This window comes from Euprymna scolopes, chromosome 9 (genome assembly GCF_053919585.1).
Source record: "Euprymna scolopes isolate OS-2025 chromosome 9, ASM5391958v1, whole genome shotgun sequence".
Classification (NCBI taxonomy): Eukaryota; Metazoa; Mollusca; class Cephalopoda; order Sepiida; family Sepiolidae; genus Euprymna; species Euprymna scolopes.
In genome coordinates this window covers 140,750,069-141,249,350 of record NC_136490.1, presented here as the reverse complement: position 1 = coordinate 141,249,350, position 499,282 = coordinate 140,750,069, and the positions used below count along the sequence as shown (strand labels likewise).

General features: G+C 32.0%; 1 protein-coding gene across 46 annotated transcripts; it reads right to left on the bottom strand.

The window, feature by feature from the left end:
* Positions 1-27,767: 27,767 nt before the first annotated feature.
* On the bottom strand, positions 27,768-478,678 carry LOC145284881 (CLIP-associating protein 1-B-like). Of its 46 annotated transcripts, XM_080133909.1 has the most exons (47): positions 478,558-478,678; positions 473,608-474,205; positions 376,634-376,712; positions 345,666-345,709; positions 337,632-337,691; positions 334,938-335,029; positions 325,437-325,512; positions 322,821-322,918; positions 302,166-302,236; positions 234,364-234,498; positions 201,409-201,485; positions 195,335-195,427; positions 190,537-190,682; positions 187,795-187,930; positions 186,988-187,058; positions 185,615-185,752; positions 183,267-183,470; positions 180,801-180,856; positions 179,900-179,929; positions 162,722-162,865; positions 155,662-155,763; positions 146,650-146,811; positions 146,001-146,048; positions 142,432-142,502; positions 138,470-138,499; positions 133,396-133,422; positions 126,925-126,942; positions 119,330-119,443; positions 117,557-117,598; positions 96,320-96,423; positions 92,311-92,374; positions 89,444-89,607; positions 85,591-85,666; positions 75,959-76,102; positions 70,853-70,939; positions 70,049-70,138; positions 57,644-57,762; positions 56,227-56,473; positions 52,174-52,252; positions 49,487-49,528; positions 42,510-42,576; positions 39,296-39,422; positions 38,783-38,911; positions 36,224-36,361; positions 29,766-29,834; positions 28,426-28,542; positions 27,768-28,005 (listed from the first exon to the last, which is right to left on the bottom strand). In XM_080133909.1, the coding sequence occupies exons 2-47, from the start codon at positions 473,785-473,787 to the stop codon at positions 27,913-27,915; spliced, it is 4,500 nt and encodes a 1,499-aa protein (XP_079990035.1). In that variant the 5' UTR covers positions 473,788-474,205; positions 478,558-478,678; the 3' UTR covers positions 27,768-27,912. The 46 variants fall into 46 exon arrangements, with proteins under 46 accessions (XP_079990035.1, XP_079990042.1, XP_079990043.1 ...); XM_080133916.1 differs by lacking the exons at positions 162,722-162,865; positions 179,900-179,929 and adding an exon at positions 163,152-163,181; XM_080133917.1 differs by lacking the exons at positions 162,722-162,865; positions 179,900-179,929 and adding an exon at positions 163,152-163,178.
* Positions 478,679-499,282: the final 20,604 nt, after the last annotated feature.

Here is a 499,282-nt window from a genome sequence, read left to right as displayed (position 1 = left end):
TTCGTAAACTGTTTGTAGGTATGTATGAATTGACAAGGAATGAATGTTCGTAAAATGTAACTTATCTTTTGGACGATGGAGAGGGTTACGGTAGGCCGGTCATCCTCCTGTCGGTGATGCATGTCATGGCTTGTAACTCGAAAGCGAGTCTCTTCTTTCATCAGCGCTAGCAGCCCGGCGTCTTCGTCTTCTTTCTCCTCTTCTCTTCTTTGGTTTGTGCGAAATGGGCATTGTTTAGAATTGAAGGCGTTTGGCCCATAACATGAGAGCGTAGTCGGCTTCAGTTCACTGGTGCCTTATTTCTTTTTCTTCTTCATCTCTTTAGGTCGGGTGGGAGAACCGTCCGTGCGTTCACTGACGCAGCAGGGCGAATCTCTCCTTTTCCCACTTTTCGGTTCCTTATAATCCCTCGATTTTATAGTGGCCAACTGGCTCCCAGCGACTGTGATATTTGAGGTGTTTGTTTTAGGCGCGGAGATCTGCCATTAATCGATAATTATTTTGTGGTTATCTTATTTTTTTCTTCCCAAGCGGAAGCGATACGTGGAGCCATGTGCAAAAGACGATTGTTATTCATTTCATGTATTCTTGGTTGTGGCCTCTATGGCATCCTTTCCCACCCCTAATCCACTTTTTTTAAAACCTTGAGGCCATAAGGGTCACCATTTCGGTCGGTCCCCTTTTTGGGGCACCTCCGACATGAGAGAGAGAACAAGAGTGCTGAAAAAGAACGGTTGTGGAAAAGAAAACATCGGTTATAATTAAGTGCGATAAGACTTTAGGATTGATGATGTTTTATAAAGGTTTCCAAGATATAGGGTACAAAGAGGATGGTACATTTCTTTGATAAAAGTCTTTTCCCAGGGAAACTGGTCCGTCGCATGTTGACGCTTCTATCGTTCCCGCATGTCTCAGACAGATTTCTTCTTTGTATCTCCCTCCAACACAGTATTCCGATTGGCTGAAACCTCTAGTGATGTGAGAGAAGAAAGGAAGAGAAAAGTAGAAGAGTAGGAAGAAAGAGAAATAAGGGAAGCATACCGTAGCAGCATTATAGTAGTAGTTCACTACAAGTACAAAAGTAACTTTTATTAACTATGATAATATTTATTTATTGTATAGTTGACTTTTTTACCCTTTTATTTTTATTTTTTTGGTTTAACTGCACAATCATAATCTCTGTAACGTGTCCATTATTACGTTCGCTATATATTTTTTTTATTGTTTTTTTTTTCTCCACGCCAAACAAGGCAGGCATAGTGCCACTAAGTTGTAAGAAGCTACAATTTGGGATCAAATTTGCAAGAATACTATGTAGGGAGTTAAGCAGTCTAAATTACCAGTGAAAAAATAGAAAAAGAGACGTTCTTATTCAGATTGACACTTATGGCGGCAGTTAAAAGTAAAGAAAATCCAGAAAAGTCTGTATGATGTACGTACTCGTTACAGAACACGGCTGTCATATTCCCAAAATTACGTAAATCGATCAAGTATTTTATTTAAAACAAATAAAATCAAAATTTACGATTGTTAGCGATTTTACTACTAAACTGCATTAAACATAAGGATTAGTTTTCACCTCTCAACTTCGATTTGATTTGTCTCCGCTTTTTTATTTCATCGCATTTAATCATGGTGGACGAAAGCATTATTCACTTAGTCGTAAAACGATTTTCTTGAAAAAAAACAAACTACTTGATCAAATTACGTGATTTTTGGAATATTTCACCTTCGTTCCGTGACTGGTATGTACATCATAGAGACTTCTTTTTTCTTTTTCTTTTTTTTTTTTTACTTTTAATTGCCGCCATCAGTGCCAATCTGAATGAGCACCAAATGACAAAATAAAAAGAGATTAATATTAAAATCACGTGTCGAATTTTAAGTCGATTAAGTTCATCTTTTTGTTTCCTGTCATTTCGTTGGCCTCTCAAAAAACAAAAAAAACAATGACGAGTTTGGACAGAATTTGAATGTATGATTTCTCAAGAGCTTATGAACTAATTTAGTTATTATCCTTTGCAGTTTGTCCGAACATGTTTTCCCACACATATACACACCCACACGTACGCACGCACATACGCACACACACACGCACGCATATACACATCCTCATACACACACTCACATTCATGCGCATACACACACACACACACGCTAACGTGCGCACACATACACACACGAGCTGTGACGTCACTTCCTTTAAAGTGAAAACCAGACATGCGCACCCAGAACACTAACTCCAGTATGAAAGTCAACAAAACCTGACAACTTCCCTTTTTTCGTCCGGACCAGCGTTCGAGCTGCTTAGTCGACGAACCGACCGCGTGCTCTAACGTCACTCTATCTCACCTTTGCCTTTGGTCCATCAAAGCAGACATGTGCGCGACGCTCTACTGAGCTTAACCCTCTCTTTCTACAGGCCGGCTTGCCACTTCGCGTTTCTCTATTGCATTCCCCCTTTCCTTCCACGCGCGTAGTAGTCAACGGCTGAATGAACACGTGTACACCGAAGACTTTCATTTCTCAACAGAAAATAAACGACATGTTTCTTTTATTCCAGCATTTGAGTTCTTTGTTTCCTTCATTCAATTCGTTTCATTATTTTTTCTTGTGGCGAGTTAGGGTATTTTATATCCTGGTCTGCAACAAGTTAAACAACTTGTTGAAATAAATTTGCCGATATTTGCAGTCATAAGTCGCGTCGACATGATTAAGAGCAGAGTAATTATCTTTTTTATTTTACATCTATAACATTATAAACGAACAACGTATTCTCTCCGGATGACTCGACATTACCTGGAGCCCGAAATAGATGACCCCACAAGTGAAAAACTGCCGATAATCTTTATTATATATTCGAGCCAAGATTACACTTCAATTTTTTTGTTCTCAGTTAGTGAAGGAGAAATCCTTCATGACTGAGACAATTTTTATTTTTGTTCCTTTTCTCCACATTAAAAAACGTCCCTGGTGTCTAACTCTGCTCTCGTAGGGAGGCAAAGTAAATAGGAACTTTATTATATACTCGTACAAGTCTACAAGGAGAGGTAGGCTTCGAGATGATACGTATTCTCCTTGATTATCCAACATTATCTTGAGACTAGAATGAAATACCCCACCAGTGAAAACCACTAATAAACTTGATTATATAATGCCTGCAAGATAAGAGGTTTCTTCCAAACAACAATATCTTCTGTTAGTCACTCGCTTCATTACGAGTTTCTGCTACTGTTTCAGTAGCAACTATTATTCTAAACTAACACCGGAATTTACTGGATGAGAACCTTTTCGCCTCCTTACTGCCTCTTTCTCAAGGAGGAGACGCAGCAAGTCTGTCTCTGCTCTATCGTTACGACTAAGCTCCAATCCATGGTTTCCTCCTGTCAAACGTTTGTATCAAATATTCGTTTAGCTGCAAAAACCATCTGCAATTTTCGTATTTTCTGTCCGTGCCTAAAACTAAAGATAAATTCCATGAGCAGAAATTCTTTCCTAGAACTGTCCGTCCGTGGGACAAGATACCATATGCAGTAATTAGCTTGCATACATTTTTAGAGAGAGTAATGTGGTCCTCGGTTGATTAACTGTATCTAACTGTGTCGAATATATAATCGAGAGTCAAAACAATGAAAAGAATATTCTCTTGTCGCAGTCCTAGTCATCACTCACATTTATCACAAATAAATAAATAAATAAATAGAGACTTGACCAACAACGAGAATGACACCCTCGACAACAGAAGTATAATTCTGACTGTTTATGTACGTGTAAAGATTGTGCTTGAATATGTTTTTTTTTCTCCATAGAATTGTTTGAAGAATTTGCTACATTCCAAAATACGATGATAACATAATTTTACTGTTTGTTGAAGATTGCTAACGAAACAGATCTTTAATATATATATATATATATATATATATATATATATATATATATATATATATATATATATATATATATAGTTGCTGATTGTCATCGCGACGGTTGTAGGTTCAATAAAAGTGTATGTCTAGCCTCACTGATAAGTTGTGATACAACGAAACAGTACTGTATGTGGATGGCTATTAAATCCCCCCCCTTTGGCTTGAGCACTTTGTAAATATATTTTCACCCGACGCATATTTAAGCAATTAAGCGAAGCCCACTATTAATTTGTTTGTAAACAAACTGATGGTTTGAGCACTGTTGCGACGGGCGGGTGTGGATTTAACACACACCCGAGGAGAAATATTTATGGTACTGATTCGTGGTCCGATGGTTAGAGCTGCTGACTCTCATCACTACGGTTGTATGTTCGATCCACGACTGGGAAAAGGTGTATGTCTAGCCATACTGATGCGTTGGTTGTAATACAACGAAACAGTACTGTATGTGGATGATATATATATATATATATATATATATATATATATATATATATATATATATATATATATATATATATATATATATATATAATCCTTCTTCTTAGCACCTTATAGGCAAGGAGATGTTCGCTGAGTTTTTATTTTTTTTATCAAGGTTTTATTTCGAGAGAATAGGCTTAGGAGAGAAAGAGATTAATGTTATCTTAATAATTATTTGATTCTAAAATTTACTTAACAAAATAAGTGATGCGCATGAACAGACATCGAAGTAACATTTACCTTAAATTTTTCTACACTATTGATCGTATCTCATTCACATGCTTTCTGTAGAGAGAAAGAGAGTGATCTGCAAACCTTAGTTTTCCTCTGCTCACAAACGTGACGTCATTCTTTATCATCTCTCTGTTTTCTTTACAGATTTTAACCTCTGTGTCCTGCCTCAACTTCACGTCGCTGACTTTTCATTCAAACTTGGAAATGATTGTGTTTTACAAATCTGGATTATCCTACACTCAGTGCGACCCTTGTCAAAATTCAAACTAGCTAACTTAATCGCCATTGACGTAGGTCCCTAATACATAACAGAAGCATTTGTGCCTTGATAAGTGGTGACACATTAGTACAAAAAGCTAAATTCATGACATTATACTCACACAATTTTAATAATGATGATGATGATGATGATGATGATGATGATGATGCAGACGATGATAAAAAAAGAAATAATGATAATGATGATGGTTATGTACTGACGACATAAACTAGGAAATCATAAAAAAGAAAAGTTTTGTACTCAGAAGTAAAAATGAAGAGCAAACATACATACATACACACATTTTCGCTTTTATATATATAGATTTTGGTGTGGTTCTTGACAATACCCAAAGCTACGATTGCTCAAACATCGTTATTGTATGGTGTGGTAGAGCTATGTTCATGATATAATTCAAAGGAATAAAATGCAAATAAGGTATTTTTTTGATATTTTCTATTTTGTAAAATATGTAAAAAACGAAGTTTATCTCCTGCAGCAAATTGTGCCCTTTTTGTATCATTCATATTGTTGAATCTTGCTTCCCTGATAGCTGGAAAATTGCTTCTGTGTTACAAGTGTTCAAGAATTCTGGGTGAAGAACCGCCTTGCAGAATTAACACCCCATCAATCTCATCCCACTTTCCGCTAAAAGGGAATTTGACTCATTAATCAATCTAACGATAATCCATTACCTCGTAAAGTTAAAACAGTTTTCAGATCAATAGTACTAATTTAGACAAGACCATCTTCTGAACACATATAACATTAAATGGAAAACAAAGCAGGTAAAGTTACAGTGGTAGAATTTGATATATCCTAAGCCTTTGACAAGGTCTGGCATAAAGGTCTTCTCATGAAAATTAATCTGTATGTTAGATATTAACTTCATGCCCTCCTCAGCAAGATGTGACACAAGGTCAGAATGTGGGGATTCCCAGCTAGCACCCCTTAAGAAGAGGCACTCTGACCTAGCAAAAATTGCCTGGGCATCCCCATTGTCATTCCCCAGTAATGGTATCTCAGCCAACAAGCAATAAACTTTCCCCACCCAAAAGCCGAGTGGCAAGGCCTGGGAGGGTGGACCTCCTAATTAATGCCCAGGCAGCATATCTCAGTCCAATAGGTACTGAGCCAGTTGCTACCCAAGTCCCCAAGCAACTGAAACAGCAAGGAAACTCATCCTCCAACATTAAAAATAATGGGAGGATTTAAAATGAAGGTCTTCTCATGAAAATTAATTACTAAACAAATATTAAATATAATCAGATCCTTCTTTGCTAAAACAAAAATGTATGCTATCCTCGATGGTCATAAATCTAAACAACATGACATTAATGCGGTTGTGTCCTAACAGGTCATTTCTCGAACATGTTTTTATTCCTGAATTTTATAAACGACCTCTCGGATATAATTGCATCTGAGATGGGTATGTTTGCTGATGACATAACGTTCTGTAACAAACAAGCAGATTATCATCATATCATACAAATCCGAAGATGCTATCGTTGGCATTGGTTTCACTGATATTTTTGTAGTCAGAAAATCACCTCTTCTCGAGAACATGATATCATAAAAAACTTGGACACCTCAAAAGCATGTGGACCTGATCTCATCCCGGCTGTGCTATTAAAAAAATGCTCTACTGAGTTTGCTCCAGTTCTTTCTAAACTCTTCAACAAATGCCTTAATGAATCTTGCTTTCCTGGCTTCTGGAAAACTGCTTCTGTGGTATCAGTTTACAAAAACTCTGGCGAAAGAACTGACCCATTAAATTATCGCCCATTTAGCCTCCTCCCTCTTTTCGTCAAAACATTTAAGTCCTTAATTAATCAAGCTCTAGTCCACCACCTTACAGCTACTAAACTTGTCTGACAACCAATATGGATTTAGGCAAGCCCGTTCTACTGCAGATATTCTAATTGTAATCTCTGAACGTTTACACCAAACACTGGATAAGGTAGGGGAGGGGAGGGCAGTAGCCCTAGATATATCTTAGGTTTTTGACAGAGTATGACAAGATGGTCTTCTCATGAAAATAAAATCCTATGGTATTACTAGACGAATGCTTAGTATAATTAGATCATTCTTAAATGAGAGAAGAATCCAGTTTGTCCTTGATGGGCATACGTCTAAAAAATTTGATATAAATGCAGGTGGAATGAGGTCAAAAATGGATGGTAACGTTCAACGCTGCCAAGACAAAGCTCGTTTCCTTTAATAATTACATGAAACCTTATCAACCACCAATAGTTATGGCTAAAGATACATTACCTGGAAGTACTTCGTTCAAACTCCTTGGCTTAACGTTCACAGGAAACACAAGCTGGAATAGATACATCGAGATCATTGCCAAGGCTGCTGCAAAGGAGGTGGGCTCTCTCTACCATGTTAGAAAGTTATTTATGCCTGAAAGTATCCTGTACCTCTACAAAACCACCATTCGCTCATGTATGGAGTACTGCTGTCACATTTGGGCTGGTGCATCTGTTACTAGTCTCTTGCTCCTGGACAGGGACCAAAAGAGAGTTGCCAACCTGATAGATCCCAAACTTTTATCTAAGCTTCAGCCCCTGTCCCATTGATGAAATGTTGCATCCCTCTGCCTGTTCTACAAGTATTTTAATTGTGGTTGTTCTGACAAACTACAAGCCCTTGTGGCCCCTCGACGAAAATACCCCGACAAACCCGACAAGCAGCAAAATCCCACCCCTACACAGTAGAGATCCATAGATGTAGGAAGACCTTCTACTCTAAGAGATTCTTCCCCAGAACAGCTAGACTTTGGAATTCTCTTCCGTTTTCATGCTTCCCCAACTCTACTGACATGCAGAAGTTCAAGTGTAATGTGAACACTGCATAGTATTCCTGCAATTCAATCCCTGATAGTTGCCCCTACATCAAATTGGCAATGTGCCTTGTTTGGGGTGAAAATGTAATTAAAACATTTTTTTTTAATTCTTTCTTTTTCATGGAAATTACCAACATCCTAAGTGAAAGAGATTTTGTGGAACGAACAGGATTCGAACTTGGAACAACCAGGTTGTCAGTCCATGTCATTAACCACTGCCCCCTTCCAGACACGAATGTATACATATATAAAACAATGACTGAATCCTTAGAAAACGACCTCCAATGGAATTGGATCGTAAATGGATTGTTATATAGTGCCAGGACCCCTAGGTTGGGAACGGTCGTAGTTAGTAAGTTCCCTGCTGCAACAAAACCAAGTAGCCGTCTTTTATTGATCGTCTTGCTTGATTAGTTTTCTGGTTGTTATGGTAACGGCTAAGACGGCAGAGTTATTTCCCCCTTGACTGTGCATTTTTCTCTCTCGGTTTTCTCCAGCTGTCATTCTCTTGTCATAATAAGGATTCCGACTGAAAGAGAATTAACATGCACACAAAGATCAGACGTAACTCAGCATACCAATCAAGACGTAAGACACGCTGGCTTTTTATATAAAAATGTATTTTGTTTTGAAATTATTTTTCTCGTTCTTGTACATCGAGATTTTTAACAGTTCAAAATTTAACGGTGTGGCTTACTGTTCGTTTCAGTGATGGAGAGGGGGGTGAAAACGTTATGCTCTCGACAACGCACGTCTCCTATCGGCGTCTCTCTCTTCTCTACCTCCCTCCTTCTCTACCTCGTCTTCTTCTACTACTGTTGGACTCCAAAAATCACCTTTTATATATTACCATGTGTTTTTTCTTGGTAATTTCCACTCCACGCCACCTGTCGATCACTCTGCTATCGATAATGGATCACGCGTTTCCTGATCACGTTTTGACAATGCTTTGCCGCATCTGACCCAGAGACATCGTAACCCAGTTCTCTTTAGCTGACCGACTATTGACTTTATTTATACACGTAAATCCATCTCTCATGCTAACTTCATATAACATTCCATTCTTACAAGGAATGTCACGTTTCCTTGTTTTGTAAACAAAAAATTATTTTTTCGCTTTGACTGGTGGACAATCGATTATTCGATGCCCACCTTTCAAATCTTTTATTATCTTTTTTTTTTAAATAAGTTTTTCTTTTCAGTTATGTATCGCATAGTCCCAGCCATCCATTACATAACACCATGGCAGCATTTTCAAGTATACTGATTACAAATATCGCAAGGAAAATTAGCGCAGACAAATAGTTTTTGAGATATAAATACCTGTATTATGCATCGTAATTTCTAGTAGTTTGAATTGGCCGCCATCTTTGTTGTTTCAATGAAATGGGAAAGCATGCGCGCACATGGTGCAGTGAATATGAGCAGACGATCTGTGTAGTTAAGTCTACGAAATGCAAACGTTTATTCAATGCTATTTCTTTCAGAATAAACACACCCACCTCCCCATGTTAAAAACGGCTTTCGGAATAAACACCCACACCTCTCCATGTTAAGAACACCTTTTGGAATTGTGATGAAAAAAAAACAAAAAAACTGAGGATCGACAACTTTTATAGGTTTTTGGGTATGCTGCTGAAAAAAAATATACTGCAGGAAAAATTAGTACAGATAAATAGCAGCCATGTTGTTAAAGTTTTGTCTTTTCAAGAATCTTAACAAAATTTCACTGTTTGGTTTTCAGTCCAGCTTTATGCTTATAAAGCGCGCCAGCTTGGAGGAAAAATTTGTGGAGTAACCTTGTAGTGTCAGTCTCGCTTTTAATTAATAGGTATCTGGCTAGATATTGGTGAATACAGGCCTCCATACACACTGTTTAATATAGAGCCACAAGCGTGCGATATTCTGTGTGTGCACATAAGCATCATGCTGGTCAATAAAATCTTCAGAACAGTTCATAGTGTGATGCATGTAGTATTTGTGTATATTTGTATATGCTTTCCAGCAATCGCTATCTATCACCGATCCTGACAGAACAAACTTTTTTAATAGTGGGAGTAAAGTTTGCTCCTGTTAAGCTATTACGAAACATTTTGAGACCCGCTCGATTTCGCCAAATGACTAAAGTTGGCTGAGGATTCTACCTCGGTTGTATTTTAACCGATCTATCCGGGTTTCCTCCACCTCAATGCATACCCTTTTGCCACCTATGGACTCTTGCTGTGGGAGCCAGTGTTCACACACTTCACTGCAGTAAGTCCTCCAGTCTACGGTGGTGTTGTGGGCCATATTCAGACACTTTCGCATTCTTCCATGGTCACAATGATGGCTTCGGAAATGATTTACAAAAATGACTATTTTCCAAGCTGGCATTCGTGCAATGAACATTCCAGCATTTTCACTAACACTGTAATTGCAATACTTTTATTTCTTCATCTTTTGCACCATTGTCAAGTTCGTGCATCACCAGAGATTGTTGTCCTTGCGAAACGCACACAGATTATTGCATCTAGGGCACATTACAGTATTTGGTAAAACACTGATTTTTGAGAAACTCGCGGCTGCTTTCCTTTTGTTTATTAAACTCAGACATAGCATCAATGTAATTGTATTCCCTCTGGACATTCTTATTTTTTTCTTTCAAAATTTTTATAATTTTCTTTTAGACTTTCTTGAACTTTGAATTATCTTGAAACATCCTTGAAATTTATATCTTTAAAGTTAATTATTAGGCGGAATTACTTTGACTTTTGAATTAGCCTGATTACACGCTTGAATTTCATTGTGTTAACTACACAGATCGTCTGCTCATGCTTACTGCAGCGTGCGCGCACATGCTCAATATACCATTTCATAGAAACAAAGATCCAAATAAAACTACAAGAAACTATGTAGCATAATACAGGTATTCATATCTCAAAAACTATTTGTCTGCGCTAAGTTTAATATTTGTTTTCAGCATACCCAAAAATCTTTAAAAGTCAACATTTTTTTTTAGAAAATGTTGAGATGTCTTCAGTTGGCATAACGGTGCACATTGACTGAAGATTCTGCCAAGAATGCTGCAAAGAAAGTAGGATTCTTCTACGGAGCTAGAAAGTTTCTCACACCTGCCAGTATCCCATCTCTCAACAAAACCACAATTCACCCATACATGAAGTATGGTTGTCATATTTAAGATAAAGGGAGAGACTAGTGGTTGGTGCACTTAAACAACAAGATCCAAAAAAGAGCCTCTAATTTAATAAGTCCCATACTGTCAACACCATTCCAGCTCCTGCCCCATCACTACAATATTGCATCATAGTGCTTCTTTTATATGTACTTCCATGGAATGTGCTGTGACGAACTTGTATTGGTGTTGCCTCAACATAAATATCCTGGACCAACCCGACAATCAGCAAAATCACACCCCTTAACTGTAGAAGTTCTAAGATGCCGAAAAGCTTCCAACTTCAATAGCTTTTCTCCTCAAACAACTAGTCTTTGGAATTTCCATGCCTGCTCCCTGTTTCCCAGATCGTACCAGCATGCAGAAATTTAAATGTAATGTGAACAGACATTTTGTTGCACGTTTAAATTTGTGTAGTGGAGCTGATTCAAAAATAAATTTAAAAAAAAAAAAAGAATGAAAATGCACTGACTGTAACTACCATTTCCAGATTATAAGACTTTTATGCAGAAAGACATTTTGTAAGAGTGAAGGGAGTTAATAATTATGTTAATTTGCTTTGCTTGCCAATGATATTTTTCACTTGATACAACCTATTGATTATTGACTTGATGCTTAACTTTGATATTGGAACATCTCATAGTTATGAAATAATATTGATATATATATATATATATATATATATTGCCATATATTCAGCAATTAGTTTTAGGCAATTTCTATTGTAAAATTGCTTCTTGTGATAAATGATGCTTGTTGAAGACATTTAGTTTATGGTCTATTTATCTTGTGACAAAGTGCGTATGGGAATATGTGAGAAAACCAGAACCAGCTATAGGATATAGTTGGCTAGTGAAAATATTAGCAGCAGCAGCACCCGTTAAAGCACATATACAAAATAGCAAGTGTGCGCAAGCTTGCGTCACAGGAAAAGGGGAAAAAATACACCTCATGGTCAAGAAGAGAAGCAAAGTGCAGGTGGGGAAGATGGACATGTGGCCCCGGGGTTGTGGTGAGAGACTTTTAAGCCGGTGTTGAGACGGCAGAGTTTTGTTAATCTTAAGGCAGACGAAATAAACAGTAAAAATAAAAAATCAGGCATCGTTAGGAAAGTAATGGTAATAAATGCCTTTTGTTAAAACAAAAAAAAATGTTGCGTCGGATTTTTGTTGCTCTCCATTTTTTATTTGTTTGTTCCTATGCGGCGGTGCCAGACAGCGTGTGAGTCTAAGAGGTTTGAACTGTAACGACAATTAAAAAGTAGCAGTCATGTTACAATCTATTAAAACTCAAGTCTGATCGACCTTTGGCATTCTCTAGGTTCCATTCGTTAATCAAATTTTATTTACAACACATCCTTAACAAAATTTCCTCAATTTGAGGCAATTTTCTTTGTAAAATTACTCCTTGTGATAACTTATTTACTAGCAGAATCTGTAGAAATTCCACAGAGGCATCTTTCATATGTAATATATTGCTGCTAGGCATTCTGTAAACATTCAGCATCAATGTAGACCCCCACGATATTATTGTAGCCCTTTTGTTAAAACTGTCAAAATATTTAAGTAATCTGGTTAATGTTGTGTCAGAATATATCTGATTATTACGGTTTATTTCCATTATCCTTATAGGAGTCTGTGACATATTTTCATTGTATGGGCGCCTAGCATGAACGGAAACCCCACGATGTCATTCTACCATCTTTAGACAGAACATATACTACCCTTGGATCCTAGAAGACGAAGATGGTATATTTTAGTTTCCCTACAAGTGACATCATTTTTTTTTTTTTTTTTTTTTTTTTTACATTGCGTCTTTGGTGATCGGGAGATCCTAATTATTAAAAAGGAGATAGAAGGTGATAACATCCTGCGAACATTAAATTAGTATATACCATGTACAAATAATTTAAAGTTTGTAGTATGTTATCACTTTTCATCCTCCCATTTAATAAATAGGATCTCCTGACCGAATAATTTAAAATCTGGAAACCGTGACACACGTATGTACATTAAAGGTACTACAGTATTAATACATAGATTAAAGATTTGCAGTTCTTTGTCTGTGAAAGCTGAAGTCAACTGAAGGCTGATCAACATCTAGCTTTCCATAGGTTTCAGTCACTGATCATAATAATAATATTAATAATAAAACATCCTTAAAATTTGCTCAATTACTTCCAGTGCATTCAAGATACAAATAAAAAGTGGCATACCTTCATTTGCCGTAATTCATTTCTTAAGCAATACTTTAATTTACTCATGGACAGTCTTAAAAGTTAAACAAAGGATCATGTCAGTAAATGAAAGTTGCTCATAAAAATTTCTGAGAATGGGTTATCTGCCCCTACATCATTCATTAAAGGACTAGGGTATTAATAAATAGATATACATAACGGGCGAATATAAAGATATTAGCTTGTACAACCTACTCTCTTCCAATATCTCTTCAGTCAGCTTACTCTTTCCTTTTCAGTTCTTCCACTGAGTAGGAATGGAATGTACTAAAATCAATTACCTAGTTCAATGTTCACACATATGTATTAGTCATCCTGAAATGAAATATTTCGCAAAAAATGTTAATTTAATATTTTTTAACCAATGATCCCCCCGCCCGCCGCTCATTAAAACCGGTTCTCTTTTACATGCTGCTGTGAACTAGCATAATCTAATGCTTTACTTCCCTTCCATCATCATCCATTGTTATTAATGGTTGAACAATAGATATTTCATGTTATTTTGTTTATTTTACATTTTTTTTTTTTTAGTTTCTATAAAAATCAATTATGTCAATTCGCATTAATGTCCTAACTTAAACTTTCAAAGGTTATTTTTTTTTTTTTTCATTTTGTTTACCAATTTCATTACTGCCTTTGTTTGTCCGATCACTACTTGATGTTTTCAACTAATTTAGTTTCAAAATTGTTTTGATAAATTCGTATTTATTGTTTGTCTTCCAGACAAATCACAGAAATGCAGTGATTTTAAATTTCTCTCAATTGCACTAAAATTTTTTTTTTTTTCATTAGATCATTTCAAGAAGATTTCTGCTGTGCTTAAGCTGACTATTATCTATGCCATATTATGACAATTTATTCCCCCCCCCTTTTTTTTAAAGATGTTTTAATTATTTACTAGCGAGTCAAGCAGTGAAAGGCACTTGATGATATAATATAGATCAGCCAAGTATCCATTCTCAGAGTTTGAGAGAAACTGAACCATTTTGATGGCCTTTTATATGTTCATCTGCAGTATTAGTCCAAGGAGGTCTGATCTCCCAGACCTTGCTTTTCTTCTTTGGGAAAGAGTTAACTTTCTAATCGCTTGAAATGCATCCACCAGGGAATACCAATAGTGGTGTGCATACAATTTTTAAAAAATCCAGGGGACTCCAACATCTTCTAGCCTTGTGTCATGCACTCGGGAGGAAGTAGATACAGAGTCACCACCTATCAAGGCTAAAACCCACTTCCGCATAACGATTAATGGGAAGGATAGATTATCAGGTGAATGATGATGAATATTATGAGAGGATTTAAATGGATGGAACAAATAAAATCTTATTGTGAGGACAGTTTATGACAAGTATTTGTTGGCATTGGATTTGAAGATGACCATGTTGTAGCTTGCAGAGAAGCAATCCCATGGGAATGTGTTCCATGGTTGGAAAATGAAAGACATGAAGGAAGAAAGGAACAGTTCTTTGTAGATGTGATGGAAAAGAAGAGTTCTTGCTGTGAATATCTTATGAGGAGAAACCAGGATTTGAAGCTTTGTCAAGCATCTTTCATGGGAATAATGATAAGAGCAAAGAGAGAGAGAGAATTTATTTTTTGTAAAAGTTGGATTATAAAGAAAAGAAATCTTCTCCATAGATGTGGCAGTAGTACTTTGTCTTAGAATTCATCTGACTTATATATGTAAACTAGCCTGGGTGGCCGGCGTTGCCCAAGTGTTTAGAGGTGTGTGTTGAACCAAGAAAAAAAAGTGGTAGGAGGCAGGCAGGCTCGAACCCGTACCGTGAAGGCGGAAAAGAAAATGAAAAAAAAAAAAAACTGACATCTTTGCTGTTGCGCCCAACGCCAAACCAGAAGTAACGTAGATTTAAATTAAGGCTAGACAATTGAAAAGAGAGAATGACTTTCAAAAATATTGGCAAAAAAAGCGACCCCCCCCCCCCCCTGTAGAAAAGTGCTCAGTGGAGGGTGAAGGAATCAATGTTTTTAGCCAATTTTTCAATATTTGTCGCTTGAAGGCTGGAATTTCAAAACAAAATCGATCTCATGAAAATCCGTTGCCTCTGTCAAAAGTTTTAGGCATACATACACACATACATTTAAACAGATTTTTTCCCTTTACATTATAGATAACTGTATGAAAAATGAACTGTTACTATTTAGGATCATGTCTGACACAAGACTGTAGGGAGCTAAGCAACAAAATTTCTGTTCATATGACATTTTAATTTCTGCAGGCTACTACAGTAAAAAAAAAGCAGGAAACAGAGAGAATTCCAAAGTCTAGCAATCAGAGGAATGAAACTGTTCGAGTAGAAGGCTTTCTGGCATCTGAAAAGTGAGGAGGTGAGATTTTGTTGCTCGATGTATTGATTTTCAGTATTTGCTTCAATAGAGCTCAATACGTAAATAGAGCTAGGTAGTAAGTTATGAAAATATATATGGCAATTAAGCTACAGAATTTTCCGTGTGTAATCCTCGTGAGGATTCATCAGGCTAATGAATAAAATTGATGTTACATGTTTTTACATACATGCATACTAGCACTGACACCTGTCGATGCCTGGTCGTAAAATATGCTTAAATCTGATGTTTTAATTTATGCAGATTTTATATTTATTGTTATAAACCTAATTCTCTTTTGATTATTATATTGTACCCAATATATAGTTGTGATTTGAAAAGTTTAAAAAAAAAAATACAATGTTTTTGTTTTTTTCACTGTCGAGATCTAACAGCATTATAGAAGATCATAAATTTCTTCCGGTATTGTTGAAGAAACTGTTTTTTAATGTCTGAGAGCTGTAGTACATGTGTACAAATATTGAGATCAATTTTATTACAGTAGAAGCATCGGTATTACAAGAAATTTGAAAATCCATTAAGAAACCAAATAACATGATGCTTTTTTTTTTTTTTGACGATTTTTTTTTTCATCCCTCACTCCACCTTTGGTTAAATCCAAACAACTTTTTTAAAATCCTATTCAAAAATTGCATTACAAATATAAATTCACCAACTGTGAGAAATTCCAATGGTCTGATACTACATTACAACCGGATTTAAAAAAATGTTTGGAATCAACTAAGATTCCCGGGCAATACCAAATAGTATAGGGATTGTTCATTGTATGTAATTTAGTGACCACAATTTGTTATTTTACACACAGACAAGAAGCGGAATGCATATTTCTGAGTATTATAAGCAAGTAAATAATCTCATAATATTCTGTTTAACATCCGCTTTATATGCTGGCATGTGTTGGACAGCTTTTTACAAATTGACTTCTCAGCTAACCTATTTCTGACCAGGTCTTTATTTATCCTTCTTTCTCTCAAGTCCATCTTTATCACTTCTTCTCACATTTTCCTTGGTCTTCCCCTGTGTGTTGTACATCTACTGATTCAGGAACTGTCACACATTCTCATCAATCTATCCGATTGCAAAGATGATTCCACGGTCGATGATGGTATCGATTCGAATAATCATGTTTCCTCTTCCAATCCAACAATTTTGATGTTGAGTAAGGGAAAGGCATAATTTAAAAAAAAAAAAAAAATTCCCCCCCACTCTCCGTACCTAAATCTAAACAAAAACTCAATAAACAAATTTTCTTTCCTAGAACTGCCCACCTATGGAACTCTGTAATATGGACCTACTTTTCAGCTGACTACAACATGGTCATCTTCAAGTCCAATGTAGACAAATTTTGTTTCGTCATCCCCTTAATCAAATTTTACCATATTTCCACCACTACTGATCATTATGGTGTTTTCTCACTGACAACCTTACGCTCCTTAGCCCTTATCCTTGAATAGCCATTATGTCTTGATAAGCGGTGACTCCCTTGTAAAAAAAAAAAAAAAAAAACAAGAAAGAAAAGAGAAAAAAGAAACAACACAGGCAAACAATTTGTCTCACATCATAGATATTTACTCTTTATACACATTTACATAAGGAAGAGATATCGTTGGCAGAAAGAGAAGGAAGATTTTTGGTGTTTTCTTTGTTTTGTTTTTTTTTGCATCTTTTTTTTTTTTTCAACCCATTTTTTTTAATTAAAGTAAAAAGCATCTACATAGTTGGAGGAGGGGAAGGAAAGAATTGCTGCATTTTACAAATCTGCAGCTGCACATGCATGCGAACGACACGTCAATTCATCGATCTGCCAGGATGGCTTCAAGCATTTTTTTTTTTTTAGGGATGGGGGGGGGGAGTAAAGGAGTAAAGAAAGATACAAGAGGAATTAACAGCAGGAATGGAAAGGAGGGAGGTAAAGAAATGCAATGAAAAAAGAATTTGAGAAAGTAAGAGGAATGGTGGGGGATGCGTCCAAACTGCAAAGTCCAATATAGCAGCGACACAACACAATGGTAGCCATGACAATGTTATTACTTTGGATGTTTCATTCCATCCGTGAATCTCCACAAGAGTTTTTTTTCTTTCGTTATTTTTTTTTTTTTTGAAGGGGAAGGAAGAGAGGGGGGGGTATGTTTTATTTCATTTTGTTTTTTTAGCCTTCATGTTGTAGAAGTAGAAGAGTCCGCAACAAGTGCACACTTTATCGGTTGATTTCGAGATGATGTAAAAGAGAGGAGGGGAAAAAAAAGATGAGGAAATAATGGAGAGATTCTCTTGCAAAGAAAAAAGAAAATATTTGCAAATTATGAAGATGAGGAGAGAAAGATAAAATGAGGTCTCAGCATTGGTTTTGCAAAGATTCACAAAAAAGTACAAGGAATTGGAGGGGAGGGCACGATTTTCAGCAGATTTGAAACCAACTTGTTATGTTGGCCTTTTCTTTTTTTTCTTCATTAACTAAACAGCATAAATCTTAAGTTTCTTATTTAAGATATATATAATTACTACTTCATATATATATATATATATATATATATATATATATAAAATAAAATATTGCATATATATTTATTTCAGTATTTACTTCAACAATGCTCAACAGAGTTAAATAGTAGTATGAAAATATATTTATTATCAAGTAAGCTACACAGAAACGTTAACTTTTCATTTCTAAAGGAAATAGTCCAGTTAAATGCGTGGAAGTATTGTTTGCAAATAATATATCTATGCATTTACCCTGACAATTTTCTTTGAGAATGAAATATGCACGTCACTTGCCATATATATATATATATATATATATATATATATATATATACTTTTAATTAGTTTTTACATGAGATTAAGGACTGAACTTTTGGAAAAGCAATATCTCCTGATAGAGTCTCTAGTTATCTATAATTAGTTGACTGAAAGATACTCCTGATCATGTAGCGATACCTAAATGCTTATGTAAAAACAAATAAAAAATTATATCTTGCTCTATTCTGTATTCATTCTCTGAATATTTTTAACTTGAAATATATATATATATATATATATATATGTATTTATATATGAACACGCATTATGAATTTTAGTTTATATAGCTGATTATATAAACACAGTCAAAATGCACTGGATTAACTCTTATGAATAAACTGAAAATTATATATAATTATTTTATATACATAAAAGTTATTCATAGACATGTTTCTTCCTAACTAGCAGTCATCAGCATGGTTTGGCTTTATATATATATATATATATATATATATATATATATATATATAGCTTGTTAAAAATGGGTAAAAGTTATAGACCATTGACTTAGAATGAATGCTTTATGCTAAATTGATGTTTGAATATAGTTAAATTTGTGCTCATTTTTGCATTAAATGTTAATCTCTATTAATCACTAACTGTGCACCAGATACCAAAATACTGCACATTATCATAAAAAAGCTCCATAAAAAAAATTTCCGCCAGATTGGCCCAGTGGTTTCCAAGAAAATGTAGGACAGACAGACAAGTAGAACATTATGTTGAATTATTTTTTTTTTTTGTTATTGATCTTCTCTTGAGCAACTTTTACAAAAATTCTACAAATGAGGATATCAAGGAGCATAATAATCTTTATCCACCTGACCTTACAGTTCCTTAAAATGTTATCAAACAAAGCCAGATTTTAATCAGCATTAGACTCTTAGTTTATAAACACCTAAGGCAAGGATGAACAACAAAATAGAAAAAGAAAACTGAACACATAATCAGTTGTCCACATATACATATCCTATATGAATATGGTCAAATTAAGGAAAGATTTTATCAACCAGAAAATAGTCTCAGGTTGATCAAGTCACAGGACCTAGATAATATACACAGGTATGTTTCTATCTTTTCTCAAATGACCATATTATATACACACACACAAAGTAGATGATGAAAATTAAATTGAAATATTTACTCAACCATCAAATTCAAAAAAGTTAAAAAAGAAAAACCCTTAATCTATGAATTTTTCATTATTAAAATTCCTTGTTTGGAGTTGATGGATCAATAAATATTGCTATTTATTCAATTTTTTTTTCATTATCTATTTTTCCTATTTCTTTGACTATAGTATATTGAGCTTTTAATTATCTTGGTTATAATTTTTAAGATATTTTTTTATTCATCTTTGTAATTATATATTAGGTTGGTGCAAAAATGTTTTTTGACATGAAGTTGATCAAAAAACGATATTTTTGCACCAACCTTATATATATATATATATATATATATATATATATACATATATAATGCATGATAGACTGCACAATTTTCTTTCAAAAAGAAAAATTAACATGAGCACTCAATTACCAGAATAATAGTCCAACATACTTTAATAGAGACAGAAATTATAAATAAATCTTAAGTTTCATAGTTATCTTGCTAACAATCCAAGCAGAAAAGTGCAGCTAATTATCAGTGCTTGCATATAAGAAATAGTTTTATAACTTTCAAATTCTAACCAAACGCTAATCATTAGCTGCGCATTACCTGTTTGGATTTATAAAAATCTATTAACAAGATGACTATAAAACAAACGATTGATTTATAATATTCAGTCGATATCGAATTTCATATATATGAAGAGTTTGAATATAAAACACGATAAATCCAATTTGTTTAAATTTAGATCTTAAATAGTAAAAGAACGATTATATTAAATCTATATATGATATAAATATTATCTGGGTGTGTGATTGAATGTTGAAATGCAACATTTTTTTCTAGTGATACTTTCACAATTTTAAAATGGAGTTTATCTATTTTGCATATGTGTTCATATATATATATATATATATATATATATATATATAGTAGAACCCCAGGATATGGTAGCCCTAAAATATGTTTTTTCAGGTTACGATGGGGCATATGTTTTTCCAACACCTGATTATGGTATTTGCCCCGCCTTACGGTGTTATTTATATTATTTGATTATATACATGTGTATTATATACTGTACTGTATTTTGCTACTAATTTTTAATGCTGGGGTTCCACTGTTTATAAATTATGTATGTTAGTACTAATAATTCAAGCTGCATTGTTGATAGGGAACAAGGAAGGAAAATGAGGGCATCCACTTTCTTATTCTAACATTAGAATAAGGAATATTCGAAAGAGTTGTCATTTTTCTTTAGAAAAAATGAATTAGTAAATTTGATAAACTGAAAGATTAATGAAATAAACAATAACATCCAAAGGTGATGCATGAATACTTCTTCCTTTCAGTATCATGATATGATCATTATATCAAAAATTCAAATTTCAAAATTAAAATTAGATACTTACGTAAAGAAACAGAAAGACATTTCTTATTTAAAATTTTGAAAAAAAAAAGAAAAAAAACGGTAAAACAAAAATGCTAATTTGAATTTTATCAATGATGCACAAAAAATGTGAAACGCCGCGTCTGTATTAGGATGCAGGTATCAAATAAAAAAACTTTTATTAAAATATCAAAGACCAACCTTCATCCCCTGACAACCATGGATGCGAGATGGTAAAGTTCTGGACAATGACGACAAGTGGACTAGCAAAATTCTACAAACATACACGACTACAACTATTAGACTATGATTTTAGAGTCATTAGTTGCATGTGTGACCAAAATTTGTTTAGCCACATCACCAATATGGGCAACAATCTGATAAAATGCAAAAGTGGATCTGTACACATTGAGCAGTTTTGTCTTGAGGAAAAAAAGTGATCAATTAAAATTTAAATGGATATAAAAATGCATTATCCGCAATTTTTTTTATTTATGTGTGTGTGTGTGTGTGTGTGTGTGTATAAATATATAATATTCGATTTGTTGTTGTGAACAATTTTAAACACAAATAGAATTGAAAAACTTAAATTCTAGGGTGTTTTTATTTGTGCTGTTGAAAGACTTGCCCAAGCTTTGAATAGCTGTTATCAGAAGGTGAAAAATAGATGAATTTAATCAAATGTCATAGCGAAATGCTTAAAATAGTGAAAGATATTTTGGGTGTATAAATGTCATCCGCAGAAACAGCAGCTACATATAGTGTTCGTTAAAAATTAGATACAACTGATGTATTCAAATATGACTTGTGAATATATAATAGAAATAAGACAAAGAAATGGAGGAGAAAAAAAAAGTGGGAGAGGAGGAGAAGGGAGAAGGAGGAGGAGGAGGAGGAGGAGGAGGAGGAGGAGGAGGAAAAAGAAAAAGAAGAGGATAAGGGAAAGAGAGAAGAGGATAAGGGAAAGAGAGAAGAGGAGAAGGGAAAGAGAGAAGAGGAGAAGGGAAAGAGAGAAGAGGAGAAGGGAAAGAGAGAAGAGGAGAAGGGAAAGAGAGAAGAGGAGAAGGGAAAGAGAGAAGAGGAGAAGGGAAAGAGAGAAGAGGAGAAGGGAAAGAGAGAAGAGGAGAAGGGAAAGAGAGAAGAGGAGAAGGGAAAGAGAGAAGAGGAGAAGGGAAAGAGAGAAGAGGAGAAGGGAAAGAGAGAAGAGGAGAAGGGAAAGAGAGAAGAAGAGAAGGGAAAGAGAGAAGAAGAGAAGGGAAAGAGAGAAGAGGAGAAGGGAAAGAGAGAAGAGGAGAAGGGAAAGAGAGAAGAGGAGAAGGGAAAGAGAGAAGAGGAGAAGGGAAAGAGAGAAGAGGATAAGAGAAAGAGAGAAGAGGATAAGAGAAAGAGAGAAGAGGATAAGAGAAAGAGAGAAGAGGATAAGAGAAAGAGAGAAGAGGATAAGAGAAAGAGAGAAGAGGATAAGAGAAAGAGAGAAGAGGAAGAGAAAAGGAGGATAGAGAAAGAGAAAAAAGATGAAATAAAGCAACACTAACTTAATGAGCTTTCTTCTTGTTAAATGTGATACACCCTCCTCAAACAATTATAATTTTTTTCCAATATTTAAAAATCATAATTCTATCATTTTTTTTAATATATTTTTTTAATTAAATATAATTTAATCAATTAAAATATATTTTAGGTTAATCAAAATCTCAATTCTGCAATATTTAACTTATTTTTATAAACTATCAACTAAATGCCCCCAAAATAAAAAGGAAACTTAAGGCAAATTTTGGTATCACAATTCATAAATCTTTACAAAACATTAACAAGATAATCAGCAGAGATGATAAATTTTTAAATTTCAATAAAACATCAGATCATAGGGTCACTTCCCTTGCAATGGTGAAAATCATAGGGTCACTTCCCTTGCAATGGTTAAAACCTTGAGAGAGAAGAGACATGTATATGTAATTATTTCTGTGAAATGAATTTTACAAAAATTCATAAATAAAATGTAGTTGATAACTAATTTTTAAAAATAGATTTAAAAAAGTTGGGTTTTTTTTTTTTTTTTGGTTTTTTAAACAACTTTCATGAAATAAAATATATTTTATTCTAATTAAAATCTCCGTTTTGGAACATGACAAAGACATTATTTCTCTCTCAAAAAAATTCCCATTAAAGGGAACAAACCCCTACAACTTCCAAACTATCAATTCTTAGATGGATCAAGTGAGATAATACATCCCAATAAAAATAAGTATTTTTACAAAGAGTGACTCAGAAAACAATAAAAAAAGATTAACAACGAGCAATTTTAAATACACCTGAACGCGCGAGAAAACAGGATTTGATATTTCTGAGATGGAAAGTTTATATTTACATTCATTCCTCAATGCAATTATATGCTCAATACGTCAGCCATTGTATTCGTCAGCTTTCTTCTGGTTCTTTTTGTCGCAGCCAGTAATCTTCTTAGGAATTATGAAGAGAGTACCTTTAATTGATTTAATAGCTAGCTGTATCTACCTGGTGTTACCCAGGATGCAATGAAGTCATTTTAGTTTTTAAGTTTTATCCATTTTCACATCATTAAGCTTATACTAAAAAAAAAAAAAAAAAAAAAAAAAATGACAAAATTTTAGTTCTAAGGTAGATAACTCTCATTGATTATACAGTTAAAATATAAGAGTTACTCCCCTTATTGATTTTTTAGGTAATTATTTAAAAATGTCTCAATAATATCGTCTGGGTTGAATTAAATAATTTAAAAAATAAGTTCTAAAGACAATGTTATTACAATGCAAATAACATGGCACCATAATAATAAAATGTTTAATTATACATTTAATAATATATTACTATATTTATTAACTATATTATTAGCTTAAATCTTATTTGGGTGTAGAAAGTCTGACAAGTTTATATGTTGCGAGAAGGTTACTGACTAGAACAGAAATTAACCTACGAAGGCCAGAAAAATACAAATGGTTTAAATGTTGTGTATATAACAACCCCAAAGCATCTGAATAATACTATAGAAGAATTTGCCTATAAGGGGGCAATGCTTCTGGATGGCACTTGCCATTCAGCTAAGCTAACATACACAAAAAACATTGGATCCAAGACATGCAAATTGATTAGAAGTCTGCAGTTTGAAAAGTCAATGATTAAACTTCAGAAAACAAAACTAAAAAAAATTAACACTTAGTGAATAATGGTTGAGCCAGGCATTGCTTTCAAAAGACGAGGCAGATTCCATCAAAAAATTAATTTCCTTGCTTTATAGGTAAATAGCTTATATTATAAAAAAAAATTATTTATACACACATGGTAAACCATAACTTTATTTCCTCATCTTGCTCACATTACACAGAATATTCAATGGGGGAAAAATATAATACAGACATGACTGCCACCATACACACACGCACATACACACACGATTACAGTGAAATTATACTGACTTAAAAGAAACTCCTTCCAGAGAGAGCAAAATATTAATAGTTTCTGGAGGTTTAAAGTAAAACCTGAATTAGGTTCAATTGAGAACAGTACAAGACTCCCCACTCAAGTTAGAGGCACACCTCAAACTACTTATCAAAGCTGACCTGGACGTACAATAATTTTTACTAAGCTAAACTGTACATTTTGATCAGCTTTTGAGAAACATTTGATAGTAACTATATTTGTAGATTTTCTTACTGTCCTTATTAGATCCTATTTATGATTTCATTTTAAACATTTTGGGACTATATTAGGACATACAAGACGCCCTCCCCCCTCCAAACTCTTCTCTCTCTATGGACAGAAATTTCTTTTAGATGTCAATGTCATCTCTCTGTAATCATATAAATAGATATGTTTAAAAGAAAACAGTCTTAGTGTCGATCTAATTGTGACATGGGAATCATTTATAAAACCAAATGCTGAGGAATTTTCTTTTTACTTTGAAGGGTCAACCCACCATTTTGATCAATTTAATTTCAGCAGCTGAGAAACAGAAAAAAAGAATTATACAAGTCAGAGACAATGTACAAAACGATTTTTGATTATTTTTGCTTTGTTAAATAATTAAAAAAAAATTATTTTAAATATACAAAAATGTCTGAGAAAGTTCATGGCATTCCAATTGATAAATGGCCGAAGACCATGAATGAAAATGAAATAAAATAAATAGAAATCAAGAGAAAGAGTAAAGAAGAAAAAAAAAATGGTGGTTATAAAGGCAAACCAAAAGTATAATTAAGGATAAATTTTCATATTGAAAGCGAGAAGGTAGGGGGAAGGGGAGAGAAGTAAAAGAGTTAAAAAAAGAAAAAAGTGTACATTAAATAAAACAAAGTTTTTTTTTGTTTTTTTTTAGTGTCACTTGAGTTAAATTGAAAAAAGTGACACCTGTGAAAGGGGATAAGATAAATAGATCGGTCAAATTGGTCGACAATTATCACCAGAAGAGGGGTTAATCATCTTTTTAACATAGCAGCCCAGCTACTGTATCACATATATGTAAGCAGGAAGAGCTGCATTGTTGTGTCAGTAAAACTACAAAAAATGCTGAAGTCTCTTCAACAAAATCCGACTAGATATGAACAAGCTAACGGGGATACTGCACTTGGCGGAAGAGGGATAGAGGGGGGGGGATAGAAAAAAAAAAAGCAGAGTAGATTCATAAACTGTTCAAATGTCACCTGTCCTACACGGACCCCTCCAGGGAGACAAATTGGGACAGTTGATAGTAGAATTGCCAAGTAATACCTCTATCTCTCCCTCCCACTCTCTCCTTCAGATGATGTAGGAAGCTAGCACACACTTGTTGTAGCCAACACCCTCAATGGTGATTTTGATGATGAGCATAAGAATGACAATATCAGCTACAATTAATTCCAGGTAGCAGTTACAAAACAACAGAAGAGCCAAGAAAAATATTTGCAAATTTTTTTTTTTTTTTCCTATCCCTCCAACCTTTTTTTTTTTTTTAAGTTTTTTTTTATAGGGTGGATGTTCAAAAAGATTTTTTTTTTTTAAATTATTTAATTTAAAATCAGTCCATTTTTCAAGATTGTCTTTTTGTGTGTGTGTTGTAATATATTTCTATATATGCGAAAGATTTAATCTTTGTTTAAAATTAGAAGACTGTCCAATAAAGTCCATACAGAAATGTGTTCTCCGTTTTTTTGTTTTTTTTTTTTGGTTTTATTTTTAAATAACTTTTTTTTTCATTTTCTTTTAATCCCTCACACACACAAACACACACAACACGGCAGATCGAACACGTGGCCCCCAACTATGTGGCCTGAACAAACTAAATTTTTTTTTTTTTTTTTTTGCTTTTGTATCTTTTTTTTTTTTTTAAAGGAAATGTTTTCCCACAAACTAATCGACCATCTTCCATAGAACCAATGAATAGCACTAGGCAACTATGGAAGAAGAAACAAAATAAAGATGTAACCGTGCTGGTATCTATATCATATATATAAACAAAGTTTGAGGGGGAGAGATTAGAATATGATTAAAAAAATCTGTTATATATAACAGGAAATCATCAAACTGTTGCATAGCAGTAGCATGTATAGAATGATGCTTTGGAAGAGGCAGTTCATTAAAAACAGCGAAGTGGAGGAATAGAATTGATAGGTTCTTCTTCGCTTCCTTCAATTATACACACTTCAAATTCCTTTTTTTCTTTTTCATGTGGAGTGAACATACAGTTTTACTTCAAGGAATCAAATATTAATCAGCTCCATATTTTGACGGCCACATAATTGTGGTAATGATTAAGCATTTCAAAACTTATTAGTAATAGTAGTAGTATTAATTTGTGAGGGCTGCATTGGTGGTGGTGATAGTGTTGATGACAGTTTGAGACTCTACTGATTGCGGCTTGCAATAAAGATGGCTGCCAGCACATTTCTACAGAGCAGTAGCAACAGTAGGAACATTCAAGACTGCTGCAAGATATTTTATTTATATATATATATATATATATATATATATATGACAATAATAAATAATTAAAAGAGGTTAATCTTAACACTTTACTACAGTTTCACAGGAGACCTGATCTCCAAAAAGTGTATTATAGGCTTTTAAGTGTTAAGAAGTCTCTCTTAATTATTTATTATTGTTATAAAACTCTGAAAGGATATAGAGACTTGTTTGTGCAAGATCTATTTTCTTGATTCGTCTCTGTTCTGATAAGTTGATTTTTCATGCTATTGAGATTACATACATACACACATTAGTGGAATCTCTTGTTCCACAGTTGCTTTCTTCATTGCAATTACATTTTTCAAAAGGTTCAAATACTATAAAATGTAAGAGTTTCATTTAATAGTAAAAGTATAACATTTTCTTATACAAATTTTGAACTTTTTTTTTAACTACAATTGTATATAATACTACTACAACTGAGTCATGTCCTGATGAGTTGCCTGCCTTTGATCTTGCACATACGTATTGGCAGCAGTACAGTTGTGCACAGAAGGGACAAGCAGAATCATTATTGTTATTATTATTATTATTATTATAATATACAAAAAAAATTAAAACAGCTCCAGAAGTTGTTTTTTTTTTTTCCAGGAAACTTGAGACAGTAATAATAGCAGGAATAATTAGTTAATTTTGCTGTCAAAATAGGATGCAGTTTCTATTGTTAACTCTTCCTTAAGTCTTACCGATTGGTCTATTATAATTTCATGGAGGTGGGGACTCGGGTAAGGATAGGGGCAGCAGTAAGCAGCAGTAGCAGTAGTAATTGAAGCAGGCAATGTTACTAGTACGCCAAAAGTAAGAAAAAAATTTTTTCTGAATTGTGGCAGCCCTTGGAAATTATAAACTGAGTGGGTGGGATAGGACAGTCATGGGGAAATATTGTTATATCAAAGTGACAGTAGAAATAAGTTAAATTTATTATTGTTTTTGTATTGTTTTATAAGTGTGGTGTCATTTATTGTAGTAATTTTTATTTTTTATTTTTTAACTTGTGGTGGATTATGACATGAAAAGTTGTGTAGTTTTTTGCTAAGAATTTGGAGAAAAACTTGTTTTTATTTTTCATTTTTTTTTTTTCCACAATAACCGTACAAATTGGTCAATGGTCAGTATCATGTATCGGCGGTGGCCAGCGGAGATTTGGAGGCATTTGCACCTTCTTTTTGTGATTGTGCACGTTTTATGTAGAGTTTCAGCAATTTCATCTAGAAAAAAAAAAAAAAAAATTAACAATTTAAATTAGGTCAATGAAAAGGAAGCGAAGAGGAAGGTGGGAGGAAAGGGGGAAAGGAAAGGGGGAGGGGGAAGGAAGGGGGAAGAGGGAAAGGAAAGGGGAAAAGAAAAGGGGTAAAAGAAAATGAAAGGGGGAAGGAAAAGAAAAAGAGAAAGGAAAAGAGGGAAAAGAGAAAAAAAGAAAGGAAACAGGAAAGCAGAGGGGAAAAAGAAAAAAAACAGAGGTAAAAAGAGGAAAAAGAAAAATAAAGAGAAAAGAGAAAAAAGGAAACAAGAAAACAGAGGTAAAAGAAAGAAAATATGAAAAGAGAGGAAAAAGAAAGAGAAACAATGAAGGAGGAGTAGTCAAATGGTAAAAGAAGGAAGAGAAGGTTCCAAACAATTGACATTACCTTACTATAATTCAGCTCAGTCAAATAGGGCCGCAAATTGTCACCAACTGTCATGTAAATGGATACCAAGCAGAATACACTAGCCTTGCGAACTGTACTCTCAGAATCATCATAGCTCTAAAATGATAATACGTAGTATTATTATCTGCTCCAGAAACAGGCATTTACAGCAATAAGAAAGAAAATATCATTTGAAAAAAAAAAACAAAAAAAAAACAAAGTTTTGTGCTAAATTAGGAAGAAAATAATATCACTTTTATGCAATACTCTACCTTGAACAAAGACTAAACCTTTTTAATTTTTTCTTGTGTGTGTGCAAAATAAATGTTCAGATCTCAAAAAGATGACCGATTTCAATACTTTGCTACTTGATTTTAAAAAGGACAGTCTGGTTCAGATAAATGACAAACATTTTTAAATAATCAGCTAAAAGCAAAAATCAGCAAGGAAGATAATTCATATTTTTGCTTGTAGTATTTAAGAGTTATCTACCTTTCAACTAAAATTTTATTTTTTTATCTGTGTAAGTTTAAAAATATGGAAACAAAAACTAAAATATATATACATACATACATACATACATACATACATACATACATGCATGCATGCATGCATGTACACACAGGGGAGTCACTGTTTATCATTAAGTCCTGAAGGCCACTTGAGGACAAGGATTAATGCATGTCAGAAGTTGATGAAACAACTTCATAGTAATAGATAGTGGTGGGAATTGGGTAAAATTTGATTATTTAGGAGGACGACTCAACAAGAACTTGTTTACATGAGATTTGAAAGGGACTGTTGTAGTCAGCTGGAAAGCAGGCCTGCAGTTTTAAGAAAGAAGCTTTGTTCATAGAATTTATGTTTAGTTTAAGGCACAGAGATTAGAGGGAAATTGTTTACTGTTGTAGCTAGATGAGCGTTGTGAATAATTTGCAGCGAAGGTGGGGGGCATAGATTGAAGCTCACGTGAGGAGGGTGGGATCCACAGATTGAAGTTCACATGAGCACTTGCTATGAAAATAATGATAGAGCAGACATACAGACTTGGAATGTCTCTTCTGTGAGAAAAAGATTGCAAAGAAAAGAATATCATCTACTAGTCTTGTTTTTATACAAATACAAGACATATAGATTTTGACCTGGAAAACAGCAATCCTTTTCCCTTTGTCAGAAATGTTGCTCATGGAATGTGATGATTAAAGGACAAAATCAGGGAAGCAAGAGTTACAAAGCTGCCGGAAATAAACATTTATAATAAAAGTATCTTAAGATAATGTTGACTAATGTCTGAATATATATATATATATATATATATAAAAATATACACACATACTTACTTTAAGTAAACCAGGAACAATTTCCTGCAGTGAGTTTTCTAATTCTTCTTTTGGAAGAAGTTCGATAACCTACAAAGAAACAAAATTAAAAAGCCTTGTTTTTAAAAAGATTTCATGAAAGCATTAAAAATCAATTTTAGTATATTACATATTTACAGAGATTTGCATTGTTAAACTTTCTCAGGTAACATGAAATGAAATAAGTACAAAGATACTGCTAAGTCCACTGCAAAGGTAGGCTGATTCCCTTCACCAAGCTTTTTAAAAAACTTCTCTTGCTATTCAGTATCCTATATATCTATAAAACTACCATTTACTTGCGTATGGAGTATTGTTGCCACACGTGGGTTGGTGCACCAATGATTAGCCTCTTCCCTGTGAACAGAGTGTGAATACGTTCTAACCCAAAAGGTCCTGTACTGTCAAACTCCACTTCATTGCTTCACTGTGATTTGCTTCACAAATACTTCCACATAATGTGTTCCAGTGAAGTTAATGCATTTGTGCCCTATCAATGAAAATAGTCTCAACCGATCTGATTTACAACAAAATCACATTCTTCAGCATGGAGGACTCTAGATGGCAGAAAATTTATTTCAAATAATGAGGATTGGGCAACACCAAAACAAACAAAATTAGTACAAAACTTCTGGGCATTACCAGGTGACCTAAGAAAGTGAATGAATATAAGATCAACCCAGATTTTGACCTCTGATGCAAGAGAAAAATGTCAGCACAAACAATGGAGAAAAAAAAAAAAAAAAAATCGATTCAGAGGTATGCAATCTTAATAAAAACAAATGGTTTTGGAAAAAAATTTGAGTGGAGTCACGAGCAGAGAGACGCATCATACAAGTCAGCCTGTCACCCACCACAAATCTGGTTGTTAAATTAAATGTGATTGTTTTTATAGTCAGAAGAATTTGTCATTTATTTGATCAACACAGCAATACGTCAGATGCACATTTAGTGTCATTAAGAGTACAATTGAAAAGGAAACAGAGGTGTATTGAAAAATATACACTTATATGCAATGTCTCTACTTTGATAGCTTTTTTTTTTCCTTGGTTTGTTTTTGAACCGTTGTCCTGCTCCTCTGACCATACTAACATGAAGAAATTTAAATGTAATGTGAACATCTTGCTGCCCAATTCAATATTTACATTTTTCCTACTTATGATGTGGCACAGGGTTAGAAGATGGGAGGGTGGAGGCAATAAGTTAGCACCCCTCTTTAAAATTGACTGGGCAGCCCAATTGGTATTTCTTAGTGGGGGAGTATCAGCAATTGACTCACTCCTTTTAAAAGAAAGGCAAGGACTGGAAAGGTGGATCTCTTATGAGTATCTAGAGTTAATACCAAAGCCCAACAAATGCCACTGCAATGACCTCATCTCTGTCAAACTAATTGTTCAGTATAAATCCTCAACTGGTATCTAACGGTGTCTATCTCATATCCCTATTAGAGTAGTCCCTTATGCTTCAGTGGGATAAAAAAATCCAAATCAAACGCATTGTGTTGGTTGGTTGGTTGGTTGGTTGTTTTTGTTTTACGGCATATCAACCTTTTTCAGTTTATTTAATGCCGAATCTAGTGATTTTGAGGAACGATTTTTAATGGAGTATATTTGTTTTTTAAGTCGGATTCTATTCAACCCATAGTTGGGACCCTAACAGGTACTACCACTCCGGGTCAGAGTGTACCTGGGAGCAATGACAAAGGGTGGCTTCACACTCCCCAAGGCCCGCAAGCTGGGGCCTCATCATCGGATATAGTTTTAGGTCATATCCAGGACTGTTGTATAAAGGGTTCTTTTTAAATTTTTTTATAAAAGCCAATTTTTTTAAGATATGAGAGTATGGTGTGGGGATTGTTTTTATCAAATAACTCTTTAATATTGTTTTCTTTGTAGAATCGATTTCTTACTGTTACAAAATCAGTACATTCAATTAATATGTGTTTGATTGTGAGTGGTGTTTGACAAGATATACAGATAGGTTGGCTTTCTTTTTTTTAGGAGATATGAGTGGGTTAAGTGAGTATGGCCTATTTTTATTCTTGTTAGTTTGACTTCTTTTCTGTTTAGTTTCGTATTTTGTTCTTGTTTTTTGATTTTTGGCATGATTTCGTGAAGTTTGTTGTTAGGGTATTCATTCCAGTAGGTTTGCCATTTCTCTGTTGTATATGCGTTGATACGTCTTTTTAGATCTATGTATGGAATTTTAAAATTTGCATCGATTGGGAGATTTAAGGCGTTTTTTCCTGCTGAATCTGCTTACTCATTACCTTTAATAGCGGAATGGCTTGGTATCCAGCAGAAAATGATTTCTTTTTTACTGTTTAATTCAGTTAATTTTTGGAGTAATTTTGCGATTAGAGGGTTGTCCATCTTTTACTGATTTATCGGAGAGGGACCTATGTTTTCAGTGGCGTCCTTGCGTCCATTAGTCCGGCTGATTGCTAGATAACCATCTATTAGTTTTTCCTGAAATTTTGCCACAAATTGTATTTTATTAAATAGATGTGCACAGTAAAAAAAAAAAATATTATTGCGAAAATTCCCGTTGTGTCCCCAGGGACTCAAAAGAGGTAAAAAATGGCCCAAAATGGCCCAAAATGACACGTTTTGCCCCATAACTTTGATCTATCTATTAGATTTTTTTTAAACATGGCCAAAATGTGGAGCCCATTGTTCTTAATATAAATCCAGTATGGGTGACCCTGACAAAATTCTGGTTCACATCCCCGGGGACTTTCAGTGCTAAAAACAGCCCTTTTTGTGGCTCTTTTTTTCATATTTCTCAACAAAAATTTTATATGTCTGACTATATAGTGGTTTTACACAATCGTCAACTCAAATATACATGTGTTAAGGCATGAAACTGCACTGTTATACATTTACACTGGGATTTGGCGTCCCAAGGAGCTTAAAAGAGGTCAAAAGTGCCCCCAAAATGACACTTTTTTCCCCATAGCGTTTAATCCATCCATCAGATTTTCCTGAAACTTGGCCAAAATGTGGAGGCCATTGTTCTTAATATAAACTCTGGCAAAATTCTGGTTCGCACCCTCTGGGACTTTTAGGGCTAAAAAAAAAAAAATGCCTTTTTGGAGATCTTTATTCATATTACTCAAAAACTTAATATGTATATCTATATAGTGATTTTCTATGATGTTGAATTCAAAGACCAAGACCGCCAACCCCCAATATTTCCTCCTGTATCAGAAAACACGCTATGTGATATACGTATATCTGTACGTGATGTTGCCAAGCTAATCAAAAACCTTGATTCCAGTAAAGCAACTGGCCCTGATGGTATTCCAATTATAGTACTCAAAAAACTTCAACCTGAACTAGCGCCCATACTTACAAAACTGTTTAAACGTTGTCTTAAGGAGAATAGTTTCCCATCTCCCTGGAAAATCTCATCAGTATGCCCTGTATTTAAGAATTCAGGTGATCGCTCATCCCCCTCTCAGTACAGGCCAATAAGTCTCCTGTGCGTCATGAGTAAGTTGCTAGAATCTGTGTTAAATACAGAAGTAATCAAACATCTCAACAAAAATAACCTTCTTAGTGACACTCAATATGGTTTCCGTTCTGCTAGATCTACAGCAGATGTCCTTACAATTATATCGCATAGGATTAGCAAATCTCTCGACGGTGGCAATCTTTCTAGGGCAATTGCTCTTGACATATCTAAAGCCTTTGATAGGGTATGGCATAAAGGTTTACTTCATAAGATCGCTAGCTATGGTATAGCTGGAAAAGTCTTCTCAATTATTAAATCATTTCTTTCTGATAGGTTCATAAGAGTAGTAGTTGAGGGGCAAAAATCAGAAGCTCACAGTATTAATGCCGGTGTCCCTCAGGGATCCATCCTGGGCCCAACTCTTTTCCTGATCTACATTAATGATCTTCCAAATCATATCCTTACATCATTTGTAGACATTTATGCTGACGACACTACCATTTATGGTACCACATCTAAGACAGTAAACGAGCAAGTACTCTCCAATTCTCTCTCCTCTGATCTTGAGCATGTAGTACAATGGGGAAAGGAGTGGCTGGTTACTTTTAATGCATCTAAAACCAAGCTTCTCTCTTTACATCATCAACATTCTAATCCACATTTGTCATCAATTGAAATGAATGGCTCTCGTCTTCAGGAGGCCTCAAGTTTTGACAAGCTTCTGGGCTTGACCATTACTCCTGATCTTAAATGGAACACGTATATCAAATCTGTTGCCAAGGCCGCTGGAAAAATGGTGGGATCTTTCTATCGATCCAGTAGATATCTCACTGCTGATGCTATTCTCTATCTATATAAGAGCCAGGTACGTCCAAGGATGGAATACTGTTGCCACATCTGGGCAGGAGCTGCTAGAAAAGACTTGTCCTGCCTTGATAGAGTTCAAAATAGACTTCGTAGCCTCGTAGGAGATGTCCTTTTCTCCTCCTTACAACCTCTATCTCACAGAAGAGATGTTGCGAGTTTGTCTCTGATGTATCGTTATTTTCATGGAAAGTGTTCAACTGAGCTTCAATCTATGGTCCCCCCTCGCAAAACTTTCACAAGAAACACTCGTCTAGCTGTAAACACTATCAATAATTTCCCCCACTCTTTATCTGTGCCTAAACCTAAACATAGATTCCATGAACAAAGCTTCTTTCTTAGAACTGCACGCCTGTGGAATTGTCTTCCGTTTTCCTGCTTTCCGGCTGACTACAATATGGTTGTGTTCAAGTCTAAAGTAAATAAGTTCTTGATGAGCCGTTCCATATAAGTTATTAAATTTACCAAATTTTCATTACTAATGATTACTATATAGACCAACTTCTACTGTACACTCTTTAACCCTTATCCTTGAGTGGCCTCTGGGCCTTGATAATGTGGTGATGCCTTTGTAAAAAAAAAAAAAAAAAAAAAAAAAAAAAAAAAAATATACTTAAGGCATGAAACTGCACCATTTGTCCATTTTCACTGGGATGTGGCATTCCCAAGAGCTGAAACGGGGTCACATATGCCCCCAAATTGCAAAAAACGACTTTTTACCCCATAACTTTTGCCCCATCCATTAGATTTTTCTGAAACTTGGCGAAAATGTGAAGGTAATGTTGGCCCTTCATACTTCTCGCATTCATCATTTGTTCACTATTTTTTGTGGCGTCATTTCACATGCAGCACCAGAGGGGGACTGTGCACGTGGCTTGTTTGTTTAAATAAAACAAGTTAAATTATTTAAACAATAAAAGTTTAACAGAACAATATACTAGTTTTTTTTTAATGAAAGCTGTGTAAAAAAACATCTGAAGAAATTTAAAAACTTATACTTTCAAGTCTTGACATAAAATTTAGTGCTTCTTTAGAATTATTTAAAAAAAAAAAAAAAAATACAAAAAAATGTTTATGATACTCGTCACAGAATGAAGATGTCATATTCCAAAAATCATACTGGTTGAGCTAGTAACTTTTCTAAAATATCTGGTTGTCAAAGGTCAACTTAAGATAAATTTGTCCATAGAGCCCTGGTATGGTTGCATAAAATAGTTAATCCATCATAATTTGAAGACTGACCATGTATCTGCCATGTCCTCAGCCACCCATCGACATACTTTTCATATTATTTGAATTCTTCGAACTAGTGTACTCATTTTGAATTTTATTTTCAAAATGTTTCGGTCAATGTAATCTGACATTTTTCAGGTGTACTTTTTCGAACTAGGGAAAATTTCTGTGAACTCCAGAATTTGTACAGAATTTCAAATGGAACACTTTATTTAATCCATGGGGGTAGAATGCTCTCATTCTGTCAGCCATGACTGGATAGAAGTCCTAAGTAATTCACAATTGTATTTTTGAGTGTTACCCACACTAAGGATTGAACTTTCAATATCCAGAAAAATATAACTTACACCTAAATTTATCAAACAACTTGACCGCTCAGCCACAAGTACTTGTCCAAATAATCGAATTAATAATATCAATCCTCATCACAAAAAAAGTCAGAAATTTTAATCATTTAATAATGAAAAAAGTAAAAATTACCCAATTTTAAAAGTTTAAATTTGTATCTTAAAATTAATTTAGTTCAATTTGGTTCATGCTATATAAGGTGTTTCGTGCCAGAGAGGCAAAGATGCCAGTGGCTTGAATATCTGTTTTCTATAGTGCTTAATTCTACCATCCATGCTCTATTTTTTGAGCTGGTCAACTAAGCAATATCGCTTCGCCACTTTGGCGCAGTTGTGTTTTCAAACAAGGTGAACCGAACAAGTGCTCAACCTGTTTTTAGCATCTTTGCCTATCTGGCACGGAGTGCCTCATATATGGACAGAATTCAGAAATTTAACAAACCTCCAAAGTTTGCTAGATATTCAATCCTGTGAAGCATTTGCAAGATAGACAAAAACAAAGAGGACATAACTGCAGAATTAAAAAATATTAAATCTTACCTTATTTTGCATTTTAATAGCAGCTAAAATAACTGGATATTCCGAGCTGAGGATCAACGGATTTAGTATCCGGATACTCTGCTCTGGTGGAATAACATTAGCCAATGTTGCTGCACATTCTTCTGCAGCTTTCACAACCTTTTAAAAGAGAAAATGAAACAAAAACATATCACAACAGATTTATATATATAAATTAAATGGTAATTAATAAAAACCTGGAGAAAGTGCTCAATATTATATATAGAGCAAAGACATATTTTTTATTACTATTTTATCTGCTTAATTACACATGTTTCTTTTACCGAATCGTGTTAACGATTCAACAATTTCTCATTTGGAAATTGTCGGATCCTTAACACGTTTGGTAATAGAAACGTGAAACTAAGCAGATAAAACTAATATATATATATATATATATATATATATATATATATATCTCAGCATATACCTCTCGTATACTTATATATAATTAAGTATACTAGAGGTATATGCTCACATTTTTATTTTCGTAAACAGACAAAGATTAAATGTGAACAGTATAGGGAAATGTAGGTAGAACAGAAAACTCCATTGGTTTGGTCACATTGAGAGAATAGATGAGAGTCCTCAGATTAAATGTAGAACAGTTGAAGTAGAACAGAAGATATCTCACTACTGATGCAATTCTCTATCTATATAAAAGCCAAGTACGGCCAAGGATGGAATACTGCTGCCATATCTGGGCAGGAGCTGCCAAAAACAGCCTATCATGCCTTGACAGAGTACAAAATAGACTTCGTGGTTTAGTGGGGGATGCCCTTTTCTCTACCCTGCAACCCCTCTCCCACAGAAGAGACGTTGCAAGCCTATCCTTGTTTTATCGTTATTTTCATGGCAGGTGCTCGTCTGAACTCCAATCCCTGGTCCCCCCTCGCCAATCTTTCATGAAAAACACCCGTCTAGCTGAATCCACTGTGAAAAATTTCCCCCACTCTATATCTGTGCCTAAATCAAAACGCGGATTCCATGAACAAAGCTTCTTTCTTAGAACTGCACGCCTGTGGAACTCTGTTCCGTCTGCCTGCTTCCCTCCGGACTACAACTTGAATGTCTTCAAGTCTAATGTTAACAAATTCCTAATGAACAGCCCCCTTAAGTAAACACTTCATCAAATCTCCTCACTAACATAATGTACTTGTAATAACCCTTATCCCTGAGTGGCTTCCGGGCCTTGATAAGTGGTGATCTCTGTGTAAAAAAAAAAAAAAAAAAAAAAAAAAAAAAGTAGCTCATCAGCCGGCAAGGGAAGTACAATGGAAATATGAAAGGAAGTGATAAGGATGAATTTGAGAGAAATAGAGACAAATAAAAACCTGACCAGAGATAATTTAGTTTGGAAGTCAATTTGTAAAAGCTATCCAACACATGTCAGCATATAAAGTGGATGTTGAATTGAAGATAGTGATGATGTTATTGGTTCAGCATAACTTTTATGGCAATAAACAGTTTTTTTTTTGTCTATTTAATACCGAAATAATACCTAAAGATTTATTTTATATGATTAATTGAACACAAGCTGTTATTTATTCATACATGGGGAGGGGGTCACAACTGATTCTCTAGTCTGTGATAGTAACCATTAGTCCAACTGTGCTCCACTTTATGTTAGTGTAGTTCTTATGAATCTATTTAGGTTAAATGGTAAAAGCAAAACCCACAAATAATGAGAAAAGGAACATCCAAGTAGATGACCAGGATCTTCCCAGGATGAATGGTTTCAAATATCTCTAGTCAACTATCAGCAGTAGCAACAATACTCCTAATGAAATCATTACTCATATCCATGCTGTACTGCCACTGGTGTTTTCTGTGATCCATGGATCAATCTGTCGCTTAATATGGATAAGTGTTGGCTTTTGATGAATGAAATAGTTACAATACTATCAGCCATAAAGATGAAGATGATCCGTTGAACTCCTAGTCTGACCAGATTCAACTATATTCAAAACATCAGTATTAATTATCATTACAATATTGCACTAATCAGACAAAATGAGTGAAAAATTGTCTAAGAAAAGATGGGGCTATATTTATATGCATAGAGATACACAATGGTGTGCACAAAGATTTTTAAAAACATTCACATTTTTTTTTACATAGTAACCTAACTTGAAGTAGAATGAAAAAAAAATAATGACACAGGGGAAAGAATTATATATTTATAGAAAGAAAGATTTAAATTTTGCTTACATTCAAAATTTTATTTAAAAAATTTAAATCAAAGAAATGAAATATTACAAGTTGAAAATGAAAGGAGTTTTACTATATTTACTAGTTTTTCCGATCTAAACTAGTCTGATTTGTAATATCTAATATCAGTCATGTTGCTGTTGGGTTTCAAAACTGAATAAACAATTATTTGACAATAAAATAAAAATTTAATCAAACATTTGAAAAACTAAAAATCGTCTTAAACTGGAGTGAAATAATTACTGAGGGGGGGGGGGGGGGTCATGCTTGTTTCTCGTATTGATAGGCGTCCATTATAGAAACAAAAATCATCCAAAAAAAAAAACTTACCTCTCTAATTGGATCTTTATGAGATTCTAAGATTTTAAGAATCGTTAATTCAGCATAGTCTTTGAATTGAGTAGGTTGGTTGTGTAAAATGTCACGCAACACAGACAGTGTTGAGCCCCTGATTTTATACTACAAGAGAAAAAGGAAAAGACATCAATTTAAAATAGGATCGACAAAACATGTTTAAAATGTTTCTCTCATAATCCAAACATTAAGAACTGAGTTATCTCCCTTCTTTCTTTTCACAACTTTTTTTTTTTTTATTTCAACTTGAAACTTGCCATATTTAATGTTTAATGATTTTTTTTCAAACTAAAATATGGTTTTAATGAAAAATAATTATTCATGAATAATAAAACCATGTGAAAACCAATTTCAATGTAAGTAATTTTTGACTAACAATTAAAATATTACTGAAAAAATACAAGTAATTATATCCAATGTTAGTACTATGTAATTAAAAAAAATATTTAAAAAAACTGGTTATAAAACTAAAACAGAATGAATGCTTACATCATCATCAGCTAAGGTTTCAAGAAGGATCAACAAAACTGGTTTGAAATGCTTGTCCCATAATTCTACTTTTCCATCGACAGCAAGTTTCATTAAACATTGCATCGCATTTTTCCTTTCTTCATTTCTGAAACAAACATTTGAGAACTTAAATTTTAAACATATGTTAACTCCATTAACCCTTCATGGCCTAATTTTGATGTAAATGATTTTAAAAAATAGTTATTGTTTATTTTAGTTAGTTTAAAGGGTAATGATACTTTGTCTTCAAAATCGAAAAATTATGAAGTTCAATAGTTAAACTACCACTGAGAATTTTTGTATTTCATTGATTATTATCCATAGAGTTTCAAAAATATATGTTTACTAGCACGGATATCCAGCATTGCCAGAGTCGACATGAAGTTCGGTTTGGCCACACCTGTTATCATATGTCAACTCCATCATTACCCCAACAAAAATTTAAAATATAAAAGAACGAATGAAAACACGAAAATGTAACCCCCCCCCTCCAAAGAAGTATGTGACAAACTCCCCACCAGATATTTCGGCAGAAAGGATATGAAGAGAAGCTAATCTCTGGATATTGAGCACGTTTCTATGACTATATTCCAGTTTAAGCAAATTTCTTTTATGCTCCCTCAGTTTAGAAAGATTTGCTTTATGGTTTGTTGCAACGAAAACAAACTAAATAATTCAGTTTCAAAAATACCAAAGTAGAATTTGTGTTAACCGAAATACGTTTTTATGTTATAAAAATGATGAGTTATGACTTATTGTGTTATTAAAAGAAAAAAAAAAATTAGCAATTACGATTCTAAAAAAATGTGAAGACAAAACTGGCAAAAAAACGTAACAAAGTTTTTTTTGTTTTTGTTTTAAATAAAGAATCATAGTTGAATGGATTGCTTATTTTAAAATAAAAATCCACTGGACCACAACGTTAATTGTGAAATCATTTTATTTGAACTGATTCCAAAAATAATGCTTGAAAGTTTGTGCAAATTATTTTTAGTTTGATTTCCGTCAAAAACAAAATGAACAAAGTTAGTGTCCAGGGGAAATAACTCAAACTGTTTTATATATTAAAAAAAAAAAATCGATGTTGGTAAAAATAAATTAAATATGCTATCAATATAAATCAAACTTAAATAATAAAATTAAATAGAACACTTAAAACAATTCTCTCACTATAAACAATAACACACTGCTATTTAATAAAATCGATTTTCCTTAATATAATATGCAAATAATGTCACCTCTTAATCGTACATTTTGCAAGAATAATACTATATATAGTATTACGAATTCCATTATTATTAATGCAAACAAACAATAATAACACATTCGTGAGTTCGTAATAAAAAAAATAATAAAAAGACATTCATGAAATACAATGAACATTAAAAGACGTAGGCTCGAGTTCGATACATCTTGCTGAAATAAAAAAAATGGGGAGACTCTTTCAAAACCAGAAATATACAATAGACGACGAACAGCGTATGAAAATAACAGAAAACACGACACACAATGGTAACTTTCAAAGTTAAATTTTATTATGAAACACTAAACTATGATGGGGGGGGGGGGTCTTTAAGTAAAATAAAAGAAACAGATTATAGGTGTGGAAGGGGGGTTTTTATCTACCATCTGAAACCGCCGACAAGAAATATATCAAAACGAAAAAATGTATCTTCAGCCCAGGCAAAATGAATTCGTTGATATAATATATGAGAGAGAGGTAACTCTAGGTTTTTATGTTTCTTTTCTCTTTTGTTTTTCTTTTAACTTTCAAAGTGAACTTTAACCTTTATTTTATTCGCCTCTATCATATCCATCCAATGTTTTGGTTATTCTCGGAATATCATGTCTCCTGTACTCGTGAAATTAACATCCTATATTCCGACAGCGCCAGCTTGTTTTCCCAAGCATTATTTCTTTCCTTTCGCTGTTGATATGAAGTTTCTCCAAGGCATTACTTTGTTTCTTTCGCTGTTGATGGAGGGGGGGGGGGTATCCACATCTTCGTTCATCTGTCGCTGGGTGAAGTGATGGAAAATTTTTCATGCGCATGTACTGAAAGGTCTCTTTTTTTCCCCTCTCTCTTCTCTCAATAAATTTCTTATCCCTTTTTTTTTCTTTTCTTTGTTGTCTAGCGACCAGCAAGGGTCATAAAATGGGTTTCTGAGCAAGTGATCAGGTCATCTTGCTAGCTGATTTTCCACTAACTGTTCCTCACCTCCCCTCTACTTCTCCCATACTGTCTTTTTCTCTCTCTTTTTTTTAGATTTAGCCTCTCACTCCTTTTATCTATACTCTCTTTTTTTTCTCTCTCTTGGAAACTATGTTCATTTGCCTAGGTGATAACATAACAAAATAACAAGAAAAACGATACATTTCTCATTGACCTGAAATTAAATATTTCAATTTTTAATTAAATATTTAATTTTTAATTAAATATTTAAATTTTTAATTAAACACGTCATCCAATTTATGGGTTATGTCATAATAGGAATAAATGAAACATTAAGGTAATGGACCTTTTGTATATATTAATCAAACTGTGAATAAACAAACAGATGGGAATACAAATTTATATATATAGATACGATAAACGAAATCCTCCACTCTCTGAGACAGAAGGCGGCATACTGAATGTAAGCAATAGTCAGTTGCAATCTGGAGGTATCTGGCATCTACCCAGATACTGAACTAATACATACAAGGCATGTTTGAATCGATTCCCACTTTATTTATGCCATTAAATTCATTTATTTATGACTGAACAAATTAATTTAGCCAGGTCATAGAGGATTAACAAAAATTCTGTGCATATTTTAATGAACAGGAAAATATAAATAAATGGAAAATTGAACACATGACGATAATATAAAAGATAAAACAAATATCAGGAGACTAATATTTGTTTTAATAACAGAAACTCATCAATTTCTATTACTGAACTTGTCTTATTTTCAGAAATAATTATTTTCTGGTCAGTTTTTTTTTTTTTTTTTAATTAAATAAATTTTAATGAGCATAAGATTATAATTTTAAAATTAACATAGCATTTGACATGTACGTAAAAAGTTTCCACAAAAAAAAAAAAAAAAAAAAAAAATTCATTAATTATAACCAAAAGGAAAAACTTATTCTGCATCATCAAATGTCGAAAAAAATTGTATTAATAATGTTTGTGTGATTTACAACTTACCTTGAATTATGATTAGAAAGTTCTGTAAGTATTTCTTGAATTTGCTCGTCTTGGTCATGATGGCTGCCTAAAATTCAAAATAATGAAATTGATTGAACACAGATTTAGAAAAGAGGAGGCACCTTTGAGAGAATTAAGTTAGAATTCTGTAGAGCCGACAGACGGAATAAAAGTAGGCATAAGGATAAACACCAGAGAACCGTAGCATTTGGGAAAGGTAGGATCTACAAAGAATACCTAAACAAAAGAGGGGAGAAGTAGAAGTTCCATTGAACCCAAAGGATTGTTTCTGGTATTAGTAATATATATATATATATATATATATATAATTCACATGAACACTGGAGGATGAGACAACAAATGTTAATCCTTGGAAGGAACAGAAGCGGAAAAGTTTTGATTTTTTTTTTCATGGGTAATAATGAGTATGCATGAATTGTTAATGAGTCGTACCAAAAAGTGGTCATAAACGGAGACTAAAAATCCTTCAGGATTCAAAACACAGATATTTCTACAGTACCAGAGATGAAGTATGGTGACTCATACAAGCAAAAATAAAGTAAGCTGTGACTACTAGTTCTTTTAAAATATTCAATAAATCTATTGCCTACATTAAGCATAATTAAAAAAAATAAAATGAATAAAATACAAAAACTTCTAAGTAAATGTAAACTATTAAGAGAAAAGCAAAATGACAAAAATAAAACAAAAAAAATAAAACAAAAAATAAAACAAAATAAATAAAACAAAAACATTAAAAAAAAAAACAATGTTTCAGTAAGGAAACTCATTATGAGTCAATCTGTCTAGATCGCAGTATAAACAAATCATGCAATTGATACACTTAAAACACGTCACTAGAAGTTACGAACCAACTCAAAATTAACACAAATAAGAACAAGCACTCTTATAAAATTTTCTACTAACATCGGAATTCGATCAGTCATCACTGACAAGTTATGGTTGGCACAGATCACAACAAAAAACCCTTGACTGTCTATTACGTTCGTATTTATGAAGAATAAGGACTGTTATTGCCGAAATTTTTCAGGCAGTTTATAAAATGCCAAAAAGTTCCGAAAGGTGCCAAAATGCTAAGCCAATGAAATTACAGCAGCCAACGTCATTTAAGAAAACATTTATTCGCCATCATTCTGTATTGTTTATTTTATACTAGAAGATGTACCCGGTAATGTCGATATTAAACATAATGTTACGTTAAGTTCCTTAAAACAAAAATGAAGTTTAAACAAAAAAAAAAAGAAAAAAAAAAAAACGGAAAAAAATTGAGGCATGTGCATGCGAGTATTAAGTTTTTTCTAAACAGTTCATGTCTTGTAAGTAAAAAAAAAAAATGCTCGAACTTGAGATTGAAAACCAAAACCTAAAAACAATGAGTCAAGTATGATAACCATTAGGCCAGCTTGATAGTTTTAAAAGGTGTTTTAAAACTTACTTATTCTTATTGTTGACGATTCACAATAGTTGACAAACAGAGAAAAATCAGATGACCACTAAGTATGAATTTTTCAATTTTAACCCCTTAACAGCCCTTTTTTCTGGATGAAAACCTGATTAAAAGGTTTTCCATATGTCTGAATACCCTATATACCAAATTTCAAGTCTGTAGATCAAAAATTTGTTGAGTATATAGATTGAGAAGTGTCCTCACACACAGTCTCGCTTTTATCTATAGATATTTAAAAAAAACTTAATATTTTAATTTGAACAAAAATTAAAAAGAAAAAATGGGGGGGGGATTGTTTGTTATTCAATAAACAAATATTCATTAATGAAACTTACCTTATAATGATTGTCTTGTTTTTTTTTCTTAATTTGAATTTTTAAAAAGTTGTGTAAAAATTATTGATAATTATTCATTGTTTTTGTTTTGTTTTGGTTTTTTTCATAACAAAAAGAATATCATTTTCCTTTTTCAATAATCTTTGCAATAACAAAAATATATTTTCACTGAAAAAATTGTAAATAAAAAATATTTCAAAAATAACCAAACTTTCATTTGGCACCTTCTGACATTTTATGCAAACTGCTCAGATATTTTCATTATGAATGGTCTTTATTCTGCATAAATAACATTTTAATTTATTTGCAGACTAGTACTGATCCTCGGCTTGTAACCTATTATGATCGATTTTTTTACACACATAGTAAAAACAGAATCAGTTCAGGGCAAGTCGAAAAAGATACGAGATAGTATATTTTTTCTATTCCTCAGTTGAAAACAGATTCGGCCTACTTTTGTATAGAGCTATAATTATATTTACTATTGTTTTGAGCTCTGTTGTAGACGTGGTAACAAAATAGTCCAGAAATCAAAAATGAAATCGGACAGTATACTATCTCGTATTAATCAGTTGAGAACTGGCATAATCAAAAGCCTCAACCAATTTTTAAAAAACAAAACATTTCTACCTGTGTAGAAATCAAGATGCAATCAAAACAAAAAGGTTAGTAAATCTAAAAGACAAAAATACACACCAGAATCAGACTATGATCTGGAGACGAGAAACACAATGACTCGACACAACTAAAAATCACATGCACAACATGCTAAAAACTAAGATAGAATATCCGCCTAAAAAAAGTACAAAAGAAAAAAAAAAAAAAGAAAACTACACGCACACAATTTAATCACAAGAAACATCTACTTAAACAAACATAATAAATATACTTGATAAGAAAAGTTTAATTTAATAATTGATTGAAGACATTAACTTCACCGACAGCATCCATTAATATAATGTGTTCTTTGCCTCATCACAGATCAGATTTTAATGCGGAGGAAAAATCTAGCTTCCAAAAATAAGCACTCTGGGTTGGGACAAAAATAAAAATTGCCTCAGTCTAGGTTATTTTTTTTTTTTCACTGAGCAAAATCAGAACAAATCAAAATATCTAAACAGATATTACACTTTGATTTTTAAAGGATTACATATCTGTCTACAAAATAGTTTTTTTTTTCCTAACATCTATATAATAACATGCTTTCATATTTTTTTTTCATTGTTCACACCCCCCCCCCCCAAAAAAAAAGATCATCTGATCAGCAAAGATGATGATTGGTGATTAATCTGGCATTACTAAAGTAAAAAGGTTCTGATAACTGTTTTATCACGTCAGCTAAAACAGTACAGTTTTTGATAAATACATTTTTTAAATGTAAATGTGACACTAGTTTTATTGATCTGAAAAATATTCAACTGGCAATCATTTTTTACGGTAAGGTAGAAAATATTTAGTGTTTTAAAGAGGAGTTAAATTGCTACAATTTTAAATAAATATAAATAAATAAATATAAATAAATAATTTTAAATAAAGAATTACATATTCACTTTATTTTATTTAGCTGACAAAATTATTTTTACTGAAAAAGAACGTAATATTTTTTCTTAATAGTATTGGCACTGACAAACATGTATTATTTAGATTATTCTTATAAAAAATAAAAAGATGAAAAACAAATTTAAAATGTTATACAAAGTATGAAAACCACTAAGAAATATTTGTCTACATGAGCTCAGAAATAGCTAGGATTGAGTGGCACATATATCGTGATTGTCCATTTGCCAGCCTGGCTCTCCAATAAATACCAATACCAACCACAGAAACCAGCATTTATCCATGCTACATTCTTTTTATACTATTATTAGATATTTACAATTATTATAGATATCCTTTCTATTCAACTGCTTGAATTTTGTTTTTTAATTTTAAAAATGTTTTAAATAGTATAATCTGAAGATGGATTCTTTTTTTTATTTTTTTAATAATTTTTTTTTTTTTTTTTAAATCAAAATTGTTAAAGATCTGAATGGAAACTTATTTTATTATCCTTTATGAATAAAAACTAAAACAAGATGTTTCTTGTCTACACTAGAAAGCCAAAATCATGCAAAAATAAAAACCTTAGAAAACGTTTAACTATGTTATGAAATATACATTTTAACAGCTGTGGATGTAGTATTTCCAGAGTAACCTCCTTTGACCATCTCTAAATTATACTAGTATTGAGCATTAATGACTCTTCAATTTTAAAGTACAAAAAATACTTGCATATGCGTACTGCAAGAGGCAAAACTGAAGTTTGGCCTCTTTCTTGGTTGGACTTTGTAGAATACTATTTATCATATCCTGTCTTTCATTATCTTTTTTAGTTAATTAATCGACCTGGAATTCCAAAATATCTATAACACTGCCTTTTTGGTGGTTTACCTCTCTTTTTCTGCATTCTTCCACTATTCCTTCTAGACATACCTTGCCCACACAATCTGTTGAGATTTTTGTGTGTTCTATCTTTACTAGATTATATATTTTAATATTGGCCCGTTAATTTAGACATTGTTATTTTTCATTTTGTACAATTAAATAGATTTATTTCAGAGAAATTTATTTCTTTTCATTTTTAAAAAGAATTAAAATAATAGTGGGTTCATGCCATCAAAAATGACAGCACATTCTTTCCCTTCCTTTTTGTTCTTGTAAAAAAAAAAAAAATCATTATGAAGTTAATAATCCAAATTTATAAATATCAAAAGGAAAATATTTAATGTTGAAGAAAAATTAATCCTTTTTTAATAAATAAAGTTATGCTAAATTTACATTTTTAAGAGGAAATCAAGTTTCATATTTAAAACTCATTTTAGGTCTTGCTCAACTTTAAATAAAAACTATACTCATCTGAGAATGTATAAAGAAATATATTTTTTTGATTTTAAAAAATATTTGAAAACTTCCTATTTTTTAAATCCTTCAAATCCAAAATTTATTTTAGTATACATTTAATAATAATTTTTTTCAAAATGTTTTCTACCTAATCTAAAATGAATATCAGGATTACCTTTTTAAATAATTTTCTTTTTTCTTTCTATAGATTAAAAACCCTATTTTGAATAATGTTGTTGTTGATCGTCCGTCGGAACGACGAGGACCATCTGATCATCCTGTAGGGTAGTAGGGTGTAAGGAAGTTGAATAATGTAGAAAAACATTGAAGCTTTTAAACTCAAATTAAATTTCATTAATCAAAATATTCAAAATTAAATTTCTTTAATCAAAATATTAAAAATCTAAAAGACTTCATTTTATTTTTAATGTCAAAATTGTTCTTTTTAAATACTTAACTAAATCATACTTTTTTTTTAAAAAAGAAACTTTCTCTCCATTTAACCAATAAAATACCTATAATTGTAAAACACGGAATTGCACAGGGTGATCTGATACCCTAAAAAATGTCACCCATGGAATTAATAACATCCTCAATTCTCTCTGCAATGCGACCATATTTTGTAGAAATGAAATTAAGATTTGAATGTTTGATAACCGTCTTTGTCTTATCGTCATTCAATGATATGCACAAATACTTTTGTGATCCCCTCGTCTGTAGAGTTGTTTGTTTGTTTGTTGGACAGCATTCACCCTAGATGAGTTGAACCAGCTTCAAAGTGTCAAAGGAATATTAAATTCACAGGCAGTACCCCATTGTGGTGATGAATGATATCATTGGAGCAGACCTCCCCAAAGTTTTATCCATGTGAGTTATCTTTTAAGATAATATCCATCAAAAGAACCCAAAGAATATTCCTGAATTTTAAACTGCCCAATTCAGGTCAGTGCAAAGGGATGGAGGTGTCAGTTCTTGACAATTTTTAGGCCACGTCCAGTGTGCATATCATTGAATAACAATAAAACAGACTGTTGGACATTAATGGCAGAAATTTGGACAAGTCAGGCATATTATTTGGATTCTTCAAACTACTGTTCTCATCTGGAGTTTTATTTGTATTAAATTGCGTCCAATGCAACCTCCGAGTTTCTCCAGGTGTATCTTGTTGAACTCAGGAATCTTTCTGTCAAACTTGGAAATCTGCACAGGTTTTTTAACAAAACCCTTTATTTAATCCATGAAGATGGCATGCATTTGTTCCATTAGCCATTACCAGATAGAAGTCATAATTCACAAGCGTATTCTTCATATTACGCACACTGAGGAGTGAACTTTCAACCTGCAGAAGAGTGTCACAACTAAATTATAGCTAGTAATAGTAGTAGCAGGTTCAGATATCAACAAGAAACACTTTAAGATGGTCGGACGTTACATTGGTCGAAACATTGTGCGAATAACACACTATATGAAAACAATAGTCCAAATAATGCCAATCAATCATCAGCTTCAAAATTCAGAAACAAATCAAGCATAAATTGAAATTTCTATGAAATATGGTTGGAATGCAAAGAGAATTGTAAATTTTATGATTTGACTCTTTTTTTTTTTTTTAATAATCAAAGATAGTACTCCCATGACATATCATAATGTAGAATATGACTTATATTACAAAATATGCAGCAAATAATGATATTAATAAAACTATAAATATAAAATTACTAAAATTATCGTATAACCAAACAAATCTCTGGTGAACTTCAATGATAATAAAATCAACTACAAACATCAACTTGATATTAATTTTTCAATAAATTTTCATTTCTTTGAAAATTTTTCGAATGGTAGAAACCGGTCTCTATTTATTTTACTTTAGGTACAAAATGATGCGATTGAGATGATTTATCAATAGAGAAATGGAATGACAAATGATATGGCGTTGTGTCAGGAGGAATGTATGGACGATGGACTATGTGTACGTGTATGCTATGATACACAATAGAGAGCAACAGTAGCAGCTGCCTTACATGAGGAAAATATTTGGCTAAGGAGAGTGACAAAAAGGCAAGAACATTTAAAAATGGAAAAACAATGTATTGTTAGTCATTGCAGGATTAAGGATCACCTCTGTGGACACTTGGTTATGGTTAGTGGTCACCTCATCTATCCAAAGTGAAGAGGGGGAGAAAGAATGGGGAGACAAAAATAGGGAGTCAAATGAGTAGGAGGAGTTGACGACTTGTAGAATAGAGGTGGAAGCAGAAAACACTGAATAATGTTGGGGGAAGAAATCTCACCACAATTTGTTACCGGTATCCCCAGCAGTGACTTCCACGGAGCTGGACAAAATAATAGGAGCAGCGCAGTGTTAAATGGCAACGAGCAACACTCATTTCATTCACGCATGTACATCAATTTTTTTCTTTAGAAGATTAGATTTCAAAGGAAAAATATTGTATATCCAGCATCCCACCTAGTGAGCTGCTCACCTTCCAAATAAAATGCTGGTTGATCTTTCGACTTACTCTTAAAAAACTTCATTTTAAGTTGCTATGGTTGTAAGTTTTACATGCTCGGTAATTAATTGATGCATACTCTTGAATTCAAAATAATTTTTTTTTATGGAAATTGCCCCAAACAATGCATGAAGCTATTTGATGTCAGTAGCTGAAAAATAAAATACCACTTCAAGATAAAAACTATCCAACAATGTGTGTTATATGTATAAATTATAATCCAGAAAAACAGCAATTCTTCCCCTTTGTCAGAAACATCACTCATGGAATACAAGGACTAAAGAACCAAATCAGGGAAGCAAGAGTTACAAGGCTATCTAAAATAAACCTATGGCCCATTTTTTACTCTCACATAAATATTTAATAATGAAGAATATCAAAGAAAAATACATATACTTCTCTTGGAGGCATTGTAACTCAATTACAAAGCTTCCCAAGCAGCCGTCAACATCAACGGCATGTAAGAATCCACAAATAAATGTAACGATGATATTAAAAATTCTGTAATGGAAAGGAGAGCCTTGAAGTTGAAGGTAAAAAAATGTTTGCAAGCAAAAAAAAAAAAAAAAAAAAAAAAAAAGGTCTCCAATCTGATAGGTCCTGTACTATCAAGCAAGCTTCCCTGACTGTACTATTACTGCAGTGTTACATTCCTGTACCTGTTAATTAATGGAATGTGCTCCACTGAATTTATTGCACTTGTACCCCCCTCGATGTACATACCCCTGATAAACCCATTTAGCAGCAAAATCCCACTCCTTCACTGTAGATATCCCTAGATGCTGGAAAAATATCTACTGTAATAGTTTTTTTCCATTCGGACTGCTAGATTTTGGTGGTCCCTCCCTGTATCCTGCTTCCCTGACTGTACTTAATATGCTGAAGTTTAAATGTAATGTGAACAGACATCTTACTCATATCCTCACATAGTCCCCTGTAGACATGGTTTCAAATAGTAACCTCTTACATCTAAGTGACAATATACCTCATTTAAGGTGAACAAGAGTTACAAAAAAAATTTTTTTTTAAATAATAATTACAATAGAATTTTCATAAATAACTTTAAAATATTTTGTTATTCTAAACATGTTAATGAAAACATAGGCCAATTATACAATGAGCATGAAAATAGCCTTAAAATGAAAGGGAATACAAACAGCTATAACACAGTTATTTCCTTCTCTCATCAGGTGTCACAGGTTTAAAATGGTAGATTTTGCGGCGAGACACGCACACATTCAAACCGTGCAAACAGCATCTTAAAAAGCAGAGGCGGACGATGTGGATATACAATAAATCATTGAGTTTATAAAACAGATATAAATGGAGAGTGATAGAAATAATATTATATTATACAGATATAAATGGAGAGTAATAAAAATAATATATTATACAGATATAAATGCAATAAATCTTTATTATAAAACAAAATGAAATGGTAAAGAGGTGAATTTCTTTTTTAATGTACATTTAAAACAATTTTAAACTCCTGGAAAACGGGGGAGAGGGATATCGCATATTTACTCGTCCAAATGAATTCCGGTTTTGAAAGTCCTCAGAAGTAAACAGTTTTAGTTAATTGGAAGATAAAACCGAATTATGTCCCTTTGCTCAATCTGAAAACCTTGCTCATATGACGTTCATTTACTTAATCTATTATGATCCTTACTGCTAATATATATTCACCCATTCATTTTATTATGTTTTAAAAACACATATAATACATTCCATATTTATTATTACTTTAAAAATGAATCTGTAAATAAACATATTAAAAAATATTAGTTTACAGATATTCTTATATTTTATAAAAAAGAACTTTACTTTTGACCTATATTTTTTTGCAGGAGCCTTCAAATAAACTAACACGGTTTACTTCTGAGGACTTTCAAAACCAGAACCCATTTGGATGAGTAAATACACAATGTCACCAAAAACTGTTGGATAACATGAAAGTAACAGCATCTTGAAACATTCTTTTTTTAATATATTGTAAAACAATTAAAAATAATTTGTTAGTTTTTTACCTATAAACTATATCAGTTTCGTAGATAAGCTAAAGATGGCTGAAAAATAAAGATTAATTAATGTATTTTCATTATTTTTTTTTTTTCTTTTAATTTTCAAAATGGCTATAAACAAAACAAAATTAAAACTCAAGATAGTAGAATATCTAAGAATTCTTATTAAATACAAAATAAAAGGTCATTGATAAAACATCTAATTAGAATCAATTTTCTTTTTTTTTTTCTTATCTCGAGAAACCAAGGGAGGACAAAATGATATATTTTTTAAAAAATTGATTTGTCGACTATATCTTAAACACAGAAAGATTTGTTTTCGTAAAATTTAAAGATAAAATTAATCTGCATCACTTGAATAAACTTCTTGTTAATGCATACAATAATAATTTCTAAATTATTGTTTCAAATTTAAGAGTAAGAAAAATGCAATTCAGCAATGCTTACCTTCATTAAATAAATCATTTTCCATATCCAACATGGCTCCTGAAATTGTATTTGTCCTATTATACCCATTCAAGGTCGGCTGGTAAAAAAAAAATACAATGTTAGAAAGGGAAAAAATATTTTCAATAAAAAGAAAATTTCATATAATAAAAGGAAAAAAACTCTAAATTTTAACTTCAAAAGAATTGGCAAACCTGCATATTAACTTTCCAAGCCATTTCCTATTTTGAATGTCATTACACGCCATAGGAAGTTAATTAAGCGACCCCACTCAATAAAATTTCATATTTTGTTTCATTTTATTTTCACATACATAGAATATTTGTAAACAGAATTTTAATATTCATTATTTCTGTGAAAATTTGTCTGTAAATAAACGTATATAAAAAAATATCTAATTAAACATTTAGAAAAAAAAAAAACGTGACAAATTCATATTTTTGGAACTATGGTAACATTCATTCATTTTCTTTTCCCAAGTTATTACATGTGAAAAATTCATTCGATATGCCATATCTAGTGTTCATTATTTCAGTGAAAACGTGTCTAAAAATAGACATTTAAAAATATATGTAAATAAACATTTATTTGGAAAAAAAAATGTAAATAAACATTTATTTTTTAAAATAGTTTTGTATCAAATAATTGTGCGATAATAAAATGAAACAAATAGCATGGAACCTAATTGGTAGTGGGGGAGGCAACAAATTAACTAACACTGTCTACTTCCTATGACGTTCAAAGCAGGAAATGGCTCAAGAAAATAACTATGTGGATTCACCGAACAATTTGACTGAATCTTATAAAATTTGGAACATAAATTATGAATGAATCCTTGCTTTTGTTTATAATAAAAAAAACAAAAGTAAACCTGAAATGATAAAAGCAAATAGGGAAGGATAACTCTTATTAAAGAATAAGATATTCCCCTTAACTGATTTTTTTTTTCTTATAAAACTGCCAGACCTGATTAAAAATTGTGGTTCTTGTCCAGAATTCCCCCTATATTAAAAAAAAACAAAAATTAAAGACAAATCTGTATTATGTACATACATGTGACAAAATAACAAAATTAGATTCTAAAAATTACATAAATTGATAAGGTAGTTTTATTTTTATGAAGAAAATCATTTTTAAGCGATTAATAGGAATTGTAAGCATTACAACAAATTTTGAGTTTGAATTATTGAATTATCTCCCTTTGTCCTTTTTAGATTGTTTATAAAATGGCAGACAAGACAGCAGCTCTAGCAGTGTCAGAAATAGCAAATAATTCCACCCCATCTTTCCAAGCTTATAACTCCTCGAAAAATGCAATTCAAGCCCTAATTTTTTTTTTCAATTAAAGGAGCAAGGACCAAGATTTCATTAAAAAAAAAAAAAAAAAAAAAGTGTTTTTTTTTAAAAAGGTTTTAAACTTCGGACTTTACAGGTAAATTTCTAAAAAAACAGTATATTTTTTTGTTTTAAATTTGAATATATTATGTATTGACCTTTTCTCTTCAATTTGTGAGTAAATAATTATGTACTTATCGGGGTCTAAATTAATTATTATTAGACATTTACAAAATGGGAGGCGTGAATTATTTGACCCCCTGTCTTTCCAAGCTTATAACTCCTCGAAAAATGTAATTCAAGCCCTAATTTTTTTTTTCAATTAAAGGAGCAAGGACCAAGGTTCCATTAAAAAAAAAAAAAAAAGAAAAAACAAATAATGTGGTTTAAAAAAAAGGTTTTAAACTTCAAACTTTACAGGTAAAATTCTAAAAGAACACTGTTTTTTTTTTACATTTGAATATATTATGTATTGACCTTTTCTCTTCAATTTGTGAGTAAATTAATTATTTACTTTCGGGTGACTAAATGAATTATTTACTTTTTAATAGACACTTAAAAGTTGGGATGGGGGGGGGGTTCGTGAATTTAAAAAAAAAAAACGTTTGTCTAAAATATTATATCCGATTTATTGGAAAGAACATAAAATTTCACATTGACCCTGAAAATATCGTCAAAATAGAATCAATAGAAAAATTTTGATAGATTTTTAAAGTTTAAAAATTGAAAAATATTGAGTTCGGAAAATTCATAACTGTTTTTTAAAAAAAAAAATATATATTTCTATTACATTTAAAACAACTGTAATAGTTTATTTTGGAAGTATAATCCATAAAGAAAATAAATAACCCACTTTTAACAGAGAAATTCCGAGATTTTTATATTGTATTCGCAGTTTCGTGTTAGGGGTGTCAAAAATTCCTACAAAAATTCTGATACTGCTACAGCAGCTCTTCTATTACTCATGAAATTTGATTTTCTTATCTCTATTCCTTTAATTCTTTTTTTTTTTTTTTGTGTGTGTGTATTGATATTCATTTTAAAAAGCCTTTTTTCTATTTATTTAAAAAGAAAATACATTTTTACATATGGGTCATAAAATTGCATCCATCTGCAAAAGATCAAGCTAATTTGCATATTCTTTTAAACATTCACTTTAATTCCCTAATAGGTTTTTCGGTTTTCTTATAGGACGATCATCTTTAGTTAACTATTACATGTAATTATATTCATGCAGATATTCTACATGATTTATACTTGCATAATGTTTGCGTACAAAGGTTATAGTAAATGCAAACCTCTTTCTATATATATTGATGTATGCATATATATATATACATTTGTTTAAAAGATTTGCCTACCAAATTCCTGCCAGTTTTTGGTCTACAGACATGAAACTTAATATATAGGGTATTTGAACCCATGCGAAACTTTACATTTGGGTTTTAGAAGTGTGAAAATTTAAAAAATGGTGAAGGTCGAACGACAGCATTACAAATATGCATGCGTAACAAACACAATTGGTTCATGTTTAAATTTTTATCCTCGCAGAAAACATATCTTCATAGCTCAGGCATTAACGTCAAAGGAAAAAGTAAATTGTAAGCTAAACATTTTGGTTTCGATTCTTGGTGGTGGCACACAAGTCATTCTTTTTTTTAACTTTTTAAATCATTACTATATATTTGGTCCAATATAATTGGATAATTAATATGAAATCTGCTTTAATCAAAATATCATATTTAAGCGTATTTCATGATTGGGCTATGCTGGGCAGCCTGCTAATTTAAAAATAAAACTACTCAATAAGTTTACATAAATTTTAAAATATAATATTTTGTTTTGTCACATACAGCATACAGATTTTTCTTAATTTTTTTGTCTTTTAATATCAGGGGAATTCAGGACAAGCACAATTTTTTAAAATAAACTGTAGTAAGATACATTCATTTATTGAAAATTACATGGTACTATAACAAATGAAAATTGGCAAGTTTGAATCAAAGTATATTGTTATTTAGGTTTGAATTTTTAAACTCTCAACCTAATTTTATACTTTGGAAATAAACATAAAACATATCATAAAATGGCTCTTGTTTATCAGCTAAATTCAGCTGAATTTAAAATACAGGCAAATGACAAATTATAAATCTTCAAAAATAATGAAACCAATCGAATTGTAAACCTATTACTAATGGAGATTTGGTATCTGTCTGAAACCAAAATTAAACTATATTATTCTATTAATATACTCTTGCACTATCTTTTAATGTTCAATCCAGCTTATTATATTATTTCAGACAACTGTACTATCTTTTTATAATCAATTTTAGGAAAGGAATGTAGTGTGGTATTTGTTATCTTGTCATAATACTATCCTCCCAGGAATTATCTCCACTTCTGAAACGGGAAGTATGTTGATAGCTCCACCTGAAATGCAAGGCCCTTCGATAGCTCCACCTTAAACAGAGGAATACTCAATTCAGAAAAGTGCAGTATCTATTCTGTTGCCATATCCTCCTCCCAGGAATTATCTCCTCATTTGAAGGAGGAGGAGGGGGGGATGATTCATTCATCATGTTATCATCCTACTAGGTTAGCAAAAATATGCGACTAGAGAAAGCATATTCTTATGAGTAATATAACTTAAAATGTACACGGAGAAAAAAAAAATTTCTTTAGACATTGCTATAACATAAAAATATTTTATGGTCTTACCTCATCTTGGTAATGTGTTGGGTTATATACGGTCTTACGAGGATCAGCAACATCGGGACTGTCATTACGCAAATCCTGAATGCCACTATCCTGTGATGTAAATTCTTTCTTCTTTTTAACATCATCAAAATGATCCATCTTACTGTTATAACTCAAGTTCTGAATATCGGCAGACGTCTTCCTTATAGAATTATAAATATCCTGAGGATTCATGTTCTCGGTCTCATATTCATCCGGTTCGCCAGATCTAAAATTAAAAGAATTAACAATTATTTTGATGATGGTGATGAAAGTCATCAATTGTTATTGTTAAACATGAATTCAATATTTGATATGTGCAATCAAACTAAATACTTCAATAGTAATTATCAAAATATAAAACTTATTAAAATATAACCATTTCCAAATAAATATTACAATAGTAATTATCAAAATATAAAACTTATTAAAATATAACCATTTCCAAATAAATATTAAATTACTGAAAACGGTGAAATAAATTTTATGAATTCAAAACTGACAAATTCTATAACAAAAAAAAAAAAAAAAAAAAAAAATCTTTTATGTTGATGATGCTATACAAACAGTTCAACATTTCTACATAAACCAAAAATAGTTTATTGAAAATAAAATTAATTGAATCTATATGAGAGGCCCGTCAACACCCTGAAATGGAAGGCTCATCGATAGCTCCACCCCAAAATGGAAGCCCATTGACAGCTCTATCTGGAAGCCCGTCGACAGCTCCATCCCAAAGCCTGTTAACAGCTCCTCCCTGAAATGGAAGGCCCGTCGATAGCTTCCCCCTGTAAATGCGAGGCCTGTTGACAGCTCCACCTTGAAATGGGAGTTCCATCAACATTTCTATTTTAAACGAGTTTGTTTCATTTTATGGCATATCCATACTTTTCAGGTGCAGTCATTTCAGTAAAAGTTTTATGCTTCAATAAGTATTAATCATTGTCTGGTAGACTGTGAGGCAACACTGAGATGATCAGTAATGGTGGAACTTGGCTGGAGTTTAATTATATAAAAGGGCGATTCAACAAGAACTTATTTACATTAGACTTGAAAACGACTATGTTATAGTCAGCTGGGGAAAAACCCCTATGATATTGTGTCCCAGATATGGACAGCTCTCAGAAAGAAACTTTGCTCATGGAATTTTCATTTAGTTTTATGCACAGAGAAATTATTGATAGTTGTTGTAGCTAGAAAAATATTTGTTACAAATGTTTTTTTTTTTTTGGGGGGGGGGGGATAAATTGAAATTCAGTCGAGCCCCTACCATAAAATTAATTATAGAGCAGAGATAGACTCACAACACTTCTCCTATGAGAAAGAAATATACAATATTTAAGGGTTTGAAGATTGATGTTGATGGTCAACAACAGCCTTGTGCATGATTATTTCTTACCTGGATGGAGGGCGTAACCGCGAAACAGGGCTGGTAGCATTTCGTGGTGAAAGCACATCGGAATCAGAATGAGAACTAGCACTTTTGACATGATTGCTCAAAATCTTTGTAGCACCATCCTTAAATGAAAAGAAGAAAATGGCAAATTAAATTAACGCAATGATTATTTATCAGTTTCTTAGACTAAAGATGAGCTGCATTTAAAATGTAAAATTAGATCAATAAGACAACTCTGATCACATAACTGTATATAGTTTCATGAACTCATAAAAAAAAAATCATTTCAAACAAACTTTACATAAATGCAGTTATGTACAACAATTCGATTTCCATATTTTTTTTATATATATTTTAAATCAATAGTTTTAAAAAAACAACAAAAAAACAGTCATTAATAAATACATTTCATGATTTTTAAAATCAATTTTCTGAAATGTTCTAGTGTTGAAATTATAAGTATACATATCTATATTGTTTGGTAAATAATTTGTTTTAAAATTCTAGAAAATTCTGATTACTGTCAATACAGATTGTTTGGAAAATCAATGACATAACATCAAAATTAGGTTCTATATGAACCTCTTTGTGTGTTTAGGGTTGTATCTATACTATTAATAAAATTCTAAATGTTTAGTTATTTATTTATGTGTGTGTGTGTGTGTGTATACATACCAATAAAACTTTTGAACGGATGCACCGAATTGAAAAATTCTTTTTTTCCCTGAAAGGCGTGATATTCCCTAGATTGTCATTATCTATATATGGTTCGTAACGAACAATGCCGAGTCACACAAAAAGCCAGAAATAAAGGTTTTTGGGCCGTTTCGTTTTTGTTAAAAAAGTTACCTGCTCATGTCAACGGAATTTAACACTGTCTGTATACAGTCGCGATAACATCTTTCGGCACACGGACAGGACTTGTGGTGCAATGGATAACCTGGCAAGTTCGTAATAATTCTAACCATCATTTTATCCAACGTTTACTCATTATCCTTACCCTTAGTTAGGGTATTTTTGTTTTTTCAGTGATTTTATTTTGTGCATATAGGAATTTCCCATACTCCGAGTTCACAGGGTAAGCATTGATGGTAAGACGATGTTGAGTGTACTCGATTTTGTGTTTGACTCTAGTTTATAATAACATCCAATTGCTAGTCTAGTTTCTTTTGTGGTGCATTTCTTCCTTTATGTGTTTTTCAATTTGTGCTGATCATATTAATTTACTTATATTTGGTCTATATTTTGGGTGCTTCTGCAGAATAGTGGGATTTTAAACAAATTCATTTCAAATAAAAACACTCATGTGCAAAAGTGCCATGTCGAAATTAGTATAAATTCCAAAAATTACAAACAATGATTCAGTAGAAGATGTGCTGGATCTAGTTTTTACAAAATATCATCCATACTAACGGCTCGACATTTTGTATTTTGAAATGGCAGATTTTCATTGTGGAAGCAAAGAAAGTGAAGGAAATAAATGAGTTTGTTATACAAAATTAATTGCACAATTCAATAAATTCTATTTTTACGCACATTTATTTTATACCAGATCATTTTTCAATTTTTTTTTAATTTATACTCATTTAGACACCTATAATATAAATCTCACCTGTCTGTTTAAATGTATGTATGTACGTTTGTTTATATGTCTGCCTAAAACTTTCGACAGAGGCAACAGATTTTCAGGAGATTGGTATCGTTTTGAAGCTCAACCCTTTGGATGACAAATATAAAAAAATTTGCTAAAAACATTAATTCCTTCACCCTCAACTGGGCACTTTTCTACAGGGAGGGGTCGCTTTTTTCGCTGATATTTTTGAAAGTCATCCCCTCTTTTCAATTGACTAGCCTTAATTTAAACCTTTGTCACTTCGGTTTGGCGATGGACGCAACAGCATAGGCGTCACATTTTCTTTTTTCCTCCTTTGCAGTATAGGTTCGAGCATGCCTGCCTGCTACCACTTTTTTTATTTATTTATTTTTTTTATTTATTTTACTTAACACACCTCCAAACACCCGGGCAACGCCAGGCACCCAGACTAGTGACAAAGCACTATATTTTGTTACATGAAATAAAGGCGAACATTTACAGGATGCTGACAGAGTTCTACATACTGGCTATCAAAGCTCCTTCCAATCATGACATTCAGATTTTTCTTCTGAGCTCCACAATTTTTATCATATTTGTTAGGTATCATTTTTCACCCCTAGTTTTGTTGGCCTATGTGGCAACACTGTGCTCAGATATAATTCATCAATTGATCCTATCACAGGGATAGTGCTTATATATCCCAGATCTAAAAATAACAGTGCACCATCACACACATTATTACATATTTACAATGGAGAATGTTGATCAGGATTTGTTTCAGTGGTCTATAACTCTGGAATGAAATGTTTCCAGACCTATACTTATTGGATTTTTTTTTTTTTTTTTTTTTTTTTAAATTATTTGCACATATAGAGTATAATCTTGATGTAATAGATTTTCCAAACTCCCTATGTCATTAAATATTCAGAAAGAAAGCTCCAAAAAGTTCACTTTTATTAACAGGAATTTGAAAATCCAAAACATGAATTCAAATTGCATTTATGCTGACAAAGTGCTAATTATTAGCCAATTTTAATTTGTTATTAGCAATATAGTAATGTACTTCATTACAATTTTTAAAAATTGCCCAGCCCAGATAACTGCTATCTTTAAATAATCACCTAAAAATAAAGATCAGTAAGGAGGATAACACATCTTTCATTTAAGAATATAATAGCAAATGACAATTTTAAGTTTAAAAAAATGTACAAACAAATAAAAATTAGAAGTACTTCACTGCATCCCGGGCAATACTAGTTAGATACAGAGTCATACTAATAAAGTAGTTGCCAATGAGATTTAAAAATGTGGTATTCGTTTTGGTCGCGTCATTTTCAAGATGGTATTTATCCCTCTCCTATGGTAAAAAATGTGACACAAGGGTTGAAAAGTGAATTTAAAAAGTCAGCGCCCTGTGGAGAAACACTGACCTACAAAAACTGCCTGGACACAGTTAAAATGCCTCAAGCTATTAGCAATAAACTAACCCCTTCTCAAAGAGAGAAAGCAAAACCTGGGAGGGTGAACCTTCTAGAACTGCACAGGACCGGCAATAGACCACAATCAACAGAGAAAAGGCCATTACAAGAGCAGGATTACACTTCTAAATTTTTGAGATGAGGATTGGTTATTCGTATTATTTAGATTCATCGGACTACCATTCTCATCTTGCGTGTCATTTACACAAGGTTTCCATCAAAATTCCCGAGTTTGACAGAAGCATTCCAGAGTTCGACAAGATATACCTGAAGAAGGTCAGAGGTTACATCAACCGAAACGTGTGTAAATGACACTCAAGATGAAAACAATAGTTCAATGAATCCAAATAATATGAAAAGCAGGATTATAGAATATTTTCAAGTTGAACCAAATCAGAATTTTTTTAAATTTGGTTACAAGTTTATTCTGTTATCATTTTTTTAACATTTTGTTTTTAACCTTTTAACATTGCAGAAAACAAGTCTAAAAAGACATTTCATAGACATCTACAAAATAAATGGTAATGCTATGTCCATTATGACGTTCTGCAACACAAAAAAAATTTCTTTTATAAATTGTGCTTCAAAATATCAGAAGTTTCTTCATTTGTCCTGTGCAAATGCATGACTACATAAATTCATCTGTTTCGACAATATGCATCATAGATCTTTATCTATAAAATTATCTTCCCAGATTTTAAAAGTCACATTTAAATAGCTTTGAAGATGACAAATAAAACTGTTTCTAATCAACCAACATTTATTTGTTATCTTTGCACAATCTTATTGGCATTATATTAATGTATTTTAATACAATTTAGTTTTAAAAACACATAATCCAACCAAGACGAGCTATAGTGTGAGAAATCTTTACATAATCACCAAAAACTTGAACAGTGTTGTTAATCTTTGAGGAAGGGGAATAACTGTCACTGACTAAGCTAAAATAAGCAATTTTTCAAGAAACAATTTAGAATGCTAAAATAATTAATCAAATAATGAAACAATTTTTTTTTCTTTAAATTAAAGACTTCATCTCCGCAACTGCCAAATGAAGTTAGTCCCAGAAATTGACAAAGTAGTATAGGATTGTCCCCACAAACATTAAATGAAGTTAGTCCTGTAAATTGCTTCAGCAATTTCTGGGGTTTGTTTATTTTTAGTTTATTAATTAACAGGTTTCCTTTTTTTGTAAACTGCTTCGGAAATTTCTGGGACTCACTTCATTGTTCCATTATTGCCTCTTACAAAATGTTTATTTTTGCTTAGTAAATGCTAGCTATACTCCTAGACTAACAATACTATTGATATAACTGTTGAAGAACACTAAAAGAGCTGTCTCCCTTACAACTAAATTTTTAATAAATGGACAAACAAAAATGATAAATTGCCTTCACTGCAACACAAGCAATAATGGGTCGATACAGCCATTTTATATGTTCATGTTTTGTCTTTAACAACTTTTTTATCAGAAAAACAATTTATTTTTCAAACATTAAAATGTACTTGCTGTTTTGATATCAAGTGATAAAAAAAATGCTCATAATATTGTAAAACGAAAACGATTCCTTTAAAAGTAAAAAAAAAAAATAATAAAGATTTAAAAAATTAAAAGTACTATTAAAATATTCCAGAAAAAAATATGAAGCATTGTTTATTAAAGATAAACAATGCATCATTTTTTTTCTGAAATATGTGGAGAAAAAAAAAATTCTACACAATTTTTTTAGTTTTTTACTAAGAAAGAGCAACATTAATTTCATTTAAAGTAAGGCTAATATACCCCCCACTCACACACCCGAAACAGAACTGGCTTAGTATATGACATTTTCTATAATCTGAAGAGGAGCCAACAAAGCCAAATATGAAATATACCAAGGTCACTTAAATTATTAACAGCTTTATATTTAATAAAAAAAAAAAATTTTTTTTTAAAAATCAAACAAGATTCTTCTTGATCGTGCCACACACAGACTGTTTATGTGTTATTTAGTCAATTATTTTTTAAATACATCAAGTAATATGCTGATAACCATGACAGGGTTCTTACACATACAAAATTTAAAAATTCCCAGATTTACCCGGCCTCATTTTTTTTTGGAATTTATAAAATTTGTTAAACTGTTCTAGATATAAAACTATTAAACTTTAATAAAATAATACCAAACTTAATTCCATATATGTATTGGAATCAGTTTGGAAGAATTGAAAGAAAAAAAATTTTTGTTTGTTTTTTTAAATTCAATCTTCTAATTCGAAAAGTTATATTAATATATTAATATTGGTAATAATACCTATTATTGGTCCACCGACTTAGTCGGATTTGGACCTTTGAATTCACCCTTGTTGTTGCATGACAACATAGTTTATATTTTTAGTTGTGTTTTTAACTAGGAATGATGAAAAGAAAATTGGGGCATTTTTTTTACTATAGGTAGAAGTAGTGTAAAGTGTTATGTGAGAACAAGAAAAAATAACCAACATGAGAAGGTCACTTCTTTGGAGTCTGGATAATCACTCAAAAATAGAAAATTAAACAAAATATTGGTAGAAAGCCATCCAATAAATGTAACATGACACACTGTACACTACTTGTTTTTTGAGCTGAATAAACACTTTAAAATAAGTGAAAGCACTAAAAACTTATTCAATCAGGTTGAAGAGTAACCTATCTTGTCTTTGGTAATATTCAGTTGTTATGTATTCAGTTTTTTTTTTACTACTTTTTCATTTTGTTGTCTATAGTGAAAAATGCCCGAAAATTATCTTTGTAACCACATCTCTCCTCTCCTTAATTTTCTATAAAAAAAAACAAAAAACAAATGATTTCTTTCAAATGTGTACAAACCCTGCCTTGGGAATGTAATGATAGCTTAGTTACAAATTATAAAAATTAAATATTTTTAAATTTTTAACAAATCTACAAATTCTTTTTATATTAAATTTAATAAACAAAGCAAAAAAAAAAATTTACTAAAACCATTTTATGACAGAAATCAATAAAAACAAACTGGACAGAATATATACAGCATAAAAATGCAATGACACAAGGTGGGAAATAAAACACAAGCTTCTTGCTACAGTTTTGACTAATACAAAATAAAAAAAGCAACGAACATAATACATAATCCATGCAATACATGCATTATCTTTGCCACAGAGGTCATACTAACTTCCTTGACAAAGCTAATAGTCCAGATTGACCATAAAATAATTAATGATTTATCAGTGTCTCTGTATATCTCTCTCTATGTGTGTGTATGTGTGTGTGTGTGATAACCATTTGGTCACTCAGCAGCCAACTACTTCTTAATCTTACATCTATAATTTTATTGTAGGAGTAATAAAGGTCAGAAATAGCAATCTTGCATCGCCCTGGCCTTTAAAAGCATCAATAAAGGTTCACTGTTCATAATCAAGGGTTACTATCTGACTATAAGCTGTTTTTTTTTTTTTTAGTTATACTGTAGTTATACTGCAACGATTTGTGATACTTATTTTAAACGAAACAAAAAAACAGAAACAGACATAAATATACAATTACCTTATTTTAAAATGTCGAAAATACATCACGTTAAATGGTATATTATCTTTCGTTTTATTGCAAGAATATGAGCCTTATACAAACAAGATATTTAGATGCTTATAAACATCGCTAGAAGAGGCTCTGTTGGTTTCGAGTCAGTTGGAAAGAGCATTTTTATTTCTGACACGCTAAATTCGTATTATTTGGATTATTCGGACTACTGCTCTCAGCTCATATTCATGTCAGGTTTTTAAACAAATGTATTGTTGGACATCACATTGACATCACAGAATATTCTTAACCTGAAATATATGACAAAATGTCTATATTGCAAATTTGAAAATGTTGTCCATCTTACTGTTTATTTCTTTCAGCATGTTACAATGTTCAATTCTTGACAGCACCTGTTTCGTAGCACAGAACCATCGATATAATTATTATGTCAATTTTTAAAATCTTTTTTTGCCCATACTCATCAGAAGAATAACATAATGGCATAATAATTAAATGAATGAGCCTGCGTTACAAAACAATTGCTGTCAAGAATTGAACATTTTAACATACTAATAGAAATAAATGGTAAGACGGTTAACATATTAGAATTTGGAATATAAACTTTTTGTTATTTATTTGTATATGCTCTGTAGTTACATTGAGCTTCATAAATTAAAGGATTGATATGAATTATAGATGAAATTGAATAAACATTTTTCCTCATAAACATCAAGATTTTTTTGGAGAAATCCAATTTTTTAGACTTTGACCTCTTTGGAAACTAAAAAATATATTAGCAAGGCCAATTAAAAACAAGCATAAACATCACAAGCATATTGCATATTTAAATCAAATTAGAAGGTGGGATTTTTTAGATGAGGATTGACAATTTGTATTATCCGGACTATTGTTCTCATCTTGGATATTATTCTCCCATTTGGTAGTATGCTTCAGAAATTTTGAAATGAGGATAAAGTACTAAGTATTAATCAGTTTAAAGTGACAGTCATCTGGAGGTTGACGGTTCAATTCTTGATTTAAAGGATATTAAATAAAAAATTTTTAAAAAGAATTAAAAATTACTTGAGGCTTCTATCAAGTCATGTCTCACAGAATAAGAGCAATCTACCATCGTGGATTAAAAAAAAGCATTCAGTTAAAAAAATTTTCAGATTCTCAGAGTTCAAAGATCTTTGAGTTGAACACAACATACATGAAAATCCAAGATTATATCAACCAAAATGTTAAGAACACCCAAGATGACCATAATAGCTCGAATAATTTAAAACAATACAAAATATAAATGGGAAGTAACTAATTTTCAACTACTTTTTAAATTGGCAATCTATTAATATTACCATTATCATTAAATTAGGAATAAATATTGTATTTTATTCATGGACTATAAAATGGACATTTTTACTCCTTGAAAATTTAAATTGTAGTGTATCTGTAATAAATTGAACTGAATCAACATACTGCTTTACTCAGACTCCAAGCTGAAAGTGAACAGGATATAGAGAAAGCCATACATCAGTCCGACTAAGATATATTTGTAAACAAAAGATGTTATGCATGTTTTTTTTTGTTTTTTTTAACTGTATTGCAAGATTTGTTTCTACAAATGTTATTCTTTTCCTTTTTTTATCTGAACATTGAATAAAAGTGGTGATTCTCTTCTTCAGTGTTTGTATTTATTGCATGATCAATTTATTTAGCAGCAAAGGTTCTTGTTCAAAATTCTCCCTACATTAAAAAGCAAAAATAATAAACAATCTGTATGATGTACATACTCATAACGAAAAAAAAAAAATCCTATTCCAAAAAGCATGTAAATTGATCAAGTAGTTTCTTTTTATGAAGAAAATCATTTTAAAGCAATTAATGGAAATTCTCAGTTAGTTTGACACTTTTTCAAAATGGTGGACAACTCATAAAATTTGATTTCCTTATTTAAAAATAAAACTAGTTGATCAATATATGTGATTTTTGGAATATGATATTTTAATTTTGTCACAGGTACATACATCATACAGATTTTTCTTCACTTTTGATTTTTTTAATGTAGAGAAATTCTAAACAAGAATTTAAAAAATTGAAAGATGACCAATATCAACATCATATGAATTTGTGTTGAATCTTTTGTTTCTTTTCTCCACTCTGTTGCCCTTCACATATGGTCTGACCCACAGAACATATAATAAGAACTGTCCTATCTACTGAGGTACATCATGACATTTTAATACAGTTTCAATCTATGCTGTAGATTTTCAAAGTGAGATAATTAATATTTCTTCTTAGATTTAAGTTTTAATAAAAATTATTTCATAGCCACCAAGCATATTTAGGATCTCAAGCATCACTTTTGGTTATATGAGGTTAAGCAGAATTTAGAGTCAACTCTGATCCCACCATTTTGGGCTGCAGCTGCTACCTGAATTTAAGGTTTCGATCCAATTCCTAGCATAGTTGAGTGTTAATGAAAGAAACGTTTTTGTCCTCATCGTTGGCAAGTAAATTCCAATTCTTAATTTAAACTATTTTCTTATAAAATTTGGTAGCATTATTTCTCTGATGCTATTGAATTTTCTTCACTGAAGAAATTTCAATTCAGTAACTAGCTTTGTATTGTCTCCCTTTGCAGATGTTAAGTCATCTTTGTACCTAGTATTATCTCTTTCAGGGCACTTATTTGGGCGATGTTTCACAATTTGTCACTGTGCAGAGGGAGACACCTCTTGTTTACTATGAGATTCGTTAATTTTTTCACCTCATAATTTAGGATGCAATATTCTTTTTTCTTTTTTTTTTTTTTAAATCAAAACATTAAAAAAAAAAAAAAAAGCTGCGACAAATGTTTTTTTAATGTCACAAAGTTGATAACATTAATACAAAATGTAAGTCTTTACGCGACTATTAAGAGAAAATCAATGAACCCATGTTATTTTCATTAGATGAAAAAAAAAAATTTTTTTCTTAAATAAAAAGTAAATGTTATGGTAAGGTTATTAGAAATTAGTCTTCAACCTTTAAAAAATACCAGGAATAAAACTCTTTGATAAAACAAGGATGAAACTTTTAAAGATGCAGCAACTTTTATTTTTTTGTTATGTTTTAACTGTTCTTTGTTTTTTCTTTCTATTAAGTTCTTCTAGGGTGTTCACACGTAACTGACTAACAAAAAGTAAGATAATTTTTGGAGGGGGTGATTCAGCAAATCTAGAAATTTACAAAAAAAAAACATGTTTCTTTTCTGTAAGATAAAGAAAATAACACACTATAATAGGCAATAGAAAAATCAAAATTAGTCAAGACAAAATTGCCCCAGTTAATAAAATTCAAAGTACCATTCCTTTAATATCTTTTTTAAATTGGGGTTCATTAAATAAATATTTGGCATAAAAAACAAAAAAACAAAGAGGTATTTTGTGATCCTCCCCTCAAAAAAATAAAGACAATAAGTATTAAATCAAAACAAAAAGCAAAATACAATTTAGCAGGTTGTGATAGCAAGGCAAAAAGAACATGTCATATAAAAGTACTTAATATTACCAAATATCAAAAACAAAAAAAAAACAAAAATAAAACAAACATTTTGTTTGAATAAAAACCTTTTAAAAAAAATTTTTTAAATATCAATGACTTATGTTAATGAAATTGTTTAATCGAGAAAAGAACCATAAACCAAATAAAGAACAGAAAATACTTTTGAAAGAAATGGTGGGGAGGTTAAAAAAAAAAAAAAATTTTTTTTTAAAATGCCTAGTCACATGAAATTTAAAAAATTTAGCCATGCAGACTTTCAGCAAATAATCACTCGAACTAACCAAAGAAACAAAAATCACCATTATTAACAGATTTTTTTTAAATGGTTTAAGACTACATTATTAAAATAGATACTAATTATCTCAAATTAATCTACAAAAAGAAAATATTTGGTAAATTCAATTTAGGATTTTTTTTCGTCTAAAACAAAATGAGGAAATTTTATAATACTATCCTAATAAAACTAATATAAAAAAAAGATATATATATATATATATATATATATATATATATATATATATATATAAAACAAATAATACTTGACATATTCAAAGTAAACTACATAAAAAAAAAATGGATAGGATTTGCAAGACAAAGGCCGGGCATAAAAAGAGGAGCTGGATTGACACCATGTGGCTGCTGTGTACCAAAGTGAGTGTAGAAAGGTGGAATAGTGTAAAATAAAATAAAAATAAGAAAAGAGTGATTGCCAGAGAATAACAACATGGAACGCACAGTTAAGTAAAAGGGTTCATCTAACAATTTGTACAATACAAATTCCATGAGCAAAGAGAAAGATTTACAAAACAAAATATAATTTCAAAGAAATTAACATACAATATCTTTGAACAGTTACAACACCACAAAAAAGACAAGAAAAAAAAATGGCAACCAAAGGTAGAAAAAAAAAAAGACTTCTTATTCCAAAAAGAAAATCCACAATATGAATAATAATTATTATTTCCATAAAGTGTGTATGTGAGTGTGTCTGTGTGTGCACTTTATATAGCTCTGTGTGTGCACATGTATTTGTGTCTGAGAGAGAGAGAGATGCCATCTGGAAACCAGTACCAATATATATATATATATATATATATATATATATATATATATATATATATATATATATATATAAAAGGTAGTTTGCTTGTAGCATTAAGGTAAAAAGGCAATGAAGAATACTGGGATGTTGAGGTGACATGACGTATGAACAAAAAGAGACAAAGATAAACAAAGGTTGTATTTAGATTATAAATCTAAATATATCTACTTATCTTTCAAAAATCATTAAATGTGGACTTATTGTTTAATAACAATGGTTTGAAAAGGTCTTCAATAATTTTGCACCTCTCTTTTTCAAAAGAAATTATCAAAGACCTTTACCATCTTGGTTATATTAAACAGGAAGCCCATATTTACAGATTTATATGTGAATGATTTAGATAAATAGATATACAGCGTGTTCCACAAATCATGAACACATTTGGACATTTGATGACTATGCCCCCGTTTAGTCTCAAAAGACAAAGGATAGCCCCTGTAGGGGCAGCTGCGTGTGTAATTGTCGCGCAATCGCCAACCACATCCCTCCTGAATCGGCACTGTTTGAGTCCAGTGGCAAGAAGTCCAGGATGACTGGAAACAATGCCGAGATAAGCGGAGAGCACATACAGCACCTGGAAGTCCCAAATGGTCACCCATTTAGTACTAACCAGATTCAAAGTTGCTTAACTTCGGTGTGCCAATGTGATTATGCCATACTATTTGGACATTAAATATCTCAAAAACTATTAAGGATATAAAAAGCATGCCGATATATATATCTATATAATCATTAATATTAAAGTTGAACTTGATAAATTTAGTTTGCAAATCATGTCACTTTCATTTAATATTAGTACAGTAGATACAAAGTCTAAAATTTGTCCAAGACTTCTGGAACACCCTGTACAAAGATTTATAACTAAATACGATCTTCATTCATTTGGCTATTTTTGTTCATACGTTCCATTACATCACTTCAACATCCTAGTAGTCTACATTGCTAAGAGCATTCTTAATACACTTATATATTTGTTTACCAGCAATGCTTTAAGAAAACTACCTTTTATATATATACATATATATATCTCAATTAGTTCATAGAAAAAGAGGAGATAAAAAAAGAAAAAAACAGAAAAGACAGGAGGGATAATAATTAAAAAAAAAAAAAAAAAAAAAAACCCAAGCAGCAATATCCCAAATGCTATCAGAAAATGTTAATTGACTACCATTTGAGTGTGTGAGTGGCGTCTATTCAGAGTTTGGCCAAGTGAGCCGATAGTAGTTACTACGAGAGCTGGATTAGACCAAAAACTTTGCTGAAAGAGAAAAGTACAAAAAAAAAAAATAATAAAAAACAAAAAAAGTATGTAGATATTTTGTCGCAAGAAATTATTTTTGAGGGTCTTGACCAGAATCCCTACCATATTAAAAAACAAAAATAAGGAAAAATCTATGTGATGTACATATCTTTGATTACACGAAAATATCCTATTCCAAAAATTACGTAAATTAATCAAGTAGCTTTATCTTTATAAAGAAAATCATTTTTAAGCATTATAAGCTAGAATTACTGTTAAATAATCTTACAAGATTGAATTATTGAGTTATCGCCCTTAGTTTGACATTTTTTTTCAAAATGGCGAGCAATTCATAAGTACTTGAGTACTCATAAAATTTGATCTTCATATATAAAAATAAAAATATTTGATCAATTTATGTGATTTTTTGAATATGAAATTTTCTGTTTTGTCACGGGTAGGTACATCACGCAGATATGTTATTGTTTTTTTCTTAACATATGGGAAATGCTGGACAAGAAACATTTTTAAAAATTTTAATTTTTATTAAAGCATTTAAATAAAAAGAAAACATCATTAAATCAAAAAGAAAAAAAAGAAAATCAAAAAAACACAAAACGTTTTCAAGTCTTTAAAATTAATAAATGGAGAAGTGCATAAATAATGCGGTTGAATGGATTTTTTTTAATGGGGAAAATATTGATACGCTATCAGAGATCGATGTTTTCTTACCTGGAATGTTTTGGGGAGAATAGATAACATCATGGAAAATTCAGCCGTGTTAAGATTAAATAAAGCAATTAAAACTGCTTGCGCCGCCTGAGAAAGAGAAGAAAAACAAATTGTGAAAGATGTGATTGTTTATAATCTAATATAATAATAATAAAGTCGTATTCCTGTCTGTTTGTCAACGATTTTATTAATGCATTAATATATACAAGAAATACAGTTTCACAAATTAATCTTCACACTGAAACTGGGTTTTTATACACTTTCATTACCACATAATTTCTATTAATACTATTTATTCAAAGGAAATCTGCATTCAATGAGTAACCTCATTTACATATTACATTAAAGAAAATCTATTTTAATAATTAGCTCTATGTTATTAAAGATTATTAGTAATAGAATTCTTTTGTTTAGGAATATTATTTAAAATTGATTTACTTATTTTTAAAGGAAGGGGGAGCCTTACCAGTCATAAAATATGCTTAAATATATTTTCATTCCAGCAGATATTTATTATTATAGGGCCAATTATGAAAGGAGTTTTGTATCTTTTGAAGTTGAACATCAAAAAACATTTTTGCACCAACCTAATATTATAGGACAAATTCTCTATTGAATATTATATATATATTTATATATAGTATTGATTTCAGAAGTTTTTTAAAAATGACTTCGGTGCCAATAGCTAGAATCAAAGCCAAAACATTTAGTACTCCAGATGCTTTCTTTCATTTAGTACTCCAGCTGTGTTCTCTACCGTCTGAGCGTACCCAACAGATAGATAAGATCTAAAATTAAACCAATTGCTGCTATGATTGAATTTGCGCATACGTAAAACTAATAAAAATATGTTGGCAAATTGAAATGAATAGTTTGCATTTCAACTTGCCAACATATTTCTGTATTCATTATTCATCCATCCAAACAAAAAATTTAACTCATTATAAACCATCCTTGGTGTATGATTACTATTTCCTGTTAATTTCAGTGTCATGCGACCAGTAGTTAAACAGTTTATCAGTTAAACACACATGCACATACATACATCTGTTTTATTTATATATATTATCATTAGCTGACATAAATTGCATTTAAAACCGGAAATAAGCTTTATTTATTTAAGCTATGAGAGTTATTTCCCGTTTGATTTTCATAGATGAAGATGGATATGTTTTATGCTTTCATAAATCCAACATGTGGTCCATTTTCAAGAAAATCTTAAGGATATTCAGTATCTTAAATAGTATATGATTAAACCCTCTGCACAGCAACACGTTTTGACTTAGTAATTTTGGGTATATACAGCTAGTAAAAATTATATAAAGAAAGCTGGGTGACACGCATGAACAAGAAATAGCAAGTTTTTGAATAAAACTTAATTATCCTTTTCATAGTACACAAGTCAACTTTGTGCATAAAACATTGGAACCACTGTCTGCTTCATTACATCTTTAAAAAAAAAAAAAAAATGGGGGGGGGGGGCTATTTAGAATTAAAAATATTTTTAAAAATTATATTACAGAAAAATTTTTATAGTGTACATATATATCACAGAACAAAAATGTCATATTCTAAAAATCATATGAATTGATCAAGTATTTTTTTTAATATAGAAAATCATTTTATGATTTTTAGTGATTTTAATAGTAAATTGCATCCATTACAATGTTGATTGTAATAGTCCAAATTGAGAGTTGTCTCCTCTTTATTTATAAAACATGCTGTTCAAAATACATTTCACTTAATAAAATTAGATTTTCTTAGTTAATAAAAATTAAAAAAAAAAAAAATTAAAAAAAAAACTTAATTCATGTGATTTTTGGAATATGACATTTTCGTCCTGTGATAGGTACATACATTAAATTTTAAGTTTTTTTGTATTGAAAATAGGTTTAATTCTAAATAAACACAAAAAAATCATTTGTATTGAAGCCTACTTCGCCAACAAATCATACACTTTTTGGAAAACATTTTGGTGCTGTCATGCTCCACCACGAAACAGAATTTTTGTTACTGCTTTCAGAATTCAAGCAAGTATGACAAAAGGCATGAGGGACTATTATTTTGTTGGTGGGTGAATCATCAAACATCAAATCAGTGAGACAGTTCAAAGAAATCACTTTGATGATGCAGTTAAGAGTTGGGATTTTTTTAATGCATTTCTAAGACATGTACTTGAATTTTCATATAATGTGGTAAAAAAATAAAATCCTATCATATTACTGGACGAATGCATAGCATAATTAGATCCTTCTTAAATGAGAGAAGAATCCAGGTTGTCCTCAATGCGTGTACATCAAAAAAATTTGATATAAATGTGAGTGTACTTCAGGGGGCGATCCTTGGACCTTTATTATTTCTGATATTCATAAATGACAGCTGATAATTGTCTCTGAGATGGGTATATGCCAATGACACCATGCTCTGTAGTAGGCACGTGGGAAAAACTAATGAGCACATATCTAAGGTAATGGCAGAAACCCTAGAGGAAGACCTTCAGTTTGGAGTGGAATGGGGTCAAAAATGGATGGTAACGTTTAACGCTGCCAAGACAAAGTTCGTTTTCTTTAGTAATTACATGAAACCTTACCAACCACTAATAGCTATGGCTAGAGATACTTTACCTGAAAGCACTTTGTTCAAACTCATTGGCTTAAGGTTCACAGGAAACATGAGTTGGAATAGATACATTGAGATCATTGCCAAGGCTGCTACAAAGGTGGGCTCTCTCTACTGTGCTAGAAAGTTACTTATGCCTGAAAGTATCGTGTACTTCTACAAAGCCACCACTTGCCCATGTATGGAGTATTGCTGACAAATTTCGGCTGGTGCATCTGCTACTAGTCTCTTGCTCCTGAACAGGGTCTAAAAGAGAGTTGCCAACTTAATAGGTCCTGAACTGTCATCTAAGCTTCAGCCCCTGTCCTATCAACTAAATGTTGCATCCCTCTGCCTATTTTAAAATATTTTAATTGTGAATGCTCTGACGAACTACAAGCACTTGTGCCCCCTCAACAAAAATACCTCCGACAAACCAGACAATCAGCAAAATCCCACCCCTACACAGTAGAGATCCCTAGATGTAAGAAAGCCTTCTACTCTAATAGTTTCTTCCCTAGAACTGCTAGATTTTGGAATTCTCTACAGGTTTCCTGCTTCTCCAACTGTACTGACATGCAGAAGTTCAAGTGTAATGTGAACAGACATCTTGCTGCTAAACTCCCTATATAGTACATCTGCAACTTATGTCCCCGATAGTAGCCGCCTACATCAAAGTGGCAATGTGCCTTGTTTGAGGTGAATAAAGAATTTAAAAAAGGTGTCACATGGCCATTATTTTTTGTTGAGGAGAATCATTTTAATTTGTCAATAAGTCACATATAAAACCAGACTGGAAACCTGAACTTGGTATTTTTCAGCAGTTTACCTTTTGGTAATTTTCTTCACAATGAAGATTCAAATAAAAAAGATTTTTATGTTAATTTTATCAATCACTCACTTCTCTATGTACAGTGAAGATTTCACTGAGGGATGTCCTCGCTTTACAAAATCAAGTTTACCCTTCATTGTTTTCAGATCAACTCAAAATATTTATTGAAATCCGTTTTTATTAATTGCATTTTCACCCCAAGCAAGGCATGGTGCTTCTTTGATGTAGAGGGCTATTACCTGGGACATAATTTGTAGAGATACTATGTAGGGAGTTGAGCAGCAAGATGTCTGTTTACATTACACTTGAAATTCTGCATGTTAGTACAGCCAGGGAAGTAGGAATCTGGAAGGAAATTCCAAAGTCTAGCAGTCCTAGGGAAGAAACTATTAAAGTAGAAGTCTTTCTACCATCTGTGTAGGGGAAGGGGGGTATTTGCTGCTTGTTAGGTTTGTTGGAGGTATTTACACAGAGCAGGCACAAGGGCTTGTAGTTCGTCAGAGCACCCCCCATTAAAATACTTGTAAAGCAGGGAGAGGGATGCAACATTTCGTCAATAGGACAGCGGTTGAAGCCTAGCTGTATGGAGTATTGCTGTCATATTTGGGCTGGTGCATCGGCTACTAGTCTCTCGCTCCTTGACAGGGTTCAAAAGAGAGTCGCAAATCTGATAGGCCCTAAACTGGCATCTAAGCTTCAGCCTCTGTCCCATCGTCGAAACGTTGCATTTCTCTGCCTGTTTTACAAGTATTATAATGGTGAATGCTCTGATGAACTGCGAGCACTTGTGCCCCCACGACGTGAACACCCTCGACAGACCCGACAAGCTGCAAAATCCCACCCCCACACTGTAGAGATCCCTAGATGTAAAAGATCTTTCTACTCCAGTAGTTTCTTCCCCAGAACTGCTACACTTTGGAATTCCATTCCAGGTCACTGCTTCCACAACTGTACTGACATGCATAAGTTCAAGTGCAACGTGAACCAACATCTCACTGCCCTAATCCCTACATAGTACCCCAGTAGATGTTTCCCCTGATAGTAGCCCCCTACACCAAAGTGGCAATGTGCCTTGTTTGGGGTGAAAATGTAATTTAAAAAATTAAAAAAAAAAAAAAAAAAAAAAAAACAATACGGGACCTATTAGGTTAGCGACTCTTTTGAACCCTGTTTAAGAGTGAAAGATTAGTAGCAGATGCACCAGCCCAAATGTGGCAACAATACTCCATACATGGGCGAATGGTGGCCTTGTAGAGGTACAAGATACTCTCAGGCATAGGTAATTTTCTAGCATGGTAGAGAGAGCCAACCTTCATTGCAGCAGTCTTGGCAATGCCCTCGATATATCTGTTTCAACTTATATTCCCTGTGAGTGTTAAATAGAGGAGTTTGAACAAATTATTTTCAGGTAATGTATCATTAGCCATGGCTTTTAATGATTGAGATGGATTCTTGTAATTATTAAAGGAAAAAAGCTTAGTCTGGGTAGCATTGAATGTGACCATCCATTTATAAAAAATTTTTATTAGTTTATTTTAAAAATTTACCTACTGACATTCCGAAATCACACAGACTGTCAAAACAACCTTATCTTGAATTTCCGATGCAACCAAAATGCTACACCATGAATAGTTAACCTATATTTTATGTAAACTACTTCTATCATATCCAATTACCTTCCTGACGTCTGCACTCTTAGGTTCTGTAGTCCAAGAGATAACTCGCGATACAGCTAAACGAGAATCACTCGAGTTATTGAAATCTGAAGGGTCCATCAAGAGTATTAGCGCATGTATGTATTGCAACACGGCTGCCTTCACCTGCAAAAGAAAAAACACACATTGTTAAAATAAGTTAAAATAAACAGAAAACATCTCTAGTTTTATAAAGTTAATTGTGTGTATATCTTCCTATATTATTTTATAATCCACTCCTAAACTAATAAACCAATCATTATAAATTTTGGAACATAGCTGCTAGGTGAAAGGGATTTTAATGTGAATTAGTTAGTTTAATTCAATTCAAAGAGGTGAAAGTCCTTTGAAAAAATTTCAGATATCTATGATTTTCATGAAATTTTAACAATAGGTATTACACATTGATAAATATTCTACAAATTTTAGTTTCTAGTATTTTTAATTTTATTTAAGAAGGTTTAATATGAGCACAATCTCACATTTGAAAAGTTAAATATTTCAGATTTGCTCTGTATTTTATCTATAGTTATTAGACACAAATTAAGCAAAAATCTTTTGAGTTCCAAATTTTAAAAAACTCCTTAAGCTTAAAACTTCAATTTCTGACATTATGGGATTTTGATTAAAATTCTAATTAAGATTCTACTTGAGATTCTAGACATAAGGTTTACTATCATTATATGGTGATTTTAATATTTATAAGGGAGACAGAAAAGTAGTGCAAAACTATTGTTTGGAAAATTAATATCACCCATCCTGAGATGGATATTTTAGTAAATATAAAATTAAATTATTGTGTATATTTATCTAATGTACTACAACTCCTTAAAAGTGTCCATGTAATACACAGGATAATATTTATGTTATATATATTTTGCTTGTAACTAATAACTATCATGCCATTAAAGTGGTTCTTGTCCAGAATTTCCCCTACAAAAAAAAAAAATCTGTGTTATGTAGATATCCATTATTAAAAGAAAATATCAAATTCCAAAAATCACATAAATTGATCAAGTAGTTTTATTTTTATAAAAAAAAACCCATTAAACAAATAATAGGAATCCGTAAGAATTACAACAAATTTCACTAGTATAAATTGGTTGAGTTATCTCCTTTTGTTTTTTTTTTTAAGGCTGTTTTTAAAATGGCCAACAGGACAGTCGTTCTTCAGTTACTCATAAAATTTTATTTTATTTTTTATCATAAAACTTCCTGAGTATTTGAGAAGTAACAACTATCTTACTTACCATTTTGAAAAAAAAAAAAAAAAAAAAAAAAAAAACAATGTCAAGAAACAAAACATAACTCAACAATACTTTATACTAGATTATACTGGGAAAGAACCAATACCTTTTCTACTGGGAAATCTGAAGCTTAAAGACACCATGGCCAAATATCTATAAGATTAAATTGTAAAAACTGCAAGAAGCAGCAGATTTTACTCGTTTGGACAAGTGGCAAGAGAAAGCAAAAAAAAAAAAGAAAAAAAAAAAGAAAAGCTAAAATTTAAAACAAACGTGATGAAAGCTACATCAAACTATTGTCAAATGATTTCACACTGAAAATCCACAAACGACCATGAAATGACATGGATGATGATTCACAAACGGATGAATTAGATTAACAAATTAGAATAAATTATAAACATTTTATTTCATCTTAATTCATAAAAGCTACAATAGAAAAAGTTCCAGAATTCTTCAATTCTGCTATTTTGTTATGATCCATAAAAATGAGTTTCCCATCAATTTAATGTGAAACTCAAATCTTTTTCAGATTGCTAATTGATGGTTAATTCAGTGTCAATCTACTCCCTACTTGTACTGATGAGGAGACTGTGAAACAATCATACACCATTTCAGGTTGCTACGGTTTTAATTTCTTTGAACATGTGTAAATGATTTAATCTATCTCCCATTAAATTTACTTCAGCTCTACATGATCTAATTCTCATCTATTGAGCTAGTTATGTGTGTGTGTGTGTGTGTGTGTGTGTGTGTGTGTGTGTGTGCAGTATTTCAGGAGACTGGTTTGAATTTGTATGCTTTATCGTACTTTATATATAACTAGCCCGGGTGCCCGGCATTGCCCAGGTGTTTGGAGGTGTGTGTTAAGAAAAAAAAAAAAAAAAAAAAGTGGTAGTTGGAAGGCAGGCTCGAACCCATGACGCAAAGGCGGAAAAGAAAGTGAAAGAAAATCTGACGTCTTACCATTATGTCATACCGCAACCAGAAGTGTAACGCGTTCAAATTTAACACAGTCAATCAAAAACAAAAGAGGTGCTGCTTTTAAACCTCCCACAAAAGCAAATTAGACACAAGGTCATTTTTAATGTGGGGGAAAAACCAGCTCCCCCCAAAAAGGGGGAACTGACAGTATTCAAATAAATAGTAATTGTTTCAGTATGAAGGGTTTACCCTACATTGACCAAGGACCAATTACAGAACAGATACTACCCAGGCAAAGACCAGGCGTTGGCGTTCGAATAGTTTCACTTTATTTATACGAAAAAGACAAACAACCAACACGATGGCACGGTGGGAATTTTGTTTAACTCGATCAAAAAAAAGATAGAGATATTACGATCTGGGAACTATGCGAAAACTTATTGCGGAATCTAACCGACACGAGAAGCCCCACGCAAAAAGCCTTTCATGGACATATACAAATGCTCGCGCCCATTTTGCCCTTTATATAATAGACTAGCAGGGGTACCCAGCGTTACCTGGGTGTGGTGAGGTGTGGGGGATGGGAGTAAATCAAAACAATAAAAGCATGCGTGTTTGGCTAAATTCTCATGAAGGAACGATTTTTTGCTACCCTAACCCTCATTGCGAACACGTATTTCTATAGGAAATAATTGGCCGTTTTTTTTTTGTTTTTTTTCCTAATTCTAACATATTATTCAACAAAGACATTGCCCTTTCAGACAGTACTGACCGCTATGTTATCATTGTTCCTATTTACAATGCCTCGCCACGGGACAGAGTTAGACACCAGGGTCGTTTTTTAACGTGGAGAAAAGGAACAAAAATAAAAATTGTCTCAGTCATGAAGGATTTCTCCTCCACTGACAGAACAAGAAATTGAAGTGCAGCATCTGAAGAACAGATGGTATTTATTTGCTCCCCCACCGAGCAAATTAGGCACAAGGCCGATTTTTAAAGTGAGGAGTGAAGGGGAAATGGGGACCAACTCCCCGGGGAGCAGGGGAGCTGGATAGTGACAATTGGTATGAAGGGTTGCCCCTACATTGACCAAGGTCTTATATGTGAGGTTGCCCACACATATGGTCCTTGCTTGTAGTATCTGCCGGAACAGATGGTGTTTATTTGCTCCCCCACCGAGCAAATTAGGCACAAGGCCGATTTTTAAAGTGAGGAATGAAGGGAGGGGGAAGGGAAAAAGGGGACCAACTCCCGAGAGGTGGGAAATGGGAGCTGGTTAATGGTCAGGCATGTGGGGTTGCCCCCACATCTGGTCTTTGCTAGTCATAGCTAGTCATAGCTAGTCATAGCTTGCAGCATCTGCCGGAACAGATACTACACTTTGAGATATTAAATCTTTTATTCATGTTAAAAAATACAGTAAAATTAACGGTGAACAAAAAACTTAGGCACATGGCCAACTCAAAAGGGGGGATTTTGGGGGTCGTTGGTCATCCTTGTCACTCCAGAACTAAACAAAGTCAAAAGTTTCTCCCAGCTAGTATCTTCTTTCACCATAATACCGCATTCACCCTTTCATATTGTGGGACTTCCTAGTAACTCCCAATTTTTAAAACATTTTTTATTGACGAGTAAAAACAAAAAAGATAATAAAATGGTACAATAATTCATTTGTGTCGAGGGCGGGGGGAAGAAAAAATAAAAAGGTGATTAGTAGGACCCTCCCAACCCTGTCTAGTTGATAGACTGCCCGTTCCACTAGGTTTGTAAAAGGAACCTTGCTTCTGTGGGTCAGTCTCTAGGTGGGGATGCCCTCTAGATGGGGGTGAATGGAGAAAAGAAAATTTTTGTGGGTAAGGGATGGAGGTTAGTTTGTATTTCTTTTTCTCCAAGATGGGTAAAATTTAGAGGAAGGGGTGAAAACAAAAATTGCAGGTAAGAGGGGATGGGGATCTTGGAGGCTTCCTAATCGGGGAGGGATGGAACACACACTCAGCTAGCTGAGAGACTACTTGTTTAATTTAACTTTACAGAACTGCGCGTTCCACACCTAGGCGGGGAACACGTATTCAAATTTGGCTCCTCTTCGTACACACAGACTTGCCACATGTATCCATCTTCTGTCAAATGCCGCGCGATGCAGCCTTCTTCTATCACATCTGATCTTCACCCGTAGTTGGTGTTTAAAGAACGCGATCAGATCTTGATCAGAAAAAGACAACACCCCCCGGCAACCTTGCAGACGCGACGTCCAAATCACCATTCTCGCCACGGCCAGAATCGTAACGTAGACCATTTGTCTTTCCCGGTCCCACGGCGGCCTCACGTTGTCCACAACATTGGATACAGTAATTGGGCGAGGATGCTCAGGATCGATGCGAGCCGTCACCCCACTGACATACGACCAGTACTGGCGGAGTTCGCGGCAATCGAAGAAAGCGTGATCTGTAGTTTCCACAGCCGTTGTCCCACAACGGGGACAATCAGGCGACTCCAGAAACCCAGAACTGCATTGTATGTTGTTGAGTGGAAGTGCATTTCGGGCCAATCGCCAGGTCAGAGAGAACTCCGAATTGTTCAGATGACTCGAACCTGGTGCCCAGCTCCACGCGGAGCGGATCTCACTCTGCTGCCACCCCAAACGCGCGCATAGCGGGTCGTCAGCGGCCCCCTTCACTAGATCCCTGTGGAGTTCCCTACGGGTAGCAGTCACAAGGTCACTGGACCTTGGTAGTCGCTTTAGCGCGGCTCGGCACTCTTTCATGTAGGCAGATTCTCCCCGCGGCCTGCGACGGCTCTCGATGGAAGGGTCGAGAACGAGGTCGGGGAAGGCGGCAGTAACCACGGGGTGCCACGGTTGGTCCTCCTGCATATAGTGGCTCAGGAAGGCCAGCCTCTCAGCATCTCGATGACACTTCAAGTCCGGCATTCCCAAGCCTCCCTCACACGGACGTTGAATACAGACCTGTCTGCTCACCCAGTGTCTTCCTCTGTCCCAAAGGAGCGAGGACAAGAGTTCGACAAGAGCTTTTAGGTGTTGTGCAGGCAGGGGAAGTACGGCCAGTCGGTAAAGGATGAGAGGAAAGACGTAAGTGGCGCACGCCTCAGCTCTACCCTTTAAGGAAAGTTTCCTAGGAAGCCACGAATTGACTGCAGCCTCCACCTTTGACCGTACCTCCAACCAATTCTTGTCAAGCTGGAGACCCGGTCCGAACCACACGCCGAGGATCCGGACCGGGCCATCTGTCCAGCTGAAGGGCGCAGGGAGGTTTGCGTTGCCACTCCATGCGCCCAACCGCAGTCCTACCGACTTGTTGCGGTTTATCTTGGCCCCTGTAATTCTTTCGTACTGTGTGAGTGCCTCCGACACAACCTCAATGTCTCTGAAGCCCGACACGAAGATCGTGACATCATCGGCGAGACTACACTTTGATCCTGTCCCGAAGGCCAAATCATTGTTATGTTTTGGCTTCAGACCATTATATATATATATATATATATATATATATATACACACACACATACGGCATAATCATGTTGATACACCGGTTCTCATCATATTGCCAAAGTTAAGCAACAATGAGCCTGGCCAGTACATATGGGTGACCACTTGGGAAGGCTAGGCATTGTATATATCATGCCAGATTGGAGAAATTTCGAGGTTGGTATCTAAGGATGCATTAATTTACCAAGGAAATGCATCCTCAGTCTTTGTTAAGGCATGCATCTAGAAGAAGGGAAACTCTGCAGTCTGCTGTATGATCTGTCTTGTGGCAGTCATCTGCACCGACAAAGATTAGCAGTAATACCAAAAAATGTGGTTGGTTCTATACAAAGTCTTCACCAATATAAACAAATCATCTGTGTGGATTTCCAAAGAACTTAGTTGTTGTGGCAGAACTTCATTCGTCGAAATCAACTGGACCATACACACACACTCGCAAATAGTCATGTGTTCATGATCCAAAGTTTTAATAGAGATTAAAACATTACTGTAACAAAAGTTTTATAACAATTTAGTTCAATAATTTAATGAAAGTTTTGGTGGTTGTCCAGAATTCCATCCATATTAAAAAGCAAAATTCCATCCATATTAAAAAGCAAAGATACAGAAAAATCTTTATGATGTACATACTCATGAAAAGATCATATTCCAAAAAAAATCATGTAAATCGATCAAGTACTTTTTTTTTTATATATATAACATTTTTTAATGATTTTAAGTGATCAATGGTATTGCAGACATTACAAAGCTTATCTTGATCTCTAGTTTGCATTGAGTTACTTCCCTTTGTTTCTTCAAAATGGCAAAAAAAACACATTGTGCTCGCTGCCTCATAAAATTTGATTTTCTTAGTTAAAAATGAAACTACTTGATCAATTTACACGATTTTTGAAATGTGACATTTTTGTTCTGTGAAGTATATGCATCATACATATTTTTCTTTATTTTTGTTTTTTAATATGAGGGAAATTCTGAACAAGAAATTTCATATATTAAATGTAATATTGAAATTCTGTAAAGTTTAAATATACAATTACAAAATAAAATATATTTACTTTTTAAAGTAAAAGTTCATATTTTAAATCTAGCGCATTAATATTTTTTTTCTTGTTGGATTAAGCCAGCTTTATTGTGCACCACGCTCTAAACCATGGTGGTTCTGAGCAAAGTTGTATAAGAGAGTGGAATTATAATCAGTTAATTATCAAAGATGACCACTTATGGACCTGAGAATTCAGCCAAGTTCTCCTTGATAGTCAGACTTCGCTAGCTCACAGGTTTACAAGTGGTCAGTCTTCAAGAGTAGAATTGTGATTGGTTAAAGAAAAGATACATAAGTAATTGATAAATTTGTATCTCTGTAATAAAATTTCTATATCAGCATAATCTTTTGAAAACACATACTTACATATTTTATTTTGAAATATATATATATATATATATATATATATAAAATTGCTTAAGTATTTTTTAAATTATGTGAGAATGAGTAAAAGTTTTAAGTGAAAAACCCAATACCCGTAATGAATAAAAAATGAAAATGTTAGTTCCCTAAGTTAGTCTACGTAGGCAAGATTATATCTACAAACTATGAAAGTGCAGCGGAAAAGAATTAAGCAGAGAAGTTAATAAAAATTGTGGCTTTAACAAGGTTAATTGTAAGAAAAAGGCATAATAAAAATTAAAAGAATAAAAAAAAAAAAAAATTTTAATTTAAAAATAAAATAAATAAAAATAATATTTTAAAGCTCAGAATTGCTTGGTGGAGTGATAGAAGTTGCCCGTGCAACCTTGCATCTCAACTGTTTCTAACAGTGGGGAGGAGTAAATGAATAAAAGCAAAAGCATGTTTAACTGAAAATAAACCCCGAAAGGAGGTATTTTTACCTTTGGCTGATATCCAAGATAAAAAGAAAAAACAAATAGAAGAAAGATAAAGAAAAGGATACAAAAAAGGAGAAAAAAAAAAGAACGTGCAGTCGAAGCAACACAGAAAAGGAAAAGCAAAATACAAGAAATACAAGATTTATTTTTTGTATTTTTAAATAAATAAAAGTTACTAACATCCAGAATTGCAATTTTGTATGAAAAGAAAATTACAAATAAAAATAAAGATTGGAATTTTATATAAGAAATTAATTCTTAAATCTTTTTATACTTATCTTTACTCAAAAAACAGTTACGCCTTAAGAAAACTCAGCAATCAAAGGGAAACAACTTTGCTGGTGATAAAAGGGTGCTTGTGCAGTATAATCAGATTTTAAATAAATGCATTTTAGATAAAACTCTGTATTTTTTATGTCATTTTTTTTAAATAAGAACCTTTATGGCTTTCCTTAAGTCGAAATTAGTAAAAAATTGAAAAATTATGAGAAATGATTGAATAGAAAAATAATTACAAGTAAAAATAAAATTTACTGAATTTATAAAACTTCATCATACTTGTTAATGTTGAAGAGTTCTTAAAATCCCTGGGGAGGTAACTGCAGTCTATGATTTTGATAAAATATCAACATCCATTTCAAAACAGAAAATAGGAGATCACTAATATCATAGGGGGAGAGGGGAATAATTTTAACAGATCTATCAATAATTTTTGAAATTTTTTACTAATTTCAACATCACAACCTAGTTCCTATCTTGGCTCTTTGGGAAACCCTTCTTTGTCAGAATGAGGTATGGTTCAGTTCTGAGATCATCCTCCTAGGCTTTATCTTTTCCCTTGTATTGATTGATGGTCGTCCAAGGAGTCCCTATTGGAGAATGCCAAAAGATCTATTCTCAGCTATTTTTGTACTCTGGGGAGCTGGATTTAACCTCTATGTCAAACTGATTTCATGCCTAATTGTATTAAAGAGAGAAGTCAGTAAATAAAGCGATTGGATCATTAGATTGGCAGCTAGGAGTACAGACAGTCCTCAATTGCAATCTCACATCCACACACTTATAATGAATGTCCATCAAAATAAATTCATATAATCAATATTGATATTTCATGCATTTATTTCACAATTACCATATCCAAGATTGGATAAAAAAATTAAATAAAGTAAGTATTTTAGGTTTGTCTGCTTTAAGGGATTTCTTTCATGCATTATAATCAACCTCTCTTTTTTTTTATTCATTCAAATAAAAATAGTTCATTTATATTATTTGTATTATTAAGACTACTCTTCTAATCTTGAGCATCATTCTTTTCTTTTTTACATTTTGCTCAATGTAAACTACAAACCTCTTCACACATATCTTGTCAAATTCAGAAATCGCCAGGGAATTTCAAACAGAACACTTTATTTAATTCACGGAGGTAGCATGCTCTTTATCCATCGGTCATGACTAGATAGAAGTCCCAGTAATTCACAATTGTATTTCAACTTTTGAGTTCGACAAGACACACCAGAAGAAGGTCGGAGATTACATCAACTGAAATGTGAAAATAACACTTAAGATGAAAACAGTAGTCCAGATAGTCTAAATTATCAATTCTCATTTCAAAAATTCAAAAAAATAATTAGCTGGCATTGCCTAAGATGCAATGAAGTCACTTTAGTAGTTAATTTCTATTTGTTTGCACAGTTTTTAATCTACTAATTCCTATTATATTCAATTTAAATTAATTGATTTTTATTTTTAGGTAATCATTCAAAATTGTCTCATTAGCAAAATAACATACTTAGCTAGAATTTATTTTAAAATTTACGCAGTCTGGCCTAGACAACTGTTAATAATAAACATCTAAAAATAAAAGTCAGCAAAGGGAGATAACCATAATTAAAATGAAGAATATTATAGGAGTGGTTTAAAGATGAGCAAACAAATAAAAATCAGAAACTAAAATAACTTCACTGTCACTCTGACAACATCGGAAAAGTACAACTAGTAATTATTAATTAAAAAAACAAGAATGTGAATGCTAAATAACGAAAAAGTTATTTTACCTTCAGATTTGGAGACTGTTGGTCAATGCAAAACCTCGTTACAATACTAAACTGGAGACTGCATGGAAAACACTCTCTGTAAAAAGTAAAAAAATAAATAAAGCAGGTCAGTAATCTGATGTATTTTAAAGACAAAAAAAAAAAAAAAAAAAAATGAACATTTTCAGTTTGATAAAAAATGTTTAAACAAATTGATACAATAAAGAAAAAGTATATGAATTTAGATTATAGAAACTGTCACAATTAAAGACATTATTTTCAAAATTATTTTTTTAAATTCTTAAAGAAAGTGAATAATCCCAGCAAACATTTTATGAAAATCAAATTTCAATCTATGTAAGACTTATACGAAATAGTATTACGTTCTTAATCTGATTAGGTTATCTGACAAGATAGTACCACCTTCATTAACTGCTAGAGAGGATCTCATTTGTTTGGCAAAGTTCTTCCACTTGTGAGACAGATTTGCAAGATATCAGAATTTAGTAATGAATATTTATTAATATATATAACAAATGACCAAACGGATCATGGTTAGATGCGTATATTTCTAAAATTCTTTGATTTATCTATTTTACAGTATAGCACTCATGTTGTGGTTTGATATGAAAACATTTTTTTAAAACAATCTATATTGAAGATAAACCAATTTGTATGAGTAAGCATTATACAACTTTGTTCGAATCTGTTGTTGGCATTTTTGTAGTAGGGACCACTTGAAGGTTGCCAGCATCCCTAAGTGCTACAATGGAACTGACTGGATTTGGACATAGAACACTCAAGTCATCAGTTCATGTTATTCACTTAAGCACACTCACCTTATTAGCAGATAAAGGAAAATTTCCTAATCTATGGAGTCCAAGACCACATGACCACAAAGTTATCAACTATTGGTTGATTTCACCAAGTAGTAATTGATATAAAAAGGTATGATTAAGAGTACACTTCTTGTCCCCTTTTGGTGCCGACAACTAATGGTGCCACATCGATATTGGAGTGTCCCGTCCGCAGAGAGGTAGGGATGTGGGTCATTTTGTTATTTATGGCAGCTGCCACTAATGCTCCAACCCTTATGCCCTCCCACCGCAAATTAAATTATCAATGAAAGCAAAAATGGAAAGAGATTTGAATCCCCCCCCCCCAAAAAAAATGTGAGAAAAAAAAATTGTGATTATTAAAAACTAGAGCGGTTATGTCCCTTTATCAGAAAACTACTCCAGGTAGTTTTGTCATAAAGGGACATAACTTTTATAATCACAATTCTACTATGCAATTTCAGAACAATGTATTTCAATTTTATTTTTATTTTTATTAATACTTAAAAAATAATTTCATAGTATTTTGATTTCATTTGTAATATTTCAACAAATTTTTACAAATAAAAGAATGCAATTTTCAAGAAATTTTCCATTTTTTTCAAGGTAATAATAGAAATAAGGCCTTTCAAGGCAAAAGTCAAAATTCAAGAACTTTTTAAATCTGTGCGAACTCTGTGGGATAATCTAGTATTTTTTTTGTTTTCTTTTTCTTTGCGATCATAGCTTATCAAAGCCTAAAACCACTGCAGCATAACGGTTAATCAGTGTTAGGTACATGGTAAGACAACATGATCAGTAATGATGGGTAGAGCTTGATTATTTAAGAACACAGTTCAATAAGAATTTATTTACATTAGACTTGAACATGACAACATTATAGGCAGCTGGGAAGCAGCCACACGGTATTTTGTGCCACAGTTGAACAGTTCTAGGCAAAACTCAGCTCATAGAGTTTTTGTTTAGTTTTAGGCACAGATAAAGAGTGAGAGAAATTATTAATTGCTGTTTTAGCTAAACAAGTATTTGTTGCAAACGTTTGGGGGGGGGTCATAGATTGAAGGTCAGTTGAAGAACACCTATTATGAAAGTAATGGTAGAGCAAAGATAGACTCATAACATCTCTTCTGTAAGAAAGAGGAAGTAGGGAGGTGAAAAAGACACTTGCCCACTAGATTTTGAAGTCGTTTTTGTACCCTGTCAAGGTAAGAAAGTGTACTCTTAGGAGCTCCTCCCCAGATGTGACAACAGTACTCTACCTTAAGACACATTTAACTCTTGTACAGGTAGAGGACTGCAAAATACTTTCTGGAGCAGTAGAATGATCCCACCATTTTTCTAGTGATTTTGACTATGGATCTGATGTAGGTTTTCCATTTCAGGTGAGAGATGAAGGTCAGTCCAAGAAGTTTATCAAAGAGGTCCCATTTAGAATGCAATCCAGTCAATTATTATCACGTCTATTAGTTATACCCTCCAATAATGCTTGTCATTGTATAAGAATGGTCTCTTCATGTTTTGGTTGCATGGAGACTCCAGTAGTAATACTAGTCAAAGATTCATTCTTGATAATCAGCCCAACAGATTCTGGATCATTCTGTGGCCTAAAAGGTGCGAGGTATTCATCCTAGGTAGTACTTATGAGAGCCACCCTCACAGGCCTTGCCTCTAGCTTTTAGGAGGAGTAAATTCACTGCTATCTGATGTGCCCTAACTAGAGAATGGTGATGGGGCTGCCAAGGCAATTTTTGCTAGGTCAGAGTGCTTTTTCTTTAGAGGGGCTGCCTTGACTCTGCACCTTCTGACCTTGTGTTACATTTTGGGAGGGGAAGGAAGTAAATACCTACCCGTTATGCTCAACATACCTCTACACATATAAGTAAGTTCACTTTTTCATATCTAATCGTATTTTTCCATCATAAATGCTCTGACCTCCATCAATTCCATTGAAATGAATGGCCTCATCTTGGAGAAGCTCCATGTTTTGACCTTTGCTTCTGATCTGAAATGGAACACATACATCAAATCCATTGCCAAGGTCACTGGCAAAACGGTTGGATCAGTCTACCACTCCGGTAGATATCTCACGGCCGACGCAATTCTCTTCCGGCATAAAAGTACATCCTCAGATGGAGTACTGTGGCCACATCTGGGCAGGATCTGCTCCAAGCACTCTATTCTGCCTTAACAGAGTTCAAAATAGACTTCATAATTTAGTTAGGGACGCCCTTTTCTCTTCCCTGCAACCTCTTTCCCAAAGAAGGGCACTGTGAGTGTCTTTGTTCTATTATTTTCATGGCAAGTGCTTATCTGAGCTCCAATCTACAGTTCCCCCCTCTTGCCAAACTTTCACGAAAAACATTTGTCTAGCTGAAACTACCATCAATAATTTCCCCCACACTTTACCTGTGCCTAAACCTAAACGTGGATTCCATGAACAAGGCTTCTTTTTTAGAACTGCACACCTATGGAACTCTCTTCCGCTTGCTTGCTTTCCAGCTGGCTACAATATGGTCGTCTTTAAGACCAACGTAAACAAGTTCTAGATGAGCCATCCCCTTAAGTAATCCAATTTAACAAATTTCCACTATTAACGATTATTATGCTATTGTCCCATGGACTATCGTACACTCATTAACCTTCATCCTCGAGTGGTCTCTGGGTCTTGATAAGTGCCGACTCCTATGTTTAAAAAAAAAAAAAAAAAAAAAAGGAAACTTTCACATGTGTTGCATATTTTAGTGTATTACTTGAGTGCAAATAAATCCACTTATATTTTTATGAAAACATTTTATTATTTTTTTTGATTATCTCTTATTTATGCCTAAAATCAAGAAGAAAAAATCCTTATAGACTTAACGAGATTCAAACTCTTCTTGCAATTCTTTAATCTATGTCAATCATACTTTTGAACTTGAAGACTTTTAAAAGATTATCACTTTTTAAATATTTTCTTTGAAAAAAAAAAAAAATACATAAATAAAAAATACTTCATTAAAATAAGGTTGGAATTCAAGACAAATATTTTCATTCCTTACCGAACCGTTTCTAAAGCCTTTTGTATTTTAGCTTGAATTGATCCCAATACATCAGTGCCGGTCTTGTTAAGAAGTTTTGTGAGCAATGTATTAAGCCAATCATTTAGGTCCTGCCGATGTACAGTGATTAGAAGCACCAAGACATCCAAGAATATACTGAGAACCTGTTGATCAAAATTAAAAATAACATTATATACAAAAATCAATGACTGATCTTATGGACAACAATGACATGATACAAATGTAACAGAGCACAGACGCATGTATGTAAATGAATACAAAATGATGTCACTGTAAGGAAGATTATAAAAAAAGAGCACGTTAGTGAGGACAATTACATCAGAGAAGTCACACATGGTGGGAGAATAAAAAAATAAATGCCAATGTTACAAAAAGGGAGGGGGGGTTGAGTTATTCTTTGTCTTGGTCTCTTTGTGTGGATCCCATGTGTAAACGTGAGTAACGGTAGTACATAAACTAATTATTTGTTTTTAATACCAAAAAATACTGTCATCAAAAGATTAAGTTTTGTATGTTTGTTCAAATCTAAACCACCACTATCCATGACAAATAATACCTACCCGAGAATTTTTCCTCCTAACTCCTCGACCTAACATTTACTGGCAATATGAACAAATACATTGAGGAAATTGCAAAGGCTGCTGCAAACAAGGTGGGTTCTCTCCATCGAGCTAAAAGACTACTCACACCTAAGAGTATCCTATACCTCTACAAGGCAACCATTTGCCCATGCATGGAGGATTGTTGCCACATATAGGCTGGTACATCTATCTCTCGCTCTTGAATAGAGTCCAAAAAAAGAGTTTTCAATCTAATAGATCCCACTTAGTTAACTAAGCTCCAACCCCTGTCCCATCACCACAGTGTTGCATTTCTGTACCTGTTTTACAAATATTTTAATGGAATGTGCTCTGATGAACTGTTGCACTTGTGCTTTCTTAACATACATATCCTTGACGAACTACCTTAAACAACGAAATCTCACCCCTTCACTGTTGATCCCTAAATGCCAGAAAGTTTTCTACTCTAATAGTTTCTTCCCTCAAAAAGCTAGACTTTGAAATTCCCTTCCTGCTACCTGGTTCCCTGACTGTACTGATATGCAGAAGTTTAAATGAAATGTAAACCAACATCTTGTTAATCTTTCGTAGGCATGGTTCCAAATAGTATTCCCTTATGTTCAAATGGCGATATGCCTTGTTAGATGTGAACACGAGTTAAAAAATAAAAAATAAATTTAAAAAATAAGCGTTTAACTTTAGCATGGTAGATTGAAATCAAAACTATTTTCATTTTTATATATACTTCAAAATTAAGAAATTCATAAAATATTCATCTTGTGTACAAATGTATTGTTATTGCCGTGACTGTAGAAACTAATAATTTTTGGAATATATTTTCATTTTATCACAGGTACACACATCGTACACATTTTCCTGTATTTTTGTTTTTTTAACATAGCGGTAATTCTTGACAAAAAACAAGACTTCTGAATCGTTGGTCGTGATTTGGTTGTTTTCACCTACAAAACTGTAAGAATTACCCTCGGAGATGGATCGCAACATATCTTATTAACAGTTGTTTTATGGAAATATAATTTTGCATCATAGCAATCAGAACAGGATACAAATGCATGAAAACAAAAATTTAATAGGGCGAATCTTAAAAGATGCCAGCGACATTTATTTTCGGCAGGTTTAACCAACTTCCTCCTAAAGAGGAAATCTCAAGGGAATATCAAATTCAGAAGCAGTCCTTAGTCACATGTTTTTACCAATCAGGAGAAATGGCAATGTTCTTGCAGAGAGCTATCAATGTCCTTCTACATATAGCACCTGGTATTTCCAAATGGTCACCCATCTGGTACTGACTAGGCTCAATGTTGCTTAACTTTGGTGATTTAACGAGAACTTGTGTCAACATGATTATTCCATATGTAAAGATACTTTTAAGTCTATCTCTAGTATCTTTAATGTCTTCCACCACTTTTTTTTTTTTTTTTCAATTTTTCTATATTGTTTTTATCAATATTATATTTTCACGTATATTGATGAGGATGTTTTACCATTTTATTGAAATAGTGTTTACAAAAGGGAGACCGAGTAGAAAAAAAAAATTTAATGGTAAATAATGGAGAAAGCATTAAATGGCTATCTTGACAATAAATATAAACAGTAATATACATAATTTTAACCTGATTCTAAGGTTTTTATCAGCCACCCGAGTACACGTGTGTGTGTGTGTACATTTGGTTCTATTTTGTGTTTGTGTGGTTTTTTTTTTTATTGTCTCCTACTTGTCCCCCCACCTTCTCATTCTGAAATGACCGTGTGGGAATTTGTCTGAAACAAATATCATCCCTGCAAATTTTACTGTCTTTTATACACCCCACCCCCGCCGAAGCTTACACATATTCAAGTGAGCCTTCCTTTTTGGTGAAGTCGCGCATGTGCAGTGTCACTTTTACATCGACCTGCATGGTGTTCACCTCTTCACACACTGTGTACAATCCCTGATCACAACGTATACAAGGTCACGCAGATAACCGCCAGTATTTGCTTCATCGTACGGGTTGTTCTGAGGTTACCAGCACAACCTTACACATTCACATATCTTGCCAAGTTACAATGTTTGGCTGATGTGTGTTATGTTAATGCATGTGTATGATTTATTACTGCATGTCTTTCTTTAATTGTCTATTTTTTTTTATTTTTACAAAAGTTTATTGAAATACAAAAAATATGAATATTGATTATTTTGATAGTTATAATACATTATAAAATTTAGATTTTAATAATTGTAAAATTTAAATTATTTCAATATTTTTAACAAACCAATTAACTTACCTTGTTACTAGGGTCGTGGAACATTCGCGTGAAAATTTCAGTTACTTTTCTTAATTCAATTCGACTGGAAAGAGATGAAAAAAGAAACAAATTAATATTTTGTTTAAATTGTTTCTTCAGCTTGATGTTTTACAAAGCAACTTTGAAAAACAAAAAATCAATATTAAAGTTAATTAATAGAACTAACAACTCCTTACACTTCACTTCACTGTCACATATGAAATTATTAATAAAATTTGCAACAATCCTTTGTACAATTTAACTATAGTAACAATATGATATAAATGCAGGGGTCTATCCTTGGATCTCTATTATTTCTAATATTCATAAATGACCTCTCTGACAAAATTGTCTGTGAGATGGGTATATATGCTGATGACCCTACTCTCTATAACCAACACGACAGGAAAACAAATGAACACATATCTAGAGAAATGGCAAAAACACTAGAGGATGACCTCCAATCTGTAGTGGAATGGAAACAAAAATGGATGGTCACATTCAATGCTGCTTAGACTAAACTTGTTTCCTTCAATAACTACAAGAAACCTTAACTACCACCAATAGCAATGGCCAAAGACTCTTTATCTGAAAGCACATCCTTTAAACTCCTCGGCCTAATGTTCACAGGAAACAAGAGTTGGAAAAATTACATTGAGAGCATTGCCAGGACCGCTGCGAGGAAGGTAGGTTCTCTCTACCATGCTAGAAAGCTACTAACACCCGAAAGTATCCTGTACCTCTATAAGGCCACCATTCGCCCATGTATGGAGTATTGTTGTCATATTTAGGCTGGTGCATCTGCTACTAGTCTCTCACTCCTAGACAGGGTTCAAAAGAGAATCGCCAACCTAATGGGTCCTGAACTGTCATCTAAGCTTCAGCCTCTGTCCCATCGACGTAATGTAGCATCCCTCTGCCTGTTCTACAAGTATTTCAATGGTGAATGTTCTGACGAACTGCAAGCACTTGTGCCCCCCCAACATAAGTACTCCCAACAAACCCGACAAGCAGCAAAATCCCACCCCTTCACAGTTGAGATCCCTAGATGTAAGAGAGCCTTCTACTCCAGTAGTTTCTTCCCCAGAACTGCTGGACTTTGGAATTCCCTTCCGAGTTGCTGCTTCCCCAACTGTACTGAAATGCAGAAGTTCAAGTGTAACGTGAACCGACATCTTGCTGCCCAACTCTCCGCATAGAATCCCTGTAGCTTATGTCACTGATAGTAGCCCCCTACAGCAAAGTGGCAATGTGTCTTGTTTGGGGTGAAATTGGAATAAAAAAATAAATAAAATAAAACGTCATTGTGGTTAAATAATTTTCACTTTCCCAAATGGATTGTTAACTATTCTGCAATTTCAACTAACAACTTCCAGAGTTAAATTCAACACACTGCTGTCAAAATTCGCTACTCCAAAATCAGAATCAACTAAGCGTCCGGAAAACAAGTATTTTATTCAAACCAGCATCATCTCATTTGCATATAAAGTGATGAGAAATTTCGTTGCTTCACAAAATCACCAGCATAAATGAAAAGCAGCAGACATTTTTTTTTGTTCTCTATTTTTATTTTTGTCTGCCACTGTAGAGTACAAGCTGCACAAAATCAGGTTTTTACCAATTTTTAAAGCATTTAATCTCAGTTATGATAAACCATATTTTGGTACAAATAAACTGCAGTCAGTGACTGACTTGTCCACCAAGTTTCATTCATGAATGTCCAACAGGTTTTGTTTGCTGCTCCTTTGATATACTCCGTATGTACACCTCTGTTCTGTTAATGAATACTGATTGCTATCTAGTGGTTGTTAAATTTGATGCAAACAACAATATATTGTGACGAATGAGCAGTGGTTTTATGGAATAACTCTTCACATCTGGTTGCGAGGGCACTTTGGTGATAGTCTCATCAGCAGGTGCTTGCCTGAATGGTTTTCACACCCACAGGACTATAATTCCTTTTCCCGAACTTATTTTTATCAGCGAGATTATCTCAAATATAATGTATATATCAGAATGATGCACAGATTATTTCTGAACTGAAGAAATCCATCAAAAAGTTTAAATCAGTGTAGTGTCAAAAGAAGAACCTATCAACCTATCGGGAGAGAGGGGGACATTGCCACCTTTTTCTTTTATGTGCCATCAACCATTTTATATCTAAACGTTTTTTCTTTAGATTGTCCTAACCATGCTTTTACTAATGTGCCTTCTGATCTTCAAGTGAATGGTTCTTTTAAGTATACAAATAATTAATATACAAATTTTAATAATTTAAATGCATAAAAAAACATCACTGTACAAAACTGAAGCCGGTTGAAGTCCACATTTTGCAACTTTTGAATCCGAACATACATATATGGACATAAATGAGGATAATAATCAAAAGTAAAACATGAAAATAAAAAAAAAAACTTTGAATAAGCAGACAAAACTGTTTTTGAAATACATTAAGATGCAAAAATTTGATTAAAAGAAGAAAAAAAATATTCAAATTTCTTTTCCTATCGTTTTTTTTTCTTTCTTTTTTATAGCTGAAATACTTATTAATTTTGTACTGTATCAGATCTATCATTAGCGAACACACACTAAAAAAAGCTCATGCAGGAGAGTTCCATGACACCTCATGTGTTTAACAATAACAGCACGTCTTTTGTATAACAGCACAAAGGAAACGGATTGTACTTGCTAGGAAAAAAAAAAGCAAGCAAAATAACTTTCATTCTCTTATGATAGATCTGATACGGTCCGAAATTAATAAGAAATGTTTCAACTTTTAAAAAATAAAAGATAGGAAAAAAAAGAAATTTGATTTCTTTTTTTTTCTTCTTTTATTAAAATGTTTGTATCTTAACGTGTTCAAAAACAGTTTTGTTTGTTTATTCAAAGTTTTTTTAAATTTTTTTTTATTTTTAATACCAATTTTTATACATGAAAATAAGTATTTAGTATTCTATCATCGTAAGCAGTGACCATATTGTAAAAAAAAAAATAATCAAGTTATTCAACTAGCTGTACTGACTTAGTGTTGCCAAGCAGTAAAGAGAAAAAAATAACTGACTTGAAATGTTAATTTTGGTGATTTAGGAATTTTTAAATAGTTTACTTTAATTGTTTGTGAATCAATTAATAGTAAAAAACAAATGCTTAATAAATCCTTTTGTGAAAAAAGATTTTTTGCAAATAAAAATAATAATCTGTTTTTAGATATTTATTTTTGCAGAATTCAAGGGAAATAACTCATTTCATGAATACTTCCCTTTTATATTTAAGGATTTCTGGTAAGTAAAAAAAAGGTCTCAATTTTTTTTTTTTTTTTTAAACAAGGTAGTTTCAGGAAGAAACTGAAGCAAAATAAAATATATTTGTGCCAATAACAGTGGAAGGATTAGTCAGAATCCACTATTGATATGCCAGACTGATTGCTGTTTAGACCAGACTTTAAAAATATGGCAAGATAATATGTTAGATACACATGAATGAATCATCAAATGTATAATACATAGAGGACATTGCAAAGGCTTCTGCAAAGAAGGTGAGTTCCCTCTATCGAGCTAGAAGACTACTCACGCCTGAGAGTATCCTGTACCTTTACAAGACCATCATGTGCCTGTTTTACAAATATTTTAATGGAATGTGTTCTGATGAACTTGTTTCACTTGTACCTCCCTTCGACATATATATCCCCGACAAACCTGCTTAGCAATAAGATCTCACCTCTTCACTGTTGATGTCCCTAAATGCCAGAAAGCTTTCTATTCTAATAGTTTCTTCCCTCGAATAGCTAGACTTTGGAATTCCCTTCCTGGTACCTGCTTCCCTGACTGTACTGATATGCAAAAGTTTAAATGTAACATGAACAAATATCTTGTTAATCTTTCCTAGACATGGCCCCAAATAGTAGCCCCTTACGTCCAAGTGGCGATATGCTTTGGAAGGGGTGAACAGATGTTAAAAAAAAAATAAAAAAAAAGTAAAATAAATTTTAAAAATCTTTGACAAAACTTACTTTAAGAGACGAGCCCCAATCAGCACATTTTTGAGTCCATAAAGACCTTCCTTGCGGTCAGTATGAGAACTGCTGGAGAGACTATTTAGGATTTCAAACACATCCTGTAAGACAACAACATACAATCTTAAAATATAGCAATTAAATAGATGCAAAATGTATAAAAACAAAACAAATATTATAAACAGAAACTGCTTTAAATTATGAATATAATTACAAGAGAAAAACAATTTATAATACATAAAACACAATTGCGCATCTGAGAAAATCAGATTAAAATCCACAAAGTATTTAGAGTAAAAATTAAATAAAATCAAGTCAAACTGTCAAACAATTGGTTTGTGTACTGAAAGTATTTGTTATAAGATTCACATAAAAATTATATTACTAGAATTACAAGTGAATCCTCAATAATCTTCATGTATTCAGGATTTAAAACATATCTTGACGATGTTTGAACGTGACAAAATAAATAAATAAATAAAACACACTGTGTCATTTAAACAAAACATGTGACATTTTATTTCATGCACAGTTAGAAAATAATAGTCATCAAAGTTTGAACAGACATTACTGTTGGGTCACTGCTTGTTTTAGCCTGTAAGAAGCCTTCATTACGATGTATATTTGGTATTAGGATGTTCACAAATTGTTAGTAACTTTATATTTGTTTCTTTTAGTATTTAGCAGGAATTTTAGCTCATCAAGTTTTCAGGCAATTTAGCTATTGGATAAAGCAGTAACATTGAATAAGACTTTAATTCACATCCACCATGGATATGTAGATCTTTGAATAATTTCCTTTAGGATTACTTTCTAGATAACAAAAGAACAAATAAGTTTGTTTTTTTTCTAATTTGTAGACATATAGAGACAACGTCATTAATGGACATGGTCTTTCTTTGATGATAGCAAGGAAGATGTGTTAGACAATCAAAACATTCTCTTGGTGATCAGTTATGGTTCAACTATAGAGAAAAATACATGATCACTCATGATCAAATTCTTATTGATTATGAAAATGTTATTGAATTTCTTATTTTTAATTTCTAGATTTATCTTTCTATCCGAGACACTTTGTCCCTTAGTTTGAAATGGAAGTTGCGTCAGTATATGATATAGATCAAGATTTTTACTATTGCAGTTTGTAAACCTTTGGGTTAATTATTTAAACCTAATGAACAGTACAACAAGAAGAAAACAAACTTGGTTACACACAAGCTTTAGTTTAATTATATAATAAGAATCAGTGCTTGTACAGTATAACAGGATATCAAATAAATGCATTTTAGGTAAAAACATGATTACATACTTCCATGTCATGTTAAAATTAGTAAAAATTCTAAATTTATGAAAATTGATCAGATTGAAGAATGATTAAAAATAAAAATATTTTTGGAAGTAAGAGTTTTATTGTATTGGTTAATATTGAAAAGTTCTTAAGATTTAGGGTAGGTAACTGCAATCTATGATTTTGACTAATTTGCTATTTTAAAACAGAAATTGGTAAACTAATTTAAAAAAAAATTTCATAAAGTTCTAGCAGATCTTCTAATCAATCATTTTTCATAATTTTGTTGTTTCTTCAGCCTCTGTCCCATCGGTTAAATGTTGCATCCCTCTGCCTGTCCTACAAGTACTTTAATGGTGGACACTCTGACAAACTACAAGCACTTGTCCTCCCTCAGCGTGAATAAACCCAACAAGCAGCTAAATCCCACCCCTTCACAGTAGAGATCCCTAGGTGTAAGAAAGCCTTCTACGCCAATAGTTTCTTCCCCCAGAACTGCTAGACTTTGGAACTCTCTTCCGGGATTCTGCTTTCCCAACTGTACTGACATGCAGAAGTTCAAGTGTAATGTGAACAAACATCTTGCTACTCATCTCCCTTCATAATTCCCCTGCAACTTATGTCCCCGATAGTAGCCCCCTACTTCAAAGTGGCACTGTGCCTTGTTTGGGGTGAAAATTGAATAAATAAAAAATTTCAATATGACACACAAATACGTAAGAATGATTTGACCTGAACTGCATTTATTTGGAATAGAATTATACTGGACAAGCACGTAATATTAATCTGAATGTAATATTAAGGCATAATTGAAAGTTAATGGATTTATTTATATGAAATGCAGAACACTTTATAGTTTTGGTGCTTCATCATTATTAGAGCAAAAAAAATCAAAATATTTAATAATTTCAGGTAAAACCAATGGTATCTACTTAATTATCATGTCACAGTAAAGAACATATTCAAAAATTATGAAAAACAATAAGGTAGAAAATTAATTATTAATTAAAATAGTTTTCAAAGACAATTAGCAAAAATTAAGTTTTGCTAAAAACAATAAACAGAAGAGTTCATATCATAACAGGGAAGGCCAATGTAGCAAAACCCCACCATATTTTTTTTTTTTTTTTCTGAAGCTTTTTTTTTTTGCATAGGTTGTAGAAATTTTTTATTTTTTAAAGTTACAGAAACATGTTTTCTTATTAGATTTCGCAATCAACATTTATACCATATACATTCATTGAATTATGAGACAACAAATCATTAGTGTTTTCTTTGCATCAACTTTGATAATTACATATTGAATTATAATTTTTGCAACTATATTAAATATAACATTCATTAATATGGCTCTACGGACAAATCTATCTTTAATTGACCTTCAACAACTAAGTATTTTCATTTTCTAGCCAAATAGAAAAGTTACTAGCCAAACTCATGTGATTTTTGGAATATGACATTTTCATTCTGTGACAAGTATGATAAAGATTTTTCTATATTTTTTTTTTAAATAAGTGTAATTCTAAATATATACCAATTTTATGTTGCGACTTGAAAGTATAAACATTCAAATTTCTTCAGATGTTTTTTTTAACAGCCTTTGTTTTAAAAAAATATTCTATTAAACTTTTATTGGTTATACAATTTGACTTTGCCTGTTTTATGTAACAAAAAATGATTGAAAAGACATTTTTCACTCAATGATAAGCTATACAAGATTGTCAGTGTAAAAAAAACAAAAAAAAACAACACCATCGCCAACAGATATTTTATTATTTCTAGTCGCCACTTGGAAAAAACATCACTCGCAAATGCAACTGTTTCACTCGCCACATAGAGCACTGATTAATATTCACTCTTCTCCTTGTCACTCATATAAAGCGGACGTTATATAGTCAGTTTCTTCCTCCCTACATTCATCATGTAATCAACACCTCAATATTGTAGTCACTAATTTAGCAACTCCGCCTTTTAATTATCAAGTTAAAATAAATGTTTTAAATTAAATAGAAAATGAGATATATGTTGCAGTTTACTTGAAGCATTGTGTGTAAAGTTGTGTTTGAAGGCTATGACAATGCAGTTCTGTAGAAAAACACAGTTGGGTATGAGACAAGGTAAAAAATAAAATGACAATCTTGAAAGACTTCAATAATTTTTCAATTATAAAGTATTTATTTACCAAAATAATGTGCCAAACTAGGATGGTATCCTAGTGTTATGTACAATGCACCTCCATTGGGTGATTATACATATTTTTAGTATTTTTCTGGTTTCTGAAGAGGAAGTATACTTAAAAAATTCAAAGAACATAACGATATGATACTAGGTCACAGATTGTGTTGGTAAATAAATACTTTAATATTGAAAATTATTTAAATTCTGCAATATTGTCATTATTCTTTTTATCTTGTCTCATACTAAACCGTGTTTTCTACAAAACGGCATTGTTGTAGTCTTCAAACACAACTCCGAATTAGAAAGCATTTATGAAAGAGGTAGGCGGTTATATCAATCAAACTGTGATGACAAGACCAACCAAGTGAGAATAGTAGTCTAAAAATATTATCTATATTGTTTTCATACAAATGATATTCTCACCATTGATATTTTTTTGTTTTGGCTCAAATGCTCTCTGGCCTTCCTCAGGTGTATTTTTCTTTTACAGATAAACATTAAAAAGGGTTCCAATTCTAAAAATAATTTGGTTAATGAAATCATATCTAAGAACTAACAAGAAAATCATTAAAGAAAGTTTTTGCTTAAGCAAACTGCACAAAAACAACTAAAAAAGTATCAGTGCATGTCCAAAATACAATTCTAATAAAAACAAATCAGAAAATGATTTATGATGTACATACCTGCAACTGAACAAAAATGTTGTATTCCAAAATCATGTAAATTGATCAAGTAGTTTTTGTTTTTTTATAACTAAGAAAATGAAATTTTATGAGGCAGCAAAAATGTTGTCTGCATCCGCCATATATATATATATATATATATATATATATATATATAAAAGGCAAAATGTGTGTTAGTGTGTGTGTGTATTTTTTGTGTATGTCCAGCAAAGGTTTTTCTCAGGGGTGGGGGGTTACTCGGGCCAGTTACTCTTTCTTAGAACCTTTTATATGTTACCTAGATTATAATATCTACGATTTACGAAACAAAGTCGCGTGTATCTTTAATTTGGGCAACTTTTACATGCTATTTTCATGATATTTCTTGGTTGACGCACATTTGTTCGGCTATAAAAGTGAAACTGAATCTGGAGCAAAACGAATCTCCCTGGCACTCGTGGCAGGAACGTTCAGAAAAGCAATGAGGTTTGATCAATGTGGGGGAACCCCTTATACCAGACAATTGCTATTCATTTGAACACTCCCCTTTTTATGGGGAGCTGACCCCACTCCCACATCTTGGGGAAACAAAACCAAAAAAACTACCTCGCAGCAAAAGTTAAGTGCGGGATTTCATTCCCTCTATGGCGTGATGTTTGACCTCATTAAATTCATGCACCTGTTCCATTAAGTTTTTGATCGTTAAATTCAAATGCTTTTCAGTTTTCAAGTGGTAAGATGCCATGTTGTTTTCACACTTTCTTTTCCACCTTCGCCTCAAAACTTCAGGTTCGAGCCTGCCTACCTACCTACCAAAACTCTTTTTTGCCCTTCTTTTACACACCTCCAAACACACGGGCAACGCTGCTAGTATATATATAAAAAGTAAAACTGGCATGCGCATTTTTGTATATCCAAGAGGGGGGAGGGGGGGGGCTCTCGACCATAATGATTTTTTTTTTTAGAACTTTTTATATACCCCCTAGATTATAATATCTACGCTTTGCGAACGGGCATCATCACATTTTTTTTGATCGACTTCTATAAAATTCCCTCTATTCTATCCTTTCATATGTTTGTTAGTCTTTTTTATATAAAAACAAAACTAATCGGAGCGAAGTAGGCCACCTGGCTTTCTGGCTGGGACTTCCAGAAATGCAATTAGCTTTGATCAATGTGGGGAAATCCTTCATATCAGACAATTGCTATTCATTTGGAGAACTCCCTCCTTTTTCGAGGGGAGCTGGTTTTCCCCAACACCGTGGGGAAGCAAAATACGGCAGAAACTGGCCTTCAGCCAACGTTCACTTCTGCACCTGCGTGAACTCATTTCTGCAAGCCAACTTTTTAATCGTTAAATTTGAATGCTTTTCATTTCCTCTCGCGTCTTAGCGTAACAGTAAAATCTCAACTTTCTTTTCCGCCTTCGTGTCACGGGTTCGAGCCTGCCTGCCTACTAACACCTTATTTTCCCCCTCTCGCAAACACCCGGGCAACACCAGGCAGCCCTGCTAGTCTATAATATAAAGGGCAAAAATCTGTTTAAATGTATATATGTATGTTTATATGTCTGCCAAAAACTTTCAACAGAGGCGACAGATTTTCACAAGATCGGTATCGTTTTTGAAGCTCAACCCTTCGGATGACAAATAGCGAAAAATTGGTTAAAAACATTAATTCCTTCGTCCTCAACTGGGCACTTTGCTAAAAATTGTTCCTTCATGACAATTTAGCCAAACATGCATGCTCAAAAAAAACGTTCTTTCTTGAATTAGTTTAAATATAAAAAAAAAGACCTAACTTCGCTCACCCGATCATAGACCAATTGTTATAGTGGCAGTGTCGTTATCTTAAGATTGCACGTTCGAGCTGAGATATCAGATATTTTTTTTTTTTTGATTTTTAAAGTTTTATTATTATTATTATTATTATTATTTATGCCACTTTTTCGTTTGTTTTTTTAATATTTTTTCATCACGTTCGCTGTTTTTTTTTGGGGGGGGGGGGGTCTGATTTTTTTTAAGAAGTTTTAACTTTTAAACAGGATTATTTATGCCATTTCTTTTTTGTTCGCTTTTTCTTTATTTTGCATCACGTTCGCCCTTATTTTTTGGTTTTTCCGATTAAAAAAAAGTTATATTTTAACAGGGTTATTACGTTTGCTTATTCTTTGTTTTCCATTTTGTTTTGATTTAACCCCCCCCCCCACTTCATCACACCTGGGCAACGCCGGGTACCCCTGCTAGTATTTAATAAAGGGAGACAACTCAATTTGAATTTCTGAAATGTATAATCAGCCTTGTAATGGTACTATATACTATTAATTGTTAAAAATCATCAAAAAAAAAAAAAAAAAGAATTTTTTTCTACATTACAAAAAATTATTAGATCAATTTACATGATTTTTAGAATATGACATTTTCATTTCATGATAAAGATTTTTCTCTAGTTTCTTTTATTTTTATTAATTAGGTTGAATTCTGGACTTGCACCAAAACGTTCTACATTGATAACCACTAAAAACAATGGAAAATGGCTGAATATTCAACAAACACAAATCATCGAACATCTAAAGTGTTCACAGAAGAACGAAAAATGTTTAAATCAAAATAACCAAACACAAAAAACAAAAACAGACCAATCTGTTAAATAAATGTGAACATTTCAAATATGATTCATAAACCAATGTAACATGGTCAACAGTAACAACATTAAACTGAAGATGAAATTGTTATTGCTGTTCATTTTACAATGGAGAATCATAAAAAATAGTGAGAATAAAGTTTTAAAAAAATAAAATAAAAAAAAACTGCATGCATAAAAGAAAGGAATTCAAAACTTCCAAGAACACCAAAGATTTTGTAAGACAAAGATCAGGAGACACAAAAAATCAACACAAAGTGGATTCCTCGATTAGAAAGAAAACAAAATTTTTAAACTTTACAAGAAAAAAAAATAAAACCATTTCTTTTTCTAGAATAATAAAACTGGGTTCTTATGGATATGTAACTTATACATTACTTTTATGCATTATTAATCAAATATTTGTTTAAATAGCAAAATGCAACAGTATAAACTAAAACAAAAGTATTAAAAATCATTAAAAATTTTTGTAAAATATCGACCATAATGCACAAACTTCCATTTTTTTTTTTTAAAGCAATGTTTATGTATACACATTAAAGGCAACTTTAGAAATACAGTCATACAAATATCCGAAGTATGTCGAATTTTTAAGAAACGCAAACACTAAAAACTAGACGTTTCAAAATAAAGTTGTATTAAGACTTGAATCAAAAATAAAGTTAGACTCCCATATAACACTTGACAGTTAAAGTATATTACGTAATATTGTTTCAATAATAATAATTGCTTATTAGTATTTTGATTTATTTTATTTCTAATAGTTAATTTTCAAACTCTAAAAAGTTTGAATGAAAAACTAATGTCGATTATGAATTTTTAATTTAACCAAAATAAATTTAAATAAAATATTTTTAACCTAATAACACTTAATTTCAGAATATTTTTTAATATCTAAAATCATTCATCCCAATGATACAGATAAAAAAAACTTTCTAAACTTAAAATACAATTAGTAAACGATATTTACTAACAAGGTTAAATTTGTCTGCACTATGGCATATCAACCAGCTAAAATATTATGCCCTAATTTGATTCACCATCTACGATTACCTATTGTTGTAGCATACAATCAACCCAGAACCGCTAGACTTTGGAATTCCATTCCAGGTCCCTGCTTCCCCAACAGTACTGACGTGCAGAAGTTCAAGTGTAACGTGAATCGACATCTTACTGCCCAAATCCCTACATAGTACCCCAGTAGTTGTTGCCCCTGATAGTAGCCCCCTACACCAAAGTGGCAATTTGCCTTGTTTGGGGTGAAAATGTAATAAAAAGAAAAAAAAAGAAAAAACATTTCAAGGGCAGTAAGTAATTCTGATGATGAGAAAGTTGGCACCAAGAAGCAATGCTTATTTGAGGTTAAAGAACATTAAAACACTATTGGTTTAGCAGTTCTTTTTTACCTACACGAATTCCAAAAGGGAATAAATACTCGTTTCTTATGTATTAATAGCTGGTGGGATGGAATGATTGTGGATTCATGCCTTTACTAACGGTATTAGTACATTATTAAACAATAGATTTGTGAACCTGGCACTGCTGCTTTGATCGACTGCAAATGTGTTCATTACGTCAAACATGCACCCTCATTTATAAACAAAACGAAGATAGCCAAAACAAACATTGTTAGATACCCTACACAAAGACTTGAAAATGTCTAGCATTTATCCGAACCAAACCTTGATCATGTATGGTAGCGAAAGACATCCAGTACACATCCACTGAACAGGATAAATGCAGCGGGAAAGAGTCAGATGGAGGGATTATGGATATACTATTTCTTGCACTTTGTTCTTGTATCTCAATTCAAGAATGTTAGAATATGTGGTTTCAAATCATGAAAGCATTAATTTGCACATGAAAAAAATGGTTGCGATAAGGAATTGTGTGAAAGAATGAGCTGAGTGTTTGGCAGCGAAGAGAACACATCAAAGTCTCATAATGTGAATGTCGTGAGAGTGCTGTCAAATTTTTTTTTTTTTTTTTAGATTACAAAATACTTCTTTAATTCCCCTTAAAATACACCTGTACTGTTTTTTGTCAATAGGCTTATTAGTTTACATAAAAAATATATATCATGCTATTAGCTATTAATGTACACATAGAGAATTTTCAGTCGGTTAATAGTTTAACCGTTTGTACCTATGTAGTGCTATAAAGTGCAAATATAGTGTCTTATATTGAATTAGTTTTCGTAATATATAAAATAAATGGAAAAATGCTCAGGATCATTTTTCTTTTTATTTACCTTTATAAGAAACCCATATAAACTCTGTAAAGAAATTTAAAATAATTCCAGACATTAATACAATTTACAGCTATTTGCTTATATTTTGGATAAAACCCAAAATGGAAGATCGCAAATCCTTCGCCAGCGAAACATCTATGTTTAAAAGTAATTATTACAGAATCAAGACTCTCTCACTAAGTATTGCCATAAACAAAATCCAGTGAATACTTTAGTAAAACAATATTTGAAATCTTGAATAAAACCTTTATGGTGCTTCATTATTAGAGCAAAAATCCAAAGTCGAAAAAAAAATGAATTTTCATTGAAGACCAATGGTACCTACTTACATTTTTTTTATGTCAGTTCAAACTAAAAGCAATGTTATCTACTTAATTTTCATAACATTTTCACGATTTAACAAAATAAAAATTCAGCCATATTTGCATGGGACATGTCACCGAAACACAAGGGAAGTAACTCAGTTTGCAATGTTAATAACATGTATTATAACGTTTATTATTAAAGCAAAACTTGAAAAATTCCTTGAAAAACTATTTTATTAATAATTAATTTTCTCCTTTATCATTTTTAGATATGTTACTAATTTCGACATGATACCATTGGTTTTCACTGAAATTCAATATTTCTGTTTTTGCTCGTATAACAAAGCACCAGATATATATATATATATATATATATATATATATATATATATATATATATATATATATATATTAAAAATGAAAAGAAAAAAGGAATCTTCAATACAAAAAAGAGGTGCATGCGAAAATTCATGTTATACTTTAATTTAGTAGCACAAGTGAACCATAATACTTGATTTTTGATTTTTAATTTTAATCCAAGTCATATATTGAATTCTGATCATCAGTTTTGAATTTCAAGACATCATGATATTAGAGACACAATTATTCAGTCGAATCCATTAAACAAGCAGGATCCTGTGTTTCTTCATCTTTAGAATGTGTCCTGGCATCGCATTCATGATGTTTTTTTTTGTTTGATCTTCAAGATGACTTGGTCACTTTCTACATTACTGCAGATTTAAACTGAAATTTCTTTTTCAATTCAAGTATCATAAAAAATAACATTTCAATAGACTAACAAAATAAAAACCTCCAAAATGTTATGGAAGCATATTGGGGTCATAAATATTGTTTCTTTTTATGTTAAAGCAGATGCACTTCAAAGCATGCTAAGAGGAAACTGCAATAGCAAAAAAGCTTCCTCGGTACAGTGGAATAATCATTTAAGTCGATAAAAGACGAAACAGCACTTTGTGGATGAAAATATTAACCCTTTATGACCTGGTTGAACTAATTCGTTCAGTTGTAAATAAATGAATATAATGGCATAAATAGTAAGAATTGTACGCCTTGTACATATTAGCTCAGTATCTAGGTAGATGCTAGATACCTCCAGATTGCAACTGTCCCTTGCTTACATTTAGTATGCCACCATCTAAAATTAACAATAAATATTTTTTAATCCTCTACATCATAATTCAGGTCATAAAGGGTTATTATACTAAATGTGAGTTAATCAATTTGATTCCAAGGCGTTTTTCCTACATAACATAAAATACAGGTTAAAATATACCTTACTTCTGGGATTAAGTTATTATTGCAAAAAAAAAAAAAAAAAATCTTTAAATAGTTCTAATCAACTATAATTTTTAATTAATTGAACACGTCAACCATTTATCTCTTAGCTAGTTTTGTATTTCCTTGCCTCCTTTCACTTCATGTTGATTCAAACATTAATATTTCCTAATGTCTTGGAGCATTTAGAGAAAGAGTGACTCTTTCCATTCTACATTGTGTGTTCATACACATGTATGTAAATTAGATAGGCTGATTTACTTTTACGTTATACGTAATACACAGTTGTTTTTATGAATTTTCAAATGAAATCAAAGTGGAAGAAATAGTGCTGACAGTTGTGATTAGAACTAATAGGTACATCTTTTTCACACATACATATATAAGTTGGAATGAGAGTTCATATTTTTCCAAATGGTATATGTAGTATATATCTGATTGCACAATGCTGTAAAAATGGGCAAAAGTTATAGCCTGTTGACTTAGAATCAGTGCCTGATGTCAAATTGAGGGTTGACTACAATTAAATTTGTGCTCATTCTTACATTAAATATTAAACTAATTGTGCATTGAACAGATACGATTTTTTCCCCTTTATTAAGCCAGGGTTATAAAATCATTAGCAATAGACAGACGCTACTTAGCTAATTAGGGAATTCTTAAAACTTAGGATTATCACAATAGTTAGACAATACAGGACTGCAAAAATGTGACAGTGATATATGTTCATTCACACAACTATGAGGCAGCATGTTCAGGACTGCAGAACACAATGTGAAAGGAGATCGCCGATATATCTCTGAGCAAACACCGGTGTGATTATGCAGAAGGTCTAATGTGAAAGTATATTGTCACAGGCTTGGTCTGTTCAGCCGCAGCACAGGGCTATATTTAAACGTGGTGGAGTAAGAACCATGAAATAATCTGTAGACAACAGAAGCAACTGTTACATTCCAGCAAGTAGACAGCAGATCTAATCCAAGCAGATCATATACTCCAGAGGAAACAGAGTTGCATAAGGGAATATGCAGTATATATCTGATGGAATGTTGCTGTAGACGCTCAAGAGAATCAGAGAACACCTTGCCAACTCCAGCGAACACTAGGGACCTGTATTCCAAGTGCAGACGAATCCTTGCCTTGTAAAGTCTAGTCAGCAAATGTCATTCATGAGGAATTTGGTTGCTCAGGTTATACAACACGTAAAGCTCCCTATTAACCCTGTTGGATATATAAGACAAGTGGTTGTCATACCTGAGATTACTAGATATTATTACTCCTAGATAGTCATGACATTTCGAGAATGACACAAATGTGTCTTGAAACCAAATGACAGGGACGAGAGAGAGAGAGAGATATCTAAAGGACAATAGCACAACTGTGTGTGTTGAACAGCATACTTCAGTTCCTTGCTCACTCAGATGCAAAAATAAGTAGCGACTGCAAGTATACTGAAGCTATGTAAATAATCTTAGATTGCTACACCTTATAACAAAATTTCAGCCAGATTGGCCTAGTAGTTTCTCAGAAAAGATAGAACAGACAAACTAAGAGAAACATATATAATATATATTTTTATGGATTAAAACCAACATTCATTTAACGAAATGTTCTGGAAGTTGATGGAACAAGACCCATTTATATATATATAGTTATATTTTTTTGGAAAAAAAGGATTCCAGCAGAGTGTTCTATTAGAGAAAAAATTCTTAAAATAAGAGCATATTATTTATATTTTTATTTACGGAAAGTTTAAATGAAATAAGTCATCAGTACCATCGGTTTCAAACCTGATAATAGGGAACCATTTTAGATGAGTATTGGCTGAAGAGAGCTTGATATGGGTATCTAAAATGGTCCCCTATTATCAGGTTTGAAACTGATGATACTGATGACTTATCTAAACTTTCTGTAAATAAAAAATAAATATATATATATATATAGTTAGATATATGAATAAAAAAAGAAAGAGGTATTCTATTTCAAAGAATACATTAATCTTCAAAGCATTTAATTAAAACGTGTTCATTGAAAACTAAGAAATACAACTAATTTACCCATTGCTTCATAACTTTGTTCAGGTCTGTTTTTATTCATAATTTCTTTTTTATGGATCTAACTTTCCCCTATTTTTCTTTTTTAACTATGGAGCTAAATAAGGATCGGTTTGGCTTTCGTGTTCTTATTTACTTGCCTGCCTGGCAGGTGACAGGGTTAGGCACAAGTTTCATTATTAATGTGGAAGAAATCTAGCTTAAAATAAAAGTTTTTAAAATATTGTAACAAAAATAAAAATTGCCTCAATCTAGAAGATAAAGAATAGTATCAAAACAGTACACTGATCTTAGCCAAAAGGCTTGTTGGTATATTAAGTCGGTGGGGGTCATGTAATGACAAAACTCTCTTAGAAATTAATCCTTGTATACAACACATTGAATATGCTGTCATTTTACCCATAAATTCGTGTGGATCCACTGTCCATACCTTGTTCAATAGTTTTGCAGTGTAAATGAATGCAACAGATTCCAAAGTCTGCAGTAGTATCCATTAGACTGCATGTGCTACCCTCTTCCATCAGATTTCACATTTATTGCCTTGATCAACGAAACTAATGATTGAACCTGTGGCTACCAATGAACTTTAACCTGTGTTGTCTCATCTACAAATATAAAAGCAAAAATGTGTGTGTGTTTGCTTTTTGTGTATGTCGGAGAAAGGATTTTTTCAGAGAAGCGATCGGTCGAATCACTTCTTCTTAAAACTTTTTATATCACGTCTAAATCTATAAATATAAAAGCGAAAATGTGTGTTTGTGTGTTAGTATGTTTTTATGTGCGTTTATGTGTCTGTTAAAAACTTTCGACAGACACGACGAAAATTCACAAACTCGGTATCATATTGAAGCTCCATCCTTTGCTCGAAAAATATCGAAAAATTGGCAAAAAACGTTCATTTTTTCATACCGAAATTGACAATTTTCAACAGGGGAGGTGAGGGGGTCAACAAAAACGGTCCTCTCGTGACGACGACCGGTTCTACGCATGCGCCAGATGACGTCATGACCTGATTTACTTTAAATAGTTGAAAAACTGACTAAATTTCATGTACGCTGCGTTAGCTCAGTTGGTTAGCGCGTTCGTTCGTTATCTAAACGTTTTGGGTTCGAATCGTGATGTGAGATGTCTTTTCTCTTTTTTTTTTTTTTTTTTTTTTTTTTTTTTTAAATTTAAATATTGAACCAGTGTTATTTAAGCCATTTTTCACATAACGTTCGTTTTTCTGTTTTTTTTTTTTTTTTACTTTGCTTATCCACCCCCGACCACACACCCAAAAACACCCGGGTACCCACCGATTTTTTTAATTTTGATATCGAAACAGGCTTATTTAAGCCATTTTTCACGCGTTCGTTTTCCTGGTTTCTTTTGTTTTTTTCGATTTTTACATTTAACATCGTTTGTCTTACGTTAGTTTTTTTTTTTTAATGTTTTGCATACCCCCCACCCCAGTTAAGTTTTAATGTTGTTTTCTGTTTTTTACTTCGCTTATAACAAACAAACCTGGTCATTGACCTCATTTGCTGAATAGCTATTACTTACTTACGTCGTCGTTGTCGTAATGCTCGACGACTTCCGTGCGCGCACCTGTCATTTTGGTTCTTACTTAAATAAATTCAAACATCTTTCAGTAACTCATTTTGGCTGGTCGATTTTAATTTTATTTTCAAACTTCGCCTCAGGGCTTTGGGTTCGACCCCCCCCTCCCCGGATTTCTTTTATATTTAACAGCACACACACTTCCAAACACCCGGGCAACGCCGGGTACCCCCACTAGTCTATATATATAAAAGCGAAAATGTGTGTTTCTATGTATGTGTGTGTGTGACCGCTAAAAACTTTCGACAGACACGACGAAAATTCACAAACTCGGTATCATATTGAAAAATTGGCCAAAAACATTCATTTTTTCATACCGAAATCGACAATTTTCGACAGGGGATGGGGATCAACAAAAACCGTCCCCTCGTGACGACGACCAGTTCTACGCATGCGCCAAATGACGTCATGAGCTGATTTACTTTAAATAGTTGAAGAACTGACTAAATTTCATGTACGCCACTTTAGCTCAGTTGGTTAGTGCGTTGGTTCATTATCTAAACGTTTTGGGTTCGAATCGTGGTGTGAGATGTCTTTTTTTTTCTTTTTTTGATTTTTTAAATTTAAATATTGAACCAGTGTTATTTAAGCCATTTTTCACGTAACGTTCGTTTTTCTGTTTTTTTTTTTTTTTACTTCGCTTATCCACCCCCCGACCACACACCCAAAAACACCCGGGTACCCACCGATTTTTTAAATTTTAATATCGAAACAGGCTTATTTAAGCCATTTTTCACGCATTTTTTTTCTTTTTTAACGTTAGTTGTTTGTTTTCTTTTTTCGATTTTTACATTTAACATTGTTCGTTTGCCTTACGTTAGTTTTTTTGTGTTTTTTTTCCCACTGTTTTGATTACCCCCCCGCCCTGGCCGCTTAATTTTTAACGTTCGTTTTTATGTTTTCTTTTTTTTACTTCGCTTATAACAAACAAACCTGGTCGTTTACCTCATTTGCTAAATAGCTATTGCTTACGTCGCTGTCGTCGTAACACTCTACGACTTCCGTGCGGGCACCTGTCAATTTGGTTCTTACTTAAATAAATTCAAACATCTTTCAGTAACTCATTCTGGCTGGCCGAACGGTTCATGTTTTTTTTTTTACATTTTATTTTCAAACTTTGCCTCAGGGTCTTGGGTTAGATCATACCCTCCCCCCCCCAGTTTCTTTTTATTTAAGAGCACACACACCTCCAAACACTGGGCAATGCCGGGTAACCTCGCTAGTCTATAAATATAAAAGCAAAACATGTGTGTATGTATGTATGCTTTTTGTGTATGTCCGAGAAAGGCTTTTTTCCGAGAAACGATCGGTCGAATCACTTATTAAAACTTTTTATATCACGTCTAAATCATAATATCTATGAGTTAACAATGGGGGGCTCACCTGTCTATTTGCTCGACTTTGAAAGGATAAATATTCAACATTTTTCGATCGCCGCATGTGGATTAAGCTTTTTCGTATAATAAAAAGCGAAACTAATTCTGGCAGCATTTTTTCCGGAAACATTTGATCAATGTGGAGATCAGACGATTGCTATTCAATTTGGACAATCCCCTTTTTATAGGGAGCTGCCCCCCGCCCCAACATCTTGGGGAAACAAAAAAAATTTTTGAATCCTCCCCCGCAATAAATAAAATACTGCCCCGCAGTAAAAGTTGACCTCATTAAGTACGGGCACCTGCCAAGTTTTAATACTTAAATAAATTCAATCATGTTTCTGTTACTATTTCGTGGTGGACCAGTGGTTAACGTCGCACGTTTTTTTTGTTTTTTTTTTCACACTTTAATTTCCAATTTCGACTCGAGGGTTCGGGTTCGATCCTTCATACTTACCTACCAAAACTTTTTTACCCCCTCCCCCAACACAAACACCCGGGTGTTTCTAAAACCACACACACCTCCAAACCCCCGGGCAATGCCGGATACCCCCTGCTAGTCTAGTATATAAAAAAGCAAAATGGGTGTGTGCATTTGTGTATGTCCATGAAAGGCTTTTTGCGTTATCGCGTTGATTCCGAGTAAAGTTTTTGCATACTTTCCAGATTGTAATATCTCAGATTCGCAAACAAACATCGTCTGTCTTATTTTATTTTATTTTTTTTTGATTGAGTTTTTAAAAATTTCCACCATCCCGTTGTGTCAGCTGTTTGTTTGTCTTTTTCGTATAAATAATGCAAAACTATTTGAACGCAACTGCCTGGCCCTCAAGCCCGGTAGTATCTGTTCTGTAATTGCTCCTTGGTCAATGTATGGGAAACGAGTCCCTTTCATATTGAAACTGTCTCAGAATAAGGATAGTGAAGACTTTGGCAGCAACATCTATAAGGCTGATGCCTCTGTAGTTACTACATGTCCGTTTGTCACCCTTCTTAAAAAAGGGAAGAAGGATGGCGTCACTCCAATCTTGGGGAATCTCCCCACTATTCCAAATCTCAGAAATCAGCTGGTGTAGGCGTCCTAACCAATGCGGATTCCGACCTGGCCGCGGATGCGTCGACCAGATATTCACGCTGAGGCGAGCCTTGGAACAGTGCTGGTGCTACCAACAGCGTACAATCGTATGCTTTATCGACTTCGCTGCCGCTTTTGACTCAGTCGACCGCGGTACCCTGTGGAGAGTGATGGAAGCAGATGGTATCCCCCCGAAGCTACTCAACTTGATCAAGGCCTACTACCATCGGACTCGCACGCGTGTCCGCTGTTATGGCTAGGACTCCTCTTTCTTCAACGTCAGCAGTGGTGTCCGCTAGGGATGCGCGCTCTCGCCAACCCTTTTCAATTACGCTATTGATTGGATCATGGAGCAGCCGCTGCCTGGGTATCCTGGCGTCGTGGTGGGGCGTAACTTTCATCTCACAGATTTGGACTACGCGGACGATATTGCGGTTCTCGGAGAGAGCTACAAAGACATACAGATGGTGCTGAACCGAATCCAGGAGAAGGCAGCTGCCATCGGCATGAGAATCAACGCCAGCAAGACGAAGATTCTATCGGCTGGCATCCCCCAAGCAGAAAGATCCTCCGTCACTCTCAACGGGGAAACCCTCGAGGAGACGGATAGCTTCAAATACCTGGGCTGCACGTTCATTGGTACCGGTGAAGGCATGAATGAGATTGAAACGTGCATTAATGCCGCACGAGCTGCCTTTTGTCGACTCCAAAGGCGATTATGGTCACGGCCTGAAATACGTCTGAGGACAAAAATACGAATCTACCAGGCCCTCGTCCGCTCAATACTTTTGTATGGATGTGAGACCTGGCCCATACGGAATGCGGATCTGCGACGCGTAGAAGTTTTCGACCACTACTATCTCCGCCGCATTCTCCATGTCCGTCCCTTGGATTTCGTCGCCAACAAAGAAGTCCGGCGTTGCTGCAATCTCCAGGCAATTACTGACCTAATGCGGGCCCGATGCCTTCGATGGTTCGGCCATGCCTCTCGCCGTGATGCAGGGGTCTTTATCCACGAGGCTATATCCCCACGTCCTCTACCCGGCTGGAAAAAACGTGTCGGTGGCCAGCTAAGAACGTGGCTCGGGACTATCAAAACCGACGCTGAACTTATTTCGGGCCCGCTCATCTATGGCCTGTCTCGTTGGAGACGTGACTGGCTGTTGCTCACTCGGGATCTTGCCTCCGATCGCCGGGCTTGGGCCGCAGCGATACGAGATGTGCATCTTCATGAAGCCGACTCAACTCCTCCAGGGTGAATGTCGTTTCAAGTACAAGTAATGTATGGGAAACCCTTTATACCAAGACAATTACTATTTATTTGGATACTGCCAGAGTGCCCCCTTTTTTGGAGGGAGCTGCTTTCCCCCCACCCCCCACATTAAAAACGCGACCTTCGTGGGAGGTTTAAAAGCAACGCCATTTCTGCAAGTAATCTTTCTGATTAACTACGTTAAATTTGAATGCTTTACACTTCCGGTCGCGTCATGGGAGTAGGGGTAAGACATCAGATTTTCTTTCACTTTCTGTTCCGCCCTCACGTCACAGGTTCGAGCCTGCCTGCCTACTACCATTTTTTTTTAAACACCTCCAAACACCCGAGAAATGGCGGGCACCCAGGCTAGTAAAACATATATTGCACTTCCTGATCCGAAAAAACATACGGAACTTGTTGGATCTTGAAGAAAGTAGACAAGAGGAAAATTACTGTTTTTGAATTGTGATGCTACCGTACACTTCATTGCGGAAGGTGGGTGGACAAAAGTACAATTGAATAGGTTCTGGATAAAATTAGACCATGCCAAAGCTTGTTGGACAACATCAATGTCAGGAAATTGCGATTTTTGGGATATGTGGCCAGAACAGACGGCCTAACAAAAGATCTGCTTTTTGGTACAACCCCTAGTAAAAGAAGATCTGGGAAACTAAAAACAAGAATGTCAGATAACGTGAAGAACATCGCAGACATTAGCATGGCCCAGAATGGCGAAATACTGGAGTGAATGGCGACGACTCATGAAGAGTGCCATGGTTGGTCAGTAATAACCATTCCATCAAAGAGAGAATCTCAAAAAATGATGAATAAGTGCAATTCTTAATCCTTGTTTGTAAGTTACTAGCAGAGAATATTCTATTATTTCATAAATTAATTCAGGTAGCATAATCATGTTAACACATGAGTTAAGTAATGTTAAGCCTGGTCAGTACTAAAATGGGTGACCATTTGGTAATAATACCAGGTGTTGTATGAGCTCTAAGGCCTGAAGAGGGATGGGCACTGCTGAGCTATTTGTTGCATAAGACATAAGACATGTTGCACGAAATAGACAAAAACTAGATACCAGATTCACCAATGATTTTAGGTAGACCAGTTTTAGACTAGTTGCTCTATGATGGTTTTAGAACATAGCCTAGGCTATTATTTCACTGGTAGGGAAAAAAAAAGACAAGTTCATGCCTTTCCCCCAAATGGCACTAAACAAACGTGAACAATGTTAAAATTTGAACTCTGCTTACACATTTCTAAGTTTGTGTCATCACTATTTTACCATTTATATAGAAAGTTTATAATTTTATATGAAATTCCACATAGAATAAATTGATTATTTTTATCAGAATTATTTTTATTAACTTTACCAAGATTAAACTCCAATCAAGGATTAAGTGTTAATGAGATAGGTTGTCAATCGAATAATGATGAATATTATAACTATGGACTAGATATCATTTTGGTTTAATTTCTTTGGATATAACTCTTTTGGAATTATTTAATAAGAAAACACATTTATTGGACACAGTTTATAGAATACCAGTTGCTATTTTACCAAAAGTTGGTGGACTGAGAGTTCATATCTTTCCAAATAGTATTATAGAATGAATCCCCATTTACTTGTCTCCCTATGACAGATTCGTTTTTTTTAAATTGTTTTTTAAATGAGAAATATCAAGTTTCCCCTCAAAAAAATGGGGGTGGGATTCTAACAAAAATAAAAATTGTTTCAGTCGAGAAAGATTTCTCCTTCACCAATTGAACATAAAAAAGATGAAGTATAGTATCAGAACTGGTACTACACTTTGCTCCAAGCTAAAAGCAACATATGTTAATACAAAAGAATCTGATTTGGTCGATACTCTAATCGATATAGATATCAATCAATCACAATATTTGTATCACCACCCATCACAATTTTTTTTCTTTAAGTTAAAATTTTTTTATTTTTTTATTTATTTTTTTTAACTTTGTAACTCTTTCATTATTAGATACTGAGCAGAAAAAAAATACAGACTAAAAGAATCCACGCAAAAAATGAAATCTGAGATCAAATGAACAAAACCACAAAACAATCCAGGCAGGAAGCAGCATGCAAAACTTAAGTTGGGGGATAAAACTTATATATATATATAAAACACTGTGTATATATAAATATACAGAAACAGCCTACAGAAAAGCAAGAAAAATAGATCACAGAAACTTGACTCATTGTTTTGTTGATTGGTTCTGGCCCGGCTTGTGATTTGACATAAAAAACTAACTATGTTTCATTTTATTCAAATTTTAAAACAATTTTGGTGATCATGTCCCCTTTAGATAGTAGCATTTATTAGAATTATTTTCATTAACTCTTCATTAGATTAATTTTTTGGTTTGGTTTGTACGTTTTATGGCACATCAAGCCTTTTTCAATTTCTGTTGGAAATAATTAACTCATTGAAGGCAACCAGACAACTGAATTTTTAATCTCAAACAAAATATGCAGATTATGAAAAGTAACCGGGCAGTTAGCAAATTATTTAGTTAGTTATATTATCTAAATCTCAATAAACTAAACTTTTTAGCCAGTTAAAAACAGGTAAAAGTTACCTGTTGACTTAGAATTATTACTTTATGCTTAAATTTGCACTCATTTATACAATAGATAATATAAAATTCATAACTATGCATCAAACAGATACCATAATACTTACTTCACTGCACCTTATCATAAAGGTGCATACAAAATGTCAGCCACATCAGCCCAGTATGTTCCATGAATACTAGAGTAAATGTGGTATTATAGTGACTAATCCCTATTAATGTCTAAATGTGCATCAAACGAATACCATAATACTTAGTTCACTGCACCTTATCATAACAAAGGGTCATACAAAATTTCAGTCAGATTGGCCCAGTAGTTTCAGAGATACAGTGAAATGGTCAGGCAGACTAAGGGAAATATAATATTGATTTTATTACTTGAACAAAAACGTTTGGACTGTCTGGTTACTTCTGACTCACCATGCACATATATTTGCTGATGACTGACAAACCAAGAGTCAGTCCTACAGTAATCAACAAAACAGGGAGCGACACATTTCTGTATTCTATTGGATTTTTTTTTTTTTTAAATTATTTTCTAATAGGCTGATTCTGTATACATATATATATGTATGTATGTATAAGAAAAAGACAAGAAAACTACTTAGTAAAGAAAGAAGAAATCAATTCGAGTCTCACTGGTTTGATTACCTGTTCATTCGCACTAGACTCTTTGCTTTGAGCATCTCCTCTCTCCAGTAAAGAAAGCAAGGAATATCGACAAACTGTTAGTAATGCCATATCAATAGACACACAGATTTACATATACGCAATCTGCTATATGTATGTATATGCATATGGGGAGTGGAGGAGAGAGAGGATGAAGGGGGAAGGGCACAGAGAAAGATGAGTGACAGGCAATGAAAAGATAAAAGAAAAAAAAAAAAAAATCACATCCATAATAAATATTTAATAAAAATCTGAAATCAAAGGTTTTACTAAATTAAAACCATTAAGAAAATTATGTAATGCTCAAATTATTGCTCAATCCGTAACGAAAATGGGATTGAAAGGTTAGAAATAAACATTAGATATTCGTAAGTAAATAAGAAATGTGATCAGTATATATACATATATTTAAAAAACGTCCTTTAAAATAATTTTTAAAGAAAATTAAAAATAAAATTGTTTTAGTTTTTTCTAGAATAGTGGCTGCACCAAAAAGATACTGTTCTGGTTTAACAGTTAAAAAAAAAGGGGCACATTATTCTACTTCAGTTTTAGTCAGAAATTAATTTCAATCTGCCAATTTAAGGGCTTCAAAATCAGTTTTTGATTTTCCGACAACCACTCAGAAATAAGCAATATCACTTTTTTTTATTTTTTAATCTTTATAAAGAATAAAATTGTGTGACTCCAGTTTTTAGTGTGTGTTTGTATATCTCTTGTGTAAATGAAACTTTGATATTTACACTTAAATTATTTTTTATTTACTATAAATTATTTATTGTAATCAAAAATGTTAACGTAAAATAATATTTTAGTAACAAATTCTGCTTAAAGTTAATTATACCAGAATGCATTTTGATTTCATTGTAAACCAGTCAGCCATTTTAATCCCTTGCTAATAGTTTAAAAAAAAGGGGGGAGGATTATTTTGTGACAATTCAAAATAGTCACAAAATTGAAAGCATTTAAATTATTGAATAAAAACTCATTTCTGGCTTCAGAATTTTTAGTAAATTCTCATTTATTAAAAGATTGAAAGTCTTGAAAAGATATTTATATCCAATCATTTTATTATAAATAGAGATAAATAAAAATTATCTTAAAAATTCATAGCTGTAGTTTTATAAAAATTTGTTATACTCTAATGACCAAGCTATGCTGCAATAATTAAATTTAATGTTCAAAATCTTACTTAAAAAAAAAATTTGGTAAAAGAAGCAAACAGCATAATACAAAAAAAGCTAATCAAAAATCCAAATAAAAAGATTCCTGGGCAACACCGGGGTCGATGATCTAGTATATAATAATGAAAATAAAACATGTTTAATGCAATGTTTGATGTGGGAAATCAGAATTTGATTTAGAAACTTAAAATCAAAATTTGAAACTAATTTCTGACTAAAAGTTTATAGGAAAGGATCATGTATTACGATTCATTTGTGCTTCTAAGCAAAGATAAATAGTATGAGCCACTATTCTAGAAAAGAACCAAAATTTATTCATGCTTAAAATACAAGTTGTTTAAATATATCATCTATACATTCCATACAGAGATTAATTAAGCTTTCATTTTGTTAGAGTATTTTAATAAATCCTGTGGGTTTTCTTTTCTTTTTTTGTTTACCATGAAGCAATAGTCCATCACATAGAAAACTGCACATATATGCTCCCCACCCCATCTCCCACACTCCAAAATAGAAAAAAGAGAAACATTTTAAGTGTAAAAAAAAAGTAAAAATATAAAAGCGTACTCACTTCAGATGTGCGACCATATGAACTAAAAGAACGTTCCGAACACAGGCTGGAAGTTTCACTTCCGGCATCATCTGAATCATAACTTTCATAACGTTTTCGCAAAGAGAGTTGCTGCTAAAATTGAAGACAAAACAGTGATAAAAAACAAAATAAAAAAAAAAAGCAAAGATACAATAAATTTAAATTAAGCTTTTTTTTTTTCTTTTTTTAAATAAATTAAAAATAAATATAAAAAAATGATCATCATTGTGGTAAAATTAAAATGAAATAAAAACAAAAAAAAGCATCAAAGTTTATATGCAGGCAATACAAGCCAGTATCAGTTTCATACGGTTTCATTGAGTGAAAACACTTTAAAAAAAAAAAAATAGCGCCTCTAGAGAAAAAGATAAGCAAATAGCACAATGAAAATAAAGAATGCTAATTAAATATGAAAATTTGGTATTAATGATCAAATAAATAACTTATTTCAACAGTTTAACAAAAAAAAAAAAATTAATAAATAAAACTAAATTCAGCAAAAATAACTTTTGTAACATTTTAAATATCAGTAAAAAAAAAAAGATTATTAAAATATTTGAACAATTGTTTTTATTTCAATCTAATAAATTGATAATAGTCTTTCTTTTGAGTTATTGCTTTCACTCAAATTACATGAAATAAAATTCCAAGATTTGTTCGATTTTGAAAAGCATTTTATTCCCCAAACCTCAATAGTGAGGATATACAAGTTTTTGGATCATTGGAATTTAAACTGGCTAACCTCATGAGTGAAGGAGTTTTCTTCTTTTCTGATATGTCAATGCAATAGGCTCACCCAGAAAATTCTTCCAATTGACAAAAATATACTTTGCCTGACTTTGTAATCAGAATATCATAAAATTTTTCTTTAATGATCAAGCAAAATTATTCTATTCGCGTTCCTTTTCTGTTTTGATTTTATTTAATAATCAGATCACTATAAAGATATTAAATTTTCACAAAGAAAACAATTAATATTACAATTTTCGAAAATATGAAAGTTTTTAAAAGGTAAAATATCTGGTTAACATGAAGAATCCTAAAAAAAAGAAAAAAGATGTTGCTCAACACTATTTCAAAACCTCATCTAGCATGAAACCATTAAAGTTGACGTAAAAAAAATATGAAATGTTGGATTTTTAATAAGGCCGATATAAACAAATCAAATAAAGTATGAAGGGAAATAACTGCAATATACACAAGAGAAGCAACCTCAAATAAAAATATTAATAAAAACATTTCTTTAATCTAATTTTTCAACTTTGTAGTGATTATCTCCCTTGTGCCATAATACAGACTTATTTCTCATCACATATAGTTTGATTTGTATATTATAAATTTTTTTTTTTTTTTTGCATTTATGATTCAACTTTTGATAACTTACTGTTTTTATTTATTTTTTCTTTTAATTTAAATATAATGGTTTCAACATTCAATGTTAGTATTTGGATAAATATGGTGGATTTAGGTTGGAATTTGGAATGAAACAAAATTACAAAAACTTTATGTCAATTCGGATAAAGATGATAACTTAGGAATCAATGGGGAGGGGAGATGTTGCAGGAAGAGGTGGAAGTAGGGGTACGGCATATATATTTGTTAAATACTCCAATAGAACAAAAAATTAACATCAATATAAAAAAAAAAGCAAGAAAACACTTGTAAATATTGTATAAGATGCTTAACAGAGGAGGGGAGATAAAAGTTGCTTTCTCAAACCAAAGCACAAATATAATGCAGTTAAACTTATAAGAGATATTTTTAATTGGATTCCAACCTAAAAGGATGTTAGAAAAATAAACAAAAAACATTTTAACAATGAATTAAAAACAAGAAAATACTAAGTTATGGAAAAAGTTTGTTTCACCGTGTTCAAATAATGTGAAAAGAATGTGGTTTCTATTTGGAAATTTGAAACGATCTAACAGTTTCAAATTGTACTAAACGGTTATGCCCTCAATACTGAACTTTATTGCAACCAACTTGATCTACAATAAGAGGGTTGGAAAGTACCCAAATCGGAAACACTTCATTTCAACAAAACTATGCAAAGCCGTATATCAAAAAAAGACTCAACAAAATTGAACGATGTGGAAGTTCTGCCACATCCAGTCCAAACAATGTTCTATCTCACCAGCTTCATAATATGTGTGCATCTGTGAGCTATTTAGAATAAAATGAAATTCAATGTAATGACTTTTGGAACATACATTACACAACTAGAAATATTTTTTTTTAAATGGATGCCATCTTTATCGTCAGCAGCAAATTAACCAAATGGTTATCATTGTTATCAGCAATAAATATACTACTGATCATTAATCTGAGTCTTTTAATGAACTTGTCAAGAATATTTAGAGTCAAAGTTGAAGGGTTGGTACTTAAACTAAATCGAAAATCATGTATTTATTTCGATTTTATTTTTAATATTTCAATACAAATGTTTACTGAACATAAAGAATGCAATTTTGAAAGCCTTTTCAAGACATTTTCAATAAGTTTTCCATATTTTCAAGGATGTTCCAAGGTAATAATAGAAATAAGTCCTTTTCAAGGAAAAAGTCAAAATTCAAGGACTTTCAAGTGTGTGCGAACCCTTTTTAATAGACTTGTTCAAAGTCAAAGTGAAGGAGTTGTACTTAAACTAAATCGAAAGATCATGCAAGTCGTTTGTTGCAGATAAAGATTTTTTTAAAGAACAGTTTTTATTTTTTTTAATAAATTCTTACATAATAAAATCATTTTTTTAATACATTCTTACATAATAAAATCATTTGTACATGGTGCAAACTTTTTACAAAACTTTATATCATTATTCGTCATTTGCAGAAACAGTAATCATGCACAGTAAAAGTAAAACAGCAATATTTAGAGAAATTACTTGTAAATCTGAAAACCAAAACTGATAAACAAAAATCTTAATTATTTAACACTTTATGGCCTGAATTATGATGCAGATTACTTAATCCAAGAAGTAAAGTATATTTTAACCTGTATTTTATGTTATATAGAAAAAACGCCTTGGAATCAAATTGATTAACTCACATTTAGTATAATAACCCTTTATGACTTATATTATGAAAATTGCCTCTGAGATGGGTATATATGCTGATGACACCACACTCTATAGCAGGCACGACAGGAAAACAAATGAACATATATCTAAAGTAATGGCAGAAACACTAGAGGATGACCTCCAATCAGTAGTGGAATGGGGACAAAAATGGATGGTAACGTTCAATGCCACCAAGACAAAACTGGTTTCATTCAATAATTACAAGAAACCTTCTCTACCACCTATAGCAATGGCCAACGACTCTTTATCTGAGAGTACGTCTCTCAAGCTCCTTGGCCTAACGTTCACAGGAAACATGAGTTGGAACAATTACATCAAGGGCATTGCCAGGGCCGCTGCAAGGAAGGTGGGCTCTCTCTACCGTGCTAGAAAACTTCTAACACCCGAAAGTATCCCGTACCTCTATAAGGCCACTATTCGCCCATGTATGGAGTATTGCTGTCATATTTGGGCCGGTGCATCGGCTACTAGTCTATCGCTCCTTGACAGGGTTCAAAAGATAGTCGCAAATCTGATAGGCCCTAAACTGGCATCTAAACTTCAGCTTCTGTCCCATCGTCGAAACGTTGCATCCCTCTGCCTGTTCTACAAGTATTATAATGGTGAATGCTCTGAAGAACTGCAAGCACTTGTGCCCCCACGACGTGAACACCCTCGACAGACCCGACAAGCTGCAAAATCCCACCCCCACACTGTAGAGATCCCTAGATGTAAAAGATCTTTCTACTCCAGTAGTTTCTTCCCCAGAACAGCTAGACTTTGGAATTCCATTCCAGGTCACTGCTTCCCCAACTGTACTGACATGCATAAGTTCAAGTGCAACGTGAACCAACATCTCGCTGCCCTAATCCCTACATAGTACCCCAGTAGATGTTTCCCCTGATAGTAGCCCCCTACACCAAAGTGGCAATGTGCCTTGTTTGGGGTGAAAATGTAATAAAAAAAAAAAAAAAAAAAAAAAAGATGATGATTAAAAAAATATTTATTGTTAATTTGAGATCGTGGCATACTGAATATAAGCAATGGACAGTTGCAATCTGGAGGTATCAGGCATTTACCCAGATACTGAACTAATACATACAAGGCATGTTTGAATCAATTCCCACTTTATTTATGCCATTTACGACTGAATGAATTAGTTCAACCAGGTCATAAAGGGTTAAAAGCAGAAATGCACATAGTAAATAAAAAGACGAACATTATAATTGATAAAAAAAACTTAACCTGTAACTACAAAAAGCTTAATACAAGAAAATATATGAAGGTTCAAGATTAACATTGTTTTGTCGGGGAAGATAAAACATTAATTTGGATGATCTGATATTTCATGAGATGATGACATGGATGAAAATTAGTTTTCAAACTGCTGATTATTAAATTGTAAACAAACCTGAATGCATGGAAAACATTTGTTAAATAGAATGATTGGTAAACAGTTAAAGAAAAACATTAACAAAAATGTTTTTCACATATTCATATAAAATAAAGTTAAGGTATCTCAGGATGATTAGATTTGTTCGGAATTGTAAACTTACATTTCCAATTTCTAGGAAAAAGAGTTAAAAGCAATTTGGAACAATGAATAGAGAAATTTGGTCACATCTTTGAAAACATTAAGTTTAATTAAAAAATTAAAAAAAAAAAAAAAAACGAATAATGTTTATATATTTTTTATTAAATAATTCAAATTTTTTTTTTTTCTGAGACTCTGAAATACACCTTATTCATATAAATAGACTTGGTGCTTTTTTAGTTTTTTTTTTTTTTTTTTAGGGGTCAGCCCCTCATGAAGAAAGAAATATATACACCCAATGCTGATGGTTTGTGCAAAATCTTAATTGATGTGTATTTGCGTGACTGGAGCAAATTTTGAATAGAGAAACTTGATCACATCTTTAATAACATTGTTACATAAGTCCAACTCAAAAATTTAGAAGATCGAATGTCATACATTTTTTTTATTAAATGATTAAAATCATTTTTGTTGTTTCCAAGACTTTGTTAAAACAACTTATTCATTAAAGAAGACAGTATTTTTAGAAGCAAAATATGTTTAAGATTTTCTCATGAAATGCTTGCTTTTCTGAGTGAGGACCATGTTTTAAAAAGATAAAAAGTTTTGTTTCTTTTCTAATCAGGTTTATAGTAAGTGCTTGCCTATCAATTAGATGGCAGGATGGTTATTTGGGATATAATACAAGAGAGGAAATTGTGGTTTCAGGAGTATAAAAAAGGAAGTAACTGTTCACCGCTCTTGTCCATCAAATCATTATTTCAGAAAAAAAAGAGGAGATAGAAATCTCCATAAATGACACCATTTGAAACTGATAGGACAGACAGCTTGTGACACCATTTAGGAAAAGTGGGTATTTATGTACTTCCCACTGCAGAAAGATGTGACACAAGGTTAGAAGGTAGGGAGACTTAAGGAGCAGAACTCTGGTTTATTAAAAATTGCCTAAACAGCCCCATCGGCATTCCTTGATCAGGACACCTCACTCCACCTGAAAGATGGGAGGCAAGGCCTGTGAGGTTCAACCTATTCAGAACCATACGCAGCCTGACAGATGCAAGGTCATGCCAGATTTAAAATCGGCTCAGAATGACAATTGTGTATAGAACAAATCCTTGACTGGTATGAACAAAATTTATTGACAGATAAGATAGACATATATTTTCTGGTATATGATAAAGTAAAGAAATAATATTTTGATGTGATGGTGTCATTTAGATATTTTTTTAGAACATTTAACATTTGTTTTTCATGACGATGATTGAAAATGTTAGTCCAAAACCCTAAAATGTACGCACACACATACACACAAAGATTTAAAAAAAAAAAAAAAAAAAAAAAAAAAAGGCAATAAAATTTCAATCAAATAAGAAAATGGCTTAATCAGAATTGTCAATCACAGGTAAAAACGACTATCAAAACACAAAAACTTCAAACATCACAAAGATAAAATTTATATATATTTTTTTACTATAAAAGAATTTATAAAGAGGCAAAAAGCAAAGCTTTTAAATATGCAAATATTGTTTTTCTTTTCAATCATGCATTTATTCTTCTTGTTGCCATAGAGACAATAAAAAATTAAGCATGTCAGGAGATGTGACCTTTGAGTATTTTATAAGATGAAATCTGCTAACAATACTTAATGATTGAGAATTAAACACTTATAGAAGATATAAAATAAATTATTATTACAACAATAACTTAGAAACTGATTAAAAAAAAAAAAAAAAAAAAAAAGAAATATTAAAAAAATCTGAAGTAATGGTAGTCATACCAAAATGGTATGGCAAAATATCATCATGCCAAACTGGTATAATAAGACCTAAAGCAAGACGGACAACTATCATTCAATAACCATCAGATATCACATGCAAGTCTTTATTCCAGTGATTCTTGTAATACGACAATTTTTTTTTTTTAGATATCATTAATTGTATATATATATTAGTTACTGCCATTTTCACAATTCAGTTATCATACACTCCAATCTTTTTTTTTTTTTTTTTTTTTTTTTTTGAGAATTTCAAACTGACCCCCAAATATTTAATTGACTGGATTACATTTCTTTATTCCATGCTCCATGTCATATCGCTCACAGAAGGTAATTTTTCCTTAATTTGGGATTGAACTCCTTACCCCTTGGTAGAATTCATGCCAAAATATGACCTAGGCTTGGATCCACTGAAGGTCCAACATCTAGCCACCGACTTGGTAAACACCCACTTAATTATTACTCACGCTGTCAACAACACTATGGAACATCTTTTGATTTCCGTGTGCTTAACATACAAAGTCAGATGACAGAACAACTTTTATGATTTTTTGGTAACAGTTTTTTTTTTTTTTTTTTTTTTTGGTTCTTTTTTTTTTTAAATAATTAAAATTGTTGAAGCACGGAACACCTGCATTAGTAACTGGCTGTTGAGACATTGCATCCTTTAAAATCCTCATGCTTCCCAAAACTCACAAAAACTACAATTATTCCCCACCTCCTCTATGCACTATGAAATTGTAGTGCACTCGAGCTCTCTACACACTTACCTCATTATTATTCAAAACTCAAGAACAGAAGACTTGAAAACATTATTCTGCTCACAATAACTGATATGTGAGATTTTTAAACTTTCATACTTAACTAAAGAGTTCCTCAAAAGGGAGGTAATTATATGATAAGGGATGTTACTCTGTATTACTTATTACATCTACATCAACTTGGTTGTGTGTTCAATAGAACAATCCAGGAAGAAGGGTGTCGAGTATAACAGCTGAAACATTATAGAAAATAGCAGCAACCAAAATGAGGAAAACAGCCAAAAACATGACAGCTTGTCTGTAGGTTATTAATTACATTGCATTGTATAGGATACATTAAATTTTTTATCTATTATTATTTATATACATATATATATTTATATACATATATATATATACACACTCAACAACAAATGGAAAAAAAAATAAGAAAAAAAGGTGCTGCCATACTTGCTTCGTCTTGGAGGGCTGTGTAGAAAAAGGAAGTTTTCTTAGTTATAAACCATCAAGAGATGTAGAATATATTAGATCAAATTAAATCTCATTCAATCCACAGTTTATAATTCTTAAGATTTAAAGTTACAAATATCAACTGTTTTGCAATTTTTGATACAAAGACTGATAATGTGGATTATTCATTTTACGATTCTCATCAATTCATCAATCCTCAGTACAAACGATACTAAAAATATAATTAAGAATTATTCTGATTATTCAGACTACTGTTCTCATCTTGAATGTGATTCGCACAGCATTTCAGTCAATGTAACTTCCAATCTTCTTCAACTTTGTCAAACTCTGAAATGTGCACAGATTTTTTAATCTAACCTTTTATTTAATCTAAAGGAGTGGTGTGTTTGCAAGTCCTAAGTACTTTGCAATTGTAATTATGAGGGTCACCTGCACCAAGGATTGAACTTTCAACCTCCAGATGAGTATAACTTGAAACTGAATTTTACAAAATACTTTATCCACTATGTCACTTAAGACATACACGGTCATGGCTGATAGAATGAGAGCAATCTACCCTCATGGATTAGGATTCTGTTTAAAGTTTGATACAGACTCCCAAACATGAGAATAACATCTAAGATGAGAATAGTAGTCCAAATAATGCTAATCACACATATCAAGTAAAAATAGTTTTGTATTTAGTAACAATGATTGAAAACTTATTCATATAAAAAGATAATTACCAGAGAACTGGATTGTATAATTTTCTTTTTTAAATATTAGGCTATTGTAAAAAGTAATGTTTTGTTTTGACATGAAGGTGAACATCAAAAAAGAACATTATTTCTTCACCAACCTAATAATACGGGGTTTTGTTGTTGTTGTCGTTGTTTTAGAGGTGACAAACTTTAAATGACAACTATTTTCTTTAATTGGAGATTTGTTACTTTAAGTTCGGCTTGGTTTGGCAATTCATCATGAAGAGACTGACACCTGAGCAGGGTTTCAAATTGCAAATAACATGATAAATTTACTGAGAGAAACATTTGATGAATAAAAAATTTCACAAAATGGACCTGTCAACTGGCCACCTAGTCAGCAATTTAATCTCATTAGATTATTTCTTTTAGGGATATGTAAAGTCCCATATCTACATTGATAAACCAGACACAATAGGCCAATTGTAAGATAACATTCAATGCATTATTGCCAAAATACAACCTAATGTAATGTATACAGTTTGTGAAATTTGCACCTCTAGATTACACCATAGATGCACGAGTCATGCAGCCATATGCCCAAAATTGTATTTAAATTATAAATGCTAAAAATTAGAAACCACATATTTGTATAATAAATAATTTTTTTGCGATTTATTTTAATTTAAAATTGGCTGCCTCTAAAAAAATTTTTTTTTTAAACTATACATCTTCTAGAATCATTACTGTTGCTTTAATAAAATGTAAAAAAAAAAAAATGCAATTGTTAACAAGATTTATAATTACTATAAGTAAACAAGATAAAAGTTTAACATTTTATTTTCTGTAAGAGTGAAGAGAGGCAACTTAAAAACATGAAATATTGCAGTAAATCTCTTTAGCAGGCATAAAATAAAATAATTCTGGTGAAATTTCAAATAGAAAACATTAAAACAAATAAAAAAAATTCATTAAATAATTTTAATAAAAATTTTGGTGAGTGAGGATTAGACAAAAGTATTGATAATTTAAACTAAGGATTCCCAATCGATGTTCACTTGGATCCCTGCAGATACATAAAAGTTTAAAGTTGACCCACAAAAAGTTTTTATTTCGTTTTCTTTACTAAATGTACATGTGTTTACTGAAATTAAAAAAAAATTGTATTCAGATTTTATGTTATAAATATAATGAAATTAATTCATTGATAGTTTTTATTAATCGAGAAACAACTACTTAATTGAAAAAATAATTCAGTTGTGTTTGAAGGCTATGACAATGCAGTTTTGTAGAAGAACACTGTTGGATACAAGACAAGGTTTTAAAAAAATAAATAAATAAATGACAATATTGAAAGATTTTAATTTTCTATAATAAATTATCTAGTTATGAATGTGTTGAACCAGGAAGGTATCAATTCTTTGAATTTTCAAGGCATACTTCATCTTCAGAAAGAAAAAGAATTTTTCAAATATGTACAATCAATTGGTGGAGATCTGCTTATGATCAGAGATGGAAGTAGTATAACAGCAGTAGCAATCTTAGATTATTGCTGTATACCATTCATGTTCATGTTTACTAACAAAGATATCCATGTTTTGCTGCGCAGTCGGGTACTTGAGCATGCAGCAAAGTCTTGACCTTGACCTTGAAAAATAGTGTGCATCATCCCTAGGTCGGGGATTATTATCATGTCAGGTTTGGTCATGATCACTCCAGTAGTGTGGGCTGTAAAAGAGTAGACATACATAGGCTATGACCTTGACCTTTACCTTCGAAAGTGGTGGGGACCATCATACCAGGTTTGGTCATGATCGGTCCACTAGTGTGGGCTGTAGGAGTTGCACACACAGACACACATACCAGAATGCTACTACTTTATATATATAGATTGCTATATTTTATCAATAATAAGTATATTATGTGTTTCACTTAGATGTAATTATAATTATTTAAAAAAAAAAAAATTATATATGCATACATGGGGTTCATGTGGATAGAATAGTTCTAAAGGGGTCCGCAAGGAAAATAAGGTTGGGAACCCCTAATTTAGCAATCATCACAAAGAATCAAATTCCAAATCAAAATAGTTGCATCATCAAATAAAATAATAACATGGAATAAAAACAAACATTCTTTTATAAAACCATGCAACAAAAAGAAATCAATTCTCATGCTTGTAAAAAGATTTCAAAAGTTCAAAACTGTTAGCAACAAAAAGAGAATTTAACAATAGTATTAAATCAAAAGAATCATCTCTACAATATCTGTAGTAACATATTAATATGCTTCAACTAAGATTAATGGTGTCTCACTACACCATTTTAACCTAAAAATATTTCTGGTCCCTAAAACTACAAGTATAAAAATATATATCAATGCCTCCGTTCAGTCTCAAAAGACAAAGGATACCCCCTGCAGAGGGAAGTTGTGTGTGTAATTATGTGGCAAAGGTTGTACAATCTCCAACCACACCTCTCCTAAATAGGCACTGCTTGAGTTCAGTGGCTAGAAGTCCAGGACAACTGGAAACAATGCCGAGATAAGCGGAGAGCACATACAGCACCTGGAAGTCCCAAATGGTCACCCATCATGTAGTGATTCATTGTCGCTTAACTTTGGTAATCTGACAGGACTCAGTATGTCAAACATTATTATGCCATAAAAATGTATATATATATATATATATATATATATGGAAATAGTAAGACACTATTCTGAGACTAGTTTATACAATATTTACTTGATTATACAAATCTAACTGTTCAATCTGCAAAAGTAAAGGCAAATAACATGTAGGAATAAAAAACTTGGATCAAAAAATATAAAGTGTATTACAGTTCTGTATTTTTTTTAGATGAAGTATGAATGCTTGTATTATTTAGATTAATCAGACTATTGTTCTCATCTTGAGTGTTATTTGCACAACGTTTTAGTCAATGTTACCTCTAGCCTTTGTCAGGTGTAAAAAGTCACCATATTTTGGCAGGAAAACAAAAACATGGTGACTTTTACACCTGATGAAGGTCGAAGGTTACATCGACTGAAATGTTGTGCAGATAACACTAAAGATAAAAATAATTGTCCAATTATTAATCTAAACAATACAAAACAAGTGTATATTAAGATAATAGCAGGAGAAATTTTCTACACTAAAGTTTGAGAAAGAAATTTAGAGTTTTCTAGCATCTAAAAAAAAAAATAAATAAATAATGGCACTTCTTTATAATGACAACACCATGGAAAAAAGTCTTATTTTTAGTTTAAATAGGTAAGCGTTTCATGCAGGTACTCCAATAATAACATTTTTAGGATCTCTGAGCATTTAAACTTTTTTTTTTTTACTATTACCATTTACCAAGGTCAAGAGTAACTCAAGGATAAGAATTAATGAGATGAGGATGAATGCTACCTAAAAGATGAGGAACACTATGAGAGTACAAACATTGATCAATGTCATGAACTGCGTTTGATTACTTTTGGGGAAGTTCATGACAAGAATTTGTTGACATTGAATTCGAAGATGACCAAGTTATAATTAGCAAGGAAGCAGCCCCACAACAATGTGTTTTGTAGGTAAGAAATCCTTGTCGAAGCAATGTCCATAGAAATTTTGCCTGATGCTAATCACATAGAGGAAGAAAGGAAAGTCTTCTTTTTTTTTTTTTTGTAATAGATGGACGAGTTCTTGTTGTGAGTGTTTTACAAGCATAAATGACTAGAGCTCAGCTAAACTCCTATGAAAATAAAAATAAAGCGGAAAAACTCTAGCAGTGGCTCTTCTGTGAGAAAGGATGTTGTAGAGGAAAGGAGGTATCACCCGCCCCCCCCCACACACACTAGAGTTCAAAGTCAATTTTATACTTTCCCAACAAGCAAAGAATGCTTTGTAATATATACTGTTGTGTTCAAGAGAAAGATAGCAAGCAATTGTGTACAAAAAATGTAATGGTATATATTTATTGCTTAGAATTGTGATGGAGGAGTCTAGGATGTGAGAATCATCAAAGTTTACAGTGTACAAACAGAAATTCACGGCCTACAAAATCTTGCTTTCTCTAGTCAATTGCTTTGTTTTGTTTTTTTTGCCAAAAATAGTTCTTGGACTCTCCCACGTCTCCAAACTGCAACGCTCATGCAAGCATACCATTACACAATATTGCAATACTTTAAAAAATGCTTGTTCATATCACACAAGGCATATTGCCACTTGGATGTAACAAGCTACTATTTGGGATTATGTCTAACAAGGGATTGCGTTAGTAGCAGGAAACAGGAAAGGAATTCCAAAGTTTAGTAGCTTGAGGGAAGAAACTATTAAAATAGAAGGCTTTCCGGCATTTAGCTCTACAATGAAGGGATCAAATGTTGCTGCTAGATGGATTTGTCGGAAGTATATCAAGAAGGTACAAATGAAATGAGTTCATCAGAACACATTCTAGTAAAGTATTTCTAAAACAGACACAGGGATGCAACATTGCAGTAATGAAACAGGGGTTGGGGTTTAATAAAGTGGATACTTTTCTTTTTTGGATGTTGTCAAAAAAGGAGAGACTAGTGGTTGGTGTACCAGCCCAGATGTGGCAACAATACTCCATGCATGTCACCCATGCACCCTTCTGTAGCCACATCTCGATTTGATATATGAACACTGATAAACCAAAAAACTTAAATGAAAACAGGAAAAGTAATTTTCATTTACATACAAAACAATATGTCTGTCGACAATCATCTTTACATTCATTAACCCAATTATATTTAGCCAACCAAACGCAATTAAATGTTATCTTCCATTCTAGATTGGTCTACACTGTGTTCGTTTTACTTTTAAATTTCGAATTTCCGGTGTTGTGGACATAAGATTTATGTTTCCTTATAATGAAACAATCAAACGTTATTATATGGAAAACATTAGATAGTTTCCTGATAAAGGGACATAACTCTTGTATCCACAATAATACAATGTAATTTCAAAATAATGTATTTCGATTTTATTTTCAATATTAAATAGTTTAATGGTATTTTCATTAATACTTAAAAATAGTTTAATAATATTTATTTCAATTTTATTTTTTAATATTGTAATACATAATTTTTACTGGATATAAAGAATACAATTTTCAAGGCCTTTCCAAGACATTTTCCATATTTTCAAAGATTTTTCGAGGTAATAATAGAAATAATAGAAATAGGGCTTTTTCAAAGCAAAAGTCTTGTGCAAACCCTGTGATTATTTGGTAAATAGACATATTTCTACTTTACGCACGTGGCATTTTTTTTTTTTTTTTTTTTTTTTTTTTTTTTTTTTGCTGTAGTAAGCAGATGTTATTCTGCTCATACAGAAGTTTTTGTGAATATTTTACAAAGAACCAGAGATTGGACCTCAGCCAAGCATCTAACATGGTGCTAATAATAGAGCAGAGAAAGACTAACAATAATCCTTCTTTTAATTATTTGCTAAAATGTGTTGTCTTCAAATATTTTTAATAAGTTCGGAACAAAATAAAAATGTCTCTCACAAATGTGGTTCCATTATGTTTGCTGGTTTTTCGTTTTAGGAATCAATAACTTTTAACATCCTTCACTCCTCTGTTAAGCATGTTGCACTACATTTGCAAATGTTTTCTTATTTCTGAGACCGATGTTACTTTTTTATTTTTTTATTTTATTAGAGTAATCATGCCCCAAAAATTGGACTATTTTAAAACTAAAAATAAGGCGCTGTATCCATGGTGGAGTGGTTGTAAAGAAGCACACCAAAAAAACATACCTGTAGGTGTAATTTGGACAATGTCGGCTAATAAGGGAGAAAAAAAAAATTAAGAAAAATAAGTGATTTTCTAAATACCAAAATCATGGTGTGGGACAAAAAACAAAAAAAAAAAAACACTTGAAAAATGTGCGCATGTCAAAACCGTGTGATGTAAAACATACGACAAATTAGTAAAATAAAGTTGTTGGTAAAAGGACTCAACAGTAATAAACTAGCAGAGCTACCCAATGTTGTCCAGTTCCATTACTTTTTGAACATGTCTCCCTTCAACTGAACCTTTCCCCTCTACATCTTTCATTTATGTACAAGTTGTTCAATAAAAACAAAAAGAAAACAGAAAGCCATCGGCTGACTGACTATTTGACCTAGTTTTAGTATTCTTTCAAACATTTACCAGTAACAATGAAAAGAAAGTACATTTTCTGACCTCCTCCCTCATGTATTAATTTGGTCCTTGGTGTCCTGAAGTGAATTAAATTTTTTTTTTTTTTTTTTTTTCAATAACTAGCGAGAAATAAATCTGGACCACCAACATGCAACCTATCACTGTTGTGAAATATACATATAATAAATAAATAAAAAAAAATTTAAAAAAACATGCTAATCGGTGACAAGAAGAAGCGAGGCTCATGCTGAATTCAAATATCTAAGTTTTTGTAACTGTATCTTGTGTAGTTTCTGAGTTTTAACCAGACACTTATGACTCACTTATATCAGACAATAAAGGTCTTTTGTCTAAATTTTTGGGAAGAGAAATTTTCACATGGTTTTCTCATAAATGTTAATATTCATACTACGTTTCGAATGAACTTCATTCCAACCTTCTTCAGGTGTACTATTCATTCATGATTGTTGCTAAGCATGTATGCGTAATGATTTTTTTTTTTAAAGAGTCATCACTTATCATGTCCAAAGGCCATTCGAGGATAAGGGTTAATGAATGTAAGATGACAGTGTAATGATCATTAATGGTGCAAGTTGGGTAGAATTTGATTATTTATGGGGACGGTTTAACAAGAACTTGTTTAGATTAGACTTGAAGGCAACCATACTGTAAGTGGCTAGGAAGCAGGCCAGCAAAACAGTGCTCCACAGGCGGGCAGTTCTAGGAAAGAAGCTTTGTTCATGGAATCTGCGTTTAGATTTAGGCATAGATAGAGAGTGGGGGCAATTGTTGATAGTGGTTGTAGCTAATTGAGTGGGGTTTTTTTTCGTAAAAGTTTGGCAAGGGGGACCATAGATTAGAGTTCAGATGAGCACTTGCCATGAACATAACGATAGAGCAGACAAGTTCGCACCATCTCTTCTGTTGAGAAAAGAGCATTATCTACTAGATTTTGAAGCCACTTTTTAACTCTATCAAGACAGGATAGGGCACGTTGGGCAACTTTTGTCCAGATGTGGCAACAGTACTCCATTTTAAGACGTACTTACCTCTTATACAGATAGAGAATTGCATCAACAGTGAGATACCTACTAAAACAGTAGAATGATTCAACCACTTTTCCAGCAATATTGGCAACAGATTTGATGTATGTGTTCCATTTCAGATCAAGAGTTAAAATTAGTCCCAGAATTTTGTCATGACATGGTGCATCCCCAAGACGATCACCATTCATTTCAATTGGGGCCTGTTGGGGGTTGGAATGATTATGATGAAAAGAGAGAAGCTTGATTTTAGCTGTATTAAAATTAACCAGACACTTTTTTCCCTATAATGCTCAACATCAAAAGAGAGAGAATCAGAGAGATCTTGGGCATTGTTGGCTTTTGAAGTGGTGCCATAAATAGGTTGGTTGTTTTTGTTTTATGGCATATCAGCCCTTTTCAGGTTATTTAATGCCAAATCCAGTGATTTTGAAGAAAAGTTTTTTAATAGAATACATTTGGTCTTTTTTTTCAAGTCTGTTTCTATTTAACCCATAGTTGGGACCCTAACAGGTACTACCACTCCGGATCAGAGTGGACCCGGGAGCAATGACAAAGGGTGGCTCCACACTCCTCAAAACCCGCAAGCTGGAGCCTCATCATCGGATATAGTTTAAGGTCATATCTAGAACCACCATAAATAGTGGTGTGATTACTAATTATTCACTCTCTCCTCTTGTGGCACACTATATCTGTAACATGCAAGCCAATCATTCTCTATATAATCACTAAATAGCACACCTCTCTGTTTGCACCTATGACTAGCCTTTCTCAACATACTACCAGGCAATGAAGAAGGGGTGTTATTTTAGTTTTTACATCCATTTGAGATAATAAAAAACAGCTAGCTAAAAAGCAAAATTTTTTTTTTTTTTTTTTTTTAATTTGTACTTTTACACAAAAATAGTACAGCAAACACTTATTAATGTGTTGGTACTAACTCACATAACAATCCTCAGTAACTGCAGTAAATAGGGTTCTTAAGTTATGCTACTTGCAATTGTGTAGAAAAGCAATTCCAAATTTTAGTGACAACAGATAATTTAAGATTTTCAAAAGTTTCATACTTTTTTGGAAAAGTATTTAGAAAATAACTTCCATTTCGAACGCTTACATGAGAGCAAGTCAAAGAAGTTTTAATAGACAAAAAAAGATAACTCCTTAGACTAAATGTTAACTTTTACAAAATGACTAAATGCCAACTTTTATTCGCAAACTACAGAAATTGGAAAATCATCATCATATTCAGTTTAAAATCCATTTTATATACTAGCATATGTTGAATGATTTTTAGAAATTGTCTTCCAAACTAACCTATCTCTGGCCAGGTTTTTATTTATCTCTCTTCCTCTCAAGTCCAACCTTATCACTTTCTCCCATGTTCCTTGAACTGCCAACTGTTCCACATCTACTAAACTAAAAACTCATCCATTGTTTCAGCATAGTCCCACCATCTGTTTTCTGTTCTACACATGTCTATCTACTATTACATAAATGGAACTTTACGTATGCGTGTGTGTGTGTGTGTGTGTGTGTGCGCATAAGCTTGTTCCCTATGGATTCCTAATAGTTGGGCTGATTTTTTTTTATTTATTTCACACAAATGTACTAATGTGCTTGGTAGTGTTCTTAGATAGTTTTTTTTTTTTTTTTTTTTATTTTAAATCGGAATGTCTTCGATAAGTATCGATAATAAAAAAAATCCAATGAAAGAAGGAACAGGCAATTTTAACTAAAGTTAATGCCTTATACAGCTTACCATTACAAGTACATTTGAGAAGTTTTATTACTAAACAAGCAAAAAGGTCAGGCATATAAAATTAACAGTAGAGTCTTTGATATGACAGGGGTATGTTCAAAATGAATGTTTCTATTGAGAGCAAAATTGAACCATGATACCTGACTTTTACATTTTAAACTAATTCCAGCCATTATATAAAAATAATTTTATAAAATCAACAGTAGGTTCTCTTCCACTCAATGTAAACTTCAATATATTGTAGATTAAGTCACTGTAAGGAGGCATGTGAAGTTTCCTCCTGGTGCACCATGGTGGATCCCCAACTAGAGCAGGCAATTAATCGATTTGATTGAAAAATGTGAGATTTCACTAATTTTAATGAGAATAAAATATGAGGTGAAGCATTCAATCCCAGGCAACATTGGATCTGCCTGCTAGTCTTCCTATATGATCCAGATTTAATCTTCCTCTGGATGTCAAGAGATCTAAGACATTCTTTAGCCTTGCATTTTGCATTCATTCTTGTTTTTTTTTTTTTACACAGTGGTCACCACTTATCAAGGCCCGGAAGTCACTCAGGGATAAGGGTTATTGCAAGTACATTACTTTAGTGTGGAGATTTGATGAAGTGTTTACTTAAAGGGGCAGTTCATTAGGAATTTGTTAACGTTGGACTTGAACACATCCAAGTTGTAGTCAGGTGGGAAGCAGGCAGACGGAACAGAGTTCCACAGGCATGCAGTTCTAAGAAAGAAGCTTTGTTCATGGAATCCTCGTTTTGATTTAGGCACAGATAAAGAGTGTATCATTTCTGTTCATGCAAGGCTCGCCTTTAACCCTCCCTGGCCACAGATCTCACTTCTACACATCACACTACATATACACAGCCAATAGACTCTTTCTTTGGTCATTTGGTAATCATAAATAAATAAAAAAAAACTTTGTTTTCACTAAAGTTTGAAATACTCTTCTACAAAATCAGCATAAAACAAAATTATTTACTGTAGTTACAGTGGATTGTTATATCAAAAAAGCAGATCTTTAATAGCAGAAAATCACACACGAGTTCTTCAAAGTACACAGCTGATCTATACTGTATATTTATGTTAGATTGTTAATCATTTTCTAATCTAAACACACTTAAGGATCAAGAATATTCACAAACAAAAAAAAAAAACATTAAAAAATAATTAACAAACAAAAAAATAAAAATGCAAATAATAATTTCAACTAAAAGCTACAATATTGCACTTGATGAAAATTAGATTCTTAATATTAAAAAACATTTAAAAGAAAAAGCTTAACATTTTTTTTAGACTAGCTTCCTTTTCCATTTTAAATATAAAAATAAGGATTAAAAAACATGCATAAAACTAAATAAATGGGATGACAGCATGACGATTCCTACAACAGACTAAGATGTAAAATTTGGAGTCTCTGACTGGAGGCAAGTTTTACAATCAGTCAACACAGATATTTTTAGTTGCTAACACTTCATCGCTCCTAGAAAATTTTATTTTTAAATGATTCTAACCATAGACGTGATTAAGTACAAGTTATTTTCCCCTCTCTCTATAATATATATGTATATATTATCGATTTAAATAAAATTATTTATTGCTATATGCATTTGTCTTTCTTTCTAAAAATTACCGATCTCTAATCATTTATAAAAAAATTGTTAATAATTGTCAAATTTATAAATTAGCCCATTGTGGTTTATGTTATTTGGTATATAAAACACATTAAAACAAAACTAATCTCACAGGGGAATTTTCCCCGTTTTTAACTGCTATATAAATTATCATAGAAAATTCACATCTTCTCCAGTAAAAGACTCAAATTGTACATTCACTTTGCCTGCTATAGGGATGGCCATTGATGACAGCCGTTCATTCTCACCTGAATGAAGCCACGTTGAGTTATATCTCCCTGAATATAAATCACAAAGTTCCACATAAGATGAGGAAGATTGATAGGAACACAATCATTAAATAAAAGAAAAAACACAAAAAGCAAATGTAATCAAACATAAGTGATGCATATATCTTAATATTATATTTCATTAAGCACAAAAGTTTTACATGTATACAAATATTCAAATAAATATAACAAAAATCTACAAGTTTTAGCATATGGTCTACCACCATTTTAGATTTAGTTAGGCTGTTTTGTGGCATATCAACCCTTTTGAGATCAATTGAGGACAAACCCAGTCATTGATTAAAGCTGCTATGCTTAAAGTTCTCATTCTTTTCAAATATAAATTCACAACGCACATTTCTGTATAAAAAGTTTCATTCAATAACGTTCAAATATTAACTTATTTTTATGCAGTTTAATGTTGTTTCTGAATTTTTGTGATGACAACTGATTATTCATATTTAGATTCTTCAGACTACTATTCTCATTCTGAGTATTATTTTTATGACATTTCGGTTGATATAACTTCTGACCTTCTTCAGATGTACCTTGTCAAACTCTGGAATCTTTCAGTTGAACTTCGCAATCTGCACAGAATTTCTAACAGAACACTTTATTTAATCCACAGGGATAACATGTTCTCATTCTGTTAACCATGATTGGGTAGAAGTCCTAAATAATTCACAATTGTATTTCAAGTATTAAACCTTCAACTTCAAGAAGAGTGACTTACAACCAATTTTTACCAAGTACTTTATCCACTATGCTACAGTTTCTTGCTGAAGATAGTTGGAAGTTGTATCGATTGAAATGTGAAAATAACACTCAAGAAGAGCAGTAGTCCAAATACCAATAATACTTTGATGTCGTTGTTATAGAATTAGCTCCATTTTTCATCTTTATTACCTGTTAGGATCATCCTCTTTATGTTTAAGCAGTACACCGCATAGCCTTGAACCCATTCACATCTATATGCTAGACATTTTTTTAGCATTTTGGATGACTGACAGTGGGTGATATGGCTATACCAGTTGAAACGCAATTGTACAAGATAAGTTTTCATACAAGCTTTTACAGTTAGATTTGCAATTTTTAAATTCCCCAATATTAAAAAATAAATATAAAAGAAAAATCTGTATGATATATGCACCCATAATGAAATAAAAAAAAAAATGTTCAAAAATCATGTAAATTAATGAAGTAGTTTAATTTTTATAAAGAAAATCATTTTTTACCAATAAATTGTAATTCCTAGACATAACATAAATCTAGTCTAAAGTATTGTTGAGTTATCTCTCTTTGTTTCTTGAGATTTTTCAAAATGGTGAATAAAGATAAAATATGATTTTCTTATTTAAAAATGAAACTACTTGATTAATTTGCATGTTTTATGGGATGATATTTTCATTCGTCACAGGTACGTTACATTATACCATTTTATTTTTTTATTTATTTTTTTAATATGGGGAATTCTGGACAAGATCCCAATTTTCTCCAACTGATGCACTGCGGACAGGTTCATACAGCTTAATTATCAATACTATTTGCATTTTGTTTTAATTGTCAGTTATTTACATTTAGCCAATCCATAGCACATCACACAATTATAATACACTGAACATCGAGAGATAAAAGAAAAAACAAATGTTTGCTCATGTACAAAAAAAAGAAAAAAATTGATTTCTCGAAAAAAAAAAAAAAAAGTCAGCATGGCATATCACACAATTACAAGTAGTGCACCGAATACCAAAGATAATAATAAAAAAAAAAGTTTGCTCATATGAAAAAAAAAATTAAACAAAAAAATAAAAATCAGCAGGAATTTAAGTTATAATTTTTGCCTTGTGGACAATGTTTTTGTTTTTGTGCCAACCTTACAGATAATAATGAATTCTTTTATTTACTATGAAAACTAGAAGAATATATCTGTCAGCATTATGGAGAAGTTATGCACACTTAACGTTCGAATTGGCATATAAAGATTTCTCTTTATTTGCTGTATTATTTTTTCATTTTATTTCCACTAAATACTGATTTGTTGCTTACAAGTTCACAAGTTTTTTTTTTTTTGTTTTTTTTTTGTTTTTTTTTTTAACATTATTGAAGAAAAACAGGCAACTTGTCACTAAATATATTTGGCAATATTAAAATAAAATATGCATGAAATACATTTATAAGCCAAATTACAAAGCAATATTATGCAAAATAAACAAATATTTATTTATTTAATATGAAAATGTTTTCTATGTGATAAAAGTGCTATTTAAGTTCACACGTCTCTCCCAACCTGAACATTTAAAATCACTGTTGATAACACCGAACAGGTCTTTTTTTTTTCTTAGTGGCATCATGCCACAAGGAAGAAAAAAGAAAAAAAATGTCTCTCTCCCGACATTGAAAAGTTTGATTTATAAACAAATGCTTTTTTTTTTTTTTAAATCCACGTTGAATAGGCATACTAAAACTTACATTTTTAAATATTAACTTTAAAAAAAAATATATATATATTTATTTACTTCATATAATATTGCATTGTAATTTGGCTATAACAGAATTTCATAAGTATTTTATTTTAAAATTTAAACAATGCTTATATCAGGAAAAACACAACATTGACTTTAAAATTTGATATTTTTTAATGTGCTATGATTTTTTTTATGTAGATACTTTTATTAAATGAAATAGTTTTATAATTATTTAGATCAACACATAGAAAAATCAAAAGTTTGTAGATTTTCTATGCTTCAATGTGAGTAGATAATCATAAAACTATTCCATTTTACAATGATAGAAAATTTTTGTATCAGTACTAGCAGGTCACCCGGTTGCAAAATACACTTAAATGCAGATTTTGTATTTATTATTATATTATGTTGGACCTGATATTATTGTAATGATTTAAAAGGTTTAAAAAAAGACTTGTGCGCCACTACCGAGAATCAAAACCAAAATGTTTAGCTTACAATTTACTTTTTCCTTTTGACATTACTGCTGAGCTATGAAGAAATGTTTGCTGTAAGGCTAAAAATTAAAACATGAACCAACAGCTATTACGTTACGCATGCATATTTGTAATGCCGCTGTTCAACCTTCACCTGGCAAATTCCATTTCTTTAATTTTCACACTTTTGCACCGATTTTCCTCGGCTGAAAACCAAATAAAGTTTTGTATAGGTTCGAATACCTTATAAATTAACTTTCATTTCTGTAGCCCAAAAATTGACAGAGGAGTTCGGTAGGCAAAATTTTTTAAACACACACAAATACATAAATATATGTAGAAAGAAGTTTGTGTTTACTATAACTTTTTTATACAAATATTATGCAAGTATAAATCATGTAGAATATTTGCATGAATATAACTAAACATAATTGTTAACTAAAGATGATTATCCTATAAGAAAACTGAAAAAACTAATGGGTAATTAATTAAAATGAATGTTTAGAAGAATATGCAAATTAACTAGATCTTTTCCAGATGAATGCAATTCCACAATTCATATATAACAAAGTTGTATTTTCTTTTTAAATAAATAAATAGAAAAGAAGGTTTTTAATATGAATATCAATATACACAAAAAAAAAAAAAAAAAATTCATAGGAGTATAGATAAGTAGTTGACCATAGACAAGGACAACCTGATCGCTTTTTCATTAGCTATTAAACCAAGGTGTAGGGAAGAGTACCATTCCTTTCCTAGGATTACGCCACTTATCTTTCATCCTTTACCTAATTATGTTGAATGTTTAGTAAGAGGATAAAAAGTACCATTTTTCAAATCTTTGATAGGACTCAACCAAGGATTGGTCTCTCAGCCCATTTGAAAACACTCTTACCATAATGGCAAACTGAACCAGTGGAGTAGTATAAAAAGAAGCAATTCACTACTTCTAGTAAGGGAAGTTCTAAACAGAGAAGTAATGGGAGATATATGGACTCACCAAAGCATCAGCAATTGCGGCTTCTGAATCTGAACCCGGACGTAGCACCCGTTGGGAGATCACACCTGTTGCTGTTGAACAAAAAAGAAAATATTTGATGAATAACATAGAAACCATACAAAAAATATTTTTTTTTTTATATATATTGATAGATAGAGCATTAATTGATTAGGACAGAAGTTAGCTCATCGCGGTTAGTAAATAAAACTGAATCAGGGTACACTTGGTTATTTATGAGGACATTATATAAGTGTTTATTGGAATTAAATTACGAGATGACTACTGTATCTTTGAGAGAAGCATTCTTCTGGCAACACGCTCCACAAACTGGAAATTCTTGAAAAGAAACTCTTTTCATGAAAATTTCATTTGATGTTAGGCACACATGAACAAATGAAAATTCTTTGTGATTATGGTAGGAAGATAGGCTCTTAAAAAAAATGATAACACAATATATATATATATATATACATTATATATATATATATTTCAGAGGAAACATAATTTAATTTAAATACCAAAAAACAAGAAATGGGCAGGTGAAATTATTAAAATTTCCTTAAGGCCTTATCGTCTAACCCTCTAAGAGGAAACGTCAGAATGATAAATTAAAAACTAAGAAACGAATGAGGGAAGAAGGGAATTTGGTTTCAGTTGGAAGAACAGTGAAAAAAAAAAAAAAAAAAAAAAGTAAAATTACTACATTTAATAGTGTTAAATTACCATGGTTGGGTCCTGTTGGCCTTCATATTGTTAAAAGGATTTCTTCTGCTACTCAACGCTGTTTTCCAGCTATTATGCTTAGAGTAGTTTACACAACTCGAACCTTTTTCTCTTCTTTTCGTAAAGATGTTTTGCCAACCATTCAAAAGAATTCTGTTGTTTATAAATTTGTTTGTCAGTATGGAGCTGACTATGTTGGTAAAACATCCCAAAGATTAGAAATGAGAATATCCCAACATATCCCTCGGGATATTCGACTACACCAGGTTTCGAGAACATCCGGACACTCCCACGCTCATGAGTCCGCCATTGGTAATCACCTGTTGAGTATAAATAGGTGTTCCGATCAATATTCCGATGGGTGATTTTCTGTTTTATACAGTGCGAGGTCGAACTATCATCTCAATATCATTGAGGCGTTAGTTATTAACAACTCTCGACCTAGCCTGTGTAGACAAAAGATTTTGAAACATCAGTTGGAGATATTCATTGATTTAAAACCACCTGAACAGTGAGATATTTTTTTTTTTTTTTCACTGTTCTTCCAACTGAAACCAAATTCCCTTCTTCCCTCATTCGTTTCTTAGTTTTTAATTTATCATTCTGACGTTTCCTCTTAGAGGGTCAGACGATAAGGCCTTAAGGAAATTTTAATAATTTCACCTGCCCATTTCTTGTTTTTTGGTATTTAAATTAAATTATGTTTCCTCTGAAATTTCTCCTTCCATTTTGCTGTACCAAAAATTTACTTATATATATATATATATATATATATATATATATATATATATATAGAGAGAGAGAGAGAGAGAGAGGCAGCATATTTTTATTCAAACAAATGTTATTATATAGCATGGAGGGTCTTTTTAATTATTCTTTTTAAAAAATTTTTGTCTACTTTTCTTGTTTTTCTGTTAAATTGTTGTAGGTAGGATCTGCAGGTGTCTTTTGTTCCAATTTTTGTTTTACAAGTATTTTAGACTGAATTCTTCCAATCATCATTAGGCGTTTATTTTTTGTTTGCTGAGTTTAAACCACGCGGCAATTTATTATTTTTTTAAGCATTGGGTAACAAATGCCATATACAGGAACGTGGTCATGTGTTAGAGATGTGGCTAAATAAACGTACAGTATTTAAACAGGTTAATTGTGAAATTTACAAAACAGGTACATCTAAAAATTACAATATAGAAATGTTTTTTTTATATAGTCAATTACAAACCTAGACACTGAAATATTGTGATTATATTCATAATGTATGTTATATATATATATATATATTAGTCTGGTTATGATACAAACATTACTGGTTAAATATGTGTATACATGTTTCAGTGGAGACCAAGAAAGGAGGACTATATACTAGCTCTGTCCACCATTGAGCACTCTTTAATAATCATGCAGGTTTCATTCGATTTACATCTAAGAAACCAATCTGTACAACCATTATATATATAACAAACTTTATCTTTGAAGACTGAATCAAATGCGATTCCTCACAACTTGTTAATTGCTACATATTCTACATGATTCACTAGTTTGATTTCTGGTATAGGCTACATAGCAATTATTTTATTTTTACATTCATAAGTGCACTTGATTTTTATACGTTTATTATTGAACCCTATAACAAATATAGATATTTTTAATAGCAATGTTATGGAGCTGATACAACTAATGAATTGCACCCCCCCCCCTTTTCCTTCCTGTACTGTATCTGCCATGAAAGGGAAGCAGCCATCTTGAACAAGCAATTATAGACAGACCTTTGAAACAACAAAGTCAAATTATATACAAGATTTGTTTTTTGATGATGCATCTGATTTTTTTTTTTTTACCATATAGTCACCATTTAGCAAAGTCCAGAAGCCACTCAATTTTGGGCTCCATATTATCAGGTATTTTTTCATTTATTCTGTTGCTTAATTCAAGTCAGTTTCTGTTTTAAACTTACCCCTCCCCATTGCGATAACTGGAGTTTATTAAATGCAGTGTTCATTTAAAGATGGTGTTCAAATGCTGGTCAACTTTTAGCTTTCACATTCAATCCGTTCTCCATTTATAAAGTGACAAGGATGAACAGACACCCTCCCCATATTTTAAAATGGCCTTGTGCCTAATTTATTTTGACTATTATTCCTTCTGAAATAAATAAATTTTTAAAATGGAATTTTATGAAAAGAGTTGCTTTTCAAGAACTTCTAATCTGTAGAACATGTTGCCATAAGATTGCTTCCATCGGAGATACAACAGTCATCTTCTAACCCTATATCAATTAACACTTGTTATATAATGTCCTCACAAATAACCAAATTTTGTTCATAATCATCATTCACCTGTCAATCTAGCCATCTCATTAACTATTATCCTTGAAGTTTTTAGCCTTGATAAGTGGTATAATATTAGTAATTAAAAAAAAAGGCTAATTCGCATAGTAAGATTATGGTAATAACCCTAATAAAAACCTGAGTTCATTTTTAGTATTAAATCACTAACACCAGATTTTTATATTTTAAATGACATATGGATGAATGAAAATATACAAAAACAAAAATATTTAAGGTGATAGTTGATAAAAATAATCAACAAAAAAATTTCTCAAGTTTATAAAAAGAAAATTAAAATATCTTTAATCAGATTTTAAATTGGAGAAAAAAATTAACTAATCTTTGTTACAAGAAAAGAAAATTCTTGAGACCAATAACACTGAATAAAGACTGCATGTTTTTATTAAAGAAAAGAAAATAGAAAAGTATCTTTGTAAAGAATAAAGCTTTTATGCAATTTTTTTTTTTTAAATAACTTTTGTTCAGCATGAATAATTAAAGAAAAAAAAATGAACTTACGCTTTTGCAATGTCGAAATTCTACTTCCACTTAATCGTCTTTCCCGACCTAGGGAATAAAAGTATATGAAGAAGATATACATTTTTATTTATAGGAAAAAGTTGAGACAAAGTGATGGCAGTGAACGTTAATATAAATAAGAATCAAGAAAATTCACAAAACTTTCATAGAGACAAAGGTAGAAATAGGAAGATGAATGCCTTTTAATAAAATACGGACATATTTTAAAAGTCTGTTCTAAATATTTCTATTAAATTCAAACCATGAAAACATTTAAGATTCATTAAAATGATAAAAATGAAATTACCTATGCACTTGTTATACATCTCAAACTGTCTTTAAGTATTTAAATGCATTCTTGTGTTCTAGAAAAACTAAATGTTGAAAAATATTTTATTTAAAAAAAAAAAAAAAAAAAAAAAAAACGCTGAACCCATTAACAATTTTTAATAAAACAGAAAAGTAATTTCTCATTTCTAGTAATTGAAATGTTTTTCATAAATACTGAAGTAATTTATGATTTTAAGTAAATATTTTCCAAGAAATCCAAAAGCAATTTATTATTCCCCACGAAATATGTAAAAAAAGAAATTACTGGAGCAAATTATGATTTTCAGTAAGTAAAACAATTTAATAAGTTAAAACATACCGTAAGTAGACCTACTAGGACTAGTTTCTCTACTAGTGCCTTGGCTGCGTGGTATTGCAGATCGTCGAGTCTTTGGTGTGCTGAGAGCATGGTGAGGTGTGTGGGTGGTACCATGATGAAGATAGCCCACCCGTGAGGACGGAGACCCAGAGCGACTGCTCGCTATAATAGTGAAAATTTAGAAGTATTCATGAAATACATCCAAATACAATCAAACTTTCTTTACAATCATGAATATATCAAACAATAGTTCAGATTAAAATTTCATACAGTCAATTTCCAAAGTCGAGAATACTAAATAAAAAAAAAAATAAATGAAATTACCAATTATAAAAAAAAAAAAAAAAAATTCCATCAATGAAAAATGATAAAAACAGTAGATAAAGCTTTATGTAATAAAGACAATTTAATGAAATTACAACATAATTTACAGAATGTATACATTTATAATAATAATAAACACACAACACATGTTCACAGATATGTACACACACAAAGTATATTTTCTCTCTAAGAAAAATCATAGTACCTTGCAATTGGGGAGGGGTGGAGGGCTAAATTGTGAAAATAAAATAATTCCATTGTTTAAATTTTTTTTTTTCTTTAAAGACTTATTCTCAGAAAAATGTGTTGCAATATTTTTGGCATGACCGCTAAGATTTGGGTGATTCTATTTATAAACATGCATGAATGAACCAATCAGATGCCAGAATTGCTTTTTTAAAATATGCTGAATCTCTTTGAATTCTTTGGTGATAACTTTCCATCTTGACATGAGAAGCCCACTACATAGATTCTGAGTAGATTAATTTTTTACCCGAGAAAAGCTTTTCTGACTGAATTTATGTTGCATTTTTTTTTTTGCTTGGGACAAATACATTTGTCTATTACAAGAATAGCTTTGCACTCAAAGAAAATGTGTTAACTTTTATTTGAATTTGTGACAGTATTCATCCTCAGGTTAATTGAGTCAGTTCATAAATTCACCACATACCAAATGAAAGCTGAACAAATACGGCAATCCATTACCAATATTGAATTGAGTGGCTGTTAATTTATTTCATGGTTATAAGTCGATGAATAGATCCTGCTTCCTCATCCAGAGTTGGACACTATGCCATTTTTTCCAACCCCAAAGCAGAACTGAATCTCTTCCTGGATTTGCCTTGTTGATATCAGAGAACAAGAATCAATCCAACAAAAAAGCCTGGCAATAAAGACTAACTTAAGGGAAGAAATTCAGCATCACATATGGACAACAACATTTGAGATAAACTACTGCCAGCAAACTAAGAGGATGTGATATACAGAGAAGTATGATCGAAAACGTCCAGTCTGCATTAACTTATGTAAATGATTGTTTTTTTTTTTTTTAAACTGGGAGTTCATCATATACCAAGACTTAAGGGTCACTCAGGTCAAGTAGACCTAAGAAAGAAACTTCACTCATGGAGTTTTTGTTTAGTTATAGACACTAATAAAGAGTAAGGCAAATTATTAACAGTTGCAGCTAGACAAGTATGTGATGCAAATGTTTTGCAGGGGGAAAACCATTGATTGAAGCTCAGTCAAACACCTGCCATAAAAATCTGCAATTAATTATAAATATTCTAAATTTATTATTATCACCCATGTCTCTCTAATTTTGTTGCTTGGAACTACCATTCTTTTTTCTTTCCTAGGAGACTGATAGGAGTAGGAGACAGTCCAGAACTACACATGTTATTTTAGAGTTTTCATTCTTCTAGATTAGTTGCCTATTCTACCTTACTAAATCCATTGCCGGGGGGGGGGGGGGCAGCAATTGCTCCACACAGAACATACAAAGTGTCATACAAATTCAAATCTGATAGAACATTTAATTAACAATCAAAAGCCATAAGATCCATTCTTCCATAAAACTGTATCATTTTTTTTTGTCAATTTTAAAAAGTATTTATACAATCAGATTTCAAATGAACACATATACTTACTTACTTAAGTTGGGCATTTTACAACTAATGAAAAGAATAATTAAACCATGGAATCATAATCAAAAATATACAGATTAGATATATAGCCATAGAGAAATGTTCATCTATTGAATGACAACAGATCATAAGATTTGGTGAAATAAATATACACAATCTGGAATGGATTTATGAATAAAAGTAACTTATTAGGTTTCACAACTTTTGAAATGAGAATTAATGATTTAGATTATTCGGACGACTGTTCTTATCTTCAGTGTTATTCTCACAACATATCGGTTGTATAAGCGCCAACCATCTTCATCTGCGTCTTATCAAACTTTTGGAACGCCAAAATCTGTACAGAACATCAAGTGGAACCCTCTTAAATAATGACTTGTGGTGCAACGGATAAAGTGCTAAGTAGTGGTCTTTTGGATGCTGAAGATTCAATCTTCATGACAAATCATACGATAAATATAATTATGGGTTACTACCTGGTCAATGCTGATAGAACGAGAAGCATTTGCTTCCATTGATTTTAAATAAATGGTTAATTTGAAATTCCATGCAGATTCTAGAGTTCAATAGGAAGAACCATAAGAAGTTTAGATCGATGAAAACGTTGTGAGAATAACATCCAACATAAGAACAGTATTTAAACTAATCAAAACAGATAAGTAATTTAAAAACTAATGATTTTCAACATAAATGAGCAGTTTATATTGAGGTGAAGAAGACAATTTCAATTTGAGAGAAAATAAAAACAGTTTATCAAAATCTATATAAAGATTTCTTATGCTTCTGAATTTTTTTAGATGAGGATTGATTATTTGTATTTTTTGGATTCTTCGGATTACTGTTCTCATCTTGAGTGTTATTTGCACAATGTAACCTCCAACCTTCCTCAGGTGTATCTTTTCAAACTAGGGAATCAGCCCAGAATTTCAAACGGAGTCTCTTATTAAATCCACAAGGATAGCATGCTCTCATTCTGTCAGTCATGACTGGCTAGAAGTCTTAAGTAATTCACAATTGTATTTTCAGTCGCTTGCACTGAGGATTGAACTTTGAACCTGCACACATCTAGTACATCACAAAATTCAGTGCAGAGTCTGTTCTGAAGAAGGTTGGAGGTCACATCGATCAAAACATAAAAACACTCAAAATGAGAAGCATAGTTCGAATAATCCAAATAATACTGAAGTTGAATCACATCTGCTTGATTATAGTTTTTAATCTTTATTAAAAAAAAAAAAAATTTTTTTAAAGAATTTTAAATGCACAAATGCTGCATTAGACAAGCTGGAATTGTAGTTTGTCAATTGTATGCAGACACTATATTTGATAGCAGATTAAAAATCCTTGTCATTGAATTGAGAGTCATGGCATTGCAGTGGAGATAATATTGGTTGTCGGTAGCATCTAGAAACATATCACTGTATTTCTGACCACATAAGACACTTCTTTTTTTAAATAATAAAAGAGTTGTTTTCTTTTTTTTTTTAAGTTGTAAGAAGTAGAACACACTACATCATTGTTTCCCTGTGGGCTACAACATGGTCATTTTCAAATCCAATCTTAACCAATACTTAACAAACCATCCTCATCATGTCATTAAATTTTATTCATCGGATTTATCGTTTTCAACTTTTTTTTTTTTTTTCATAATTAAATTGACAATCTATCCATTTTATCAATTTTTAGCCTTGATGATGACCAATTTTTAAAAAAAACATAGAAGTTACAGTTTGGTTAAACTTGTATGAATAATACATCAGGACATCCTTTTTAACAAATGACTTGTGGCACTTTCAGCATTTTATATGGTAAAAAAACAATGGTTAATCAGGTACATCAATTTTGCATATCAGAACAGTGATCTTGAAAGGATTTCAAATAGGATCTGCCACCAAATAGAGTAATCTACACCAAAATATGAAATAGAAATAAATTAAGTAAGTTGCATCGTTTTATAAATCCTAATATCCAAATTTTTTTTTTTCTTTGTATAAAATTTTTTTTTATTGCTGCATTCGAATATGTATTCATTTTTAGATTTGTTTATAAGATTTCCCCTTTAATCTTTTCAATGTAGAAAAAAACTTTTCATATAGTAAGATTATCAGAGTTGTAATATGGCACACACAATTATAACTTTCAATTCTATTGTTTATTGTTCAGTAGAATTTTTTTAATTAAAAGTCAAAGGAAAGGAGACTGCATCAAAAGAAAAAAAAAAAAGAAAAAGAAATCAGTAACATTAAAAAAAAAAATGTTGACCTCCTTTCAGTCTTGAGATAATGGATAGTCACTGTAAGGGTGCCTAGATGGAGAGTTAATGAAGTCAAGGTTGCTCAATTCCAACCACATCTCTCCTGAACTGGCACTGTTGGAACCCAATGGCACAAAGATGTCCACAATAACTGGAAACAATACCAGGATAAGCAGAGAAAGACTGGTGTTAAAAGTTTTCCTTATAAATTTATTGCACAACCAAGACTTGAGTTTAAACCTTCAACAGTATAATAAAAATAGTTATACACCACTTACAACTATCCGATAGAAGTTTAGATTGAAATGTTTAAAATTTCAAAGTTCATAAAAAAAAATATTGTATTTGTTTTAATCCAGTCTTGAAATTCTGAATCAAGGATAATCAAATGAGGGAAAGGGGATATATGAAAATGGAAGAACTCAAAATCAAAATTCATAGATGAAAATGATCAATAGCAAAATTGGCACAAATCATGGCTCCTATCAAAGAAAGCCTTCCATGCAGTGACATTGACACGCAACCGACAAGCACACAAGGAGGAAGACTCAAACCTCTGCAGACACGCGCACACTTAAAAAAAAAGCAACAAGCTTTCGTTTCATTACACAGAGAATGAAAAATAAAAATCAACCAACACTGAATTTGCACTGAACACAACAAAAGCAAAATTGCAGCAAAGCCATTTTTTTTTTTTTTTTTTTTTTTTTTTTTAAATGTTAAAGTGTTTGGAAGTTTAAAAGAAAATAAATGTGAGTTCAATTTTACAATAAAGGTGCAGTTTTTCTTTGGTTTAGTTAAAAATAAATAATACTTTTGCCTATAAACTTTAATTCTAACCAGAAATGACCATGGCAGACATTTTTTTTTTTCATCTATAATAATGATAATAAAAAAATGACCGACCAGAAACAACTATCAATATTCAAAAGTGATATTGAATTGATGGATAAAAATTAATTTCAGGCTTGAATTAATGTCTAAAAGTCAAGTATTATAGTTTGTGTTATTAAACCAAAGAAAAATATAAACTTTCAAAGGTGCCCCTATTGTATAAATGAACAAAGATTTGTCATGTGTCATTTCCAAAACAAAGCAATATGAGAAGGGAAAAACGATGATCACTTCATACAAAACAAATAAAAACAAAACAAACAAAAATAGTAAAAGTTATACAAGTGGGATACAGGAAGTAATATAAAATATCACATGTTATTACGAAAGCATTTCTTTTTGTAATCAGATTAGAGACAGTAGAAATATCACAATCACTGAACAACTTGTTGTCAAGGTCATAAAAGTAGATACCTTTTCTCGATCTTTCTTTAACATCACAAGAAATTTCTAAAACATCTATTAATTTCTATTGAAACAGAAACTTAACATAACACTAAACATGAGAATCCAAGTTGTATATTTCTGAATTTTAAACACATAGGCCAACCACTTAGTGCAAAGGACAGACAACTGATGGACACTGACCGAGTGGTTGCTAATTGATATCAAGTGCCCACTCAGCCAACCAACAACATGGTATGATTCCCTGAGATAAGATCCGGAAAAAAAAAAAAAAAAACTGGATCAGGCTGGCCATTTCGTATGGGTTGTGTCAATCAGACATTAGTCAATGATGACAGTTCAAATAAATATTAAATTTATAATGAGTTTGTTAAAAAGAAAAAAAAATGGCCCAAAATTTAGAAAAGAAGTAATGAACAAAAAAATCTTATTTTTTTTTAATGATCAAGGCAGGTTAATTATATAAACTTTGTTATTTAATACCAAAACAATTCTGTCAACCAGGAACTATTTTGACATTAGGGGTTACCATAATAACCCTACGTCAACCTATACTTTTTGCATTTTACTAATCAGCTTTGATTTGTTTGCCCCTAAAATTTGGCTGTAGCATATGGGCACTTGTGAAAAATAAGGACTGGGCTATTGTCAGAATTTTCTGTACAGTTTACATAAAATGCTGAAAGGTACCAAAAACGCAAAGTCGATTAAATCGCAGCAGCCAATGTCATTTAAGAAAACATTTGCTCTCATTAGTTTATTATATATAAAAAGTAAAATTTCGTTTGCTATAAGTTGTTTATGAATCAAAAAAAAAAACATTTATTTATGAAACTTACCTTATGAGTGTTTTTCTTAATTTGAATTTGAAATTTCTTAAAAGTTTTGTAAAAGTTGTTCAGTAATTATTCATTGTATTTTCTTCGTAAAAAAAAAAAAAAAAAAAAAAAAAAAGTTTTCATTTTTTTCAATGAATTTTTCATTGGGAGAAAAAAAAATGGCCAGCATTTGTGAAAAAAATTAAGAAAATAATAATCACAAAACTTTCATCCCACATCTTTCAGCATTTTACGTAAATTACTTAGAAAATTTCAATGATAGCATGGTCCTTATTCTGCATAAGTACAAGCATATCTATGGTACAATCGTATGATATTTTATGTTTCTTGCCAAAACCAAATGAGTTCAAAAGGTTTTAGTACTGTGGTTGCCAGTATGTTTAAGGATAATATTTTACCAAAAGAGAAAACATCACAAAAATATGGACCAAAGATAACCTAGTGTTAAAAAACGAAATGTACATTGTGACATAGGTGATTAGGCTAATAAAAATAATTCTATCTTAGTGACCACCTTGTAAAAAAAAACAAAAAAAAACGAAAAGGGTGGGTTGAATGCAACTGACTATTATTGCAGTTGAGTCTAGTCATCTTTTTTTTTTTGTTCTAAGAGATGTTTATGTACCTTGGTGCATGAGTTTATAATGCATTCGGCTTCAAAAAGTTCTTGACATTAAAAACAATGCATAAGTTGAAATCATTTTTTATTTAAATTTTTAAGATTAAAATTTAAGTGTTTTTATTCATATCTTAAATATGAGAAATTATAAAGAACTTATTTTAACTGTAGTATTTCCAATTTTAAGTTCATTTAAATTATTTAATGATTTAAATATATATAAGTTTCATTTCCTCAGGTCTGTATGTTTGTATTAATAAAATTTTTATTATCTATAAATAGCTATTTATTAATGAACACTATTATATAATTAAAGATTTTCCACATTCCACAAATATATATTTAGGCTTTTTGGCAAAACCAAAACTGTGATAGAAAGAATAAATCTCAAAACATATCTATAGTAGCCTCAGTTGACAATAACTATTAATTTCATGATTAATTGAACACTAGTTGTTATTTTATCCATAGTTGGATGGAAATTGTGAGCTCATATCTTTTCCAATGGTATTAATGTGGAAATGACCTCAATAGACAGATGTTTAACTCATCATGACCAATTCCAAAGTCATTAGTCCAATCATGCAGCCCCATATAATTTGGAGGTATTTTCAAAAAGATGTTTTTCTTGATGAATTTATTACTAGCATTTCAACGCAGGTGTTTGGAAGTGTACGTTGTGAAAAAAAAAAAAAAAAAGCAGTCAATTTTTTTAACTTTGACCCCTATTATGACCCCTTAACATTTGTTTTGGGCTCAAATCAAATTATTAAGTTAGATCCATGTCCAAGGAACCTATATCTAAAATTTCAAGTATTTATACTCAAAATTGGCAGAGGAGTTTGGTAGAGATCTCAAAAATCGTAGAACTTTAACCCATTAACAGCCAAATTTCTGGCCGAAAACGGATTAAAGATTTCTCTAAATCTCAGTACCATGTATATCAAATTTCGAGTCTGTAAACTGAAAAATTCACAGAGTTACCGCATTGGAAAATGTACACCGACATCCACGTTCACTTTTATATATATAATAGATGACTATGATTTACAGTGAATATGGAAAAATTGTATCTTCTAACATTTTTCCCCAGATATCCATAAAGATAGTGAAAGTAGATAGAAGTGAGAGAGTAAAACCTCTGCACTCCTCCTTTTATAACTAATCAAAAATGAACTATCTCAGGACTAAATATTAAAAAAAAAATTTTTACAAAAGAGACCAATATTTGCATCATGTAACTGATAAAACAGGTTTTATTGCCTAGCTAATAGTAAATAGGTATTTCTAACAAAAATACAGTAAAAACTGTTCTCACTTTTTATATATATAATTAGTAAGTTTAAAATTATATTTATATTAATCCAAGTAAGGTTTGTATCCACACAGTAAAATGTGGAAAATCTTTAATTATATAACAGTGTTCATAAATAAAGAGCCATTTATAGATAATAAAAATTTTATTAATACAAACATACAGATCCGAGGAAATGAAGAAACTTATATATATTAAAATCATTAAATAATTTAAATGAACTTCAAATTGGAAATACTACAGTTAAAATAAGTTCTTTATAATTTCACATATTTAAGATATGAGAAATATAATTATCAACCTTTCAAAATATGATAGAACATGAAAAGCATATATATATTGTTATATGAGGAATTTGTTCATTTACAGTTACTTTCTAAGAGAAAGAAAGAGCAGTCAGCAAGTATCAGGTTTAACATATGTCATAATGTCAGCAGCACTGATCAGGTTTAACATACACCATAATGTCAGTACAGATAAGGATAAATTATGTTTTGATAATATGTTGTGTATATAGACAAATATAGTTGATACTGAGATTTTCCGGAGGTAATACTTAAATGAAGGAAAAAAATATATATTTAAGATATAAAATGACTAAAAACCAAAGAAAAAAAAACCCACACTGCAACTTTGCCCTAGCATTTATAACAATGAGCACTATTTACTAAAAAATGATTGCATGTACAACATTTGCTCATGAGAATCTTACTTACGTTGGGATTGGGATACCCCTATCCTTGACCGTGTGCGCCCTCGTTCAGGAGATGCCAGACCTGATATGGAGCTGCTAGCATTATTGGTTGACTTGTGGCGGGCTGGAAATAAAACTTACTAGTCTACACCAAGAGCAGGGTACACACACGTGGTGGTTGTAGTAGAGAGAAAGAGAGCAGCATTTGGAGAGAAGGTGACAGATGGATAGGTAGAAAAATAGGTATTGGCAGTGATCAGGAGTTCACAACCACAATAGCAACATAAGAACCCCATGCCACATAATTATATATATATATATATATATATATAAAGACAGATAGGGAAAACAATTAAACACAGAAAGAAATAAAAATGAAACAGGTGTTTAACTATTTTCCTTATGTCTCTAATACATCCTGTCTCCATGAGATGATGCATTTTATTCTCATATATATATATATATATATATATATATATACACACACACACACACACGTTTCATTAAACAATAGTGACAATTCCTGTTTGTTTCTTTTCTGATCCATCCTTTCAAGTTGGTGGACCAATGATCTAATATTCTGCTCAAGCATAAACGAAAAGAAATTCACCCTATTTATTAATGTTTTCAACTCTCCTTAATCTTCATCAAACATATGACTTATAAAATTAAAATGGGTGAACTTATTGACAAAATCGATTAAAACTGTTTCAAAACCATTTTAGTATACCCTTTCTCAAAACTCTCCATGAACTTAAAAGGATGGATAAAAAAACAAACAAACAAGAAATGTCACTGTTGTTTAAGCAAACATGTATCAAAGAAAAAATGCTGCCCACAAAGGAGTTTTCTTTTAAATATATATGCATAGAAAAAAAAGTTTTAAATTAAGGAAAGACAGATAAAGTTAAATATATAGCAAGAACAGATTTTATTGAGAGGTTGGTAGACAAGTTTTAAGCGCTTGTACAGACGACAGCTTCAACAAGCATTGGATATTGCTTATTAGTAAGATTCAAGCAATACTGAACTCCCAAGATAATATTTCAAGTTTTTTTTTTCTTTTTTACTTTGCATTTGAAAAATCAAGTAAAAAACTGAAAACAATACTTAAACTTAAATATTAAGCAAAAAAGACCCATTAATGATTAATTTACAATTAGTGGCTATTCAGAAAGTGTCTATATAAATTTAGTGATGCTTTTAAACTAATGCATTTCAGGTAAAAACATTATGTACTTACATGTCATGTCAAAATTAATATAAATTACAAAAAAATGATCCAATAGAGGTGTTTTCCACAATTATATTCTAACATTCTGAGTTTAAAAATGGTGGATAGTAATTATTTAGTCAAAAATGATTAATTGCAGTTACCTCCCCTGAATCGCACAAACTCTTCAACATTAAAACGTACAAGAAAACTATAAATCAATAAATTCAAATTTTATTTTTTACTTGCAATTATTTCTCTACTGGATCATTTTTCGTAATTTTCCAAATTTATACTAATTCTGATGTGACTTAAGTACATAATGTTTTCACATGAAATGTGTTGGTTTAAAACATCACAAATCTGCACCAACACCATTTTTTTTTTCCTCTGGTCTCCATGAAGCTAGTAAAGTAGATGGAAGTGATTTCATAAAATAGATTTTTTTTTTACAAAAAGAATGCAGACCAATATTTCCCTTATGTGTCTGACAAAGCAAGTTTTATGTAACTTATAAAAAAAAAAAAAGAAAGAAAAAAAAGTCTATTGATCACATACAGATACGAAAGAAAAGTTTTCCTTACTTTCTATATAAAATATTAGTAAGTTCAAAATTACTAGTAGACAATTTGTTTTGTTTTTGTAATACAGACGGACCTACAATCCTTGAAGAAAAAAAAAAAAGCAGCAGCTGCCACAAAATGTACATGTTTTAGTACACAAGAAGCATCATGTAATTGAAATAAACCACAAAATAGAATCACAGGAAACATATTTTAGATTTAAAATTATTTAAAAAAAAAAAATGGGGGGGGGGGAGGTAAAAAAAAATTCAAGATTGATAAAGGAAAATAAGTAGGCAGATCACTCAGGCAGCATATCCTTTAAAGGTAGGTGCAACGGCACAGATACCAACAATATTAATGTTAGTAAGATGGTAGGTCTACATGTCAAGGGAATAGCCATGTCAAGTTTGAGCCAATCTTTTTTTTTCATGCCCCCAAAATGTCCATTCATACAGATGATATATGGTTGATATATAAATACAGCAAAGATGAACAAATGATTCAAGGTGGTGGGGTGGGCTGGATGAACAACTGTATGAATAAAATGCAATGTCTTGCTATGATGCATGCATGCAAGCGAGTAACTCCTCCAAGCTCCACGAGTGTCGATCTCAGAAGTTTTGGCTTGGCAACAAATTGGCCTGATTACAAATTACACCTGAAACTTACTGGGATGGTCACACACATGGAGAGCAATCTTCAGGGCAAAAGTTTTGCTATGCACGTAAAGTTTAGATTTAGATGGGGTTTGGGTTTGAGAGTATTATGATAATGTCCATCTTGTTATTAATTATTTTTTAATATGCTAGCAGAATTCACCCTAGTCAATGCAATATTTGTAGTATATTTGTATATAAAGAATGTATTTCATATGTTATGGTACATCAGCTCTTGATTGGTTATTTTATTTCGGCAATTTCTTTTTTTTTAAATACTTCAAGTTTTTTTTTTTTAACTATTAATTCAGTGTTTGTTTTTAATTAGTTTTTCATAGTGTAATGTGTATGCTATCGAATACAGTTTTATGTCATACTCAGAGCAAATTATATTTAATCAATATATTTGGCTCCAACAGGTCAACATGAGCGTCTCAATAATGGCAACTATGGAGATGACTCTACACTCTCCAAAGCTGCTAAATGTATGTGCCATTCCTTGTCCTAGTTTAATTCTATATCCAGTGCTTTTCTTACACACATTGATAAATTATTTCAGCACATAAATCATCTATTCCTAATTAAAAATTAAAAAAGAAAAAACAAGACACCAAATAATCATCTAACATATTATCAGATTTTCAAAGTCAGATCCTAGTAACATTTAAGCTGACAATGCTTTGCTTCTAATGGGACAATCTTCATTTATTATTGCTGTATGGGTGTTATTGAAAACCGAATAATGTACTTTGCTACAAATATATTTTTAAAATAACTTAGTTTGGCCCAAACAACTAATACAAAACATTTGAAAAAAATAATCACTACAAAATAAAAATCTGCAAGAGGGATCACTTATTTTAAACTGAAGAATATAATGGGAGTTTTTTTTTTTTTTTTTTTTAACATAAGTTTAAAAATGTGCAAACAAATTAAGATTATTACACTGTATCCCAGACAACACTAAGTAGGTACAGCTAGTTTTATGTACAACCCCCCCACACACACACAAATATGTTGTTTGTGGAAATTGAATCTGAAGTCAAAGCAGTCTGTTATAAGTATTACATTTTTATCATATATATATATATATATATATATATATATATATATATATATATATATATATATATTCCACCTTTTTAGTATTTCAAATTGACTTATAAATTTACATTTGATGTACTTATTTTTCTGTTGTCAAAAGACAGTTGTAGTTTTAATATATGTTTCATTCTTAAAAAGCTTATAACTTATACAAATTACTTTTAGTCAGATTCAGAAGCTTTATTTTCACAATATTTATTCATAAATTCAAGCTGCGTTGTTATAAAGTCAATCAAGCAAGTTTCATTTTTGGAGACATTTTAAAATTACCCCCATTCTTTTAGGCAGATGTCATGACCGAATGTTTAGTGAAATTCTCAATTTTGAGAAAACATTTTTATCAATACAAATACTGTAAAAAAAAAAAAAAAAAAAAAAAAAAAGATTTAGAACTGCGAGAGGTGGGACCTACTTTACATTGATACAAATCTTGAATTCAATCTTGAAGATGGGATTTATTCTGGATTTGAAAATAATGTTGATAATAAGCATAATGCTAAAAAAAAAAAAAAAGGTTGTACAAGTCTTCTAGCAGTTAAAAATGGTTTAAAGAAATCTGAGAAAGCATAAATAACACTCAGTGGAAGAGTCCATCCAGATGAAAAACAGAATTTGGTTTCAAAATTACAGTATCAAAATCTCAGTTTTGGAAACCAAATGTTAAAAATAAAATAAATGATTTAAAAAGTAAAAGAAATAATCTGAAAACCTCAGTCAATATATAAAAATCTTACTGATTTGAATTATTTTACTGTGGCAAAAAAACGAAATGAAAAAATGAATGAGTTACATTTGATATGAGTATTTAGAAATAATTGAATTGATTAGTTTTTTTCCTGCATTGCAGCTTATTATGAAAGAACATTTTCTATAAAATAAAAACATAAAAAAAGACATCTTTGGAATTAAATTATGATCCTAAAAAACCTATGTGTTTAATCAAACTAATTAATTAACTTTCAGACCTTAATTGACTGATCAACTTAAAATACAGACTCATTCAAAACTCAAATACTAGATTTGCTAACACTTCATCTGATGCTGCAAAGATAACATTGCTAAATAAGTCTAAAGACATATTTGCATTTCTCTTAATTTAAAAAATGCTGATTATTGACAAGAATTTGGACAATAAGAATTAGATTTTGTGTGAACAAATAACTTTGAATCTGAACAAGAAAAAGTCACCACCTTATGCTGCTATACATTAATTATTACAAAAACTCTAATCACAAACTTCCATTAGAAAAAAAAGTTCAGCAGTATTAATTATAATTATCGAAAATAAATCCATGGCATGAAGAGAAGAAAGCTCAAACAATTGTATTGAAATATTTATCCAATTGATGTTAGAAAATTTTTTTAAGCAAAATTGATTTTTTAATTTAATCCTATGGCATACTATGCTGAAGGCCAACTCATGGCCAGAATTGGAAGCCTATTTCAACATGACTGAAATTAAGATACACCAAAATATCAAATTTTACTAAGTTTTAGATGATATTCTTAAATTACTTTTTGATTAATTTATGTAGCATAAAAATATTACATTTTCTTCAATTTTATATTTTTTAATAGCAAACTAAACAAAAATCTGATCATTTTCTTTGAGAAAAAAAAAAGAAAAAATTACTCATAAAATAATTAAATTTTATCAAAAAATAATATTTTTTGTTTTTAATGGTAAACCAAAAAAATTATTTAATACATTTAATAGGAAATTAAACTAACAAAATAAAAATTAAAATAACAAAATATTATAACACCAATAAAATAACCCCAAAAAATATATATAATAAAAAAATATATAAAACTAGGTATATAAATAAAGAGAATTGAATTATCTACTTTTCCTATAAAAAGAATGAGAACTTGAGGTCAAAGGACTTAATAGTTCAATAAATAGTTTAATTCATATCTTTTTTAGTAAAACTTGTTTAATATTTGTTAGAGTGTTTCCTATTTTCTTTCAACTCTGATATTCAAGTTACTTCTATGTTTAAATTGTTTGTGTGAAGAAATGCTTGGAAGCTGTCAAACCTCAATAATAGAGAAAATAGAAGAGAAATGAAAGGAAGAAAAGCCATTGAAAAATAAAAGAAAAAAAAAGATATTTGCAACAATATTATCAATTAATCAAAAATTGATTATACAAATTACAATAATTTAATTTTTAAAATAAATTCTTTTAAATAATGTATAAAGCTAAAACAGATATGGCATTATTCGTAATCACTTGTTGTCCAGAATTCCTCCTACATTAAAAATCAAAGAAAAATCTGTATGATGTATGTACCCTTAACGAAACGAAAATATTATATTAAAAAAAAAAAAAAAAACATGTAAATTGATAAAGTAAATAAGAAAATCAAATTTTCAGTAACCAAAGGGCAGCTATCTTGTCCGTCATTTTGAAAACAATGTAAAAAAAATAAATAAATAAGAGGGGGCATAACTCAATAATTCAAGATTCTTGTTATAATACCTACAAATTCACATTAATTTCTTTAAAATGATTTTCTTGATAAAAATAAAACTATTTCATCAATGTAGGTTTTTTTTTTTTAATATATTTCTGTTTCATCATGTGTGCGTATATTCTACAAATTTTTCTTTTATTTTTGTTTTTTTCTTTCTTAAATATGAGAGGGATTCTGGACAAAAACCTAGTAATCTTTAAAAGCCACAAGAATACACTGAAACCTATTCAGTTTAGTTTATAGAGGTCTTCCAAATCAAGTAACTGAACAGAAGTTTTATTTTCTTTCATTGTTTATTTGAAAGATGTCATATCGTTAAATTCATAGAATTCAGCATACAACAGAGCATTATTATTGAACTCGTTATAAAAATGTTCAATTTATTTAAAAATTATGGTTGTTTATTTTTAATTATCTTATTTGTAATTGATTTTTGTCTCAAAATTTTGAAATGAAGACTGAGAATTTCTGTTTGAGTGTTTCAAATTTATTCTCATCTTATATTCACAACGTTTCGACTGATCTCACCTCCAACCTTCTTCAGATATCTCATTTCAAGCTTAGGAATCTTCAAGCAATTTCAGCAGGTGCATTAAAATTAGCTAACAATCAGTTCGAAGTGATAACTTTCTGGAGGTTGAAAGTTCAACCCTTGCTACATGTGATAAAAATAAATAAGAAAAATTAACACTTTTATCCAGTAATGGCCGAATGAAAGAGAACGATCTACCTCCGTGGATTAAATAATGGATTCAGTTTGAAATTCTGTCACAGTTTTATAGTTCAAAAAAAGATGTGCCATTAGATGGTCAATGGTTATATTAGTCAAAACGCTGTGAATATAACAACTAAGATGAGAAGAGTAAAAATGGTTATAGATATATAAAAACACTTTAATATGAAAAGATGAATAAATTATAAATCGAGCAATTTTTTAAAAAGTCATTTAAAGCAGCAATTCTGGTTTGCTGATGGTGGATGACTGCGTAGTTAGTTACATTTTTAAAATTTTTTTTTTTTTTTTTGTTTAACTAGTTATTGGTAGGTAGAAGGATGTTCTTACGTAGTGAGTGAGTGGCTCCAGGAGTAAGTCTAAGTGCTGTGGTTCGTGATATCGAAGAGGAGGAGTAGAGACGCTTGGAACCTGCCAGATCTACTTCACTACTAGAGCGCACTATCCCACCCAAGCTGCTACTTTTTTTTGCATCTGCAACAGGATCAAAACAACAAAAAAAAACAACATCCAAGCTGTACATACAATAGGCAGGAACAAAAATATACAAACTGCACAAAAAGGAGAGAGAAAAAAAAAAGATCTGGGCGACAACAATAACATGGTAGGAAGGGGAAAAAATAAAATGCAAAAAAAAAAAAAAAAAAAAGAAAAAAAAAACTAAAGCTTTCAGGAGAAGGGAAAATGTTGGGGGTTGGGGAAAGTATAGGTGGAAAGTCAGTAGAGCAATTTAGAGAGAGTGAGATAGATAGAATCTTACCTTCTGCGTCATCCCCTTCACAACCACCTTCTGATAGAAGGAGTACAAGTACCAAGATGTAAGCAAAATACAACAAGCCAGGCATGCAGAGTGGAAGGATCTTGGGGAGGGGGGGGGTCCGATGAAGGGCCAGGATACAAATGACAAAAATGTGATAGAGAAATGAGGGCAAGAGATGGTCAAGATTTAAATGCAATGGTCAATCTTCTTGCATTCAGGTTCATCCTATATTCAGTGGACATTCAAATGATTCAGAAGCAACTACATGAACAAAGGGTGGTATTCACATACAAATAAAAAACAATTTTTTTTTTTTTTAATTACACTTCCCCATCCACGTGTGTGTGTGTGTGTGTGTGTGTGTGTGTGTGTGTGTGTGTGTGTGTGTGTGTGTGTGTGTGTGTGTGTGTGAATGAGGAGAGTGCATTTATAGAAATAATTGTACTGTCAACCATTTATACTGATGATTCTGGATTATGTAGGTGATGTGTAGCATATGGTAATAGACTATAAAGAAACAAAAACAAAAAACCTTCTAAATTGTGAATGTATCAGACTATTTGTAAGGAGGACTATCCTTAGGTCACGGTTACTTTTTCTATTTAGTTTTTATATACATTCTTAGCACTGGTGAATGTTCCACCAATAAGAATGATATGCACATATGCAGAGAAATATATATAAAATATCAGTAAGTAGCCAAAACAATTGAATGCTTGTGTAGTTAATAAAAGCTGAACTTTTTTTTGAGATGAGCATAAAAATGAGTGCTTGTTTGCAGTGAAACAATATATTGTATATTAAATATATATACCTCCTCGTTTTGAATCTAAGATGTTCCAAGGATGTTAAACATCAATAAAAACAAATTGCACGCATTTCAATTTCCTATATTTCGGTTGAGAATTGTGTGCAACTTGGAAAGAATTAAAAAATTTATAAAAGAAATTTAAAAAGGCAATACAATGCAGGGGTGTAACAGGGAAAAAAGAAACTGAAGCAAATTAAGATATACTGTTAGAGTAAGCTATGCAGATTCACCTTTTTTAATACTATATATATTTCACATGTATTGTCTTCTTACTTGCATCAGCGTGATTAGATAGGGGATCCTTATTGTAATATTTTGGGAAATCTCCCTTCATCAGACGTGTTAGACTTTCAAACGCACATATTATGGCTAATATGAATATTGCATTGACATTCAAAACTGCTTAGCTTTTATCCAAATTTGCTAAGAGATTCAAGAACATAACTAGTTAGATATTTTAAATGCAACCTTAAACACAAAACCACATAGAAAGAAAACTAGATTAAAAACCCTTAATGACATATTTCCTTAGTTTTATACTCGTACAAGAAAAATCAACACAACGCGAGAAAAAAAATACATATTTAATATTATTAAAACAGTGTGCAATGATAATAAAAATTGATGTTAATTAAAAAAATAAATTGTATCAATATGAAACTTAGTAAAAGCTTGCCCTCAGTCTCAAAATTTTGTATAAAAAGGAAAATGGGGTTTGTTTTACTATACACATACAGTCGAAAAACTGTCAAAAACAAATATATAAAAATAAATGTTATCAAAGGAAAGATAAGTTACTTTTCTACCTAACTGGATAATTTTTTAGTGCTTTTATTTAATGTTAACGTGTTCATTCGGCTCGAAAAACAGTGTTTACTGATGTATTTGAAAAATGCAAATGGCAGCATGCTCGTTGTTGAACAAGGTAAGCTTGGGAAAACGAGTTTAAACAAAAAAAATTATACAAAATACTGTTAGAAACTCACTCAATATATGATACCGTGACATAAGCAGACATATATTTGGTGGGGTTCTAACAGTATTTTGTATAATTTGTTTGTTTGAACTCATTTTCCCAAACTTACCATGTTCAACAGCGAGTATGCCGCCATTTTTCTTTTTAAAATATATCGATACACACTGTATGATTTTCGAACCGATTACATGTTTTAAAGTGAGTAAAACCTCTAAAAACTTTTCTAGATAGGTAGAAGAGTAACTTATCTTGCCTTTGGTAACATTTAATTTTTTTTTTTTTTTTTTTTTTTACATGGGTGTCACCACTTATCAAGGCCCAGAAGCCACTCAAGGATAAGGGTTAATAGGTATACATTAGTCATTGTGATTTTAGCATAGTAAACAGTGGGAATTTTGTAACTTGGATTACTTAGGGGGAAGATTCAATTAGAACTTGTTCACATTGGACTTTGTCTTTTTTTTTCATAGGTATCACCACATTATCAAGGCAAAGAGGCCACTCGAGGATAAGGGTTAAAGAGTGTACAGTAGAAATTGGACAATATAATAATTAGTAATGAAAATTTGTTAAATTTGATAACTTATATGGAACGGCTCATCAAGAACTTATTTACGTTAGACTTGAAGACAACCATATTGTAGTCAGCCGGAAAGCAGGAAAACGGAAGACAATTCCACAGGCGTGCAGTTCTAATAAAAAAGCTTTGTTCATGGAATCTACGTTTAGGTTTAGGCACAGATAAAGAGTGGGGGGAATTATTGATAGTGTTTACAGCTAGACAAGTGTTTCTTGTGAAAGTTTGGCGAGGGGGGACCATAGATTGAAGCTCAGTCGAACACTTTCCATGAAAATAACGATACATCAGAGACAAACTCGCAACATCTCTTCTGTGAGATAGAGGTTGCAAGGAAGAGAAAAGGACATCTACGAGGCTACGAAGTCTATTTTGAACTCTATCAAGGCAGGACTAGTCCTTTCTAGCAGCTCCTGCCCAGATGTGGCAACAGTATTCCATCCTTGGACGTACCTGGCTCTTATATAAATAGAGAATAGCATCAGCAGTGAGATATCTACTGGATCGATAGAAAGATCCCACCATTTTTCCAGCGGCCTTGGCAACAGATTTGATGTACGTGTTCCATTTAAGATAAGGAGTAATGGTCAAGCCCAGAAGCTTGTCAAAACTTGAGGCCTCCTGAAGACGAGAGCCATTCATTTCAATTGATGCCAGATGGGGATCAGAATGTTGATGATGTAAAGAGAGAAGCTTGGTTTTAGATGCATTAAAAGTAACCAGCCACTCCTTTCCCCATTGTACTACATGCTCAAGATCAGAGGAGAGAGAATTGGAGAGAACTTGGTCGTTTACTGTCTTAGATGTGCTACCATAAATGGTAGTGTCGTCAGCATAAATGTCTACAAATGATGTAAGGATGTGATTTGGAAGATCATTAATGTAGACCAGGAAAAGAGTTATATATTTGTTTTTTTTACCACTTTTTCGAATCTATGTGTAGAGTAACACAATCCCAGAAAATGAAATTTTCATTTGGATTATTTAAACTATTTTCATTAAAGGTGTAATATTCATATTTCAGCTAATGTAACCTCCTCCAAGCAGATGTTTTTCACATTTGAGAACCTGTAAAGAATATCAAACTGAATCACTTTATTTTAAAGTGAAAATTGCTCCAGACAAGGCATGAAAACTGTACATCCCCTAAGATTCAGGATCAAGCAAGTTCCTGTTGAATTTTTCTGAAATACAGTATCAAAATAGTTAAAAAAATATTGTGTTGAAATAAGAGATAAAAAAACTCCCAAATCAAAAATTCAAATACAGAAGAGAGCCAGATGCCAATAGACACAATGACTAAACATTATTGTTGACTATATACTATATAGCTAGTTGCTTTTTTGTTGATATAAGGAGCTTAAAAAATAAAGATTTATTTAAGGTAAAAAAAACTAAGTGTTCAATACATAGATTCCAACTGAGAAAACACTGTTAAATGATAAACATTTTATGGATTTGACATACAAAATCATTAATAACTTTGGCACACTCCTCTCTTGGCATTGACCTGCTTTGTTCGACTGCAATGGCTACCTAACAATTACTTTTTTTACTTTGCATTTGTCTATGTATTTTATGTTTTTAAGTTAAACAAGAATATCCTGTACCAATCTTTATTAGACAACTTCAATAAGTCACGTGCAGCTCTCATAAAACAAATGGATCCATGAAGGATCTTGGCCAGATTAAAAAGTTCCAAAGCTCAAAAAGTTAATCAATGTTTTTAGTTTTATTGCGTTATTCTTAATCATCATCTGTAATATGGATTGAACTTTCAAGCTCCAGAAGATTATCACTTAGAACTAACATGTTGTTGCTCAACTTCCCACACAGGTTGTCCCCTTATAAATCTGACTCCAATCACAGCAGCTTCTTATGCTCCAGTGGCAATAAGCCTTATTTGGGTTAAATAAAAGGGGCTATATAAAAATAAATTAGAATAAAAAAAAAATTAAAATAAAGAAACACCCAAAGGTTGGAGGTTACATAGGCCAAAACTTTAAATAACAACCAGGATTATAATTATAGTCCAAATAATCAGAGCTTAAGTTTAAAATAAAACATTAAGAATTAAAAAAAAAAAAAAAATCCTCAAAGACGATAATGAACCCGAATTAAAATAGAGACAGTAGAAATAGCAGCAGAATGAGAAGCCCATTAAACCAAGAGAGTAAAACATAAGCTGAAAGCCCAAAATGGCTGAACACATTGAATGTGTGTTCAATTCAATGATCAAACCAAGAAAACTCTTTGGTTGGACAATAAATCTGCTTTTATTTCATCCTATAAATTCTTGCATACATAAGGGTTGACAATGTTTAGATTGTTTACAGACACCTCCCAGTTGTACATCCCCTAAAATTCAGGGTCGAGCAAGTTCCTGTTGAATTTTTCTGAAATAAAGTATCAAAATAATAAAAAAAAAAAATTGTGTTGAAAGAAGAGATAAAAAAAACTGCCAAATTAAAAATGTTTGAATACAGAAGAGAGCCAGATCCCATAAGACACAATGACTCTAAACATTATTTCTGACTATATACTATACATCTAGCTGCTTTTTTGTTTACATGATTTGCGTGGATAATGCCTTTAAATGTAAGAATTAGTTCACAAGGCTGGGAATAAACAAAAACATGAGACTCGCACAAGATTTGAATATGTGCCTCAGTATGACACCATGATTGTTTATATGATTTTATTGGAATTCATTATTAAGATGTGTATTATTTATTCATTTTATTTATTGCGGACCATTATCCTCATCTTTTTCTTGGTTGTTTCACAACGTTTCGGCCAAGATTCAGAGTTCCTATCCTGTTGCGGTTACCACCTGACGAAGGCCAGAGGAATAGTTGGCCAAAACGTTGTGAAACAACTAAGAAAAAGATGAGGATAATGGTCCGCTATAAATAAAATCAACCATGATTGTTGTCGAACAGCGACTGGCAATACTGAGTTTTGTTGAGAAATACTTTAAAGCATTATTTTGTGGGTATAGCAAGGGGCAGAGGTTACATGGGCAAATTTTGGATAACAAGGATAATATCAAAAAAAAAAAAATATATTGAAAGGTTGTTTTCAATATACAAACTTTTAATGGTTAACCGAGTCTCAGCATGCTTGTAGTTCATTGGATTGCTCATACAACATGGTGGTGGGGGTAAGAAATGTTTCTGAGGTATAAAAGCAGTGGCTGGCTGAAATTGAATATACTTTAGGAGAGTAGAAAATCAACCTTGGGTGTACGTTCAGTCACCTTGTAACTCCAGCTACTCTTATTTTGGACTCTTATACTAACATTTCATGAGCGATGTTCCTGACAAGGAGAAAGAACTGATGTTTTCTGGGTCAGAATCTATCCATCTTAACAGTTATCATTGGTAACTTTTGGATTTTGAAGCAGTATTTTCTTTTATTTTTACTTGCTTCTTACATCAAATGGCTTCATTCCTTGTCAGGAGCAATTAAAAAATGAAAAACCCACCAAGTTGGTTGCATCATTATAATGAAGTATAATTTTCAACGATAGAAATGTAATTTTTGTGTGTGAATAATTATTGCAACTTGTCTACTCGCAACCAAAAGCAAATGCAGCACAGCAAAAAAAAGAAAAAAGAAAAGAAAAAAGAAAAGAAAAAAAAGAAAAAAAAAGCTGATCCATAGATTGTGACAATACTTTCTCAGATCAACACAGAAATTGCCAACCAACCAACTACACTGACCCATGTTCCTGACTAGGTCGCCTAAACATCAAATTTCTGCAGATTTTCAGATTTTTTTTTTTTTTTTACATAGGGATCTCCACTAATCAAGGCCCAGAGGCCACTCAAGGATAAGGGGTAAAGAGTGCAGATATTTTAAACACAACTCAAGTATAGAACGCTTGACAAGAATCAGTTTGAATGCAAAGTATTTATGGCATTGGACAAAATTCAGTGCTGAATCATCAAAGATATGATCGAGAATGATTTCCACAACACATGGGGTCACATTTATAGAACCAACTCAAAAAAAGGAACCACTTGTTGCAGATGTCACTTTAACCACTTGACTAACAAGTCCAACAATCAGTGATGAGTTTGTGCAAGTAACTCCTCAATTGAGCATTGCGATAAATCTGCATTCAGATTATTCTGACTGCTATTCTAATCTTGCGTCTTATTTTCATGTTTCAGCCAATGTAACTTCCGACCTTCTTCATGTGTATCTTGTCGAACTCCGAAATGTGTATGAAATTTTTAATGGAAGCAGTTATTTAATCCACATGGGTAACATGCTCATTCCATCAGTCATGACCAAGTAGAAGTTTAAGTAATTTGCAATTGTATTTTTAGTACGGCCCACTGAAGATTGAACCTTCAACCTCCAGATAACTGCCACATAAAATTGAATTTTACTTTATTGATTAAAATTCAGTTTGATTAAGTTGGAGGTTGAAGGTTTAATACTCAGTGCAGGTGATACTAATGAATACAATTGCAAATTAGAACTTCTACCTGGTTATGGCAGTCAGAACAAAAGCATGCTAACCCCATTGATTAAAGATTTCCATTCAAAACTGCTTACAAATTCTTGAGTTTAACAGAAAGATTTCAGAGTTTGTAAAGTTAAACCTGAGAAGGTCAGAGGTTACATTAACAGAAATGTTGTGAGAATAACACACAAAATGAGAACAGCAGTCCAAATAATACAAATTATCAATCCTCATCTCATTCAGAAACATAAATGTAAACAATAATCTTGAATTTTATAATAATAAAAAAAAAAACAGATCACTATGCTAAAGTGTTGAGTTCTTGCTACAAATTAAGTCTACACTGACAATTGGGCCAATATACCAAGTGGTTATGGTGACATCCACAAGTGGTTTTCTCTTTGTTTGAATCTGGTACAAGTTTCACCTTTTCTGTTTATTTCCAGCCCTATGAACTAAATTAACCGATGCAAGTCCAGTATTCAATCTAATTAAAAAGCAAAAATAAAGAAAAGACTTTATGATGTACATACTCATTGCAGAATGAAAATGTCATATTCCAAAAACCACTTAAATTAAGAAAGTATTTTTTTTAACTAAGAAAATCAAATTTTATGAGGAAGTAGGAACTGTCTGGATCCACCATATTAATTAAATAAAAAGAGACAACTCAATTCGAACTACCGAAATAAAAATCAGCCTTGTAATGATTACAACTAATTATCAAAAATTATAATAAATGATTTTCTACATAAAAAATAACTATTTGACAATTTATGTAATTTTTGAAATATGACATTTTTGTTCTGTGATGGGTACATACACTATAAAGATACCCCCCCCCCCCAATTAGGTTGACTTGCAACAATTAACCAAAGAATTAAAAAAAAAAAAAAAAAACAGCAAGAACATAATATAATGGTTATTCATTTTCTTAAAGAGTACTGTTCGAAATTAGTCTTTTACTTCTTCAGAAAAATGCAAGAGAAAGTACAAGTTTACACTATTATCAACTGCTAAAAACTAACACAAAGTGCAAATGAAATTATTTAAATAAAAGCATTGTAGTAGTAGAAGTAGAAGAAACAAGAAAAACTGAAAATAATAAATAAATGCCAAACTATTTTAAATATTATAATTTCATTGTTAAGTTTTGTTATACAACAGAGCTAATTGTTTTATGGGCCCCAAACGAGGAGATAGGGAGGATTATGTTGTGTATTAACCCCTTCCTCCTCTTGGTGATGAAGTTCCGCATGCTTTTACAATCAAAAAGAGTTTAGGTTGAATTACTAGAAGAAACAGCAGTGAGTAATGATTAACTCACTGTAATGTAGGATGTAGCCGAATCAAAGATTATGGATTGGTTACGTTTTGTCACTATAAAGTAAAATTACCTCGATGATAGATCAGTAGATACGCCTCTTTTTTATATTAGTACGATGCACAGAAAATGATTATTTTCATTCTCTCAAGTCAGCGTTTCTTTTTTTAACATTTGTTGTCTTTGAGAAAAAAAAAAAAATTTTTTTTAAAGAAACTTTTGATGGAAATCATTCCAGACAAGGTGTGAAACCACTTAATGTAAGGAACAAACAAGAATGAAATAAGGTTATCGCAAAAACAGGAGATGCATGTTGATCTTAGACTTGAAAAAAATAAGGTTTTATAGTGTAAGAAAACAGCTAGCACAAGAGTTTCATAAGTTTGCTGATTTCTTGACCAGCACCTGCACGAAAAGCAATGCAGACTCACAGATAAAAGCCAACATGAATATGGGAACCTATTCCAATCTATGAGTCACATTCAGCGGTCACAAACATTGACCATGGTGAAGAATATTTAATTGACATGGGCAACAATACTTTCCACCATTTTGCCATCATAGATTTGAAGGTCAGAGACTGCTTCTCTACAGACTACTACAGGGTAATCTTTAAATTCAATGGCCATAAACCATCCTCATAAATAATCAAGTTTTGTTCATTCATCATTTTCAATTCTCTCAAAATATTCTTAATCATTCAATTGAAAATCCATTCACCTTATTAACTCTTATCTTCAAATGGCTTTTAACCTTGATATATGGTAGTTCAGTTGTGTAAGAAAAGTTTTAAAAAGACCAAAAGAAGTCTTAAAGGCATGCAATTTCTTAAAAAGAAATATGTTTAAAAAAATTTAAAGTTTCTTTTTCAAAATATAAGACAAAATAATCTGAAAGAGTCCAGATAGTAAATTCCTTGTCCCTTCAAGATTTTCACTTCAGTCGTTGTTGAATTCAACAAATCTTGTTAACTGTCAAGTACAGCTCTATTGTGTTTAAGCGAAACCCAGGAATACAAAAGAATTTTTTTTTTTTCAGAAATGACATCACTGTTTATGGAGACAAGACAAGAGCTAAGATGACCTGTCAACAGGCAAACTTGTAATGAAAAGTTGATCAACTTTAAAGATTAACAAGATATTTCTTAATTTATATTGGTTGAAGAGTTTCGCATTAAATTCCATATAATTTAACAGTTTAACATATTTACAGAATTTAATACACTGATAAAAAGAGGTGAGATGAGGGGAGAAAAGACAAGAAGGCTGGGGAAGTATGAGGGGAGAAGGGTTAAGAGGAACGAGGAGGCGCTGGAGGAATCAGAGGGTGCATAATAGCAATAAGAGGAGGAGGAGAGATGGATTAGAGGAGGAGGAGGAGAGATGGATTAGAGGAGGAGGAGGAGAGATGGATTGGAGGAGGAGGAGGAGGAGGAGAGATGGATTAGAGGAGGAGGAGGAGGAGGAGAGATGAATTAGAGGAGGAGAGATGAATTAGAGGAGGAGAGATGGATTAGAGGAGGAGAGATGGATTAGAGGAGGAGAGATGGATTAGAGGAGGAGAGATGGATTAGAGGAGGAGAGATGGATTAGAGGAGGAGAGATGGATTAGAGGAGTAGGAGGAGGAGAGGGAGAGATGGGTAAGAGGAGGAGGAGGAGGAGAGGGAGAGATGGGTAAGAGGAGGAGGAAGAAGAAGAGAGATGTATAAGAGAAGGAGAGATGGATAAGAGGAGGAGAGATGGATAAGAGGAGGAGAGATGGATAAAAGGAGGAGGAGAAGGAGGAGGAAGAGAGATGGATAGGAGAAGGAGGAGGAGGATCAGGCCAGAAAGCAGGAAGTGAGAATCGTGTGATCTTGTAAACTATATCAAAATATGTTTAAGCAACTTCTGGATGCTGAATTCAAATGTATTGACAGGCTGATGAGATTTTCTTAAAGTAATCATCTAGTTTGTTTTTTTTTCCTCTATAAAATGACCTTTTATAAATAGTGTATGACCAATAAATTGCATTATGAATAAATGCATTAGAGTAAAAACTGTATATGTGAAAGATACAAAATAAACAAAACTGGAAATTTGAATTTACACAAAAATTAATATTAAAAAATATATATAACTTAAAAGAAAAGACTATTCAAAAATAAAAATGAATGTCATTTCCTCAGAGCAATGTTAATTTTTAAAACCAGTGTTCTTTAATTTCTGATGATTAATAGATAAAAACTAAGATCAGTTAATGTCAAGCAATAAAATTGTAAGTAAACCATTTCATGGCAATTTATGAAACGTTTTTGTCAGAAAAAAAAAATATGCATCACTTATTCAAAAAAAAATATATAAGGATAAACATCATTTTAAAAATATTGTTTTGCTGTTTAGTAATGTTTAAAAACTATTTATGAAAAATTTTTTTAATTTTTTTTTTAAACTTTATAGGAGTATGGTTTAATATATTTTTTTTTCTTAAACAGGCAATGAGAATTTTCAAAGGACTTTGTCATTTACGAAATGCAAAATCCTATAGATTTATCCATTATTTCAAAACATATATGAACATATATGAAAGTCTTGAATTTTTCTTTTAAATGTGTCTCAGTTGTTCAACTGTTTCTTCCTTATAAAATCTATAAGTAGCACTAAATAAGGCATTCCAGGTGAAGGTGAAACAAAAATATGCCTTGATTTTCATTGATGATTATGAAAGCATTCATTCAAGATGATAATTCCATGAGTAAAAGAGAGTTTGAGGGACAAGGAGATAAGTTCCCCATGCAGAACAGAATATAAACAAAGAAACAGGAATTATAGAAAGAGGAAAAGGCGGTGCTGTGCGACAGATAGAAAAGTGCCCCTTTTTTTTATTTTTTTTAAAGAGGTTATCACTGTGTTAGGTTTAAACAAGTATTTCAGAACCCAATATATTACTTTCATGCATCTAATAAAAACTGAAAAATTTTTTAAAGGTGGCTTATAACAATATAAAAATCAAATCAATTGTGTACCAGTCAGTCAGTGATTTATACCTAAAGGCTTATTTTTGTTTTGTTTTTTTGTAGTAATTCAATATTTATTTGTTTTGCAGAAAATAAAATTGATTAAAATATTTGATGCAAGTCTACAGTTCAACCTAAACAAACAAAAATAATCAGTGTTTGTGTAGGTTGGTAATCTTTTAAACCAATACATTTCAGGTGAAAACATTACACACTTATGCATCATGGCAAAATTGGTATAAATTTAAAAAATCATGAAAAATGATCTGGTAGAAAAATCAAAGTAAAAATAGAATTATCGAATTTTATTGTATGTTTTAATGTGGAAGAGTTGTGTGACCAATTCAGTATGACAAACCGATTTATATCCCTTGACTTAAATTAATAGTCTGCTATCTTTAAACAAAATTTTAGAACGTAATTATGGACGATATTTTTGTTAAAAATACATCTAACACATTACCTACTAGATCATTTTCGGTAATTTTTGGAATTTATACCAATTTCAGCATTACACGTGAATCCGTAATATTTTCACCAATCTACACAAACACCAAAAATGATGTATGTATCTATCATGGAACAAGGATGGCATATTAAAAAAAAAAATCAAGTAAATCGATCAAGTAGTTTTATTTTTAACTAAGAAAATCAAAGTTTATAGCTTAGCAACATTCAAATTTTATAGCTTAGCAACACGAGTTTCCACATTGCTATCTTGGGGAGGAAAAACATGTGAGATCAGCCTTGAAATGCCAACCACTTTACATTAATCACTTAAAATCGTCTAAAAACGATCTTTATAAAAAAGACTACTTGATTAATTTATGCATTTTTTTTTTTTTTGGCATATGACATTTTTTTTCCGTAATGGGCATGTACATTATAGATATTTCTGTAATTTTTGCCTTTATTATTCGAAATTTGGATTGCACCTAATTTTTCCTTCAGTTAATAAGGAAATAAAATCTAAATGTTTTTTACAACAGAAACAAAAGGCAGGAAGGATTGCTGATTTCTTTAAACAAGGCCATTTGTCTCCATCTAAAATGATGCCTGTAGTGCTATTATATGTAGCAGAGGGAAGCGACATTCACACATGATCAACTGTTAACAAGAAACAGTGGAAGACCATCGAGTTAAGGAAGCAAATTATACAAATTTCCAGACTGAGCATAGAAACCTGCAATGTTTTTGCTTTCAGTCAGTAGATATTGCAATCAAACAAAAAACACTTCATTTTAGTTTAGTTTGCCGATTCAACAATAGTCAAAACTTTCTCTTTGGGTCGGTATATTGTTGGCATTCATCCACTTGTGCTAGTATTTCCTGTGTGGGCACATTCAGTACATTTGAACAAAGAGGTTCCAATTTAAAAATGTTAACCCAATATTCATCCAGTTTACTTCCAAAAAAATGTACAACTAGGATTAGAAGTATATATATATATATATATATATATATTATGCCTTAATTGGAATTCATTTTTTGAGATGAGCATTATATATATTAATTTATTTTTATTTCAGACTACTAGTCTCATCTTTATTAGTTGCTGACGAAAATATATTAATTTATAGTTAAATATTTAGAGATTTATAAAGAATCACAATCCATGATTGTATTGGAATTAGGAAAATTATTGGAATCGTCCCATCACTGGTGTCTATATATACAAATAGATTCAGTAAGATATAATAGAAGGAAATATAACATGTTCGATAGTTTTATCTTAAAATCACAAATAGTTTATAATAACTTTTTATATCTGAAAAATGAGCTGATATATTAACATTGGTTATACTTTAAGAGCATATAAAATATGCATTAAATCTTAAGTATTAAATATTATGTTAGGGTTTAAGGTGGCTAATAATAATGTAGAATATCGGGTCACTAAAACGAAAGTTGCATTTAAATTAGAAATCTTTGTATACCTTTTTATTTTTCAAAATCTTTCACATATAAATCAGTAAATTTGGATTTACTCTTAAATATAAGCAGGATGGTATAATGCTTTTAATAATTCCAACAGATGCCTCTCTTTTTCAAAAAAAAAAAAAAACTAAAAGTATGCCATAAAAACAGAAGAGTGAATCTGATTTATGAAAATGATTTTTGAAAAATAAATACATACACAAAGATTTGTAATTCAAATGAGGCCTTAGTTATCTGTATTTTGTTCATACATCACTTCACTATTTTGATAACAGCCTTCTTAAACATTTACATATTTTTTTTACCAGCAATGCTTCAAGCAAACTACCTCTCACTATATATTAACATTAATAAACCATTTAGGATTCTGTAAAAAGCTGTCAGTTTTCTCCAAGAAAAACAGGTAAACAAAATAATCAAGATAAGGTAAAAAAAAAAAAAAAAAATCCATTAATAGAAATATTTCATTAATTTATTACATGAAATAATATACTAAAGAACTAAAAAAATGTTTTCTTATTCATGGTACAATAAATTAAATTCAATAAAATGTTCATTTGAGCCACATTCATAGTAAAACAAAAATAATTCTTAGCTATTTTAATGATATTTTTTTCAAAAGAATAAAAATTTTATCAACTACAGTTAAAGTGTACTTTGTGTACAAGTGAAACCATTATGGCATAACAAAGAACCAAACTATGCGTGTCACAAGAAAATGTGTGTAGTTCTATGTATAAAAAGTGCAACTTATATACAGATAAGTATCAAATTAAATTCACCATGACTGAAGCTAGCACAAACTGAATGTAAGAAGACCATCAAAGAGAAAGAGAAATTGTAAGAAAGGGAGATCGCATTGTTGCAGAATAAACAATATAAGTTTACAATAAAGACAAAAGATAACTCAAATGAAGGGAAAAATTATGTTACAATATTTAGATATATAATAATAAAGGAAAACAAAAATGACAACATAAATACAAAAAAAAAACCCAAAAAACAAATATGTACATACGGTGGTTGGACAACATAATTGGTACAGTAGAAATTTGAACCCAATAATACAAGCACGAATATTGATACAAACTTTTTATTATAGTATTTGATATCCATTTAAAAAAAAATTTTTCTTCTTGTTTACATTAATAATTTTTTGGGGGGGGATTTGGATTTTGAGTGAAAATTTGGAAGTTGAATTTAAAAGAATTGCTGATACTCATATAGCAGGAGTTTCAATTAGCAAAACAATTAGACTGTTTGGTTTTTCAATGGCTACCGTATAAAAAAAATCAGGACAGAAATCAAGAAGCCGGGAAAACCTCCAGACTTCTAAACTTATTAGCACAGACTGAACAGCATTAAAAACATATTATCTGAAAGAAATCATCACAATATTGGTATTAAAGTAATTTTGTCAGGTTGAATCAACCATCTGAATAGTCCACTTTTGGCCAAAACTGTTTGGAATTAGCTCAATAAAGCCAGATACAATGGAAGAGTTGCAATAAACTTTCCTCGAATTTAATCAATATTCCAATTATTTTGTCCAAACCATTATATATATATATATATATATATATATATATATATATATATATGCGCACAATAGTAAAAACATTAATGTAAGAGTAAGTTATATCTTTACAATAATAAGTAAAGTACCAATATTTAAAGCAAACTGTTGGAGACGCCCCTCCATGGGATTAATGAACTATCTCATGACGTCACTTCCTCTGGTAACGTCACTTCCGGTATTGAGTACCAGTGCCCGGCAGTCAGAGATTGGCATGCGACCAAGCAGGTCGGGTGCACACGCTCCACCATTGAGGAATGGTATTGTTCAACTCGCTTTGCTTGTAATCTATGTGAATACATGTTCGTTTCCTAAAAATCCTGTGTTCTTTTCGTTTATTACCATTTGACCCCATGCAAACATTTTGTAATTGCTCACAAAATAAGATTTTATATAGAATAAAATTTATATTAATAAACAATTAAAATGAGTTATTTTTCCTGAAATTAATAATTTATAATTATGAAGTTCTACTTTGAAAAATAGAGAGTCTTTGTGTGCAAAGGTTGCTCTCTTGATTTGGCTCTGTTCTGATTTTGAGAATCTAAATGTCGTCATACATGTTATTGTGTTCGTCACTATGATTACTTTTGGTAATTTGCTTATTTACATGAAAGCACAAACTTACACTTACCTGTGGGGAAAAAGAATAAAAAACAACAAAAAAAGATTATATGTTCCCAACCCTTATAATTGGTGATCCAGTTTAAATAAAAGCAGTTTAAGCCTTGCAATATATTGGAACTCTATTCAATGATAGTGGCATTTTTTAAAGCTAAAATGTAAGTTACTAAGAAATATATTTTTGAATAGAATAAATGATTTAGCATACAAAAGAATTCATTGTCAATCACTTCAAAAAAAATTTTTTTTTAAAAAGGCTTAAAAAATTGTCATAAGATTTAGAAATATAACAGCAGCAAGTGTTTTCGAAATTATATCTTAGTATTTGAAGAGAAATTAAAGCAATATTTTAACTATAAAAAAAGAAGCTTTAAGCTTAAAATGTGCAGCAGCTCCAAGTTGTTGAAATTACAGTCAATTATTTATACAAAAAGGACATTCCAATAAAATTTAACTTAAAAAATATCTTGAAAAATTCTTATTTCAAATTAACATTGCAATTATATTTTCAAAGTAATATATTGTCATATTATTGCTATATACAGGGTGAGTCACGAGAAACCGATGTTTTTAGAATGCCCCTTGCTTTCCTTGAGTAAGGGATAGAGAGTAAGGAAGGTAGTCTTTAAACCTGTTTAAGATGCCATTTAGTTTGTTTCTATTTGTTTATCTTTTACGTTAAATTTTGTTTTAGTTATGGATTTTGCATTGCTTTTCTTTTCAGTTCATTGCCCTCATACTAGTGTGGATTCGTGAACATCCATTTCTCGTGATTCACTCTGTACATTTAGAACATCTTTTAAAAAATTTAATTGATTATTGGAATATACCTACAAACTTTCATTTTTTTCTTCACAGTATTTCTAGATCAGTACATTAGATCGGATAAAATTGCATCTATTTCAACAAAGTTCCACGTTGAAGAAATGTTTTCAATGTAAAGCATATATTTGATTTTTTCTTCCCTTCCTTCCAGAATCCAAACAATATTATCTCTTAAGAAACTAAGTTACCTGTAAGAATAATAATTTCTGTATGACTATATCGATGGGTTAATCTTTGTAAATGCTGAATAGTAAACTTTAAAAAAAGAATTCTAAGTCTAAGTGATCTACTCTGTTTAATTTTTTAGCAATTTTCATTTTTGATGTACATGTTTTTCATCATAGATACGTACATCATACAGATATTTTTCTTTTTTTTTTGTTTTTCACGGGATGGAGAGGATTTTGAACAAACACCATAAAATAATAGCAGAATGTCATGAATTTCTTATATTCTGCATATCAAGATAAAACTCAACGATAAATTTGTCATTTGAATGATAAACTTCAAACTTGATTAATTTTGGAAAAATTTTTAATTCAAAATGAAATCAAAGTTTATCAATTTTTCATTTTTAAGCAAAGCAATTCTATGGGCATTTTTTTTTTTTATTGAAATACTTACAAATACCGTAAGTAACATGTTTAGAGGTTGCTGTTGACAGAAAACAAAAATAAAATACTGAAAAATTCAGAACCACATTAAAAAAAAAAAAAAAAGATTGATTCATTTCCAGAATTCTCCCTATAATTAATTCACAAAAATAAAGATAAATCTGTATTTATTATGTACATACCAGTGACAAAACGAAAATATATTCTAAAAATTGACATAAATTGATGAAGTTATTTTATTCTTGTAAAGAAAGTAATTTTGAAGTGATTCATGGGAGTTTGTAAGCATTACAACATAAATCTTGCAAGTTTGAATTATTGAGTTATTTCCCACCTTTTTTTTATTCTTTTAAGATTTTTTTTCAAAGTGGTGGATGAGACTACCACTCTTCTATTACTAATCGAATTCGATTTTCTTATTTAAAAGTAAAACATGATCAATTTGCATGATGTTTGGAATATATTTTTTCTCATCATAGGTACGTACATCATACACATTTTTATTTTTTAATATAGGGAGAATTGTGAACAAAAACCAAAAAATCTATTATACTTTCCTGAATAATGAAATTAAATATGTGGATCACCAAATCCCAATAAACTGAAACTAATTGTAGCAAGCTTCTTATGATTATTGACTACAAATAACAAGCAGGTTCATTATATAAACGTACAGAGTTTAGATCTACTATTTCAGAACTGTACGAACGTGCACCATCAGATTAGAAAAAAATAACAATTCTGAAACCGAAAGAGTTTGTTTAGAATTTATGGGAAAAAATGATGAAAATATGATCACATTTGACTATGAAAACTTAAAATGATCAATTTACAAATATTAGGAAACCAGAAATATTACTTGAAATTTTCTTGGAGGATAGAATCTAGATTATATATAAAAAAAAGTATACCTGGTCGTGGGCTGGGAGCAGCTTTGGAAGTGACCGACCGACGAGTTCCACCACGACTAAAAGGAAAAAATATTAAAAAGAAATATTTTTTTATCGAATCAACCAAGTATCATGGACAGTGTGTAAAGTTGTCATCCCACTCACGGTGGCAACTGAAAGGAATGAGTTTAGCCTGACACCATATATGATGTCACTCACAAATAAAACATATTTCAAACCTGATTTTGTTATCAGAATAACATTTTTCATTTTTCTATTAAAAAAGTTAATTTTTTTTTTACTTACAACAGATTTCAGTAGCAAAGTTTCTTTTATACATATTTGAAAAATGAAGAAAAAAAACAAGGATAGTACTTATTCACTTGCCTCATCATAAGGGTAGAGTTAGACACAAGGTCTTTTTTTTTTTTTTTTTTTTTTTTTTTTTTTTTTTAAATGTGTGGAAAAATCCAGTCTGGATTGAAACAAAAATTAAAACTGCTTTAGTCTAGAATGATTTCTCCTTCATTAACTGAAGATAAAACAAAGTATCAGAACAAATACAACACTTTGAAATATTTATTTGAAAAAAGTATTAAAAATATTTACATTTTAACATTTGAACAAATTAGGCACAAGGCCATTCAAAAGTGTGGGGAGAGAAATGAGTTTCATTAGTCATCTTTTGTCACCATGACTAGAAAATGTCTATTGTACTCTTAACTAAAATTATCAGTTACAATAATACCACATTTACTCTAGGTACCATCCTACTTAAAATTTCCCAAATTGTTAAAAAAATTTGATACTTGTACAGTTTAATCAAGACATTAAAAAATGTAAATATCGAAAAAAAAGGTTATATTGCACATATCCGTTATGGAACGAAGTTCTCCGAAAAAAGATTTCACTTAATTTCATCAAGTAGTTTTTCTTTTACAGCGAAAAAACAATTTGTTATGATACCCAACAAAAGGTTCGATTTTTAGGAAGAAAAGCTAGTAATAAAGATAGGGAGGGAGTGTCGGCGCTTTAACTGGATTTATCTCCCCGTGGCGTGTCAACAAATTCAAAATGGCTGACTTCAACGCGCTCTCATAAGAACGTGTTTTTCAGCTGTAAAAAAAACAAAAAAAAAACTACTTTATCAAAATAAATGAAATTTTTTTCGGAGATCTTCAGTCCAAAACGGATATGTACAATATAACCTTTTTTTTTTTTTTTTTTTTTATAAATATTTTCATTTTTTTAATGTCTTGCTTAAACTGTACAAGTACCAAAAATTTTATTGAAAATAAATGTCTATATTCAATCATTTCAGATAAAACACTTTGATCTTAACAAAAGGCCAGGATTTGCATGTCATCTTTCATATGTTTGCACAAACAGGGCTTTCTTATGACATATGCCATGTAAGAATGAGCCAATTATCATCTCTCTAACCATTTTCAGTTAACACTGTAGTCATTTTCAAGGAATTTGGGTTTTTTTCTTAATCATGCAAAGTTAATTTGTGTGATATTTGGGTTTTGATTGTTTGTATTGAAAGAAGTATCGGCTGATTCCATTTTTCTGTTTTGTTGCAGATGGTCATTGTAAGCATTTCAAAATTATAGTCCTATATTCCGTAAAGGTGTTTTAATAGCCGATCAAAATGTGTGGACAGTAAAAATGGAATCGTAAAGGAGCAGTCATATTTACCTAGGTTGTTGTAATAGATGAAAGATAGCATGATGGAATGCAAGCCTGAAACAATGACATGTTTCTAATGAAGCAGATTTCCTTGAGAGCGATAGTAGATATTTTCATTCTGGAAGATTATAAAAATATAGGCCCCTCCCATAGGAGAGGAGACTATTTTTAATTTATTTTTATTTCTAGTCAGAAAAGTACATCATTTGTGTGTCCAGCAATTAGTTAACAGGTAAGACCAAGTATTGTGGCATACTACGGTTCTTTCACATTTACTTTACTTCACTTTATTGAAGCTTCTGCCTCACCCATTAAATTCACCAGGACTTTCTCCTATTGACTTTTTTATCCTTTTTATTTTCTCCACAAGAATCACTGATATAGAATAAGGTCAATTGTTTCATGTGGATAAATAACTTCCCTATTTTTATAACTTTACAAAGTTATAAAAATATAGCACCTCTTCCTCTCAAAGGAGGAGGAACTGGAACATTTATTTGTCTTCCAATGTTTGTGTTTTGATATTCAACTCCAAAACATGATCAGAATCTTGTAACTGTATTGGCAAATATTGTTACAGATAAACTGTTTTTTTTTTAAATTTTAATGATTAAATCACCTTTACATTGCCTTTGATTGACAAGGTTGAAAATATTCTTCGAATAAAATTATAAAATTAATAGGATGTTATATTTAAAATGTTCTTGAGATGGTTAAGAGATTAAAAAAAAAAAAAAAAAAAAAAACTATTAAGCAAATTTTTTTTTTTAAATAAAATAACAAAAATTTAATTACCTTAGGGAATCAAAACCAATGCGATCTTGGCTGGCTGAGCGTGATCTGGATGCAGGAAGTTTCAAGGAGTCTGCGCTGTTCAGCGAGTTATTGCTGGAGGAATTGCTCAGCTCACCCTGAAGCACTTTCTGCTTGGACAAATCCAGAGAGTTCAGTAGTGCATCAGCTTGATCCCGAAAGTGTGTAGCGAAATGCCAGTATGCTCTGTCAGAAAAGTAAAATAATTTTAGCAAAGAGGTTTCATGTATTTGTATAACGCACAAAATATATACAATCAGATTCAAGCTTTAAAATCTTGGATTAAACATGTGTGAAAATAAACATAATACTTTTGTTGACGTTGCCTTTTTTGTAATGCATATATTCTTAAATCGCTTAACAACAATATGGTCAATCATTGATAGACTGTGACACACAAGTATGTTTTGTCTTTTACAGACTGACCAGCCAAGTGGCAACAAGTTTGCAAAATACCCATCCCTCATTTGGTTTAATCACTTGTCCACTACTATTTGGACCACCAAGTTCTGCTTCCTGGTACGTAAATCCTTTCCATGATAAACCTCACAGTTTACTTGGGTGCTCATGCAATATAATGGAATTTTAAAAAATACATTTTAAGCTAATAACACTATTACGTCCTTACATGTGATGTTGAAATTAGTAAAAATTCAAAAGATTATGAAAATGATTGAGTAGATTTGCTAGTACTATTTTATTTTTACAAAAACAAAAAGAGGAAACAATATTAACAGTCCACCATTTTCTATTCTGAAATGGCGGATTTTTTAAAATCATAGATTGCAGTTACCTCCCCTAGAGTTTAAGAACTCTTCAACACTAATAAATACAAATCACTTTTACATCTTCAACGTTCTGATCCTCATCTGGCATCAGTTGAAATGAATGGCTCTCGTCTTCAGGAGGCCTCAAGTTTTGACAAGCTTCTGGGCTTGACCTTTACTCCTGATCTTAAATGGAACAGGTACATCAAATCTGTTGCCAAGGCCACTGGAAAAATGGTGGGATCCTTCTATCAATCCAGTAGATATCTCACTGCTGATGCAATTCTCTATTTATATAAGAGCCAGGTATGTCCAATGACGGAATACTGTTGCCACATCTGGGCAGGAGCTGCTAGAAAGGACTAGTCCTGCCTTGATAGAGTTCAAAATAGACTTCGCAGCCTTATAGGAGATATCCTTTTCTCTTCCCTGCAACCTCTATCTCACAGAAGAGATGTTGCGAGTTTGTCTCTGCTGTATCGTTATTTTCATAGAAAGTGTTCGACTGAGTTGCAGTCTATGCTTCCTCCTTGCCAAACTTTCACAAGAAACACTCGTCTAGCTGAAAACACTATCAATGATTTCCCCCACTCTTTATCTGTGCCTAAACCTAAACGTAGATTCCATGAACAAAGCTTCTTTCTTAGAACTGCACGCCTGTGGAATTGTCTTCAGTTTTCCTGCTTTCCATCTGACTACAATATGGTTGTCTTCAAGTAAACAAATTCTTGATGAGCCGTTCCACTTGTTAATAAATTTACCGAATTTCCATTACTAACGATTGCTATATTGTCCAATTTCTACTGTACACTCTTTAACCCTTATCCTCGAGTGGCCTCTTTGCCTTGATAAGTGGGGATGCCAATGTAAAAAAAAAAAAAAACCCTACAATTCAAAAAATGTTATTTTCACCTGTAATTATTTTTCTACTTGATCATTTTTTGTTATTTTTGGAAGTTTTACTAATTTTAGATATTTATAAATCAAGATAGTTGTACAAAAATATTGTAAATAAAATGTTTAGTTTTCTGCCCTTATAAAACCATGATTATCAACATCAAATTTGAGAAATTATATATTTCATATATATGAAATAAATGTTGAAGTGATCTAGTATAATTTAAAAATTAGGCCTCAGAATGTTGCATATGCATTTATTAAATAAAAAAATTTAAATAATTTTAAATAATTAAAATGTTTAAAAAAATAAAGAACCTTTTTAAATAATAACTTCACATACTTTGATATTTTATTTTTTACTTATTTAATAATAATAATAATAATATGAAACGATTGTTGACCCAACAGGTCACAAGTGGTCTAGTATAATTCAAAACTTATGTCTCAGAAAGTTGTGTATGTATTTGTACAATAAAAACAAAAGTATAATTTTTTTTTTTTTTAAATTAAATTTTAAATAATTTTTAAAAAATCTTTTAAAAATGAATTAATAAAAAAATTTTAAACATAGAAAAATAGCAATAAAAAACAATTTTTTTTCTTAATAACAATGAAAATAAATTTTATATACTTTGATACTCATTTTTTTTTATATATACTTACTTTCTACAATGTGCCCTGGTTTCGGAATCTGGATCACTAATTCCTCGTTTAATTGTATCTTGTAGAATTGCAATGTGTTTCTCTAAAATGTGTGTAGGCCAAGTGAGGAGAATTTGTTTCAGACTTTCAGCTACCATTCTGCAAGAACAAAAACATTGAAAAATAAATCTTAGCATCTCAAATTAAAAATTAGAGACATCTTAAAATTCACCTTCCATAAGACATAATGGTACTTGCACAGTTTAATTAAGACATTAAAAAATGAAAATATCCAAAAAAAGGTTATATTGTACGTATCCGTTTTGAACTGAAGATTTCCGAAAAAAAAATTTCACTTAATTTTATCAAGTAGTTTTTTTTTACAGCGGAAAAACACGTTTTTATGAGAGCGAGTTGAAGGCAGACATCTTTTTTTTAAATTTTTGTTTGGAGTTTATAAACGCCACGGGGAGATAACTCCATGTAAAGCGCTAACACTCATTCCCCATCTTTAATAACTAGCTTTTCTTCCTAAAAATCGAACCTTTTGCTCGGTATCATAACAAATTGTTTTTTTTTTTCTGTAAAACAAAACCTACTTGATAAAATAAAGTGAATTTTTTTTTTTGGAGAACTTCATTCAATAACAGATACATACAATTTAAACTTTTTTCAATATTTTCATTGTTTTAATGCCTTGATTAAACTGTACAAGTACCAACATAATTATCTATTCTGAATACAGATTTAAAAGAAACTGAATAACAACTACAATTGCAAGGATTTTAGTCACCGATCAAGTAAAATTTGGTAGAATGAAACTGTTTACAAGTTGTTTGATAGCATGCATAGGGATATTTTAAAAATAATATTGACAGATTAAAAATGGACATTACAGATGAGAGAAAAATAATACTGTAATATATGGTAGTTCAAAAATACATATTCCAGCCTATGGGCAAGTGAGGTCAGTTAAAGCCTACCCTCTGGGCCTAAAAGAGTTTGTTTTTTCTAAAGGCTGGCAATCAGATTTGTATGCCTTTCAGAGAGATGGGCTTCTAATTTTTTTAACTGTAGGATTTGTGTTTGATAAGAATTCACATTGACATACCCGTTATTCAATCTAAGAAAGAAACCGATATGATTGTGATTTCCAAAGAAATATAAACCTGTTGTTTTTAAACTTGAATTGTGGTTTTATGTAAAGGGTGAATTCTTGCGTTGTAAGACTACAACTCTGGACCGGCACAATGAGCGGGACGATCGCGATCTGTTCAGTAGAAGCAAATAAACATGTTCATAATGGGATAGAGTGATAGAAGGGTGCACACCTTGCTCAAGGGTGGCCAACAGTTTAGTGGCATGCTTGGTACTAATCATTAAATTGTACTTACCTTCGGATTATGGAATTTTTTGATGAAAAATTGCTAGTCAAAATTGGTATAAATTTGGAAGAATGTGTACACTGAAAAAGAGAAAGAAATTAATAATTTTGAAGTTTTTAAAAAAAAATTTTAAGGTATAAAAATTAACCAAATAAAGATTTCTGGCATAACTATTATTAGTAGTAGTAGAAATGAGAATGGCAATATTAATTAAAATGCTATGATTCACTGGATATGTGATATCTAGATCCAAGAAAGATACCCCTATGTTATCTATTCATCAAAAAGTAATGATACCAACATTCAACTCAATTATAAAGCCATACAAACTGAACTCATTTTAACTAATATGAACCATAGTTGTAGGTGGATTGATCAATACACCAAGTTTTGTAACTCCCAGTAGATAGGGAAAGGGGATAAATTTTTAATAAAAAATTTAGCACACGGGCCAAAAAAAAAAAAAGAGGGGGGGGGGGCTCATAACACATTAATGCTAACCTAGCTAGTTCGATAAGATACACCTGAAAAAGGTTGGAGATTACATCAACCAAAACGTCATAAAAATCACACTCAAGATGAAAACAGTTTCCCTATATTGTCCAGATTTAATCGTGTATTTAAGAATCCGATTGCACATCCACTGCATCATCCTTGTCATTTCTTTTCATTCAACACATTCTCGAAACAACACTGGACAGGTCCTGCTTCCAAAGCAACCACATGTCAAATAAACTCTTCCCTTGGTAAGCATTCATAATAGACTAAATTGTTTTAATAAGTGACGAACACTACATCTAAGTCATGTTTACTTACCTGAATTAAAAAGCGAATGCATACAGCGCCAGAAGTGGCCATCACTTTGGCAGTATTTGAGATTAACATTATTAAACTCGGTAACAATGCTTCTGCCATATGATCAGCTTTGTTGCTCAATTGTTGTGATACGTAACTGCAAATATAGAAAACATAACCAACTTACAAGTCATAAAACAAACAAAATTAGATTTTCAGTTTTAGATTTTACTAGTAGGACTAGCCGTTGCATAGATCTACAAAAAAAAATTAAAAAATTAATACAAGTTAGTGTTTTACACCTTTATATTAAAACTTATATTACTATCCCTCTCTTCCTAGCTGTTCCTCTATCTTTTTTCTCCTCCCCCACCCTCCTTTCTTATACACCCAGCCTATTCCTCTCTTGTTTGAATGTGTTGAACAAAAAAAAAAATAATTTATTTACCTTATTCAATTTAAACATGATACTGCCCTATCTTTTTTCTTCCTCCTCCCACATTAACCTCCTCTACCCAACCCTCCCTTTCTCTCCCACCCAGTCCATTTCTCTCTTGCTCTAATAAAAATAATAATCTAATTCATTTACCCTATCCATTTAAAATGTGATACTGTAATTTTATATTTATTGCTCCTAGACAACAGAGTAGAACAAAACAATAACATTCTTGATCCCAGATAATTTCATTCTCTTACCTCACTTGCTTTTACAGTAATATGAAGAGAAATGGTATTGAGAAGGAAAATAGTCCAAAAAGATTTAAATGTAATAGTGTAATTTACATTTATTGTTCACTGAACAATTCCAAGTAAAACAAAAGTTGGTTATCCATTTTCCTTAGTTACAATTTATAATATGGTAATATTAATAAATTTTATTTCTTATTATTAACATTATAAAATACCAACTTTGTGGGTATTTGCTTTGTCATATTTTACTTTTAGCCAGACCCACAAACATACAATTCCCATTTATATTATAGAAAGTATTCTCATAAAAAGAAAAATCTATATTAATAAAATTACAAGGCAATATTGTATGTGTCTGCGTTTTGTGTCTCTGACACGTTTTTTTTTCACTATCAATCCATTACTTACTGAAATGAAAAATCTCACAGCATGAAACAAGATGAAAAAAATTTCAAAATCCTATTAAAAGCAAATTCACAAATCAAATCATTTGACAATGCATTTCCACCTCTTCAAAAACATGTCAGCCATTTTAATAGTTTAATATATGAAAAACAAGAATGAATTACCTTCGAAGTTTAAAAGCATTCAAACTGTTAAAGAGAGTCATCTCTGAATTTAAAATGCTTAGTGCATTGTCATGTATTAATAGATTATTCAATAATTTTATTAAAATAAGTTATTAAAAACCAGGAGAATATGCCTGTCTGTGTTATGATCACTTGGCAGTCAAACTGTCATGCAACAACTCTTTATTATGTTATATATGTGTTTCTTTTCAATACATTTTGTTTCAACCAAATACAGAGTTGTGTCTTTCCTCTTTACTGGTACACAAAATTGGTTCAATTAATAATTTCATGACTAAAGTATATTGTAATGGATTACATTTAACTTCAAAATTATATTTAAAAATTTATTTTGTAAATGGAAACAAAAGAAAAACAGATTCTTCATTATTGTAGCAGAATTAAAAAAATGATTTATTGAATTTCAAGTAATGAACATATCTAAAAATTATAAAAAACAATAAGGTAAAAAATTAAAACAGTGTTCAAAGACAATTAGCAAAAATTAAGTTTTGTTAAATTAGCCAAAGGTTTTTAGTTTTAAGAAAATGTTTACCTCCTTTTTGTTACAATTAGAACTCTTTTTTTCTTTTTTTGCAAAACAAAATTTTTGCTAATTGTCTTCAAAACCTATTTTCGTTATATTGTTTTTCATAATTTTTGGATATGTTCATTATTGTGACATGACAATTCAGTAGATATCATTGATTTCACTTGAAATTCAATATTTCAATTTTCGAATTTCACTACAATAACGAAGAAGAGCCAAAAGTTATATAAAAAAAAAAAAATTCAATAGGTTTCACCAAGCATCAACTTTTAAAAAACTATTTTGTCATTCATGAAATGCTGGTTATTCCAGCTTGAACTTAAAAAGCAGGATGTAGTCCTCTAACAATAGTATGAACTGCAGAGTTCACCTGAATTCTTCACTGGTTACTTCCTGTTATGGAAGTTGCATTGTTGAATTATCAACTTTTAGATTTTCACAATGAGATTCACCAACACAAATTCCTGATAAGAAACAGCAACGCAACAATTTATTACAAAAGCAAAACACATGAAGAGAAAAGATTGGTTGGTTGATGGCATATCAACGATTTTTGAGTTATTTAATGTTGACTCCAGTAATTTTAGAAAAAGTTTTTATGCTTCAAATTCTTTATACCTTCAAATATTTATTCATGGTGTTTGGTTTGGGTAGTTTTGTTTTACAGCATATCAACCCTTTTCAGATTATTTAAAGTCAAATCCAGTAATTTTAGAAAAAGGTTTTATGCTTCAAATTTTTTATATCTTCAATTATTTATTCATGGTGTTTGATCTGATTGTTTTGTAACAAGAAAATTGTTTTTGTAAAGCGTGATTGAGTTTTGCAAAGGAGGGGGCAAAAAAAACAAAAAAACTTCCATGCATGGTGCATTTTTTTCTTTTTTGCCAGGAAGTCAGCATCTTCCGACAGCCTGATCTGGTAGCACCAGAATAACAGAAAAAGATAACTTACGCAACAGTGATACAAGCCTCTCTGACAACTTGTGATCGTAAATCTTTGATGGCAAGGTTTATGGATGGTTCTAGAGTGCGCAACATTGAGAAGAAATCCTCATAATCAGCAGCACCACATAACAACAAAGCCCGTATCAAGCGGAGCTGAAAGAAAATTTAAAAGGAAAATAAATTTAAAATTTAGTTCTCGTCTAGAATTCCCTCTATATTAAAATACAAAAAATAAAGAAAAATCTCTATGCTGTATGCATCTGTGATGAAATAAAAATATCATATAAATTGATCAAGTAGTTTTATTTTTAAATTTAAAAAAAAAATTAAATTTTATGAGTATCGTAGGAGTGATATAAAATAAATCTGAAAAAGAGGGGAGATAACTCAACAATAATTTAAAACTGGAGATTTATATTGTAATGCATATGAATTCCCATTGTTTAAAAATGATTTTCTTTATAAAAATTAAACTACTTGATCAATTTACTTGATTTTATAAATGTATTTTAGTTTTTTTTTATTACATTTTTTTTTTATAGATTATACAAATTTTTCTGCATTATTTCTTGATTTTGAATATAAGGGGAATTCTAGACAAGAACCAAAAATTTATAAACTTTAAAAATATTTCTCCTATTTGGTATAGCATGTTCAAACATGAAACAGTGGTATGATCGAAAAATATTTTTTAGTTTACGAGCATAAATGAACGATAATACTCAACTTTTGTGAATGTTTATAGATTATTTTTATTTTTCATCTTTGTGTCTCCTGTTGACATTTGACATTTTATAAATGGTTTCCAACTTCTTATTACCATTTCAATGATTCCTTACATATTTTAAGCAATCTGTGATTCTTGTCGATGTGAAAAAACTTTTTTTTTTCTACAGGACAGTCATAGCTTATCAAAGCCCAGAGGCAGACCAAGGATGAGGGTTAAGTGAACATAGTGATAAATGGTAATGGTAAAAATTGAGTAGAAATCGATTATTTATGAGGATGGTTCAACAAGAATTTGTTTAAGTTGCATTCGAAAATGACCATGTTATAGTCAGCTGGGAAGCACTCCTGTGGTATTGTGTTCCACAAACGGATAGCTCTAAGAAATTGTTCATGAAATTTTCGTTTATTTTTAGGTATAGGTAATATAGAGTAAGGAAATTATTGGCAGTGGTTGTAGCTACGCAAGTAGTGATTTGGAACCCTTGAAACTGTAAACTCTAAATCAATTTCCGTCCTATGCAATGGGATCAAAAACTGGGTGTCATCTTATATGCATAAAAATTATCAAGAAAAAGTTCCTTATTTTTCATCCAATACTTTTAAAAACTTGAAAGTATTTTCCCCACTTTATGTGTACTTCATTAGACTTGTAAAACTATAGTGTCCAATCCTCCGCTCCATATCTAGTACTTAAAATCCGTCATCTGAAAAGATTTAGAGAGTGCTCGTAGGTACCTTCTAATTAAATAATTATTATACACAAAGCATTGAATAAAAAGAACTCTTTTATAAACAAACCACAAAAAGATTTTATTCAGACCAGTAACAGGATAGAATGTTCAGCTGTGTGGAGTCAAGCATAGGGTTCCCTCGTGGACTTCTGTTGGTTCCCTTGTGGTGTCAATCAGCACTATTTCTGGTGCAATTGTCGATGCCGGAAGATGAGGGAAGAGAAAGAGAGAGAGTGTCCATATTTGCTGGTAGTTGGTTTCTCTCTATCATTTTAGAACAGCTTTTTTTTTTCTTTTTTTTTATTACATTTTCACCCCAAACAAGGCAAATTGCCACTTTGGTGTAGGGGGCTACTATCAGGGGAAACATCTACTGGGGTACTATGTAGGGATTAGGGCAGCGAGATGTTGGTTCACGTTGCACTTGAACTTATGCATGTCAGTACAGTTGGGGAAGCAGTGACCTGGAATGGAATTCCAAAGTCTAGCAGTTCTGGGGAAGAAACTACTGAAGTAGAAAGTTCTTTTACATCTAGGGATCTCTACAGTGTGGGGGTGTGATTTAGCAACCTGTCGGGTTTGTCGAGGGTGTTCACGTCGTGGGGGCACAAGTGCTTGCAGTTCATCAGAGCATTCACCATTATAATACTTGTAGAACAGGTAGAGGGATGCAACGTTTCGACGATGGGACAGAGGCTGAAGCTTAGATGCCAGTTTAGGGCCTATCAGATTTGCGACTCTCTTTTGAACCCTGTCAAGGAGCGAGAGACTAGTAGCCGATGCACCAGCCCAAATATGACAGCAATACTCCATACATGGGCGAATAGTGACCTTATAGTTTTCTAGCACGGTAGAGAGAGCCCACCTTCCTCGCAGCGGCCCTGGCAATGCCCTCGATGTAATTGTTCCAACTCATGTTTCCTGTGAACGTTAAGCCAAGGAGCTTGAGAGATGTACTCTCAGATAAAGAGTCGTTGGCCATTGCTATAGGTGGTAGAGAAGGTTTCTTGTAATTATTGAATGAAACCAGTTTTGTCTTGGTGGCATTGAACGTGACCATTCATTTTTGTCCCCATTCCACTACTGATTGGAGGTCATCCTCTAGTGTTTCTGCCATTACTTTAGATATATGTTCATTTGTTTTCCTGTTGTGCCTGCTATAGAGTGTGGTGTCATCAGCATATATACCCATCTCAGAGGCAATTTTGTCGGGGAGGTCATTTATGAATATCAGGAACAGCAGAGGTCCAAGGATAGATCCCTGGGGCACTCCCGCATTTATATCATATTGTTTAGATGTACGACCGTCGAGGACAACCTGGATTTTTCTCTTATCTAAGAAGGATTTACATATGTTAAGTATTCTACCAGTGATACCGTATGATCTAATCTTCCCGAGGAGACCCTCATGCCATACCCTGTCAAAAGCCTTAGATATATCTAGAGCTACCGCTCTGCCCTCTCCCGCTTTGTCCAGTGAATGGTATATGCGTTCAGAGATTACAGTGAGGATGTCTGCCGTGGAACAGGGTTGTCTAAATCCATATTGTTGGTCGGTCAGAAGTTTAGCATCTGTAAGGTGCTGGACTAGAGCATGGTTAATTAAGGTCTCAAATATTTTGGCAAAAAGTGGGAGGAGGCTAATAGGGTGATAATTTAATGGGTCAGTTCTTTCGCCAGAATTCTTAAATACTGGTACCACAGAAGCAGTTTTCCAACAGCCCGGAAAACAAGATTCATTAAGACATTTGTTGTAGAGTTTGGAGAGAACTGGAGCTATGTTGGTTAGTTTGTGTTCATGTCTTAGTTGAACCCCAGGGCCGGAGGCTGAATGAGTTCTGCTGAGTCCCAAGAGTGAAGTTGGGGACAGGTCTGTTCCATGTGGAATTGTTGTCAGTCAAAGATCCAGGAAAAAAATAGTGTTGTTGTGATTTAACCTTTATAAACTCGATCATGTGACAGAGCTGGCTTCTGATTGGACGAGCTAGAAAGAAAGTATACTCAAAATCTCAAGCTATGATAATTTGCTCTTGCTAGTGTTCGTCGTAATTTCGTCTGCTACAGAGAGCTCATCAACTAGCTACTCGAATGGTGCAGGCATCTGTGCTATGAAAACCGATGTAAGAAGCTTGACTTAATTCCTCAAGTTCCGACATTTATGCACATGTTGGCCAACAATCTCTTCAATAATCTTCCTGAAGACCTACTATTCTATCTTGTGCCAGAAAGAGGTTTAAGCAAACATAACCAGAACTATTTCACTGATGATTTCAATTAAACTTGAGGCGAGTTGCTTTCTTGATCAGAAACTCTGAACTTTAGAATAGACTTCCAGATGCAGTAATTGAGCCAACAATGCAGTAATTCAAGATAAAATTGGATAAGTGCTCAATTTTACCCCCATCTTTTAGACATAGCAACTGAAGAATACTTGTTTTATCTTTTACTAAATTGAATAAGTGTACTCCAATTTTTAAGTCTAAAATATTTTATTAAATTTTTTTTTATAAGGTATTTCCAGGGTGTTGCATGGAATAAACAAAAAAACACACTTACTCTCTATTGAAGAGATGTAGTTTGCTTGAAGCATTGTGTGCTATGTCTTTAAGGAAGTATTAGAAGGCTATTACAATGCAAAAAATGGAAAGTTGTTATTGCTGAGAAAAGGAAGACAAAAAGTTATAAGTTTTGAAAAATATATATGGTAATTATGCTACACAGAATTTTCTGCGTTTCATTTTCCTAAGGATTTGTCAGGCTATTCCATAAAATTGATCTTACTGTGTGTTTTTATATATTCACGTGGTGCAAAGTTTGCTAGTTAGCCAATCAGATTCTTTATTATTCGCACATCTATTTCTGACAACTAATATTCGTGCATTTATCAAGCAGAGGTTCACTTGACCTGTAATTCACCTCTTTCTTTGTTTGGTTTTGGAGGGAATAGAACCATCTTTTTTGTGTGTGTTCAGATACGTCTGCTTATATTTTTGTTAATACTAGTTTATTTATCCAGTATTTATTATAATTATCATTATTGTTTACTATTGTAAATATATTCACAATAGTGAATCTTACTTGAAAAATTAAAACTTCTACACAGTGATCTAATATGTGATTGTATTCCATAAAATATATTTTGAGGAAAATCCTCTTTGTTAAATGGTAGATGTTTCAAATCCCTTGAATCTAATTTTTATTTTTCCATCAACCATACGGGAGTAAATGGTAAAAATTTAACCAAATATATAATTAACAAAGTATCTGGCATATACAAAAATTTAAAAACTAATCATTCTTTTATGAATATTTAAGTACAAGAAATGAATAGTTTGTATTACTTACAGATTCAACTCTCTTCTCCCAATCATTACTGCTGTCACTTAGAATGTCTTTGATTTTATTAATATGGCCTTGGACGTCTTTGCAAGAATAGATCTGCAAAAAGAAAGTGCATTAAAGGGACAAAAATGAGAAATACTGTCAAATTTTCATATATTAATAAAAACAAAACAATAAATATTTCTCTGTTCATTTTATCTGTTTTAATTTTAAAATTTTGAATTAACAGGCAAACCATTTTTAAACTAGTTAAAAATGTAAATATTTTATAAAAAAAAAAAAAAAAAAATTTTTTTTTTAACTTTAAATATTTCTTAATTTTGGATAATAAAATATTCATCATCAGAGTCGGAGTTTTTTTTTTTTGTTTTTGTTTTTTTGTTTTGTTTTTTTTTGGTGGTTTGTTTTTGTTTTTGTTTTTCTTCCCAATAAAATGTCTGTGGTTTGTGTTGTGGTATTGAGACTGTGTACTGGTGTTCTTGTATGCGGCATTGTATAAAAATCTTATTAAAGATGCTCCTAGGAGTCAATTCTCATAGCATTACAGTGAGCACATACATAAAAAAGCTTTAACTGAAGAAATATTTTTGACAGTACTTTATGCAAGGACATTAGTACACAACTTCAATACAACATAGGTCACCGGCATTTTATGATTAGAAAAAAAATTTTTTTAAACATTTCCAGTTAAAACAATAAATTAAATATTTTTTAAAAATTTTAATAAAATATCTGCATCTTAGTATGGTTTCAAAACAGTTTGTTTAAAAATTGTTATTTTATTAAAAGATGCTTCCGAGAGCATTTTTGGCAACTTTCATAGCTATAACTTATTACTGACCTATCGTCTCAAGAGACAACGGATAACCTTAAAAGGTTGCCAGCACAATAAGAATTTTATAGTGAAATAGCAGTTAATATCAATCCTTTGCCTAACCCAGCATACTATCAATAGTGATAAAGATCAACTTTAATGAATCAACAAAAATCAATTTTTCAATGCAAGAAGTGCTTCTTCGGTTTTTGCCGTGTGAGTGTTGTAAAAAGAAATCGTTGTTTGACACTGCAGTGAAGTGCATGGATGACATTTTGAGTATTTATGAGTATAATATAACATTTGTCTTTGAAAAACTTTGTAAAAGTTATTCTTTGTAAAAATAAATCGTTGTTTGACACATTTCCCGCTTTTCTAGCGATCACCCGTATATTTATATGGTAATGCCAAGGAATTCCTATTTATCACTTAAAAATTATTTTCTTTATAAAAATTAAACTACTTAATTTATATAATTTTTGGAATAAGATGTTTTCGTTTCGTCATGGGTACATACATCATACAGATTTTTTGTTTTTTAATATATGGGAAATTCTGAACAAGAACAATTTCTTCCTTTTATACAAATTCTATACGAAAGCAATTTTTCTATATGATAAAGCGATTTCTTTTTATTGAGTAACAAAAAACATATTGACAAATAATATAAGAACATATGCAATCTCTCTCACTCAGGTGTCATGATCCAATTCCTTCCTTTTAAACACTTATATCCACTTTAACTTTTCTGCGTTTACTAATAGGAATCTTTTGCAGGTTGTGTTGGCACTGACATGCTTCTAAGCCTTCCACAAAGGAAAATTGAGTTTCCAATAGGACACTTTAATTATGAGTAAGGCATATTAAGCATTAGAGAAGCTATCAATTTGGCCAAGTAAAAGACACTGCCCATATCCCCTCCCCCTTTCATTTGCCTGCTAAAGGACAATGCCCTCCTCCTATTTACCTGTTGAAGGACAATATCACCCTTGAGGTTATCAGACTCATTTTCTTTGAATGGTAACAATTTGAACATCAAGATTGCTTGTGTCCTCGTATTATTCAGGCTACTATCTCATTTTCAGTGTTATTTTCACAACATTTCGGTCGCTGTAATCTCTAACCTTCTTCAGGTATATCTTGTCAAACTTAGTAATCTCTCACAAAGACTCCTGGCATAATGAAGAAAGTACATGATAAATTCAGTTTTAAGTTAAACCTTTTTGGGGACTAGAGGTCCAATCCTCAGTGCAAGTGAGAATTGCAAATTACTTAGGATTCCTACCCAATCATTCCTGATAGAATGAACGCACACTACTCCTGTTCATTCCTGATAGAATGAACGCACACTACTCCTGTGGATTAAATGAAGGCTTTCAAAATTCCTCACAAATTCCCGAGTTTGGCAGAAAGATTCCAAAGTTCAACAAAATACACCTGAAGAAGGTCAGAAATTACATCAATGAAAATGTTATGAACTAAAGATGAGAACAGCAATTTAAATGTTCAAAATTATTAATCCTCATCTCCAAAATTCAAAAGCATAATTCTTGTGTTTTAAAAGATGCTTTAAGGATACGGCTACATACACATATTAAGATTGCATACACCTTATTTTAGGAATAAGAGATCATTAAAAAAAAAAAAAAACCCTGAACGCCTCAACTTGTACCAACATGGCTGACTTTGCATTCAAATACCATGAAAACAAACTGTTTTTACATATTGTCCTATTAAATTGGCGTCCTTCACTTCAATTTCGAAATACAATTAGAAAAACTTACAAATAATCCTTGGCCATATATGTATGCTAGACCTCATAGAAGTTCAAACATTTACATATAGACTCGTTACATATTTCATTAGTACAATTCTAAAAAAAAAAAAAAAACTATTAAACAGTGACCAGTATAGTAGGCTCAATGAATCAAAATACTATCTACTGGATCACTTCACTTCCTTAAGAACATTTATTTTAGGTGACAACAGACAACTTTACAAATTTGTCACTTTCTTTTTAATCATAGTTGATGGAAGGCGTCTATAATAACACCAAATAATTAAAAAAAAAAAAAAAAAACAAAGCGGAATACAATTTTATTATGTTATGAGACTAAAATAGGGAAGATGGAATTTACAGAAACTGGAACATGCTACTTTATTTGGCATAGGATTTTCAAGTTAAATTATTTTATTTTATTTTTTTACAGTATTTCTATTTATTACATTGTTAGAACCATAAAAACGTGTTAAGAAGAAGTCTGATACGGGAGACGTTTCTTTATTAGGAATTAAGGTTACATGAAATCTTTTTTTTACAAGAAAAACACTTTAAAATAAGTTAAAACTCAAAAAAGTTACCAAGGTAGGTAGAAGAGTAAGTTATCTTGCCTTTGGTAACATTTATTTGTTATTTTTATTTATTTATTTTTTACCATTTTTTCTTATACCCTTTTGTTTTGTAAATTGTAAGTACAAATTATTTAACAAAGAACCCCCCCCCACCTCATTTTAAGAATTTTTTTTTTATCATAACGCTATTATTTTAGCAAAGTATGTAACGAGGGAATGAATGAATGTGTGTAACTTTGTCCTTGTAAGAAAGCAAGTGAATAGTAACAAGCAAATGAATGCACCATTTAATCAATATTACGCAAGTTGGTGAGCTTGGTACATTTTTACAAGATTACAATGAATGACAGGTTCTCATTAAACAGCTTTTTGGATGTTTACAGTGCCTACACACTTAATGCCTAACATTCCACACACCTAAAGCCTTCACATTTTGCCAAACAGGTTCCATAAAATGGAGGAGGGGGACATTGTCATATAAACATTTTATAAAACTCTGCAACTATACAGAATAATAACTAAGAAAATGGCAGGAATAAACGCATGGTATATCACTATTTTAGTTGTCTCCACATAATGGTAATGTTAAACAATGGGAGAAATATCAAGCTCCTCAAAATTGGTTCATTTAGATGGCATAAAAATAAAAATTGAGAAAGGATTTATCTTAAGGAAAAAAAAAAAAAAAAAAACTACATTTTGATCTTAGCCTGAAGATTTTTCCTTTTATAAATAAAAGAAATGTAAAGTAATGTGTTTATCATGTATTTGTATAATTAAATAAAAAGTTACTTTTAATCCCCACCCACTCTATATGCTTATATTCAAGCCATAGCAATAATATATGTAGAAAGATTTGCAGTGTTGCATGGGTTTAGTAAACAGGAACAAACAAGGAAATTATTAATGGTTTTGTACATCACCACTAAAGTCAGAGCACACTATGAACAACTAGTGTTAGTCTTCGGCTAAGTTATTTAACAAAGTGGTTTTCAAATTATTATTTTTTTTTTTATTCATGAACCGCTTTTCCCATTGAGTTTCTTGATTTTCTCCCTTATAGTTTATTCCATTCATCATTACTAGCAGGGCTTGTAGAAATTCCACAGCAGCATCTTTCATATGTAATATATTGCTACTAAGCATTCTGAGGACGTTCATCGTGAATAAAGACCCCATGATAATTTTGTAGCCCTTTTGTTAAATCCATAAAAGTATTTATCTAAGTAATCTGGTTAATGTAGTGCCAGAATATATTTGGTTATTATGGTTTATTGCCAATGTCCTTATAGGAGTCTGTGACATATTTCCATTGTATGGACGCCCGATCAGAGCAGAAATCCCACGATGTTATACCATCTTTAGAAAGAACAGATACTACCTTTGGATCCTTGCCAAAAGACCAAGAAAGTATATTTTAGTTTCATGCATGGCCTAAAAGCGACAACATTTATTTAAACCGAGTCTTCAATGATTGGGAGATCCTATTTATTAAAAAGGAGGATAGGTGATAACATACTACAAACATGAGTCTATATCCTAATTTAATGTTCATAATGTTATCACCTATACTTATTTTTAATAAATAGGATTTCCCGATCGAATAATGTATAATCTGAAAAGCGTGATGTATGTTAAAAGGTATTATGGCATTAATACATAGATTATTTAAAAAAAAAAAAATTTTTAAGACAGAGGAAGAGAGAGAGGAGGGTATATCAATGTTTTATTTTGAAAGAAAATTGTGAGTACCTTGTAATGTTACATGGACCCTGTTCGAGAATCAATAGTTTACAGTCTTCCATTCCAACCTTACAACACAGCATTAGTTACTCATATTTCCTGTATCATTCTCCTTTAAACTAGGGTTATACCCGACTCAACTAAGTCTCCGATAGTACAGACATAGCACTTTGCCCGCCCTTGCCTCCCAAATCATTAGGATCAACTAACCTCACTTATTGGGGTTTGTATGACAGATACCCATAGCCATGCAGGAATGCTAATCACCGTATGATAATGATTAATATCACCACAAATCGCTGACCTCAAACCGAAGCTCCGTTTGAAACAAGATATTACCAACAGGCTGATTAGGAATCCCTCAAAGACCTCATCAGTGATGCCCCATGGAGTGAAACTTTTTCTCTTTGTAGAATTAGATAACTTCCACAAACATTTTATAGTTAACCCACTTGTAGCATCAAGAAAACATTGTGTAAGTGTAATAAGATTAGGTATACCAAGATGACCAGAAAACACACCGAGTCGTGGAATTAAAAAAAAAATTTTTTTTTTAAATTTAATTTTCACTCCAAACAAGGCACAGTGCTACTTTGAAGTAGGATGCTATTATCGGGGTCATAAGTTGCAGGGGTATTATGAAGAGAGATGAGGAGCAAGATATCTGTTCACATTACACTTCTGCATGTCAGTACAGTTGAGAAAGCAGAATCCCAGAAGGGAGTTCCAAAGTCTAGCAGTTCTGGGGAAGAAACTATTGGAGTAGAAATCTTTCTTACACCTAAGGATCTCTGTGAAGGGATGGGATTTAGCTGCCAGTCGGGTTTGTCGGGGGTATTCATGTTAAGGGGGTACAAGTGCTTGTAGTTTGTCATCAAAAACAGTTGCTAGTATTTTCATATCTAAAACAAAATAAGTAAATCTGTTAATCATTATAACTTTTTGAATGGTATGATTCTGTTGTTGGCATTGGTTTCCCTTGATTACTTCTAGAATCAGCTTGTCAACATCTCTAAAAGTGGTGCTATGAAACTGGCTGGATTTGAACCTTCGGCATTCAGGTTGTCAGTTCACATATTGTATTTCACTTCACAGATACCACCTCCCCACCCACCCCCTATGTAACAACAGTTTCTTCGTATTTAACCTAAATAGGTTTATTACTTACTTGGATTTTGTTAATGTCTTCAAATGATTTGATGAACATCTCTTCATCCACTGCTCCGGCACTGCTCTCTTGCCTTGCTGCAAGATACAAAAATTGTCACTCATGAGAAAATACTTACATTTAAACAGAAAAGAGAAAGGCAATACTTTAGTGATCTTACTTGACTTTAGGAATGTGCTATTCCTAAAGACCAATAATATTGTAGTTAAAACTTTTGAATAATAAAGCAACAAATGAATTAGAATAGCACATTTCTAAAGTCAAGTAAGATCAATAAAGTATTGTAAGTACATTTCCTGGATAGATTTATTTAAAAAGAAAGCGTTTTTCTTCCTTGATCGCACTAAACAGAGTTGTATCAGTTATGCAAAGAACCTTTTGTTGGCAATAATGAGTTAACTTTGTATAAACTTTGATAATCTTCCAATATATATATATATATATATATATATATATATATATATATAAGAAAAAGTTTGTTTGCTGTAGACATGGATATGCTAACAGAAAAATTAGTTTTAATAAAGATTACATGTTTCAAGGAATTTCACAACAGCATTTACATTTTCCCCAAACTCCATCTGAGTTTCGAATCATTTCTATTATCACTTACGAGGAATGCAATTAAAAATGAAGACTTATACCAAGATCAAGCAACATTTCTTGGGTAAATTTTTGCCAAGAATACAATGGTGATAACAGTCTTGTATTAAGTAATTTTAGAATATTATGGAGCTTAGTATTCACATTCAATATCCATAGACTACTGTCTATGGATATTGAATGTAAATGTTAACCTTCATAATATTCATCTTACTTTATTTTAAAACTTTAAAAAAAGTTAAGTGTGAAAGTATACTGGATTCTCGTTACTTCCTGGGCAACACCGGGGTGCAAGCTAGTTTGTTACAAAAGAGAATTCCCTGCATACCTAAAAATAAAAGTAATTTGGGTTAAGTCTAGACACTTGTTTGGATGAAATCACTGAAGCTCACAGGAACTACTTACCTGGATTTGGTTACTATTACTTCAATTCAGAAATAGACTATTTTTCTGCTATAATTGTTGATACTGCCATATGTTCTGTGCACTCACCTTTCTTTTTTATTCATAATTTTAACTGAATAATTAGAATGGTAAATACTGTGTGTGTTAAGAGAAAAAAAAGCAGTATTGTCTCGCAAAGAATCTCACCACCATCATGTCTAATCATTACATGACATAAAGAAATTGTATTATTTCTTTTTGTGTTTATTATACTCATCTTGGTTATAGTCACAATATTTCAGCCACCAAACCAAGATATACAAGATTTCCAACTGAATATTTTTAATCTATACGGGTAGATTGTTCATATTCTATCAGCCATAATCAGTTAGAAGTGTTAGTTTATGTTATTCTTAGTTCTTATCACCTGAAGTATTGAATGTTTTATCACCAAAAGACTGTCACTTAAAACTGCTTTTCAATTAAAGTGTTTCACTTGCTATGAGTCCATGTAGAAATTCTAGTATGAATTTTAATAGCTTTAAATCTAATCTTGTCCAGATGATGTTCTAATCTATTGATGATTATTGGCTCCTATATTTGATTCTCGGTCTAATTAGGAAGCCACTGCAACACTACATTATATATATATATATATATACACACACACACACACACACATATTCTGGCTTGAGGTAGTTGCTGGTCTAGCTGCACTGATGAGCTGTGATACAGCGAAACAGCCATGGTTCTCCCCAGAATGTGCTGCTGCTATCGCGCACAGAAATCACTTTTTCCATAGCTACCAACGTAATAGATGCACTGAGACTAAAGCTGCTTTCAGGTCTGCCAGCAACCACTGTAAAAGAGTAATAAAAAATGCAAGAGAGCTATATGCCCAGTCTGTGAAATCCAAGGTAGCTGATCAGCGGCTTGGATCCCACCAGTTTTTGGCAAATAACAAATAGGATCCTGAACAGAAGTGTGCGTTCTATCCCAACCATTATCAATGGACCAGAGGTCAGCGTCAGACAAGGCCAAACTATTTGCAAAGAACTTTGCAGCTAATTCTATCCTATGCGACAAAGGCCATCAACTCCCCATATTTCCTCCTAAAACACATAACAAGCTAGGTAACATACAAATATCCGTGCATGAGGTCGCCAAGCTAATAAAGAACCTAGATTCCAGTAAAGCAACTGGCCCTGATGGCATCCCAATTATAGTGTTAAAAAACCTTCAACCAGAACTTACTCCCATACTTACGAAACTATTTAAGCGCTGCCTTAAGAAGTGCTTTCCGACTCCCTGGAAGACCTCATCAGTTTGCCCTGTATTTAAGAATTCAGGTGATAAGTCATCTCCCTCTCAATACAGACCTATAAGTCTCCTGTGTGTTATGAGTAAGTTGCTGGAAACCATATTAAATAGAGAAATAGTCAACCACCTCAGCAGGAATAACCTTCTTAGTGACACACAATATGGTTTCCGCTCTGCAAGATCTACCACAGATGTGCTGACGGTTATATCTCACAGGATTAGTGAATCTCTTGACAAAGGCTTCCTTTCTAGGGCAATTGCTCTTGACATATCAAAGGCCTTCGACAAGGTATGGCATAAGAGTCTACTTCACAAGATTTCCAGCTACGGTATAACTGAAAATGTTTTCTCAATCATTAAATCATTTCTCTCCAATAGGCTCATAAGAGTAGTGGTAGATGGACAAAAATCGGAGGCCTGCAATATAAATGCTGGAGTCCCTCAGGGGTCAATCCTGGGCCCAACTCTCTTCCTGATCTACATCAATGACCTCCCTAAACACATACTTAAATCATTCGTTGACATCTATGCTGATGACACGACCATCTACGGCAACACATCAAAGGCTGTAAACGACAAAGTTCTCTCTGATTCTCTCTCCTCTCGAGCGCGTGGTTCAGTGGGAGAAGATGCGGCTGGTTACCTTTAATGCATCCAAAACCAAACTCCTATCCTTACATCATCAACGCTCTGATCCCCAGCTGGCATCAATTGTGATGGATGGCTCTCGTCTGGGTGAGGCCCCGTGTTTTGACAAGCTTCTGGGTTTGACCTTTACTCCTGATCTGAAATGGAACACGTGCATCAAGTCTGTTGCCAAGGTCGCTGGAAAGATGGTGGGATCCTTCTACCGCTCCAGAAGATATCTCACTACTGATGCAATTCTCTATCTATATAAAAGCCAAGTACATCCAAGGATGGAATACTGTTGCCATATCTGGGCAGGAGCTGCTAAAAACAGCCTATCCTGCCTTGACAGAGTACAAAATAGACTTTGTGGCTTAGTGGGGGATGCCCTTTTCTCTACCCTGCAACCCCTCTCCCACAGAAGAGACGTTGCAAGCCTATCCTTGTTTTATCGTTATTTTCATGGCAGGTGCTCGTCTGAACTCCAATCCCTGGTCCCCCCTCGCCAATCTTTCACGAAAAACACCCGTCTAGCTGAATCTACTGTGAAAAATTTCCCCCACTCTATATCTGTGCCTAAATCAAAACGCGGATTCCATGAACAAAGCTTCTTTCTTAGAACTGCACGCCTGTGGAACTCTGTTCCGTCTGCCTGCTCCCCTCCAGACTACAACTTGGATGTCTTCAAGTCCAATGTTAACAAATTCCTAATGAACCGCCCCCTTAAGTAAACACTTCAGCAAATCTCCTCACTACCGTAATGTACTTGCAATAACCCTTATCCCTGAGTGGCTTCCGGGCCTTGATAAGTGGTGATCACTGTGTAAAAAAAAAAAAAAAAAAAATACTGCATGCGGATGACTATAAATGCTCCCTATCTTGGGTTGAGTATACTGGGGAGTGAAATAACAAACTGCCGCTAGCGTAAAAAGCAATGCTCTGTGTGTAAACAAATAAAGCTTAGGCATTTGGACAATGTTTAAAACATTGTAATTTCGCATACCCATCTCAGCAGCAGTCAAATAGTGTAACGGTGAGAAGTGCCGACTGTCACCTAGATGGTTGAGTTTCAATCCTGGTTTGAGGTAGTTCCTAGTCTAGCCATACTGAGGAGTTTGATACAGCAAAACAGTACTGTATGTGGATGACTATATATGTATTAGGATAATTATTCAACCTGTTAAAGCTATAGTTTCTCACATCAGAAGGAAATACTCGCTGACGAGAAAGTAGGTTTTGAGTATCGCCTATCAAATATTTTTAATCAAACAATAGATCTTTAGCAAAAGTCAGATGATGCCCGTCAGGTCAGGAGTGTTTCTTCATATGCAGCTGCTTATACCAAAGTCAAAAATGTTCTTGGCTTTTTTTTTCTTCTTCTTCTTGTACGGCTAGTACATTTGATACTAATGTGTTACTTGAAATGACTAGCTCAGTCATTCAAAATATTCAGGTCAATTTTTCTTCTGGCATACGAATCAGGAACAGACTTAAGTAGATGATAAAAAGTAAACAATGAATACCTTATCTAAATGTTTTTTATATAGAAATCTTTCTAGACAAGGCATGAAGCCACTTGATGTAAGGAGCAAAAAAAAAAAAACATATTTAATACTACTTCAAGGTCATAAACTAGCTAACACTAAGATGAATAGACTCAACCTACAAATCAGCAATTTTTCCCCCTTTGCCAGAAACATTGTTCATGGAATATGAGGAATAAACGGCAAGATAAATGAAGCAAGAATTACAAAAGTAAACCAGAGATCCACTTTTCACTACCAGACCGGAAGAAATGATACATATTCTGCATCAAAAAATCTTCAATACTTTACAAAGTACAAAAATAATTATAATCATCGAAATATTTGAACGATCTGTACTTACTATATACTGGATGACCACCTCCCCCACAAAAAAAATTAGCACAATTAAATTACATGTTCATATGGATGTTTCAGAATAATTAGCATTATTTCAATTATTTGAAATAATGTTCTCTCCTTGGAGGTTATTCTTACAACATTTCAGCCAAAGTAACCTCCGACTTGCAGGTGAATCTTGCCGAATTCAGAAATCCACACAAAATTTTGAATAAAACTCTTTATTTAATCAACAGGTATAACAACATGGAATAATTAATGCACCTGAATAAGATTGGTGGTTACATCGTCCGAAACATTGTGAGAATAACATTCAAAAAGATAACAGCATTCTGAATTGAAATAATGCAAAGGTTCACAAGTAATTGTTGGAAATAAAAAATAGTTGTTTATAAGAGAAACATTGTTAAAACATGAGAAAAACAAATATTAGAAGAGATGTTCAATGTGCTTTTCAGTTGCACAAAGATGTAGATGGTCAGGCCAACTTACATCCGTCCTTTTGCTAACTTACAGGATATTTTTCCAAGCTTTTTTTTTCTTTTTTATTAGAGGAGGATGGCATCGCTTATCAAAGTCTAAAGCTCACTCAAGGATAGGGGTTAATGAATGTCAGGTGGCCAGTGGAACGACACCATGGGGTTCAATAGTAGTGGAACTTCAGTGGTGTGTTTATTTAAGAGAGCAACTCAACAGGAACTTGTTTACATTGGACATGAAAACGGTCATGTTATAATCTGCTAGGAAATAGCCTTGCAGTATTGTTTTCCACAAACGGGTAGAACTAGGAAAGAAACTTTGCTCATGGAATTTATATCCAGCTTTAGACACAGATAGATAAGGGAAATTCAAGAAGTTTTAATGGTTTCATGTCTGTAACGTTTTTTTTTGTGAATTCATTACCAGCAAACTCCAAATGATATAATCCATTACTTTAAGACTTAGGACTTTTTGAGGAGTATCCATTTATAGAGTAGTGTCTATGTTCTTGGATGGATGCACCTTTACTGCATATTGTTGACATGTCCATTCATCTCCTCCTATTATTTGGTTTAGACAACAAAATTGAAAACTGATAAAAAGGCAAACAGCAATTAAATGTTACCAAAGGCAAGTTAATTAAACAAAATGCCTTGACACTACTTTTATTTTTAATGTAACACTGATATTTATTGGGTAGGTTTCTATCAGTATTTTGTTTAATTTTCGATTTTTGAGCGATTGTCGCGACTACCCAAATGACCATCTTGTATCAGCCATTATGTTCTAACTTTAGCATTTCAGCACTACTTGTGTTTTGAATTAAATAAACGTTTTGAAATAAGTTAAACCACAAAAAAAAGAATTATCCAAGAAGGTAGAAGAGTAACTTATCTTGCTTTTGGTAACATTTAATTTTTACAACTTTTTTCTTTTGTTGTCTAAACTACAAAATGCCATGGAACATTTCTATATGAGAAAATGCATGTCTAAAATATATAAATGTTGCTTTAAATAAAAATTTCCTATCTTTAGTGTGATTTTCACGTTTCGATCGATGTAACCTCTGATCTTCTTCAGGTGTATCTTGTCAAACTCAGAAATGTTTCTGTTAAACTTAGAAATTTGGACAGAATTTCATGTGGAACTTATTTACTTCATGGGGGTAGTGTGCTCGTTCTGTCAGCCATGATTGGATAGAGGTCGTAAGTAATTTGCAATTGTATTTTTCAGTCGCCCACACTGAAGATTGACCCTTCAACCTTCAATTGATTTTTCCAAGTACTATAAGCACTACGCCACAGGTCCTTGGGGACAATTCTAGTACAAATTTTAGGAGACTTAAACCTATTTTATTTCTAGTTGATATTTACAACTAGAAATAAAAATAGGTTACATCGACTGAAACGTGAAAATCACACAAGATGAGAACAGTAGTCTGATGAATCCATATATGAATAACCAATCCTCATCCTACAAATTCAAAAACGTCATAAAAAAAAATTTTTTATCTTTATTTTTAAAAACCCTACACACTTTGTACAACTAACTTTATGAGTTAAATAATTTCAATGATCAAATGGATTACATTCAGTTTTACAATATACAAAAATATGTTTATTAAAAGGGAAAATATGCCTTTCATTTCTCTATAAGCATTAAAAATATTGTCTAGTTAATTAAATCCTTTGAAAATATTAACTTAATCGTTGTTGGGAACATTAATGAGAACATTTTAAAAACTTAATATGTAGGCCTTCCAAGAGAAAATAAACAAATATTAAGGTTGAAATAACAATGGAATTACTGTAAATGTCAAGTAAATGTTAGATGATAACTACTGAATTGAATAATTGGAACTTTGTATAATAAAACTGTCAGAAAATAAAGCACTATTTTTTTTTTATTTATTTATTAATTCATTTATTGATGTGGGCAATCAAAAAGTCATAAACGTTTATAATCTTGAACTACAATAATAAAACTTGTATTTTAATTTTATTTTTAAATACATGAGAGCATTACAGGGTTCAGTCTACTTAAATGTTTTATGAACCTAATCTTCAAGGTTTGGAAAATTGATAATGGTATTATTTGAACTACTATCATCATCTCATATTTAGCAAAAGTGAGAATAGTAGTCTGAATAAGCCAGATAATTGTAATAGAGTTCATAAATTTGAGAAATTCTCCGTTTTATAATAAAGAGTCATATGCATTTGTATTTACGTGCACACACATGATTTTATATATATATATATATATATATATATATATATATATATATATATAAAGTGCTCTTTAATAAAGGCCTGTATAAGGTCAAGTATTTGGGGGGGGTTGTGTCGGTCACAGTCAATGCTGATTGAATATTGGAATTTTGCTTTTTGAATTTTGTTTTTGGAATTTTGCTTTTTAACAATATTAAAGTAAATTTATATAAATTTGCAATACTTTATCTTCAGTGTAAAGTATAAACATTTTTCACTGCTAAATATATGCAAATATTTAAGAAATTTGTCAGAATAAAAATTATTCAATAACGAATATCTTCATAAAATATATTTTGCATGTATTTTAAAAAAGCATACTTTATAATAAACAAATATCAGTCCAATTGTAGGATAAGGACTGTTGGATGTCACCTATATGTTAGAACAGATCGTTGGTTTAAACAACTTTTTCTCAAGAAGTATATAAAATTGAACCTTTATATCAAATTCTGACAGATCTTTTAAAAGAAAATGACAAATTGTTTGTTATGAAAGAAATATCAACAATTGAATTTAATTTTTGCTTTTAAATTTGTTAAATTCTGTGAAAACGTGTGTGTAAAAAAAAATGTCGGAAGATACTACTCTGAGACAGGTTGTATTTGAGTAAATTATTGAATTTTAACAAAATCTTCAGAAAATAGATTTGTGAAGTAGCAAAACATAAAAATGTGGATTTTACAGTACTGCAGTCTAATAGAGACAAAGACATGGTTACTTGTTTGTTATCAAAAAGACAGATTCTAAAAACTTAACACAATACCGATGTTGCATACTGAATGATTAATAATATCCCCCCCTAAATAGATTGTTTTACATGGCTGTGTAATTATGATGAAACACTGAATAATTCAATGTTGATAAAACGTTTTCTTTATATAATTGTTTAATGTGTTGTTCTTTTTTTTTTTTTTTAATAAAGTATATAAAAATAAACTGAATATGAAATAAAATTTGTTAGTTAAAAACAAGTATGAATTTTAACTTATAATCCCAATAACAATGAGAAAAGTAATTAACATTCAAAATGTATAATAGAAAATAATGGAAATGTTTCATTTTTTTTTTTTTTTTTTTTTTCATATTCATTACTAGTTTGGACCCTTTGTCAAAAATGATGTGGAAAAAATTATGTCAGTAATTTAATATTTCATATATAAATCACTTCATTCCTGATAACTTAAAAAACAGTTGTCAAAACATATTTAGTTCAAATAATTTACTGATATATAGGTAACAGATTATTAAATTTGCATATACACTGATTTCAGAGTTACGTCAGACTGACTTTATATGAAATATTTTGGATTAAAATGCAAAGGAACAAAAATCAAGAAGACAAAGAATCTTTAATCATTTCTTTTAACAAAAAATATATATAAAATAGAAGTATATAGTTAACTATGCATGAGTTCAGACAAACTCACCTTCTATAGAACAAAACTTAATTACAAATAAAATCCTATTTACAGAATGTTTTATTTTTAATAAAATAACTAATGTAATATTTTACTCATAAAATTACTGCAAAACAAACATGTTTTCAACATAGATAATCCCAATAAACGTTTCTTCTTAACAGCACACAAAAAACTTTCTGTAAAAAATATCGAAATAATATGGAGGGGAGGGGCTGTTTTGTTTTTTTAATTGAAAGTTACAAACAAAAGCATTAGTAAAAGAAATTCAAACACTTAATATTTTTTATGGTTATTATATTAAAATCAATAAAACAAAAAAAAATTTTAAAAATTCATTGAACAAATATGTTAAGAAACAATGGACATCACACATCTACCTTAATTATATTTCTTGGAATGTGGGAATATTAAGCAATAAAGAAATAAACAAGCAGCAGATTGTTGACTTTGGGGGAATTTACTTTTTATTGTTGTCATTTTTGTATGAATTCCATCGACTTTTTGTGGGTTTACTGTTTCTTCAAAGTGCAACTGACCAAATTTCATTTGCTTTTGGTTGCGAAAGGACAGAAGGATGAATAAGAAAATAAACAGACCAGTTTTTCTGGATTTAAGCTGTGTTTTTTTTTTGTTTTGTTTTTTAACTTGCATTTTATTTTATTTATTTTACTTTTTTTGTTTTTACATTCTTGACAAACCATATAAAAAATAGCTGAAGTACCCATCTATGCAGGTTTCTCAATATTTCTTAAATTTTATAGCCAAAATTAGTTACAAGTTACGAATATCCATTAAATATTTTTCATCCATCTTTTATATATATATATATATATATATATATGGGTGACTTTTTAGCTGGGTTTGAATCTCCTGATGAGCAGCAATCGTCACTTCCTGCACTGATGATTGCAAAAGCATGAAACGCTAGTGTCTGTAGATATAAAAATAATTACTTATAATTATTAGCACCTTTAAGAAGAAAGTTCTTAAAGTTGATCACTGTTTGGAAAGTAAGGCATTCAGCTGGCCTTAATCACGATTTCTAATCATTTGATCACTATTGACTGTCTTTAACATCGTGCCTATATTTGACATTTATAGTTGTTAATTTCCTTTAATCTTCGTGGTGGTTGACGGTGACTGTGAGGTAACATCCTATCCTAGCAAAACAAAAATATTTTGTCTTTTTAAGCTATTTAAATGAGTTCCGTGTGAAGACACAAAAGTTAAAATCTGCTTTACTTCACTGTTTAGATTTAAAATAGTTTGATTATCTAAAAATAAACAAATATAGAACTGTCTGTGAAGCAAAAGGACTTCACAGTGATCTGACAGTAGAACTGCCAGCTATCAATGAGATGGTTGAAGGTTTAATTCCATGGTGGGGGTGGGGGTGGGGCTAATCTAGCCACACTGATAAAACTGTGATACAGCAAAATAATCTGTGAATGACTAACATATATATATATATGTATATATATATATATAGAGAGAGAGAGAGAAAGATGATTGATAATTTGTAATTAAAATTAAAAATCGGTTTCACAAGGAAGAACAAACAAAATCAATAAATTGTACTATCATTTCGGAAACAATGTTTTTATTGAGATAGACAATAAGTCTTGGACAATAATTTTATGATTTAGTGTTTTGAAACAAAGTTTCCTTATCAGCAAAAATATTAATATATATGTATATATATGAAATAAAATGGAAGTGGAAGGACCTGGATACTCAACGTTTCGCCCGATTTATGCGGGCTTCTTCAAGAGGATGTCAATGACCATCCCTCTTGAAGAAGCCCGCATAAATCGGGCGAAACGTTGAGTATCCAGGTCCTTCCACCTCCATTTTATTTCATATTGTCGGATTTAATCCAGCTCAACAATCATGTATATATATATATATATATATATATATATATATATACACACAATTTAATAGTTTAAAGCCAAACAAGTGCAGAATCTCTTAATAAATAAACATTTATTTATTAAAGTTCAATATTTTGATTCATAAAGAATCTTCATCGGGGAAACTATGTTTTGTTTTGTTTTTTACGTGCTATAGCGGTGGTAAGGCTTGACACGTCTTCCTACAGATGTTGGTGAATGCTTAAATGTCTGATATAGCAGGGGGCGCCAAGCAAAAAAATATTGAATTTAATTTTAATAAATATGTTATTGAATGAGATTCTGCACTTGCTTGACATTAAACCGTTAAATTTTTTTTTTTTTTTTTACACAGTGATCACCACTTATCAAGGCCTGGAAGCCACTCAGGGATAAGGGTTATTGCAAGTACATTACGTTAGTGTGGAGATTTGATGGAGTGTTTACTTAAGGGGGCGGTTCATTAGGAATTTGTTAACATTAGACTTGAAGACATCCAAGTTGTAGTCCGGAGGGAAGCAGGCAGACGGAACAGAGTTCCACAGGCATGCAGTTCTAAGAAAGAAGCTTTGTTCATGGAATCCGCGTTTTGATTTAGGCACAGATATAGAGTGGGGGAAATTTTTCACAGTGGATTCAGCTAGACGGGTGTTTTTCGTGAAAGATTGGTGAGGGGGGACCAGGGATTGGAGTTCAGACGAGCACCTGCCATGAAAATAACGATAAAACAAGGATAGGCTCGCAACGTCTCTTCTGTGGGAGAGGGGTTGCAGGGTAGAGAAAAGGGCATCCCCCACTAAGCCACGAAGTCTATTTTGTACTCTGTCAAGGCATGATAGGCTGTTTTTGGCAGCTCCTGCCCAGATATGGCAACAGTATTCCATCCTTGGACGTACTTGGCTTTTATATAGATAGAGAATTGCATCAGTAGTGAGATATCTTCTGGAGCGGTAGAAGGATCCCACCATCTTTCCAGCGACCTTGGCAACAGACTTGATGTACGTGTTCCATTTCAGATCAGGAGTAAAGGTCAAACCCAGAAGCTTGTCAAAACACGGGGCCTCACCCAGACGAGAGCCATCCATCACAATTGATGCCAGCTGGGGATCAGAGCGTTGATGATGTAAGGATAGGAGTTTGGTTTTGGATGCATTAAAGGTAACTAGCCACATCTTCCCCCACTGAACCACGCGCTTGAGATCAGAGGAGAGAGAATCAGACAGAACTTTGTCATTTACAGCCTTTGATGTGTTGCTGTAGATGGTCGTGTCATCAGCATAGATGTCAACGAATGATCTAAGTATGTGTTTAGGGAGGTCATTGATGTAGATCAGGAAGAGAGTTGGGCCCAGGATTGACCCCTGAGGGACTCCAGCATTTATATTGCAGGCCTCCGATTTTTGTCCATCTACCACTACTCTTATGAGCCTATCGGAGAGAAATGATTTAATGATTGAGAAAACATTTCCAGTTATACCGTAGCTGGAAATCTTGTGAAGTAGACCCTTATGCCATACCTTGTCGAAGGCCTTTGATATGTCAAGAGCAATTGCCCTAGAAAGGAAGCCTTTGTCAAGAGATTCACTAATCCTGTGGGATATAACCGTCAGCACATCTGTGGTAGATCTTGCAGAGCGGAAACCATATTGTGTGTCACTAAGAAGGTTATTCCTGCTTAGGTGGTTGACTATTTCTCTATTTAATATTGATTCCAGCAACTTACTCATAACACAGAGGAGACTTATTGGTCTGTACTGAGAGGGAGATGACTTATCACCTGAATTCTTAAATACCGGGCAAACTGATGAGGTCTTCCAGGGAGTCCGAAAGCACTTCTCCTTAAGGCAGCGCTTAAATAGTTTCGTAAGTGTGGGAGCAAGTTCTGGTTGAAGGTTTTTTAACACTATAATTGGGATGCCATCAGGGCCAGTTGCTTTACTGGAATCTAGGTTTTTTATTAGCTTGGCGACCTCATGCACGGATATTTGTATGTTACCTAGCTTGTTCTGTGTTATAGGAGGAAATATGGGGAGTTGATGGCCTTCGTCGCATAGGGTAGAATTAGCTGCAAAGTTCTTTGCAAATAGTTTGGCCTTGTCTGACGCTGATGAGATGACCTCTGGTCCATTGATAATGGTTGGGATAGAACGCACACTTCTGTTCAGGATCCTATTTGTTATTTGCCAAAACTGGTGGGAACCAAGCCGCTGATCAGCTACCTTGGATTTAACAGACTGGGCATATAGCTCTCTTGCATTTTTTATTACTCTTTTACAGTGGTTGCTGGCAGTCCTGAAAGCAGCTTTAGTCTCAGTGCATCTATTACGTTGGTAGCTATGGAAACAGTGATTTCTGTGCGCGATAGCAGCAGCACATTCTGAGGAGAACCATGGCTGGCTGTTAGGTTTTTAATTTTGTATTCCATATCAACAATGAACTTTCTATTACTTTATATATTTCATATTTTTTCACAACAAAATACAAGAGAGCCTAACAATGCCATGAAATATATGTGGCTTCTATAGATGATTTGAAATGTGGAGTAATCTTTATATGCAGACTTTACTCGGTAACAAAAGAACTGAAGTGTAGCCATATTTTTATTGGAAGAACTTTTGACGGTTAAATGCTATTTACTTCACGGAATTAGTGATTAAATAGTGAGGGACAATATGTATACAGATTTTAACAATGCTATTTCATTTAAAACTTTTATATACAGTTCTACTGAAGTACCAAAGGGTGTTGTCCCATGTATTTTATTTACCAGAGTTTCGAATCTTTCAAAATCATAGTCACCACAACAATCTAATTTTATCAGGAGCCCCCGCCCTTTTTGCTATTGGTTTTTATTCATTATAGATGAGCATAGACTATGTCATTAAATTTATAGATAGAGGTTAGGAAAAAAAAAAGATAGCATTTATATTTATACATAAATCACATTCAATTAAGAAAATACACATGTAAGGTATTATCTTTTGTGATTTCAATATAAACTAAAGAAGATAACGTTTTTATTGTTTGTTTTTAATTCAGCATTTAATTTATCTAATACATAAATATTTTTTTTCCTTTTTGGATCTACATAGCAATACATCTGATGGAGTCAATATTTGATTCTAACTAGCAATTTCTTCCTTTTTATCCATTGCAACATGTTCTTTACACTAAAAAAAAAAAAAAATCTGCAGTTCACTCCAGGTTCTTCCTGAAAATAGTTATTCTGGCAAGGAAGATTATTACAATGGTGACAATTTTAAATAATTACTTAAAAGGTTCAAAAGGAAATAGGTACTATTTTAACTTAAAGGTAAAAATATGAGTTATCTTGCTTTGATTTTGTGAGTTTTTTTTTCTCTCTCTCTTTGTAACTTAACAATTTTTTAAAAGTTAGCGTCATTAAAGTATCCCGGCTATACAAGGTATGTGCACTAGTTATTAATATAACTGAAAGCATAAAACCATTGAAAAGCAGATAGACAAATATTCATATTATGAATTCATGAAATGCATCAAAGCAATAAATATCAGTAACAGTGCTCATCCTTCAATAAGAAGAGACATTGCTCGGATGCGTCCATTCAATCGGCATGTTTCTCGATGAAAACGTTATTTCAGGCATAAGCGTGAATCTTTTACAGGTGGACAGAGCTTCTATATAAAGCTATCCGCTCACATTGAAAAATTTTTATTTCAAGCATCAGTGTGATAAACCAACAAAATGCTATCTCTAAATAAGCGTGACAAACACGTGATCAACAAAGCTTTTATATAGATGCCTAAGCAGATGTTATAAAAAAATTGGTTTTTTTTTTTCAAATAAACCTAGATACAACTTTTTAAATAGTTTAATCAATTAGTTGTTGATTTCAAGAGCAATTCACATGAAGAATAAACATTTCTAGTGCAAGTGAAAAAGTCGTTCAACATCAACCCACGATGATAGAAATTTCCCCCTTTCAGATTCATAAAAGTAAATATTTATAAAGTACATAAGTCAGAGGCCTATATATAAATTTTTATTGACAAAGTATATAGTGCATTTATTCCAATTGTGTCACAATATATGATTTAATAATATAAATGTATTTGTCATAAGTCTTAGTTTTCACTCTGGGAGTAATTCAGGTGATGACTTTTACACATTTTAGGATATTATACTTTGTTTAATCCCAATATATATATATATATATATATATATATATATATATATATATATATATATATATATATATAATTTTTTTCTTGAAGACATTTTGTGAAATATTACAAATGACTTTAGTCTGGATATGTTTTTCTTGGCCCTTTCCAGCTGCGTAATTAATGTTAAAGTTGAAGCGTAGTCACACCCCTTCCCACCTGAAATCTGTAATATATAATCCTGGATCTTTTTCCTCTTCTGATGGGAAGCATTTAACTTCGAAATGCTATGGCCTAAAAAGGTTATTTCTTTTCTGTCTTCCTTATTGATCTGATGAGTTAATAAAGTCTTTTATTCAACTTTGAACTCGTCTCTCATATGTATATATTATTACTTATAGATAAAGGAAAAGTACATCATGAGAAGTGCAATAAACAATAAAAACCATTGGTGTAATAAATGTTAAGTACATTAATTTCAAAACATTACTTATTCTCAAAAAGTATTTTAAAAAAACGAAAGTACAAAATAAAACGTTTAGATGATAAATTTAAATATTTCACATTTAATAGTTTTATAAAGAGAGTTTTATATACACATTTTTGGAAAGTTTGTATACTCCTTAAGAATGATACAGGAATGATTTTAACTTTTATTCATTTATCTAGTGAGTATCCATTTTCTTAACTAGAAGTTGTTTCCAAACTAACAGGAAGAAGGGGTCTAAATATCTCTATAGACTAAAATGTTATAATACATGCGACTTCCTAAGACTTTGGATAGAAACTAAATTCCAACTTCAAATTTTTCTTATATCAAGATTAAACCAAATGAGTAGTTATCTACTTCCAATATGATGACATATTTGAGACCATGATCATCGGCAGCCAAGAATACCTAACGACTAAATGAACATAGCAAATGCTTATCTACACCTAACTTTAAAATGGTATATTACTAACAATTAATTTTCAACAAAAGGGCTTACTCATGAAGTTAGTGTCTCCACTGATGTGGGGTTAAACGTAGCAGAGAGGGAAAAGATAACGCATACCAAGATCTGATGTACAATTCGAAAAGAAACTGGAATCTTAGGAAGCCCTCCATCATTTCAGTAATTATAGGAGTAACTGGATTCATTAAAAAGAATTTCAAAAACTACCTGGTAAACCATGTGCAAAAGAGATACAAACAACTGCACTTAGTGTTAGAATCTTAAAATCTTATGGTTGAAATGTATAAGATAGCAGGTGAATGTCTGGCATCTGGTAGTATGCCCCATCCCCAACTAGAATAAAATAAAATTAAATTAAAAAATAATAATTCAATAAATTCATAGAACAAGTTTAGCTTTCTGATATTTTTTATAAATCAGATATGATCTTAAAATCTGTTATTGTTCACTCTACTTAAAAGCAAAATTGAAATAGCAAAGAAATATTCTATGATTCTAAACGTGAAATATTTCATGCGCACAACATGCAATATTGCAACTAATGTTTCGTGATGCAATGTATCATCAAAACTGTTATAACATTAACTCCAAATTAAAACAAAAAATCTTAAAAACAAAGCAACAATCTAAAATTTAAGAACATTTATGAAAGTTATATTTCAACAAAACACATACAAAATTATCGATTATAATATTCTTGTCGATTAAAACCAAAATCAATCTTAGTAATAAAAAAAAAAAGCAATTAACAAATATTGGTGATAAAAAAGAACAAAAACAAAAGGAAAAAACATTAAAAACACCAAGTTATATCAAGTTTAATCACCATTTTACATGCAAACATGTATCAGGTGGCTTTTACAATATTACTTTCAAGCTAACTTATCTCTGGCTAGGTCTTTATTTTTTAAGTCCATCCTTATCACTTTCTCATGTTTTCCTTGACTTTCCTCTGTGAATTGATCCTGCTATCTCAATTGTTCTCCATTCTTTAAACATAACCATATCATCCAAGTACACTTTTTTAAACATTATTTTAGATGTTATACTCACAGGATAAACGAAAAAGTTAACTGGGATCAAGGCGAGAGGCTGTTAAAAGATAACCAATATAAATCAAGAAGAGAGATCACCGGCAGAAGTGTGTGTGTATGTGTGTGTGGGGGGGGGGCATTGTGGTTAATTTCAAGTGTTTCTGCTTTTTATTACCTGAGTTACCTTTGCTCTGAAGCCAACAGAGTACAAGCCATTTTTAAAATGGCTTTATGCCCTAACAACTGATTCCTGTGGAGTTCTAAAAGGTCCACCCTACCAGGCCGGTAAATTTATTGCTTACTGCCTGAGGTTCCTTGACCGAGGAATGTCAACAAAGATGCTCAGGAAATAAGCCAGAATGTTTTTTTCCTCTAGAAGGAGCTGGCTTGACTCTTCTCTCACCTTCCGACCGTGTGTCATATCTTCTTGTGGTGGGAAGGAAGTAAATAAAACCTACAGGTTATTACAACTTGCTAACCCCGTCCCTTACTAGAAAATGTCACCCATTAAACAATAAATTTAAAAAAAAATAAAATTTAAAATAAAAAAACGAGTTATCTCCCTTATTTAGCCAGTTATCTCATCTGCATTTAAAATGTAATTTCTCTAAGTTATTTTTTTGTTTTTATATTACTAACTTTTAAAAAATTTTTTTAATAAAACATGACTTTGAAAAAGTTGCTTGGAAAACTCATTTTACTGCAAACAATAAGTAACTATACATTGGGACATTACTAATATATATATTTCTAAAATTTGAATGAAAAATATTTTAGACACACAACCTTTAACAACAAAAGACAGTTTTTGTTCAAGTTTAAATTAAAATTACTCAGAAATAGTTTTGCCAAAGAGTCATTGACATTTATTAAGAAGGGGAGGAAGCAGCAGAAGAATTGCTGTTTTCTAGGTCAACATCTGTCAATACTTTTCATTGGGTTTTTTTTTCAGCTCCTTACATCAACAGGCATCATGTCTTCTCTGGAGATATTCCCATTAAAAAAAAAAAAAAATGGAAGCATTAGATTGAATACATTGGCAAGATTGCTGCAAAGATGGATTCCCTCTACCATGCTAGAAATTACTCACACTTGAGAGTATTGAGTATCACTACAAAGCCACCACTCACCCATAATGGAGTATTGTTGCCACATGCTAGTCACTCCCTCTTAGACAGGATTCAGAAGAAAGTCTATTAGATCCCACACTATCAGACAAGCTCCAGCACCTCCTTCATCTTATTGCTGTAATGTTGCATTACTGCGCCTGTTTTACAAATACTTTAATAGAATGCACTCTGGCGAACTCACTGCACTTACACCCCCCTCGACATACATACAACTCATCTAGCAACAAAATCCCACCCCTTCACTATTGAAATCCCTAAATACAGGAAAAACTTTCATGCTAATAGCTTCTTTCTTTGGATGGCTAGACTTTGAATTCCCTCCGTTTCCTGATTACACTAACATGTAGAAGTTTAAATGCAATGTGAACAGACATCTCTCTCATCTCCTTACATAGTCCCCAGTAAAAATGGTCCTAAATAGTAATCCTTTATGCCAAAGAAGCAATAAGCCTTGTTTCAGGTGAACAAGCATAACAAAAAAGGTTCAAGAAAGGAAAACGATTTCCCTTTGGGCTCAGGTAAGTCAACTCCCTCTGTATCCCACATTATTTCTCCATTCACAACAAGTTTCCATGGGCTGACAAATGAATAAAAAATAACTTTGCACTCCCAAAAGGCAGAGGATGTGATGGAAGGGTTTAAGTCAGCAAGAAACAGGCCATAACAAGCCTCTTGGATAAACAGAAGCTTTCTGTAACCAATGGCTGTTGTCTTATTCTTCTTCCCTGATGTTGGCAGGTTCATTCTAAAAAGGTGAATGGAGGACAGCACAAATCATTACCAACAAAAGAAAAAAAAAAAAAAAAAAAAAAAAAAAAGGTTCTACTCCATCTCCAGTTGTTCGTTTATGGCTGATAGAGAGAAAACAAAGAAACTATGTTGCTATTATTGCTCCAAGTTTATAATTGGGAAAACAGTTTCTTCATACTTTTATTTCAGAAGATATTAACTTAAGGGAATCATAAAAGTACCACATAACATGTGAAAACTATTGCCAAAAAAAAAAAAAAAAAAAAAAAAAAAAAAAAAAAAAAGCTATAACCATATAACATTTTTTAGTACTTTGAAAAACATGCAAACTGTAACAAAAATCATTTTTACACATTAGATTTTTTTATATGGTTTATAAATAGTGCAAGATGAAATAAAAGAAGCTAGTACTTTAAGAGAAATTACCTTTAAAAATATTAAAATTTTGTAAGAAAAAATATCAAGAAATATAACTTATTTCTCTTGTGACATATTACAAATAGATTTACTCCCCTTTCATTTCATACCAGTTATTTCAATCGATCATATTTAAAAGAAAAAAAAATCCAACATAAGATTTTTTTTTCAGTAAAAACATTAAATATGAAATGAGTTGCTTTCAAATAGTGCCAATGCGCATTTGTTACAATTGCCCTAAAGTGAATATTAATCATTTTAATTAAAATATTTAAATACATAAAATATAAAAACTTTATATCATGAGATCCAAAAGTAAAGCATTTGATTGGACATTGTAGATTTTACTGCAACTATTAAGAATGAATTTCAAAGAGTTCTAAATAAACTAATTTCAATACATGCATAAATATATCAAATTTTTCTTACAAACTACCCTAACAGAAACGACCAAAATAATAAATACAAATGAATTACTGCTATTGCTGCTTCTTTATTCCTACATAAAGTCTTTACATTTAAGCAGTTTTCATCCCCATAAATATACAATAATTAACTCATCCACAGTAAAACTGATAATTTTGCTTGTTTGCACACTGAATATATTACATGGTGGACAGAAAAGCAAACAAGACAAATAATATAAAAAGAGAGAAAGATTAAAAGGATCATGTAAATAAATAATATAAACAAGCAGGACCTGTTAACCGGCATTGCCCGGTAGAAGCCTGCCCTCACCTTGCAAATTAGTAAACTATGGTTATTGTTGGTGGCCAGTGTCGTCCCTGAACAATTGCGGATACTGGCGGCCATGGCCAAAATTAAATAATTTAGCTTTCACTAGCAATTAGTGATGGTTTGGGGTGATAACATGCAAGTATTGTTTGAAATTAAAGAAATGCATAAATCAGTATGAATTAATAAAAGTACGAAAAATGTTCCATTAGAATAATAATGGGAAGTAAAAACAGACGTTTTAGACGTTAGGGATTCTCACTGTATATGGACTGCTTAGAGTGATGGGAAGCAGTGGTAGCAGTCTTAGCTATTTACGTTTGTTGTTCAAGTCTTCCTCTTCCGTTCAACTTTTCCACCAATAGTATTAAATTAAATTCCAGTTTTATGCAGTCTTTTATTTAACATGTAAAACAAAACAATTGACTTTTTTTCACTTCACTTCTTTGAGCATTGTCATGTTAATGGCGTTTGGAATAGATATCCCAAACTCCCAATGTTAAGACTGGCTATCGGAATAGACACCTTCAACATCCTGTGTAAAGAACGGCTTTCGGAGTAGACAACCCCCTTTTAATTAAAAGGGGGTTGTCTACTCTGAAGGGGGGGGGTAATTCCCCCCAATTTAACTGTGATAATCATCGTCAGCATACGCATCCGCAAAAAGCAAAAAGGCAGTGTCGGTAGGAGAGAAATTTGTTTATTATGCATGCATACAAACCTGGCAGCCAGTGAATTATAGTGCATAATACAGGTCTTTAGATCTCTATAAGTACTTGTCTCCGCAAAATTTGAATGAGATTTTTTTTAGTCAACATAGTGGAAAACCTATAAAAATAGTTATTCTAAAGAAAATTGTGATGGTGAACCTAAGGTACAAATCGAGTCGCCCACACTGAGGATGGAACTTTCAACCTCTAAAATAGTGTAACTGATTTTTACCAAGTATTTTATCCACTATGCCAAAGGTCCTTGTAAAATGAAATACCATATCCAAGTTTAAATCAACGTTGGACAAACATTCAGATTGTATGCAAATATCTTGTCTTTTTACATGGCTTGTTGCATATTGCTATTTTTTTTTCTTCTAAATGAATTTAATTTAAATTCCAAATAGTAAGCTTAATATATTAACTATAATATGTGTGTATGATGATGATGATGATGATAAAGTGTGGTTAAGCAATTAACGTCCATGTTACTTATTTCCTGGTCTAGTTCTGTCACTTTAAATAAACCCACACTATGACCGATATGTCAGAAAGAAATGAAGAAAAACAACAAAATAAGCAATCACCACATTATATTTATATAATAATTATTAAATTTTCACGTTCTTGTTTAGAATTCCCCATATTAAAAAAATAAAAAGACAAAGGAAAAGAAAAATCTCGATGATGTATCTGGTGAAACAAAAATATATTCCAAAATTCATAAAAATTGATCAAACAGTTTTATTTTCATAAGGAAAACTATTTTTTTACGTGATTAATGGGAATTTGTAGGCATTACAGTATAAATCTAGTAAGTATAAACTTCTGTTGAGTTATTCTCCCCCTTTTTTTTTTTTTTATAGATATTTTTCAAAATAGTAGGCAAAACGGTTACTTCTCTGGTGTTTATAAAATGATGCTTGTATTTAAAAATAAAATTACTTGATCAATTTACGTGATTTTTGGAATATGATATTTCCATTTCGCCATGGGTATGTATATTATACAGATTATTCATTTTTGTTTTTTTTTAATATAGAACAATAGAATCGATTTCACACTAAAAATTAGCATTGTTTATTGCCTGATGTAATGTGAAGCAAAAAAAAAATGAAATATAAAAAATGGGGGGGGGTTCAGAGTAGAAAGGGGATGGGGTAGTTAAAACAAAATTCATGTTAACACAAAAATAAAGTTTGAAATGAATTGTTTTATGAACCAACAAAATGTTTCATGTAAACCATTTAAAAAAAAAAATTGTAATCTTTTATTTAACCCAAACAGGGCAGGTCATCACTGAAGTGTAAGGGGCAATTGTGATAGGGGTACCTGGGTAGGGATTTTGGTAGCAAACTGTTGAATGTCATCTTAGTTTTTCTCAAAATCCAATTTTAAAACAAGATTCTTCTATTGATCATTATTCTTCAAGCATAAAAAAATATGTATAGCATTAAATTTGTCTGAACTTTAAAAAAAAAAAAAAAAGAAAAAAAAGGAAGGGGTGATATTTTATTTTTTAGCATTTGAATCATGGTTTTATACATGCATAAATACAATACATATCTTTAATTGAAAAAAAAAAACATACAAACATTTAAAAGAAAAGGCATTAGTAGCAATAAAAGGAAAACGTTTTTTTTTTTAACTTTTGATGTGAACATTTTAAAAATACATTCATAATTTTTCAATACTTTTGCAAAATCAGTTTCAAAGAAACATTTTCAACATATTTTATAATTATTCTCAATTTCACATTTTTATGACAATTATTCAACTGAAGCTTAAAACTAATCCTGAAATATGAATAAAACACAAAAATCCAAAGTAAATTAACACAGTACTGCAAGAGCTGTTAAAACCACAAAATTCCGTGGGGGGGAAAAAAAAATAAAAGACAATGGTGAGGGAGAGCCCTGAGACGAATGAGTTATCAAGTGAAGTGATTGGGTGTGGGGATTCAGAGTTTCAGCATCATCATGATGACCAAATATCAGATCAGCAGTATGGTGAACCAAACGGAGCAAGCAGCACACGCACACCAAAACTCATATACGGGTGAGAGCACAAAGCAAAGGCATGCACTTATTGGATGGTCTTACCAACAAGCGGTAAACTGCCAGCACTGGCACGGCGTTTGTATGGCAGCTGCTTCATTCCACATGTGGAGGGTGAAGATGATGAGGAGGATGACGCTGGTGGTGGGATCACGATAACTAATAAAAACAATCAGATGTTAAAATCTCAAAGCAAATTGGCCAATCCCAAAAGCTAGTTCCATGTCAGAATGAAAGAAACGGAATAAAAGACGGACACACACACAAGTTTTGAGAGGAATTCATTGACCAAGAACTTAAGACTAATAAAAATAGATACAAAAGGAGTCAAAGTTGTCAGGAAAAATAAAAACTACAGGTAAAAATGTGTAAAGAAATCCAAAATCCAAAAATAGTTTGTCATCTTAGGATTAGTAAGAAAAGATGAAACCTTTAGTTGATTCCAAAGCATTACTCAGCCGAGGTGGCTTGAACCAGCTTTATCTGAAGGAGGAAGTTTCATGGGAATATCAAATTCACAAGCGGTCCCAAGTGAGATGATGACAATGTTAGGTTTTTGCCATTCTTGCAGGGAGGTGTCGACATTCTCCTACATACAGCATCTGGTATTCCCAAATACTAACCAATCTGGTAATGACCAAGCTCAACGCTGCTTAATTTCGGTGATCTAATGAGAACGAGTGTGTTAGCGTAAGTATGCCATATAGAAAAAAAGCACTTCATTCACTTTAATTTTAACTTAGATTTTCCACCATAATGACAAGTGATACTTCAATAAAATGCATAGAGAACTAAAAAAAAAAAATTTGAATGCACTAAATTGATCCAATGAAGCTTATCTTCTCTATATAAATAAAATGAACTCATTTTTTCCTCCCCATGTAAGTTTGACCTTAACAGGATTAAAAATCAGATTTCATGCGGCTGTGACATGCACAAACTGCGGCACATTATCTGAGGTGTGCTATAGGCCTATTACCTCTACACTTACTCAATAATCGTCCATTCCTATATTTGCTCTGGTGAGAGTCCACTGCCAAAATCGATTAGATTTAATGGAAGTTGTAAAATCTTTTCTCTCTATTAAATTCCTCCTTTTCCCGCTCCCCATTTACACCGCTGCTTGATCGTTCACAAGGAACTTTTACGGACGCCCACCGTTTACAGGTTTATTAGTTGCTTACAAAAACTGAATTGCTTCCTATTGGGGAAAACGCACCACTCTTACACGTTGTTCACATTTATACATTAGGAAAGATAAATACATTACTTACACGTTTTACACATTTTTACACTAATACAAACAAATTACAAACAGATTCTTTCCATTTTATTTTTGTTTTGGAACCATACATTACATCATTTCCATTATATTTCGTTTCATTCCGTTATATTTTCCTATCTTACTGGAATGCTTGACATCGTTATTTTATATATTTATTTCCGTTTCATTTGATTTCGTTCAGTTCTTTTTCCTGTTTACGTTTTTACGAACTTTCTGGTAAGTTTGACATCGTTATTTTCTTCTTCTTCTTTTTTTTTGGGGGGGGGGGATTTCTGCTCCCACAGTTAGAAATTACTTTTTCAGTCAAACTAATTATACCATTGTATTTATCGCATTCCGTAATCTAAAATATCAAAATTTACACCTAAACCAGGCTTAGCTTTACGTTGTTCACATTTTTACACTAAAACAAATATATTGCTTACTTTTACGTTGTTCACAGTTTTACACTAAGAACGATACATATATACACACAGATTCTTTCCAGTTTTTTTTTTAAACCATACATTAAATCATTTCTGTTTTATTTCGTTTCGTTCCCTCATATTTTTCTTTTTTCTGTTTACATTTTTTTGATCTTTCTGGAAACTTTGACATTGTTAGTTTTTTTCTTTTTTTTCTTTTTTTGGTACCATTTACTAATTCATTTCCATTTTATTTAGTTTCGTTACGTTTGATTTTTCTTTTTTCTGTTTACATTTTTTCGAGCGTTATGGAAAGTTTGACATCGTTATTTTTTTTTTGGGGGGGGGGCAAAGTTTCCAGGTTTAACATTGGTATTTGGGGGGGGGGGGTACACACAGCTAAACATTTATTTTCCGGTCAAAATAATTATACCATCGTGATTATCGCATTTAAGAAATGTCAAATATCAAATTTTCACGAACATTGATTTGGAACAAATCAAACTATGACTGATTTCATATATTTACCGACGAAGATCATAATTACTCGATTTCAAAATGTAAACAATGCATAGGAAATGTGAATGGATTTGCTGACTTTCTTCTGTTAATATAAGGAGGCTTTGCTGAAATAAAAACATTTGAAAACATTGTTATTTAAAATGCTACTCTTAATATTTCCAGGGAATCTTTTTTAAATCAAAGGTCATTATCAGATGGTAAATATTTAGTACTCAAAATACCAAATACTACATAGCCATTAAAAATTCCTCTCTACTAATATTAACAAATATATTCAAAATCCAATTAGATTTTCTCATTGTTTATACACTCCCGAGCAACGCCGGGTAGCCCCGTTAGTTTCTAAATAAAACATAAAAATCCAAAGTAGTAATAATAATGATATTAATCCTCATCACAAAACTTCTGTAGAATTTTTTGTTTTTATACAAAAAAGTACAATAAAGATGTAAATCAGATCTTTTTAACCATAAATGCCCTCAAACACAATTTCACTGCCCGAATACTCCTGGAGTTTACGAGAAAAAGAAAAAAGTAATAGTAGAGTGGAATATATAATAAATATTGTTTCGTTTAAAGATGACACAATAATATTGTAAGGTCTGTGTTTGTGACAGGCGTCCAGAGAATGGTAATATGTTACAAACTACTCCAAGGATTGGGGGGGGGGAGATATATATTCTTTATTTACATCAACTAGCTTTTACTTCGATAATCATAACTTTGTTGCAGCCAAAGGTGGTACAAAAATATTATGGAGATCTGTAGGAATATTTTTAAAGCACAGCATCGTTATATACAACAGATGAAGGATACAAATATGGAATTTCCATGGATTCCAGCAATGATAATACATAATGCAAGAAGAATGTCTTAAAATAGTTACAGTTTATGAATTTTTCAATTTAAAACTAGGATAAATCAAAGTCACCTAATGGATTATGGGTATATATATATATATATATATATATATATACGTGTGTGTGTGTGTATGTATATTAGTTTGTTTGTTTTTTAAATAAATATTAGCAATTGGTTTTATACCTACAGGCACCAGTGTTTCACGCTTATGCAATCACCAGTATAAGTAATACTCACTACCAGTCTGGAGATTCAAACCCAGTCACAAAACCACCTTTGACTTGGTAGGCTAATCTCTTTCTTCCAGGCCACCAGCAATTCACACATAAATGAAATATCTATAAATGCCATATTGACAGGCATTTACAGTAAACAGTCACCGTATTCAACAACCTCGAAGTTGGAATGTTGCACTTACACTAAAATTGGCAGCTTTTTCTTAATTCCCCAAAGAGTGATTAGGTATATATATTCTCTTCAGAATAGAAGTAACCATAGTTACTGACATCCAAAATTAACTTTAATAGTAGAGTTGATTTTAGCAATATGAAAGGGTTTCCAAATGGACAAGAAAAAATGTTTCAATGAATGAAAAAAATTCTTTTTTTTTTCATGAAGTTTGACAAGCGAATAACTTAAGGTGAGTGAAGAAAAAAAAAAAGAACTTTAAAAATGCAGGCAAAACATTGTAAGCCTTAATGATTTTATGCCATATCAATCATGCAACAATACAAAAATAACTAAAGTAGACCACTTGAAACTTATCTGTAAAACTGAAAGGTTTATATATATATATATATATATATGAGGGAGAGAAAGAAGTTAAAATACAAGAACAAAAAAAACTATTGTTCTCAAGCCAGCTTAACACATCTAATCAAACTTCATTCTGTACATCGTAGATGAACAATGGTAATCAACTTATTGTGACTATAATTTAAACTTTTGCATCAGTTCATGTAGAAAATAGTTTTCAGAAAAATTTCTGTTAAGAAAAATAAAAATTATTTCATCACGGAAAATATGTATAACTAGTAGTAAGACCTAACATTGTTCGGAATTTAACAAGGAACACTATGTTCTTGTGAATAAAAAAACATCAAAACCCGGGGATGATCTTAAGTAGGATTGCCCATAATGTGAATGCAGTATTGTGGTGGTTGGAACTAGTTTAATAGTATGCACAACCCCCATCCACCCCAACCAATTTGAGCTTGTGCGGCATTTCTTGTGAAATACTTTTATAAAATTTATCATAAGAATTATTTATGAATAAATCAAATCACCCCCCCCTTTTAGTGCCCCTCTCCACATTTTGCTAAGATAATTGGAAAAAAACTTTGAAAATGAATCAATGCCCCATACATATGGTTTAAATTTAATTAAAATTTGATGTATGTATTTGAATTTTAATGGGTTTCTGTTCCCTTAGAGGACACATAGATTCAGCACATGGAGGGGCATTTCTGTTGTCTTCAGAGAAATATATAAATGATTTAAAATGCATAAAAACAGTATATATATATATATATATATAATTCCCGTTTTACATATAAATACATTTTTTTTTAGCGTTTATGTAGTCTCTAACCTTTCTTTCTATAAGTAACACATGGAGAAAGATGAGTTATTAGTGTGAAAGTTTTACAAGGAGGAACCAGAGATTAAAGCTCAGAGAGGAACTCAAAAGATTTCATTTCTTAATATATGTCATGGCTGACAAATTGAGCCTTAAATCTTGTCAATACAATGCAAAAATTAGGTGCAATGATACGGCTTTTAAATGTAGATCAGTAGGACTTGTATTGATGAATAAAATGTCCGAATTATACAAAAAATTGTAAAGAGAAGAAAAAATCCACTGAACTGTATATTTAGTGAACTAGCAAGGAATAAAAAGCTCGTATTCAATCAATCTGAATATCAAAGACAGATAATCAGCTTGTCTAACCTGTGTAAGAACTTTAACAATATAAAAAACAAAATTTATGTAGAAAAACACTTGCTAATATAATGGATACAAATTAGCAATCACTGAAAAAAGGTAAAAAATGAAAAAAGAAAAATCGTACACCTCATCATTTCAAAAGGAAATTTTCAATTGTAATTTATGCATGAAACCGATCACTTTCCTCAGGTAACACCAAAGTTGTGTGAAGCGAAAAAGGGAGAAAAAAAAAAGGCAGAGAATGTGAGTGGGAAATATAATATTGCTAGTCATTCATTGTGCAATGACAATAGTTAATGGAATGGCACTTGAATAAGGGAGGGGGGGTTAGATTTCTACAGGATGGACAACAATGGAAAAGAATTTGCTCCTTTGCAAAGTATTCTTAGAATGCGGAAAACAATGCAACCTACTCATCTGATTTAGCCAGAAACAATGCGATATATAGGCTGAGATCAAAGCGTAATACCTGTGTTGTGCCTGGTTAGAATAGAAATCTTTCTCAACTGGGGATCCCCCATTCTGAGTGCCTTCTTTTTGTGGCATTAGATATTTCTCTACTAAAAAAAAAAAACTTGTGTTTAACCCTCAGCCCCACAGGTAGACAAATAAACAGAGACCCTTTCTAAATGTTAGTTACACATAAAAACGATCCTGAAGGTACAACTTCATAAAATATCATTTGATCATCATTTTAGATTGATAAATGATGGTGTCGATACCGAGCGTCTCAACGTGTTATAATGGCGATGAAAGTGAATAAATTGAATCTTTCACACATTCTTTTCTATGACAATATCATTTGGTTTGTTTTTGTTTAAGTAGTCTTCTGGGTTTTTTTTTTTTTATAAGTAAATTAACATAATTTGGAGCATTATATTATTACATTACTTGTTCTTCCATTATCGGTACTTTTTTTTGTGTGTGCGGAGGTGGGGTGGGAGTCTCTGCAGGTAAATTCAAATAGAATAAATGATCTCTGACCATGCCCAATGACCTCTATCTTTCCCCTTTCACAGAAGAATACAAAATCTAGCAATTTCAATGACTTAAATTCCTCTGCACACAAATTATCAATTTCTAGATTATGAGCATTTCGCAATAAACTGTTTTGAATTACCAAAATAGTTTTAAAAATTCATTCAGCAATAGCCAGCAGGATCAGATGTGTTCCAAGGGTCAGAAAATTTCTAGGTCTAATCTATATTAAATGTTAACAAGCTAAAGATAATAATTCCGTTCAAATAACTTTATTTTATATTTTTTATTACTTTCCCAAGACAGAATTGGAGATGAGGATTAGATTATTTAAATTATTCAGTCTAATTTTTTCATCTTGATTGTTATTTTTCACATTTCAGTCATTATAATCCCGGATTTTCTTTAGGTGTATATTTTCAGATCCTAGTCAAATTCTAGAACTTATATAGAATTTCAAACTGAATCCTTTAATTCATGGGGTAGATTGTTTTTGTTCCATCAGCCATGACCAAGTAGAAGTGTTAATATTTATGTTACTTCTAGTTAATATAACCTGTAGTAAGAATTGAACCTCCAACCTTTACATGGATTCATAGTGTACCAGTTAAGTGTTAACAATCAGTTTTAAGTAGTGAAAGTTTTTGAGTTGATGGTTCAATCCTTGTTACAGGCGATAGAATAACATAAGGCATATACCCAATCATGGTTAACAAAATGGAGAACTATCTATGTATAAAATAACAAGTTCAATTTCAAATTCCACAAAAGATAGCCAGGTTTGAAAAGATACATCTTAAGAAGGTTAAATCAAGCAAAACATGAAAATAACCAAGATGAGAATAGTATTCAGAATAATTCAATTTTTTTTTTTTTTTAAATTAAACCAATTTTGTAACTTATCTTTATTAAACTCCTTAGTGTATAATGGATGACTTTTCATATGATGACATTGTTTTTAAACATCAAATTAATAGGTTTGCCTCACATTTTATCAGCAAAGATAAACTTGTTTTTATTTATAAACTATAATTGGTTATAAAAGCATTTTTTCTCCGTGCAAATTAGAACATAGAAATCAATTCAATTATTTAAAAATAAAATGGCTAAAGGAAAAAAAACTATAAATAAATATGGAATGTTACACTGTTCTAAATTTATTATCAGTTTTGCATGTTAACAAGGCCGATAGCCATTAGTCGCATGCTCCCGTGTAATGAATGAATGCGTGAATGTAGGATTGATATGAAATTCTTAAAGATAAGCTAAAATGACCGAAAAATGGGCTGAAATGACTTAAATAAAAAGTAAATGACTTAAAATGACTTTAATGAACTTAAGGATGAATTGAATGACCTTAAGAATGACTTGAATGCTTAAAAAATAACTGGAATCCTTCAAAAACAACTTGAATGATCTGGAGAATGACTTGAATGGCTTTGAGACTGACTGGTTGTAAAGTGGGTGATCATTTTACATTAAATTAATACAGAAAAGTTATCTCCCACTTTATATCACAATAAGTACAGCATGTAGTAAGAACAGATACTACACTTTGATCTATACCAAAAGGCCAAGAAAAGCTTAAAAAGCTAAGAACAGTATTAACAACAGACCTTTCATCTTAACCAAAAAGGCTAAGCACAAAAGTGTTACCGACGGAGTGACTTATAGAGTCGCTTGCATGCGACTAAAAACTGGATTGTTTTTATATTAACTGTAGAAATAAGATCAGGAGGTGTAAAAAAAATATCTCAAATCAATATCAAATTATTTATATTGAAGCATGTAGATTTTTAAATATTTCTTCTTGATATAAAAGTAAAATAAAATTTCACATTTTAAATATTTGGTTAGCTGGGTATTTCATGAATAAGTTGGTTAGTATAAGCATTAAAAAACGTATTAATGAAATACAAAAAAAATCAACATAACTATTTAACTCTTATGACTACCAGTCAACAAATCTCCAAATTTATCTATTTCATGTTTAGTCTTAACTTGAGGTGATATTCACCCAAAATGGGTTAAGCCAGCTCCTCCTGTGAAAGAGTGTTCCATACGAACACAGACCACCCACATCAGTCCGCAAGTTTTTAGGACCAGCAGTGAACACTGTAAAGCTATGGATTGGAATTATGTTCGACATCGGTCTTGATAGTATGTAACCATGTTTTCAGTTTGCCTTTTAGACATCTTCGCCAATCTTGGAGTGGTTCTGCAGCTATTACTTTGTGGATGAACTGCCATGGGGTGAAACGCGCAGCATTGCCAAAGTATTCTCTTTAAAAAGGCTTGGGGGGGGGGGCTGCACGGTGTTCCATAGAGCATTTGTATACAGGGCATTTAGATTATCTGCACTATTTACTCATGAAAACAAAAATAACCGAATCAAAGATCGATGTGTGTGCGTATCTATAAAAGTGAAAATGTCTGTGTCTGTGTGTGTACACTTCCCTACCAAATAACTCTGTCAATTTTCAGTCTACAGACTCAAAATTTGACATAAGGCGTATTGAGATTTGGAAAAATCTTTTTAATCGGTTTTCGACCAGAAATTTGGCTGTTAAGGGGGTCAAAGTTTTACAATTTGGCCTTTAAGAACTATCAAACTCCTCCGCCAATTTTGAGTCTAAACACTTGAAATTTTAGGTGAGGTTACTTGGACATGAATCTAACTTAATTTATTTGAGAACAAAACACATGTTATGGGGGTCATAATTGGAGTCAAAAATGTTAAAAAATTGACCTCTGCGGTCTCTACCAAATTACTCAGCCAATTTTTGGCCTAAACATTTAAAATTTTACATAGAGTGTATTCACAGGGCAAGCTTTTTAATCGTTTTTTTTTTTTTTTTTTTTTTCCCTCCCCCCTGAAAATTTGGCTTCCAAGGGGTTAAAGTTCAAAAGATTTTACCTTTGCGGTCTCTAGCAAACTATTAAACCAATTTTGGGTCTAAACATTTGAAATTTTACATAAAGGGTATTCAGACATGCAGCAAGCTTTTTAATCAATTTTTGGGCAAAAATTTGGATGGCAAGAGGTCAAAGCTTACAGAGTTGACCTTTGCAGACTACCAAACTCCTCTGCCAATTTTGGGTCCAAACACTTGAAATTTTAGATGTAGGTTACTTGGACATGGGTAAAACATTTTAATTTAATTTGAGCCCAAAACAATAAATGTTAAGGGGGTCAAAATTAGGGTCAAAGTTAAAAAAAAATTGAACTCTGCGGTCTCTACCAACTTTTCTCTATGGTAGTTAAGGAAACCTATTATATAGAAAGGCATTACCGTACATATTCACACTTTTTAATGTATACATATGCACATAAAGTTATGAACAGTAGATAGGGCCCAAGCAAAGCCGGGCAGAAATACTAGTATATATATATATATATATATATATATATATATATATTTAAAGAGTTTTTAATTCTAAGATATACAGGTAGATGATACATAGTATTAATAATGTGGGTATCCTCAACTTACTACATATCACTAAATATAGTTTTTTTATTTTATTTTTAGAAACAAGCAGAAAAATAAGTGCTCTAATCGAATTTTATGATGCCGATTTCAGATAAGATCAGCATTTTCATTAATCACTCCTAAATTTTTGGATATACCCATGTAACATTTTATAACATTTCATTGGGAATCCCATTGTGAACAACTGGCCAGTGTTGAGTAGGAGAAAATAAGATATTTTTGTTAGCCATTAATTAAAAAATGCTATCTATAAAGTTTTCTTTTGTTTCTACAATAAAATATTTTTAAACCACATAATTGCTTTCCCTCCTATAATTGTAAAAAATTATATATATATATATATATATATATATATATATATATATAAGCTTGATGAAAAGAAAAATCTTCAAAGAAAAAAAAAAAGCAGCAGCAGCTTAATCAAGGTCATGGTTAAATGCAAAGTCAAGGGCAAACTTAAATGCAACCGGCTAACATAGTTATAAAAATACCACGTCCACATCTAAAAACAGTAACAATATTTAGTGAAACAAAAGTAATAAAATTAAAAATACAATTATAAGAGGCTTTAATGAGGAAAAAAAATTAACAAAATTATTTCGATAAAAAAAAAAGAAAAAAAGAAAATGGTGAAAATTTTTAGTTTACCTGATGTAACAGCTTTTGCAAGTCCTGAAGATTTGCGAGCAGTTGCACTTGAGCTACGACGGATAGGCTGCATTCTGGACATTGGTTTGACAAAATCAGTTTCATCTTCACTGTTATAGTCTTTACGACTTGGTGCTGAAATAAAATAAATAAAAATACATTTAAATAATTGAAAAACAAAAATCATTTCAAAAGTTTGTTGGGTTTGTTTGTTTTCCATTTAAACGACCATTTTAAAATTACTTAATGCAGAATAAAAACAAGAATTCAAAACAATTGTAGATGATAAATTGAATGCAAGGAAGGTGCTATTTTACCCACGATTTGGAGAAATTGTAAGTTTATACTTTTCACAACATTATTATTGAATTAATTACGAAAATACGAGGAGATAAACTCAGCAATATCCATTTTGTCAATCACACATATTCACAGACTCAAAGGACCTGTATTTTTTTTTATGTTTGATTATTCAAACCACTATTCTCATTTAGATTGTTATATTTGTGATTCACCAGAGTGTTAGGAAGTGATTTATAAAAAAAAAAAAATATGTCAGAAGTACAAAAAAAAAATCCATAACAATGTGAGGAAATGGTTCATTAGTAGAAGTATTCAAAGTGAAATTAGTAAAATGATGGGGGGGGGGGGGGAAGAGTCCTTTTGCAATATTGAGACAAGAAGACCCCCAGCAGTCAGTGGTCAGTTTCCAAATAGCCAGTTGAGAATGAGTGATAGAACAAATACAGAAAAATTCAGTTTCTATAAATCAAGGTATAACGGTGACTAAAACAAAATAAACAGACATAGAGGTCAATATATTTAGAGTTTGTTTATGAACAGTTTAGAGTTTGAAACAGTTGATGACAGGTTGTGATTTGGAGCAGATTTTTTTTTTTAAACGTGTTCTCCAATTTTGAATTCAACGTCTCCCACATTTCCTTTAGCAAGAAACTGTCGAGGACATTCCATTTTTAGGTATACTTTTCAAATAGGCATACTAGCGTCAAATGTAAGCGAAATATTAGGAGAATTTTTACTCACAGATAGTGATGGACTCAACAAGCAACTAAGATGTAGACATTAGCATTTAGAGGATCATTTTCCATGATGATATCACACATACAGAGAGAATACAACTGAGATCTACAGAATGCGTCGGAGACTGTTTTCTTTTGTTTCTCTTGCATTATTTTTTTATACTTGCGAACCAGTACTCACCCCACCCCCACTCCTTGGCAATTGCCAATGTGAGAAATGAAGACGAGTCAAAACAAGAGACAAAGATGAATGGAAAACCACAAGACACAATAGCGTGGGGGTGGCAGTTGTCGAGAGGGAGCACATGGCTTCACATAAAAGATTTAGTTCTAAGTGACCGTTTTTTGATAGTTATTACCAATAATAAGGATTGAACTAAGTATAAAAAAATTAATACGAGGAACTTGAAAAATGCTGGAGATTACATTAGCTTAAACATTGTAAATATAACACTGAGAATAACAGTTTGGATAAACCACATTAGCAATCCTCATCTAATATACAAAAGGCAAAATGAGCACGTTTGTGTATGTTTACGAAAGACTTTTTGCATCAGGGTTCTCGCGTCGGTTAGATTCCAGGAGAAGTTTTCTTATACTTCCTAGATTGTAATATCTCAGATTCACAAACAGATATTGTCTATCTTATGTTTTTTTTTTTTGATTGAGCTTTAAACAATTCCCGTCATCCTGGCTGTTTATTTGTCTTTTTTGTAGAAATAAAGCAAAACTAATTGAATGCCACCACCAGCACCAGGCCTTCGCCCGAGTAGTATCTGTTCTGTAATTGGTCCTTGGTAAATGTACTGGAAACCCTTCATACTGAGACAATTACTATTTATTTGGATACTACCAGAGTACCCGTGTTTTTGGCCTAGCTGGTTTTCCCCCACATTAAAAACAACTTTCATGGTAGGTTTAAAAGCAACACCATTTCTGCAAGTCATTTTTTTGATTGACATTAAATTTGAACACTTTACACTTCTGGTCATGTCATGGAGTAGGGGTAAGACGTCAGATTTTCTTTCACTTTCTTTTCTGCCCTCACATCACAGGTTCGAGCCTGCCTGCCTGCCTATTACCATTTTTTTTTTTTTAACACCTCCAAACACACAGGCAACACCAAACATTCAGGCTAGTCTGATATAAAAAAACAATCTGAAAAACAATCTCAATAACATGAATAAACCAAATTATCAAATCCTCATCCGATAAAAAAAAAAAAATAAAAATGACCTCAATGGATTTATATCAATAAAACTGAACTAAAAAAAACACAAATGAAAGCACATAGGGTTCATTAGACTTTTATAATTTCTTAAAAGTCAACTCGATTCTTTTGTTGATGTTTATTTACAAAACTATTTTCTTTCAAACTTGTACCTACTTTCTATATCCTAAACATAATAGAATTTCTGTTTACATAATTTTCTGGTCAGTGATTTCCTTTCTATGTTAAATGTACTCAACAAGATTTCTGTTAGAAAAATCTTGTCACTTTTTAATGCAAAGCAATAAGTTCTGATATTCTAAAAAGACAAACATTTTATGGTTAGTACAAGAATCTACAAAGACAAGGTCCGAGTTGTCCTTGACGGCCTGCACACCATTTTGATGCCCTTCTCTCAATCTTCAAAGGAACCTTTTAGAGCTATGTTGGAATCTGTCTTGCTCTATGACTCAACAGCTTTCACATTGACAAAAAACAAAAGGCATCACGAGACAGAACAGAGACAAGGATATTACTACAAGTTACATCGGACATTAGTTGGAGGAAACACTCGACTAAGAAACATTCTTTATCTAATTTAGTCTCATTAGGAGAGAGAAGACTTCGGCTTGATCACTCCCGGAGAAGTCAGAAGTTGTTTGTGACACCCTTGTATGGAATCCATTATGAAGCAAGATATCGTTTGGAAGACTATAATAACTACATGGAATAACACTCACAATGATAATAGTATTCAAAATAATCCAAATTCAAATATATCTTGATAAATATTCAAAGTGTTATATAGCGGTTCACAAATGTTCTGCCAGAGCAAAGTTATTGTCATCATTTTAAACATGAATCATATTCATTTGCATGATGCACTGGTTTGATGCTATCGCAACAGCCATTAAAAGAGTTTATTTAAAGGCGATTGTAATGATTAATGTAAAAAGGAGTTATTTTTTAAAAATATAAAAAGGTCCTTATTTAGAATTCGACTTAATTAAAAAAAAAAATACAGAAAAATCTTTATGATGTCATATTCCAAAAATATAGAAAATCTTTTTTTTTTTTCTTTTTTTTCGATTTTTAGTGATTTTTAATAGTAAATTGCATCCATTATAAGACTGATTTTGATCTTTATAGTCCGAATTGAATTGTCTCTCTCTTGTATATAAAACACGGCGGATCAAAAAATAGTATCTTGCTTCGTCATAAAATTTGATTTTCTTAGTTAAAAAATAAAAAAAAAAAAAAAAAAAAAAATTACTATGGTGATTTTTGGAATATGCCATCTTCATTTCATGACAGTTACATACATCATAAAGATTGGTACGTTTTTTGTTGTTGTTTTTTTTTTAATTAATTTGAATTCTAAATAAGAACCAAAAAAAAAAAAAAAAAAAACTTTCATCAGAAATACGAAAGTCTCAAAGTGTGTCTTATTTAATGAAGGCTATTATTCTAAATATGCAATTAATGCATCTGTTGTAGTAAAACAGCTGTGCACACTACTTCAGTGAATTTAAAAAAAAAAAAAAAAAACTTAAATGGAAGCTAACCATGAAAAACCAGTTCTAAAGATGACCATGTGATTAAGCCTAATTATTCAGGAACTTGCAAGGATATACAGGCAGCCTTGTTTTAAAAAGATACAAATGTTAGTTTATATAAGTTTTATACCATCTAAACCTGGATTCTGGCATTAGATGTGTTAAATCAACTCACTAACCTTGGTTAATAACTGTTATGAAATCAAACCAGCTGGTATTTGTTAAAATCTGAAAATTATGGTAAAGTCTTAGTTTTGAAATAATATATTCTGTAAGAATTCTAATGCAAAAGTATATATATATATATATATATATATATATATATATATATATCAGAACGAAGTGTGTACTGAGGTTTGATTAAAGTGTAGAATTTAAGCAATGAAACATCCAAAATTGATAATTTAAGGAGACAGGTTCAAATTTGGAACTATTAGAGGATTTCTTCAATTGTGAAACTAGAAATATATGCATACCCATCAGTTGTCATAAGACATAGTTAGCTATATCTCATATCAAGATGCTTAGAGTTGAAATAAATTTATATTAGTATCATTGAAATGTAGATTAATCCACATTGTCTTTTTTGTATGTTACCATAATTTCATTTACATATGTATTGAGCACTTTTGAAAAAATACTGTTTATTTTTGTTTTTGTTTTTTTTTGGTTTTTTTAGTTCAATACATTTGAACTTATATATTAGCAGGCCACCCGGCATTGTCCAGTCGTAAAATATGCATAAATATTATATTTTAATTCATACAGAAACTGAAACGTGTGCATGTGAGTATTATATTTGTTTTCTAAACAATTCACTTCTTGTAAGTAAAAAAAAGAAAATACTCAAGCTGAGATCCTAACCAAAACCTCAAGACAGTGAGTCAAGTACAATAACCATTAGGCCAGCTTGAAACCATCTTTAAAAAAGTGTTTTCAAACCTACTTATTTTTAACAAGGAATCTGTCATGTGAATCATTCACGCATGCACATTCGTGAAACAGCAAACAGATAATCCGACAACCCCCACGTACCAATTTTCAATTTTGACGCCTTAGTAGCCGTTTTTTTTTTTTTTTTTTTTTTTTCCAGGATGAAAACTAGTTTAAAAATTTTCACATGTCTTAATATCCTATAGACCAACTTTTAATCTGTAGATCAAAAATCTTGAGTATATAGGTTGAGAATTGTCCTCTCTCTCTCTCTCTCACACACACACCTCACTTTTTAGATATGGAAAGAGAGAGGGGAGAAATAAAAGACAACACTTAATATATGTTCTTTCTCATCAAACAAACACTCCATTTTCAAGATGTGCATGACATTCAGCGAAAATGTTATCAAAGATATAAGAATTTTTACTTATTTTTTATATTTACCTTTTCAGGTTGAAAACTTGCCTTTCCTATATTTTTTAATACTAGCATTATTATTGTTATGTAAAAATCATAAGTTAAATCCCATCAAGCTTTTGAAATGATGCCATTCAATGAGCTTCTTTCATGCAGTTATTTTAATCTCACTTTAAACATTCGCATCTTAACAACAGCTGTGGGGGACACATTTTAGTAATTTGTTGCTTTTTAATATTTACCAAACCCTGGGGTATCAAGATATCAATTTCATTCTTTCTTTATGCAGAATAACAATGAATCATCGATGAGCTAATATTAAACTATTTACACACTACATGATATTTAAATTATCTTCTACATTTATTAAATATTACAAAGAGGTTTTATTTTAAAATGTGTTAAACAAATAAAATATCTATATACACACACACACACACACACACACACACACACACACGACAATATTTTTAAACTAGCAAAAACTATGGAAAATATGTTTTGATAAAGCTAATATTTTTCTGGACAGAGAAAAAAAATTAGTTTCTTCTCAGAAACAATAACACACAGTAAATATGAGTTTATTAACATTTCTATGAAAATAATGTCCATTGTATTTTAAATATGGAATGACCCAAATGAGAGAAACAAAAAAAATACTAATATACTTAGAAAATAATATTGTGCTACATAGTTCAATACAAATAAAATCACATTGTAAGATAATCTTTAATTTACTCCTTCAGTTCAGCACCTTTTGGCAGACAATATTTTTTGTTTTGTTCTGGGTTTTATTCGAATTTTCTTTTTTTTTACATAATGTTTTGCTAACTTCTTTCTTTGGTGAAGAACTGTTGTAGGTCAAAATTACAAGTTTCTTTCCCACAAAATTAAAACAATGATCATATATTATTATAATGATTTTCAAAAACGATGTTACAAAGGGAGGCAACTCTCATATTCTTGTTTAGATTTGCAAGATAGACCATTTTTTTTAATGAACCAAATTTTGCAAATTTGATCTTTTTTTTTTTTTTTTTAAGCAATTTGGCCTGGAAAAATTGTATTTAACTTTTTGCAAAGGATGAACTCTGAAAGGAATAAGTAGAATATTATATAGATAAATATTAAAAATTATTTTTTAACCTACAGACACGTGTTTTGAACTTATGTTCTCAGTGTAGGAGATGATAATTACTCTCAGTGAGCATAAACAGTAAACAGTCACAGAGTATTCAACAACTGATGTTGGAAATTATATCGTGCTAGTTGACAGCTTTTCCTTAATTCCCTAAAGAGGGATCAACTTTTATCGGAGAGAGGGAGAGAGATAATGCATATTTTTCTTTGTATGTCCGTTCTACTTTTTATCAGAAACTATGGGGCAGATCTGGCTGAAATTTTATATCAACCTTTGTCATGATAAGGTGCAGTGAACTAAGTATTATGGTATCCATTTCATGCACAGTTAATGATTAATAGGGATTAGTCATCACTGAGGCTAGGACAACAGCATATTCTTTTCATTGTTTTGACTCTTGAGCGTGTGTTGATATCTTATATGCTTTTATATAGAGTGATGTGCTTCTCGGTTGATTAACTGTGTCAGATATATACTCGAGAGTCAAAACAATGATAAGAATATGCTGTTGTCATAGCCCTAGTCATAACAGTATCACGTTTACTTTAGAAGTTTAGCAAAAAGCACTCCTTTCAAGTCAGTAGCTATAACTTTGGCCTGTTTTTAACAGTTTAAAAAGTTTAATTTATTTATATACAAAAAGGGATAAAACTTTATAAACTATCATTAAAAACTTCTGAAATTTATGAACTGTATAAAAAATTTTTTAAATTTTTTTAAAAAGCCTGAAATCTACATTTTGAAAATAAAAATATCTCCATTGAAATCATAGAAATAAATATTTCGATAAGATTTTCATGCAACTGTGTCAATTGACAAAAAATTGTTAAATGTATATGCAAAGTTATTTGCAGATATGTGTAGTTAACGGGGGGGGGGGGTCTCTTACTTTCTTGCAAACATTGACTTTGCAACTTTAGGGTGAAGATTCAGATTAAAAAAAAAAAAAAAAATCAGACTCCAGAATTTTAAACCTACTTTCAATTCCTACAAATATTGCAGCACCTGGATCAGATTCTTTAGTTTTGGATATTTTAATATTGTTTTTTTTTTTTCTCAAATCTAGATAACCGTGTACTTTTCAATCATATTTAATCAATAAAAGAATAGCTTCTTTTTTTTAACTCTATAATAAACTAGAAAGCTTCACCAAAATTACCAGGAATGGACAAAGATCTCACTACTTGTGCACCTCAAATACATTTTACCGTTTCCACTTTTTTCCCTATAATTTTAAAAGTTATAAGTAAAATATTGCTTCTGTTGTTTGTAGATATCTGGTGCACACATACACATCTTACAGTATTATAACTATTTCAGGTTAATATTTTCCAGAGGTGAAGCAACTGATGAAAGTTCATACAAGAGTGTTCAATACTGAAGTAGGGCAAAAGATACTTTTGTTTTACATAAGCATTTATATGTTGCTACATGCTACATATTTATGAGGATGTTTCGGTCAGCCAGTTACAAATAACTAGAGACATCTTTAGGCAATATTGCTAATACAAAAGTAAAGTCAGTGGTAAAAATTAAAAAGTTTGCAGGGTGCTGGAAACTTTTTATATAAAAAAAAAAGACAGCCACCATAGATATATTATTACTATTAGATTCCTCATAAAATTTTACTTAGTTGTTTGATCTTTGTATAGAGCATTGTTGTTCATTATTTGTTTGCATTACTCGAACATGGTATCGAGGCGATTTTACTGAGATGTTTTATAAAGTTAGCTGATATGTATTGTTAAGCTTGGCAAATGTCCTCTTCCTCTTAACACTCGCTCAGACTCTTCGTTCAATCCAGGTCAATTGAGTTTGCTTGCCAATAAAGCATTGTAATACCAAAATCAGCAAACCAGTTGCAAGTATGTTTAAAAATTGGGAAAATTCCAAGTTTTGCTGGAAAATGAATCCGCATCTTTTTATAAGGCTTCTATCCAGTCATGGCTGACGGAAGGAGAGCATGCTACCCCCATGAAGTAAAGGGTCCGTTCAAAATTCTATCCAAATTCCTGAGTTCAACAGAAACATTCCATAATTCACCAAGATACACCTGAAGAAGGGTGGAGGTTACATCAACCAAAATGTGAAAATAAGTCAAGATGAGAGCAGTAGTACAAAGATGACAAATAATACGAATGTTCTTCGACTAGTTAACATATATTTATATCGGTGCCATGAAGCAAGAAATCATGTGATAAAATAGAACAAAAATGGCACATCCACAATAAGTCGTTCAAACTAACAACTAGTTCATCGAGAACATTACATATCTTAACCTGCTTTCTTTTGTACAAGATTATCTTCCTACTTTCACGTAAACAAAATAAATTTCTTTTTATGTTCGTGATCATGTTTTATACCTACGTTGTTTAAATATGAACAAGTGGATTTATAAGGACTCATTTAACACCATTTACAGGAAGGTAACATGGCAATCATAAAAACATGATCTACTTCAGAAAATGAAAAGTGATCGCAACTATTAAGTAACTAAAAAAATTTCTCACAATAACACAATGTAGTTTACATACTGGCTTATATTACAAGGAATTTGGTCACATCATTGAAAATATAATTTTGTAAGGTTAATTTGAAAATTTTGGAAAACCAAATGTCATTAAATAGTTTGTTAAATGATTAAAATCGTTTGGGGGAGGGGGTGCAGTGTAAGACACCTTTTTCAAAGAAAACTTTCTTTTTAGTCGTGTGCAAATGACTCTATAAGTCGGTCCGTAACACTTTTGTCCTTGGCCTTTTTGGTTAAGATTAAAGGTCTGTTGTTAATAAATGCTGTTCTTAGCTTTTTAAGCTTTTCTTGGACTTTTGGCCAAGATCATGTTCTTTTTTCGCCTGAATAAAAGATTTAATATCTCAAAATGTAGTATCTGTTCTTACTACATGCTGTATTTATTGTGATATAAAGTGGGGGATCACTTTTCTGTATTAATTTAATGTAAAATGATCACCCACTTTACAACCAGTCAGTCTCAAAGCCATTCAAGTTATTCTCCAGATGATTAAAGTTGTTTTTGAAGGATTCCAGTTATTTTTTAAGTATTCAAGTCATTCTTAAGGTCATTCAATTCATCCTTAAGTTCATTAAAGTCATTCTAAGTCATTTAATTTTTATTTATTTAAGTCATTTCAGCCCATTTTTCGGTCATTTTAGTTTATCTTTAAGAATTTCATGTCAATCCTACATTCACGCATTCATTCATTACACGAGAGCACATGACTAATGGCTATCGGCCTTGTTTTTTTTTTAATTTAAAATATGTGCCAACCACAAACAGACACACTGACAGACCATAATGGTCAATAACATCAGACATGTCCTTTTCTCTCTCCATGGAAGGGCTGACCTTTCAGAAAAATTAAGAGAAAAATGTTTTTTTAAAAAAGTCATTTTTAAAAAAGATGACTTATGTTGAAGTCTTAAAAATTAAGCATGCATAAATGCAACTGATAATAACCTAATTTCAGTCGACTTTAAAAACAAGTAAATTTTGTTCTAAATTTTTTTTTTTTTTTTTTTTTTTTTTTAAATTTTGGAAACGATTATTTGGATTATTCTAATTACAATTTCTCATCTTGAATGTTATTCTTACAATATTTCAGTCTATGTAATCTTAAACATCCAGATGCATCTTGTTAAACTCTGGAACTTGTACCAAATTTAAAATAGAACCCTTTATTTTAAATCTATGGGGGTAGCTTGCTCTTGTTTCATCAGCCATGACCAGGCAGAACTTTATTTTGTAATTGTATTCTTAGCATCTCTCGTACAAACCCATAAAAGAATATAACAGTAAAAATAAAATGGATTTTTTCTCTTCAACCTTTATTTAGGAATGATTATTACTTAACACTTATCTGTTGTGTCATGGGTCATTGTGGTTACAAAGATCGAAACATGAGAATAATATCTAAAATTAGAACAGGAGTTTGCAAAATCCAAATACACTTTTTATGTCTGTGATATACAAGTTTCATACATACGTTATTTATAGGTAGTTATTGTCTGCATATATATTGAATTTATAATGAAATTATTTTTTTTTGAAAAATAATTTACACGATTGCATTTTTCTTTCAATAAATAGTTGTTTAATAGCAAACAATTTTTTTAAAAATTGTTTTTTTTTTTTTTAAATACTTTACACAATTACATTTTTTATTTTAATAAATAGTTGATTAGTAAAAAATAATCAAAAAAAAAAAAATAATCAAAAAAAAAAAGTCAAGTAGAAATGAAAAGCATGCACACAAGAAATGGTCATGAAATTTTAATGGTGAGTTTTGTGTCTATAAATATACGAAAACGTGTGTATCGGGTAATAAAAACAGTGCAAACATGGAAGAAAAAAAAAGATTTTTATCGTTATGAAAATGACATCATGAAGATAATAATATAGAAAACATCAATGAAACAACATTTGTTTGTGAATTTACAGTAAAAAAGAAAAGTATATTTTTCAGCTAGTATGCAAGAATAAATACAAGATAAGTCTATGAATAATGCAGGGTGGAGAATATCGTAAACAGTTCTTATTGCTCGAGTGTGTGAGAAAAAAAAAAAAAAAGGAGATTATTGATATGACTAAGCTATTTAAAATTTTACCAGCAGCTGACTAAATTGAGTTGTCAGAAAGAAACTAAAATATGATTCAAGAAGCTAAAAAAAAAAAAATGTATGCAAAGAAGAGGTACTGTGATATTCTTTAACAAGGGGTATAGAATATTTTCAGTGACCATAAATTTAGCCTTGTGGTTGCTGGAGGATGGAGCATGGACGATTTAGGATACAAAAATATAAGTGGAGCATTTTATAATTTTGATTTAGCGTAGTAGTTTTGTTTTATGACATATCAACTTTTTCAGGTTACTTAATACCAAATCCTAAAATTTTGAAAGAACATTTTACGCTTCAATGTTTACTTTGATGGATTTCTTTCACTATATATCAAACCTTTTTTATTTAATTAATGTTGAATCCAGCAGTTTTGGTAAAAAATGTATTTTTATATTTTTAAATATTTATTCTTGGTGGTTTTGGTCTGTTTCGTAGAGGAATTGTTGTTTTGGTTTTTGACTTTGCAGAACATTAGGTTTTGCAAAGGGAAAGGAAAAATATATCAGTATTTAGTGCATTTTTAGTCAAAAAGCTGGTATCTTCACAGACAGTCTGATTTGATAGAACAAGGTCTTTTGTAATTAATAAGTATTACGATTCTGATATTTTGAAATTAAAAATTTATTTAGATTCTTCGAGCTATTGTTCTCATCTTGAGTATTGCTTGCACATTTCAGTCAATGTAACCTCTGCCCTTCTTCGGGTGTATCGTGTCAAACTTACAAATTTTTCTGTATAACTTGGTAATTTGCACAGAAATCCAAACAAACTTATGCTAGCATTGTGTCAGCTATGACTGGATAGAAGTCCTAAGTAATTGGCAATCCTTGGGTCACCTGCACTGAATATTGAACCTTCAATCTACAGGAATGTATCTTTTACAACTGAATTTCACCAAGTTCACTATCCATTGTGCCACGAGTTCAATTTCTTACTTTAAAGTTTTTTTTTCTTTTCTGATACATGCAAAATGGACGTTTTGAGATTTGAATATGTTGAAATGTAAAACTCGCTTCTTTAAATTATCTTTTTACCCACTTTTATTTTTTATATTTATTAATTTTCTATAATTGCCACATTTAATCGTAATTCCTTTGTTGGCTAATAAATTTTTCATTGATAAATAAAAGAGTTCATTCAAATAAAGAAATTTATGCAAATAATATGATACTGTAATAAGTGAAGTTAATATTTTGATGTCATAGTAATTATTTCTTTAAATGCATTAAGTTGAAGGACAACTAGCAGATAAGAATCAGAGTCAAGGGGCCACAACAAGGAAAGGCTGAAAAACATTGCTTTAAAATTAGGCAAAAAGCTTAATGAAGCAAATACTATTATTAATGGAAGTTTGGTATCTGCCTGAAAATGAATTTATACTATTACCTATACATCTAAAGCCGAATTTATGCTGCTACCATCTTTTAATGCTCAATTCAATTTACCATAGCTTTTCAAACCTAATGTACTATCTTACAATGCTTGATTTGGGATGAGGGTACTATATGCTCTTTTGTAATAAAACAATCTTCTTAGGCATTACTTCATCCATTTAGTGGTGGTGGTGATGCAGTGGCGATGTCACAAAAATATGCAAATGGAGAGCACATATTTCTGCTAATATTACTAATAAAAGGAGAGAAGAAAGTGGACCTTGGGATTAGTGTCCCCAACTTTGTAACTTTCTTTTCCCTTATTTTGTCCTTTAGTCTTCATATTCCATGAGCAATGTTCCTGACAAAGGAGGAAGAATTGCTGTTTTCTGGGCCAGATTCAATCAATCTAGCACTTGTCATTGAATACTTTTTGACCATGAAGTAGTATTTTTGTTTATTAGCTCCTTATATCAAGTGGATTAATGCCTTGTCTGGAGTGGTTTTCATAAAAAAGAATCTTAAAGGTAAGAAACTAGTCCGAATTGAAAAATTGTATTTAGAATGATATTCCTCAAAATTTAATTATTTTGGAGGTGTATATACGGACGCTGAAAAGCACTGAATCAAATGAAATAAATTGAATCATACTTTTACAAATTTATCTGACAAATATTCACCTGCTTATCACAAAGCAAATCAGCTTCACTTTAGGTGTTAACTTACAAGATTTTAATACAAAATATTAGAAAGCCAAAAAAGATTCACAAATTCTAAATTGCCTAACAATATGTGGTGGAATGGGAGTATGTGCACTTGACTGCAATCAAATTGTGACATAACGTGTATTTATGAATCATTCAAATCGTTTTAGGCATTGTGGGTTAGGCAGAATCAAAATGACAAGACAGTCAAAGCACATCCGTTTCAATGTACTTTGAAGCTGTAAAGTTAATGAAAACACAGGTGTAAGCTAAATTTGCAATCATAAGACCAGATGTTACATTATATCATAGAAAATGGAGTCAAAATATGTTGCAATATTTTTTGGTGTAATTAAAAGGATATGACCACAGATTGGAGCGATTCTATTTATAACCATGCATGATAAGAATGAACCAAGCCAGAATCTCAGATTTATGACACCGACTACAAACACCTAATCACAATCAGAATTTTATTGCAAATCGCATCGCAATAGAACCTTAACATCCATCAAATAAACGTAAAAAACGTTTATTTAAATGTCCCGATAAGACTAATATATATATATATATATATATATATATATATATATATATATATATATACACACACACGAGGGATTCATCATAAAAAATAAAAATTGCATGTGGAGGCTTAATAAAACACTGTATGGTTTGAGGCAGAGCAGACAAATTTGGAATCAAGTATTTCATGATGATATGATTAAACAACAATTCAAACAATGTCCAGTGGGCCCCTGCTTGCATACGCAAAATAAAGACAAATTACTGATTTTAATTTTATGGGCCGATGACATTTTAATCACATAAAATTGTGACATATTGTTAGCCAATGTTAAGAACAGATTAAATAAATAAAATAAAAAATAAAAATGACGGATCTTGGCCAGATATCATGGTTTCTGGACACACAATTTACTCATGAAAAAAGAATTATTAAAAGGAATCAATCGAGGTACATTGATAAAATCTTATTAAAGTTTGGAATGCAAGAAGTGCACTACATCGGTTGAAAATGATATCAATAAAAATACAGGCATAGAATCTGAAATAATTGACATTAAATTATATTGAGAGATAATAGAAAGCTTTATATACTAAATGACTTTTGTTTTTAGTTTAAATGCAACTTTATATATATATATATATATATATATATATATATATATATATATATATATATATATAGCCATCCACGTACAGTACTGTTTCACAGCTCATCAGTGCAGCTAGACTAGCACCTTTCCCTAGCCAGGAATTGAACCTACAACCATCGAGTTGAGTCGGCAGTTCTAACCACCGGCCATGGGAATGGTACTCGTAAACGACCTCCTTAAATGTCCATTTAAATAGACACTCACCCACTGCTTTTTTAAAGTGCTCAGCAAGCCTCACATTAAAGCCAATTATATATATATATATATCTTTTTTTTTTTAGAAAATTAAACATGAAAACTGAAAATGCTTTCCCATTATCTAAAAGAATAGGGGAGGTGTTGGAATATTTTTGATATATTAGAAGCGTATGATCACCGAAAGTTGGAAGGTTCTACTTAGAAATATTGGGGATAAGAACTGACCAACCAAATGGAGCCACGTTCTGCTAGCAACCAATCATAACACAGAATTGCTCCATAAAAATATTGAATCTTTTAGCATTCCGGCACATAATTTTTTGTGTTAACACAAGAAAGATCTTTTGATCATTGACTACAAAATTTTAAAGTCCAAGACTTGTACAGAACAGGTACCCATCAGAAACTCTTCTGAAATTAAACATGGCTTACAATTCAAGACAGTGAAATAGTGTATATGGAGACTATACTTAATCCTTTGTCATATGTAAGCTATTTTTTTAAAAGCTGTTTCATAGACGATATTTATCATATAAAACTGAAATGCAGAATAAAAAGTTATTAATGAATGATTTTAGACAACATTCATCAGTCTTCTTTGTTTATTCACTTTCTTCAATTATTTCATGGAATCAAATTCATAATTAGATGCACAATTTAACACATCATCTCATTATTATTACTCAAGTTTCACTTTTGTAGAAACCTCTCAACACGAAAAACATGTTCGAACACACGTTTCTATTTCATGTAAAAGTCTTTGCAATTGATTATAATCAGTTAAGGAATAAAGATTTATTGGTTCTACATTCACTCATCAGCTACAATTGATTTATTGTTCCAGTAAAAGTTTTGAGGTTTTGTTGTTTTTTTTTTTTTTCTTTTTAAGATCTTTAGTAGATAAAATACAGAAATGGTGAGAGGACCATTATATTCGGTTTAATATCCTTATTACAAGCTGGCATATGTCGAATGGGTTTTAGAAATCGGCTTCTATACTAATCTATCTCTCATTATTATTTATCCCTTTTTCTCTCAAATCCATTCGTATTACTTCCATATTTTCCTTGGCCTTCCCCCGTAAACTGGCTCTGCTAGCTCAATTGTTCTATGTGAGGATACCTTCATTTAGTCTCGACTGACAATAGATACCCACTGTAAAGGTAGCTGCACATGAAATTGTGAGCCAATGGTTGCACAATCTCCAACCATACCTCTCCTGAATTGGCACTACTTGAGTTCAGTGGCAAGAAAAACTCCAGGATGACTGGAAGCAATGCTCAGATAAGCGGAGAGCACATACAGTACCTGAAATTCCCAAATCATCACTTATTTTAGTGCTGACCAGGCTCAACGTTGCTTAACTTCCACGATTAAAAGGGAACCGGGTGTCAACGCGATTATGCTTACATCTACTAACTTAATAATTCTCATCCATTCTCCCAATGTGATTATACAAAGAGTCACCAATTCTGCCCATATCACTCTATACATTCCAGGACCCTCACTGACCAGGTTTCATTGCCATACATCACAATGTATACATATGCCTGATATACTCTATCCTTGGCCAATAATGGTAACACTTTGTTGGTTAGTTATCCAAATATACTTTCTCTACATCAAAGTTCATATCAGTCTTCCACTGTCTTAAACTTCTTGCACACAAACTCATTATCATCTCTCAATCTACCAGTAATTCCACTGTACCAATTTTTAATACGTTTGATTCATCAGTGTTGATATAACAACTGCTATTTTTTTTCCTTTTTTTTTTTTTTGCTTATTTAATGCAAAAAAAAAAAAAAAAACATTGTATTGGAAACAATTTATTAAACAGAAGTTACTATATTTGTTTATCTATTACAGCATAATTGAATGAAACAGAAAAATTGAATTGAACTCAACTTGGTTGATTACATCATTGGTGTCAGTATCCATTACAATACTCTTGTCCTACCAACATAACTTATGGTAAAATAATTCATGGTATACTATAAATTAAACTAAAGTGGTTATCTGACCCATTTGAGCCATACCATTCTGAAGTGTATAACTGAACACCAAAAAAAAAAAAGTCCATGAAAGGATTTGAACTAGACATTGCAGATTCCATACTCTATGCTGGTATCCATTATGTAAACATATGTTGTGCAACATGTTTCGCCAGTGCATGTGGAAGCAGATATGAAGTAGTTGGATGCTTGGCTAGAAGAAGAAAGAAGTGGAGGGGGGGGGGGCAGAAAGCTGGAAATATCTCTGGCCACCCAAGAGATATTCTCTTAGTTTGAAAAAAGTGTCTAATTTAATGGGAAAGTCATGCTGGAATTGGACTTTATGTGAAAAATAATTTTCATAGATGGGTTCTAGATAAAACCCCTATAAATAGAGACAGTTCAAGTTTTCAATAGATGTTTAGAGCAGCCAACCTTGAGACGAACTAACAGTGACCACTAACAAAGGGCCAGAGTCAGTCAGGCGTGGAGAGACCTTGGAAAAGGAGGAGCAAGAGTGACAGTTTGAGTTGAATGTTAGAGAGAAAGCAGTTAGTTTTGATGAGAGCTACCAAGCAGTTGAGTCAGTTGGGTTCCTTGAGAAATCTCATCCAAGGGCTTGTAATGGAACTTATGCATGTCGATCTGGTCAAGCAAAGATTTGCAGTTCGGTCCTTCAACCTTGGCGAAGTGAGTGTCACTTGTCCAAAATAATAAACATTATTATTATTATTATTATTTATTAAGTTGCACTTGTATTCTGCTTGGGATGCAATTTTTTTTTTTTTTTTTTGCGGTAATGGATGAATCGATAGACAACTTTGGCTTGGCACAATATGTAGGAGATCATAGCCAAGTGACTGCACGTGAAGCATGTTCACAATTACAATTAGCATGCACCACTGCTTCATAGGTGTTGTGGTCCAGTTTAAGGGGTCACAATTATAAAATGTAGAGTCCTAGGGTTCACTGCAAGCAGTTAAACTATGAGTGCACTCCCTGCTTGAAGGTAGAAATTTCTGGCATTATATAAGCCAGACAAATCCATGGATATAGGCGTGTTAACTACCCCAGAGCAATAATACTTGTAAAATCATAATATGATATACATACACACACACACGCTCTCGCTTGCCAGTGCATACTAAAAAAAAGTACACTTTTTACATAATTTGAACCATCAATTATAGAAGACTTCAACACAATAATATTTCTGAATTTTTTAGATAAGAATTCATCATCCAGACTATTTGGATTCTTCAGACTACTGTTCTCATCCTGAGCGTTATTTTCACAATGTTTCAGTCAATGTAACCTCCAATGTTCTTCAGGTGTATCTTGTCGAACTCAGGAATTTTTCTGTTAAACACGAGAATCTGCATGGAATGTCAAACAGAAGCCTTTATTTAATTCGCAGAGGTAGCATGCTCTTGTTCTGTCAGCCATGACTGGGTAGAAGTCCAAATTAATTTGCAATTGCTCAACAAAATACACCTGAAGAAGGTCGGAGGTTACATTGACTGAAACGTGAAAAAAACACTCAAGATGAGAACACTGAGGACAGTCATCAGTGATAAACTGGTTTTCACGAGGGTTTAAATCATCAGTCCTGTTCTGTCAACAGTCCAAGCATTTTTTCAGCAGAAAAATGCTTCATAGGTTGAACTAAAACATGACAGACTCATAATAATAATCACTCTTTGATATCAAATGTTGTGAAAAGAATGACAATATGCAACAAGGTTTGAACAGTCTTTAGTCAACTTGCTTACAATACACAATACACTGGCATTGTCATGTCTGTTATTATTTTCGCAAGCATAAATCAGTGTTATATAAGTAATATGGACCTGAATAGAAATCTACTGTTTTGATGGTGAAAAATTCACAATAAGAAAAATGAGTTGATGCCACACCCAGTCAGGAATAACAAATTAATAAAAGGTGTCAAAATATAAATATGAAATGTAAAACCGATATATGGAAGAGAAGAGGGGGGGGGGTAAAAATAAATAACAAAAAGAGCGTCCTCCAAAAAGATTCTGAGAAATAAGACTATTTAAAATATAAAGCTAGTGCAAAGTGTCTTTTTCAATATTTTCATCGATTATACAATGGAACCACTATTTGGATGTATCTCTTATTAAATTTGTACATCTTTATGATGTACATACTTGTCATGAAACTAAGGTGTCATATTCCAAAAATTATGTAGGTTTGGCTAGTAACTTTTCTATTTGGCTAGTAAACGAAAATATTTAGTTGCCAAAGGTAAACTAGAGATAAATTTGTCTGTTGAGCCCTGCTAAGAACAATAATATTTGTAGTAAATTTTCTGATATTCTCCATACCTTGTAATGACTAAGTTTTACTTATTTATACATTCACTAGCCTGGGTGCCCAGCGTTGCTCGGGTGTTTAGACGTGTGTGTTGAGCAAAAAAGTGGTAGTAGGCAGGCAGGCTCGAACCCATACCGCGAAAGAGGAAAAAGAATGTGAAAAAAAGAGTTGGTAATTAACTTTTGCCCGGGTGGAAGATATTGGCACAAAGATGAAACAAAAAAATTTAAAAGAAAAAAAGATAGAGAGAGAGGTGGGATTGAACTCGAAAATGTACAGTAATTAGTCATCCTCGTTAACCATTATGTCGAAGAGGACAGTGAATTTATTGAGTTGGAAATTAAGTTAAGAATCATAGGAGTTGGCACAGAAATGAAAATGGCTTTTAAACCTAACGTGGGCCAGTTAAGCTTTCTATCGTAATATTTATTTGTTTCCCCACGAGGTCGTTTATAATGTGAGGGGAAAACCAGCTCTCCACAAAAAGTGGGAACTCTAGCAGTGTCCAAATGAATAGCAATTGTCTGATATGAAGGGTTTTCCCCCACATTGATCAAAGCGAATTGCCTTCTAGACATCCTGGCCACGAAGGCCAAGAAGCGGTTGCCTTTGCTTCGATTTAGTTTTGCTTTTATACGAAAAAGACACACAAACACACAAAAGGATGGAATAGGGGGAATTTTAGAAAAGTCAATCAAAACAAATGTAGAGACAACGTCCGCTCGCAAATCGTACATATTATAATCTAGGGAGTATAAGTTCGAAAAGATGGTCAAGAAATCTTTCCTGACAAGACTTGAAGCCACTTGATGTAAGGAGCTTTAAAAACACTACTTTTTTTTACAAGTTGGTTTATGTTGTTTAAAATGTTAGAATTACAATGTCTCATGAAAAATATTCTATGATTTGACAGTTAAAAATATTAGTTAGATTTCTTATTTTATTATAGTGTAACTGACTGCAAGAAGAGTATTTGCTACTGTGAGAAATCTAGTTTCTCCAACTTTCTATAATAGTAATCAAAACTAAAATTGTTGATCAGCTTAAATGTAAAATTTGATAATTAAAATAAAAATATTTTTATTTGTTTTTAGAACTCAGAGCAATATTTGACATATCTGACTTCTGAAATAATTCTTTTCAAAGAAATAGAAATTCTCAGTTTTTTTATATATAAAACATATGGAAACCAAAACAGATTTTTGATGCTCTTTCATCCAATAAATTACAAAATGACAGTGTTAAAGCTGTGTAATTTATCAAACAGAATAAAGTGGTTGAATACTTTGAATATCTTCAGCCTTAAAAGCAAATTGCCACTAAGAAAAGACTGGAAGATTAACGTTTCTAATCATATGAATAGCTATGGTAAACACCAACATCATTATACTGACAATAACTCAAATATCTATCTACATTTCAGAAAAAAAAAAAAAAAAGTTCCAAGACACAGAGAAATAACCTTCCTACACAAGAATATCTGGCACGGTTCCAAAGAATATGTTTGTTGAAGAATTCCAAGCAACTTTGAATAAAATGTATGTTAAACAATGTAAAGTTGCAAAAAAAATGTCAAGCAGCTAATTCTGCAAATATTTACAAAAAATCGGATAATGTTTCAGACTATAAAAAAAAATAGTGAAAATATAAAAACTTTTAAAATATACAGTGCATATTTAAAAAAACGTTCAATACAGTTTGTTTTGGTCGTTTTGTTTTACAGTACATCAACCCTTTTTTTTTTTTCGGATATTTAACGCCGAATCCAGTAATTTTGGAAAAAGTTTTTCCATCAAGTTCTTTATATCTGCAAATATTTATTCATGATGCTTGATTTGATTGTTTTGTAGAAGAAAATTGTTTTGTTTTTGACGTTGTAGAACATAATTGAGTTTTGCAAAGGGAAAAGAAAAAAAAAACAATAACATCAAGGTTTAGTGCATTTATTAGTCATGAAGCCAATATCCTCAGACAGCCTGATTTAGTAGTACCAAATGCCCTAACAAACATTACTACTACAGGCCAAAGTGGACCTAGGAGCAATGTTAACTATGAAGCAACTCCACTTTCCTCATGGCCCACAAATGGGGCCTCACTACTGGATGTTTGTTTTTTGTTTTTTTAAGATAATACCCAGAACCACATTAAAGACAGTATTCACAGAAAGTATGTAAATGTCTAATATAGGAAGTTGAATGGTTACCTAGCTTTAGTGGCAGTCCCTCTTTACTTGTCTCTCCCAAAAGGGTAGAGTTAGAAACATGTTCAATTTTTAACATGGGAAAAATTCAGATCCCCGAAAGGGACACCCTGGATTAGTATAAAAAATTAAAATTGCACCAGTTTAATGAATAGTTTTTCCTTCACTGGCAGAGAACAAAGCTGAGGTGTAGTATTAGAACAGATACTACATTTTGCTCCCTGCCAAAAGGGGCCAAGGAGATAATGGCAAAGATACAATTTAAAAATTTAAATGACCGTTTAATTATTTTTTTAACAAAGATTTTATTACTAGTGGCTGCGGCCTGTCAACACACACAACACTGAATCAAACACAAAATCGAGTATACTATTCTGCAGAAGCACCCAAAATATAGACCAAATATAAGTAAATTAATATGATCAACACAAATTGAAAAACACATAAAGGAAGAAATGCACCACAAAAGAAACTAGACTAGCAATTGGATGTTATTATAAACTAGAGTCAAACACAAAATCGAGTACACTCAACATCGTCTTACCATCAATGCTTACCCTGTGAACTCGGAGTATGGGAAATTCCTATATGCACAAAATAAAATCACTGAAAAAACAAAACTACCCTAACTAAGGGTAAGGATAATGAGTAAACGTTGGATAAAATGAGGGTTAAAATTATTACGAACTTGCCAGGATTCGAACCTGGAATCTTCTAATCCGTAGTCAAGCGCATTATCCATGGCACCACAAGTCCTGTCTGTATGCCGAAAGATGTTACCGCGACTGTATACAGACAGTGCTAAATTCCGTTGACATGGGCAGATAACCTTTTCGACAAAAGCAAAACGGCCCGAAAACACTTATTTCAGGCTTTTTGTGATTCTGCGTTGTTCGTTACGAACCATATTAGATAAGGACAATCTAGGGACTCACACCTTTCAGAGAAAAAAAGAATTTTTCAATTCGGTGCATCCATTCGAAAGTTTTATTGGTATATATACACATAAACATTTAGAATTTTATTAATAGTATAGATTACTAGTGATGGGAGGATTCCAATATTCCTCCCTGATTCCAATGCAATTAACGATTCTGTTTTAAATTCCTGATTCCAATTCTTTTAAAATCTCTAAGTATTTAGCTATAGAGTTGTTAATTTCTGAATTAATCTAATTTATAAAACTCACGATGTTTGTCTGTCTGTCTGTCTGTCTGTCTCCATATTTTCAAACTATCTCTTCCAAAACTAAAAGTCGTAGAGTGGTGTTAGAAGCCTCAAATGATTGGATTTTTTATAGACCGTTCTTTTATGGGTCTTTAGCCGGTTAAAAAAATTTTAAGGGGTCAAAATTGAAAAAAAAAATGTCATACATTTTGTACATTCATCTTGGTTTATTTTTAATCAGTTCATATATGTGTCACGTTGGTACAGTGGTAACGTCATCAGTTTTGAATGCTACAGTTTGGCTTTCAATTCTAGCTGATGGCACCCAAATACCTTTTTTTTCTTTTAACTTTTGTAATCACAACTATAATAATATATACAAAATCTGGACAATTAAATTTAAGCATCTTCTATGACCAGACAAAGACACCCCCTCCCACTAGTGTGTGTGTGTGGATAGATAGATAGATGTGTGTGTGTGTGCAAATCTAAACAATATATTTATGTAGGGGCAGTGATTTATAGATTTTAGTTTTACTGGTAGTTTTATAACGATAAACATTTATCATATTATGATTAGTATAAGTAATAGACAAGTTCAACAAAACACAAAAAAAAGAATGATTTTGAGAATTGATATACATTTTTCTGATTCCAATACCACCATAAAGTTCTAATTCCGATTAATCACCCTAATACTAATTACATTACAAATAGTTTAATTTAAATCAGTTTAGAATTTTTTATTTTTTTTATTTTTTTAGTTTAATATAATGCTTTGATAAAGGAGACATTAGTCATCATTTTTATATATGAATTTCACAGTCTAGCTGTTTATTAATCTACAAAAATGTAAATACGAAATTATCAGAATGACAATTTTGAGTATAAAAATTAAAAAAAAAAAGGATAAATAATTTACCTTTTCTAGTTGTAAGGAAAAGGGATTTGTACTTTTTAACAATCTTCTCCTTTATAGAACCCATCCTGCTCGTTTAGAAGAAAGGATTTTTTTTTTTTGAAAACTTTTGAGTGTAAAGATGTAAACTATGTTCCATCAAGATAGTACCAAAATGAAAAATGCTAGAGCAGCTTGTTGCCAGCCGAGAAGTGTTTGTAGTTAAATAACGTCAACAAAGTACAAGAACAGGAGGGGGAAAAAAAAAAAAAAAAAAAAACAGAGCGGGAGTGGGGAGAAAAGAATGAGCATTCTCAGAACGAAGAAGCTTGTCTAAATTTCAAGATGTGAAGAGAGGGTAGAAACAGATGTAGATAACTAACCTCCTCCCCCATACACACAAACATATTCATACCTACATGCCTACCTGCATACCAAGCTGCCTGCTAAAAGCACTCTTTACCCATCACTAATAAGAAAAGATTTTAAACAAAAATTATGTACAAAAAGATTTTTTTAAATTATCAAGTCTAAAGTCCAACATCAAAATGGTTGCAAATACCTTAATTGGTCAGCCCATTTAGAAGCATGACATTTTGGATAGCTTTGCACAAATACTGAAAGCCTTGAACTTCATCAAGAAAATTAAAAATAAAAATGTTACTTAAATATAAAAAAAAAAAAAAAAAGGAAAAAAAGGAAAAAAAATTTAATTTGATTGTAGATTTTCTTATACTTAGAAGCAGCTGTTGGTATTAAAGAGCATAATGTCATCTAAATCTTAGAATCGGACGAATTCAAGTAATAATAAAAACACTGCATATTATTCAAATTCTCAGTACTGATCCAGAACTTGACCCATGGTTGCATCAGCCTCTTCCAGCAGTTGACAGTAATTTGTCAGAAAAGCAGCCAGAAAAGGCCAACACGATTAACATTGACAATGTTTTCGTCAATAGAGAAAAAAAAAAGAAAAAAAATCACCGATACTACGCTTCAATTATAGTGGTTTCCATGAAGAAAAAAACATGATTTTCATTCTATCTTGAGAAATTTTGTCATACTTTCCTTGGAAAAAAAATATATATATATATATATATATATATATATATATATATATATATATATATATATATATATATATATGTGCATAAATTTATAAATATTAATACGATAGTGTGTGTATTATTTTGCATTACTAAAACTTGCTACTATGGCTTCAAATGATCTGAAATAACAGCAAGGGAAAACTTGATTCCAAATTTTTCTCATATGGTATATCTCTCCCTCTTTGGTTTTCATACATCAAGTAAATTTCACAAATATTTGATTTGATACTGGAGATATAATCTTTGGAATCAAGTCTTCCTTTGCTGTTATTTCAGATCATTTGAACCCATAGCAGCAAGTTTTAGTTCCCCCTCCATCAAGGCCAGAAGTTTTGGGGATATATATATATATATATATATATATATATATATATATATATATATATATATAATTAAACTTATAGTAAGTCTTATCTTGTGCTAAAGTTTTGTTTTCACAGTTTTGAATTGATCGTTTGGCAGTGTTTGTGTCGTCTTTTTCGAGCAACTTTTCCGGCTGCTTGCCATAAACTGCTGAAACAGCCTTGGGCCAGGTTCTGGATCAGTACCAAATCCTCAAACTTTGCAGATTAAGTTCCAGAATTTTGAAAATGAAAATTGATAATTTTTAACTATTCATCTTCATTGTTATATTTACAATGTTTCGATCTTCTTAAGATAAATCATTTTCAATTCTGAAACCTATACGGAATTTCAAGTCAAATCATTTAATCCAGTGGTCCATTACTCCATTAGACATGACCAGGCAGAAGTGGTAAGTATCATATTGATCTTGGATATTTATCACCTGTAATAAAGATCAAACTTTTAACCCCATTAACATGTGTCACATGATCATTGGATAAAAGTGCTGATTACAATCAGTTTTAATTGACAGTTTCTGGGGGTTGATGATTTGATCCTTACTATGGACAATAATTGAAATAAATTAATAACACTTCTACTTAGTTACGGCTGATGGAATAATAAGAATGCACCAAAGAATCTAGCTAAAAATTCTGTACAGGTTTCAATGTTCAAAAATTCTGAAAATAATTAAAATAATCCAACGCAAATAACAGAAATGTCAATTTTTAAATAAATTATGGTCTATGTAGATTCAGCACCCCTGTTATGATAGCAGCTCAAATCACACATCTAACAAGTTTGTTTGTTGTTTTTTTTTTTGTCCTCAGGAAAACATTTTTCCCCATAAAAATATTCAAACCCATTTATTTCTGACATTTCTGAATTTTTGAGATGAGGATTGGTTAATCATATTATTTGGATTCATCAAACTACTGTTCTCATCTGGAGTGTCATTTTCACAATGTTTTGGTTGATATACCCTCTGACCTTCTTCAGGTGTATCTTGTCAAACTCAGGAATTTGGACGGAATTTCGAGTGGAACCTTTTATTTACTTCACAGGGGTAGCATGCTCTTGTTCCATCAGCCATGACTGGATAGAGATCCTAAGTAATTTACAATTATATTTTTCGGTCACCAACACTAAGGATTGAACCTTCAACCTTCAGAAGAACATCACTTTTTACAATTGATTCTTTCAAGTACTCTAACCACTGCGCCACGGGTCCTTGTGGACAAATGTCAGAGGTTATATCGACCGAACCGTTGCAAAAATCACACTCAAGATGAGAACAGTAGTCTAATTAATCTAAATAATACGATTCATTTCTTACATTACCATTTCATATATATATATATATGGTAGCTTCCTTCAGCCTTAACAGACTATGGATACCCACTGGAATTTTTGTGGCAAGAGTTGTATAATCTCTAACCACACCTCTGAGTCGGCTTGTTAAATGCCAGTGGCAAGGAGGTTCAGGACAACTGGAAACAATTCCGAGATAAGCAGAGAGCACATACAGCAGCTAGAATTCCCAAATGTTCACTCATCTGGTACTAGCAAGGCTCCACGCTACTTCGATGATCTGATGATAACCAGTGTGTCAATGTGATTATATATATATATATATATATATATATATATATAGGAATTATACAATGCTCAATAGAGCTACATAATAGAAGTATAAAAGCAAACTAATGGCAAGTAAACCATATGTTGATCTCATTCCATAAAGACTTCATCAGGCTAAATAAAAGGTTTTACATTCTACAATGTCTTTTTATAAGCAAGCAAGTCCATATGGAGCCTCATAGTTTTATTGATATAGAAAGTAAATATTAAGAAAAATGCCAACATTCGGGAATGGAAACTGGAACCTCCACCATTTCACTACAGAATAATATACTGAAAGGGGAGGAGGTGATCGTAATACATTTCAGTGCATGCTTGTTCAGCAATTACTAATTCAACACTCACTAACATTCACAAGGGACTATGTCATCCTGGAATAATTCAGCTCCTGCATTTTATTAACACCAAAAATTATCCCCCACCCCCATGGAAGATATAAAGATTTGTGATTGTTGCAGAGTGTGCCAAAATTAAACATTGCTTTTATAGCTCACCAGAAAGACCCTTTATCAAGGCAACAAAACTTCTTAAGAAGCCTAGTCTTTTGAGAGGACTGCCTCTTGTCATTTTTTTTTTTTTTTTTTTTTGTTATTTTATTTTTTTTACATGGGAGTCAGGACTGCACTTATCAAGGCCTGAAGGCCATTTGAGAGTAAGGGTTAATGAGTATATAGTGATTGGTGGGCAACAACATAATGATCAGTAGTGGTGAAAATTAGGTAGAATTTCATTTAAGAGGACAGCTCAACAATAACTTGTTTACATTGAAAATGATTTATGTTGTAGTCAACTGGAAAGCAGTCCTGTGGTATAGAGTTCCACAGGTAGGCAGTTCTAAGAAAGAAAGTTTATTCATGAAATTTGCACTAATTCATACGCACACACACCCCACACAGTCCCTTGTGGACAGGATCCCATTTAGTAGCCCCTCACGTCCAAGTGGGATTACTTATGTAGATAATATAGTGTTGCAGTTTGCTTAAAGCATTCCAATTACATAAAATGAATTTTAGGGTTAGAGGCTGTCATGCTACATTAATTCAGCATTAAGTATCAATATAAACCACGTTTATTTCCTTTTTTTTTCTCTTACAACTTTCAAATGTCAATATTTTTGAGTGACATGGCTTCTTTAAAGAAAATGTAAGAATTGTGGTCAGAGTTTGTTTTTGTTTGTGTATCCGTTGTTATTGGACACCTTTTTTCAAATCAACATAAGTTATGTGTAATTGTTGGTCTGTGATATCAGAATGTACTCATATGTGAAAATGATAATTTATTTGCACTCAACCATAAATGTTGTATACATGTATATGTGTGAAATTAAAAATTGTGTTCAGTGCTAACTTGTTACTAATTTGGATGAAGTTTAGCTATAGCATTGCTTCCTCAATTCTATGGTTGCCAATATTTCTTTAAGTAGTCACGATACTTGAAGTTATGTTTTTATTAACTAAACTCTTAACACAATCACAGAAAACTGACAGTCACATGCATTTATGCTCAAATTCACATAATTTATTTGATCAGTTTCACACCAATTACTACATTCTGTAATCTGTTCAATAATTAGCTATGATGTGATCAATTAAAAATCATGATTTTAAAAAAGTATATCTGATAAATGAATATAAATTGCAATTACAATTCTTCATTTTCCACTGAAGAGACCTATCTGGAATTGTTAGTCAAAAAATGTAACGAAGACAAAATGTAAGAAATAAACAATTTATTTTTAATGTCAAAGTAATGTACCAACCACTCTTCCTCCTCCTGTGAGAAATACAGACATGAGAACTTGGAAATCAAACTTGGAATCAAAAACTACATCCTGAAATTAATTGCCATTTCAAACCTTTTTCTCACGAAAAAGTGAGGTAATATCCATTGATTATATTCTCATCCCAGCTTTAACATCTTAAAAAATTTCAAATTTCCACCACAACACGTCTCCTTGAATCACCTTTTAAATGAAATGGTGACTGTATTTCTCACAGAGGAACTTCTATTTATTAATGTTTTTTTTTTTTTTTTTTTTTTTTTTTTTTAAATATTTCGATACTGCTTTGCACTCAATACGGACCTAAAAAAACTTTGCAAAACATCTCCACTCCTCTGCTTTCAAGAACTTTCTCCTACTGTTCATTTTCTTTGTTGTCGTATTTTCATTTTACAGTAGAACCCTGGGATATGGCATTAAAAATTAGTAACAAAATACAGTACAGTATATAATACACATGTATATAATCAAATAACATTATAAATAACACCGTAAGGTGAGGCAAATACCGTAACTAGGGGCCGGAAAAACATTGTATTCCACAGTGTAACCCGAAAAAAAAGTATCCTAGGGCCACTGTATCTCGGGGTTTTACTGTATTTCTTTTTCTTCACTTGGCTCTTTATATCTTTATATTTTTGTACTTATTTTTTTTTTTATCTATTTTATTCCCGTTTTTATTCTCCTATATTTTAAGAGTTTTGTAGTTCCTATATCTTGATTATTTATTATTACTCTATAATTCTTATATTCTTATATTTATTTATCCTGTACTCCTTTGCATTTTTTATCCCACTATTCTACCATCTGTTTATCCTCTATCACTTAAAAAAAATCTTCTTATATTGCATCCCTTATAATTTATCTACTCACATTTATTATTTTACTATTATTCCTAATAATTTATATTTCATTTAAGTACTGTTATAATTTCCGATACCTCTCCTAAAATATACCGACATAGCATAAACCCTCTATTTCAAGTAAACCCCTTCCATAGCTATAACCCATTAATATATGATTAAATAAGCATTTTCTTTTAATTAACTTATCCTTTATTTTCCCCGAGAGTTAATCACACATATTGTACACATATATTAAACCCACCATGACAGATATGATATACAACTACCTTCATTATATAATAACAGCTATACTCTTCCTATATCACAGAGATCAATTTAGTTCCCCCAAACAGACTCAATATTTTATTTTGCTCCTAATATAACTATAGCTAGACATCGCCTCCCTATCATGTTACCTAGCATCTTCTCTACTCTCCTGATGAGAAGCATTAGGCTTCGAAATACCATGGTATAAAGAGTCCCCACTTACGCTACACTTATAATTGATGTATACCATTATTGAATACCTAAATAAATTTATATATATATTAGTATATATTTTTATATTGTCATTTTCTTTTATTGATTATATATACACTCATGAGCAAAAAAAAAAAAATGGGCCAAGAGTGAAAGAAGGAACACCTCGATTTTTCAATATTTTTCCATGAATGTTTGTTAATTTTAACTGAAAATTTTTATTTTGTAGATCATTATTATTATAGCATATAATAAGTGAAAAAAATTAATCCTAAAAATGGTAAGACCGTATCTTGGCAAGGATATAAAAAACCAAATTGCAAGATTAAGGCAGTTCAAAATGATTTACAAGCAGATTTTTTATATTTTAAGAAAAGAAAATGTGAAAACATCTCTTTCTGCAGTAAAGCGAATTGGTCAAAGATTCAAAGTCAAACGCTTGGTAAAAAGGAAATCTGGATCTGGTCACCCTAGAGCATCCACTTTGAAGGATGACCAGTCTTAAATTAACTGTTTTGAAGGATCGAAAGAAAACTTATGTTGAGCATAGCAAAAAATTAAAAACAGGGGCTGAAAATTCTCTTTCTTGATATACAATATCTAAAGGAATGAAAGAAATGGGATTTTCTTCTAAAAGGCGTGCAAAGAAGCCATTTTTTATCTAAGAACATCAATGATAGAAAGAGATTTTTCTTGTGTTATGGCAAGAAAGATACAGACTGGTTCATGAATGTTTTCCCGTTAGATAGAATCAAGATTTTGTCTTGTTAGTGATGCTCCCGAACAGTGCAATCAAAGAACTGGAGCATGATTTTCACCAAGTTGCATAAAAACGACAGTTAAACACAGGAATGGAGGGATAATGGTATGAGGAACTTTTACTGCAGCAGGAGTTGGGGAACTTATTAGATGTGAGAAGTTACTAAGTATCCAGAAACTGAGAATATCCCAGAACATTATTTTTCAACATGATAATGCCCCTGCACACACTGCTAAAGTCACAAAAAAATGGGTTTCTGATAATTCAATTGATGTGATATTTTGGTCAGGTCAAAGCCTCGATTTAAACCCAATCGAGAATATTTGGTCCATAATATCTTGTGCATTCTCCGAAAGAACTTTTGAGAACAATGACAAACTGTAGGAAGCTGTGCAAAGCGAATGGAAGTACTAAATTTTTTTAATAAAGAATAAATTTTTGGATTTTGTTTTTATTAAAAAATTTAGTACTTATGCAGAACTAGCCTGGGTGCCCAGGATTTTCTGGGTGTTTGGCGGTGTGTGTTGAGCAAAAAAAAAAAGTGGTAGTAGCCAGGCAGGTTCGACCCCATATTGTGGAGGAGGAAAATAATGTGAAAAAAAAAGTGACATCTTTGCTGTTGCATCCATCGCCAAACCTGAAGTGACGAAGGTTTAAATTAAGGCAAATCAATCTAAGAGGGGATGACTTTTGAAAATATCGGTAAAAAAGGCGACCCCTCTTTGTAGAAAAGTGCCCAGTTAAAGGTGAAGGAATAAATGTTTTAGACAATTTTTCGATACTTGTCATCCGAAAGGTCGAGCTTCAAAAGGATACCGATTGTGAAAATCCATCGCCACTGTAAAAAGTTTAGGCATACATACATACATACATACATACATACAATTAAACAGACAGGTGAGATTTATATCATAGATAAGAACTGTGCTGTCATTGGAATCTTCTGGACAGGTTACATAAAATGCTGAAAGTTGCCAAAATGCTGAGCCAATGAAATCGTAGTAGCCAACGTCATTTAAGTAACCATTTATTTGCTATTATTAATTTATTATAAAACAAAAATAAATATTCATCTTGCTTTGAATAAAAAATCAAATTTTAAAAACAATCGAAATATTTTTTTTTTTGGTATCAGTTTTTTATTATACAAAAATAAATATTTATACATGAAACTTAGCTTACAAGGAGTGCTTTTTTTTTTTATTAAAGTTTTGTAAAAAAAAAAAAAAAAAAAAAAAAAAATCCTATAGTTATGCATTGTATTTTCTTTAACAAATTCTTTTTTTTTTCATTTTAGTTTTCATTGAATTATCTTTTTAATAAAAAGAAATATATTTTTCATCCAAAAAAAATTGATCAACGTTTCCACACACACATACATAAAAACAAAAATAAAAAAAAAAAACAGGAGACTTTTGCTCAGCACCTTCCAGCGTTTTATGTAAACTGCTCAGAAAATTCCGATGACAGCATGGTCCTTATTCTGCAGAAGTACCAAGAATTTTCTCTTATTTTCTGATTTAAACAATTTAATCTGAGCTCAAAACGTGACCAAACGGTCACTTTTTTGTTTTTTAGTATACTATTAAAAGTCTGAGGATGTTTATACTATTTACTCATCATTTTTGCAAACTAAACAATTCATGTACAGGTGAGGAGGTGATGAGTCGTTATGGTCTTATTGACTGAAACATAAATGATATGAGCCGTTATGGTCTTATTGACTGAAACATAGCCCATATGAGCCTTTATCGACAACAGTTACTTGTACATATTCAGAGTTGCCCTGAAATCTTTACTTTCATTTTTATCCCACTTTGTTTATATTATTTTTTTTATTATTACATTTTCACCCCAAACAAGGCACATTGCCACCTTGATATAGGGGGCTACTATCAGGGACATAAGCTCAGGGGTACTATGTAGCGAGTTGGGCAGCAAGATGTCTCTTCACATTACACTTGAACTTCTGCATGTCAGTACAGTTGGGGAATCAGGGACCCGGAAGGGAGTCCCAAAGTCTAGCAGTTCTGGGGAAGAAACTACTGGAGTAGAAAGCTCTCTTACATCTAGGAATCTCTACTGTGTAGGGGTGGGATTTAGCTGCTTGTCAGGTTTGTCAGGGGTATTTACGTCGAGGGGGTACAAGTGTTTGCAGTTTGTCGGAGCATTCACCATTAAAATATTTGTAGAACAGGTAGAGGGATGCAACATTCCATCACTGGGACAGAGGCTGAAGCTTAGATGACAGTTCAGAACCTATCAGCTTGGCAACTCTCTTTTGAACCCTGTCTAGGAGCGAGAGACTAGTAACAGATGCACCAGCCCAAATGTGACAGCAATACTTCATACATGGGCAAATGGTGGCCTTATAAAGGTACAGGATACTTTCAGGCATTAGTAGTTTTCTAGCATAGTAGAGAGAGCCTACCTTCCTCCCAGCGGTCCTGGCAATGCTCTCAATGTAAATGCTCCAAATCATGTTCCCTGTAAACGTTAGACCGAGGAGTTTAAAAGTTGTTTTTTTTAATAGAATTTTAACATTTTTATTCCATTATTACCCTACCATTTGAGCATGAAAATATTAAATGAACTAAATTGTTATACAACTATTAACTAATTTTGTTTTGTTGTTTTCATTTCTATAAAATTATTCAATGTAAATAGTTTTAAAAATTTTCAATTTTTTAATATATGACAAATTGCTAAGAATTTTAAAAACCGAAATGATTTTCTTTTTCTAACCTAACAATTTAAATATTCCTAAATTTCTTTCAAATTTTGAAAAGGTATTAAGTGATACTTTTTTTTTTAATTATCAACAAAGATTAAAATGGTTTACTTATTAACAAAGGAAACTAAATGTGTTATGATGGATTTTATTTTGTATTTAAAGTATTTTTGGAAATTGGGTTTCTTAGTTATTTTTGGCATATTACTTTATTGCATTTTTTAATTTCACTAAATAGTTAACAGTAAATCATAAATGTATAAGTTACAGAGGCGAGAAACACTCATACCCAGACACACGGCCAGTGATCATGCAATTTTATTAATACAAACTAGATAAAAACAGTCTTTGTTTTCAATTAAAAGGTTATCATGGTATGTTGTTCAGGTAACAATCGGCCATTTAATATGAACAAAATAGTTTATAAAGATAAATAAGAGAAAGAGGGAGGGGGAAGAGGCCTATATTTCAAAAGGGGGGGGGCAGCAGCAGGAGCAAATACAAGAAAAATAAACAATCATAAGTTTTCATAAGACAAACACCACATGTAACATTTTTTGATAATTACAATTCAACTATAAGGTAAATTTCAATAAAATTAAAATATCAAATATATCATGACAAAATAAATGCATATTTAACTTCAATTTCAAACAAATATAAAATTATTTACTAATAAAATTCCTTTGAAATCACATGTGTTCAACAACTCAAAATAACAATAACTGGCTCACCGAGCAAATAAAAAACTAAAAATAAAAAAAAATTAAAAAAACTGTTACTAATTTTGGTTGACTGTGTTTTGTTAAATTAAAAAAAATAAATAAATAACGCATGTAAAGAAATATATTTAATAATTAAATGTAGAGATAACTTCAGCTCAAAGACAAATTTCGTGAATTTGGCCTCTTTTTTAAAGCAGTTTGGCCTCAAAAAATTGTATTTGGCCTTTTTCAAAGCATAACAAGGATTAATTAAGGAAGGAACAAGCAGAATATTATATAGATGATGACATTCAGGAGTGAAAAATATAGAAATAGTACTATATCGTCTAATGATGCACACGACAACTTGTAACAATCTAATGGTTTAGATGACACAACTACACTAATAGTAATTTAACACAGGATTTTAAATATCACTTTTTACAACTGCCAACAAGGTTTTCACCAGAATTAGTTTGTCTATAAGATTCAATGGACATAATTGAGTGGAAAGGTGCATCATGGGTTAGAGAAAAATCCCATGAAAGTTTGGTTTGGGTTTAATGAAAATATGCAACCGATTTTTTATATATTTATTTAGTTTAATATTGCAAAATATAGTTTTTATTTACTTGCCTCCCCACGAGGGCAGTCAGACACATGGTCAGTTTTTAATGTAGGGAAAATCCAACCCCCCCCCTCCAAAAAAGGGTATGGTCAATTGGGGCAAAAATGAAAATTACCTCAGTCTAGGATTTCATTGACAGAGGGTAGCAAAGATGAAATATAGTTTTAGGAATGATATTACACTTTGCTCCTAGCCAAAGTAAAAAAATAAAAGAAAAATTTATTTGCAATTATTGTTTGGTACGAAAATCTCGTTTTGTTAGCATTTTTTTTTTTTTTTTTTTTTTTTTAGAATAACTTGCAAAAAGCAAGTGAAATATTTGTCTATTTTTGTACAAATCCTATTTCATTCAAAAATTTAAAAAAAAAACAAAAAAACAAAAAAAAACAAAGAAACATGCTCTTCGAGAAAGGGTTAGTTTATTGGTAATTGCTTGAGGCATCCTTACTGGGAAATACCAACAGGGTTACCCAACCAATTTTTATTTGGCCAGAGTGCTCTTACTCTTAGGTGCTGCCTTTCCTTCTCTTGTGTCTAATCTTCCTCCTGTCATGGAAGGGGGATAAATAAAAACACAGAATGGAAGATTTTCTCATTCAAGCAGATAAGAGTGTGTTTTTATTTTTTAACTATTTTTCAGGAAATAAAACACACATTGCAACTCCCTCCCATTCTGTTGTAATAAATATACTAATATTAAATTATGATTAAATTAGTGAAAGGTTTCATTATAAGTAGAAGTGAACTGAAAGGACTTCAATTCTTGCTGGATATATAAGAGTTAAAGTGATTTTTTTGTTAAATTTGTATATTTGACTTAAAAAATATCTGAAATAAGTTTTCATAAAAAAGCAATTTAATAAAAAAAAAATAAAATGGATCATAATTATACAATTTCCTTCATTTCCAAATAGAATAATCAAGTTCTACTTTATAGCAGCCAGATTTTTGCTCTTAAGCCCACATGACAAACAATATTCACGTTATTAATTCTCTGTACATTTTTTATATACTGTATATGTAAGAAACAGCTTTTAAGAATGTGTGTGTGTGTGTGTGTGTGTGTGTGTGTGTATATATATATATATATATATATATTAATATTGAGTAAAACGATTCATAATTGTGAATTAAAAATCAGCTTCAAAGGGAAAAACCAACAAAATCAATTCGATTGTACGATCGTTTCGGAAATGATGTTCATTTTATTGAAATTGACAATAATTTGACAAAAGTTTTGTCCTTTAAAACATATTCTCCTCATCAGCAAAATGGGGTGGGGGGTTAAAAACACCAAAATAAACTAGCATTTTAGTCGTGAGTAAGGCAGATATTCCTGGAAACATTTAAAAGCAAAATAAAGGAAAATTAAGTTATTAATTTTATGTTGATAAATAAAATAAAATTGAAAATTTGGAATAAGGTTAAAAAGAAGAAAATTATTTTTTTATATAAAGAAATATATATAGATACCTTATTTATCTCCATTATAAAATTTATATATATATATATATATATATATATATATATATATACATACATACATACATATATATATATACACACACACAAGATTCAAGGTGTTCAAGAGTGATAACTAATGAATTTAACAAGGTTTTTAAGAGTGCTCAATAAAACAAGAGCAAGATATTTTTATTGATATAAACAAATTTACATGGTTGCAACACTGAACATGCTAATGTTTTAGACAAATAGTCAGTTAGACCCAGAAGTCCTCATCAGGCAACTTGATAAATGGTTGCTTTCACAGAAGAAACCAATCCTCATTTTCATTCTAATACCAAAAAAGCTTTGAAGATTGTAATGCTTGGTATGGGGCAGTCAAACCAGCTGCCAACATTTCCCTGCTTTTTATTGAAACCAACCGAGAGCTCTTGTTAGTATCCTCGTTGTTCCCTTGAGTGCAATTGTCTGGATCTCTTTTGCACGTGGTTCACCAGGAATAGTAGTTAGGTAGGACTTCAGGTTCTTCTTCATAAGCCCTATGGCACCCATAATAACTGGTATGATTGATATCTCTTTAAGATTCCAGTTTCTTTTCATATCATACATGAGACCTTGGTATTTGGTCTGTTTCTCTCTTTCAGCTCTGTTCAGACCTCCATTAGGAACACTCACTTCAACCAAGGTTGCAACTCTCTCTGACTTATTCTATATACCTATGTCATGTTTCACAGCAGCATTTTCAAGGTAGGTGGTTGTAGGGATTACATGGTCGTAACGTAATTAATGCTATGTCTACTGCATGGTCATGTTGCAATTAGTTAAATATTATGTGTTGATTACATAAAACATGTACTTTCACAAGTTCAATCGATTTTTGGATGAAATGTAAGACAGACTGCAGTTATCTTCCCTGTTCATTCTGTTTATTATTTAAGTATAATTTGCAAATTTTTCAAAAAAACTATTTTCATTAATAATAAATTTTCTACTTTATTTTTCGTAATTTTGGGATATTTTACTTTTTACATGACAATTAAGTAGATACCATTAATTTTAACTGAAATTCGATATTTCGACTTTTGTTTTAATACCGAGCAGCCTTTTTTTTAAATAGTAATCGTTCCAGACAGGGCATGAAGCCAGTTGATGTAAGGAACTAACAAGAATGAAAGACAGTTATTTGCCTGAAGTGTATATTTTTTAGCTGGTTTTGTTTTTCTAGATTTATAGGTTTGCCCTTAAACACGACTTAGCAAAATATTCACAGATTATGAATTCTCTCCACATTTATATATATATATATATATATATATATATATATATATATATATATACAGTGATGATCATATTTATTGGCACGGTAAAATAAAAGTTAAATTTTGTCTAATAAATTCTAAAAAAGGGATTAAATTAAAGAAAATAACAAAGTATATTATGTATTTTTAACTTGCCTTTCCGATGCAGCAATCGGATTTTAGAAAAAATAAATAACAAAGGAACAACAAACATAATTGCAAAAAACCCTTGTTCAAAATTATTGGCACAATTTATTTAATAATCAATTGTATAGCCTTTGGCCTTGATTACCTTCCTCAGTCGCTTTTCATAGTTTACAACCAAGTTGTTGCACTCTTCAGTAGTAATTTTAGCCCACTCTTCCTGACAATAATCCTCCAATTGAATAAGATTCTTAGGCTTCCTTTGCATTACCCTCAATTTTAATGTTCTCCATAAATTTTCAATTGGATTAAGGTCTGGGCTTTGTGATGGCCACTCCAAAACATTAATATGATTGTCCTCAAGCCATTTCTTAGTCAGTTTAGCCGAATGCTTTGGGTCATTATCTTGCATGAACCACCAATGACGACCAAGTGAGAGCTCTTTAGCAGAGTCTTTCAGGTTTTCATCCAATATTTTAACATAATCTTCCTTTTTTATGCTACCTGTGACCTTAACAAGTCGCCCTGGTCCAGAGGCAGCAAAGGATCCCCAAAACATCAAACTGCCTCCACCGTGCTTCACTGTGGGTATGGTGTTCTTAGGCAGGAAAGCTTCGCCAGATTTTCTGTAAATATAAGACACTTTATTATGGCCAAATAACTCTATTTTCGTTTCGTCAGTCCATAGAACACGTTTCCAGAATGCAACATCTTTATCAATATGACGTTTTGCAAAGGCTAGCCTTGCTTTCAGGTGCATAGGCTTCAATAAGGGAGTCTTTCTCGGACGACATGCTTTTAAACCAGCTCTCTTCAAAACTCTACCAACTGTATGTCGAGATACATTCACTCCAGAGGTGCTCTGTTCATCAACAATCTCCCCAACAGAGATCCTTGGGTTTTGTTTTACTTGTCGAACAATTTTCCGTTCATCTCTTGGGGAAAGAACCCTTTTTCTCCCTCTACCCTCTAAACTCATAACTTGGCCTTGCGATTTGAACTTGTTTATTATGGCTCTAACAGTGGATTTGGGAAGGTTTAGCTTCTTTGAAATCTTATCATAGCCCTCCCCATTGGTATGGCATGCTACAACAAGCTTCCTGACGTCTTCGCTGTGTTCCTTAGTTTTAACCATGGCGATAGAAAATTATAATTTAGTCACTTATAATAGTTTAAATAAATCGCTATCTAAAAATTATCTGAAAAAAATTATTCACTGAATTAGCGTTAAACAAGCATAATATGGCTATAAAAAAGTTCAGAAAGCACGTAAACCGGAAATTGATTGATATTATACTGATACTAAAAGAAAAACAAAGCCGTGCCAATAATTTTGAACAAGGGTTTTTTGCAATTATGTTTGTTGTTCCTTTGTTATTTATTTTTTCTAAAATCCGATTGCTGCATCGGAAAGGCAAGTTAAAAATACATAATATACTTTGTTATTTTCTTTAATTTAATCCCTTTTTTAGAATTTATTAGACAAAATTTAACTTTTATTTTACCGTGCCAATAAATATGATCATCACTGTATATACACACACTTGCCTGAAGTATACATTGATTTTTTTTTTTGTTTTTTTTTTTTTTTTCAGTAAGATATCACTATGGCTAAAATTGCCTACTGTAAAACTGTTGTCCGTTTCGTAATGTGTGATCAGAAAACAAAGCTAATATTGATTTTAAAGGTCTTTTACTCACTGGATATCACTAAACAATCCGTTTTTTAAAAGAACTTTTCTTCTGCCGTTTATGTACACAATGATAAATTATAGTCTAACAAGGTTTGCCGTCCCACAAAACAAACCCTATTTCACATGTCCTTTCAGAACGGCTTACTTAACAAGATTACATGTGTCTTCAAAAAAAAAAAAAAAAAAATTTTTTTTTTTTTTTTTTTTTTTACATTTTTTGCCTGCTAAAACGTATTCTCATGAATTAACAAAGCTAGACAAATTCCAACAATAAATTAGTAAAATACCAGCCATTGTTTTTTATATTTACATGCAAAATACATTCAATGTGATAGAAGAGTTCTGTTGTTAGGATTAATTTTACCCTGTTGTTGTGTTGTGAGGATTAATTTTCCCTTACATGAGAGAATGCGGTATCAATTCTTTAGATAAGCGCCAAAACATAAATAAGGGACACAACAATTGTATACAATTTTCTAGCAATTTCACCAGGTGAGCAATGATAGCATATATATATATATATATATATATATATATATATATATATATATATATGAAAAGGATGTGACAGAGGTAAATTGTTCCCGCTTGTTTTCTTTTCCTCATAAAGGAAATGTTTCTTTTCCTTAATGTTTCATTGTTAAAGTGTTTTTTATTTAATAAGTCTGAAGAAAGGCTGGTCTTGTGATAATTTTCAAACGACATATTGTTTGAATTTGTCGAAATGGTTTTAAAACAATTGTAACTAACAATGAAATACACTTTTTGTTGCTATCAACCCATTTCTTGAAGTCTTGGTTTTTGTTAAAACAGTATATATATATATATATATATATATATATATATATAATATGCATGAAATACATTTATAAGCCAAATTACAATGCAATATTATGTAAGTAAAAAAAATAAATATTTGTACTATTTGGATTCATCAGACTACGGTTCTCATCTTGAGTGTGATTTTCACAATGTTTCAGTTGATGCAACCTCTGACCTTCTTCATGTGTATTTTGTTGAACCCTGGAATGTTTATGTCGGACTCAGGAATTTGGAGGAATTTCAAACAGACCCCTTTATTTACTTCACGGGGATAGCATGCTCTTGTTCTGTCAGCTATGTCTTAAGTAATTTGCAATTGTATTTTTCAGTCACTGAGGATTGAACCTTCAGGAGAATATCACTTTTTACAATCGATTGTTACAAGTACTCTAACCACTGTGCCACGGGTCCTTGTGGACAATTCTGGGATGAATTTTAGTCAATCCCCCCTACAGAAAAAATCATGACTAAAAACTGTGTATATGAAATCTCATGTAAATGTGGAAAACTATACAAAGGTGAGGCATGTCGACCACTAAAAGTACAGTTAGAAGAACATCGAAAAACCATAGTACGTGGAGAGATTAAGAAGTCAGGTATAGCTGACCTATCTGGAAGGAAAAGGGAAACCATCTACCATTATGGGACAAAGTAAAAACTATAAACAGAAGAACTGTGAAGACTAAGACGATTCAAAGTAGTAGCACATATGCTGGGGAATAACCAATTACTAAGTAGACCTATTATAGAATTTAATATATGAGAACCATTAATTATAAACAATAGATAATATATGCAAGTAATAAGTAAAAACTTTAATATATATATATATATATATATATATATATATATATATATGAGCAAACAGTTAATAAAATATGTTAAAAAACACTTTGAAATGAGTTAAAAACATATTTAATCTGAAAAGGAAACACTAGATAAATGGATAGTCCTTAATCCGCGGAGTTTCGAAGAAATACTCTCCTTCTCATCAAAGGGTAGGAATTAGCAAAATGCGGGATCGGATTTTGCATGCAGAAGTATTTGATGAAACAACAAGTAAATCAAAGATCTTACTTGAAAACAAAATAAGTTAAGCAGAGGGAATATGGTAAAGAAAAAGGTGATTACACATGAATGGATAGTCTGGTGGAAGATAAAAAATCCAGTGACGGTAAAATCCAAATGTAAAACTTCAAGAAAGTTAAAAGAATTTCCATTTGTACAAGTAAAATCCAAGGAAATCCCGTAATTGGAAGAAGATGGTCCATAATAATCCAAAGGCAGAAATCCATGGAATAATACACAAACATGTGTACAAGGAAAAAAAATAATATTAATAAAAGAAAAATAAGATGTGCTTTTCACTCTACTTCCGAGACATAAATATATATATATATATATATATATATATATATATATATATACATACACACACACACGTTAATATATAGTAATAATTAGTAATAAATAGTCAAATTTACAACTAGAAATAAAAATAGGTTTAAGTCTCTTAAAATTAATACCAGAATTGTCCGCAAGGACTCATAGTGCAGTGGTTAGAGTACTTGAAAAAAATCAAGTGTAAAAAGTGATATTCAATCCTCAGTGTGGGTGACCGAAAAAATACAATTGCAAATTACTTAGGACCTCTATTCAGTCATGGCTGACAAAACAATAGTATGCTACGTCCACTCGAAATTCTGTCCAAATTCCTGAGTTCAGCAGAAATATTCCCGAGTTTGACAAGATACACGTAAAGAAGGTTGAAGGTTACATCAACCGAAACGTGAAAATCATATTTAAGATTAGAACAGTAGTCTGATGAATCCAAATTACCAATCCTCATCTCAAAAATTCAGAAACGTCAAATAAATATTTGTTTACTTTACATAATATTGCGTTGTAATTTGCCTTATATACATATTTTATATTAAAATTTAAACAACGCCTATATCACGGAAAACTGACTTACTGACTTAATATATATATATATATATATATATATATATATATATATATATATATAAAGGGAATTAGAACAACAGTCTGAAGAGCAGAGTATATTTAAATGTATTAGTAAATTCATTAATACAATTAAAAAAGAAAACAGTGCTCGTTGCAATATATATATATATATATATATACACACACTCACCAAAAAAATGGTAATTGTTCAGAAAGGCAAGTTCTGTTAGGTTTACGAAAACGTGCTTCACTGGATGAAGAGCTTTCGTCTAACAATTCTGGCTCTTTTTGTGTGGAAGTAAATGCTTCTCTGTGTGCACTGTCTTTGAGGACTTTAGTTGCAATGCAAACAGGTCGAAAACAACCGAGGTTAGAAAATTGAATATGGCTAACTCCTACCATATGTGGCTCTGTCGAGAAGTAGTAAACAGTAGGATGGCTTTCAAGAACTGCTACCAAGGGTTTTTATTACTGAGGTTCAACTAATTACCCTGCTGGGCCAAGAAAGTAGGGTCGAAAAGAGGCCAGAGCACAGTGTGCAAGGTTTTTCATAGGTTAACTCACATAACCCCTGAAGGATAAGGGATTGCAGTACCTGTTAGCCAATCTACGGGGTGTTAAAGGGACAAGGTAACAACCAATAAATGAGGGAGACATAAATATATTCCAATATTGACATAATTTTTTGTCACGTTCACCTCAAACAAGGCATATTGACACTTGACGTATTTGGGACTATGTTTAGAGGATATGAGTGAGATGTCAATTTACATTTAAACTTCTGCATGTCAGTACAATCAGGTTAGTAAGTAACATGAAGAGAATTCTAAAGTATAGCAGTCCGAGAGAAGAAGCTATTAGAGTAGAAGGCTTTCTAGCATCTAGGAACCTCTACAATGAAGGGGTGGGAGTTTGTTGCTGAATGGGTCGAGGGGTATAAATGCAATGAGTTCATCAGAGCAGACTCCATTAAAATAATAAAATCGGCTCAGGAATGCAACATTTTGGCGATGGGACAGAGATTCGAACTTAGTTGACCTATTAGATTCAAGACTTTTTGGGATTCTGTCAAAGAGGGAGACACTAGTGGTAGATGTACCAGCCCATATGTTGCAACAATACTCCATGCATGGGCGAATGGTGGCTTTGTAGAGGTACAATATACTCTCAAGTGCGAGTAAATTTTCTAGCACGGTAGAGGGAATCCATCTTCTTTGAGAAATGCCAACTTTGGACGGATTTGATACAGATATTGTTCTTGCAAAATAAGAACATTTCAAATCAACCATAAGGTTACCCTACCCTCCAACACACACAGAAACAGTCACACATGGTATTTGTTTATAAAATCAATTCTTTCTGAAATCACATATTTAATACAACCAAAATTTCTGCTTTATCATGGGAACACCTTACTAATCGTCTCATCAGTAGGATATGTAATCCTAAGTTTCACACTTAGATCATAATATCTTTGATATTTATCTGTGGAGTTTTCTGAAAGAAAATGTTTATCAAAACAATCTCCATATTATTCCAGAACTGAAGAGAACTATTACAACCAAAACCAGGACAATGCCGAGTCCTTAAGATTTGTAGACAACGTGTCTATTATTGAATAGTGATACACAAAAGAACATTAGACATTAATGATTGAAACGTAGTAGACAAGTCAGGCGTAGAATTAAGGTTGTAGAAAGGATTCTGAATTTTAGTAAACAATTCCATGAATGGCAGTTTTGTCGATACAAGCTTAATTAGTTAAAGATAACTTTATTTAATCACAATAAGCTTCACTTTTTGGTCTTAATAGAGCAGAACGGGAAAAGATAAAATATCAGGACCTTAAAAATGATCTAAAAGCAACATGGTCTCTGAAAGAAATAAACATTATACCAGTTGTGACAGGAGCAACTGGCCTAATAAAAAAGAACCTTCAAAAATACTTAGAAGCAATCCCTGGAAAACCAAGCTGTAAGGAAAGACAGATAGCAGCCATAAAGGGAACAGTGTCTATTCTTAAAAGATCCCTCGGATATAAATTTAAATTATAATAGAATCAAGTGTTAGCCCCAGGAAGGAGCTCGTTGATCTCTTCAAACTAACAAAAGTAAAATAAAATACTAAAATAAAAAACACTGAAAACATTGTAGATGATCTACATTTGGTGGTCCATAAGATACGGTGACGGCAAAAAGAAAGTTTGCACATGTAATTTTTTCAAAAACTGGAAATTTAAGCTAAATTTAATGTAACTGTTTACACAAACTATACCTCATTTGATTGACCTTTTATTCTTCTATTTTACCTGTCCATATTTGCTTGTTTTTTGTCCACCACGTTGTGGCTTGAAATACTGTTTTCATCCACCCCGCCGCGGCTTGAAATACCGTTTTCGTTCACCCCGCCACGGCTTGAAATACCGTTTTTGTCCACCCCGCCACGGCTTGAAATACCATTTTCGTCCACCCCGTTGCTATTTGAAATACCATTTCTGTCCACCTTGTCGCGATTTGAAACACCATTTTCGCACCCCCACCCACCCCCTATCATAATCTGAAATACCTTTTTTGTTTGCCTGTCATGCTCCAATTTGGAGAAAAAAAAAAAAAAGAAAAAGCAAGTATAATTGTTCAAGAGAATACTTTGTCTGAGAGTATCATTTGGTTGGAGAAAATAGTTTTACTCACTCAAGAATTATATTATTACTACAGAAAGTACAACTCACAGAAAGTCCAAACAGCAGCAATTAATCTATTTACTAATAGTTTACTGAATAGCTGATTAAGCCAGTTACAGGAAAATGTCTAAATACTCATCTCTTAACTAGTTTCTCACAATGGTATTAGAAGTTAAACAATAGCAACAGACAGTTTAAGGGTGGATTCAATAGAAACTACAAAAACACTGACATAGAAAAGCTTGATTGTGTAGAGGAAAATATTTGATTCAACTGCTATTGATGATCTATGGCCAATCAGATTTGGATCACAGGCACATAACTGAAGCTAGCTGTGGATAAGTTACCACCATGTATGGGGGGGGGGGGGATATTGAGCCTACACAATGCTAATTTACAGAAGTCTTGCGAACATAGTCTGGGCTTTACTGTCAGCAGTGATTTCCGTTGATATCTTAGCATGACTTAGTAAAATCTTTGTTAGCTGCTTTTAATCCATTTTTTTTTGGGGGGGGGGGGGATTGCTCAGGCAAGGCATGAAGCCACTTGATGTAAGAAACTAAAAGAACAAGCCGAGCATGCACCCCTGCCCTTCATGAGTGAAAAATTTACTTTCACCATAGCTAATGTTTGTGCAAAATTTTGCTAAAAATCCAAGATATGGTTATTGAGAAGTGTAAACAAATGAATGGATGAATGATTTAGGGGCAATTTTACCCCGATAATCCCCCACCCCCAGGTGGGGAACCAGAGTTATCCCGGAAAATCTGTTGTGGCAAAAATTTACTTTCACCATGACTAATGTTTGTACAAAATTTTACAAAATCCAAGGAGTGAGAAAAGTGCAAATAGACGAAATGAGGTGAATTACTAGGTTCAATCTCTCCTTTATCGGGGAAGCGGGGAGGGGCAAAAAAATACTTCAAGGTCAAAAATATAAGGATAAGTGTTAGATTCTTACCCAGAAAGCAGCAATTATTTTCTGTTTGTCGAAAAGATTGCTCATGAAATGTGAGAACTAAAGAATCGATAATGGTGTAGTATCTGTTCTAATGTTATACTTAAGTTAATTTGTCCTTAGTCAATGTAGGGGTAACCCTTTCAGACTAAGGCAATTTTTATTTTTGCCTACTGCCAGAGTGCTCCGTTTTGGGAAGCTGATTTTCCCTCCACATTAAAAACGACCTTGTGTCACATTCTGCTTTCATGAGGAAGCACATAAATACCAATAATGGTAACTCACTTCCCATTTAAAACTGTAAACAGTTATAGTGCAACCACATTTAGAATTTGCATAATCAATTTAGAACGCGTGTTTTGCTCAGAACATTAACCATCTGGAAACTGTTCAGAAATGTGCAATCATTCAAATGTGCTGAATCAGAGACTTGCTATATTCTAAGTGCATTGAAGTTCAGACGTCTAGCAACTAATTTGGTAGCCTAGTAGGAGATACCCTTTTCTCTTCCAGCAATCTCTTTCTCACAGAAGAGATGTTGCAAGCTTGTCTCTGCTTTATCATTATTTTCATGGCAAATGCTCATCTGAGCTCCAATCTATGGTCCCCCCTCACCACACTTTCATGAGAAACACTCGTCTATCTGAAATCACTATTAATAATTTCCCCCACTCTTTATCTGTGCCTCAACCTAAACAAAGCTTCTTTCTTAAAACTGCACACCTGTGGAACTCTTCTGTTTGCCTGCTTTCCAGCTGACTACAATATGGTTGTCTTCAAGTCCAACATAAACAAGTTCTTGATGAGCCATTCCCTTTAAGTAATCCAATTTACCAAATTTCCACAACTAACAATTACTACGATATTGTCCCATTGATTACTGAACACTCTTTAAACCTTATTCTCAAGTAGCCTCTGGGCCTTGATAAGTGGTGAATCCTATGTAGAAAAAAAAAAAAACACCCACAAAATTAACCATTTTAACAACAATAACCCTAAGCATCTTTTTGATGCTCAATATGTAAATGCACATTGGCATGCCTAACAGCACAGCTTCCATGATTTTTGAATCATTTTTTATGTCTAGAATTGCTGAAGCATAAAACAATTTGCCAACATCAGTTGTTGGCTGTCAAGACACTGCATCCTTTATAACTCTTATTGTTTCTTGAAATTCTCCAAAACTAAAACTTGATGTTCTTGCTCGATATACAGATCATCTCCTTAATAATTGCACATCATCCTACGTAATTTATACATGCATCTTTTGATGAAATGTAGCAGATTCCTACACTGTACACAATGATTTGATTATTATTTGTACTCACTAGGAGTTTTAATATACATCGGTATCATCAGAGATTACTCACTGGCAAGTTTAGATGCCAAGTCTTCCCATATTTCCAATACTCTCCACATCTTTCAATAACCTTTCCAAATGAACTTGCATTATCACAACAACCGCTTACCATTGACTCCTTCCTAGCAGTAATCATTGGTCACTGGAATTTGGATGGCAACAAGCCTTCCCAAAGTCCCAGTTCTCTTTGCTATCATCCAATGGAGGTCTTACTAATGCTTTCTCTATTCAGTAACCATTATTTTCTCTTCCAAATGTTTTATTTAAATACTCTTTTCAAAGAGAAAGATTTGGTTATGTCATTTGTCTAAACCACCCACTCCACATTTAATTTGAGATATTAAATGAACAAAAAAAAAAAATGAATAAAAAAAAACTGTAGAATAATACTAATACTACTAGTAAAAAAAATTAATTAAAATAAAAAGATTCCTAGGTAATGCAGAGTCTGTTCAATAGTTTTTAATATTATAGTAATCAATAGTCTTTGAATTTAGAGGGATATTATTTTTATTCACAAGATAATATAGATTGAAAACAAACTGGAGATTAAACTAAAAATATCATTGAAGTAAAGAGGATTAAGAAAATCTTTCAAGAATAATCAATGTTTACTTTTAACATTGATTAAAAAACACACTTAATCAAGTTTGCATTATAATTACATGGAGTGGACATTACAAGAAATCTAAAATATTGATCATATTAATAGTAATCTTTAATTTTTCCTAAACTGCTCCTTGTGGTAATCTTATGAACAATGAATATTGTAAAATGATGTAATTAGAACTCGTTTATGGTTTAACTGTTTCAATTCATTCTCACAGACAGAAAAAATGGTTAACTAAAATTATTAAAATTACACTAAACTCTAGGTTCATAAAAAAACTAGACTTAAGTTAGGAAAAACTTATAGATCATTTACGTAGAATGAATGCTTTATGCCAAATTAATAGTCAGATGTATTATTTGGTATTTTGGGACTATTCTTCTCATCTTGAGTGTTATTTTCACCTCCGACTTCTTCAGGTGTATCTTGTCAAACTCCAGAATGATTATCAAACTCGGGAATCTGGACAGAATTTCAAATTAAACTATTTACTTCATGGGGGTAGCATGTTCTCGTTCTATCAGCCATGATTGGATAGAGGCCCTAAGTAATTCACAATTGTATTTTGAGTGTCACCCACACTGAGAATTAAGCCTTCAACGTTCAGGAGAATATCACTTGTACAATTCATTTTCCAACTAACCACTTCGCGACAGATCCTTGCAGACAGTTCTAGTACAAATTTTAAGAGCCTGGAACCTATTTTATTTCTAGCTGTAAATATCACTATTTATTATTATATATATTATAATCGTTTTACTTATTACTGTATATATCTATTTATAATTAATGGTACCCATATCGTGTTAAATAAAGTAAATAAAGGATTCCACTCAAAATTCCATCCAGATTCCCGAGTTTGACAGAAACATTGCCAAGTTTGACAAGGTACACCTGAAGAAGATTGGAGGTTACATCAACCGAAACGTTATGGAAATAACACTCAAGATGAGAACAGCAGTTTGAATATTCCAAATAATACAAATAACCAATCTGCAACTAGAAAATTCAAAAATGTTGTTTAAACATTAAATATGTACTTATTTTCGTATTAAATATGAATCCCTATTAATCCCTAACTGTGCATCGAACGGATACCATATTACTTAGTTCACTGCACCTTATTACAAAATGCCATACAAAATTTCAAACAAATCAGCTCAATAGTTTCCAAGTAAACTTTGAGAGTAAATGTGGTGATGCGGTAACTAAACCCTATTAATCCTTATCTTTCTTCCAGGCCACCAGCAATTAACACAAGACCTGAAGAGAATTAAGTACTTATAAATGCCATGTCTATGGGCATTCACAGTAAACCATCAGAGAGTATTTAAGGACAAGAAATCAGAATACTACATTTTCTTTCAATTCCCTAAAGAGAGCTCAACTTCAATTTTTAAAATGACTGTGTGTGTGTGTGTGTGTGTGTGTGTGTGTGTGTGTGTGTGTGTGTGTGTGTGTGTGTGTGTGTGTGTGTGTGTGTGTGTGTATTAGCAATAATAATCAACAGACACACAATAATAATCAACGGACACACTTTGTGTAGTTAAACAAAAAGATACTGCAAGTCATGTGTTACATGTAAGTACTTCAAACGATGATTCATAAAACAAAGAGATTTACAGAAGCCATTATCCACACATTGCTCATTAAAACTCGTTTTGATTGGTTGTTTAGCAACAGATGCTCATGTAAGACATTAAGAGACATGAGCAAAAGAAGGTAAATATCAGCCCTTCAGACAAAGCAAAGTGGGGGGGACCTGTGACTGAAGAGCGAGAGACGGAGGGGGGGGGGCATATCTTGTTCTACTTTAACAGAAAAAAAAAAAAGAAAAACATGATTTATTGCAGACAGGCGCCAACTTACTAATGGGTCATTACATGTTTTGTCTTCAGACTAAAATTACACACACACACATAAATTTGACTTAAATTCTAATTAAGGATTTGTGTGTTTTAACAGCATTTGTTGGGTTTTTTTTAAATAAAATTAAAATAATTTTATGACTATTTTTATGAGAATTATTATCAAACAGCAACACATATCCAGCAATCTATATAAAATCCTTATTTTTATTTGTTTGTTTAAATCGCATATTTTCACATTTGTTCTGGTTTTTGTTTTTTTAACTTTAATTCTACAAATTAGTAGAACACCTGTCTGAGAATCGGTAAAATTATTTCCTAGAACAGAACAGTTTTGGGGAAGCAAGTAAATAGAGACTTGCCATAATAAAAAAGTGTCAGGGATTAAATGGACCGCAACGTGAAATCTTACCAAACCCAACACATAAGGATTTGTTAAAAGCACTACATTTGATCAGCATAGATGCTATCGTAAGGATGAATCAGTCATGCAGGTATATTTCTGAAGAGTGTTTATCCTTCTGAATGAATCACTGCAGAAGCATGGCTGTCTTGAATTGCAGGAATGTTAGCTGACCAAAAAAGACTTTGAAACAAGTGATTAGGCAAGACCATATAGAGTAGAATTTGGAGACAGCTAACCTGCAAGAATTGGAGAGCGAGCTGACGAAATATTTAAAAAAAAAAAAAAAAAAAAAAAAAAAAAATCTTATTGCAATCCCCCCCCAAATTTTTAGCATAATATGAAAGTCTTTCCAATAAATAATGCTCTCTTAATATGTGCAACACTTTGTGCTCATCACCCAAACCCTCTCGCATTATCAGAAACAAGTTTCTAGTGTCCAAATATTGTATCAATTCAGAAAAAAATCCATTGCATTCTTTTCGATAAATTGTAGTTTTTGTAGTCTTAAATATCCCAAAAATTTCACCTGCTACAATTCAAATTTCTTAATCAAATATATATAAATTAAATTACATCTATAATATAAAGAGCAAGTGTCTGTCTGCATATATGTTTGTATGTCCAGCTTAAAGTGAAAAACAATAAAAATATACCCACAAAGTTGGTATTTTCTTGATCAATGTTGCCCCAGATGAATAATATCTAAAATTTAGAAAAACTTATTCAATTTTTGGCCTTAAACTGGTGCAGATTTCATCAGGAGAGCTCGGTTGTATTAACTAAAGAGAAATAACTGAATTTTTTTATTGAGAAGTTAATTCCCTTATGTCGACTCATTCATAGGAATCTATATAAATGAGAATTGTCTATGTGCATATGTGCGTGTCTAGAAGGTGGTATGATATGGACAAAGGAGAAAGAAAGGGAGGGAAAAAGAGAGAAAAAGAGATACAAGTTTTAAAACAAAAATATTACACTTTTGTCAAGGCAATGTCAGATAGCATTACTAGTATAAAATAAGTCTCAAACTATTTCGTTTTCTTAAAATGTATAAATTTACTTTTCAATACAATCAGAAAATTTAACAGCAAATATATTTTGTTGAATTCAAATGTTTTCCTTTTACTTTAACAAAAGTGTATTTGTTTACATTACCAACAGTGTTACTTATTTTGATGATAATGTACTCTCTCTCTGATATGTCTTCTTTTTTTTTTGGGGGGGGGGTAAAAAAAAAAACGTGCTTAGCTAGTGTAAATATTCCCTAGTAATTTAAGTATATTGCTAAAATGTATGCATAAAATCATAGAATTACATTAGTAATTTAATTTTTCCTATATAAATTATTATAGAATGGGGGATCCTTGAAGTTCCTATTTACTTGCCTCCCCACGAGAGCAGAATCAGACACAAGGTCGGTTTTTAATGTGGGGAAAATCCAGCTCCCCCAAAATTGAGGCTCTGGATAGGAACAAAAAATTAAAATTGCCTCACTCTAGAAGCATTTCTCATCCACTGACCTAGGACAGAAAAGGTAGTGTGTAGCATCAGAACAGATACTACACTGTGATCTTGGCCCGAAGGGGATCCCTAAAGTTAAGCATTTATTAAATTTATTTACATCTTGGACAGTCATCCATATTGTGTTCGTTAGATTCTCAATGCATCAGCTGTTGTATTCTATGGATAGAATAACAATGCTACGCATAACAATCAGAAACATATGATTAGTGAGGTTTCATAAATATCAAATATTTACAAAAAAAGATTTGTTTGTTATAGAAATCTGTATGTTAACGGAAAATATTCTGGCATACTAAACAAAGAAGGAATGCCCACAAAGATTTGAACAATTCTACTTTTAACCATCAGTGATAAGAACTAATCAAATGTCGGAATCGCTTGATAAAATATACAAAATCTCTTAATTCTTCATTGATAAAAGGGTTAAAAGTAATGCATGGAAATAAATAAAATCTGATGACTTTTGAGAATAATTTGCAACAAGTTTTTATTGATATTAGATTTGAAGATGTTCATGTTGCAGCCGTCATCAAAGCAATCTCATAGCAACGTGTTCCACAGATAAGAGGTTCTTGAAGAAAAAAAAAAAAAAAAAAAAGTTTTTTTTTGTTTTTTGTTTTTTTACAAGGGTGTCACCACTTATCAAGGCCCAGAGGCCACTCGAGGATAAGGGTTAATAGGTATACATTAGTCATTGTGATTTTAGCATAGTAAACAGTGGGAATTTTGAAACTTGGATTACTTAGGGGACGATTCAATTAGAACTTGTTCACATTGGACTTTTTTTTTTTTTCATAGGTATCAACTCATTATCAAGGCCAAGAGGCCACTCAAGGATAAGGGTTAAAGAGTGTACAGTAGAAATTGGACAATATAATAATCATTAGTAATGAAAATTTGTTAAATTTGATAACTTATATGGAACGGCTCATCAAGAACTTATTTACGTTAGACTTGAAGACAATCATATTGTAGTCAGCCGGAAAGCAGGAAAACGGAAGACAATTCCACAGGCATGCAGTTCTAATAAAAAAGCTTTGTTCATGGAATCTACGTTTAGGTTTAGGCACAGATAAAGAGTGGGGGGATGAAAATTCTATTTGCTATAAGGTACAAGGAGGAAGAAAGGGATTTTTTTTTTTTTTTTTTTTTTTTAAGTAGTAATAAAAAGGTTCTTGTCATAAAAGTTTTATAAAGAGGAACTTTTTCATGAAAATAAAGAGGAGGAAGATGAGGAACTTCTCTTCTGTTGTAAATAACTAAAGAAATCATTCTCCATTAATTTTAAATATTGCAAAAAACAAAAAACGAAAAAGTACTTATGAAGAAAATACGAGCCGTGCTTTGTTTTAGATAGAATTTTCAAATTAAATCAATTTTTATGGTATTTTTTGTTTATTAAATTGTTAGGTGAAAATAAAGAATGGTTACAAGATGCCCTTCCCTCCTCATTATGAATGGGTTTTCAAATAATAACCTTATTATTTCAGCACTGTCTGTATTCCGCATAAGTATCTTAAAATATAAATTACCTAAATTTATATAACATGACATATGATTGAATTGCAGAAAAAAAATGTTACTATTTTTATAGAAATTTTAATGTTTTTATTATGAAATGAAAAGTTTGAATCATTTGGGGATTTTTCCAAGCTGGATAAACTTATATTAGAAGAAAAATAAGCTTTATTTCTCATTTTTTTCCGGTTTAAGCAGCAATAGCATGGAAATTAATATCTATATAAAAGATGATATGAGTAAAATGCTTCAAATCAAAATAATCAATAGAAAATTGTGCACTTGTCCAGAATTTTTCTTATATTAGAAAAAAAAAAAAAAAAAAGATATCTGTATGATTCCATGATGGAAATAAAATACACCAGAACCCTGGGATACGGCATTAAAAATTAGTAACAAAATACAGTACAGTATATAATACACATATAATCAAACATTATAAATAATACCGTAAGGCAGGGCAAGTACCGTAACCAAGGGCCGGAAAACATTTTATTCCACATCATAACCTGAAAAAACCATATCCTAGAGCTACCGTATCCAGGGGTTCTACTCTATTGTATTCCAAAATTCATGTAAATTAATGAAGTAGTTTTATTTTTATAAAGAAAATCATTTTTTAAGCGAATTTGAGTTTTTCCAATGCTCCATGTTAAAAAATGGCTTTCTAAAATCTTACAAGTTTGAATTATTTGGAGTTATTTTCCTAATCTTAAAAATGGCATCACAATATTGTCGCTGTTTGTTTGGTCACAATATCTGATTTTCTTATTAAAAAATGTAACTAGTTTATCAATTTACGTGATTTTGGTGAAGAATATTTTCTTTTTGTCATAGGTACATACATTATATTGATTTTTGTTTTTTTAAATATAATAATTCTGGATAACCATCGAAAATTGGTTTGACCAGAGATAAGATAAGGATGGTTAAACACAAAATGCTACAGAAATTAAGAGTTTTACCTTTAAAAAAACACTTGAGAGAAAAGATCAAATTTACACACAATACTTTTGAATTATAACAAAATTTAGTTAATAAAAATCTTTGGTGAATCAGAAGAATAGTGTCAGATAAAAAAAATTCTATTTTTCTTTAAAAAAAGAAAATAAATAAAAAAAAATCAATAAATATTTCAAAGTAATATATTCAAATTCAAAATAGTGACATTTCATTTATTATTTTATGCAGAAAATAATTAAGTATAATGCATTTTTTTTTTTAAATCTAACACTTTACTGTGAACTTTGAATCGCCTGTTCTACTGATTCATTTATGTACCATGGAAACTTAATTTTGAAGTTGCCAAATTAGAGTTCATACAAAATATATCGTAAACTTTAAAGTATAGAATTAGTTTGATATGGGTTGTAAAATACTTCAATGCCTTCGATTTTTAATACCAATTCTTTAAACTTTAATTCTTTTAATGATTTTTTTTTTTTTTTGCAATTCTTTTTCAGTTTTAAACCTGTATTTATAAATAAAATGTACATATATATGTAAAAAGAAATAAGAATTTTTATTCAAATTTTTTCAAAGAACATAAGTTTATGATTTCACGATTATTTACAGAAATAAAAAAAATATCAACTTATTTAGATGATGCTATACCAGATAAAAATATTAATTTCAATTAAAAAAAAAAAAAAAAAACAACTTGAACAATAAAAATAAAAATTCTGCTCATCTAAATAAACCATGGCCACCTAGAAAATCAGCATCTTAAGTTTGATAAAAAAAAGTTTTTTTTTGTTTTTTTTCAAAGTTTTCAACTTACAAAACACTGGATATTCTTCCAGGTGATTGTCAACAAAAACACTGTCTTCAATATCTTCATAAAGATCCGCAAAGTCATCAAAGGGTGATTTGTAATTCATTAAAGGCGACGACCATAAATCCCCAGCTGTGTATTGCTTATGCATTTTCATTGTATTCCGAGCATTCCTTGAGAATTGATTTGTCCCTTAAAGTTTCAGCTGTTAATACACAGCAGTAGCAGGAGGGAAAGTAAGCATTGCGGATAATGAATGAGAAACTAGGATTATTCTCTGCGTCCGTTTTACTATTACAGATTTACACACAATGCGTGCAGCGGTAATTAAACCGTGCATGCTTAATATTTGAAAATCAGCATTTATTATCATTCTAATTTGTAAAATTATTATTTCATATAAAATCTTTTCTTCTTTTTCATTTTGTATAAAAAAAGCTATAAACACTCAGCATGTGTTAGCAGATCTCTTTTAACGATGACTAGATCGACAATATCAAAGTAAACTGCTTATCATTAAAAGACGATATTACAAGTGTGAGTGGCAGAGTACTTCACCAGTAGCCTACAGGTGGTGTGCGTGTATGTGTGTGTGTGTCCTCAAGTGAAGCTGTCCTCCTGCTGGTATTCACACACCCCCTTCTCTCACAGGGAATAGTGGTAGCATGGTGAGGCCATACCTGGATGAACTGACAAGCAAGACATGAAGCTTAGCCTATTTACCTACGAGGGAGGTAGAGCTCTGTCAGCAGAACAAAACAACATTACACTCACTAAGTGGTGGCAGTAGTGGTTGTGGTGGTGACTACTACCACGACGACCACCACATACCTACCCACCCACCCCTGGCCAAAATAAATACTATGATCTTTGTTGTTGCGGATGACAGATCATCCAAAGATTATTCTAGGTTAATGGACTCAGGATTTTGATAGTAATCGGGGAAAAAAGAAGAATCAATTGTAGAAATAAAAACATTCACAACTTTTTCAAGTGTAATTATCAATTACAAAACGGAAACACTTATCGCTTTTAGTATTTCTACAAGAAAATCCGGTCGAAGAAGTTTTAAAAAATAAATAAATGAATGAAAAGAAAATATGTTATCCTTTGAGTCTAAAAGGACAATAATGCCGGATAGAAATAAGGGAAAACAGGTCAGATATGAAAAAGTCATTTAAGTAATGATGATGGGTAACATGCGATAGATATGTTTAGAAAATAAAATACTGTGCGATATTTATGTTGTCTCCCCAACCATGATGAACGACAAAAAACCAAGTCAGAACACGCGGCAGAAGATTCATTTTCAAACTGATCAAGTATCAAATTGCAATGGCCGCTGTTTATTATCAACTAAAGCATCTCATCAGGGAAGAAAAAAGGACACATTTCTATTTCATTTATAAAACTAAGAATAATATGCATATTCTCATCACATACCTATTAGTTAATATGACAAACTAACATGTATTATATTGCCACCCTCCAAAGGAGAAGGTAATACTTAAGAGGATCATACCAGAACAGATACTACACTATCCTCACCCTGAATTGAACAATGAAAGATAGTAAAAGTATAGCTTTAATTCCAGAGACGGACACAACATCTTCATTAAACTGTATTGTTATTTTACTTTTATTCTTATTCATCCCAAACAGGGTATATTGCCACTTGGATGTAAAGGGCTACTAGCTAGGACCATATCTACAGGGACACTATATAGGAAGTTGAGCAGCAAGATATTTGTTCATATAACATTCAAATTTCTGCATGTTCATACCACTAGGGAAGCAGGAAACTGGGAGGAAATTCCTAAATCTAACTGCCTGAAAGTAGAAGGCTTTCTTTTCCAGCATCTAAGGACCTCTATAATGAAGGGGTGGGATTTTGTTGTTTGTATAGTAGAGAATTATTTACATTAAGGGGGTCACAGCTGAAAACAGGCAGAGGGATGCAACATTGTGGCCATGAGACAGGGTAGGAACTTGGTTGATAATGTGCAATCTATTCTTTTGGACTTTGCCTAGGCAAAAGAAACTAGTGGCAGGGGTATAAGACCAAGTGTTATCCCTTTTATTATGTATTTATCACTTTTCAATCACTTGGAATTTAATTATTATCATTTACTATTAATCAATGATTTACTAAAAAAAAAAAATGCAATTGTGTAAAATACGAAAGCAAATTTAAAATGTTTAAAAAAAAAAAAAATTAATTCCAAAATTAAATCTATCATAATACATTTAGATTTTTTCATTAAAAAATCAGAAATTTGCATATTTTGTTAAAAGTTTAAAGAAAAAAAAATGAATGGATTACTTTGTTACTCTTCAAAATTTGAAAGCAATCAAAACGTCAAATAAAACAATTTCTGGCTGTTGGCAAATCATTCATCAATAACTTTATAACTAGAAATTAATTATTTTAAGAAAATTAGAGTTTTCCGCATTTCAGCTCTGTAAAGACTCGTCAAGATAAAATCACTGGAATGCATGTTTCCAAGTGTTTTTATATATATTTGTGTAGTTTGGTTTAGCTAGTTAACCAATCAGATTCATTGTTATCGAGTTTCATGGGTTTAAAGATATATATATATATATATATATATATATATATATACACATACATTTCTCTCAACTAATGTTACTAGACATAACTAGATTCAAAACAGAGACCCCAGTAAACAATATCCGATGCTCTGCAAACTGTGTTACAAACCTGTCGGTGGCAATGGGAGAAATTGTATCACATTATAAATGATGTTCTTCATTTACATTTTGCTTTTTTTTACTATTTACAATACTGACAAATGAAAATCAGTAATTATTTTTATGGCAAAGCATTGTCTCAGTGCTAAGTGGAAATCATTATTTGCTTCACCAGAGTACTCTCCATCCATAGGGGAGCTTGTATAATTAACACACACGCAGTACCCTTTGAGAAGTGATCTCCTCTTAGATATTTGATGGAGAGGAGAGTATTTACTGACTAGTTTGCTTAGCTAAGGAATGAGAGAACTTTGTTTTTAATTTACAATTTATAACTAGATTGCCATTTGTCAAAAATCAATAATGTTCACCCTGAAGTCAGTTGACCATAAAGCAGCAGGAAGGTTCTTTTCATCCAAATTGCTCAACTTTTATCCACAATGAGAAAAATTACTACAACTATGCATCATAGTATAATGTAAACCATCATTTAACAGATAATGAAATTTTAATTGAATAACAGATGAAAACACTGAATAATCATGGAATGAGAATGTACAGCAAGGGAGATAAATCATGGTTGATAAATTGGAGATTATTTACCATTGGAGCTCATAATTATGGGTTTTCACTGTTAGAAACGAAAAATAAAGTATATTCAATTGAGATAAATAGGAGCAAGGAAACTAATTTCCAACATTATCATGATTATAAAGACTATCATTCGGTCTTTATTTTTTTTGGCTTTCAATGAAGAGTCCAATTCAATATATACTTAGTTCTTCTGTTAAACAAGGACAAAAATATGATTTAAGATGGATGAAACAGCTGTTTGAGCATGTAAGATATTTATAAAAATACTTCAAACAAAAAAACATGATTTTCTTTTCTTATTATATGAGCTAGAGTGTTTATTGGCTATAATATAAAATTAAAATATTACTATTGAGCTTTCAGCTCACTTTCTGGATGATTATTATATACACTATATATATATATATATATATATATATATATATATATATATATATATATATATATATATATAAGCACAGGGTTGAGTATAAGTTCTGTCAAAAAAAAGAAACAAAAAACTGACAATGCATCGAAGTCAATTGTAATAAAGAAAGAAAGAAAGAAAGAAGCATGTAGAAATAAAGCCAGAAGCAGCAACTTTTCTGTTTTTCATTTGCTTGTCATTTCTCTAGGATGATAGGAATCTAAAAATGGGCTGTCGGCAAATATATTCTTAAAGAGGAAAAGTGGCCAGACTCGGTGCTGCTAAATAGTACTTCCTTCTTTCTCTTTGTATCACTACCAAAAAAATAGACTTGATATTCAAAACAGATTATTGTTATGATAAAATCAATTTCCAATCTTGGAAATATGCTGCATGCATACAGCAGAAATGTTTAATATATATTTACAAGAACTCTATTTGATATTCTAATCAATGTTTTGGAGATTTCAAATGTACATAATATGTACTGAATTTTACTTTTTTTTTTTTTAAATCTGGTACTTATCTACAGTTGAGCCTATAAATAACTTTTTTCAAAAAAAATCTTTATTAATCTTTATGATGTATGTATCTGTCACCGCACGAAAATGTCATATTCCAAAAATCATGTAAATCGATCAAACAGTTTTTTTTTTTTTAACGAAAATCAAATATTATGACACGTTTTATCAGAGAATTATTTGACACCATCTTGCATTTCGAATGATACACTGCTAGCGACATCTCTTGGCAATGTCAGGAATGTAGGATCAACAAGGGCAGACAATCGACATTCCACCCTCTAGAAAAAAAATCCTTTTTTTAGAGGGTGGAATCTTTATTCATACAATTGTTTCTGCCCATTTTTAATACATATTTATCAACCATGAATTAAAAATACAAAATAAAAAATTACTATTGAGCTTTCAGCTCACTTTCTGGATGATTATATATAAACAGTATAAATGTATATTTGTGCATGCATAGAGGATACACATTACATCTACACAGTTTCAATTTTAATCCCTTAGCAGCTATTTTTCTGCCTAAAAAACAAAATTTTGTTCCAAAGGTCCGAATACTCTATATGTCAAGTTTCAAGCCTGAGGACCAAAAATTAACAGAATAGTTTGGTAGAGATCATTCCACTGATAGAGATTTACTCTAAATACTGCTCCAAATGTTATGCAGTTATGCATAATGTAGAAAATATGTACAAATAGAACTATGTGTCACAGTAAAATGAAATTAATCCTCCAATAAGAAAAGAACAGTGAATTAAGTTCGTTTTTAAAGGAATATGCAAATTAGTTGTTTTTAAGTTGTTGATATATTCACAACTAAGTATACAAGTTATATTTACTTTTAAAATAGAAACAAGTAGACTTTTAATACTAATATCAGTGTAACAAATAACTATATATATATATATATATATATATATATATATATATATATATAATCACATTAAAATAATTCATAAATAACTCAAATTAAACATTCAAGATTTTACTAAAAAAAAAATAATTAATTAAAAAATGTTTTTTAATATTGTCAGGTTACATTATTTCAGATTACATTACAAATACCATGCATTTCTGGCATAACACAATGTTATAAAAACGCATACAACTAAAAGAGCATGTACCCTTGCCTTAATAAAACTAATACTGTAGTACACAAAACCTGTAGAAATAAACACGCCAATAATAAATTGAACACCATAAAAAGAAAAAAGTAAAAGATTAAAAAGGTGACATTTCTTTAATGAATGAACTTCCATTGATGAGCAAAGTGTTTAGAGAAGGTACAATATAGACACGAATAAGCCTCAAGATAAACACGAGCACAGACCAGAAGCTGAATACAAATCAATAATTACATCAAGAGATGCACAAAAATAAACATTAAAATATATAAATAGACTATAATATCCTCAACAGATTGAAAGCCTAATAAATGAGTGACAAGTTCAAACTGGTATTACATTCTTGTAAACCTAAGAAACAACATAAGAAATCAATTACAATGATGACTATCTGGGATCCCAATTTAATGTTTATCAACTTGTATAGATTTGAAAAAGGTCAAAGAAAATGTATTTTGTGTTATGATTCATTAGTAGATGAGAGAGTTCATTAAGTAGAGTTTAAAATACAGAATCACACTAAAGGCATACGTCTCCAACTTCTGATACCTGACATGGCAACATTTTTGCTAGTTCTTCATATTATAAACACCTTCATATGCACTTCCACTGACCTTCCACTTTTCCCTTTCAGTAATTCTTAAGTCCAATCAGTAACTTGTCTGTTGTCACTAACGACTGTCTCTTAAAATTCCACTTATGCCCTTTCCCTTCCTCATATCCATCACCATTTTCTTCTCTTCCCTCCTCTTCATATTCATCTCTTGCACGAAAGTTATCAATAATATCTATTCACTTTGAAAATTTTTCTATTATCAAAAAATTTAATATTCGTCAACTGATGTGCTTTTAATTGGATTTTGTTATATTTTCCCATTTATCCATGTTAAGATTTACTTTTCTATACATACTAGCATTTCAGCCTGGCATTGCCCGGGTGTTTGGAGGTGTATGTTGAGAAAAAAAAAAAAAAAAACAATGGTCAATTTTTTTTTTTTAACTTTGACCCCTATTATGACCCCTTAACATTTATTGTTTGGGGCTCAAATCAAGTTATTAAGTTAGCTCCATGTCCATGGAACCTATATCTAAAATTTAAAGTGTTTAGACCCAAAATTGGCGGAGGAGTTTGGTAGAGTTCTCAAAGGTCAAATCGTTGAACTTTGACTCCTTAACAGCCAAATTTCTGGCCGAAAACCGATCACAAAGATTTTCCCAAATCTCACTACCCTGTATATCAAATTTCGAATCTGTAAACTTAAAATTGACAGAGTTATTGTGTAGGGAAATGTACACAGACAGACACACAGACATGTTCACTTTTATAGATATATAGATAGATGTAATACAAAAACAAAAATTCCCAAATGTTACATCTTTTGTTAAAGACTTGTATAGCTTATGTTTTGATTAATGAGGCTTTCCTCAGGGCACATGAAGGGAGCCAAATTAATGTCTAACAATTACAGATCAGATTCAACGGAAATGGGAGGTTGCGTCCACATTAAAAAATACCCCAAAAGAACCTAAAATTTTGGGAATATTTATTAATTCATGCCTAATATCTATGGTTAAAATTTCAGAAAAAATTAGAGGTATCTGAATTTTTACAAAGGATTCAAATCTTTTTGCCTCGTTTGCATTAAACTAATTATAACCCACATTACTCACCCTTATGTCTAGCAGCTGTGTTCCAAAATGCACAATGATTGGCTAATTAGTTTACAAATGAATCTATGAAGAAACGTATAAACATACATATTTCTAATTTTATATAAATAGAGGCAAAAAGTGACACTCTAGATTGGAACAAAAAAAAAAAATTTATATGTCTCCGTCTAGAAGGATTTCTTCCTCACTAACTGGGAATAGAACAGATGAAATACAGCATCAGAACAAATACTACACTTTGAAATATTTATTTACAGAAATATAAAAGTTTACATTTGCAAGAAATTAGGCATAAGACCATTCAAAGTGGCAAAAACTAAGTGTCATTGATTATTCTTGGTCACAAATATTTACAAATGTCTATCCTAGTTTTTACATGAAAAATTTCAGTTACCATAATACCACATTTACTCTAGAGACCATCCTACTTAAAATTTCCCAAATGGTTAAAATTTTATTGTTGCTGAATATAATACAATAATTTCATTGGAAAGAAGCGTGAAGTGAGGGAAAAAAACAAAGAATAAAAAAGTTGGTTAGCAAGACCCTCCCAACCCTTTATCATAGCCAAAAGATGAAGGAGTCAAAATTAATCTGTTCATCTTGTACCTTTCCTATCCTTAATACTTCTTGTTTTTCTCTTTTTTTTTTATAGAAATCGCTCCAGACAAGCCACTTGATCTAAGGAGCTAACAAAAACGAAAGATGATTATCGCAAAGACAGGAGATGCCTACTGCCTTAAAAGACCACGGTTATAGGTAAGAGGAAAACAGTCAGCAGGAATATGTGCATTGCAATAGAAAGCTATATTAAAATGAGGTATTAAAACAGTAAATTGATGAAAACCACTAGACCAAGAAGTCAAAATGAGCTGGAACAAAAGAAGCAGGAAATAGATCAGACAATTCTGAAGAACATATGCCATAATATTTATAGAAAAGACTGAGACTAGTAACAGAAGAGTGGGGCCAATTGAATTAGATAGGTTTCTGCACCTTACCCTCAAAGAGATTCACTAGCCACAACACTTTCCCAACAGTATTAGTGCATGAAGAACTAGAATGCTATAGACTGCAACAATATCTATTAGGCCAATTATGTCAATCAATGCCTCCGTTCAGTCTCGAAAGACAAAGGATACCTCTGTAGGGGCAGTTGCGCGTGTAATTGTGAGGCAAGGGTTTGCCCAATCTCCAACCACACCTCTCCTGAATCGATACTGTTTGAGTCCAGTGGCAAGAAAAAGTCCAGGACGACTGGAAACAATACAGAGATAAGCGGAGAGCACATACAGCACCTGGAAGTCCCAAATAGTCACCCATTTAGTACTGACCAGGTTCAATGTTGCTTAACTTTGGTGATCCAGCGGGAACCAGTGTGTCAACGTGATTATGCCAATTATGTAACACCTATTAAAACTTGAAAGAATTTTTTCTTTTTTACTTCAAAGTTAATTTGATTTAAATATCCAACTTTACAAAAAATCCACAAAATTAATAAAATAAAAGGTCCAGTTAGAAAAATCCTCTTTCCACAGGTCATAATCAATTTTTTTCTTTTTCAAGGATTTCTCTTCCTTTTTCCACACAGTCTCAAATGAGATACTTTTGAAGTTACAGTCCAAAACATTGAAAGAAATAATTACATCACAAGATTAAAACCAACTAACCGACATAACTAGTTATAGAGATGTGATGTCTAAATAAAAAAAAAAACAGGACACTTGAAGATTTTCACATGGACATTTTTAATAGCATTTGATGAACTACATGTCTGAAATTTTTGATGCACATACTGAAAGGGCAGAAAAGATCAGTTATCATATCTTACACATTTTTTTTTTAATTTACTTACTACTAGCAGGGCTACCCGGCATTGCTCAGGGCAAAAGTCTAATATGGTTTCTATTAAAACTTCTATCTCTCTATATACATCTTTCCCAATCTCTCTTTCTCCTCTACATGCAACACACAGACAACTCTCCTTTATATAATAAGATTCCTTAAGTAATGAGTGAGCATTATATATATATATATATATATATATATATATATATTTTTTTTTTTTTTTTTTTTAAATGTTTTCTAGCCAAGGTACAACACCTCTTGTCCAGTTACAAACTTGTATAAACGCGCAGATCTATAAAAAACATTGTTCAAGATCATGTTGTGCCAATAATACAGAATTCAGGTTTCAATAGGGCTACCTTTATGCAAGATAATGCCCCATGTCACAAGGCAAAGGTGGTAATGAGTTACCTTAGCGAGCAAGATTTTGAAATTATGGATTGGCCACCGCAAAGTCTTGACTTAAATCCAATAGAAAATCTTTGGAAAACCTTAGGAGTGAAAGTTATGGAAAGAAATCCTACTAACACGGAAGATTTGTGGGTGAAGCTTCAAGAAGAATGGTCTAAAATTAGTATTGAGGATTGTCAAGAACTTATTTGTTCTTGTAGTCAAAGATGTGCAGCTATCATTGAGAGCAAGGGCTCATTTACTAAATATTGATTGTACATGTATTTTTATTGTTTTTTGGCTGTTTACATTGTTTTTCTCAATTTTGTCTCTTACTTTTGGATGTTCCTATTTTGAAAATAAATGTTATAATTCTTTTTCTATCCTTTGCAAATGATTCAAATTTTAGTGTGGATGATAATGACTACCAGTTGTCAAACTTTCAGCTTTTCACAGTTGTTATTTCTAACAAATATTAGGTTTTAAAATTTTGTCCCTTAGTTTTGGACGCTACTGTGTGTGTGTGTGTGTGTGTGTGTGTGTGTGTGTGTGTGTGTGTGTGTGTGCGTGCGTGCGTACGTACACACAAATTAGTACATAACCCAGAAAATAAAATAAATAAAATTGTCCTTCCTAGTCAGTCATTTTTATGCTTTTAGTAAAATAGTAAAAAATAATAATTTTAAAAGAATTACTTTGTGACACTTTAAAATTTGACAAAACTTACTACAGCCAAGGCATTAAGTCACTTGATGTAAGATTGAAAGTTTTAGAAGCCATTTACTTCCATCCATTTTGTAAATAAAATGATAAACATTACCTTAACAAAATTAGTTATATTTTTTGTAACAATTTGGTTCAATTAATAATTTAATGATCAAACCAAATAATTATATTTATCTTTCAAAATCAGGTGTTTAACGATAACAAAAACGTTTTTAAAAAGAAAAAGTGTTATAAAAAAATAAAAATTAAAAAAATAGACTCCTAGCCAACACCGAGTAGGTATAACTAGTATTCAATGAAAAAAAAAGCTACTACAATTCATAAATTTTATATAGAAGTTCAGAAAGACATATTTTCTTTATAATCGGGCAATTGGTTGGGGTTCTTTCCCACAAACATCACACATGTTTCTTTAGTGATAAAATCTATCAATAATGGAGATTTGGTCTTTGTCTGATGATAAAAATATACTATTACTCTCTTACAATGCTCAGTTCAGGGAGTGGTAGTGTGATATTTGTTCTAGTATTATGATACCGGACCCCACCCACAGGAATTACCTTTTTACTCTCCCAAATTTAATTGTGGGGGCCCTGAAAATATCTCCCTCTCCTCTCTGTTGAGAACCCTTGTTTTAATGTAAAAGGCAGATTCAATGCTGCTTTAAAATGTAAAAACCTGTGAGTTTCCTCTTTAATTATGAAGTACTAGCCAAGATCAAAGTGTAGTATCTGTTCTTCAGATGCTGCACTTCCATTTCTTGTTCTCTTTCGGTGGAGGAGCAGTCCTTCATGACTAAGACATTTTTTTTTTTTTTTTTTGTACCTTTTCTCCATGTTAAAAAACGACCCTGGTGTTTAACTCTGTCCCGTGGGGAGGCATTGTAAATAGGTACAATCAGAAATGTAAGAAACACATTTTGCATGACAAAAAACATTGCTACCCTTCGTTTTGGGGGATTATTTTTTTTAATTACTTTTTTTATTTTTTGAAGAAGGGAAGGGGGGCACAAACTGGTTCACTTAAAAAAAAGAAAGAAAAACAGCAAATAGAATTCCAGTCAGAATTGTACAAAGATTGTAATATTTGGTTACAATTAAAAAAAATTTTAAATAATAAAAATAAATAAAAATAAAAACACAAGAAATTGATTGAGTCAACCGGTGACAAAAATAACAAAGCATTCATCCTTCCCCTCTCATAAGATTGACATACAAAGAAAGCAGGTGACATTTGTAACAACTTTACCCATATGGGAAGAATAAGAGTTTAAAAAAAAATGTGAAAAAAAAAAATTTAAATAGTCTTTTCCTGCTTATAGATGAAGGAAGAACTAAAACAAAAGAAATGTCAAAATTTAAAAAGAAATAAAAACCCTGATCCATGATAATTTTTATACAAACTTGTAGATTAAAAAATAATATTAATACAGCAGGTAATCATTTATAAAGGTACTCCATTTCTCATTGAAATTATCCGGTTTTAATCACAGTGTTATTTTAGCAGAGATCATATGAACACAGCTTTCAATACATTGATCCAGGTCACTTGAGACTAACCATTCTTATGTGCAGCACAAATGTTATTTTGTTACCCCTCATCCTATCAGTAAGCTCAAGGGATATATTTTTATTAACCAGCTATATATAATAATTTCTCAGTCAAATGACAAATCTTGTCCAACTCCCTCATTTGAAAACGTTCTATCGGGTTGAAATAAATTCATGAGGTCAACCTTAATTTTTAGTTGTTTTCTTTTTGCTCTGCTACATACTGAGCTCTCCCACTTCAGATTTTTTATAGAATTTTCTCTATTCTTTATGGATACAATATTCTCTCTTCCTCCCACTGTCTATCTATCTATCTCTCATATATATATATTATAGAGAATAATAGACCAAAGGTCTAAAAGAGCAAAGTTTCTGTTAATGTATAAATACTTCAAAAGTGCTGTGCTCAAAGTACCATGGATATAGAATAAACTCGATAGGTGTATTTACCTAGCGCTATACAGAGGAGAAAAGATCAATAATTGTGAAATTATAAATCAGCTTCAAAAGGAGATTTTGTTTTGTTTCTCTATCTGAATATATATATATATATATATATATATATATATATAAAGACTCAATTATTTGTAAATTTTGCTAACACCATTTTTGTTTAATGGAAATCACTCCAGACAAGGCATTAAGTCACTTGATGTAAAGAGATAACATATTATAACATACTACATCCTAACTAAGGTCCAATTGTCTGAAATACTGGTAAAATACATCAAAGCTGTTTTTTTTTGTATTTATTATTAATATTTATAAAATGTAATGTATGACTAGGTTTCATTTATTAAAATCATTCATAATAGATTAATATATATATGTGCATACATACACTAATTGTGTGTGTGCGCGCCTTTCAAGGACTGCCCCAAAGAACTTAATATCAAATAGGTTTCCCCTTTTTTCCTCTTTCTCTTTATCTCCCACCTTCTATTTTTCCACTCTCTCTCTCTCTGAATTAATATTTACAATTTCATATAAACATTCCATGTTTAAAAGAATTTTGTCTGACTAGTTATTTTGAGAAATCTAATATATAAAAGGCTATGTCTGTCTGTTTGTCTCCATATTTTCAAACTAAGTCACAGAATGGCACCAGGAGTCTCAAATGATTGGATTTTTTATGGACCATTCTTTTATGGGTCTTTAGCCGGTTAAAATAGTTTTTAATATGTCAAAATTGAAAAAAAAGTCGTTATACATTTTGTACATTTCTCTTAGTTTAATTTTAATCAGTTCATATACATGTCACGTTGGTACAGTGGTAACGTACCTAGCTTTGAATGCTACAATTTTGATTTCGGTTTCAATTTTAGCTGATGGCACCAAAACACTTAGTTTTTTTTTTTACTTTTGAAATCACAACTATAATAATATATACAAAATTTTAAATTAATATGTAATATTTTAGCGTATTTTACGACCCGACAAAGCCGAGCGCTGCCCCCCTCACCCCAATATTTTATAACCTGTGACTTGAAGGATCACAGATCATTGATGATCTAATGAATGGCGTCATTGTTATGACATTATAAAAGATCTTCCCAGTATCTCCAAACAAGTTATGGAAGAGTATAGCATCTCTCAGAAATTGGCTTTAACAGAACCAAATCCAAGCTAAGATAAGTGAAATCTATTACACTCGAGAAATATATTTTATCTTTAGACATTTGATATTTAGTATTTAAAAATTTAATTTAAAGCTTCATAATAATTATACAAGCCTTTGTTTGAAAATTGACTGATGATTTTACATGGCAAATTTCAAGGTTTTCATTTTATGTTTTTACATGCCAAGACATAGATAACACCGCAAAATTTTTCTATATTAGAAAGAAAATTATTTTTTTAAATTTCCTCATCCTAAAATTACTCAAGTATAAAAGCTTTACGCCTGTATCTTTAATGGGTTACTTTTGACAAAATGTTTGCTAAAGTGTATATTTGGCCCATTTTTCTTACCAACTGCAAAATTGAGCCTCAAGTGATGCTTATAAATAATTTTTTATAGATGCATTAATGAAAATAAAAAAATTAGCTTAATCTATGTGATGAATAATAAATTACAATATGTAAGCTGCTAAAATAAAACATGTACAGTCAAAGTTGTTGCTCTTTAGTATTGATTAAAAGACAAAAGTATACATACCTACATCTGCTGTTGGAAGCATGTTACCCGATCTTTTCACATTGTCAAACCTTTCATTTAATTGATTTAACCTAAGGAAAGAGGGAAAAAGAAAGTATTTTTTTAAAAAGCACATTTTTCTTTTTAAATAAAACAAATTAATGATAAAAAAAAAAAACAGGTAAAAGGTTTACCATAAAGATGAATGTAGAAATAAACATAACCGAATTTTCTTTCTGTATTACAGCAAATATCTAGAGTATTGCAATAAAGCCAGAAAGGATTTATTAAAAGACTCCAGTTGAAAATAGATAAAGTATGGTTATCTAGCACATTATTGTAGACTCAGCTAAATTTGTTGTATTTTATGAAGAGGTCGGTAAGTGAAGAATTGATGTCCCCACTAATGAAAAGAAATATTGAAAAACATGCTAGTCAATGTTAAATAAATGCACAGAATGACAAAAAATGTGAATGATCCCCCCCCCCAATAAATAAAAGTAATAAATAAAAAATGTTTATGAAGAAATATTTTAATTAATCTTTAAACCATTGTAATAAAGCAGAGATCCTTCTAGACCGAGGTAATTTTGTTTCGTTTTTATGAATTCATTAAGTTATGAAATTAAACTCCTGTTAATAATTATAATAATTAAAAGAAAATATGCATCCTCCTAAAAAGCAAAAGAAATCAATGAAAATGCTGCTATGGAATGACCCAGGAATGAAACTTGCAAAGCTGTGTTGATACCTCATATTAGGATGGGAAAAAAATGATGATGATAGCAGTAGCAATAGAGGTAATAGCAGTAGTAACAGGAACATTAAAGACAATTGACACAATTTCCGATATAAATAAACCACTTATGTGAATGTTTTTTAACAAACTGTGAAACTTGTAAAAAAATAATTTAATTCAATATTCCCTTGATTATGATACTGATGATAATGATAGTGATGATTATTTAACAGTAGTAATAGCAGTAGCAACAGAAAAGACACTTGAAACAGTTTCCAATATAAATAAACTATTTTATTTGTGAATGTTTTCTTTTGTAACAGACTGAAATTTGTAAAAATAATTCTTTATTTTAACTTGTTCTTTTATTAACAAAAAGTTGGACAATTTATTTGTTTGTTTTTCTTTTATAACAAAATAGAAGCAGTATATGAAAAGCAAAACATTTTGACTTTTTGACTGAGAGATTTATAAACATTTTCACAAAAATCAAATTTGCTTTAAAATGCAATGTGAATGCAAATTTCAAGAATAACTTTTGCTATTGATGAAAATACTTAGCTAAATCAGATGCAAACCTTAAAGGCAAGTGGGGACCACTTGTTAATTTAATATTCCCTTGACACTTCCTCCTTTAGAGGAAGCCAGTTCAACCCGATCAGGGTAAATTCCATACAACCAACTATTTTATAAGTTAGATTAAGGGATCAGATTCACAATTAAGTTTAATGTAAGATGATAACTAAATTTCTGGCCAGATAGCATTTGAATAACATGTAATCATTCTAGTTAAATCTTATGTTTTGTGTGGGCGCATATGAAGTTAAGATTATTGATAGGAATATATATATATAACTAGATATCCAAGACTTGCATATGTTCCATTTCAGATCAGGAGTGAAGGTCAGCCCCAGAAGCCTGTCAAGACAAGGAGCTTCCCCAAGACGAGAGCCATTCGTTTCAATTGGAGCGATTATGATGAAAGGAGAGTAGCTTGGTGTTCGGCGAATTAAAATTAACCAGATACCCTTTTCCCCATTGCACCACATTCTAAAGATTAGAAGAGAGAGAATCAAAAATATATCAATCATTTGAAGTGTTGCCATAGATTGTGATGTCTGCATAAATGTCTACAAATGATCTAAGAATGTGATTTGGGAGATTATTAATGAAGATCAGGAAGAAAGTTTGAATTATCAAGATGTCTTCCTTTGCTTTTTGTGTGTGTGTGTTTTTTAGTGTTTTCAAAATTTGCAAACAAGACAGACGCTTTTTGGTTACTCATAAAATTAGATTTTCTCCTTTAAAAAATAAAACTAATTTATCAATTTACATTATTTTCGGAATATGACATTTTCATTTCATCACAAAACAGAAGCTATGAAAAATATTGTTAGTATTATGGGTAGGGGAGCACACATTTATTGTAATAACGAATGTATGGTGTTAAATGAAACAAATTAGAAAAAAGTGATCATCTTACAACAGCAATTAAAAATATTTATGAAATTTATTTGAATTACATACATAGTTAAATTTTATAGTTAAAATATCACAGCATATTAATTAAATTATTAACAATAACTAATTGCAATTAAAATCATGTTCTTTTCTTATAACTTATGAGTTAGTTTTGGTTGCTAGAAAACATAATATAAAGAGCAGTTTTTTTTTTTTATTTATTTAACTTCAGTAAGTTTTAAGAGATCAAGGGGCTCCCTCCTGGAGCTAACACTTGATTCTGTTATGATTTAAATTTATATCTGAGGGCTCTTTTAAGAACAGATACTGTTCCCTTTATGGCTGCTATCTGTATTTCGTTACAGCTTGGTCTTCCAGGAATGGCTTCTAAGTATTTATGAAGATTCTTTTTTATAAACCAGTTGCTCCTATCACAACCGGTATAATGTTTATTTCTTTCAGAGACCATGTGGTTTTTAGATCATTTTTTAGGTCCTGATATTTTGTTATCTTTTCTCGTTCGGCTCTATTAAGGCCAAAATCATTTGGGACTGTGAAAAAAAAATGAAAAACAAAGACCGAAATTAAAACAAAATTTCCCCCACCCCAAACAAGGCACAGTACCACTTTGATGTAGAGGGCTACTATCTGGGACATAAGTTGCAGGGATACTATGTAGGGAGTTGAGCAGCAAGATGTCTGTTTACATTACACTTGAACTTCTGCATCAGTACAGTTGGAGAAGCACGAACCCGGAAGGGAATTCCAAAGTCTAGCAGTTTTGGGGAAGAGTAGAAGGTTTTCTTACATCTAAGGATCTCTACTGTGTAGGGGTGGGACTTTGTTATTTGTTGGGTTTGTCGGGGTTGTTACATCAAGGTGGGTACAAGGGCTTGTTGTTCATCAGAGTATCCACCATTAAAATACTTATAAAACAGGCAGAGGGATGCAACATTTCGTCGGTGGGGCAGAGGTTGAAGCTTAGATGACAGTTCAGGACCTATCAGGTTGGCGACTCTTTTGAATCCTGTCGACGAGTGAGACACTAGTAGCAGATACACCAGCCCAAATGTGACAACAATACTCTATACATGGGCGAATGGTGGCCTTATAGAAGTACAAGATACTTTCAGGTGCAAGTAACTTTCTAGCACAGTACAGAGAGCCCACCTTCTTCGCAGCAGCCTTGGCAATGCTCTCAATGTATTATTGTCACTGAAGTCGATGAAATAGCCCATTTTTCAATCAAATCGATTGATTGGCTGCTCTAATTGAGGATCCATCGCAATGCACTTGAAAGCTTCACAATATAATGTAGTCTCCATTGCACTGTAGAAAACCTACTGTTGGCTTGAAAATTATTTTAATGGCTTGCATTCAAGTTTAAAATGCAAAAGTCAAGTATCATGCTTCAATTGTGCTCTAAATAGAAGCATTCATTTCGAACATGCTCTTGTCAGATAAAAGACCTACTGTTGATTTTATATGTTGAGCCTTTTGGTTTGTGTGGTAATAAACTTTCTCAAATGCACTTGTGACGTTAGGCTGTGTAAGATGTTAACTTTAGTAAAAATCGCCTGTTCCTTATTTCATCTGATTATTTCGATTATAGATACTTATCAAAGACATTCCGGCACAAAACCTATGTAAGAACACTGCCAGGCACATAGAGTACCTACATGTGAAATGTCATAAAATTGACCCAGCCGTTTGAGTCCATAGGGAGCAAACACACAGAAAAAAAATTCCTTATATATAATGATAGAGATAAAGATAAACTTCAAATAACTTTTTAGATAATATGTAGATTAATTCAAAGAAATAATGACAATTATTGACTTGAGCATTTCCGAAATTACAATGTAAAAGAAATTTGTAAAAGCTTTATTTTTCACATGAAAATATAGTTTAATCATTAAAGGGGTTGGTTAACAATCAGTTCTAAATGAAATTCTTCTCGAGGTTGAAAGTTCAACCTTTAGTAAGGGCAAAACTAAGTCTAAGTGTTAACAAATTAACAATTTTTACCAAGCCATGGCTGACAAAATCAAAACGATTTACCTCCGTGAATTAAAATAAAGGGTTCAGTTTGAAATAACTGACAGATTTTATAGATTCAAATATTTGCAAGTTTGAAAAAAAAATGCACTCCAAGTTACATCATTGTGAATGTAACAATCAAGATGAGAATAACAGCAGTTCAAAAACATGGAATTTTAAATGTGAAAACTTTAGTTTTCCATATTTCTCTCCCTTTACCAATCTATATTTGCTTTTTGGTCCTTTTTTTTTATTTAAATAAAAATAAGTTAAAACTTTTTCAGCAGAATTTTCTGATTTTTTAGATGAAGATTGATTATTCTTATTATTTGGATTCTTTGGACTACTGTTCTCATCCCCGAGTGTTATTTTCACAACATTTTGGTCGATGCAACCACCAATCTTCTTCAGGTGTATCTTGTCGAACTCCGGAAATTGCACAGAATTTTAAACGGAACCCTTTATTTAATCCATGGGGGTAACATGCTCATGTTCCATCAGCCATGACTAGGTAAAATAAATTCACAATTACATTTTGCGTGCTGCCTACACTGCATATTGAACCTTCAACCTCTGAAAGAGTGTAACTTTACAAGTGAATTTTACGAAGTAATTTATCCACTACACCACAAGTCTTCGAAGAGAAGATACACCTGAAGAAGATCGGAGGTTACTCAGACTGAAACGTTGTGAAAATAACACACAAGATGGGAACAGTAGTGCGAAGAATGCAAATACAAATTTTTCAGCAGTGTTGGCCTAACTCCCTCCACCCCCTTTATTCGCACTAGATATTATTCCTTTTTATATTAGTTATCAATTTTCACCTGGCATCATGCTGGCTGAAAAAGCTTTTGTGAGTAAACAATTTTCATTTTATTTTTTTTTAATTTTGCATCAATTGAAATGTATTCCTACTAATTACATTAGAAAATACATCTTTCATTAAAGATATGCAAGCATTTTTTTTTTTTTTTTTTTTTTTTTTAAAGCTGTATTTATCCTGGATTAGCAGGGCGGTGGGCTTAAGAGAAAAATAATTCAAAATATAGTTACGTCTCCAATCTTTTTTTAGTAGGATGGTTTTGTTTTTTAGTTCTTCATTTTATTGATTTTATAAAGAGTTGATTAATAGTAAATTAATAAAAAAAATAAATATGTACATATAGGATTGAACCTTCAAAAGTTATTTATAAGCAAGAAACACAGAGATCGTGTCCAATATAGAGATGTTAAGCTTAATTTATTTTAGTCAAAATATTAATAAATTTTTTTTTTTTATACAATTTAAATAACAATGAATATTAAAAATAATCACAGTAAATAATCTTCCATTTATCTCATAAATAAACTTATTCTTTAGTGTCCTTATTTACTTGCTTATTCATCAAGGCAAGAGTTGGACATAAGGTTGGTTTTTAATCTGAGGAATATCCAACTCCCAAAAAAAGGACACACTAAATTGGGAGAAAAAAAACTGTCTTGGCTTAGAAGAACTGAAGACAGGAAAGATTAAGTGCAGTATCAAAACAGATATTACACTTTGCTCTTAATCAAAAGTCCAAGGAATTATATAAACTAAATTTGATAGATATTTGTATTAATGAAAAAAAAATTGAAATATTAAATATATCTTGCTTGTTAAATACAAATTTAAGTGTATTTCTTTATTATGCCTCTGGCAATCTTTTATTTCAAGTATTAATCTATCTCATTTTGCAAAAAAAAAAATAAATAAATAACAGAACACATACACATACATAAATACATACAGAATTCTCTTAAATATTTCAAACAAACTTTAAAATGTTTATTTTTACTATTTCTGAATTCATCCAAATTTCCTTAAAACATTTTATATTAGAAATGTTCAAAAAATAAATTTATTTTTTTATTAACTTTACATTATAAAAATTATGAGGCAATTTCTGATCTGCGTGTTTCTCACCTAAATGTGTATTTTATTTACTGAAATTTGTTAATAATTTATTGAAATCCAAAATTCAACAGCCATAAAATAATTTTAAATCGTAAAAAAAAATTAAAAAAAATAAATAAAAAAAAACAAGTAAATCCACCATGATGCATTGGTGTTCAATTTATTCATAATGAAGTCAATTATTTTAATCTTTTGTTAATACAAGAAAAAGAATGAATTACTTTATAATATTTTAAACTTTGAAATAAATTTGCAAGCAGTTAAACTGTTGGATAGAAAGCAATGATTAGTTTTAAAATTCTTAAATATTAAAAATTGAAAGTTTTTGAAGGTATTGACATCCAATGTTAAAGAGATTAAAAGCATCATTACCATAACAAAAATAGTTCAATAAATATAATTGAATGACCAAACAAAACCAGAATTAAATTTAGTTTAGAAATAATTTTGTATATTTTTTTGTTTTTGTTTTAAAAGAATAAACCAAAATCCAAACAAAAATGAAAGACTCCCAAGTTGGATTGGTACAGCTAGTTAGTATATGTTTGTATCATATATATATATATATATATATATATATATATATATATATATATATATATATAAATAAACAAAATTATAAAAACTTATCTTTTTGTTAATATAACTTGAAATTTGACATCACTAATATACATTTAAATTTTAATAAAACGTATAAAATTGTGTTAAAATTAATAATTTAGTCAAAAATATAACATTAATAATTGATAGCCTTTGAGGAATTAAAGAAAAGACAAGGAACGTTTCTATTGTATTGTGAATGATCATCTGTTCTTTCAAATACCTTACTGGCTTCATTAGAATATATTAAAATAAGATGAGATGGCAAGATGACATTTGTCCCAATCTTGCAGCAAATGTCACAATTCATATGCAGGAAAATTCTCCAAGATTTTCGGTGTCTAAATAAAAGCATTGCCTATTTAAGAGCAGACAAATCGGCGAGTGAAGTATTGCTTGCTTACAGATGTAATGGAAGAAGAGCGATTAAAAAAAGGTGACTAAGAAGAAATAAACGGAGGGACGACTACTACATGTCCAAATGAGCGTACACTCTTAGCCAAGAATCCATTGAATAATAAAGCATAGCCTAGACATGATCTCATTCTACAATGAGGTTTAATTGGCAGAGAAGTGGGCTAGTATGACTAATTAGGCAGAAAACTAACCACAAAGATTAACTATCCGAATGTTTTACAAGTCCTTTCCATCCCCCCAAAATAGTCACAAGTCATCGAGTAAGAACCTATGAGTTAAATTATAATTACTAGCTGGACCTGTGCAAATTACAGGGTATCAATTCTATATTAATAAATTTATAAGAACTACAAGTGATTTTTTTTTTTTTTTTATTTGTGTGTGTGTGTGTGTGTGATTCTTTCGATTATGTAACTTACATATTTTATTTAGATAGGATTTTCAAGTTGAATTCAAAGTTTACAGCATCTTTTGTTTATTAAATTGTTAGGTGAAAGTACAGAATATTGATAAAACGTCCTCTCCTCCCCATATTAAGAATAGATTTCTAAATAAGTGTTATTTCAGCACAAACAGTATTCAGCATGAATACTTTTAATTATTAATCTATTTACTCAAATTGAAAATACCATAAAACAAAAAAGTTTAAAGATGATTTATAAATAAATAAATAAATAATAATAATTATAAAATTAAATCCACCAAAATGCATTTTGGTTTATTCACAAACAAGTCAAACATTTTCATCTTTTGTTACTAATAAATAGGGTTGGGACACTTAATCGAAATCAGGAATCAGAAAAATCGGAACTTTTAGAGGTATTGGAATCAGTATTGGAAAAAATTGTGTCTATTTTCCGATGCCAAAAACGATTCTTTTGTCTTTCTTTACTTGATTTTGTTTAAAACAAAATCTTTCATTGCTGGTTAGTAATGATAAAATAATAAATATTTATTGATTTTAAACTCCCAGTAAAACTATAATCTTTAGATCATCCCCAACAAATGTGTTTTTACATTTAAAAAAATATATGCACATTTAACGTATGTTTTTAAGGTAATCAGGGAAAATAACTCTATAGTTAAATACTTAAGAGATTTATAAAGAATCGGCATCGGAATTGAGAAAAATAGTGGAATCAGCCATCACTACTAATAAACACAATTTCTTTTTGCATGTTTCAGAATTTTAAAACATTCAAACTGTCAAATAAGATGTTACTTCTAGAGTTAAAATACTTATACTCATGTATTAATTGAAAGTATTTATATCTACTATTTTTTTTTTAAACAGAGATTAAAACATTACTGTAACAGTTATAGATTAAGTAATTTTTTTTTTTTTAAATGATTCAATAAATAGTTTAACTACCAATACCTGTGGAAATTCCACAGAGGACTTATTCATATGTAATATATTGATGTTGGCATTCTGTAAATGTTCAGTGTAAATGGAGACGCTCTGACAGTATTGTAGCTCTTTTGTTAAAACTGCAAAAGTATTTATATAAGCTAGCAGGGACGCCTGGCATAGCCCAGTCACAAAATATATTGTTAATTCTTGCATATTTTGTATATATTATTATAGAATTAATGTTCTATCCATTTTTATATATCATGAAGTTGCGATTTCAAAAATAAAAAAATATATCCATATGACTTGGGTGCATTAGCTTGAATCGAAACCAAAACTTGTGAAAAAAAATATATGTATACATATAACTTGAGTTCCTTCAGCTATAATCGAAACCAAAACTTGTAAAGAATTCTTGATAAGATTATTTATAAAAAAATAAATAACTGGAGTGCCAAAACTCATGAAGAATTCTTGGTAAAATTATTTATTACAAGAATTGGAAGTCCATAACAATTAAAACAACAGTCACTCGGATGTAAGCGTGACACCCAAAATAAATGTTACACATGCTATCCTATTAATATATAGATGATTAAATGTTACAATAATTAAAATTATATTGAAAAAAAATTTGTAAAAATATTTTTCTGCTTGTGCAGTTTATGGACTGTCTTATTTTCGAGAGAAAATGTTATTTTATTCACGTTGAAATGAAACGATTAAAGAAACATCTTAAAAACAAATATGAATTCCCTGAAATATTGGGACCTATTTATCATTTGATTATTTACGATAGTAATTCATGACAAGTATTTGTATGCATTGGAGTTGAAGATAACCATGTTGTAATATGCAAAGAAACAGTCCTGTAGTTATGTGTTGCACAAATTAGAAATTCTTGAAAAGAAAATTTAGTAATGAAAATTCTGTTTGATGTTAAGTACACAAAAGAAAAAAAAGGTTCTTTGCACAAAGAAGACGAGTACTTCTTATGACGCTTTAACAAGAAGCATGTACCTTCCACATAAATAAGATTTTTGTTTTTGTTTTTTTTTTCTCAGACTTATTGTTAAGTCAATTTTTACCAAGATTTTTTCTCATTTTGCTGGTGAGATTAACCCTAAAAGGTCACCAGCTCAGGAAAAAAAATTATTATAATCATTTAATAAAAAAATTATGCAATATTATTTAGATTTCTAATTTTCAAATTAAACTTATGAAATAATGTTTTCAAAGATGTGACCAAATTTCTTCTATTCAAAATCCGTGCCAACCATGCAACACATTGATTTCAGACTTTATAAATATCATCAACAATATTGAACATATAACTTTCTTCTCTCTGTGTGGTTGACCCCTTAAGGTTAATACCACCAGCAAAATAAAGAGAACAAAAACTAAAAGTCTTCTTTAAAAAAGTTGTCTCCACAAAAGTCTCAGAAAAAAAAATGACTTTAATCATTTAACAAGAAATTATATAGCATTCGGTTTTCTAATTTTTCAAATTAAATTTTAAGTTGTTTTGTATTTTCTAATCGAAAAAATATTATTCTGAAACCAAGTTAATTTAAAAATACAGGCTTTTCAATGTTTTGAAAAGTATGGTCTTGAAAAGAAGAACAAAGCATAAAACTGACTTTAAAATTTCACCAAATTCCCACCAAAGAGAAAAATAAAAACAAAGGGAGACAACCAGAGCAAACTTTTAAAATATCTTTAAATCAGCATTTTTAACAGAGCATATTTATTTATTTTTTATTATTAATCATAATTGTAATCGAGTAATATTAAAAATTACATTACATTGGAATTAAGCCTGAATATATTTCATTTCAAAGAAATTACGAATACTAAAGGCCTTTCTTGATTTCTGAAATAAGTTGAAATATTTAAAAGGATTGTAAATGAAGATTTAATATTTGATATCTGTAATTTTGTTTTTATATATGCAAGTAAAGAAAATAAATACATTTTTTATTCCTTCGTTTCAATTACTTATCTGTTGTGAAGGAACATAACTGGCTATACACCGGTTACAAACTGTATATATATATTGGACTGTTTGGCAGACAGCGGCAGACAAGCAGTCGCAGTAAGACGGATAGTCTTACGTGTTGATTATCAGACTTTCTTCCCCATACTTGTTACTATGTACTTCTATTTACCTTAGGCGAGCAGCCTTACGTTTCTGTATTATAAATAAACCCCATTACACATACCACTCGGTGTAACTCACGTTTGTCTTTATTTCCTAAGTATTTAGGAATATAACAATGGCGACGAAAGGATGTTCTTTCTCTTAACAGAGATAAATTACCGTACCAAGGACTGTGTACAATGCAAGGATTTTTTGTTTTACGAAAAAAACAAACTACACAAGGATTTTTGACCACGTGCGTCAATGAATTTAAAAATTTTTCCTACCTAAAGTAGCGAAAAGTACGGATTTTTCTTCGTAAAGAACTCACAAGAAATTATAGAAACATGTTCAAGGTAAAGTGGAATTTATATTTATTTTGACAAGTAAAAAAAAAAAAAAAAAAAAAATGGTCACAAGTTGAATTCGAAACTACACTAAAGGATTACGAGTTTCGAAAGAAAAAATATAAATACAACGACTATTGTACCATTTTATGCCACGTGGGAACGGCAGCCATATATTTTTTTTTTTTTGGAAAATTAATTGTTTGTTATTGCCTTTATATAAATAATTGGAACTATTTGTCGTGGGAAGTAAGAAATATTTTGTGTATGAACTTACGTTGTTGAAAAAAAAAAAAAAAAAAAAAAAAAAAAAAAAAAGAATTATTTTACAAAGCCTGTTGAATTACTATGGATGAACTTTGTTGAAACGTGTTGTGTCTGCATATTGCTACTAATTTACGATATACGTAAATTTACGATTTTTCTTTGGAATTATTGTGTAGAATTCGAAAAGACATTTTTGTACTAGAAGCTAACATGGAACAATTAGCAGAGTTAACTAAGGCTCTAGCCCTTAGCATCCAGGAACAGACAAAAATGACTCAACAATTTTTAGCGCAACAACAACAACAACAACAAATTCAACAACAACAGCTACAGCAACGGCTGCAACAACAACAAGAAAGAACACAAAAAACTTTAGAGGCACAACAAGACCAAACAAACATACTACAACGACAAATGTCGACACAGCAAAAGAATTTAGAAAAGCTAATTCTAACGTCGACCGGGAAGAAGACTAATTTTTCTGCCGAGGGTATTTCAAATTCACTAACGGAATTTCGTTACTCCCCGGATACTGGTGTTACTTTCCCTGCATACTACAGAAGATACGAAACAATTTTTACGAAAAGATGTTTAGACTGGACCGATGAGGAAAAAGTTACCCTGCTACTACAAAAACTGGGTACTGATGAAAACACCAAGTATGCAAATCTAATTCTACCAAAAAAACCGGAGGAGGTTTCGTTCGAGGAAACAATTAGTACCTTGTCGAAAATATTTGATAAAAGGGATAGCCTATTTCACTCTAGATACAAATGTTTGAACATTCAGAAGGCAGAAGCTGAAGACTATCTAGAATATGCTTACACTGTGAACTGTTTATGCGAATCATTTAAATTGAATGAAATTTCCGCAGACCAATTTAAATGTTTAATCTTTGTACAAGGTCTCACAGCACCAAGGGACAAAGATATACGTTCACGGATCCTAACAATTATGGAGGCGGATCCTAACATAACATTGCAAAAAGTCACTGAAGAGTGTCAACGTCTGATTAACATAAAGAAAGACAACACTCGCATTGAAGAGAAAAATATTTTTAAGGTGCAGCAAGTAAAAAGGCAAGGGACCACAAGAAAGTCCAGGTTCCAAGAACACAGGATCCTTAAAGGATACAAAGACCCAAAGCTAAAGTGTAAATGTTGTGGTAGTTTAAGACACAACAATAAGACCTGCTGGTTTAGGAACAAAATATGTTATGAATGTGGTCTCAGAGGTCACAAGGGAACATACTGTGCCCAGAAGAAAAGACAAGGGACCGATAATGTAAATACGCTTCGCATGAATAAAGAAAAAAGCTGCGAAAGACGGAAATATGTTGATGTTCGGATAAATGGACATCTGGTTACATTGCTTCTGGATAGCGGTGCAGATATTAGTATTATAAATGAAGATATATGGAAAAGGATAGGTCGACCTGAATTAACGAAAACCAGAAAGACGGCGAGAAGTGTGTGCGGCAAAAGATTAGAGTTCAAGGGAGAATTAAAATGCAAAGTGACATTCGCTAACCAGACTCATAAATCCAAAGTGTACGTCGTACCAGGAAAGAATACATGCCTGTTTGGGGTAGATTGGATTGTCCTGTTTAATTTATGGGAGAAACCCATAAATTCGTTTTGTAACGTTTTAACTGCAGAAAAAGCAAACCAAAGGGAAGACTTCCTGAAGGATTTGAAAACTGAATTTCCCAATGTTTTTGCCGAAGGACTAGGACTCTGTATTAAGACAGAGGCAAAATTTGAATTAAAGAAAAATGCCACTCCAGTATTCAAACCTAAAAGGAATGTGCCTTTTTCAGCGATGGACGCAATCGAAAAAGAGTTGGATAGACTTCAACAACTGGAAGTCATTGAAAAAGTTAACCACACAGATTGGGCAAGTCCAACCGTGTATGTAAAGAAAAAAAATAACAGAATAAGGGTCTGTGGAGATTTTTCAACGGGTTTAAATGACTGTCTATTGGACCATAATTATCCCCTTCCGTCCGCAGAAGATCTGTTCTCTAAGCTTAACGGAGGAAAAATTTTTTCTAAGATAGACCTCTCAGATGCTTACTTGCAAATTAAGATCAGCGATGAATGCTCCAAATACTTAGGCATAAATACTCATAAGGGCATTTTTAAGCTAAAGAGGCTTCCTTTTGGATTAAAGGTTGCTCCTGCTATTTTCCAGCAAATTATGGACACGATGCTGGCAGGGTTGGAATTTTCAATGGCCTACCTTGACGATATCCTAATTAAAAGTGAAAATTTGCAAGATCATAAGAAGCATGTAAAAGAAGTATTCAAAAGAATACAGGAATTTGGTTTTAAATTGAGCCCAGAAAAATGCGATTTTTTTATGAAAAAAATTAAATATCTAGGTCAAATAATCGACAAAGAGGGTCGAAGACCGGATCCACAAAGGACTGAAGCAATTGAAAAGATGCCTGCTCCAGATTCAGTGACAAAATTAAAATCGTTTTTGGGATTAGTTCAATACTATGCAATTTACATCCCTAACATACATAATTTAAGAGCTCCTCTTAACGAGTTACTGAAAAAGGGTGTTAAATGGAACTGGAATAAGGAATGTGAATCTGCTTTCCAAAATATCAAAAGATGTCTACTGTCAGACTTAGCATTGGCACATTTCAATCCAGAAAAGGAACTAATACTAGCAACGGACGCCAGTGATTACGGTGTTGGCGCTGTATTACTTCACAAGTATGAGGATGGTAGGACAAAAGCTATCGCCCATGCTTCAAGAACGTTGGTTGCAGCGGAGAAAAATTACAGCCAAATTGAAAAAGAGGCGCTGTCGATAATATTTGGAATTACAAAGTACAATCGATTTCTCCATGGACGATCTTTTATTTTGCAAACCGACCATAAACCCCTACTTACCATATTTGGATCAAAGAAAGGCATTCCCACACATACTGCGAATCGATTACAGCGATGGGCTGTAACCCTCTTAAACTATCAGTTTAAGATGGAACATGTATCCTCAAAAAAGTTAGGACACGCAGATGCATTATCACGGTTGATCCCTAAAAGAAGCGAAAGTTTCGAAGAAACGGTAATTGCTGCGCTTAAAGACGAAAGTGAATGTACAAGTTCAATGTGTAATATGATACGTGAACTTCCAGTAACTTTCGAAAAAATAAAAAAAGAGGCAGTAAATGACATTTTCATTAAGAAAATGAAAAATCAATTGGGATGGATAAAAAAAAATAAAAAGGTAGATCAAACAACGCCTTTTTCCATCTGTGAAGATGTGCTCATGTATGGTGAGAGGATCGTAATTCCACTAACGTTACAGAGGAAAATTCTGAAGGAATTTCATACAGGTCATCCGGGCATTTCGAGAATGAAATCCCTTATGAGAGGATATGTGTACTGGCCTGGTATGGACAAGGAAGTTGAAAAATGTGTCAAGACATGCAGAGGATGTCAATTAGCAGCTCGAGATCCTCCAGTAAAAACGACGCCATGGCCAAAGACGGACCTACCCTGGTCACGTCTGCATATTGATTATGCGGGACCTATAAATGGTTATTTTTACTTGATTATTGTAGATTCTTTTTCAAAATGGCCAGAAATATTTAAGTTTAGACATCCAACAGCAAAAAACACTGTGAGTGCGCTTAATGAAATTTTTAGCCGTTTTGGAGTGCCAAAAACCTTAGTGAGCGATAATGGAACAGCATTTACTGCTCATGAATTCAAAGAATTCTGTGACTCACTAAATATTCTACATATGACAACACCTGTGTACCATCCACGATCGAATGGGTTGGCCGAAAAATTTGTAGATACGTTTAAAAGGGCACTTAAGAAAAATCTTACTACGGACACAGACGAACAATGTATTCAAACATTTTTAGCAATTTACAGGGTGACACCAAATCCTAATAATAATGTCAATTCTTCCCCGGCTGAGCTAATGTTTGCAAGAAAGATAAGATCTGTCTTCGATAGGCTGCTACCAGAGAAAAAGAAAGTTTTAAAAAAAGAAAACCTTAATACCAAGTGCTTCTCCCCAGGTGAAAATGTATATTTCAAAAATTTTCAAAATGGACGAAATCAGTGGGTTGAAGGTATTATCAAAAAAAGGATTGGGAGCATGGTCTATACCATCCAAGGATTAAGTTTTGTCTGCAAAAGACACAGAAATCAAATACGTCCCAGACTGTCTCCAAATGTGGAAGAGACACCAATGGAAACATTGTGCGATATTTTTGATATACCAAAACCAGCGTGTGTACCGCAAACAATGAATATTTCGCCTGAACCGACCATACGGGCTGGACAGAAACCTTTACCCCGGGTAACGCTGACCAGAAGGAAAAGCGCAAGAAAGAGAAAAGTTACCAGGAGATTAAGCCCTGACCCTAAAAGGAAGAGGTATTTAAGCTAAAATCAGGAAGATTTCAGCTTCAGGGGGAGGTGTTGTGAAGGAACATAACTGGCTATACACCGGTTACAAACTGTATATATATATTGGACTGTTTGGCAGACAGCGGCAGACAGCGGCAGACAAGCAGTCGCAGTAAGACGGATAGTCTTACGTGTTGATTATCAGACTTTCTTCCCCATACTTGTTACTATGTACTTCTATTTACCTTAGGCGAGCAGCCTTACGTTTCTGTATTATAAATAAACCCCATTACACATACCACTCGGTGTAACTCACGTTTGTCTTTATTTCCTAAGTATTTAGGAATATAACATTATCATAGATAATCAAATGAATCTTAATTCTGTTTTTCTTCTGACCAATAACATAAACAAGCAGTTTTAATCATAATAGTAATAATGAACTTCAGTATTAACAAATTTAAATAACCCTCACTCTAAGTTCCTAGCTGTTCTAACGCTGAAGCAACTTTAAAATCTGTCATAACCTAAGGGAGATAACTCCATGATCAATTATAGTGTTTAGAGTATTACAACTAATATTTTGTTAGCATTTGTCTATTCAAACATATTCCATTTTTTGTCTAATTTGATCTGTTAACCCTTCCAAAATTATAAACTTATCCAGGTCAAAGTATAAGGTAAATAAACATTTGCCATGATGTAACAATTGCTTTTACATAAACCACAATAGACACATGAATTAAGTTGCTAACATTTCATCTAAAATTTAATTTTTGCTTTATTTCAAGCTTTTGATTAACTTCAGTCATTTTCCATAAAGTTCAAACAAGCGTGCTAAACACAAAGTTTACCATTCAAAAATTACATTTTTAGCTTTCACAGTGCAAATTAAAATAAATTTCAGTAAGTCATTAAATATGTTAATTTAAATATGATTATTATCTCGCGTAAAGATAATTGGTTTTAACATTAGAGGGTGCTACTATCACCTGATTTAATATTCTTGTATCCCTAAAATGGTCGTAAATTAAAAGATGAGCATTTCATTGAGGTGAAGTTCACTTGGTTAGATATGATTTAAACTACTTTGCTATTTACTGTATATTTTAAATCCTGTGAGGGTTTTTCTATTTTGGTTGGTCAAGCAACAAAACGGCTGTTTATATTTTTCCCTGAATGATGTCACTGTTGAGATGATGTAACTTCACATTGCTATCATCATTAAATTTCATTTCAGCTCTCTAACAGCTCATACATTGTTGTATTGTTATAGAACATAGTATTTCTTCATATTGTTTTGGATTATTCAGACTACAGTTCTCATCTGGAGTGCAATTTTCACAACAATTCAGTTGATCTAACATTAGATCTGTTTCAAGTGTATCTTATTAAACTTGGAAATCTGCACGGAATTTCGAACAAAACCCTCTATGTAATCCATGGAGCTAGCATGCTCTCATTCTGTCAATCATGACTGCGTTGATTGGTTGGTTGGTTGTTTTTGTTTTACGGCATATCAACCTTTTTCAGGTTATTTAATGCCGAATCTAGTGATTTTGAGGAACGATTTTTAATGGAGTATATTTGTTTTTTTTAAGTCGGATTCTATTTAACCCATAGTTGGGACCCTAACAGGTACTACCACTCCGGGTCAGAGTGGACCTGGGAGCAATGGCAATTAAAGGGTGGCTCCACACTCCCCAAGGCCCGCAAGGTGGGGCCTCACCATCGGATATAGTTTTAGGTCAGATCCAGGACCGACTGCGTTGAAGTCCTAAGTAATCTGCAATTGTATTTTGAGTGTCACCCACACTGAGGATTGGACCATTCAATCTCCAGAATAATTTAACTTAAAATTGAATTTTACCAAGTACTTTATTCACTACACCATAGGTCCTTGTGAAACGTGAAAATAACACTCAAGATGAGAACAGTAGTCCAAATAATACAAATACAAGTTATCAATCTAAGTCAATTGCTTGTTTTTAATGAGCAAAAAGTCTAGTATGTTTATAATGCTCAATAAGCCACTTCAATTCAATACTAAATCTTGACATTTTTAAATGCAAAATTTATTTAGATAATTTTGATTTATATAATACCAATTTCATTTCAACTAATTTCCTTTAATACATATTTTTTTAATTTATAGAAGGTAATACAATGCAGATGTATAATGGGAACCGCAAACTGAAACAAATTAAGACATCAGGGTGAAATGAATTTTGAAGTTTCATCTTTTATTAATATAATATTGTTTTCATACTAAAATCTTTAAAAAAATTATATTAAAGTGGTGCAAAATCTCAAAACTCATTCAGCCATCATGACTTACATTACCTGTTACATATCTACATACATTGTATTGCCTTCTATAAATTAACTTTATATACACACTAACCAATGCTTTAAGCAAACTAGCTTAACTTATTTTTTTTTAAGGTAAAACAGGATTCATTCCCCTTGAACAGAATGATCTACCCTTGAAATTTTAAGCTATCTTCAAAGATTTTAGCTGTTATATTTCCAGAGTACAGCACTCCTCTATTTACTGATTCCTGTAATTTATCTCTTCATCACCTCTGCCAAGGCACAAGTACTGTTTTCAATAGAATTTATACAGCCCAGTGTCCATATCACCTGACTAATTGTCACTAAAGTTGGTTACAATATCAGTCATGAACTGATTTTATTTTAGGATATACAGGGTATCTAAAAAATGTACTCACCCTTTAACTTAACATTATTTGAACAATAATGGTCATCACTTTGAACTATTGGGAACATGATTCTTCAATTACATTTATCTTCTGTATTCAAGGCTATTCTATTTCACTTTGTTCATAAAAAGGCTTTATCGTCATTCTAAATCTGAATACACTTCTACATTTTTGCAACACCATGTATAAGTCAAAGGTCAAAATAAAAGATGCAAATCACTTGGTGATAAGTTTGTTTCTGTTCATCATTACACGAACCATATTGAAAGTTTTTTTGTTTTTTTTTTACATGGAGGTCACCACTTATCAAGGCCCGAAGGCCACTCAGGGATAAGGGTTATTGCGTGTACAGTAATCAATGAGATAGTATTGTAGTAATCATTAGTATTGGGGGTTTTGATAGAGTGTCTTACTTAAGGGGGCGGTTTGTCAGGAGTTTGTTTATGTTGAACTTGAAGACGTCCAAGTTGTAGTCAGGTGGGAAACAGGCAAGTTTGGTCAGAATCAAAATTTCAACTACAGATTTTCCAGGTTTGATGTATGGGTCTAATGTTCTTTGATAACTAATCACCATGCAAAATTTCAGCTTGGTCAGATAAATAGATTTTGACTTATCAAAATTTCCACAATATAACTTTTTGAACTTTTTTTCTCAATTCTGTAAAGATTACGGTTATATCAAATTGTTCACCATTAGATAATAGACTGGCAAATGTGGTTCATGTGGCATTCCAAAATCAACATGCCAGATTTCACATCTATAATATAAAATCACCATTGGTATCAATGTCTAATTCAAATTTCACTGTATAGTAATCTCTATTCTATTTATCTTAGTTTGTTTGTTCATTCAACTTTTTTTTGGAAACTATTGAGCTAATCTGGCTGAAATTTTGTACTTTTGTTATGATAAGGTGGAGTGAACTAAGTATTATGGTATTCGTCTGATGCACAGATATAGATTAATTGTGATTAGTATTTATTGCAAAATAGGAACACAAATTTAACCTTATTCAACCATCAATTTGGCTAAAAGCACTCTAAGTAAACAGGCTGCAACTTTTGCCTGTTTTTAACAGGCTAAAAAATCCAGTATACATATATTACATACACTTTATTAAAAATGATGGACATGACATGGTCAACCTATAGTCCCTATTTACTATTCTTCCACAAAGACAATTTGATACAAAGTAGGTTTGTAATGTGAAGGAAAATTCATCTTCCTTGAAAAAAGCAAACTGGATTGGGAGGGAAGTAAAAATTATCTCAGTTTAAAAGGATTTCTCCATTAACATAAGAAAGGACAGATACTAAACTGACTCCAGTCCGAAGGTCAAAAAGACTTTTTTAGTCTTGTAAGTGAAACTTTTGAACAACTGGTTAATGGTCGTCTCTCTTGGTCCGAGTATGTTTGACTACAAATTTAACATTCTAGCATTACCATTGATTTATTAATTTTTCTCAACAATAAAGAATGTTAACTATATTTACATACTTGCATGTTTGACTACCAAAAACAGTTAGGCTGGTGTGACTTTACTGAAAGGAAAAACTGTGATAGCTAATATTTTTAGCCTTATTTATGGAGACTTCATAAATTGACAACCATTTCCATGTAAGCATATTTATTTATGAATGAATGATGGTAGTGTTAAATGGTTAGTAAGATAGTAGTCTATGGTAGTTGTAGTGCAACCAATATAGTTATTAACAGATTTAGAGTTTGGAGGAGCACAATAATTGAAATCCTACTTTATTGTGGCTTATTTTGGATTTATCTTATATTATGTGTTGTTTTTATCTTGTGATATTGTTTGTAAATAAAATCTCTATGTTACAGCAATTACTGATTGACACTAAATCTAAATGCCAGTAAATCTTGAGTAAGCTTGAATTGTCGTCCAAGTGATATATATATATATCATATATATATATATATATATTTTGCACCAAACAAATATATAAGACAAGCAGGGGAGTTGGTTATGTTTCTCTAGTCTCAGAGACAGATGAGACCTTAGAGTTGATGAAATTTGTATTAAGTTGGAAGATAGGTTTTTTCTGATTTGCAAGTGTGTCATATGATGTAGCAGCCAGGGGTCAATAAAACCTCAAAGTAAAGCATTGTTGCTTGTTTTAACCTTGAATTGTGATCTTGTTTTCTATCATCTAAACTCTTCGACTAATCTTTGTAACAAACTTATAAAGAATTGTAAACGGATATAAAGCAACAATGAAGTCAATAAGTAAGAATCTTTACTTACTTTCCAGCAGGCAAATCCTTCTTAGCCAAGTCACTACGAACTCGCTCGCCAACATGACGGTAAATCTCCACCAGAGTATTCATGGAAGCATCGCGTACCTTAAAAGTTAAAAAAAAAATGTTAAGATGTGCAAACAAATTATTTTTGAAATCTTACATAAAAATTTCACAAAAGGATAAATATACAGCGATTTATCAAACACAGTTTTTAGTTAAAATCGAAAACAAAGACTTCTTATTTTTAATAAATTGATTTTACAAAAATGAGAAAATGGGACGGAATATTTAATACAAGAACATCATAATTATCTTTAAAAAAATTCTGATTTGGGGGTGAAACAAACATAAATGAAAAGCTTTGTCAAGTGGTCTTGCTTAATTCCAAAATAGCATTTCCCACGGTCCAGCAAGCTTAATTCTGAAATAGTGTTTTTCAAAATCTGTTGGGTTGAATTCTGAGACAGCGTTTCCCAAAGTCTGTCAAACTTAATTCTGAAATAGCGTTTGCCAGTCTGTTAGGCTTAGTTTAAAAATAGAGTTTTAATTCAATTGTCACACTTAAGCTTTGAATAACATTTTTTATGTCTACACATTATAAGTAGAAGCTCAGTCCATCTGTCAGATTTCATTTTGTAATAAAATTTTGTTTGTCATAATTAAGTTTGAAATAGCTTTTTTATTTCAAAACAGGACTGACACATCAGAATATCTACTTTTAATAGATGATAAATTACCCATGAAATTCAAAGGCAATTTGTTGAGATTGAAAACAAAAAAAACAAAGAAATTCTCTTTAACTGGCTTTACATTGTGAGTGAAAGTCACTTTTGCGAGTGATTTTTGCAAGTGGCAACTAGAAATAATAAAACTTATCTATTGGCGATTGTGTTTTTTTAATTTTCACCAACAATCTTCCAAGTGAGTGAAAAATGTCTTTTCAACCTTTACTTATTTTTTTATTTTAAATTAAAAAAAATCAAATTATTTAAACAATAAAAGGTTTACCAGAACAATATGCTTTTTTTTTCTTTTTTTTTTTTTTAAAGAAAAGCTGGTTAAAAAATCTCTAGAGAAATTTGAATGTTTATACCTTCAAGTCTTAACATAAAATTTGAATGTTTATATCTTCAAGTCGCAACATAAAATTCAGTGCCTATTTTGAATTACATTTATTTAGACAATAAAAAACAATACAGAAAAATCTTTATGCTGTATGTACTCGTCACGGAACGAAGATGTCATATTCGAAAAATCATGTGGGTTTGCCTAGTAACTTTTCTATTTGGCTAGTAAACCAAAGTATTTAGTTGTCAAAGGTTAATTGAAAGTAAATTTGTCCATAGAGCCCTAGTAGGTTTCCAATTAAGGAAAAATCCAGTTCACCAAAGGAGCACTCTGGAGAGGGGCAAAAACAGAAATGGACTTTCTAAAAATGGCTTCTCCTACACCGACCACAAATGGAGCAGAGAGAAACATAGTATCAAAGATACTTTGATCATAGCTGAAAGGCTAAGGGTCAAGTTTTGCTCGGGTTGCCTTTTCCTCAATTACCCTCAATTGAAATGTATGTGTTAAGATAATAGGAGTAACTATCAAATTCCTTTTGTTCCGTGCAGAGTTGCCTCCCCTCTTAACTTATATGTACTAGAGATGCTGGCAGTTGTCATTAAAGGACTTACCTTGAATCCGGGTTACTTCTGTCCATGATAATTGTGACACACAAATTCTAAATAATATCTGACTAAAACTGTTAAATGTAATTTGCGTCATTCCATGTATTGCTCCTTTGTAAATAAAATGTTTATGTCAAGTCGATAGTGAATATTTCCATTTCTTCCACTACTCTGTCATCCATGTGCTACACACATATGCACATGTACTGTCTTCAGGGATAAATTTTCTGTAAGGCATTAATAGCTATATGCCGACATCCTCTTCATAAGTGTGTATATCTGTTTATCAAACCAGAGCTTCATTTAACATGTCCATATTAATTTAAGCAGTTGCAATGAAGAGACGACTACAGTATGAGTATCTTCAGTCTCAAAAGTAAGGAGTCAGAACGATTTTAAAGACACACCCAACACATTCACTGAATCATAGCCGTGAAATTTCCCTCCATTCTCAGAAGGGACAAATCCGTGGAAATCCAGCATTCACTCGCAAGTAACATGACATTATGGTTGTGAACTTAACCCTGATTAAGGTTGTATCAAATAATATTTCTGAGACTTCATGTTATTTATACATTTCTATGACGATAATAGTTTGTCAATAAATGAATCCTAAAATATCTTTAAACCGTGTAAAAGGATTTGACCTAAGTAAAAGCAAATGAATAAAAATTAAAATATCCCATTTGTAATATTATCATCAAAACATTAATAATTCAAACAGCCAACACACAATACAAATCATTACTATAAGTGAACAATGCAATAGATAATTACGAGTTGGATAACTAGTTTGTATACGGAAAATGGTCATCTGTATTCATACTATCACCATACTCTTCAAGTCTTGCATTGTAGTTGTTGATATGGCAGTTGGGAGAGATCATCATATAAGGGGAGGAAAGTCGGTATTTTCTTCATAATTCCTTAAAATAAATACTTACTTGGGCATTTTGATCCTCCAATAATTTAATAATAGAGGGGACAGCTTTGTTAAGTTGAAGACTACGGGCACCATATCTACAAAAAAAAAATATATATATATATTAGGATATATAAAAGGAAACCTCTTAAAAATCATTCAAAAGTGAAAATAACTTTTATGCAAATAAAAAATAAAAATAAATAAGAAATCAATAATTATTGAATATTTATGAGAAAATAAGATGTTTAAAAAAAAAAAGGGGGGGGGTGATCTCGATCTCGATCTCTCTCTTTATAACTATATATATATATATAGACACACATACATACAGTGGTACCTCGGTACTCAACCATAATTCGTTCCAGATGTTTGTTCGAACACCAAAATGTTAGACAACCAAAATGATATTTCCCCTTTAAATTAACTGAAACATAATTTGACACCTCAAGGTCCTTTGTCATCCCAAACAAAAAAGGGGGCAACCAATCGAATTGTGTGGTTCTGGTGCCACGCTAATGTGCTAAAAAGAATTCAGACATCATCTAGACAGTCAAAGAGGTTGCGATGACACTGTTCTAAATATAACTCTTGTTGCAAAGTTCAGGCTCACGTGGCAACGTTGGCGGAGTAGGGTTGGGTCGTCACACTACACTTCAAAAGTATATAGAGGAACATTGCTGCTTGTTTACATTCAAAATGAAGCCAGCGGTTTGAAGTCCAAAATTTTGTTCGACTACCGAGACAAGAAAATCTCCAACTTTTGGTTCGAACACAGAGTTGTTCGACCACCGAAACGTTTGACAACCAAGGTATCACTGTATATATATGAAATACTGATGTTAGCAATTTGGCATACTTTCCCTGTATGCAGATACATATGGTGGTGGTGGTGGGGGGGGGTATACTCATGTTCCATCAAATGAATGCCTTGCATGAACAAAACAAACTTAACAGCTGAACTTAATTACAGTGAACCATGAATTGTGGAAAACAAGACACGTTCTCTCCACTAGGTAAGCACAGGGCCACATGTCAAGTGGAAGGTGTTATTTCAGAATCCTTCCTCCTCTAAGATTAATTACCCTACAAAGAGTTTTCGAAGGTCATTAGTAAAAGTGACTTTTATGATTCTAATTGCATAGCATGTCAACAGATGCCACATCATTATTTTCAACTTTATTTTTTTTATATTTTTACAATATTTAATTTTTGGGATGGGATCGAAGGATGTCCTTAACATTGATTATGTGGGATCAAGTGTAAATATGTGACATTTATTTGAATATATTTATGTAAATCATTATCTTTAATTTCAGAGGTACACCCACTGTTTGTTATCGTGAACAAATACAGAGACAGGAACTTTAACTAATATAAAAATAAATATTTAAAAGATTTATTTTAACACTTTACTGCAATTTCACAGTAAATTCTATCATTGGACATGCATTTCTATCCTACAGGTGAGTTTAATATTCCCTTAAAAACTTTCTCCTTCAAAGGAAGCCAGTTCAACCTGCCTAGGTTGAATGCTGGACAACAGCAAAACAAAAATATTTCTATCCTATACATCTTAGTACATATAAATATGAGCCCAAACTAGTCAGAATCGCATTTCAATGTTAAATTTTCACTGTTTTCTTTTTTGTTTTTTGTTTTTTTATTATTTGACAATGTAACCTCACAAAATTAACTTCACTTACAACTTAAAATTTGTGATTTAAAATTTTTTTAATTAAAGACTTTTTTGTTCAAAATTATATTGTAATAAATCCTAGGGTGTTTTGTTTCATCTAAAGTATCATTATTATTGTTTGTTCCCATTTCAAAATTGAAACTCCACAAATAAAGAACTCAATTTGTTTTTATTGTATTATTTTTAAGTAAATTATTTAGAATGTTATTGTAAATTAAATTATTTAGAATTTTATTGTATTATTTTATTGTATTATTTTTAAGTAAATTATTTAGAATTTTAAATCTTAGACAAAGGCTATACTTGCTGATGTTGAAAATTACATAGCACTTTGGAGTTCTGTGAATATATGTGTATGTGTGATGCTTGTGTGTTTCTGATAGAAAGGTTAGAGAATGTACATAAAATGTAAAAGTGTTTCTAAATATCTAAGTGCACTCTTAAGGAGGCTATAAGGGAATTAATTCATTTATTCATGTAGTCCTGCCTGATACAAGCATCGACGGTTACGGCTCTCCATCTATCTCTCTCCCTTGAGGCATTCACAAATTCATTGTTGTTCATTTTTGATGTTGCCTAGGTGTTCGGACTGTCAACATACGTTTCTCACTGTCATTCTCTGCTCCTTCTACCGACAATCTTCCCTGTCAAACTAATCTGCTCTATTCCGCTTTTTCTGTAGATATGGCATATGAACTTTATCTTTCTTTTTTGAACTTTTATTCTTATTAGATACCATTCTGTGTTTGCCATTTCTAATACCCTTTGATTTGTTTTCTTTCCTGTCCAGGATATCTTCAAAATTCTCCTCAGGAACAAAGTTTCAGTCACTTCTTCGTGCTGTTGGTGATTGTCCACCACTCACAACCGTATAAAAGAACAGACCATATATATGTTCAGAGTATTCTGAATTTAGTGTCTATTTTAATGTTTCTGTTAGTAATGATTGATGACAGTCTCTTGAAGGCGACTTTAGCTACGGCTATAAGGTTATAACTCTTAAAACCTCTAATTTTTTTAGGAAAGACAATGTAAGTGGTTTTGAATCTCCAAGTGTCTTCCTAACTTTAAAAAAAATAAAAAATAAAAAAAAAAAATTGGTGTGGGGGTCTTCTTTAAAACTTCAAATTTTACTGACATTTTATATCATATGTATAAAATTCTAAAGGGAAGACAATGGAAGTGGTATCCAAATGTCTACATTACCTTCTATGTGCCGAATATCTACATTCCTCCCCTCATACCTTAGAGTAACCTATGGGAGGACAGAACTTCCAGAAAACTTACAACTATGTATATCTGATTTTAACGAAATTTAAATCATATATATATAAGACATTAATTCAGATTCCTATGAATATAGGTAGTAGCAAAATGGGAGAAGACAGTTAAAACAAAGTAATATGGTGTTATGAAAATAGTTAAAAGTACATAGTTGCAATCCTGCGCAATGCCGAGTCTTCCTGCTGGTTTATATATATATATATGCGTGTGTGTGCGTGTGTGAGAGAGAGATATAGGAGAGTTGGTTTTTGTTTTGTGTGTGAGGTACAAAAATAGTTTTTTTTTTTTTTTGCTTTTTTAAATTTAGCCTTTGTCAATTATTGCTCTTGCTATAAGTGTTTAACTACAACCATACATGTATTACACTACAGTGATTAAATTATACTATTTTTATTATCCTTTTAACTAGCAACAATCTATATCCTCAGCAATTTAATGATGTGTAGATATATATTATAGAAAATGATATTAATCTATGTAGATATTTATACAATTAAATATTAACAGAAATCTTTTTCTTGTTTTAATATTAACCTTGAACTAAGTATCTTAGGATTCAACAGAAAAGTAATATCATGTAAAAAATAATTTACAGAAAATGGATACAAATACAATCAACCAACTACCTTAGTTTCATTATTAAATATAGTTTATTTATTCACTGAGTTTTACCATTCATAGCTTATAAAAATTTTGGGAACTGCATATAACAAACTATTTTTCATGACAATCTCAAAAAAAAAAAAAAAAAAAAAATGAATTGTCTCCCTTTAAATAAAATTCTTTTTTTATTTTAATCCTTTTTGGAGAACTAGATTTTCCTTGCATTATAATCTGTGTGTAACTGTCCCCATGACGAGGCAAAAAAATAGAGAAATCGAGTTACAAGTTTATGTGAAGCCCATGTGTATGTGTCAGGGGAAGTTGGAAAAGATTTAATGTTATTAAATGAAAAGAAAATCCAGTTCTCAAGAGGAGATTGCTGGATTGGACAAATATAAAAATTGCTTAAGTTAAAGAGGATTTAGCCTTCTCCAATCAAAAACAGAACAGATACATTTTGATCTTTGAAATATTTATTTTTTTAAATTTAATGGTTTTCATTTCACAAATTAATCAATTGAATAAAAGTATTCTGTGATAAAATAAAAATTTGCATGCTTTATAATATATGCAGTTTTTATGTTGCAGAAATATAAACAAAATGTTGCATATTTTGCAAATGTCTTGGTTTTTATAAATTTTTGTTTACATATTAAAATATATATATATATATATATATATATACATATATTATTTATTCAAGGGTAAACAGTTACATTTTACATTTTTTTTTCTATGGCGTCGAATGGTTCAGGGTTGCCTGACGAAGTCTCATTGACTGAAACAGACGGCTGTTTGTAGTGACCAAATGTAACTGTTTACCCTCAAATAAATAATAAATATTTTGCTCTTGTTATCAAGCACTATCTAACAACCTTGTTGTATTCGTTAGTCCCTACTTTTGAACATCTGAAACCTGAATATATATATATATATATATATATATATTACTCTCCTAGTAGAAAAAAAAATTATGTAAGAAAGGCATTTATTTTAGTTTATATGCAAGATTTTTCCCGCAGAAAGAACTGAATTTTCTAAAGAAACAAATTATCATTAATAATTGTGGTATATTTCTTATGTATTCTAACCGCTAACAATAACAAGCTGGCCAGAACAGATAGGATGCGGATTTTGATAGTATTCCAATATTTTTCTTCCAATTCCAAAACAATTACTGAATCTAGTCTAAATTACCAATTTCAATTGCTTTAAGATTTTTCAATGTTTAGCTAGTAATCCCCCCCCCCTCCAGATTACCTTAAAACCCATATATGTATATATTTTTTGTAAATGTAAAAATTACTCGGGGTGAGGGAGCTTATCTATAGATTTTAGTTTTACTGTTAAAAATAAAAATAATCTTTATCAGGAGTATCAGCAATAGGAAATAAAGTTTTAAAAAAAAGAGAGAGAGAATATCATTTTTAGCATTGGAAAATAGGCACAAATTTTCCCAGATTAAGATATCCCCAAAAAGTTGCAACTTTTTTAAATTCAGATTCTACTCCCTAAAATATTAATAACCAAAACAAAAACTGTCCAACAGAGGATTAAATATGAAAATTGATGAAAGCAATTGAAAATGAACAAATATTTGTCTTATTTCATCAACAAAAAAAAAAAAATTTTTATCTACATTTTTTTACATATAGTTATTGATCAAATATGAGGAGGGAGAGAGAAGGGAGGAGGAGGAGGTCATTTTTTTTTTTGTAAGAATAATAAGGGAAGGTTGCCAGATAAAAAAATTAATTAAAGTAGTAACTCGGAACAATATTTATGCTGATCTGTTATCAATACATTATTCTGATTAAAACGTGATTTGTCTAGTTTGCTAAGCATGATGCAATCGTAATACTCAAATAATTTTTCTGCATCATACTTCCAATTGATTGAGGTATAATTAAATTTTAAGAAACTCTTCATACAATGCAGGTAAATTTGTGGTGCATAAAAAAAAAAAAATCAATACCATTTCAATGGTGTTTTAATATATCAAAAGTATTGATTATTGCTAATGGTATTTAAAGAGTACAAAAAAAATCGGACTGTCCAAAATTAATGAACAATTTATAAATATGAAAGAAAACAAGTACAATTTTTTTAAAGAGGAATAAATAAATTATTCTTTCATAATGTAGCACAATTTTCAAAATGTTTATCTAGCATAAAAAGCTAGTGTTACCAAAAAGCAATTTCTTATCACTCATTTCTTAATAATTTTTAGCCTTTTTTTTTTTTTTAAGTTATCTTAGAATATCCAACAAGTGTTTACTTAATTTTACGATCTCGTCCAGAATTCCACCTATATTAAAAAATAAAAATTTTTTTAAATATCTGTATAATGTACATACCTGTGTCAGAATGAAAAGATCATATTCCAAAAATCATGTAAGTAATCAAGGAGTTTATTTTTATTTAGTTTTATTTTTAAATAAGAAAATTAAATTTTATGAGTATCTGGGGAGTGACTGCCTCACCCAGCATTTTGAAAAAAATATCCAGAAACATTGCAAGATAATTCATACTTACTAAAATTATGTTGTAATGCCTATGAATTCCCATTAGTCACTTCAAAAAGGTTTTCTTTATAAAAATAAAGCTATTTGATCAATAGGTACCTCCAAAATGTTGTGTACAACATCATCAAACTAAACAAAAAAACATGACGTCATCACTTTGTGTTTATTGTAATTTCTATGGAAGAGCATTAGGACTATAAAATTTATTTGCAAATAACATTATTTTACTATCGTTATTATTTTAGAACGGTAAAATAAGTGCATAAGTTCACAAAAAATTTCTCATATATTATAAAAAACAACTAGTCCGTGTTAATGATTTAGAGATATAAGAAAAAAGCTCGCAAAGAATTCAAAATTTATACATTAAACGATAAATTTATCAGAAATTTCTGAATAAAAATATACAATAAAAAAAATGAACAATAAAAATGTATAAAAAAATAATATAAGACTTACCTTTTGTAAAGCAAATAGATTTTTAATAACGAACTAGACAGACGATAAAATTAATTTTAACCTGTTCTGTTGATACATGTATCTACAAATGCTTGTCCTTACAGGCTTCCGTAGATTTTGGAAAAAAAGCGCAAATTTTGATTTCAACCTCTGTCATTTTAAATAATCAAATCGAAACAAATTTTTTTGGTCGATTTTTCTTTTGCAATTTTTAATATCTCAAGAGTCATATTATATTATATGAACATATTTTTTTAATATTGGAAACCTGTTATATAAAAAATCGATTTAAACTTCATATCGCATAATATTTGAATTTAATATCATTTAAAGCTTTTTAAAAATAATTATTTTTTAGAATTCGTTTTTTTGTTGTTAATTCAAATAATTATGTTACCGCAAAAAAAAAAAAAAAAAATCAAGAAAAATTGTTCATTTTATTTTTTTTAACATAATATTAATGATTTTGTGTAGAATTTTATTTACAACTTTGAGGTAAGTGAAAAAAATGGGCTTTTATATATATATATATATATATATATATATATATATATATATATATAACTATATTTTTTATTTATTTGATCTTTCCAGCTTTAAAAAATGTTGAAATTTTTATCGACCTACATTTATTTTTTTCAGTTTTCGTAACATGAAATATGGGGTAGAACACCTAAAAAAAAAAAATTCTCTAATATATTTAACGAAACCTACTTTTAATATGCAAGTTTATTTAATAATGAATAAATATCGAAAATTTCAGGTAAATATGATTATTTGATTTTTGCTAGATTTTTAAAACATAGGTGTCAACGCCTTAAAACACGTTACTACATAGGAATGTTGTTTTAATGCGTCGATAATGTAAAGACGATTTTTGTCTCGCATTCTCATTATTTTTGTAAGCTGTAAAAAAATTTTTTTAATATTAGCAGTTTATTTGAAGCTTCTTTTAAATAATAAAAAAAGTTAGGATGATAAATTAATTACAGTTACGTCGTGTTACATACAGGAGGGGTTAAAACTGTGGTGCGCGTTGGAGGTACCTTTTGATCAAGTTACATGATTTTTGGAATATGATATTTTTGCTTCACCATGGGTACATACAATAGATTTTTATTATTTTTTATTATTAATAAAAGGGGAATTCTGTACAAAAAACAAATTTTATTTATATGCATAATTTTGTCTTATGCTTGGAGATTAGAGATTTTGTGGATGACTTGCAACTTTTTCTGTCTGTTGTCATTTCATCTCAATTCTATAGTTTTAAACGTTCCTATTTACTTTTTCCTGTGAGAGTAGAGTCAAACACAAAGTCAGTTTTTAGTGTGTGTATGGAGAGGTCCAGCTCTTCAAAGAGTCACCCTGGATTAGAACAAAATAAAAATTGCCTTAGCCTTGATATCTCCTTCACTAACCAAGGACAGAAAAGTGAAGTGCGGTATTACAACAGAGTCAAAAGGACAAGGAAAAGTCTTTTAAATGTTATATTTATCAAGGGTTTATTGAAAACAGATGCCATCTATTATAATGACATAATTCTGTGCATCTTTAGAGAAGAGGGCGGGAGGGGGGGGGGGCTGTTTAAAGTGAAAATTACACAAAACTCATTTTCATGACAAGTTTTCAACTAAGCTTCAATCTTTCAACATTCACAACAAAACCTCATCTAGCTACAACCACTCTCAATAAATTTCCTTTTTCTCTACGTACATAGAACTAAGTGGAACTGTGCACTTGTGGAACACAAGTCTGATATAAACAAATTCTTGTTGAGCCATCCTCTTAAAATAATCACTTTCTGACCAGTTACAACAATTGTGACTAATCTGCTAAGTGTTTCACCCATCAAACTTAATTGTTATCCTTAAGTAGCCTTTGGGTCTTGATAAATGATGACTGTGTGCGTGTATACATGGCATAATCACTTTGACACACAGATTCTCGTCAGATCACCAAAGTTAAGCAACGTTGAGCCAGGCTAGTACCAACTGAGAATTCTAGGTGCTGTATGTGCTTATCTTGACATTGTTTCCAATCGTCCTGAATCTCGCTTGCCACTGATATTTAACAACACCAACTCAGAATTGGTGTGGTTGGAAATTGTGCAACTCCTGTAAAAAAAAAAAAAAAAATCCATGCACAGACACTATTAAAGTGGGTGACCATAGTCTGTCAAGATTGAAGAAAGCTCCCATATGTATATCTATATATACATACACACATTGCAAGCATGAACTCATCTGATTCAGTGTGAACCTGACCTGGTTATAAATATATATATTTTTAAGTACTCTAATATTCATTCCCTTGGGGTCAATTTAATGTGTTGTGTGTGTCTATTTCATCCTTGCTGCTGATGTTTTTCTAAAACACTGAAACTTGATATTTTTCTTCTTTTCTTTTTATTATATTGAACCAGTGGCAAGAGTGAGTGATAAACAGGGAAAGAGCAATTTTTTTTACAAATGTTACACGTTTAGCTATTTTGTTTTCAATTTCCCCAGGCAATATCGAATAGTCCTGCTAGTTTTATAATAAAATCATAGTAAGTGCTTATGCCATCCTGTCCCACATTTTTAGGGTTACTTCTTTGTTTTCTGTTTCTAATAAAATCTTTTGATTGGAAGCATACTTCCATGGGAAATGACTTCTTTACTCCACCCACTTCTCCTAGTGACCTTCAAAATACCTAGTTAACTTTACAGGGACTCTGATAAGACTTCCTGCCTATCTACATGTCAATTTTGAATAAAATTAACATAATACTTTCTCAATCCATTGCAGACAAATAGTTAATTTGAGATAACTTTTATAATAAATTTTTGGATCAAATTTGATCATCAGAACTGAAAAGACAAGGCACAGACATGTAATCAAAAAAGGTCAGATTTTAAATAATAATCAAAATTTTTTAAATTAAATAAAAATTGAATCCAGTTGTACTTACGTGTTGATCGTGTTCTGTAAACATACTAGAATTCCTTCTCTCACATGCCACAACTTATGTGTGAAGGCACTTGTCATTCGCTCAAAAACATACTGAAATAAAAAAAAGAAAAGAATTTTTGGTTGGAGTTAATTAAAATTTGATAATTTTCATATATTTTTACTGTAAAAATTACATAGATTATTTGCTCTTTAATAATTATGTTTTGGGCATCCAATACAATTATATTTGGTGGTGAGGCCCAATTATGAGAAAATGGTAGCTTTGTAGAGATATAGGATACTCCCAGGTGTGAGTAATTTTCCAAGAAAGTAGAGGGAGCCCGCCTTCTTTTACAGCAACCTTGGCAATATCTCCAATGTATTTTTTCCAATTCATGTTGCCTGTAAATATTAAGCCAAGGAGTTTGAACGATGAGCTCTCAGGTAGTTTTTTTTACTAGCCATGGTAATCAGTAGTTGAGACGGTTTCTTGTATCAAGTTAAGAAAGTTCTTGCAGTTTTTAACTTCTAAATTCAGATGAACATATCTTAGCTCAAACAAAAAATTTATGGATTGAAATAAGCACCATCAGAATCGCCAACGCAAAACAAGTGCATTTATGCCAGTAATGTAAAAATCTTGCATTCTGGTGGTGATAAAGTCGCTGAAGGCATTTTTGATATCGCTTAGGTTTTTGAAGCATTTCTCACGCAGAAAGTTGTTGAGAAGCTTGTGGTAATCAGTAGGTGAAAGGTCTGGAGAGTATGACAGATGAGGTAGAGTTTTGTAGCCCAATTCATTCAACTTCTGCAGGGTCGGTTTAGCAACTTACGGCCGGGCATTGTCGTGAACAAGAATTGTACCTCTTCTGTTGACTAATGCTGGATGTTGTTGTTGATGTTTTTGATGCATTTCATCCATTTATTGACATTACTTTTCCGCCATGATGGTTTCGCTTGCATTCAAGAAACTAATGGATTAGATCAGTCATAGACCACCAAACAGTCAATATGACCTTCTTTTGGTGCAACTCTGGCTTCGGGAAGTGTCGTTGAGCTTTGTATAGACATCTAACCACTGAGCTGAGTGTCACCGGTTGTCGTAAAGAGCCCACTTTTCATTACAAATCACAACCTGGTCGAGAAATGAGTCGTTCTTGTTGAGTAAAAGAAGGGCAGATGACAGTTCATAACAGCGTTTCTTTTGGTTGTCATTCAATTCTTGAGCCACCCATTTATCAAGTTTTTTTTTTTTGTCTTTCCAATCTCAAGTGGTTGGAAATCATCATATACATTACATCTAGTTCAAACAGTTGTGCATGAATTAGCTTCAACTAAGGCTCTTAAATTGATCATTGTCAATATCTAATGGTCGACCACTATGCTCATCATCTTCAGGACTCGTCGCCGCTAGGAAATTTCTTAAACCACCATCATGCTGTACGTTCAGTAGTGGTTCCTGAGTCAAACGCTTCATTGATATTACAAACTGTTTCAGCAATTTTTCCGCCTAGCTTGAATTAAAATAAGAAAATTGAGTTAATTTGCTTTTTTTTCCATCTTGTATTCAACATTCTGAAAAGAAGACATAATTGTTTTAAAACGATTGTAATTTAAACAATCAGATAGAGCGAAAACGCTCTTTAAAACTATATATAAAGTAAAGGTATTATAACGAAAACTTATTTAAAATCAAAATTTAAAATTCCGCAAGACTTTTTTTTTGTTAATCGAATAATTGTTATATTTTGAAACTGCTCTGATGACCAGATTCTTTTTTATGCTTAATGTTTTCGATATCGAACAAGGAACCAAAGTGTTTTTCTGATGATGTCAACATGTCTACTAATAGTAGTGATAGCAGTAAATCATTTCTAAACTATCAGGAAACATTAATTAATGCCTTCTTTCAAAAGCCAGAGTAAAAAGTAAACAAACTAATTTCATATTGCATGTTAATAACTGAGTAAACTTTTCAACTACAAAGTTTAAGAAGTGTGGTTCTGTAATTGAGTTGATATGTAAACTAAATAGCTAACTTATGGCTTCTAGTTGTGACACCTTTCCTCATCAGATAGAGGGTCATCACCTTGCATATTGTGTTCATAGTGGAACCAGTTTTCCCAAATGAGAGAGGTCGGCCAAAATCTGAGAATACTTGACTGTAAATAAATAGTGATGACACTTGGATAATCTGTAACATCGGCTATGCAGCAGAATCATTTTGCTATGCGATCACCAACACTATTTGTATGATATAAGCAAGCAAAATTGCTTGTTCACGAGTCTTGTGTGTACATCGAGTTGATGTACTGGCAATTTTCTCTTGTGACATACTGTTCCTGCTTCCAATGATGCAGTTTTCGTTCCTAATGACTATTGTTACTGTCTGCTTTTTGAAGATATAAACATGCCTGATTCATTCTAGAGCACTAGAGGAGCCCTGTTCATGTTTATCAACAGTGGAAAAGAATAAAAAAAATATTGAAACTGTAGCAATACATTGATCAATTAACTTGGGTGGAAACTAAAAGTATTTTTAAGACTCAACAAAATTTTCAATAAATTTAGTAATAAAGGTTGATTCAAGAAATAAAACTTAAACACACTAAAAAAAAATGTTGCTGTTTTCTTGCTTGTTTTTTTGTTTGTTTTCTATTAAAGAGAAAAATTTTTTCAAAGAAATTAAAAAAAAAAAAAAAAAAAAAAATACCTGTGGTGACGATGCCGGCATCATCAATTTCAAAAGCAATTTCTGAGCTTGATCACGAACCTGAAAATAAAAATATAAAGCGATCATTATTGATGTTTTTTCCATATAAATATTTAATCAGTATGTGACTATACTATTTTAATTTGTAATTTTTAACAAAAAAAAAAAAAAAAAATTAGTAAATTTATATACAGATCAGGTAATTAAAAATAAATCGGGTCTAATTCTGTAAATAAATCAAATACAATGTTTTAAAATGCTGGCTGTAATATATTGGAGTCATTTTAAGTTTTTGGTTTGTCTTTTTTTTTTTTCTTTTTTTTTTTTTTAAATTATTAAAAAAAATAAAATAATGCTAGCTGTTACATAATATGCCTGTTCGGATTAGGATTTTAAAAGTTCACTTTATTAAGTCGACTATGCCACAAGCAAGCGAGTGCACTTCTATGTAACCAATTAAAGCTTGTGGTCAAACAAAAAGATAAAGTTCTAAGAAAAAGAAAGATGCATGTTATTTCGTTTCCTCCCAGAGAGGATGTTGGTTGTGTCCTCAGCTGAAAGTACATCTGACCTGTTACCAAAATTCGATTTCGGGTAAGCACCTATGTAATCCATCTATGCTGTCAGTCACATGATAGACACCAATATAAGCTTTAAGAAAGGAGAGAAGAGACAAACAATCACTCCGTTTCAAAATATCAGTCATACAACATTCAATGAAGATGAAAAAACAAATTGTTTTTAACTTTTATCATCTTACATTTAATGCAAAGCGAAAATGCACCCCACGATATGAAAAATGGTTTATATGTGTGAAACTGCCGCTGTGACAAATTTGAATTATCCTGGAATATTTTATTGCCAACAAGGAGAAATGAACTCAAAAATAAGAACTAAATTCAAATCCACCAGCCAGTCTAAGCGATAACCTGACATTATTACCATCACCCATTCATTGAGATTACAACTAGATATCTGACTGAAGATTGTGTACCGCCAACCTCTGTATTGAATCCTAAACACTTCTGTGTTTTATATTAATTGGATTCACTTTCTTTTACATATTCTCATACTACATACCTAGAAAACGGAACTATTAAACTTGACATAGTGATACGAGACAAGGAGAAAGAAGCAACTTTGGAAATTCGTGCTCCCAATGATGACGGGTTAAACAGAGCTAAGAGAAAAAAAAAGACAGTGAAATATGTCTTATGTATGCTATTAAAAGAAATTAGAATCTTGGGAAGATCTCCATCATTCCAGTAAGCATAAGATCAATCAGACTTAAAATAATAATTTCAAAAACTACTTAGCAAATATACCTGGCGAACAAAGTGCAAGAGATATACAAACAATTGCACTTACACAGAATCTTAAAAAACACCTCTTGTTTGGAATGTATAAGATAGTGGGTGAACGTCTGGCATCTGGTAGGATGCCCCATCCCCAGCCAGCGCAAAATAAGAAAATTAAAAAAAAAAGACAAAGAAACTCATACTTTGCAAACTAATGAACTCTAATGTGATCACCTTCTGAATTACCCACCATTGTACTATAAATTAAAACCCCACTTTCTTTCAAAAATTGGTTTTCTGTATTTACATGTGGTCTTTGTCTGATGAAAATACTATTTAGATCCCTTTACTTATACTTTATTTTTTTTTGTACTTGTATATTTATCTCCTGCATTTTTATGTAAATAAATGATTTTTATGTAAATTTTTAAGTTGGTTGTTTTGTGTTTCTCACTTGTTTGTCTGATGTTTTCAACTGGAGAATTAGAATCGTGGGATCCCAAGCTACTAACAGATTTTATCTTTTTATATCCACACTTACTTTATAAATTCATTATTTTTATTTGATAATCTATTCTGGTAATTAAATGGTATGGATTTCAATACATGATGTTCTAGAAAAAATATTAAATAGTTTAAATCAGTATAAAGTGATAACATGCACTCTTTGTCATTCCCTTGGATGAGGACATGTTGGTGTTGAACCAGTCTAGCTGAAATCACTGTCAATAATTTTCCCCACTCTTTATCTGTGCCTAAATCAAAACAGATTCCATGAACAAAGCTTCTTTCTTAGATGTACACGCCTGTGGAACTCTCTTCCGTTTGCTTGTTTCCCACCTGACTACAACTTGGATGTCTTCAAGTTCAACATAAACAAATTCCTGATAAACCACCCCCTTAAGTAAGACACTTTATCAAATCTCGATTACTACGATATTATCCCATTGATTACTGTACACGCAATAATCCTTATCTCCGAGTGGGCCTCCGAGCCTTGATAAGTGGTGACTACCATGTAAAAAAACTATATATAATAAATAGGGCTATGACAACAGCATATTCTTTTCATTGTTTTGACTCTCGAGTATATATTCGACACAGTTAATAAACCAAGAACCACATCACTCTATATAAAAGCATATAAGATATCAAGGGATACACACTCGAGAGTTAAAACAATGAAAAGAATATGCTCTTGTCATAGCCCTAATAATAAGGTAGTAAAATTTCTAAAATATCTTACCTATGGAATCTACAAAAATGGTGGAAATTATTAAAATATTGTATGTTTATTTTAAAGTTATTCACAAAAATGAATTAATTAACTATTATCGAATTGTGTAACATCTTCAAAAGTGCAAAAAGAACCATTTTGATGAAGAAATAAATTTCAATCTCTACTCAAACTAAAATACCAATCTTTGACTGATATAAAACTTTTTTTTGCTGAGCATAAGGCAACAAGAACAAAAATAAATCTTTGTCAACTTCCAACAGAATAAGCAAGAAGGAGATTAATTTTTGTAAAAAGTACCTCAAAAAGCCAAATCAACCCTTTGACAACATTGATGTTTCAGCAAATACCAAAGAAAAGGTGCCTGCAACATGGTATGCAAATGAGATGCTTAAATAAACAGAGCAAACCCTGGCCATCGCGACACAGCTGTAATCACAAGACTTGATATGCAAATAAAAACAGCATAAGTTTCACCTACAAAGTTTTAGAAGTGTGTATTAAAACAAATGTCTGGCAGACAAGAGAGTTGGAAAAAGTTGGCATGGTTGTGTTTCAAAACGAGGAATCAACAGCATCTACATCTTTATACATCCCTTCATGCTGCATCATCCATTTTCAGAAGTGGTAAGGTGCCCAAGCATCTCTACACAGATGTTCATCCTCTGAAAGATGTTGGTTAAGATATTCTTCTTTGTCTTTGTGTATGAGAAACAGGAAGAATTGATTTCTCTACATACATTCCAGTCCTTCATATAAACCCTCAAACATCAGAGTCTCTTCTGAGAGGAGACTTCACATTCATCCACAAATTGGTAGCTAACTGAATACATGAAGAAAGACATGGAACTGGTATCAATCATTAAATGTGCTTTTCAGGTTTTTGACTGCAGACCTACAATTTAAAAAATATTCCACTCCTTCATATGCTTCCATTAAGCCACCATTAATCATACGATTATCATTTATCAAGATGCCTAAAAATGGGTTTTAGACTGATATTAGGGTTTTGGATCCCATAACCAAAACTTTCAATTTTTTTTTTTTTTTTTTAATAAAATCTATTTCATATATTCTACTTTTTCATTTTAAAGTTATAGGCAAATATCCACTTGATCCTCTTCACCCAAGTTTACTATGGAGTAATACTAGATGTTACAGATCAGTGGGTACTTGTGAGGTTCAAAATTAGTTTAAGACTGCAATATAAACTAATTATAATTAGCTTTTTTTTTTTTAATTTTCCATAGTTTTGATTTTAATTTTTTTCCCCCCACTCTTTTGAACTTGTGTACAGTGTTCAATGATTTCTCAGACAGAAATTAATATTACATTAAAATGTAAGTTGTTTTATTTTTATATACTGTTACCATGGTTTCATGTGCAGACACTGTCTAATCTCAAAGGTTGATTTTGAATTCACTTATTCTGTGGCAACCATTGTAACAGGATAAAAAAGAACTTTTCTTTTAAAAGTAGGTGTGATATTATGCCGTTATGGAAAAAAGGGAAAAAAAAAACTGTAGCCTTTTATTTCTCAATCATATCTGTCATTTCCTGACGAAGTCCCCCTAAAATGGAGATGAAACGTTAAAAATTTCTTAAAAGGCTGCAAGTTTTTCTTCCTTTATAAAATGAATAAATGCGAGTGTTCTTATATCCATTTATTACTCTTATAATAACATGAAAAAGGAGTTACTGTTATTTAAATCAATAATACAACATAGAATTTTGGGTGCTTATTGTGATAGAGTTGACAAATCGATTTCTTTAAATGTCATTTTAAGCAAAAACAATATTTACTTATTTGTCATGTTGAAAATAGTAATATATCCAAAAATTATGAAAATTCAAGTAGAAAGTTATTTATAGTTAAAAGTAATTTTTACGAAAAATATGGAGAAATTGCATTTTCCATAGATGTCAACATCATGAAGATTGCACATATAGGGAATATAACTGCTTATCATTTTCAGAGCTTGTTCCTGTCATTCCTTTCTGGAAAATATTCAAATTTTATTCACACACATGTGCATGCATTAATTTTGTTCATTATTTAATTAAATTACTTTTTTTGTTTATTATTATTATTACATAATATTTTTGATAAAATTTTTGAAAACATCTGAAATTAGTTTCTGTTGTCAGTTGGTTCTGAAAAAAAAATCATGCATATGTACATGTTGTTTTTGTGCCTTATTTAATTAATTACTTTTTATTTAAAAACATTTTTGATATAAATTTACAAAAACCGAGCTGAAATTACTGTTTCTGTTGTTTGTTTTAAAAAATTTAATATTTATGAAAATAAATTTTTATTTGATTGAAATAATTTAGTGTTTTTGCTGTTTGAATAATTTTTTTTTGCTAGACTGACTTCTCTCCCTTTTCGCCCTCATTACTGGCTGCTGTACTGTTTTAGATCATAGCAATAGATTTTTTGTTTTACAAATTTTTTAATATATTACTATTTTCGACATAACAATTAAGTATGTAATATCGTTTTTGCTTAAAATGATATATTTAAAGAAATCGATCTGTCAACTATCTCAACAAGGACCAAATTTTGAAATACTATGTATACTGTACAGACGAAAGACTCCAAAACAGATCTTTGTATGCATAACAATTTTTTAAACAGGCCATAATAAAACATTGTTTGGCGTTACTCATTCATAATTTTGTCCTTTCATTTCCATATATATGCAATAGTTTTGCCAACAGTGACACTTATTTGAAATGATTTAATATATAAAAATAGGATAAATTATTGAACTTTAAAATACCTGCAGATTAATTTTCAGGGAAGGTAATTTTAATTAAACTAAAAAAGCACATATAGCAAGAGGTCAGGAAGGGTGGGGGGAGGATAACTGACTACTACCTTCTATTAGTGATCAATGCCAAAGTTTAAAAGAATTATTTTTAAATTCAATAAATAAATTGTAAGTAAAAATAAGAGAGAACACACACACACACACACACACACACACACACACACACACACACACACACACACACACGTTCATGCAATTTGATTATCCTTTTCTTTTCATGAGATTTAAAAAAAATTTGTATAAAAATATCCAAAATGTTAAAATCTATATGAATAATACATTTCTGAATTTTTTTAGATGAGACTTGGTTATTTGTATCATTTTGATTCTTCAGACTACTGTTCTCATCTTGAGTGTCATTTTCACAACATTTCGGTCGATGTAACCTCCAACCTTCTTCAGGTGTATCTTGTCGAACTCAAACTCTGGAATTTGGATGGAATTTCGAATGGAACCTTTACTTACTTTACGAGGGTAGCATACTCTAATTTCATCAGCCATGACTGGATAAAGGTCCTAAGTAATTCACAATTGTATTTTTCGGTCGCCCACAGTGAGTATTGAACCTTCAACCTTCAGAAGAAGGTCACTTTTACAATTGATTTTTTTCAAGTACTCTAACCACTGTGCCACAAGTCCTTGCAGACAGTTCTAGTACAAATTTTGGAAGTCTTAAACCTATTTTATATCTAGTTATAACTATCCCTATTTATTCCCGAGTTTGACAAGATACAGTTGAAGGCCGGTGGTTACATCAACTAAAATGTGAAAATGACACCAGGATGAAAACAGGAGTTCAAAGAATCTATATGAATAAATGCAAAAGTTTTTTATTTTGTGTTTAAAACAAATGGATGAAAAATTTAATGCTTCAAAGCCAGCTTATATATAAGCGCTTTTTCCACTTTTTGTTTTTAATATACATTAATGCAAATTATGTAAAACTTTTTGGGATTTATTTTCTGCCTACATTTCTATCAATCATTTTGCATGTCATGTTTTCGAAATCACAAAACAAATTTTCATTTGCAAGTTAACCTCATCTGTGAGTCATGTTACTTGTGGTTATGATTTGTTGCTGCATTCTTTTTCATACTTTCTTCTGAACATTTGATAATAATTGAAGAATGTATAAGTTTATTTCTCAAAAAACTCATTTTAAACTCATTATACAAAATAATAAATGATTAGGGAATCGGAGTTTCACTCAACTCTTGTAAAATTATAGATTTCCAAATAAAAAAGTTTTTTTTAACATTAAAAAGCTTTTAAAATTTATAGACCCTCTCTGTGTATAGCTTTGCGGATGGCTGTTGTGATCTTGTCGTTGAAATGGGGCAGCTTTAGAAAGCAGGTGTTAGAGGAAGAATGTTGCGTACTGTTAGGAGTAGGATATCATCAACGTATCGCGTGAAGAAGGTGTAGGAATAACAAGAGTTGAGGGCGCGGCGTTCGAGTTTGTCCATGAATGCGATAGCGAGTAGTCCTGACAGGCTGGACCCCAGAGGCAATCCTGTGATTTGTTTATATGTGCTTTGTTTGCATGTGAAGTAAGTGTTATCTATTATTATTTCTAGGAGGTCATGTATATCAGTTCCAGTGAGGCCAAAGCAATAGAGGTTACAGGACGAAATGCAGTCGGTAATTATGTCAACTGAGCCAGACAGAGTTTAAAATTTATGACAAACTCAAAACCATAAGTTTATCATGCTTCAATTGTAAACATTGCATATTTTCATCCATATTTTCTTTAATATTCTTAAAAATTCATTTTTTATTTCTCCATCATAATTTTAATAACTAGATTTACCTACTTGGTGTTGTCCCAAAGTTTTTACTTTTATTTGTTTTTTGCTTGTTTTTTAAATTTAAACAGGATTTTGAAATTTAAATTCATTATGGTATACATTGGAGATTAAATTATTAACTGAATTAGATTGTTATAAAATTATAAATTTTTGATATAGTAATGCAATGTAAATAGCTTCCAGAACTTTCAATACATAAGGATTTGCTAAGTTTTAAGGCCTGAAATGACTGATAGTTTAAAGCTTTTCAAATTCCTTTCAAACTTTAAGCATTACAATACCCCCACCCAGCCAACTATTCACAAATCTAGCAACAATATGTCCCCTGACTACATATATATGCCAGCCTTGAGTTTGATAATGAATAGCTAATTTGGATAATTTCTTGATGTATACTACTCTCTCCACATCCCAAAAAGGAGGAGGTAATGTTAGGGAGAATGGTTTCATGATAACAGAAGAGATATTACACTACCTAATTCCTTGAATTGGGGATTAAAGTACAGTACAATAGTATATTAAAGAAGTAATAATATAGTTGCAGCTTCAGGTAAATATCAAATCTTAATCTTAGTAATAGATATTAAAATGATTGACTTGCTTCCAAAACAAATGCATTCTGGGGGATTTATTTATTTATTTAATTATCAGTTTTTTGGGGGGGGATTGAATTTTTGATAATTTTAATCAGCAAATATTTTTTTATATGCTTTTTACATTTATATAAAAAAATAGACATAAATAAAGCATTCCTTAAAAAAAAAAAAAAAAGTTTAAAGCATTGGATAGTAAATGAAAGATCAGAAATAAATGTAAATGAAAGATCAGAAATAAATGCCTTGGCATATAATTACCTGGTCCTTAGCATCCCCTAACCTGTCCACCACAGCTGGGAGAACTGAAAAATAAATGGTAAATGATTAGAGCAAGTTCTATAAAAGATGGCATTCTTTAGATGACTTATCCCCATTTTGTTTGTTTTCATGTTTTATTTTTGTCGTAACTGATGATGCTTCAGGAACATAGAATTTTATCCTTTATTTACCTTTATGATAAATAGCCACAAAGGTCAGATTCTATCAAGCATGCGTCCACACCATTCTCCTGTACGGTTGTGAGTCCTGGCTGATGAGAACTGTTAATCTTTGCAGACTGAAGGTTTTTGATCATTTCTGTCTGCGTCGCATCCTGCATGTATCCTGGCAACACCTTCTGCCGAATGCAGTGGTCAGAGTATGGTGCCACATCACCTCCCTCCAGCAGCCTCTCCTCACAAGATGCCTTCACTGGGCTGATCACGTCCTCCGCTGTCAACAAGGCGATCTCATCAGAGAAGCCATTGATCAAGTTCCTCCTCAGGACTGGAAGAAGTGATTTGGCGGCCAGCTAAAAATGTGGCTCAGAACGGTTTAACAAGATACCGAGCAGATTCTGGGTCCAACAATCTATGGTGTTCACTGTTGGAACAATGATTGGTTGCCGATAGTGTCAGTGTTGACAATGGATCGCCAAACTTGGTCAGCTTTCATGTTTGATGCAGTGAATTCATTGGAAGGAGCCGGCTTGACCAATCTGGGTGAATGCTGCCTCAAGACAAGACAAGATAATTCTTTATTTAAACAAACTGGAGTAAACTATTCTCATTTCCTTTTTTTTTTTTTTTTTCTTTTAGACATCTCGTGTTTGTTCATTTTAAGTTCCTTCAGCACGAGACAGAGCACAATAATCAAAATGTTATAAACAAAGATAAGGATAAGTCTGAAACATGCAAAATATGTACAGGGTGGAACAATAAAATTGTCGTCTTAGAAAAGACATGATTCCATTTCCATTTGCTGAAAACCAGTTTCCTTTTTTTATTGCAGACCATTTACTAGTTGGCCAGTTGTGCACAAATCCCAGAAGTGATAGGAGCCTTCTATCATGTCTGAAAGTGATACAAATGTTCAGCGAGCGAGATGAGAGATGCGTCGCTGTACAACTCCTGTTATTTACTGATCCAGGTTATGACAACAGGACCATTGCCAGCACATTCAAAATGTATCGCTGGATTGCCACGAATAACAGAGACATGCCCAGGGTGATAAAAACAAAGTTTCTGGCCATACGGTCTTGGTCTTTGGTGTGGTTTCAGGTAAGGGCCACATCATGCCACCTCACATCTTTGAAGTCAGTTTGAAAGTCAACATCAAAGTTTTCAATAAAAGTTTTAAAATTAAGCTGTAGTATTGTTTTCTTTAGGGCAACACTTTTATCGTCCCACTCGGTAAATAGTCACAACTTTAGTTTTGATTTTACAAACTCAAGTTATTGACCCAATATTTGTTGAACACAAGCAACAATGGATGTGCTGAAGAGTGTGGTGATTCCCTGGTGCAATCAGGTGGTTGCTGGCAGACCTTGGGTGTGGCAGCAGAACTCTGAGCCATAAGTCTAAAGAGACCAGGGCTTGGCTTCAGAAGGAGTGTTACGACTTTGTACTCTTCTCTCACTAAACCCTATTCTTCTCCCGACCTAAACCTGCTGAACTATTTCCTTTGGTCATATAATAAGAACATCACCAACATGGCCTTCCACAGCATCAAAGCCGGCCTGATCACCACCATCCACAGAGTATTCGCTGGCACTTCTGGAAAAGGCATGCTACCAGTTTCCGTATTGAGGCGGTGACTGAGGCTGAAAGCGGCTACATTGAATAGATGGCAGTTCTACTACATGATCAAGTTACCTGAATTGATTTTTTCAATAAAAGTTTTAAAATTAAGCTGTAATGTTGTTTTCTTAAGAGCAACACTTTTATCGCCCCACTCGGTAAATAGTCACAACTTTAGTTTTGATTTTACAAACTCAAGTTATTGACCCAATATTTGTTGAACACAAGCAACAATGGATTAGTAGATTTGGAACCTTCTCATTATAATCTCAGATAATGTCACTGATTAGCTAATGTTATCAAAATAAGTCATTCTCAAAAGATTCTATTAAAATTAAAACAAGCTTATAATTATTAGTAGTTTATTTAATTGCACAGTTCTCCAGATTGAATAGGAGGTTCAAAAAACATGTATCTGTGGAATGCTACATCGTATCAGTATTGCACTAGAAGGACCTGTGGAAATTCCACAGTAGATTCTTTCACATGTAATATATTGATGTTGGCATTCTGTGGATGTTCAGTATAAATGAAGATGCTCTGATATCACTGTAGCTCTTTTGTTAAAACTGCAACAGTATTTATCTAAGCTAGCAGGGATGCCTAACGTAGCCTGGTCATAAAATATTCTTAAATATAATTTATGCAGATTTTGTATATATTATTACAGAGTCAATTTTCTATCGATTCTCATATATTATAAAGTTGTGATTTCAAAAGTAAACAATATATCCATATTACTTGGGTACATCAGCTTGAATCAAAACTGAAACCAAAACTTATGAAGAAAAAACATGTATATAAATAACTTGAGTTCCTTCAGCTATAATCAAAACCGAAACCCAAACTTATAACAAATTCTTAGTAAAATTATTACAAGAAATAGAAGGTCATAACAATTAAACGACAGTCACTTGGAAGAAAAAGGATGTAAACACGACACACAAAATAACGCACACACACACTATCATATTAATATATAGAAGAAGACATACTTATACTAGTATCAGCTACAACTTGCCATGAGTTGAGCTTGATCCCAATGACTGGATTACATTCCTTTGTGTTAAAGTGTTATAAGGAATTAAAGCAGTAGGGTCACCAGTCCTACCATGTTACTGCTTTTTCAGCAAGCTAATCAAAGTGCTTAATCATGGTGATTGAAGAAGAACTAAGGTGATTTAATGGCCATAAGCTATTGTGACAAACGTTCAAAGTGTATTTTCAATAACACTGCGCTTCATAAAAATCATCATTCATAATCAATTAGAAAGTATCCAAATTCGCAAAATGCCTTTTCTAGCCTCTGGATTAAACAGTTTCAAGTAGTGAAGAAAAGACAGCAAACAATAAAATAAAATAAAAATTCTGACAATTTTTTTATTTTATTTTAATACTAACAGGCCGCCCAGCATTGCCCGGTTGTAAAATAGTTATATTTTAATTCATACAGAAACTGAGACATGTGCATGTGAGTATTATGTTTTTTCTAAACAGTTCAGTTACATCAGTTAAATAAAAGAAAAAGTCGATATTGAAACCAAAACCTAAAAACAATGCATCAAGTATGATGACCATTAGACCAGCTTGACACGATTTTCAAAGGTGTTTTCAAACCTACTTATTCTTAACATAAGGAAGCTGTCATGTTTCATGATTGCACATTCATAAAATAATTGACAAACAGATAAAAATCTGATGACTCCCACATTCCAATTTTGACCCCTAAGCAGCCCTTTTTTTTGGATAAAAACCGATTAAAGTTTTTTTTCACATGTCTGAATATCCTATATACCAAATTTCAAGTCTGTAGATAAAAAATTTGTTGATTTTGTTGATTGAGAAGTGTCCTCACACACATTCTAACTTAAGGTTATATCTAGATAAATAGTGAGTGCAAACATGAGAAAATCTTTCTTTTTTTTCGTTTGTGAACGTGAGTGTACAATATTCCTAAAACTTAATCCTACGATCAAGTAAAACACACTGATATTGTTCATATGCAAATCAAAAATTCTCATTCATCGACAATATGAGGAATCTTTTCATTGTAAACAACGCTAGACTTATCTTTAGAAAGTGTTGATAACACAAAGGAGTATATGTTTGTCTATCTGCATTAGAATAACCAATATCACTGTGTTAATGGGTTATGTCAACAATGATAAATATCGTTCAAGAGTACAAGTGTATAAAAAGATAAATAAAAAAAATTACAATTGAGGTCAGAATTGACTGTGGACAATAATCAATGAAAAAAAAAATTCATTAAAATTAGATTTTTCGTAAATTTAATAGCTAAGAAAAAATGAATCTGATGTGATACAATCAAGAAATGAAATAGTTTTCATCAGAAGATATTTTATTATTAAAAAAATTATAAGGAAATGGAAGTGTGGGTGCGGCTATGTGTGTGACATGACTGCAACATTTGTTTCATGTACGAGTGAGCTTATTACGCAAAGCATGCAATTGTTCCTCGCCTGTCACACACCATTGCTTTGCACAGTAATATACTATAAAAAAAAAAAAAAAATGATCCGAGGTTTGAGGTTGTGCTCATCTGCATATTTTAGGTTTGTATTTAACGAAGTACACCCATCCAAAGCTTCTGAAATCCTTCAGAAACTACCATACTTTAAAATAAGAGACTAGATTCTTTCTTTAAAAATCAAGGTTAAAATAGCTGCACTCCATCAAGATATATTTTCATGTCCCAAATACAATCGAATGTTGAGATAAATACGCTTTCCTTCCTTTGATGTCAACTGGAATTTCATGAGGACTAACCAAATTTAGAGGTGAGAATAAAACAGATCCTCTGTCTAAATCGTTCTACTTAGTCTCAGAAGCCCATCCTCCTAGGCATTACTTTTCCTTTCGGGAATGGGATTGGTTTATTGCTGGTCGCATAAGGTGTCCTTATCAGATAACTCAAAGTGGTTTGATTCTGACGAATTTTATAACCATTCAGAATAACTCTTAGAATAGCTGGATCCTCCACTATGAACTTTTTCTAATTTTGCTGTAGTGTGCAACAGGTAGATAGGAAAAAGGAAAAGCCCGTTAGACATTAAGGTAATGAGGTTGTCGCATTTTGTAGACAAGTTCTGGGTTGGAATTGGTGAAGAACTGCTGCCAAAATTAAATTACCTTTTAATTCTTGCTAAACTCAACTCACTATTATAACTCATCATAATAAAATACAAACTTACGGGATTTTGCCAAGAAATGTTCACTAAAATAATAAAAGTTGTTAATTGTTCATAGAATAGTGTTATCTCTTAATTTGGATGAGCCCAGATTCTAGCTAGTTGGCCACATTACCATTGCCATATACTGGAATCAAACACCTTAATTCTGGACAGGGTGAATACATAATGAAGATGATCATAAAATTCAATTGGATGCTATGATAGCGATGCACTCAACTATGTATGGCAAGTATGACAACTAGTTAGAACAAAGAACCACAACTGGTTTTGGACATGCTGATAATAAAGGAATGATAGAAATGAATATTGCAAAATCAATAATTTTCAAGTTTTTTTTTTTTTGTTCGAAGTTTTCCTTCTTCAAGACTACTTGCTTCCACCATGGCTATTAATGAAATCATATCTAAGAGAAGAGTTCAATACATATTTACATCCACAATCTTACCAATGAAACAAGTTCATATGTGCTCACATGCACAAATAATGTGCCTCCTATATAGCACAGATGTTTTCTGATAGCTGTCATGTGTGGCACTATTCTTCCAGAACAAACTCACAATTTTGGAAATCACCAGATGAAGCAATCTTTCAAGTTACAGCTGAACACTTGTACTATCGTCTTGTGAATGGTAATATTTACATCGCTTTATACGATTTAGACTAGCGCTGTTCTTTATGAACAACTGAGCAATTCTAAGCTGAGGTCAAAAATGATAAAAATCTCACGCTCTGCAAAATAAACTCTACCAGTTTCAAACTTTTGGCTCCAAAGAGGTCAGTTCAGAAGACTACATTTCAACAGCAGAGGATTGAAAAAGCATGCCAAAACATTAGCAGACCATGTGCAAACATCTGGGTCCTCTTGCAGACTTTTGTGAATGAGTTTATAGTTTATGTATTGGCCTAGACAACCACATTAAATAGTACCAGCACTAATCTTTCTATACTATGGCGTGACTCTAGAGTTAGTGTCATGGATAAATGAATACACACACACACACAGTGGGTAGCAAAAGTATTTGGTACATTGTTTTTTTCGTATTTCTAAAAAAATATCAAGTTTATTTGAATGAAATTTACACTATCTCTGGAAAGGTATTATCTATCTAAAAATAAAACAGAAATGAATGTATATTTAGTTGACAAATACTTATTAACGAAAAATCAAATTACCCATATGCAAAAGTATTTAACACATTTACTAATATTTAGTTGTATATTCTGTTTTCCCTTACCGCCTCCAAATGCTTTTCATAACTGCCTACTAGTTTCTTACAAGCACTTGCTGATAGTTTCAGCCATTCTTCTTCGCAAACTTTCAATTCCTTGATATTCTTGGGATCTCTTGCATGCACCCTTAACTTAAGTTTTAGACAAATTTTCAATGGGATATAGGTCGGGTGACTGGCTAGGCCATTGTAAAACACTAATCGCATTATCCTTAAACCATTTCATGGTTATTTTAGCTTTGTGCTTGGGATCATTGTCTTGCTGGAAGATAAAAATCACGGCCCAATACTAAATCTGTGGTACTTTTGAAGAGATGTGTTAACAAAATCTGTGTATTTTGCAGCATTCATTTTCCCTTCTATGTTTACAATTCCTCCAATTGCATTTGCAGAAAAGCAGCCCCAAATAATCACACTTCTACTTCCAAATTTTACCGTGGGGATGGTATTAGATGGTTTAAATTCTGTGCTCTTTTTCCTCCATACACGGGTGCACATGTTCCTCCCGAAAAGCTCAATTTTAGTTTCATCTGACGAAATAACTTTGTTCTAGAAGTTATCCGATTCACATTGATATTTATAAACAAATTTCAAATGATCTTTCACATGTCTAGAACTCAACAATGGAGTCTTTCTCAGTGATCTAGAATACAGGCCTATACGATTCAATGAGGTCTTAATTGTGCCCTTGCTTACTTCAATACCTGCTTTCTGCAAATCTTTCTGAATGAGTCAGAAATGGTTCTTTCTTCACGTTATGAGCAATGTAACAAGCAGTAACATCATTTAATTTAGGTGGCCGACCACTTCTTAGAAGATTTTTAATATTAGCACCCGTTGTTTTCCACTTTCTCACGACAGGCCAAACTGTATTCACCACCAAATTTAGTTGTGAAGCTATTTTCGTGAACCCCTTTTTCATTTTTATGCTTTGCTATGATTTCTTGGCGCATATCATTAGTCAATTCCTTTGTTTTAACAATTTTAAAACAGTAATAAAAGACAACCTGTGCAGCGTCTGAGAGCTGTTATCAACTGACCTATAAAAAGCCAAAACCCTAGGATGCCTTCTGATTGGATGATTGGATGAAACATTGTAGCAAGATTAAATGACTGCTTAAGGATGAAATTTGACAGTGTTAAATACTTTTTCATATGAGTAATTTGATTTTTTTGTTAATAAATATTTGCTAACTAAGTATATCTTTATTTCCATATTATTTTTAAATAGATAATATCTGTCCAAAGATTGAGTGTAGATTTCATTCAAATTAAATTGATATTTCTTGAGTAATACGAGAAAAACCAATGTACCAAATACTTTTGCTACCCACTGTGTGTATATATATATATATTCGCGCATATTTTATTGAAGAGGATCTTCGTTCTTCTTTTTATGATCTTTCTTTCGAATTTTTCTTGTTTTCGTACAAGTATCTTTGTTGTGGGATCCAAAGTTCTTATAAAGTCCTCTAGTTTACCGAACGTTTTCGGTCTCGATTGACAAGAAAAAAAAAAAAAAAATTCAAATTAGGCGAAACTACACATAGTAAATTAGTAATAAAAACAGTAAAACGACAGAGAACAAATCAATCAATAAGTAGGATGCACAGGAAGAACAACCCTGACGAGGGTCAATCGAGACCGAAAACGTTCGGTAAACTAGGGGACTTTATAAGAACTTTGGATCACACAACAAAAATACTTGTACGAAAACAAGAAAAATTCGAAAGAAAGATAATAAAAAGAAGAACGAAGATCCTCTTCAATAAAATATGTGTGAATAATGAAATTCTGCCTAAATATACAAAACTCAAATATATATATATATATATATATATATATATATATTCTTGATGGTACCATACCAACTCAAAGTGAGTAGCCATACAATATTCATGGTTTTAAAACATGACATACAAGACTGCTCAAGATAAAAAATATCAGTATTGTGCACTCTTCAATAAAATGACTACTGAATGCTATAATGAGATGGAGTACATAATGTGTGAGTGAGAGAGAGAGAGAGAGAATAAGAAATAAAAATACTGCTGTCCAGGCATGTATCTGCTAAGGTAGTTTGGGTGTGCACATAATTGTGCAGACGGTAATATATTTATTAAAAATTTCTGGGTTGTTTATGCATATATTCTTTAATATATTCAGTTAATAGATTCTACAAATCTATTAACCGTTAATATACTTGTGTTGGACATCCATAAAAAGGAAATACAACTTTTTATTTTTATTTGATATATAACTTGGAAATTATAGAAATTAAAAAAAAAAAAAGTAGAAATGGTAATATAGGATTTAGGACTTTGATTGAGGGCTTCTATGTGCTCCGACTGTTTCTTGATAAATGCCAGGTGTGCTTTTAGAAAAGTAAAAATCTATAAATTTAGCAACAGTCTTTTCAATAAATGTTATTTTACTTGCACTGACTTTCATCCAATCAATGCCAAGTACATTCTTTGAACCCCATCCCTAAATTGAATATCATATAAATTGAGATTTGTCCATTCTTCAGTCACAAATTTTTTAAACATATTGCAGAATTTGTCGCATATTGAAATATTTGATTCTCACTACTTTTAGAAATGAGGAATATTGCATTAGTAGTAAATAAATTCCCAACAAATAAAGTGGATACCATGATCAGAAACTGAATCCTCGAGGTCTTTAGTCTAAGGTTTTACCAACTGAGCAATTTGGACTTATAAATAGAGCTTAAAACATTACCTTAAAACAATTATAATTTTATTGTGATGTCATAGACTTATGAGTTACACGTTTCAAAACATGAATTCCGTATAAGCAATTCATGCATATCATACGAATCAGATGATTCTATTGTTGGCATTGATTTCCCCGATATTTTTCTAGTCTGTTCTTTCTAGAAAGACACCGAGTACTTAAGAGAGGGACCACCATAAGGTTACCAACAACCTAAATGAAAGTGATTTTGTGGAACGAACTGTATTAGAATTTAAAACACCCAGCTTGTCAGTATGTTGTTAATAGAAAAGTGTTTACCTATTGAAAAAGATAGCCACTTAATTTAGAGATACAAAACACAGCTTCTTCTTTGACAATATCTCAAAATGTCAGCGTTTTCTGCAGCCCGAAATGTCAGCATTTTCTTTAAAAGAAAATGTCTACAGTGCATGGAGAAATAAAAATGCTGGGTGTAACAAAAAAAAAAAAAAAGAAACGCAATGGTGGTGGTTGTTACTGGTAAAGTTGAAAAATCTAAGAAACTCATGCTCTCACTTCTGAACACATAAATATTTTGATAGCATGAGCAGTTAACGTACTTTGCTTGAAGCATTTTCTATATATAAGAGAAATTTATAGAAGGAAATACAATTCAGAGGTGTAACGGACACATACAAACTGAAGTAAATTTAAACAAACAGTCGAATAAGTTATGCAGATTCACCTTTTATCAATATATATATGTATTCTTTTTTTCTTATATTTTATACTTGCATTGTGTTCTTATTTGCATCAACATGCTTAGATGGAATTTCTATGTTGTATAATATTTCGGGGAAAATACCACTTCGTCATATATGGGTTCAACTTTAGTTCAAACATGTATACTTGAACTATTAAATAGTTTGTGTCTATCCATTACACTTCTGCATTGCATTGCCTTTTATAAAATTTCCAAATGGCACGTTTTACTGGACTGTAAATATTTCATGGTGTTCTTTAAAGAGTAACATTTATGCATTAGTATCATTTCACAGAAACAGACAAAAAATTATTTTTGGTAAGTAAATTATGTCTATACACAAACATTGGACAAAGGTGATCTTTTATATGAATGAGAAAAAGGACACATCCTTCAGTAACCCTTTCATTAATTTGTGAAGAAAAATGAAAACAATTTATGCACAGTTGGCATAATGAAATCGTTTAAAGTTAATATATAATCTGAGGGATCATTAGAAGCCAGTTACACCTAACTTTCAAGAACTATGTACGTTGGATCCGAAGTGATTATTTCTCCTGTTTCACTTTTTGGGTCTGTACAATTATCACTGTCCAGATGTGGTCTTTTGCATAATTTCATATTTTTATTTGCGTTAGCTTAAGAGTTTATTGTCAAGTGCCATAATTTTGGATTTTATTGGTAATGCTCCCCACCCACTTCAGAGCCCCATGAGGGGATGCTTCTAGGGGGAAACCCATCCATCTAGTAACATCAAGATTCCATAGCCAATATACTTGTGCTTATGACTGACAGTTTAAATTTTGTCCCTAGGTTTTCATTCCCAAGATAATTACTCATCCAGGGTCAGAAAGGGGTATGCGTCCTTTCTCAGCAAGATTGGCCCAACATAGTCCTAATTCAGATTTTATAGATTTAAAAAAAAAAAAAAAAAAGCTCATATAACCAGCCAATTGGTCAAATCGGGCCTCTCCAAATGCCCATCTCGTAGTGTGTTGGGAACTAGGGGTAGTAAACCTTGACCTTAAAGTCCTTCAACCACCAGGAACCCATCCTAAGGCATTACATGTCACCACCCATGGCCAACATGTGGCTCCTCACCACCCATGGCCAACATGTGGCTCCTCACCACCCATGGCCAACATGTGGCTCCATTGAGAAAATTTCATGTATTCTGATGCCCCACAGACAGGAGCACTAAGTAAATCGATCTTTTTACTCTGTATTCATTAAAATTATAATTTTTTTTTTATACTTAGGAGGTCACCTGTTATCAAGGCCTGGAGGCTACTCCCAAGATAAGAGTTATTAGGTAGATCATAAGACATGATCAGTTATAGTGGAAATTGGATATAGCTAGATTATTTAAGAATAAGAATTTATTCACATTAAATTTAAAATTGGCCATGTTATAATCAGTCATACACATAGTATCGCATTTCACAAACTGATAGTTCTAGGAAAGAAATTTTGCTCATGGAATTTACACTTAGTTTTAGGCACAGATCGAGAGTGAGAGAAGTTGTTGACAGTTGTTGTAGCTAGACGAGTATTTATTGCAAATGTTTTACAGAGAGGAATCTTGGTTTGTAGCTTAGTCGAGCACATACAATACAAGTAACAATAGAACAGAGGCAGACTCACAACATCTCTTCTGTGAGAAGAGAGGAAGTAAAGTAGTGAAATGGTCCTAGTTTATTAAGTTTCAAAGATGTTTTTGTATCCTGTCAAGGCAGGAAAGGGTACTCTTACAGCCCGATCCCAGATATGGCAACAGTACTCCATCTTAGAATGTATTGATTTTTGTGCAGGTAGAGGATTGCATCAGGAGTGAGATCCCTTTTTGTAATAGCACTTGTAAATTATTCTATGCAAAAAAAAATATTGTCTCCATTTCAGCAAAAGTCAACAAATTGATTGTTTCGCTAACAGCATTATCAGTGATAATAGCAGTAGCAGCTGTTTACAAAACTAGTGATTTTTATGAATTTAGTTTATAGACTTACTTTGAAAAAAAAATAAGATTGACTTAAATTGAAACAATGCGGTTTGTAGTTCTTTTATAAATAGTGGCTTTTTCAAGAAATAGTTTTCAATTATACTCAACTTTCAAACTAATTCTGCCTTTCTAACCAACAATTTAAAAAATAAAAATTCTATATTTTTTAGGTGATTACTTGTGAATACCCTGAAAATTTTGGTCAAAAATAAAAAAAGGGAAAAAAATTTAAATTGAGAGTGTGTGTGGGGGAGGGGGGGGGCTCATAAATTTACCATAAAATGATCCCTTATTTAGCGGTCATTCTTACCTTTTAAAGCAGTTAACTATCCAAAAATTCTTTTGATAATTTTTTTAGGCTGAAAACTTAGTATGAAAACATAATAAAAAATATCTACCACCAATCCTATATTCGAGTGACAAGCCCACCTCCTAAAAATGATCTCCCTTTAATGTGTCATACCACTAACCATAAATCTGAGTGACAAGCCCCCACCCCCTTAAAAAAAAAAACTTCCTTCTCCTTACCACTTAGCTCATCCAAATGGCATGACTACAAAAACAAAAAGCCTTCTTAACCCTACTACTAGCCCTAAGTCAGAGTGGCAAGCCCCCACCAACAAAATCCTTAAAATCACACATAAAAAAAAAGTAGCAAAGAAAAACAGAATTTTTCTCCCATACAAAAAAAAAAAAAAAAAAAAAATTACTCTAAAACACTAGAATGGCCCTGGAATGAGTCATCATTATACTGTTTCATTCCATCTCGAGGTCCATCATCAGGCAGTGCCCAAGCCATTCCTTAGGTCTGCATCGGAGCATGCCTCACTTCGGGCACAATCTGTGAGGATGTGTGTGATAATGTATCCTGTACATAAACCCAGTTGTGCAGGTTGCCCCAAGTTTTGGCAACTTTCACTCGGGCCCAGTTGAGCGTTGCCACTCTTTCCAAGGGAGGTCAGAGCCTATTGGGGTGTCTCTTTCGGCATTGTCTTTCATCAACTCATTTCACGAATGCAGATGAAATGAAGCTGGTGTTGTTCATCTGAGGCTTGTGACATAGCAAATGCAGAGAGTAACCATTTGGATATCAGGAGATACAGCAGCGACTACCATTCTGCAAGAGCTCTGACACAGGCCTCGGACGAACACTGCCAGTGCCCTTCTGCCTAAAATGGGTGTTATTTTGCATTAAATTTATGTGAAAGTAATCCCCCACTCTAAACAAAACAATTGTTTGGTTTTTTTTTTTTTTGTTTTGTTTTATCTTTTTATGTTCACACGTAATTGCCTATTTAAAAAAGTAAAATCTTATATTTTGGGAAAGCACATAGCAAAATATGTTAATCTACAATAATACCTGAACCCCTTAACATTTCTATCAGAGCAAGAGTGTGCAGGAGTCTGCATGGATTTCAGAGATACTGAGTTGACGTTGAAATCTAAATTTCAATTTATGTCACTTTATTTACATCCTTTCTAAGTCATTTAATACAGAGTGCATCATTGGAGACCCACTCTAAAAATTGAATGTTATAAACAAAATGTAAACAAAAAAAAAAAAATCAGAATTTATAAAGGTAAGATGTTATGAATGGAAAAAACACATTTTCTTATTAAAATACGTACAATGTCAGGTCTTCCCACTAGTTAACTTCTAAGAACACAAATATTTCAAGAATCATTTGTACAAAGACCATTGTCCTTTTTGGCTAGGAATAAAGTGTAGTATCTGTTCTGATGTTGTACTTTAATCTTTTCTGTCCTCAATCAGTGATAATGAGAAATCTTTCTAAAATGAGAATTTTAGTTTTTGTCTCAATCCAGATTGCTTCTTTTTGAAGAAAGTTGGATTTAAAAGCTGACCTTGCATCTCTATTCTTGTGGGGAGGCAAATAAATTGCAACAAACAGAAAATTTGGTGATGGTGATAGTAGGCATACAAAGTTGTCTCGTCTCTAACTGGAGTACCACATTTTATTTTAAGTGTAAAAAATATTTATATCGTGAAGAAAGGTATTTTAAGTGTAAAAAATATTTATATCGTGAAGAAAAACTAAGTGCTATTCTGAAATGCACTCCTATAAAAAGATTAACTAAATTACATATCTATATGAAATAAAAGAACATATATATACATACACATATATACGCACACACACACACATATATATATATATATATATATATATATATAACAAAGTGGTTTAAAATCAGCCGAGTGTGTCATGTATATGATCATCAAAGAAAATACTAGACAACAGAGAAATAGAGAGAGACGTTGGGGGAGGGGGAGAAAAGGTGAATGAAATGTAGACAGTATTAGGAATGTTATCAGGAAGGAAATAATCGATTCTGAAAGGCACCCTGGTTCTAGGCAAGCAACCATGGTAGCAATGAAACGGTAATTAGTAGTCGCTTGTTGCACAGACGTTGAATGTCAGCAAAAAAAAAATAAATAAATAAAAGATAGACCAGTAGACAAATTGACTAACAAAGAACAAAAACACAACCCGCAGCGTTATAGAATTACTCATTCCTCCGAAGCATGCACATATGCGTAGCAATGTGCAGTAGTACAACTACGACAGAAAATACAGTCAATAATTCATCGAGTGGAACCTGTATATGATCGATTAAAAAAAATTTAGAAAATGGTATCCGATACATTCTAAGCGATTTTAAATATATAAAACTAACTATACCTACCTAGCGTTGTCGGTTTAAAATTTTTGTTTCACATTTTTTTTTTTTTTTAAATCCTACAAATGATTTTTTTTTTTAAATTAATATCCTAAAATTTATAAATAAATGATATGTAAAAATAATTCAATATGTAATTATAAAAGTTACATTAATGCTAGAAACATACACGCAGTTGTCTAATAATTTAATATTATATAAAGTCTATTAATATAGACTAGTGGGACCTGTGGAAATTCCACAGCGGCATCTTTCATATGTAATATTTGGCTGCTGGGCATTCTGTGAACGTTCAGTGTGAATGGAGACCTCGCGATACTATTGTATCCCTTTTGTTAAAACTGTCAAAGTATTTATCTAAGTCATCTGGTTAATGTAGTGTCAGAACATATCTGGTTATTATGGCTTATCTCCATTATTCTTATAGAAGTCTGTGACATATTTCCATTATATGGACGCTCAGCACAAATGGAATCCCCAAGATATCACTATACCATCTTTAGACATAACAACCAGAAGATTAAGGTATATTTTAGTTTTACGTACTACCTAAAAGCGACATCATTATTTTTAATTTTTTTTTTTTTTTTTTTACATTGCATCTTCAATGATTGGAAGTGCCTATTTATTTACATTAGAAAAAAAAAAAAGAAAAAAAAAGACAAGGTGATAGAATACTACGAACATCAAATTAGTGTCTCTATACACTACTTTGATGTTCGTAGCAATCACCGTCTATCTTCCTTTTTAATGAATAGGACCTCCTGATCAAATAATTTATAATCTGGAAACTGATGTACGTACATACGTTAAAGGTACTACGGTATTAATATATAGAAGATATTTAGTAGTTCTTATTCGACATGATGAGGAATCTTTACTTTTGTTTGTTTTGCTTTTTTTCTTCCAATTTTTTTTGTTTTGTTTTTATTATTTTTTAATCAAATATTTTATTTTTAAAGAGGATTTTAAAAATTCCATTATTAAAGTATCTTTTGATAAATTTTACCAAAATTCAAGCCAGTAAAAACAGCTGCTAAGGAGTCAAAATTGTAAAAAAAAAAAATTAAAAAGGAGGGGGACACGTACATGTGTTCTATACATGCACAAACATACATTTATACATTAAAGTTAATTCATTTTAAACTATTTTTTTATCCATTTGACGATAACTCAAACGGTAACGACTATGGCTGGAGTGCTATATGGTTTGGTTTCGATTCTAGCTGGTGGCATCCAAGTTATTCATGGTTTTTTGTTTTGTTAACTTTTAAAATCACTATTATACATTGTATACAATAGAGCTCTATAAATAAGCTCTATAATAACAAATATGAAATCTGCATAAATTCAAATATATGTAAGCATATTACAACCAGGCAATGCCGGGCGGCCTGCTACTGTTTATGGAAATAGTTTTCAAAATTTTTTTTTATTGATATGTAATATATTACTGCTGGGCATTCTGTGGACGTTCAGCGTGCATGGAGTACCGCGATATTATTGTAGCCTTTTTATGACAACTGTCAAAGTATTTATCTAAGTAATCTTAATACAATCTTAATACATAACAAGTTGCTGAGATTTTAAAAGTTAGAAATTACTTTACTCAACAATTTAATGCTTCTAAGTTACAGTAGAACCCCAGGATACAGTGACACTAGGATACAGTTTTTTCAGGTTACGATGTGGTGGAATATAATGTTTTTTGGACTATGGTTACGGTGTTATTTATAATGTTCTTTGATTATATACATGTGTATTATATATTGTACTGTATTTTGTTTATAATTTTTAATGCCGCATCCCGCGATTCTACTGTACTTTCCAATTTTCAAGCGTCATAATTTTTTTTTTTTTTTAACTAAGATTAAAATGGTCAGCTTATTTAGGAACCTAATGAAATCAACATGTAGAATATACTAATGAAGGAGAAATCCTAGAATAAACCACTTTTTATTTTTGTCCGGGGGGGGGGGGCTCTGCCTGCCCTAACATTAAAAACCGATTGTGTCTAACAATGCCCTTGTGCAGGGACTTGTTTACAAAGAAACTCAGATGCATTATGCAAGATTTTGTTTTTTAATGAAATTATTTTTTATAATTATAGTTTTGATGTTCATAATCAATAGTAAATAAAAAAAAAATGATATTGTGCAAATCACGAGAAATGCACAAGAAATTATCACAATTTTATTAATAATCGAGATTATGAAGCAAATCATCTGCATGTGTGTGAATTTTATAATTATTTTGAATATACTTTCATTTAAAATTTAATAATTATTGAAATCACAATGGACAGAAATATTTTATGAAATGATGCAACTCATCTGGAAAGTATAATTTTAAAACCATTCACAATTAAAATAACCTTTACTTTAAATATGATAGCATAAAATAAACATCTACTTCTGCAAACTGTCGCATTTGTAAGACGAATATTTCCTTCAAAGTGAGTGGCCATTCTTGCCTTTGTCTAGACAGCAAACGTCTACAGTCACAAATTTATAATGCAGAAATTAAAACAGATAAAAAATAGTAATTCATCCAGTTCATATTATTTAGTAGAATTATTTTATAGTCATTTTACATTTCTTGTTTTTAAACTAAACATGACCTTTATTCCATGTTAATTTAATCCATTAATTTAAATTATCCGGTTTTAATGTAATGAAACTTATATAAAAGGCCATTTTTCAATCTGTAGAAACAATGGATAACTCCTGTAAAGATGTTTGCAAGGGAGTTTTGTAGGGAAGAAAGGAGAAGCCCTGGACAACTGGAAATGATGCCAAAATAAGAAAAAAAAATTGTTATTTTGGATTTTTCTTCTTCTAAACTAGTTGCACAGCCAAAGCTTGAGAATCTAATCTATTCCGGTATTTAATCTATAGCAGAGGAAAAGGATACATGGGTTCATGCAGAATTTCTGACAGAGTCCGGCATGCTGAGCTCAGTCTGCACCTGTAGCCATTACACCACGCCTAAACATTTTTATAACAAAGTTTTACGTTCAAAGAAAATAAACAAACTAGATATATTCAACTGATCAGAAAGTTTATATGATTAAAAATGGAGTTTATTTAAAGAAAAAAATTTTTTAATTATTCGCTTCATTGAAATTTTTAGCCGAGTAAGTTAATTTATTTAAAGAATTATTTCTACAAATGGGTCATTAGTCACCGGAAAATAAATGAAAAATAAGAAAAAATTTCTGATTTAATTTTTTTATATAATAAATCAAAGAGTTTAGCTTTTATATATGTCAAAATATAATCAAAATTTAAAAACATTTAAGACTGAAAAATCTTAGTTACGAAAGAAAAAAGATGTTAAAAAGTATGGCAAAGCAAACTGAATCCTAAAACAGCAATTCAAAGAAGTTAATAAATAAAGCATTTCTATTTAATTTTAATACCTACCTGTTATACTAAAAGAGTAAAAAAAAAAAAGTTACTGAAAGTTTTTAACTAATAAAATTTGAACAATTATTTTTGTTCTATTAACACTAAAATTTATTCAATTAAAATTTAATTACTTTATGGTTATATTTTAAGCTCAACAGATTATGGCTAGGGCAGGTGAGGCCAAATTTTTTATAACCCATGTACAATTTTCTTCTAGTTTTTATTGATCAACGTATTGATTTTTATTGTTATAAAAAAACAAAAAAACTGGGGTCATAACTACTAATAAATGTGCAGAGAAAAATATAAAACCCTAAAAATAATTGCAACATTTTAGATTAGAACTAATCGTATCCAAATTCCCTTTTAACCATAACTTATTTAAATTTTTAGTATTTTTTTCTAAAAATGAGTTGATTCCACCTTTATTCAGAGCAGTCATGTTTTTTTTTTTTTTGTTTTTTTTTTACTGAGGTTTAATACTCCACTATTAGCATCGTAAGTTGGAATCCGTGAGTCAGATTATCATCCAAAACAGAAAAAAAAGGGGGGGGGCATAAGTGTAAATTTATATAAATAAAACAATGTGTGTTTAACTGTCAAACTCTTAAACTACTGGCCGCATAACATTGAAATTAACAGGAGATAGTAATCATACACCAAGGATGGTTTATAACGAGTAAAATCTTGGTTTGGATGGATGAATAATGTATACAGAAATTTGTTGGCAAGTTGAAATGAACATTTCGCATTTCAACTTGTCAACATATTGTTATTAGTTTTATGCATGCACACATTCGACCATAGCTAGAATTGGTTGAATTTTAAATCTTTCTTATCTATCCGTTGGGTTAGCTCAAACCGTAAGTAATGTGACTGGAGCGCTAAATGTTTTGGTTTCAACTCTAGAATTCTAGTAACCATATTTTTTTTCACTTTTAGAAGCAGTACTTTATATATATATATATATATATATATATATTTTTTTTTTTTTTTTTTTTTATACTCCTTGTCAAATAATTAAAATTTTGTATACCTTCATTACAGGTTAAAAAGGTTTTTTGAAAAAAAAAAAAAAATATCTACTTCAGGATGTTTTATTTTATATATCTATTACTTAGTAGAGAATTGGTTTTGTAAATACGAAATCTGCATGAATTAAAATATATTTATGTGTATTTCATGACTGGCAAAACTAGGCGCCCCCCCCCCGCATCCCTGCTAGTTAATAATTAAATCCGGATATACGACTAAAAGCATTTGTTGCTAAGTTGTTACTGCAGTTTCTAATCAATAATCAAGTTACAAAATAGCATTATTTAGATCAGCCACACTGTTTAGTTGTGATGTTCCCATTTCAGTTAATGTAACCTCCGACTTAATCCAGGTGCATTCCTCTTCCCCCCTCAAATTTGGGAAAATTCTAATCACTCTTTAAATTTTGAGTCAAGAGTTTGAATTAAAACACACAAAGGATCATATGAATGTTGACAACATCCTCAGTGAAAATGATGTAATGAAAACTACAGAAATACAAAGTCCATAGACGAATTCCAAGAACTGAATCAAATTCCTGGTTTGATAAAATTTTCCAAGTTTAACTAGAAAATTGGAGCTTACATTGGGCTAATCTTTGCCAATATAATAACCAAAATAATTTGAATAATCCAAATGTAATAGTTTTGATTGATTCATTTTATAAAATGCCTAGAATAAAAAATCTAAATGACATGGGATATAGATTCAAGTTGAAGAACTGACGTAAAAGACATCCATTTGATTGCTTTTAATGCATCCTTTACAGAAGGTTGTTGGATCCTATCTATGTATCCCAATTAGTATTCTTCATTTTAGTACGTTCAACACTACAGGAGATATTTATGTCAAATTTGTTGCAATTATATCCAGTAGTTTTAGAGCTTATAAATGTTTGCAATTATTAGAATTATTTTAATGTTGCCTCACTATGACACACCTGTTGGGTGCAATTCAGAAAGACCCCATTCAACAAGGACAAGTTGATTGGTAGGATCAAACTGATGTTCAGGCATCACTCAAAGGGACACCATAAAGGTAAAGTGCCTGCCATGACAAGGGCAGGTTTAGATACATACACTTTTTAGCATGGGGAAAACACAGCTAAAAAAAGTAACACAGAACTGATAAAAAAAAAATTAAAAAAAAAAAAAAGCCTCAATCTAGAATGACTTTTTCCTACATTGATAGAGGACAGAAGAAATATAACAATTTGCTCTGATTTTTTTTAAATTTGTTAAATCTAAATAAAAAAATTTCAAAATGTTCAAAAAGTCTTCAGGCAACTGCTGAAAAAAAAAAAAATTTGCTCAATTTTTTTTTTATTTATATGCTTTTTTTATCAATGCAAATAGGTCACAAACTAGTAGGCAAAGGTTTTTTGGAAAAATAAAATGATGCTAGTTTGTTGTTTACAAGTATACAAGCATTTTTTTTTTTTAACTTTTATTTTATTCTAAGTTTAAAATGTTTCCAGTGATTTTTTTCTTCTTTTTGAAATAATAAAAAAACAAAAACAGCAGGGCTAACCAGCGTTGCCTGAGCCTTACAAAAAAAGAAAGATGAAGTTGTGTTTAAATACACATGCTATATTTAATTTTTATCCCGGGCAATTCCGAACAAAACATTAATGTTACTCTTCCCAGGCAATGCGACCTTTTAATATACTTGCTCTACCAAAGATACGATCTCCAATAATGCTGCATAGATTTTCTTGTATAAAATTGCAGAACAAAATACAATGACATTTTATTGTAAATACCCTGCTTAAAAAAAAAAAAAAAAAAAAAAGTGAAAAAAATAGTTATAAGTGGTTCTGATTCTTATATCCCAAGCAATTCCGAGTAGATTACCTTGGATAAAATAGTATAACAAAACATTAATATTATTCTCCGGGCAATGCGGCCTTTTAACATATTTACTCCATCAAAGATAACTTCCAATAACGCTGCGTAGGTTGCCTTGTATTAGCTTACAGGGAAATAACTCTCATAGTTCAATATGAGACTTCCAGTTTTAAACGCAACTGTTGTCAGATATTAATAATTGAAAAGTTAAATGAAATATAAACTGAATTAAAAATAAACTAAATAAATAAACTTTAAATAATATTTCTAAATAGTACAATTAAAATGATTCTATTACAGCAAATAATTATTAAGATTAAGCTAATTATTAAAATAAATTTTCTTTAATGTAATATGCAACTGAGGTTACTCATTCAGGGGAAATTTCATTTGAAAAATACTTTATATAGAAATCACACATAAAACTAATAAAAATAGCCTAAAACGGATTTAGATATCTTTTTGAACAGGAGAGTTGTACACCGCAAACGCTACTACTTTATTTATTTATATATATATATTAGTCATAGTTTGCCGATCCCCTTCACTGACCAAGGACAGAACAGGTGAAGTGTAGTTGCAGATCACATGCAACATTGTTACAATTTTAAAACTGTCAGGTCAAAACCAAAGTATTTCTAGAATGAATATATATATATATATATATATATATATATATACACTAGCAGGCTGCCCGGCATTGCCTGGTCGTAAAATATGTTTAAATATGATATTTTGATTAATACAGATGTTGTACTTATTATATTATATTGGACCCAATATATAATAATGATTTAAAAAGTTTAAAAAAAAAAAATTGACTTGTACACCACCACCGAGAATTGAAACCAAAACGTTTAGCTAACGATTTACTTTTTCCTTTGATGTTAATGCCTGAGCTATGAAGACATGTTTGCTGCAAGGCTAAAAATTAAAACATGAACCAATAGTTATTATGCTTCGTATGCATATTCATAATGCTGTCGTTTCACCTTCATCTGGCAAATTCATTTCTTTAATTTTCACCAGCTAAAACCCAAATATAAAGTTTTGCATGGGTTCAAATACTCTATATATTAATTTTCATGTCTGTAGATCAAAAACTGATAGAGTTTGATAGGCAAAATTTTTTAAACATATATATGCATGCATAAATATATGTAAAAAGAGGTTTGTGTTTACTATAACTGTTTTACCCAAGTATAAATCATGTAGAATATCTGCATGAATATAATTACATGTAATAGTTAACTAAAGATGATCATCCCATAAGAAAACTGAAAAAATGATAGAGAATTAATTAAAATCAATGTTTAAAAGAATATGCAAATTGTGCTAAATGGATAAGTTATCACCAGCCAGTGTATGGTGGGTGTAGGCCACAATACTAATAAGTTATTTATCACCAGCTAGTGTATGTGGTGGGTGCAGGTAACAATACTAGCAAGTTGGAACAGATACATTGAGAGCATTGTCATGGCCGCTACAAGGAAGGTGGGCTCTCTCTCTACGGTGCTAGAAAGTTACTTATGCCTGAAAGTATCCTCTACAAGGCTACCATTTGCCTATGTATGGAGTATTGTTGTCACATTTGGGTTGGTGCACCTTCTACTAGTCTCTCACTCCTGGACAAAGTTTAAAAGAGAGTCACCAACTTGATAGGTCCTGAACTGTCATCCAAGCTTCAACCACTGTTCTATCGACAAAATGTTGCACCCTTCTGCCTGTTTTACAAGTATTTTAATCATAGATGCTCTGAAGAACTACAAGCCCTTGTACCCCCCCCTCGCCGTAAATACCTCTGACAAACTCGACAAGCAGCCAAGTCCCATGCCTACACAGAGATCCCTAGATGTAAGAAGGCCTTCTACTCTAATAGTTTCTTCCCCAGAACTGCTTGACTCTGGAACTCTCTTATGGGTTCATGTTTTTCCCAACTGTACTGACATGCAGAAGTTCAAGTGTAATGTGAATAGACATCTTGCTGCTCGACTCCCTACATAGCATCCCTGCAACTACTGCCCCAGATAGTAGCCCCCTACATCAAAGTGGCACTGTACCTTGTTTTGGGGTGAAAATGGAATAAAAAAAAATAAAAAATAAAAAAAGTTATCGCCAGCCAGTGTCTGGTGGGTGCAGATTACAATATTAATAAGTTATTTATTGCCAGCCAGTGTCTGGCGGTTGCACAACACAATACTAATAAGTTAGTTATCGCAAGCCAGGTGTCTGGTCGGTGCAGACTACAATACAAAGTTACTTATTACTAGCCAGTGCATAGTGAGTAAAGATCACAATACTAATAAGTTATTGCCAGCCAGTGTTCAGTCGGTGCAGGTCACAATAATAAGTTAGTTATCGTAAATTCTACAATATATTTACTATGTTTAAAAAAAAAGTTGTGACTGAGAAATAGACAAATCTCAATTTATAAAATTCAATTTAGGGATGGGGTTCAAAGAATGTACTTGGCATTGATTGGATGAAAGTCAGTGCAAGTAAAATAACATTTATTGAAAAGACTGTTGCTAAATTTATAGATTTTTACCTTTCTAAGAGCACATCTGGCATTTATCAAGAAACAGTCGGAGCACATAGAAGCCCTCAATCAAAGTCCTAAATCCTATACTACAGGGCTCTACATTGCGAGTGAAACCGTCACATTTGCGAGAGATTTTTTCAAAGTGGCGACTAGAAATAATGAAACATTTATCTTGTGGCGATTGTATTTCTTTCACTGATAATCTCCCAAAGCTCACTACTGAGTGAGAAATATCTTTTCAACTTTATATATATATATATATATATATATATATATATATAGAATGAACAAAGTTAAATTATTTAAACAATAAACGTTTAATAGAATAATATACTTTTTTTTTAATGAAGGCTGTTTAAAAAACAATATCTGAAGAAATTAAAATTTTTCTACCTTTAAGTATCAACATAAAATTTGTATATTTAGAATTACACTAAAAAAAAAAAAAAAAAAAAAAAAAAAAAAAAAAATAGAAAAATCTTTATAATGTACATACTCGTCACAGAACGAAAATGTCATATTTTAAAAATCATGTGAGTTTGGCTAGTAAACGAACATATTTAGTTGTCAAAGGTCAACTAAAGATAAGTTTGTCCGTAAAGGCCTGCATTTCTATTTTTTTTTTTTTTTTTTTAATTTCTATAATTTTCAAGTTATATATCAAATAAAAATAAAAAGTTGTATTTCCTTTTTATGGATGTCCAACACAAATGCAGCCCCTACGATATTGTACCCATTTTGATCAAAATAAAATATATTTATCCAAATATTCTATCTAAAATAACTCTTTATATATATATAATCATTGGATCACTATGGTCGGATGTTACAACATTAAAAAAAAAAAGAAAAGAAATATTAAAATTTCAATGATATTTCTTGCAGTTTAGATTGGCCGTGGGGTTTGTTCCTTGCTAATGGAGTCAGAGATGGTTTTTTAGCCAGGTTCAAATCTCCTGACCAGTAGTAATCTTGTCACCCTGCACTGATGTTTCCCGAAAGGATGAAACACTAGTAGGTATTAAAAATTATTATTGTTATATATGATTATCGATCTCCAAAAAAGCCTAGTTGATAAATAAACAAACAGACCAAAACTTCAACTTGATATAAATAGAATTAAAAGACAATGCAAACATTTATGTTCCCCATTTTCTAATAACGTTCTTATAAAATGTACATACACAGCTGGTGAGTTTGTGTATACAAATAAAACAGCAGAATTACAAATCAATAATACCAGATAATTATTAAAACCTGTCTGCAAATTAGATAAACATTACCAGAATAAACAAAATATTTCTTTATATAAACATCATGTTAACAATATTAGATGAAATATGTGTAATTGTGTTTTACAACATATCAACTTTGATATTTATAATTCATTTCTGAATTTTTAAAATGAGAATTGATCATTTGTATTTGTTATAGCCCTGTTATCAGCCATTTTACCAATTAATCGGTAATCGGTGGATTTGCTGATTAATCGGTTGATTAATTACTTTTCTCTTTCCTAATAAATTTAAACCATTTCATCACTGCCAGATGACCTATTAGATGGCGCTGACACATTAAAATAGTAAGTGCTAATTTAACTTAACATTTGTAAAGTGCCTGGTTACTATTATGGCTTATTACCTTTGTTAAATAAAATTACAAAATACAAAGTATAATTTCCAATTTTTAGATTTATATAATTAAACAATTAGATAAGAAAAAAAGAAATTAAAAACCAACTACAAAGTGATGAAGCTCTGCACCTGCTGTAAATCTACTTCCCCTTCTATTATTGCTGCCTGCCTCCTTTGCTCATAGTCTCTTCAGTATTTCAAGTTGAATACATTTAAGTTGTGATGTAGAAACATTAAAGTGTTTCCATTCTCAGGACACAGCCTGTTCCTCATAGGTTCATACACATTATCACATGTACTAAAGAGCCTCTCACTCTCCACAGGTGAAGATGGTTTGCTTAAATATTTTGAATCCAGTTTACTCCATAGTGGTAAGGTCTCCAGTGTCTTTATCCACCACTGAAATGAATCATCACCTCTTTCGAGTAGTGGTAAAGCTACATAATGATTAATTTCTCTTGTGCACTTAAGCATAAGGGATTTATTCTTTTTGAGTTTAGATTATGATTCTTGTATTTTTGTAGTAGTTGCAATCTCTAGGTTTAACTCGGCTTCTACCTGCTCTCAATTTTGATTTGTTACTGTAGGCTGATTTGAAGCTAATTCATCAAACAGGCTTGAAAGAGATACAGTTTTACTTTCACTTTGATCTTCTTGACCCTCAGCAGAGTTTGAAGAAGTGTATCCTGCTGATTTTGATTCATTATCAGCTGAAGATGTAGAATCCATTTCTTAATAGAGTTTTCCATGTGATTCTTTTGAAATTTAAATGTGAATCTTGAATCTAGGAAAGTAGATACAAAGGTTTTATTATTTAGATAGGACTAGGGGGGGGGGGGATAATACCCGGCGTTGCCCGAGTGTTTGGAAGTGTAAAATAAAAGAAAAAAAAAAAAAAAAGTGTTAGTAGTCAGCTCCCCACAAAATGGAGGGTCTAAATGAATAGCAATTGTCTAATATGAGGGGTTTCCCCCACATTGACCAAAGCTGATTGCTTTCTGGACATCCCTGGTAGAAAAGCCGGGAAGCTGTTTTCGCTTTCGATTAGTTTCACTTTTATACAAAAAACACAAACAAACACGCGACAGGATGGAATAGTGTGAATTTTATAAATATCAATCTAAATAAATTTAGAGACAATGTCCCTTTGCAAATAGTAGATATTATAATCTAGGAAGTATATAAACGTTGTAAAAAAATAGTAACGTTCTCGAGAACACCCCACCCCCGTCCCCGAAAAAAGCTTTTCTTGGACATACAAAAATGCACACGCCTTTTATAGATGAAAATCTTGTTTCCAGTGATTCGTTGAAATATTGAACAATGGTAAGGATTCCACTAAATTCAGAAATATCAGCACTAGATTGGACAGCTTTTGAAAGAAATAACCTCAAAGCTAAAATTGTAGGTATTATCGATAGAGTCGAAGTTCTAGGACTTGCTACTTTGGTGATTTCTTTAAATGAACTAGCTAACTGGACTATTTTTAAACAAGTTCCCATTGTCAAAATGTTAAAATAAGAACCTTATTATCAATACATTGCAAAAGCTTTTTGTTGTTCTAAATTTCTTTTTAGCATATGATATGTTAAATTCCACCGTGTGGTCACATCTTGAATGAGTTTGTTTTTCCATATTAAGCTGATCCTGTATTTCAGTTAATTTGCTAATTGCTAATGGAGAGTGATTAAAGTAAGAGACCATATTTCTGTCAGTTGTAATGATTGTTGGCAAAATAAGGAGTAATTTATTGAGAGTTGCAATGTATGTATGAAGCATGATGGTGATACTAAACCACATTCCCTGACACCAGTAACCATATTTGTTCCTGAATTCCGCAAGACTAATAAAACTTTATTGAAGATTTTATACTCACGAAGAATATTGTGCAATTCTTCACTTATTCTTACACCTGTGTGTGCACCAGAGAATGGAACAAATCTAAGCACAACTCTGCAATGTTCAAAGTCATTTGAAAGCCAATGATCTGACAAACTCAGAAAAGGAGCATTATCTGTTGTAGCTGTCCAAATGTCTGTAGTCTATCGAATGCTACTAATTTCAGCAACAGACAATTGAATGTTTGCTTTTTGTAAATATACTGAAAATTATTTTGCAGTGAAGTACTTTTTTGATGGATTGCTGTAATTTGAACAAAGTTCTGCATTAAGTCTATTAAATCCAATGTCAGATGTTACAGAATATGATCGAATATCAACAGCAATCATTTCTCTTATCGGATAATGGATCTCTTGTGACATGTGGTCATTAATATCACAAACTTTCTTTTTGGCCAATATTGATTCTATAGTAGTTTGGTGTTCCGCTGGAGGCTCGTCATTACTGCCACTTGTTCCTGAACATTCATTGTGTTTCCTTTTCTTATCTGCAACTTTTGCTTCTTCTGGATGAACTTTTCTAAGATGGTTTAACATATTAGTCGCCGTAAAAGTTTTTACTGATTTGCCACCTTTTCATATGACGGCTTGACAAAATATGCAGATAGCTGCATTATTATTCTTGAGATTGACATAAAAATACTTCCAGAAGAAATTGGTTGCCATAATGGTTGAAAATTGTTAATATTTAGTTCATTTTTTACGGATTTAAATTACATATATCTGATAGCTAATTAGTAAGTTATCTCAATAAAATATACATTAACTAAGCCAGAAAAATAAAAATATGTAATGGTAGCGAGAGGCCAAAAATGAGGAACAAGAGTATGAAATGTTTTATTTTTGGTTCACACATTGTTGCAATTTACTGTACAATTAATTCCTCAATATGAAATCTGAAAGATGAGGTAATAATTTTCTTTGACAATGATTAAAAGTACAAAATAATAATGTAAATTCGGTAGGAAGAGAAAGGAGGGAAATTTTCCATCTGCTTACATCTATTTGTCTCAAATTCAGTACATTTGTAAAAATGTACATGTTAACAGTGCATCATATCTTATTTTATAATATAGTGCATGTCTCTTCGATAAATTTTCACTGGCAAGCAAAAAAGAGAGTTAACTAGTCTCCATTTACAATATAATTTAATTATATTAGTATCATTTATGACACCAAAATTTGCTGATAAATCGTCATTAGAAAACCTATTAATCGGCCAATTATCAAAGGCTGATTAATCGGTAATCAGCCAATTTGCTAATCGGCACATCCCTAGTAATAATCCATCAGACAAGGAGCAATATTGTCCCAGAGGTTTCTATTAGTGTTGTTAACCTGATGAACTATCTACTTTGAAAAAACACAGGGTAAAACAGTCTGGGAGTTTTCACATATTGTGGAGAGACAGTTTGCTATAATTTTGCTGCACATAATATCTTTGAGTGACATTGACTCTCAGTAAATAATGATTCAATACTGCTTTTTCTTCTGATGAGTTAAGGACAAAATATATTAATTGATTGATATAATTAAATGAATGATTTTGCACTACGAAAAAAGTGCTGTCAAGAATTATGTATGTTAAAAGAATAAATGGTAAGATGGTCAACATTTTGAAATTTGAATATAGACTTTTGTCACTTATTTGTTATATGCTCCGTAGTTACATTGAGTTTCATGCCACATGGCTATAATAGAGTAGGTATGATTTCAAAGATTTCTTTAAATTGAAATATTTGGTTACCACTTATCAAGGACCAAACACAACTCGAGGATAAGAGTTAATGACTGTCAGGTAGAAATCAGTAATGATGGAACTTTAGTATGGTCGAATTATTTAAGAGAACAGTTCAATAATAAGTTATTTACATTAGATTTGAAAATGTCGGAGAAGTAGCTTCACAGTACTGCATTTCACTCTCACATCCTGGAACCAGTTTCCTCCTCTATGATGTCTGAAGAGGCGGTTTTATGTATCCATACTATTGTCCACAGATGTTGTAGATAAAAGTGTCATCTCTCAACAGAAGTGCGCTCTCTTCAGTGTCAGAACAAAAGTAATTTGCACGATACTTAAAATAGTTCAGCTATAAGTCTTGCCAGGTTGCATGCAAAATCTGCCAGCATTTGCAACAAAATTTTTTTTTTTTTTTTTTTTTTTTTGCCATGATCTCCCAATGAGCATGTTCAATTTAGCAAAAATGATTCTGCAGTCTGCACTCTGGCATACGATACACTTGACTAACCCAGTTGGGGCCTAACAATTATGAGTGATTCAATGATTGCCTCTTTACAAAGATAGAACGAAAGGCATTTTGCATCCACATGTCTGCAAATGTGTTAGCTCCTGATTTTTTAAACGAAATTACAATGAAATCACAACCATAAATAAGAAATTTGTATGTACTAAAAAATGTTCCTACTTACTTGCCTCCCCACAACGGCAGAGTTAGATACAAGGTTCGTTTTTAATGTGGGGAAAATCCAGCTTCCCAAAAATGGGCACTCTGGAGAGGAACTAAAATAAAAATGGCCTCAATCTAGAAGGATTTCTAGAGGTCGGAAAAGATGAAGTGTAGTATCAGAACAAATACTACACTTTGCTCCTAGCCAAAAGGCCAAGATTTGTTTCAGATATTCTTGGTTTGCTTTTATGGTATATGAACCCTTTTCAGTTATTTAATGTTAAGTCCAATAATTTTGGGAAAAATTTAAAATTTATTTTTTTCATTATATCTTCAAATATTTATTCATGGAGTTTGGTTTGATTGTTTTGTTTTACGACATATCAACCATTTCTGGGTTATTTCATACTGAATTCTGTAATTTTGGAAAAAAAAATTTTGTTCCTCAAGTTCTTTATGTCTAAAAATATTCATGGCGTTTTTAAACAACATCCGTGGCATCCGTGGATGGTGATACAGACCAAGAATCCATCTCCTCAGCAACGTGAAAATGTCCTTTAAGTGAGTGGCTTTTCAAGAGTTTGTTACTAATATTTTTGTTTTTACATAAAAGGCACTTTGTGTGTGTGTATGTGACAGTTTGTTCCCCATGGACTCCGAAACAGCAGAGACGATTTTTTTTTTATATTTCACACAAATGTACTTTGTGTCTGGGAGTGTTCTTCAATAGGTTTTGTATCTGCATGCCTCTGATAAGTATCAAAAACCAAATAAATCTGATTAAAGTAGAAGCAGTCCAATTTTGATCAAAGTTACCATCACAAGTGCATTTGAGAAGTTTTATCACCACACAAACAGACGGTCATGGCATATAAAAATCAATAGGTTCTTTGATATGATAGAGGCGCATTCGAATGAATGTTTATGTTTAGAGGACAACTAAACCATGACACTTGATTTTTGCATTTTAAACTTTAATTCAAACCATTCTATAAAAATAATTTTACAGTCTAAAGCAATGCAATTTTCCTGCGTATTCTTAACTCTATATATTACAAATCATCTGACGACAACTGTTTTTCCTAACAGCTTCAACAAGAAGTTTTATTAACTGAAGCTTTGATACTTTTATAGAATAGTAAAAAATTAAAATAAATATCCTTACAAGATTCCTATTCGCCACATGCTTAATTATAAGAAATTAAGTGGTAGCAGCAAATTTTGTATTAGGAAGTGTCAGATGTAACCCCACCCCACCACAAAGTGGTGTCTGGAATAAGAACATTTTGCTGAGTTTGAATCAATTTTTTTTAAAACTTACTGCAGTCAGACTTTTTTTTAACTGACTCCTATCTTTGGAGCTGATAATCTGAAGTCTGCAATTTTTACCGAAGTCGGGAGTTGAAATTATGTTTCGTTTGACACTTCAGAATCAATTTTGTTACTCGACTTCCCACACATCACAAATGTTGCATCCCTGTGCTTGTTTTATTTATTACTGAACTTGTACTCCCCCACTCACCTCGACATAATTACTCCTGATTAACCTGACTAGCAGCAAAATCTTCCCTTTCATAGTACAGGTCCCCAGATACTGAAAAAATTACTCTACTAGCTTCTTGGACAGCTTGGCTTTGGAATTCCCTTCCTGCTCTGTCCCCCTCTTGGACTGTTACCAAGATCCAGAAATTTAAATATGTGAACAAATATCTTAGGATACTCTCCCTTCCCATAAATCTGGCTCACTAATCAAAAAGGGGAGAAAAAAAACTTTTTTTAAGATACTTACCAATAGAAACATGTGATCTAAAATCCTCTCCCATTCGATCGACCATTAAACACAAAACTTCAAGACCATTAAGTGAAATCTGAAAGATGTAAATGAGAAAATAGTTAATTCATAAATGTTGGGGGGGGGGGGGGTCTGAAATGGAAAAAAAAAAAAAGAAAAAAAAAGAATCCAAAATAAAACTATAAAAAAGGTGCAGCAAGCAAACATAAATGAAGGCATGAGTGTACAATCATTTAGTATTTTCTTTTGAAAATAAAAATCGACTCAATTCATTCAAGATTAAAAACAAACATTGTGAATCAAGTAACCTTGAAGTTAATAAGGAAATAGTTTATTTGATTCTCTCTGAAACCCCGATATCTTATATAAAACAGAACTAGTTTTCCTTTCTATCTTTAAGATTAATACATAATTAAATCCGTCTCATTAGTCATATAATGCAAATATTCTAAAACAATTAAAAATTGTATTTCTGATCCATTTTAATATTTAACCCTGATCACTATTTTATTTTTGATTAGTCATAAAGGAAAGTGTAGGAGTTTTTACCCTCATCTAAATGAATAAATGCAAAAGGCCTTTTCCACCTATCCTAACTATATACTTATTAAAATCGCTTCTGTTTATTTAATTCTATGACAACAAAATATTTTTAAATACATATATATATTGCAATTTGCAAACATCCACAAACACCTTTCGGTATTTTTGATTTGCATATTTCTTTCAGAAAACAGTTTCTAATAAATTAATATTTTGTAACATACATTTTAAATTTGCACAATCATATTTCCTTATGTCATATGTAATAATTTTGTCAACAGTAAAATGTATGCCGATGGTGTAGCTGCCGCCATATTAGCCAGCTGGTCTGTGCATGGATGCTTGGCCAGTTTAATTGAAATAACACAACAGCTCTTAAAATAGTTCCTTAATTTCAATAAGTTCCCCCTTTTCTTTTTGGACCAATTGTTGTTGTTTTTTTGTTTCAAACTCAAAGTAGGGAAAGAAGCTACGACCAATTATGTCCTCTTGTTACTCTGTGACATGAGACAACATGATATTCCACAGGACTGTTTTATTTCAAGAACTTACTTGATTCCTTTCTTAAATGTATATTGAAATGTATCCTCTGATTTCATTTGGTTAAATGTAATATTTCAGTTCAATAATATAAATTTATTAATAAAATTTCAACATCAGTACGAGGCTTGATCTTTTCATTAAAAACTGTAGCTACAGTTGTGACGCTGAGAACAGATACTACACTTTAATCTTGGGCTTTTTCATTCATTAAGATACATTGCTTTCAGGCATTACCTATACTTTTGGTGATATTGTATATGATTATTCCTTATACTACCCTCTCTGGATTCTTTTTTTTTTGGGGGGGGGGAGGTATGTATTATCTATTTTGTTGTCAAGATATCCTCTGTCATTATCTCCTCCTTCGGGAGCTAGTGTAGTATATGTTAACCAGGATATCCTTCTCAGGATAGCAAAAATATATGCCCAGAGGGAGCATATTTTCGCTGCTACTTTATCAATTTGTCCTTTGAAGAGGGTATATAGTAACTTTAAAAGATTTGAGAGACTAAAAAATAGAATAATCTCTAACTATAGTTCACGTCAAAGACAGAAGCCCATAAACTTGTATTCTTGAATTACAACACACAAGGTATATGGATAAGTATATTTTATTTTGATCAAACAGGATAACACATTTTTGTTGGGTCAGCATTCACGCCAGACATCCATAAAAAATAAATACATCTTACTTTAATTTATTTATAACTTAGAGAAATTAAAATTAATAGAAATGTTAAAGAGTTCAAGTGTTGGAGCAGAAATACAAAGGAATCCTCAAGAATGACAACCATAATTGAAGATGACCCAAAGGTTCCTTTTTCATTAGCTAATACACTTAGTGGAGAGCACCACTCCTTTCCAAAGATTACTCCATTGGCCCTTTATTTTATAATGCAGAGTGTTTAGAAACAGGGCATTAAGTAACAGTTTTAATAGGATTCAATTTGAGGTTGAACGTTCATCTCCTATTCCATAAGTGAAAAACTTTCATTATTATGCAACATGGACCATTAATAACATGAAGAAACACATGATGAATATCATTAGCATGAAAGACATGCACTGCAAGAATATCTATGCCATGCGTGATGAAACAAGAGCAAAACAATGATGGAATAAATGAAAATTTTTCATTTCATAGTTTTCCTTCTCATAAATGATTTACCCTATCATTGCTTATGTGTCTAGTTTGTCATATTGTTTTAATCTTTTACCGAAATTTATTTCACTAAATCTTGTTTTAATTATATCTCCTCCCACGTGAAGAAACTTGCATCATAGGCCGATCTGATTTCATTGAAAGTTTCATCATGCTCTCAAAAGCAGCTAAATTGCACTTCATTAGCTATGTATTAGCAAAGACTCCAAAACTCATTTTGCCTATCAGCTATTCCCCTCCCATATCTTATATAATATACCTTAAAAAAAAAAAAATATATATATATATATATATATATATATATATATATATTTGGGCACACATACCTCCATACAAAAAGGAATATCTGTCAATGGGTTTTACTGTTTAAGAGATTTCACCCAATAATATTGCTTATCTTTCCAGTCAAAAAACCTTCTATAAATATTATATATTTCTAGCTATATTAATCGCGTTAATATGTACTTTTTTTTTTATTATTTAAAAATTCCTTTATGTGTATTAGTAGTGGAAGTGGCTTATCTCTACAAGATCGCCCTTCCAACCCTGTAATCTTCAACTAATTTTATCACTTAGCTGATCATCTCATGTCATCAGTGCTTTAAACCTCTCTAAAAACATTCTAGTTTGCATATATACAGTAATATTTTTTTTTCACCTCAAACAAGCGTATTGACACTTGGACATACGGCGGCTACTATTTGAGATTATGTCTACAAGGGACTTGAACAGCAAGTCACATTGCATTTAAACTTCGGCATGTTAGTAGAGTTGTGATGCTATCAACATTGCACCGCCACCCCCAAAGTGTTGAGATGTGCGGAAGGAAGACAAAAAGTATTATAAAAGGAAATAAGTTTATAGGGTGAACAAAGGTATAGGAAATAGAGTTTATCGGCAGAACAATGGAGAAGTTTTTCACCAGGATAAATAAAAGGCTGATATTAAGTTGCAATCAAGGTATGGCAATGACGGTAACAAATAGAGGTAGGTAAATATATTTAGCGTTGGTTTGTGGGCACATTGAGGAGTGGGTATGAGTTTACAACAGTAGGAATGGTTTCCGAACGATTTCGACTTTACAACAGTTGGGGACAGTGATAGTTGATGACAGCTGCCAGTTGAATACAGTCAAAAGCAGATTGTAGCTTGGACCAGGTTGGGAGAGCCTTGGGATATCAAGATGGGCTCATATCAACAGATGATCTTGGTCTCAACAGAAAAACTAAGATATGGACTTTAAAAGAAAAAAAAAATTAATGCTTAGAGAGTATGTTTACAGAAAATGTCAGAGTCTGAATTTTCTTTGAAATTGTGTTTTGTATTTTTGTGAATCCATGAAGCAGGAAATAGGGAAGGAATTTCAAAGTCCAAGGAAAGAAACTACATCTGAAGAGGAGTTGCTTAGAGCATTCTTTCCTGCCTCGACAGGGTACAAAACTGACTTTGAAATTTGGTAGATGACATCCTTTCCTCCTGTCTGCTACCTCTATTTCATAGAAGAGATGTTGCAAGCCTCTCTCTCTGCTCTATCGTTATTTTCTTAACTCTATGGTTCCCCCTAAAAGTCTTTCATGGCAAACACTCAACTAGCTACAACTATCAACAATTTCACTTACTCTATATCTGTGCAGAAGTGAAAATTCCATGAGCAAATTTTCTATTTTTTTTTCTAAAACTGCTTGTTTGTGGAAATCAATAACACGGAGCTGCTTTCTAGCCGATTATAACATGGTCATTTTCAAATCCAACATGAATAGATTCCTGATGAGTCATCGTTTAAAATAACTTACCTAATTTCCACCATCACGATACTCATTAACCTTTATCCTTAAGTGGCCTCTGGGCTTTGATCAGTAGTGACTATATGGTTAAAAAAAAAAACTTTCCAGCATCTAGAGACCTGAGGTGTGAATTTACTGTTTGTCGGGTTATCAGGAGCATATACATCAAATAAACACAAGTGCTATAAGTTAATGAGAGTACATTTCATTAAAGTACTTGTAAAACAGACACAGGGATGCAATAATGCAGTGATGGGACAGAGGTTGGAGCTTGGGTGATAGTGTGGGATCTTTTTTTTTTACACAGTGGTCACCACTTATCAAGGCCCGGAAACCACTCAGGATAAGGGTTATTGCAAGTACATTACGTTAGTGTGGAGATTTGATGAAGTGTTTACTTAAGGGGGCGGTTCATTAGGAATTTGTTACCGTTGGACTTGAACACATCTACTAGATTTGAGACTTTTTTGGAACCTAACAGTGAGAGACTAGTGGTAGATACATCAGCCCAAATGTGCCAACAATACTTTATGCATGGACCAATGATGGCCTTGTAGAGATATAGGATAGCATCATGTGTAAGTAATTACTCCTGGACATTAGTAATCATCTTTGTTCTTAAAACGACCAACTTTTAGTACTGCCTTCTATTATCTATTTGGAAATAAAAATAAAAGGATAAATATAGTTTTTATTTGTTTATAAATCAGATCTTATGGATGAATTTATAGATAACAAGGCATGACATAACCAACCAATTGATCGAATCGGACTCAATGATTTCCCATCTTGCCAAAATAAGGGAAAAATCGATAGTCATCAGAATCCTATCTTAAGGCATCATGGGTGGCCAGCCACAGCCTAAAAGTGTCCTGTTTTCAAAAGGGGGGTACCCTTCTGCATGGAGTTACAATCGGGAAATTTACAACCCTACTAACAGGGTAAACTGCTTGTGTACAGCCTAGCGTCCACCTAACTTAACCAATCATAAATTTTTTTTTATCAAAATATAGATTACTAGCAGGACTACCCGACATTGCTCGGGACCATATAAACAATGAGAAAATGTAAGTTGATTTTGAACATTTGTTATTCTTAGGATAGAGGAATTTTTAATGTCTACGTATCATTTGCTATGTCGAGCAAAAGAATATTTTACCTACCCTAGGACAGGTATTACACATATGAGATAATTGTACTTTACCTAGGATAGGTAATTTACAGCATGTATATCAAATAATTTTACCTTTGCCAGGACGGGGAATATACAACACATTTAAACTAATTTTACCTACTCTCAGACGGGTAATTTAAATACATATATGAAACATACTCTCAACAGTTATTGTACAACATGTTAAATAATTTCTCTTCCCATCAAGGCTACCACAACTTTAAGAAAACTAAAACAAATTTTAGAAGATGGATCATTAGGATTTCCAAATCCATACATAAATACATTTTCTTTGTTAAGAATTAGGCAACCATTGCTACATCATAATTTCAACATTAATGGGGTTCTTTCCTTCCTCACTATCAGCACTATTATTGTAAGAACAATTATAACATTTTTTAAAGATGTCTCAGCAGGATTTTCAAATTAATGCATAAATACATTGACACAGTTAGTGATTAGACAACCTTTGCTTCATTATCAAATTCCACATTACTGTGTTTCCTTTTCATTCCCCACTACTAACACCAACATTCTTTGGAAAAAAAGACATCATTTTCGGAAGATTACTCAGCAGGTTTTACAAACAAATACACGAATATGTTGAAAAGTTTAGTGATTATGCAATGTTACAGCCAATTAAGTTTTGCATCTTATATGACCCTAACCATGAAAAGTTGTCATGGATGTAATTTTGACAATTTTAACTTTAGATTTATTTTTAATTTGAAGCATGGATTTGATGGTTCTGATAACCAGTAACCAACATGAAATTTGTCAGTCTGATCAAATAGTCTTTGTGTTATAAATATTTGCATAGCATAATTTTGAGAACACTTTCTACGATAAGATACGGAGTAAATAAAATCCAGATAAAAATTTGGCCCTTCCTTATGTTGTCAGGCAGATATGAAGTTCCATGACCGTTTATATTTTTTTGTTTTTTTTTGGTCAGAATTTATTAAATGCTCAAATTCTTTACTATCACAAGATATAAACTCCCACATCTCCAAAAGATGAACAGAAACAGTAGTTCACATCATAGCACAATTTTATTCAAACACAAAACCTGAAATGCATATTTTTACAAGCATTCAACTACAGCTAATATTGAACACAAGTGCAAGATCAAATAACAGTAAACAGGACGTCAAACTAAACGCCAGCAACGGTAATTACTATTTTCAAGCTAGAACTTCAGTCCTTTGCATTAAGGTCTAATAATAGATTCAACACAAAAATAAATGCACTAAATATATAGGGCTAAATTTAAGTGATGTGAATTCAGTCAGACAAGAAAAAAAAATATTAAAACTTCATAACACATTACTATGGTGATACACAATACCCTTTGCAACCTCTTTCTCACAAAAGAGACATTGTGAATCATCTGCTCTATCCTTATTTTCACGACAAAGTTACAACCATTGTCCACAATTTCCCTCATTCTTTCTCTATACTTAAAACTAAACGCAAATTCCATGAACAAAATTTCTTTCCTAAAACTGAGTTTGTGGAACTCTGCAGCATGAGGCTGTATTCCAGCTGACTACAACATGGACGTTTTCCAGTTCATTGTAAACAAGTTCTTGTTGGGATAGCCTCTTAAATAATCAATTTCCACCACTACTGATCATTATGGTGTTGTCTCACTGACCACCTTATACTCATTAACCCTTATCCTAGAGTGGCTTCCAGGTCTTGATAAGTGGTGAATCATGTAAAAAAAAATTATAAACACATTTTACTGATAATTTTAACATTTAGAATAAAAAACAACAATAGTAGTCCTGTTCAGAGTGACAGCCATCTTGAATGTGCCTTTTTTTTTCTCTAGAAATGATCAAAAGATGTTCCACCATCCCAAAATTTGAATTATATTTTAAACGTTACGTTTCATATTTACTGATATGTGAAAGATCTATTAAAAAAGAAATAATTTAACATTTATACCCCAAACACTGGCTTCCGTTGTTCGTTTTTGTTTCCCTTATTTCACCATTTCGATTTTCTGCATTGCTTTCATCCTTCATAAATATACATACATAAAATCATTTCTAAATTATAAATATCAATGAAATGTTAGAATAAACTAAGGTTTGTTCAATGCAAGTCAAGATGTGAACCAGATATCAAGCAGAATGATGAAAAGGAAGACACTAAATTGGTTTGGAATAAAGAATTATATCTTTTGGTACTCACCCCATAAAACCATATTACCTTTATTTTTATACTCTCCATAATCATTCAATTTTAGCAGTGCGATCTCAAAAATGCACCCAACATGACTACATGGAGGCAGGTTTAAGTGAAATTAGTTTAATTGAAATATATTTCAATCCGTTTATAGTCTTTAACCTCCTTCAGGCACACCTGGCATTTTCCAGGAATTAATGAGAACGCCTGTTCACTTTGTGCATGTGTGATGTGTTTCTCTATTTTGTTGGTGGTATTAACCAGAGGGGTCAGCCCCTCCTGAAGAGAGAAAAGGTGTGCATCCGATAATATTGACGATTGTTGCAACGTTTGTACTAATGCATGCTGCACAGTTAGGATAAATTTTAAATAGAGAAATTTGGTCACATCTTTGAAAACATTATTTCGCAAACTTAATTTTAAAATTTACAAAATGCATAATGTTATGCAATATAAAAAATAAAAATGTGATAAGGAAAAAAAAAAAACAATATTTTCTTTGGATAAGCTCTCTTAATTAAAAAAATTATTTTAATCATTTAATAAAAAAATTATATAACATTTGATTTTCTAAATTTTTCAAATTAAACTTAAAAAATGTTTTCAAAGATGTGACCAAATATATATATATATATATATATATATATATATATATTAGTTTCTCCCTTATTCCCCTATTCTATAACCCTTATAGATTTGTAACTTTATCTTCTCAACTTATAAATTTATTACACACACAAGCAGGGAGACCTGACGTTGCCCAAGATTAAATGAGGATCAACAAAAGTTTCACACTTCTAATAGTTTTATTATCATCAAAATCAATGAAATCATCCATTTTCCAATCAAATCGATTGATTGCCTGCTCTAATCAGGGACCCACTGCAGTCCACTTTAAAGTTTCACATGTCTTCTTATAGTGACTTAACCCACAATACATTATAGTCTACATTCCACTGTAAAGAACCTACTGTTGATTTTTATTTTCAGTTAATTGAAACCATTATATAAAAATAAAGTTTAAAATGCAAAAGTCAAGTGCTCTAAACAAACATTTATTTCGAATGCACCCCTGTCTTATCAGAACCTACTGCATATTTTATATGCCTAATTTGCATGTGCAATGATAAAACTTCAATGCATTTGTGATTTTAGGTTGTATAAGTAGGTTAACTTTGGTCAAAATTGGATTGTTTCTACTTTAATCAGACTTTTTTATTATCAATACTTATGAGAGGTATTTTGATACAATACCTATCTAAGAACACTCCCAGACACAGAGTACGTTTATGTGAAATTTCAAAAATAAAATTGGTCTAGCTATTTTGGAGTGCATAGGGAATGAACTCACAAAGTGCTTTTTATATATTAGAGATATGAGAGAGACGATAGGTTCAATGCACACACAAAACAGGATTTTTTTTTTCTTTTTAACAACAAATAAATATTTAAAATCATAATTGTAATTGACACAAGCATTAGAATAAAATAATTTAAACCCATAAAGCAAAATTAAAAGTTAATATTTAGAAATAAATTCAAAATATGTAAGGAATGCCAAACATATAGAATGCAGCAAATAAATTATCTTTTGGAATTTTAGAAGCAGGCAGATAAATGAGTATTTTGTTTTTAAAATGTAAGATTATAAAATGCTAATATTTGTCTAAATCAGTCATATCAGAAACATTTGTATAATTAATGTTACTAATTTATTAAACTAATGGCAAGAATTAAAATTTATAAAACTAATTTTCATAATATAATTATTTTGAATAGTTTTACCATTATTCACTTTAATTTCAAAATAAGCAGCAGTTTATGGGAATTATTTTCTAAGACTACTTTTCACATGGTTCCTGTGGTCAGTGAAAATGTTCATAAAACGCAGCGGTTGATTAAAGAAAATCGATAGCACAACTTTGTCTGCAAACGAACTAACCACAACCTCCAAAGGTTTACTGGGGAGGTCAAAGAAGGCACTTTTAAAAACATTAAAACACTTTTTTTCAACCCCTGAAGTACTGTAACATAAACCCCACCTGCTGCCAGATCTAAGGTATGGAACTGAAGTTGGGGAGCTCAACAGCATGCTAAACTGCAGTAGCTGACAGTATATCAATATTCAGCTCTATTCGCCTAACGAGTGGGCAAGGTAGTGGTCCACATATTAACCTCTATAACTATATGAACTGCATAGCGGAGCTGATATGCAAAATGAATTCAGGGCTTTCATGGTAAAAAAAAAAATATTCATAATTTACATTAAAACATAATCTGTTTCAATCATACTAGCTTGGGTACCCGGCATTGCCCGGGGGTTTGTAGGTGTTAAAAAAAAAAAAAAGTGGTAGTAGGTAGGCCTATGATTATATAAAGAATGGGACTTTTTTAATTATACCAATTTTAAAAAAAGAATCAGAGAAAAGATTGTTGGACACAAGTTGAAATAACCATCCTCCCTCCCTCCTTCACACATATATATGTGCATTCTAACTTTTACCAGTCTTTTGCCATTTTGTTTCCTCATCATCATTTTAAATTTAATAATATAAGAATTTTTATAGTGTTTATTCCCCCTCTCCCTTACAATTCAAATATCTAAATAGTAATTATCTTGACACATACCTTTATTCCCCCCCCCCCATTTTTTTGTATGTGCAACAACTTCTCACTTTTCATCCGATGGTAAGGCTACTATCTAAATTCTCAAGTTCACTCAACAACTTTGAAGTTTCTCACCAAACTAACATAGCCCACCTTCTACCCAACACTTTCTCTTCCTCCATCACCACCACCCTCATGTCTACAACTACTATTTCTGTTTCCTCTTCCTCATAAAAGGTATCAGAAATACCATCTGCTTCACCCTGAAGAAGTTTATGTCAACAAAACAAAGTATCAATCCAGATGGTTTTTTTCTTGCGATTTCTCCATTATACAATTTTATTGCATGCACAGCATTTCATGTAAAAATTAACACCATGTATTATGTAGAGGTTTTGTTCTGCTGTCTGTCCTCAGTCGCAATTGTTTTTAATGTAATACATGGCAGAATTTGTATCATTTCAGAATATCAGAGATTCTAACCATTTTTAGAAATAAAAAATATTACATTAATAATAAATTTCCAGCAAATAAAATGGATGTCATGACCAGTCATTGAATTCGAAACCTCAAGATTTTCAGTCTGATATTTTATCAACCGAGTTATTTGGATTTTGTTATAGAGCTTAAAACAAATTATAGTTTTGTCATCATACCAGATTTATGTCATGCTTCAAAACATGAATTCAAATGCAAGTGATAAACTCTTGCTTCCTTTATTATGTCCTTTAGTCCTCAGATTCCACAATGTTTCTGACAAAAGAATTGCATTTTTCCGATTTGGAATCTATCCATCTAATATTTATTGTTGACTAATTTTTACTTTGATGTAATTATATATCCTCCTTATGCTAAGCAATTTCATGTATAATTTGGAGCTATTTCAATAAAAAAATTAAAAAAAATTTAAACATTTAATAGTCTAAAACAATTTCTTTTGCTTTAACTATGCTTTGACATTAAAAACAACTGAATATGAATTTGGGTCTCTAGTTATTTAAAAGCTAATAAGTGTTTAATAACATGCACGTGCTACTAAATCATACACTGAACAGAAGTAATAAAAAAAATGTTTGCAATGTTACTTTTTTTGTACACTGAAATAAAATGAAAAGTTAAAAATGCAAATATATTTTTTTTTATTGCTTTTGTTCGCTGTATAATTAAGTAACAGACACGTTTTAATTGTTAAAAAAATTAACTAATAATAAAGTATTCGCAGTCAAACTTAACCATAAAAAGGTAAGAAAAAGAAAAAAAAAAGAAAAAAAAAAGAAAATAACATTAAAGTAAAGCTTGTTTAATATAAATATCTAAAAAAAAAAAAAAAAAAAAAAAAAATTATAATTCACTTACAACAATCGTTTTCGTTTTTTTTTACTGAAAGCAAAGTATTAGTATCTATTTTGATACCACACTTCATTTATATGCCCTAAGTCAGTGAAAGGGAAGTTCTTTAAGACGCTCCATGGGGTGGGGGTAGTACTAGTATATGTTGAGTACAATATAATAATCAATAGAAAATTGGCTCTGTAATAAATATGAAATCTGCATAAATTAAAATATCACATTTAAGTATATTTTATGACCAGGTAATGCCGGGTGGTGTGCTAGTTGATGAAAAAAGGCTATTTTTTATTTTTTTTTTTTTTTTGTTTTAATCTAGAGTGGAAACTAGATTTTCTCCATATTAAAAACCGACCTTGTGTCGAACTATCCTCATGGGGTAATTAACAGGAACAATGCTAAATTTAAATGTATACCGAATGAATTAACTCCCTTAGTGTTACACACAAAAGAATAACTATTTGTACATATCCATATTGAAACAGACGTAGTATATTATAGATTCCATACACATCCAACACTTGAAATAACAATCAATACAATCAACTATTTCCAACATGTGTTACCAATAAACTACTTTTGACATTTACACATTTCAAATAACCTTTTTTTTTTTTTCAGTATGTATGTGACTCTTTTCTCCATTTCAACACAATTCCTATAAAGTGGAATTACGTGAATAGTTGCTTTTTTTGTTTAAAAAAAAAAAAAAAAAAGCTCTGTTTATCTATGTTCAATTAATGAAGTTCGAAAAGCTTATTTAAAAGACAGTGTCCATGTCAGAATAACCAGTAGTTTTACAAGTGGATATTTTTAGCCCATAAGAAAAAGAATCAATGAAAATCATCCCACAGACAAAAAAAAATAGATAAATAAATGAACAATTTATTTTTTAGTACTTCATAACATTTTTTTTAGAATTACACCGCTCACAAAGTGGTGACGTTACAGTCGAATCATCTTGAGTAAAAAAAAAAATCAATTTTACTCTTGTTATAGACATGTAAAAGGTTCAAGCATTATCAGGAAAAGAATGGTAGTCTGAAAAATTCAAATCAATATGTTGCTGCTATTACAATATTTTGGCAGTTGTACACTCTGGCCTTTTTCACATGCTTTTTTTGTCATAATTTCAAAAACTTCATAACTTAATTGGAGTTGAGTGATTTTATCTCTTAATATATCACATATCAGTTTATGGCCTTGAGTTCTTTGTTTTTTGTATTATTTTTTAATCAAAAATTAATCACTCTAGAATCCAGTCTAAGCAACGTTTTTATCTTTTTTTTTCTTATTTAATAGTTATTGAACTAAAAAACAATTGTAAATGCATGAAATAAGCCAAAATTTTTGAACTCCTTTAATAGTCTTCTTTGCATGCAAAGCTGACACTACACAGCCAATTGCTCTTTCCTGCATTTGTCACATATTCAGCAATCCATACATCTACCTGCTTTGTTGATTTGGCACTTTCAATTCTTAGCTATTCAACAGAGATTACACCATTCCTATAATGATCTGGTCCCTGTTGATTTTGCAGTGAGAGTTTAGTTGTGCAGTTCTAGGAGATCCACCCTCCCAGGCCTTGCCTTCTCTCAGAGAAGGGGTTAGTTTGTTGCTAACCACCTGAGGCGCCCTAGTAGGAGAGAACTAAACAAAACTTATTCATAAATTTAAAATAAAAAATTTTAAAAAATAATTTAAAAAAAAAAAAAAAAAAAAAAAAATCAAAGTTTTGGACATTAGAAAGAACAAAGAAAAAAAGAAACAAAAATGAAATAAGTAGATGCAGGTAATAAGAGATACAATTTTTTAATTATGTCTGATAAACTGAAGAGGACCGTAGGGGAAATTGATTGAAATATAACGAAGAAAGAAAAAAAAAAAAAACAAGCAAAACAAAGATTAAATAATTCTTCATAGATTGCAATGTAGATCTAACAATTTCCACCGCTAGTAATAGCCAGAATAATGGTCTTTCAATGGAGAAGATGATTGATTCTACATCTAAGATTTTCACAGGAATTTTAATCAGTTTGGTTTTACAGAACTATTGTGCCAATTTCAGAAGCTGGAAACTGAATTTTTCATTTGTAAAAAATACTATTATGATAGTATGAACACGAAGGGATAATAGTTGCACTAAGTATCCGAGGGAGAGAGAGAGATGGGAGGGAGAGAGAGAGAGATGGGAGGGAGAGAGAGAGAGATGGGAGGGAGAGAGAGAGAGAGATGGGAGGGAGAGAGAGAGAGATGGGAGGGAGAGAGAGAGAGATGGGAGGGAGAGAGAGAGAGATGGGAGGGAGAGAGAGAGAGATGGGAGGGAGAGAGAGATGGGAGGGAGAGAGAGATGGGAGGGAGAGAGAGAGAGATGGGAGGGAGAGAGAGAGAGATGGGAGGGAGAGAGAGAGAGAGAGAGAGATGGGAGGGAGAGAGAGAGATGGGAGGGAGAGAGAGAGAGAGATGGGAGGGAGAGAGAGAGAGATGGGAGGGAGAGGGAGGGAGAGATGGGAGGGAGAGAGAGAGAGAGAGAGAGGGAGAGAGAGAGATGGGAGGGAGAGAGAGAGATGGGAGGGAGAGAGAGAGATGGGAGGGAGAGAGAGAGATGGGAGGGAGAGAGAGAGATGGGAGGGAGAGAGAGAGATGGGAGGGAGAGAGATGGGAGGGAAAGAGATGGGAGGGAAAGAGATGGGAGGGAAAGAGATGGGAGGGAAAGAGATGGGAGAGACGTTAGAAGTGGAAAAATGATTACAACATTTGTGTTAGTAATGAGATTTCTAAGAAAAAATATGTAATCTATAATATAAATCTCATCTTGTCTGTTTAAATGTATGTATGTATGTATGTATGTATGTATGTATATCTCGCAAAAACTTTTGACAGAGGCGATGGATTTTCACAAGATCTGTATCATTTTGAAGCTCGACCCTTCAGACGACAAATATCGAAAAATTGGCTAAAAATATTAATTCCTTCACCCTCAACTGGGCAGTTTCCTACAGGGAGGGTCGATTTTTTCACTGACATTTTTTGCAAGTCATTCAACCCTTGAGTTCGCGACGTCGCTTAAAAAGTGTTATTTCGACCGCCCGTGACGTCACAACCATGTTAGGCACATCGGTAAGACAGTTTTTTTTTGTTTTTTTTTTTCACCTCTTTTTCCTCTGGTGCGTTATGGGTTCGAGCCTGCTTACTACTCCTATTATTTTTTTTTTTATTTTATTTTTTTGTTTGCACTCGCAATTTTCCTTTTTGCTCAACCAACACCCTTGCACACACCTCCACTTTCTTTTCCGCTTTCGTGTCAAGGGTTCAAGCCTGCCTGCCTGCCTGCCTGCCTGCCTACCACAACTTTTTTTTTTTTTTTTTTGCTCAACCTCCAAACACCCGGGCAATTCCGGGCACCCAGGCTAGTAATAAGAGAAGCGAAAGTGAAGTTTTAAGCTGTTCAGATTGTTTACAGTGTGTGTAGGTGTGCACATATTTGATCATCTTTAATGTGTACTTTGAACCAATGTGTGAATTGCTTGCTCAAGACTTCCCCCAACACATTTCAGGTCACGACTGATTCTTCTGCATTGTTTTTGCACAATGTTAAATAGTTTAGTTTCCCTATTTGCTGGCTTTCTCATGAGAGCAGGGTTGGACACAGGGCGAGTTTTTAATGTGTGTGCGTGTTTCCTGCTCAAAAACTAAATAAATAAAAATATTCTGGATTGAGACAAAAAAAAAAAAAGAACTGCTAGACTTTGGAATTCCCTTCCGGATTCCTGCTTTCCCTGTGTTGACATGCAGAAGTTCAAGTGTAACGTGAACCTACATCTTGTTGCCCAACTCCCCACATAGTACCCCTGTAGCTTATGTCACTGATAGTAGCCTTCTACATCAAAATGGCAATGTGCCTTATTTGGGGTGAAAATGTAAAAAAAAATAAATAAATAAAATATTTTAATTGCCTGAATCTGGATAAATTTTTTTTTTTTACTTAACAAAAACAGAATAGATGAGGTATAGCATCAGAACAAATAACAAAGGCATCACTACTGTAAAATGCTGATGGTTTTATTGATAGCAATGAGAAAATGTAAATGTCTATTGTTAACTAGATACAACTTATATTGTCTCACTTTCCAAATACTCCACAACAAAATGACACAAGATAAATGAATACCCTTTTTCCTACTATTAATGAAGCTGTTTATTTTCTTGGTTGGTTTCATTATAAAGACTTTGTGTCACACCACTTGCTGCCATGTAAAGCTGTAATTTTTTTTATTAACTGAACAGTCAAAGCATCTCATGACGATGTATTTTTCTCACTGTAAGTTGATTTAATCATTAATATCTTTGATTTCTGTGAGTATTTAGAGAAACAGTTCTTTTTCTTAATTGATTTTGTTATCTAATTTACATGGTGGGTTCGTATATATACACTAAACATGTACGAAGATTAGACAGAAAAACAATAAGTTCATAAGAATAATACAGTTAATGAATTTCCAAACGAAGTCAAAACTGAATAATTGTGATCAAAATAGATCATGGGTAATTTAAAACTTTCTTAAAAAGAAATAAGCAGCTTCGTTCATCCTCATCCAGTTTTGAAATTTAAAGCGTTGCCCGTGTCCTGAACTCGAAAGTGGGCAACACCAGGCAATGTCTCATCCATGCTTTCCAATTGATAACAGTCATGTTTCAAGCAATCAAGTCATTTTGTACACATTCAAATCATGTTTTCCTCTTAGTCTTCTAATCGCCCTGATGCCTAGGTATCTATGCAGCTTATCAAATGGATGCAAAAGGTATCCCAAATTATATTTTGTCCAGAATTCAAGAATTTTAATGTACTTTTTATGAATAAGTTCAACATTGTCTACAAACTTTCTCATACTGACCATGCAGAAATTTAAATGTAATGTAAACAATCACCTCACTAGACAACTCCTACAATTTACAGTAGCCCCTTACATCTCAGTGGCCGTGTGCCTTGTTTTGGATGAAAGAAGAAATTTAAGTAAATTTTTTAAAAAATTTTAAAATGTGGATAAGGAGTTTGTTTTTAATTTCTTTAATATTGTAAGACATTTTTAGAAATCTTTGTAGAGTAAGACACCAAGAAAATTGTATTTGGTTGACAACAGGCATTATAATTATTATTAGGCATCTTATCGAATAAAGCATAGATTTTGATTTGAAAAATGCAGTAATATTCAAGTTGATGGGGTTTATGAGGTAAATTAAATAAGTTTCCAGACTTTTTGTACAGGCATTTAAAATTGTCAGACTCTTGAAAATTCAGTATTATATTGTTATACATCTTATGAGATGACTGGCCAATTTTTGTGATTTCAGGTTCAAATGAGGAATCAGAACACACATGACTAAAGTCTGACTGTCACAGCTGGTGAATTTCAAAATGCAATCTGGACGTGAGGACACTTTAGAAAAACGATATGCAATAAAATTCTGTTTCAAACTTGGAAAAAATAACAAATACATGGAATGCTTCAGACTGCTTTTGAACCATCTTGTATGAATCGACTACCAGTTTTTGAGTGGCATAAGAGATTCAGGGAAGGCAGGAAGTGCAAGGAATGATGAGTGGTCTGAGAGGGGTAAGGAAGCCAGAATATTAGAGTTGATTGGCCAAATAAAGAATTTCATGGATAAGGACCGTTTTGTGTCTATGGAGACAATGTGCACAGTTTGATGTCAGTGTGGGAACTGTACACACAATTATTCATGAGGAACTGAAGATGCAGAAGATTTGTGTGAATGCATCAGTCTACAACTCCATTCTTGTCACAGACTATTTGACCAAGATGAACATCAAGACAGTTCCTCATCCTCCCTGTAGTCCAGACCTTGTTCTCTGTGACCTTTGATTATTCCCTAAGCTCAAGGAAAAACCTTAGAAATTGTTGTTATAAGACACTTGAAGAGATGAAAGAGGCTGTGACGAGGGTCATTGACATGCTCACATGAGGCCTTCCGGAAGTTGTTGGAATGGTACAACAAATGCATTGCAGCCGAAGGAAATTACTTTGAAGGGGACTAGAGTTTCATGTGTAAACTATTAATAAAAGTACCCATATAAAAAGTTTGTAAACTTATTTAAAGCACCTCATACATGTGATTTAACAGATTTTAATGTTTTTGCAGAGGGATATTTTGTTTCTCTTCCATTGTTTCCTGACCATTACAAATCCAGTAAATATAAATTAGGGTTTAACAACTTTGAATGATTTTAGATATGGGTTGACTGAATTAAAAAGAAGTGATGGGCTTTGACAAGCATATGTGCTCTACTGAAACCATACTAGTTTTAAACTTAAATTATTTGGTTTTGGAGAAACTTAATATTGCTATTTTTAAATGAGAAATAGAGATATGTTAGTTTAGCAAAAAGTATCAACTTTTTTTTTTTTGCCAAATTTAGGTAAGAAAATATTATGATTGTACATTTTGGTACAGCGTGTAACTGTGTCAGACAACTTGTCAGTTCTGTTTGTAAAACAGAAATTAAAAGACATATTCAAGTTGAAAGACAGGTTCTTCAGGATTAAGCTTCCTTTTTATTCCTTTTTTTTTTTTTTTTTTGCTTTTCCAAATGATGATTTTTCTGGAAACTTCTCAGCGACCAGGGTCTCATCTAAAGATCAATGACTGTCAATGATTATGTTTATGAAGAATCCAGAATAAAATAACTGATATTTTTTTTGTCCATGAGGATTTATGTCAACAATTCCTCAGTGTTGTTTGAAGATTTATTTTATGATTGGATAAAAATGGCTACTTGTAAAAACAACTTATTTTCAGCTTGATAAAATTGGCTATGTGTATTTATTAATTTTGATGATTCATGTGCTCCAAACGTTTTGGAGTCTGGTGGGTGCAACACAAGGCACACATCTCACACCTGCTCTCTGCAATCCGATCTGAACAGCCGACAACACTCAGGTTGCATGCAGTCATATCATTTCTTATGTACTTGAGCCAGGCCATCTTTAGTCTACTACGCTCCCTAGTGCCCAGGATATTGCAAACGTGTTATGGAGTTGATGCAGGAGGTGTCTTGCCATATATGACTGAAGCACCTGAGACACAGAGTGCAATAGGCATCTGTAATCACACCAATACTGATTTTAAAAAATAAGGATTCCTTATTTTAGTTTGCAGGCGAAAATCCGCAAAATTATGACATGATTATTATGTGAAAGTCATTGCAGAGCAAAGTATTTAGGGCTCATATCTCACTACTATACAAGATGATAGAACAAGAACAGACTTCCTGAACCTTCCTTTATCAACAGAGATAAATAAAATAGTTCTTTCTTTAAATGCTTTCTCACCACAAAAATTGTTTCTATGAAAATATAAAAATGAAATTAGAAATCTATAATATAGGGAAATTATGTATAACATTAAAATCGAACGTATTAAAATCAAGATCATCCATGTAAGTTTTTCTCGTCTATACATAAATTTGATAATAAATGCACATCAAATTATCCTTTTGTTTACTATTAAATTGCACATGTGACTTTTTGGGATCATTTTTCCGTGATAATGCACTTATTGTCACACGCTATTTTTTTAATAATATTTTCAAGTTTAAGTAAAGTTTTATTATATCTTCATGGGTGTGAGTTCATATAGAAACGTTGTTTTAATTGGAACAAAATAAAATATGCATCAAGTGTGCTTGAAAGCCAAATCACAACGTAATATATCATATTTCCTCATTACGTTGTGATTATGTTTTCAAGCGCACTTGATGCATATTTTATTTTATGTTTTTTTTTTTAATTGTAAGATTAAAGTACAGAATAGGTACAAACACCCTCCCCTCTCCATGTTAAGAATGGCTTTCTAAGCATTTCAGCACAGATGATTAAGTGCATTAGTATCTATTTTTCTTCAGTTTTATTTTATTTTTGAGATGAGGATTAATAATTCATATTATTTGGATTATTCACAGTATTGTTCTCATCTTGAATGTTATTTACAATGTTTTGGTCGATGTAACCTCTGACCTTCAGGTGCCTTGTCGAACGCAGAAATCTGCACAGAATTTTGAACCAAAACCTTTTATGTAATCCACAGGGTAAGCATGCTCTCATTCTGTCAGCCATGACTGGGTAGAAGTCCTAAGTAATTCACAATTGTATTTTCAGTGTCACCTGCACTGAGGATTGAATCTTCAACTACCAGAAACACCCATGGCATAGGAGTAAAATTCAAATTAAATAACGGATTCCATTCGAAATTCCATGCAGATTGTCAAGTTCAACAAAAGACACCTGGAGTAGGTTAGAAGTTACATTGGCTGAAACATTATAAAAATAACACCGAGAATAGTAGTCTGAATAATCCAATTAATACATATTTTTCTTTATATCCCCTATCTGGTCAAATTTATTTAAGTTATTAAAGTTTGCTCAACATGTACTATCTTTAAAGTAAATAAAAATTTAAATAAGCTAACTGGACCTATCTGATACGAACCGTGATTATCATTGTCATTTTAATGTTTAAATTAAAAAAAAAAAATGTAAGTCACAGAAATGGGGGGAGGGCGACAAAAACAAAGCTTAAAATCGGCTCATGAGATAAATTAATAGCACCAAAATATATTTGAATGAGTGCATTTTTCAAAATTCATGGGTGTAAGACAATTTATAGTGCAAAAATAAGGTGTGGAGTCTATTTATTTATTTTTTGATTTGCTTCAGAATCCGAATATTTTCAAAAGACTCCTGCCTCTAAAGTCAGGAATTAGTAATTTGGGGAAAAATAAAGATTCAGACTATTTTTTATTTTTATTTTTTTGAACTGACCCCATTTAGCAAGCTGATAAATATATACTTCTTCCAAACCTGATTACGATGTATATCCTTTGAGTTTTTTATAGGTTATGGTCCACCTTCTCCCAAGTAAGAAATGTAAATGAAAATTTTCTGGATGCCAGCCTTAATTATATATTTATCTAATTTTATGTCTTTGAACCAAAAGCCAATCCTTACTTGTTTTGAATAAATATTTGCAAGAAATGTTAAAACAAGTTCCACCAAAAAGTTAGGTTTCAATAATTAAAATGCAGTGGGAGGCTGGAGCAATTATTTTCTAAATGTATAAAAAAAAAAAGTCATTAGTTAAATTTGGTAAACATACTAGAGGAACACGCATTAATGAATGGCCCATACTATTTATTGTATTTGTTTACATTTTGTCGAACAGATCAAAACCAAATCTGATTATTCATAAATAGCTGAAATTCAAAAATCAATCCTGAATAGTGGAATTCATAATTTTTTCTTTTTACCCCAAACAAGGCATGGTGCTACTATTTGTTATCATGTCTAACAAGGGACTGTGGGGAGTTGAGCAGCAATATGTCGCTTCACATTACATTTAAACTTCTGTGGGTTGGTAAAGTTAGAAAAGCAGGAAACAGGGAGGGAATTTTAAAATCTAGCAGTCCGGGGGGAAGAAATTATTAGAGCAAAAAGTTATATTGCATCTAGGGACCTCATCACCCTATGCAGTCCACTGTAAATATGGTCCCAATAGTAGCCTCTTGCATATAAGTGGTACTTACCTTGTTTAGGATGAGCAAGAGTAAAAAATTAAAAAAATTAAAAAAAAAAAAATTTAATTAGTTTTTAAACAAAAGCCAAAAACAATGCAGTCTTGAGCTCCTTCTGTGAACAGACATCTTGCTCATCTACTTACATAGTCTCCTAAAAACGTCCTAAATAGTAGCGTCGTACATCCAAATGGCAATATGTATTGCTTAGGATGAACAAGATTAAAAAAAAACTTTCATTGATTCAGAAAACAAAAATGAATGAGATGTTCTTTTTTTGCAAAGTAATATGCAAATTAATCTCCCGACAACGATCCCATATTCATAACAATACATTAGAAAGCTATTCATCTTCTATTGTGAATATGAATTTGGTGTTTTCATTTGCTAGTGCAATAAATAGCCCAACTTTATAAATGTATAAAGATTACAAAAATTTTGTATCGGAATCTGATCTACTGGATTAATATTATGAAGATTATGATTGGTAAAAAAAAAAATATGCATTTATAGCATTACAAGAGCAGTCTTGAAGCAGCAAAAGAACTAAAGAAGTAAGCATGTCTAGTGTAGAACATTAAGACTTGATGGAAATTTAAGAGTGCAATTAAAAAATAAAAAGTCAAGTGTTGATGCATATTTCATTCAATAAAAAAATGAACGAATAAGTGTTTGCTTTTAATGTAGCCGAGATTCTTTTAAGAGGTCCATTCAAACAGTAGCTTTGATCATCATGGAGTTCTATCCAAATTAACAATAAAATAATTTCCATTTATGACATTTTTGAAATACACAAACAAGGTCATTTCATTTTAAAACAAAGAAAAGGTTCTTTGTTCATGTTTTCAACTTAAAAAAAAAAAAAAAAAAAAGTCATCTAATTTGGTTGAACATCCATTTTACATGTCTTGTGTTGGGTGACTTTTAGAAATTTAATTTCAAATTATATTTGTCTGTATTTTTATTCCTCTTTCTCTCAAGCCATCCATATCACTTTCTTTCATGCTTTTGTAAACTTTTGGAGTACTTATGCACTTATTGAACCGTGATGAAATAATATTTAGAAAGCCATTCTTAACATGGGAAGAGGAGGGTGTTTTGTAACTATTCTGTACTTTCACTCAACAATTTAATTAAAAAAAAAAAAGATATTGTAAAACTTTAACTTGAAAATACTATTTAAAACTAACACAGTTCAATATGTACACAAGCACTGTTTTTGTATTCTTTAATTGATTTTATTCATGGCCTTCTGACACAATTTTTTTCAAGTTCATGCCTTTTTAGTCTATACAAAGTGGCATGAAAGTCCTGTTACTCCTATCAAAATGTAACTGTGATCCAACCACTACGGTGGAAAGAGATTAACCCGGAAGAAGGGGTTACAGAGAGTTAGATTAGAGCTATGGTTGAAAATTGCCCCAAAAACGGGCCAGCGAAAGAAGAATTAGAGCTTTTTTATTTTTATTTAGTGGCAGGTCCGGGGAAAACAGATAACCCTGCCGTTTGGAAGAAAGATGGCATGGTCACTGATGTGAAATACATTTTTCTTGTAACGAAAAAAATAAAGTCGAATTATGAAACAATAAACTGTGAAGGTGATTACTTGCAGATATCTAGCAGATTGTTTAGGCTAGAGTATTGACGTGAGGGGGTTCAAAGACGGACTCCCCAGGGCCTGGAAAAAATCGTCGATGAGAACTGTTCTGTGGAAAATTACCTGATTGGGGGGGGGGGGAGCCAACTGATTATCCAATCAGGACAAACTAAGGTGTGACAGCTTGGAAGATGATTGGTTGGCCAACCCAATATACATAAGCCGGTGCAGACCAAGAAAAATCAGTTTTTGCAACAAGTTCTGAAGTAAGTCTGGAGTGAGATTGAACTCGGGAGGGGGGGGACTGTCCACCACCTCCACACACCACAGTTCGAGACGCACTCATTCTTTGACCGATCAAAAGCAAAAAATTGATTGTTGAAAACCAGATTATGGCCTCATTTATTGACTATCGTAACTACCAGAAAAAAGAAACTTGAAATCGATATTTTATCTCTCTTATTTTCTATTCTCTTGTGAAAAACTGTACATACTCATTTTTATTTTTCTCTTTTGTGAATAATTAATTTCATATGAAAACTATAACCAGAGTCGACATTGTTTATTGTTGCTAAAACTTACAAGTGAACTTAAAAGAAACAACCATGTTGAATGATCGATCCTTTCAGCACAAGAAAGAGATCATCAACCATGTCTTCATGAGAGCGACTGGAACTATGTTACAAGACTTTGGTGGAAGTTCAAACCAAACCACCTAGGACTGCACTTGTAACTGTGTGGACACTGCCGTCTTCTTTGTGTTTCATCTTAATCAAGGGGTGTCAGGTCGTTACCAAACATTCTATAACAATCACCAAAGCAAATCTTTGTAAAACATCACAGAGGTCATGGCAGCACATACAGAGTTTTATATGCTGGCATGTGTTAAACAGCTTTTAGAAATTGAATTTCAAACCTAATCTATCTCTGGCCAGGTCTTTATCTCCCTTTCTCTCAAATCCATCCATATCATTTCCTCAGCCTTGTCCTGCAACCTCAACTGTTCTACATTGACTAACCCAAGCACTCATTCTTTCAATGTGACCAAACCAATAAAATCTTCTCTTCTGCACGCATCTCCCTAAACCAGCAAAATTTTTCTCTCAGATCATCAGATCTAAACCTGATTTACAGCATCCATCAGTATTTCTCTATGCAACACATCCTCGCCCTTCTTCCAAGTGGCCAGATTTTACTGAATTGCATTACAATGAATTTGAACTTCTAATTAAATTATTTTTGTTAACAGATTTTAAAAAAACAAAAAAGAAATAGGTACTTTAGTACTTATGCTAGTATTATTTTTTATGGAACTTTTGGAAACTAAATAAATTTACCAATTTCAAATAGTTTGTAGATGCTTTCTTTTAATTTCTTCAATCTCGGGAAAAACAGCTATCTCCAACCAATATGTAAATCAGTGGAAACAGTAATTTTTAAATTAGTGTCAAATTAGTGCAGTGAAATCGTGATATATTGTATTTTCTAGTGCAAAAAAAAAAAAAAAAAATTTGTCTTTTTTTTGCAATAAATGGTTTTGACAGTGTTGAGGCTCAACACTGTCAAAACCATTAATAAAAATAAAATGCTGCTCAACACTGTTGAGCAGCATTTTATTTTTATTAAGATTCCCTTAAAATTAATAATAATCACTGAAGCAATAAAGATCATGATAGATAGAAAAATATTATTCATTGAGAAATGTGAAGATGGAGGTAGTTTATAAATAATAAAAAAAAAAAATTAGTTTACGATCTCAAACCATTCTATTGAAGTAAGTTTAACAATTTAAACTTTGAAAATTAAAAATAAAGTGAAGAAAGAGACGTGGGGGGGGATAGAAAGAGACGTGGGGGGGATAGAAAGAGACGGAGTGAGGGGGGACAGAAAGAGACGGGGGGGCAGAAAGAGACGAAAGGGGACAGAAAGAGACAAAAAGAGAGGGAGCTAGACAGAGAGGGAGATGGGGAAGGAGGGAGAAGTGAGAGAGAGAGTGAGAGAGAGAGTAAATAGCAAAATGTCTGGATGCTTTACATAAATTATTGGGCTTTAAGTTTTAACGTCATAATTTTAAGGTTATCACTATTTTTGGAAATGCATTAAAAAAGAAAGTATCTCTAAAATAACCACAAAAAATCCTCTTTTCTTTTCAAAATAACCGTTGTTATTTACTTAAAGAGAAAATGCTGTCAGATGAAAGAAAGGTTTTAAGGCAAAGCTGCGAAACTATCGGGTCATGCCGAGAAGAAAAAAAACGAGAAGATTTATGAAGATGGGGATCAGGAGAGAGAAAAAAGACATTGATAATGGGACCATGGGTAGAAATTTTGTATGTATTTTAGGGGATAAGCGGGCCCTCAATAAAACAAAAACGAGTCATGATTGTTCTGCATTAAAATAGAATAATGGCATGTCGGATGAAGGAGGAAAAAAAATGTCTGGGTTGAAAGGGTTGGGGAACAAAAAAAGAAAAAGAAAAAAAAAACAGCAGGAAAAGTGAAGCCCGAAAGATTATGTTACTACTAGAAACATCAGTGCTTGCATGTACTCTCTCTCTCTCTCTCTCTCAGCACAGAGCTATGTACGTTGTAAATGCCGTGATTCATGATATAGTCGGCCTAACTACTGGCAATGACTCACACATCACTTCATGATGTCTATCTCATATATATATATATATATATATATATGAGAGATAGACATATATATTCTTTTTCTCTTTGTCAGTTCTATTCTTCCCAGGCCACCCACCATCATCAGCTGGTTGCAAAGGATAACAGAAAAACCTAGTCTAGTTTTATAGAAAGACCGACACTGAAATCTAAATAGGTTTCGTTTTTATTTTATTTTTTCCAGCTTCCACCTACACTATAAAAAACGTGGGGGGGGGGGTTAACCGGATGTCAAATGATAAAAAGCGGATCCCTTCTTAATAAAATCACTATCTTGCAATATGACCATTCTGTTTGTAGCAGGGAATCATCACCGTTTCAATTCATACTACAATTTCTTCTTTTTTTTATGCTCTTCTATAAAATGGTTTTAGTTAAAGTAAATATCTCATTTCCAACAGTAAACATTAGCAGCTGAAACTTAAGCTAAAATTTAATCAAATCTTTACATCAATGAAGTAAATGTGGGTTTTTCCCACAAGTATGTAACTTTCATAATTATTTTTTTTTTTTAATTTATTTTACTTACTATTAATCGAATATTTATTGTAATCAAAAATAAAGAAAAACTAAAAACGAATTGTTTTTAATTATGGATAATGGATATTCCTACGTTAGGTTTTATATTCACAACATTTCGATCGCTATAACATCAGAATCCCCCCCCCACCTCCCATGTGCATCATTTCGAACTTGGGAACTGAAATGAATTTGAAGAATCCTTGTCGAACTGTAAGGAATTCAGGTTCCCAAATTGAAAAATATGCACCTGAAGAAAGATTCGGGGGGGGGGGTACATCAGTCAAAATGTCGTGAATATAAAAATTAAGATGAGCAACGTAGTCCAAAAGTTATTAATTCTCGCCTTAAAAATTAGAAAACATGACTATTTTGAATTATTTTTCTCTAAATACGCCAGCAATACATCTCCATTTCGACAATACCGTGTAAATATAGCAAATATAGACTAATAAATTTCTAACAATATAAAAAATAATAGGCAATAAACATTTTAGATAATTATACGAAACAAAAGGAAATATGTTCACCTTTTGTTTTATTCGTCAATATTCGTTTTAATACTTTTAGACTACCACTTGCATTAAAAATTAACTCTAAAAGGTGCTTTAGCAAGATTGGATCCCTCCCAACCCCATTTTCAATTAGGTGTTATTTTTGTTTAATAACACCCCAGTGCTGCCGGCTGCCCAGGTGTCTTTAGTTTAATAAAAAATAAATAAAATAAGACAGCTTATATGACTTTGTATACAAGTTTGAATGCTTCCAAATTCTTTACAAATTATAAAGGTCACAAAGTAAATAAATTTTCTTTTGCAACTATTAAAAACCGATCTGAAAGTAGATCAACTTTTCTTTATTTCTTTTTTTTATGCTTTTAAATAAAGTTTCTTTATTAGTTTTTTTTTTTTGTTTTTTTTTTTTAATATTTCACACTATTGGATTTTTTAATTCGATAATTGATTAATTAAAGACGTATAGAGAGGGGGTTCTAGGGGTGCATAAGCACTTGCCCCATTTACTCCCGTTTTAAAAGTCCCCTTTTCAGAGGAATGCATTATAGTTCTGTCCCACTGTTACTATATTTTTCCCCGTTTTTTTTTTTTTTCACTTGAGCTCCCGCTCTGAAAAAGTTCTCTGCACGTCACTGTGATGAATAGTAAATAAAAAAAAATGTCTAAGTCACGTACATGCGAGAAACACACGCGAAAGTTGTTTCATAATTGTATTAATACTGGGATTTGAATTTCAAAATTATCACTCAATCAAAAATTGCTTAATTCGATTATCAATAACCAATCGATAGTCATCACGTGAGAATGATTAACAATCACGATAACATGAAAGACGTGAATAAATTAAGATAGCATGTTTGTTTCGATAGAAATAAATTTGTGCGTACAGCTGCTAAATTAAACTCATAACCATTCAAATAACATGACATAACGGAGACATCATCATCATCATCACCTTTTAAGTGTAATGAAGTGTGGGAAGAGATGTCTAAAAATAGCAATGTTATTTACATATATAATCTATAGACGAGCAGGGCAAAATAAACAAAGTACTATCAAGCAGTAGCAGACGCTCACTCTGTTAATAGTATCAGGGTTAGTTGTATTATTGTATATGCTGCATGATGAGACATTTTTTGTAGTTGTGTTGGCACTAACTTCCGGACTTCTATCAGAGTAAAGTAAGGTTTCAGCAGGCCATCCTTCCAGGCATTATCTCCTCATTCAAGAGGGGGGGGGAATGATTGGTTTATTATTCATCGCAGATGACTGCAGAATTTGCAGTTATCCAGAGCACCCCCTATGTTAAATTGACCTTATGTTGCATCTGCTAATAAGAGTACTCATAAAATTTTATTTTCTTATTAAAAAGTAAAACTACTTGATCAATTAACGTGATTTTTTGAATATGAGGTTCTTGCTTCGTTACGGGTACATACATCATACAGATTTTTTTGTATTCTTTAGTGTAGAGATAATTCTTCCCAAAAATCGTATTGTATGTGTACACACACACACGCAAACAAAACACATTACTAAAGGGCAAATCAGAACATTTATTGCCCACTAAAAACAGAAACAGCTGGGCTGGTGCATCTAGTGCCAGTCACTCTAAGACAAGCCCCCCCCACCACCATCCCCAACAAAAAAAAAAAGAGTCTCAAATCTAACAGGTCCAGCACTATCAACCCAAAATGTTGAATTCCTTTGTTTTTTTTTTGGTTTTTTTTTTTACATCTAATGTGCTCTGACAAACTCATAGCACATGTACCTCTTTGACGTACAGGCACTCGACAAACCAGTCTAGTACCAAAATCCTAGCCCTTCACTGTGAAGGTCCCTAGATGTTGGTAGGCTTCTTACTCTAATAGCTTCTTTCATAAGACTGCAAGACTTTGGAACCGATTCCTGCTTTCCTGACATGTAGAAGTTTAAATGTAATGTGAACAAACACCTTGCTGCTTATCTCCTCACATAGCCCTCTGTAGACATGGTCACAAATAATAGCCTCTTAAGGCTAAGTGACAATATGCCTTGTTTGGGATGAATAAGATTAATAAAAACATTGTATGACGTCTGATGGGTTACAGGTAAAAAAAAAAAGAAAAGAAAAAACATGAGGCTACCAAGTTCTAATAAATTAATGCATAGTAAGTAAAAAATAAACTTTTCATTCTTACTGTTGTTAAAGAAAATAAATAAAAATAACACTGAAACTAGGTCAAACTTTTATTTTCCTTTCTATTACAGGACTGTTAACAGAGAGTGAATTCTTTGTTAATTCAATTTTCTTGACCATAAACTAAAATTTATAAAATAATTTTGGTAACGAGCGGAATTACTTTTTAAATGCAAGATAAAAGCATTAAAGCTTTTTTTTCTTGTGCTTTTTAAAAAGTTTACAAATATAATTTACTAGCAGGCCGGCCAGCATTGTCTAGTCATCAAAAATTTTAATTTATCCAGATTTCATATTTATTAATGTTCCATGTTTATTATTATAGAGCTACTATTCTATTGATTATTATATTGTACCCAATATATAGTAGTGATTTCAAAAGTTAAAAAAAAAAAAAAAAAAAATGACTTGGATGTCATCAGCTAGAATCAAAACCAAACCATTTAGCGATCCAGTTTTAGTTGTTACTGTTTGAGCTATCATCAGATGAAGAAAATATGAAAATTTAACCAACTTTCATGTAGAAATGTATATTTGCACATGTGTACATGAGCACTTTAAGTCAACTTATGGTTTAATCTTTTTTTTTAATTTTAACCACTTTCCACAGGTTCAAATTCCCTAGATTTGAAGTTTCAAGTCTGTAGACCAAAAAATTGAAAGGAGTTTGGTAGAGACCATACAACACACACACGCAGAGATAAAGTCAATATTATATATATGTGCGAGAACTTTTTCATTTTAATTGATATACAATTATGCACAATATAGAAAATATGCATAAATAGCAATATGCAATCAATCATCCAATAAAAAATGAAAGTTCGCTTTTTTATGCAAATTAGTTAACCTTTATGAAGTCGCTTGTATATCTATGACAGAGTTTAAGTTGGTTATAATTTTTTTTAATAGAGAAAGACTTTTAATATCAATGTCAGTGCAACAAAAACTCATTTTTATGTGTATAGACAGATGAATTAGCAGAAAGACATGTTAACTGGAAATGAGGAGTAATTTTATTTACTTTTATGTCTAACTCATCACCCCATATTATCTTTTTAATGTTGTTTTAGATTAAATGTTTTAAATGTTTAGGTGAGAAGAGGTGTAAATAAAGTTAAACTTATTTGACACCAACTGCTCCTTAACTCAACCTATTTCAAAACATGCATAGTTTTCTATTAAGTGATCTAGCTCAAGCAATCAGTTGTTGCAACAGAGTCTACCTTGGTCAGGTAGAGTCGGTTTCTTTCATGGTTTACACCAAATTATGGTGGCTCAACAAATCAATAGCTTGCATCTTTCATTCTCCTTTATTTATGTAATAGATATAGCGTATTAAAGGGAAGTTTGTGTGTGTGTGTGTGTGTATACACACATATGTATTATATAAACTAGGCCGGGATGTGTGTATTATATAAGCCTGACGAATCCTAGTGTGGATGAAATGCGGACTATTCTGTCTAATTGCCATATATATTTTTCTAACTTACTATATATATATATATATATATATATATATATATAATACACACATCCCGTCCTAGTTTAGTTGAGATTGTAACATGCATACACCTTCCCTTGCTGAACTTAAAACCCCTCCTACGCAGGACTACATAATGTTATTTTAACAAACTACAGTGAAGTACGTTATTATAGTGCCAGTAAAATGATACAAAAACAAATGAAAATTTCCTAGTCAGAAAAAAAAAAGTTGTCAGCTTAAATGCTACTTCGGTTCAACTTTTAAAATCTCAAAAGTACTTTGTTAAACACACACACAATAGATCTATATCTGCAGAATACAGGAGGAAGCAGAGAAAGGAGAGATCTACCAACACAGATCCTTCCACCTCTTCACTATCCAGTTGACTACCCACACATACCCCCACTGCAATAAAGTCAAGGATCAACCTCCACAGCTCTCTGAGGACTCACAAATGACCAGACCCAATCTCACCGATGGGAGACCAATCATACTCGTCACGAGTGATTGCCGATTATTTATATATATATATATATATGGAAACTAATTTTATAGTATAGTGAATAAGCAAAACAGTATGCTCGTAAAAATAATAACACAAACACATTAAAGCTGGACCAAGATATTTCGGTCGATTCATTCAATCCTATTCATTTGGTAAAAAATCCTTAATTTTTGTAAAATCTGTACATTTGTTTAACTTCACAATTATTTGTTTTTAAGAAACTTATTTCTACAACCGATGTACCGTAGTAAATTATGGTTACAAAAAAATTTGAAGAGGAAAATGTCAGGATTTGAAGAAAAAAAAAATTTATTCTCATATTTTACAAACATAAACGCATCTGTAGAAGTGTAGATTGTGTGAACAAATATTCTTTATCAAAGAAAATGAGTTCATCATATCTGAGAAAAGATAAAATATACAACGAACTGCAAGCAAACTTTAAAAGAAGTTAGAGATAAAAGTAAAAGGTCTTTTAAACAAAACTTTACACATGAACTGGATATAAGTAGCATAAATGAACTGGATAGAAGTAGCATAAATATCTATTTTTAAGTTAGCATTTTCGAAGGCAATAATTTATAAATAATCCAATGATGACTTCAAATATATAACACGTTCATTCTTTTTCTAAGCTATTTATATTACACACAGATGGACAAAAATAAAAGTGCCGTCTTTTTAGATCTTTTTCTATTGGGACTACTTCAGGCATCAAGTATTGACTGCAAAGCCCCCTGTTAATAAAATGGGGGGAGGGGGTATAAGAAAAGTAATCAACCATAGAAATCCAAAGGCACCCTTTTCATTGGTTACTACACTGAAATGTAAGGGAGGATGCCATTCGCCATTCTTTTCCCTAGATTAATGCACTTAACCATGACTCTCACTTTATAATGCTGAGTGTTTCACAAACATCAAGTACTGTGTGTTTTTAGTCTTTGGCATAATTTGACTAACAACTATTTCAGGCCAAGATCAAAGTGTAGTATCTGTTCTTCAGATGCTACACTTCAATTTCTTGTTCTCTGTCAGTGGAGGAGAAATCCTTCACGACCGAGACAATTTTTATTTTTGTTCCTTTCTTCACGTTAGAAAATGAACCTAGTGTCTAACTATCCCGTAGGGAGGCAAAGTAAATAGGAACAACTAAAATTAGAGAGAACACTAAGCATTATGCCAAATGGGATTGCCCATATACATATATTTCGCTTTGCCTGTCCATTCCACTTTCTTTTTCAAACTACTGGGCTGATATGGCTGAAATCTTGTATGGACTTTTGTTATAAGGTGCAGCAAACTAAGTATTATGGTATCCGTTCAATGCACAGTTAGAGATTAATAGAGATTAATTAGCTATTAGTACTAAATTAAAAAATGAGCACAAATTTAGCCATATTCAACCATCAATTTGACAATGCACTCATTCTAAGTCAATGAGCTAAACTATGTATATATATATATATATATATAGCTTTCTTGGAGGCTGTATATTAGTGTTAAGATACGTGAACGTGGACGAAAGGAATGCTTCTGGATTGTTAGCAGTGGGGGTCATTTCTTTCAATGGTTTATGTAATTTTTTTTTTTTTTTTTTTTTTTTTTGCTTGCATTATCTTATGTTGAATGCATATATACTGTGTTTGTGAGACTTATATATATTTGACAACACATGACATGTTGGGTCAACATTTCTACATAATTACCATAATCGATTATGAATATAAATAGATATTTTAAAAGAGCACCAAGTCGATTAGAGAATAAAGTTTCCATTTAAAGGATTTAAAGTGAGATTTCATGAATAAGTATCCAATGACAATTACAAAGAATAAACAGACTGTGATATCATTTCAAATGCTGCTGTTAAATAAAATGAGAATTACATTATCCAACCAAAACCCTTGTTGCCATGGTGATTGCCAAGACAAATGATCATGTATGGGTTGCCTCATTATTTATCCTCACCAATTCTCATTTGTCCTTTCTCCTAATATCTAATACATTCAATGTAGAAGCAAGATTAGGAGAGAGAGAGAGAATTCCAGAAATAAATCAGAACTTGATAAGAAAATAAATACCAATTGAAGTACTTGAAGTAAAAATTAATTTTAAAGATATCAATTTTCTGAAGCCAAACAAACATTAAAACTATAATAAAAAATGAAAACCAAGTTTTTTTCAAACTCTCGTTAATAAACATCGATAAATGATTTATAAACACTTTACAAGAATTGTTAAAATATTTAGACAAATCAAGTTATTTCTTAAGTGTATTGACTTCTGTAAAGGTCATAGTGTTTTGTAATGTACAAGGGAAAATTTTATGTATGAACAAAAGAAAATTGTGAATAAGCAGCTCCCCTACCCTTAAAAAATGTGAAAAGGAAAGATGTTTTGGGTTTAGATTAAAGAATTTGAATTCATTTTTATTTAATCAAACGTTTCTTTTAGTGAACTTCTCACTTCTATAATCAAATATGGACCAACTCTCTCATTTTACATCTCTTCATATGCGAGACAGAGTTCAATATTTCTTAGACATGTTTATGTAAAAAAAGGAAAAAAAAAAAAGGTCAAGTCGAGTAATCATATAAGTGATAAAAGTTACATTATTTGGATAATTTAGATATTACGATTCTCATCCTATCATAACGTTTCAGCCAATGTAAACCCTTGACCTTCAGATATATCTTACTGATCTTGAGAATCTGTTGAATTCAGGGGCTTGTATGAAATGTTGAACCAAATGTTATTAATATAATAATCAATATTGGGGATGGTAGCCTGAAAAATACAATTGCCATTTCTAACTTTAGCATGACAAAGTGAAAAAAATGACCTTGAAAACTTTAGTGTTATAGACCATCCAATAGACAGTCTCTAATGTTTTTATCACATAAAACATTGTATGCCCATGCAATATGCATGTCTAATGAAACGTGATTGGGCCCTTTAAGAGGTATGAAGATGCACCATAAAAAAAAAATTAAAATAAAAAAATAAAAAAAAAAACTTTCAAGTTGTTATTCCAGCGGTGAATTAATTACTAACATGTCAAAAGATTATTTTTGTATATAAAAAGGGGTTATTTATATCTCCCATGATAAGATGTGACAAGGACTGGAAAGTAGGATTGAAGAGTTCATGCCCCAGAGGAGGCGCACTATGGCCTACAAAAAATGCCTGGGAAGCCCTACTGACTACCCTCAGTAGGGATGCCTTAGGCAATGAACAATAAACTAACCATCTTCTTAAAAAAAAAATGGCAAAGCCTGGGAGAAGGATGCACCTCCTAGAACTGCACAGGGCCAATAACATCTTGCAGTCAACAGGGAAAACAAGGATAACAGCATCACTTACATAAAATTTCTATCACAAACCAAGAAAATAAAGTAAGCTACATAGAAAAATTGTGCAGATAAGCAACAAAAATATCCAACTAAAAATAGCGAAATGTTATCAGAGAAACCTGATATAATGAAAATAAATTCTTAATTCGCAAGTTTTGCTACAACTTCAATGAAGAAATTGCTTCAAAAGTTGTGAACAGGTGATAAGCTCACAAATTAGAACAGAGTTCCGATAGGAAAACCTCAACATCAAATATACAGAAAAGGATCAAAAAGTATTAGGTAAAAAAAAAAGTACTAGGTAAAATTCAGTTTTACATGAAACTCTTCTGGAAGTTAACGGTTCAATCCTCAGTGCGGGTGACACTAAGAACAAAATTGTCAATTACTCGAGACCTCTATGAGAGCATGCTACTACTGTGCATTAAATATGGGACTGAAAATGATAACAGGAATAGGAAAGACTTCTTGGGTATATAATGATATAAACTGACCAAGATAGTGGTTATAATTAAAAACAAATCTGGAGATAGCGCCAAGAAGACAAATTATTAATTATTAATGCTTTTAAAGGAAACATTTTACAATCATTTAAATTTGTTCCTATCAAATTAACGATAACAATTTTTTCTAATCTTTATATCAATACAATTTTGTAACCATTTTGTTTCCTGCCTTTTTGTGATTTACATTGGGTTTATTTACTATTAATTATCTATTGAATTAGGAAACACAGAAAATGCAATAGAGTACCAAAAATAAACTTAAAAAATCCTCAGTAACAAATTTCATTACAAAATTTAATCCATTAGGATGCATTCTCGTTTTTTGGGGTGTTTTTTTTTTGTTTTTTTTTTTGTAAACAAGTCAGTCATTTAACTTTTGTTAATATTTAAAAAAAAATGAAAAAAAAAAAATGAAAAAAAAAAAATGAAAAAAAAAAAATGAAAAAAAAAAAAATGAAAAAAAAAAAAATGAAAAAAAAAAATGAAAAAAAAAAATGAAAAAAAAAATGAAAAAAAAATGAAAAAAAAAATGAAAAAAAAAATGAAAAAAAAAATGAAAAAAAAAATGAAAAAAAAAATGAAAAAAAAATGAAAAAAAAAATGAAAAAAAAAATGTAAAAAAAAAATGAAAAAAAAAATGAAACAAAAAAAAATAAAAAAAAAATGATCCTTCGATATTTTAAAGGAATTATGAAGCATTTAAACTGCTGAATAGACAGTCATTTCTTGTTTTAAAACTTTTAGCAAATCCTTATACAGGGTGAAGTAGAAATGACTTGAGGTGATTCACACAGGTTGAGTTGAGCTGAGCTGGCTCTTCATATAGAATAGACAGTGTCCCAAAATGAATGCAGACTATACATGAACGGTCAACAGCAACCAAGTAATAATATGCAGCAAGTCCCAAGCCCAGTAGCAAACATCGTAGACCTGAGGACTGGAGCTAGGTTCAAAGTTAGCTTTGATGATGTGCAGCCACCATTTTCACTAGCCTCTTGGGCATCTTTGCCAGCTTTAGAGTGATTCTGGAGCTATTGCTTCATGGATGAACAAGCAAAGTTTCCTCTTTAAAAGAGATTGGGAATTGGAGACAAAATATTGCCAGCAGATCCACAAAGTTTGGAAGAGGCAGTATAGATTGGACACTTATCCACAGCTCTTATCGACCAGGTTTTGTAGCCATAAAGAAGAATCAAGTACTTGATAGATCCGGTCTTTCATGATCTCGATTATAGGTGACTGAAAGTGTATCAGTAGAATTATTTCCCATATTTTAATCATGTATGTATTGCTTATGAACTTGTACAAGTACTGATGATGATGATTTCATTTTAGCTAATGTCTGTCCCTTTGTTTTTTTCTTTCTTTTTTATAATTACACTTTGTGGAGAATTAAACAACAAATTGTCTATTCACATTACATTTAAACTTTTGCAGGTTAGTAATCAGGGAAGTAAGGAACAGTCTAGCAGTCTGGGGGAAGAAATTATAGTAGAAGACTTTCCGGCATCTAGGGACCTCAAGAGTAAAGAGGTGGGATTTCGCTGCTTGTCAGTGGTGGGAGTTCATCAGAGAACATTCCATTAAAGTATTCACAAAACATGCACATGGATGCAACATTGTGGCGATGTGACAAAGGTAGGAGATTGGCCAATAGTGTGGGACCTATTTGATTTGATACTTTTTTTTTTTTACTGTCTAAGAGTGAGAGACTAGTGGTAGATGCACCAGCCCAGATGTGACAATGATACTCCATGCATAGACAAACTAGTTTTGTAAAGATATAGGGTACTCTCTGGTGAGAGTAATTTTCTAATATGGTAGAGGAAGCTCACCTTCTTTGCAGTGGACTTGGCAATATTTTTTTTCAGATATACTCATTAAGTAATATGATTTGAAATGGTGCGCATATTATTGCTGTAGAGACGGGGTTTTTTTAAAGAATAATGAATCTGCAATTGTAAAACAGTTTTTCAAGCTCGTTTCATATTAAGTTGGAATGTTGTTCTTTCAGATAAAAAAAATTTTAATTTAAAAAAAAATAAAGAAAAAAAAATATTAAGACTTCTATGATTTGTACATTTTAAAGCTACAGATTCAGCACGTTGTCCATCACCTAGAAGCACTAACTCCAAATAGTGTGAAACTTTCTACAACTCAGTCTACTACATGTTCAGCTTGGGATTGACTGGTCAGAGGAATTCTACATACTTATCTGAATTTTCATCTATACAAATTAATGATTAGTCAGAAACTGAATGAACATGGCATGTCACGTGATCCTGTTCTTCAAACTGTTTCTTTCAATGATGAAAAATTTCAGAAGTTTACAAAAGTGTATAGCGACTTGTTCACCATTAGAGGATGATGTGATTTTTTTTAAACTAAATGAACAGAAAAAGAAAAAAAAAAAAACCTTTTGTTTCAACAAGAGTAACATCAATTTTTCTTAACTCTTGTTTCCTTTTGTCAATCTCTTAAATGCGCAAGGTATTTCTGCCACACCGTGTGATCCAGTTTTGAAAACTATTTAAATCCATTAATTTTATACAGGGTGGCCCACTTAAAAGTAGCAGATCTCTCTAATCTTTCTCTTAACGACCAACTGACACTACAGAAGACAAAATGCAATTATTTTTCCAACAAGATGGTGCAACATGACATGTCTCAGAGATCACTGACATGAGTTTATAACGTTTACGGAAGAGAGAACAATAAGCAAAGGGTTATGCTATCATATTTTCTGGACTTGTCATCTTGTGATTTTTATCTTTGAGGGACATTAAAACAAAAAGTTATGCAAATAATCCGCACAATCTAAACCAACTAAAGGAGAACATTACCAACACTATCAGGAGAATCATCAGAGAAGATCTACAGGCAGTATCTGCAAACGTTAAACGTGCCCAGAAATGTATAGATGTCAACGGGGAGCATTTCCAGCATCTTTTATAACACCACAGCTAATTTAAAGAATGTTCCTCCTCTCTACTACATTTTCTGGGCTACTTTTAAGTGGGCCATCCTGCAGATAGAGATTAAAATTACCTTAAAAGCATTAGTTACGATTTTATAACACTTTGGTTCAACCAATAATTGAATGACCAAACGATACCATAATAATTAAATTTAACTTTCAAATCTTTTTGTTTTTTCATTATTTTCAACTAGACATAATAACAAGAACGGATATTCTTACACGTCCATTTGACTTGTGCATTTAATGGTGACAGCATTATTTCAAGGATATTTACTTTTATTCTTTTTGAATTATGTTAAAATTTTAAACAATTTAATTCAGTTAATGTAATGGTCAAACGTTGCCATAAATAATTCAAATAAATTTTACACAAAGGAGAAGAAACACCAGCATGCTTAAATGACTAAAAATATAAAATTGAATTTTAAACAAATACTAGTAGGCTGTCTGGCGTTGCTTGGTATTTATGGCTAAAATATGTGGTATTCTAATTCAGACTAATTACATATTTATTATCATGAGACAATTCTCTATCGATTATTATATGGAATATAATATATACTAAATGAGATCAAAACTAAAAAAATAGATATATGACTTGGGTGACATCAGCTAAAACCAAAACATACAACTCTCCACCCTCATTATATAAGTCACCTGTCATCCCTTTTTAAAAGACGGAATTACGTGATCATTAAGGACAAGATGCAAGCAAACAAGGTCCACAGAGTTTTCTAATTATATAGATTATATTAAAGCTGAGTCAATATTGTCTTTTTTTCCAAGCCCCCACCCCCTATATTTTAATCATAAGAAATACATGCTAAAATACACATTGGTTGGTTCTTGGATTATCTTTGAAAAAAAAAAAAAAAATCATTTTGTTCTAATTAGCTATGATTTTAATGAACAAGTTCCATATCGCTCTTTTAACTCTATATTTCTCTCACCACGTTGATTCAAACACCCTAATATTTCTTCTATAAGCATTTAGAAAAACAGTGACTGTTTTCAGTATTGTCATCTAATTTACACATGTCTGTACACACTACAAATGATGATAGCATCTGATGTCCCTACCTCCCATCTGGCATCATTTTCATCATTTTTTATGCCCAGCACCCCACCCCACTCCAATAGTAAAAATAAAATTTAACCCGGCAGTCACATGGGGTGTTTTGTCACCCCAATTTTGCTCAAGTGCTCATAATTCCTAGTTGGCAACTTACTCCTTTTCCTCCCTCCCGGTACTCTCCAGACTCGGTGAAAGTATAGCACATGTGGTATGGTACAGTTGTATTTCAGTTTTCCTTGGAGGTAGAAATCGCTTTGTCCTGGGATATCCAGTCACCCCAGCTGACTAACGTAGGTGTGATGTTATGATTTATATATTTTTGTATTTTTTCCAGAGGGAATGAAAATTTGTAGATATAAACGCATATTATGTATCATTAAGCTACTCTGTAATATTTAATATGGAATTAATATGTTTTGGTATTTTCTTTATAAGTTTTGATGGGATAATCATTTTATTTACAATTTATTACTTGTTCAGTCTTGTAACTGAGCTTAGCTAATGTAATACCTCAATTTTTCCTTAGTTTTATCATTATTTTATTGTATTTTATATTAATAACAACAAGATACAAGTGATTCAAGCTTTTCAACAGGGACTATAGATATATCCTAAACTAGTAGGATAACTATTTTACAAAATAATAACACTATTTTTGTATTGGGTGTATAAACACACCATGGGACTAACCATGTTTGGAATACCCAGGTGACCAACGCAGGGTTAAAAAAATAAATTTAAAAAAAGCCAAAAGTCAAGGTTGTTTATTTTTTCTGATCATCAGAAATTATTTTTATTTTCTAATTTTATGGGGGGGGGGGGGTTAGTCAAGTCACGATAGTTCAATCCTTTCCTTTAAAATTAGAAAGCATTGGAAAACAAATAGCAAGTCACAGTATTCATTGTCCAAAATGAATTCCAAAAATTCTCGCTAAATAAAAAATTTTTTTAAATCAATGGTAGTGTTTTTTTTTTTTTCAAATGATAATTTACATATGAAAGAATTAACAGATGAATTCTATGATTTTATATGAATGTTAGTGAAAACACTGGCAAAGCATAATCCATCCTACCCCACTTCCTCATTTTTGATGGAGTATGTGCAAGAAGAATGTCCAAGTTCGTGATTTTTCGAATTAAATCAAATTGGAACAAATGATGGGTGATCCAACAGATGATGGGTACGTCTAGTATCACTATAACTAGACATTTTAGTCTATTAAAACAAGCAAAAGTTATAGCCTGTTGACTTAGAATGAGTGCTTTATGCCAAACTTCTAGAGTAAATGTTGTATTGTGATGACTAATCCCTATTAATTTCTGTGTATCAAACAGATAGGATAATACTTAGTTTGCAGCACCTTATAACAAAGGTCCATACAAAATTTCAGCCAGATCAATCCAGTAATTTCTGAGAAAAAAAATGGAACAGACAGACTAAGAAATATAATAGAGATGTTTTCAAATTTGAAAACGAATTTCATTAAATTACCATTTAATGATCAGAAATAAGACTTTCAATTTATTTATGATTAAATATGCAAATACTTTAATTTGATTACAGAAAACGACCATATATATAAGTATATCCTTCTCCCCTGGACAGGTTCCAAAATAAGGAGTGTCACAAGTAAAGGGACCTTGTATAATTACAAAATATAAACAGGCCAATATTATGATGCTAATAATACTGTCCGTCCTGGAATACATTATTGCAGAGATCTTGCATCTGTTGACACAATTCAACTATAGACGTAAATGAACTGACTAAATAACTCGTCTCACCTTTGTCATGCATGTTCAATGGTGAACAGGTCTAGTGGGCATTCCAGCCAAGGAAGTTGGCAATCATCTTGCAAATCAAGTTAAATCGTACGAGCATCGAGTGAGTGGTCATTGTTTGGTTAGAATAACATTGATTTCTTGTTGCAAGAATTACAATATCTTGGATGTAAACAAATGACCTAGACATAACCAATAATGGTTAAGATCCTTCCAATAAATGCAAGATGACTGACCAATTTTTATGATTTCAGGTTCAAATGAACAGCTACAGCAGAAATTGGAATACACTCTACTAAAGCCCGATTGTCACAGCTGGTGAATTTCAAAAATGCAATCTGGACCTGAGGACACTTTAGAAGAATGATATGCAATAAAATTCTGTTTTAAACTTGGGAAAAATGACACGGAAACATATGGAATGCTTCAGACTGCTTTTGGATCACCTTGCATGAATCAGGCATCAGTTTTTTTTAATGGCATTCAAGGAAGGCAGGGAGTTTGTGAAGGATGATGAGAAATGTGGGAGGAGTAAGGAAATCAGAAAACTAAAGTTGATTGGCCAAATAAAGAATTTCATGGATAAGGACTGTCATGTGTCTATAGAGACAATAAGTGCACAGTTTGATGTCAGTATAGGAACTGTATACAAAAATATTTGCAAGGAACTGAAGACGCAGGAGTATTGTGCAAAGTTTGTCCCAAGAGAGCTCAGAGAAGATCAAAAAGAAAGATGTTATGAGTACCAAGACAGTCCTTCACCTTCCCTATAGTCAAGACGTTACTCTCTGTGACTTTTGGTTACTCCTTAAACACAAGAAAAACCTCAAAGGCTGGCTTTATGAGACAAGATGAAAGAGGCTGTGACGCGTGTCATTAACACACTCACAGAAAAGGACTTCAATGGGGTCTTCCGGAAGTTACTGGAATGGTATAACAAGTGCATTGCAGGGGACATGAGTTTTATTTGTACAATAAAAGTGCTCATATGAAAAAAGTCTGGAAACTTATTGAAGGCATCTTGTATCACTGTCACATTTTCAGAGTTCTGTATTGGCTCAATATGATATTCTGAAGTTTTATGCATTCCCTAATTAGCTTAATAGCCTCTGTCTATTACTAACAGTTTTATGACCATAACTTAAGAAAAAAAAGAAAAAAAAAACAGCCATGTGGGCTGGAACTAGGCTTTACATGAGCTTAGTTGGTCAAATAAATAAATAATTTCATGGATAAGGGCCAACGTGTCTTTTGTTGTTCAACTGGCCTCCCAGCACCTTTGCCAACCTTCGAGTGGTTACAGATGAACTTTGGTGGGTTGTGGTACACAGCATGGCCAAACCATCAAGGTCTACTCTTTAAAAGAGATTGGTTGAAAAGGATGATTGCATCCCGATTTGGGTATTAATCAGAATTCCACCATCAAAGATTGACCACGTGAGTTCAGTGAAGTCCTTCTTAGTCTCCACATCCTCAACTGCCCATCATTACACTTATATCACTGAAGCAGAGACGTAGGAAGACATACAAATAAATACACATTTGCCTTTATTACAGAGGATTACAAATCATAAGCTTGCAGATTTAATGGATTAGAAATTATACGAAATTGATTTACTGATAAGACTTAACATAAGTCTATAATGAAAGGGATAAGTAGGAAACTGAATCAAGTAACAAAGTTTAACAAGAGAAAAAAATGCATTCAAAATAAAATAGAAACAAAAAAAAAAACAGTAAGTTCATTTCATATAAGTTTTTGTTTTGTAGTTATAAAGAAAATTGTGTTAACATGAAACTCCTATACAAATATATTCAAGAATTAAGACAATCAGCAGTTATAAAACAAATTAGCCCCGAAGCCTGTTAATTTTAGAAATTATTCTTACTGTTGCCACATCTGGGCAGGAACTGCTAGAAAGATCTTATCCTGCCTTGACAGAGTTCAAAATAGACTTTGTAGCCTAGTGGGGGATGTCCTTTTCTCTTCCCTGCAACCTCTTTCTTACAGGAGAGACATTGCGAGCATGTCTCTGCTTTCCAGCTGACTATAATATGGTCGTCTTCAAGTTCAATGTAAACAAGTTCTTCATGAGCCATTCCCCTTAAGTAATCCAATTTACCACTACTAACAATTACTACGACATTGTCCCATTAACCATTGTATGCTTATTAACCCTTATCTTTGAGTGGTCTCAGGGCCTTAATAAGTGGTGACCTATTTGTGTAAAAACAAAAAATAAATAAAAACAGATTTTATTGCTACAATTATAGTCATTAAACATAGTTTGTATTCAGATAAGTGTATTAATAAAAGAAACTTATTCTGTTACTGGTTTGTCCATGAACTACAGTGTAAAAGATATATTCAAAGTAGCTATTAATGCTTGTGAAAAATTTCACGGCTGAGATTATTGTAATTGTGACCATCAATATTTTTTTCTACCCTCCCCCCTTGAAAGAATAAGCAACGTTAAAATTTAAAGATTATTTGGAATCATTTTAGTGTAGGTATTTGGTTTTAGTTTTCTTTCAATATCTATTATACAAATTATCAATCCTCACCTCAAAAACGCAGAAACATATCGATAAAAAGGTCATTAAAATAGTGTAAGTTATAAATAATGTATAAACAATCATGGATTAGTTAACGAAAAATAAGACGTGCATCCATTAAAATTAGTTTTAAAGAAATTAGAAATATTCACAAAATGATGCCGAGTGAAAACAGTGAAATAAAAATGGAATTGTAACGCTAGATTGTCAATATGAGATTGCAATTGTGTGACAGCATTGATTACAAACGTTTTTTTTTTGTATGAAATTACAAAAAAAATTCTTTCTGATGTTTTACTCAATGTGTTAAGGAGCCAGATGCCTATCTTTTTATTCTTACAAGTCCAAGTTGGAATCAAATTTTTAATTTCAGAATAATCAAGGGTCAGGCTGAATATTGAAAGACTTTACAATAAGGGGTCAAAATCAGATGTTTCGCAATCCTAGGGGCCAAAACCGGATATTTCGCAATCCTAGGGGCCAGAGCCGGATATTTCGCAATCCTAGGGGCCAGAGCCGGATATTTCGCAATCCTAGGGGCCAGAGTCGGATATTTCGCAATCCTAGGGGCCAGAGTCGGATATTTCGCAATCCTAGGGGCCAGAGCCGGATATTTCGCAATCCTAGGGGCCAGAGCCGGATATTTCGCAATCCTAGGGACCAGAGCCGGATATTTCGCAATCCTAGGGGCCAGAGCCGGATATTTCACAATCCTAGGGGCCAGAGCCGGATATTTCACAATCCTAGGGGCCAGAGCCGGATATTTCGCAATCCTAGGGGCCAGAGCCGGATATTTTGCAATCCTTAGTTTGTGCATCGGCGCTTATACTTTCAGATTCTGCAATCATAATCCTGAAGGCCTATTATCAATCTAATATTATAAACTTAAAAATTTACACATTCAAAAAACAAATTATCTAAAAAATGTAAAACTAGATTTAACAAAGAATCTTTAAAAATCTTTGTATCAAAAGCAAAAATCTCCATTTAAAATGTGATGGAAGCATATTGCTTAAATGTGTCAGCCATCATAAAGATCACATTCCAATTCATCATTAGAATGCTCAGTGTAATAATCAAACTTAAATATTTGCAGACTGACTCAGGAGACTGCGGATCGGCGAGAGATGTGCATTCATTTCTGTTTTGAAGTACACAGAAATGTCCATAAATTTTGTTTATATCTTTTTTAATAATTTCAAATATAAGTATATAGAAACCCAAAAAGAATATGTGAGAAGAATGGTCATTAAGTCAAAAAGATAACCAATTACATAGGATAACCGCTTATTTTTGTAATCCTTACTGTAATCCCATCAGATTGCAAATATAAGTACAAATAAGTATATTCGAACCAATACAACGTAGTTTTCAAAACAAGATAGAATTTATGAGTCATCATTTGTGATCAAAATAACCATAGAAAAAGAAAGGTATTGCAAGTGCAATAATTTATATATACTATGAAAACTGATCTTGCTTGCTATTGTACACACTTCATTTGTACATGATTTTTGGTACTAATGCACTTTTGTTACCAAGCTGAAATAACATTTAGAAAGCCATTCTTAACATGGGAGGGTGTTTTGTAATTATTCTGTATTTTCACTTAATTTAATAAAAAGGTATCGTAAAACTTGAATTAAATTTAAAAATACTATTTTAAAAAATAGCATGGTAACAAAAGTGCATAAGCACCTATTTATAGATGATTGAAAAGGTAAAGGATGTAAATAACTGGGGATGGGGGGGCAGAGATAGTGAAGAACAAAGATTTAAAAAAAAAAAAAAAAAAGAATGATTATCAAGAAATTGATTTATACAGGTGAATTAGGTCAAGTGAATCACGGCCTAATAAATATGTACCCATTGGCTACGATAAATAAGTGTGTAAATAACAATGAATCTGATTGGCTGAGGAGCAAACCCAATAATACAGAAATATATACAACCATGAAGTAACATGCAACAGCATGATGAATCCTCATAAGGATGAAATGCAGGAAATTCTTTATAGTTTGATTACCATATATATTTTCATAACTTACTACGTAGCTCTACTTACAGATTGAACACAATACTGAGAATTGATACATAAAATAAAGAATTTTATATATATTTATTTTTCAATTTCTTTTTTTTGTTTTTTATTCCTTTTTTTTTAAAGAAATTAACATTACACTTAATACTGGGCAACGCCAGGTACATCTTCTAGTATAAAGATAATCAGAAAATGAGTGAACAATCAATAAATTAAAAAACCTATATAGAATTAGGTTGTAGTTTCTGCTTGTCTGTTCACAAACTCCTAGGGTTATGCAGATAAACACTATAACCATATTCTTAAACTAGATTACACAAAATCCGTCTGGATCACTCTAAGATAATCTAAATTAAAAAAACTGTTTCAAAATAAGATCAAGATTATCATTGAAAAAAAATTATCTGATTTGGCCATGTTACCAAAAGGGGTCCTTATAAGCTATGTATACCGAGCATCAAAAGAAAAATTTCCCAGTAAAAGACCTTGATGGTAAATTGCCAAAGCGCTAGACCGATCAGATCTGCAGTGATATATAGCTTCCTTCTGCTAAAAGTGGAAAGATTTTCATCAAACAATATGGAAGGGTTTTGTATTTTAGAAAGTGTGCAAAAATCCACTGTGGATTAAGCAATAAAGTAAAGATGATGCAGGGTACTTGGATAGGTATATTTAATTTTGATCAAATAGAATACAACATTACTGTGGTGTCTATGTTGGCATTTGAAAAGAAAATACAATGTTTTGCTTTATAAATAAATAAAAAATTATAGCAATTAAAAATATAATAGGAGGTTTAAGGTTTAGAGCAGGGGTGCACAAGGATCTGCATAAATTTTAGGAAAACACTCAGTGTATCATAATGAGTAGGGCTAGGAAAACAGCATATTCTTTTCATTGTTTTGATTCGAGTGTGTATCTATTGATATCTTATATGCTTTTATATAGAGATATGTGATTCTCGGTTGATTAACTGTGTCCAAATGTGTTGGATATATACTCAAGAGTCAAAACAATGAAAAGAATATTCTATGGGCATAGTCCTAATGAGATTAAAGACTAAATTTAGCAAAATTTATTTTAATTGGTGCCATTATAATTATTACCTCTCCCACTCAATCAATGCTAAAGACATTTTTGACCCCACCCAAAAATTGAATGTTATTTAAAAAAAATAAATAAAATAATTTGTTCTGGAATAGCCACGGAAAGTAATAGGGTTTCTCATTCAATCCCAGATCTTGCTAAAAGCTCCTGTAGAAATTTCACAGATGCACCACATAATACTAAAGCAAGTAAGAACACAAATGTTATATATATATATATATATATATATATATATATATATAAGAACAAGTAGTTAATAAAACATGTTAAAAAATACTTTGAAAAAGAGTTAAAAACATATTTAATTTTAAAAAGGAAGCACAAAATAAGTGGATAGTCCTTAATCCACAGAGTTTCGAAGAAATACTTTCCTTCTCATCAGAGGGTAGGATTTAGCAAAATTGCAGGATCGGATTGTGCTTGCAAAAGTATTTAATGAAATTACAAGTCAGTCATAGATCTTACTTGGTAACAAAACATGAAGCAGAGGGAATAGAGTGAATAAAAAGGTGATTTCACATCAATGGATAGTCTGGTGAAGGGTAAAATATCCAATAACGGTAAAATCCAAAAATCCAGAATCCAAAAAAGTTGGTGAAATTTCCATTTCCACAAGTAAGGGAATCGCATAATTGGAAAATGATCCAAAGTAATCCAAAATATATATATAATTTATAGTTTTTTTTTATATTTAAATTAAATTTCATTCAAAAACAATATAATTTTTCAAAACAAAAAAAAATTATTATTTGAGCAAATACAACTCAAAGTAATTTCCTTAATCCATAGACTTTCAATGTAGGCTCATCTCCTTAAAGGAAAGTCATTAGCAAAATATTAAATCTGGTTAGATATAATTTTGCTATTCAGCACATAAAACACTTCTCAATTCCTGTCCTGTCGTGGCCGAGCGGTAAGATGTCAGGTTTTTTCAAACTTTCTTTTCCACCCTTTGTCAAGGCTTCGGGTTTGAGCCTACCTCCATACCAAAACTTTTTTTTTCTTTTACACCTACAAACACCCGGGCACCCATGCTAGTCTTTAATATAAATCTCACCTGTCTGTTTAAATGTATGTATGTCTGCCTAAAACTTTCGACAGAGGCAACAGATTTTCACGAGATTATTTTGAAGTTCGATCCTTCGGACGACAAATATCGAAAAATCGTCCAAAAACATTACTTCCCTCACTCTCAACTGGGCAGTTTTCTACAAGGAGGGGTTGCTTTTTTTGCCAATATTTTCGAAAGTCATCCCCTCATTTCGATTGACTAGCCTTAATTTAAACCTTCACCACTTCCGGTTTGGTGATGGGCACAACGGCAAAGATGTCACTCCCCCCCCCCACACATACTTTTTCTCCTTTGCGGTAAGGGCTTGAGCCTGCCTGCCTACTAACACTATTTTTTTTTTTTTTTGCCCAATACACACCTCAAACACCCAGGCTAGTTACATCTTTATTTGCGTCAGTTTGTGTTTATCTGTTATTGTATTGCTTTCCATAAATTTCCTTAGTAGTAGTAATAGTATTAATATATAGATCTTTCTCAATATCTTTTTCTGTGTTTATGCTTATGACTTGTCCAACTTGGATTTTGTTATTGATATAACTTCACATTTCTAAGTTCAGATCTACTCACAGTTCAAACCATGTAATTCTATATGCTTCATTTCCTTTTATGAAGAGCTCTCTCTGCAAATAAAAGGACATTTATACATTGTTTGCCTTTGATAGTGGATACAATTGTTTTCCTCTGGCAGATTGTTTGTGCCTTGCACAGGTACACACATTTGGGGCATGCTGGTTAAAAAGGAGTGGTGCAAATGACAACATACAACATAAAGCTGTAAAACTTTTGAAACAAACACTTGTCTAGATACAACAACCATCAATAATTTCACTCACTATGTATGCCTAAAACTGAATGAAAATTCCATGAACAGAGCTTTCTAAGAACTGGCCATCTGAAAAACACAATACTGTGCATCTGCTTCCAAACTGACTACAATACGGCCATTTTCAAGTCTAATGTAAACAAATTTTTGTTACACCATCTTATATAATTAAATTCTACTTAAGTATCATCATTACTGATGTTCACGGTGTCTCACCATCTAGCCTACACTCATTAACCCTTATCCTAGAGTGATCCCGGGCCTAGATAAGCGGTGACCTATAAAAAATTATTCAGAGTTTTCCTTCCAAACGAGTTGATTCTCCTGATTCGGTAACACAGACCTGGGCATTTTCTGGTGCTGTATTTATCCCGGGCCAGTTAACGAGAAAAAAAATCTGCAATTATGTTTTTTTTTTTGTTTTTTTTTGTTTTTTACACAGTGATCACCACTTTTCAAGGCCCGGAAGCCACTCAGGGATAAGGGTTATTGCAAGTACATTACGTTAGTGTGGAGATTTGATGAAGTGTTTACTTAAGGGGGCGGTTCATTAGGAATTTGTTAACATTGGACTTGAAGACATCCAAGTTGTAGTCCGGTGGGAAGCAGGTTTTGAATTTAATGCATTTTTGTACAAAGTAAAACTAGTTTGATAATCAAAAATTGTGAACTTTCAAGTGTTTTCATTAATATTTATTGAATAATAGGTTTTAACATTTTGATGATTTCAATGTTGGTTGGTGTTTATAAGTTCATCTCAGGTCAATTAGAATCAATTTTTACAAGGCTTTTTTTTGTGAAGATGTTTTTAGAATGCGAGATTTTACCAAGAAAATTCCAAAAGTAATGCCTCCTATTTTTTATTCTTTATTCTGCCTGGATGGATCAGAGAGAATTGCAAAATGCATTGTTATGATGGCTGAAATTATGCATTCATGACCTGAAAGTTTATCTCTGTGTTGCAGATAGTGACGGTGTGATAATCTAAGAAAGCAGCTAAATATGCAACATAATATTAGCTACTTGTATCTTCTCTATCGCTCTCCCTCAACCCAGGACTGTACCCTAATAAACAAAGTCTCTGACAGCATAGATATAGCACTTTCCCTGGATAATAGCGCACAAGAACATGTATTTGGTGACTTCAATGTTCACCACAGTAACTAGCTTGGATTCTCTAATTACACAGTAGCTAGTAGCACAACACATAGCTTCTCTATATCCTATTCCCTATCTCAGACGGTTACATTTCCGACACGTTTCCCAGACAAGCAAGATCAACATGCCTCACTTCTAGATCTATTTCTGACAACAGTTCCCAATGATTGGACAACAGTTCCCAATGATTGTACCACAAATGCCCACAGCCCACTAGCTAATGCTGATCATGCTGTGATAATGGTAGAAATCACCCTAAATTCTTGCCCTAAAACTGAAGAGCCACTACTCAAAACAACGAGGTATTACAAAAAGGCTGACTGGGAAGTCATCAAGGAACTCATCAGAGATGCCCCATGCGAAATATCTTTTCTCTTCCAGCGGAAAAGTGTGCAAATGAGACTACTGAATGGTTCAAAATTGCAACTGAAGCACATGTTCCCACACGGAAATACTATAGCAAGCCCCACTTTCCCCAATGGTTTACTTCTGCTTGTGCAGCTGCAATTGCTCAAAGGCAGCATGCGTTCCGCAGATTCAACCAACATAAGTCCAGTTCAAACAGACAGAAATATATAAAAGCTAGAAATAATTGTAAGAGAGTAATAGCAACAACTAAGACAGATTATACTGAAACCACCAGAAAATGCATCAAAGCACAGAAATTAGGAACCCGTGATTTTTGGAAAATCTACAACAGCGTAGTAAATAATGGGCAGTCAACGATTCCCCCACTATCAAACAATCATGAGGTTGCTTGCACAGCAACTGACAAGGCTAATCCACTTGCAAGTCGGTTTGCCTCAAACTCCACACTAGACCCGGCACACCACTCCCTCCCCGATTTTCCTTTGTGGACAGACGCCACACAAGACGATTTGAAAATCACCTCTTCTCAGGTACATGGTATCATAAAAAACCTAGACACCTCAAAAGCATGTGGACCAGATCTCATCCCAGCTATTCAATTAAAAAAATGCTCTGCTGAGGTTGCTCCAGTTCTCTCCAAACTTTACAATAAATGCCTTAATGAAGCTTGCTTTCCCAACTGCTGGAAAACCGCTTTTGTGGTACCAGTCTTCAAGAATTCTGGTTAAAGAACTGACCCACTAAATTATCGCCCCATTAGCCTCCTCCCGCTTTTCGCCAAAATATTTGAGTCCTTAGTTAATCAAGCCCTAGTTCAACACCTAACAGCTGCTAAACTCCTGACTGACAAACAATATGAATTTAGGCAAGCCCGTTCAACAGCAGATATCTTAACTGGCCTCTGAACGTATATACCGTTCACTGGACAAAACGGGGGAGGGTAGAGCGGTAGCCCTAGATATATCTAAGACTTTTGACAGGGTATGGCACAATGGTCTTCTAAGGAAAATTAGATCATATGGTATCACTGGAAGAATACATAATGTAATTAAATCCTTCTTAAGTAAGAGAAAAATCCAAGTTGTCGTCGACGGTTGTACATCTAAACAACATGATATAAATGTGGGAGTACCTCAGGGGTCTATCCTTGGACCTTTATTATTCCTGATATTCATAAATGACCTCCCTAATAAAATTGTTTTGGTGATGGATATATTTGCCGATGACACCACTCTATGACAGGCATGAGGGGAAAACAAATAAACACATATCTAAGGAAATGGCAGAAACACTAGAGGATGACCTTCAATCTGCAGTGGAATGGGGACAAAAATGGATGGTCACATTCAATGCTGCAAAGACTAAGCTTGTTTCCTTCAATAACTACAAGAAACCTTCTCTACCACCAATAGCAATGGCCAAGAACACATTGCCTGAAAGTACTTCTTTTAAAATCCTCAGCCTAACGTTTACAGAGAACATGAACTGGAATAGATACATTGAGACCATTGCCAAGGCTGCTGCAAAGAAGGTGGGCTCTCTCTACCGTGCTAGGAAACTACTTACGCCTGAAAGTATCCTGTACCTCTATAAGGCCACCATTCGCCCATGTATGGAGTACTGTTGTCACATTTAGGCTGGTGCATCTGCTGCTTGTCTCTTACTCCTGGACAGGGTTCAAAAGAGAGTCGCCAACCTGATAAGTCCTGAACTGTCATCTAGGCTTCAGCCTCTGTCCCATCGACGAAATGTTGCATCTCTGCCTGTTCTACAAATACTTTAATGATGAATGCTCTGATGAACTGCAAGCACTTGTACCTCCTCGACGTAACTACCCCCGACAAGCAACTAAGTCCCACCCCTTTAGAGTAGAGATACCTAGTTATAAGAAAGCCTTTTACTCCAATAGTTTCTTCCCCAGAACTGTAAGTCTTTGAAATTCCCTTCCGGAATTCTGCTTTCTCAACTGTACTGATATGCAGAAGTTCAAGTGTAATGTGAACAAATGTCTTTCTACTCATCTCCCTTCATAATGATACCACAATTATGTTCCCAATAGTAGCTCACTACTTCAAAGTGGCACTGTGCCTTGTTTGGGGTAAAAATTGAATTAAAAAATGTGTCAGAAGCAGAGATACGTCATTGAAGTTCTCCACGCAGAAAAAAAAATTGAATCGTTCAACATTCACCAGCATCTGATGCAGTTGATGTCAGCACAATTAGATGGGTTTGTCAATCTTAAAGTGGCGACAGAAATGTGAGTGATAAAAGCATGCTCCAAACTTTTACAAAACAAGCATCAAAAGAGGCTGACAAAAGTACATTTAGAATGGTGGTAACTATATAAATCCTGGAGCACAAATGATAGCTCATTTTAATAGTACCATTCCCATCTTCGTAGCTCTTCAACATCTTAGTTTTTGAGTTAAATAAAACAGGAGGCCTTACTTTTGGAACAGCCCTCGTACTATTCTTAAGATACAAGTCATTTTGTTTGATCTTTAGATTTTGGTATACTTTGAATGTTGTATTTACCGTTTTACAAAAGAATAGCATGTATCAGGCAGAACCAAGTTAAATATATTAATCCGTCTCTTAATAACTGTCCAAATTTCTAATATGGTCCTTTCGAAGAATTAACTGTTCATCCCTGCTTTAGAAACTAGTCTAATATACAATTTAAATCATAGCTGGGATAAGAACTGGATTCGTGACCCTCCCAAAGGTATTAGCGAAAATTAACAGCTCAATGGGGAGTCAAACATGGCAAGCAGAGCCAGTCATCTACGACTCTAAAGCAATTAATGGAAAACAGGTTACAACCATTGTGTCAAATGTATTTTTGTCCACAGTCCATCATTTCCTTCTATGACACTTTTTTTTACTCTGAAATGTTTTGAGCTTCCACCTTTAACATTCAGTTTGTGCACTGAAAAATAATTGCAGTATTCATTCATACCAGTTTAACAGCATGACATAGATAAGTATATAGGTCGGTTACGTAGCTATGAAGTGAATCAAAAGGATATGAATATGTAGATCACAATCTCCATTCTATTCTATACATAAAAGTCATTGCGATACATCCAAGCATTTTTTTTTTAATCTAAGTTCTAGTCGAACTGGATTATTCTTTTATGTGATGATTAATTTTTTAAGGTCACCATAACCCATTAGATAACAAAATTCATTAGTGTACGGTTTACAACACAAAAAAGAAATGATCACCATGTATGTATCTATTTATAGAAAGGTAGATATATATGTTATGTATTTATATGTATAGGATTCGCTCTTAAACTAATTAGCTGATCATTATGAATTTTGGAATATAGCTGCTAGGGCACAAGTGATCATAATGTGTTTATATTTAGTTTTATGTAAAAAAGATGAAAAGAACAGATTATGGAACTTTGTGAAAATTCACAAACCTTTGATGTGTGTGAAATCAAAACAGACATTAGATATTGAATAAATAAATATTACTCGAATTTCAGATTCTTTAGATTATTTTCAAAAGTTCTAAGGGAGGATAATACGGGCACCACTGCCCATCTAAAAATGCAAATATTTCAGATTTGCATTGACTTTCATCTTTAATCTTAATTTGTGCCCAATTAAAATTAACACTAAGTTTTAAGCCTTAAATTTTTAGATATTTTCTAGAATCGAAATGTGATGGATTTCAAAATTGGAATACGGATTCTCGACATAAGATTGCAAAGCATTATATCTTGATCTTAATCCTTGTAAGAGGACATGAAACTGATGCGAAATTGTTCAATTCGAGAAATTAATTTTACCTGTCCTCGGATATATATTCTAACATGTGAGGTTGGATAGTTTATCATAGTAACAGTAACATTAAAACCATAAAATAGAACTACAGTTTCCTAATATACTGAGCATGTATACATGATCAATTAATTTGCATATTGATTTGAGAAATGACATCTCATTAATTCAATGTCAGTTATTGCTTTCTAGTTCAATCACTTTCTATTTTATTATTATAACTTTATTTTGATTGTGGATAGAAAAACAGCATTAAAGGCAAAATAAACCTGAAAGACACTTCTGGTGGGTCCAGTCCTATTCTATATCATAAATTAGAAATAAAAATACCCCATAACTAATATAGACACACACACATCGATGGAAAACAAACTAGTCAGCTGAATAGCGGAAACAAATCCACTTATCTGCGACTGACACTGCCCCTCGCCCAATTTTGTTTTTATACAACTTGTGGGTGGGTATGTTGACAATGAATATCACAGTTAAATTTGGGGCAAATATCCCTTCACCCTAAATGGGGTGTACATTCTGAAAGTCATTCTTAACATGGGGAGGTGGATGGCAGCCAGTGAATTACAATGTATAATACAGCTACATATACCTCGAAAACCACTTGTCTGTGCAAAATTTAAATGAGATTTTCTTATTCAGCATGGTCAAAAACCTATAAAAGTCGTGATTTTAAAGAAAATTGTGAAGGTGGATTTAAGGTAAAAAAAAAAAAAATACCAAGAAAAAATTCTTATTTTCGCACATATTTTTCGATAGAAAATATTGCATTCAAATATAATTAATGATAAAAGTTGTAAACATTTTTTGTTCCTCCGTGTTATTGTAGCAAAAATCGGAAATTGAGCGAACAGGGGTTTTTTGTTTATATTTGAGACATTTGTGAAATCGAACAGATGGACATAAGAACATGCAAGGGAAGTACGCAAAGAGTTTTGTAATTTTTTTTTATTTAACTTATTTAAAGAAAAGATCCTTATGTTTCAACATTTTTTTTTTAGAGAAAATAATGGTTAGGTAACATTTTAATTAATCAACGGAAGTGGATTTTAGTGAATATTTGAGACGCATGTGTAACCGAATACATGGAAACAAACTAACACAGAGAAAATGTAGTGACACCATGTTTGATTTTTAGTAAGCGTTTGTTTATAAATAGAATAAATACATTCTGGAATATTAAAATTTTCAGAGCTCAGCCAATTAGATTGGACAGAATTTGGGAAGGGAGACTTTATTATTTATGAATCGGAAATTGGAAAGGTTATGTTATGTCTATGTATCTAATAACCAGTTATCGCAGTATCGTAGGAAAATGTTATAATTCGTCCCGATAACAACTGGTAACAGTGGTAGGACTAAATATTTAGAGAAAAATAGGAACTCCTTCCTCTATAGATGTTGCAATAGTGATGGTGTGGCTCGTAGAATGTAATGTAGGATTTTATTATAACGACTGAATACGTCTAAAATGATATCAAAAGCTACATTAGATAGTGGCTAATAAGCTAGATTTTATATGTGGTATCTGTTGTTGCAAGCCTACGATACTTTGGTCCAGAGGGGAATTTCTGCAGTTATTTTATTATATAGGAGAGATACATAAGTTTTTGGATAAACTTGCATTCCAAAGATGTCTTCAACTAAAAGACTATTTAATGAATGATCTAAAACAATTTGAAAAAAAAAAAAAATCTATTTCAATATTCATACAAACATTACAAATGAACGCATCACCCTTCGCAAAAACAAAATGTTTCTTTGTCAAAAAAAAAATAAAAAAAATAAGAAAAAAATTCAAGGAAAACATTACATTTTTGAAAAACTATTTTATCAAAGTATTACCCATGTGAAAAGCTACTTTATCAAAGCATTACTTTGTTAAAAACCTATTTTATCAAAACATTGCCTACGTCAAAAACTATCATTAAATATATATTTAGATAAGATATTAAAAAAGTTTATAATAATCTATAAATATAAAAGCGAAAATGTATGTATGTATGTGTGTTCGCTTTTTCTGTGTGTCTACAAAAGGCTTCTTTCAGAGAAGCGGTCGCTCGCTTCACAACATTTTAAAACTTTTTATATCACATATAAATCGTAATATCTCAGAGTTAACAATGAAGCTCGCCTGTCTATTTAATTTGCTCGATTTCGGGAAGATAAATATTCAACATTTGTCGCTCGCCGCATGTGGGTTAGTCTTTTTCCTATAACATCTTGGGGGAAAAAAAAAAAAGTGTTCAGCAGTAAATGAAATCCCGCAGTCAAACTTGACCTCATTAACTCATTAAAATGCGCACCTGCTAAATCCAAGTAATTAAATAAATTCAAACGCGTTTCCGTTAGCATGTCGCAGTGGGGCAATGGTTAACGTCGTACTTTTTTTTTTTTCACAACTTTGCCAACGGTTCGGGTTCGATCCTCATATTTACTTTTTTTTTTTTTAAAACCCCCCCACACACACACACACCTCCAAACACCCGGGCAACGCCGGGTACCCCTCGCTAGTGTAAAAATAAAGGCAAACTATCTGTACATTTAGATTTTAATTTAGTTTTTCTTTTATAACATTTCATTTATAACAAAGATTTAATTTTTTTTTTCTAATATTTACTGTATTTTACTGATAATTTATTTTTCTCCTCGGAAACTCTTTAGCGTTGAAGTGTTTTCTCACATCTCCAGAGAACACTGCTAATTCAATTAAAAAACACTAATCACACATGTGATTATGAATCAAGTAGCAGCTTGAAGGTTTCTTTAGTCGCAATAAAAACAATCAATTGACGCCAAAAGTAATGCAGTCAACACACGCTTCAGAAAAGAGGATTTAATTTTGCACTTACACCACATTATTGCTTTTATTTAACGGGTAAATCCACAAATGTAGGGCAACGGGTCAGAAATTAAATAAGAAAAAATACATGGTTTCCTCTTCTGCTTTTAATGTCAGCTAATAATAATTTTCATCGTCAATTTTGATCTTGCCAATCAAAATCTCTGGTCCTTGGAATAAACTTTCAAGTGAAATAATAAATGAACCAACAATGCAACAATTTAAGATAAATTTAGACAGTATCCTCTCCTCTGTAAATTTTTACCGCCCTTTCCCTACATGGTATTGAAGCACAATTGTTTTATTTTTTACCAAATAAATTCAATTGAACTGCCAATGTTATAACTCTTAAAATTATATTAATTGATAAATTTTAATTCAGGCAATAAAATTTACATTTTAAAATTAAACTACTAAAACACCTTGTCTTAACTAGATAATGTTTCTATTAATAAAATTATAATACGTTTTCTTACAAAAATTTATTTATTATTTATTGAAAAAAAAAAAAAAGCAGCACCATTAGGCAGGTTGAACTGGCTTCATCCGAAGAGGAAGTTTCTAGGGAATCTTAAATTCACAAGCAGTTCCCAGTCACATGTATATCCCAATCAAACAAGATTATGTTTGGTTTGTACAGTTCTTGCAGGGAGGTATAGACGTGCTTAGACATAACCTGCCTGGTATTCCCAAATGGTCACCCATCTAGTACTGGCCAGGCTCAACATTTGTTAAGATACTATTAAAAACAAAAAACCCACACTATGTATTTCATTTGCTTCATAAGTCAGCCACTTTAATCTTTTGTTAATGGTTTAAAAAGATAAAAGAATGTATTACTTTGTGCCCATTCTAAATATGAAAGAGATTTGGAAGAATTTAAATTGTCAAATAGAAAGTAATTAAACTGGTTTTAAAATTCTTAGAAGATGCATTAAAAAATTTTAAACTTTAGAAACTCTTTAAATCCAATAAGTTTATAGAAATTAAAACATAATTAACTTAAAATCAAGTAACAATTTGATTGAATCAATTTTACAACCAAACAATACAGTTTTTTAAACTTTTTTGTACAATGTTAGTGCAATATTTCAATCAATAAAAATTATGTGTATGTAATAGCCAATATCCATGACAAATAACACCCTACTTGAGAATTCTTCTTTCAAACTTCTTGACTTAACATTCACGGGCAATATGAACTGGAACAAATACATTGAGGACATTGTGAAGGCTGCTGCAAAGAAAGTGGGTTCCTTATATCGAGCTAAAAGACTACTCACACCTAAGAGTATCCTGTACTTCTACAAGGCCACCATTCGCCGATGCATGGAGTATTGCTGCAACATTTGGGCTGGTGCATCTACCATTAGCTTCTCCCTCTTGGATAGGGTCCAAAAAAAGAGTCTCCAATCTAATCTAACAGGTCCCACTTTGTCAACTAAGCAATGTTGCATCTCTGTGCCTGTTTTACAAATATTTTGATGAAGTCGTTGCACTTGTGCCCACTCAATGTACATATCCCGACAAACCCGCTTAGCAACAAAATCTCACCCCTTCACTGTTGAGGTTCCTAAATACCAGAAAGCTTTTCTACTCTAATAGTTTCTTCCCTTGAACAGCTAGACTTTGGAATTCCCTTCCTGTTACCTGCTTCCTTGACTGTACTGATATGAAACCAACATTTTGTTTATCTTTCTTCGGCATGGTCCCAAATAGTAACCCTTACATCCAAGTGGATGATATGCCTTGTTAGGGGTGAATGCGAGTAAAAAAATAAATAAAAAAAATAAAAAATAAAAATAAGAGCAAAAAATACACAAGTGATCAATTTTATTAATATAGAGATTTTTAAATGATGTACACATTAATCATATTGCATAATTGGTAGGGAATCTGAAGTCAACAATCTTTAAGGAAGAGGAGTAGATTTAAATCACCTTATTTTAAAGGAAGCATTTTTCTTTCCTTTGCAGTAGTTCAGGCGTTTTGTTTTAAAACCGACTGTATTCAGAAGCGAGCCTTTTTTTCCTTTTATAGGCTGACTCCCACCTTTCGTATTTATGAGTCAACCTGTTAAAAGTGAAAAAGGTACTGAACGAAAGATGACCTTGGACAAAAATAAATTTAAAACAATGGATGTCACCTGCCTTCTACTGGAATGTCAAGGTAAACAATGTATACATATGTCTCTTATTTACAAAGAGACCGACAGACAGAGAAAAACCTCTAATTACAAGAAATAAAGGCATGTGAAATTGCTACCATTGGGAGATTGTAGCTTTGTCTCTTTATATGATCTCAATAATCTCTGATCTTTCCAAGTCATTCTCTGTTCTTTCGCTATTGATTAGAGGGGTGTATTTCTACCATAATGCATAACATTCTAACGCCATCCTAATAAATCTGTAGTGTTCACTTATATATAAATACCATTGAGAAAAATATGCACTCACAATCTCATCCAGTCACCATGGTTAAATTAACTTTTGTTCAAAAACTTGTATAAAATAAGGTGTTTTATAATAGACATTGCGCATTGAATAGTCTTATCGCCAAGTGGTCAAATTAAAAATCAAACTGAATCAGTGATGCTGCTGATTAACAGTCTTGAATCACAGGAAGGTTGACCAGCTAAGGAAAACTTGGAAGTGATTAGACAAGACGGTAAAGAGTGGAATCTGGAGACAGTTGAACTGCTTAATAGTGAGGACTGGAAAAATGTCAAAAAAAAAAAAAAATTCAGAACTCTGGACAAAAGAAAAGTGACGTTAAATGAATCATAGAAACCCTGGATAAGTTTTTGCTTGTCCACTTTCAAGAAATTCTATATTTTTGACATGGTTAAAGTAATAAATCGAGGGGGCATGTTCTGAGGTATGTGTCACAGATAGAAAGTAATGAATATTATCAGTTCAACACAAGACTGAACACCAGTAATAAAAAATAAAAAGAGATCAACCAGGTAGGTGGCCAGAATCTTACAAAGACTAGCAGATTTAAATATCTGACTTTCAGCAGTGATTATAGTGCCCTTGGCAAAATGGCATACTGTTAGTGTTCAATGATCTAAGAATCAGTGATCGACAAGAGTTCAAGGATCTCCCAACTGAAGTATGGCCTGTTGTTTTGTAAGCCTCAAAGTGACAGCGGGTGACAGAGATGGAGACGAAGAGGTATTGAAATTCAGGTCTAATCAGATTCAGTCATGTTGGAAACGTTGATTAAAAATTATTTAACTTAGACAAAATGAGGAGAAATCTTTTATTCTGGTATAGGTATTGTTTGCAAACAATATCATTGTGAAAATGGAATTCAAGAAGATTTTTAGAAAAGGGAAAAAAAAAAACAATTTTAATTTTGTTTGTCAGTTTCACTACAAATCAATCTTGGGTAGTATTTAATGTTGAAACAATACCTCAGGTTTCCTTCTAGACTCAGGTAATTTAAATTTTTGTCCCAATCCAGAATGCTTCTCTTTTTTTAGGGAACTGGAATTTCTCCACATAATAAAATTGACCTTGTGTCTAACTATGCCCTCATAAAGCACAAGTAAATAGGCACTATTATTCTCATATTTGCCATGTTCATATATACGGCATAATTCACATTGACACACCAGTTTCCATTCACAGAAGTTAAGCAATGTTGAGCTTGGTCAGTACTAAAATGGGTGACCATTTGAGAATTCCAGATGCTGTTTGTGCTTTCCATTTATGCTGGCGTTGTTTCCCTATCGTCTAGCAATCTCCTTGCGACTAGACTCAAGCAGTGCCAATTCAGGAGCGGTATGGTTGGCAGTTACGCAACTCTTGCCTCACAATTACACTCGCAGCTACCCTTATAGGGGTATCCATTGTCTCGAGACTGAACGGAGGCATCACATTATGTTCACGTTTTGGCCAATGTAATCATTAATCTTTTTCAGATGCGTTATTCAAACTAATCTTTGGTGTAGAAAAGCTTTATTGAAAAGAAAAAGTGATACAGGGAAAGGGAGGGGGTAGTACTAAGTTTGAACAGATAAATGGAGAGAAGGAAAAGGGAGATGTAAGGTGAAGAAAGTGAAATGAAGATAGGAGAATGTAGAAATATAAATATCTAACAAATTTATCTTAGATTTATTAAACCTAACTAGCATTTAAGCTGATATACCAAACTTTGATTTTGTCTACAGATTTTTTTATTTATTGTTGTACTATGTTATAGGCACTATACTTACTTCGCTACAGTTTATTTAAATGTCTAGTCTCACCCTGAAAACTGGTATTTTTCAATTACTAGCGTTGTTTTTCTATATAGGACCACGCTGGGTTTAAGTCGAGAAAATCACAAAGATAGCGCCGAGATATTACATTTGTATTTGTTCAAAAGGCTGTTTCCTTATAGTATATTGGGATTTAGGTCTCTGTCCAATGTTGTGCCTTTTTGTAAATTCCAGCTAGCAAGACAACGAAGACCCGAAGTGTTTCAGTTATATGTGTTCATCATTAAACAAAAAAACATTCATGAATGTGACCAGGTGGACAAATTAAGCTGTGGCTGAAATTTATATATAAAATACTAGCCTGGGTGTCCAGCATTGCTCGGGCGTTTAGACGTGTGCGTTGAGCAAACAAAAAAAAGTGACATCTTTGCCGTTGCATCCATCGCCAAACCGGAAGTGGCAAATGTTTAAATTCAGGTTAGTCAATCGAAAAGAGAGGATGACTTTCGAAAATATCGGTGAAAAAAGTGACTCCTCCCTGTAGAAAAGTGCCCAGTTGAGGGTGAAGGAATTAATGTTATTAGCCAATTTTTCGATATCTGTCATCTGAAGCTTCAAAAACAATACCAATCCCGTGAAAATCCGTCGCTTCTGTCAAAAGTTTTAGGCAGGCATACATACAGACAGGTGAGATTTATATTATAGATGACCAAACAATCAGAATCAGTAAGGAGTATAACTCAAATTTATTATTAAATAATTATTCTTTTTCTGTACAAGTTTTAAAAAATTGTGCAAACAAAAGTTAAAAACTAAAACGACTTTACTACATCCTGGATAATGCCAGATAGGTACAATTAGCAAAAAGATAAAGCCATCCTCACTGAATTATATTCAGGTAAAAAAAATTTTTTTTGTTTTTTTAAACTAGCTAGTTCCAAATAGGCTTCCTGCTCTCATATGTTTGTATGCAGAATGATAAAAACCGACCGATTTCCATAGACAAGAGTTATGTCTATTCATAGTTACAAGGCATATCATAAATAACCAAAGCGTAAGAAGCATTAAGTTGATAGTAAATATGAGAAGAGTCAGTAGGTAGTTGTTAGAAGATATCGAGTATATGATAACACAAGATTCATTGAGAAATACTGATAATGAAAAAACAGGCAGGATCAGTGAGAAAGAGTGCATGGATCGTAGAGAAGACAAGTTACAATGAAAAATTTGTCATTCAGAAATGTGTCATGCCTTTCATAGAAAATACTTTGGTTAGTCATTGTGTTTAAAAACAACAAAAACTAAGTTTATTTCTTCTTATATAAAAAAATGAAGTCGTAATAAATAAAATCAAGTTGGTGCTGTGTGTGTGTGTGCTTGGTAGAAACTATTGGACAGATTTCAACTAAGGTTGCTATGCAGTCTGGTTATGTAAAGTTGACCTAGGTCAAACCTGAAGGTCATGAAAAGGTCATAGACATCGTTTGTCATGGAAGTGGTTCTCCAATTGAAATTTTATTAAATAAACATAGACATGAAAAATGGAATCAGATTTAATCATTATGTGTGGTCTCATTTGGTAAAAGCTACACCTCAATAAAGACAACATTTAAAAAGGTCTATAATGAGATATATCTTATACCATGCACCCCCATACACACTAATGTATGGGGAAAAGTTATAGCTTTTATAAAAAAAATTGATTTAATTAATAATTTAATAATCCAAGCATGCCATAATTAAATTTAACCTTCAAAATCCTATTAAAATTTATATATATTTTTTAAATAGAGATTAAAAGAAAAAAATGGTCCTAGGTATGACTTTAAAAGACATCCTGTGGTGAGGCCCCATTTGGGGGTTGTGGGGAATGTGGAGTTTCCCCTTAGTTACCATTGCTCTCGAATGGTATCTGGTGCTACCATATCAGGCTGTCTGAAGATACTGGCTTCCTGACCAAAACTGCACTCAACATTACAGATGACTGAGAACTGCCTGTGAATTTATATTCTCTTTGCACTTCCTCCTTTTGAGGAAGCTGATTCAACCCCTCTAGGGTGAATTCCATATAACAACAACAACAAAAAACTCCCAGACAATGCTGAGTATACAGTTAGTAAATAATAAATTTGTAAGTAGACATTTTAAAAAAAATATTTTGAATTATCAACATGGAGAAGTGATGGATATTTATTAAAATGAAGAAAAAAAAAAAAGAAAAAAGTGATGATGAAAAACTTAAATTTAGCTCAACCATTCAGTCTTATTGAAAATAAACAATGACCATATACGGATTCTGTTATATTGTTAATGAAAAGAATAATATTAAATAAAAATGTCCGATAAGGAATGTTAAGAACTACCATGAAGTCAGAATTATTTGAGAGAAAAAAAAAAAATTGTGCAGAAACCTCTTTTACACACATGTGATCACAAAAAAACACTTTACGAGAGTTTAAAAGTAATATTCGAACAGTCTTTGTACGTGAATTTTTTAAATGATGATTGATTATTCGTATTATCTGAATTCTTCAGACTACTATTTACATCTTGAACGTTATTTTCACAATTTCCAAGTTTGATGAGATCTTCGAGAAGAAGGTCGGAGGTTATACTGACCGAAATATGAAAATAACACTCAAAATGCAAACGATGATCTGAAGAATCCAAATAATACCGTGGAGAGAGTCTAGTACAATAGTTTACAAACTTACTGACTATGGAATATCTAGTAATGTTTTTTTTCTTTTTACATGGAGGTCACCACATCAAGGCCCGGAATCCACTCGGGGATAAGGGTTAAATGTCTTTGAAATCATGTATCTATTATGTTTTTCCTTTTTCCATCAAGTTGGAATATTATTTCAATTTACAAATATTGAATTAAGAATTACAAATATGATTAAACATCAATAAAATAAAAACCAATTTTAAAGATCACAGCAACACCCTTAAAAAGGAAAAAAATATGTGATTCAACTTTGGGTTGATGAAAAAATATCTACATATTAATATAATAGTGTTATTTTGTGTATCACGTTTACATTTTTTTTCTTCAGAGTGACTGCCATTTAATTGTTATGACCTTCCATTTCTTTAAATAAATAATTTTACCAGGAATTCTTCATGAGTTTTGGTTTCAGTTTCGATTCAAGCTGATGGACCCAAGTCATATGGATATATTTTTTTTATTTTTGAAATCACAACTTTATAATATATAAGAATCGAGAGAAAATTGACTATAATAATATATACAAAATCTGCATAAATTAAAACATTAAAAAATATTTTACAACCGGCTATGCCAGGCATCTCTGCAAGTCTGAAATAATGTAGAAAAAAGAGGGGGGGGGGGCATTGTTTGTACTATTTTACAAGTACTTGTTGTCACTTATTTTTTTTTACTACATTTCAGTCAATATGCCTTCCAGCCTACTTAAAACGTTTGTACCTATATTTAATGTTATTGATTATTTGAGTTTTTTGGGGGTTTTTTACTTTATTTTACCTCAGGCCAAGTTCTCAGAAATCAAGGGGCCCCCTACCTGGGGCTAACACTTGATCTCTATATGAGATACATAGATATTCAAATGTTCCATCAAACTTCTTTATCCCTCAAACACCGAGTTGGTAAAGAAATTGAGAACATAGTTTTCCTCTCCCTAATTAACCATTTTCATACGTTGCAGTATATCTTTCATTTTGGTCTCTTGGTCTTCCAGGACAAGAATTTATCTTGTCTGGTGGAGTATCCAGCTTCGTGTAGTTACTTGAGGTAACATAACTTGGACAAGGTGCACCATTCCTCAGAAAAGCTAATGTGGGTTAGCCATAGTGAGAAGATCTTATTTGGGCAGCGAATACTATGTGATTTTGAAGGGTTTATTTCTAGGGAAAAATATCCTCATGCCAGGTTGTTCTGGTAAACCCTTGTACAGAGAGACCTTAGATACTCGATGATAGTGTCTAGTAGTCATTCAAAGGTTGATGTGTACACTTCAATCCAATTAGTTGGTTATTTTCAACTTAATTTTTAAATTTTTGAATAATCATGCACAAGAAATTGCGTGAACAACCTTTTAAACAGTTGCAAATAATGCAACTTAACATCTAAAAAGGCAAAATAAATGTATCTTACTATGATTTTATTTGTTTTTGTTGGTACTTGGGTATTTTGCAAACCAGATATTTGTAAATGTCCAGTAAGGCTGGAACAGAAACTTATACAAACCACTGAAATATGTCTAGCGATGGTCAAGTTGATCAGCCAATCAGAAAGTGTTAACAAACACAATTACCCAATGAGAAGCCACATAATTAGCAGACTACTTTTGATAAATTGGAAGAAAAGAGAAAAAAGAAATGTGAAAAGAAAAAAGTGTTTCTACTTATATAAAACAAATAAAAATATTTATTCATAAAACTTACAGTAGTTTGTTATTTTATTTTATTGCTATTCCATTTTTTTTTTTTTATCATAATTTGTATCTTATGCATGTTGTCATTTTCTGTTTCCTAGCGTTTTTAAGACTTGTTTGACAACGCTTTGCATATTCCAGCAATTTACGTCATGTACCAGGCAAACCTGAGTGGATATTTACAGAAATCTGGTTTGGAAAATGCACCTTTTTTCTTTGAATGCAAATTTTATTATATTCTGAATATTAAAAATTGCATATTTTTGAATAAAATAATTGTTTGGTGAAACTGACAAAATCTGGGTGTGCTATGAAAAATAATGTAAAATTAAAATTAGGGCAAAGCTGCCCTCATGTTTTTTTGTTTGTTTAAATACTAAGCTATAAAAAAAACTGGTATAAAAAAAATGGATGTATTGTGCCGTTACAAAAAGTGCCAAGTGTTGTATATTGAATCTTGACTATTTCAGCTAGTTTAAAATCAGCTATTTCCAGTTTGAATGCACTTAGAAGCAGTCAAGGACAGGCAGGCAAAGGGTTGTCTGGTGAGGTCAGTGTGACAAAATATGTGAACAGAAAACAGGAAGTGAGAAAAGTGTGAAATGTTTCATCGTAATAGAAAAGATTTAAGAAAAAGTGACTGGAAAGCAAGTAAAAAAAAATATACAATCTTAAAAATGAGTAGTTAAATATGAGAAGTCGAAAGTATAAGGGTGCTAATACTTATACTATTATACCAATTATACCAACAGTACCAATTTGAAAGATGAATTTGGAACGCTAAAAGCTATGCAATTGAAAAATGGTTTGAAATCCAACATCTGCCTTTTTTCTTCATATACATAAATTAGAATTCATTTTTAAGAATACAAATTTCTTTTCCACTTGTTGATTTTAAATGAAAATTAAAATGAAAAATTGTCTTGAAAATAATTAAAATTGTTAATTAATGTGCAATAAGAAAGCAAAGGCAGACAGTGAATTTGGGACTATTTTTTGATTAGCGTGCCAAATTTTGTATTTCAAATTGGTACCACTTTAATACCTTAGCAATAGATTTATGAGACCTTAAAAAATTATTCTTTCACCATTATTTCTGAATTCAGTCATTTTAATTATTTGTGGACTATTAATTATCTTCTAGTTGTTGATGAAGGCCAGAGGAATAATTGTCCAAAACGCCGTAAACAACACCTAAAAGATGAGGATAATAGTCTACAAATAATTAAAATAAAATTATATAAATTACTCATCTCAAAAAGAATTCCAAATTAATTCAATAATATATCATTCATATTCGTAACATTTTCAACATGAATGATACTTTTGAATCTGATTAGGAAATTTGCTCCAAAAATATATTAGGAAAAAAAAACACATTGTGTAACATATTTAGTGTTTAATATTTTGCTTGAGAAAAAAATTTATGACAAGAACCTTTTAAATTACAAATGAAAAAAAACAAAAAACCCATCAATCATTGATATAATCAAAGCCTTAAGAGGAGTTCCTTAGAGTACCTTTCTGGTCATGACAGGGTATAACAACATCTTCAAAATTTAGTGGACTTTTTTGCTTCCTTACTTCCTCTCTCCCCCCCGCTCCCCAAGAGATATTGCCAGTTTCTCTGCTCTATTGTTACTTTTATGGTAGGTGCTCAACTGAGCTTCAATTTATGGTTCCTCCCTTAAAACATTTACAACAAAGTCTAGCTACAACAACCATCAACAATTTCCTTTCCTCTCTATCTGTAACAAAAACTAAAGAAAAATTCCATGAACAAAATTTATTTTCTAGAACAATCCATTTGTGAAGAACAATATCGTAAGGCTGCCCAGCTGACTATAACATGGTCGTTTTCTAATCGAATGTAAATAAGTTCTTGTTGAACCGTCCTCTTAGATTATTAAGCCCTACCCAATTTCCATCATTACTCATCATGTTGTCTCGTTATCTACCTAACACTTATCCTAGAGTGGCCTCTGGGCCTTGATAAGTGGTAAACCTCAAGCAAAATGTATAATGGTTATATAAATTAGTTTCATAGAGGTAAATCCAATGAACCCCGTGTGATTATTAAAGAGTGCTCAATGGAAGACAGAGCTGGTATATAGTCTGTTTATTATACAAACATTATTGGCTACATATGTGCATACATGTTTCAGTGGATTCCTAATTCAAGGACACCACATCAGTCAAAAAAAAAAAAAAAAAGGGATCAATATTAAAAAGAGTCAAGATTAGATTTGATTTTTATAAGATATTCAGGTGTGGTTTCCGTTTTGGAAGAAAGTGGGGTGTATACATTGTGAATGTGAGCAGTAGGGGTTTTGGAGGAAGGTGTGGTGAAAAAAGGAGTAGGAGTGGAGTTGAGGGAAGTATGATCTCATATGGTCAAGCTGTAGAAAGGGGGGGGGGAAGGGGCTCTTCCCCTCCTCCGACCTATATATCTTATTAATATTATTTATCCAGAACTTTAATATGCTCAGATAAATTAAAATTCGGTAAATCGTTCATATACCAATAAAGTTAAAATCAGAATAAGATGACTTAATTTGTAAACTTCAAAATTACCAGTTTTTATAATCAAGCATTCATATATTATTTTCAAAAAATCAAGACAACAAAGATCAGAGTGATAGAAACAAGTTGTGTATTTTCATAATACTTTACAATCGTTTCGTGACCATTCGGACAATTTCAAACATTATGCGTTTGAAAATATTCTCAATAACGGCCTCTCTTTTGTGAAAATATTTTATATATATATATATATATATATATATATATATATGGAAGCAAAAGCAGCCATTGCTATGATTAGCAATATCTGGTTTATGGAGTCAATAGTTTCCTCTACTAAATAAAAACAAATTTTTAAACTGGTATCTTCTGATCACATTAAAAAAATACGAAGATAGTAAAAAAAAAAAAAAAAAAAAAAAATGCAAGATATCAATAAAAGTTTTTAAAAAGTTAGTGCTTAATATGCTTGGTAGCATTTCAGATAACATACTGAAATATGCAAAATATTTTTCGTTTCCATTTTTGAGTTATGCTAACTACTTGCTGAATTTTTTTTTTTAATTTGTCAATAGTATGCTAACATTTAAAACGTAAAATAAAAATGTAGCAAATTTATTGCGCAATTTCCTTTTGATTATCCATTAAAATTAATTAGATGATTTTACACTAACTGTACCTAACCATCTTCACGTTTCATTTTGGTTCGCATCTCATCTTTAAAGTATGCAGTTTGTTTTTGTTAACAAGTTATTTTTAAATAGAATTTTGAAAATTAAATTTACTTATTATTACATCTGTGAAATCATGGCATTGCAGCTCAGCTAAAAAAAAAAAAAAAAAAAAAAAAAAAAAAATGTAAATTACGCATCACTAATTGACCATTTCTTTTTCCAGCCTACCTCAGTCGAAATGTCAGATCTTTTCAGTCCAGATTCTTCACAATTTATACAAGACACTATATGGATTATAGCAACATGTATGGATGAGCCACAAGTGATCACTTAAATGTTTCAGTGCATCTTTCTAACTTTCGTTCAAGGCAATGTCATGTCTATTATGTCATCATCCCACAGCATCTAAGATTTAATGGGGAAGGGAGAAATAAATATAAAAACTTTACTCTTGTGTGGATATAAGTAAATGGGGACTTATTGAAATACACTTAGTTATAAATATAAGCTACCTGCAATAATTAAGGATGAATAGAACCAGATCATCGGAAGTCACAAGAGAGAATCACCAATACGAACAACACATGAGTTTTTGAATTTATGAGAGGAAGATTATTTGGATTATTCATCTTGAGTTTTATTTTCACAACATTGCACAAGGGACCCGTAGTGCAGTGGTTACTTAGAACTTCTACCTTGTCATGGTTGACAAAATGAGAGCATCCTGCTCTAGGATCCATTCAAAATTCCATACTGATTTAGAGTTCAACAGAAAGATTCAAAGGTTACATCGACCGAACCGTAAAAACATGTGAGGTATGAAAAGCAGATCACAAGAAACACAGACAGGAGTTAATGAGAGAATCATTAGTATGTCAACGTGACATTAACAGAACAAAAGACCCGTGAACAAACAATTTGACTCATTAATATTATATAAAAGCTATGAGCAATTGGCTAGCAAGACCACTCATATGTTTAAGCAATGACATGGATTAGTCAACTATTACTTTAAGGGGTGTTCCAAAAGTAAAACCTTATTTTTTATTTCTTTTTACTCAAAAGTTGAAGACCTACAAAGATGGGAGTAGTACCATTAAAACTTGCAACTTTTTGTGCTCCAGGATTTATTTTTCTACATAGTCACCACTATTCTCAATGCACTTTTACCAGGAATTCAATGACACATCTCTACTTTTGATGCAGGTCCATGATAGGGGTTGCTTTCTTAGAGTCTCACACTGTCAATATCTGCAACAGAGATGAAACTATCAGATCATGAATGCATAAGTTCAGTCATCACAACACTGCAATTTGCAATCCTCTCTGATCCAGTCAGACAGAATAAAAAATAGGAGGCATTACTTTTGGAACATCCCTAGTATTTATTTACAACTAAACATTCCCAGTTCATGCCACCCATTCGTTTTGAGACAATCATCGTTTTCATTTATCACCACAGACACAGTATGTAAAGTAGCAAGGCTTCGTCCAACGAGGATGATTGTAACCAACATAAGCATTTTATGTATAAGCTTCACTAGACTTTTTTTCTAAATAGAAATTCATTCCCTACGACACACACCAGTACAGCAGGTGCTTACATCATATCTAAAATAGATAAGGCTAGAAGCTTTGTTTCTTATTTAGTATGTATGGTAGCCACAATGACAAGACCATTTTCCAATAGATATTCATGGTTTGTTAAGGGTTGAATGTGTTGTGGATAATTATATAGAGGTGACTGATAGGACAAACATAATGGATAGAAAAATTCGACCTGTAGTTGTCATTATCTACTATCTGCATTAATTATATGAAAGTAGTCTGCATTCTGAGAATTTTTTTTTTTTTTTTTTTTAAATACAAACTCACTGCTATGCACTTTGGCAAAGTAGTTATGTCATATCTAAAGAGATAACACTAGAAACTTGGTCCTCTACATCCCCCCCACACACACACATATATAATGGCTACTCCAGTAGAAGTAGAGACTCTTGGAGTTTTACCAACAGAGATATTGGCAATGTCCAATATGACATAAGTAAAAAGATGATTTAGTAGATAATAAATGAATGCACTTCAAGAAAATCGTTGAAATCAAAATATAAAAGAAAAAAGTTATAACCTCTAAATTTCCATAACAATTAAAGAACTTTTAATTCAAGGACAGAGAAAAAAAACAGTTCATCCAGAATTCCCACATATTAAAAAACAAACAAAAATCTGTATTGATGTATGTACCCGTGACGAAACGAAAATATAAAAAAAATTGCATAAATTGATCAAGTAGTTTTATTTTTATAAAGAAAATCATTTTTAAGTGATTAATGGGAATTTGTAGACATAACAAAAATCTCAAGTTTGGATTATCTTGAGTTATTTCCCTTGTTTCTTAAGATTATTTTTAAGATAGCCACGTGAGACAGTCTCTCCGCTCTTATAAAATTTGATTTTCTTAGTTAAATACAGATTTGTCTACTTTTGTTTGTTTTTTTTTAATATAGGGAGAATTCTGGACAACAGCAAAAAAAAATAATAAAACTTGTGAAAACAATTTTAAATGCTAATTAGATGACCCTTGATCCCTTTGGGTGAACATTGGCATATTGTACACTAGTTTATACATTTAGTGTCCTAAAACCATTGTGAAATTAAATAAGATATTTTAAAAGTATGTTTATTGGTAGTTTATGAAATATGTACTAGATTTTAAAAATTTACAGAATTTTTATTTAAAAGATTGTTTCACCATCTTAAAAACAACAACTGTAAATAATTAGACAAAACATTCACTTTTCAACTCATCCAATTTGCACACGGGATTAAATGGTGATTGTATTTTTTCAGTTGCCCACACTGAGAATTAAATCTTTAATCTTCAGGAGGTCATTTTTTATAATTGATTTTTACTACTCTACCCACTGCGCTATGAGTCCTTGCAAACAATTCTAGTAGAAACATTCCAGAGTTTGACAAGATACATCTGAAGAAGCTCAGGGGTTACATCGACCGATGTCGACAAGAACAGTAAACTGAAGAATTAAAATAATACAAACTTCTACCCAATTTCCATTATTACAATCATTATGGCGTTGTCTCATTGACCACCTGACACTCATTAATCCCTATCCTCAAGTGGCCTTTGGACCTTGATAAGCAGTGAATCCATTGTAAAAAAAAAAAAGTTATAAAAAATATTCCCACTTTTTTTTTTTTTCTTAATTGTTATACACCATTTACGTTATTCATCTTCCCAACAACATTAATGACAAGTTCAACAACATTTCAGCAGTATACTAGGTGGTTTTACCAGCTCACTATTTCTTTAAAGTTTGATGCTTAAAATACTTGAAACCAAAATCTATATAAAGGAAACAGTAGATCCGAGTGTAATATCTGTTCTGATGCAACACTCAAGTTAATTTGTCCTTAGGAGAAATCCTTCTATACAAAAGCAATTTTTATTTATGCCTATAGCCAGAGTGCCACTTTTTTTGGGGAGTTTTTCCCCACATTAAAAATGACCCGTGGGGGAATCAATTAAATAACAATAAAACAGATGTGTGTGTGTGTGTGAAAATATTTAACCAATAAACTCTTGGACTACTAGTCATATAACACTGAAATAAACAGGAAATAGTAATTATACACCAAGGATGATTTATAATGAATAAAATCTTAGGATAGATGAATAATGCGTACAGAAATATGTTGGCATGTTGAAATGCAAAATATGCATTTCAACATTTTTTTATGACTTTTACACATGTACAAATTCATTCATAGCTTGAAGTGGTTTAAAAAAATTTTATTTGCCAATACCTCAAACGGCTGAAGCGCTAAATGCTTTATTTTCCATTCTAGCTGATGGCATCCAAGTCATTTTTTTTTTTAACTTTTGAAATCAGTTATATATATATATATATATATATATATATATATTAAATAAAATATTTAGCGTTCCAGCCATTTAAGCTATTGACAGGTAAGAAAAATTTTAAATTAAACCACTTCAAGCTATGAATATATATATATATAATATTCAATAGAGAATTGGCTCTGTAATAACAAATATGAAATCGGCACGAATTAAAATATATTTAAGCGTATTTTACAACCGAGCAGGGCCGCGTGCCCTGCTTGTTTTAAATAAATATTTAATTCATAAGTTCCTTGGACGTACACAACTAAAACTTTTGTATTTTAAATTTATTTATCCTTAAAATAAGATTGTAATGTAACCGAAAGAAGAAAATCAATTTGAGTGATGGTGTGAGTGTGTGTGTGTGTGTGTGTGTGTGTGTGTGTGTGTGTGTGTGAGTGTGAGTGTGTGTGTGTGAGTGAGTGAGTGATTTTACAATTGTTGAAAATAAAGTAAGTTCTTTAACAGTTTAGGAGGAACATTGAAACAAATGCAAAATGTTTTATCTATGGGATGAAAACAATCACTGAATTTAAAAAAAATAAAAATAAACAACGGCCATAATGGAAAAGAGAATGAGAGAGGTAAGGTAAGTTTTTGTTTAATGACACATCAACCCTTTAGGTCATTTTATGCCATGAAATGCGAAGAAAGTATTCTTCATTGAGTCTTTAGGTGATAAATTGTTTTTAATTAAGACTTAGTATTTCTAAGTCAGTCTTTTTCCAGTGTTTTTTTCCTTTCAAATGTGTTCCAAAAGTTTAATTTTTCTTAGAAAATCTAATATTTTATAAGGTTTTCCAAATATTGCTTGAAAGTTTTGTTCTTTGAAATATTTCACATGAATGTTTTCATATTTTTTGCATTTCATTAATACGTGTTTAATGGTTAGTGGATGTTGACAGATTCTTAATTGGGGGATATCTTCTGCTTTCAGAAGGTATTCATGAGTTCGTCTTGAATGACCAATTCGAAGAGAATGAGAGAGAGAGAAAGCCAACCAGTGGGCCACCTTGTCCTTCCTTTTCACTAAATATTTGAGCCAGTAATGTTAGTTTAAGAAAAGTTATCCATTTTTTTTTTTTTTTAATTAAATCACCTTCATATAAACAAACCTTATTGCATAGAGAGATAACATTGAACACTAACATTAGAAATGAAACATTAAACTATTATAAACTGTTAAAAATAATTATGCAAATTAGGCAATCAAATAACTGTTTACAGATCATTTGTCTCTACTATACATCAAGCACTACAAAACTATGTTGGTTTATTGATTTAAATAACGTTGCCCCATTTTTAAGGTAACATAAGAGTAATAAATTTAAAAAAGCTTTCACATGCATTCGTTTAGATTATGTCCAAATATTGAAACGTAAAAAGGCGATGCCGCAGTCAATGTTTATCAATAAGTTTCTTTATTTGGAAGCTGGGGCATCATCAACTGGAAAATTGGCTAAAATCCAAATTGTATTAGATTTGAATGTTTTAAATATAATATCCGGCCACATTGTTTAGTTAATGCACAAATAATCTGAAGATGAAGCAGCAGTTGCTTGGATATTCCTTAAATTTTAATCACAACTATTCCATTTATAAAAGATATATATATATATATATATATATATATATATATACACACACACACACACACACACACAATCAATAAAATGTATCTAAATTTGGTACAAAGATAAAAGTTGCACTACATAAAGTGCTCAATACTGATGAGATAACAATGTAAAAGAAAAATCAAAATTAAAAAGATTAAAATCAGTTTAAAACTGTCATAAATCAATTTCACAAAGACCAATAATCAGGTGCATATTATTTTAAACATATTTTAAATAGTTTTAATTCAGATTTATTAATCCTGGGAGACTTTAAACACAGGATGTAAAACTGTTGTAACGATTATTATTGGCTGATGTTGATTACCCGTATCAGATTTAGTCCATTTTTCTGTTTAGGCTGCAATATTCATTTGATGCATAGCTTGAGGTTGTTTTAAAGAAGCATTTTTCTTTTGATAAATTCTTGGGTTGCTGGTGTAATAATGGTCATGGTCGTAACATTCATCCTGGGTTGGTTGGGGCGGCTCTTTCCAAGTTCACCACATCCCGAACACTGGTTGACCAGGCACGGCGATTCAAGGCTGCTTCTATCATGAGTGCAAACCATTTACAGTTCCAACGATGGACCTCGTAATGGTGAGAGCCCAGAATCAGTTCAGTGTCCTGACCCAGGTCTTGAGCTAATCACCACAACATTTCTTTTAGTCTAGTGGTTGAGCTGGATCGGTGACTTCATAGATGAAGTAACCAAAGTGTTGACTAAGGGCATGGCCAAACCAGCAAAGGCGTCTGGTAAGGAGAGATTTCTTTTCGAAGGGAGTGGATCTTGCACCAGGTGTGAATTGTACTGTTGGAGACAAACGGTTGTCAGCGGACATGAACAATGAGGTGAAGGCAATGATAGTCGAATATCCCCAGTTTGCATAGGTTACTTGCCCGCGTAGCCAAGTCTCGGAGCCATACAGTAGAATAGTGCAGATAAAGGCTTAGTAAATTCTAACTTTGGTGTTCAGCCTGGTATAATAGGTCTGACGATTTAAAATCTGCAGTGAAACCAATTTTCCACTGGTGACTGAACTTGGAAAATGTGCAAGACGTATTTTACAAGTGATTTGTGGTGTGTGTTTATCTCTGAGAATGCAACATACAAAGACGAAACAACTTTGTACACACCTAAAGACAGCCATCAAAGACTAACTCAGTGCCAAGAGAGGAATGTATCGATTGACAATTTTGTACATCATATCCATATGTGTTTATTTATTGAATGATTACAAAATAGAGACTGGACGTTCATGAACAAAACTTGTTGGACTGGCACAGAATGAATTTTTATTTGTACCAAATATGGTTATAATGAATGAGGCTGAGATGATTGGGTATCCATAATAAATTTTAATTAAGTTTGAGGCTGAGAATTTTTCTGACTCAACGTTCGATCCACATAAGCAAACACAATGATAAACTAGCTGTGCTTACCCAGTGATGACCGGTAGTGTTTTAACTTGCCATTTGTTTTTTGTTTACTATGCAATTTTTTTTCTAAAACATACCAAGTAAAGGGGAGTAACTATTGACAAAGACATCATTATGTCTTTTTTTTTTTTTTTTTTTTTTTTAAATATGGTGTCCATATGAAACTGATTCTACCAGCCCCTGTCAAAATATCTCATGAAAGAAATGAAAGTGAATTACATTTTATTGTTCTTAACATGCCATTAAATTATATTAAAAAAAACTGACTAACCAGAATCAAATATCGATTTTGTAGGGAGAAAGCTATTGATAACAAAAATCAAGAAAGAGACCAACTTTGCATATTGTAACATTTTCAATAATAAAATTTAATAAATATTTATGTTTCTCACTTTTTTTATAGTCACTTTTTTGCTGACATTTGCTTCTTTTCATTGTTGAAAGAAATATAGAGACATTCCCAAGGGTTTCTTAAAAGGTGTTATTTTTGAAGAGAATTGACTCTGGAGAGATAGACTAACATTCTCTTAATTATTTACTTAATTTCTTAACTGAAATGATGACATGCACACAGATGTTAGGTCAGTGTAACATTTCACCCTTAGCGATTATCAAAGTGTTCTCCCTTATTGGCCAACAGACTAGGAATGGTGAATGACCATTTCAAGAAGATATTCATTCTTCAGTTATTAGATTAAATATTTCCATTGCAAATTTAGTCAGATCGGTTAAGTGTTTTCTACTGGACAATCAGATTGCAATAATTACAGGTAGCAAACAAAACAGAACTATTCATTTTGTTAAGAACCAAATACTAGTTTATTTTTTGATTGTCAAACATACCAAGATATAAAAAAGGTAGATAATTATTATCATTGAGTTGACTATAACAAGTGACCTTAGGAAAGACAAAATTCAGATGAAGTGCCATCCATTTGAAAACAAGTTTAAAGCATTGGTTACCTTATAATGGCGGTTATAATGAATGAGGTTGAGATGATTGGGTATTTATAACCATTATAATTTAATGGTTTAGATATTAAAACCAGAATATCCCTCTGGGTCACAGAAGAAAGAGTAGACGACATTGTTGTTTAATAGAAAGTATCTTATTTTGGCAGTAACAGGAAAGAATTAAAAACATCCAATAGTACTAATAGTAATCTTAAAGAGGAGGGTGAAGGGCAAGCACTTCAGTTTAAGCTGGTGATTTGGACAGGATCAGCCAGAGATAAGCTAACCTTACGCGTGGTGATTTTCATGTGTCATCGGCAATCAGTCCAACAAGGTCTGGTCCTTATGGCTAGGGGACCTTGGTTCTATGCCTTTCTAGAAGGTTCACCCTCTCAGGTTTATCTTCTTATGTTACTTTATTGCTAATTGCTTGCGGTGCCTCTACCAGGAAATGTCAACAGGGCTGCTCAGACATTTTTTCTGGGCTAAACTGCTATGCCTCTTGGGCATTGATTTTTCAATCACCATCTTTCGACCTGTGTCGTATCTTCCCAGATGGAGATAAATACTAGTTATATGTTGCATTTATCAACGACAAGCTAAAATGTCTGTTGTCAAACCATTTTTTGACTTTGAAATCCTGATAAAAACATGATTATCATGAAATAAAGTATATTTTTAATATTTTTAACAAATACTGACCCAACAAGTCACAGATGTTATCACATGTGAGAAAACTGCATGTGTTCTGACATTTTGTTATTGCCCCTCCCCGCACTTTTTTTTTTTTCGTTGTTGATGTGAAACTGATTTCTTGTTTATGATTTGTGTTCCTTTGAATGATTCACCCATGCATGGAGTATTGTTTCCTTATCTGAGCCAGTGTATCTGCTACCAGTCTCTCACTCTTAAATAGGGTCCAAAAAAAGTCTCAAATCTGTTTTACAAGTACTCAATTGGAATGTGTTCTGACAGACTCATAGCACTTGTACCCCCGTTCAATACACATACTCCCAATTAACTTGACAAGCAACAAAATCGCCCCCCTTTTCTGTTGAGGTTCCTAGATGCCAGAAAGCTTTCTACTCTAATAGATAAATCATAATCAAACCAATAATCAAACTGCTAGACTTTGGAGTTCTTTTTCCTGCTTACCTGACTGTATTAACCTGTAAAAGTTTAAATATGATGTGAACAGACATCTTGTTGCTCAACTCTATATAGCGCTTTGTTAGACACAATCCAAAATAGTAGGACCTTATGTCCATCTGGCCATATGTTTTGTTTTGGGAAAAAAAATAAAAATAAAAATGTAAAAATTATCCTGTTGTTCATTAAACACATATTTCTCATGTACTTCATGGTAGAGTTCAATAGCAAAAACAAAGCTTTTACTGGTCACTGACTTATAACATGGAAATATAACATTGGAATTGTGATGGAAGACGAAAAATCTGCAGAAGATAATCACACTTTATGGAAAGTTGTTAGGGTTAGATACTTGGGCCAAGTATTATTGTTTGAAGTGGCATGTTCCCAAAGTTTAATGTAGTTACGCTTCAAAATGCTGAGAAAAGGCAATGAGTGAAATCAAAGAAATTAAAGAAATATTTTTTTTTTGTGTCTAGAAAATTGGAGCAATACTAAACAAAACATTTTAAGCACTGTATCGCGAACCATGATGCCACTTTGAGCGAGTCTAACATATACACAAACAGGTAAAAACACAATGATCATTTTGTTTTCTATTATTTCAACGAATGCTGTCTTAAATTCTAGGTTCGAAATGGTAGTGATCTATATTTAGGTAGTTTTATTAATTCCTGAAAATAATTCAATGCGTACTTATAAATGGTCTTTGTAAATTTTTCTTGCCTTACTTTACTCAAAATCCGACTATTTTTGACCCATCAGACTGCAAAAAAAAACCTAAGGTTGCCAGAAAAATGTACACCATCGGTTGCTCCAGAGATTAGATCCGTGTTTAATCCATGTAAATGCACCAGGAGAAAATGCATAATTTTCAAATTAACTGATTAGTTTGTTTTGTTATTTGAATTTTCTTTTATATTAGGTTGACAAGGTTCTTGTGGAATTTTTAATTTTGATTTCAAATGATGTATTTTTAAATAAGTTTTTGTTATAATACCTTTACTTTATATCTCATTTTAAAGAGCGTTTTTCGCTCTCTCTAATCGTTTAAATTACATTTGTGTACTTATTTCTATTAGTTTGTTGCTATGCTTATCAACTATTCCACAAACTAATTTTTCGTGTGTGTGTGTGTGTGTGTGTGTATAGTCTTGCTACACGTTTTTGTTTTTATTTATGTATGGGCAAATAGCTCCACTGCCTTGTGGATGCCTTGGTAAAGGCGAAGGGAGTAAACCCGACAAAAATCTGGTTTGGAGTCCCAATAGGCAGATGGTGAAGCACTGCAACACCTTTCCAGCAACTCCTGCAGCCGTGCTGGTTCCAACTGTATTGGCTTGCTTTTTTTTTTTTTTTTTTTTTTTTTTATTAGATTTTGCTATGTTGGGAGGGGCAACCCTGGTAACTGGGCACACCTAGGTTGCTTATCATCCGCTCAGGCCCACATCTGGAGAGGCAACTCCTACTTTGACTGTATTGCCACAGCAGACACTGCAGAAAACTCATCGTCTCATGAAACAATGTTGCCATCATCAAAATTACCTCAGGTCACATGATTGGTCTAGTTTAACAGTAAAAATGGGACTTGTGAAATACAAGAAACTGATAAAAATAAAGTGCCATTACAAGATGTTGTCAATTACCACATTTGTGATCAACCTTACGTCAGAATAATAACGCTACATACAAACGGACTAAAGAAAACAATTGAACATGGAGGTAATTTGCTTAAAGTAAACAAACAAGAATTAATTGTTTATTAAACCAACACACTTCATCAGGTTTAAACACACAATGAAGCAAAAAAACTCGCAAATAGTTTACATATTTCTTCCAATTTATTCTTTACTTGTTCTACCTAATCGACATTGCTTGGGAGTCTTTCATTTTTTTTTTTTTGTTGTTGTTGTTGTTTTTCTTTACGGCTTAATTATGCCTTCTGTTTTGAAATAAGACTTTAAAAGTTAAATTTAATTGATATAGTTTGGATATAAGAATTTTATTTGAAGCAAATTGATATAAAACTATGACTAATTATGTTAGAATAATTTTGTTTTAATCTATAAAATTATTGGATGTAAATCACTTCCCAAACTTTCAATCATTTAATAAATAAGGATTTAAGAATTTTAAAAAAATTGCTTTCTATTTAATAGTTTAAATGCGTTCAAATTCTTCAGAAATATCAAAAAGTCACAAAGTAATGTATTTTTGTTATTTTTCTTTTTTTTTAACTATTAACAAAAGATTAAAAATACATTCCTTGTTTATGAAGATCAAAATGCATAGAAATGGATTTAATTATATTTTTAAATAAGAGTTCTAAAATGTCATTTTATGCTACTTCATTTTTTATATTTAAAAAAAAAATCCAAATCAAGTAATAGTGAGAAACAGCAGTAGTCACAATTTTATTAAACAGAGATTTAAAAAAAATGTTGTTCTTTGGAAATCACTACAGACAAGGCATAAAGCCATTTGATGTAAGGAGTTATAAAAATTAACACTAAGTGTTATATGGATAGATTCCAAAACAGAAAACAGCAATTCTTCCCCCTTGTGTGTTAGATACATTGCTCATAAAATGCAAGGACTAAAGGATAAAATGAGGAAAACAAGAGTTATAACCAAATGTCCATTTTCTACTCAATATATTACATTAAGTACATAAAAAAATTAACACCAATTCTAGATAATTGTAAACAAACAAATAACTAATAGCGCTTTATACAAAAGTAATCTTGATTCTTAAATGTACATAGACACTGATTTCATTAAGAAGGAGGGGGGCTCCATCTTCAAACATTTTGTTATTCAAAATATTTGAGACAAACAAATACAAAAAACAGACGGCAACAAGTTTTAATTCCATTAATTGTTTATGATATACAAATGACCAATTGTTATACAAAATCAAAGCAGATTAGCAAAATCTCATCGCTCAAAAGGGCATCTGCGGCAGATTTAGTTATGCACCTTTAGAATTTGATAATCCTAACAGTTTCATCCAATACATTTGTAGAGGGTAGGGGGAAGATAGTTTGATTTTATATTTCAACTAGCAGGAAGAACCCCCGTACTACAACAGATTGAATGAAAGACAACACAAAGCCTTATAATATTGCCAATTCTTATTTCTGACATTGTATAATACTTACTCCAGATGCAATCCTCTACCTGTATAAGAACCAAATATGTCTTAAGATGGAGTACTATTACCACATCTCTGGAGGAGCTGCTAAGAGTGATCTTTTCTTGCCTTGAAAGGATACAAAAACAGCTTTGAAATTTAGTGAATGAAGACCTCTTCTTCACCCTGCTTCCTCTTTCTCACAGCAAAGACGTTGCAAGTCTATCTCTGCTTTATCATTATTTTCATGGCAGGTACTCAATTGAGCTTTTATTTATGCTCCCCCCCCACCATAGAACATTCACAGCAGATACTCATCTAGCTACAACAACTGCCAACACCTTCCCTTATCTATTTGTGCCTAAAATTAAATGTAAATTCCATGAGCAAAGTTTATCTTAGAACTACCCATTTTTGGAAAATATTACCAGCTGAATATCAAGGCCTCGACACCACTCAAAGTGAGAGTCAAAAGTTTTTAAAATTTCAAAAGTTAGAATCTAACATTTGAGCTACTGATTTGATATTCCGATCTTCATTTATCCGAATTTAATTTTTTATAATTATTTTGAATGTTTATATTATCTTCAAAAACAAACAAAAATATGTTGAATTTAAAGGTTTTGAAAAACATATCAAAATGCTATAACCACTATCAACAATTTCCCTTACTCTTTATCTGTGCCTAAAACTAAACTAAAATTTCACGAGTAAAGCTTTTTGCCCAGAAGTGCTTGTCTGTGAAACACAATACTATGGAGTGCTTCTCAGCTGACTATAACGTTTTCAAGTCCAACATAAACAAGTTCTTGATAAATTGTCCTCTTAAATTAATTCTTATCCAATTTCCACCATCACCGATCATCACTGTGTCGTCTTACCCGACATGTATCAACTCTCAGCCTTGAGTGACCTTGGTAAGCAGTGACTATAGTATGAAAAGAAATATATACATTATAAAATACATCTTGTAGATGCTACAAGATTGATCATTAGTGAAGTAGTTTCACTGCAGATTTCAGTTTTTAAAATAAAGATTCACTCCATCAGCAACACAAGCATTTCTCAAAATTCTCCCTCAAATGCAGCATTGTGCTATGCAAAAAATAATCCTTGCAAACTAAATACCCTGACAGAAGAACAGACAACATGTGACATGGACAATAAATATCAGCAAATGAAAATCATTCAAGCAATCTCACCTCCTGTATTTAAGGCTTTTGCCAGGATAGATCTAATTACTTCCTGGTGCATAGCAACTCAATAGAACTGAATGTCAGTTTTATTTTAACACATTTTATGGTATTCCCTTGTTCCACAAATCGACTAACTAAATCCATGTGGAAGCTGCTCTTACTGCTTCAGTAAATCCCAATCATAATTGCCCAACAAAATACTAGGCAAGCTATTTTACAGATTAGGATGTGCTGGGGATTATTTTCAATCAAGCTAGTTTTAGGATTATACTTCAAATAGTTATATATATTTTCTTTATCCATTCAGTATTTATTTATATTTAAATCAGCGTGAAAAATGTGTTTATGAATATAGCAGAGATCAAGTCTTCTGGAGGTTTAAAATAGAAGATTTTGAAATTCATTAATATATTGCAATCATGTTTAGTTCAAGCAAAAAGGAAACATGAAATCAATGCATACAAAAAGAAAATTGAATGTTTGTGTGCTATAGAAATCCATATGTTAACAGAAAATTTAAATAAAGAGTATAAAAAGTGGCCCTGGAATTTACTTTTGGCAGCCACATAACTCACTCCCTTTTTGCCCTTTAGTCCTCACATTCCATGAATGATGTTTCTGACAAAGGAGGAAGGATTTTAGAATCTATCCATTTAATACTTATTGTTCGTTTGTTTTTTGACCTTGAAGTAGTTATGTTTGTTTTTTGGATTTGTTAAACTTTTTACATCAAGTGATTTCATGCCTTGTCTGGAGCAATTTTTCATGAATTGTTTTTTTTTTAATTTAAATAAGGATTCAATTTACAGATTCTAATGACATTAGAAATTTTTCTACAATTCCATCTGAGGTCAGTAAAGGCAATTTACCAGTTAGGTACATAAAATAACAAATATATTAAAACAAAGAAATTAAATTGCTTTAATAGATGTTCTTCATTTGAAAAAAATAAATTACATGAAGAGTATCCTTGTGTATTTAAAATTTAAACATTTAAAATAATTATTTTCATTGGTTCTAAAATCATTTGCCATTAGGTAGTTATCTGTAAAAAACAGTTTTCATTGTTTTATGTGAGCTCATGTTATTTTTTTAACTTTTCTATTTGAAATTATTATAAACTAATGGGGGGTACCTGGCGATGCCCAGCATTGCCCTGGTTTTTAGAGGCATGTGTGGTTTAAAATGAAAACAAAGCGAAGTCATAACCCTGTTTAAATATTATAAAGAAAAAAAAACAATGTTAAAACTATAAAAAAAAAAAATGAACGGGATGCAATACGAACAGTCCAGCGGCGCCCGTATGTTTGAAAAATCCCCAAAAAAGGGGGGGGGGGAGTTGAACTCGAATCATTGAGGCGAAAGCACAAAAAAAAAAGTGATGAATTAACTAAAAAGTAAATTAGATCAAATGATTCCGCATTCAAGATTGTTTTGGTTTAGTTTCAGTAGTCACATAACACTCGAATTCTAAATGAATTTATTTGTTTTAATTTAAGTGTAATGCAAGTGAAATCACGATATCGTTGCATTGTAATCTTTGTGTAAAAATAAACATTGAGTTGAAAGTACTAATAAATAAAGGTCATAGTTAGATTTCACGGTTAGAGTCGTTAAAACCGGAAGTAAAATCTGGTTAGTCTCGCAGATTGCGTCTTACCCTAACGAAAAAAAAAAGCAAAAAGAAAACAATAATAGTAATCACGTTTTCGCGTTGTTTTTAATTTTTTTTTTTCTATTTTATTATAGAAAAAACAGAAAGCATAAAATCAGGGAAAAAAGATTTATAAAAAAAAAAAAAAAAAAAAAAAAAGTAACAGCATAAGTAACCTTGTACGATTCAAAACCGGTATATTTCCTTGTAGTGATCCTTGTGAACGCATCCGCTGCGGTGTAAATGGGGAGAGGGGAAAGGAGGAATCTAATAGAGAGAAAAGATGTTGCAACTTCCATTGAATCTAAGCGATTTTGGCAGTGTACTTTCACCGGAAAAAATGTAGGAATGTACCATTGTCGAGGAACTGTAGCGGTAATAGGCCTATAGCATACCTCAGATAATGTGCTACAGTCTGTACGCATTACATTTGCATGTAATGTCATGATTTTTAATCCTATTAAGGTCAAAGTTGGAGGGGAAAAAGTGAGTTCATTAATACACAATGACATCAGTAATAATATAAGGAACATTTTAAATCAACAAATCATCTCTTAATATTTGATTCAACCATCATGACTAATGAATCTAATTAGTGAGGGCTAAGAAGAGAAGTTTATTCTTTTCAGTATCTAATATCTATATAAAATGAGAAATTTTGTATGGACCTTGATTATGATAAGGTGCAGTAAACTAAGTATTATGGTATCCGTTCAATGCAGGATTAGAGATTAACAGGGATTAGTATTTGATGCAAAAATGAGCGCAAATCTAACCATTCATATTATTTGGATTTTTACGATTATTGTTTTCATCTTCAGTGTCATTTTCACGTTTTGGTCAATGTAATCTCTCACCATCTCCAAGTATCTACCTCCACACACACACGCCAACAAAAATATCACCGAACCACCGATTAGCAGTAAAATCTCTTCCTTTCACTGTACAAGTCCTAAATGCTGGAAGATTTTCTACTCTTCAAGTTCCTTTCTTCAAACTGTTTGCCTTTGGAATTCCATTCTTGCTCCCTGTTTTGGGGTATAAACAAACAAACATGCAGATATTTAAATGTAATGTGAATAAACAATTTACTGCACAAACCACTCACTCAGATAGTCTCCTATTACAATAGCTCCTTATGCCTCAGTGCTAATATGCAAGGGTTAATTAAATTATATATATATATATATATATATATATATATATATATATATATATATGCACACACAAAGTTTCTGTTTACATGATCAGTTAAACATTTAAAACGCTGACTATATTGTCTGCTTTATATAAGTTATTTCTTGGCTTGTTGCATAGCTGTTGAAGTTGGTCAATCGATTAAAGTGCTCAGATTTGTGTTAAAAGTGACATGCCTGAGGATTCTGAATTGTGCAATCAGCTGAATAGTTATCCTCCATACTGATGATTTCATGAAATGTATGTGGATAATAATTTCAAAATACTATATATATATATATATTAGTTCTTTTTTACTCTTCTTCAACTCAAACAAGGCATATTAGGGAGTTACTATTTTAGATCATATCTACAGATATATGATGGAGTTGAGCAATGAGATGTCTGCTCATATTACATTTAAATTTCTGCATGTTAATACAGTCAGGGAAGCAGGAAACAGGGAGGGAATTCCGAAATCTAGCAGTTCGTGAAAAGAAACTATTAGAGTAGAAGGCCTTCGGCATCTAGAGATTTCTACAGTGAAGAGGTATGATTTTGTTGCTTATTGGGAGTATTTGCATGAAGGGGGCACAAGGTCTACAAGTTTGTGAAGACATTTCATTAAAATACTTGTAAAACAAATACAGGAATGCCACATTGTGGGGATTGGACAGGGGTTGGAGCTTGGTTGATAGTGCAGGACATACATACACACATACATACACACTAGCCGTAGACAGAATTATCAATTATGAGCTGTAGCTACTAGGTATTTCTCAGGAGTCTAATTTAATTCTGAACCCCTACCCCACTTTTTACAAAGGATTTTGAAAGTTAATTTGAATTATTTTGTATCATTTTATCATTAAATTATTAATTCAACCAAATTCTTATAACACAACCAAATTCTTATAACATTATAACTAATTGTTGTTAAGGTAATGTTTGAATCTGTGTAGTCATTGGAGGTAAATAGTTCCCAAAACTTTCCAACTTTTTATACAGGAGGATTTGAAAAGAATTTTAAGGATAATTTATGGCTTTATTAAATAAATAATTCCCAACCTATAAGTCACAAACCAAATTAGGGTTGCAAAGTATTTCTATGGGTCTTACAAAAATATGTTAGCAGCTGATCACAATTTTTTTTCCCAGCAATGTAACCAATTTTTTTTCAAACTTAGTATAAATCCTTTATTATTTATCTCCCTTAGCCAGCCCCTTTTTTTTTTTTCATGGATTCCTTTAAAATTTTGCCAGCAAGATCCTTCAGAGGCCTGTCAGCTGCTTACTTCACATTCATATGAAATTGTTTTCTATTTCTTTAAATATCAACATTTTGAAGATCATCTGTAAGAAATATTGCTTTACTCCTCTAAAAATAGTATTAAACTGCATTTTTATTATTTAGTATCTTTTCTGCAGATGACATACTTTATTTTTTGCCCATTTGTGAGTTTCTATTTAACCTTGTTCATAACTTGGCTATCATTTAGCATAATTTGTATTTGTCATTTTCTGTCTTTATTTCTATACTCAAATATCTTTTCTACATTATCAAGTTTAAAACTCTTAAGGCTTTAGTAAACTCCTCATGTCTGCTATTTCTTCTTTTCTATTTATGTGCTTGTGAAACTTGTTTTTCATTCTTTTTCAATTTACCTTTTATGACAATTATTAAACCTGGGTGAAAAATATAGCATGCCTCTTTTCATTGTCAATAGTTTTATCTGTCAGATTTTCACATTTCCACAAAACATAAATGCATGCCAGAAACTGTACAAATTTACTCTAGTAGAATAGGGTAAAGATTGTACTGAGCACATGGTAAAAAAAGTTATACAAAGCTGGACTGATGCACCTTCGAGACAGTTTTTTTTTTCTTCTTTTATTTATTTTTTTTTTTTCATAAAAGCTATTTTGGCATCCTTTGAGATGGTAAGAGAGCTGGTGAAAGCCATGGAAAAAAATTCTCCACGCAACATATTGATAAGAAACTGGAACAAGCACCATATTCTGACAATGTCATTAAATGTACAACTGATCTTATTCCAGAAGTTCAGTTATCTCAGTTAATTTAATAATGGAAAAAAGCAGGACACTTGTCTGCAAACTGATAAGTCAATGGGCATTCTTGGTGATGCTAAACTGATAATACATTTCTGAATTTTTAAGATGATTGATTATTTGTAATATTTGGATTCTTCGGACTATTATTCCCATTCTCAGTGTTATTTTCACAACATTTCAGTCAATGTAACTGTTTTAAGGGTCATATCTATAGCATAGTGTATAAAGTACTTGGTAAATTTCAGTTGCAAAGTTACACTTTTCTGGAGGTTGAAGGTTTCAATCCTCAGTGCAGGTGAGACTAAGAATACAATTGCGAATTACTTAGGACTACAACTCAAACCTACCTGGTGGAACAAGAGCATATTACCCTCATGCATTAAATAAAGGTTCCGTTTGAAATTCAATGCAGATTTCGGAGTTTGGGAGAAAGATTCCAGAGTTTGACAAGATACACTTGACGAAGATCAGAGGTCACATCGACCGAAATGTTGTGAAAATCAGACGAGAACAGTAGTCTGAAGAATCCAAATAATACTAAATTAAGTTTTGTAAGTTATAGAGAAGATGGCATTTTGTAGCAACTTCCCTTCTGTAATTTTTTATCACCAAGGAAGACATACTTCATGTGGTCTCAAGTTTTCTTAAGAAATATGATCTAGATTGAAGAAATGTTTGGCCGTGCACATTGGAAATTTATCAACGATGGTGATAGTGATTGTGTAAATATTGTTACTCACATTAAAACTGAAAACCCCGACATCATAATTTGTTGCATGTCACATTAATAAAAAAAAAAAAACTGTTGTTTCTCATGTGCCATCAGATCTCGATTCTGTTGTAAACAATGCTATATATATCTATAAAAGTGGTAGTGTCTGTTTGTCTGTGTACATTTCCCTACACAATAACTGTCAATTTTCAGTCTACAGACTCGAAATTTGATATACAGGGTAGTGAGATTTGGGAAAATATTTGTAATCAGTTTTCGGCCAGAAATTTGGCTGTTAAGGGGTCAAAGTTCAACGATTTGACCTTTCAGAACTCTACCAAACTCCTCCGCCAACTTTGGGTCTAAACACTTGAAATTTTGGATATAGGTTCCTTGGACATGGATCTAATTTAATAACTTTATTTCAGCCCAAAACAATAAATGTTAAGGGGTCATAATAGGGGTCAAAGTTAAAAAAAAAAAATTGACCACTTTGGTCTACCAAATTACTCGGACAATTTCTGGTCTAAACATTTGAAATTTTACATAAAGGGTACTCAGAGAAAGTGCAAGCTTTTTAATCGATTTGGGTCGAAAATTTGAGTTACCAATATATAAATGTATGTATGTATGCATGTCTGCCTAAAACTTTCGATAGAGGCGACGGATTTTTACAAGATCAGTATTGTTTTGAAGTTCGACCTTTCAGATGACAAATATAAAAAAATTGGCTAAAAACATTAATATCTTCACCTTCAACTGAGCACTTTTCTACATGGGAGGGGGGTCGCTTTTTTTGCCAATATTTTCGAAAGTCATCCTCTCCTTTCAATTGTCTAGCCTTAATTAAAATCTACGTCACTTCCCTTTTGGCGGTGGTCGTTACAGCAAAGACGTCAGTTTTTTCCCCCATTCTTTTCCTCCTTTGTGTTACGGGTTCGAGCCTGCCTTTCTACTACCACTTTTATTTTTATTTTTTTTACTCAACACACACCTCCAAACACCCGGGCAACGCCGAGCTGAAATGCTAGTAATATATATATATATATATATATATATATATGCATGAATAAAAAAAATCGATAAGAAAAATATATAAATGTTTATATCTTTTCTGTATTTATTTCCTATGTGTTGATGTGTAAGAATACAAAAAGTCTTTTGAAAAAAACAAGAACGTTTTTTTCCCCAGAGTAAATGATGGAAACATGTGTAGGGCGGGCAGGGTTAGCAGTAGGAGGAGCATGGGTATAGCCAATAAGGTTAAAATCTATATGAATATGACCCTTCTAACATTTTTGACTTGGAATGGTCAGCAACTTGTGTGGCCTCTATATCTATATATATATATAGTGAACTTTATCAAGGTCACAAGTTTAAATTCACACATTTTTCATAAAATGTATGAAGACATCAAATCATATTACAAAGATTTGTCACATCATTATGTGTGTTGGCTCTATCGAGGAAAGATTCTAAAATTGTTCTCTATAATGGATTGCTTTAAGGATGTTGCCTGGCAAGTAAAGCATGCTTATTTATATGCCATGCATCTAAATGAACTTAATTCACACATGCAGAATTTAAATCACCATGGTGAATACTGATGTAAAAATTATCTCCTTTAAAAAAAATCTTGCTCTCTGGACGAAAAAAACAAATGCTCAAAAGGAAAAAACTACAGATTTTCCAAAATTAAGTGCTATGTTAGAAGATTCACGAGATAGAACTTTTTTTAATACAAATAAACACAGCCAGGTGGTATTTACCCCCTACACCATACACCAAAGTATAGGATGTGACAGTTTAATGGAGGAAGACCTGGTGCCTTTCACAATCTGGGTCATTTTAGAAATGTACACCTTACCCCCCCCCCCTACACACACTATTTTGAGAGCAGATCAAACGCGGTCATACATTTGACATTTTCATCTGAGCTGATGTTACGAACATACATAAACCTATTAAAGCTTTTTATAAATTATATACAACAATGAAAATATAGAATTTGTTTATATAAATTCACACAAGTTATTTATCAAAAACAAATTACAATCGAACAGATGTCACCAAATTGTACATGACATTGCCATAACATACAAATGATTTTCTTTTTACAAAATTTCTTGGCTTTAATTCGTTTTAAGGTACTTTTAAGGATTAAAGTTCTTATGGAGTCAGTTCCGATAATTGATGGAGAATCACGAGTCAGTCCTGGAAATGGCCAAAGCAGTTTACAATTTGGGAGACATTGTTTTTCTTGGAGCTAATGTTTTTTAAACCTAACCTAATCTTTTGTTCTAATCATAATCCTGTGTTTGTTTCACAATCCAGAGGTACGAAAAAATTGTCAGAAAAACAATATATGACAAATAAATGTTATCAAAGACAAGAAAAGTCACTTTTCTACCTAAGTGAATAAATAAGTTTTTAACATTTTTATTTAATGTAAAATTTTTATTTTGTTCAAAAAACAAGTAATATTGAACACTGCCGGAGAACAAGAAAAAATGGCCGCAGAGTCTCTTTACATCTTTGAAGTCTCAATGATCACTTCAAACCCAGCCAATAAATGTCACTAACATTTATTGGGTAGGTTTCTACCACCATTTTGTTTTATTTTGAAGTCTTTGTCAAGATTTCAAAGACATCACGGCCATTTTTTCTTTTTGTCTGATAGCACTCAATATTACTTGTTTTTTGAGTCATATAAACATTTGAGATTAAATAGAAGCCCTAAAAACTTATTCAGTTAGGTAGAAAAGTAATTAATTTTGCTTTTGATAACATTTGTAATATTTGTTTTTTAACAACTTTTTCAAACTTCAGTGAATTGTAATACAAACCCATAATTCCTCATCTGCTTAGTGTTGTCTGCCTTTCTCACATTTTCTTTTGCGGCATTCAGATGATAAACTGTTAAACAATTTCCAATAGTGACTCTAGATTCTCCGTCAATACTCTAAATTGATTCCATAAGAAATAACATCCTCTAGATGCCAATTCCTTTAAAAATCATTCGTTGACATCTATGCTGATGAGACAACCATCTATGGCAACACATCAAAGGCCGTAAATGATGAAGTTCTCTCTAATTCTCTCTCCTCTGATCTTGAGCGCGTGGTACAATGGGGGAAGAGGTGGCTGGTCACTTTTAATGCATCCAAAACCAAGCTTCTATCTTTACATCAACGCTCTGATCCCAATCTGGCATCAATTGAAATGATGTCTTGGGGAGGCTTCATGTTTTGACAAGCTTCTGGGTTTGACCTTTACTCCTGATCCGAAATGGAACACGTACATCAGGTCTGTTGCCAAGGACGCTGGGAAAATGGTGGGATTCTTCTACCGCTCCAGAAGATATCTCACTGCTGATGCAATTCTCTATCTTTATAAAAGCCAAGTACGTCTAAGGATGGAGTACTGCTGCCACATCTAGGCAGGAGCTGCTAAAAACAGCCTATCCTGCCTTGACAGAGTGCAAAATAGACTTCGTGGTCTAGTGGTCTAGTGGGGGGTGCCCTTTTCTCTTCCCTGCAACCTCTCTCCCACAGAAAAGACGTTGCGAGCCTGTCTTTGTTTTATCGTTATTTCCATGGCAAGTGCTCGTCTGAGCTCCAATCTCTCGTCCCCTCTCGCCAATCTTTCACGAGAAACACCCATCTGGCTGAAACTACTGTCAATTTCCCCCATTTGGAACTCTCTGCTGCTTGCCTGTTTTCCACTTGACTACAACTTGGATGTCTTCAAGTCCAACATAAACAAACTCCTGACAAACTGCCCCCTTAAGACTATTAAATCTCCAACACTAATGATTACTACAATACTATGTCATTGATTACTGTACACGCAATAACCCTTATCCCCGAGTGGCCTTCGGGCTTTGATAAATGGTGACCCCCATGTAAAAAAAAAAAAAAAAAAAATTTACGCGTTGAGATAATTTTTCTTTTCGAATGGCATCAAAGATCATAACTATCGACATAAAAAAAAATAGAAAATTATTCGTAAGACAACATTGGCTTTCATTAAAACTGTTCTGTTAAAAACAATTCGTCTTGGAAGGGAAACGTTGAAAAGTCAAAATTCTTATGTGGGTTAATAGGTATATTGGATGGTTATGGGTAGAACCACCGTTAGAAAAATATTTTAGTCAACGACCTTGCATAATTAATTAGCAATTAAATCAACAATCAAGTAAATATATAAGTGGTTTGCAATTTTAATCTAAGACTTATTTAATTAAGACAAAAGAAATGGACAAAATTAATGTTAAATAATTCGGCTAATCTAAATTTTTTAATTATGCTTCAAAGTCGATCTCGGCTCCAATTATGATATATTACTTACTTAAAGTTGTATTGCTCCCATAATAAAAACATAACATCTACATAAATAAAAAGAAAATAATGAAACAAGTCAAAATCTCTAAAATAATAAAATGCTAACACTTCGTGTTTGTGTGTTTCTCGTCCCTACATGACTTAATTGATTATTTATTGAAATCAAAGATACCATAGTAAAGTACAAAAAAAAAAAAAAAAAAAAAAAAAAAATTTAAATCCCTATTTAAAAAATATGAAATTAAATCAATAAGAATAAATTTCGGTTCCTACAAAAACAAATCAGCCAGTTTAATCTTTTGTTAATACTTAAAAGAAAGAAAAAATATGATCGTTCGAAGCTCGAAAGCATTAGAAAGTCATTTCTGGCTTTTGCTTAGCAAATCCTCATTTGTTTAAAAGATTGGAAGTCTTGGAAGATATTTACATGCAATCAGTTTATAAATGGAGATTAAAACAACATTGGCCTTAACAGTTATTGTCATATAACAAACAGAAGAGCTCTAATAATAATAAAATAAAAAGTAAAAATTCCGGGGCAATACCAGATAATAAATAACAGGTAGATAATAATTTCAGACGAGATAATGTTAAAAAGATGTGTTTTATAAACGAACAGAAGCAGAAGTAGATAATTGCTAAATAAATAAATACAGGGAATTTAATTATCAATGAAATGGGAAAAAAAAACAGTTGTGGATTTGTGGGCCACGTACGAGGCAACAACAAAACAAACATCACAAGTGCAACATCATTTGGGGGGGGGTAGAAAAAAAATTGAAAATGAAGTACATGATTTTAATAAAAAAAAAGCATGAAAATAAAAAAACTCAGTAAAAAAAATTGTCATGAAAATTTAAGGCGTTATTATAATTCAAGCTTTTACACAAGAGAAAATGTTAGATTTAAAATTCCTTTCGCACACGCGTAGCAGCTGTTGTTGTGGGGAGGAAACAAACATTACAACTATATTAAAATCCTTTTTTCTTTTCAACGTCTTAGCATATTTATTGATTTTATATACTTTTTAATAGAGTTCATTTTAATTTAGAATTAACTAAATATTACAAAAATATAATTTTTTACAACTAAAAGAAAAAAAAACATTACGAAGTTACACTGAAAAGAATTTATTGATTTACATAGGCATTTCATTTATTTATTCAATTTCTACAACCAAAAATGCCCTGCCTGTACATTGTACAAATATTTAAAAAAAAAAAAAAAAAAAAAAAATGTTGTTCGGGAGTCTTTTTTTTTTTTTAGCAAATTATTTATTGATAGGATTCTGAAAATTGGTACTACTACTCCAGTTTACGAATCGTTTTTTGTTTTTTAAACAGGATTTTCAGTTAAATTCAAATTTTACGTTATCTTTTGTTTATCAAATTGTTAGATAAACAAAGAGCTCTATGTTAAGAATGAATTTCTAAATAACGTTATTTCATAATAGTCTGTAAACTGCAGCAGTACTGTAAATTTAATTATGGTATCGTCTGGTTATTAAATTATTAATTGAGTCAAATTGCTATAAAATTAAATAACCGTTAAGTTTTGTTTTAATCTCAAATTTTCCCCCATAACTTTCGAGGTACTTATGCAGAAATGTTCCGTAAAAAATAACGTTATTATTTAGAAACTCATTCTTCAACATGGGGAGGGTGCTTTGTAACTATTCTGTACTTTCACCTAACAATTTAATAAATAAAAAAATACCGTAACAGCTGAATTTAACTTGAAAATCTAATTTATAAAACTCACTATGTCTGTGTCTTCATATTGATTGGATTTTTATGGGCCGTTCTTTTATGGGTCTTTAGCCAGTTAAAATAGTTTTTAAGTGGACAAAAATTAAGTCAAAATTGAAAAAAAAAAAAAATCGTTAAAAATTTTGTAAATTCATATTAGTTTATTTCTAATCTGTTCATATGTGTGTCACGTTGGTACAGTTTTGCTTTCAGTTTCGATTCTAGCTGATGGCATCCAAATATTTTACTTTTGAAATTACGACTAATAATATATACTAAATCTGGACAAATTAAAATATCATATTTAAGCGTATTCAACGACCAGGCAAGCCTCCCCGGAACTTTTTTTTTTTTACATAAGCACCAATTGTGATTTTTTTTTTTTTTATATACGTAACGATTTGCTAAGAATCATTAAAAAAAACAAAAAAACAAATGACTTTCTATTCAACAGAATACATCCTTTCAATTCTTTGCAAGTTTCGAAGCATCGTGAATTTGTACCCCCCCCCACCTTAATAGATTAAAACAGTAGAATTGTTTACAAGCTAACTTCAATGCACTCGGGTCAGTTTTTTTTAAAAGTTCGTTAGGCACGGCTAAAACGGAAGAGACAAAGTATTTTTTGACCGAGTCTCTTTAAAAATCTACCAAAACTCAAGTAATTATCTAATTAATACAAAATTTTCACTGATTATTAAGTGAAGAATGAACTTTTATAATGGTGTACTTTTTTTTCGTAATCGATATATATATATCTGTGTGTGTGTGTGTGTGTGTGTGTGTGTATGTTTGCCTACAAACACCCCCCTTCTTTATTTGTGGTTACAAATATGCTTTAAAATAAATCATCCGAAATTCAACAAAATATATTGTACTGTGGGGAGGGTAAGGATTGTAGATGAAAAAAACAAAAAAAAACAAACAAACACTTGTGCATGTATCAGATTTTAAGGTTAAAAATCCAAATTTTGAATGTGTTTAATTTTTCACTTTTTGCATTTTGAAGTGTGAAATGTGTTGAATATGTTAAACAATAATTATCTTTCAGATTAGAAAAAATTTTTAATATATTTTCATTATTTTTATGAAAGACAATTTTAAATCTTTGGAAAATATATGAATAATTTTCTTTTAATGAGCCCAGTACCATTAAATAGGAAATGCTTTGAAGAATCGATACAAAAAAAAAAAAAAAAAAAAAAAAACTGATAAATAATTGCGCATTTTGCTAAAAATACAATAATTTCTTCCAGCAATTTGTTGCTACGTGATATTACCTAAGCTATGGTAGACCATAAGGCCTACAAACAGCTGTTATCTCCCCCTTTTTCAAAATGACATCCAATTCTAATGGAAGTCTTTTTCACAAATTATGCAATAAAAAATTGGGGAAAATCTAATTTAATATGGTTTATGGAAAAACAGTTTTACAATAGAACCTCAGGATACGGTGTCCCTAGGATACGTTTTTTTTTCAGGTTACGATGTGAAATATGTTTTTCTGGCCCCTGGTTATGGTATTTGCCCGCCTTACGGTGTTATTTGATTATATACATGTGTATTATATACTGTACTGCATTTTGTTAATTTTTAAAACCGTATACCAGGGTTCTACTGTATATAGTTTATGGAACAAGTATATGGTTCACAAGTTACAAAATGGTTGTAATCATGAAATTAAAAATACATTCAATTTATGAAACTAGAAAGAATTTATGGTTGATGTAAAACAAAAATATCAGAAAACAAAAAAAGCAGTTTTAGTTTTCATTTTAGTATTTTACGCTATTCCATTGATCTCAGTAATAGCTTAAACAATTAACAATAATGTGCAAGTTATCGAGAAGCACACAAAAAGTGGTCACACAATTTTGTATAAAAACGGCAGCCATTTGGAGAATACAAAAAAATAGTTACTCATTGTCTTCTACATTTTGTGATTAAGAACTAGATGATCAATAACCCTTTCTGGTCAGAAAGTGAGTGATCATTTTACGTTATATTAACTTAGTAAAGTGAACCCTCATTTAATCTTTTTTATCCGGTGTGTTGATGTGTAATCGGGCGAAAACAAAATAGAATATTATTGTTTTATCTTTTTTATTAATAGTGTGGAAGCAAAGTGCAAAAATTAACCCTGAAATATATTGTAAAAGAAAGAAAAAACAAATAGAGTGCTTGTTTTAGCTTGATAATCTTTTAAACTAAACGCATTTCAGGTGAAAACATTACGTAGTTAGGTGTCATGTCAAAATTAGGGTAAATTCCAAAAATTACAAAATACATCTAGCACATCTATAGGTGTATCAGAATTTTGGGGGAATTTTTGACACCCCTAACACGAAACTGCGAATATAAAAAACTCATAATTTCTCTTTTAAAAGTGGGTTGCTTATTTTCTTTATGGAATATACTTCCAAAATAAACTATTAAAGTTGTTTAAAAAATAATAAAAGTATGTTTTATTTTTTAAAAAACAGTGTTTACAAAGTGCTGGCGCACCTTCATGCAGCCATTTTTTTTTTTACGTAATGAAATCAATTGAATTTTACGAGTTAATTTTTTTTTCAATTTTTGAACTTTAAAAATCTATCAAAATTTTTCTACTGGTTAAATTTTTATGATATTTTCAGGGTCAATGTGAAATTTTATGCTCTTTCCAATAAATCGTATATAATATTTTAGACAAATGTTGTTTTTTAAATTCACCCCCCCCCATTTCGAAATGTCTATTAAAATTTTGATAATTAATTTACTCAAAGTTTTATATATCATAAATTGAAGATAAAGATCAATCAATAATATATTGTAAATTAAAACAAAAACAAAGAAGTGTTTTTTGTAAATTTACCTGTAAAGTCCATAGTGTAAAACCTTTTTTTAAAAAACCACGTTAAATTTTTTTTTTTTTTTAATTGGAAGCCTATGTTCTGCTTATATTGTTCAGTAAGTATTGGACGCTGATGACAATTTTTTTTTATTTCATTCAATGTTTTCTTTTTTCAGATATTTAAAAAAAAAAAAAAAAAAAAATTCACTCGATAAAGTAGAATCAAAATATATTAAATCAAAAATTTATGTATTTCTTTGAGAAAAGAAAAAAAAAATTCCTCAACTGTTTTTTTTTTTTAAGGCAAAATCTTATAAGTAAAATTTTACTAGTTTTAAACTATGGGAACATATTTCTTCATGCACAAGGCTAGACAGCTAACGCAAACATGTGGTTTTTACTTCCTTCTGTCCATCTGTAGTTCTAAACAAGAACAAACCAGTACTTCCGGTGTTTCGATAAGAACGTAAAAATGCTTACGTAATAGCGCCTTTTTCAAATAGCCGTTTAAAAATTCTTTAATTTAAAAAATAAATGGAATTTAAAATATAAATATGGATAAATTCTTAACAATGAAGAATGGAACTACACATTGAATAGTATTTTTTTATAGGTAAGTGATTTTTTGGAATTTATATCGATTTTTTTATAATTGAAGTAAAATTTTGTTGATTTTCTTCAAATCTTTTTTAAAGAAAACCGATTAAAAAAAAAAAACATTGTATAATTTGCTATTAAACCTGTTATTTTCTTTAAATTTGGTCTTTTCTCCTTCAATTGAAAAAGAATTAGGGTTTGAATTACATTTTTCAAGTAGTTATAAGCTTGTAAAGATAGGAGGTTGAATTATTCAATTTTTTTCACACATTCTTAAGGTCGGTTTCTGACACTGCTATATACGACACTATATATGCTAGATGTATTTTTAACAAAAAAAAAAAAAACAAAAAAAAACATCCACAATTACATTGTTTTTAAATATGTGCTTTAAAGTGGCAGACCCTTAAAGCAAGTCAATTTAAGTAAAGGGTTATCTCCTTTGTTTGTCTTACTGATCTGGTCGCACAAGCCTTCCACATTAAAAGGTGAAAAACATGCAATAAAACTTGATAAATTCTATTTTTATATGTAATTATTTTTCTAATGGATTATTTTTGGTAATTTTTTAGAATGTATACTAATTTCGACATGACATGCAAGTACTAATGTTTTTTCACCTGAAATGTGTTGGTAAAAAAAAAAAAAAAAAATCTACACAAGCACCAAAAATAGAATGCACATTTTGTTTTTTGTTTTAAGTATTTTTTTTACCTTGAAGTTGCTGCTGTTGACCCATGCAACAAGGCCATTGATAAATTGATCGATGTCCTCACAGGCTAGGGATGCCCCGGGATCGCTTAGATAGGCCACAAGATCCGAATGAACAAGCGACCTGCTCCTTGTATCCTGGGTAATGACATTAGGCATGAAATTGTCCAAACATATCGCCATGGTTGGTATTATTTGGTCTCGTTCAATACTAATACTCCTTCTTTGTAACAAATGTTACTTTTTTTGGGGGGGGAGGGAGTTCTTTAGGGTTTTTTCTTCTTTCTTTTCCGAATTTTGCTCAGTTTTTGCTTCCGTTTGGTTGGCGTTTTGGATTTTTAATAATCAAAGTACGTGCGTGTTTGTCGTCGCTGTTCTCTCCCAGTCGGCAGCTGGGGGGCAACCTGAACAACAAACAGCACTAAAAATTAATAGACGAAGACAAATGAATCCAAAAGAGGTAACAACCTAAGGTTGGTTTGGGTTGTCAAGATTAAAATTTGCTATTTTTTTTTCTTCTTCCCTTTTATTTCTTCATTTATGTAAAAACTCACTGAGAAAGAGCTGACAATGGTGACGACGGCTGATTCTGATGCTCGCTCTGAAAAGACATGAAAATAGAGGAGAAAAAAAATTAATAAGAGAAAATATATATAAAAATACTAGTACTTCTACACAATATTAACTAAACATTCTTAACCCTAACTAGTAATCGTTAAAGGTCGCGTCAACAACAGTATGCAAAAAAATTATTTGTATAAGCAAACAAAACAAGGTACTTATGTATCTTTGGTACCGCGTTGAAATAATAACATTATTTCGAAAGCCATTCTTAAAATGGGGAGGGTGTTTTGTAACTATATTGTGTTTTCACCTAACAATTTAAAAAAAAAAAGAAAAAACTTCCTCGACTTTATAATTTTTGTAGCCACAGAACAAAAGATTCTTCCTGTGTTGACACGAAGAAAATGTATATATAGCAAAGTTGCTACAGAAAAGGTTTAATTTTTATGGAGTAATTCCAGTTTCTGATTGTTTGGTAGCAGAATGTGAATTTGATTCATCAGTTCCTAGCAGCATCGCTTATAAATTGCAGGGAGACAGGGTGTAGAACACGCCAAGGATCTGTTCTTGACACTCAGCCCGACAGGTGCGGGGCCGGGAACAGGCCCAGTACCTGTCGGACTGAGGTTTGTTGCCTGAAGTGCCCGGACCAGAGAATGCTGACGGGGATACTCAAACAATTTTTGTAATTACAAAAGTGCCCCTCCTTTAGGGAGCTTGCTTAGATCTCTACTTTCTTGACCTTGTGTCACATACTGGTGATGTGGGCACCAATTAAATACGTACCCCCATTAGTAGTCAAAAATATTACATGTTTCTAAAGGCAAAATAAGTTACTCTTCTACCTACATGAACAAGTTTTTTTATTTTATTTTAAAGCGTTTATTTACTTGGAAAACACAAGTGGTGCAGTCTTAAATTTGAATAACAATAAAAATGACCGATATGAGATGGTCATCTGCAGAGTCTCAATAATTCTCCAACATTAAACAGTATACTGGTAAAATCTACCCAATAAATTTCTTGCCTTTGGTAACATTTATCTATTATATTTGGTTTTTGACCACTTTTTCGTTTTGTTGGTTATACTGGAAAATGCTTTCAAGTTATTTTTATCAAATGAAAAATCAGAATTATAATCCATTTAGTATTATACATATAAATTTGAAAAACACGCTTGACATGTGTCAATATGGAGAATAAGTGAAATTATGACATCAGGTCATATTCTGTCGCTATTTTGTTTTGATTTCGCTTGCTAACAATGTTAACAGAACACATTTCAAACGTGTTTTTCTCAATTTATATGTGTAATATTAAATGGACCTTTACTCGAAATGATTCCTTATCTAATAATACTTAACAAAAACATGACCACTTTTAATATTTATAGTTTTTTTTTTCTCTCGCATTCTTCTCTCAATGCAATCTTTAATGATTACCCTCCAAGTTTTAGCTCTCATTCATCAGAAATCGTTTAAACTGCACACAGATTCGAAACAGTTGTCAAAAAACAAACATAAATAAATATTATCATAGGTAAGATAAGTTACTTTTCTACCTAACTGGATAATTTTTTAGTGTTTTTATTTAATGTAACATGTTTATTCAGCTCGAAAAACATACTGTTTACTGATGTACTGGAAAATTAAAATTAGGGGCCGACTTTCTGATACGGTAAGTTTGGGAACAGGAGTTAAAAATAAAAAAATATACAAATACTGTTAGAAACTCGCTCAATATATGTTACCGCAACATAGGCCGACATATATTCGGTGGGTTTTTAACAGTATTTTGTATACTTTTTATTTTTAACTCCTTTTCCCAAACTTACTGAGAGAGAGTCAGGCGCCATTTTTTAAATTTTCCAATACATCAGTAAACACTGTATGTTTTTCGAGCTGAATAAACATGTTATATTAAATAAAAACACTAAAAACATATCCAGTTCGGTAGAAAAGTAACTTCTCTTGCCTTTGATAACATTTATTTGTTATATATTTGTTTTTTGATAACTTTTTCGAATCTGTGTACAGTAATATAAACCCTGTGCAGAAGTAACAAAATACTTATACATCCGGTTAAAATAAAAAAAAGTTATTAAAAGTAAATCGTAAGCACCCCCCCCCCACATGTTTTATAATGCTGTTTTAAGTATTTAAATTATTGGTACTTCACTTATGCAGTTTACGAACCGTGCAAGTTTTTATATAGACTTTTCGGCCAATGCGCACTGTTTGTCCAACCTGAAAAGGGTGTTTATTCCGAAAGCCGTTCTTAACATGGGGAGGTTGAAAATAAAATCCCTTTCGGAATAAACACCCTCAATCTCCCCATGTTAGGAACGGCTTTCGGTATAAATACCCTTTGCAGGTTGGACAACCAGTGCACAGTGACCGAATTTTCATGTTACATTCACGGTATTTGTATAAATTTACCATTTTTACTGTATCTTGTTCATTCAATTGTTAATAGTTAACGAAGCCCCGCCTTCCCGTGTTAAGAATGGCTTTCTAAATAACGTCATTAGTTCGGTACAATCCATAAACTGCATGAGTATCTAATTATTTTTCAAGAATTCGTAGTAATTCTATAGAATGTTTTTAACCTAAATTTCAAGTTTAGTTCGGCAAAGGTGTTTGCTTCGGTTCAACTTCTGTAGAAGCACATAATACATAATAACTTTATTCGGCGTTGCCCAGGTGGAAGGCTTAGAGAAAAATAATTCCAAATATAATCAATGATTATTATTAGTCATGCTTACATTTTTAAATGTTTTTAAGAGAAACTATTTTCTTTTCAAATTAAATATGCTGTTAAAACTTAATGTGTATTTATCAAAGTTACGCATAGACGATAAACACAAGCACTTAAGATCTTGTCTGATGATTTGGAGATATTAATAATAACAAAAATGAGAAAACACGATAAAGAAAAATAATCTAGTAGCATCTCGGTTGACGGTAGCAGCATCTGTATGGCTGTCTACGCTTTAAGCGTCCCAATTTTTTTTTTTTTTTTTTTTCAAAAGAAGTCACATATAAAATTACATCGCAATTTCAGATGTAATAAAATAAAAAGTATCAATCTCATTTAATATCGATTCTTTGTTTAAGACAACCTAGCATTTTGTTTTGTTGCTAACTTTAATATTAGAAAGGAAAAAAAAAAAACATGGAACAGAAACAAGCAAAAAAAAAAAAAAAAGGTTCTTCAGTAGCATACAAGAAGAACGATACATACAATCATATCTATCTATATATATATATATATATATATATATATATATATATATATAATACGAGGTTAAAGGTATTCAAGAGTGATAACTTAATGAATTTAACGGTTGTTAAGAGTGCTCAATAAACAGAAAAGCAAGATATATTTTTATTAATATAAACAAATTTACATGGTCACGACACCAAACATGCTAATGTTTCGGACAAATGGTTGGTTAACACCAGAAGTCCTCGTCAGGCGACTTAATAAATGGTTGCTTTCCACAGAAGAAACCAGTCCTCAAAACACACACACTACTAAAATAAAAAAAAATTCCAATATTGTATTAAAGTTCATTTAGATAGCTCGATAGTATGTAAGCTTGTGTACTAAATAAAAACTGAACCTTTTTGAGAGAAGCATAAAAATCAGTGTCTGGTCACAGTGAAGAAGCGGTATATATATATATATATATATATATATATATATATATATATATATATATATATATATACACACACACACACACACACACATATGCACGCGCGTGATAAAAAACGTTCTCTTAAAAAAAAATCGATCTTCAATCAAATCTATATGAACATTTTTCTGTTACTAATATATCTTAGATAGCAATTTAATCTTAAAAACTACAGATCGAATAAGTATCGAACTGATTGTCTTCTTTTAGAAGGGAATTTGGGACGCCGAAACCGTACACAGCCGCATCTGTAGTCGCAATAAAGTCGGCTACGTCATAACTGCCATATATGGATGAATCTGGCACGATAGTTTATATACTCGCCTACAAAAATATATATACAAAGTACACCCAATACTACCACATTTTGTCAATAACAAAATAAGCTCAAATGAAAAATGAATGTTGTTATAAGTCAGATTGATCACTAAAACAACTAAAATAAAAACTAACCACGACTACAGACTTAAAAAAATACTAATAATAATACATCTAGGTGTTATTCATTATTCCAGTGATTCACCAGCGAAGCCAAATATAATTTATACTGTGACTGAGAGACGATTGCAAGCTTTTAAAACCGATCAGATACACTAATATGGACCATTAATTGCAACTGCAATAAATTAGAGATGTGCCAAAGTCTGATAAAGTGAAAATATGTGCATTTTTTGCAAGAGACAACATACCTCAGTAGTAGGGTCAGCCATCATGGATTGGAAATCTAAGTTACATAAAATCTCGCAAATTATCGTTGTTATGCAAAATCTCGCGAGATTTCCCTCAGTTTCCACTTAAAAGAGGTAGTTCCTCCTCACCCATTTGTCTTAGTGTTGATTATAATCTTTCGAAACAACGCATTTCAAGTTAAAACATTACGTATTTACGTGTCATGTCGGAATTAGTATAAATTACGAAAAATAAATATGAAAAAAATATATATATTTTACCCATTTTTCTCTCTTATTTCTCTCATCCTTATGAACTTTCTACGGGTTCGTTGAATATTTATTAACGAGAAAAATATGCGAAACTGACTGTCGGGAGTCCAATCACAATGTAATCTGCAGTCTGCACTGTCCCCGATTAGAAGATGAGAAATCCTTCTAAACTGAGACAATTTTTTTGTCTGCCTATATCCAGAATGCCCAATTTTGAGGAACTGAATTCGGGGGGCCCCTACTAATATTTAAAAAATTGATTAAACCGATTTTCCCCGAAAAAGAAAATACGGAAAAAATCTTAACGTACTCGTCATGTAACAAAGATGTCATATCTAAAAAATCACGTAAATAGATCAAGAGGTTATATTTTTAACTAAGAAAATCAAATTTTAGGACGAAGTGAGGTGTAGGGTTTGATCAGCCATGTTTTATAACTAAGGGGGAGACAACTCAATTCGAACTATTGATATCAAAATCATCCTTGTATAATGAATACAATTTACTGTTAAAAATCAATAAAAACCGTGGCACTTCTGCAGTAATCGAACACTAAACTGTCGTTAGGTGGCGTTTTTTTTTGTTTTATTTAAATTATGCATTTGTTATTCACCCTTCAAAGTTGCTTTAATTCGAAAAATGTTTAATTAAAATTATATATTTGTTCGAAAAAAAGAAAAAACTATTTAGGGGAACTGGACCTGTACGAGAGTGCCCACACCCCTAAAAATGCGTGTTTCCACCTTCTCTAACTTTTTTTCTGACAATTATCATAGATTACAGATTTAAATATCGTATTAGCAGGGAAAAAAATTTTTAAATAAATAAATTTAATGACTTTTAATAAGATGTTTCATTTTCTCCTTATAACGTTCTACATCATTGCTTCCTGACTAAGTGTCCATTTCTTTATACTGATGTGTCATGTGATTAGTCACATAACCGGCGAGATGTCCTGGAATTCCCTTACAAGAAACGGTAAAAATAAAATTTAAAGAAGACAACAACAATAAAAATAAAGCAAATATTTTAGCGTCAGGCAAATTAAGGAAAATTTCAATTTCCCGTACTTTGCAGTCATTGACCCGCAGTGAAATAATGACATGACATTATTTCAAAAGCCATAAAACACGCTCCACAATTAAAACAAATGGTGGGGTACCCTCCCGTCCCCATGCGTGTTTTCCTCATGTTTCCTTTTGGACTATAATTCTCAGCTTTTGGACTATTAAGCTTGCGTGTTTTCCACATGTTTCCTTTTGGACTATTAATCTCAGCTTGTATATTTTCCTCATGTTTTCTTTTGGACTACTATTCTAAGCTTGCGTGTTTTCCACATGTTTCTTTTTGGACTATTAATCTCAGCTTGCATATTTTCCTCATGTTTTCTTTTGGACTACTATTCTAAGCTTGCGTGTTTTCCACATGTTTCCTTTTGGACTACTATTCTCAGCTTGCGTGTTTTCCACATGTTTCCTTTTGGACTATTAATCTCAGCTTGCATATTTTCCACATGTTTCCTTTTGGACTACTATTCTCAGCTTGCGTGTTTTCCACATGTTTCCTTCTGGACTACTATTCTCAGCTTTTGTATTTTCCACATGTTTACTTTTGGACTATTATTCTCAGCTTGCGTGTTTTCTGCACGTTTCCTTTTGGACTATTATTCTCAGCTTGCGTGTTTTCCACACGTTTCCTTTCAGACTACTATTCTCAGCTTGCATGTTTTCAACACATTAAATTTGGACATATGATTACTTCTTCAGTGAACTACAGAATGGAATTGTTTGAAAATTTTAGAAGTGACAATGTTGTGAATTTTGCAAAATAAAAATTGCTATTGGCGAGCAATTAGTTGTGTGCTGTGGACGTGTTATGTTTACACAGAATTCTGCAGCCTTCAAAAATGACACTGTGTGTTGGAGGTGCCCCAAGTTCAAAAAATGGCTTTCCATAAGACATAGGAGTTTCTTCTAAAACTCTAAATTAATGCTTACCCTAATGTTTCAAATCATTTTTAATTTTGTCGATCAAGTGCAAGTGACCTCTTCTGGGTGTATGAATGGCATTACATTGGAATCTGCCATTCAGTGGTATGAATAATGTAGGGACATTTATACTTTTTTTTTCCACATAGGCATCACCAAATTATCAAGGCCAAGAGGCCACTCGAGGATAAGGGTTAAAGAGTGTACAGTAGAAATTAGGCAATATAGTAATCATTAGTAAATGGAAATTTGGTCAATTTGTTAACAAGTGGAGCGGCTAATCAAGAACTTGTTTACATTAGACTTGAAGACAACCATATTGTAGTCAGCTGGAAAGCAGGAAAACGGAAGACAATTCCACAGGCGTGCAGTTCTAAGAAAGAAGCTTTGTTCATGGAATCTATGTTTAGGTTTAGGCACAGAAAAAGAGTGGGGGGAATTATTAATAGTGTTTTCAGCTTAACGAGTGTTTCTTGTGAAAGTTTGGCGAGAGGGGACCATATATTGAAGCTCAGCCAAGCACTTGTTATGAAAATAACGATACAGCAGAGACAAACTTGCAACATCTCTTCTGTGAGATAGAGGTGGCAGGGAAGAGAAAAAGGCATCTCCTACGAGGCTACGAAGTTTATTTTGAACTCTATCAAGGCAGGACAAGTCCTTTTTAGCAGCTCCTGCCCAGATGTGGCAACAGTATTCCATCCTTGGACGTACCTGGCTCTGATATAGATAGAGAATTGCATCAGCAGTGAGATATCTACTGGATCAATAGAAGGATCCTACCATTTTTCCAGCGGCCTTGGCAACAGAGTTGATGTACGAGTTCCATTTAAGATCAGGAGTAAAGGTCAAGCCCAGAAGCTTGTCAAAACTTGAGGCCTCCTGAAGACAAGAGCCATTCATTTCAATTGATGCCAGATGGGGATCAGAACGTTGATGATGTAAAGATAAAAGCTTGGTTTTAGATGCATGAAAAGTAACCAGCCACTCCTTTCCCCATTGCACCACATGCTCAAGATCAGAGGAGAGAGAATCGGAGAGAACTTGGTTGTTTACTGTCTTAGATGTGCTACCATAAATGGTAGTGTCATCAGCATAAATGTCTACAAATGATGTAAGGATGTGATTTGGAAGATCATTAATGTAGATCAGGAAAAGAGTTGAGCCCAGGATAGACCTCTGAGGGACTCCAACATTAATATGGTGAGTTTCTGATTTTTGCCCCTCAACTATTACTCTTATGAACCTATCAGAAAGAAATGATTTAATAATTGAGAAGACATTTTCAGCTATACCATAGCTAGAGATCTTGTGAAGTAAACCTTTATGCCATACCCTATCAAAGGCCTTAGATATGTCAAGAGCAATTGCCCTAGAAAGGTTGCCTCCATCAAGAGATTCACTAATCCTATGAGATATAACTGTAAACACATCTGCTGTAGATCTAGCAGAATGGAAACCATATTGTGTGTCACTAAGAAGGTTATTTTTACTGAGATGGTTGATTACTTCTGTATTTAACACAGATTCCAGCAACTTACTCATGACGCACAGGAACTTATTGGTCTGTACTGAGAGAGGGATGAGCGATCACCTGAATTCTTAAATACAGGGCATACTGATGAGATTTTCCAGGGTGATGGGAAGACAACGTTTAAAGAGTTTTGTAAGTTTTGCTAGTTCTGGTTGAAGTTTTTTGATAATTGGAATACCATCAGGGCCAGTTGCTTTACTGGAATCAAGGTTTTTGTATTAGCTTGGCAACATCACATACAGATATATGTATATCACATAGTGTGTTTTCTGATACAGGAGAAAATATTGGGGGTTGGCGGCCTTGGTTGCAAAGGGTAGAATTAGCTGCAAAGAACGTATATACCGTTCATTGGACAAAACAAGGGAGGGTAGAGCAGTAGCCCTTGATATATCTAAGGCTTTTGACAGGGTATGGCACGATGGTCTTCTAAGGAAAATTAGATCATATGGAATCACTGGAAGAATTCATAATATAATTAAATCCTTCTTAAGTAAGAGAAAAATCCAAGTTGTCCTCAACGGTCGTACATTTAAACAATATGACATAAATGCGGGAGTACCTCAGGGGTCTATCCTTGGACCTCTATTATTCCTGATATTCATAAATGACCTCCCTGATAAAATTGTTTCGGAGATGGGTATATTTGCCGATGACAACACACTCTATAACAGATATGAGGGGAAAACAAATGAACACATATCCAAGGAAATGGCAGAAACACTAGAAGATGACCTCCAATATGTAGTGGAATGGGGATAAAAATGGATGGTCACATTCAATGCTGCTGCCAAGACTAAGCTTGTTTCCTTCAATAACTACAAGAAACATTCTCTACCACCAATAGCAATGGCCAAGAACACATTGCCTGAAAGTACTTCTTTTAAACTCCTCGGCCTAACGTTTACAGGGAATATGAACTGGAATAGATACATTGAGATCATTGCCAAGGCTGCTGCAAGAAAGGTTGGCTCCCTCTACCGTGCTAGAAAACTACTTACGCCTGACAGTATCCTGTACCTCTATAAGGCCACCATTCGCCCATGTATGGAGTACTGTTGTCACATCTGGGCTGGTGCATCTGCTGCTTGTCTCTCGCTCCTGGACAGGGTTCAAAAGAGAGTCGCCAAGCTGATAGGTCCTGAACTGTCATCTAGGCTTCAGCCTCTGTCCCATCGACGATATGTTGCATCCCTCTGCCTGTTCTACAAATACTTTAATGGTGAATGCTCTGACGAACTGCAAACACTTGTACCTCCCCAACGTGACTACCCCCGACAAACCCGATAAGCTAGTAAGTCTTATCCCTTTACAGTAGAGATCCCTAGGTGCAAGAAAGCCTTTTACTCCAATAATTTCTTCCCCAGAACTGCAGGTCTTTGGAACTCCCTTCCGGGATTATGCTTTCTCAACTGTACTGATATGCAGAAGTTCAAGTGTAATGTGAACAAACATCTTTCTACTCATCTCCTTTCATAATGGCCCTGCTAATTAAGTCCCTGATAGTAGCCCCCTGCTTCAAAGTGGCACCGTGTCTTGTTTGGGGTGAAAATTGAATAAAAGAAAAAAAAAAGAAAAAAAAAGGAGTTTGGCTTTGTCTGATGCTGACGAGATTACCTCAGATCCATTGATGATAGTTGGGATAGAGCACACACTTCTGTTCAGGATTCTGTTTCAAAATGATGAAAGACAGAAAAATTCTTGGTGACCCTGGACATCAAATACAAATTGCTGCAAGTCTTTTATTTAAAAGGAAGAACAACGTGGAAAAATTGTGTAACAAATATGGGTCATAGGGTTATATGACCAAACGGATAAGGTTGGTTTCCTAGGGCAAATTCCAAACCGGACCACCCAAATCCTGGAATCTGTAATTTTGGAATGTGTAGCTCCTGGATCTGCAGTATATACAGACGAATGGAGGAGGTACGGTAACCTATGCAGACTTGGTTATATTTGTGGAATTGTTAAATATTCCAAAAATTTCGTTGATCTAGTAACAGGTGTCTACACAAACTCAATAGAGGCCTACTGATTCCATATTAAAAGAAGCTTAAAATATATATCGGGATCAGTAGAAGATATGAAATGGTCTTATGTAGATGGGGCCATGTATTGGGAAACTTACAGCATGATGTGTGACAATCTCATGGATAATTACGAGTTATTTTAAACTCATATCAATGAGAAATATCCACTGTAAATGTCTTTTTCGCCTGCTTTTTGTTTTTTATTAAAAATTTTGGTTTACAACAAAATGTCAACTAGTTTATTTTGTTTTTGTTGTTCTTTATACATTTCAGTACTTTTGCAGTTACTGACCTGTGCTGAAATTATATTATTCTGTTTCAAATACCTCACCATTTGTTTTCATTGTGAAGTGCATATATATATTCTTATGTTTTCATGTCAGTATTTCACCGCGGGTCAATGACTGCAAAGTACGGGAAACTGAAATATTCCATAATTTTCCTGACGTTAAAATTTTTTGCTTTATTTTTTATTTATTTTTTATTGTTGTTTTTTTTTTTTTATTTTTTTTATAGTTTCTTGCAAGGGAATTCCAGGAAACCTCACCGATCACATGATTAATCACGTGACATGTGAGTAAAGAAATGGACCATAAGTCAGGGGGCAATGATGTAGAATGTTATAACGAGAAAGTGAACCCCCTTCTTAAAAGTCAATATATTTTTTTTTTTCAAATTTTTCTGCTTCTGTAATCTATGATAATTGTCAGAAAAAAGTTAGAAAAGGTGAAAAAAAATGCATTTTTAAGGGGGGGTAGGCATTCTCGTACAGGTTCGCCACTATTTATTTTATAAAAATCCAATGTTGCTTTAATTACAGAATTATTTTATTGAGATTATATTTTCTTATGCAGACTTTTTAATAAATGCCTTTACAATTATATTTTGATACATTTTTATACAATAAATGTTTTGGTTTTCAAATATTTTTGTGTTTGGAAAAAAATCTTGTTTGTTATTTATTTGACCAAGAATAAAATGGAGTTATCACCCCCTAACAGTGGCGCTCGCCCGAATACTGCACAAGTGCCAAAATCGTAAAAAAATAATTTTCTATGTATAAAAAAAAATAGTTGATCAATGTATGTGATTTTTGGAATATGACGTTTTCATTCCGTGATGGGTATGTACATCGTAAATATTTTTCAGCAATTTCGTTTTTTTAATAGGTTTAATTCTAAATCGGCACCTTACATACATATGTGTGATTTCAAAATTAGTATAAATTCCAAAAATTAAGATAAATGATCCAGTTGAAAAATAATTACAAAAATAAAATTTATCGAAATCAAGTTTTATCATATGTTAAGATGTGGAAGAGTCGTGTGACCAATTTTGTATAACAAACTGACTTCTCTCACTTAACTTAAATTAAGGGTCTACCATTTTTAAACAACTGCATTTTAGAACATAATTGTGGCTGATTTTTTTTTAAATACATCTTCTACTGTATTATTTTTCAGCATTTTTGGAATTTATACTAATTTCGACATGACACATAAGTGTATAATAATGTTTTCACCTGAAATATGTTGGCTTAAAAGATCACCTATTTTTCTTTCTTCACTCTTTGATCCTTATGTACTTTTAAAGGCTCACTGAATATTTATTAATGAGAAAAAAATATGTGAAACTGGCCACTCAATCCAATCAAAGTGTAGTATCTGTACTGTCATTGATTGGAGGATGAGAAATCTTTCTAGACTGAGTCAATTTTTTTTTTTTATCTACCTTAATCCAGGGTGCCTCTTTCTGAGGAGTTGAATGTCCCCCCCCCCCCCGTCAAAAACTGATCTTGCATCTAACTTTGCCGGACCTTGTGAGGAGGCAATGAATAGGGAAATATACTTTGAACTGAAAAAGCAAAACATTCGGTCATCACATATACAATGAAACTTACAACAACTTATGTTTTTCCAATGTTATTTTGGTGCTTCTATGCTAACTAAAATCCTAATTTTAGTAAATACATATTTGTAATGATGATAAATGTTTGTTGAGCAAATTTTATGATACTTACAAAGAGAATGACCCATTTTTCTGTTAATGTGTCGGCATATAATGTAAACTACCGGAATATGACAAAAAATGCTCAGTCAATGCAGCAGACGACAGTTAATAAATTGGAAGAAAATATTAATTTTAATTGTGCAAAAATTAAAGTTATTAAATATAAATAACTTTAGTAAAGCCATTACGATGAATCTAGCGGGTTTGTAGATTATGCTAGTGTCGCTGGAAAAAGTTCTTTCATTTTGCCAAGAATGGAGATTAATTGGAAATACATTTAGTCGCATGACATATTTTTTTTTTTTACACGGTGGTCACCACTTATCAAGGCCCAGAAGCCACTCAGGGATAAGGGTTATTGCAAGTACAGTACGTTAGTGTGGAGATTTGATGAAGTGTTTAATTAAGGGGGCGGTTCATTAGGAATTTGTTAACGTTGGACTTGAAGACATCCAAGTTGTAGTCAGGTGGGAAGCAGGCAGACGGAACAGAGTTCCACAGGCGTGCAGTTCTAAGAAAGAAGCTTTGTTCATGGAATCCACGTTTTGATTTAGGCACAGATAAAGAGTGGGGGAAATTTTTCACAGTGGATTCAGCTAGACGGGTGTTTTTCATGAAAGATTGGCGAGGGGGGACCAGAGATTGGAGTTCAGACGAGCATCTGCCATGGAAATAACGATAAAACAAGGATAGGCTCGCAACGTCTCTTCTGTGGGAGAGAGGTTGCAGGGTAGAGAAAAGGGCATCCCCCACTAAGCAACTAAGCATTGCAACTGTTCAAAATTTGCAGCAAAAGTGTGCCATCAGTTAGGAATACACCATAACCGATTAGAAAAATTTCTTACAAGACATTTGCAAAAAGTATTTCCTTAGTAATCCTTGACAGATAATTAAAAATCTTGAAAAAAATATATAGCCTACCCCTAACTTTGAAAGAAAAAAAAAAAACGAAGTAAACAAAAAAAAAACATTTTATCATAAGAAATAATTTTATTCACCACCCGACAAAAATAACCTTCCTTAAAACAATGATTTTTACAAAAAAGCAACAAAAAAAACAACTTATTTTTAAACAAAATAAGTATCTATCAATGAAACCATTGTTTTTTTTCTTTTGTATTTCCATATTTCTTTATTGAAATTATTTTACAATAAATGTTTTCTATCATGATGTTTTCTTTTTTTTTTTTAGCATTTTAAAACTTGATCAGCACTTAGCGTATTCCGACAGTTTATGTAAGCTGTCGGAATATGCTGTTGCAACATCCACAGAAAAACAGGTCATTCTCTGTATAAATACAATATAGTAGTTTTTGGTTGCTATTTTATCTGAAAATGACATTCCATACCACAAAGTATCCTGTACCTCTATAAGTCCACTATTCGCCCATGTATGGAGTATTGCTGTCATATTTGGGCTGGTGCATCTGCTACTAGTCTCTCGCTCCTAGACAAGGTTCAAAAGAGAGTCGCCAATCTGATAGGTCCTGAACTGTCATCTAAGCTTCAGCCTCTGTCCCATCGACAAAATGTTGCATCCCTCTGCCTGTTCTACAAGTATTTTACTGATGAATGCTCTGACGAACTGCAAGCACTTGTGCCCCCACGACGTAAACACCCTCAACAAACCCGACAGGCAGCTAAATCCCACCCCCACACAGTAGAGATCCCTAGATGTAAAAGAGCTTTCTACTGCAGTAGTTTCTTCCCCAGTTGCGCTAGACTTTGGAATTCCATTCCAGGTCCCTGCTTCCCCAACTGTACTGACATGCAGAGGTTCAAGTGTAACATGAACCGACATCTTGCTGTCCAACTCCCTACATAGTACGCCAGTAGCTGTTGCCCCTGATAGTAACCCCCTACATCTAAGTGGCAATGTGCTTTGTTTGGGGTGAAAATGTAATAATAAAAAAAAAACATTGGGAATTGACTTGGCTTTACCAGCACCTTTCCATTGTCACTATTTATTGATTCACTATTATTTGTTGTTATTTATTGATTAAATGTATTTCGATTCAATAAAAACAAATTCTGATAAATTTTAAAAAATTAATGGTTGTCTACATTATATTTCTCTTAGTCTGTTTATCTGTCTGTCTGTTCTATTTTTTCTGGGAAAGTACTGAGCTGATCTTTCTGAAATTTTGTATGGAACGTTGTTATGATGTGCAGCGAACTAAGAATTATGGTATCTATTGAATACTCATTTAGGAATTATTAAGGATTAATAAGGATTAGTATTTAATGCAAAAATTGAGCACAAATTTAACCATTCATATCATTAGGATTCATCGGACTACTAATCTTATCTTGAGTGTGATTTTCACAACGTTTCGGTCGATGTAACCTCCGACCTTCTTCAGGTGTATCTTGTTGAACTCGCGAATGTTTATGCTGAACTCTGGAATTTGGACAGAATTTCAAGCAGAACCCTTTATTTACTTTACGAGGGTAGCATGCTCTTGTTCCATCAGCCATGATTGGATAAAGGTTCTAAGTAATTTGCAATTGTATTTTTCAGTCGCCCACACTAAGGGCCTTAAACCTTCAGGAGAATATCACTTTTTACAATTGATTTTTCCAAGTACTCTAACCACTGCATCACAGGTCCTTGTGGACAAATTCCCAAGTTTGACAGAAACATTCCCGAGTTCAACAAGATACACCTGAAGAATGTTGGAGGTTACATCGACTGAAACATTGTGAAAATCACACTCAAGATGAGAACAGTAGTCCGATGAATCCAAATAATACAATCCTCATTTCAAAAATTCAGATGCGTCAAATTTAACCATATTTAACTATCAATTTGGCATAAAGCACTCGTCTCAAGTTAACGGGTTATAACTTCTAGTATTTAGTTAATATTTTAATTAATTCTTAAAACGACGGAATGGAGAAAGCAACACAACATTTCTCTGCAATATTTTCAGGAATTTATAAACAATATGCAAATGCTAAGAAATTAATTTGAACATTTGCAGTTATCTCCCTTAGAAACAACATTGGATGCTATTCTGGAGAATTGCTAAAAAAATCTGTATAATTAATACGATAGCATGTGTGTTATTTTGTGTGTCACGCTTATGTCTTTTTTCTTCCGAGTGACTGTCGTTTAATTGTTATGCCCTTCCATTTTTTGTAATAAATAATTTTACCAAGAATTCTTCACATTATATTCATATATATATATATAACTTTAGTCCCTTCACCTATAATCAAAACCAAAACCAAAACTTATGAAGAATTCTTGGTAAAATTATTATATATATATATATATATATATATATATATATATATATATATATATATATATATACGAGCAAACAGTTAATAAAACATATTAAAAACACTTAGAAATGAGTTAAAAACATATTTAATCTGAAAAGGAAACACTAGATAAGTGGATAGTCCTTAATCCGCGGAGTTTCGAAGAAATACTTTCCTTCTTATCAGAGGGTAGAAATTAGCAAAATGCGGGATCGGATTATATATATATATATATATATATATATATATATATATATATATATATATATATATAAAAGTAAATGTGTCCGTCTGTGTGAGTGTGTGTGTGTGTGTGTATTTCCCTACACAATAACTCTGTCAATTTTCAGTCTACAGACTCGAAATTTGATATACAGAGTATTGAAATTTGGGAAAATCTTTGTAATCGGTTTTTGACCACAAATTTGGCTGTTAAGGGGTCAAAGTTGAGAACTCTACCAAACTCCTCCGACAATTTTGGGTCTAAACACTTGAAATTTTAGATATAGGTTCCTTGGACATGGATCTAAATTAATAACTTGATTGGAGCCCAAAACAATAAATGTTAAGGGGTCATAATAGGCGTCAAAGTTTAAAAAATTTTAGTTACCAATATATAAATGTATGTATGTATGCATGTTTGCATGTCTGCCTAAAACTTTAGACAGAGGCAACGGATTTTCACAAGATCAGTATCGTTTTGAAGTTCGACCTTTCAGACGACAAATACCGAAAATTTGGCTAAAAACATTAATATCTTCACCTTCAACTGGACCTGGGCACTTTTCTACAGGGGGGGGGGTCGCTTTTTTCGCTGATATTTTCGAAAGTCATCCTCTGCTTTTGATTGTCTAGCCTTAATTAAAACCTACGTCACTTCCAGTTTGGCGGTGGTCGTAACAGCAAAGACGTCAGTTTTTTCCCCATTCTTTTCCTCCTTTGCAGTACGTGTTCGAGTCTGCCTTCCTACTACCGCCTTATTTTTTTTTTGCTCAACATACACCTCCAAACACCAGGGCAACACCGGGCACCCATGCTAGTAGATATATATAGATATATTTTCTTCATAAGTTTTCATTTCGGCTTTGATTCAAGCTGATGTACCCAAGTCATATGGATATATTTTTTTTATTTTTGAAATGATAACTTTATAATATGTAAGAACCGATAGAAAATTGACTCTATAATAATATATACAAAACCTGCATAAATTAAAATATCATATTTAAGCATATTTTACAACCAGGCTATGTCAAGCTTCCCTGTTAGCTTAGATAAATACTTTTGCAGGTTTAACAAAAGAGCTACAATAATATCAGAATATCTCATTTACGCTGAACATCCACAGAATGCCAGTATCAATATATTACATGTGAAAGAGTCCATTGTGGAAGTTCCACAGGTCTTGCTAGTTTAAATAAATATTGCAGCCAGTGATTAAAACATTGACTTGAAATTATACTTTACCATTTTAAAAAGCAAATTAGATTGCATTTCCACACAAGAAATACAATTTAAGACCAAAAGTCAAGTTTATCAAAATCTAGCAGGAAGGCACGGTATTGCATAGTAGTAAATAAGTAACGCTATGTTATATTGTAACATTACATGTTAACATGTAAAGTCTATTGCAATAAAAAAGGAAAGAAAAAGGAAAGAAATTTGAATCGCTTTTCCATTTTAACAAAAGGCATTTATTCTGGGTATTTTCAACAACGTCTCAGATCTTATTTTAAACAGTTCATTTCTTGCATCAACATATCTTTTTAAGATGCTCTCATTACCCATGTATTACTTGTTGTTATTTTCCAGCCATGTCTCGGACATGTGCTTGTCTCCTAAAATCTCGAATACGACTGCTTCACCGGCCACATGTGTCCTTTTGTATCTGCTGTGATGTCAGTTTGTGCAGCCAATTTGGCCATACGACTGCTGCTGCTGCTGCTGCTGCTGCTGCTGCTGCTGCTGCTAACAACACTAGCGGCTCTGTTGCACTATCGTACTACACACTTACCATCATATTATCAGTTTTATTCTTATTTTTTTACATTTTACGATGTAAAACTTTTAGAGTGGGGATAAAAAATGTACCCAAAATTGATTGGATGGAGAAAGAGTACATTAAATGGAAATAAATTTCAGTAAATTTAATTTGTGGCGTGGTCCCTGGCTTTGGGAGATGTCATTGTGGACAGTGATAGTGTTTTTGGCATCGCCAAGAACCACACCAACATGGAAGACTGAAAGAGGTTTGAACTGTAATGAACACAGTTCGAACATAATGACCCCGTTATATATATATATATATGTATATATATATGTGTGTGTGTGTGTGTGTGTGTGTGTGTGTGTGTGTGTGTGTGTGTGTGTGTAGTGATTTAAAGGTTATGAGGTTTTTTTGAAGCATTAAAAATGATGTTACTTTTTTGTATTTAATATTTTTATTGTTATTTTTTATATTTCAAACAGACCTCCGCTCTTGGTCACAAAAAAGTATCGAAATATATATATATATATATATATATATATATATATATATATATATATATATATATATATATATATATATATACATATCTTTCAAATTGAAAATAATCAAGATAATAAAAAGCTCAATATCTATATATATAAAGTAGTAGCGTTCGTGTATGTTTGTATGTACAACTCTCCTACCGCCCACATCACTGAAGCGATCATGACCAAACCTGCCATCATGATGATCCCCCACCTAGGGATGGTGCCCACCATTTTTCTAGGTTAAAGTACAAGGTCAAGGTCATAGCCTATATATAGGGATGGTGCACACCATCTTCTATATCTATAAAGTAGTAGCATTTGTGTGTGTGTGTGTGTGTGTGTGTGTGTGTGTGTGTGTGTGTGTGTGTGTGTGTGTGTGTGTGTGTGTGTGTACAACTCTTTTACAGCCCATATCACTCGACTGATCAAGACTAAACCTGACATAATGATGGTCTTCAACCTAGGGATGGTGCACACAATTTTTCAAGATCAAAGTCAAAGGTTAAGGTCATATTTAGTGTGGCTCTTCATAAACTCCACCACCTAGGGAAGGTGCACACCAAGTTAGGGTTCATCACCATCGTGGGGGCCGCCACCATGGTGCTGGCTAACTTCTTTGTGAATTGTAATCAGATCACCCTCTTCCACCTGTCCCCTCGATCAATTAAACAAATGTGATGTGGTGTGATTCTTTGTAATTGTTTTAATTTTTATGCATAACAATTGTTTTAATTTTATGTATAACAATTGTTTTAATTTTATGCATAACAATTGTTTTAATTTTATGTATAACAATTGTTTTAATTTTTATGTATAACAATTGTTTTAATTTTTATGTATAACAATTGTTTTCATTTTTATGTATAACAATTGTTTTGATTTTTATGTATAACAATTGTTTTAATTTTTATGTATAACAATTGTTTTGATTTTTATATATAACAATTGTTCTGATTTTTATGTATAACAATTGTTTTAATTTTTATGTATAACAATTGTTTGATTTTTATGTATAACAATTGTTTTGATTTTTATGTATAACAATTGTTTTAATTTTTATGTATAACAATTGTTTTGATTTTTATGTATAACAATTGTTTTAATTTTTATGTATAACAACAATATAATCTATTTGTTTTAAAGTTCATATTGGATTTCAGTTACTCCAGGAGGTAGTTAAAAAAATTTTAAACACCTTAAGAAATAGTTGCCCTTATAATATCCACTTACAGAAGCGGGTACCTGAGCATATAGCAAAGTCCTGCGCGAAGCGCAGGTATCTTTGCTAGTACCATATATAGAGCAATTACAGAAATAGGAAAATTATTTGATGAAAATAAAATTGAATCAATAACAATATATATATTACTAGTAGGGGGACCCAACATTGCCCGGGATTAAATGAGAATCGACAAATGCTTTACATCCCATATTTTTATTATCATCGAAACCAGTGAAATCAACCATTTTTCAATCAAATCAATCGATTGTCTGCTGTAGTTGGAGACTCATCATGATGCACTGGGAAGAAGCTTCACATGCCTCTCTGCAATGACTTAGTTCACAATACATTGTAGTCTATATTGCACTGTAGAGAACCAACTGTTGATTTTATAAAATTATTTTTCATATATAATGGCTTGAATTAAAGTTTAAAATGCAAAAGTCAAGTATCATGCTTCAATTGTGCTCTGAACAGAAACATTCATTTCGAAAATGCTCCTGTCATATAAAAGAACCTACTGTTGATTTTATATGTCGAACCTTTCTGCTTGTGTGGTAATAAAATTTCTCAAATACACTTGTGATGTTAGGCTCTGTAAGGTGTTAACTTTAGTAAAAATTGCCTGTTTCTTATTTCATTGGATTTTTTCGATTATCAATTATCGATACTCATTAAAGACATTCCAATACAAGACTGCCAAGCACATAAAGTACCTTTGTATGAAATTTCATAAAATTCGACCAAGCTGTTTTCGAGTACATATTTTTTTAGTACAAATATTTTCTGAATATTTTTAAACCAAATGATTTTCTATTGGACAGTTAAAATGCTTTCAGATTCCTTTCAAATGTAATAAAGTCATGAAATAATCTTTTTTTTTTTCAAATTTTAAGAAAAGATTAAAATGATATCTATGATGAAACGGCAATGTGTCTATAATTAACCCTACCAGACCGGAGCTACTGAACCTAATTTGTTCCTGTGCCTGGCCTCCTGCACAAAATTGTGGAAAAAATCAGATGAGGTACCAGGAGGAATTTTAGGGAAGTGGTTGCCTGGCTTCAGGCATTGAGCACAGGGTTCTTGTCGTCTACGAACGGCCGTAGAATGGTAGTTTCCTACCAGTTCCAGACACAGTGTTTGAATGTTTCTTGTAAAGTACAGAGATTTTCTGGCAACTCCTTGTGTAGAAAGATACAGCACATAGGAGTTCTAGCAAGCCTACATGAAGAATTTGATAGAAGAGGCGTCGGGGCCAGCAGTAGTGGCGCCGTGAACGGTGAAGGCGGGTCATTTGATCATTCTTGTCGCAACTTGTTATAGTCCAAGGCAAGCTGTGGAATGCACACTTCAGTAAAAGCACCATCCTCCTTCTTCCTGTTAAAAGTTCCATCTTTACAGAATCAGGGTAGTTGGAGATGAAGGTGATGGGATTGTTGTCCTGCCATACCATACATGTGATGCTGTCCTGATACAGGTAACGACTTTTATCTCTAGGGAGTTTCTTGACTTCCTTGAGAGACTTTGGAAAGAACTTTTTGTTCTGCAGGAGAGTTCCAACAACACCAGCTTGTAGGTGGTTCACGGCATATTTATTTCACAGAGTTTCACACAGATATATTCCATGTAGATCCTCAGCCAAACAAAGGTTTCATTTTCTCAACAGAAACATCCTTGAAATTCTTGCAGTAGTAATAGTCTGGTCTTTATGCACACATTTGAGTGGCATGTAAATTATTCTTCACTGTCAAATTCTGCCAGAAGTCATCCTCGGTAAAAGAAAATCGATGTACTTGCTTTCTTCAGTGGAATGTTCACTGGTCCTTTCCCATCCTCATCGAAATCCAGATCTGGAGCTACAAAATTGCATCTTCATCCCTCATCAACCATACCAGAATCTCTCCTATCACCTGGTTGAGTGACGCGCTTCCATACTTTGAACACTCGATTTTGATCTAGGCCCACTTGCATCATCAGAATTATCATCACTTTCTCCTTCATCGATATATTCATCATCACTAGCCTTACTTGATTCAGAAATATACACCTGATCAAATTCGCCTTTGTCTGAATCAGAATTTGTCACTTTATCCAAAACTTGTTGCACCATGAAACTCCTGGATCTTGCTCTTTTACTTGTCGAAGTACTTGGTTTGTTACTAGCTCGCTTCATGGCTTCTTTAGTCTACAAAACAACTCACAACTCTGCCAGAACCAAGGAAGCCATTTGCAGAACATTAGGCTTGTGCTAAATCGAGGTTAAGGAGCGATTGGGTAGTTATTTTTAACTCCCTGACAATACAAAAATATGTAGTGGGAAAAATACCGGTTTAGCGGCAAATATAGCATTTTCGGAAATTACCATATATCAGTAACTCGGTCTGGTAGGGTTAAATTATTTTTTTAAATTGGATTTATAAAATTTTCTTTTTATTTTATGCTATTGCATCTTTTATTTCAATAAAAAATAAAATTAAAAAAATAATCCAATATATGATTCTTTTATGGAAATCACTCAAGACAAGCTACTTCATGTAAAGAGCTAACAAGTACAAAAGATGATTATCACAAAGACAGGAGATGCCTACTGGCCTTAGTCTGGAAAAGACCAAGGTTATAGGTAGGAGGAAAACAGTCAGCAGGAAGAGAGTTCCACAAGCCTGCAGTTATTGAAAAGAAATTACTAAAATAGGAAGCTGTATTACAATTACATATCAAAACAGCGAATTGATGGAAACCACAAGATCAATGAGTCAAACGAGCTGGAACAAGAGAAGCAGGGAATAGATCAGACAATTCTGAAGAAGACGTGTCATAATAGTATTGATAAAAAAGACAGAGATTAGCAATATAACGTCTATGAGAGTTTCAAAGAAGAAAAAAAAGCGGGAGGGGTGGGGTTAAATTACAGATATGTTTCTGCGCCTTATGAAGAACCCTCAAATGAGACAGCGATTTATCAACCCAAACTTTAAAAGTTACTTTGACGCGAGATGATAATTTTATTAACAGAGAATCCATTTCTCAGAAAACAATACTTGGTAGTTTAACCAGTTTATATTATTTTTCTAAGTGCACCATATGACCTTTATTTGGGTGACATTGGACTTATTGCTCTATGTCAAATGTATGTTCTCATTCAATAACAATTATTTTTGGGTTTTCCAACAATAATAGAAATTTGAAACCATACTTTACCAATTGAATAAATACTACATGACTAAAAGAAAGTCAAAAGGTATATATCTGGGCTACAGCGTCATTATTTACTAATCATTAACTAGGATACACAATATTGACCGGGCGAGGGGGGGGTCGAGGAGCGGGTAATTGTTTAAGGGTGAATCCTATACATAAAAATATATAAACATATATACATACTTTTTTTTTTTTTTTTACTTGGAAGTCATCACTTGTCAATGCCGAAAGGCCACTCAAGGATAAGAATTAAAAGTGGTGGTATAGTAATCATCAATAGTGTAAATTGGGTAGAATTTGATTATTTATGGGGATGGCTCAACAAGAACTTGTTTACATTGAATTTGGAGGCTACCATGTTGTAATCAACCAGGAAGTCGAACAGCAGAACAGTGTTCCACAGAAGGGGAGTTATAGGAAAGAAGCTTGTTCATGGAATCTGCTTTTAGATTTAGGTACTGACAGAGAGTGGGAAAAGTCGTTTATAGTGGTTGTAGCTAGTCGAGTGTTTTTGTGAAAGTTTGGCAAAGGAGAAACTAACTTTATATAAATAAAGATGATGTAATAAAAGATGATAAAATATTCTTTAGTTCTTGGATTCAGTTATATTTGAAAAAGATTTCATTTTAATTCTTTTAATTAGCCGTAAGTTGTGATTAACTGAACAAATGACCTATCTCTCTAGTTGTAGTTCCACATGTTTGCTTGTTTGTTCATAAACCCCTTATGAGATTTTGAAGATAAACTCCTGTAATCTATATATATCTATAAAAGTGAGAATGCGTGTGTGTGAGAACACTTCTCAACCTATATACTCAATGAATTTTTTATCTACAAACATTAAATTTGGTATATAGGGTATTAAGACATGTGGAAAACTTTTTAATTGGTTTTCATCTGGAAAAAGGGCTGCTAAGGGGTTTAAATTTAAACATAAGTACGTGGGAGTCATCAATTTTTTATCTGTTTGTCAACTGTTTTATGAATGAGCATGCATGAATCGTTCACATGACAGATTACTTATGTTAAGAATAAATAAGCTTGAAAAAACTTTTTAAAGAATGTGTCAAGCTGGTCTAATGGTTATCGTACTTGATTTACTGTCTTTAGTTTTTGGTTTCGATCTCAGCTAGAGTATTTTAAGAAATGAACTGTTTAGAAAATTTTTTTGATATTTCACATAAATGCACTTCATGCGTCCGGGAGTGTTCTTAGATAGGTTTTGTATTGGAATGCCTCCAATAAGTATCGATAATCAAAAAGATCTGATTAAAGAAGGAACAGCCTAACATCCCAATTTGAGAAATTTTATCACCACACGAACAGAAGGGTCCTGCGTATAAAATCTACAGTAGGTTCTTTGAGAAAACAGAGGTGCATTCAAAATGAATGTTTCTGTTTAGAGCACAAGTGAACCATGATACTTGACTTTTGTATTTTAACTTTTGATTCAACCTATTATATAAAGATAATTTTTATAAAATCAACAGTCGGTTAAATGTACACTACAATGCATTGTGGAGTAAATCACTACAGGGAGGCATGTGACACTTTCTCCTGGTTCACTGTGGTAGGTGCCTAACTAGAGCAGATAATCAATCAATTTGATTGAAAAATTGACTATTTCACCGATTTCAATGACAATAAAAGTATAGGAAGTGTTGAACATTCGTTGATCTTTATTCACTCCTGGGCAACATTAGATCTCCATGCTAATTATGGCATTAACAAAATTGATCAAGACTAGTTGACCATGATCCAACTTCAGATATAACCTTTTTTCTCCCCTCCCTCCAAAGTTGTTTAGCAACTTATATATTACTCAATGCGCATTATGTCTGCTGGCGGTGTTATGTTGTTACCTGTAATAAAGTTACCTGTTACCTGTAGTAAAGAATATATAGTTTTTAAAAATCAGTCCAATATATTTGTAAAATACACTTAAATATGATATTTTAATTTGTTCAGATTTCGTATATATTATTATAGAGTCGAAGCTGGTGACGTTACCACTGTACCAACGTGACACGCATATGAACTGATTAAAAATTAAAAATAAACAAATAAACTAAGATGAAAGTACAAAATGTATAACGATTTTTTTTTTTTCAATTTTGACCCATTTTTGACCACTTAAAAACCCGAGTGCCGTTCTGTGACTTCTAGTTTCAAAAGAGATAGAGTTTGAAAATACAGAGACAAACAGACAGACAGACATAGTGCCTTTTATATATTAGACTGGGGAGGGGGCACCCGGCTTTGCCCGGGTGTAAACTATGCTTAAATATGATATTTTAATTTGTCCAGATTTCAGATATCATTTAAACATGGCAGTGTTTGAATGATATGGTTAAGTAGCAGTTTTAGTAATTTAGAACTACTTTAAAGCTTCACTGCTCACTCATTTTTCAACCAAATTTCCAGCAATTATTACAGTTTATAGATCACCTTCTCAGCTATATTGAGAAAAATTTTTTTTAATTTTCGTTCAGTAAAACAAAAGTTATGATGAATTTACTGGTGCTCAAAATCGTAAAAAAACGTAGGGAGGTGAGTGACGTTTTTTATGACTGGTTTCCATAGCAACCACGTCACTTCAAAGCTTACTGTTGCTACCAATTCACTGCTCTCGCAAAAAGAGAAGTAACAAGTAAAACATAGAGAATGGAAGAATGAAAGGAAGATAATTGGGGGGATTTTA

Coding starts and splice junctions, on each gene's coding strand:
- LOC145284881 (XM_080133909.1), bottom strand. CDS start 473,787: ATGGCGATATGTTTGGACAATTTCATGCCTAATGTCATTACCCAGGAT. Junction 185,753..186,987: donor AAAAATTCCATAATCCGAAG/GTAAGTACAATT, acceptor TTGTTCTTGCAG/AATGGTAGCTGAAAGTCTGA. Junction 89,608..92,310: donor TCCACGACCCTAGTAACAAG/GTAAGTTAATTG, acceptor TTTGATCAACAG/GTTCTCAGTATATTCTTGGA.